Here is a 556,224-nt window from a genome sequence, read left to right as displayed (position 1 = left end):
GAAGGCGAGACCCTGCCCCTACCCCGGGGAGCCCCGCCTGAGGGGAGACTCCACCCCAGCCCCGGTGAGCCCCGAATCTGAGTGGGAGGGGAGGGCTCTACCTCCAGGAGCTTTTGATCAGGTGCGTAAAAGCGGGCCTGTCCCCAGGAGCTGGAATTTGTAGGCGAGTTGGTGCACCTGTCCCAGGGAGCCTCAGATCTGAGACGGAGGCTGTATCCCAGCCCTACAAATCCCCGCGATGGCGAGGACACATCATCTCAGCCCTGGGGAGACCCAGTCTAGTGGGGAAGCGGTGTCTGCCCCAGGAGCCCTGAATCAGAAGGGAAGGAACCGCCTCAGCCCTTGAGAACCTTCTGTCCTAGGAGAGGCATCACCTCAGTCCTGAGTAGCTCCAAATCTGATTTTAAATCACTGTCATTCTACAGAACCAAGAATGTGAGTAGGAGAAAAGAGCTTTGCCCCCTCACCCACCCAAGGAGCCCCAAAGCTGAGACTAATTTTACTGCCCTTGCCTTTGCGGCTCCCTCACAGCACAGAATGCTGTGCTTCCTGAGAACCTTTGTTTTTAGGGGATTAAACTCCAAGTGAGATGAAAGAACGCAGTGTCAAGTATATGTAAGTATGGAGTGCCCCCCAGGTGCCACTGACTTACAGATTCTGCCGCCTATACTTTTTGCTCAGGGCCCTGGCATAGGAGGGGCACCAACATTTATTTTTAGAAAGAATTTGATATTTGATATTTCAATGGGGGGGGATGGTACTATGTTGGATTTTATTATACTTCTTCTATGACTTTGTATTTTTAAATTTTAAATACATATCGGGGCACGTACCATAATGGGTTCAGTGTTTAGGGGCATCTGGTAGTAGTAAACCAGCCCTGAGCTGCTTAAGTCCAGAGGCCCAAAATAATTTCTCCCCCAATCCTCCATTGGCAGTCGTGGAGACGTGACTCTGTGCCTTGTTTTTCTCCGCTGGGAGAAGGGGCTCTGTAGATCAAAATTCTAGTGAGGGAGTAGCAAGAAATATGAAAAATCCTCTTCCAATAGCTCGATTGCAGGCCTAAGGAGAGGAAACTGCAATCACAAGTCCTTTGGGGAGAGCAGTTATTACATTTGCTTTGTTAACCACTGATATTAGCATTAATGCAGCAGAAGGGGTGCATAAAATGGAAGAATCACCTGTACTTTGTCATGCAATTCTTAGCAAAGTTGAGGTCTAGTCAGAGTTTAAAGGGTTTCCTTCCACTCATTTTCCTTCCTTTCTGGGAAACATGGTACCTCCCTGCCTTTGCACCAATTTTAAAATCATTTCCAATTTTCTATGTTTTCTAAAAGCAATCAAAGACAACAAACATTCACCGGACCTGCTCTTTTACCAATTTCTGCTGTACAAATACCCAGTCATCCAAGCCAAACAAGTCTGACATCTAGAAATGTCCAGTTTCAGGCCTTGGATATTGAAATCTCAGCCTTACCTCTTCCCATGAGTTTATCCACCACCAGCTTTTGTCATGGCATCAATGGGTTTCTTTTTTTTTCCAGATGAATGAGGTAGGTTTTTGTTGTTGTTGTTGTTTTGTTTGTTTGTTTGTTTGGCTCCCTCCTGGGGCGGCTGCCTGCTCAGTCCAATCCAATGGGCCTCAATAATTAAAGTTTCTCTGCTTCCAGGATAGCTCTACTAGAGGTACAAACTCATGACAGCTGGCCTTTGTTGCCTTTTTCTGGAAGATATGATGTGGTAAAGGAACAAAGCTAAGGATCCTTACAAACCTAGACTGAAAGCCCAATTCTGCTATGTACTAGCTATGTAATTGCAGGAAAATTATTTAGAAAGCCTCTCTGAAGCTTGGTTTTCCTCATCTGTCAAATGGGGATATTAATGGTTGTGAACAGGTTCCAGCCAAACTAAGGCTAACTCTTTGGGGGAAAAAAGAGGGAGAAATATAAGTTCAGAATTCTCAAGAAAATGTACTTAACCATTCGAGTTAGCAATTTCTCCTCTCCATTTTTTTTACCCACCTCCTCTGCCACTTAATTACTTAGTGTTCAGTTTCCTTTGAAAATCTTTACCCTTAACTAAATGTCACATAAAAGGGGAATGCATTCATCTATCAATCCATCCACTTATCCAACAAATATTTATCAAATGTTCTTTGTATGCAAGATATTGAGCTATGTATATAATGTTGGTTCACTGAGTGAATGATTGCACAACTGTTTTTAAGTGTATAATTTGAAAACCTATACAATAACCTGAAAATATACTTATGATTATTTTAAATGAAAAATAATCAACATGCAAAATGTATGCACATTATTATATAAACAGTACAAATAAGTAATAAGCTTATACATAGGGAAAAAAAGGCTAATAGGAAACGCACCAGAATCTTAATATTGATCGTATTTAAGCAATGCAATTATGGGCAATTTTTAACTGTTTTATTATTTCCATATTTTAGTATTTTCCAAACTTTCTTTAATAAACATATATCATTTCTGGAGTTAGAATACACTACTTATAGAAAAAAAAATCTGTAACCTTGTCTGTGCTGAAGAAAGGCTAGGGGAGTGACTGGTGCCTTGAGGCTGGAGTCATGCTATTGGTGCAGAGCACTGGGGCTGACTTTGGAGATCCAGAAAAAAGCTGAAAGTTGCTCTGTGAGTAAAATGCAGGACTTCTTTCCTGTGCAGAGGCACATAACCAGTTATTACTGCTTCTTCCCAAGAATGCAGAGACCCTTAGCACCCTCCTCCAGCAGTCAGAAGCCTGCTAGCCTGAACCTGCAACCTCTCAACCTAAGGTGTGTACTCACAAGGGGCCTGTTGGGTATATCTGCCCTCACCCTAACAGTGCAAGGCATAGAGCTTGACAGCTTGTGGCCTCTGCAGGGTCTTTCATTGCAATTCCAATTAAAAGCCAAGCACCAAATAAATAAATAAATAAATAAATAAATAAATAAATAAAATAAAATAAAAAATAAAAAAAGCCAAGCACCGTGCTCCTTACTTCTACTCAGGTCATTGTCTACCATGAGGTCTTTCACAGAAAGAAAATATATTTTAACTGGGATGTTTTAAGGATGACGAAATCAAGCTGGGGGCTTGTTGACTGTGAGAAGGAAGGCTTCAAACCTTCCTATTTTTTTTTCCTGAAGCTCAAAAGCACTTGTCACCCAGGCGAACAGTTGTTAATTAAATGAGATTTCAAGAATGAAAGCTGGTCATAAGTTGGAGTTTCACAAAATATGGCCCATTGGACCAGATGTAGCAGAATCACTTTGGATGTGCTGTAAGAATGCCAATTCCCTGCCCCCATTCGAGACCTAGTGAATGAGAATTTCTGGGCATGGGTATCAGAAAACTGCATTTTTAGCAAGCTCCCCACAGGGGCTCTTATATCCAATAAAATTAAAGAAACTCTGGTACAGTGGAAAGACATCTTTCCCTGAGAACCCTTGAACATGGTGTCTCCTCATTGTACTCCTGCGACAAGGAGCACTAGGGCAGCCATCTGGGGAATGTGATCCTTTTCACCCTACTCTACTTCCCTTTGGTGTGTGGGTAAATATATAGCAGGAGAAATTGAGCATACCTCAAAACTCAGTGGGGACTAGTGGCAAAAAGAGCATACTCCATAAAAGTTATCCATTTGGATTTTCTGAGAACCCTGGTGTATGCCTATATAGCATTTTTCAGTCTGGCTACCTCATTTGGACTCCCTACTTGTTGGGTTCCTTGTGTCACACAAAGACAGCTGAAGTACAGTGGAAAGAGCGTGGTAGTTAAAGTTCAAATATTGTGGGAAGGGGGAGGCTGGGCATCCTGACCTACTGGCTGGATGAGCCCAAGTAGGTCAGCTACCCAACCTGAGCACCAGCCTCCTCTTTATCTAATGAGGATCCCCAACCCCTGCTCACCTCCCTCAACAGGTTGTTATGAAGGGCTCCGCAATTTTAGGAGGGAGATGACAAGGGACTCTGCCTCCAGGCCTGTGGATGGAATTAGCAGATTGGCAACCCTGTCTCCCAGCACCTCCTTTAGAGGAGTCCCATTAGAAGGTTTACGTGGTGTACATAGGGATCACATGTGCTCTTGCAAAGGAGCTATTAACCTTAGGACCTCAGGACTTTGCCTCTCTGCTTTTCTGTTTGGGAAAGATTTATCTGGGTTCTTGGTAAACATAGCGAAATTCTGGCTCAGGGGTTGGGGGGGAGCTTCCTCATTTTTCAAATGAGATTATACAAAGAAAACTGGAAGTTCCTTTCTAGCTACTTAGCAGTCCTAGGATACATTGCTTCCATAGCACATCTTTTCCTGCCAGAACTCGATTGCTTCCAAACTTTTCATATAACCAAAGCCTGACAAGGTCCTGGCACTATCGTCATGAGGTAGAAATAGGAGATAATTCTTCCCACTTTTAGTTAGAAAAGCTGAGGCAAAAAAAAAAAAAAAAACAGTAAGTGACTAGCCCAAAGCACCGAGAGGATGAGAGATGAGCCAGGACCAGCTTCCAGATCTTGTTCCCCCTTCCTATCACCACCCCGTTCTTTTCCAGTACCCCTCACTAGATCCCAGGAGCTGTCTGTCACAGTGTGCTGACACCACTCAGGGAAATGCAAGTTTCATCCTGACACCAGAAAGACGGAGCTACGATTACGCTTCAGTCCCCAGGGAGGCAGAGAAATTGCTTTTAGTTGACAAGTGCATCTCCCACACACATACCCCCTCTGGTTGAATGAAAAGATAAAATCAAGTTTAAAATCCCAAATGCTCACTTAATTTTGTAAAGCATTTTGCTCTTTGAGCTAGGGGTGGGCAGGATGAGACAATCTTCCAACTCTAGAGGTTTTAACAAGGTTGGGAGGAATAGTAGAAAATAAGGGGGAGCACAGAAACACCAGGAAGAAGAAAAAAGTATAAAAGTGATCTTTCACTTTTGTGCCATAATCAATATGAGAAAATGGAATTGTCTGAAAAAACAACCAGAAAAACTTGGGTGTGTTTATGTCTTTGAAAAACAGCAAGAGATGTGAGCCACTGAGATTGCCATTAGAGATGAAAATTCTGGGGCTTCCAGTAACAAGAGATTGGGGGCTGAACAGGGGGACTGTCCACTTCCATATGTTAACAGAGATTTCCAACCTGAGCTTCACTTGCTCAGAAGGTCATCTCTGCAAATCACTTGCCTTTACATGTTTAAGTGTGGCAGCTACCAGTGTGCTCTCATAATCTATTTCACATCTAAACCTCATACAGCTTGGAAGGTTGGCAGGACAGAGCCTAGCACAATCCCCATTTTATAGATGAAGGAACCGAAGCTCAAGGAAAGGTAGTGACTCACCCATGGTCATTCTTTTTCTTTCTTTCTTTCTTTCTTTCTTTCTTTCTTTCTTTCTTTTCTTTTCTTTTCTTTTCTTTCTTCTTTCTCTCTCTCTCTCTCTCTCTCTCTCTTTTTTAGATTTGGACACTGTACTTGAACCATTGTCTGTGCCTCCTTCTTTTGTGCTTGGCTATTTCTCGCACTACCCATATCCATACTGAAATCTGGTCTTTAGACCTCATTCGCTTTCTGTCCCCCTTTGCACATCAGAGACTAGAGACATCCCCCTAGCTGAGAATTACAGAGCCCTTAAAAAAGCTTCCCGTCTAAGAACGTCCTTATTCTTAGGAGATATATGCTGAAGTATTAAAGAGAGAAGTATTATGGTATCTGCAATATACTTTCAGAGGGAGAGCATGAGCAAGAGCAAAGGGAGGGAGAGGAAGCGGGGGGGGGGGAGAGAGAACATGGCAAATTGTTAATGAGGGTACGTACAATTATTTATGTACCATTCTTTCAATTTTACTATATGTTAAAAAGTTTGAAAATGTAAACGGGGGGGGGGGGCAATCTCTCCATCTAGGTAGCCACTCTATCTGCTTATGCTAAAATCTGGGTGTCAATGGCACATCCCCTCCTACAGGGTCCCACCTCAGGATGCCATTAAAAGGGTCCAGCATCAAGCACAGAACTAGCTCAGCAAGAGAGACAGGCAGGACCCATGAGTGGTCTTGATGTCTTAGATGGAGCTTGGCTGCTGGGAAATGGCCATGTGTGCTGAGTGGGAGTTTAGGGTGATGCATTTCTTGGCAAAGCAGCTGAATGGATGCCCTAGAGAAGGAATCCCCCAAAAATTTGAGATGGAATTTTTCCAAAAATAGATTTTTTAAAAAAATTTCAGGGTTTGCTTATCAGGGCTGGAAGTGTCATTAGAAATAATCTGGTCCAACCTCCTCAGATTGGGGCGGGGGGCACTGAGATTCAGGGAAGGAGAGTGACTTACCCAACATTGCCCAGCAAGTTAGTAGCTGAAATGGGACTAGAAACCAAGTGTTCAGCCTTCCAGTCCAGGGCTCTGTCCATTATATCACTCTGTCATCCCACCTTGGGTTCGTGGGCTCTTGAAATATCATCTGCTCATCCTAGGGCTTGCTCTCTTCAGACCAGCATGGCACTCGGGGGATTTGCAGTCAGCGCCAGTCCCTGCCGCTGGGAGCAGAGCCAGACGCCTGAAGATGGCACCTGTCACATCCTATTGGAATGAATGACCTCCCTCTGAAATTGAGATGGGCCGGATGGAATCCGGGAGTGGTACCTTGAAAGCAGAGTCAGTCCAGGCCTGTGTGGCTCATGCACCATGAACATTTGAGGCTGAGGAGTTTCCCATCTTTCTTGGACCCCAAGTGATTTATTGATCATTCGCAGGGCAGCCACTCTGGTTCATTGGTTTAGCTGCCATTACCCCTTAAGGGGCGGGGTAGGGGGTCTGCCTGCCACTTCCCCTAGTCTGTCTGCTTACAGGATTGGTTCATGGGACAGTTTAGCGGACCCTCGTGAGCCTGTCGGGATTAATGGCACTTGACTGTAGATCATGAGAAATCACATCAGTAGCTGTGGGTGGGGGTGGATGGAGCAAGCAGGAGGAGGGCAGAGGAGAGGAAGGGAGAAGAGCAAAAGGGGAAAGAGAAAAAGAGGAGGGAGAAGGGGAGAGGAAAATGCAAGAAGGAATTGTCTGACATTTCTCAGCCTGTAGCTGCTCTCACTTTTAATCATCTCCTTTGTTAATTGCCATTTGTCAATCCTACAAGTCTTTCTCACTATAACTCAATCCTAAACAACTCAAGTCTTAAAAGGGGACTCAGTTTTAGACCCAGAGCCCCAGTTTACCCTGTCTAGTGATTGTCTTTCTCCCCTGCATTCCTACCTCCTGGGCACTGTGGATGCATATCTGAGCACTAGAGCTGGCCCCAGGACAGAAGGTGCTGAGGGCTGGCTATATTTGCAAAGCTGCTTTGGTTCTGGCACCAGCCCAAGGCCCCCCTCTCCTGCCTTCTGGGGCCCAGAATCCTCTTCTACTTTCAACCACCCACGGCTTGTAACTGCCCTGCTGTTCCACTCTCCAAATCCCAAGACAGTTGTCAGACTATAAGCTAAGGGGCAAGGCAAGGAGAAGTCACAAGAACTGTATCTGCCTAAGACCAGGGAGCAGCCATGCTTGAGAAGAAGGGCCATAGCTGAGGCCAGATCAAATGGCAGTAAAGCCAATATGACACATTCAGCAGGCTGTGTGTGCATGTCTGAAAGCTGAAGACCAGGCTATATTCAGAAAGTGCTTTTCTTGTCCTCAAAGAAAGAAACATCTGGCTGGTATTAGGGGTCATAGAGTTTACAAACATTCCCTGTATATTTACCTGGCTTCCTCCTTATAATAGCCCAGTGAGGGTGATTCTTTATTATTCACATTTTTATAGAAAAGAGCAGGGGAATGGAGCTAACCTTATTTTTCTACCTGTTTTGTACAAATGCCTTCTACACATTTTCATTTAATTTCCACGACAACCCTGTGAAGTAGCTGTTCTTAGCCACATTTTACAGATGGGAAAACTGAAGCTTAGAGAGATGCCTAAGATCTCAAGGAGTGCATAATTTACCTCCTCTGCTATTTCATTGTTCTGTAAATTTGATCATATCAAATTTAGTGAGCAATACTGGGGAGGCATATAAAAGGTATCACAGCGATATCATAATTATTGTTTACATATAAGTTTTTTTGAGTTTGCATTCCTATGAAACGTAATATCAGGCATATAAAAAGCTGAAAAGGAAAATAAAACCCTTCTGTTTCCAAACATTCCCTGTCTTTCCCCCTACATATTATAATAACAGGAACTGATTATTCTGTGATTACCATGTGCTAGGCATTATGCTCAGTGCTTTCCATGTGTGCCTTCAATTAGTACTCACTACCACTCTGTGTGGTAGGAGCTACTGTTATACCCCAATTTATACATAAGGGAGTTGTGTCCCATGGGAGTAAAGTAACTGGCTCAAGGGGCCCTAGTTAGTCTGTAAAGTAATTGAAATTTTAAGTCAGGTTGGTCTGATTCCAAAGTTAATGTTCTTTCAACGCCAGTAGGCTGCCTTTCCAAGAGGATAGGGAAACTAAGGCTCCAAGCAATTAAGTGATGTCAAGTCTCCTGACTCTTGATCCTGTATTTTTTCACTTCACTCCAGATGCTTGTATCTCTTTGTTAAAGGGATGGCTTTGTGTTGTCAATGATCTTTATACATCTGTGGTCTATCTCCTCAACCACATAGTCAGCTCTGCCAAACCTTTTTAGATCCCCCACACAGGGTTCTCACTAAATACTTGTCAATTGATAAGCACGGGGCTCTCTTCAGTTGAGAGAATTATTAATAAACCAACAGGCTTTGACAAAGCCCTTCTCATCTCCCAAGGAATTGAGCCCTTGGTGCTTAGGAGATGTATCAATTCCTCGCCTTCCCACAGCTTGAAGTCAGAAGCCCACACTCCCCGCCCCCACACGGCATCCATTCTCCAGGGAGCCTCACTAGCGTCAGAGTGGTTCCACTGAATGCTGAATTATGTGTGTGACTCTGGGAGGATGAGGTCCCGGTAAAGCAGGAGAAGAATGCAGGCTGTGATTCTGTGTGCAGGTGGACCCTGGGGATGTTTCTCACCATCTGAGATGATGTGTCAACCTCTAGCAGCCACACTCCATAGAATGAGCTCTAAAGATTGATTGTTACTGTTATTATTGAGAATATTAATAATCATTCTTACATTTATTCGTACAGAGAACTTCCATTTCTGCAAAAGGCTTCTGTGCAAGATTTAATTAGTTTTAGTTTGTGCTGGCCTTCTGCAAAATCTTTTTGGCTTCAATATTCCCCAGACAAGGAAAAAAGTCCTCTGTCCAGCTTTTGAGGAAGGGAATCACCCCAAGGAAACTGACAGCTGAGACCAGAGAAGGGAAACACTGGTTGGGGGAATCGAAGGCCAGCAACGGATTCTGCTGAGCTACATGATGCTGAGACAGGTCTAGGGACTGAACACAGATCCCCAACCTTCTTCCTTTTTTTTTTTTTTTTTGGCCTGTTCCCAGTACCCCAGAACCGGCACAATCCTTCCAGCCCAAGCAGATCCCTTAGCTCCTTCTCCCATTTGAATTCCCCCTTCCGGGTCCCTTCCCCCATCAGTGGCCTCAGGGACACCTCTGTGGAAGCTGGCTCATCAATTATCTCTTCCCCTCCCCCAGACCAATTTTCTCATGCATTTGTATGAGTATGCTCAGCATCCTACAAAGAGACAGGCAGTAGTAATAATCATAGCTAACACTCATGGAGCTTTTACTATGAGCCAGGCACTATATTAAGCAGTTTACATGCATAATCTCTCTTCATTTTTATAACAGTCCTATGGGAAAGCCTTATTAGGATTCCCATTTTATAGAGGAGGAAATTGAGGTTGTAAGTGAGTAAGCAACCTGCCCAAGGCTACAAAGCTGGCTAATGCATAACCAGAATTCAAGCTCAGGATTCAAATTCTCTGACAACGAACCTCTTCAGTAGACTGTCTCTCAGTATTGGCTTCCACTTTCCAGATAAGAACAGTGAGACTCAGAGATCAGCTAGATTCAGAGGAAATAGTCGCAGAAAGCCAGAAAGAAATAGTTTTCCTCCCATTTCTGCCAGTAACAGGCTAGATGACTCTGGGTGAGTCACTTAAAAGCCCCTACTTCTGAATTTGCAAGCAGGATCCACAGTGTGTGGGATTCAAAAGTGATGAGCCAAGGAAGGTTAATCTCCTCCAAATTTATAAGGTTTAAAAGCACCATACAAATGTAAAGTGTTCCTGGTCATAATCCTTAACATTATTATTCCAATCTATTCATCTACCAATGAACCTGGGATAGAGTTCTGGCTCTGCCCTTGGATTCTGATGCCATTTAAGTGCCAAGACAAATGGTCTCAGGGAATCGGGGTGATCCATTATCCGGATATGGATTATTTCTCAGGAGTAAATCGTTAGCCCTGTAGAGCAGCTGATGAATTCTCCCACCACACCTGGGGGCTCATTGCTCTGCATGGGACGTGTGGGGAATGCAAGCAGCGGCTGGAGTCACAGTGTGACTCTGCAGACAGGGTGGGGGGGGCAGGGAACAATGATGTTTGGGTTAGATTCCAGGGAGGAGCCATGACCACACTCACCCATAAGTGAGAAGACAGATAATGAACCTCACCCACCCACAGCCCAGCCCAGGGCAAAAAAGGACAACTTCTCTCTCCTGAGGCTTTCTTGGGAAAAAGAAAGCACAAAAGATGAACAGAGGAAAAAGGAAAAGTTTTTTTTTAAAGGAAAATATATGGGGAAGGGTAAAACTAGAGAGAAAACAAACAGAAACAGAAGAGAAAGGAGAGAAATGAAATAGAGAAATCAGAAAGGACTCTAAAGAAATAGAAAAATGAAACAGTAAGATTAAGAGAATGAAAGAAAAAGTAAAAAAAAAAAAGAAAGAAAGAAAAAGGCAAACGGCGGCGTGGGGGGATAGGTGAAGAAAGTAGAGAAACATGAAAAATGAGACTGAACCGGGCTTTCCTCCTCACTTCGAAAGCTCCCTTCCTTCACTTGTGCTGTTCACCATTCTTGTGGGGTAAAGCACTGAAGGCAGAACCAGAAACGCCAAGACAATTATCCACTGAAATAAAAGCCACAGATAGAGTGCTTAGCACATAGAAGAACACATGCATACATGCACGCACACACATTGCATGCATGCAAGCAGGCAAAATCAGACAGACATAGAGACACATTCTGAGGAGGCAAATAGGCATGCAGGTGCTAAAAGATTTGTAACACAGGCAGGTATCAGCAGAGCCAACCTGAACATGAGGATGGGCATAGGCAGAAATTGATAAGGAACAAGATAACCCTGCTGCAGAAGATGACACAGAGACACAGGAAAAGATGGACGCAGGACCAGACAGGTGCAGAAGCAGACAACAGCCAGGGTGGGAGGAGGAGGTTCCACCTTTACTCCACTCTTCCTCTCACTCCTCTTTGCCTTCCTGAAGTACCTAATAAGGGAATTTACCTCCCTGTGTCTCCTGCCCTCAGGATTTCCCTCTGGGCTTTGTGACAGTTGGTAGCAATGTGTTTTATTTAAATAAAATCACTTCTGCTAAGGAGTCTGTTAGTTACTGTGTCATCCTTCCCAGGGAACAGATGTCCTTAACCATTTTAAATGGCCATATCCAAAAAGCCCCTTCAGGCATGAGTTTCAATGGTAGATTATCAAGTCCTGTGGCTAGGACATACTTGAGGCCTGCCTTAATTCTTTCCCCAGACTAGGATGCCCTCCACCCCCGCCAAGTATTCCATGATCATTTGTAACTTTATTAGACTTTCCTTTTCTTCTCTGCAGTATGAACCAGGTGAGAGGTGGAGGCCAGGCAGGAGGATCTAATACCTGCACCCCCCTTTGAATGAGAAGAGCACCATAAGATTTCACTGGATAAAGGTGTTTCTTGCAAAAGAAAAGTTTGAAAGCCTCAGAGTTACACAGGGCCAGATGAGATCTAAGGGTCCTTCCAACTCTGACATTCTAGGATTCTATGACTAAGAGCTAATTCGTTCGAATCTAAACCCTCAGTAATTGGACAAACCTTGATTGAATTTGCCGAGCAAACATGGCGTCACTGTCTGCCCCAATAAATATTTAGCTGTGGCCCCAGGTTATTGATTTTGTGCAGTATCAATATTTCTTGGCACAGTTTCTGACACTGACTTGTAGACGCATGATGATGTGAGACACGTAGGCTCAAGATGCCCTCCTGGGAAAGCCACAGATGGTTGTTGGTGTGTTCATCTGGCTTGGGCTAACACACAGACTGCATCCACCCCCTAGCCTGTACTGGATACATGGAGGGGTCATATAGCTGCCTTTGAAAGGGGCATAATGCTTGGATGGGTGGGTGAGGTTGGCTTAGAAGCTCAGGGATTGGGAAGCGCCAGGCTGGCTCAGTTAGTGGAGCATGGAACTCTTAATCTTGGGGTTGTGGGTTCGAGCCCCACATGGGGTATAGACTACTTTAAAAAATTATTTAAAGAAAGGCGTTCAGGGATACTGTTGCCAACTGATCACAGAGAACCTAAGTGAATGGGGCTTGCTTTGTGCAGCTCTACTTTGGTGATGAGAACATCCCTTAGAGTTTCTGTCTCGCTTTACTATTCATTCATTCTACAGTGAGTGCTTTTCTCTGTGCTACACCTAGGGATACAGAAGTGAATAAGATATAGTCAAATATCTCTCAAATACAGACATACCTCATTTTACTGCACTTTAATTGCGCTTCAGAGATATTATATTCTTTTACAAAGTGAAGGTTTGTGTCAACTCTGTGTTGAGCTAGTTCATCAAAACCATTGCTTTTCAAAACAGCGTTTCCTCACTTTATGTCTCTTTGTCATATTTTGGTAATTCTCACAATATTTCAAAATTTTCATTATTATTTTATTTGTTATGGTGGTCAGTGATTGGTGATCTTTGATATTACTGCTATAATTATTTTGGCTAGCAGTTTATAGCAATAAAGTATTTTTATTTTTTTTATTTTTTTTTAATTTATGATAGTCATACAGAGAGAGAGAGAGGCAGAGACACAGTCAGAGGGAGAAGCAGGCTCCATGCACCGGGAGCCTGACGTGGGACTCGATCCCAGGTCTCCAGGATCGCGCCCTGGGCCAAAGGCAGGTGCCAAACCACTGCGCCACCCAGGGATCCCAGCAATAAAGTATTTTTAAATTAAGATATGTACATTGGTTTTTAGGCACGATGCTATTGCAGACTTAATAGGCTACAGTATAGTGTAAATATAACTTTTATATGCACTGGGAAACCCAAAACTCCATTTGACTTGTTTTACTGTGATATTCGCTTTATTGCTGAAACCCACTGTATCTCTGAGGTATGCCTGTATGTGGGCTCTAGTTGAAAAATATTGATGCTGCTCAACATCAACAAACTTATTTATTCATGAGAGACACAGAGAGAGAGAGGCAGAGACATAGGCAGGGAGAGAAGCAGGTTCCATGCAGGGAGCCCCATGCGGAACTTGATCCCAGGACTCCAGGATCACGCCCTGAGCCAAAGGCGGACACTCAACCGCTAAGCTACTCAGGTGTCCCGACATCAGCAAACTTAAAACTATAGATAAATATTTATGAGAAGAAATAATTTGGTAGGAATATTAGAGTATATGCATACTTTTAATTATTCCCACTGGCAAAACTGATGAATCAGAAACCTTTTTTGTGTGTTGTATTCAAGATAACATAGAAGTCTTGTAATTCAGGTAAAATAACATGGCTGTCTTCTAAGCACAACTCCAAAAAGTACAAATTAACTTAATGCTTTTTGTTAATCTTTTAATTACATGTTCTTGGTGATGGGATTTCATTTGTCGGTGATTGTTGAGAGCATTGATTTTTTTTTTGAGAGAATTGAGGTATTTACTAGAAAAAAAGATTTATACATCTCTTTGATGATGTCATAACACTAGCCCTATAATTTCCAAACAGAAATACATTTGGGTTTGTATCTTTGGTCATTCATTTCTTTATTTGGTCCTTCATCCATACATCAACAACACACCAAGCACCTTGCCTGAAGCTTGTACTGGGTTAAGTGTAGGGTCACTGAAGAGATTCAGACATAGCCCCTTTCCTTTAGGGGCATACATTTGAGGAGGGGAACTAACAAATAACTTGAGGACTTTATAATAAGTGCTGTATAGTTGAAGTGTGGACAAAGGGAAGCTGTGAAGAACAAGTATTAAGAAATGATGGTAGTTGGAGAAGCTTTAAGAGATGAGGTGACCCATGAGTGGAGAGAGATCTGAAAGTCATCCCTATTTATTACTATGGGGTTACATGGAGCCCTCTTTGTTTCCTAAGCTCTTTTTTTTTTAATCAGTAGCATGTATTTGTTTTTTTTAAAGATTTTATTTATTTATTCATGAGAGACACACAGAGAAAGAGAGAGAGGCAGAGACACAGGCAGAGGGAGAAGCAGACTTCATGCAGGGAGCCCAGGGATTTGATCCCAGAACTCAATCCCGAGACTCCAGGATCACACCCTGGGCCGAAGGCAGGCGCCAAACCGCTGAGCTACCCAGGGATCCCCCGGTAGTATGTATTTGTAAGAGCCACAGAGCTACACAGCAAGATCAGTCTGTGGTTAGGGTTATCCCAATAGCTGCATCAGTTTAAGTGCTTCAATTTAAGATAAAATATATCCACTTCTTTTGAAAAAAAAAAAAAACAATACAATGTAGGGGTTGGTCAGAGACTGTTTCCTATCCCCTAACTCCAGCTTCTTAAAATCAGACTTTCCTTGCCTACCTTACACCTCTTTCTAGCAGAATTTTCCCATGGAGCAAAGGGGTTTAGGAGTACTGGGTACCATGGTGGCTTGCAAATTATTCACATTCCAAAGGAGCCCTAATGATTTCCAAGATAATTGGTTGTAGAAATAAGTCCTTCTAAAAACCCAGCAATAGAATATTCGTGATGCCACAGGATGATTCAGAGCATTTGGCCTTAATTACTTTGATTGTCCGCCAGGATTTAATATATGAATATTACATTGCGATCTTCAATTTAATTTCTTGTGTAAATGGATTGTGGCAGAATCCTGTAGTCCTGGAACTGGCACATAATTCAGCGTGGGAGACACTATCTTAACTCATCTCATTACTCAAGCCATTTGTTGTCCTTCAGGCTTTGACAGCCAGGAGATGGGAAAGTAGCAGAGGTGATGTGATCTCTCAACCTGGGTCCAGACAGACATGAGCCATAGTCTCTACTGATTACATTGTTACACAGACACAGGCAGCATTTATTTTCAGAAGAAAAAAAAACATTCTTGTCAATTTGCAGCTGTGTGCCCTGGTCTTTCTTAGCATAGTAGAGTGGAAAAGGCTAGGACATGGATGTAAGAGACCTGGGTTCTAGTTCTAATTTGCAGTATGACCTTGGGCAATCCCTTAATTTCTCACCTTGGGAAAGTCTTCAAATTTCTCTGAGCTTTCAATTCCTCATCATTAAAGAGAGGACTACATGATCTCCAAGTGTTTTCTAGAGTGAAGATTTTCTGGCCTATGAGTACCACATGGCAAATCTGACAGTCTTGGTACCATGACTGATATAAGGTTGTTTCTATTCATCTTGTAAATAATAAGCAAACCCCTATGAATGGGCAAAGTCAGAGGGAAAGAAGGGAGAAAGACATAGGGAAGATCAGTGGGAGACAGAGAGGGAGAAATGTAGGGAATATGAAGAAACAGCTCTGCAGCATTAGTGAGGTATCCCCCAGGGCCTGGGTGAGCTTTTTAAGATCTTAGCAAAATGGAGGTCATGTGGGCCTAGGGAGCCTGATAGAAATTAGAGGGAAAAAATGAGGCTTGAAAAGTATTGAATGGAAATCCATGGTGTTGGATAATTTATTTGTAGCTCATTTAACAGACAAAGAGCTTGCAGCTAGAATGTGTAAAGGACCCCCACAAATGGAAAACAAAAAGAACCCCTAGAAAAGGCAGAGGAAAAGTGGACAACATACTTCAGTAGAACTTGTATGAAAGAGTATATCCAGAAGGCCAATAGAACATATGATAAGTTCTCAACCATATTAGTCACCAGAGAAACGCAAATTAAACCACAATGAGATATCATTGCACACCCACCAGAATGATTACAGTTTTAAAGGTTAGTAATAATAAGTGTTGGTAATCATTTGGAGCAATAGAAGAATGTGAATTGGTGTATAATAATTTGTTTTGTATCTTTTAAAAAGATTTTACTTATTTTGAGAGAGAGATAGTGTGCATGCATGTGCACATGAGGGAGAGGGGCAGAAGGAGAGGGAGAAGCAGACTCCCCTCTGAGCAGGGAACTGGATACAAGAGCTCCATCCCAGGACTCAGAGATCATGACCTGAGTCAAAGGCAGATGCTTAACCAACCGAGCCACCCAGGCACTCCAGTATAACTCTTTGGAAAGCTATTTAGGATCATTTACCAAAGTAGAATATACACAGCCGCTATGACTCAGCAATTCCACTGCTAATGCATGCACATGTGCACCAAAGTCAAACAAAAAATATCCTCAGTAATATTAGTAACAATAGTTCCAACAGAAAATGGTCCATATGCCCATTAACAGTAGAATAGATATATAAGTTATGGCACATTTACAAAAGGGAATATTATACAGCAATCAGAAGGAACAGAATAAGCTTCATGTAACAGCATGGATGAAACTCACAAACATAATATTGAATGAAATAAACCAGATATATATATATATATATATATATATATATATATATATATATATATCATAAAACTATAGTGTTTAGAGATGCACGCCAAAAAGCACAAGAATAAATAAAAACATAGAGTGATTATGTAAAAGTCAGAGTAGTTGTAACCTTTGGGAGAGAGGATAGGGGTTGTGATTATGTTATGGAGCAGGCACAAATCAGTCATTGGGGATGTTGATAATATTCTATTTGTTGACTGGGTGATAGGTAACAGGGGCATTTCATTGACTAAGCTGTACACTTAGGATTTGTGCACTTTTCTTTATAAGCCAAAGACTAATCTTTATCTCAGACTCTGATCCCAAGTTGTATGTATCCTTTCAGTATCTTGCTTCCAGCAATAGGATCCTATATTTTAGACGACAGGTGATAGAAATTGTGGCTCATTCTTCTCTGTATCCATCTACTACAACCCTCCATTTTTATACCTAGCCTGACCCACACTTGAACCTAAACGGCTGTCAACCAATTGGACTCAGAGATACTATCCCTGTTGCTATCTAGGCTCCTTCTCATTTCTCCCATTTTTAAACTATTCTTGTTCCATTTCAATTCTTTCTCCTGAGTCTCTATTTTGTCTTTTATTTCCAGCCTTGTTCATGTTCTTTGGGCCAATGACTGAGTGACCCAACTGGATTTCCTTGGCTTGAACTTGAGCAAACCCTGCTTCTTCAAATACTTGAATATCTACTTGCTTCACTGTACAGCTTCTTCTACTCTTGGATGATTCAGGTAGGGTATCCACCCCCATTCTGCCCCCAGAGCTTACAGGGTTAAAGTGCCTTATCCAAAATCGTTGGGGCCAGATGTCTTTTAGAATTCAGAATTTGGGACATTTATCAAGGTAATCCTGTGTCTTTGCCTATATTACATAATACCTCTAGCATTTTGTGGCATAGCTCCCCATGATCAAATACATTAATATTTCTGTCATGAAATACATGAATATTCATACTAGGTGGGACAAATAAAGACTATCAATATCTTAATGTAAGTTAAAATGGATTTTAGCATTAAACTTGTGAGAAAGTTTTTAGTTTTCACAGTTATGTCATTTTAGAAGTACAAATAAGGATTGATGATCTATAGTAGGAAACCAATGTTTATTTGGTGATGGATAGAAGCATGGTTGAGGGATGCAATACATTACATATGTTTATCCTCTCAAATAAGTGACAAATGTGCATATGAAAATAGTCTTCATAGCTTTAACCAAGAGTGCCCAATTTGGGGCAATTTAGATTCCACTGCTGGCAAGAGGAACACTATTAGAAAAATCTACCACATAGGCTTGCTACCACATCATGAGTGGCCTACCTTGAGTCAAATGGTCCTATGCATAAAACAGCAAGCCTTTTTCTGGACTCTAAGGCTATGGGCAAAGTAAGCCTAACTAGAAAGGAAAAATGGGCAAGGCAAGTACCCAGGGCTATTCTGTTGGGTCTGATATGAAAGGAAAGAATGGCCTATGTGTATCTTGAGGTGATCCTCCTTAAATAGTATGGCTCCCAACCACACATTGAAACTTATTGGGTGGCAGTGAGTTTGAAGTCACCCTCCCTAGCAAGTACTCAGAGTGCAGTTAATTTAGATTGTTACTTAAAGGTAGAGTTTGGTGTTTTTATTTCCAGTCATCTGGGGGCAGGGTTGCTATATCCTGTTGTGCTGGGGTGCTCCAGAAATAAAGCAGGGAGTTCTAGAAAAGGCTAGCAAAGGATTAGAGTATGAATCAAAGTCAAACCATCAGGCTCCCCTACCCAGGAGATGCCATGGAATCATGAGAAAACTCAGCAGGAGAAAACCACACAGCCACTTCTGGGACCAATGCCTAGAGAGAAAAACCTAATGGAGAAGAGGGATTGAGGAAAGGTAAGAAGGCTCAGCCTCAGAGCTCCAAGGCACCGGGCTATTTGCTTCTAGAAAGTGGAGACTATGAGTGACTATCTCACTGCTGCCCATAGAAATGCCTCAAGTCTTTCAACCTTAAAACAAGGAGACAGAACTTACATGATCTTTAAGATCTCTCCCTGCTATACTTTTCAGCACCCACAAATCTATAATTTTCTTCTAAAAAATGTTTATTGTTTCTCATGAGGGTAATACAACATCCTTATTCAAAATTTTGAAAATTAGGTAAATGCATGAAAGTTTACATTCTCCTGTCATCACACCTCTCACACATATGAATGTATTTCCTTTTGCTTGCTTGCTTTTATTTTCCATCTATTTGTAAAGTTGTGATCATAAAATTTTGTATTTTGAGTAATACACTTAACTATATTGTGAGCATTTCTAAGTCATCACAAAAACTATGATTCTAGTCTAATTTGCATGTCCACTGGACATTGTGGGGCACACTAAAAAGTATAAGATGTGTGCCATGCCCTTATGGAACTTACAATCTGGTTGAGAAGATGAGACTTATATAAATCAAATCAATAGTGAAAAGCAAAGAAAGATATATAATTAAATGTCATTTCTTGAGACAGACTGGAAAGACAGTATGAATCCAAAGGAGGGAGAAATTGATATGGACAACACTAGTAAAGGAAGGCTGCCAGAGAAAGCAGGACTTAAGCTGGCCTTTAAAGGATAAGAAAAGGAGAATGAAGAAAGCAGAAGTATCATGGAAACAGAAGCAATTGGGGGAGGCTGGGCTGAGCAATAAAAATCCCTTTATGCTTTGTTGTTGATTATGATACACAGCTACCCATGGCCAGGGTTTCCAGACTCCAGGGGCTCACCTTACATATGAACAAATAAACCCAGGTCTCTAACCTAAAAGGGATTGGGAGGATAAATGCATGAAAAAATGAAGCACTCATATTAGTGTGGCAGTAGCTTAGGCTCAGACTTTTTTCATTTTAGTAATAAACCTGTTTTCTTTGCTGTGTCTTGAGCAGTGATGGCTCAAATGTCATGGTGCTAGTGGCTAGAGTCCCCAGTTGGGCAACTTCCTATGTAGAAGCTGATTACATGACTCCAGAGCCCTGGTAACAGTCGATTCACTACTGTGGGTTGGTAATCACAAGAAGAGAGAAATGAAAAAAAAATGCTTATGACACAAGCCTCCTCCATCCACTGAAGACACAGCTAAAAAACTCATTGAGAAAGTTAATTAAGCCACATCTGTGATCTGAAGGGCTCCCCAGTGGGACTAGAAGTTTCTTAGGGGCAGGAAATCTATGGTTTGAAAAACAATAGAAAGTTACCCTTACATAAATACCACACTTCAAAATTATTTGTGATGCATCAGAAAGTACCCTTGCTTGTGGTCAAGAGACTTGCCACTAACTAGTTGTATGATTTTGACCAAATAATTGCATTACCTCTTTAAGTTCAACTCAGTTTTCTTCCTCATATGTAAAATGGGAATTATTCCAAAGTTCCCTTTTGGCACATAGACTCTGAGTCTATGATTCCTTTGGACCATCATAGCTTTTCAGATTTCAGGAATCCCCTATGACAATGCAAATAACTCTGAGAAAAGACTACTTCTTACCCTTGTGTTGCCAGTCACCACCATACCTGGGGATCGAAGTCCTTTGGGGAATGGGGCCAGGAGAGCAAGCAGGCCCAGCCTGCAGGGGGAGGCACAGAATGAAGTGGGTATGCCCCCAAGACGTCACCAGTTAAGCAGAAGGAGTATCTTGATATCTCCTCCTCTATCTGCCTTTCCCCTGAGTACCCAGCAGCAGGCTGTGCCTGACTGGGTGCCTACGTAGGTGCCTGCTCACCACAGGGTGCCCTGAATGCCAGCATGCTGTTCCAAGCCAATGGGAGAACCCTAAGGGGAAGTACCCTGGGGCCAATCATAGATGGCAGTATCTCTTTAATGGCCAGAGAGACTGCATCTTTGGCTCCTTTTCATTGGTTCAGGCCAACTAAAGGCTATCTGGACTCTCAGCCAATGCTGAGCTATCAGCCAACAGGAGTGGGCTCGGCTTCTGGATCTTGTTTTCCTCTGAGGCTGATGGGTAGCCCTGCCTTAAGGGCTGCCCTGTCTTCCCACTGTCATTCCTCACTGAAAATTTTTATCCTGAAGCACAGAAGGCATGAACAGTGGGACCTAATCGAGGCAGCCTGATCAAAGGTAGGCATCCTGGAGGCCAGGAGCCTTGCCCAGCCCAGCCTTTACAGGTGAGTGCAGGTGAATCAACACAGGGAGAGGACAAACAGGTTGAACTGGTGTGAGTGGGCACTGCAGGATTGAAGCTAAGGGCAGATATTGACAGGTAAAATTCTTATTACTTCCTTCCCATAAGCCATTAGTATCCAAATGGCTTGTCCACAACCCTATGGTGCCCTCTCTATTCTTCCTCTATAGTCCAGATCACAGCTAGGGAAGAGTTCCTCCCAAGACAGTGAGAGAAGTTTGTTGGTGAAGGTGTTCAGTCTCCCTGGATTTCCTGATTTAGGATGCCCATAATGCCCGCATGTCTTGGTAGCTCTAGACTCTCCAAGGACACATGGATCCTATGATCTATGTTTCTTACATCTGAGACTGCAGTCTTACCAGTTGCTTGTATGCTTTAAGAAAGGCTAAGTTTGTGGGTTAAGCCCTTATTAGTCTGGGTAGCTGTCTCTTTGCTCCCTGACCATTGTCACTATTATTAGTGCCATCTAAGGGCAAAGCCCAAACCTGTGCAGCCACTTAAGCAATTTGTATACAGGAGGCAGAGTGAGACAGTATGGAAGGTTTAGAGCAAAGCCTACCCCATTTATGTAGATGTTCAGTCATTTATCAAACACTTATTGAAAGCCTTTTATGTGACAAGTCCTCTGCTAGGTGCTAAAGGGACAAAGAAAAATAAGACACGTGGGCTTTTGATGAATACCACCAGGTCAGGACCAAGGGAAGAATGTGTCTTGAACATTGGTTACAGACTATTATTTATGTCCTTTAGTGACTGACCTGATGTTATAGTTGGCTTTGGCATGCTCCAGAAATGGCTCTTGGTAAAACCAATCAGAAATGTATATCTTCAATGCCCTTAAGGTTCTCCCCTATTAAAACATTTTTTTCCAGAAAAGAATATACTACAAAGATTACTGTAAGGTCTTAAGCAAGTCAATTCCATCCTCAAAATAAGAAGTTTGGGGTAGGGGCCCTGAAGTACTTTTCAAATCTGAGAGACCATGTAGGGGTCTATAGTAGCACTCATTTACTCCTTAGTATAAATTAAGTATCTGTGTTCCTTCTCCCTGGGCTTAGCTACATTTTAAGCTAAAATTTTTAAGCCTATTTTCCTCTCCAATTATTGAATGAAAAGCTTTGTCAGGTGGTAAAGAAATTTCAGGGATCTGCCTACAAAAGGAGAAGTATTTGGGGAAGCAAAATGAGGAGCAAAGGGGATAAATAAGCATCCCTAATATCCTAACATCCTCTTTCATCAGGCTGTGGGGCCCAGCATTTTGTTGAAGCTAATCTTAAACCATAGTTGCTGATAAAAAGAATAATTAAAAAAACAAATCCCTCTTTGGGGCTTACAATGCTTTAACATCAAGGGGCTCTTGTAACAGTGAACATAGAGGGCTTGGTGGGAAGCTCTGAGTACATGTTCCACAGGTTAAGTATGCCGGGATCATCATAGTGTCTTTGCCCACAACTCTTCCTCCTGCCTATTTCAGCTTCCTTTGGAGCCTACATCTCACTCCCACTGGCCATGAATATTTTGAATGATACAAGGTCAGGAAAAAGGACAGTGATTCAGAAATGCACATCATTCCTTAAGTACATTTAATTGTAAAAGACATCTAATCGATTCAATCCTCTGTCTGAACATGGCAGCTAGAAGAGGCAAAGTTTTTGCATTTTACTCCAAACCAAAATAAGATGCCAAAGGGGGTGGGATCAATGAATCCAAATCAATGTTCTATATTTATGCTTCTTATATGGGAGTGCTGATTTGCAGCTCTCCAGGTGCCAAATGGCATCTGGGAAACATTACTCCATCCCCCAATTGATGTAATAATTAGATTGCATAAATGGCTCCTCTGCGCTCACTGCCAACCCAAGAGACAAATGCTATTGGTGAGCCAATCAATCTTTTCCCCTGTTAAAGTTTGAACCTGCGTCAGCAATTATGTTGTGGAGGTCGAAAGCCATCCAAATGAGTGAAAACTGGCAAAGATGAATTTTGGGAGTGGATTATACTGCATCATTTCCCAGCAGTGTGTACATTGTTGGGACCTGGGCAGGTACATGAACATCCATAAGTAGACATACCACCAGCGGTCAAAAAAGAGAAAGATGGCTAATGACATCTTCTGCAAGATTTTACTTTTTTCTACTCCTGTTACCTGCTTCATACTTAGATAAACTGAGGGACTGGGAAAGTTATGTCAGGGGAAAGCACCAGTTATTTGATGTTAGTCTTTGTGGTAGGCTGAATATTGATCCTCTCCCACCAAATATATCCATATTCTGGTCCTTAGTACTTGTGAATATTACCTCAAATGGGATTTTGCAGATGTGATCTAGATATAGATTATTTTGGATGATCTGGCAGATATCTTGAATATCTTGAATGCAAGCATGTGTTCTTGTAATAGTGAGTCAGAGGGAGTTTATAGACAGACGAAGAGGAGAAGGCAATATGACTAGGGATGCAGAGATGTGAGGTGATGTGGCACGGCCACAAGCCAAGGCATGCCAGCAACCACCATGAACTGGAAGAAGCAAAGAACATAATCTCTCTTAGATAGAGCCTCTGGAGGAAGCATGGCCCTGTCCACACTTTGATTTTGGCCCAGTGAAACTGATATCAGACTTCTGGCCTCTAGGTTTTGAGAGAACACAATGAGGCTATGTCGAGCCTGACAGTTTGTAGTAATTTGTTACAGCAGCCATATAAAACGAAAATAGTCCTTCATTACTAAGCTTAGGTCATAGGTCAAGTGATAAAGAATCTTCCTGTTTTGGTAAGAAGAGCATCAAAATCTTCCTCTACCCAAAATATGCCTTCCATCTATCACAATGCAATGCCAAGTACCACAATCTAAAATTTACATGTACATGTCAATGTTTCTACTTTTGAATAATTGTTTCTTGCTGATACACTGCAAATAGTACATGTAAGCCTTTGTTTTCCATTAGTACTTTTGCATGAATTTATATATCCAATTACTTCCAGCAACCACACATGCCTTGGGGGGACAGGGAGGGACACTGAACAGGTAGGGAAATACAGTAAATATGTCTAAATTGAAACCTCAATTGGGTTCAAATCAAATCTCTTTTAGTAACAACACTAAGTAGGGCCTTTAGGAAAACAAGTCATGGCAGAACTAACTTAATTTACTCTTCTGATAAGGTTACAAAGGCTTGTGGATCAGGAGAATGTTGTAGACAGGATGCATCTGGATTTTAACAAGGCTTTTGACTTAGACTTTCATAAGCCCTTGGTAGATCAAGTGAAGAAATACAAGCAGTAGGTGAGGCTCCAGAGCTAGCAGGAGACTGCTGATATGTAGATCAGGGTCTTTAGTGACAGGTCACAGGTGTCTATATCAGCCCCAGTCAAGTCATTGTATCCACAGCTCACATGAAGATTAAGCCAGCATTCTCTCTGAGAGTGAGGATGCTGGGGAGCTAGAGAGTCCAGCTGACAGATAAAATGTGAGGATTCAGGATATAAAATAGCAATCAGTAGCCTGGAACATCGACCGACCCCTCTGAAATGGAATGTTCAGCCCTAATAATCCAAAATTCATGAGTACAAATACAGGTTTATATACAGAGCAACGATCAAAATGTAGAAAGCAGAAGGGGTCAGCAGGCACATAGCCGATGAGTCAGAAGAATGGTAAGGCTGGCAAAACAAACAAAAACAAAAACAAAACAAAAGAAGCTCTCTCTCCCCAAGGTAAGGTCACCTTTCCTTTTCTGAGGTAGATATCAAATCTCTCTCTCTCTCTCTCTCTCTCTCTCTCTCTCTCTCTCTCTCTTACTTTTTCAATTCTATGCAGATAGGAGAATCTGACAATGTACAATAGCGATGCTATATGCAATTTCCTTGTTTGGGGCCATGTTGAGTGAAAGTCTATAAGCAACTGACAGCTGAAATAAAAGGTAATAAAAATGACAGCATCAGTTTCAAGAAGAAAAAGAAAAAGAAAGAAGAAGAAGAAGAAGAAGAAGAAGAAGAAGAAGAAGAAGAAGAAGAAGCATCTATATGCGGCCAGAGTGTGCCTCTCTAGAAACAAGAGAGAACCATGTTCCCACTTGAATATTTCTCATTGTCTAGGCCATAATGGGATTCAGTTCTGGGCAAGATCCTTTTTATCTCCCAGATGTATGTTTTCTTAAAAAAAAAAACTTGCCAATGTATATAAAGTAAAAAAGTGGCATTCTGACTCTCTCCCAACTTCTAACCCCAAAGGTAATTATTAACAGAATAGTATTTTTCCACACTTCTTTTTCTATGAAATTATTTATTATATATAGTTTACTAAACACAAATAAAAGCATGCTATACATATTGTTCCTGGCTGTGCTTTTTATTGAACAATATGTCATGGGCATTTTCCCATGTCAGATTATAAGTAGTAATAATTATTGAACATTCTCCATGTGCCAAGTGCATTCTAAAAAGCATTTCATGTTTTAATTCACTTAAAGCTCAAAATAACCTCCTGAGATGAGTACTATTATTACTATCCCCATTGTAGAGAAAACAAAACAGATTTCGAAAACTTTCTCAAAGTCACATGGTGACTAAATTGCAGAGGTTGGATTTGAGTTCTGGCTCCTCTATTTCCGGAGCTTGTGCTCTTAACATCTACACGACACTTCCTTAACATGAGATTGTTACCTTACAGAAGGACTTCTCAGAGATTTAAATATGCTAATACATATTATGATTCTCCCCAAAGGGAGGACACAGTAGGCACTATATCCCAAATTTCCTCAACTATGACATTCATTTGTTTTCATAGAGCATTTCAGGAACTAGAGCATTGAGGTTTAGCTTTTGGTGTGCATCTGCAACACCGGGGCTGCTATTCCAATGTAGAGTCCTAGGCCTCAACTAAAGTGCTTCTGTTGGAGGTAGTTCATAGACCACACATTGAGAAATGGTGATGTGTGCTATGAGGTTAATCTTCGGTGTGGAAAATAAGTATAAGTGGCTGCACAGCCACAGTTTTAGATAGACCAAGGATATGAGTAGTGGATGGGAAAGAAGCACTCTTTCTCCATCCCTCCTCGGGCTATGTAATCATCTGTACTTTATCTGCTCCAATGCCAGAAACCTACAGCTGAATGAAGCCTTAATCTAAGATTCTCAGTGATTTAAGTTACTAAGGGACTAAGCTACCAGTGGGCATCACACCACTCTATGTCCCTCAATAAAGGAATTGGCAGAGAGAGAGAGAGAGAGAGAGAGAGAGAGAGAGAGAAGGAAGAAAAAGAAAGAAAGAAAAAAAGAAAGAAAGAAAGAAAGAAAAGAAATAAGGAAAGAAAGAAAGAAAGAAAAAGAAAGAAAGAAAGAAAGAAAGAAAGAAAGAAAGAAAGAAAGAAAGAGAGAAAGAAAGATGGAAGGAAATTGGCCACCACTGAACACTGAACATAAAAGTTAACAATAGGGGATATTTTAGGGAGATGATTCCATATAGATTTGAACTCTTACTACTGGAACCTTTCTGTTTCTGTCATCTATAGAAACATTAAGAACAAATATCTACAGACCAAGAATTAACCCAATAGGGAAAAAAACAAATAAAAGAGAATAAGAGTTTTTTTAAATTGTGACTTTGAAAAAGTACAAGATGACCTCTTCATGCTCTCAGGTTATATTTAATATCATCAAATTCCATTTGCCCTTGAAGGTTATTGCTTAAGGGTCACCTGAGGTTAGATTGGAGACAGGAGAGGAAGGACTTAAAGATGAAAGTGTGGGAGGGGTGAGCACAGCGGAATGAATGCTTAGCAGGGAGGTTCCCGGAAAGATTCAACTCTAGTGAGTGGACAAGGGCTTTACAAGAGAAGGGACCTGAGTAACCTATTGCTGGTTTAACCCCAAGCTCTGCCTTTAAGACTCTGTCCACATATCACATGCTGAGATTTTCAAAATATCTTTACCTTTAGAATCTCAAAGGATCCTCACTTCAGCTCTAAGAGGCTAATGGGGCTTTGCTATAGACCCTATTTGACAAGTGAGGTTTTAAAGGTACTGAGGTTTGGAAGAGACTATGCATGGGAGTTAATGGTATAGAAGGGAACTACACAGATAATTATGCAGTAGAAAGCAAACTGAAATACATGATTTTATATTTAGCAGAATCTCAAGCATGTCAAATTGCACAGAACAAAGCTGGAAGGAAATATAGAGCCGATATAGGCAGTTATCTCTGAAAGGTTACATTATGAGTGATTTATTTTTTCTTCTTTATACCTGGCTGGGTCTCTCCTCCATTCAAATGTGCTACAATGGGCATTGTGGCTTTTATGCACAAGAAAAAGGTAAATATCAAAGAAAAATAGGCATCAAACTGAAAAGTTCAAGTTGAGCTTGAAAAAAACAAGTCTCTTCAGTCTCTGAGACTCAGTTTCTACAACCTTCCTAAGGGCCCTAAGTTTGGGTGAAGACATTGGCTAAGAGAAAATGTGAGGAGTATAAAAGGAAAGGAAAGGTTAAGACTGATAAGCTGCTGTATTTGGGCTTATCATGGGGAGTGGAAATGCTTTCTGATCTCAGAGATGGTGGCTGTGAGAATGCTTTGTAAGTCAATGGCTATCATGCAAGTCTCAGGAATTATTGCTGTTAATGACCCTGATTCCCCACACACACCACACACACACACACACACCCCCTTCCTCAAACTGCTTAAGAATCCACATTTTGGTTCAATTTTCTCTTCTATTTCCCTGCAATATTGCCCTGATGATCTCATTATCAGCTCCAGGCAGAGTCTGTTTACTGCTCTTTACTAGCCAATCTAGCTACCTTGGAGTCTCCACTATATCTGAGCTCATCCCCTTATAGATTGTTCTGTCATTAACAAGTATCATCTATATAACTCAAAGTCATGTCCCAGGGCTCTGCAGCAGCCTGCATAGTGATTAAAAAAGCAGCCTGGCCCAACCAGGACAGGATCCGGATATTCTTGTTCCAAACCAGATTAATTGTCTTGTTAATGACCGTGCCTCACCTGAGTACTGTGTCTATTTTTGAAAAAAAAAAAAAGATACCAAAAACCAAAACAAAACAAAAAACCCTGTATACTCCATATCTTTCTGGAGCCTCACAGCAGCACTGGGAGGGAGGTAGAGAAGGGATGGATACTTCTGTTTACAGAGCAAAGAGAGAACAAGTGCCTTGTTCTAGATTCACAGAGAGTAGTTAACAGATAATATCAGAATTCGAACCCAGGCCAGGGTCTTACCCCTACATCATGGCATTAGCTCACAATTGGATATGGAGAAATGAAAGCACAGAAAACAAATTACTGTGAACCCGAGCACTGAGAGATTTGGCATGATTTATAGCAAAATCTTTTTATTAGAGTAAGACAAGACCTATGACTTACAGTAAGACCCCCATTTGGGATCTGGGGTCAGGGATGAGAACATTTTCTCTTTGAGATTAGCACTGAGTTCCTTCACAAATCATTTATTCTTTCTTTTCTTAATTCACTCATTCATTCACTAATCATTTACTGACCATTTGTATGTGCCATGCACTGTACTTGGTGCTAGTGGATAAGACAAGGTAAGGCAGGACATAGATCAGGCTCTCGAGGAAAGCACCATAGGCTAGAGAGAGAAATTGGAAACAGACATGACTTACTCCAAACACATAGCAAAGTAGGATTCATGCCTTAAGAGAGAAAAAATGCTCTGGTAGTCTACAGAGAAGATCGAGATCTTTTCAGGAGGATCTGAGATGACTTCCTGGGGTATGAACTTGACTTATGAAAAATAAGTAGAATTTGAAGAATTGGTAAATGGGTAGGAGTAGGGGCTGCCAGGGAAAGAAAACAGCATGATGTAGGCACAGACTTAAGAAACCAGATGGGTTGGATGGAAATCAGTGGATAATTGTGTTTTGATGGAGCTGGGATTGGTCATGCAAAAGTAAAGATAAGATGGGTAGATATATTTGAGCCAGATTGTGGTAGTTTTGAAGACTATACCCAGCCTCAATTTCCATCTTTCTCAGAGGCTAGCCACAAGTGACTGCCCAAGAAAGGATATGGGGAAGGCAACAAAAGATGGATACTGCTCCCTGAAAGCCAGAAACCAAGGGAAAAAAGATGATGCCTACATGGACTCCAGAAGGGGAGAAGTCACACGAAGGCTCCTTGGCAGGGTGGGTAATAATGGCAAACTGCTTTCAGAATAAAAGCTTAATTTGGTTCACTAAAATTCTTGCCTTGGCACTTTCCTCAGTTCACCTTCTGGGCCTCTACTTGTGCTAAACACTAAAACTGTTATGTCTTCATTAGCCCCTCTCCCACCAATTTTGCTCATTGAGAAGGCCAATTTATTTTTCAAGATATCCTCCCTGACCTTTGCCTCAGTGGTCCTCAGTTCTCCATAGTTAAAGCCACTGACATCTGTCTACTCAGTCCCTTTCTTGGCTCCTCCTCGGTTCATCCCTTTAGGGTTAATCTTCCCCAGGGTTAAGTCCTTGATGCTTTTCTCATAGTCTAATTTAAGTACCTTATCCCAGGTCCACATCCATGGTTGCAACTACTATGTCAATGATCTCTAAGTCTGCATATTCTCTCTTTTTTGCTAATTTCTTACTAAATTCTTTTGAGTTTGAGACTTACACATCCAGCTGCCTATTAGACATCTCTACCTTAATGTGCCACAGTTAACTCCAATTCAAAATATTTCCCACCATTTTTTCTTCCAACACAAAACATACTTTACCACCTAATCCACCATCACATGCACTATTATCCAAATTAATCACCTGAAAATTGTCCTTGACTCTCCCCACTCACTGTCCCCCAAACATCTAATCAATCAGCAATTCATTAAGTTTCTACTTCTTTAATATTGATTGAATATGCCTGCATCTGTCCATCCCTACTGGTGGTCTCTCATCTGGATTTCTAAAATAACCTAACTGATTTTCTTGACCCCAAACCATGTGTCACAATTCTCATGCAAGCCTTGAGTGGACATTTTTTCAAATATCACCTTTTCTAGGAAGCATCTCCTGATCCCTCCCATCCAGTTCTCTCTCCAAGACCTCCTCTCTTGGTTCTTGCTAGGGAGATATTGCAAAATAACCTCAGAAATGCTGATATTATACCCTGTTTCTACCAGAGGAAATGAGAGAAAATCAGTGCTTCCAGAAATGTTTCTAGGTGTATACCATTGTGGAGAATCCTGAGTTACATATGTGCCTAAGGGAACAGGGTCTTAAGAGTGGACTCCAAGGGAGAAGACAACTCTGTAGAGGCCATACCAATGTACCTTCAAACACTCTGGATTTTCTAATTTTACACTTTTTCTTTGGCTTTCTCACTGAAAATGTGACCCACTGTTGCAAGGATTTGGGAAATAAAATGCATCATTAATCAAAAATTACTCTTCCCTAAAATAAAATATTAGCTCTGCGGGGTAGTTAATAATTGTATTATCAGAATGAACAGCTCATCCTCTTTTATAAAGGCTTTAAACCCTGATTGCCTAATAAGTGCAAGAATTATAGTTAATCTAGCTCAAAATTTAATTATGATGACTCATACATCATAAAGCAAAGCACATAGGGGCAAAACTTGGGTGAAGTCATGTCCAACTGACCTTGACCCAAGGCTTGCTGGCTGGCTCTTTCTAAGTGCGAAATTGGAACTCCTTCCTATTTATGAGATAGCAGGGCCATGCAAACAAGACCCACCCCAGTCTACCTCAGAGGTTTTACGGGAAAGCCTGCCTTAATCAAATCTTAGCATGAGAAAGCCCGGAAGCAATTCTCCCTCTGGACTCTGCCTTTCCAGATCTTGTTAGATTATTATGTAGTTAGATTTAAACAACACCACTATAGTGAACCAGGCCAGGACAGAATTTCAAAAACACATCTAAATCTGGATTCAGAAATAGTCTGGGTTGACAGGGACCTAAAAGGTCAACAGTTCCTGCAGGTGATATAGCTTTGAGTTCTCTCATTCTCCTGAATGCTCACAGAACTGAGGACAATTTTCTAGGTGTTTTCTGAGAATAAAAGTATGATCAGACTCCTTCATTTGGAATTTTCCACTTCCAATAATATGGTTTAAGAAGTTATCACCTCTCTGAACAGTTATTGGCACCTAAATTATTATCTCACGGATGTGAGAATTCTTTTATTTTTATATACATGCAGGTTGGACTCCATTGCATCACTTCTAGTTAATACTTGCTAAATTCTTTTATATTTAATTCATTATTCCAGCCTGTCATGACTTGGGAAATACTCTTTCTGTCCTCCAAAATAGCTTCTATCTTTCCTTGCTCTTTGTCATCTGTATTTCTGAAAATCAATCCTTTTGTTTCTTACCTATTTGAAAGTCATATTTTGTCTCCACCACTTCAATGGGCATCAAGCTCCATAATTTATTTTTTGCTAAAGGTATGTGTCCTTATCTTTCTTTCCAACCTCTAGGTTGACTTGGTATTTTGGTGCTTGGGAAAAAAGATTTTACTCGAAGCCTTTTATGATGATAGACATGTTAGATATATCCCCCCCCTTCTCCATTTTGGTTATCTATTTCTATGTAACAAACCACTAAAAATTTAGTGGCTCATAGCAACAGTTTTATTTTATTCACAATTTCATGGATCAGGAGTTTAAGAAGGTTTTAGCTGGTGGTTTGTCACTGATTTATATGACATCTGCTGCAGCACTAGGGCTGGACACTCCACTTTCAATATAGCTTCTTTACCTACATTTCTGGCACCTTGGTCTTTCTGTCTGTCTCTCTCTGTGTGTCTGTCTCTCAACATGACATCTTATTCTCCAGGGCTTCTCCACATGCCTTGAGCTTCTCATAGCATTGGCTGTCTCAGAGTGATGACATGTTGGCTGGCTTTCCAGAGGTAGGAAGTGGAAACTGCCACATTGGTTAAGAGATATTCAAAGAATGGTCACAGAATCACATTTATTGTATTTTATTGGTCAAAGCAGTCACAGGTCCCACGCAGATTCAGAGAAGTAGAGAAATAGATTCTACCTATTGATGGGGGAATGACATTGCAGAACAGCATAAAGAATATGAGATATTATCGCAGATATCTTTGGAAAATACAAATTACCGTATCTTCCATAGATTTCTGGATTTAAGTCTTATGCTTTAAAGTACCTATGGAAAAACTGGACAATGAGAGGGAGGAGTAAGGAAGACAGAGAGAAGAGAGTTAGAGTTTGAAATGATTAAATTAGATCAAATAAGCCTGAATAGAGGAAGCTTCAGGAAGAAAATTTCAAGAAATTAGGGTGTTTAACTTGAAGATGGGATTATGTAGTGGATAAAAAAAAGATTTGGATTTATTAAAATTTAAATTCAACTCCTGCCACACCTCTTACCAATTTTATATCCATGGAAAATAACTCTATACCTCAATAAGCATTTATTGAACACTTTTCATATGTTAAGCATTGTACTAGAAACCTAGGGATACAGAAACAAAACAAAGGTGTAAACCTTTAAGAAGCTCAAAGTAAAGAAACAAATATTTGCAATAGAATGTAATAAATGATATTATAGTGGCATCATGTACTTTGGTGGTTCTAAAATAAAAAGGAGTTATTACCTGGGTGGCTCAGGAAACGCTTCACAGAAAAATGAACTCTTGAGCTAGATCTGAAAGAATAAGTAAGAGTTTACCATACAGAAAGGTGAAAAGGACATCTTAGGAGGAAGGAACAACCTAAGCAAAGACATAGAAGTATGAAACAAGATAGTTACTTTTTTTAAGATTTTGTTTATTATTTATGAGAGACACACAGAGAGAGAGAGGCAGAGACACAGGTAGAGGGAGAAGGAGGCTCCATGCAAGGAGCCCGACATGGGACTCGATCCTGGGTCCCCAGGAAGGCGGCACTAAACTGCTGAGCCACCCAGGCTGCCCAACAAGATAGTTTCTTTAGGGAACTGCAAATAGTCATCATGGATTACTTGCACAGAGGATCTACAAAATGTTGTTATTAAGTAGATAAAGGGAGTCTTTGTCCTATAGAAAGAAATTTCAGCTGTATCTTGTCCATGGGAATGTAGAGAATGGCATGATCAGATTTGCATAATAAAAAATCATTCTGCAGTAGACAGAGTAAAGATTGAAAGAGACTACAAAAGCAGAGATATTGTTGCAATAATATAAATGAGAAAACCCTGGAGTTTGAGCCAGGGCAGTGACATTTTTAATAACAAAAAGCAGAACAACTTAGTCATGCTAGGGAGGTAAAAGTGACAGAATGTTGTCATCAAATAGATATTGGGGTTAGAGATAAGGGGATCTTCAGGAAGAGCAATATTTCTGGTTTTGGTAACCAATTGTTTTGTGTTGCTATTCATTATAATAAAATACAAAGGAAGAGATAATAGTTTCTGTGTGAGCTGAAGTGTCTTTGGGTCAACCCTGGGGAGATGTCAAATAAGCAGTCAGAAATACTGGAATACTGAATGTTCTGGACCAAAGATACAGTTTTAGCAGTAATCAGAATAGAAATGGTAACTGAAGTGGATGAGTGTGCAAAGTGAGAAGAAAAAATGGCACAGGAATGATTTCTGGAGGAATGTCAGTGTGTGAGAGATAAATAGAGGAAGAGGAACCTACAGAAAAAGGATTATTGGATTTGAAAAGTGGGAAATATCAGAAAGGGAGACAGAACATAAAGACTCCTAACTCTGGGAAACGAACTAGGGGTGGTGGAAGGGGAGGAGGGCGGGTGGTGGGGGTGAATGGGTAACGGGCACTGAGGGGGGCACTTGACGGGATGAGCACTGGGTGTTATTTTGTATGTTGGTAAATTGAACAACAATAAAAAATAAATTTATTATAAAAAAATGAAAAGATAGCATTAAAAACTATCAAAAATTAAACAGAAAAAGAAAAAATGAAGTTAATGCAGTGTTAGTGAATAGTGGGACAATGTTCATTAGTAGGACAGAAAAGAAAAAAAGGAGGACAGAAAAGGAGGGAAGAAGAAAAAATATTAGAAGAAATAATGGCTGAACACTTTCTAAATTAGATAAGAATTATGAACCTTCAAATTCAGGAATCTCAATAAATCCCAAGCATAAAAAGGATGAAAAGAAATACCACACTGAGGTACATCATAATCTAACTGATTAAAATTAGGGATAAAGAGAGATCTTAAAAGGAGTCGGGCGGAGGGGGGGAAACACATATTACATACAAAGGAACAAATAGAATGACAACAGACTGCATATTGGAAATAATGCAAATCAGAAGGCATCAGAAAAAATACCTTTAAAAGCACTTTAAGAGAAACAGTTAATCATGCTAATAAACGACAAAAGCCGGAGTGAACATATCAATACATGCAAATTAGATTTCAGACCAAAGAGGGTCATTTCATAATGTCAAAGGAGTGCATTCACCAAAAATACATAAAATCTCAGATATTACACAACTAATAATAGAAATTCAAAAAATATAATATAACACTGATAGAATTGAAAAGAAAGGGGCACCTGGGTGGCTAAGGCAGTTAAGTGTCTGCCTTCAGCTCAGGTTATGATCCCATGGTCCTGGGATGGAGCCTTACAACCTTCTCCCTGCTCAGTGGGGAGTCTGTTCCCCTCTCCCTCTGCCGCTCCTCCTGCCTGTGCCCTCTCTGTCAAATGAATAAATAAAATCTTTAAAAAAGAAAGTAAAGGAAAGAAGACATATCTACAATTATAGTTGAAGATTTCAATACTCTTCTCTCAATAGTTGATAGAACAAGTAGACAGAAAGTCAGTTAGGTTAGAGAAGACTGTAATCAATAAAATTAAGCCAAATGACATTTATGGGATACTCCACCAAAAAGCATCAGAATAAATAATTTTTCCAAGTACATAAACATTTATTATGTTAGACCATATTCTGGCCCATAAAACAATCCTAAACATGTGTTTAAACATTAAAATCAGTAATTGCACTACTGGATATTTATTGCAGAATACAAAAACACTAATTTAAAAGGATATGTGCATCCTTAAGTTTATTGCAACATTATTTACAGTAGCCAATTTATTGAAGCAGCCCAAGTATCCATCAATAGATGAATGGATAAAGAAGGTGTGGTATATATATGGACTATTAGCAATAAAAAAGAAGGAAATCTTGCTACTTGCAACAACATGGATGGACCTAGAGAGTATTATGCTAAATGAAATAAGTCAATCAAAGAAAGACGAATACCATATGATTTCACTCATATATGGAATTTAAGAAACAAAACAAATGAGCAAAGGAAAAATAAAGAGACAAACCAAATAACACACTCTTAACTATAGAGAACAAGCAGATGGCTACCAGAAGGAGGGTGGGTGGGAGGATGTGTGAAATAGGTGAAGGGGATTAAGAGTACACTTTTCTTGACAAGCACTGAATAATGCATAGGATCATCAAATTACTATATTTTACACTTTAAACCAATATAACACTGTGTGTTAACTATACTACTGTTAAAAAAAAAGTCCATCCTTCTGTGGGGATTCCCTCCAAATTGAAAAAATAAAAAATTAAAGGAGACTGCCTCACATTTCCTCCCAAAACATTAAAATCATACATATAGGGTCTCTGATCAAATATAATTAAATAGGAAATAAATAACAGAAAGATATACGAAAACTCTCTGAATATTTAGAACTAAACAATACACTTCTAAGTAACCCATATGTCAAATAAAAAAATGAAAAGAAAGAGTAAAAATGTTTTGAACTGAATGAACATAATAATGCAAGATGTCAAAATTTGTGGATTTTAGCAAGAGCGGTGTGTAGAGAGAAATTTATACTATGAAAGGCTATACTAAGAAAAGAATAAAGATGTCACACCAAGTTATCAGAAATCAGAGAAATATAAAGCAAAAACACATTAGAAAAAATCAATGTGACCAAAACTAGTTCTTTGAGAAGATCAATAAAATCGATAAACCTCTAATCAGACTGATTGGAAGAAAAATAAGGAAGACACAATTTACCAATATCAGGAATGAGGTAATACCACTACAGATTCTATAAAAATAAGAGATAAAAAGAATTCTATAAACAAAACAATGTTTAGCCAATAATTTCAAAAATTTAGGTGAAATGGACAAATCTAAACAAACAAACAAAACTACCAGGCTCACTCAAGAAGAGGTAACTTAAAGTGCCCAATATCTATTAAAGATATTAAAGAATTTGTAGTTTGAAACCTTCCCACAAAGAAAACTCTAGGCCTAGCTGGCTTTTCTGATAAATTCTACCAAACACTGAAGAAATAGCACCAGTTCTACAAAAACATTTCCAGAAAAATCAAAATGAGAGAATACTTCACAACTTCATTTATGTGTCAGTATTAGCCTGGTACCAAAACCAGTAAAAATTATTACAATAAAACTATAGACCGGGATGCCTGGGTGGCTCAGTGGTTGAGCATCTGCCTTTGGCTCAGGGCGTGATCCCGGGATCCAGGATCGAGTCCCACATGGGGCTCCTTGCATGGAGCCTGCTTCTTCCTCTGCCTAGGTCTCTGCCTCTCTCTCTCTCTCTCTCTCTCTCTCTCTCTTGAATAAATAAAATATTTAAAAAACTATAGATCAATATCCTTCACAAGCATACATACAAAATTCTTAGTAAATTTTAACAAGTCAAGCCTAGTAATATATTTAACAGATACTACATTACAGCTAAGTAGAATTTTTTCAAGTGTCACAAGGTTGGATTAGCACTTGAAAATCAATGTAGTTCATCATATTAACTAAAGAAAAAAACTATATGATTATCTCAGAACAGAAAAATGCATTAAATAAAATTCAACATCTATTCTTGATTTTTTTAAAAAACCCTATGTAAACTATTCATAGAGAATGTCCTCAAATTGGTAAAGGACATTTAAGAAAAATCTACAGGTAACAGTACACAAAATATTGAAATACTGGATGCTTCCCTACACTAAGATCAAGAGTAAGGCAAAGACAGCCACCTTCAATGCTTCTATTCAATATTATACTGGAGGCCATACTCAACATGATGATGAGTGAAAAAGAAACAAAAGACATACATATTTGAAGCAGATATTTTATTCCTATACTTCATGATCAACTCTGTAGAAAATCATAAGGGATCTACAAAAAATATACTAGAAGTAATAATGAGGTTAGGAAGGTTGCAGGATACAAAATCAATATACAAAAATCTATTGTATTCTAGCAACGAACAAAAGAACATTGAAAAATTTTTAAATATTATTTCCAATAGCATCAAATAATATAAAATATTTAGGAATAAACTTGACAAATTATGTGGAAGGCACATATACAATATTGATGAGAGAAATTTTAAAAGACCCAGATAAATGGAGACATATACCATGTTTATGGACAGAAGGCTCAATGTTGTTACAATATCAGTACAGTACAATACTGTATAAAACCAGTTACAATATCAGTTGATCTATAGAATCATCATACTCACAGTAAAAACTCCAGCATACTTCTCTGTAGATATGAACAAGTTGATTCTAAAATTTACATGTGAATTCAAAGGATCTACATGTGCCAAAAACAACTTTGATAAAGGGCAAAGAACAAACTATCTAGTTTTAAAATGCATTATAAAGGTATAATAATCAAGATAGTGTAGTATTGGTGTAAAGGCAGATATATATTATCAATGAAAGAGAGTAGAGTTCATAAACAGACCAACACATGTAGGGTCACTAGATTTTTTCAATAGAGAAGCTTATTTTTTACATTTTTATCAAAGTATAATTAACATACGGTGTTATATTAGTTTCAGGTGCACAATATAATGATTCAACAAATCTGTACATTACTCAGTGCTCATCATGATGTGTACACTATTAATCCTCTCTATTTCAGCTATCCATTTACCCACCTCCTCTCTGGCAACAACCAGTTTGTTCTCTGTATTTAAGAATCTGTTTTTTTTTTATTTCTCTCTTTTTCATTTGACAATGCAATATCAAAAAACAAATAAGCTTATTTTAAAAATGAGCAGAGGACCTGAATAAACACTTTTCCAGAGAAGACATACAACAGACACATGGAAAGATACTCAACATCACTGATCATCAGGGAAGTGCAAGTCAAAACTACAATGAGATATCACCTTAACATCTGTCAGAATGGTTAGAATCAGAAAGGTAAGAAATGTTAAGTGTTGGTGAAGATGTAGAGAAAAGGAATACTCCTGCACTGTTGGTGGGAACGCAAATTGGTGCAGCCACTATGGAACACAGGATGGAGGTTACTCAAAAAGGTAAAAATAGAATTATCATATAATCCAGTAATTCCACCATGGGGTATTTACCCAAAGAAAACGAAAATGCTGCTTTGAAAAGATATATGTACCCCCATGTCTCCTGCAGCATTACTTACAATAGCCAAAATAAGGAAGCAACCCAATGTTCATCCATAGATGAATGGATACAGAAGATGTGGTAAATATATACAATGGAATATTACTCAGCCATAAAAATGAATGAGATCTTGCCATTTGTGACAACATGGATGGACTTAGAGGCTATAATGTTAAGTGAAATAAATCAGAGAAGGACAAATACCATATGATTCTACTCATACATGGAATTAAGAAACAAAACAAATGAACAAAGAAAAAAAGGTCAGTTTATTTTTAACAATAGGAAAATCTTTTTCAGCAATTGGTCCTGAAGCATTGGGATGACCACATGCAAAAAAATTGCACCTCAGAGCTTATTTCACACTATTTACAAAAATTGACTAAAAATAGATCAAAGACTTAAGGCAGTAAAATTTCTAGCAGAACATATAGAAATGCTAAGTTTGGCAAAGTTTTTCTAAATAGATTACAGTTAACATGAACAATAAAAGCAAAATCATTAACTGGACTTCATCAAAATAAAAAAAATTATTTTGGTCACACCTATCTTGGTCACAATGGAATATTGGAGTTGAGTCTCTTAGGGGTGAAGCCATGTCTAGTGACATCAAATGGTTGGTGATGGTTGAGGTAATAAAGGGCTAAAAATCAGGGAGGTATGAGGCCAAGGTGTGTGGATTGAGTCTTCCACATGGATATTGTTGGGGTCATCTAGGATGATGGCAGGACCTGGGGTATCAAGGAAGCCTGAAAGTCAGTCCTTAGAAAATGGGAAGGAATGACCAAGAGTTCAGGAAATGATAATCACAAAAGGAAGCAGACATTGATTGCCCTATGCCTTAAAGGAACATCATGCCTTCATATCTAGTGGGAAAGTATACTACTACTGAAAAGATTCATCTTAATTTCATTAAATTGTTGGGACAAAGTTTTTCAATTGTGTTTTTCTCTCATGCCAGTCTTTGGAAAAGTTGTTTTGAAAACTTAGCTCATTGCATCTCTGAGAGAACAAATTAAGATAATGGATTTAAAGTGCTCAGCACAAAGCCTGACACCTGGTAAATGATCAGTAAATGGAGGCTGTGACTATTAATATTATTATATTTTGATTTATTTTACCCATTAAGTAATGTTATCCCTTTGTAAAGGTCCTTCAATGGGCTACGGTTTTCCCTCTGGAGCTACAAGTCACAGTTATGTCTCTGAAAAATGACAAATCCTTGCACTGGCAACCATTCATAGTCCCAACCCCTAAAAAAATGGCCCAGGTATGACTATATGATGATTGATTGACTTCAAAATATCAATGTTAGGTTCGATTTTGAGGATCAAGAAAATTGATTGGCTATGAATTCTATAAGAATTAGAGATCATGGGCCTTTTTTTAATCTTTTGAGCTCTACACTTACAGAGGATACTCAATAATGTTCCATAAAATGAAATAAATCCTGGCTCCATGTCATGCCCTCAGGACAAACATTTCTCTTATTTTATTAGTAAAATTCAATGGACAAAGAATGCGTTTTATACTTAAAGTCAATTAATTGGCAAATCCATTTCAGTTGTGATTTTGGAACTTTAATGATACACCAAATACATTTTGTCAACAGTCTCTCATTATCTCTTTTCCCCCAGAATGGAATCCAGTGAGCTAGGCAAGTTAACTTTGATAGTGACAGCATACCCTATACCCATCAGCTTTCAAACTACGTCCCATTGTCACATGTAAGGAAAAATAGTAACGTGCACAGTGGAGTGTGTGTGCAAGGAATGGAGTCATAAGGGTCATTCATTTCAGGTTGGTGGGCGCCTAGACATGGGAGACTGAGAATCACTTAAATGTTAGACTCTCAGTTCCCATTTAGAAAAGTCTTTCCTCTAACCCACTAACCTAGCATAGTCTCTCATCTTCAGTCTCTCTGATCAACACAACTTCTACTCTCACTTTTGCCATCCACAACTATTTTTCTCCATCCTACCATTTGGAAGGACTTTCTCCTTGCCCCAAATTACTTCTCTTTTTCAACCTTGCCTCCTTCCTTCCACGCCTACTTCCCAAGCCAGACAGTAGAATCCACACTGTGCATAATTTATCTACTTTTTTGAGCTGGAGGCTCTTGAATTAAATTTTGAGATGCTTCTCTTCAAAGATCACTTCCCTGCCTCACACAATTTCCACCATTACAGTGTCTGGAAAAAAAGTATACCCCAACTTCAGACCTTAGTCTCATTCTAAAAATAAGGTAAGGTTTGATTTTAGGATTCAATCCCTCATTTTTGTAGAAATCATCTTGACTCCTTGCACACCATTCATATGATCCTGAGGTAGGCAAAGAGGTCTCCTAGAATTAAAAAGTCCATATCCTAAAGGCCAGGAAAGTTTTCTTGTATATTTATAAGAACTAATGTTGAAACACAGTAATAGATCCCTTAAATTTATAAATATTTTTCTGGTTATTTTTTTAAGTTATATTTTATTGGAGTTCAAATTGCCAACATATAGCGTAACACCCAGTGCTCATCCCATCAAGTGCCCCCCTCAGTGCCCATCACCCAGTCACCCCCAACCCCTGCCCACCTCCCTTTCCACCACCCCTTGTTCGTTTCCCAGAGTTAGGAGTCTCTCATGTTCTGTCTCCCTTTCTAATATTTCCCACTCATTTTTTCTCCTTTCCCCTTTATTCCGTTTCACTATTTTTTTATATTCCCCAAATGAATGAGACCATATAATGTTTGTCCTTCTCCGATTGACTTATTTCACTCAGCATAATACCCTCCAGTTCCATCCACGTCGAAGCAAATGGTGGGTATTTGTCATTTCTAATGGCTAATATTCCATTGTATACATAGACCACATCACCCCGATGTTTATAGCAGCAATGTCCACAATAGCCAGACTGTGCAAGGAGCCTCGGTGTCCATCAAAAGATGAATGGATAAAGAAGATGTGGTTTTCTGGTTATTTTGGCCTCAAGGCACAGGCCTCACAGACCTGAGTCACTCATATTCTTTGTTTAATGGCACACAATCTTCACAACAAAGATTCTTTTTTGTTTTAATTAATTATATTTTTTCCTCATCATTTCCAATCTCAAATCCCATTTTCCTTCTGCTTCCTTAGATATCTATTCTAATATAATTAATAAACATCTTTTCAATCCATCATCTACGTATTTATTTAGATACATGTGTGATCTTGAAATTTTATAGTATTTTTGCATAAATTTTATTGCACTATGAAACTCCCTTTATTATTTTTTACTCAACATTACTTTTGTTTAAGATCTACTCATGTTGCTCTAGGCATATTGTTATGGACTGAATGTTTGTGTCCTTGCCAAAATTCATATGTTAAATCCCTAAATCCCAATGTGATGGTAGTTGGAGATGGTGGGCTTTAGGAAGTACTTAGAATTAGATAAGATCATGACGATGGGGCTTTCATGATGGTATTAGTGCTCTTATAAGAAGAAACACCAGCTTGCTTTCTCTTTCTCTGTCACTTGAGGACACATGACAGTCATCTGCAAGTCAGGAAGAGAGCTCTCATCTCATCAGAAACTAACTATGCTATCACCCTGATCTTGGACTTCCAGTCACTAAAGCTGTAAGAAAATAAATGTCTATTGTTTTTTTTAAAGATTTTATTTATTTATTCATGAGAGATACAGAGAGGCAGAGACATAGGCAAAGGGAGAAGCAGGCTCCCTGCGGGGAACGTGATGTGGAACTCGATCCCAGGATCCCGGGATCATGTCCTGAGCTGAAGGCAGACGCTCAACCACTGAGCCACCCAGGCATCCCAAGTGTCTATTATTTAAACCACGTAGCCTACAGTATTTTGTTATGGCAGCTTGAACTAAGACATGTATCTAGAGTAGTATTCTGATCTTACATGATATTCTCATTGTATGTGTATATCACATTTTACTCATCTAATCTCCTCATTGTAGATATCTAGGTTGCCTTCGTTGGTATCACAAAAAAAAATGATTCCATAAACATCCTTGCACATGTCCCTTAGCGGATCTGTTCCAGAATTATAAACTCGGTCGTAGAGTTTATGAATATTTAATTTCATTAAGCACCCAATTACTCTCTAGGGTGGTTGTACCAGTTCACAGTCCCACCAGCAGTCCATGAGAAAATAATTCTTCACATCATCACTTACTCATAATATTATCTTTCTAATTTTTCCATTCAAAGATGTGCTAAGCAATTTCTCATGGTTTTTCAAATTTACATTTATAGGAGTACTATTGCAATCAAGTATGTTCCTCTAACATCAGATTTCCTATTCTGTGAAATGTCAATTCACATATTTTGCTCATCTCCCACTGAATAGATTTTTTCCTTGTTTTGAGATTTTGAAAGATATATGTTTTATTTGCCATAAATAACTCCATCTGCTTCCAAAATCAATTTAAGATAGATTAACATAAAAATTCAGAGCAATAGGGTAGATGAATAAAGATCAAAAGAGCCTTAGGAAAATCATGTAGAAATGTCTATCCAGGTGCTTTGTCTATTTTTTAAACTGGGTTACTTGATTTTTTTTTTGCTATTGAGGTGTAGGAGTTCCTTATATATTTTGGATACTAACCCCTTATCAGATAAATGGTTTGCAAATATTTTCTCCCAGTTTATAAGTTAGCTTTTTCATTCTCTTGTTTGTTTCCTTTGCTGTGCAAAGGCAATTTAGTTTGATGTAGTCTTCACTTGCCTATTTTTCCTGTTTTTGCTTGAGCTTTTGGTGTCATATCAAGAAATCATTGCCAAGGTCAATGTCAATAAGGTTTTCCTCTAGAAGTTTCACATATAGGCACTGAAATATTTATTAAGAATTTAGATCTCAAAAAAAAGAAAAAAAGAATTTAGATTTCATGTTGTTCTTGCACACAAAACACATACACAAACATGAACACAAAGGAACTTTGGGATAAGATGGGGCTATGTCTGTTATATTAATTGTGGTAATGTTTTCACAGGTGTATGCATGCATCCAAACTCATTGAATTATAGACATTAAACATGTGCCACTTTTTGTATATCAATTATACTTCAATAAGGCTGTTTTTCAAAAAAATGTAGGAATGCCTTTCTAGGCAGAACCAAGCATAAAATAGTTACATTTATCTAACATAACTCTGAGTCTCCTAGCAGCCAAGACAAAAAGAAAAAATTATTTATTCAATACATATTTTTATGTTGAAGCTCTAAGGTGTTAAGTTTCCTCATTCTCTTGGTTGAGTCTAAAGAAGGAAAATAAATATGGTTTTGAGATGATAATCTGACTAAATCAAGTCTGCAAAATACAATCATCAGAACACTAGAGAAAATATTATTTGGGGCTGAATCATCTCACTAATCATCATATCTGCAAAAAGCTTTTGAGACATTTGTTTTGGATGAAAAATATCTTCAAGACATGTTGATTTTTAAGTTTTTTTTATAAAAAACTTTTGTTTTGAACAGTGGGAAGCAGAATCCATAAAACTGTTTTGAAAATGTTTTCTCAAAACACTGTGATGCTAAACAGTGTTTAAAGGATTTTGATTTACAAATGTCAACTTCAAATGGCCATGAAAATTGCACTCTTTGGTGACAAATAAGTCTTCCACTGCTGGACTGGGGCCAGCTGGCTGTAGCTTCTGGTGGAAGGCTGTACAAAGTTAACCTTGCAAGGGGGACTCCCAGTTGAGAACCAGGATCACTGGGAGTTAAGCCTTATGGACAAAACAAAACATAGCTGGGGAACTGAGAGGCAGTACCCATAGGCCAGTGGTCATTGTTTGTGTCTCAAGAAAGGTAGAGGAGTAAACAAAGAAGTGGCCCCTTGGGCTTCAAGTCACTTTGGGGGCCCTTGCTACCTATTCAGATAGAGTAAGTGAGGTTTTACAGGCCACTTAGCCAACCCTGATTGACTGGTACTTCTGGATCGTTATAAATCCTAGTATCCCAGTCTGTGGCAGGCACTTGACATATGCTGTTGCATTCAATGTTCTCAGCAATCCCATGAGGCATACAATAGTATTAATCCCATTCTACAGATGAAGAAATTAGGCTTAGAGACTTATGTGACATCCCCAAAGTCACACAGCCCGTAAGTGGAGAAACTGGAGCTAGAACTGAAGTCCCAAAACTCCAAAACCTATTCATTTAGCCATTTCATTACATTGCCTGTCTCCTCTCCAATCAGCAGAGGGAATCAGTAATTGAAATTATTTATTTATTATATTAATAGTCTCTTATATTAATATTGTCTTTTACTGCTTACCAAGCATTTTACATTTTTTGAGCATTTTATAAGCTTTATTTCATTAAATCTTCATTCCCCTATGATATAAGTGCTACTAGTATTCCTGTTATATATACAAGGAAATTGAGGCTTAAAGTTTAAATGACTTGCTCAGGAAAAAAAGCCAGACACAAAAAGTTGCATTCTGTATAATTCCACTTATATAAAGATTTAAAACAGGCAAAACCACTATGTGGTGATGGAAATTATAAGAGTAGTTACCTCTCCAGGGGATACTGACTATGAAGAGGCATGAAAGGGTCTCCTAGAATGCTGTAAAGGTTCTATATTTTAATCTGGGAGATGTTTACCTGGATGCATGCTCTTGTAAAAATTCATCAAATTGTACACTTAAAACTGATGCACTTTTTTTGTATATGAGGTGTATCTCAATTGAAAACAAACAATAATGTTGAAAAATGACTTCCTTAGAGTAACATGATTAGTAAGTGGTAGAGCTGAAATTTGAATCTAGGTCCATATGCTTCAACTCTCATGCTTCCAAAATCCCTACCTCCTCTCACTTTTGCCTTTTTTTTTAATTTTAAGTATGAGGTTAATCTTTCTCTAAACACTTTTTGCTTCTCCTCATAGCTTCCCTAGATGAACATGAGCTGTGAGAACAGGATCCACTCAATATCTCATCCTCCAGTACTCTCCACACCCCTCATGCAACACATAAACTTCCTTTTAATCAAAGGACCATATTTTAATCCTCATGATGTCAATAATTCAAGCAGAGGCATCCATCAAATGTACTTTAGTAATTAAAAGCTGGTGATGTTGAAACAATTATTCTGCTTACCTTCTAAAGATTGGAGAGTTTTGCAACCATACAGTGGAAGTAACAATAAACAGCTTCAATTTAGTTAACCTATTCAGTCTCACCAGTATTTATTGGTTAAATATTCTGCAAAAGCCTTTGTGCTGGATCCAGTGAAGACTCCAAAGATGACAATGAAAGAGTCCATGAGGAGCTCTAAGTCAAGTGGGGAAGGCAGATGGGCACAGGAAGCTCTGCTCTGCCAGAAGGTAGAATGTTCTTGTTAACGTTATACAGCTGCAAACTGCTAAGGGAATTGAGATGGTGGTAAGGTAAAGAGTGTGTCAGGGAAATCTTCCTGGAGTGGGTAGCTTTGAACCAAGACATGAAGAATGGGACTTGAACTGAATAAAATCTACAGACTCATCCTTGATTTCTTTCGCTCACACCCTACATCCAAACTACAGCCAAACAAGTCTGTTGGCTCTGCATTCTAAATATATCTTGTCGGGGATCCCTGGGTGGCTCAGCGGTTTGGCACCTGCCTTTGGCCCAGGGCACGATCCTGGAGTCCCGGGATCAAGTCCTGCGTCGGGCCCCGGCATGGAGCCTGCTTCTGCCTCTCTCTCTCTCTCTCTCTCTCTATATATATATATCATGAATAAATAAATAAATAAATCTTTAAAAAAATAAATATATCTTGTCTAGCCACTCTCTCTTCACTTCCACTGCTAACACTGTGGACAAAGCCATAATCATTTGTCACCTGGCCTATTGTACTAGCTTCCTAACTGGGTTCTCTCCTTCCATTCCTGCCTCCAGGATTTTCTTCACCGGGGTTCAGAGATCTATTTAAAAACATCAATCAATTGTTGTAATTTGCCTACTTAGAAATCTTTTGTTAAAAAAAATCTTTTGTTAGCTTTTGATTTTATTTAGAATAATATCTCAACTCCTTACTATGGTCTTCATAACGCTCTATGGTCTGGCCACTGCCTAGCTCTCTGACCTTGTCTCCTCCACATCTACTTGCTCACCATACTTTAGCCATACAGGCCTTCTTACATTTCCTAAAACTTGCCAAACATATTCCTGCATCAAGTTCACTCTTAGTTCCCTTACTTGGAATGCCTCATTTTTTACCTCATTCATGTCTCTGTTCATATGTCACCTTCTCAGATAGGTCTTCCCTGAAGTCCCCAGCTAGAATAGAAATCCCCTCCACCATTCTTTACCCCTTTTCCCAGCTTCATTTTCATGGTAGTTATAACTATTTGACATTTGCTTATATAAATATGGTCATTGATTTACCAAGTGTCTTTCCCACTAGAATATAAGCTCTATCAAAGCAAGTAAGAATTTTCTATTTTGCTCACTGCTACATTTCCAATACCTAGAACACTGCCTTTTACATAAATAGGTACCTAATGAATAACTTCTGGATATACAGTGAGAGATGGAGGGAAAATATATTGCCAGTGGAAAATTCATTCATGCATTCATGCAAAACAGTGCAAAATACTAGGTGTAAGATATATCAGAAAAGGTAAGCCTGACAGCTGTGGTCTCTGTCTTCACAAAATTCCCAACTAGTAAATAAGCACTTACAAACTGGGCTAAATTCTTTAATGAGGATGAACATTGTGGACTGTTGGAGCACATGGGAGAACTATGAAACAATGACTAGCACAGTGACTGGCCCATGTTATTTATTCATTCATTTATTCATCTGCCAAACATTGTTGAGCACCTGCTCTGTGAAAAACATGATGCTTGGCAAAGGGAATTAATCAATTAACAAGATGATTCTGTCTCTTCTCTTACATAGCTCGCAGTCAAGTAGAGGAGGCTTGTGATCAATGTTGGGATAAAAGAAAGACAAAGGTGAAGGGTGGTAAATAGAAAGGGGCAAGAAGCTGGAGGCAAAGAGACCTGGGAAGAGGCTGCTGCAACAATCCAGTCACAAAGGAAGAAGAGCTGGTTTGGCTCAGAGGGGTTGGGAGTAGAGAGGAGGGGATCGACCTTGCCCATGACCTGGCAAGTAAGATATGGACATTTTCCCCAAGACACCCTTAACATGGCCTGAAGAACCCTTTATTAGGCCTTTTACTCACTCCCCTCCCTCCAGAATGCATGCAGGTCTGTCAATCAGGAGTCCCCATTAATCCTTCCTGACATTTTATGAGGTCCTCAGCGCTGTCATATTCCATTACACAGAACTGAAATCTACTGAAAATAAAAATGGGGTGTGAAGGTGTTTTCCTACTTCAAGGCACACTATATTAGCCCTACTGAGCAATAAAGTGGAAGGGCGGCAGAAGGCAAGCAGGAAGCAGACAGGAGCCAAGAGGGATGTGAGAGGAGGGAGGCCCCTCCCTTGAGCCAGCCAACTGGGACAAGAGAGCCTGACTGAGGACTGAGTTACCAGAGGCCCATTCCATTTCAGATGACTTATTTAGGCATTACTTTATTTATACCCCTGCCTCATTCCACACTGCCTTCTGATCTGCTCTGTTGATCCTCTCCCCTCTCCTCACCCTTTCAAATTAAAGGTCATCAGGATAGATTTCCTAGGGGGCCCAGGCTACACCTGTTTCTTGCACGTGCTCAAATGGGAAAATGGCCAAGGACTAAATACAACCACTTCGTCGTTGGGGAGAAAACTGAGACCCAGAAAAGTTGGTGAAACAGCTCAAGATCACACAGCTAATAAATGGCTAAATCCTGATTTTGCCTAGATGTGAGCTTGGGTGTTCTGATATTCCTAGTTTGGGGACAACATTCTCTTATGGTTCAAATAACAGGAACTCACTTCTCAGTGATCTTTCTTAAATGGAGTAAGAGTGTCATTTACTGGAAAAAGAAGATTCCCTTTACAAGTTGGGGTGCACTCAACTTTGCAGGAAGCTAGTCTTATAAATATGAGAATGTGGGAAAGGGGTACACCCTTGCTTATGTGGAGATTTCTGTCAATTCCACATATACACATACATGCATGCACACACATACACTTCCCTACTCTTCAGTTGCCCAGAAAATTGAGCCCATCATTAATGCAAAAAGTTTTTTTAAGATGTAGTAACTATTTGAAACAGGACTCCACAGTGGTCTATAGTGCCTCAAAGTGAGTGAGAGGTGACATCATTTGAGCCTCTTCCAGTTCAACTGCAGACCTTAGTCTCTCCTTTTCTCTCTCTCACTCCCCCTACTGTCTGTCATTTTGTCTGTCACACTTAGCCTATTTCTGTCCTCTATCGCTCGCTCGTTCTGTCTTCTTATGTCTCTCTTTGCTGTCTCTCTCTGTATCTCTCCATGTCTCTCTTTCTCATTCTCTCTCTGTTCATCACATTTCTTTTCATCTAACTTACTTGCACATTCTTTCATCTCTCACTCCTTTCCTTCCTCTCTCTCTTCCAAAAAGCCCCCAAAGAATCTCAGGATTCTAAGGTGACCAGCCAGAACTGGCCTGTTCAGCTCTTAACTGGCTACCTTCCTCAGTATTTCCATAAAAATAAGTCATATTTCCAACCTAGATTTACAGCCTCCATGGGGGAAAAATGGGTCTTTGCCCCTGAGCACCCCCTCCAAGGATTTGACATAGAGTTGGGAATACAACAGGTGCTCAGAGAATACTCATTCCCCTGCCTTAGTTGCCTGATCCCACAAATTGACTGTTCAGAAATCACAAAGCTATTCTTAACCTCAATACCTCCACTTTGGAGCTGAAATAATTTATGGCAACTGGAAAGAAGAGTCTCTCAGAGCACAATGAGCACATATGCCTTGAGAGATCTTCAACTCTCCTCTACTCCCGGAAGCAGTATATCATTTGTCCCAGGGCCTAGCCTCTTGGAGCCAGAATAGGACAGCTGTGAACAAGGGTATTTTGGTCTGATTCCACAATACCTGTCACCTCAGTCCCCTCACAACCTTGCCTACAGATTTCCCCTATAGTCAGATCTCAATCAGTTTCGCTGCTTACTAGTTGTATGAGTTCATGTTTAATGTTGTCTCCCGCATAAGGGCAAAGTCTGTGTCTGTCTTTTTAGCATTATATCCCCAGTGTATAGCACAGTGCCTGGCACATAGTGGGTATGAACTATGCATTTGTTGAATAAATTAGCAAACCAATTATGCTATGTAAAGCTCCATTGTCTCTCCTATAGGATGAGCAAAATACCAACTCCTTTCTAGGACTCTTAGGAGAGTGAAATATGATAGCATATGTAAAGTGACTAGCATACAATAAATGTAAGAATCTTGCAGTGTTTGGGGAAGACAAAATAACATGACACATAGAGAATTGACTAGCACAGTGCCTACCACAAAGGAGGCCCTCAATAAATGTCCATGCCATTCCACAGGCTGTAGCCAGAGCTGCCTGTAGCCAAAGCTGCAGGGGAACCAGCTAAGAGTGAGTCCCCTCCCAACTGCCTCCAGGAATGTGGTCTTATACCTTCTGGCAGCCTCTTTCAACAGCTCTAAGCGGGTGGACACTTAGACTGTAATTCTCAAGGCCCTGTCTTCAGCCCCTGCCCACCCTTTCCTGACTAATTAGATGAGTAAGGGTGTTTACCGTCTCTGGCTGGGCAGCTGACGGATGGTCGAGGCTGCAGATCATTAACCTTTCCCGGGTTCCCAAATGTTCTCATTAAGGAGCCCTGTCCTATATCTTTTTCCAGCCCTGAGCTGAGGGATGGTGGGGCTGGCTGGCAGGGTGGGACGTGACTGCAGCAGTTCTGGGCAGAGTTCTCTGCTGCAGCTTCAAGGGTTTTGTCTGCTTTTCCCCACCCCACCACTGCCCCTTTTTTTCAGAAAGCTTCCCCCTCAGAGATGTATTCTCTTGGGAAACCCCCATTGAGAATATATTACCCTTCTCGCTTCCTCTATATCTCACCAGGGTGTGAGGATCAATTTCGGTCTGAAGGGGTACTGTAAAGATCCTCAGAACTCTAGGATAATAGAGCCCCAGAACACCTGAGGCTTACCCTGCTTCTGCTTCTAATTGGCTCTGTGACTTTGAACAAACTACCTTGCCTCTCACTGCCATGTTTCCTTATCTTTGGAATGATACTGCTCTTGAAGGGCTTTTCCAGCTCTTGGGATCTCTGTTTCAGAGGCAGGGGTAGTGGCATTTTACTATAAGACAGAATTCAAGAGATGTTGCTCACAAATTAGGACTCCACTCCAGTACATTGATATATCTAGTTTCTGAGAGAACTCTCTACTTCATTCATGCTTCTAAGAAGGTCTTTACACAAGCTCTTCTATTTTCCCAGAGGCATACTTCATGATAAGTCTGTAGGAAAGGAAGTCCAAAGAGCTGGTGGTCAGGATTACTATAGAAAGTAGTGACTTATTTGGGAAAGCTGAGCATGTAGCAGGACAGGGTTTTGGAGGACAGGTATAAATTATACAAGCAAACAGATTCTCTAAACTCCCATGGCAGAAATATGCTTCTGGGTTCTGCATCTAACAAGTTGTATGACTCTGGATGAGTTGGTTAAACTTTCTGGGCTTTAGTTTCTTTAACTGTAAAATAGAAATAGTAACCACAGTGGTTTAGGATTTTCAGTGAGACAACTGATATAAAACTAGTTGTGAGGGCCTACATTTTCCCAAAGGGAGTCGAATCTTGCCCCATTTTTTCTTATCAAGCCATCATCTTCTCACTGAAATTGAAGGGTGAAATTTTAGCAATTTGAACTTTCCCCACCAGCTAGTCATAGAGGCTTGAAATATCCAACAGAAGAAACATTCTTTAAGGACCTATGGTACATGTGTATTTCAGCTGGGCAAAGGTATCAAATGGGAAGATAGAGTGGAGTGAGCTAATATTTTGGAAGGAAGAAGTTTACCTGATTAGCCTTTTAGTACCCAGAGCACAGTGATGGGTTCCAAACCAGAGAAGTCGAAAAGACCAAGGCAAGAGTCATGAAAGGGCTGAAATATAGGACATCAAAGGAGGAAATCCTCCGTGGTTCTTCCTCTCCCTTTCCCCTCACTGTATCCAATCCATTATGGAGTCTTGTCTACTTCCTTGAATAACTCATTTAACTTAAACTCAACATTTCAGAAACTGAACTTACTGTCTCACCCTTAATATGCTCTTTCTCCCTCAGTGTTCCCCATTTCAGTAAATGGCACTATCATACACTGTAAGTCCCACATAAGACACTGGGCCACATCTTTTACTCATTATTCTCCCTGTAGTCCATAGTCAGTCTCCAAATCTAGCATATTTTACATCCAAAATATGCCTCAAATCTGCACACTTGGGGAACCCTGGGTGGCGCAGCGGTTTAGCACCTGCCTTTGGCACAGGGCACGATCCTGGAGACCTGAGATCAAATCCCACGTCGGGCTCCCGGTGCATGGAGCCTGCTTCTCCCTCTGCCTATGTCTCTGCCTCTCTCTCTCTCTCTCTCTCTCTCTCTCTGTGTGTGTGTGACTATCATGAATAAATAAAAATTTTTAAAAAAAATCTGCACACTTGTCTCTGTCTTTACTCCTAACCCTTAGGCTATATTCCAAACCAATTGAATCAGAATCTTGGGAGGTAAGATTCAGCAATCAATATTTTTTAAAGCTCTTTGTATATGAATCTAACACGTAGCCAAGGATGAGAACCACTACTCTATACATTATCCAAAGTGATATTTCAAAACATAAACCATACCCTGTCACTCTCTTGCTGAAAATCCTTTCCTGGATTGCCATTGTGCTTAGAATAAACTTCATGCTCCTTCCTATGGCCTACAAGATCCTCTAGAAGATGATCCTTGTTGATCTAATATCTATATCCTCCCCTTTCTTCTTGTATGTCAATCATATTAAATTTCTTTCTGTACTCCCAATACACTAAATCCATTCCCATCTCAGAGACTGGCATTAACTGTCTCAGTATTCCCAAACCCAAAGGCCAACACTGAGGTCCCTGTTCTGTTCCAAGGAGGCTATCTTGTCTATACAAGGAAGGAAGGTAAACCCAAAAAGCAGTGAAGAGGCTTAGATTTTCCCTTAAATTTTTCCTCAATGCTTCCCCATCTAGTGCTCCAACAAACCATTGGAGTTGGTCTGTAGTATTTTCCCATACCATCTGTCACTGTTTTGAGCGCCCTGTGCTGTCCATTCCCATCTCTCCTAACAGTTTCACACTACACACTCTAGTTAAAGTGGCCATCTAAAATGCAAATTAAAACCACAATGAGATACCATTACACACACACACACACACACACACACATATGCATGCATCAAATGGCTAAAACTTAATACAAGAACATCAGTACCAAATGTTGGCAAGGATAAGGAGCAACTGGAACTCTATACTCTGCTGGTTGGAGTAAAAACATATATAATCACTTTGGACAATTTTGGCAGTATCTAACAAGTGAAAAATATGCCTACCCTATGATTCAGTTGTCCTATACATAGGTATATAGAAAAATGAATGTATATGTCTACCAAAAACATGTACAGAAATGTTCATAGCAGCAACACTATTCATAATAGTCCCTAACTGTAAATAACTCAAATACCCATCAACAGTAAAGAAGTAAAATGTGCTATATTCATACAACAAAATATTACCAATACAGCAATAAAAAACAGAAAAGAAAAAGAACTACTGGTACACCCAATAATATGGATGAATTTTATAGACATTATAATGAGTAATAGAAAGCAGACACAAAGAGTACATTGAAGAATAAGCAAAACTGATGCCCATAGAAATCAGGCTAGTGCAGTGTACTAGTGTTATAAATGCACATTCTTGGGTCCCACCCAGATCTAACTGAATCAGAATCTCTGAGGTGAGGCTGAGTCGTCTGTGCTTTATTTTTTTTTAAGATTTTATTTATTTATTCATGAGAGAGAGGCAGAGACACAGGGAGAGGGAGAAGCAAGCTCCATGCAGAGAGCCCGACATGGGACTCGATCCTGGGTCTCCAGGATCAAGCCCTGGGCCAAAGGCTGCGCTAAACCGCTGAGCCACCCGGGCTGCCCTCATCCATGCTTTAACAAAACCTTCAGATGATTCTTGACTAGTGGTTACTGCTTAGGGTAGTATTGACTGAGAAGGAATGTGAAAGAGCCTTCTATGGTGCTTGAAGTATTATTCCACAGGATCCAAAGACAGTAAGTGGTATTATATAAACAAAGAGGACAAATTCTGAAAAGAATGGGAATGGACTGGGGTATGGAAAAAGGACACAGAGTAGCTGAGGGAATTAGTAATGGCAGGGGTGAGGAGTGGAAAAGGGTAGCTCCAAGTGGTGCTAATTACATTTGCCAAGCTGATGCTCTCCATTTGAGCTCAGCTGCCTCCTTGCTCTTCAATTTCAACCATTTAGCCTGCAGAATCCCCCCATTTTTCCTACCCACAGAGTAGTGTTCAGCCATGGGCCCTGGTTGCTGACCTCTCTGCCTTTGAAAGTTTCTTTCCAATTAATAGAACTCTCATCTCCATAATGGGATGAGCCAGTTGTGTTCCAAGAGCCATTTCATTTGGCTGTGGCTCTGGATTATAGTGGAGGGAGTAAGAGATCTCACCAAGTCTGCCAGAGTCATCATTTTCTTGTCCATTCCATCAGTCCACTTAATTTAAGAGCCTGTCAAGAAGAAGATGAAATACCAAACTGGGGTGCTGTGTTCAAAGCTAACTGCTAGGGTGCATGACCCTACTGACACGGACCTGGGGAGCAGGCTCAAGAATTCACAGCACTCAACATGTCAGCAACCAATTGATATTGGCTTCTTGGGGACCTTGAACTGTAAAAGATTCAAACTAGAAGGACTTTAGAGAGGTTCTGGTCTATCCCCTCATTGGATTCGTGGGAAACTGAGGTCTAGGAACACACAGTAAGCTAGTAGCTCCCCAGAAGGATACTTAGTAAATGTCCTAGCTACATTATCCATGTAACTCCCAAAAGAGGACTATCTGTAATAGTGAGTGGCTACAGTTTCAGCTCTATCTCTGCTCTTTTTCTCAGCAGAGGTTGTCTCAGAGCAATAGGCTTGCAGTGGAAATAGGTTTCCTTATTCCACTTCACTCCCAGAGAAGGAGCTTCCTTCCAGAATCCTAAGAGTTGAAGATACTTACTTCAGGGACCTGAAGAGGCAGTGCCATGTGCTACAAATTGGCCCGACTCTCCCAAGGACCATATTCACACTGGTACCTGGCCCCAAAGTTTGAATTGGGGCAGCTTGGCTCTTATTCCATAGTTAATCTGTGCCTCATACTGAGCAGTACTCTAAATAGTGGCTTTCCTCACCATAGGAGACACAGAACTCTTACTTAGAGAACTCTGCTCTGATGAGGAAAAAAGAAATCATATGGAATGGTAGAAAGATTACTGAAACTAAAGACAAAAAGACATATATTCATAGTCTTAGCTCTATCACTTATTAATCATATCAGTCAAATCATGTCATCTCTCTGAGCCCCATATTCTCCTATTCTCCAACTCTAAAATGGAGATCATATTATCTACTTTTCAGAGTCTTTATGCAGATAAAACAATGTACCTGGAGTACTTTACACAGGGCCAGGCACATAGTTCAAACTCACTAAATGATGTCTGTTATTATTAGCTGGGTAATCTTGAACAAGTCCTTCTACCTCTAGAGCCATCCAGTTCCATATCATATTTCAAATGGAGATGGTAATATCCACAAGATAGGGTTGTTATAATGATTAAATGTGGTCATGTTTCAAAAATGCCTTGCAAGATACCTGGCACATGGCAGGCATTCAACACCTGCCCATTGAATCTGAATAGAGACCAGAGAGAACATATATCTAGGTAGGGGCTGGGCATAGAGGGCCCAAGTCACTGGTTTTCCAAAAGCAGGAGTCTTGACGTTAAATTAGAAGAGCTGGTAGTTGCATTGGGTCATTTATCTTGAAGACAGGAAACTGATCAGGGCTTGTTATGAGATTTTATCCAGTAGCACCAGCTTGTTCAACATTAGTTCCTGTCACCTGGATTTTCTATGTTTCTCAAGTTCCCTGGGGGACTGTGACAGGCTTTGTTTTGGAGAAACAGGAAGAGCAGAGTCCAGGACACAGACTGACCACAGCCAGATGCCTTGATTCTATTCCTTGGACTATGGCAGGTTAGTCTGACTACTGCAGGGGGATGGTGAGCACACTCAGGCAAGTGGAATAAATAGATGGTCTTTAAACAGCAAGAGAGTGCTAGACATGAGGCCTGAATAAGTGCTTTGAGAGTATAGGTAGAACACCAAAATGTCTGCTTTGGAGGAACTGGAAAGCCATTTCAGCCTCACTTTGAACGATGAGTAGGAGTTCAACAAGCAGGAGTCAAAGAAAGAAATCGTTCACGCAAAGGCAAGGAGAAGTAAAATAGCGTAGCATGTTTGGGAAAGAGATTCAATAAGGCTCAAGTACAGACTGTGTGAGAAGTAGAAAGAAGTCTGGACAGGAAAAGAATTGTGAATTTCCTTATAGGACAAAATAGTGTGGATTTGACCTTTAAAGAAATGGAGAGTATGAAAAATTTTAAGCCGGAACCCAGTGCCATGATCAGATTTGTGTTTTAGAAATCTTACCTGGCTACACTGTGAAGAATGGGCTGCAGGGAGGAGAGACAGAGGCATGGGGACTAGTTTGGAAGCTGTTGCAATAGTCTGGATAAGAAACAATGAAGGGCTGTCCTAGGGTAGGGGGCAATGTGGGGCAACAAGGATAAAGAAGAACTAGACTTTGGTGATTAGTGGAATGTGAGAATTGAAAGAAAGCAGGGGTGAGGGAGTGACTCTGAAGTTTATACTTTAAAAAACCGGGTTAGTGGTGATGCCATTAACCAAGATAGGGAGCACACGGTGGGGGAGTAATGAGTTACATCAAGTTTGAGGGATACAAGAAAGATGTCTAGATGAACATGATAAAGGCTGCTATTTTTTTAATAATAAATTTATTTTTTATTGGTGTTCAATTTACCAAGGCTGCTATTTTTTTAAAAGATTTTATTTATTCATCACACACACACACACACACACACACACAGAGAGAGAGAGAGAGAGAGGCAGAGACACAGGCAGAGGGAGAAGCAGGCTCCATGCAGGGAGCCTGACGTGGGACTCTATCCCCGGTCTCCAGGATCATGCCCTGGGCTGAACGCAGTGCTAAACCGCTGAGCCACCCGGGCTGCCCTAAAGGCTTCTATTTATTTTCTTTGTGCCCCACAGGGTATATTGTCCATGTTTTTCTTCTTGGACACTATAGTTTTATTTATTTTTCCACCTTTATTAAAATATTATTGATATATATGTAAGTTTAAGGCATACAATGCAATGATTTGATATCATATATAGTGCTAAATGATTACCACAATAAGGTTAGTTAAACCCCCATCCTCTCACATTATTGCCATCTTTTTTGTGGTGATAACATTTAAGATCCACTGTCCTCACTTTCAAGCATATAATATAGTATTGTTAATTATAGTCACCATTTTGTACATTTAGAAACAATCCTATGAGGTAGACACTATATTTACTCCCGTTTAATGGATGAAGAAACTAAGGTCCAAAAAAGTTGAGTGACATGCCAAGTTTAGTCTGACTACAGACTTCTGGTATTTGCACTTTACCCCTCTGCCAAGTGAGAGAGACAAAGCCTTAAGGACAAGTCCCTACATAAAAGCTGTGATGTGCCTATCATTGTTCTGCAAATGGACACCCAGACCCTAAATCAGCAGTGTGCCGATTTCCAGTCATTTCCTATCATTCCATTTGAAATAACTTTGAGGGATGAATCTGGGGAAAGGCACACTCCAGACTGGAAGGCTCTATGCCACTTGGGTGTTGACAACAGAAAAGAAAGACCCTATCTGACCAGTACCTAGAAGCTTTCATGGGGTATCATAGTTCCTCTCATTTGCTCTGAACCTAGACTCAAACATGTTCCCTATGGCTGCCAGAAAAATAACCATGGTCACAAACACACAGGCATCACGCTGTTTTTATTTTATTTTATTTTATTTTATTTTATTTTATTTTATTTTTATTTTTATTTTTTTGCATCACGCTGTTTTTAAAGAAGCATGCAAGTGTTGGGAGCTTTTAGTACTCAGGGTAAGTATATCAGGGAAGTCTTTTTGGAATTATGGTATTTTGTCCATTTTTCTTTTCCCAGTCTTAGATATCTTTCCATGTAAGAGATATCCTTTCAACGATTACCCCCTGAGTGGTCTTTCTTGTCTTTATTCTTTATTTGCCTCCTATTGACCACTTCCATCCTCAGGGGCTTTTCGAAGTCACTCCAAGACCTCTGTGGTTTTAATTAACCAAGTGGTTTGGTGCCATCAGCCTCCTTTCATCAATGTATTAGTCATTTCCTTCTTGGGCTCATTAATGAACATACTTAATAACACTGTTTCCAGCCCTGAGACTCTGAAGCCCTCCCTCCGCCCCCCCATCAGTGCCTTTCTCCTTGCCAGGAACTGCTGCACACTTATACCCTGGTTCTTTCCCTCTGTACCAGTTTGAAATTAATAAATATGAACATACTCTCCAGGGTTGAAGGGGAGTCTCTGGGCATGTGTGTGGGTGTGGGAATGGATACACATGTGTGAGAGAGGGAGGGGGAAGGGAACTTCTGAGAGACAGACATAAAGAAAACAGGGAAAGATAATGGAAAATTTTCCCTAATAGGGTTTTTATCCATAGGCCTTTTGAAAATCAATTACATATAATGCATATCCTTTATCCCTTTTTCCATAACCTGCTCTCATGACTGGCACTGTGTCACCTCTTCCCTAAAATTACAAATCACAGGCTCATAAAATGTGACAACTATAAAGGGGCCTTCAAGACCATCTAGTACAAATTTCTAATTATTCAGATGAGAATAATTGAGACTCAGATGGAGCCAGGCTATTTTCACCTGGGGTCACTAGTAGTGGACTCTCCCAATCACCTTCCCTCACTGAGCATAACAGGTAGTAAACAGACTGTTGGGTATTTACAGTAAAGCACACAGACAAACATACATACACATGCACACACATGCTCATGCATCTTCTACCCAAACTCCAGGAGCAAATTCCTGCTCCAGGATTAAGAGGATAGACTCAGGGATCCCTGGGTGGCGCAGAGGTTTGGCGCCTGCCTTTGGCCCAGGGCGCGATCCTGGAGACCCGGGATCGAATCCCACGTCGGGCTCCCGGTGCATGGAGCCTGCTTCTCCCTCTGCCTATGTCTCTGCCTCTCTGTATGTGACTATCATAAATTAAAAAAAAATTTTTTTTAAAAAGAGGATAGACTCAGGAACCTGCTATTTGGGTTCAAATGTAAGTCATTGCATTAATTTCCTGGGGATGGTGTAACAAATTACCACAAACTAGATGGCTTAAAACAACAGAAATGTAATCTCTCACAAGGCAAGAGGCAAGAAGTCCAAAATCCTGGCACTGGTGGGGTTGGTTCCTTTTGGAGAAACCATTCTATGCCTCTCTTCTGGCTTCTAGTGGTTGCCTGACATCCTTGGTTTTCCTTGGTTTGTAAACATAAACTCTAATGTCCACACCCATCTTCACATGGCCTTATTCTCTGTTTCTGTATCCTATCCTCTTTTATAAGGAAACCAGTCATTGGACATAGGGCCCACTCTAAATCTAGGATGATTTCATCTCAAAGTCCTTAACTAATGACATCTGCAAAGAGTCTATTTCCAAATAAGGTCACATTCTAAAGTTCACAGTGGACATGAATTTTGAGGAATACTATATAACTCACTAACAATCATAAAAATCCTCAGAGCTTCACCATCCTCATCTGTAAAATGGAGATAGTAACACCCCTCATATTTCTTATTAAGGTTTTGAAGATTAAATAGGTTAATAGATGGTAAAGCACTCAGAACAGTGCTTGGTACACAGTAAGCACAATATTGGCATTTCAGTCCCATTGAATCCTGAGGTCCTTAGAGAGTTCTGTCCATTTTTTCCCCTTCTTTTATTTTCCTTTCCTTTTCTTTAAAAAAAAACTTGTATCTCCTAGACTGAGAACAGTGTTTGGTACATAATACGGGCTCATTATTTTTGAAATGAATCCATGAGTGTTTTGGAATGACACTCAAGGGAAGCCAATCTCCACAGGCTGATGGGAGCCTGGAGGATTCACACAATTCTCTAACTGGAGAAGCTAGGATTCATCCAATCTCTTGGGGAAACAACTGAAATGGCATGGGGGTTGTTGAGGGTACAGGCTTACAAACACTGTTGAAGGGCATCCTTAGGCCAAACACAGCATAAGAGAGACCATAAAGTAGGGATATTTGAACCACTTATCTCTGTGGCTACAGCTATAGCTATTGGGGTGAGAGGAGAGAAGAAGAAGAGGGGAGGCAGCCAGGCAGGCAGGCAAGCACCAGCTGCTGGCTGACCAGGTCAATGAGTGCCAGCAGGTCTCTGAATACAATCCCCCAAAAGGGTTCTGGGGAAATTACTAGCAGGGCTAAGAGAAACAGTCATGGAGCTCCCTATGGGCTGTGTCTTCAATTGGATATTGTCACCCAAAGGATGCCCTTACTAGGAAAAGTGCCTGGCAGGTGCTGAGCCAGCTGCCCAACTGTCCTGCAGGACTCAGTTACCTTTCATTCCCTCCCCCCGGGGCAGGAATTTGCCCCTGGGGTTTGAGTGGAAGATGCCTCTGTGTCTGTGTGTTTCTGTGTGTGTGTGTGTGTGTGTGTGTGTGTGTGTGTGTGCTGTGGGGGGAGAGAGAGAGAGAGAGAGAGAGAGAGAGAGAGAGAGAGAGAATGAGGTGTTCTGTACCTGGTTTTTTTTTTGGGGGGGGGTTGCTCTCCAGGGTAGGAATGTGTAATCTAAGCCAGCTTCCAAGGCTAAAGCTAGCAGAGGAGCTGAGACCCAAAATTAGCACACTGACCTGAAGCCTTAGCCTGAATACGTAAGGGTGCAAATAACAGTGGCCCAGCCAGGGTGGTCATGATGGAGAGGCATCAGGGAAACTGGAACTGGGTCACCGTTAATGGAAATTCAGGTTCATGGAGCTATCCTACACCATCCTTCCTAGAACCATGCAGTATGAGATGGCTAGTTGAGAGAGAGTCAATGGCTGGAATTTGGAGATCAGTATGGGACCTGATTGGGAATTCAGTTGGTGGCCAGGATAAGGACACAGAAATAGCTAATATTTATTGAGTAGGTACCAGGTGCCAGGCACTATGATAAACTCTTTACTAACATTGACATTTGTTCCTCAGAATCTTCCTTAGTTATCAATGGTATCCCCCTTTTCTAGTGAAAAAATTGAGTCTTATAGGGCACACCGCTGGAAGTGATAAAGTCACCGGTTGACTCCAAAGTCCGTGCTCTTGACAATTAGCTGTATCGCTCTGAAAATAGGGCCCATCCAGAGACCAGGGTGCAAGGCTGGGGCTTTGACCAGTGTTGGGGGTTTGGTTTTCAAACAAATTTGGGGGTCTGCTTACTCGCGATTGTTCTGCTGTTTTTTATTAATCACTGCCGCAAAAATGTGAGGATTCTATGTGAGGTAGCGCCCCCTTGTGGGTAGAACGGTAATAGCAAGTAAATGAGGGATATATATATATATATATATATATATATATATATATATATATATTTTTATTGGAGCTCGATTTGCCAACATATAGTACAACACCCAGTGCTCATCCCGTCAAGTGCCCCCCTCAGTACCCGTCACCCAGTCACCCCAGAGTTAGGAGTCTCTCATGTTCTGTCACCCTAAATGAGGGATTTTTGAAGATAGCATTTTTCTTTATTGATTCTTGGTGTGTGATTGGACCCAGGGTGCTTGGTGGGACCTAGGATCCTTGCAGTCCCAGGTGGAATGACTGATGAAAAGGACAAAAATTGTCATGAAAATACTGAGAGAAATGCCCTAAAATGAACCAAACCAAAGTCAAGGGTCTGTGGCAACGAATGTGCTTTAAAACTAAAGATGCTAAAAAAGTTGAGGGAAGAAACAAAGAAATCAGACTCAATTTCTTAGGAAAACAGAAAACAGAACTGAAGGAAAACCTGGTCGGGAAATTCCTAGATCCCATTTTGTTATGATAATAAGCCTATGCTATTATCAATCCATCAAGAAGTGTTAATAATATTACATGTAATGAATGGTAACAGCTCTAATTTATGGAATTCCTACTATGTGCCAGGTTTTTACATATGTAATCTTCATAAAAATCCTGTACAGCGAAAATTATTCTTTCCATCTGACAACTGAAGAAGCTGAACTCCAGAGGATAAGTGACTTAACGAAGGCCACAGAGCTAGAAAATGGAATAGCCTGGGTCTAGACACATATCTGTCCAGTTTTTCTTTTGTAGAATATTTCCCCTTAAATTGTCCTTGGCATCCACAAACTCTGTCACCCTCTTTAGTTTCAAATGGCGTTTATGGCAACCCTATGAGGTAGATAGTATTGTTACTCTATCTATAGATTAGGAATATGAAGCACAGAGAAGGTATGTAACTTGCCAAAAGTCACACATTATCAATGTTCCAACTCATGTCTGTCTGACTTCAAGAGCCATGTTCTTACCACTTTCATGTACTGCCTCTCCAGAGACAAAGCAGACAAAGGGCCTTTAAGTCAGTTCATTCTATGGATGTCCTCAGAAGCAACTTGAGAAAATTGGAAGTGACTGGATTTGAGAGATCTAAAATTGTGCCGTCTCCCACACCTTCCCTCTGTTTCCTTACCTTGCCTCGACCTGTCTCCATAACACCTATCACCTGCTCAGATTATGATGCCTACACTTTTATTATCAGTCTCCCCCACCAAACTGTGAGTTCCTTGAAAACTGGGACTTTGGTTGTCTTGCTGTATCCCCAGCCCACAGAATGGTGCATGGACCTACATGACACCATAGCCAGCAGGTATATTAATCCCAAAATTACTGGACCTCTTAGCAGCATTTGGCCCAGTAGATTCCTCCATCATTTGTTCATCAAATATTTCGTGAGCACAGACTCTGAAGCCAGACTACATGAGCTTGGGTCTCAGCTCTGCCACTAAATAGCTGCATGATTTTGAGCAAGTTTTGTAATCTCTTTGTGCTTTGATTTCTTCATCCATAAAAAAAGACAATAAGAGTATGCACTACATTCAGTTGTTGCTGAAAATTAAATGAGCTAATATTTTTGAAGATCTTGTAATATACTGCGTATGTATTTGCTAATTAAAATAAAGTCATGGCAACTAGAGGGGATACAACAGTGACTAAAACAGACAAAGACAGCTGCCTTCTTGGAACTTATCATTTAGTAGGAGAGACAGAGAAGAAACAAAGAAATCCATAACTTCACTGCTTCTTTCTCTTCTAAGCCATTAAATGTCAGAATTCCTAAACAATCCTTTTCTCTATTCTCTCTATTCATTCCCTCTCTCTCCCTCTCCTTTTTTCTCTCTCTCCTCTTCTTTCCTCCCTTTCTCCTCCCCTTCCTTCTCTTCTTCTTTTCTCCCTGTCTCTGTTTCCATCTCAGTGGTTCTACCCATCCATTATGCTCAGAGCAGAGCAGCCTCCCCAGATTCAGACCACCTCTGCTTGAATCCTGCATCTGTAATTTACCAATTGTATGATCCTGGGGAGGTCATTTAATCCCTCTGTACCTCAGTTTCCTCACTGTTAAGATCAGGATAATAAAGCACCAAATTCATAGAATTGCCAGGAGAATGAAATTAGAGTGAATCAACTTAAATATCATAAGACAGCACTGGCACATGGTGAGTGCCTAATAAATGTTAGATATATGGTGAAGACTCCCAAATCTCTCCTCTGAGCTCCAAACCACATATTCACTTGTCCTCTTGGCATCCCCAATTGGATAGCTCAAAAACACCTCCAACTTGACATATCCAAAAATCAAACTCATGACCCCTCCACACATCCCAAACTAGTCTTCTTCTAGTGCTATTGTCTTTGTGACTCACACCATCACCACACAACTATGCAAGTACTATCCTAGGAGTCAAGATTGTCCCTTCCTCTTAGCCCATAAAGCTAATCTGTCAGCAAGTCCTGTAGCAATGAGTGAAAGGAGTTTAGCGTTGCTGTTAATAACAGACTTCAGGGCAGCCCGGGTGGCTCAGAGGTTTAGCGCTGCCTTCAGCCCAGGGTGTGATCCTGGACACCTGGGATTGAGTCCCACGTCGGGGTCCCTTCATGGAGCCTGCTTCTCCCTCTGCCTGTGTCTCTGCCTCTCTCTCTCTCTCTCTCTCTCTCTCTCTCTCTCTGTGTGTGTGTGTGTGTGTCTCATGAATAAATAAATAAAATCTTTAAAAAAATAACAGAGACTTCAGAGTCAAACATGGTTAAAAGCCTAGTTATACCATTATCAGTCACATAGCCAGCCCTCTCTGAGTCTCAGTGTTTCCATCTGTACAATAGGGACAATAATGGTGTCTAGCTCATTGGATTGCTGTGAGGATTAAATGATTAGTTTATATGCATGTCTTAGAACAATGCATAGGATATAAAAAGTACTCAATAACTAGTAAGTGCTGTTTTTATTAATGCAGCTTTTTTTTTGGTAGCTGTTGCCTTGGATTCCTCATTATTGTGGCCATCCCTCCATGTATTTACTTATATAGGAAGTAGAACTGCAGTAAATGAATGTATGAAGTGCTCATAGTGAAATCTGGTTGGTGAAGCCCCAGATGACCTTAACTCAAACAGAACAGCACAGATGGCTCAGACCCTCATCTATATTCCAATTTTGTTAGAGGGAGGTTGTTGCTGACCTGGTACACCGTGAAACCTGGCATTTAGAGGAGGCCAGAGTCAGACCGGATTAAAATAATCATTAGAAACATTCACTTGATCACTAACATTTTATTAACCGAGTCCCTACTATATGCTAGACACTGAAGAGATAATTGGATCACATGCAGCCCTGCCTTCAAAGACTTCACAGTATCTGAAGACTGCACACAAGAACTGTGGAGCCTTCAAGTCACTGATCCACTCCCTACATGGCTGTAATCTATGCTATCCATTGAAGATTGCTCAACATCAATTCTTCCATCTTTGCCATGGGATAATTGCTAGACAAATCTCCCTATTAAAACTCTTACTTATATGCCCCAGAACCCTTTCCCTGAGGAATAGATCACAACCCCAAATCTGGAATCACACAGAATAAGGGTCAAATCTCAGCTCTTCCACTTCATAGCCAATGTAACTTGGAGGTGGTTCCTTAACCTCCCTCAGCTTCATTCAGTTCATCTGTCCAATGTAGTTAATAATAGTACTCCCTACCTCACAGGATTATGGAGGATTAAAAGAGCTTATCCATATAAAGCAGTGAACACAATGCAGAGAGTGCTTGATTCCCATTGGCCATTATTCCTAACGTACAAGTATACGTTATTCTTCAGAAATGTTCTGAGAAGGAATGGTAGAGACCCTGAAAATGTTCATGTATTGAAAACATGGAAGGGTATCCACAAAATAAAATGCTGTCTAATGTGCAAAAACTCTGACCACAGCCCAGTTTTATCACACATTACCCAGGTGGGTGATAATAGGGCTCACAGTGTGAAAAGTTGAGCCAACCTAGGGGTCTTAAGTAATGAGATTAGAGGTCATGAAGTCCTGCCTTTGAATCTCACTTTTGTATTCCAAAGAGAGCCTTCTAGCAGTGACATATTTGTTCCGCAGTAGTTTGCAGCTCAGATATGCTGTCATTAGGGAGAAAGTAGCCCTAGGTTGGGGTCTCATGGGCCATATAACCAGGATTTTCATACTTCTTTGGTGGTAGGACAGAAATAGCATGCTTTTTCATTCCATTTCATTTGCTGTTATTGTTTTGTTTGTTTGCAAGGAGCCGAATTTCTGTGCGTATGCTCTCTGAAACCAGACTGCCTGGGTTCAAATTCCAGCTGTGCCACTTACTTGCCCTGTGACCTTCGGCCAGTCATTTTGCTTTTCTGAGCCTCAGTTTCATCCTTTATTGAATACTAATAACAATATACCTCACAGGATTGCACTAAGGATGAAATGAGATCACAAACATAAAAATCACTCAGTGCCATATCTGGGACTCAGGAAGCTCAGGAAGCTGACTCAGTAAGCTTCACCTTGTAGATGAGGTATTGAGGAGTAAGCTTTACCTTGTAGATGAGGTGTTGAGGAGGGAGGCTGACAAATCCTCTTAACCCCAAATTCTGTCCTCAGTAGTGATTAAAATTCTATGATTACAGTCTCATATCTTAAGTATTCCAGATACTTCCTCTTGAAGGCAAATACACCTGGAAGGGGCCACATCCTCAACTATAACCAAACTGAGTATAGATTGGGTCGCTGGTAGCTGGTGGCGAGGCACAGAGCTGGGGTAGTCACCAAGGAGAGAGGAGCGCGGAAGAGAAGTGAGCAGGTATCAGAAAAGAACTTCATCAGCCTCTCAACTGTCCCTGCAGGTGCTCTAGGCATAGTGGGAGGATTGGAAGGGTGCCAGTACCAGGTGAAGGCCCAGGTACCTGCTTGCCAAACTCAACAATTGTGCAGTTATGAGGCAGAAGGATAACATGCAATATTTCCCTCTACGTGTGCAGGATTTTCTTAATTAACTTGTCTTTGAGCCATTAATTTTTATTGCTTGTTCTCTCTTCACCCTCAGTGGCTCAGCAGATGGGCATACCTGCCTGACATTTCCAATCTTATTTCTACAAAGACTCTTTCCTCAGAACTGCTTTGTATAGTCTACTCAACCCTGAATCTGGTGGGCCCCAAATGAGCAGAATTTCATTCAATGAGTATGATTCCTGGGATGCTGTCTGGCACAGTGCAAAGAAAATGAGCTGAGTAGCTCGAGATTTCTAACTTTGAAACTTGGCCCTGCTGGGTGATCTCAGCTAAGTTGCTTAACCTCTCTGGGTCTCAGTTTCTTTATCTTTTTTCAGATTTTATTTATTTATTCATGAGAGACACGGGGAGAGAGAGAGAGAGGCAGACACACAGGCAGAGGGAGAAGCAGGCTCCACACAGGGAGCTGGACGTGGGACTCAATCCGGGGTCTCCAGGATCACACCCTAGGCCAAAGGCGGCGCTAAACCTCTGAGCCACCCAGGCTGCCTCATTTTTTTATCTTTAAAATAGGTATCAGGTATCCACTGAAGATGATTACTGTGAGGATGAAATAGTGTGATAGGTGTTAATACACTCTTCTCAGAGACTACCCTAAGTTCTGGAATAATTTAGTGTGCAAGAAGGAATGAAGAATTGATAGGGGGCAGTGAGCAGAGCCTAGAGGAAAAGGAAGAATAATAAAGAGGTAGATGTGAATGGAGGGCTATGGGGGATTAGTATACCACCTGATAGCTTCTATGCTCTGTGTTCTCTGTGAGAAAAGACAGGCCAACGACTGAGGGCCAGGGCAGCGGGCAGGGATGGTGTGGTAGGCAGAAGGCTGGAGGAGCCCTGGGATTGTTCTTCAGTGCTAACGTCCACATGGTGACTGTGTATAGCTGTTGGCTCACCACAGTGGGCTCACTGCCCACAGTTCTAGAAATTGCCTTCCACTCCAGAAAACCTGATTTTTTCTCTCTCCTCTTTTCTCCTTCTCCACTTCCTCCTGTCCATTCTCTTTCGTTCTTTTTCTGTTTCTCTATTTCTCTTGTTCTCTAGAAGTTAATATCTCAATAAATACATCTCTCCATCTCTCTGTCTCTCTCTCTCCACACACATATACACACACTGTACGTACATCTTTATCTTTCAGTCTGTCTCACTGTCTACAGCAGTCTCTCTCTCTCTTCCCTACCTCCTCCTCACTGATTCTTCTCCTTTCACCCCGATACCATAGTCTTTCTCAGACTTTTTTGAACCCTGCGGAATTCCCTCACAACTGATGGAGAATCTGAGAAATTGCTCAAAGTGGGTAGCAGTGGTTGGGGCTGAGGAAGACTTACTACTTCCAGAGAAGGAGAGAGAAGGAGCTTTTCTTTCCTTTATCTATAAATGGCCTAAAACAGGTCCTCTGGGACAACCCCCTCCCTCTCAACTAGCCATCTTCAAAAGCAGCCCTACCATCTGTCTCAGCCCCTCTGCCTCATGATAAATAAGCTGCCCTCCAGGTGACAATACAGTGAAAGGAGGCTGGAAGGTGTAAGTCATCACAGGCCAAGGGGGGCTGTGGCAGATGGTCATGGCAGGGGGGGGAAGTTACTAGGGACAAGGCAGGGGATAGATTTCCATACATTTGGCCCTAGGATCTTTTCTGCTTGTGAAACATTCACATGAATATCCTTAGAAAATATCTCAAGGATTCTTAGTGTTGGGACATAATGTCTGAGTCAACCTTACCCCCAAATGCTTCTTTTTTTAAATTTTTATTTATTTATGATAGTCACAGAGAGAGAGAGAGAGAGAGAGAGAGAGAGAGAGAGAGAGAGGCAGAGACACAGGCAGAGGGAGAAGCAGGCTCCATGCACCGGGAGCCCGACGTGGGATTCGATCCTGGGCCTCCAGGATCGCGCCCTAGGCCAAAGGCAGGCGCTAAACCGCTGCGCCACCCAGGGATCCCCCCAAATGCTTCTTGATGTCAACCTAAACCGCCAACCTCATCCTCACCCCCTGACCCAAGCACTTGGCTTATAGAGAGGTTCACACACACATCAGGCAGGAGGCATGCCATGCGACCTTTATGAGCTTGCCCAATGTTAGACTCCCCTGATCATGTGCTATGTTTAGGTTCAAAACCTGTTTTGTGACACTGATCTGCTACCTCCTCACCAGCACTGAGGTGGTGGTATGAAAATAACCAAAAAATTGATGCCACAAGCCTTAGTTTGAGGTTCTAACTCCTACAGTCCTCCTGTTTGCTACAGAGGTGCCCAGTGGTTTCTGAAAGCATTTCCCAATTGAATAACCCACTGAAAAGGAAAAATATATAGAGATAGATCCCAATTATGGACTCATTTTCATTGCACTGTTAAACTATGTACGAAGAGAAAACAAGCTGTAAGCTCTTGATGCCTATGGTTGATACACAATTATAAAGCTGAAACAAACTTCCAAATGAAGTGTAAACAAAAGTACAAAACCGATAAAAGTCACATGAGCAGCAATGATTTTAACAAGGTGGATGATGTTGTTTCTCTAAAATTAAATTGCTGTTCAGATCGTGACTGCAGTGCCAACTGGGATACAGGTTCTTTTGAGTGCGTCGTGCTATATTGCTTCATGCCAGGCGATGACTCAGCTCTCCTATTACTTTTTTTCCTATCAGATCTACTGCTAAACTGTCACTCCTACAGCCCTCGGGGACATCATTTGCCCTTCACTGGGACTAAGCCATCATTTATATACTAAGTCTTCCTATGTTTTTTTTCCTCATTAGTCCTTGACAATGCAAGTAAGACAATGTGAAGCTAATGAGATCTGTTACACAAAATGCAGCAGAGATTGCTAGTTATCTACCCCACAAACCACCCGCTTCCTCCCATAATGTGCCCAACTAAAATGTTATATTCCACAGTCTCCTTCGTGGCTATGTGTGGCCATACCACAAAGCTTTGACCAGTGAGATATAAGTGAAAGTGTTATTTGGCATTGCTTGGAGATCTGAAAGGCGAGGGGGCTGGCCTTTCTTTGCCCTTTCCTCCATATTACTGCTTGGAATGAGCAAGCATTAGCTGAAGCTATAGCAATCAACTTGGATCACAAGGACAAAGGCCATGCCCTATGGACAGCAGGGCAGAGAGCTGGGAGGAGTTGGAGGTCTCTAACAAGTACATGGAGCTACCATAGCAAACCGCACATCCCATCTCTGGACTTTTTGACCCGATAGAGAATTAACCTTCTATCTTGTTAAACCACTGTCGTTTTAGATTTATTTTTCTGTTACATGCAGTCTAATCTGATCCTAATACACTGAGGCAGATGTAAATGAGGGTCTAGAAATCTATGGCTGCCCTTAATTTTAAAAGTTGGACATCAAGATATATGATACAGAATAAGCTTATATCATTCAGTTAAGATTTTCATTGCAATAAATACACAATTTTAAAATTATCACAGAAAATTCTGTTAACCCCTAAGAATATTCCATACCCAGAGAGACTTTCAGAGCCCAGAAGAAACTCTGGCCTTAGCAGTTATCACCCATAAAGGATCTAGGAACCTAATACTTGGGTGATGAGGTACAGACCATTAAAGCTCTATCAGGGATCACCTGACCCTAACCTTATATCTCAGGCTAGAGGAAGGCTAAATGGGAAGCTTGAGTGAGCAGAGCACACATTTTGGGGAAGAAGGCAGATGGCAGCCCTATCCTATCTAATCCTACTCCCCAGTCCTTCGTCAGACCCAGCTCCTTTTGGCCTCACCCCACATAGCTGCATAGAAGACTGTTCCTGATGGTACCAGAAACCAGAAGCCAAGAAGGTGACTCTTACTGCTTCCTAGAATGCCAGGGGAATGGAGCAGGTGACAGGAAGGTTGAGGCCAAGGCACTAGCCAGAAAAGGTCAGCTTTCTATCCCTCTGTGGGGCCTCAGCTGCTGGACTTAGCTATGGCCCTGGAAACCTGACTACTGTGACTGAAATCCCCATGCTAATTTCAAATTTAGCCCTGGGCCTTGGGCCACTTCATAAACTGCCTCCTCATTTGTTCTCCCTACCACCTCCTCAGAGTTCAGGGCCAGAATTTGGTAAAAGAGGGGAGCTATGAAATATGAACCTCAATTTGGCCTGCTTAACATGTCTTCAAAAAATAAATCTTAATCAAGTCACTGGAGAGAATCCCTCCTGCCCTGGCCACAGTGCTTTCTCTCTCTGCTCCCTTTGTCCCTCTTCCACTCACCCCCTTTTCTGCCTTCCTGGAGCCCTTGTCCTCAGCCAGCAAGTCTTTCCTTCCCCTGCAGGCTTTGCTGGGCCTCACAGGGCGAAGTAGTAGAAAAAGCACGTGTTTGGGCTACAGAATGAAAGTTAATCCTGACTGTACCACTAACTAGCTGTGAGATCCAGAGCAGTCACTGCCATTCTCTTAGTCTGTTTCCACTCCTAGAAAATGGGAATAGCAATCTTCCTAAAAAAGCTGCTGTCACAATTTAAGTAGATAAAACAAAATGTGTAAGCATCCCCAACACCTCGTATGGGCATTTAATCAATGTGTGTGTGTGTGTGTGTGCGTGCGTGTGTGTGTACACACACATGCACAAGCATGTGTAGCCCCCACTAGCCATAGCTATTTCCCAAACTTGACCTTCTTCCACTGCTGCTAGCCCCAGTGAACAGCACCTACCACCAGCCAGAACGTAAAGAATTATTCCTGGCTCATTCTTTTACTTTATCTTCCATATTCAATCCATCACCAAGTAAATCCCCTCAATTTCACCTCCCTGTCTAGGTCACATTCTGTTTTTTGCTACCATGTACTCTGTCACTGCTTTGCAAAGTTACAATTTTACACTTATGGCTGTGACAATTTGTGCTTATCTCCCTGCTTATCACTGTATCCCCAATGCCCACTACAGTACCTGCCATGCACTTAGGTGCTTAATAAATATTGTTGAATAAATGAATGAGATTGAGGTAAGCCATTTGAGACTCAGAGAAGTCAAATAACTTGCCCAGAGTCGCACAAATAATAAGCAGCCAAGCTAGGATTTGAACTAAGATTTATCTGATTCCTGAGCTGGTGCTCTTAATCATGGTGCTAACAGTGATAAGGATGCTATACCAGTAGGGTAGGTCATGGTACAGGCATGGAGTAGGGCAGAGGGCTCTAAAGTAGCCTTTTGTCTATTTTTGCCCAGGAATTGGTCTTTAGGTTGAGCTCTTTCCCTTTCCTAGTTATGGGCTGTGTTAGTGTGAGTCTGGATCAGGATTCTAATCTGGCCAAGATGAGTTCCTCACCTTTTTCCATGCTCATGCCACCTTTGATCCAAGTGTGGTATGTATATATTTGTGTATGCTGAAGGATTATGGAAAAGGGATAGCCAAGCCTAGGCCTGGTAAAATGGAGCAAGATGTGGATCAACATAGACTCCCTGAATGTTGAAGGCGGTAGGGGTGGGGGCTTAGTATCACCTGGTGGTTGCATAGAAATTCCTTAAGGCTCCAGGTTCATTTCAAGTAGAAAATGAGTGGGGACAAAAGTGTTGGAGAGTTTGAGGTGGAAATCTGGGAGCAGAGTAGAAATAAGAATTATATTCATTATTGAGAGTTTAGTGTTTTTGATACTAGTTTAATCCTCACACTGATTCAGATCAGGAACCAAAGGTGAGAGTGGTTAGTTGACTTGCTTAAGATCACGCAGCTAGGGGAGGTGACAGAGCTAGGACTTGGACCCAGGTCTGTCTCTCCTAAGCTCACATTCCTTCCACTATTCCATAATGCTGTATATTGAAACAATGAGGAGCACAAGAAAGAAATGTGAAGAAAAAATAGGAGTCAATGCTCAGGGCAGTTCTAGTCAAGAAAAGCAACAAGCCACAGGCTTCTGAGCCCTGATGTTCCCAGAATCCCTTGCAAGCTGCTGGTAAACAGCTGATAGTAATATCAAGATGAAGTGTCATGTTTTCAGGCTTACATGCTGACCCAGCACCCTATCCCTATGCCATCCCCTGCACTCTGCCTCTCATTGGCACCAAGTTCTTGATGCCCTAGTGTCTCAAAATATTAAGCACTACTCTCCAGGACCCCTTTCTATACTGTAATCTCTAGGGCAGGAGAGCAAGAAAATTTAGGAAGGCCAAATCATAGGATTTTGGCTTAAATTAAATTTATTTTTTTATTTTTTTATTTTTTAAATTAAATTTAAATTTAAATAGATTTAGTTAAAAATAGCTGAGTGTCTATTCTGGCACAACATTCTAGTCTGGTTTTATATAGTCTTTATGGTTATGAAGTAGATGTGCACTTGAAATAGTTAACTACTGGCTCTACCACTTACCAACTATGGGATCTTAGGGAAGTCACTTCCTTTCTCTGATTCTTGGATTCCTCATCTGTAAATGGAGGTCATCCCTTCCTTTCAGGGGCGTTGGGAAAATTAAGAGATAACACTCCAGCACAGTGCAGGTACATGCACTGCCCTTAGTAATGATGGGTTGTACCAAATATAACATCTTGTTCCAGAGATCTTAGTAGTTACTAATTACATGTAAAGTTATTATATTTACTTATTCATATATTTCACTGTAAACACAATTGACAATCTTCTTCTTTTTTTAATTTTTTTATTGGAGTTCAATTTGCCAACGTATAGCATAACACCCAGTGCTCATCCCGCCAAGTGCCCCCCTCAGTGCCCATCACCCAATCACCCCAACCCCCCACCCACCTCCCCTTCCACTACCCCTTGTTCATTTCCCAGAGTTAGGTGTCTCTCATGTTTTGACAATCTTATTCTATTCAATATAATCCCTAGTGAAACTAATGACCAAATGTCTGAGTGATCAAACTCCTGAGAGAGCAGTCAGCCTATCTGCAACATAAGATGGGTTGAAGAGGTATAAGCACTTTCTGTCAAATGTCTTGTCCTTGACTCAGGAGCACATATAATTTTTTTCTCAAAGATTTTATTTATTTATTCATGAAAGACAGAGAGAGAGAGAGAGAGAGAGGCAGAGACACAGGCAGAGGGAGAAGCAGGCTCCACGCAAGGAGCCCGATGTGGAACTCCATCCTGGGACTCTGGGATCATGCCCTGAGCTGAAGGCAGACGCTCAACCACTGAGCCACCCAGGCGTCCCAGGGGCACATACAATTCTAATAAACACTTTCATGGACTTATTAATTTTCAAAGACATAAAACATATTTAACAATAAACACAATTAGGAAGCTCTGATTCAGTTTTAAAGTAGTAAGAAAATACATAGTTAGAAAGGCCTATAGTCTCATCCCAGAAATCTGTCAATATCAACGTCTATAAATGGAAAGGCTTGGTTTTTCTCATGATCACTGGATGCTTGGCACAATATTGGCTGAAGATATATGTGAAAACCTTACCTAACTGAATATTAGAGACCACTCTTCGATAGAGAAAGCTAGCAAATAATACTTCAGAGGCTCTCAGCAATGACAGCGGCAATTGGTTTTGAGGATGAGGTGGGTAGGGAACTCCTGGGTTGAATGATCCCATAGCAAGACACACAAGTGAAATTGCGGCACCAGAGCTACCTTAGACATTAGTAGCAACTCCAAGGACACCATTTACAGGTACCATAAGCTTCCTCTGAGGTTGTGCAGTGTGGTAGTCCTGTGCAGAACAATAGATGAAAGGGGAAGATATTCTAAATAAACAGATAGATGATACATTTTCTAGAATGTATGGCTTATGTCTGAGTAGCCCAACTATTCAAGCCAGTCCTCTGTGGACTCAGGATCTGCCCTCTCAAACTTTCTGGACTTTGTACAGAAAGGGAAGGTACGGCACTTCTGCAATAGCCACAGGTATCCCTTGTGACTATAAGGGAGCACAGTTCTAGAGTCAGACACTCTTGACTTGAGCTCTTTCTTTGCCACTTACCCAGATGTATGACCCTGGGTGAGTTGCTTAACCTCTCCCTTTGTTTCCTTGTCTATAAAATGGGGCAATAATAGCATCGACTTTGTAGAGTCATTGGCAAGATTAAAAGAGGTAATCCACATAAGCTACAGCAAAACCTTGGGTCAAATTACTTAGCTTAGCTTTTCTCTGTGTTAGCTTATTTGTCTTAAAAATGAGAAGAATAAAAAAAATGAGAATAATAGTGTTTACCTCATAGGGATGTTATGAGAATTAAATTAGTTAAAATTTTTAAAGCAAAGACTGGTACACAGTAAGTGCTATAAAGGTGTTTGCTAAATAAGACAATGTCAGATTCTTCCTCATTCATTCCACAAATATCTATCAATTACCTATTTTGTGACATTATTCTAGTCACTAGGAATGCAGAAATTAGCAAGATCAACAAGATTATCCACTTTTGTGGAGCTCAGAGGCCAGTGAGGTAAGATGTACAATGAGTCAACAAGGCAAATGTAAAATAATTATTTCCAGGAAGAAGGAGAAACAAGATAACAGAAAAAAGTGACAAGGAGAAGGCATAGAGCACTCTTCCATAAGGTAATCAGGGAAGGCCTTTATGAGAAGGTGACATTTAAACTGGAACCCGAGTACAAAAGCAGAGCCAGATTCTGGGAGACAGCCTGCCAGGTAGAGGGAAGAGATAGTGCAAAGGTCTTGAGGTATGGTTAGAATAGAATAAGAAGGGGAGAGGAATTGGCAGGAGATGAGGGCAAAGAAGGAGACACAGACCTGATCATGCAGGGTCCTGGGGTCCATGGAGGGTGGTTTAAATTTTATTATAAATGCAGTAGGAAACCAATTTCATAGTCCAACCACTTATTTTACATTTGAGGAAACACAGGCTTAATGAGGGGAAGTGACTGTCCAAGATGACCCCCAAAAATGTGTGCCAAACATGGGATAAAGACCAACCTTCTCTCATTCCCCACCATCATACATTCAATTCCCAGCCATATTGTATTTAGTAAAAGTTATATCACATCATAACATTGCAGGTTCGTTGAATGTAGTTTGCATAAATGAAATCAATGACCCAAAAATGGGTTTCAGGTCCTTAATATTCAGCAAGTCAGACTGAGAATATGCTAGTGCTCAGCCCCATGCCAGACACCAAAGATGGGCAAGTGCCACAGAGTTTCTGCACAGAGAGGCACTGAAGCTCTCCTTCACCCCAGCCCCTCTCCTTCCAGTGTCCTAGGAAGGAGCAGGAACTTCTGCATTAGTAGGTAGGATGTAGGAGTTTGGTGGGAGGAAAGTGGAACCTGGTCCTACATGCAGGTTAGTAAATGAAGCATCTATCCTCAGAAGGGCAGTCTGACATGGGGAATTGACTGTGTATGTTCATTACTTTGTCAAGATAACTAAAAGAAAAGCACTTATTTGTACAGGACTGCCATCTCATATTGCAGAGGCTGGCTTTAGCCAAAAATAAAGCATCAGCTGAGCAGCCTAGATTGCTAGTTTTTTAAGGCTACTGCAGCCATCTCCTTGCTAACCACAGGAAAGAATGCTCTGCTTTCACAATGCTCCACTAATTCAGTTAAGCTCATCTGGGACATTCTGTCATTCCTTTCCTGGAGCTGAAATACTCTGGTATTTTCAAAAACAAGCTCAATAAACACTTATGTATAACAAAAGGTAAGTGAATTTAGAACACACAAGAGGGACAATTCAGCTTATATAAATACTGGTTTATGACATATATTCTTTAGTTAAATAATATATTTACTTTGTAAACTATTAGGAAATTACAAGACTATAAAGAAGAAATTTAAAATTACCTGCAATTCTATAATCTAGAGATAACCACTATTAACTGTATAGTTTTCCCACTGTCTTTTCCTGTGTGTCAAAATTAAACAATCAAGATGACATTGTATATACAAATGTGACTTGTTTTTGCTATTGAAAATTGTGAATAGTGTTCCAATTCATTACATATTCTCAAATCACATGATCTCACTAACATCACTAACTATATAATAGTCCAATAAAAATATATTCCATATATGTTTTTGCAGTGCAGCAGTTTCCCAAGTGTAGAGACATTAGTAACATTTAATTTCAAAAATTAATAATATATAAAAAAAGGGATCCACAGTCAAATGACTTTTCAAACTCTGGTTCAAGCAGAAATGTACAAGTTTCTCTTCAGTAAGACTGATCTCAGAGCCGTATCACATCAATTTGTATTGCATTCTCTCAGGGAATATGGTATGCAGCATTTCCTGTTTGTTCCTGGATCCCCTTTACAGGAGTGCATCTATTAGACTGATACTCTAGAACAAACATAGTGAGATACCGCCCCAGTGTGGACATTGAGAATGTTGCAGTATTTTTACTCTTAAAATCATTCTGCCATAACCATCCTTGAATAGACTTCTTTGCACCCATCTGGCTTTCTCTCTAGGAGAGATTCAGCTAAAAGAAACTATATGTAGTTCTAATTCTGCCCCATCTCTTTTTTGCTGGATCTCCATGAACCCCACCTCATAAGGGACTCCAAGAAAAAGAGTCCTTATGTGACTGAGTTTCTTTCTGCCCAGCTCAAGGTCTGTCTCTTTGTAGTATACATGTTTGGTGAAACGGTTTGGTGGTGGTAAATAATTGTTTTTGATTTTAGAATGATTTTAGGTTTTAGGTGAAAACTGAGAATACAGGAAGTTCCCTTATACTCAATACCCACTTTCCCCTATTATTAACATCTCACATCAGTATAGTACATTTGTTACAATTAGTGAACCAGTATTGGTAGATTATTATCAACTAAAGTCCATGCTTTATGCATGTTTCCTTTCTTTTTACCTAATGTCTTGTTTCTCTTTCAGGATAGGATACCATATTACATTGACTCCCAATAACTTCTTAGATTTTTCTTTATCATGATGGTTTGTTTCTCAGACTTTCCTGGTTTTTGAAGACCTTGAAAGTTAAGTATTTTCTAGAATGTCCCTCAATTTGGATTTGTCTGATGTTTTTCTCACGATTAGACTGTGGTAATGCATTTTTGTCAGGAAGAAGTTAGAGGACAGTGTTATTTTCTTTTTTTAATAAATTAATTTTTATTGGTGTTCAATTTACCAACATACAGAATAACACCCAGTGCTCATCCCGTCAAGTGTCCCCCTCAGTGCCCGTCACCCATTCACCCCCACCCCCCGCCCTCCTCCCCCTCCACCACCCCTAGTTCGTTTCCCAGAGTTAGGAGTCTTTATGTTCTGTGTCCCTTTCTGGTATTTCCCACAGACAGTGTTATTTTCTTCACATCATATCAAGAGTATTCACTATTAATGTAACTTACCACTATTGACGTTAACCATAATCAATTAGCTTGAGATATTGTTTGTCAAATTTCTCCGCTGTAAAGTTACTCTTTTTACTGCTTTCTATACTGTTACTCTTTGGAAGGAAGTCACTCTGCAGGCCCAGACTTAAGGAGTGGAAGTAGTGCTCCATATTGGAGATCATTTTCAAACAGAAGACATAGCTATATATCTGTGCCTTCATTCTTGGAATGTTTTCTTTGGGTCCATATAATACACAAGGTGTCATGGGTGTATTGAACCCAGTTTTCTCCTCTGAAAACTAATTATCCATATGAGTACATGTTCCAGATATGATACCATACAATCACAATGTAGCATAGACACTTGTGGAAGGTGTTTTTTTTATTTTTAATCCCCTTCAAGTTATAGAGAAAAGCAGGCACCCAAAAGTATATGACAATGAGAGCGTCACCTCCCAGTAAAACAAGCATAGCTGGTAAAATTATTTTTAAAAAATAACATTTAAAAAATAAAAATAAAAAATAATATTTAAAGCCTCTCAAATTGTCCTAAGGCATTATGTCAAGTGAAGAAATATTCACTTAAGAAAATCTACTAAATCTTGGTAAGAAGAATGACAATACATGGCACTTGAGCCATGACTCATTACCTCCCTCCTTCCTCCCCAGCTAAGCCTGATAGGGTTCCTTCTCTCTTCAGCCCCCAGTCAAGGGACTCAGTATCTCACCAAAAGGGACAGGTGCGACAGCATTTACCATTCTCCCTCCCCAATTATGAGCTTGCAGAGATTAAATTCTTGGTGCGTGTGACCAAGAGGGATGGTGAAAGATTCTTTCCTCCACCCAGTATCCATTCATAGGGCAGAGGCTTTACCCCAGGTATGAATGGATAAGAATACTGGGGCCCCAGTTGTCCTTGCTCCAACTCTCTCATAAGGCAAAGGTCTCACACTGGGAAAGGCAAGCAAAGAAGACCAGAGACAACTGCCCCTGCCAAGCAGCCTGGTCATAAAGTATAGTGTCGACCCAAGTGACCTACTGTCTCCACACTCAGCTCTGGAACTGTGGTTTGGAGATTTTTGCCCAGTGACAAAGGCAAAAATTATGAAGGAATAACTAATTCTTGGAAAACGTATTTTAACATACTCCTAGAGTCATCATAGTCCTAGAAGAAGAAAGATACATGTGCAGTAATCAGGTCTCATTGCCTCACAGAAATTTCCCCAGCTCTATGTGCACACAGGCGCGCGCGCGCGTGCGCACACACACACACACACACACACAAACAGTGCAAGAACAGCCCATCCTGTGGGAGTGAAAGTCCTCTGTGGGTTCAGGCACAGTTCACAGTGCAATCAGTAGAGAGCAGTAAAGGGTGGCAGATCTAGAGCTGGACCACACATGCCCATCCTGGGTTTCCACACGTTCAATTGCCTCTTCTTTGTCTCTTCTTATGCTTCTCATTTTCTGCTTTATGGTTTAGGAAATTGGGCATGGCATGTGAGGAATAAATGAACTCATGGAAAATACCTTTAGCTTATAACTGGCACACAGTAGGTACTTAATAAATGGAAGGCATTATTACCTCACCTACTGACTGAATTTCCTTGAGACAGTAATTTTTATTCTAGATAAGTGGTTCTCAATCTTAATGAGACCCATTCTCTCTTTTTTTAAAATATACTTTGTGACATCTCTATTATTATCCTGAAATTAAATTCACAGTTAATAAAACTTACACACCTACACACATGATTTCAAAAATACCAATATAATGCTCTATGATGTGAAAAAGAACAAAAAGAAGATAATTTATAATTATTTACATAGTTATATAACATGTAAATCTCAGGAATTGACAACAGTAGAACACTTAAGAAGAAGTGGTCTGTAGGAAATCACCAATAAAACACCAATTACAAACGCAGACTGGTACAGGCATACTTTATCAGTGACTCTAATACCCTCAATGTTATTGATGTTGGTAACATGAATTTCCAAAATGGAGAAAAACTTGTACAATTCCTAGGAAAAGTACAATTCCCTCTCAATCTACACTGTAACTGGGTTCCTGAAAAATTTGGTGTCTACCAAAACACTTCATGTTATGTAAAACAAATTTTCATTCTAGGTTCTGATCGTTTATAAGCAAGTCTTTTACCTATATAAATGTCCAACAGGACATCTGAAAGTCTGGTGATACACAGGAGCAGTTTTCATTGAGAAGACTGTCCTACAATCGTATTCCTGGATTCTACCTGCTATGTGTCATTAAAAGCCCCCACTAATTACAAAATACTCCTTACAGCATGATGTTATCCTGTTGAGAGTCTTTGGCATCACTGATCCAAAGCTGGAATCATAAGAAAAATGTGTCCACAGAAGTACACACATGTCAATTCATGTCTCTGTGTGGGTGTATAGCTTTTAGATTCTTAAGGGGGAGTCCATTACCCAAAAAGAACTAAGAATGCATGAAGGGATCCTGCTACATATATATCTCTGTGTCTTCAATTCCACAATGCATACAAACAATGTAGACATACGTCACTGAATTGAACAGAATAATGTAGGTGCTGCCCGGTAGCATGTGGTGGGTGTGAGACTAGCTCAGGTGGTGGCAGAGCAGAACATGTCTCTATAGGAGGCCATGTAGTTTATTGTTTAGGAGTGCTGGCTCTTGGAGTCACATTGCCTATTATGTACAGCTTGATACGTGGGTATTTAATTCTTCTCCCTGCTGCTTCCCCTCCTCCTCAGTCAAAGAAAAACTCTTGCTTTGGTGACCAATCACAAAGCTTTAAAGGGCTATTAGTGTTAGTCCTTTGCTTAAGACCCTAAGACTCCAAGAAGCCCCTGAAAATATGCACATAAATTTCTTGAGAGGATTACCATAGCAGTGTTTCATCCACCTCAATGCCACCATGTTGGATGCAGGTATTCAACTTGTGAGTGGTGAACAAAAGCAACGAGTAAGTCCCTGAGGGCTGGACCACAGAATAAGGAGTGTCTGGAGGCTAGGTTGGAAGCAGCACAGAAATGTTAGGAGAATGGGATAAAGGTGCTGACTAGAGAGAAGGAGAAAGAGATGAAAAGGTATTTTCAACCATTTACACCAGCTTGTTCTGATCTATTAAAAAAGCAGTCACATAAGCTTAAAATAGTAGCTAGAGTGGTAATCTATCTTAGTAGTTAAAATAGGAATAATACACTATATGTTAATGAGATTGAATTTAAATAAAAAATTTAAAAAAGAAAAAGAGTAGGCTGTGCACTCAGACTATCTGGGTTCAAATTCTACCTCCACCATGCACCATGTGAACTCTTTGTGCATCAGTTTCCTCTTTTTGTACAGCAAAGAGAGTGATAATACTTACCTCAGTGTTACTGAGAAAATTAAGATATGTAAAGAGCTTAGAACAGTACTCGATGCATAGCATACACTTGATAAACATCGGCTTTTAATGTGCACACTACCCTGGAATACGATGTGTACCTTGTTGAGAGAAGGAAGAACCTGAGGATAATGGTCTCAACTATCTGCTTAGGGAGGGTTATGATTGACATCTTATTTTTAACATTCAACCAATACTTTGTGCCAAATACCACTCCAGATACCGTTGGAAGATATAGGTCCATGGATTCAATTATTACTTATATGCTAACAAGCTTCAAGTCTATAGCTCTAGTGCATACATCTCTTCTGAGTGCCACACATATCAATTTATTCTTGCTGAACCTCTCCACCCCAAATGCCAACATGTACCTCCAATTTCACTTTATCAAAAAGGAAGCTCACTTCCACATACCTCTCTCAACTACCTCTCTTATGTCGTTTATTGAAATTAATTAATGGCACCATTGTTCACCCAAATTAGATAACTAGGAATCATTCTTGGTACTTGTTCATTCCCCACATCTCATCAAACACTAACACAGTTAATTCTACCTACTAGATATCCCTTACATCCACATCGCTCAATACCCCCTGCAACTACCTTGGGACAATACATCATATCACTTGTCTGGATGACTCTAACAGTCATACTCCAGCTTCTAGTTCCTCCAATACATTCTCCAGAGAACAAGTGAAATGAATTTTTTTAATATCACATTCCCCCCCACACACACACACACACTCTTAAAAACCCTCTATGGGACAAAGTGCAAATTCCTTAACCTGGCCAATAAGGTCTTAATCTCTCAAGTTTCAGTTCAACCATGACCTAACCCATCTCCCTGCCACCTTCACTCCCAATGTTTGGGCCAGATTGCTCTTCCTTTATTTATTCCAAGATATTAAGCTTTTTCCAGCTTCAAGACATTCACCATGCAGTTTCCCACTCCAACCATTTATTTTTACTAGTCATTCAAGTTTCAGATAAAAGAACACATCATGAGGAATTTCTTCCCTAACCCCTATTATGTAAGACCTCCCAGTTATATGCTTTTATTCTCTAACACTTGTCATTCATGTTTAATGTCTGTCTTCCTTAGTAGGTTGTAAGCACCTTAGGGCAAAGCCATGCTTCAGTCACCATTCCATTCCCAAATACCTAATACAGTGCCTTTGCACACAGTAGATACTCAATAAAAATTTAAGTTGAGGAAGGAAGGAGGGAGGAGAGGAAAGACAGAGGGAGGAAAAAAGGGGAGGAGCAAAAAAGGAGCAAAGACATTGTAGAAAGGAGGAAATAAAACATGTTTCCTGACGTTGGGGAGCTGCTAGACTGTGACAAGCAGACAATTTCATACAAGGATAGAAGTGCTATGGAAGAGGTATGTACAGGTACTAGGAGAACTCAGAGGAAGAAGTTACTCTGGGAGACAAAGAATGCTTCACAAAGGAGATGCCATTTGGGCTGGCACTTTTTCTAACAGTTTTATTGGACATAATTCACATACTATACAATTCACCTATTAAAATATAAAATTCAATAGTTTTTAGTATATTCTCAGAATTGTGCAACTATCATCAACAATCAATTTTAGAACATTTTCATCACCCCCAAAAGAAACTCCATACCCACTGGCAATCATTTCTCTTGCCCCCTTTCCCCAGGTCTTGGCAACCAATAAACTAATCTATTTGCTATTCCTATGGATTTGACTGTTCTGGACATTTCATATAAATGGAATCATGCAATATATGGTCTTTTGTGTTTGGCTCCTTTCACTTAGCATAACATTTTCAGTGTCCATTCATGTTGTAGTGTGTATCAGTATTTTATTTCTTTTTATGGCTGAATAATGTTCCACTGTATGGATTTATCAGATTTTGCTTATCTATTCATCACTTGGTGGACATTTGAGCTGTTTCCACTTTTTGGCTATTATGGGAAAGTTTCTATCAAATTTGTGTACAAGTTTTTGTGTGAACATATATTTTCGACTCCCTTGGGTATATACCCATGAAATTGCTGGGTTATATAGTAACACTATGTTTAACATTTTGAGGAACTTCCAACTTTTCCAAAGACGTATCACCATTTTACATTTCAATCAGTAATGTATGAGGGTTCCGATTTCTCCACATCTTCAACACTTGCTATTGTTGGTCTTTTTTGATCATCATAGCCATCCTAGTAGATGTGAAGTGGTATCTTACTGTGGTTTTGATTTGCATTTCCCTGATGGCTAATAATGTTGAACAAATTTCGTGAACTTACTGAACTTGCATGTTCTCTTTGGAGTACTGTGTATTTGCTCAATTTTTAGGTGGGTTATTTTTATTTTTGTTGAATTATAAGTATTGTTATAATCCCTTATCAGATGTACAATTTTCAACATTTTCTCCCATTCTGTGTTGTCTCTAGACTTTTTTTTGAAGGTGTCATTTGAACCACAAGAGATTTTAACATTGTTGAAGTTCAATTTGTCTATTTTTTCTTTTGTTGCTTGTGTTTTAGGTGTCATATCTATGAAACCATTGCCTAATCCAAGATCACAAAGATTAAGGTCATGAAGAGCTCTCTTCTGAACATGTAGACTATTTCCTGGGCTGGTTCCTTTAATTCTCACATCCTACACAACTGTCTTTTCTTGACTATGAAATTCTATCCAACACTTTCTGGGCTCCTTAACTGATCAGATGTTGCCTTGGGGTAACAATGAAAACAGCCTCCCTAATCCCCTGTTCTGCCTTAGGCAGCTGGCTCTATAGACACAAGCAAAATGATGGGATTGATTCCCCCATTACTTATATCTATGCTGACCAGCATCGACACATGTCATGAGGATGTTGAGAGCATTTAATGAGATAATAAGAGGGCTTCCTTGACCACCCCATCCAGTATAGCTGCAACCCAATTTCCCCTATACTATATTACCCTGTTTTATTTACTTTGTAACAGAATTATTATCAGACATCCTTTTTCTCAAAATTTTTTCTTCTTTAAAAAATTTTTTAGATTTAAATTTAAGTAATTAACATATAGTGTATTACTAGTTTCAGAGGTAGAGTTTAGGGATTCATCAGTTGCATATATATTATTGGACATTTTACTTGTTTTGGTATTTGTGGTTGGTATTCTCCATCTAAGAGTTCTAAAACTACATCTAAAAGCAGGCATCAACCTACATGAATTCTGTCTCTCTGCTTCTCCCTCCCCATTCTTTGGTATCTTAGTGGCCATTGTTGGAGAAATATTCTTGAAGTACTCCTTACCTATGACTGTGGTGGAATAGATTTCTAGAAGTGTGATGGCTGAGTACATGTTTTTCTATATTTAAGTGTTTCTTTCTACTTCAAGATTGCTTTCCCTTTTACACTTGCACCTGCACTGTATAAGAATACATTTGACTGCACTCCACTTGGAATATGGGCCTTCACTCTTTTTCATTTTGTCATTCTTATAGGCCTAAGTAAGGTGATATTTCATCATTTTATCCTAATTTCAACTTGCATTTCTCCACTGGTAGGAAAGTCCCTTTTTTTGTGTGTATTTTTTTATTGGAGTTCGATTTGCCAACATATAGTATAACAGCCGTGCTCATCCCATCAAGTGCCCCCCTCAGTGCCCATCACCCAGTCACCCCATTCCCCTGCCAACCTCCTCTTCCATTACCCCTTGTTCATTTCCCAGCGTTATGAGTCTCTCATGCTCTGTCACCATCTCTGATTTTTCCCACTCATTTTCTCTCCTTTCCCCTAGAATCGCTTTCACTATTTTTTATATTCCCCATATAAGTGAAACCATATAATGTTTGTCCTTCTCCAACTGACTTACTTCACTCAGCATAATACCCTCCAGTTCCATCCACATAGAAGCAAATGGTGGGTATTCGTCGTTTCTAATTCGTTGTTTCTAAGATTCCATTATATATATAATATATAAACATATATATATATCACATCTTCTTTATCCATTCATCAGAAAGTCCTTTTCAAAAATATGCTTGCTATTTTGTTGAGTTCCTCTATGAATGTAATATTTTGACTGCTTTTATCCTTTCACTTGCCTTTCTCATCACCATATCCCTAGTCTCTATAAAATTGTCTTACGTATAGTAGCTTTCAATAAACATTTTTTCAATGGATAAATACACTCATTTATTTATTCACTCCAGGAATATGTTATGTAGGCCCAGTGCCTATTTGGTGACTTTGGGAAGGTCACATTTCTATCCTTCCGAGAGCCACAGGGTCATACATATGTGTATATGGTTGTATTTTATAGTAGTTCTTTTTTTTATTGGAGTTCAATTTGCCAACATATAGCATAACACCCAGTGCTCATCCCATCAAGTGCTCCCCTCAGCCCGTCACCAAGTCACCCCCACCCCCCACCTACCTCCCTTTCAACCACCCCTTGTTCATTTCCCAGAGTTAGGGGTCTCTCATTTTCTGTCTCCCTTTCTGATATTTCCCACTCATTTTTTCTCCTTTCCCCTTTATTCCCTTTCACTATTTGTATATTCCCCAAATGAATGAGACCATATAATGTTTGTCCTTCTCCAATTGACTTATTTCACTCAGAATAATACCCTCCAGTTCCATCCACGTTGAAGCAAATGGTGGGTATTTGTTGTTTCTAATGGCTGAGTAATATTCCATTGTATACATAAACCACATCTTCTTTATCCATTCATCTTTCAATGGACACCGAGGCTCCTTCCACAGTTTGGCTATTGTGGACATTGCTGCTAGAAACATCGGGGTGCGAGTGTCCCAGTGTTTCACTGCATCTGTATCTTTGGGGTAAACCTCCAGCAGTGCAATTGCTGGGTCATAGGGCAGATCTATTTTTAACTCTTGGAGGAACATCCACACAGTTTTCTAGACTGGCAGCACCAGTTCACATTCCCAACAACAGTGCAAGAGGGTTCCCCTTTCTCCACATCCTCTCCAACATTTGTGGTTTCCTGCCTTGTTAATTTTCCCCATTCCCACTGGTGTGAGGTGGTATCTCATTGTGGTTTTGATTTGTATTTCCCTGATGGCAAGTGATGCGGAGCATGTTCTCATGTGTGTGTTGGCCATGTCTATGTCTTCCTCTGTGAGATTTCTCTTCATGTCTTTTACCCATTTCATGATTGGATTGTTTGTTTCTTTGCTGTTGAGTTTAATAAGTTCTTTATAGATCTTGGATACTAGTTCTTTATGTGGTACATCATTTGCAAATATCTTCTCCCATTCTGTAGGTTGTCTTTTAGTTTTGTTGACTGTTTCTTTTGCTGTGCAAAAAGCTTCTTATCTTGATGAAGTCCCAATAGTTCATTTTGGCTTTTGTTGCTCTTGCCTTCATGGATATATCTTGCAAGAAGTTGCCATGGCCAAGTTCAAAAGGGGTGTTGCCTGTGTTCTCCTCTAGGATTTTGATGGAATCTTGTCTCACATTTAGATCTTTCATCCATTTTGAGTTTATCATTGTGTATGGTGTAAGAGAATGGTCAAATTTCATTCATCTGCATGTGGATGTCCAATTTTCCCAGCACCATTTATTGAAGAGACTGTCTTTCTTCCAATGGATAGTCTTTCCTCCTTTATCGAATATTAGTTGACCATAACCTTGAGGGTCCACTTCTGGGTTCTCTATTCTGTTCCATTGATCTATGTGTCTGTTTTTGTGCCAGTACCACACTGTCTTGATGACCACAGCTTTGTAGTACAACCTGAAATCTGGCATTGTGATGCCCCCAGATATGGTTTTCTTTTTTAAAATTCCCCTGGCTATTCGGGGTCTTTTCTGATTCCACACAAATCGTAAGATGATTTGTTCCAACTCTCTGAAGAAAGTACATGTTATTTTGAGAGGGATTGCATTAAACGTGTAAATTGCCGTGGGTAGCATTGACATTTTCACAATATTAATTCTTCCAATCCATGATCATGGAATATTTTTCCATCTCTTTGTTTCTTCCTCAATTCCTTTCAGAAATGTTCTGTAGTTTTTATGGTATAGATCCTTTACCTCGGATGAGGGGCAAGATGGCGGAAGAGTAGGGTCCCCAAATGACCTGTCCCCACCAAATTACCTAGATAACCTTCAAATCATCCTGAAAATCTACGAATTCGGCCTGAGATTTAAAGAGAGAACAGCTGAAACGCTACAGTGAGAAGAGTTCCTGCTTCTATCAAGGTAGGAAGACGGGGAAAAAGAAATAAAGAAACAAAAGGCCTCCAAGGGGGAGGGGCCCCGCGAAGAGCCGGGCTGAGGCCGGGGCGAGTGCCGCCAGGACAGGAGAGCCCCGTCCCGGAGGAGCAGGAGCTGCACCAACCTTCCCGGGCGGAAAGGGGCTCGCAGGGAGTTAGAGCAGGACCCAGGAGGGCGGGGATGCCCTCGGGCTCCCGGGGACACTAACAGACACCTGCGCCCCGGGAGAGTGCGCCGAGCTCCCTAAGGGCTGCAGCGTGCACACATTGACCCGGGAGCAGCTCGGGGGGGGCTCGGGCGGCGGCTCCGCGGAGGGGGCTGCGCGGCTCCCGGAGCAGCTGGTGGCTGCAGCTCCGGCAGAGGAAGAGGCTCCGTGCGGAGGGGGCTGCGCGGCCGGGAGCAGCTCAGAGGGGCTCGGGCGGCGGCTCCGCAGAGAGGTGGCTGCGCGGCCGGGAGCGCGAATCCAACAGCGCAGACCGGGAGCACAGGGCACCGGGACACAGCCCAGGATCCGGCCTCCCCCCGAGACAGGCAGAGGCCGGGAGGGCCCAGGACAGCAAGGACGCTCCTGCCCGGGTTGAGCAGATCAGCGGACCCACCCCGGAGCCTCCAGGCCCTGCAGACGGAGAGCCCCGTAGTTACTGTGGGAGCTGAATCCAGGTTTCCAGAGCTGCCATAACCACTGTGGCTGTTCCTCCTGGGGCCTCACGGGGTAAACAACCCCCACTGAGCCCTGCACCAGGCAGGGGGCAGAGCAGCTCCCCCAAGTGCTAACGCCTGAAAATCAGCACAGCAGGCCCCGCCCCCAGAAGACCGGCTAGAAGGACAAGTTCCAGGGGAAGTCGAGGGACTTAAAGTATACAGAATCAGAAGATACTCCCCCGTGGTTTTTGTTTTTGTTTTTTTTTTTCTTTTTGATTTCTGATTGCTTCCCCCACCCCTATTTTTTCACCTTTCTTTTTCTTTCTCTTTTTCTTCTCTTTTTTCCTTTTTTCTTTTTCTCTTTTCTTTCCTTCTCTCTCTCTCTTTTTCTCCTTTTCCCAATACAACTTGTTTTTGGCCACTCTGCACTTAGCAAAATGACTATAAGGAAAACCTCACCTCAAAAGAAGGAATCAGAAACAGTCCTCTCTCCCACAGAGTTACAAAATCTGGATTACAATTCAATGTCAGAAAGCCAATTCAGAAGCACTAACATACAGATACTGGTGGCTCTAGAAAAAAGCATAGAGGACTCAAGAGACGTCATGACTGCAGAATTTAGATCCAATCAGGCAGAAATTAAAAATCAATTGAATGAGATGCAATCCAAACTAGAGGTCCTAACGACGAGGGTTAACGAGGTGGAAGAACGAGTGAGTGACAGAGAAGACAAGTTGATGGCAAAGAGGGAAACTGAGGAAAAAAGAGACAAACAATTAAAAGACCATGAGGATAGATTAAGGGAAATAAACAACAGCCTGAGGAAGAAAAACCTACATTTAATTGGGGTTCCCGAGGGCGCCGAAAGGGCCAGAATATGTATTTGAACAAATCATAGCTGAAAACTTTCCTTTTTTTTATAAATTAATTTTTATTGGTGTTCAATTTACCAACATACAGAATAACACCCAGTGCTCATCCCGACAAGTGTCCCCCTCAGTGCCCGTCACCCATTCACCCCCACCCCCCGCCCTCCTCCCCCTCCACCACCCCTAGTTCATTCCCCAGAGTTAGAAGTCTTTATGTTCTGTCTCCCTTTCTGATATTTCTCACACATTTCTTCTCCCTTCCCTTATATTCCCTTTCACTATTATTCATATTCCCCAAATGAATGAGAACATACACTGTTTGTCCTTCTCCGGTTACTGTGGCCAAGTTCAAAAAGGGTGTTGCCTGAGTTCTCCTCTAGGATTTTGATGGAATCTTGTCTCACATTTAGATCTTTCATCCATTTTAAGTTTATCATTGTGTATGGTGCAAGAGAGTGGTCCAGTTTCATTCTTCTGCATGTGGATGTCCAATTTTCCCAGCACCATTTATTGAAGAGACTGTCTTTCTTCCAGTGGATCGTCTTTCCTCCTTTATCGAATATTAGTTGATCATAAAGTTCAGGGTCCACTTCTGGGTTCTCTATTCTGTTCCATTGATCTATGTGTCTGTTTTTGTGCCAGTACCACACTATCTTGATGACCACAGCTTTGTAGTACAACCTGAAATCTGGCATTGTGATGCCCCCAGATATGGTTTTCTTTTTTAAAATTCCCCTGGCTGTTCGGGGTCTTTTCTGATTCCACACAAATCTTAAAATAATTTGTTCTAAGTCTCTGAAGAAAGTCCATGGTATTTTGATAGGGATTGCAATGAACGTGTAAATTGCCCTGGGTAACATTGACATTTTCACAATATTAATTCTGCCAATCCATGAACATGGAATATTTTTTCATCTCTTTGTGTCTTCCTCAATTTCTTTCAGAAGTGTTCTATAGGTTTTAGGGTATATTTTGAGAACCATTTGAATGGTAAATGGTTCTCCAACCTTTTATTTTCAGGTTGTAGGTGTCCTTCTGTCTAAAATGAGTCTCTTGTAGACAGCAAATAGATGGGTCCTGTTTTTTTACCCAGTCTGAAACCCTGCGCCTTTTGATGGGGTCATTAAGCCCATTCACGTTCAGAGTTACTATTGACAGATATGAGTTTAGTGTCATCATGATATCTATTTAGTCCTTGTTTTTGTGGATTGTTCCACTGAACTTCTTCTTAAAGGGGAATTTTAAGAGTCCCCCTTAAAATTTCTTGCAGAGCTGGTTTGGAGGTCACATATTCTTTCAGTTCCTGCCTGTCTCAGAAGCTCTTTATCTCTCCTTCCATTTTGAATGAGAGCCTTGCTGGATAAAGTATTCTTGGTTGCATGTTCTTCTCATTTAGGACCCTGAATATATCCTGCCAGCCCTTTCTGGCTTGCCAGGTCTCTGTGGAGAGGTCTGCTGTTACCCTAATATTCCTCCCCATGAAAGTCAGGGACTTCTTGTCTCTTGCTGCTTTAAGGATCTTCTCTTTATCTTTGGAATTTGCAAGCTTCACTATTAGATGTCGAGGTGTTGAACGGTTTTTATTGATTTTAGGGGGGAATCTCTCTATGTCCTGGATCTGAATGCCTGTTTCCCTTCCCAGATTAGGAAAGTTTTCAGCGGAGGAGGGGCAAGATGGCGGAAGAGCAGGGTCCCCAAATCACCTGTCCCCACCAAATTACCTAGATAACCTTCAAATCATCCTGAAAATCTACGAATTCGGCCTGAGATGTAAAGAGAGACCAGCTGGAATGCTACAGTGAGAAGAGTTCGCGCTTCTATCAAGGAACAATCCACAAAACAAGGACTGAATAGATATCATGATGACACTAAACTCATATCTGTCAATAGTAACTCTGAACGTGAACGGGCTTAATGACCCCATCAAAAGGCGCAGGGTTTCAGACTGGATAAAAAAGCAGGACCCATCTATTTGCTATCTACAAGAGACTCATTTTAGACAGAAGGACACCTACAGCCTGAAAATAAAAGGTTGGAGAACCATTTACCATTCAAATGGTCCTTAAAAGAAAGCAGGGGTAGCCATCCTTATATCAGATAAACTAAAATTTACCCCAAAGACTGTAGTGAGAGATGAAGTGGGACACTATATCATACTTAAAGGATCTATCCAACAAGAGGACTTAACAATCCTCAATATATATGCCCCGAATGTGGGAGCTCCCAAATATTTAAATCAATTAATAACCAAAGTGAAGAAGTACTTAGATAATAAGACAGTTATACTTGGTGACTTCAATCTAGCTCTTTCTATACTAAATAGGTCTTCTAAGCACAACATCTCCAAAGAAATGAGAGCTTTAAATGATACACTGGACCAGATGGATTTCACAGATATCTACAGAACTTTACATCCAAACTCAACTGAATACATATTCTTCTCAAGTGCACATGGAACTTTCTCCAGAATAGACCACATACTGGGTCACAAATCGGGTCTGAACCGATACCAAAAGATTGGGATCGTCCCCTGCATATTCTCAGACCATAACGCCTTGAAATTAGAACTAAATCACAACAAGAAGGGTGGAAGGACCTCAAACACGTGGAGGTTAAGGACCATCCTGCTAAAAGATGAAAGGGTCAATCTGGAAATTAAGGAAGAATTAAAAAGATTCATGGAAACTAATGAGAATGAAGATACAACCGTTCAAAATCTTTGGGATGCAGCAAAAGCAGTCCTGAGGGGGAAATACATCGCAATACAAGCATCCATTCAAAAACTGGAAAGAACTCAAATACAAAAGCTAACCTTGCACCTAAAGGAGCTGGAGAAAAAACAGCAAATAGATCCTACATCCAGCAGAAGAAGAGAGTTAATAAAGATTCGAGCAGAACTCAACGAAATCGAGACCAGAAGAACTGTGGAACAGATCAACAAAACCAGGAGTTGGTTCTTTGAAAGAATTAATAAGATAGATAAACCATTAGCCAACCTTATTAAAAAGAAGAGAGAGAAGACTCAAATTAATAAAATCATGAATGAGAAAGGAGAGATCACTACCAACACCAAGGAAATACAAACGATTTTAAAAACATATTATGAACAGCTCTACGCCAATAAATTAGGCAATCCAGAAGAAATGGACGCATTCCTGGAAAGCCACAAACTACCAAAACTGGAACAGGAAGAAATAGAAAACTGAACAGGCCAATAACCAGGGAGGAAATTGAAGCAGTCATCAAAACCTCCCAAGACACAAAAGTCCAGGGCCAGATGGCTTGCCAGGGGAATTCTATCAAACGTTTAAAGAAGAAACCATACCTATTCTACTAAAGCTGTTTGGAAAGATAGAAAGAGATGGAGTACTTCCAAATTCGTGCTATGAGGCCAGCATCACCTTAATTCCAAAACCAGACAAAGACCCCACCAAAAAGGAGAATTACAGACCAATATCCCTGATGAACATGGATGCAAAAATTCTCAACAAGATACTAGCCAATAGGATCCAACAACACATTAAGAAAATTATTCACCATGACCAAGTAGGATTTATCCCCGGGATACAAGGCTGGTTCAACACTCGTGAAACAATCAATGTGATTCATCATATCAGCAAGAGAAAAACCAAGAACCATATGATCCTCTCATTAGATGCAGAGAAAGCATTTGACAAAATACAGCATCCATTCCTGATCAAAACTCTTCAGAGTGTAGGGATAGAGGGAACTTTCCTCGACATCTTAAAAGCCATCTACGAAAAGCCCACAGCAAATATCATTCTCAATGGGGAAGCACTGGGAGCCTTTCCCCTAAGATCAGGAACAAGACAGGGATGTCCACTCTCACCACTGCTATTCAACATAGTATTGGAAGTCCTAGCCTCAGCAATCAGACAACAAAAAGACATTAAAGGCATTCAAATTGGCAAAGAAGAAGTCAAACTCTCCCTCTTCGCAGATCACATGATACTCTACATAGAAAACCCAAAAGCTTCCACCCCAAGATTGCTAGAACTCATACAGCAATTTGGTAGCGTGGCAGGATACAAAATCAATGCCCTGAAATCAATGGCATTCCTATACACTAACAATGAGACTGAAGAAAGAGAAATTAAAGAGTCAGTCCCATTTACAATTGCACCCAAAAGCATAAGATAACTAGGAATAAACCTAACCAAAGAGGTAAAGGATCTATACCCTAAAAACTATAGAACACTGCTGAAGGAAATTGAGGAAGACACAAAGAGATGGAAAAATATTCCATGATCTATGGATTGGCAGAATTAATATTGTGAAAATGTCAATGTTACCCAGGGCAATTAACACGTTTAATGCAATCCCTCTCAAAATACCATGGACTTTCTCAAGAGAGTTAGAACAAATCATTTTAAGATTTGTGTGGAATCAGAAAAGACCCCGAATAGCCAGGGGAATTTTAAAAAAGAAAACCATATCTGGGGGCATCACAATGCCAGATTTCAGGTTGTACTACAAAGCTGTGGTCATCAAGACAGTGTGGTACTGGCACAAAAACAGACACATAGATCAATGGAACAGAATAGAGAACCCAGAAGTGGACCCTGAACTTTATGGTCAACTAATATTCGATAAAGGAGGAAAGACTATCCATTGGAAGAAAGACAGTCTCTTCAATAAATGGTGCTGGGAAAATTGGACATCCACATGCAGAAGAATGAAACTAGACCACTCTCTTGCACCATACACAAAGATAAACTCAAAATGGATGTAAGATCTAAATGTGAGACAAGATTCCATCAAAATCCTAGAGAACACAGGTAACACCCTTTTTGAACTTGGCCACAGTAACTTCTTGCAAGATATATCCACGAAGGCAAAAGAAACAAAAGCAAAAATGAACTATTGGGACTTCATCAAGATAAGAAGCTTTTGCACAGCAAAGGATACAGTCAACAAAACTAAAAGACAACCTACAGAATGGGAGAAGATATTTGCAAATGACATATCAGATAAAGGGCTAGTTTCCAAAATCTATAAAGAACTTATTAAACTCAACCAAGAATAACATCCATCATGAATGGCAAAGACATGAAGAGAAATCTCACAGAGGAGACTAGACATGGCCAACATGCACATGAGAAAATGCTCTGCATCACTTGCCATCAGGGAAATACAAATCAAAACCACAATGAGATACCACCTCACACCAGTGAGAATGGGGAAAATTAACAAGGCAGGAAACCACAAATGTTGGAGAGGATGCGGAGAAAAGGGAACCCTCTTGCACTGTTGGGGGGAATGTGAACTGGTGCAGCCACTCTGGAAAACTGTGTGGAGGTTCCTCAAAGAGTTAAAAATAGACCTGCCCTACGACCCAGCAATTGCACTGCTGGGGATTTACCCCAAAGATTCAGATGCAATGAAACGCCGGGACACCTGCACCCCGATGTTTCTAGCAGCCATGTCCACAATAGCCAAGCTGTGGAAGGAGCCTCGGTGCCCATCGAAAGATGAATGGATAAAGAAGATGTGGTTTATGTATACAATGGAATATTACTCAGCCATTAGAAACAACAAAACCCACCATTTGCTTCAACGTGGATGGAACTGTAGGGTATTATGCTGAGTGAAGTAAGTCAGTCGGAGAAGGACAAACAGTGTATGTTCTCATTCATTTGGGGAATATGAATAATAGTGAAAGGGAATATAAGGGAAGGGAGAAGAAATGTGGGGAAATACCAGAAAGGGAGACAGAACAGAAAGACTCCTAACTCTGGGAAACGAACTAGGGGTGGTGGAAGGGTTGGAGGGTGGTGAGTGGGGGTGAATGGGTGACGGGCACTGAGGGGGACACTTGTCGGGATGAGCACTGGGTGTTATTCTGTATGTTGGTAAATTGAACACCAATAAAAAATTAATTTATTAAAAAAAGAAATTTTAATAGTATAATTTACAATAACGTCACAAAAATAGAATGCTTCAGTATAAATCTAACAAAATGAAGATATATTTGTGTAAAATTATAAAGGCTGATTTAAAAAATTAAAGAAAGTCTAAATAAAAAAAATAGATCCTTTACCTCTTTGGTTAGGTTTACTCCTAGGTATCCTATGCTTTTGGGTGCAATTGTAAATGGGACTGACTCCTTAATTTCTCTTTCTTCAGTCTCATTGTTAGTGTATAGAAATGTCACTGACTTCTGGGCATTGATTTTGTATCCTGCCACAGTGCCAAATTGCTGTATGAATTCTAGCAATCTTGGGGTGGAGTCTTTTGGATTTTCTATGTAGAGTATCATGTGATCTGGGAAGAGGGACAGTTTGACTCCTTCTTTGCCAATTTGAATGTGTTTTATTTCTTTTTGTTGTCTGATTGCTGAGGCTAGGACTTCTACTACTATGTTGAATAGCAGTGGTGAGAGTGGACATCCCTGTCTTGTTCCTGATCTTAGGGGAAAGGCTCCCAGTGCTTCCCCATTGAGAATGATATTTGCTGTGGGCTTTTCATAGATGGCTTTTAAGATGCTGAGGAATGTTCCCTCTATCCCTACACTCTGAAGAGTTTTGATCAGGAATGGATGCTGTATTTTGTCAAATGCTTTCTCTGCATCTATTGAGAGGATCATATGGTTCTTTTTTTTTTCTCTTGCTGATATGATCAATCACATTGATTGCTTTACAAGTGTTAAAGGAGCCTTGCATCCCAGAGATAAATCTCACTTGGTCATGGTGAATAATTTTCTTAATGTATTGTTGGATCCTATTGGCTAGTATCTTCTTGAGAATTTTTGCATCCATGTTCATCAGGAATATTGGTCTATAATTCTCCTTTTTGGTGGGGTGTTTGTTTGGTTTTGGAAATAAGGTGATGCTGGCCTCACAGAATGAGTTGGGAAGTATTCCATCTCTTTCTATCTTTCCGTACAGCTTTAGTAGAATAGGTACGGTTTCTTCTTTAAACGTTTGATAGAATTCCCCTGGGAAGCCATCTGGCCCTGGACTTTTGTGTCTTGGGGGGTTTTTGATGACTGCTTCAATTTCCTCCCTGGTTATCGGCCTGTTCAGGTTTTCTATACCTTCCTGTTCCAGTTTTGGTAGTTTGTGGCTTTCCAGAAATGAGTCCATTTCTTCTAGATTGCCTAATTTTGGTGTATAGCTGCTCATAATATGTTTTTAAAATCTTTTGTATTTCCTTGGTGTTGGTGGCAATCTCTCCTTTCTCATTCATGATTTTATTAATTTGAGTCTTTTTCTCTCTTCTTTTTAATAACGCTGCCTAATTGTTTATCTATCTTATTAATTCTTTCAAAGGACCGACTCCTGGTTTTGTTGATCTGTTCCACAGTTCTTCTGGTCTCTATTTCATTGAGTTCTGCTTGAATCTTTATTAACTCTCTTCTGCTGGGTGTAGGGTCCATCTGCTGTTCTTTCTCCAGCTCCTTTAGGTGCAAGTTTATCTTTTGTATTTGAGTTCTTTCCAGTTTTTTTTTTATTTACGATAGTCATACAGAGAGAGAGAGAGAGGCAGAGACACAGGCAGAGGGAGAAGCAGGCTCCATGCACCGGGAGCCCGACGTGGGATTCGATCCCGGGTCTCCTGGATCGCGCCCTGGGCCAAAGGCAGGCGCCAAACCGCTGCGTCACCCAGGGACCCCTCTTTCCAGTTTTTGGATGGATGCTTTTATTATGATGTATTTCCTCCTCAGGACTGCTTTTGCTGCATCCCAAAGATTTTGAACGGTTGTATCTTCATTCTCATTAGTTTCCATGAATCTTTTTAATTCTTCTCTAATTTCCTGGTTGACCCTTTCATCTTTTAGCAGGATGGTCCTTAACCTCCACGTGTTTGAAATCCTTCCAAACTTCTTCTTGTGATTTAGTTCTAATTTCAGAGCATTATGGTCTGAAAATATGTAGGGGACGATCCCAATCTTTTGGTATCGGTTAAGACCTGATTTGTGACCCAGTATGTGGTCTATTCTGGAAAGTTCCATGTGCACTTGTGAAGAATGTGTATTCAGTTGCGTTTGGATGTAAAGTTCTGTAAATATCTGTAAAATCCTTCTGGTCCAGTGTATCATTTAAATCTTTGCTTGTATGGAGATGTCACAGGCAGAGGGAGAAGCAGGCTCCATGCAGGGAGCCCGACGTGGGACTCAATTCCGGGTCTCCAGGATCACACCCCAGGCTGTAGGTGGCGCTAAACCACTGCGCCTTCCGGGATTCTTTCTTTTGAGGTTTTTCCTTCTAGTCATTTTGCTCAGTGCAGAGTGGCCAAAAACAAGTTGTATTGGGAAAAGGAGAAATAGAAGAGCAAAAAGAGAAGAAAAAGAAAAAAGAAGAGGAAAAAAAGAGAAGAAAAGAAAAAAGGGGGAAGCAAACAGAAACAAAAAGTAGGGTGGTATCCTCTGATTCCATATACTGTTAATCCCTCGACTTCCCCTGGAACTTTCCAGTGCTGCTTGGTCAATAACTTGCTTTTCCCCTGTCCGTCTAGCTGGTCTTCTGGGGGGAGGGGCCTGCTGTGCTGATTCTGAGGTGTGAGCACTTGGGGGAGGTTCTCAGCCTCCTGCCTGGTGCAAGGCTCAGTGGGAGTTGTTTATCATGTTTATCCTGTGAGGCCACTGTGAGGTTCAGTGGGGGGTTGTTTATCCTGTGAGGCCCCAGAAGTAACATCAACAGTGGCAGCAGCCAGCTCTCCAGCCCTAGAGTCAGCTCCTGCTGTAACTACAACAGATCTCAGTCTGCAGGGGACTGGATGCTCCGGGGGTGGGGCCGCTGACCTGCATAGCTTGGGGCCGCCCAGTAGCAGGAGCGTCCTTGCTGTCCTGTGCCCTCCCAGCTTCTGCCTGTCCTGGGGGGAGTGCCGGATCCTGGGCTGTGTCCCCCGGCTCCGGGGCCTGTGCTGCTGGAATCGCACTCCCGGGGTGCGCAGCCCCCTCCGCGCAGAGCCTCCACTGGAGCTCCTCCCGAGTCCACCCGGGCGCGCAGTGCAGCCCTTTAGGGAGCTCCGCCGCGGGGTGTGGTGTGCTCTCCCCTGGGGCACAGGTCCTCAGTTAGTGCCCCTGGGAGCCTGCAGGCATCCCCGCCCCTCCTGGGATCCTGCTCCAACTTCCTGCGAGCGCCTTTCCATCCAGGAAGATTGGTGAAGCTCCTGCTTCAACGGGGTGGCACTTTCCTGTCCTGGGGACACTCGGCCCAGCCTTAGCCCGGCTCCTCACGGGACCCCTCCCCCTTCGATGCTTTTTATTTCTTTATGTTTTTTTCCGTCTTCCTACCTTGATAGAAGCCCGAACTCTTCTCACTGTAGCATTCCAGCTGTTCTCTCTTTAAATCTCAAGCGGAATTCGTAGGTTTTCAGGATGATTTGAATGTTATCTAGGTAATTTGGTGGGGACAGGTGACTTGGGGAATCCTACTCTTCCGCCATCTTGCCCCCTCCCTCTTATAGTAGTTCTATACACAGGTTCTGGAGCTAATGCCTGGGTTTACTATCAGGCTTTGTCTTTACTAGCACTGTGACCTTGGAGAAGGTAACTCATTCACCTTACTCTAAGTTTCTTAGCTATAAAATTAAGATAATTATTATCCAACTCCACAGAGTGGCTGTGAGGATTAAATGAGATGGTACAGTACAATGCTTAGCACAGTACCTGGCACAGAACCAACATTCAAATAATAACTATGACCCAAAGCTTCAGCTTCTGGAAGATCTTATGAAAAAGACTTCATATGCTTATGAAAAAGCATATAAATGAAGTTGACTCATGTCAATAGATGGAAACCTGTCAACTCTCAAATACTACTCTTGGCTTGGATATTCAGGGGTGTCTTTGCAGCAGCCAGTGCCCCCAGCCATTTGAACACCACCTCCTGCTGTTCTACTTCTTCCCACTGTCAGAGCATCATGATTTTGCCAAACCAAAATGACAGAGTAAATTGAAAGTCACATCTTCCATTCTGATGCACAACCCACATTCCTGACCTTTCCTCAATCAAGATATCATGGGATGTGTGTGTCTCTAAATCCCACGATAAATCATTTGGGCACTGTTGCTATTCAAGATTATCTGCAACCATGTTAATCTCCATCAGAGGAAATAATTAAAATTTTACATAATCCCTTATAGCAATATTCTTTTGCACTTGATTCAGTTGGATGACCATGATTATATTTCCTTACATTTGTAAGTTTGATAGCTTTCAAAGAAATAACTCCTTAGTCACATGGAAGAATACAACCAACTACAGGGTGAGGAAGGTTGAAGTAATTCAGCCACTTTGAAACTGAATAAACAGATGTCTCAGATCTTCTAGCATGGAGAATTTCTCTTTAGTACCCTAATTCCCCAGGGAAGACTAAATTACTTATTCCTCTCAACAGCTGGAAAGTAGTGTCTTCATCTTGTAACAAAATTTCCCCCATTTCTCCACCTAGCAAATTTTAACCACTTTCTGAGTAATCCATATCTGACCCACAGTGTGGGTGACCCTGCTGAATTATTGATGCTCCCATCCCTTTCCCTCATAACCTCTGCATGCGAACTGGACTCCATCCCTCTCTGTCTTGGTCTTTCCCAGTTTGACCCATTTGTCAATTTTCAATCTTTAGTTATCACTTCCCACCCAGGTGCTTATTATAAGCTGCCAGTACATTTCTGTCTCGTCCATCTTCTCAGCCTCTGAATCTACCACATGAAAGGTCGTATTTCTCTATTCCAATTTCTGCTAATGGCCTTAACAACACTTAATGAGAACAGAAAAGGATTTCACCTTTCAAAAGGTGTCAATCAACTTTCAACAAGTTCCCCATTAATTCTGACTGTTTCCAAGGATTAATCGAGCAGGACTGCTGACGTCCACTACCCTGGGGCTGCTTCATGATGTGTAATGTTCTGCTAGATTCTTTCTGTTGTCTGAGGGACACTTGTAGTCTGGCAAGTTATATTTAATCATAATCAGCCTGTTTGACAAATGGTCTTAGGGAGCTGGTTATCTCCCAAGCACATTAGCTGTCCTCTTACAATTGAGTGACACAAGAGCTACTAAACTGCCCACCTTTTTCTCACAAAGCCTAGATCAGACTCTGTAAGCTGGGGAGTTGGCACACATTCCCCAGTGCTAGGCTATGGTTCTGCTGTTTGAAGAGTTGAAGCAAGGAAAGGTACTTAACATGCAGTGCTCATTGAGTTGGCGGTGGGAGGCTGCGAAAATGGAGCAGCATATGTGTGGAGCCTTAAAAAGGAGCCTTTTGATTTTTGCAGAAAGGTTCCAGGACAAGACCAGCAAGAGCTCTAAAGAGTTGTTCAGAGATACTGCAAATGACTCGTATGGCATTCTGGACACATGTTCCTTACCCATCATCTCAACACCTGCCCACTGTACTACTGGTTCAAGTACACTTATACAGGACAGCAGGAAGAAAATGGAGATCACTGAAGGGAGAACGCACCCATTTGTTGTGTCAGACCTCTTGCAAGTCCATGGAGAGACAAAATTGAAGACAGACACAGACTGTGCCCTCAAGCACAGCAGTCAAGTCAAGGAGACAGAAAAGTAAGTAATTACATTAGAAGACAGTGGGGAAATAACTATTAAGGGGGAAATACAAGGTGCTATGGAAACATAAAAGGGGGGTACTTGTATCAAGGAGGAGCTCTTTGGAAAAGTAACACCCATGATATGAAGGATACCAAAGAGGTAGAATAGTGAGTGAAGGTGTGTGGGAAGGAAGAATGTTCTAAACATTGAGAACAAGTACATACATCCAGGTGGGGAGAGAGACACAAAGAAACAGAGAGAAAGACAGAGATAGAGACAGAAAGAGAGAGAAAAATAGCATGCCTGGTATATATCATTGAAAGTCAGTGAAAGGGGCCATCCCTGGGTGGCGCAGCGGTTTGGCGCCTGCCTTTGGCCCAGGGCACGATCCTGTCGACTCCGGATCGAATCCCACGTCGGGCTCCCTGCATGGAGCCTGCTTCTCCCTCTGCCTGTGTCTCTGCCTCTCTCTCTCTCTCTCTGTGTGACTATCATGAATAAATAAATAAAATCTTAAAAAAAAAAGAAAGAAAGTCAGTGAAGGTTAAAGATAGGCTGGTATAGTGTGCCGGGACCAGACCACAGAATTCCACTTGCATAGGCTGTGCAGAGAAATGAGCTGGGATGTGAATAGACCTACAATTTCTGTTGTCTTCTATATATATAGCATTAGTATGAGGTACCTCAGGGTCAGAAGAAGTGAGAGAACCTTAAGATGTGGTCCCTGCACCTGGTGGCTCAGTGGTTGAGCTTTTGCCTTTGGCTCAGGGTGTGATCTCAGGACAGGCTTCCTGCATGGAGCCTGCTTCTCCCTCTGCCTATGTTTCTGCCTCTCTCTGTGTGTCTTTCATGAGTAAATAAATAAAATCCTTTAAAAAGATGTGGTCCCTGTCTTTAAAGTATTCAGAGTTCATTTGTAGTGCAGAGTCCAGGTTTGAGAAAGACTTAAGAAACCCACAAGACATACATAATGGCAGAGATTTGATGTGTCTGTAAAGCCTAGATGTTTACTTAGTAGGTGAGATACCTGAGTGAGCCCTAGGGAGTAATGAAAGCCTTAGGGAAAGGAGGGAGCGTTATTCAGAGACTCAGACCCCATTAGCCACATACTGGCTCCTTGGCCCTAGACTGCTGTCTCTTTTGGGGTTAGCTACATACCTCCAGCAAGTCAACTAGGGTCCTTGTCAACACCATGAGGCAGACACTGACCTTAAGCAGCTTCTCCTAATGTTCTGAGCTTCAATATAATTATCTATAAAATAGGCACAGGTTAAAGCAGAGCTGGCTTCAGTCACCCTAAAAGTTCTTTCCAAAGAAAACTTTCTATACCATGTTACCCAAATACCTCATACTACTTCCCCATGATGATAGTTTGTCTACAACATAATCAACATTAATTCTACTCTTCTATGTACACTATTGTCCTTCCCTTATGCAGTGGTAGAGTTTATTCCCCAAGTCCCCTTGAATCTGGGCTGGTCTGGGGCTGCTTTGACCAACCAAATAAAGTGGAAGTACCATTACTCTAGTTCCAAGGCTAGACTTTAGAAGAGCTGGAAATACTGTATGTTGGCAAATCAAACTCCAAAAATATATTTACAAAAAAATAAAAAATAAAGGAGCTGGAAACATCTACTTCCTACTCTTGAAATGATCCCTCTGGGAAATCTAGATGCCATGTTGTGAGAAATCCAACCTAAAGGGAGAGGCCACATGTAGATGTACTAATCAACAGCTCCCACTGAGCTTGCAGCTGAAATCCAGCATCAAATGCCAACCATGGGAGTGAGCCATCCTGGATGCTCAGCCCAGTTGAGCCTTCAGATGACTGTAGCTCCAACTGCCATATGATTGTAACTGCATGAGAGACACCAAATGAGAACTTCCCAGATGAGTCCATTCAATCCACTGAACCATAAGAGATAATAATAAATTGTTGGTATCAGCTACCAACTTTTGTTGCCATTTGTTAGGCAGCAATAGATAAATTTCAGGCCTTTGCTATTGGGTAAATCCCGGGCTCAGCAAACTTTTTCTATAAAAGATCAGATAGTAAATATTTTTTGGCTTTGCTAACCATTCATCTCTGTCACAACTATTCAATTCTACATTGTAATGAGAAAGAAGCCAGACAAATAGACGTAGTTATATTCTGATAAATTTTTATTTATGATATAAGATGGAGGGCTGAGGCCTTTGCCATGGTTTGCCAACCCCTGGGCTAGTTGGATAAAACAATCTTTGCAGAATAAGACTGATAAGTATGTAGGCATTTCCAGTAATATTAATCTTTTAGCAAAAGTTTTCTGGAAACATGAATTCTGACCCAGTGTTTCCCAAAGTGGATTTTGGAGGATAGACATTAAGGGAGGGAAATGTGTTGTTGTCAAATAATTTTTTAAAGCTCTGGATTAAATCGAAGTTATATAAGATTTTATACTGTCATATTCCTCAGAGCCTTTACATGCTTATCCCAAAGAAGTGCATTGCTAGAATTTAAAACTCATTGCTAGCCTGCTTGGAAGGAAATTTTGAATTGAGGGAATTTGGGGCTGTCAGTTCTTTCTATTAGCAAAATCATTCCCAACTCACTTCCTAGAGCTGCTGCTGTTTATATCTCTTCATTCACTTTCTCTCACTGATCTTCTTTAGGCTCACTTTCACCATAACTAACAATATGCTCGTTGTTATTGGCATTTACCCTCTCCAGGCCTGGCTTCCCTGTTGTGTAAGGCTAACAATTCTTGCAACAGCTGCACTCTAAACACCCATTGCAAGTTGATGGAACAGTCCTAGCAAAGTGAAGAGTTAGGGTAAAAGCTGTAACAAGGCAGTGGCAGGTTCTGCTCAAGAAACATGAAGGAGGCCAGTGTGGCTGGAGCAGAATAAGTGAAGGGAAGAACAGTGGGAAATAAAGTCAGAGAGATAATCAGGAGCCAGCTCTTATAGAACCCTGTAGACTATTATAAGGGCTTTATTTTTAGTTCTGAATGAAATAGGGGGTCATTGTGAGGTTTGCAACACAAGAGAAGTATAACTGAATTTAAGATTTTAAAACATCACTCTGTATGCACCAAAATATACAAACTCGAAATAAAACAGAAATAGGCAGAGTTGAAATGAGAAATAGACAAATCCTTAATTATAGTTGAGGAACTTCAATACTCTCCTCTCAACAACTGGCACAATTAAGACAATCATCAAGGAAAAAAGGTATCTGAAAATGCAATTAACCAACAGGTTCTAATTGACATGTATAGAACACTTAACCCAACAACAGCAGAATACATATTCTTTTCAAGAGCCTATGGAACATTCACTAAGATAGACCATATTCTGGTACATAAAACAAGCCTCAATAAATTGAAAATAATATAAATCGTACAGAGTGTGTTCACTGACCAAATGGAATTAAGTCAGAAATTAAGAACAGCAAGATAACAAATAAATACCCAAACACTGGGAAACTAAACAAGACTCTTTTAAATAACCCATGGGTCAGAGAGGAAGCCTAAAGGGAAAATTTAAAATACTCTGAACTGTGGGTGACGGGCACTGAGGGGGGCACTTGACGGGATGGGCACTGGGTGTTATGCTATATGTTGGCAAATCGAACTCCAATAAAAAAAACACAAAAAAATTAAAAAAAAAACAAATGGGAAAAAATAAGATAAAATACCTTGAACTGAATGAAAATGAAAATTTGTGGTAAATATCGAAAGTAGTGCTGAGAAATAAATTTCTAACACTAACTGCTTACATTAGAAATAAGGAAATGTTGGGATGCCTGGGTGGTTCAGTGGTTGGGTGTCTGCCTTTGGCTCAGGGCATGATCCTGGGGTCCAGGATGAAGTCCTGTATTGGGTTCCTTGTGGAGAGCCTGTTTCTCCTTCTGCCTATGTCTCTGCCTCTGTGTGTGTGTGTGTGTATCTCTTGTGAATAAATAAATAAATAAAATCTTAAAAGAAAAAGAAATAAGGTCATGGGATCAAGCCCCGTGTTGGGCTCTGCACTCAGCACAAAGTCTACTTCAGATTCTCTCTCTCTCTCTCTCCCTTCTGCTCTCTCTTTCTTTCTCTCGATTAAATAAATAAGATCTTTTTAAAAAGAAAGAAAGAGGGATCCCTGGGTGGCGCAGCGGTTTGGTGCCTGCCTTTGGCCCAGGGCGTGATCCTGGAGACCCGGGATCGAATCCCACGTCGGGCTCCCGGTGCATGGAGCCTGCTTCTCCCTCTGCCTATGTCTCTGCCTCTCTCTCTCTCTCTGTGTGTGTGACTATCATAAATAAATAAAAATTAAAAAAAAAGAAAGAAAGAAGGAAATGTCTCAGGTCAATAGTCTAAATTCCTACTTCAAGAAACCGTAAGAACAAAATGAATCCAAAGCAAGGAGAAGGAAGTAAATAATAAACACAAGAACAGAAATCCATGAAATTGAAAACAAGAAAAACAATAGAAAAAAATCAATGAAACAAAAAGCTGGTTCTTTGAAAAGACCAATAAAATTGACAAACCATTAGGAAGACTGACAAAGAAAATAGAGACGATGCAAATTACCAATATCAGGAATAAAGCAAGAGATAGCATTTAGTCCCTGAAAATGTCAAAAGAGAATAAAGGAATACTACAAAGGACTCTAAACACTAAATATTTTATACTTCTTATATTATATATATATGTAAATATATATTTATACATGTTTTATACTCTACCAAATATAAAATAAATTTATACTCTATTTTTGACAACTTAGATAAAATAGATTAACTCCTTAAAAAACACAAACTATCAGAACTCAACCAAGTCAAGTAAACAATCTGAATATACCTACAATTATTAAATAAATTGAATTTATAATTAAAACTTCCCAGAAAAATCTACTAAACATTTAAAGAAAAATTAACACTGATTTTACACAATCTTTTCCCAAAAATAGAAGAGGAAGGAATCCATCCAGCTCGACTCATTTTATGAAACCAAGATTACTTTGATAGCAAAAACCAGTCAAAAACAGTAAAAGAAAGAAAGAGAGAGAGAGAGGAAGGAAGGAAGTAATCTAAAGAATATCTTTATTAAACTCAACAGCAAAGAAACAAACAATCCAATCATGAAATGGGTAAAAGACATGAAGAGAAATCTCACAGAGGAAGACATAGACCTGGCCAACATGCACATGAGAAAATGCTCTGCATCACTTGCCATCAGGGAAATACAAATCAAAACCACAATGAGATACCACCTCACACCAGTGAGAATGGGGAAAATTAACAAGGCAGGAAACAACAAATGTTGGAGAGGATGCGGAGAAAAGGGAACCCTCTTGCACTGTTGGTGGGAATGTGAAATGGTGCAGCCACTCTGGAAAACTGTGTGGAGGTTCCTCAATGAGTTAAAAATAGACCTGCCCTATGACCCAGCAATTGCACTGTTAGGGATTTACCCCAAAGATTCAGATGCAATGAAACGCCGGGACACCTGCACCCCGATGTTTCTAGCAGCAATGTCCTCAATAGCCAAACTGTGGAAGGAGCCTCGGTGTCCATCGAAAGATGAATGGATAAAGAAGATGTGGTCTACGTATACAATGGAATATTACTCAGACATTAGAAACGACAAATACCCACCATTTGCTTCTACGTGGATGGAACTGGAGGGTATTATGCTGAGTGAAGTAAGTCAATCGGAGAAGGACAAACAGTGTATGTTCTCATTCATTTGGGGAATATGAATAATAGTGAAGGGGAATATAAGGGAAGGGAGAAGAAATGTGTGGGAAATATCAGAAAGGGACACAGAACATAAAGACTTCTAACTCTGGGAAACGAACTAGGGGTGGTGGAGGGGGAGGAGGGCGGGGGGTGGGGGTGAATGGGTGACAGGCACTGAGGGGGACACTTGACGGGATGAGCACTGGGTGTTATTCTGTATGTTGGTAAATTGAACACCAATAAAAATTAATTTATTAAAAAAAAGAATATCTTAAAAAAATAAAATAAAGAATATCTTTGATGAAATTAGATGCAAAAATCCTCAATAAAATGTTAGCAAATTGTATCTAGTAATGTAAAAAAAATGCGCACCAATAACAAGTGGAATTCATTACAGGCATGCAAGCACAGTTCAATATTTGAAAATTAATATAACTTATCATATAAATAGGCTAAAGATAAAAACATAATTACATCAATTAATGCATAAAAACACTTGACAAAATCTTCTATCTATTCATGTTAAAAAAAACTCTCTGAAAAATAGAAATATAGAGGAATTAACCTATAGATCATTTGGGGGAGAACTGACATAGTTACTATGCTGACTCTTCTAATGATAGTTCTCTACTCCATGAACACAGTATGTCTCATGATATGATGTGAGCATGTGCTAAAGAGCATTTACAGAAAGTCTACAGCTAACATGATACTTTATGATGACAAACTGAATGTTTCCCTCTAAGGTCAAGAACAAAGCAAGGATATATACTCTCACCACTCTCATCCAACATAATACTGGAAGTTGTAGCCATTGTGTTAAGGAAAGCAAAAGAAATAAAAGGCCTACAGATTAGAAAGGAAGAAGTAAAACTGTCCCTATTTGCAGGTGACATGATGGTCTAGGTAGGAAATACAAGGGAATCTATTTTTGAAACTTCTATAACTAAAAGGTAGTTCAGCAAAGTCACAGGACACAAGATTAACATACAAAAATCAACTGCATTTCTATATACTAACAATGAACATGCAGAAAGTGAAATTAAAAACATGACACTATTGATAGCTATTCCCAAATGATGAAATGATTTTGTAATGCACTTAACAAAATTTGCACAGAATCTGTATGCTGAAAATAAAAAAATGCTAATGAAACAAACTTTTTAAGATCTAAATAAATGGGGAGACATACTGTGTTCATGGAATAGAAGTTTCAATACAGTAAGAAGGTCAATTGTACCCAAAATGATTTGTAGATTTAATACAATTCCTATAAAAATCCATGCAAAGCTTTTTGCAGACTTATTCTAAAATTTATATGGAAAGGTGCAAGTCCTAGAATAGCTAAAACACTTTTGATAAAAAAGAAAAAGCAAAGCGGGAGGAATCACTCTACTCAATATTAAATATATACAGCTACAGTAATATATAGCTACAATAATCAAGACTGAATGGCATGGACACAAAGATAGACAAATAGATCATTGGAACTGGATAGAGAATTCAGAAAAAGACCCACCCAAATATGCCAAACTGATTTTTTTAAATAAAATTGCCAAAATGATTCAGTGGAGGAAGAATAACCTTTTCAACAAATGATGCTGGAGCCACTGGACATTCACAGGCAAATAACAATCACAAGACAAAACAGCACTTAAAAAAATCTTACTTATTTTTTAAAAAATACATTCAAAATGGATCATGGATGTCAAGCAGAAATACCAGTTACCAATGTCAGGGAGGACTCCAACTTCACAGAAGATAGCAAAGATCATAACTATGTCAACCACCATGATTCCCTCTGCATCTTGGTATTGGAATTGTCAAGGAAAACACAACACAGTCAAGCACTGAATGGCACAATGCTTTACTTATATAAAAAGAAAGCAAGATCGGCTTCAATAGTGGGTGTTGGTCCCTTGCAGCAAACACAGCAAGGCCGCTAGCCTGCCTATACTACTTATGTCCCCACTGGGGACGGATATAGCAGTGGAGTTGGCCAGTTGTACATATGATGTACACACTTAAGCAGAAAAAAAGGTGTCATATTGAGTCTGAAACAGGCAAAGATATTCTCACATAACGTGATAAGCATGGCACAGGCTGTGAGGGCTCCTTATCTCTTGATAAGGAAGTGTTTCAGGTGCAAGGCTTTCTGTGAGCAGGCCTGGAAAAAGGCAATAGGTCATATGATTATTGCTTTCCCAACAATGCACTTAAATGTAAAATGTAAAACTATTAAACTTTTTTTTAATGGATACTTTTTAAAAAAAGATTTTGTTTATTTATTCATGAGAGACACAGAGAGAGAGGCAGAGACACAGGCAGAGGGCCTGACATGGGACTTGATTCTGGGTCTCCAGGATCATGCCCTGGGCTGAAGGCAGCACTGAAGGCAGCACTAAACCACTGAGCCACCCAGGCTGCCCAAAACTTTTTTTTTTAATGTAGAAGAAAATCTGCAGGGTGTTGTGCTAAGCAAACATTTATTAGGCTTGACACCAAAAACATGATCCATAAAAGGAAAATTTGATAAATTAGACTTCATCAAAATAAAAAGGTTTTGTTCTGCATAGGACTCTGTTAAGAGGATGAATCAACAAGCAACATGTTGGGAGAAAATATTTGCAAACTATATATCTGACAAAGGACAAGTATTTTGTGTATATAAATAATTCTCAAAACCCAACAGTTGAAAAAATCCAATTAGAAAAATGGGAGAAATACATGAAGAGATTACACGGAGGAGGATGTGTAGATGGCAAGTAAATACATGAAAAGATATTCAATATCATTAGCCATTAGGGAAATGCAAGGAAAACTACAATGAAATATCACTAACACCTGTCCAGAATGGCCAAATTAAAAAAAAAAAATGACAACACCAAATGCTGACAAGGACACAGAGAAACCACTGGTCGGAATGTAAAATATTCTACTCTGGAAAACAGTTTGGAAGTTTCTCAACATGTTAAATATTGAATTACCACATAACCCCGTGTTATATGGATGAGCCAAAGATGGTCTCAGCATATTGGTCCTATGTTGTTTATTTCTTCAAAGTAGATGAGGACCCATTAGCTCAAAAGCCCATCAGTGGCATGCTCTAATTTGTATGTAACCTATAGTTTTAAATATAGACCAAGCAAGCAAGTTTTCAGCCATTTAGAGCCTACCTGCTCTGCATACCCCACAAAATTGCACCAACATTTGCTAACCATAGATAAGATAAACTCTATGGCTATGAAGACCCCAAGCTACTGTTGTCCTTTAGAATCTTGTGACCCAGAAACTCCCCATCATACTGCTGAGTGACATCACCTAAACAAGGAAGCTCCCTGTCCAATCTTCCTCTCCTCTTGCAGTTCCCTTGCCCTTCTCCCTTTAATACAATTAAAAGGGGGGCAATTTGGACACATAGACAGACATGCACAAAGGGAGGATGAGGTGAAGATGGCCATGTGATGATGTATGTAGAAATAGGACTGATGTAGCTGCAAACCAAGAATTCCCAGACAGCACCAGAAGCTAGGAAGAAACAAGGAAAGCTTCCACAAAGGCAAAGCCTTATAGGGAGCATGACCCTGCCAATACCTTGATTTTGGACATCTAGCCTTCAGAGATATGAGAGAATAGATTCCTGTTGTTTTAAGTCACACAGTTTATGATACTTTCTTACAGCAGCACTAGAAAACTAATACAGCATGGACTATTACTTGGTAATAAAAAAGAATATCGAGAAACTCAACAACTTAGAGAATTACACGGAGAAAAAAAGGTCAAATCCAAAAGTTTACATACTGTATAATCTCATTTATATATCATTTTTGAAATGGCGAACTTTTAGAAATGAAGGGCAGGTTCATTGTTCCCAGAGTTTAGAGACAGGGCAAAGGGATGGGGGATACGCCGGGAATGGGGATGGCTAAAAAAGGCCAACACAAAGGATTCTTGTGGAAATGCTCTGTATCCTGACTGATGGTGGATACATGAAGCTACATAAGTGATAAAATTGTATAGAATGTAACACACACATACACCCACAAGTACAAGTAAAACTGGGAAAATTGGAATAAAACCAGTGAATTATATGTCAATATTCTGGTTTAACATTTTAAAATTTTTACCATTTGGAGAATTGAGCAAAATATCAGCTTGTTTCTCTAAATTATTTCTTATGATTGTATGTGAACCTACAATTATATCAACAAAATTATCAGTTAAAATAAAGCATCACTTGGCTGGTAAGAAGAGACATTAAAGGGAAAGAGTGGCAGAAGGGAGAATAGTTAGAAAACTTTTGCAGAAATGCAGGATAAAAATGGAAGGTGGAACCAACTAGGATTATACTAGTAAGGTAAAATCAGTAAAGAGAAGTAGATAGATTCTGGAAGTATAGTATTTTGAAGGTCAAACCAACAGAATTTGCTGACAGATGCATGTAAGATGTAAGAGAAAGAGAAGTGTCAAGGATAGACTCAAGGTTTTAAGATGGAGGAGTTGGCTGTAGGTGGAGAGAGTGTGGCAGTAGATGGTAAGGGAAGGGATTAAGACAGTAAAGCTAGGGGATTAGGTATCATCAAGGAAATAATTGTAGGCAGAGGAAAGAAAAAAACCTAAGAACTGAGACTTCAAAAAGGTTCTCAAAGAAGAGGACAAAAATAGGCAAATAGATCAATGGAACAGAATAGAATGCCCAGAAATAAACCCACAAGTATATGGTCAATTAATCTTCAGCAAAGGAGGCAAGAATATACAAAGGGAAAAAGACAGTCTCTTTAATAAATGGTGCTGGGAAAACTGGACAGCAACATGCAAAAGAATGAAACTGGACCATTTTCTTACACCATTCACAAAAATAAACTCAAAAAGATTAAGGGCCTAAATGTGAGACCTGAAACCATAAAAATCCTAGAAGAAAACAGAGACAGTAATTTCTGACATCAACCATAGTAACTTTTTTCTAGATATGCCTCCTGAGGCAAGGGAAACAAAAGAAAAAATAAACTATTGGGACCACATCAAAATAAAAGTTTCTGCACAGCAAAGGAAACAATCAACAAAACTAAAAGACAACATGCTAAATGGGGGAAGATATTTGCAAATGACATATCTGATAAAAAGGTTAGTATCCAAAATACATAAAGAACTTATCAAACTCAACATCCAGAAAAACCAAACAATCCAATTTAAAAATGGGCAGAAGATATGAACAGACATTTCTCCAAAGACATCCAAATGGCCAAAAGATACAGGAAAAGATGCTCATCATCACTCACCATCAGGAAATGTAAATCAAAACTATAATAAGATACCACCTCACACCTGTCAGAATGGTTAAAATGAAAAATACAAGAAGCAACAGATGTTGGTGAAGATGAGGAGAAAGGGGAACCCTCTTGCACTTTTGGTGGGAATCCAAACTGGTGCAGACACTGTGGAAAACAGTATGGAGGTTCCTCAAAAATTTAAAAATAGAACCACCATATGATCCATTAATCAACACTACTGGGTATTCACCCAAAGAGAATGCAAACATTAATTTGAAAGGATATATGCACCCCTGCATTTATTGCAACATGCAGTTCAAATGTCCATCTATAGATGGATAAAGAAGAGGTGGCATATATATATATATATATATATATATATATATATATATATATATACAATGGAATATTATTCACCCACACAAAAGAATGAAATCTTTCCATTTGCAACAACATGGGTGGAGGGGGTATACTAGAGAGTATAATGCTAAGTGAAATAAGTCAGTTAGAGAAGGACAAATATCATATGACTACATTCATATGTGGAATTTAAGAAACAAAGCAAATGAACAAAGGGGGAAAAAAGAGACAAACCAAAAAATAGACTCTTAACTACAGATAGCAAACAGATGGTTACCAGAGGGAAGGTAAGTGGAAGTATGGGTGAAATAGGTGATAAGGACTTACCTGATGAACTCTGAGTAATACATGGAATTGTTCGATACATGTATATTGTACAGCTGAAACTAATGGAACATTGTATGTTAACTATACTGGGATGGAAAGGAAAGGAAAGGAAAGGGAAGGGAAGGGAAGGGAAGGGAAGGGAAGGGAAGGGAAGGAAAAAAAGGAAAAAAAGTTATCTCAGAAAGTTTAGATTATCCAATTATTAAGGTACAGAATTTTCAAGTGTATGGATTCACAGACTATTTGCAATAATGAGTCTGTAGCCCACAGGTTGGAGATTATTGGACTAGGATATACTGAGTGGGGACATGGGTCTGATGACTTGAATTCATATGCCACCCAAGAAACCCAAGAGAAAAGTACCTCCCCCCACTGTAAGAAAAAAACTCCAACAACACAAAACACAAACCAGAAGGTTCAAAGTAGCTGCTTTCATAGTCTGCAAAGCCATCCCTGAGTGAGCAGAGACTTACTGTGTACATATTGTAAATAATTACTTCATTCTGCTACCTGATCCAGTCTTTCCACTGGGAGCTTGGCTGCTTCCCCCAGATCCAGCCTGTCAGTCTCATGGTTGATACAGACTCCAGGAAATGTGCAGCTCTAGCTGCCACCCTCCCTGTCATGCTTCTCAACCCATCTGTTGGCTGATTCTTAATTCTCTGTACTGGTATTAGAATTTCCCTCTGGGAACCCAATTAGGGCATGCCCACCAAGTAAAACTAACGTGCCCCCTGTATGAAATGTATACATGTTGGTTTGGGGGGATTTGAAGCAACAAACAGACGGTGCTCCCATAATGCCTGTCACTCCTGGACAGGACCAGAGGGAGAGTAGAAATGAGGGAGGAAGGAAGAGAGAATGGGGACACTTTGGGACACAGCTGCCACCTACTGCTGCTCTGCCATGCCTGGAAAAGCAATGAAAACTGAAGACAGTTGTTTATTTTCCTAGACTCCCAGTGAGACAGCAATATCTCTAAGCCAATTAGTTACAAAGAGGGTGGTAAGGTTGCTCAGACTGGAGAAGTGAAGCAAGGAGAAGGTTGGGGAGGAGACAGGAGCTGTTTTCAGTTTTGGGGAGCATGGCTGTCACTGTTGGTCACATGGGAAAGGGAGAAAACTAGTTCTTGCATTATGGCTTCAAAGCTCAGACCTAGTGATGTCCACAAGGTATGAGAGTCAGAGGGAATGGGTTAAGGTAGGGACAGACCTTTCTATAGCCAGAGCCTGCCTGCCTATCAACCTGCCTTCCCATCTTTGGTGTAGGTGACTGGTACTTTCTAGGGCATTCCATCATTGCAGACATGAGGGAGAGAAGACAGAGGACCAGAATCATCTGGTTGCACTGGTTAAAATCACAGATTCTCAAATCCCACCTCAGGCCTCCTGAAAAAGATTCTCTGTAGGAGGGCCCTGGGAAATCTGATTTTTAACAAGCTCCCCCAGAGGATGCTGATCTGAATCCTATCCACACAGTAGTCTTCGGAAATCTCTGAGCTAATGGCCCTTTATGACCTCTTCCAATTCTAAGAAATTAGGACTATAGTCTCTAGTTTCAATTCTAGACAATGTAGTCTAGAAGAGAAATGGGTTATGGAAAAAGTTGCTTTGTAGAGCCATGGAAAAGGAGACGAGTGTCCCCAAGGAAAAGACTCGCTTTCAAGAGGCATTCCTAGTGAGGGAAGGTACAGTTGCAAGAACACCATGTTAAGAGTCACAAATCACTCCTACCTTTGGTGGCTACATTTTGAGCATAGATAATAGCTCAGATATACTGAGAGTCTATAATGTTCAAATACTTTTACATTCTTTTCCTTCCTTATTTTTATTTTTATTTTTACAGAGGGAGGGAGGGGCAGAGGGAGAGATAGAGAATCTTAAGCAGGCTCTATGCCTAGTGCAGAGTCCAACAAGGGGCTTGATCTCACAGCCCTGAGATCATGACCTGAGCAGAAATCAAGTCAGACACTGAACCAACTGAGCCACCCAAGTGTTGTTCTTTTTACTTCCTTCTAACAATGTTCAAAGACAGATATTATTATTGCCTTATTTTTTATGGAAATAAAAGCTAAGACTTAGAAAAGGGAATCAAATTTTCCCAAGGTCACATAGCTCTTAAACACTGTGCTAGGCTTGGGTTGCCTCACTCAGGTAATAAAGGGGCACTTTGGCAAATGCCTTTTGGAGTCATTAAAACTGAAGGATCCACTGATTGGACCCTCAAATTTCAGACAGAGTTGAAAGGTGTGAGGATGGCCTGAGTTTTAGCAACTCCCAAGTTCAACCTGGATGACTGTAGGGGGTGATTGTATGTCTCTTTATTATTTTTTTATTGGAGTTCAGTTTGCCAACATATAGCATAACACCCAGTGCTGATCTTGTCAAATGCCCCCCTTAGTGCCTGTCACCCAGTCAGCCCAACCCCCCCGCCCATCTCCCCTTCCACTACCCCTTGTTTGTTTCCTAGAGTTAGGAATCTCTTATGTTCTGTCACCCTCACTGATATTTTCACTCCTTTCCCCTTTATTCTCTTTCACTATTTTTTATATTCCCCAAATGAATGAGGCAATATAATGTTTGTCTTTCTCTGATTGACTTATTTCACTCAGCATAACACCCTCCAGGTCTATCCAGGTCGAAGTAAATGGTCAGTATTTGTCATTTCTAATAACTGACTAATATTCCATTGTATACATAGACCACATCTTCTTTATCCATTCATCTTTCGATGAACACCGAGGCTCCTTCCACAGTTTGGCTATTGTGGACATTGCTGCTAGAAACATCGGGGTGCAGGTGTCCCGGCGTTTCATTGCATCTGTATCTTTGGGGTAAATCCCCAACAGTGCAATTGCTGGGTCCTACGGCAGGTCTATTTTTAACTCTTTGAGGAACCTCCACACAGTTTTTTAGACTGGCTGCACCAGTTCACATTCCCACCAACAGTGCAAGAGGGTTCCCCTTTCTCCGCATCCTCTCCAACATTTGTTGTTTCCTGCCTTGTTAATTGTCCCCATTCTGTCTGGTGTGAGGTGGTATCTCACTGTGGTTTTGATTTGTATTTCCCTGATGGCAAGTGATGCGGAGCATGTTCTCATGTGCTTGTTGGCCATGTCTATGTCTTCTTTATTTTTATTTTTACTTTTTAGTGAACTACCAGAACTTTTAATTATTTTTTAATAATAAATTTATTTTTATTGGTGTTCAATTTGCCAACATACAGAATAACACCCAGTGCTCATCCCGTCAAGCGCCCCCCTCAGTGCCCATCACCCATTCACCCCCACCCCTCACCCTCCTCCCCTTTCCACCACCCCTAGTTCGTTTCCCAGAGTTAGGAGTCTTTATGTTCTGTCTCCCTTTCTGATATTTCCTACCATTTATTCTCCCTTTCCTTCTATTCCCTTTCACTATTATTTATATTCCCCAAATGAATGAGACCATATAATGTTTGTCTTTCTCCGATTGACTTCTTTCACTCAGCATAATACCCTCCGATGTTTATAGCAGCAATGTCCACAATAGCCAAACTGTGGAAGGAGCCTCGGTGTCCATCGAAAGATGAATGGATAAAGAAGATGTGGTTTATGTATACAATGGAATATTACTCAGCCATTAGAAATGACAAATACCCACCATTTGCTTCAACATGGATGTCTATGTCTTCCTCTGTGAGATCTCTGTTCATGTCTTTTGCCCATTTCATGATTGGATTGTTTGTTTCTTTGCTGTTGAGTTTAATAAGTACTTTATAGATCTTGGATACTAGCCCTTTATCTGGTACGTCATTTGCAAATATCTTCTCCCATTCTGTAGGTTGTCTTTTATTTTTGTTGACTCTTTCTTTTGCTGTGCGGAAGGTTTTTATCTTGATGAAGACCCAATAGTTGGAATCCCTGGGTGGCGCAGCGGTTTGGCGCCTGCCTTTGGCCCAGGGCGCGATCCTGGAGACCCAGGATCGAGTCCCACGTCGGGCTCCCGGTGCATGGAGCCTGCTTCTCCCTCTGCCTGTGACTCTGCCTCTCTGTCTCTCTCTGTGTGACTATCATGAATAATTAAATAAAATCTTTAAAAAAAAAGACCCAATAGTTCATTTTTGCTTTTGTTTCCCTTGCCTTCATAGATGTATCTTGCAAGAAGTTGCTGCGGCCAAGTTCAAAAAGGGTGTTGCCTGTGTTCTCCTCTAGGATTTTGATGAATTCTTGTCTCACATTTAGATCTTTCACCCATTTTGTATTTATCTTTGTGTATGGTGTAAGAGAATGATCTAGTTTCATTCTTCTGCATGTGGCTGTCCAATTTTCCCAGCACCATTATTGAAGAGACTATCCTTTTTCCAGTGGATAGTCTTTCCTCCTTTGTCAAATATTAGTTGACCATAGAGTTGAGGGCCCATTTCTGGATTCTCTATTCTGTTCCATTGATCTATGTGTCTATTTTTGTGCCAGTACCACACTGTCTTGATGATCACAGCTTTGTAGTACAACTTGAAATTCAGCATTGTGATGCCCCGGCTCTGGTTTTCTTTTTCAATATTCCCCTGGCTATTCGGGGTCTTTACTGATTCCACACAAATCTTAAGATGATTTATCCCAAGTCCATGGTATTTTGAGAGGGATTGCATTAAATGTGTAAATTGCCCTGGGTAGCATAGCTATTTTCACGATATTAATTCTTCCAATCCATGAGCATGGAATATTTTTCCATCTCTTTGTGTTTTCCTCAATTCCTTTCAGAAGTGTTTTGTAGTTTTTATGGAATAGATCCTTTACCTCTTTGGTTAGGTTTACTCCTGGGTATCTTATTTTTTGGGTGGAATTATAAATGGATTGATTCCTTAATTTTTTGTTCTTCAGTCTCATTGTTAGTGTATATGTATAGGAAGGCCACTGATTTCTGAGCATTGATTTTGTATCCTGCCAAATTGCTGTATGAGTTCTAGCAACCTTGGGGTGGAGTCTTTTTTGTTTTCTACATACAATATCATGTCCATCTGTGAAGAGGGAGAGTTTGACTTCTTTGCCAATTTGAATGCCTTTTATTTCTTTTTGTTGTCTGATGCTGAGGCTAGGACTTCTAGTACTATGTTGAATAGCAGTGGTGAGAGTGGACATCCCTGTCGTGTTCCTGATCTTAGGGGAAAGGCTCCTAGTGTTTCCCCATTGAAAATGATATTTGCTGTGGGCTTTTCATAGATGGCCTTTAAGATGCTGAGGAATGTTCCCTCTATCCCTACACTCTGAAGAGTTTTGATCAGGAATGGATGCTGTATTTTGTCAAATGCTTTCTCTGCATCTAATGAGAGGATCATATGGTTCTTGTTTTTTCTCTTGTTGATATGATCTATCACATTGATTGTTTTACGAGTATTGAACCAACCTTCCATCCCAGGGATAAATCTCACTTGGTCATAGTGAATAATCTTCTTAATGTATTGTTGGATCCTATTGGTTAGTATCTTGTTGAGAATTTTTGCATCTGTGTTCATTAAGGATATTGGTCTATAATTCTCCTTTTTGGTGGGGTCTTTGTCTGGTTTTAGAATTAAGGTGATGCTGGCCTCATAAAACGAGTTTGGAAGTATTCCATCCCTTTCTATCTTTTGGAACAGCTTTAGTAGAATAGGAAGAACAACAACACTGGCGGCGGCCAGGTCCCCAGCTCTGGAGTCAGCTCCCTGCTAGCAACTAACAGTCTCCCAATCTGCACTGGCCTAGACGCTCCCTGGTGGGTGCACTGATCAGCACAAGTTACAGGGCGCAGGGTGCCCAGCGGCAGGGGAGTCTTTGCTGTCCTGTGCCCTCCCCGCTTTCACCTGTCCTGGGGGGAGTGCAGGATCGTGGGCTGTATCTGCTCCGTACCCTGGGATCTGGATCCTGTGCTCTAGGCCAAGGCTCCCGAAGGCAGCAGGGCACAGACCCCTCCATCCAGAGCCGCCACTTGACCACTGGGTGCAAGCTCCAGCCCTTTGAGATCCGCCCACAGTTTGTGGTGCGCTTCCCCCCCACCCCAGGGTGCACTTCCTCTATTACTCTTCTGCTCCCTATCTTTCTTGGATCACTAACTCTGGGAGAAGGAATCTAGCTGCCATGTCAAATAACCTTATGGAGAGAAGTCAATATTGGCCAATAGCTGGAGGAGAACTGAGGCTTTCCCACAAACTCATGAGTAAGCAGAGGCTCTCCATCTCTCACTGACAGCTTGACTGTGACCTCATGAAAGATCCTGGTGTACCCACTTGAGTCTTTCTAAACAGCATATCTAATTTTTAAGTTTTTATTTAAATTCCTGTTAGCACACAGTGTAATATTAATTTCAGGTGTACAATATAGTGATTCAACACTTCTATACAACATCTTGTGCTCATTAGGACATGTGAACTCCCTTTTTTTTTGACATCCTCATCACCTATTTCACCCATCTCCTAACCCTCTTCCCTTCTGGTAATCAGCAGTTTTTTCGCTAGAGTTAGGTGTCCGTTTCTTGGTTTGTCTCTCTTTTTTTTCCTTTGCTCATTTTTGTTTTTTTTTTTAATTCCACATATGCATGAGATCATATGGTATTTATCTTTCTTTGACTTATTACACTTAGCATTATACTCTCTAGCTCCATCGATGTCCTTGGAAATGGCAAGATTTCATTCTTTTTTATGGCTGAAAAATATCCATAATATTCATAATATTCTGATTTTCATAATATTATCCATAATATGCATATATATGATATATATAACACTTCTTTATCCATTAATCGATCAATGGACACTTAGGTTGCTTCCATTGTACAGAATGGCTTCTGTACATTATGTTTCCATAAATACAGGGGTGCATGTATCCCTTTGAATTAGTGTTTTTGTATTCTTTGGATAAATATCCAGCAGTGTGATTGCTGCATTGTAGAGTAGTTCTATTTTTAATTTTTTGAGGGACCTCCATATTGTTTTCCACAGTGGCTGCACCAGTTAGCATTTTCACCAACAGTGCAAGAGTGTCCCCCTTCCTCCATAACCTCAACAACACCTGCTGTTTTTTGTGTTGTTGATTTTAGCCATTCTGACAAGTATAAGGTGATACCTCAATGTAGTTTTGATCAGCATCTCCTTGATGGTGAGTGATGATGAGTATCTTTTCATATATCTGGTGGCTTTCTGCTACTATTTTTATTATTGCCATTTTCTATTTTCATTGAGTGTAGTTTTCTGATGTTTTTCTAGCTTCTTAACTTAAATACCTAGATTGTCGACTTTTTATCTTGTGTGTGTGTGTGTGTGTTTAACTACACATTTCCCTATTATAAGCACTGCTTTAACTGTATCTCATAAATTTTAGTGTGCATTTAGGTATAGTTACAATTAGTTAAATGAACAGATCTTAAATGCAGTTTAACGAGTTTTAACAAATGAATACACTTGTGTAATCAAAACGCTATCACACAGAAAGTTCCCACATGCCCCATTATAGTTAATCATCCCCCTTCCACTCAGAGGCAACCACTATTTTAAGTAATGTTCAATTATGTTTACTTATTCATTCTCTTTTCAATGAACATTTAAATTGTTTCTATTGTTTAGCCATTCTGAACAAAGCTGCAATGAACATGTTTAAGTGTTTTTATGGACATGTTTTAATGTCTTTTAGTCATTACTTAGGAGGAGAATTATTGGATCATAAGGTAGGTAATGTGATAGTTAATTTTATGTATCCATTTTCCTGGATTATGAGGTGCCCAGATATTTGGCTAAGTATATCTCAGTGTATCTGTGAGGGTGTTTCTGGATAAGATTATCTTTTTGAATTGATAGACTTGAGTAAAGCAGATTGCCCTCCCTCGTGTGGGTTAACATCAACTAATCCATTGAAGGCCTGACCAGAATAAAAAGGTGCAGGAAGCATGAATTTGCTCTCTTTGACTGACTGCTGAGCTGGTATATCAGTCTTCTCCTTTTCTCACACTGGGCCTTACACCATTGGCCCGCAGGTTCTCAGAACTATACCACCAGCTTTCCTGGGTCTCCAGCTTGCAAGTGGCAGTTTGTGGGACTTCTCAACTTCCATAATCACATAAGCCAATCCCTTATAATAAATTCCTTTCTCTGTGTGTATATATATCCAGTTGTTATGTAACATCTGAAACATTTGATTTTGACAGTCTTCTTAATTCTTAATTTTATCCATTTTAGTGTGCATGCAGTAATACATCAATATGATTTTAACCTAATTATTTAACCTAATGATTAATGTTGTTGAGCATCATTATTAACCATTGGTAAATACTATTCTATGAAATGTTTATTAAGTCCATCTTTTATTGAGTTGCTTGTTTTATTGATTTGTAAGAGTTCTTTAAATGTTCTGAATATGAGCCATTTGTCAGTAATATATTTTGCACATATACTTTTCAGTACCATGGCTTGTCTTTTCATTTTCTTTGTGATGTCTTTGGTTTGGTTTCTTTTTTTAAGATTTTATTTATTTATTCATAAGAGACACATAGAGAGAGAGGCAGAGACATAGGCAGAGGGAGAAGCAGGCTCCATGCAGGGAGCCTGATGTGGGACTCAATCCCGGAACTCCGGGATCATGCCCTGAGCTGAAGGCAGAGGCTCAACCGCTGAGCCACCCAGGCGTCCCAGTTTGGTTTGATTTCTTAATGATGTCTTTTGATGTCTAGACATTTTAAATTTTTATGAAATATAGTCATCATTTTCTTTTGTTGTTAGTGCTTTGTGCATTTTATTTAAGGACTCATTGCCTACCTTCTAATTCATAAAGATAATTTTATATAGTTTCTTAGAAGAGTTTATAGTCTTAATATTTATATGTAAGTTTAAGTCTCATTTTGAGTTAATTTTTGTACATGGTATAAGAGATGAGTCAAGTCTTGTTTTTTTTTCAATATCTATATCTAGTTGTTCCAACACCTCACTGCCTTTGTCAGAACCATTTGATGAAACCATAACAGACACTGATTTCTAGGAAACAAACTGAGGGGTGCTGGAGGGGTGGTGGTGGGGGGAAGGGATAATTGGGTGATGGGCATTAAGGAGGGCACTTGATGTAATGAGCACTGGGTGTTATATGCAACTGACGAATGACTAAATTCTATCCCTGAAACTAATAATACACCCTATATTAACTAAATTAAATTTAAATAACGAATTTTTAAAATAATTTAGTGATACGTAAGTCGGTCGATTTCTTGATGCCATTCTGTTCCATTGATCTATTTTTCTTATGCAAGTACCACACTATAAATTACTGTTTAAAAAATTACTGTTAGGGATCCCTGGGTGGCGCAGCGGTTTGGCGCCTGCCTTTGGCACAGGGTGCGATCCTGGAGACCCGGGATTGAATCCCACATCGGGCTCCCGGTGCATGGAGCCTGCTTCTCCCTCTGCCTGTGTCTCTGCCTCTCTCTCTCTCTCTCTCTCTGTGACTATCATAAATAAATAAAAAATTACTGTTAGCTATGGTAGTTTTATTTTCGATATTAAAATCAGATAATAGGGCAGCCCCGGTGGCCCAGCGGTTTAGCGCTGCCTTCAGCCCAGGGCATGATCCTGGAGACCGGAATCAAGTCCCACGTCAGGCTCCCTGCATGGAGCCTCCTTCTCCCTCTGCCTGTGTCTCTGCCTCTCTCTCTGTGTCTCTCATGAATGAATAAATAAAATCTTTAAAAAATAATAAAATAAAATCAGATAATATAAGTTCTCCTACTTTGATCTTTTTTCAAGATGAAAATGCAGGGACATTGTTCAAAAACCAGGAAAAACTTGCTGCTAAAATCAGTATTTTTCAGGTCACCTGGGTGGCTCAATAGGTTAAGCATCTGCTTTCAGCTCAGGTGATGATTCCAGGGTCCTGAGATTGAGCCTGCATTGGCTTCCCGCTTTGTGGGAAGCCTGATTTTACCTCTCCCCCGCCTGCCACTCTCCCTGCTTATGCTTTCTCTCTACCATGTCAAATAAATAAAATCTTTTTTAAAAAATCCATATTTTTCCTTCAGATACTTTATTATGTATAAAATATAATAGAGGTAATTATGATACATGAATAACAATATAAACTTACAAATTGCATAAGATGGAATTATAATTTTATATACTATAATAAATAATATTTATTAATGTGATACCTTGATTGATCACAAGGTTTTTCTGGCTCTGGCTCATTCTTTCACAAAATCATTTATTGAATACTCAAGATTTATAGTTTCAGCAACTTCATTTTAAATTGTCATAATGAAAGCAACACCTATTTATAGCCTATAATATGAAATAAATTTCTGATAAATTATTTTGAAATATAAATTGTGTTATACCTAGAGCTAATGAATCTCAGAGAACAATTTTTAGAAAACAACTAACTCTTCATACAAATCAGTTTTCTCTGAGTGTGAATTTATTTTAAATGTAAATTTATACAACTGAGTGTTAAGTAGAATTCTAAAAATGGCCCCTACAGTGTCATGCACTATTCCCTGGAACTTGTATATATGATGAGATACCACTCTTGCAATTGTGTTATATTATATGGTACAATTGACATTTATTCAGGTGAGCCTAGTCAAATTACATAAGTACCTTACATGCAGAGTTTTCTTCAGCTAGTTGCAGAGGGGGAAGTCAAAGAGATTTGAAGCATGTGGGGGATTTGAGAGATCTCTGCTGCCAGATCTGATGTAGTGAGAGGACCTGTGAAAAGTTGATTCTTGTCCCCATTCATAAAAAGTTGGTAAGTCCTGCCCGCACTGGTAGGAGGGATGGGGGCAGGTTGGTGATAAGTAAGTTCCAACTCCTGGAAGGGAGAATCCATGTAAATTATGTGGAATTTCTTTTAAAAATGATTTGTCTTTTTTCCTCCATTAATTTATATATCCAATTACTTATTTATACTAGTAAGGACTCATAAATATTTATTTTATACTTTGTATCATAATCCAGTACTATGTTATTTACTTTGAGGCCATTGGGAGCTCTTTCAGATTGGCTTCCTTACTTTTTGATACTGCACGGTGCTCCAGGCTCAGTCATACTTTCCCTGACACATTTTTTAAAATAGTGAATTAAATCCATTCATATTTATTGATATGACTGATAGGTTTAATTTCAACTCTGTCATGCTATTTTATTTTATATTTACTATGTGAATCAGTCAGGGTTAAACCAGACAAGTAGATAAGTAGTATGTGTGCATGCATTGTATATGTGTAAAGAGACTTATTATAAGAAATGGTTTATTCAGGGACGCCTGGGTGCTCAGTGGTTGAGCGTCTGCCTTTGGCTCAAGGCGTGATCTTGGAGTCCTGGATCAAGTTCCACATGGGGCTCCCTGTGGGGAGGCTGCTTCTGTCTCTGCCTCTCTCTGTGTGTCTCTCATGAATGAATGAATAAAATCTTTTTTTAAAAAAGAATTGGTTTATGCAATTTTGGGAGTGGCTAAGCAAGCCTGAAATCCATAGGGCATGCAGTCATGAAGGGAGGATCACAGACAGGCTCAAACTCAAGAGGCAAAGGCAAAAACTGTTGTCCACAAGCAGAATTTCTTCTGTCTTTTAAAGAAACCTCAGCCTTGCTTTTAAAACTTCTCAATTGATTCAATTAGGCTCATTTAGATTATCAGGATTATCTCCCTTATTTAAAGTCAATGGATTAAAGGCTTTAATTACATCTAAAAGATCTTATTACAGCAATACCTAGATTAGCGTTTGGTTGAATAACTGGAGGCGGTAACTGAGCTAAATGGACATATCACAAGAACGATCATGCTGTGGGTAGACTTACTGTGTTTTTCTGTGGTCTCTTTTTTTCTCTTCATATTTGAGCAAGTTTGTAGCTTGTTCCAGTGGTTACCTTGATAATATTAACCTTTTATAATACCTTTACTCTCTTCCTATTATCTCTTTTAATCTGATTTAATCTTTATTTCATGTCGTTTTATACCCACATATTCCCTATGCAACAACAAAATAGAATATTTAAAAGCATTATCATAGTGAAAGGGATTATAGGGGAAAGGAGAGAAAATGAGTGGGAAAATCAGAGAGGGTGACAAAACATTCTCCTGTTTTGTCCTAATGCTGGAAAACGAACAAGGGGTAGTGGAAGGGGAGGTGGGTGGGGGGATGGGGTGACTGCGTGACAGGCGCTGAGAGGGGCACTTGACGGGATGAGCACTGGGTGTTATGCTATATGTTGGCAAATCAAACTCCAAATATATATATATATATATATATATATATATATATATATACACACACACAAATATAAAATAAAAGTATAATAAAAAGAAATAATACAGGGCACCAGAATGGTTTAGCTGGTTGGGTGTCCAACTCTTGATTTTGGCTCAGGTCATGATCTCAGGGTCATGAGACTGAGCCTTGCATTGGGTGTGCTCAGCATGGAGTCTGCTTGTCCTTCTCCTTCTGCTCCCCCACCCCACCCCAGCTTGGTCTTGTTTTCTCTCTAAATAAATACATAAATCTTAAAAAAGAAATCCTCCAGAAATAAAAGTAGACCTGGATCTTTGCACTGATATGGGTCACCATGTACCTGGGAAAACTGACCCAGTATAGTTAATACTGAGAAATATCCCAGTGTAAATATTAGACTTTGAAGGTAAAGAAATAATCCCCAGGGCAAAAAAAAAAAATTAAGTAGCTTCAAATGAATGCAAATCACCTTAGCATCGGACTTCCCAACAGCAACATGGAAAGCAAGCAAACAACAGAGTTGCATTTTCAAGAAACTGAAGAAAATACAGTGTGAGCCAAAGATTTTACATACAGCCAAGCTGTCCTTCAATTGCCAATTACAACATAACCATCATTTCTATGATGATCTTGTCTTCAATTACTTCCCCTTGAATTCAGTTAGCTCCTATTTCACATCTTTCTTTTTTATACACTTAATATTCTTATGTACACTTAATACTTGCAGATTTTCGTATATCAAGTACACTGAATAAAGCTGTTAAAAATAAAAATAATGAATTTCCAATTTAAAGGTTTTTTTCTATTTTGTGATATATTAAAATTTTCTTTTGTCTCATGCTTGATTTGGGGAGAAATTTTCATATCACTGAAATGTTTTTATTTTAGTTTTCTGATTTTGTTCACAGTAGCTTTGTATGAGTATCGATAGCCATTTTCTGTTTATTTTTAATACATTGTTTAAAAATTTATTTCTCTGGACAGCAATAATGGTTGCATTAGAACATAGAGGCTAATTGGGTGTTTTGATTCTAGAGTGTCCTTCTCTGTGTGCAAAGAAGTGGGGTTTTTTACTTTTTGGTTTTGGTGGTGGTGTTGATAATAATGGTGATGATTGTGGCATGTTTTCTGATTCTGCCATTCTTTTTTTGTTGTTTCTGCAGAATTTTTAACTTCTCCCTCTCCTTCCCTTCATCACCAAGTTTCTATGGGGTATTCCCTTTTCCCACGAAGAGGTAACTTCCCGGGACTTTTTTTAAATTAAGTTTTTATTTTGATTTATAGATTTATATGCATTGGTAAGAAATGATACAGAGATCTTGTGTATTCTTTACTCAGTTTCTCCCAATGGTTATATCTTGAAAAAGTATAGAAAAATGTTACAACCAGGATACTGATATAGGTACAATCAAGATACAAAAGATCCCCATCACCACAATGATAATTCGTGTTGTCCTTTTGTATTCACATTGACTCTTCTCCTACCCCTACTTCTTGACCTTTAGCAACCACTAATCTGTTTGCAATTTTTATAATTTTGTCATTCTAAGAATGTTATATAAATGGAATCACACAACATATAACTTTTTATGATTGCCTTTTTTGTGCAGCGTAATTCTCTGGATATTCACATTCATTGTTGTATAATAGTTTGTTCCTTTTATTGTATGCATGTACAACTGTTTAATGATTCTCTCATTGAAGAATATCTGGGTTGTTTTCAATTTGGGGCTATCACAAATAAAGTTGCTATAAACATTTGTGTACACATTTTTGTGTGGACATAAGTTTTTATTTTTCTGGAATAAATGCTCACAAGTGTGACTGCTGTTTGTTTTGTTTTTTTTTTTTTGACTGCTGGTTTTATAGCAACTATATGTCTACTTTTTTCAAGAGAACATCAAGCAGTCTCACAGAGTCGCTGTACATTCCCACCAGTAATGAGAGATTCAGTTTCCCTGCAATCTCAACAGTATGTAGTATTGTTTTTATGTTTTATTTTAGCTGTACTAATATGTAGGTAGTGATATCTCTTTGTGTGTGTTTTTTTAAGATTTCATTTATTTATTCATGAGAGACACACAGAGAGAGATACAACAGAGAGAGAAGCAGGCTTGCCATGGGGAACCCGATGCGGGACTTGATCCCAGGACCCCTAGAACATGCCCTGAGGCGAAGGCAGACACTCAACCACTGAGCCACCCAGATGTCCTTCTCTTTGTGGTTTTAATGTTCACTATACTAATGGCTAATGATATTGAATGTTTTTTTCATGCATAATGTTAGCTATAGGTTTTTTGTAGATGCTCTTTATCAATACTGTTGAGGAAATTACCCTCTGTTTCTATTTTTCTCAGAGTTTTTACTATGAGTGAGTGTTGAAATTTGTCATATGTTTTTTTATGTATTGATTAATGTGATCATACGATTTTTCTTCTTTAGCTTTTAGGTGGTTTACATTGGTTACTTTTCAAATATGGAATTGGCCTTTCAGCCCTGTATTAAATTCCACTCGGTCATGGTGTATATAATTTCTTAATGTGCTGAGGAATTCTATTTGCTAAAATATTGTTGAGAATTTTTGTGTCTATATTCACGAAAGATACTTGTAGTTTTCTTTTTAGTATTGTCTTTGTCTAGTTTCGCTATCAGAATACTGCTAGCTTTATGGAAAGAAGTGTTCCCTGCTCTTCTGTTTTCTGGAATAGATTGTTGTAATTTGTGTCTTTTCTCTTTTTGTCTTTGTCAGTATTGCTACCAGTTTTTCATTTTCACTGATATTTTAAAAGCACCAGTTCATCTCATTGATTTTCTCTATTACTTTTCTGTTTCAGTAGCATTGATTTCTACTCTTATTTTTATCACTTACTTCTTTCTGCTTGCTTTGGAAATATTTTCCTCTTTCTATATCCTTGAGGTGGGAATTTAGATTATTGATTTGAGATATTTCCTCTTGTTTATTAAGATTTTATTTGTTTATTCATGAGACAGACACACACACACACACAGAGAGAGAGAGAGAGAGAGAGAGAGAGAGAGAGAGAGAGAGAAAGGCAGAGACACAGGCAGAGGGAGAAGCAGGCTCCATGCAGGGACTTGATCCCAGGACTCCAGGATCATGCCCTGGGCCAAAGGCAGGCGCTGAACCGCTGAGCCATCCAGGGATCCCCTATTTCCTCTTTTCTAATATAAGTATTTAGTGTTATATATTTCACTTTTGGCCCTGTTTCAGCTGTGTCCCACAAATCTTCATATATCATATTTTCATTTTTATTCAGTTCAATTATATTTTTCAATTCTGTATTTTTCTTTTAATTTTTTCTTGAAACTTCCTCTCAGGCTCATGGATTATTTAATAGTTTTTTTGGGGAAAAAGGAAATTTTTAAAATACTTTAACAAAACAGAAAAAAACAAAAAATGAAGAGGAAGAAGAAGAAGAAAAAAGCAAATATGATCAGACAGGTGAAGAGAACAGAGCCATACACTTGATTCTGGATGTATTTTGGTCTGTTAGAAAAAACTGCATCCCAAAATTGTAAAGAAAGAAAAACAAATATATACAAAAATAAAATAAAATTAATTAAAGGATGGAATGTAACTGTAAAATGAAAATTAAAAAAGATTTTTAAAAAGTTAAAAAATAAAAAAAGTTTTTTGATTACTTTCCAAGTGTTTAGAGATCTTCCTGTTGTCAATCTTTATTTATTTCTTTTTCCATCATAGTTGGAAAACACAATCTATATGATTTCAGCTCTTTTGAAATGTGTTAAGATTTATTTTATGGCACAGAATATTGTATATCTTGGTATATGTTCTATGAACACTTGAAAAGGATATGTATTCTACCATTGGATGTAGCGTTCTATAAATGTTGATTAGATCCTGTTGGTTGGTCGGGGACAACTGGGTGGCTCAGTGATTGCACGTCTTCCTTTGGCTCAGGTCATAATCCTGAGGTCCTAGGATCAAGTCCTGCATCGGGCTCCCTGCAGGGAGCCTGCTTCTCCCTATACCTGTGTTTCTGTGTCTCTCATGAAAAAAATTTTTTTTAAAAAGATCTTGTTGGTTGATAGTCCTGTTGAGTTCTTCTTTATCTTTGTAGATTTTCTGCTAATTGTTCTACAATTATTGAAAGAGGGATGTTGAAATCTTCAACTATAATTGTGGATGTGCTGCTTCTAAGTTTCATTATTTTTTTCTTTCATGTATTTTGTAGCCTTATTGTTTGGTGCATGCACATTTAGGATTGCTTCATCTTCTTAGTGGGTTGACCGTTTTAATATTATATAACATCACTCTCTGGTAAAGTTTTTGTTCTGATGTCTACTTTATCTAATATGTGTAAAGTAGTAAGAAGTTTGAGTTGCCCACAGTACGTTTCCAGCTGAAGCTGATCAACACAAGGCTCTGCCTTCTTGTTTCAGGTGTCATACAGTTGATAACCAAAGGATAGAGATGGTAGAGGCAGTGCAGAATAGTGCAGGAAGCTCTGGCTCTCATGACAGTTGGATGGAGTTTGAATCTCAACTCTGGCACCTGTTAGTGGGGAAGCCTCAGACAAGTCACTTAACACTTTGAATCTCTCTCTCCATTTTGTAGAATAAAGAAGGTAGATTCTATCAGGATGAGTTGATTTTAGAATTTAAGATGATAATCTATGTGAAAAATGTACAGATATGTACTAGGAGTAATATAAAGGTGCTCTTAGTACAACAAATTGAACTCTATCAAAATTATTTTTTTCTTTGAAAGAAACAAAAGAAAACTAAATGGCAAACCACAGATTAGGAGAAAGCATGTACAAAACAAATACCTGACAAAAGAATTGTAACTAAAACCCATAAATATCTTTTATATCAATAAAACAGGCAACCTTTTAATAGACACTTCGTAAAGGAGACAATATGGGAATAGCAAATAAGCATATGGAAAGATGTTTAAATGGTTAACATTCAGAGACTGTTAATAAGAAAAAAAAGAAATGGTAGTAAGACTATGGAGAAACAAGCAACCTCATAAACTGTTAGTGGGAATGTTAAGTGATATAATGACTGTAAAAAAGGGTTGAGAGCATTTCACAAAGTTGAACACACACTTATCATACAATTCTGCAATTAAACTCCAACATATTTACCTAAAAGACATGAGAGTATATGCACACACAAAGAATTTTATGTAAATATCTGTAGCACCTTTATTCATAATAGCAAAACACTGGAAATGACCCAAATGTCCGTCAATGGGTGAATGAATAAACACGTCTTTAGATCCCTGCAATGAAATACCTAGCAATTAAAAGAAATATACTACTGAAATATGCAACAAGATAGATGAATCTCTCAGGCACCTGGGTGGCTCAGTGGTCAAATATCTGCCTTTGGCTCATGTTGTGATCCCGGGGTCCTGGGATCGAGTCCCACATGGGGCTCCCTGCAGGGAGTCTGCTTCTCCCTCTGCCTATCTCTTTGCCTTTCTCTGTGCATCTCTTGTGATTAAATAAATAAAATCTTTTTTAAAAATATAAAGAAGATGTGATATATGTATACAATGGAATATTACTCAGCCATTAGAAACGACAAATACCCACCATTTGCTTTGACATGGATGGACCTGGAGGGTATTATGCTGAGTGAAATAAGTCCATTGGAAAAGGACAAACATTATATGGTCTCATTCATTTGGGGAATATAAAAATTAGTGAAAGGGAATAAAGGGAAAGGAGAGAAATGAGTGAAAATATCAGTGAGGATGACAAAACATGAGAGACACCTAACTCTGAGAAATGAACAAGGGGTAGTGGAAGGGGAAGTGGGCGGGGGGTTGGGGTGACTGGGTGATGGACACTGAGGGGGGCACTTGGTGGGATGAGCACTGGGTGTTATGCTATATGTTGGCAAATTGAACTCCAATAAAAAATATAATAAAAGAAAATAAAAGGTTACACACTTTGTGCAGAAGCTGGAAGATGAATCACAGATAACCTGCCTCTAGAGTTAAAGCTTCCAACCACTACACAATACAAAACTTTTGAAAAAAAAAGAAAATAATTCCATTTACAGCATCTCAATATAAAAACACTTAGGGATAAATTTTACAAAATATTTTACAAGATCTGTACAAAGAACACTACAAAACACTGCATAGAGAAACTAAAGAAGAAACAAATGTGACAGGTTAATGAATGGGAAGACTTAATATTGAAAGATCTCAATTCTTCCTAATTTGATCTATACGTTTAATGTAATAGCATTCAAAATTCCAGCTGGTTTTTGGAAATTAACAAGCCAGTTTTAAAATGTATATGAAAAAATTTTTAACGTGTCTAAAAAAATCAAGGAACCTAGAATCACCAAGATAACAAAGGAGGAGGAGGAAAAGGGGGCAAAGGGAGAGGGAGGAAAGAATCACCACCTCCTCTACTACCGCGGAGTAGTACTTACTCTATACCACTTGAGTACTTTACTAGATAGCAGCAATTAATACAATGCCATACCAACTAAACAGTATGTTATTGGTAAAATCACGGATGAACAGATGAGTGAAAGAGAATAGAGGGCCAAGAAATAGTTTTATATATGCAGTAACTTGCTTTATGACAGAGGAATTATCACCACTCAGTGGTGAAGTAATAACGCTGGCCAAATGAATATCCATATGGAAAAAAGTAACCTTGACCTCTACCTCCACATTATACACAAATCTTAATTCTAGAAAAAACAGAAGAATTTTTCATTATATTCAGGGAGACAAATTTTTCTTCGATGGGGCACAAAACCCAAAAGGACAGATTAATAAGTTATACTTTATTACAGTTAAGAATATGTCTTAATCAAAAGAGAAGATAAAATAGAGTGAAATGGCCAGTCAGACTGGGAGAAGATATTTATACATATTGATGAATATCCATAATATATAAAGAACTCCTACATATAAATAAGAAAAAGACTGACAAACCAACATTTTAAAATAATTGACACACACAAAAAAGTGCTCTCAGCATTATTATTCATCAGAGAAACCTAAAGCAGAAAAGAAATCACCTGCCCTATCCGTTTCTCAATCAGAATAGCTAGTATTAGAAGTACTAATAATACTGTTACTGAGGATGTGAAGCAAGTTGAATGCTCATAGCATAACTGGGAAAAGTGCAAACTTGATGGAATATTCTTTGGTTATGCAGTTACATATCCAGGTAAAGGTCTGTTAAGGTGTACACTTGAAATTTGTGCAATTACGATCTATGAATTACATCTCAATAAACAAATAATAATAAATAGAAAAGATATGAGACAGGAGAAATTTGAACAAAAAATGTATATGAAGCAATTAGTATTAATTCAGTAAATATGAGAACAGTATTGCAGTTATGTTTTGTTAAAAGTCCCTTTCTTTTAGAAATGCATCCTGAAAATTTTGTAGATAAAATGAGATGATCTATGGAATTTACTTCAAAATAATATAGTTTGGTGAGAGGGAGTAGATAGGAATACACATAAAATAAGTTTGACCATGTGCTAATAATTACTGAAACTGGGTAATGGGTAAAATGGATTTTGTAAAAAAAAAATGATTTTGTTACACTATTATCTCTACTTTTCATCTGATTGAACTTTTCCATGATAAAAAAAAATATTCTAAAAAAGCATAAGCTTTGTGGTCATGCCAAGCTCCCCTACTGTTTAGTGTGTTAATATAGGAAGAAAAGTTGCCTAACCTCTCTGAACTTCAGTCACCCCCATTTTTAAATGGGGATACTTATAAAACCTGCCTCGAAGAAGTTGAAAGGATTAGGTAAGATCCTGCGGTTAAGCACTCAGCATATAGTAGGTGCTCAGCACTTCCTGATTCCCTTAGCTTTTCCTTTTTTTTTTTTTTTTTTTTTTTTTTTTTACCAAGCTATTCCCTAATTTCCTGATGAAGACAGATGGCATCTGCTTATGGTCTTTTGTTCTCTATCCGATGGTGTTTTCTAAACATATCTCAACATAATAAAGTCCATATAGGTAAAAACCACAGCTCACATCATACTCAATGGTGAAAAACCGCAAGTGTTTCCTCTAAGATAAGGAAGAAGACAAGAATGTTCATTCTCATCACTTTTACTCAACACAGTACTGGAAGTCCTAGCCACAGCAATCAAACAAGAAAAAGAAATAAAAGGTATACAAAATGGTAAGGAAGAAGTAAAACCATCACTGTTTATAGATGGCATGATAATATATATAAAAAACCCTAAAGACTCTACCAAAAAACTATTAGAAGTAATAAATGAATTCAGTAAGGTCACAGAATACAAAATTAACATACAGAGAAATCTGTTGTATCTCTATACCCTACTAACAAAGTAATAGAAAGAAAAATTAACAGAACAATTCCATTAATAATGCCCCCAAAAGAATAAAATTCCTAGGAGTAAACTTAACCCAGGAGATAAAAGACCTGCACTCTGAAAACTATAAAACACTGATAAAAGGAATTGAAAACAATTCAAACAAGTGAAAATATATTCCATGCTCACAAATCAGAAGAATTAATATTGTTAAAATGTCCACACTACCCAAAGCAATATACAGATTCAGTGAAATCCTTATCAAAATACCAACAGCATTTTTCACAGGGATAGAGTAAATAATCTAAAATCTGTATAGAACTGCAGAAAACCCCAAATATTCAAAGCAATTTTGAGAAAAAATAACAAAGCTGGAGGCATCACAATCCTAGATTTCCAGATATACTAAAAAACTACAGTAATCAAAACACTATAGAACTAGCACAAAAATAGACACATGGATCAATAGAATAGAATAGAGAGCCTAGAAATAAACCCATGGTTTATAGTCAATTAATCTATGATGGAGGAGGTGGGAATATATAATGGAGAAAAGCAGAATCTTCAGTAAATTGTGCTGGGAAAACTGGACAGCTAAAGAATGTCACTGGACCACTTTCTTACATCATACACAAAAGTAAACTCAAAATGGATTAAAAGCCTATCTGTGACTCCTGAATCCATAAAACTCCTAGAAGAAAACAGGCAGTTATCTCTTTGACATTAGCCTTAGCAATATATTTATGGATATGCCTCCTCAGGCAAGGGAAACGAAAGCACAAATAAATTATTGGAACCACACCAAAGTAAAAAGCTTTTGCAAAGTGAAAGAAGCCATTAACAAAATGAAAAGGCAGCCTACTGAATGGGAGAAGATATTTGCAAATGATATATACAATAAGTGGTTAAGATCCAAAATATGTAAAGAACTTACAGGGCAGCCTGGGTGGCTCAGCGGTTTAGCGCTGCCTTCAGCCCAGGGCCTGATCCTGGAGACCTGGGATTGAGTCCCACATTGGGTTCCCTGCATGGAGCCTGCTTCTCCCTCTGCCTGTGTCTCTGCCTCTGTGTGTGTGTGTCTCATGAATAAATAAAATCTTTAAAAAAGAATTTACATAATTCAATACCAAAAAACAAATAATCCTGGTTAAAAAGTGGGAAGAGGGCCTAAAGAGATATTTTTCTAAAGAAGACATGCAAATGACCAAGAGACACATGATAAAATGCTCAACAAAACTAATCATCAGGGAAATGCAAATCAAAACTAGAATGAGATATTACCTAACACCTGTTGTAATGGCTAGTATCAAAAAGACAAGAAATAACAAGTGCTAGGAAGATGGGGAGAAACAGGAATCCTTGGGTACTGTTGGTAGGAATGTAAATCAGTGCATCCACTGGGAAAACAGTGATTACTGTTTCAGTAATCAGTAACAGAGATTACTCAAAAAATTAAAACTAGAAATAACATATGATCCAGTAATTCCACTATTAGGCATTTGCCAAAGAGAATGAAAACGTTAATTTGAAAAGATATGTGCACCCTTGTTTATTGCAGCATTATTTACAATAGCCAAGATATGGAAGCAACCTGTCGATCGATACATGAATGAATAAAGATGGTGATAGATGATAGATAGATAGATGATAGATAGACAGATAAATAGATAGAAAGGGATATTGACTCAGCCATAGAAAAAGAATGAGATGTTGCCATTTGTGATAACATGAATAACCTAGAAGGATTATGTTAATTGAATAGCTCGGAGAAATACAAATGCCATATGATTTCACTTATATGTGGAATCTAAAAAACAAAACAAATGAACAAACAAAAGAGCAGAAACAGACCCATAAATACAGAGGATGAACTGGTAGTTCCAGAGGGGAGAGGGGAGGGGGATGGGCAAAACAGATGAAAGGCGGTGAGTGGTACAAATTTCTCTCTATGGAATGAGTAAGTCACAGAGATGAAAGGTATAACACAGATGGTAGCTACACTTGCAGTGAGCATAGCATCTTATATAGAGTTGTCAATCACTAGGTTGTGCACCTGAAAGTAATATAACATTTTATGTCCTCTATACTCCAATTAATTTTACAAAGACATTAAGGGGCACCTGAGTGGCTCAGGCAGTTAAGCATCCGACTCTTAATTTTGGCTCAGGTCATGATCTCAGGGTCATGAGATTGAGCCCCACATTGGGCTCTGTGCTGGGCGCAGAGCCTGCTTGGGATTTTCTCTCTTCCTTTCCCCCAGCCCCTCCCTGCATGCCACCCCCCCAAATAAAAAAAGACACACTCCTCCACTTGAGGGCTTTAGAAGACCTGGAGTCTGGGGGTTGGGGGGGAAGGAGATGCAAGAAGTAATACCACCCTACTGGGATTACCGGCAAAAAAATGGCTTTATAGCCCACAAAGCCCTGGATAGAGTAGGTGCCTAAAATGTGCTTACTGGCTGGGGGAATGGGTGGGTGAACTAGGGCTCAGCCTTTGTTTGGTTTCCCCACATTTTTTTAAAATTTTTTTTAATTTTTATTTATTTATGATAGTCACACACACACAGAGAGAGAGAGAGAGGCAGAGACACAGGCAGAGGGAGAAGCAGGCTCCATGCACCGGGAGCCCAATGTGGGATTCGATCCTGGGTCTCCAGGATCGTGCCCTGGGCCAAAGGCAGGCGCCAAACCACTGCACCACCCAGGGACCCCCCCACACACATTTTTAAAGTATAGTTGACACACAGTGTTACATTAGTTTCAGGTGGGCAACATGGTGATTCAATGAGTTATACATTATGCCTTGCTGGCTACAAGTGTAGCTATTGTCTCTCACCATACATCACTATTACAATATCACTGGCTATACTCCTTATGCTGTGCCTTTTATTTCCGTGATTTATTCATGCCATAACTGAAAGACCATATTTGAAGGTGGATATGGTAGGGGTGATGGGGTATATGATACCACTAGTTCCCTTCCCCACACTGGCATCAGAGCCTACCTGACCCAAACTCAAAGTACTTAATGCTCCTCCTTGTTCTTTCTAATTACACATCATTACCATTGGAAGTTAGTTGCTACAATTTATGACATGATGATTAAAAACATGAACACCGCTTCTGTTACTAACTAGCTTTATGAGTTACTTAGCCTTTCTGGGCCTCACTTTACGTGTCAGCTTCACAAGATGGCTGTAAGATTAAACTTTAAAAACCCATGTAAAATTCTTAGCTCAGTCCTGACCTGTGCTAAGCACTCAGCAGTATTTATGGTGCATTAGGGTCTGTAGGCCAGGGGCTTTATACATATTATCTCTGATGATCTACACTCCTCAACTCCCTTTCCATGTCCTACCAGCCTCACCAGGCACCCAGTTACCCTTAGGGTGCCCTACACCCCTGCAGTGTTTGCCCACCCCTGCACTTCCCTGGAGCCAGCCTCACTTCCTCTTTCTTTCCCTTCAAACTTAACTGCTCAATTTCCTATATCCTAGTCATTGCCTCTTTTCTTTTCTCCACAAGGTGGCACCAGAGAATGTGACGAACCAAGGAACTGAGCAACCCTTTGAAGAGGCTTTGGAATTCTCAGAAGCTTCCCGGGAAAACCAAACAAGAACTTCTTATGCGAGAAGTTTTGTTTCTTGTCGTTTGAAGCCTGCCCCAAACCAGACTGCATGGACCATCATAGCTCATAAGTCAGGTTATTGTCCTGCCCATACTTTTCTTTCATCCTTCCCTCACTGTTCCTTTCCAGCATTTGGGCCAGGAGGCCTTATGTTTTAAGAGAAAATTGTGCCTCAGAAATCCTTTCAAAAGGTTCTCTCAATACTCTTAATCCCCTCTGCTGAGAGCCTCTCCACCTGCACTTCTAACATTTCCCTGTTTCTCCAAAGTCACTCACTGGTACTTCCTGGAAACTGTCCCATTGAGGGGCATGCCAGTGAGGTGGGGAGTAGCAGAAGGGAAGATAGTTAGCTATGGTTGGTTGGATTTTAAGTCACCTTGACTCGGCAATCCTCAAAATTCTAGACTTTGAGCATTTTATTTTATACCCTAGAACATTATTAGAATAAAATGTTATCCAAAGATAAGACAGATCATTAGTGGGGTTCAGGGTGGGGGGGAGGATCAAGAGCCCCAAGAAAAAGAAGTGGATGAGGAGTATTTAATATGCTTCAGTTTCTACAGCTGTAAAATGGTGACCATAATAGTTGCTATCGAGTAAGGTTCTTATAATTAATAAAAAAGTTCCTCCTTGTAAAGCACTTGTAACAACACCTGGCATATAGAAAGTGCTATTTTAATTTTTTAAAGATTTATTTATTTACTTGAGCCAGGGCAGAGGGAGGAGAGAGAGAGACGCTCAAGTAGACTCCCTGCTGAACTCAGAGCCTGGTGCAGGGTGAGATCTCACAACCCTGAGATCATGACCTGAGCTGAAATCAAGAGTCGGCCTCTTAACCAACTGAACTATCCAGGCACCCCAGAAAGTGCTATTTTAATTCATAGAATTGTAGTACTACAATTATCTTATTATTACCAGTCCTCAGTCACACTGAAGCCCTCCAGACAGGCTGCTCTAGGAGGCTTCCCTTTTCCTCATTCTCAGTTACTTCCATGACTACAGATTCCTGCTCACCCTGAACTCTTTCTGATACACCATAGGATCTATGACATCTTCCTCTAAAACGTCTTTGTTGATAACCTCCACTTTTAGCTAAAATCAATAGACAGCAACACAGCTGGTAAGGAATAAGCAGGGAGGTATCTCAAAAAGCCAACAGATGGCCTATCTGTGGGACCAGCCCACTGGTAGATATCAGAGTGAGCAATTTTTAGCATCAACAAGAGATCTAGAACCTTCTCCCTGATCCCATTTCCCCCATTCTTTCCTGGCTATTAACTCTTGCCATTTGACTCTGCAGCAGCTTCCCATGCTGGCCTGAGTGATTATTTCCTCACCCCGCCACACCATGTCATCGTGCACTACTTTCTGTAACTCATTTATTTCTAGGAGGATGAGAAATGTGAAATGTTTGAAGTCATTCAGTAAAAATCATCATCTTACAGAAAATGCTTCAACCAAGAGGTGGGAGGATGCTTAAAGTCACAATGCTAGTGTGTTCATTTCTTACCAAAGACTCTCTAGGCTCCTTGAGGGCAGGGACCATGATTTCTACTTGATTAATATTTCTCTCCATATAGCATCTTATATGGTGGAAGGCCAATGATATCAGAAATAGAACTTGTCATAAAATCAGAAAACATGAGTTGTGAACAGATATCACTTACTAACTGCAAGTCCTAGGTTGAGTCACCATGCTCCTTAGACTTAGTTTCTGCCTTTATAATATGGGGTTAATCATCCCCGATATATCCTCTTTACAGAGCATGGTCAGGATGGAGAGGATGGGCACAGATGTTACTAATAATCCATGAAGTGTCAGCCAAACTGAGGCACTTAATAGATATGAGCTAGACATAAAAAAGCTACCAAATAAATGTTCCCTAAATGAATGGAAGTCTTCCTGCCACAGGGCCACCAGCAAAGTGGCCAGGTTCGCAAAAGGTAAGAGTACAGGCAAAGTGTCCAGCGTCTTGGATAACTATCTCCCTTTACTATCTTGGAAAAGGGATACAAGAGCAATAGCCCACCTCCAGTTTTCCTGGGACACAGGGTCCATTTTCCCAAATCTACCCTACTGCCTCTTATGCCATCTGCAACCCCTTCTGCCTTTTCAGCTTTCTGTAAATCCTTTTCAGGGAGTGAGGTTACAGGTTTCAACCAGGATTCCCAGTCATAGTAGCCCCCCAGGAATTGGCCCCTCCCACCTCTTTACAATTTACTAGCATTCACTAAGGGCAACTGCACTTGCAGGATTCTGGGGTGGGGACGGAGATTGACATCTTGATCCTTGCCATTATCATTGTGGGCTATGTGACTAGCGCCCTCTGGTGAGCAACTCCAGGAATACAATGTGACTGGTGCCCTCTGCGTGTACTCTATTCCGGTCTCTATGCCCCTAGCATAGGCTATCTCCTTTGCTTGGAATGTTCTATTGCCCTTTTCTCCACTCATTCAAATCCTCCCCAGCCACTGAGGTCCTATTCAATGTATAACACCTTCACAAAGCTCTCTCTGATTTCCCAAGCCAAAGTTGACCTCTTTCTTCTATGAACATCTGACATATCAAAAGTACGGTCCTAATTTATTTAATTGTAGCACTGCACTTCTCTTATTATTAGCAGTCTGTGGTCACACTGAAGCCCCATAGACAAGGTACTAACCTTTTCCTCACTCTTGGTCACTTCAATCTCTCAAGATCCCTATTTAATACTCACCCTTAAAGTCAACATCCCACAATTTAACGTGTTTGAATGTTCTCTTGTTTCTTCATGTGCTTTAGTCTTCTCTCCTTAACCGTTAAGTACTAGAGGGCAGTGGCCATGTCTCAGATTCCTCCTGGGTAGTGATTAACATAAATAATGTTACAGGAATGATAAGAGGTATTATTTATTGAGTGCTCATCATGGGTCAGGCATATCAAATGAGACATGCTTTGAATAAATATATGTCATTCGATCCTCATAGCAACCTCCTGAGGCAGGTACTGTTCATCATTTTTCACAGATGAGAAAATTGAGGTTGGGAGAAGCAAGATGACTTGCCTAAGCCTAGAGCCACTCACTAGCAGCCTGGCTCCCACGGTCATTCTATACAATCATCCCCTTTTCTCAAAATGTGGTCTGCATCAACTACCTGCATTAGAATCATATCAGGAGCATGTAACAAATAGTTACACATCCCCTCAAGCTGAGCTGAATCAGAATCTCTGAGGGTGGGCTTCAACAGTATTGGAGGTTTTATCCAGGTAGTGGACATTAGACTGAAGTTTGAGAACCCATATTCTATTAACATGGGCATGCTAGCTGACACAGAATCATGTACATAAATGTGCACCCATGCGTACACATAAGTAAAAACATACCCATTAACACATAACATTTTACATCAGAGTGATCTACAAGGATTAGTGAGGGAACATTTCTATAGAGTCTGCTTTTCCAGCTAAATCGTCACATCATGAAATTCTCATAATGAATTCCACATTGCTGCTTCCCTAGGAAAAATGAGTATGAAAATATTTTGGCCTTAAAAAAAAGAAAAAAAAAGAAAATATTTTGGCCTTGCTGGATCCTGGCAGTGGAAGCTGGTTGGTTGGCTGGCTGCCCTGACTCACAGCTCCTCCAGCCCCACTCCCACCCAACACACTGTCTGTGTAGTCTGTCCATGAAGTTATGCCATAAGCCAATTTCTAAAGAAGTTGAAGGTGCAAAAGAGGCATAATGTATATCAAAGTCTTTGCTTGGCTAATTCTTAGCTGTGTGACTTGAACACATAATATCTTTTGCTTCAGTTTCTTTATCTGCAAATATGAGACAATAATATAATAACACTACCCATTTTACAAGATTGCCATGAAGGTGAAATGAGCCAATACATCTAAAGAGCTTGAATTCTAAGTCTTAGGACAAGAACTTGCCAGGTTGTACTCAAAGTTAGTCTGGCAGTAGTAGTTATCAGGTTTTGAGCTTAGCATCCAAACGCTGCTTCCAGCTGGATTGCAAGTAGGTCGCTACATAAAGAACCACCGACAAATTGTCATTATGGTTTGGGAGAATATTATTTTAAATATAAACCTGGGATGGGAGAAAAAATAAAAGTATTTTGCTTAGCACTTCCTCCTGTGTCATACTAATATAAGTTAATATTATTTATTTATGATATGCAGCTCTACTGCCAAAAAGAATTCAGTGTTCCAATCCCCTGACCTTGACAGGCATTGCCAAGTATGAAATAAAGTGAAGAAGGTGGCATCAGAATGAGACAGCAAGGAAGAAAGGATTTACATGTCCACAATTCCTCATAGAATCCTTAGTGTCAGGTGTTTTCTGAAATTCATAATTTGGAGGTACTTTAGACAGGTAAATGGTGAATGTATGGTATATTATATAACACCCTTGGTAGGTGTTACAAACACATTGATATTCCAGAATAAAATGGATAGCCATGTGAATAGGTTAAAGACTCTAAATAGCATCACATCAGCTTGGGTCAGGTTTTGCTGCTTACTACAGGCAAAGCAGTGGAATGCAAACAAAATAGGAGATTTAAATAAGATAAAACTGGATTCAAAATGTGGCTCTGCTTTTACTAGCTGTGTGGCCCTTTGGAGGTTTTTAAATTAGCATAACTGGTTTCCTTGCCTGGGTAATGGGGATAAGAACACTTAACACAAAAGACTGTCATGAAGGTTCAATGGAAGAATGTAAGAACAAACCTATGTACATATATTCCATAAATATTTACTGAAATACAAGGAGTATGACACAATTGAGATCAATATAGTGTGGGGAAAGGTGGAGGAGTACTTGAGAAAGGGTGCTCAGGAAAGTCCATGGCTGGCACAAAGAATTGATGGAAATTCTGAGCAAATGAGAGTTCCTATCCTTTGTAAAGTTTTCCAACCTGCACCACTTCCACCCAGACAACTTGTAAAAGTTACTCTCCTTTTTTTAAAAAAATATTTTATTTATTTATTTGACAGAGAGAGGAGACAGCACAAGCAGGGGAGCAGCAGAGGGAGAGGGAGAAACAGACTCCTTGCCCGAGCAGGGAGCCTCACATGGAGTTGGATCTCAGGACCCTGGAATCATGACCTGAGCCAAGGGCAGATGCTTAATCAACTGAGCCACCCAGGCACCCCAAAATTTCTCTCCTTTAAGAAGCACATGTTCACTTTCTTGGGGGGTACCGGCTCCTTATTCGCCAGTTCTTTCCTTTCACCTCAGTCTCCTGTGTTTGCCCTGCCCCTCCTCACATAAGATTCTGAGACATCAAAGACATCGCTGGTCTTGATTCAGTAGTCAGCTTCTTTCCCTGCTTCCTTCTCTGTCTCATGCCTATTTCATTTGTGGGATTCTTCTTTTCTTTTGACCTTTTTAATGACAACTTTATTCAGATATAATTAACAAACCTCTATCATGCCACATCCTAGGCAGCTGGTCTCTTAAGTCTACTCATAGACCAAGCTGCCAACACTGAATACAGTTCCTGTGTGTAACCCTGGGCGTCAACCAAACACCCAACTCAAGACATAGCCTGAGTGCTGAACTTTGGACGTGGAATCTTAACTTTAATTTCACAACAAGCCTTTAGCCCTTAGCACCAAAAGGAGACCTTAATTCTATCCATAAACTGAACCTCTGTCTGGCCTTAACACTCCAAAGCCTTAACCCTGATTCAATGGAGTCCTTGGGTCTAGTCACACACTGACTGTCTATGCCTGATCCAAGAGTAAGTACGTATGACTGGTGTCTGACTGAGTCTCTAGCCTTGATCTCCTGTTGAACCGTAACTATGGCCACTGATAAGCCCTTTCATGATACAGAGATCCAACCTATCATCAGACATGGCCTGTCACAGGCTGAATCTCAAGCCTGATCTACAGACTGTGACCTCTTAGATATACTTAATATCCTATGCAGACCACAAAATGAGTGCTCAGCATAGATACAGACAGAACTCTAACCCTGACCACAGACTGATGCTCTAACTCAGTCACAGACTGAGATTTGATCTTAGAAACCAACCCAGCTACAATTTCCACAGACTTAGCACTAATCAGAAAATGACCCGAACACTGGCAAGAGAATGACGACTAAAGTTGGCCTCATACAGAGACAAAAACATGTACAGAGACTGAACTCTAAACTTGGCCAAAGACTGTGCCTTGAGCCTGGCCAAGAAGTGAAACCAAACCGCCTACAAAACTTGAGGATATATTCTGACCACATCATATGCCCTAATCCTGCCCATGGAACCCTGAATATAGACATAGCCTGAGGCTTAACTCTGTTCATAGCCCAAATTATGAACTCGGCCAGAAACTGGTTTCATAAATCTGACCACAGAATAATCCACTTAACCTGGGGCAGACTCAGCCTCATCACTGGTCATGGATTTGGTGCCTAAATTTTATAGCTTCTAAACTAGTTATAAACTAAGTCTCTGGCCACAGACTAAATTCCTAACTCTCATCACAGACTGAGCCCATAAGCCTAACCTCCAACCTGAGTTTTCACACTGAAAGTAGAACTGATCCTCCACAAATGGTTAATGACGGAGTCTGAGTCTTTAACACAGGCTAAACCCTATCTCTGACTAAATTCTAGCCCCAGACTGAATCCCACTCTGCTTTAACCTTAATGCTAACCACAGGCAGATTCCCAATACCAGAAACTGAACTGTTTTTGCTAACCCTGGGCAAGGACTGAACCCAAGCCTTGAACATGAATTAAGGAGAAAACAAAACAAACACTTTTCATATTCTTTGCTTAAAACCTAGCAAGAGATTTCACTTTACCCTTGAGCACAGGTAACTCACCATGGCCAAGATCTGAGTCCTATTCCTGGCCACATATTGAGTACCACCCTGGGATGAAGAATGTAAATTCTGTCCACAATCTGAGACCCAAAGACTGAACCCTATGCCTGGCTAAAGAACAATTCCTCACACTGCATGTTGAATCAAAATCCTCCTTCCATTATTAGGGATAATAACAGGCTGAGACTGAATACTAACCTTTGTCACAGACTGAGCCTTAAACCCATAAACAAAGTTCACTGTATTAGTGGCCATGGAATGTGTCCTACCACTAGCTTGAGGTTGAGCAATCAGCCTGGCTAAAAACCTAATCCTAAATTGGGAGAGATATACCCATGACACTGGGCACAGTAGAGGTACTAAATATTAGCACAGACTGAACTCTACTACTGATACCAGAATGCCTGCTACACTAGCCAGAGTCTAAATCACAAACTGACAACAGGATATGAACACTCTGAACCCAAGCCTGAGCCTCTAAATCAGAGCACAAGCTGAATCCTATGTTATCTATTCTCATACTAATCTTATCTGTAAATTGACATGTAACATCAACAACCTATATAACAAACATGTTTACACTCAGCCCTAAAATCTTCATAGTAAGCCTTAACCTAGCCACTTTTAACCCCTAAGCTCTGGTAAAAGCTTAATTGGATACAAAAATCAGTTGCATCTTTATATATTAACAATGAAATATCTGAAAATAAAATTTAGGAAACATCCCATTTGTAAGAGCATCGGAATAATAAAATACATACAAATAAACTTAATCCAGGGGGTGAAAGACTTGTACACTGAAAACCATAAATCAGATCAAATAAAGAAAGAAATATCCCTGGTTACAGATTGAAGAATTAATATTGTCAAAATGTCCAAAGTGATCTACAGATCCAATGAAATCTCTCTATCAAAATCCCGGTGGCATTTTAAGCAGAAATTTTTTTAAAAAATCAAAATTCATAGGAAACTGGACAGTTCTCCAAATGGCCTTATACAAATAGCCATCAGGTATATGAAAAGATGCTCATTGCCACTAATCATCAGGGAAATGCAAATTGAAACCACAGTGAAACGTCACCTCACACCTGTTAGGATCACTATTATCAAACAGAGGCAAGACATAACAAGTGTTGACAAGGACAGAGAAATTGGAACTCTTATACACTGTTGGTAGGAATGTAAAATGGTGCAGCCACTACAGAAAGCAGTATGGAGGTCCTTTAAAAAATTAAAAATAGAACTACCATATAATTCAACAATCTCATTTCTGGGCATATATCCAAAGGAAATGCAATCATTATCTCAAAAATATATTAACATGCCAATGTTCATTGCAGCATTATTCACAATAGTTAAGATATAGAGGCAAACTAAATGCCCATCAATAGATGAATGGGTAAAGAAAATGTGGTATATAAATACATTGGAATATTATTCAGTTTTTAAAAAAGAAGGAAATTCTACCATTTGTGACAACACAGATGAATCTAGAGGATACCATGCTAAGTAAAAAAACCAGTCACTGAAGGACAAGTATTGCATGATTCCACTTATATAAGGATTCTAAAATAGTCAAAATCAAAGAAGCAGAGAGTAGAATGGTGATTGCCAGGGTTGAGGGGAGTGAGTTTAATGTTTCAGTTTTGTGAGATGAATAAGTTCTAGACATCTGCTCTGCAGCATAATGCCTACAGTTAAAAGTACAGTATTGTGTACTTTGAAATATGTTAAGAGGATAGATCTCATGTTAAATGTTCTTACCATAAAACACACACACACATGCACACATATACAAACACTGAAATTTCTGAAGGTGATGAATACGTTAGGGCCTTGATTGTGGTGATGGTATCATGTGTATATACATATGTCCAAGCTCATTGAAATGTATACATTAAATATTGGAATTTTTGTGTATCAATTATACCTCAATAAAGTTTTTAAAAAATAGAAGAGGGATTGCCCATGATTTTTGTTCCTTTAACCAGGAAAATAAACTTTTCCATACATCAAACTATATTTCTTTTTTGTGTCTCATTGATTAAAAAAAGTACCTGAGAAAAAGTAGCGTTAGCTTTTAGAGTCTGTATTCTGAGGAAGATAAGCTGAGGGGATGTTTTAAAGGTGTTCGACTAACCAATCAACAGTATTGCCACAGCAAACTAATATCATTATTTAAGAATCCACTTTAAAATGTTTGATAAATCATCCCAAATCTCAATGCAGCTACTGATAATTATAAGCCTCCTTCAAGTATCTAAATAAGCAAAAACTAAGTGTATTGTATATAGAATAATACTGGAATTACATCAATCAAAATGTTAATAGAGAAAAGCTTAATCAGATGGCACCAACAGCATCCCTCGACGAAAAGAAACTCTACACAAAGTCAAAATGAGACCACTATCTGCAGAATCAATACTGACACAGGCCAAGTGGAAGTGGTAACACAGGTCACTGACTGAGCCAATGTTCTGGTCCATCTAAGCCTGGTCCACTAATTTTAGAATGAGGCCTCTTCCTACATACAGACTAAATCCTAATATTGGCCAAAATCTGAACCCAAATCTTGTATACTGTCTTGCCAGTGAAGTATAATCCAGGCCATGCTGAAGTAATGACAGCTTCCAAGTGAGCTTTAATACCGTGTCAGAAACAGATTCTGATCCTTGACACACATTGAACCATGGCTGGCTATACATCTGGTACCTAATGTTGATATCAGGCTGAGTCCTAAATTTGGTTACATGGTCCTCTAACAAGGGATCCATACTGACTTGTAAAGATAGTAACAAACTGACTAACCCTTAACCTAAGCAAAGACTGAAGCCAAATTATAAATCTGAACCATGGCTGTGACTTGAGCTTTATACTATCTGTTGACAAAACCTTAACTATGGCGTACTGATTGATCTATAAATCCAGTCAGACTAACATACCCTGGGATGTTATTTCACAAATTCATCTTCTTTTTTTAAATTTATTTATTTATGATAGTGAGAGAGAGAGAGAGAGAGAGAGAGAGAGAGAGAGAGAGGCAGAGACACAGGCAGAGGGAGAAGCAGGCTCCAAGCACTGGGAGCCCGATATGGGATTCGATCCCGGGTCTCCAGGACCGCGCCCTGAGCCAAAGGCAAGCGCCAAACCGCTGCACCACCCAGGGATCCCACAAATTCATCTTCTTATACTCAAATATTTCTTTTCCTGGATGTATTTTCAAGTATACTTTCTACCAACAATAGATCATGAGTCTCACCTTTGTGTAATACACACACACACACACACACACAATGCAATCTAATAAGCCTTGCAAAAATATTACTTGTCACAGCTATGTATTTTAATTATTAATCTTGTTTATTGATATTTTCTCCCCATTAGAATATAAACTCTAAAGGGAAAGGATGTTATCTGTTTTTTTTTCTACTTCTTTATTCCCAACATCTTGAATTATGCCTGGAATGTTATAGGTACTCAATAAATATTTATTGAATGGATGGATGAGTAGTCTCTTATTACTCTTCTGTCCTTTTATTTGACCTCTCTGTGTTATATGCTAGTAATTATACTTTATTTTCTCTTGGTTCATCTATGTGGCCATTTCTTCTCAGCTTCCTTTGAAGGCAAGGAAGATTGATTTCCCCTGTCTACTACTTAAGTATAGTTATTTTCTAGGGTTCCATACTTAATCTATGCCCTTCTAAAAACTACTGTCCTAAACACTGAGTGAAATTTAATACAGGGCAGCCCAGGTGGCTCAGCAGTTTAGCGCCGCCTTCAGCCCAGGGCATGGTCCTGGAGACCCGGGATCGAGTCCGACGTCAGGCTCCCTGCATGGAGCCTGCTTCTCCCTCTGCTTGTGTCTCTGCCATTCTCTCTCTCTCTCTCTCTCTCTCTCTCTCTCTCTCTGTCTCATGAATAAATAAATTTAAAAAAAGAAATTTAATACATATTTGCTTTAATTACTATCTATATACTAATGTCTCTCAAATGTTTAGTTCCAACCCAGATCTCTCTCCTGTGCTTCAGGCCTACACTTCCTTGCAGCCTATCAGGCATCTCCATCCAAATGTTCCATAGACTCCTCAATTTTTTTAAGTGTCCAAAACTTAATTTCTCCTATCCCTCACAAAACTTGTTACTTTTTGTCTATCTAAATGAGTGGCACTACCACATATTCAGTCTTCCAAACCAAAACTTGAGAGTCAGAAGATACTCCTTCCTTTCCCTCACTTTCTATATCCAAAGTATCACCAAGTCCATCTGATCATATCATGTCTTTGCTTAAGAACCTTTGATAGTTCTCTACTGCTTTCAGGTTAAATTTTGAACTCATTGGTATGGCTCCCTATTCCTGTGTGATCTATTTCCTGCAATATGGGACCTTTGGGGGGAAGGGGAGGTGTTCTCTGCACTCTCTTACATTCTTATTCCTCGGTATGAAATATGGTTGACCTCTCTACCCCAAATACTTTACCAGTTCTTCAAATCTCATCATAAAAGCATGGCCTGCTCCAGAAATAGAATGGGTTCTTCCAGTTCTATGGTCTTATAGAACTCTATGTAGACCTTTTTTAGAGCACCTTTCACATTGTATACTCTGTCTCCTCTCCTAGGTGGTGAGCTACTTAATAGTAAGGGCTGTTTCTAATTCTGTAGCAATAGTGCCTAGCCGAGAGCCTTGCACAAAGCAGTTTGCTGAGTAAATTTTTCAATCCATTAAGTCTTCTTATTTTTTTCACTTTACTTTTAAGATTTTAGGCAATTACCTTAGTAAAATGCAATTCATCTTTCTTTGCATTCATTCCACTTGTGAGCCAAAATGTTGTCCTTATCAGTAAAATTGTAGTAACCCAACTGTAATGATCCATTCAGCTATAGGCATTAATCAAAGAAAAAAAGTAAAAAAAAATAGGAGTGAAATGAGCCTTAAACCATCATTTTCCTAAACCTTTAAATTGCTTCAAAGTGCTAGATGTCTCTATTTCTTTATCTACCTCTTTTTAACACATCTTGTACTAAAACAATACTTTCTTTTTTAAAGATTTTATTTATTTATTTACGGGAGACACAGAGGCAGAGACATAGGCACAGGGAGAAGCAGGCTTCCTCTGGGGAGCCTGATGCAGGACTCGATCCCAGGACCCCGGGCTCACTCCCCTAACCCAAAGCAGACGTTCAACCGTTGAGCCACCCAGGCGTCCCTAAAACAATAGTTTCTTAAAGAAGTATGTATTTATTTATTATTATTCAAGTTGTATTCTCTACCTGTTTTAAACTGTTGCATTACACCAGCAATGTGACTTCCTTATGTGTTAACTCGGCTTCTGCTGGGCTGGCTTAGACCGTATTTCTTATGACTTCCAAGGGAAAATGTGATTCCTGACTAGAAACATAGTATAACATTTTCCCCAGAACCTCTGAAGTGGTTCTAATGCAGATGGTTCAGACAGAACACACTGTGACAGTTTTAAAGGACCAGTGATTCTAAACTTATCAGAGCACAAATACCATTTTTAAAAAGCCATTCCAATCAAAACTGAATAAGAATTTTAAATCACGACATAAAGTGGTTCCTCTAAAATGCTAATAGCTTAACTAACAGTAAAATAGATCTAGAACCTTCATCTACCCCTAATAAGCACAACCCCATCCATATCCCAAGAAGAGAAGATTCTGTAGGACACTACACTCCAAACTACAACACCCAGAATACCCTTCTCCATCTGAACTCAGGGTTTGATCGGACAGGCGGGAGGAATTGTGGGTATACAGAAAGAAGCGCCTCGACTCCATCTCCCACAATCCTCTGTCTTCACTTGAGTCTTTCCACCAAAGCCAATATTGGATACCCCCCCACCCCCGCAGGAAGAACAGCCTCCAGCAACCTCAAACTACATTTCCCATGAGGACAAGAGACGGGGCCTCCGGCTTCCCTGGTGACCAGTAACCAATAGGAGACGCTGAAGCAGCCGCGATGTGAGTGAGAGTCCAGCCCTGGCCCTGAGTGCCGGGCCTAAGCGAGCTACCGCAAGGCGGCGAGTTCAGAAGACAGTTGCGTGGCGTGGGGGCGCCACGAGGGAACTATGCTCTCAGAAGCTGTCACGCCGGCCCGATTTTCCGCGGCTGTATGAGTAGTTCTTCGGTAGCCGGGGAGCTGGAGGTCAGAGAGACAGAAAGCCCGAGTGGCTACGGCTGGGGACTGTGGGACCGAGGGGGCCTAGGGAGGAGGGTGCTTCCGGGCCGCTGTCTTCAGCGCTTAACTCCGCCCATCTCCGCCTCTGCCGGGGAGGGGGTGTCGGGACTGGGAGTCGGGGGTGGGCTTCTGAGATCTCCGCGACAGTTTCCTCGGGTTTAGAGCCTCGGGAGTGCTCCCTCTCTTCTTTTTCTCTACGTCCCCAGCTCTCCTTTTCTCCTCACAATGCCAACGTCTATCCCCACTCCAGCCCCGTGCCACCTTAGAGGTCTGAAGTTAGGGTTCTCGACCCGGGTCTTCCCTGGGCGACATCTGGACTCTCCTTACTACTTGGAAGAGTTGGGTGACCTCTTTCCTCTCTTCCCCTCAATTTACATTTCAGATTTGGGCACCTACCCGTCCCAAAGGAGGTAGGTGCCCACATTTCCCAACTTGGGAAATTGTGCCCAATTCCCACACTCCCCAATTTCCTCTGGGGGCGTGACTTTTTGTCAGATTTTCACTCTTAGCTACATTGTTGTGAGAGAAAGATCGTCGCCCTCTCTTTATTGGCCCTTCCAGCCACTCGCTTCTTCCCTGATCAGATTTTTGGAGTGGAAAGGTTTCTCTTCAGTTTCCAGACGGGTCAGGAGCAGTAGATAGAAGAAATCTCGTTTTTGAGAAAATGTGGTTAAGGTTCAGTGCAGTGTTCTGGTGAGAGTCAAAGGCAAGTTAGACCTCTTTTAAAAACCGAGTGCTTTCGGGGTTTCCAACATGGACTGATACAGCACTAATGTTGACAAAGATTTAGGGGGCACACCGACTGTGGAATAAAGTAGACTGTACGAACCAGACTGTATTAACTATTATTACAAAAGCGTGTGAAAAGTTTGTAATACTGATGGGGTAGGAGGTTGACCTATGTATGGAAGGTCAAGTGAGGCTAACCCTGGAAGTGCTGTAGGCTTGACATTGTTGTCTGTCTTCCAGACCAATCCTGGTAGGCATTGTGGAGAAGGTGAATTTTAATTTTGGCTCCAAAGGAGTAAAGAAGATTTGAAATGGGCAAAAAGAAGGGAGAAAATTCCTCCTGGTACTGGGATTGGTATCTGAGAAGGGTAGATAGAGGAGGGAGCACTTTTGTGAAGGGTGGGTTTGCCTGACTGGAATAAAAGGTGTCATCAAGGAGAGATTGGGAAAGAAATAGTGTTGAAAAGCTTGGGGATAATTACAGGATACTTTAAAGCATCCAAATAGTTTGGATATTATTCTGTATCAAATAAAACTAAAGACCAAAAATTTAAGATTGGGTGATTTTTTTTTTTTTTTATCTTAGGGGAACCTGATTTGAGATCATTTGTTGGAGAACACAAAGAAGTGTGGTGGTATGTTCCAGGTGTGAGTTTAATTTAAACCCATTAATAACTTTGTCTTATAGACTGTTTTGTTAGTGGCTATTCTTAGCTACACTCTATAGTTGTCATTTTAAAGCCTGGTGCTGTAAATTTATTAACAAATGCATTTGCTGTCCTTATGCATCATATCTGATTTATAGTCATTTCATTGGACAACAATAATGACTATTTATTGAGCCCATTTAATGTTCCAGGCACTATCATAAGCACTTTGTTGCTTTAAGAGTCTTATGAAGTAGGTGCTATTTTCCCCAGTTTCCTAGAAGAGAAAGCTAAAAGGCAGAGCACTTTAACAACTTGCCCAAAGTCACATAGATTGTAAGGAGTTGAGTTGGGGTTTGGATGTATAGATTTCTGGCTTGAAAGCCCACGCTCTCCACCATGGTTTGTTAGTCCCACTGTTCACTTTTGTTCTTGACTTTCCATTTGGGGTAAGGAAAGATTATTGTGAAGGATAGTTGATCATCCTGGCAAAAACCCAAATGGTTTACTTTTAGTTTCTGTGTCAGTTATGTATATGCTGTAAAGTAGCTACCAAAACTGAATTTGCTTAACTTTTATTGCAGCCACAGCTAATTATGTCTGCCAAAACATATAGTCAGTATGGCTATTTCTGAATAAGATGATTCTATTTTTTAAAGATTTTATTTATTTATTCATGAGAAACACACAGAGAGAGGCAGAGACAGAGGCAGAGGGAGGAGAAGCAGGCTCCATGCAGAAAGCCTGATGTGGGACTTGATCCCGGGACTCCAGGATCATGCCCTGAGCCAAAGGCAGACACTCAACCACTGAGCCACCCAGGTATCCCCAGATGATTCTTTATTTTTAAGAAAAAAAACATGTCTTACATGTAAGCTATTTGGACTTAGATGGTACTTTAGTTTTTATTTTATTGTAGCTTTTCTATTAAGTGACCTCCTAGGTCATTAGGTCTCCTCTAAGACCTTTGCTTATGTGGACTGTTCGGGATGCAACAGAGTATGAGATATGAGCTATCCCTGGTTCTTGCTGGGGAGATAATATGCCCACAATTGTGAAATAATGTATAGTATAACAGAGACAGGTACAGAGTGCTATTGGAAGGATAAAGAAAGTAGTGTCTAGCTGTAAGGAAGAATCAGGTAGAAGGCTTCTGTAAGGAGGTGACAGGTGATGAAGGATAATAAGTTTGCCAGGCAGAAAACAGTATAGGGGAGGCATTCCAGATTAGAAAGAGCAGTCTGTGAAAGACATGTGGCTATAGAAGAGCAAAGCATGTCCATTTAATATTTAGGAATTCAGCATGGTTAGGGTACAGATTGGGGGAAAGGAAAGTTTGTAATGGTAGAAGAGTCTGGAAAAATAGGCTGGGGCTTATTTGTAAAGTACCTTAAATGCAGTGTTAAGAAATTTGGATGTCCTCAGGGTACCTGGGTGGCTTAGTTGGATAAGGGTCCAAGTCTTGATCTTAGCTCAGATCTTGATCTCAGGGTCCTGAGTTCAAGCCCTACCTTGGGCTCCATGCTGTGTGCGGAGCCTACTTAAAAAATTGTAATAATAAAGATTTTTTAAAAAGAAAGAAATTTGGATGTGCTACCATTGTTATTCAAACTGTAGGGTGTCTGCCAGTGGTGGTTATGTTGTACTCCCACAAACATTTTAAGTTTTAGTAATTATATATTTTAATGTGTCTCATAAAGGATAAAATTGAACTATGTCCCGTGAACTATCTAAGGTTATGCAGGAAATGGCTTAGTAAAAATATAAAGTGAACAAGTTTTATGTTTTAAAGATAAATATTAAGTAAATAATAGTATATGTGGTGTATGAATATGATAATACTCAAATGACTGAAATTTGGGAAATACTGATTGTAGGCAATAAAAAAATAAAATATTTTAGAAGAGGAGTACCATGATTAGGTTTTTATTTTGGGATGCACTGGAGGAGGGGGCATGACGAGTTGGGAAGCTAGAGATGAAGAGGACCAAAGGGAGCTGCATATGAGAGGAGGGAACAGATATAAGAAACATTTAGGAGGTAGAATTAGTAGGACTTAGTAGATATGACTATTATTCTATCATCAGAATTATTTTTAAAAGTCTGTATGTCACTTGCCTGTTATCCTTTATATTCTAAGAAGTGCATATTGCTGCCCAAATCAGGCCATGGACATACATGCATTAAGGTAACAGTAGCAGCTGTTTTCACGAATGGGTTTGGATTACACATGGGCGTTTTCACTGCCTTACTGAGTGTCCTTGACAGCAGTGGCACAAATATTCAAGGCACTGGTCAGGAATATGAGTATGATCTGTGACCCTTAGTCATCTGAGGAACTCCTTCAAGACTCAGGGTGAGTCTTATGGAATTCTATTATTTAAAATATAATATCAAATAATTTTGGTATTTGAATATCAACACCTCTTTGAAGCCTTTCCTGCAACTCTCCCCCCCTCCACAAACACATGCAGGCATACATGAAACAATGTTAGGCTCCTGGCTTCAGCAGAACCCTGCACTTACCTCTGTCCTAGGCTGTACCATGCGATAGTGTGTCTGTCTGTGGATGCATCTGTCTCTGCCCTAGGCTGTGAACTCCTTGAGGGCAGGGGCCAGGTGTTATTTATCTCCACAACCATAGTATCCAGAACAGCACTCGGCATGTGGTAGATACCAAATACTAATAAATGGTTATTGGATAAACAAATGGATAAACGTATTCATATGAATATAACTCAGAACTCTGGTACCATAGTGCCAAATGTTACAAAAAGATTAGCTGTTTGCTACATTAGCTGCTTTTGCTGAATAAAGCAGTAAATTAAAGCGACCCAAATGTCTTTCACTAGAGGTTTCCTTCTTTTTCATTTTCCTCCACTCTTCTGTGGTCACCTTACCTTTTTCCTTCTCACCAGTTACCCATCCAGCCACCTGTCCTTTAGGCCTGCCCATTGCTTTGCTCCTCTTGACAGAGTTCACATTGCTCCTATCTGATACCCTGCCAAGGATCCATCCCTCCTCTCCACCTACCAAATCCAGTTGACTCCCTCCTTGAACTCTCAAATGGGTCTCCCAGTCATAGATGCTGCTAGTGGGACTGTAATTTGATATAGCCCTTCTGGAGAGAAATTATCAGTATATCAAAAATCTTAAAGTTCATAGCTTTCAGTGTACCACTTCTAGGGCTCTAAGCTGAGGAAGTAAATGTGATATTTCCAAAATTTTAGCGCTCAAGATGTCTATCCCAGGGGGAAAAAAAGAAAAACAGCATTTTAAATGTCCCCAATACTAGAGATTTGGATTTAATCAATTATGGTCCATCTATAAACTAGATTACTGTATTAAGTAGCCATGTAAGTTGATGTTACTAAAAAATATTTAGTGATGTTGAACATTGTTTATAATATATTTAGAAAAAATTCAGGTTATGAAGCCAACAAATTCCAGTTTAAATACACATGCATACACATGCATGTGATCATACACACACCCTTATGCATACATACATTGAAAATTATCATTAAATACACAAAATTCAATAGTGGTTTGCTGTAAATGGTAAGGTAACATGAGTTCTATTTTTAACCTTTTGCATATTTTTATTTTCTAATCATCTATAATAGTATATTTGTTACTTTTTAAAAGTTATTAAAAATGTTTTTCCCATGTCTACCCCTATTATCATTGCCTTAGTTTGGGGCACAATGCCGCCCCCAAACACCCTGAAAAACACACACACACACACACACACACACATACACACATACAACTTCTAGCCTATTTTACTACTGTCTCCAACCTGCTTCCCTTCTGATCCATTCTCTAACAGTGCCGAGAATGATTTTTCTAAATTGCAAATCTGAAGCCATCCAGCTCTATATAAAATAGTCCAAAGGCTGTCCATTGTCCTCAAGACAGAATCTAAACTTCTTAGACTGGTTTATGAAACTTTTAAAAATCATCTCCCTGCTTTTCTCCCCAATGTCACATTTTCCTCCTATGATTTACTTTTTCTTGGTGTCTTAGGCCAGAGCCTGGCATATAATAGATGTTTAGTTAATGCTAGCCAAATGTTGATGTGGACTCTATGGGTTAACATAATTATTTAATATATTAATATTAATTAATTATATGTTATATAATATATATTAATATAATTGTATGCCATGATTTAATTTCATCCTCCATAAAAATATTCACTACATCCAATAGTTATCCCTATGTTACAGAAGAGGAAAATTAATTTAAATACATAAAAGTGGGGAGAAAAATCATCACAAAGAACATTTTTAAAGGAAACAATTTAAACCTCCTGCTATAACACAGCTCTTTTCTTCATTTTCCTGCAGCCCCTGCCAATCTTAGTCAGTATGCACACAGACTTTGTTCATTCCCTTGGGCAACTTATATGTGACCACAGCATAATGAGAACAGTCCAGACTGACATGATCTCACCATGTCACAGTTCATATTGTGCTAATGTACAGAAATCTTTTCCTTTGTGTACATAACACTTCATGCAGAAGAGACAGAAGAGCTCCAATTGCTCTGTTTTTCTTTCTGTTTTGAAATTCTATGTCTTTGGAGATGGGGATGTCAGCAGAGAGCTACAGAAAACTGATAGAATTGAATGTACAAGAAACAATGTGTCTCGTGGGAGCCAATGTCATTGGTTAATTTATTTTTTTAAATGTCATGTAGATGTATTTTCCAGCAATCTCTCCCCAGGGAAGACCTTGGTTGAATTCAACTGTTAATCCTATTTACAGAATGCAGCCCATGCATGCACTATATTCCTGCATTGTTAAGTGATCTTAGACATATGTAGTGGATTACCATAACGACATACAATCGGGTGAATATGGGATATCTGATTTTCTTTACAAAATGTATCAGTGTTCATATTGTCATTCAGGATCCTGCAGCGTGGTCTTTCCTTCATTTGCCTTACAAATAATTCCCATTGTGTAAAAATGGATGCTTTTAAAGGACAGAAGTCCTAAGCATGAATTGTCTGAATAAAATGATATTACTTTGTAAGGAATTGTCACTTTTAAATACTCCAAGAAAAAGAATCTATAATTCTCTTGTTCCATGATCAAATAAGTCGAATACAGAAATTTCAGATAGAGTTTCAATTCATTTGATGAATTATTGTGGGCTTATTATGTGCAAAGCACTCTGTTAGACACTGCACTAGATACTTATAAATACCCTCTTAAGGCCTTCCAAGCAGAGAGGCAGAGACAGAGATTGATCTAGTGTACACACAAGAATGAGTGTGTGAGAGCAAATGACAGAGAAGATTTTAACAAGCAGGCCCATCATATAAATGAAAATCTACCCAGCTGAAAGTTAGGCTATGTGCCAGTGGGGACTTTTTTTCTTTTTCTTTCCTCTATGGGATATATAGGCAAACATGAACTACCAGATAGCTGATAAGCAAATGATCTATTTCTCTGTTTACAAACAGTTTGTGAGAAGGAACGGTGACTCTGTGTACATCCAGTGCTGCACAAGCCTGCTAGTGATGTGAGAGTTATGACTATGTCAGCTTTTCCAGGGTTTCTCTCTGCTGCAGAGATTTGGCAGACACCTCAGACAAATTTTATGTCTCTTAAATCTTCCTCAAGCTAGGCTTGGCTCATAGATTTATATATACAAAAAAAAGCGAAACGTTTACCAGTTTGACATTTTTGAAGATCAAAACAGACTCGGTTTTTTTTTTTAATTCAGCATACACCTCTGTTGAGTCTACAGAAGGGGGCTAATTGCTTTTGCTATTTGTTTAAAACATCTGAAATGTTTACTTTTCAGAAGTGGCAATGGATCATATATCTAAAGATTTATATTCTGGGCCTCAGTGTTGCTTCCCCTTTTTCTTGCCTACAAGCATCAAGTTTTGCTAAAGTCTTCATTTGCTTTTTTTGCCTTTACTGATACACAGTATAAACCAATGCAGGACGGGTGTTGGTGTGAAATACATTGGCAATCTAGGAGAAAAAAGGTTATTTTTATTAACTGCCCTGCCCCCCCCTTTTGACTCTCAGTTTTTCAGTGGTCACTTCCCCACAAAATGTTGTTCCTTGGAGTAATAATGACAGGTGGAAATAGGAACTGGAGAACTTTCAGTGACTACCTGTTAACAAGTCTGGTCCAAATGTATCTGTAGGCAGAGTACAAATGAAAGTTTGGCTCTAATTCAGAAGAATCAAAGCACTGTGTGGGGAATGTTATATAAACAACTTTTTCTTCATTCAGTGCTGAGCTGTAAAAGGTAACATTGGGGAAATCCCCGGTAAGGGCCCTTCTGGTCCGTCCAGCTGCTCTTCTTTTCAGCCAGCAACAACTGCCAGTAAGAGCTTCCTAGGGTAGAAATGTCCCACATTAAGACCCCATAATATGTCCTCGTACCATCTCTCCTTCAGTCAAGTCCTCAAACATACTCCACGAGGATTACTTTGGTCACATAGTATTCTAATTTTTACCTTTCAAGAGATGCATATTTTGAATTCAAGGAGCACTTGATATTCAAACTCATTTATTCAATAGATATTTGAACACATATACAGGACCAGACTTTATGGTAAGCACTAGGAATAGTGATTAATTAGAAGTAGTCCCTGCCTGCCCCTAAGGAACTCATAGTTAAGTAGGGGGAGATGGACACTCAAACCAATAATTACATTACAGTGGGAAACGTATATTCAGAGAAGGAGGTATATAAGGTGCCCTGGAAACATGATGGAGGGCATAACTGCTAGAGGTGGGTAACAGACCAGAGTCTAACTATGCTGAATCACAATGGATGAGTGAGCATTGCCTAGAATCTAGGTGGAAGAACGTAATGGGCAAGGATTCCAGGCAGAGGGACCACCAACACATGCAAAGTAATTGCATGTGTCTGAATGGATAGTTTAGAAAAAGCTAAGATATTGTGTGTGAACCACTGGGAGTTGGGTGGGGGACCAGATACGAATCTGGAAAGGTTATCTTGTAGTCAGTTGGTGAAGGAAGTCCACTTGCTAAGGAGCTAGGCAGACATGTGCCAGAACAGAGTTTTAAATGTGGGAGTAACATGATTGGATTGCAGGATGGACTTTATGGGGGTCAAAAACTAGAAACAGAAAAAGTCCACCTTTTAGTTTGGCAGTCTTTGAGAGGTCTGATCCTAATCACTTGCTGCTGCTATTCAGCCCGGTGTCCTCTCCACTAGGTTTTCTTTTAATATACAAAAATCACTGTGAATAATTGTTTCCTTCTACACATAGGACATACCTTCCTGTACTCCTTCACATTTTGCTTAGCTGAATATTCATTTTTCCAACTCAGATCAATGATCTCAGTAGTAATTGGGGCTTGATTACCATGAAGGAAATCAGAGATTCAAAGCTTAGCAACTTGGTTTAAAAAACTGTATAAGGCTTATTTATTGCTTACTGAGTCAGCAGGGCTGAGCTGAGTGCTGGGCAGCTCCCCTTGGGGCTGGGGGAGGGAAAGAGGCTGGAAAGATGACAAAAAGTGGCTGTTTAAAAAAATGGGCAGCATCCAGAATGTTGAAAAGCCCTAAAGGCCACATCCAGTTATCGAAATAGATAGAAGGGCCAGAAGTATATGAATATAAAATAAATACATGTAGAAGGTACCTGTGCTCCAACAGGTTATACTATCTAGCCCGTCAGTTTTAGAACACGTTCTTTCCCGAACTCAGATACTGTAAATGGCTTCCCATTATCCTTACGATGAAGTCCTAACTCCTTAGCATGGCCTTGGGTACTTTCTGCAGTCTGGCTCCAACCTACCTTTCTGAGCTTCATTCTCTCTTACAGAATTCTCTCTTACAGAATTTCTCTGCTCCAGCCAGTTACCCTTTAAGACACTGCTTTGGCTTCCCCCACCTACACTGTGAACCCTCTCAGGGTGGGGACTGTGTTTTTTTTTGTCTTTGAATACTCCATGGTGCTGCCTACTATAGTGTCTTGCATATAGAAGGCACCCAAGGTTTATCTACAGGTTGATTATTGCCCCTCCCCCATTCTTTCCAATTTCTCTACTACTACCAACCCCGTATCTTCTCTACTAAAATGGTAACTGAGACACTATGTAAAAGGGGTTAGCGTTCAACCAATTATCTTTTAACCTTCTATTTTGAAATTATTTTAAATGTAGAAGATTTTCACGGATCATATGGGACTGTCATGCCATTCACTCAGATTCAGCAATTTTTAGCATTTTGTCCTATTTGATTTATGCTTTTTAAATCTTTTTTAAAAAAGATTTATTTATTTAGTTGGAGAGAGAGAAGGGTAGAGGGGCAAAGGGAGAGAGAGAGAATTCAAGCAGACTCCCTGCTGAGCACGAAGTCTAACACCCGGCTCAATCCCAGGACCCTGAGATCATGACCTGAGCCAAGATCAAGAGTCAGCCCCTCACCCAACTGAGCCACTCAAGCGCCCCTATGCTTCTTTATATAAATATGATAATATTTTGTTCTGAAATATTTGAAGTTGAAAAAGCAATACCTCTTACCCCACTCCTTTATCTTCAAACTTTTGTGGGAAAAAATTTAAATATACAGAGACCGTTAAAGAATTTTACAGTAAATACCCCTATAATCCATCACTTAGATTCTATAATTAGCACTTTATACTATTTGCTTTATCAGCTATCCACCCATGTATATTTTTCTTTTTTTAAATTTTTATTTATTTATGATAGTCACACACAGAGAGAGAGAGAGAGGCAGAGACACAGGCAGAGGGAGAAGCAGGCTCCATGCACCGGGAGCCTGACGTGAGACTCGATCCCGGGTCTCCAGGATCGCGCCCTGGGCCAAAGGCAGGCGCCAAACCGCTGTGCCACCCAGGGATCCCCCCATGTATATTTTTCTAAATTCTTTAGTATGTATGGATGAACAAACAACTTTGTGCTCTGAAATCAACCATATCATCTTGTTATATCTGCATTTACTATATTGCCAAAACTCCAGTCTACCTGTGTGTCTTTGATCTATTTGGCCATAGAACACATTTCTCTTCAACTAACTTTTGGATGTCCCTCCACTTTACCTAGTATAGTGCCAGACACACATCCCATAAATACCACTTGATGCTGATAAACAGAGACAGAGCTAGAGCCACGGAAAGAATCACAATAAAACTAGAAAAAACTGGGATGCTTGGGTGGTTCAGTGGTTGAGCGTCTGCCTTCAGCTAGGGGCATGATCCCGGGGTCCTGGGATTGAGTCCTGCATCAGGCTCCTTGGCAGGAGCCTGCGTCTCCCTCTGCCTATGTCTTTGCCTCTCTCTCTGTCTCTTGTGAATAAATAAATAAAATCTTAAAAAAAACTAGAAAAAACTGAGGGAGAAGGGGAGTAAATGAGAAGTGGGCCACGAGTGAATGGGTGAGAGAGAAGCTAGAATTTGAAGAATTGGGGGAAGAAAAGGGCCTTAGCCCACCTAGTAGTTCCAGCAGTACTTCTGCTACTTTCCAACTCTCTCTTTAGAAGGACAGGTTCCAGGAAACGAGGGACAATTGCTGTTCAGCAGACCGCATGACAAGTCTCCTTGCTATTACTTAGGCACCTCCAATTAGTATATTCATGTGGCCTCATTAATATGCTAATCTGTAGGATGCGGCATAGTTTTGGAGGGTTTGGGTGGGCCACTGAAAACTTCTTTCATGCTAAGTCTGTTCTACAGGCCAAGGAGCACTTGCATTCAATGAATCCTGGTTTTCTTTTTCTTTATAACTTTTCCTTTCTTGCTCTGTTACTTATGAGTACAAGGATAGCTCTAATTTGCATTTATTGAACAATTTTGTGCCAAGCACTGTGCTAGCTGCTATCACATCATTAATGCTTCCTAACAACCCAATCAAATAGATACAACTTCTTTTCCCATTTGTCAGATAAGAAAACTTGAGACTCAGCATGGTTAAGTACCTTGTCCATAAGCCCAAATTCAAGCAACTGAGGTTTGTCTTACTCCAGACCTCAGTGGTCTTAACCACATTGTCTGATGAAATTTTTAAAAATTGTCAACCCAGTTACATGCAAGTAAGTTTAGTTTCACTGTATTGACTCAGCACATGATTTATTCACTAAGCAACTCCAATTGAATCACTGAATTCAGAAGGAATTCAGTCATTCAGACTTTAGTCGTTAGAATGTTAGTATAGTAGTAGATTCAGATTGCTTGAGTTCAGACCCCAATTTTATCACTTAGCAGTTGAGTGAGTGTAAGTAAGTCACTTAATATCACTAAGCCTCAGTTTCCTTACCTATAAAATGAAGATAATAATGTTTAGCATATAGCTGTGTTGCGAGGTCTAATTTAAATAATGTGAAGTATCATGCCTTGACTGTCATGCAATAGGTGCTCAGCATATTCTAGATCGCGTTCTTTCTTTCCTTTTTCCCTTTTGGGGCCATACCACTGACCTGTAGCTTTCATCTGAAGAAAACAAACTGCCTCTAGAATGTTTTTTGAAGAGAAAAATTATGAGAGGAATATTAGGGTGACTCTTCCCAAGGCTAAGCAAGCACAGTTGCTTAACTCGTCTATGAGCATATTTCAAAATAAGCTAGAAACAGAAACCATGAGGAGAGTTGGATTGGTCCACCTCCCTCCCTCCTGGAAATTAGGGCCAACTTGTGACATTGTTTTCTATTTTGTTACTAGAGTAAATTTCACAATTGGTATAAACTATTAGACCTGAGGTATTGGTAAACACAGCCCCAGCCATTCCAAAGCAAGCAAGCCGAGATTGAAAGAGTGTAAGTGACTTGACCAAGGTCAAACAGTGGGAAAATCAGGAGAACCTAGTTCTCCCCATTTCTTTTTTTAAGATTTTATTTATTCATGAGAGACACATAGAGAGAGAGGCAGAGACATAGGCAGAGGGAGAAGCAGGCCCCCTGTGAGAAGCCTGATGTGGGACTCAAACCCAAGACTCCAGGATCATGCCCTGAGCCGAAGGTAGATGCTCAACTGCTGAGCCACCCAGGCGGCCCTCCCAATTTCTTATCCAGTGTTAATTATGGTTCCTTTGTGGGTTCTTAGGCAGGTGAAACCAAATCTTGGTGTGCTGTTCGCAGGAATTTGAACTGATTGGACTCTCAGGGTTTGTTACAAGTTTGATTGATTCGGGGATGCCTGGGTGGCTCAGTGGTTGAGCATCTGCCTTCAGCTCAGGGTGCCATCCCGGGATCTGGATGAGTCCCACATTGGGCTCCCCGCAGGGAGCCTGCTTCTCCCTCTGCCTGTGTCTTTGCCTCTCTTTCTCTCTCTTTCTCTCTCTGTGAGTGTGTGTGTCTCTCATGAATAAATAAATAAAATCTTAAAAAAAAGTTTGATTGATTCAGAAAACATGAAGTGTTTTTTCTGTTTCAAGTCAAGTTGTTTCTTTCAAAGTCTTAGCATTTCTGTTTTGTTTGGGGTTTAGCAAATTAACATTGTTTCTTCTCATTTTAGGTTCATAGTTGGATTCAAGTTTTTGGTTCTTTGAAATCTTCCACTGGGATTTTTGTTTTTGATAAAAATACTCAGAATCTAAGGTGGTTAACAATGGGAATTCATTTGAAAAGGCCAGTCAGGCTTGGTGATGGCTGCTGAGAAGCAGCTCCAGTGGTTTAGGGAACAATTAGTGTTTATATTCTGGAGCTTGAAATCAAGATAATGAAAACATTGCAATGGTTATTGGTATATATGTTTGTGTGTTTGTTTTTATCAGGATGCTCTGACGCTTTCATTTCCATTCTTGCTAATCTGGGTTGAAATATGCTGTCAGTCATGTTCTTGATATGATCCTCATCTTTTGATTGTGGGAAAGAAGTGAACAAAATATTATCTTTTTGTACTTTTCCCTTTACTTTGAATGGCCCTACTGAGGAACTTAGGGAATATGAATTTCAAGCTTAAATGTATGGAAGAGTTCAGTTGCAATGCCCGAAGGCAGAACAGCGTGACTCTGAAATACAGTCTTTGTTCCTTTCTTACCAGTGTGGTTTTAAAAATCTCAGGCAAGCCTCCTTTGCCAAACCTGAAATTGGGCTGACACTTTTGTTAGTGGCCAGCTATGCCAAAGGTAGGGCTATGGCGGGGTGGGGGTGGGGGGTTGCAGTGATGAGAACTCTGGAGAACTGTATCCCACCTGCCTGACTTTCCACATGCCAAATGAAAGTGAGTTCTGGTGCAAGGGCTGTCAGTGCTTTTTCAAGCTGTTGACTATTTACCTAAGCATTTGGAAGGCTAGGATAGCAGCTGTGGTGGTAAAAAGCTATTCCCAATACTTCAAAAGGCAAGTACTTTCTAGGAGGTGAGGTTTTGGGTGATTCCAGCTGATGTGTTTCTGCTTAGAGAAAAAAAGCTCTCATTTCAGATTCATTTGCTCTCCTTACCTCCTCTCTCTTGCCCCCCTTCTTTTCTCCTCCCCTCCCAGCCCTGTCCTCTCCTTCCCTCTTTTAATGATTTTTACTCCCTCTTAGCTACCAGTCACCAAACTCTTTGTGATTCATCTTATCCATTTTTCCCATTGACTTAACATAGATTTTGGATACATATTTTACTGGCATTTTCAGTATTGGCAATGACATTCAAAGGGACAATTAGAGAAAGTTTTCTTTCTTCTCTTAGATAGTGGGCTCGGCACTTGTTTGAGGACACAGATGGCATTAGAAGGGGCCAAGGGGAGCTGACATCTGATATTTCTGCTATAGCTCCCACTTTTTTTGGCTGCTTCAGATTTGGCCCATGTGGACAGACACACACTTGGGTAACCACCATACAGATGGAAATCAGGACATGTGGGATTTGGCTGAACCAAAGGTCCCCAAACATTGCCTGGATCATTTAGTGCCCCAGGTGTGGCCACCCCAGGACTTCATGTGCTAAAATTGTGTCCCAGCTTAAGCCAGCTGGTCACTGTATATATAGTATCAAGGCAGTTTGGAGCCTCATAAAACATGACTTTGGATTTTTACCTTGTGGATTTAGACTTAGCTAATCAACCTGAATTCTTCCACACATACTAGGCAGTGAGGATATACCAAATTAATAGAAAGATTTAACAGAAGTTGATGTTCATGTCCTGTAGCTTGCATTCTAGATGGGACATAATACTAGACCATATGAAAACAAATGAACTGACTTTCCAGAAAGGAAAGAAGGAAGGGCTTCAGTTTCTTTAATAAACTTTGATGTATTATGTATCAGATTTAAAATTTTTTCCTTTAAAACAATTTCCCTTCTGTGGCATTTTAAGAGCAAACAGTGCTTCCTTCCAACTTTAAAATTGGAAGAATTGAGAATTCTTTTCACAAAATTATATTGGCTCTTTCTTTTTATTTTTCTTATGTGATAGAGGTGCTTGACTTCAGCCATTTAGGCAGGATTTGTTTCAGAGTATAACAATAATAATTCCATACAATTTTATAGCCTTTTACAATTTAAAAAGGGATTTTCACATCTGTTACCTCATTAGCTCTTCATAGCAATCCCCTGAAGCAGTCAGGATAGGTACTACTGTATCCAATTTGTAAACAAGGAAACTTAAGCTCAGAGAAATTAAGTGACTTGTCTAAGGTAACACAGCTAGAAAGTTATAGAACTGGAACTTGAATCCAGGTTTCCTGATACCCAGCTCCAGTATTCCTTCAATTGTGTCCTGTTTTGTTTCTAAGCGACTGTTTCCTTTTTGTTTCTTACTCATGACTAATCTTCAAATTGGTCTAAATAATGGGCTTCAGTTTAGCAGATGAGTAAAACTGAAGCATTAATAGGCAAAGTGCCTTCTTAAGGTCATCTGTGGAGAGAGTCTTGCATATAGCTCTTAGCTTTTCATCTTGACTTTAACTGAACTATTTTTTGGTATATGTAGATTGTTTTCCAGTTTTAAATATATGCACAATAGTTGTGTGATCTAGTGATTATAGCTGTGAAAGCTGCACCTGGGGAATGGGACTAGGGATGAAAAGTTGGCTTAAAATAATTAGCTTCTTGCCTTTTTGTTAAGAGATGTCATGTTTGATATAATTTAATTTCTTCATACTTCCTTTGCTTCCAGCCTTTTAAATATAATTCTTTGGGGGAAATTAGCAAATATTCATTTTGAATGTTGATTTCTCAGGAACAAGAGTAGCTAGAGGAAAGAGAAAGCAGAGGGGTGACTTTTCATCTCTATAAGAGTGGGGAAATATTATTTCGTTTGGAGCTGTGAGCTAAGATTTCTTCTAAGGCATGCAAATTGTAAAGTTCTGATTTGTCAACTGCATGCTGTTTCTTTAGGCACTGATGTATGAAATCCCGAACGAATTCTCCAATGAACATACTGCTAATTGCTTCTCCACCTGCTCTCCAACCTCCTCCTCCCCACCCCCTCCACTCCCAATTCAGCCTATAAGTGTCCGTCATTGGAGATGGATGGTGACACATGCAGTAATAGCAATTCATAAAAGCCAGTTCCAGCCCTTGTCTTCAAGGCTCCTGGATTTTCCACTGCCTGCTTTTGTGTAAGTGAAGTGGATGGAAGTGCTACTGGCATCAGAATCCACCTCCCTATGCTCCGTTGCTAGAGCTCAGTTGCTCGGCTGGAGCTGAGCTAAACAGAAGCATCAGATCTAAGCTGAATTGTAACTGTTTTTTTTTCCTCAATGGGGGGGTGGGTTAGGGGTAGTGTGTAGTGGGGTTTGGGGTTTTTTGGCTTTTCTTTTTGTGGAAAGAGGAGGGTAAGGGGAGAATAACTCACGGTAGGATACAACGTGAAACAGTTCCCTGAAGAGTGTCACGATGTTCCTGGTACAATATACAGGTATAGTATGTTTTATTTTATCTGAAATTTCCCTTTTGTTTCAAAGTGCATTCCTCTCTTATTTTGCCTCCAGTTTAACTGTACTGAAGGACAAATAAGGTTCTAATGAGCTAAACAAAACAGCTGCACGAAACATGCCTGCCCCTTGCTATAATGTTTATAGCAGATTGCTATGTAAAATCTGGGGTTTCTGTTAAATTGATAGTCCTGATCCCTTAATCGTGCTTGCTTCTCTTGCTGTATTCTTGTGTTGAATTTCTCAAGTCTTATGTCTGCAACTGGTAATGCAATATAGCCTAGAGTGTTTGCACAGAAGACACAGTGCTTTGGAAGCAAAAAGCAATTTTTAAACACTTAGTGTGTTGTATTTCTCTTGAGTTTATTAACTCTCATATTTGTCAATTGGTTGTCTAGATTTGGGATATAGTTAAGAGAAGGGAAACTTCAAATAGGAAGCATTCCAGAACACATTTATTTTGGTAAATTTATTTTTATTTCATTATTTAACCAGATTGATGAACATTATATATTATTGTTGTTTGTTCTCCTGGTAGAAAAAAAAGTGCTGGAAACAGCAAGGCTAAAAATGCCAGCAGCAAATCATTTTGTATTGTAAAATATCATTGGACCAGAAGTGTTCCTTAAGTATTCTCTTAAGCTTTTAGAAACATATTGATCTATAATAATGAAGAACTTGACTGATCAGACATTGGTGAATGTTGTTTAAAAGGCTTCTTATACAGCAGTTAGACAGATAAGATCTTTCCAGACAAAAAAAACCTTGAGAAAGTTTCAATTTCCTGCTGAACAGAACATAAGCTTAGTTCCTACAACTATATGTTTTGATAAGTTTAAATATTATTTATTGTTAAGGACTCTCACTTCCATTCATGCTTTATTGTCCTTAAAATACTGTGCTCCTGTACTTAAGAGCTAAAAGATCATGTTCTGTTTTGATGCGTGGTTTGACAGTTGATTTCGCTCCTCATTAATTGGACAGCATGCAGATGATGTGGAGAAGTGAGTGAGTGACAGTATTTCAAGGTTACGCTGAAGAGCATACAGTGAACCTTAGTGCCTGGACCAACAGCTGCTGAATTGAATTGTCTGCAATTAAAGCAACAGCAGGTTTGTGTAGTCTCCCTGCAGCCCATTTATTTGAATTTATAGCTTCAGTTTCTTCTTTGGTTAGCGGTTGGTTTGTTTCACTAAGTGGTGAAGAGTTGTGCTTGTTGGATGTTTTCTCCATACCCCGATGCATGCTTGACTCCAGAAGAGCTGTCTCTGTACATTTTTAATGTGAGAAGTTCTTATTTTTTCTCTTTGGACTAAAAAGAGAGAGTGTCTTGTTTACTACAGAAGCAAATAGATATATTTTCATGGAAAATATTGCTTGGTTCAATAAATAGAGGTTTCTCATAGACCTGTATTACTGGTTTAAATTTCTGGCAGTGAAAAATATTGGACTTTTTTATGCTACTGGATTACTATATCTGAGAAAAACTCCATGCTAATAAAAGTATATATGTTAAAAAGATAGTGATATTATCTCCTTGCCATCTCTCAATTCTAGGGAGACCTAATGAATGATGTCAAACCCAACTAGGTGCCTTTTATAACTGAATTTTATTTGCATGCTAATTATGAATACGTGTTTAATTTCCTCATGGTTTTACTCTATTAAAAATAACTTCTAATTACAATACAGTTGTCAGTTATTGGCTGATAGTGGATGTAGTGTAAAATATTTACACAGTGATTTCACATACGCTTGCTCAGTTTATCCTCATGACAACCTGGTGTGAGTGCAGTGGCATTATGATCTCCATTTCAGAGGTAAGAAAACTGAGACTTCCAAGATAAGTAATTGGCCTGAAGTCTTAAATCTAACAAGTGGCAGAGCCCAAACTCATAGATTAGATGATCTGATTCAAGAACCTGTGCTTTGTTTCCCCCATATACCAGGCTGCCTCACAGTTGATGGATCCAGGGTAAATTTGACTTAAGCTACTAGTCAAGAAAACTAAATATATTCATTTACTTAAAAAAGTCTTATTTGATAGAACTCTAGAAATTTTTCCAAACTGTTTTATTTTAATACATGAGTACTTTCTAGATCAATTTTGCTGATACATAAAGAAACATTCATCTTTTGATTAACTTTACATCAATATGAATGAAGATAGAACCTTGTGAAATTTGGAGGAATTACAATGTCCAATCAAAAACATTAATGTGGAACATTTTCTTTCTAAAGTAAGCTAGTTTGTATTTAATATTCTGCTTAATAAACATATATAGCTGTTTTTATAAAAGTATGTGTATTTTAAAATATACTGGCCATGAATGTGAAGTGCTACATGTTTTCAGATTTGAATATTTTATCCAGATCAACAGAAAAAATATACAGCTAACTCAGTTTCATACTTTCCTTACTGCTTATCTTATCTACCTATCAAAATAAAATAGACCAGCTTTCTCATCTTTTTAAATTTCCAAATGATTTCTCAATTTTAAATTCAATAGTTTAAAGGGGGAAAAACATATTTTGTGTCCCATTGAAGAAGGGACTAAAAACTATTTAAAACTGTGTTATCACTTCATCTGAGCCCATATACTTGAGGAGCTCATAGTAGTTCTCTAGTAAACAGTTTTGAAAACCTCTTCAGAAAACATTCTTTTTTTAACTTTTATTTTATTTTTTTAATTTTTTTTTATTTATTTATGATAGTCACACACACACACACACAGAGAGAGAGGCAGAGACACAGGCAGAGGGAGAAGCAGGCTCCATGCACCGGGAGCCCAACATGGGATTTGATCCCGGGTCTCCAGGATCGCGCCCTGGGCAAAAGGCAGGCGCCAAACCGCTGCGCCACCCAGGGATCCCTTTATTTAACTTTAAAAAATATTTTTTATTGGTGTTCAATTTGCCAACATATAAAATAACACCCAGTGCTCATCCCATCAAGTGCCCCCCTCAGTGCCCGTCACCCAGTCACCCTCACCCCCCGCCCACCACCCCTAGTTCGTATTCAGGAAACATTCTTGAAGCCATCATTCTTGGCTCTGGATTTATTAGACTATGCCATATAGTCGAGAAATGACTGGATGCTCATGCCGTAGACCACTCTTCTTTAGCATTTGACAATGAATATTTGAGAATGTTGTCAAGAAAATGAACCAGAGATAGGGCCGGTATTGTTAGGATCCATCTGTGAGACTCTTGGTAAAATGTTAATGGATATATTGTTTCAGAGACCATGTAATTGGAATTTACCCTTATCTAAGATGATATCTTTATACTTTAACATATCTTTAGGTAAAGCTTTTCTTATGTTGTTCCTTGATAGAAGAAAGGAAAAGAGGTTTATATAAAGCTCTTTTTATCATTCTTTAAACTTAAATGGAATTTGACACTTAAAAAAATGCAGGAGGGAACTTGGGGGAATGGGTCAGGGTCAGAGGGAGGGGACCTGGGAACATGGGGTGGGTGATTAGAAGCTACATATCAAACTTGGTTTTAGGTGGCAAATTTTTTATGCAATTGAAAGCTCTGGCTAACACCCCTCACCCCATTCCTCTTTCTGGGAACAAGCACTCTAAATATAAATTAAAAGGAGCTTATTAAGACTTTAAAAAAATTGTCATTTTCTGATTGGAGAAAGAAAAAGTCTTTCATCTGCGAAACAATCATTTTTTCCCTAGGTTTTTTGAGGCCAAGAGAAATTAGAGAGGGAGTAGAGTTCTAGGTTCTGGCTGTTCAGGGAGCTGAAGTTGATTGATGGATTTTTCCCTTCAGTACATCTCTGAGTATGAAGCCAGGTCTTCTGGATGGGAGTATGAGAGCTAGTGTACACCAGCCAGTGGTGTGCTGGAGCTGGCTTATGTAAAGGGATCACTGGGATCACCAAGAATATCTGCAAATTTAAAAACTTACTCATATCTGTCTTTTCCCAAAAGCACTAAAGGTACTCATTATGTGTAGTAGTTAAGGTGTGCTGTCTATGCAGGATGGTATATTGCAGATGCCCTTTGGTTTGCTAAACTGTACTGATCCCCATACCTTGGTACAGCACTAATGCCTTTGAGGGTTGTTGTACCTAGCACAATTAAGTATGTCCCCTATATATATACATGATAATAATAGCTAACATTTATTGAGTGCCTACTATGTACCAGACCATGTTATAAATACTTTATATGTATGAACTCATCAACTTTCACAGCATTCCAATGAGGTAGGTAGTAGTATCTCCATTTTAAGGGTAGGAAAACTGAGACTTAGAGTTTAAGTAACCTGTCTACCAGGCCAAACAATTACTAAGTAGCAGAATCAGGATTCCAACACAGGAAGTCTGTCTCCAGAACCTGTGCCTTTAACTACTATGCAATATGTTCTGTATCTTTAAGGGCACTTCACCGAAGAAGCTGTTTGCCATTGGTGTGCCACCCATAGCAGATATCTCATTGTCTGTGCTTTTGGAAGAAATAGAAAGTATAGAGCTGTCTTTCTGCTTACCTGACTGTGGAGAATTCTGCTTTCTTCTGACCTTCATTGCTGGTCCTCTATTGCCAGAGTTGTGGTGGATCATTGCATCTCCAGCATCTTCTAAATACTGCTTCTAGACATGCTCTTTCGTCAGATGTTCAACTAAAACAAAATCTCGTATTCTGTTGCTTCTCTCTTGATTCCCAGCTTTTTGCAAGCACAAACATTGCCAACCAGGGTGCAATTTTTGTTCCATGCAGCCAAATGACCAAATCATAGGACATCTTCCCTGCATCTACTCTCACTCCGTTTTATGCCTAGCTGTTGGGAGTGTTCTTCCTAAATGTAGATCTTGTCATATCACCTTTCTCTTCAAGCACCTACAGGCTTTGATGGTAGTGTTTTTTGTTTTTTTCCAAACAGGCCTTCAGGACCATTCATGGTCTTGTCCCAGAAACCCAGAACTCATTTATCAACTACATAACTTTCTCTAAACCTTGTTCACTAGCCACTCTAGACCACTTCTGGGTCATGAGGTACACCTCAAAAGTTCAAGCTCATGTGCTTTCACCTCTTGCCATTCTCTACATTTTAACTACCATTCTTCCACATCTCTGACAACCCTAGAGTCACTCAACATTTAAAGTTCAGCTCAAATGACACCTGCTCCTATATTATAATACTTGTTTTTGGTCTGTCTTTCCCCACTAGACTGAGCTCTTTGAAGTTAAAAAATTTATTTTAGTAGTCTTTTAGCACCTAGTCTAGTGCCTTGTACATACTTACCACTTACAAGCAATATTTAGGCCTTCAGAAATTGCATCACTAAAGTTTTTCTCCTCTCCTGCTAGCTTGGGGTTTAGAGCGGTTTCCAGAGCCTGAGAGTTCCAGAAGCTGAATGGCTAGATAGCTTCTGACCTGCATTCATATTATGGAATATTCTGTCCAGAAGATTTGTTTTGTTTGTAGCACGACTGTCTTGATTTTTTTCTCTGTATTCACCTTTGCTCAGATCTACAATGTCTTGAAAGCTCCTTCTTTCACCTTTGTGGAACACTTTTGTATACATAATAATATTTACCCACACAAGAAAATGAATCAGAATGTGTAAATTGATCATTGAAATTTTTGATTCATAATCATAGTGTTTCTCAGAATGTGGTTTAGTGACTACTTGTGTCCGTATTACCTAGGACATAGGTTTTAAATGCAGATTCCTGGATCCCCATCCCAGACCTACTGACTCACTCTCTGAGTTATCTGCATTTATTTTAGCAAACTCCCCGGATGATTATTCTGTACAACTGACTTTTGAGAACCACTGTTCAAAGTCAAAAATAAAATGTTAAATACTAATCTATATTCTCTGGGAATACAAGTATTAAATACATCATGGGAAAACTGTCATTAAAATGGTTTAATTTTTTTTTTTTGGTCTGACATTGGAAGTCTTAGTCTCCTGATGTCTAACCCAGTGCTGTCCAATAGAACTTTCTGTGACACTGAAGTTTTCTATATCTTCATTGTCCCACATAGCAGCCACTGGCCACATACAGCTTTTGAACACTGAAATGTGACTGCTGTAACTGAGGAACTGAATTTTTAAGTTTAGTTAAATTGAGATTTAAATAGTTACGTGTGACTATTCGATGCAATACTGGAAGTGCAGATCTAGAAAGGTTGGCTATCTAGAATGAATAATTTCCTTAAGGGTCTGGGTGGCTACAGTGATCATTGTATCGGGTGGTAATCAAACAGGAACATCATTTTCTTTGACAGACAGGACATTGCATTTCTTTTTAAAAATAGTTTAAAATTGAAAAATGGCCTAAAGTGAGTTATTCTCAGAAATGATTTAACCAATTATGATCTCAATTAAATTTGAAGGAGATCTACACTCTGCATCTCTCATCAGTACTATTTTTCTAATCATATTGGTTTGCTATTGAGAGCTGGCTGATAAGCCCTGATTTCTGAGCTTGGGATAAGAAGGTTGAATTAATCAGAGGAAAGAGCTCCTGGCTTCAGTGTTTGGGTCATAGATACTTTCAGACATTTTAGCTCTCATAGACCCTTTAACCATTCTCTTTTGAATTGATCAGCCCCTTAGCCACTCATTACTCATTACTTTTCGGCTTCCATTTCTTTTCCTGACAAATCTTCCTTGAACCAGTATATACCCCTTTCAGCATGATTTCATTATTTAGATAGCATTAAGACTTTGGAAGAATTTGAATCAGAAATGTATTGTAATGTCTACCTAAAGAGACATAAATCAAGGTACCCTGTTTTATTGTGTGGAGTTCATCATGTGTATTATTTGTACTTTGGTGGCTTTCTAAAATGAACCGAGTGTCAGAATCGATGGTTTTGGAAAAAAAACGTGTAGGTAAAATAATGTCCTTGACTGTTGCTATCTGTGGCAAGTATATGATAAATAATTATGCCTGCCTGAACTGCCACTGTTGCCTGTATTCTCTGTACTCTTCAGTTGCTAAAAATTTTAGCACATCCTGAAATTTCCTTTTCTCCCTTCACATTCTTTACTCACTTTGTCTCTGCTTTCTATTTTCAGTGGACAGCAGACCACCCCCCCACCCCACCCCCACTCTTTTTGTACCATTCAGACTCACTCCCAGAATCTATTGTTGTATCCAGCCTCACTGAACTGCCTGGAGGAGTTCAAACCTGGTGTTTTAAAGTGCCACTCGGGGCCACCCTTGAGCACTCTGTAAATAGGTTCTTTTGTTTTGAGAACTAAAGAGATAGTATCATAGCTACAGTTTTGAGAAATGCATAAAGACAAAACCCATTTGGAACTAAAGAAACTGTTTAACCCCTTGCCTCTCCCTTCCCTCTAGCTGACAAACTGCATCTGTAATTTTCAGTGACATTTTTACTTTATTTAGGAAGCCAGATATTTCTGCTTTCAGTGAAAAAGTTTACTCTGATCAGGACCCTTCATAATTCAAGCCAGGGTGGAGAAGGAAGCAAATATAATTTAAAGGTGTATTATAGAACTGTGCTAGGAACTTTACATAAGTTATTTCATTTAATCCTCATTAGCCCTCTAAATAAATGTTGTCTGTGTGCCTTACCCAAAGCTGTATATACCACTAACTTGTCTCCAGCTCCGTGCCTAGACTCCAAAGCCTGCATTCCCACAGCTTTTTTACTTATACACAAACTTAGGAATGGTTGTCTTTCCTATTGTGGAGAGAGAGAGAGAGAGAGAGAGAGAGAGAGAGAGAGAGAGAGAGAGAGAAAGAAGGTTCTCAGCACTAGGGTGTTTCCTCACAAAAATCCCAGATCAGTGTAAAGTGAGAGAATGTAAAGAAAACATTCCCTGTGTTAACTCTCTACCAAATAGGAATTGGAATGTATCCAGTTAAAGCTTCTGATGAAGAGGTTGTAAAGAAAGCCTTCTTTAAATTCTTTATACATTCTACTCACTGCCACTCCCATCTGCTATGCTAAATTGCTAACTCTTGCTGCTAAATATGGTTGGCAGTTTCCCAAACACTGCCCTTTGGTTTGGAGGCGGAGCCAGAACCGCAAAGAACTACAACTCTAATATGCCTTCCTGAGTCCTACAAATTTTCCCAGCTTATTCAGTGGAAGTTGTACAATTTGGATTCACCTAAACTTTTGATAAGGACTGTGAAGAATATCAAATAATTGTGACAATCCATATTTAATAAAAATTACGATAATCTGCAAGTAAGTCAGACTATTCTGGAAAAGCTTTTTGGGTGGCATATTAAATTTTTTCTTGGTTGTAAATGTCATACAAAGATCATCAAAAATAAATTTGATTCAGGCTTTTAAAAGTCTACAGGTGATAGGAGATAGTAAACTATTTTAAGAGTGCAATATGATCTGGCATTTAAAAAACCAATATGGTTTTGAGTAACTGACATGGATATAGAGAAATAACTTCTTAGGGCAAAGTGGCGAGAATCCCTTTTTAATTGGTAATAAGACTATACCCAAGTTTCCATTCTCTGAAATTGAGATGCTTGAAATGGAAAAGAGCAATTGAAATGTTTAAAGGATCCAGGGAAAGTGGTTTATAATGGTGAGATACAAAGTAAATACAATAAAGATTTAAGCTTAAGTAGTTAGTGAATATTGGCGCTCGTGACTATTTTGAGTGGTGTGAGCAATAAAGAGCACGATCTGGCAGAAAAAGGGATAAACACAGACAGAAATATGACCATTGGAGAAATGAGCCTGGGATTCCAGTAGTATCTTTCCCCCTCCCAAATAGCATTCCCTGAGTGCCCTCCTCTTGGGCCTCATGAGGCTTTTAACAAGAAGGGAAAGACATGGTCTGGAGAGAAAGGGTCTGAAGGACTTGAAGTGACAACGGCATAATTGTTTTGTTAAACATTTACAGTTGTTTAAAATAAAAAGAACTCCCACCTAGCACAAACTCTCCAGAACTTTTCTTTGCTGGCTTCGCATCAAGACCAGATGAAGCACAAGCTGTAGAGAAGAACCTCACTCTAACATGGAATATGATCTAAGGCACTGCCCTTCTTGGAACTTCTCCATGGGGATTTATTACTGGAAGTAACAGAAGGGCTATGTTAGAGCATTAGGACACAGTTCCAAGGCATGAACCCTAAGGTTGGGATTTATAGTGCAGCTCTGGTGTACTAGCTGGACAATGAGTACAATTTTGCTGCAGATGTTTTCCATTTGAGATTTTAGGTATAGGGCTTTTGTGTATGCCTAAGATATCAATGAGCCAGGATAAGTCAGGATTACTCACTTAGCTGGTACTGACTATGGGTTGCCTGTACTTTACCAGTCCAATGAGGAAGGTACTTGACTTGAAGCTGTTTAGCCATTTCTGATCCTCACGTCGCTATTGGTAAGCTACCCCTTACAGGATATTAAACTGCCCCTTGCTGTTATGAAACAGATGATGGATAAGCAGCTTTTCTCACTGTATCTAAACTTTTCTTCTTCAGTATATATTCATTCCAACTAGTTGTAAAGTGTAAAGTGGAGTAAAGGACTGCTACCCAATGAGGTTTTAAATCTAGATCATAATGGACCTCCCAACAAATGATTCTACTTCATGATCCCAAGTTAAAGTTATTCACAGAGAGAAAAAACATTGTAGAATGGAGTGCCAGTTTCTTATGACATTTGTGGATTTAGGCCAAAATATTTGAATATTTCAGCCAAGAGGTTCATTCTGGAGCTTGAGAAGCAACTTGTAAAAATAAGCAGCCTGCATATTCTATATCTGATGAAAGGACAAAGGATGGTAGAAAGAGAAAAGACAGTCCAGAATTATTTGTATTTATTAACTATTATCAGTATCAAGTGCAACGTAGGACCCTATTCTTATTAATATTTATGAAATGCTACCCTTAAAGCTATAGACTACAAAAAGAATAATCTAGTAGATGGTCCATTGCTAAATGATTGAACCAGAGACAGCATATAAATATTAGAAATGGCCTAGACCACAGCATCAAGTTTTATTATTTCATAAGAAATCACTGTTGGGACTTATGAATCTAGTGGGAATATGTAAGTACTCACTTATTCCTGACTAATGAGGAAATAGTTAAGAATGAAAAAAGGTTTATAGATGAAAGTTTGTAATATATGCACTTTAATAGAATCTTAGGGTTATAAGAAACCATAAAGGCTATTAAGTCACGTCTCCCTCTTTTACCACATACATATCCAATCTGGTACATGAAAACATCTACTCCATCTTCAAATGGTCATCCAGTTTATGCTTGGATACTTCCAATAATTTGGCACTTTGCACTATGAGGTAGCACATTTGATCTTTGAATAGTGCCAGTTATTAAATGTTTGCATACATGAGACAAAATACCTCTTCCTTCAGCATCCACCCAATGTTCTTACTCAGGCATAGCACTATTCACACAAACTGCAACATGAATTGAACCCTCTGGATTTATATTGTGTGGTGACCCTGACTCTGCTTACCCCTTGGGGCTTACACCAAGCAACCTCACCCTGTTTCCATATAGCAACCCCTCAAATGTTGGAAACAATTATGTGCTTTCCAAGTGACTGATTTTCTTTTAATAGCTTTATTGGGGTATGATTTATATACCATACAATTAACTCATTTTAAGTATATAATTTAATTATCTTTAGCATATTCAGTGCTATGCAACCATCATCAAAAATTCAGTTTTATACCATTTCATTACTCCCCAAATAAATAAATCCTGATCCCCTTAGCCATTATCTCCCTAACTCTCCATTCCCTCCAGTGCTAGACAGCTAATCCATCTCTCTATGGATCTGCCTATTCTGGACAGTCCATATGAATGGGATCGTGTAAAATATGTGTCCCTTTGCATTTGGCTTCTTTCACTTAGCATATTTTCGAGATTCATGCATGTTGTAGCACATATCAGTACTTCATTCCTTTTTATAACTACACAGTACTCCATTGTATCACTATACCACATTTTGTTTATCTACACATGAGTTGACGGACATTTGGGTCATTTCTACTCGTCAACTATTGTAAATAATGCTGCTATGAGAATACATGTACAAGTTTTTGTGTGGACATATGTGATCATTTATCTTAGGTATATACCTGGGAGTACCTACGTGGTTCATATGGTAACTCTATGTCCAACTTGTTGAGGAACCATTAAAATTGTTTTCCAAAGTGCTTGTGTAATTTTATAATACCACCAAACAATGAATAAGGGTTCCAGTTTGCCCACAATCTTGTCAACAATTATTTTTATCTAATACTAACTAAGGAGCCATTCTAATAGGTGTGAAGTGGTATCTCATGGTTTTGCAAATATTTTCTACCACTCCGTAGACTGCCTCTTCACTTCCATGATTGTATTATTTGCAGTACAAACATTTCTGATTTTATGAGGTCAATTAATCTATTTTTTCTTTTGTTGCTTTATGTTTTGGTGTCATACATAAGAAACCATTGCCTAACTCAAGGTCTCAAAGATTTACTCCGGTATCTTCTAAGAGTTTTACATTTTTAGCCCTTTTATATGGGTTTGTGAACCATTTTTAGTCCATTGTTGTACACAACGTGAGATTAAGATTCAACTTTATTCTTTTGCATGTGGATATCCAAACATCTCAGCACTACTTGTTGAAAAGACTTTTATTTCTCCATTGTGTGATCTTAGTGCTCTTGTCAAAAATCAATTGGTGCTAAGTATAAGGGTTTACTTTTGGGTACTCAATTCTGTTTCATTGATCTATATGCCCGCCCTTATAACAGTACCACACTGTCTTGATTATTAAAGTTTTTTTTGATAAATTAATTTTTTATTGGTGTTCAATTTACCAACATACAGAATAACACCCAGTGCTCATCCCGTCAAGTGTCCCCCTCAGTGCCCGTCACCCATTCACCCCCACCCCCCGCCCTCCTCCCCTTCCACCACCCCTAGTTCATTTCCCAGAGTTAGGAGTCTTTATGTTCTGTGTCCCTTTCTGATATTTCCCACACATTTCTTCTCCCTTCCCTTATATTCCCTTTCACTATTATTCATATTCCCCAAATGAATGAGAACATACACTGTTTGTCCTTCTCCGATTGACTTACTTCACTCAGCATAATACCCTCCAGTTCCATCCACGTTGAAGCAAATGGTGGGTATTTGTTGTTTCTAATGGCTGAGTAATATTCCATTGTATACATAAACCACATCTTCTTTATCCATTCATCTGTCGATGGACACCGAGGCTCCTTCCACAGTTTGGCTATTGTGGACATTGCTGCTAGAAACATCGGGGTGCAGGTGTCCCGGCGTTTCATTGCATCTGAATCTTTGGGGTAAATCCCTAACAGTGCAATTGCTGGGTCGTAGGGCAGGTCTATTTTTAATTCTTTGAGGAACCTCCACACAGTTTTCCAGAGTGGCTGCACCAGTTCACATTCCCACCAACAGTGTAAGAGGGTTCCCTTTTCTCCGCATCCTCTCCAACATTTGTTGTTTCCTGCCTTGTTAATTTTCCCCATTCTCACTGGTGTGAGGTGGTATCTCATTGTGGTTTTGATTTGTATTTCCCTGATGGCAAGTGATGCAGAGCATTTTCTCATGTGCATGTTGGCCATGTCTATGTCTTCCTCTGTGAGATTTCTCTTCATGTCTTTTGCCCATTTCATGATTGGATTGTTTGTTTCTTTGCTGTTGACTTTAATAAGTTCTTTATAGATCTTGGAAACTAGTCCTTTATCTGATATGTTATTTGCAAATATCTTCTCCCATTCTGTAGGTTGTCTTTGAGTTTTGTTGACTGTATCCTTTGCTGTGCAAAAGCTTCTTATCTTGATGAAGTCCCAATAGTTCATTTTTGCTTTTGTTTCTTTTGCTTTCGTGGATGTATCTTGCAAGAAGTTACTGTGGCCAAGTTCAAAAAGGGTGTTGCCTGTGTTCTCCTCTAGGATTTTGATGGAATCTTGTCTCACATTTAGATCTTTCATCCATTTTGAGTTTATCTTTGTGTATGGTGCAAGAGAGTGGTCTAGTTTCATTCTTCTGCATGTGGATGACCAATTTTCCCAGCACCATTTATTGAAGAGACTGTCTTTCTTCCAGTGGATCGTCTTTCCTCCTTTATCGAATATTAGTTGACCATAAAGTTCAGGGTCCACTTCTGGGTTCTCTATTCTGTTCCATTGATCTATGTGTCTGTTTTTGTGCCAGTACCACACTGTCTTGATGACCACAGCTTTGTAGTACAACCTGAAATCTGGCATTGTGATGCCCCCAGATATGGTTTTCTTTTTTAAAATTCCCCTGGCTATTCGGGGTCTTTTCTGATTCCACACAAATCTTAAAATAATTTGTTCTACGTCTCTGAAGAAAGTCCATGGTATTTTGATAGGGATTGCATTAAACGTGTACATTGCCGTGGGTAACATTGACATTTTCACAATATTAATTCTGCCAATCCATGAGCATGGAATATTTTTCCATCTCTTTGTGTCTTACTCAATTTCTTTCAGATGTGTTCTATAGTTTTTAGGGTATAGATTCTTTACCTCTTTGGTTAGGTTTATTCCTAGGTATCTTATGCTTTTGGGTGCAATTGTAAATGGGATTGACTCCTTAATTTCTCTTTCTTCAGTCTCATTGTTAGTGTATAGGAATGCCATTGATTTCTGGGCATTGATTTTGTATCCTGCCACGCTACCAAATTGCTGTATGAGTTCTAGCAATCTTGGGGTGGGGGCTTTTGCGTTTTCTATGTAGAGTATCATGTCATCAGCGAAGAGGGAGAGTTTGACTTCTTCTTTGCCGATTTGAATGCCTTTAATGTCTTTTTGTTGTCTGATTTCTGAGGCTAGGACTTCCAATACTATGTTGAATAGCAGTGGTGAGAGTGGACATCCCTGTCTTGTTCCTGATCTTAGGGGAAAGGCTCCCAGTGCTTCCCCATTGAGAATGATATTTGCTGTGGGCTTTTCGTAGATGGCTTTTAAGATGTCGAGGAAAGTTCCCTCTATCCCTACACTCTGAAGAGTTTTGATCAGGTTTGGATGCTGTATTTTGTCAAATGCTTTCTCTGCATCTAATGAGAGGATCCTATGGTTCTCGGTTTTTCTCTTGCTGATATGATGAATCACATTGATTGTTTTACGAGTGTTGAACCAGCCTTGTGTCCCGGGGATAAATCCTACTTGGTCATGGTGAATAATTTTCTTAATGTGTTGTTGGATCCTATTGGCTAGTATCTTGTTGAGAATTTTTGCATCCATGTTCATCAGGGATATTGGTCTGTAATTCTCCTTTTTGGTGGGGTCTTTGTCTGGTTTTGGAATTAAGGTGATGCTGGCCTCATAGAATGAATTTGGAAGTACTCCATCTCTTTCTATCTTTCCAAACAGCTTTAGTAGAATAGGTATGATTTCTTCTTTAAACGTTTGATAGAATTCCCCTGGGAAGCCATCTGGCCCTGGAGTCTTGTGTCTTGGGAGTTTTTTGATGATTTCTTCAATTTCCTCCCTGGTTATTGGCCTGTTCAGGTTTTCTATTTCTTCCTGCTCCAGTTTTGGTAGTTTGTGGCTTTCCAGGAATGCGTCCATTTCTTCTAGATTGCCTAATTTATTGGCGTAGAGCTGTTCATAATATGTTTTTAAAATCGTTTGTATTTCCTTGGTGTTGGTAGTGATCTCTCCTTTCTCATTCATGATTTTATTAATTTGAGTCTTCTCTCTCTTCTTTTTAATAAGGCTGGCTAATGGTTTATCTATCTTATTAATTCTTTCAAAGAACCAACTTCTGGTTCTGTTGATCTGTTCCACAGTTCTTCTGGTCTCAGTTTCGTTGAGTTCTGCTCGAATTTTAATTAACTCTCTTCTTCTGCTGGGTGTAGGATCTATCTGCTGTTTTTTCTCTAGCTCCTTTATGTGTAAAGTTAGCTTTTGTATTTGAGTTCTTTCCAGTTTTTGAATGGATGCTTGTATTGCGATGTATTTCCCCCTCAGGACTGCTTTTGCTGCATCCCAAAGATTTTGAACAGTTGTATCTTCATTCTCATTAGTTTCCATGAATCTTTTTAATTCTTCCTATATTCCTGGTTGACCCTTCCATCTTTTAGCAGGATGGTCCTTAACCTCCACGTGTTTGAGGTCCTTCCAACCTTCTTGATGTGATTTAGTTCTAATTTCAAGGCATTATGGTCTGAGAATATGCAGGGGAGGATCCCAATCTTTTGGTATCGGTTCAGACCCGATTTGTGACCCAGTATGTGGTCTATTCTGGAGAAAGTTCCATGTGCACTTGAGAAGAATGTGTATTCAGTTGAGTTTGGATGTAAAGTTCTGTAGATATCTGTGAAATCCACCTGGTCCAGTGTATCATTTAAAGCTCTCGTTTCTTTGGAGATGTTGTGCTTAGAAGATCTATCGAGGGTAGAAAGAGCTAGATTGAAGTCACCAAGTATAAGTATATTATTATCTAAGTATTTCTTCACTTTGGTTAATAATTGGTTTAAGTATTTGGCAGCTCCCACATTCGGGGCATATATATTGAGGATTGTTAAGTCCTCTTGTTGGATAGATCCTTTAAGTATGAGATAGTATCCCTCTTCATCTCTCACTGTAGTCTTCGGGGTAAATTTTAGTTTATCTGATATAAGGATGGCTACCCCTGCTTTCTTTTGAGAACCATTTGAATGGTATATGGTTCTCCAACCTCTTATTTTCAGGTTGTAGGTGTCCTTCTGTCTAAAATGAGTCTCTTGTAGACAGCAAATAGATGGGTCCTGCTTTTTTATCCAGTCTGAAACCCTGCGCCTTTTGATGGGGTCATTAAGCCCGTTCACGTTCAGAGTTACTATTGAAAGATATGAGTTAAAAAAAAAAAGAAAAAGAAAGATATGAGAAGATATGAGTGTAGTGTCATCATGATATCTATTCAGTCCTTGTTTTTGTGGATTGTTCCACTGAACTTCTTCTTAAAGCGGAATTTTAAGAGTCCCCCTTAAAATTTCTTGCAGAGCTGGTTTGGAGGTCACATATTCTTTCAGTTCCTGCCTGTCTTGGAAGCTCTTTATCTCTCCTTCCATTTTGAATGAGAGCCTTGCTGGATAAAGTATTCTTGGCTGCATGTTCTTCTCATTTAGGACCCTGAATATATCCTGCCAGCCCTTTCTGGCCTGCCAGGTCTCTGTGGAGAATTCTGCTCTTACCCTAATACTCCTCCCCATAAAAGTCAGGAACTTCTTGTCTCTTGCTGCTTTAAGGATCTTCTCTTTATCTTTGGAATTTGCAAGCTTCACTATTAAATGTCGAGGTGTTGAATGGTTTTTATTGATTTTAGGGGGGTCTCTCTATTTCTTGGATGTGAATGCCTGTTTCCCTTCCCAGATTGGGAAAGTTTTCAGCTAGGATTTGTTCAAATGCATATTCTGGCCCTCTGGCCCTTTCGGCGCCCTCGGGAACCCCAATTAAACGCAGGTTTTTCTTCCTCAGGGTGTCCTTTATTTCCCTTAATCTGTCTTCATGGTCTTTTAATTGTCTGTCTCTTTTTTCCTCAGTTTCCCTCTTTGCCATCAACTTGTCTTCTCTGTCACTCACTCGTTCTTCCACCTCGTTAACCCTCGTCGTTAAGACCTCTAGTTTGGATTGCATCTCATTCAATTGATTTTTAATTTCTGCCTGATTGGATCTAAATTCTGCAGTCATGAAGTCTCGTGAGTCCTTAATGCTTTTTTCTAGAGCAACCAGTAGGTGTATAATAGTGCTTCTGAATTGGCTTTCTGACATTGAATTGTAATCCAGATTTTGTAACTCTGTGGGAGAGAGGGCTGTTTCTGATTCTTTCTTTTGAGGTGAGGTTTTCCTTCTAGTCATTTTGCTCAGTGCAGAGTGGCCAAAAACAAGTTGTATTGGGAAAAGGAGAAAAAGAGAGAGAGAGAAGGAAAGAAAAGAGAAAAAGAAAAAAGAAAAAGAAGAAAAAAAAGGAAAAAAGAGAAGAAAAAGAGAAAGAAAAAGAAAGGTGAAAAAAGGGTGGGGGAAGCAATCAGAAATCAAAAAGAAAAAAAAAGGAAAGAAAAAACATGGGGGAGTATCTTCTGATTCTGTATACTTTAAGTCCCTTGACTTCCCCTGGAAGTGGTCCGTCTAGCTGGTCTTCTGGGGAGGGGCCTGCTGTGCTGATTTTCAGGCGTTAGCACTTGGGGGAGCTGCTCTGCCCCCTGCCTGGTGCACAGCTCAGTGGGGGTGTTTACTTGGTGAGGCCCCAGGAGGAACAGCCACAGTGGTTAAGGCAGCTCTAGAAACCTGGATTCAGCTCCCACAGTAACTACGGGGCTCTCAGTCTGCAGGGTCTGGAGGCTCCGGGGTGGGGCCGCTGATCTGCTCAGCTGGGGGCAGGAGCGTCCTTGCTGTCCTGGGCCCTCCCGGCCTCTGCCTGTCCCGGGGGGAGGCCGGATCTTGGGCTGTGTCCCGGCGCCCTGTGCTCCCCGTCTGCGCTGTTGGATTCACGCTCCCGGCCACGCAGCCGCCTCTCTGCGGAGCCGCCGCCCGAGCCCCTCTGAGCTGCTCCCGGCCGCGCAGCCCCCTCCGCACGGAGCCTCTTCCTCTGCCGGAGTCGCCGCCACCGCCGAGCTGCTCCCGGAGCCGCGCAGCCCCCTCCGCGCAGAGCCGCCGCCGGAGCCCTTCGGAGCTGCTCCGGGTCCCGCCGCGCGCGCTGCAGCCCTTAGGGAGCTCGGCGCACTCTCCCGGGGCGCAGGTGTCTGTTAGTGTCCCCGGGAGCCCGAGGGCATCCCCGCCCTCCTGGGTCCTGCTCTAACTCCCTGAGAGCCCCTTTCCGCCCGGGAAGGTTGGTGCAGCTCCTGCTCCTCCGGGACGGGACGGGGCTCTCCTGTCCTGGGGACACTCTCCCCGGCCTCAGCCCGGCTCCTCGCGGGCCCCTCCCCCTCGGAGGCCTTTTGTTCCTTTATTTCTTTTTTCCCGTCTTCCTACCTTGATAGAAGCGCGAACTCTTCTCACTGTAGCGTTCCAGCTGGTCTCTCTGTAAATCTCAGGCCGAATTTGTAGGTTTTCAGGATGATTTGAAGGTTATCTAGGTAATTTGGTGGGGACAGGTGATTTGGGGACCCTGCTCTTCCGCCATCTTGCCCCTCCTCCAGCCGATTATTAGAGTTTTATTTTTTTTTTAATATTTTTTTATTTTTTATTTATGATAGTCACAGAGAGAGAGAGAGAGAGAGGCAGAGACACAGGCAGAGGGAGAAGCAGGCTCCATGCACCGGGAGCCCGATGTGGGATTCGATCCCGGGTCTCCAGGATCGCGCCCTGGGCCAAAGGCAGGCGCCAAACCGCTGCTACACCCAGGGATCCCCGATTATTAGAGTTTTATAGCAATTTTTGAAGTTGGGAAGTGGGAGTCTTCCAACCCTGTTCTTTTTTTTTTAAGGTTATTTATTTATTCATGAGAGACACAAACACACACACACACACACAGAGAGAGAGAGAGAGAGAGAGAGAGAGAGAGAGAGGCAGAGACACAGGCAGAGGGAGAAGCAGGCTCCATGCAGGGAGCCCGACGTGGGACTCAATCCCCGTCTCCAGGATCAGGCCCTGGGCTGAAGGCGGCGCTAAACTGCTGAGCCACCCGGGTTGTCCTCTGTTCTTCTTTTTTAAGGTTGTTTTGGTTATTCTGGGTCTCTTATATCTCCACTTGAATTTTAGAATCGTTGTGTCAGTTTCTTTAAAAAAAAAAAAAAGCCAGTTTGGATTTTGAAAGGGATTGCATTGAATCTATCTATAGAGTGACTGATGTTTTAAAAGGCACAAATGTCATTTAGAATTGGACCCCAGGTGGGGTGGTTCCATATACAATTTCCATATGCCCTTTCTCACTAGCAATATCACTTCAGAACTAAAGCTTATACCTTTTACAACTAATATTTTATTTCTAAAGTAGCCAGAATCCCCATGGTATAGTAGGTAATATAAGACAACCCAAATTAAGTGTCCTGTTCAGTGACCAGCACATCTCCCACATTCAACTAGGATTATTCCTATCAGAGTGAAGAAATCAAGAAACAAAGTTGAAGGAGAAAATTGGCTAATCAGAGATGATTTCTTTTCATTCAGTCCCCTCCTGGAATGCAGGTGTGTGTGTGTGTGTGTGTTTCAACATCAGGGTCTGTGTGGGTGCTGAGTGGCTGTGTTTGTGAGTTTGCATGTTTCTGTTTTAATCCTTGCGCACAGATGTGCACACATGCATGTATGTGTGCAAATATGTGTGTGTGTTGTTCTTGTGTCTTCTGTTTTGTTTTTGCTTTTGAACTCTAGCAATAGTACCTTTGGATAGTGAAATAGAGTGTTCCAAATAAGCTTTGTGACATTTCATCCTTTTAGCTGAGCTTCTTGAGATTTCAGAATTGCACATGAATCTGACTGTTCCACCTGAAAAAGGGGTTTATAATTTTATCTTTTGTTTCTCTGCTTTTCCCCCTATACTTTATTTGTTCCCTTTGCTTTATACAAATTTCTGCATTTGTTTCTTGGTGATTAAACTGTAGCTCCCTAAGATCTCTATAGTTCAATCTTCCTCCCTACACTTCTGTGATCATCTGTGCTGCCAGCCTTGTGATACTGGTTTATTGACCTTTGTCCTTTCTTCCCACCTCTTACTACCAGGGAGTCAGTTCTACAGAGCCTTTCTAATTCCCTCACACCCCATCCCTTATATGGTGCCAAAAGTGCTTCCCAATTACAGATGAAATAGACCATGACAAACACTTAGAGTATGGAATATAGAAGCTAGTCCTTAAGAATGAAGAGAATTCAGTTTGTATGTTAAAGGTTAGTCAACTAGAAAGCTGGTGTTATATATTTCCTCTAGCTTTTTAAAAGTTTCCCTGCCTTTTCCTTTCTTTGCTTTTTTTTCATTTCTCTCATTAGCATGGTGAACATGCAGAGGTAGATTGGGAATGAAAGTAGGTAATAGCTGGCAAGTATTATTAAGTCTAAGCCAATGCTGAAATCAAGTAGAGAGAGGATATGCCACTTGGGGAAATATCAAAATATCAGGGGCTGGGGAGACATCGTTTGAAAAGATTTCTTGGAGATTATGATATGATCTTCAGTGGCTATTACATCAGCCTGAGGATCACTGAGATAAACAAAAATGACTGCTCTATCATCAATGAGCATTTTACTTTTTATTGGTCTGAAATGACTCTCTGTATCTTAACAATTGCTTTTACCTTACAAAATAAAACAAACAAAAGAACAAATGCTGAAGACAATAGAAAATTACTTAGAACAACTTCACAGATTGTTCACAATGTTTGCAATTTGCTATATCTAGGAGCCAAAGGAGGTAAAGAAGCTTTTGTGCTCTCTGCAGTGAATCTGCCTATTTTAAATTCTAGCAGATTATGTGGGGATGGGAACACCACTATCTGAAATGGGCAAAGAGAAGAAAAATGATCTGGGGCCTCTCCTAGCTTCAAAATACAGTTTCCAAATAATTGTACTAATTAGAGATTTTTTCCTTTTAAGATACCAATGTCCCATGAGAAGGTTAAACCTCAATCATATTTTAGCATCAATTACTTTAAGCAGATATTCAGATCAATTCTTATCTGAAGTTTCTGCCTGAGTAGTAGGCAGGTGTAAGAGAGGTGTGTGCATTTCCTTATCTTTACCTGTTTGATGATGTTTCTGTGAAAGGACTTTCAAAACACTTCTGTGGTAAAGAACTCAAGTGTTGGGATAGGATGAAGTTGCATGATAAAAATTAATTTTATTCTTAGTTTGTCCTTCTTCTTCACCTTTCTTAATCCTATCCAACCTTAATCCTATGCCAAACTCAAATTCTACATATCACAGAAAGCCTCCCCTTTTTCTGCTAGGCTACATTGATTTCCCCCTTCTCTGAACTGCAACAGTATTTGCTCTCTGTACCACCCAATCCAAAGTTCAATTTGGTATTATATCTCCTCCTATTCTTCAGTGAATTTCTATGTGTTAATATTGTTCTTCTACAAGACTAGTGATGTATGCATACTGTATGTGACTATCGGGAAGAAATGATTGTAAGTTCTTGAAAGACTATGTGTTTCTTATTCTTTATTATTCTTCATGGCATATAGGATGGTATATTTAGATCCAGGGGAAAAATAAACATAACTATTGTTATAATTGAGATTTTATTTTATACTGTCATTTACCTTAAAACATACATTTGTAAGTGGATGCTATGATTGATATGCTTCCTAAAATGGCATCAGTAACTTGCATAAGCTGGCAGTGTTCTTTCCCTGCTTTGCACTAGCCTTAGCTCATCATGGCCCTGGCCATTCCTAATGGCTAAAGCCTTGATACTGGCTCCTTCTCATAATGAATAGTGAACAATTAGAAATGTTATTTGGTAGCTTCATGAAATAGGATAGGACCATTGAAGAAAATATAATAGTTCTCTCTTATTTCCCAAATTTTCACATCTGATATATGTGTATCAAATCATCATGTTGTATACATTAAACTTATTAATGTATACAATGTACACATTAATATTAATTATACATTAATTATTAATTATACATTAATATTAATACATAATAATGTATTAATGTATACATTAAACATGTTGTATACATAAACAACATGTATACATTAAACATGTTGTATACATAAACAACATGTATACATTAAACATGTTGTATACATGTTGTATACATTAAACTTACACAGTGTTGTATGTCAATTATATGTCAGTCTGAGAAAAAAGATCTATACCTAATAATCTCATAGTTGTTTCTTTGTTAAAGTTCTCACTGTAAAAATAGAAAAAAATTATTTAGAGAAAATCATTTTTTTCTTTACATAGACTCAAAAGGAAGAAAAAAAATACCCTTCTAGAAAGATAGAGTGGCTTTTAATTATCCTTAGCAGTTGCTAGAACAGTAAAACACAGTTGCCATTGGCAGAATGTGTGTTAAAGGGATTTATATATTTTATCATTTCCCCTCTGCTCCTCTTCACCCTTGTACTTCTTCCTTGTAACATCAAGTAGAATACACTGCTGACGATTGTCTCCCTTTCCCCCAGGTTGAAGTTTGAAATTATGAACGCTATATAACGAAATGGTGATTTTTATTCTGTCCTGGTGGTAAAAAGGGATTTGCTGATGTGTAAAATGAGACAAAGATAAATAACAAACAGATGTTCTCACAAAATGTTCATTAAATCCCTGCCTAGTGAAAGATGCTAGATTACATGTGTTCAAACTCTAAATGTGCTAGAGAATAAGGAGCTTTTATACCTTAATGCTTAATTTAGGAAAGACTATATAGCTTTCTCTGTAAAAATCATGGTAATCAGTGACGTATAGTCTCTTCATCATTTCAGAGTGGCTTGTCATGACTGTTTTAAAACTTTTTTTATTGATTTTGACAGTTCCAATTATCTAAACAGACATCACCTTATTGAGAGCTTATGAAGTGAGTTTAAGTCTCCTGGATTGTAAGGCCTCATATAGGAGTTATCCAACATGTAGAAGTTAAGACTGTTCCTTGGATCATCTCCAAATAACTGTCTGCTGGGGATAGGATAGTGATTATGGGGGAGTAAGGTTGAGAAGGGGGAGCAGGAAAAATACCACCTTCACCTTGTTTCTCTCTTTTATAAAAAGTAGAAATTATAGTTCTTGGCCTAGTATATTGCTAACATCAAGGACTATCTGCTACTGGGAAGCCACTGTTCTGCCGTGCTAAGTGCTAAGCAGGTGTTTATTTCTGGTAAGTTTTAATATGTAGTTGATGTTCCAAAGGTGGGAAGGAATACCCAACTTTACCTGGGGAAGAGGATAGCCCGAGAAAGTAAGTTCAAAGATAATATTTAATCTGAATCTTGAAAGATTGAAGAAATTCACTAGAAAATCAAACAAAAACATTTCAACCAGAATGAATAGCATATGCAAAGACACAAAATCCTGAAATGATGTGAGAAACTTTAGATGAACTTCTAATGATTTGGTTTGGTTTTGTGTTTCAGTTTGTTCATCTGTAAGTTGGGCTTAATAATGACACCTGTCTTATATGTTTATAAGAACTAATGAGTTAATATATGTAATTTGGAACAGTGCCTGGCATATAAGAAGTGATTTATAAGTCTTAGCTCTTATCATAATATTGAGAGTTGGAGTTTGGTATTTGGATAAGAAAGTGGATAAAAGCTAAATTGAAGTAGTAAGTAGAAGGGAGGAGATTATAGATTAACACTTTGCTAAAGGATGTATATATTTTTTCTTATAGTTAATTAGAAACTATTATGGAGTTTTAAGCTGGGATTTTAAATAAGTGGCCAGATTTTCATTTTAGATCACTCTGTCTGCCTTTTGAAATATCTGGATCAGGCAGGGAGGCAAATTATTTGTGGGGAAATTGGAGCCAGAGGGATCAGTTATAAGACTATTGCAATAGTCTACAAAAAAGATGATGGAGGACCTAAATTAGAAGAATGGCAGTGGAAGTGGAAAGACAGGTGCAAATTCAGGAGCTATTTTATTGGGTATCACAGACTGGCAACTGACAAATATGTTTTGTTTGGCCTCTGAAGTGCCTGAATTTGAATGCTTTTATGTATTTATGTGTTTATTTATTTATCAAGTAGGCTCCATGCTGGAGCGCAACACAGGGTTTGAACTCATGATCCTGAGATCAAGACCCTAGCTGAGATCAAGAATCGGATGCATAACTGACTCAGCCACCCAGGCGCCCCAAATTTGAATGCCTTTAAATGAAGCATACATTCTCTAGTTTGGCTTAGGCTTTGTTACTCCTTATTATATTATAATATTGATGTTATTTGGCCCTTTATGGGTGAAGGAGACGGAGGAGTTAAGGATGACTAGATTGGATGACTGGATGAACAAAGGTAACTTCAGCCTAGATTGGGAATTCAGGATTATGAAAGAATTTGAGAGAAAACATGAATTGTGTTTTGAGTACATTATGTTGGAGGTATCTACAGGATATTAATCAGAAATACATTATCTGTGGGTCAGGAGATGTCTGCATTAAAGTTATAGATTTGAGGAAATCATTAGTTTATTAGTTGGTAGCTGAAACCTGAAAGGTTTAGGCAGATGATGTCACTCATCAAATATATTTAGAATGCTAAAAGAATAGGACTACACTCAACAAGAAACCAGTGAAGTGACCAGAGGGTAATACTAAGGAGCAAAGAGCTCCAGGCATAGGATAGACCTCCAAATGTATACTCCTAGTGTAGAATCAGTTGTAGGTTCATAGTATAGAACCACTTTGAGTGGTTTTCAACATGTGGTACATGGACCCATGGGCTCCTCAAGACTTTCAAGGAGTATGAGAAGTCAAAAACTATCTTCACAATAATTCTAAGATGTTATTTGCTTTCCTTTAAGTTGACATTTTCACTGCTGGTCCAAGAGCGATGGTGGGTAAAACGGCTAGTGTCTTAGCAGAAAATCAAGGGACTAGCAAATTATGCTGGTTAGTATTCTTTACCACTATACACTTATAGTTAAATCATTTTCACTTAATAACATCCTTGATAAACCAGTGAATATTCTAATTTTTAAAAATCTTGACCCTTGTATACATCTTTTTAAAACAGCTTTATTGAGGTATAATTGATATACAATGAACTGCATGTATTTAATGTGCACAATTTGATGAGTACATATCTTTTTAATAATGTATCAAAATGGAAGGTATATATAAAGCACGTCTGATACATATTTAAGTATGATAATGTCTCCAGGTAAAGCACTTGCATGATTGAGTTGCAAACTGAACTAGCAGCTTTCTACATAGAACTCCAATTTTACTTGAAAGAACAACTAACAAACTATGGTTATGCAGACTTGGGTATCTGGCAGCCATTTTCTCGAAAATAAAGCCCAGCACTTTAAGGAAAATAGCTGACAGTATTTGTTGTCAACAATAAAATTTAAGCTTTCAGGTGAAAATGAGAATTTTGGAACAGTTGTATCTGCCACCATAAGCTTGAGAGCTCCCCAATATTATAGCTTTTTCTGATAAGATCAGCAGTGACATCACTAAGGTGATTTTTAAACTTATATAATGAAATGTGTCAGCATTTGGAAGATCTGCAGAACTTAGTGAAACAATATTTGTCAAATGATCAATGCAGGATGTAAAAACATGCCTGAGTAAAAGATCCATAAAGTATAAGACTGGAATTTAAATAGTAGATTTTAATATAACAAATTCTAAAAAGTTCATTAATATGGATTCAGATTCCCCATCAAATTTATTATAAGAAAACTACCACTGTCAAATTTTGGTGTAGTATTAGAGATGAATATCTACAATTATCTGAAAAGACTATTGAACTACTCCTCCATTTTCCAATTAAATATTTACCTGAGGCCAGATTTTCTTCAGATACTTTAACCAAAGAATATATCACAACAGATTGAATGCAGACATAGGCATAAGAATCCAGCTGTCTTCTAATAAACTCTCTTTATAAAGCTGTGCAAATTTGTAAAACAATGCCATTATTCTCATTGTTTTTATTTCTTTTGAAAATATGGTTATTTTTCATACCCATGTTATTTGTTAACATGTATTAGATTTATTGTTATACTTATTTTTTATTTTATTTATTTTTTATTTATTTTTATATTTATTTTTTAAAGATTTATTTATTTATCCATGAGAGACACAGAGAGAGAGAGAGAAGCAGAGACATAGGCAGAGGGAGAAGCAGGCTCCTTGTACAGAGCCTGATGTGGGACTCAATCCTGGATCCAGAGATCATGCCTGAGCTGAAGGCAGACGCTCAATCGCTGAGCCACTCAGGTGTCCCAGATTTACTGTTATATTTAAATGAATAAATCAATACTTTAAAAATATTATGGTTATAATTTCTAATATAGTAGGCATCGATAGATATAACCTATAAAATCGAAGACTGAGATTTTCAATATTTTTTAAAAGTATAAAGGGATCTCAATACCAACAAGTTTTGGAACTGCTGTTGTGGACTACTGAAAAAAGTGGTGGGAGCTATAAATGGCAACACATAGCCTGGACTGCTACAGGGAAACTGAGATCATGAAAAAACAATATGGAAAAATATGGCTAGGTGCCAAAGCAGGTGGCATAGACTGTAGGCACTAACCAAGGAAAAAGAAGAATGTGAACTGAAGTGGTAAGGGATTTGTTGGAATGGGAGACCTGGGCATACGTAGGACTTGTCAAACAAGAGTGGAGAAGACTCTCCAAGTTTGACAATCACCATGAGCCAAGTCCTTGAGGCCAAAATAAGCATAATTTGCTCTAGGAACAGTAGGAGACCATCTTGACTGGAGTAAATAATTTGCATTGGTGAATAGCAAGAAATTAGTTGAATAATATAGACTAGAGTAGATTATGGAAGGCTTTAAATGTCAGGGTGAGGAATTTTGATTTTATGGACAATGAGAAACTGTTAAAGATTTGTGGTTTAGGATGATGACATGGTGAAAGTGATATTTCATGAAAATTAATCTAGAAGTAGAGTAAGAGAGAGATTAGAAATAAAAAGACTACAAATCAATTAGGACAATATTGTAGTCATCCATGCATGAAGCAATGAGGACCTAGTTGTGGGAATGGAAAGTAAATAATGGATACAAGAGATATTGTAAAAGCAAAATGAATAGGACTTGATTGATTAGAAAGAGGAGATTAATTTTGAGACTGGATGACTGAGAGAATAGTGCTGTCATTGATGGAATATAAAAGAGCATAGAGAGACCCATTTTAAGTAGTTGGTGATGACTAGGTAATTAACTTGTTTGTCGAAAGTGTGGGATCATCCTAATGAAAATATGTATGCAAAGGGAGTCCCTAAATAGGAAGTTGGATGAGAAGTATAGAATTGACAGACTGTATTAGAGATGATTATTGGGTTTGAGGAGATGAATGAGTTTTCTGAGGAAACAAATTATATAAATCAGAAGCCAAGGAACTAAGATGTGTGTTCTAAAACTATTAGGTTTTGATAGGGAATCAGTGAAGAAGACTGAAGAAACAATCAAAAACTATTAGGAGAACAGAATAATATCAGATTGCAGAAGCCAAGGTAGGAAAGAATCAAGAAGGAGATGGAAATCCACCATTTCAGATTCCACAGAGAATATATAATATATAATGTAACCTCTGTGAAAGCAGGACTCTTTGTATTCTATGTTCTACTCAATGATGTTTCCTAAGTGTCTCGAATTATACTTGGCACATAATATATGATGAATAAATAAATGATTGCACTTGGCTACTACTGCTAAAAGTTTTGCAAACTTTTAATATATAGTTTTTAAAAGTTTTGCAAACTTATAAATATAAACGTTTTGCAAACATAAATATAAGCATATCAGAGGAAAATAATTAATGAGCAGTATCTTCAGATACAAACCTGCGTAGATATATTGATTCTATTTGCTTATCAAGCAGTGTTATTGGAAGCTAGCAGAGTGTTGTTTAAATGCACAATAGAAATGGAGGTGAATTGTTTAGCTACTGACTTGCATGTGAGGCAGCCTGAAAGAGGTAGATGATGTATGTCTATTTGCATAACTCCACAGACTGAAACACATCTGGTACCTTACCCTCCAGTCCTGTTAGGCTGTTAGGCTGTGCTATTCATCTGTATAGGATATATTCCTTTGCTGGTGGTGTCTATTGCAGTAATCCTTCATTGAAATGCATAATCACTTAAGAATTTAAACAGTATCATAGCCATTATGAAATTTGATTTTATCTTACATTTATTTTGGTATTCATTTGTAAGTTTTAGTTGCACGTCTTTCCAAAGCTCAGTGCTTTGGTCGGGTTGAAAAGACTATGTCCAATTTGCTGGTTAAAGTATTTTCTTTTGTTTCAGTTTTGGCGTGAGTTGCCATAGTGAACACTGGAGAAATATAGGTGAATTTACTGGAGGAAACAAATTATTTGACATTCATGGATTTCCTCACAGATGAGTTATATAGCAATGACTGGGTTTTAAGTTTGGATTTTGGTATTAGTTATTATTAACTGCTCTGTAACAAAATTATCCCCAAACCTAGCATGTTAAATAGCAAACATTATCTGACAATTTCTGTGGGTCAGGAATCTAGACATAGTTTAACTGTATGCCTCTGGATCAAGATTTCTAAGGAGGCTGCATTCAAGCTATTAGCTGAGGCTGCAATCTCATCTGATGGCTTGAATAGGTGGAGGGGGTTTGCTTTCAATCTTACGTGCATATTTTTTGGTATACCTCAGGTCCATGCTGCTCCACAGGGCTGTCCCATGACACAGGAACTGGCTACCCCAGAGAGAGTGATTCAAGAGATTGAGGAGGAATGCCCAAGACAGAAGCCAGTATCATTTTATAACCTAATCTCAGATGTGACATTCCATCACTTCAGCATATTATAATTGTTAGAAATAAGTCAATACATCCAGACCTCTTTCAAGGGGAGGAGATTAGTGGTTTGTGAATACCAGGAGGCTGAGATCATTGGGGACCAACTTAGAAGCTTCCCAACCACAGGTTTGATGACACGTATTTTACCTTCAAAATACACAGCTGAAGTTGTAGAAAGAGAGAAGATTCAGAGCTAAATTCAGCTATTCAGTGATGAAACCAGGAACACATTCTGTGTCCTGAAGTATGAAAATTTATATCTTCCTCTATAAAAGATAAAGAATTTTAGAAAAATACCTAAAGCTTAAATACATGTATATTAAATTATATATGATCTTATAAACACACACACACACGCGATTTTTAAAGATATGCTATATTTACTGAAACAGTGTGAGAAGTAACTGAAAAGCCAAGTGAGAAAAAAAGTTAACACAGATAAAATTTATCTTCAAGTAATTCTTTCAATTACAAAACCACCCAGAAAGACAGCAGAAAATGTTTGACATTTTAATTTCTTTTTTTAACATTTTAATTTCTATGCTGTTATTTAATTAATCTAAGTTAATATGGATAAGATACAAACTACAATTAAGTGTAGCCCCTATATTTTTAGTGCATATTTGAAGGCAGAGATAAAGTAGACTAAACCAGTGAAAAATTGAATTATAAAAACATATTATAAATTCCCTTATAGTTCATGTGTCAGAACTATCTCTTCCTCTTACCTTTTCTTTACCTCTATTACATTTTAGTTTAATAACTAAAATTATAAAAATATACATTTTTGATGATAAAATGGTAATTTAGCAGGAAGCAGAGCAATACTGTCTTGCAGAAGATCTTTAAATTCAATTTTTAACTAAATTAATTTCATGAGGTCTGGGTTGTTCTATCTAAATCCAGAAATTATAGTATTCATTTACATTCATAAACCATATCCCATTTACTCTGAATAAAAGATATAGCCCTGTCCTTGTCTATAGAGACAGAGAAAGGAATAAAGTAAGAGAAAAGTGCTTTATTAATCATAACAAAATCAGATGCCTGTTTGAAACTGAGGAAGGAAAAATATGTATACTATTTAGAAGAAGTGTGTGGTATGTGTATTTCAAAAGGGTTACATTTTTGAAGTAGTCATTTGCAAAGACAGACATCTTTGCTCTCAAAATGGAAAATAATAAGTGAAAGAGGAAGAGTTTGTATTAGATAATCTCTAAGGTCCCTCCTATCTTAACATTCTCTGAGTCCATGTTCAGATTATACATTTGAGGTATAAGTCTTGGTTATTCATCTTAAGGAGAATGAGAGAACATACATAATTAAAATCTGTAGATATCCCCAAACTTTATTTTAGCCTAAGCTTTATTAGAGTCAATACTCTGTGTGTGTTTGTGTGTGTGTGTGTGTGTGTGTGTGTGTGTGTGTGTATACATATGCATGCATGTGGTCAAAGCATCTGGGCTTGGTTATAGAAGTGGGGCAGTGCTGTGTACTTTGCAATAGGATACTCAGTCTTTCTGTGTCCTACTAGGGAATGTAGATGATTGCTTTACAGACATACACTACCTTTGTATTTTCTGTAGCTCAGGAATCCACTAGAATAAGAAAGAAGCTGTGATTAGTCCTCCCTATTCCCTTGGAAATTCTCTTCAAACAGGCTTTTCTTCTCAAATTTCTCTATTCTTTTCAGGTTTAACTAAAGTTGTTGCTCCATACTTTCTCATCCTCCATAGGTTCTATTTCATATTTATTTATTCACCAAAACTTTTGAGTTCTTACTATATATGCCAGGCATAGTTCTAGGTGCTAGAAAAACATTTGATACAAAAAAATCTCTGACCTATAGCTTAGGTTCTAGGAGGAGATAGGCAAATATTACACATACACACACACACAGAGTCTTCAGTAATATTATATATATATAAGGTGATAACTGATTATGTGTGTGTGTGTGTGTGTGTGTGTGTGTGTGTGTATGTATAATTAGTGATATAGAAGAAATAAAACAGAATTGGGGGATTGAGAGCATTGGTAGGATGCAGGTTGTAGTTTTAAATAGGATTTTCAGGGTAGCCTCATGGACAAGGAATATTTAAACAATTATTTGAAGGAGAGTAGCTGTCTGAGGGAAGGACATTCAACCAGGGGAAACAATCAGCAAAAAGACCTTCAGTCAAGAGAGTGTCTAGATTGTTCAAGGAGCTAGTGTGGGCAAGAACAGAGTGATCAAGGGGAACAATAAGAGATTAACTCAGAAGAATATAATTGGGGGAGAGGGCAGCCCTTATAGGGTCTTGCAACTGTTGTAAGGCTTTTGCTTTTACTCTGAGTAAAGTCAGAAAACTTTGGAGAGTTTTGAGCACAGCAGTAAGGTACTCTCACTTTGAAAGGATTGTGCTGGCTGCTATCTTGAGAAGAGATTATAGGAGTATGGGTAGGGAAGAAGCAAGGAGACTAGCTAGGGAGCTACTACAGTAATCCACACAAAAGATGATGGTGGCTGGGAGCCGTATGGTAACATTGTTAGATAGTGAGAGGATAGGTTCAGAATATCTTATATTAGAGTCTAACAAATAGGATGTACTAATAGATTTTTACATGGGATATACAAGGGGAAAGTCAAGGATGAATTGAAGGTTTTTTGGCATGAGAAAGAAGGAACATTTATTGAGATGGGAATGATTAGGTAGAATAACTTCAACATGCAGTTCAGCTCTGCACTGTCTTTTTGTGATGTTTATTAGACATCTAAGTAGTAAATGTCAATTGGGTAAATGGGTATATGAGTCTGTAGTGCATTGAAAACGTCTGGCCAAGAGTTACACATTTGGGAGTCTTGCACATACATAGTATTTAAAGCCCAGGGAGAGAAGACAGAGAAGAGATCCAAGGACTGAACCCTGGGTCAATCTGTTATTAAAGAGTTGGGAAGGGGGTGCCTGGGTGGCAGAGTCAGTTGGGCATCCACCTCTTGGCTTCAGCTCAGGTCATGATCTCGAGGTCTTGGGGTCGAGCCCTCGGTGGTCTCCACGCTCAGTGGGAAGTCTACTTGGGATTCTCCCTCTCCTCTGCTCCTCACTCAATTAAATATAAATAGATCTTTTAAAAAAGTTCTGGGGAAGATGAGGAACCAGCAAAGAAAACTGAGAAGAAATGGACAATGAGAGGTAGGAGGAAAATCAAGGGAGTATGGCATCTTGAAAGCCAAGTTGAATAAACTGACCATTGATTATAGTCTCTTTTGTCCTCCCTATTGCTATTGCCCTCCCTAGTTCAGCATCACATCATTACTTGTCTAACCTACAACAGTCTCTTAATTGGTCTTCATGCCTCCCTTCTTATCCCCTCTGATGCATCCCCTACACTGCTAGACTTTTCTATTTAAAACACATATTAGATCTTGTCACTTCTTTGCTTAAAACACTTAAATCTATTTGTAATTTATGCACACTCTGCTGCTTCTCTCCTCCATGCCTCTACCTCTGCTCATGTAGTCCATTGTGCCTGAGATATACCATTATATATAATGGTTATATATTCCAATCTAAGCACTGCTTTACTTTATCCCACATTTTTTTTTTTTGGAGAGGGAGATAGCAGTGGGGAGGGCCAGAGGGAGAAGGAGAGAGAGAATCAAGCAGACTCCACAGCCAGTGCAGAGCCCAACACGTGCTCCATCTCACAACTCTGAGATCATGACCTGAGCCAAAATCAAGAGTTAGACGCTTTTACCAACTGAGCCACCTAGGCATACCCCCCACAAATTTTGATCTGGTCTGTTTTTATGTTCATTACGTTCAAATGCTTTTAAATATCCTATGCTTTCTTCTTTGACACATGTATTATTTATATTTTCAGATATTTCTGTCACTGATTTCTAGTTTAATTCTATTGTGTCAAAAAACATGCTTTGTATGACTGAAATAATTTCAGATTTATTTGAGACTTGTTTTATGATCTTGAATATGGTCTATCTTGGAGGATGTTCTGGAAAATGTAACCTTATTTCCTTTTGGAACTAGGACCTTTAGACCAGCAGAACCTAAGGTCATGGGACCAGAAAGCAAACAGAAAGCAAAAAATTTACTAGTGGATTACTGGGATAATAGTGAGCCAAACCACTCCCATTTTTACTTCTAATAATTATTCCTGGATCCATGAATCTTGACTATTAGAGAAATAGCCACGTATATTGGACATTGATTTAAAGCATACACTGTATCCTGGAAGGCATTACCACCTAGTTGGTACTGTGTAGCTCAGTCTTCAAAAGGCCATTTCACAATGTAGCAAACCTGCTGCTTCAGCATGATGGGGAACATGGTAAAACCAGTGAATCCCATGAGCATGGGCTCGTTGCCACTCTTCATTTGCTGTGAATGAGTTTCTTGATCAAAAGGGATTCTATGTGGGGGCAGCCCAGGTGGCTCAGCGGTTTAGCACTGCCTTCAGCCCAGGGTGTGATCCTGGAGACCTGGGATCGAGTCCCACGTCAGGCTCCCTGCTTGGAGCCTGCCTCTCCCTCTGCCTGTGTCTCTGCCCCTCTCTCTGTGTCTCTCATGAATAAATAAATAAAATCTTTTTAAAAAGGGGATTCTATGTGGAATTCATGATGGTGGATGAGACATTCCATATGTTTTTATGAAACTGACAAACTTTTTAGATTGACTGTGCCACTTTAAATTCCCAGAAGCAGTATGTTAGTGATCCAGTTTTTCTGCATTCTTGGCAGCATTTGGTGATGTCACTGTTTTTTTTTTAAATTTTAGCTGTTTTGATAAATGTGAGTAATATCTCATTGTGATCTTAATTTGCATTTCCCTAAAGGCTAGTGATGTTGAATGTCTTTTCATCTGTTTATTTGCCATCTGTATATCCTCTTTGGTGAAATGTCTCTTTCATGTCCTTTGACCTTTTTCTAATTGGATTGTTTGTATTTTTACTGCTGAGCTTTGAAAGTTTTTTTATATATTTATGTATATGAGTACATTGTCAGATATGTGTTTTGCAAATATTTGTTTTGCCAATCTGTAGCTTGTCTTTTCATCTGCTTAGCAGTCTTTCACAGAGTATAAAAGTTTACATTTTTGATGAAGTATAGTTTATCAAATATTTTTCTTCTAACAGATTGTGCTTTTGTTGTTATGTCTAAGACATCTTTACCACACCATAAGTCCCAAAGACTTTCTACTGTTTCCTTCTAAAGGTTTTACAGTTTCACATTTTACAGAGCCCATGATCCAAAATGGATTAACTTTTGCTTAACATGTGAAGTTTACATGAAGGTTCATTTTTTTTTGCCTATGCACATCTAATGCTCTAGCACCATTGTTGATTACTGCAGCCATATAAACCTTGAAATTGGATAGACTGATTCCTCCCATGTTATTCTTTTTCAAAAATTTTTTTCTATTCTAGTTCCTTTGTCTATGGATATAAATTTTAGGATGTTGGTCTATATCTAGAAAAAATCTTGCTGAGATTTTGACAAACATTGTATTTAACCCGTATGTCATTTTTTACAAGATTTTATTTATTTATTTATTTATTTATTTATTTATTTATTTATTTATTTGAGAGAGAGAGAGAGAGCGAGAGAGCGAGCGCACAAGTGGGGAGCAAAGGCAGAGGGAGAGGGAGAAGCAGACTCCGTGCTGGGCGGGAGCCCAGTGCAGGGCTGGGATCACGTCCTGGGATCATGATGCAGCCTGAAGGCAGTTGCTTAACCAACTGAGCTACCCAGGTGCCTCCCCCTGCCCATATGTCATTTTGAGGGAGAATTAACGTCTTTACTATGTTGGGTCTTTCAATCCATGAGCACAGTAGGGTGTCTCCATTTATTGATATCTTCTTTTATTTCTTCATCATTTATTGTGGTTTTCAGCATGTAAGTCATGTACACATTATATTAGATTTATACCTAAGCATTTCTCTTGTTTTTGAGCAACTATAAGTGGTATTTTTAAAGTTTTGGTGTTCACATATGCATTACTATATAGAAATGCAATTGATTTTGTATGTTGGTATTGTCTCATCTGACTTTGCTGAATTCCAAATTAGTTCTAGGAGATTTTTGACATAAACCATCATGTCATCTGCAAATAAGGACAGTTTTAGTTCTCCTTTCTTGTTTTTATGTTTCTTATTTCTTCTTCTTGCCTTATAGCACTGGCTGGAACTTCCAGTGTGATATTAAATAAGGGTGGTGACAGAATTTATCTTTACTTTGTTCCTAATAATAGGAGAGAAGTATTCAGTCCTCCACCTTTAAATAAGATGTTAGATATATGGGGTTTTTTTGGGTAAATATTCTTTTCTAAGTTGAGGAAGTTCCCTTCCTGTTTTCTGAGACTTTTTATCATGAATTCATTTTGCACTTTTGAAATGCTTTTTCTGCATCAACTGATATGAATATGTGATTTTTTTCTCTTTAGCCTTTTTATTTGGTGGATTCCATTGATTAATTTTTTAAATACTGAACCAGCCTTGCATCCCTGGAATAAACCCTACTTGGACATGATATATAATTTTGCTTATGTATCTGCTATCATCCTAATTCCCTTTCCCTTATAGGTAAAGGTGTTGTTTCTCTCTCACTGATTTCAATATCTTATCTTTGTTTTAGTTTTCAGTCATTTGATTACAATGTATGTTGATGTGTATTTTTTGTCCTATTTAGGTTTAGCTCAGCTTTTTGGTTCTATAGGTTTATGTCTTTGGCAAAATTTCTGAAATTTTCACCCATTATTTTTTTGAATAGCGACTCTCCGGTGAACTCAGTTATGCAAATGTTAGATCTTTTATTATTACCCCACAGCTCCCTGAGGATCTGTTCAGTTGTTTCAGTCTATGTTCTCCTTACTGCTCATATTAGCTATTTCTATTATTCTGTCTTCAAGTCCATTGATTGTTTCCTCTGTCATCTCCATTCTACTATTGAGCCTAACCAGTGAGTTTTTTTATTTTGGTTATTGTATTTTTCAGTTCTAAAATTTTCATTTGGTTCTTCTTTACATATGCAATTTCTTTGCTGCGACTTTCTGTTTTTTTCATTTGTTTAAAGCATGTTCATAATTGCTTCTTCAAGCATGTTCACGATGGCTGATTTTATTTTTTATTTTTTATAAATTTATTTTTTATTGGTGTTCAATTTGCCAACATATAGAATAACACCCAGTGCTCATCCCATCAAGTGCCCCCCTCCGTGCCCATCACCCAGTCACCCCCACCCCCCGCCCACCTCCCCTTCCACCACCCCTAGTTCGTTTCCCAGAGTGAGGAGTCTCTCATATTCTGTCTCCCTTTCTGATATTTCCTGCTCATTTTTTCTCCTTTCCCCTTTATTTCCCTCCTTTCCCCTTTATTCCCTGATGGCTGATTTTAAATGTTTGCCAGATAATTCTGACATCTGTGTCATCTTGGCATTGATATCTGTTTTACTTTGAGACTTTCTGATTTCTTGTTATGACAAGTGAATTTTTTTATTGAATCATTGGCATTTTGAGTATTATGTTATGGGACCCTGGATCTTATTTAAATCTTCTATTTTAGTAGGTCTACTCTGATGGTATGCTGGCAGGGAAGTAGTCACTTCAGTACTACCACATGGAAATAAAAGTTCAGGTTCTCTACTCAACCTCTAATGACACTCTGGAAAAGTGGATGGGGACCCCATTACTGCTGGTTGATGTAAAAACTGCTGGTTGCAGCTCCCCTCTAGACCTTTGCTCCCCTCAAGACCTCTATCACCCTGGTTGATAGAGGGAATGGCACTGGATTCCTGCTCACCTTGTGGCCTCTGCTGACATTGCTGGTTGGGAATGAAAGATCCATTTTACCTTCTCTGTTACAGCACCCCAAGTAAACAGATTGGGTTACCTCATTAGAGTCTGGAGAGGGTGGAAGTCTAGGTTCCCTACTTAGCTTTTGCTTACAAGGGTAAGGGTAAGGCCCAAGTTTTCCCTATGTTGTTTGTCTGTCATAGGGTAATTATTGTAATTATTGAAAGTTTTCTGGATTGCTGTTTGCTCCTTTCTTGGTCTTTTGGCTAAAGAGAACAGGCTTTCTTGAAACTGGTTTTGTCTGTGGCATTTGCATCTCTAGGTTGGTGCCTTCTCCAGTATCCATTCTGGGATATATGAAGATAAAGCCCACAAAACTCACCACTTTGTCATTCCTTGGGTTCTGAAATCTCTAGCCAGTCTGCCCTCTTTCCTCAACATTTAGAGTCTTCTTATAATTGTTTTATATGTAATGGCCAGGTTTTTAGCTGTATCTAGTGGAAAAAATAAGGAGGGCAGCCCGGGTGGCTCAGCAGTTTAGCGCTGCCTTCAGCCCAGGGCCTGATCCTGGAGTTCCAGGATCAAGTCCCACGTCAGGCTCCCTGCCTGGGGCCTGCTTCTCCCTCTGCCTGTGTCTCTGCCTCTCTCTCTTTCTCTGTGTCTCTCACGAATAGATAAATAAAATCTTTAAAAAAAGAAAAAAATAGGGAAAAGTGTGTCCTGGAACTTTAACTTGTCCTGGAACCAGAAACTCAGATATACTTGTTATTATTCTAATTTACAACCTGTAAAGTGTTTTTCTAGAATTGGGTGTATCAGTCCACAGATTCCCATTTGTAATGTTCAGTATGGTAACTGAAATTATTTGTTTCATTCATGTCCTCTCACAGCCTTGTTTCATCCCCTGAATCATTTAGTTGACTTTCAGTGGATGATCTTTTCAGCTTTATTATGAGCCCCTTGAATATCCTGATGGTTTTTCCCAAATTTCTCAACTCTATGTCTGTTCTTACTTCTAAGAACAGTAATTTTAGTGACCTCCTGTATTTTTTTTTTAATACAGGGAAAGCCTGACAAGTCTTCATTAACAGCTGTGCTCAAATGTCACTTCTTTTTTTTTTAATTTATGATAGTCACAGAGAGAGAGAGAGAGAGAGAGAGAGAGAGAGAGGCAGAGACACAGGCAGAGGGAGAAGCAGGCTCCATGCACCGGAAGCCTGACGTGGGATTCGATCCCGGGTCTCCAGGATCGCGCCCTGGGCCAAAGGCAGGCGCCAAACCACTGCGCCACCCAGGGATCCCAAATGTCACTTCTTCTAAGTGGCCTTTAATGACCATTCTCTGTACACTTACTCTGCATTTACTCTGTATACTTATTTTTTCATATCATGTAACACTCTATGATATTTTATATCTATATAGTTTTCATTGTCTCCCCTCCCCCAAATATAAAACCTTTGTAAGGACAGGGGCTGTGTTTTGTTCATTGCCGCATCCTCCATGCTTAGAAAAGTCTCTGGCGTATACTAGGCTCTAAATAAATATTTTAACTGGTTGAATGAAAAGATACTTCACAAAGGATTTGAGTAGAAGACTGAAGAGAGAATAGAAAATCCTGGGCACTTAGTCTAAAGAATTCTAGCTAACTTTTGTGGTACTAGACCTCCAGATTAGACACATACAGACCAAACTTAGATCAAAGAGTGTGAGGGGAAGAAAATAACTTTTCACTCTTGTTATTTTTTTCCTCTCATCTAAGCCACATTCTTGCTTTATGAAAATACTTTAGCATAAGACAAATGTCTTTCTAAAGAAGGTATTTTTAGCCCTCTGATGGGGAATGGCAAATTCAAAAATTGAAGACTCCTGACCAGAGATTTTCACATTTTACTTAGATGATGGAAGTAAGTGACAGTTTGGCCAGCTGCCCCAGGTGAATTAAAACTCATGTGGTCCCTGGCGTAACTGGATTTCTTCCAAATGCAAGTTCTCCAAATGAAGCTCAAGACCTTGAATTAAATCCAGTTTTTACAGGAGAGTAGTTACAATGAATAGAAGAAAGCAGTGATGTCATCTGTTCTCTGCAGTCATAACTTTGCCTTATTTCTCCCCTCAATGTGGCTTTTGTTGTAGCTACCTATGAAGCCCCACATAGACTGAGACCTCTTCACTTGTTACAGCAGAGGAAGGGATGCAGCCTTTTCCCTTAAGATGTCATTGCATCTTGGAAGAAGGCTAGAAAGTAATGAAATATTTCTTAGTTTATATTTTAGCTTGATATCTCTCTAAGCAACTCATATCAGGCACCATAGATTGGAGGAAAAACTCTTTTACGCCTTCCCAGGATGTTTATAAAAATACGTTCATTCATAAGACATATTCAGAATAGGAATAGCCATAATAAAATATTAGGGCTGTGACAAAACAAAAATGGAATTTAAATTCACCTTAATATCTTTTCAAATGTAATAGCTTTCTAGGGAAACACAATTCAGGTTTGAGAATATTCATTATATATAACACCTGCCCTGGATAACTGATAACACTGGAGCTCTAAAACTACAGACCTACCTGGCCCTTTCCAGAAATATTTCCTCCAGAAATTATATTGTGCCTTAAATAGGCAAAGCTTTTACTCAAATGAGCTGTCTCTAGCAAGTTTTCCATCAAATTCTCTGCCATTGGTGCAGTTGTCTTAATTTTACTTAGGTGCCGGCTGGCTGACTTAGACTCGAAAAAAACAAAGCATATCTTATGGGACAGTATTTAAGCTTGGGAGGAGAAAGCAAACAGTTGTTTTCTTGACCTCTCTGCCTTTTCCCACTACTAATGGAGATGAAAAGGAGAAAAACCAGAAAATGGCCCTCACTTCTAACTTGATTTACCCACGTTAGAGACAGGCTTACTTGGAGCATACGAATACCTCCATGTTAACAGGCTTGCGAAAGCTTGAAATATTTCCTGCCAACACTCAATTTAGTCTAACTCTTTGCTCCCACAAAATAATGTTTCAAATGGTTGGGCAGAATTTTGCCTTTATTTGTTCTGCTGACTCAAGTTAGGGGAGGGGCTAATATAATGGGTTGTACTTTTTTGCCTCGTTTTTATTCTAATAAAATAATCACTGTAGATCTAAATGTGAGACAAGATTCCATCAAAATCCTAGAGGAGAACACAGGCAACACCCTTTTTGAACTTGGCCACAGCAACTTCTTGCAAGATACATCCATGAAGGCAAGAGAAACAAAAGCAAAAATGAATTATTGGGACTTCATCAAGATAAAAAGCTTCTGCACAGCTAAAGAAACAGTCAACAAAGCTAAAAGACAACCTACAAAATGGGAGAAGATATTTGCAAATGACCTATCAGATAAAGGGCTAGTATCCAAGATCTATAAAGAAAGAAACAAACAATCCAATCATGAAATGGGCAAAAGACATGAACAGAAATTTCACCAAAGAAGACATAGACATGGCCAACAAGCACATGAGAAAATGCACTGGCCATCAGGAAATACAAATCAAAATCACAATGAGGTACCACCTCACACCAGTGAGAATGGTGAAAATTAACAAGACAGGAAACAACAAATGTTGGAGAGGATGTGGAGAAAGGGGAACCCTCTTGCATTGTTGATGGGAATGTGAACTGGTACAGCCAGTCTAGAAAACTGTGTGGAAGTTCCTCAAAGAGTTAAAACTAGAACTGCTCTGTGACCCAGCAATTGCACTGCTGGGGATTTACACCAAAGATACAGATACAGTGAAATGGCAGGACACCTGCACCCCGATGTTTTTAGCAGCAATGTTCACAATAGCCAAACTGTGGAAGGAGCCTCGGTGTCCATCCAAAGATGAATGGATAAAGAAGATGTGGCCTGTATATACAATGGAATATTACTCAGCCATTAGAGATGACAAATACCCACCATTTGCTTCGACGTGAAGGGACCCAGAGGGTATTATGCTGAGTGAAATAAGTCAATCAGAAAAGGACAAACATTATATGGTCTCATTCATTTGGGGAATATAAAAATTAGTGAAAGGGAATAAAGGGAAAGGAGAGAAAATGAGTGAAAATATCAGTGAGGGTGATAAAACGTGAGAGACACCTAACTCTGGGAAATGAACAAGGGGTAGTGGAAGGGGAGGTGGATGGGGTGTTGGGATGACTGGGTGATGGACACTGAGGGGGGCACCTGGCGGGATGAGCACTGGGTGTTATGCTGTATGTTGGCAAATTGAACTCCAGTAAAAGAATTTTAAAAATAAAATAATCACTGTAAGTAACTGTACATAGTAGAATGAATAATGAAGAAATTTGGTTTCTTTTAACACTGTGCCTATAAGAAAAAAATTCTCTAAATTATGGAAAGTGCTTTTAACTCTACACATTTTGGTCAAACTGCAGTGAACATGAGTAAGAGATCAACCTTATCCATTCATCCATCCATTTATTAAATATTTATTGAGTGCCTACTACTTCAGACATTGTTGATACAGCTACAAAAAGCGAAATGGATCTTATGTTCCATTTAGTGGGCCCTGATGGTGTCCTTAAAATTCTCTTGCCTCTGAAGTGCATCCTCATTTTATTTATTTTGTTTTCTACAACAAGAGGGTGAGCTTCTCTAAGGTGGAAATCCTATCCTGTTTTTTTAAATGATGTTAGACATCCAAAAAATATTTGTTGGATTAATTTGAATGAATATTGTTGAAGATGTAGTTGAGGAAAGTTTCAGACTTAGCTGTAGGATATTAGATTTAGGAGGACCCTCAAAGGTCTCCCAGCCCATAGATTTTCAAAAGGTATCTATATAGGTACCTTTAGGGCTGCTTCCAGGAAATGGGGGAGGCCCAGCAGAGGGCTTGTGGGACTGTCATGACCTTCACTGTGCTTCTAGCATAAAATTTATACTTTCAATCCCTTTACATGTAGGGTATTCCTATAAGATTTTATTTGAAACAAGGGTAGCTGCTTAAAGCAACAACAGAAAACCACTGATTGGTCCCACAACTCTACCTTATAGATCCTTTAGTTAGGCCTAAGAAGATTGGGTAATTTGTTCTAGGTCACATATTTAGTTATTCATGCTCTTAAAACTAAAACCTAAATTTTCTAATTTCTAATCTAAGGTTCTTTCTATGGCATGCTGTTGTTTACTAATTCACAACTGTTGCATGACTAACATAATTGGTGATATAACTGAAAGAAGGAACATTAAAATCTACTTTGACAACACTTCATCCTTCCTTGGATATAGCTCCGTATCTCTGCACTTAGTAACGTGACTGTCACACATAAGTGCTTAATGGTGGTTGTTGTATAGGTGATAGTTATCCATGATTGATTTCATCTGTCCAGAATAATGAACTCTAATCCTTTTAGTCTGTTCTCATAGCACCGCCACCCTCCACCTACCTGCAGACAGCTTTCTTGTTCTTGTTCTCTGACTACAGTCATTGAAGTGGACTGGGTATGGAAACTGGCACATATATAGGAAGTTCTAACCATAGCTACCACTAAGATGCTTTTAGCTAACATATTTAATTATGCAAAACTTAACAGTTGTCTGTTGTTGAGATTAAGAAATAAATGACTGTAAAATATGAGTTGTACTAAAACTGCTTTTGAGAGTTCAGTTGGGTTTTTTGTTTGTTTGTTTGATTGTTTTAAAATGTAAGCATTGTAGAGCCATCATTTGTGCCTTTCTCGCTGCATCTCTACAGATACAAGTTTTGTTTTAATTAGTAGTAGTAGCTCTTGCTATGGTAGCTTTCTCCTTCATTTGCCCACCCTCTTGCGTGTTTACTCTGTTTTTCAGTTGAATGTCTACTCCAGTCAAGATTACCAATATTACTGACCAGGATTTTGAGCTTTCCTCAAGGGGTGGTTACTTGGGATTGCAGTTTTGTAGACAGATCCTCTCAGTCCAGTTTGGCCATAATGCTCCCTCTCTGACACAGATAATTAAGACTGCTTCAGGGAGGTTCTGCTGCCACCAGCCACTACTGCTACTGCTGTTGCCAGTGCAATGGGCGAGAGTGGATTGGCTTGGTGGCCAGACAAAATTGGGTTTTCTTTGTTTTTGTTTTTCCAGTTTATTCTTGCATTTGGATGCTGTTACCTCTTTCTTAACAGCACCCATAAAAAAGGATGATAACAAAAGTTTAGAATACAAAGGGGGAACTTCAGTCTCGTTCTCTCTCTCTCTCTCTCTCTATATATATATATATATATACACACACACACACACACACACACACACACAATTTAAGGCTACTTTCACAATTTTCACAGGTTTTTTTTTTGCTCTGCACTTTTTTTTTCCTGCCTTAGGGATGACTTTGTTATAATGAAGGACAAGTACATCCTGTCCTTGCCCTTCATTTTGAAATGGATGGATTTTCATAGGGCCATGTATCTACTGTGGTATACATTTTGATATTATGCATAATTCAATATTTTTGAGTTTATAATTTAATCTTTTCAGGTATTAATTTTTATTTGTTGACATTGATAAAGAACTATGGCTTTTCTGTTCATAAGAACTACAGTAAAGTCATTCTTAATTGCAATAATTGTACAGTGCAGTTTTCATTTTTAAGGCCTAGAGTTTCAGGAAACCTGGATCATCATTTCTAGATAGAGGGTGGCCAAACTATTTTTAGAAGAGATTTGAAACTGGAATTATTAGATGATTTGAGGGTATGAGACTATGCTTGAGTAAGTTAGAAACTTGGATAGTTTATCAGACTAAAAGCTGATTTTCTACCCTAGAATAATGCTAAAGCTAGGACTTACTTAGAGTGACCTTTATCTTAAACAAAATAGAATCCTTGAACATTATATAATGCAAGACAATAGTTTGCATTTATCAGAGTCAACAAATGTTTATTATCTATGAGCCTTTATCTTAGAAGCTAAGGTATTCATTTCACAAAAGCTGGTTAAATGTGTTCTATTACTAATGCAGGTTTTTATACTGTTAGTGTAAATAGATTATTCTTTAAAATATATGTCTAAGTTAAACAGAATAGGCAGCTGTCTGAGTTTTAGTCCTGATTTTCCTATGGATCCTGTCTTCTGGCCTTTTTTTCTTAGAGGTCACCGTGTAGATACCACTTTGCTAATGCATTAACTTGACTATTTCTTATAGCTGGACTCGAGGAAACATCTATCACAAATGGAATTAATATTTAAGTGATCTATCTATGCCATAGAATAATATATTTTTACAAACTTGGAGCATTTTTTAAACACTGTATTCTGATAGAAGCCACCAGCTGCACATACAACCAGAAAGTATTCTTGTATATTAATATATATGGACAGTGAAGAACAGACTCCAGGGTTCTTTAAAATAATCCTATTTAAATTTATGTATTTGTAGATCTTAAGTATGTCAGACCAATACTTAGATATATTGTGAAAAACACTTTGTCCTCCATTAAACTAGACCTTAGTGCCTTTACACTGAGCTCTTCAGAGATTCATTTTTAACCAAAATGTGAAAACACACTCCTTTCCAAATATAGACAGTACAACTCACCCTTTTTAGGAGACTTTTAAGGACCTACTTACCTCTCATTTATTACATTCTTTTAAAAGCCTCAGGCCTTTAAAATGTTTCAAAAATGTTTTCTCATCCCTTTTGGCACAAAACTATTTCCTTAATAGGGACAATGATTTGTTGGATATTGTCTCAGTCTGCTGGTTTTGAGATATGGATTTCCTTCCTCTGCCTGTCTGCCACAGAATAGGAATTCTAAGCTTTATGGATACCCAGTATGCCTATATTCAAATCTATAAACGAAAAATCAAAAGCAAGACCACATGGGGCAGCCCAGGTGGCTCAGCAGTTTAGCACCACCTTCAGCCCAGGGTTTGATCCTGGAGACCCTGGATCAAGTCCCACATCGGGCTCCCTGCATGGAGCTTGCTTATCCCTCTGCCTGTGTCTCTGCCTCTCTCTCTGTGTCTCTCACGAGTAAATAAATAAAATCTTAAAAAAAAAAAACAAGACCACATGAAGCTTGGTGATACAGGGATGCCTCACTTTATTTTAAAAATATGTTTCTAAGAAACTGAATACAAAAAAAAGAAACTGAATATATAAATTCCATATCTGTAAAAACAAATCTTACTTGAATGTATAATATTAGCTTTGCATTTTAAAATATTCCTATGTGGACTGCTTCTGGCATGTTAAAATATTACTATGTGGGAATGTATCCCCACATAGAATTTTTCAAGAAATGACCCCTTTGTTAGACTCTGATTTCTCAACCTGATCTCTTATGGTCTCTTGAGATTTCCTTCTACTTCATTATCCCAGTGACCCATGTGTGCTTTCCTGCCCTCTGATCTCTGCTTGGCTATCACATATTAATATATCAAAATGTAATTATTTGTATATTTATATGTGAGATATAGTTAGAATTTGTATAGGATAATATTTGGATAGTTCCATGGTATCCAAGATCAGCAGGCACAGTGGCATTTCTAGGGGTCTCTTTTTTTTCTGTATGTTTTCATTTATTCTAAATATTTTTATTTTGCCTCTTAACCTTTACATGACATACTAACTCTATCTGCTACTGAAGTGTAACTACTTCTGAAGTGGAATGGCATCTATCTAACAGTGTTGCAAATGTTATTGGTTTTCTTTAGAATAGAAAGTGGACACTCTTTTTTCTTTGCACCAGAGAAGTTTAACCCATCTTCAGTGTTGGCAAAGATAATGTTCTTTTGATTTGTTTTTAAAAGGGTATGCACTAGTAATCTCATTTCAGCCTTTCATTTTCCTTCTTACTACTCTGTCCCTTGGTTTCATTTGTCTCTTTATGGGGAAGAATGCATCTGAGGTTTTCTTTGCTTTTACTCTTGCCATGATATGTAGACTAGTTCATGGAGAAATACATCAACTGCCTGCTGTGCATTTAAATTCCCCACTTCCTTGCTGCATTTGTGTGCAGCAAGTGAAAGACAAATAGATGAAAGCAAGGCCATTTTTGTCAGTGAAAGTTTTTGGATACATACATTACTAAGCACATATATCATTAAATATGAGTTTAATATCTGGAGGCAAAGTGGTAGTACATCAACTTTGTTCACAGAGGAGAAAAAGGGTTACTGTTTATGGAACTAAATGGAAGTGCATCCTTCCTTATCAATCAAAGAAATTAAGAGATGAGAATTGGTCTTTTAGGCCATCTGGTTCCTGCCCCAGGGACCAGTAGAGGACTGGTCCTTGCATTATTATATTCTTAGTGCTGGTTATTTTTGTTACATATTCCCATAGCTTTGCAGTAACTTCAAATGCTTCTGTAACCATAGTTCTTCAACTTCTCTTGACCAGAAAAGTTCAGTTTGCATGTCACTTCAAAAGAAATGTCCCCCTTTCCTTTAAACTTTCAGTAAGCCTTATTCACCAAATTGTGTCAAGTCACTTTTTAAAGTCATTTTAAAATAACTTATGTCTACTGGGCCCTAACTTTTTCCTTACCTGTTTTTTTATTTGTTTTTACTGTTCTGAATGTTCTTAAGCAATTTTAAGAATTTTGTCACCATACAGTAATTTAATATTGTCAACATCTTAAAATTAGATCTCTGAAACCAGCAATCATTTCTTACAGAGGATAGAAATGGAAAGGGAAGGATGTCCAGAAACTGCCTCACTATGTTTTCTTTCCCTTCTCCTCTCCCCTTCCCTCCCTCACTTCCTTTCTTCCTCTTCCTCTTCTTCTTCTTCTTCTTCTTCTTCTTCTTCTTCTTCTTCTCTCTCTCTCTCTCTCTCTCTCTCTCTCTCTGTCTCTCTCTCTCTCTCACACACACACACACATTGGCCTTATGTCAAACCAGATTTTCATGGTGCCATTTGGGTGGAGGTGGGGCATTTGGGGAAGAGAATGGAGAGCCTGAAGTGGAATTTGGGGCACGAGAATCAGATATGTGAAGGAAACAGTGAATTAGAGAATTTCTGAGAGCCATTAGGGACCATGGAGAAGATTTCCTTAGTTATACAAATGAGGAAAGTGAGGCCTAAGGAGTTAATGCCTAAATTGGCTGACTTCTCTGGAGTCCATTGTTTTGTTTCCTATGCTAAGGCAAAGGTTAAAATTGTGAGAATTAAGAATATAGTGTCAACATCCTGGGTTTGCCATCTGTCTATTAATTCATTTAGTTAATCATCATATATTTATTAACTGTTTTGTGCCAGACACTGTGCTAGGTGCTAAGGACACAATATGGCCCCCGACCTCAAGGCCTTAATAGTTTACCAAACCCTTGTGGGAAATAGAGAAGCAGAGAAATAGGCAATCACAACACAGAATGATATGTTTCCATAGCATCCCCTAATCCAGCGTTAGGTAGCTGGGAATAGTGTCCTGGCAGAGGTTACCCAAGCCAAAGTGGGGCAGAGTGTTCCAGGCTGATGTTAAAGTATATGCAATCCCTGAGGCAAAAACTGAAAATGGTTCAGTATGCCTAGAGAATATAGAGTAGTTAAGGGTTGAGAGGAGGTGGTTAAGGGAGTTGGTTAAGGGGACTATAGAATATGGATGACATTATAGAGATAAGCAGGAGCTAGGTCATAAAGGGCCTTATTTGGCCATGTCAGGGAGTTTGAAGTTCTGTGGTCTACGAGAGATAAAATAGTCACTGAAGAGTTTTTAAGCCAGGAAGTAACATGATCACGTTTGTCTTTTAGAAGGATCACTCTAGGGACACCTGGGTGGCTTAGTCAGTTGAATGTCCAACTCTTGATTTCAGTTCAGGTCATGATCTTGGGGTCATGGGATTGAGTCCCATGTCAGGCTCCTTGATGGGTGTGGAGCCAGCTTAAGATTCTCTCTCTCACTCTGCCCCTCTCCTCCCCTCCCCTTCTCTCTCTCTCTCTTTCTCTCTCTCTCTCCCTCTCTCTCTCTCTCCCTCTCCCTCTCTCCTTCTCTCTCTTAAAAAAAGAAGGCTCACTATCTGCAGCTGGAGAGTTGACTGGAGTTAGATAGATATGTAAGGAGGCTGTTGCATAATCTACCTGAGCTGAGATGATGATAGTTAGGATGAAATAAAGTGTTCACATTTGAGATAGGAGGCAGAGTCCATAGGACTTCGTTGCTAGATGTGGAGAACAAGTGATAGGGAAGACTATAGATAATTTCCAGTCTTCTGTACTGAACTGCTAGGCAGGTTGTGTGCTACTTACTGACATGGAGAACATGTAAGAGAAAGCCAGATTATTGAGTAAGAATAAGGGATTAAATTTGAAGTACCAGGGGATGCCTGTACCAAGAACAATCTGGACTGGAGATATAGGTATCAGAGTTCTCAGCCTATATAGAGTTATGATTTGAATTATAGGATCCCCAAGAGGATCATTTGCCCTTATACTTTATTTGGCCCTAGACTTCCTTTAGTTATCAGACTATAGATCCTCTCCCCATAAAATTTATATATACAATTCTGCCCACAATTTTATGAGCTTCATTGACCTCTTGAAGCACATCAATGAAGCCTTATGATGTGTAGATTAAGAATTTGTAGTTGTGGAATAAGAAGAAAAGCATAAAGTGAAATACTGGCATCTGAGAAGTGAGTAGAGGGAGAGAAGTCCATGAAGGAGATTGAGAAAGAGAATCTGGAGAGTGAGGCGGGGGGGGGGGGTCACAGAAGGCAAGGGAAGAGTTTCAAGAGTTTCATGGTCAGCAGAGTTAAATGCTATAGCAAGAAAGAATAAGGACTGAAAGTGGTCACTGGCTTTAGCAATGAAGACTGTCTGTGACATTTGCAAGGGTTGTTTCAGTAAAATGGTGTGGACAGAATGGAGTGACTAAGGAGTGGATAAGAGGAGAGGAAGTGGGAATAGTGAGTGAGTGCTGGCCATGTTTCCAAGAGGTGGAATATGGAGGAGAGGCTTGTCTTTTGTTCATTTAAGGTAGAATTGAGGGTACGAAGTATCTTTTAGAATTTTCTTTAAATTTGTCGTGTCATTTTCTGATTTTTTACCACCAAAAAAGAAAAGAACAAATAAACCAAAGAACTTAGGCCTATAAGAAATGGAGTTTCACAGATTTCCAGTGCTTCTAATATTAATAAATGATGAACTGTGGTTTTAAATCTCTACAGTTCTCTCTCTCTTCTTCAGTTTTGCTTAAGGTATCCATCTACCCAGAATCCACAATGCCTCAGGCAGTACTAAATTAGCACTATAGGTATATTCAGGCCAGCCTGGCTGGGAATGAGAGAGGCAATAAGACTGGCTTTAGACCCTTGATTGAGAAGCCAGCTTTGTAATACTCAGCTTAGTAATTATGGGGGCTTTGTGTTTGCATGCGTGAACCTTAGTTAAGCTTTGTCATAGGTTTTCCAAAACAGCTGGGGCTTTTGGTCTATGAAGACATTAATTTGCGTCTCCAGGGGCTATGCATAAATCAAACTGGGAAAGAGGGAGGAGGAGCGAATTTCTTTGTGTGAATCCCAGCTCCCTGTTAACTGTTTAATTGAGGAGAAGGAAAGAGTCCTACAATTACTGAATTAGGGATGCACTATTATCTTCTGCTTGATGTATTCTTGCTTGGTGTATTTATGCTAAGAAAGGCAGTAAACCCTGTCTCCCCTAAGAAGGCCCTGCTTTGTTGACCTTCCAACTGAAATGTAGACTCAGATTTCACAGTTCCTGTTGTTTCAAAGGGAGGCTTAATGTTGGTGGTGATGGTTGTTAATTTAAACTTTGGTCCTCTTTTCTTACCATCTGCTGTGTAGTGGCCTCTCATAGTTCAGGGATAACACCAAGAATCCCACCTGGGGAAAGCAGAGTAATGACATACGCCTTTGGAAATTCTGCTGTTCCTTCCCCTCCAGCCACGGAGAAGGTAATTGGGAGATCACATCATCATGGAAGGAATGTCATATTGGAGTGAATTAAATATGGGAAGTGAGCCAGGACCTAAATTCTGACCTTTAGAAATATCAACATAAAAAAAGAAGTATCAGCATAAATGATGCTGTGGTGAGCCAAGGTTTCCCCCTCCCCCACTATTTTGGTTTTATCTTTCAGCTATTGCATTAATTTAACAAGAATGCCAAAATGTTGAAAAACTGAAGTTTTTCATAGTTTTCTTGTTTGTGTTCATGTGTGCTGCCTTTTTAGTCTAAAAAGGATAAATAGGTGATAGCAAATAGGATATACTCTTTAATAAAAATACTATAGGTATTCCCACTCTGCCAGCATGTGTGTGTGTGTTTTATTAAACATGCTTAACATTCAAGAACATGATCATACAGGGAAAGGATTGTATTCTCCTCTAAAATGGTCCTGTGATGCCATTGTCAGAGTTCAGATACTAGAATTCACAGCCCATGACTCAATATGGTGTTTCTTGAGTTAGAAGCCAAAACCCACAAATTTTATCAGTATTTTATGGGATTTTTTTACTAATAAGTATAACCAGCAATGTTTCTTCTTAAGACTTCTATGGGTAATATATCTATAAATTTAATACAAGTAGAGTAACAGCTTTCATAGACTATCTTCCTAGAAGATTGTTAAAAGAGGGTAGCCTATCTAAAAGATCAGCCTGCACATTGGAAATTTCTCATAAACCAATTACTTTATATGCACCAAGAATAAAAAGGCATTGCTCTATAGTAGTTTTGATTACTACCTTAAGATTTAAATTAATAACAGAAATTTTAAACATGCTTATGACATGTTTATGATCACTGACACAAGGTGATGGGTGATGTATATTCTTAGATATTCTCACAGCATAATACTAAGTGGACCTATGAGGAATGTAATGTCTACTCAAGATCAGGTTCCAAGCCATTTCCTATGGTTAATACATTATAAACATTCTTGTGTAATGCAGCTGTCTCTGTTGTACCTCAGCTGCAGATGTTGAGTTCTCCCCTTCAGCTTGGCTATATAATGATAATCTCTATAAAACACAATTTCATTAACTGATTTAAAATTACATAAGCAAGAGATTAGGAATAAATATTCAACTGTTTCAGTTTTCTATTTAAGTTACAAACATTGTTTAAAAAATCTCATTTTGTCTGGGCTGGTCCTCAGCAATAACTGATTAAAAACGTAAATATGGTGTGGGAAAATATAATTTTTAAATTATCTATAAGGCACAAAATAGAACTATATATTTTTAGATCCAGAAGAAACACTACAAATTGTCTAATCCAACACTCTCCTTTTACAGAGGAGGAAACTATGATCCAAATAGGTTAAATGACTTACCCAGGATCATATAGTAAGTTAGCAGCATACATAGGGTACTATCTCAAGTGCCATGACTCTTGCTTAGTGATCTTCTCAGTATTCTGTACTGCCTTCAGGAAGTTGGAAAGGTGGAAACTGAACTCCAGCCTTATACTTTCAAATCATATGCTCTACCTCTCTACATGCCTGGAGGTGCTTAATCAGTACTAACCAACAAGATTAAAATTATTATCTTTTTTTAAAAAGATTTTATTTATTCATTCATGAGAGACACACACACACACACACACACAGAGAGAGAGAGAGAGAGAGAGAGAGAGAGAGAGGCAGAGACACAGGCAGGGAGAAGCAGGCCCCATGCAGGGAGCCCGACGTGGGACTCGATTCCGGGTCTCCAGGATAACACCTTGGGCTGAAGGCACCACTAAGCCACTAAGCCACCCGGGCTGCCCAAAATTATTATCTTTTTAATTCAATAAGTTACTTAGGAAAGCAACCACATAAAATGAATTGGAAGAGACACTTTGGCAGTAATGCCCATCAGTATATGTGGCAGGAATTAGATTCGCTGCATTATTATGCTTCACAACCTGCTAAGAAAGCAGAGTCCCAGGAAAGAGCTACTGGATCTGGCCAGTACAACTGCTCTGATTCAATAAGTAACTTGAAGTTTTGATGGAATCGATCACTCATTAGCCTGTGGGCCAGGAAAAAGGAAATCAATAAACAAAAAAAATCATGTTGATAAGAGTATACACCTAACCCCTGCCTTGCCCACACATGCCTTTAGCTGAGCTGTTCTTCCCAAGATTAAAGAACCTTAAGATTGAAGTCCTGCTCTACTCTGCGTGGTATACGTGGGTCACACCTCTGGAATAATACTTTCTATCCCAGGTACTACATCTTAAGAAAAATACTTGACAAACTAGAATAAAACAGAGATGGTCAGGGGCTGGAAAACCTGTCATATTAAGAAAAGTTAGAAACTTTGATTTTGTGCCTGGAAAAGAGAAGACTTAGACATGGAGAATAGGAAGGAAATTGACGTATTTTAAGTACCTACTATGTGCGAGGCACTTTGCACATACCTCCTTTCATCCTCATATAATCCTATTATGACTACCTCCTAATACAGTTAAGAGTAATAATACATGTTAAGAGTAAGATAAACTCAAAGACCCATTTCAACTCTAAAATTATGTGAATATAAGTTGGTACATCTACTGGTTAGTGAGCAGCCATGCCCTTTCTAGGCTTTTTGTGGACTTAGTTGGGTATTCAGACCTCACAATTGGACAGGCTTTACTTCTGTTACTACGTGAACTAGCTATCAGCCTCGGTGAAGTACAAACAAATGCTCTGGTCCATCAAATGGAGAGAAGCCATTTCAAGGGTTTATTGCAAGAATAAATTCAGAAATCACTGGACAAGGTCAAAAGAAATCCATTAATGAAAATTGATTAGCCTCCAGTGTTCTCTTTTCTAATCACAACAGTTTATAATCCAAATGAATTTAGTATCCACTTTCAAATTCCAACTCTTTCACCTTTATCTTAATAATTCCTTTTATTAACTTGCCATATGGTTTTTCCCTTTCCAATCTTATGATAATGTCATTTATCTATTCATTCAGACACCTTTGTATTTCTAATATTGGCCAATTACAAAAGCCATCTGTGATTCATATAGCATTCTCACCTGGAGCACAAAGGGTTTCATTTAAGAATACATGCCATCAGGAAAATAATCCACAGATACAGCTAACTAGCTAACCCTATCTCCCTCTCAGCCTTCCCTTTCCTTTTTTTTTTTTTTGACTACCTTTCTAAAATAAAGTATTTCATGAGAAAAATGAGCTCTTTAGGAATCCTATTACTGTCAGTGGTAGAAGTGAGAAGACACTATCATTAACCTCCTTTGCTCAGTGGCTCTTGAGAGAATTGGAAAGGCAGCTAGGAGGTATGGCTTATCATCACTTCCTGTGGCAGAAATGACAGTGGGTTGTCACCCAGGAAGGCAAAGGGGCAGAGAGAAGCTAGTCAAGAGTGGCTCTGGAGAAATGCAAACATAAAAACCTAAGACTTTTCAATCAGTTGCTTCTCAAACTGGCTGGAATCCCTGTAGAAAGCTGAGTCTTTGAATGTGTCCCTTCTTTCTGGAGACTTACAAATCAGTTTGGCATTGTGTATTGTACAAAGGATCATAAATCAGAGTCCATCTACACTGATTGTGATCCAATGTGTCTTGCCAAAGTTATGTGAAGTTTTTATAAAATTCCCACATGCTCAATCCCCTAGAGAAGGGAATTCACTAACTGTGGTCCACTTAAGTTTCACAGCTAGCCTCTCAATTTAACTTTACTAAAAGCACCAGTGATATTTCAGAAACAATATATGAGGCTTATATTATTAGAACCATTTTTATTGACCTGAGGCCTTTGATTTAGTCACCCATAAACACTTTCTTCAGAAATTCCATGATTCTGGGCTTAGCAGCGACCCTGTAAAATGGTTTTCTCTCTATTTAGTTCTTGCCAACTTAGCCTCGACCTGGAGGTCCAAATACTTGCAGACTGTCATCTTTATTGAAGATTAACTGAAGTCTCTCTTTGGCTGATGGTGAAGGAGAGTTCAAAGACTGTGCTGGCAGCACCATTTGCAATGACACAAAAAAGTTCTCCTTTTGAAATCTTCTCCCTTTTTCTAGCAGATCTGCTTGTGTCAGGGATACACTTTTTAGCAGAATCTATTCCTTACATTGCTTTCATTGTACATTATCCCCAAAGGTGAAACATTCATGGTTATACATATGATATAACTTATGTCAGTAGAGTAATAGAATGTCAGGGCTAAATGAAATGTTATAGAACTTATAGCTTGATCTCCTTGTTTTATAGATGAGGAAACTAGGCCCAGAGATGTTGAATGACTCATCTGAAGCCATATAACTAATTAGTGTCAGAGCCTAGAGTAGAATGCAGGTCTCAGGACTCCTGATCAAGTTCTTTTTCTATTTGGTGATGCTGCTTCATGCCTAGCTAATTCACTTAAGATTTATCTGTTATACATATAAGTATATATTATATAGATACGTCTGTTATATATTTCATGAGTGGCAACATAGCCTAACAGATAGGAGTAGATCTGAGTCTGGATTTTACCCCTTATTACTTGTGTGAATTTACACATCTAAATTAATCTCTGAGCTTCAGTTGCTCATCTGTAAAACTGAAATAACACTCACCTGTTAAAGTTATGGTGAGAATTAAATGAGAAAATGTATATAAAGTACTTCACATAGTGCCCTACACATAGTAAACTCTCAGTGAATGGTTGCTATTTTTACTATATAGCTTTTTTCTATATAACTCATTCAGTTTCCCCTCCCCAATCCCTAGGATGAGAATTCTCTTGGAAATCTTAATTTTATTAAACTAGTATGCAAATATGTTAAAATGTAGCAAAATTCTTTTAGCTAACCTGAGTCTAGTGTATCAGTTTTTTTGCTAAGTTAATTGCAATCTAATTTGGTTCTGTTCAGTATCACATCTATTTCCACAAACAGGAAATTGTCTTTTCTAGATTTTGATTGGCAGGAATGGTCTTACAAACTACTGAATTACATTAGTGTTGCTTGGAACAGACACTTTCGTTATAAGCCTCTGTTCCTAGGTGTTTATCTTTTTCATAAAATTACCCTTTGGGCTGAAATATTTTCAACTTGTTTTCTATTTCAGATGAGATGGAAAAAAATTAGAGGGTTGGAAAAAGTGGAGAGATTTCTTATAACGTTTTATTTGACTACTGAGCAATCACATTTTAAGATTTTCCTGTTTGCTCCTGTGTTTTCAAAATGTTGAAACCCCATTAGAACTCAGAAACACACAGCAGAATTATTTTAAAGAACAGCTTGCAGAAATTCCACAGGAAGCAACTGTGTATATATGAGATCAGAGTCTTATGAAGACATGGTACCTGGCCCCAGAAGCTTTCTTTTTCAAATTATCTTTGACAATCCAGATTTTAAAAAATAGATTTATTTAAATTGGGCCACACTGTTTTGTATTATCAAACTATCTTCCTTTTCCAACTTCGTTGAAAAATATTTGTCAGGAAAAAACAGAGGTACAAAGTAAACAAAAAGAAAAGATCACAGAGGAATAAAGGAAAAGAAGTATTCGTAAATGGAGTTGGAGACTCAACTAAGAGGCTAGGGAAAGGCTAATCAGAGATTTCCAAGATGAGAAGCCAGAGCCCAGTGAATGCCCTGGTCATTTTGGTCAAATCACTGTCACCAGGATCTAAGAAAGATGGGCTACCATTGCAAGGTGAGCTTTTGTTCATTAGAGATAGTCGCAACTACTGGGAGTTGTGACTGAGGAACTGAGAGGGCAGTGGAGGCAGCTGACAGAAAGCAAGCATTTAGGTGAGACTTAGGCATAGAAGTGGAGGACAGAAACATCAAAAGCAGCAAGAGCACATAGATGCAAAGGTTGGGCTCTAGAGTAGAAGCTAGAGAAAGGCGGAACAAGGGACTGTGTGATCACCTGAACCAGTACTGAGCTATGTGTGTATTACAAAATGGAGTGCAACTTACCTTAACAGCCTCCATTTAAATTGTAAATTGTATCAGAGTAGGACTGATCATGTTTGTTTACTGCTATATCCCCCATACCAAGAGCTATGCTTGGCTCACAGTAGGTCCTCACTAAATATTTGTTGAATAAATGATCTGTATAGAAATTTAAGCTTTCCTGCTACCAGAGTAAAGATCATTATATATGTGAACTGCCTGATTGTGCTGCATGGGAGTAATGGGGAGAAAAAGGTGAAGAAGGCCCTTATTAAACCCAAGATGCAAAGCAAATGGCGGTGGAGACCCAGGCTCAGGGCAGGGACGGTTTGGAGGGCCTGCCTTTAGAAAGTGTTCCATTTGCCTTAGTTACTCAGAATAAAATTGCCTACATTTTTCAGAACTCCTTTCCCTGGGTCCTGAGCTGTGCTATGCTGGGAGTAGAAAGGAGGGAAGCCAAAGTCAGGTTGTCCTAAAGAAGAGGCTCCCCATTTGACATCTTACCTGTAATGGATAGCCTATGGTTGCTGTTCCATTGCCTGATTAAAAACAAAAAAGGAACAGCCTTAGAAATCAGAAGGCCTTCTATCCTGTTATTCTTTTAAACTCGTTTGAACCAGTGCATCTCCTCTGTGGGCTTGTTATGCCAGCTTCTGGAACAGTGCCTAGTACCTAGCAGGTACTCAGCAAATATTTGTTGAATGAATGACTCTGCCTGGTTATGCAGTTTTGAAAGACTACCCACGATGCTGGGGCCTTTTCCATAGTCCCTTAAAGAACACAGGGCTGTATCAGGATAAACAATTATGAAGAAATCAGAGAAAAGGAATGGAAAGTAATAATAATTTCATATATGCCTGAATTCTGGTGCATTTTGGGGAATCCCTAAGTGTCTCAGATGAGTTACAACTCCAAATCAATGTATAAAGCAGTTATTTTCAATGTGCAGTGCTAAGACTCAAGAAAGTTTAATACCTCCTTTCCTTCTAGGATGAAAAGGAAATTTTGTGTTCTCTATATGTGTCATTATACCTGAATACTTACACTTGGGGTGAAACTGTTAAAATATTTGTGTCTTTCTTGTGTTTCTCTGGCCCATCAGTTAATAGATTATACTTAGATACGTAATTCAAGACTTCCTCACTCCTAATCCCATAGCATCTGAGCATAACCAACGTTTTGCTAGAAGGGGGTGGTGTGTGTAGGCAGATATGCTTTCTACAGGATGAAAGTTGGAATTTGAATCCCAAAAGGTTTATAGGCAGGTTTTGGAGGCTCCCACTCTAGAAGCCAGGAAGCAAAATATCATGGACAATATTTTTAATACTAGGCTAGGATATGAAATTAGTACAGGAAGTGTAGAACAAGAACATTTGGCAACCTTGTGCTTCCTGTCTAAAATAACTATTATAGAACATTTGTAGGAGGTAGTATGCTATAGTGAATTCTATCATTTTCCTTATTAGACTCCTTATACTACTGAATTTTCTGTATATTATAGATTTTTTTCTCTTATTTTTTGCTTAGAAAAGTCATATCCCAACTGTGTATGTATAAGAGGATATCTATATTTAGTTTCTACCTTTAGGTGCATTTGTTTTCTTGAGTTACAGCTTCAACAGCTGACATGGTATTGTTTGGGTAAGACATCCTTAGAATAAACCACTGTTTATTTTGAGCACTATAAGGTTTCTGATGGGAATACTGTAAACTCCAGCTCTAAATTGATGTTGAAGAATCAATAAACTACTTAGCAGAGGAATAAATGACTCAAGGTAAAAATAACCAAGTAAAATCTAACTCCGACTTTCTGTTCAAACATGTATAGTGAGAAGGAACATATTTGACAAAGAGAGCCTTAAATGGTTATCATCTTCAAGGTCCTGCCCCTCATCTGGGTTAACTTTGCAGATTATTTTTTTCTTTCATTCAGAAAGAGATCTTCAAGAAGGAAATCAAAATCTTCTGGTTACAATTTGGCAAAATGTTTGGGATCATGAAACCAGCCAGATTCTTTTCCTAGAGAAGTCAGAATTATTTCCCCCATTGAGGCTATCTTTATTTGCTAGCAATATGTCAGTCATTGTAGAGGACCTAAAGAACTCTTGACCTCTTGGCTTCTTCCTTTTTTTTTGTTTATTCTAAGGACTCTGTCTCTCCTCATTTGATCATTATTTCGTGTATTTTTCAATGGGATCCAGAGATTCATTAATTCATTTCATAATTCAACAAAAATGTATTGAGTAACTGCTTGGTGCCAGATACTCTGTTAAATATTGTAAATACCACAGTAATAACAGAAATAAATGAGTACATATATAAAATTCTTTCTAATGGTGGTACGTGCAAGGACAGACAGCTACGGAAGGGAAAAAATGGCAGGACCCACTTAGATATTTTTTTAAGATTTTATTTATTTATTCATGAAAGACAGAGAGAGAGAGAGAGAGAGACAGAGACAGAGACACAGACAGAGAAGCAGACTCCATGCAGGAAGCCCGATGTAGGACTCAATCCTGGAACTCCAGGATCATGCCCTGAGCCAAAGGCAGGTGCTAAAACACTGAGCCACCCAGGTATCCCAAGAACTACTTAGATATTATGGAAGGAAGGTTTCTATGAAAAGATGTATTTCACTGCTGGGGATTTACCCCAAAGATACAGATGCAATGAAACACCAGGACACCTGCACCCCAATGTTTCTAGCAGCAATGTCCACAATAGCCAAACTGTGGAAGGAGCCTCGGTGTCCATCGAAAGATGAATGGATAAAGAAGATGTGGTTTATGTATACAATGGAATATTACTCAGCCTTAGAAATGACAAATACCCACCATTTGCTTCAACGTGGATGGAACTGGAGGGTATTATGCTGAGTGAAGTAAGTCAATCGGAGAAGGACAAACATTATATGTTCTCATTCATTTGGGAAATATAAATAATAGTGAAAGGGAATAGAAGGGAAGGGAGAAGAAATGGGTAGGAAATATCAGAAAGGGAGACAGAACATAAAGACTCCTAACTCTGGGAAACGAACTAGGGGTGGTGGAAGGGGAGGAGGGCAGGGGTGGGGGTGAATGGGTGACGGGCACTGAGGGGGGCACTTGACGGGATGAGCACTGGGTGTTATTCTGTATGTTGGCAAATTGAACACCAATAAAAAATAAATTTATTATTAAAAAAAAAGGATGTAGGTCAGTGTGTGTGTAGATTTGGTGGTGGGAAGATGAGAGAGCTCTTTCTGATGGCTTTTGTTTTCTCCACAAAATATAAGGCAAGATCATCAGCAAAAAGCAGGAAGCAAGAGAAGAGTGGGAAAGATGTGGAAGGATTGAGGAGAGAGGTGAAGATATATCATAGTCACTTTGAAGAGTAGGAAAGCAAGTTTAATGCAGAAGTAGCATTGCGGGGCAGAGATGAGTGCTCAGTTGAGGTTTGTGATCATGAATACTTTAAATGAAAATAAAGCCCATCCACTCAGCTACGTGAATTTTCTGCAGTCATGTTCAGTAGCTCAGGTGCAGGTTCACAAACGGCAGTTTAATTCTACTATATTACCATATGAGTGTATTTGGAAGAGCATAATGTGGTAGAATGGAACAAACGCGTGACTAGGGTTGAGAGGACATGGGCTGTAATGCAGTCTCACACTACCTGTAAACTTGCTCTGCCTCTGTTTTCTCGTTGATAAGATAAGAAGTTTGGACCAAATAATCTTTAAGGTTCTTTCTGGCTCTAAAACAGTGTGATTATTTTTTTTCCTTGGGACAATTCCTAATCTCAACCAATTTCTCATTAATATAGTGTTGTGATTAAGTGTGTATACTCTGGAGCCAGACTGCTTGGATTTGGATTCTAGCTCCACCACTTTCCACCTTTGTGACCTTGAGTAAGTCATTTCGCCTTTCAGTGCCAGTTTTTTCATCTTTGCAATGGGTATTAAAATACCGCATATTTTACTTAGTAGGATTACTGTAAGGATTAAACGGATCAATGCATGTGACACTCTTAGAACAGTGCCTGCACTGTGCCCTCAACAAGTGTTAGCTGTTACTCCCAACAAGTTCTGGTTCTCCAACATCTCTTCAGCCATAAAATATCTGAAAACTTGGAATTTCTTCTGCTTGCAGGCATGCATACCACCTGACACCATATTTAGACTTAATTTTGTTTCAGTTTGGCAGTGTGGCATAGAAAAATGATTCTGGGACCAGATGAGCCTTGGTTTAAATCCTGAGCCTGCCATTTACTTAGCTTGAGATCTTGGGTAAATAAATTAATGAGCTGATATTCAAATTCCTCTCCTACAAAATGAGGACAATAGTAATATTTTCTGATAGTTTGTGGGAGAAAATGAAGTGAGATAGTGCATGTGACGTATGTGATAATACAGGGTTTGGCATATGCTAGGCATTTAATTAAAGCAATTATTATGATTCTGGTACCTTGCCCTAATATTTATCCTGTTATGTCAGTTCTTGAGGTATAGGCAACTTTGGTTTGTGTTACTGACGTGTTTCTGAAGCACAGAGGAGCAACAAGTAGCCCATCAGAGAGAGAGAGAGACCTGAAAAAAAAAAACAGTATCAGCAAGTACCTTAGAGACAGGGTAAAGCTAGAAGGGCTAGAATAAAGGGGTGCACATTGTTATTTGTTACAATAAATACTGTAAACACGTAGATTTATTTTTAACATTGAAATCTTCCTTTAGAGTTTGAACGTTGTCTGCCAGTGAGAGCAAGTTAATAAAGCCAAGGAAAATGGGATGCATGATCTCCTCCAGTATGTCTGAGAAGGTTTCCATTGCCTTCCATGTCTGGACAAAGGCACCTCCCACGGATCCCTGCTGATCAAGCTCCAGGGAAGTGGTTGTTCCTGTGAGGTCCTTGAGCTCTTTGGTGGAAGGGTGTCATGTGAGGCTACAAATGTAAATAAAATCTTATTCATATCTGATCCTCAGAAAACTGCTTTGGAAGCAGCACCTACTTTGCTTCCTATGTTTGAAAACACCCTACTGAGTTGTATTGATTTCTTTAAGGAAAAGAAATATGGAGGGGAACAGCTCATTCCTATGCTTTCGTGTACCAGTAATCAAACCAAATCATTTATAAGGCTCAACAAGAAGCTCACATAATATCAATGTTTTAATCTCAATGTTATTTTCCACATGGTCTTAATTACAAAGATGAATCAGACCCAACTTTTTTTCTTATTATAGATCGGAAAAATATCATACTTAATTCTTCTAGCTGAAATCTCAGTCATTCTTGTTAAATGCATTTCATCTTATCAGCCTGCTGATTTCTTCTGCTGAACTAAATGACCAATGTTAATGCAAGACTTTATCAACTTAAATAAAAAGTAAACTTCCATCCCAGTCCTAATATCCCCCCTTGTATGTGCTAGTTCAATAAGTAACTTTAACTCAGAAACTAGATTTCCTTTTTGAGAGCCTGCAAAGCGGATTAGTCCCTATGAATTAAGGACTTCCTTTCTGTCTGATATTTGCTTATATTTCTTGCTACAGCTCTAAAAAGATTGTGATAGTACTTGTAATCTTACTAGGATACACTATTCTAGTAGCTGGAGCATCAGCTTGGATATTGTGGTACCATTTGCAGTTGGGCAAGTTCACTTCATTTTTCAGTCCATTTCCCCTCCAGAAAAATGACAGTGATAATATTTGTCCTTATCTACTTTGCTTAGAGGTTGTAAGACTAAATGAAACATGGATGGAAGCAGTTTGATCAAAAAGACAAAAATCTGAAAAATTATGACTCCTCAGGAATTATTTAGGCATACTCGTATTTGTGTTCTTAGAAAGTCCCTCCCTCTCCATAAGCACATGAGTAGTATACTCCATCACCATCAAATTTAAAGAAACACACAGACACAGACCTTCATGTTATCTAATATACTTTTAAAAAATGATTACCTTGCACTGTGTAGAATTTGATCAACACATTAATATACTTATATCTGGCTATCTATCTATGTATCCATCACTGATATATTCAGGAAATATTTGTCAAATTCCTGCTATGTGCCAGGTACTGTGCTTTGCTGGATGAAAATTTTAAGAATCAAGACAGGACTGATTCAGGGCTCATGAGTTATGGTCTAGTAAGTGAGACAACAGACAGTTAAAATAAAGTTTAAGTATTGTCATGGGTGATTATCAGAGTGTAATAGAATACCAAGCAGGAGTACAGAACCTGAGATGTGGAGGGTAGAGAAGGTGGAAAGAAAGACTTCCCATGGAAGTGATAGCTAAGGCCCCAAGATAATGAGTCATTGTAGCCTCACAAAGATGAGGAGGGAAGAGTATTTCAGAGGGGACAGTATCACTGCACAGCTTTTGAGCATTCTGGAGTGTGTATCCACATTGAGAAATCAGCCCATTTATAGGTACCTCCACTTACATTTGAAGGAACTTCATGGCTTTTCAAACCTTGTGTATTATTGGCTCTGTTACTGGATACACTGTAAAAATGAAACCCAGCCTTAGCATGAACTGATTTTACTCTTTGATTACTTTTCTAACTCCTAAAAGTCAAGTTCTCAATTTCAAATGTTTTACTAGGGCTTTCTTGTGGTTCTGAGTGTTGTTTATTTTGGTTATCACAGTTGCAGATAATTGCACATTTGCATTTAACATGAATTTAAATGCTTTTAATGAGTTTCTGCATTTTTGCTGGGTTAATTAGTTGAGTAGTAGGGAATTGTGTCCACCAACACAAGTCTGTTTTATCTATAGAAGCCCCAGCAAGCGTGTATAATTTTCTGATATTAGCATAGGTTCAGAAATCACTCATCTATGTGATTTAGTGACCATTTATTTATAAGCCATTTCTTAGACCATGTAAATCACTTTCTTTTTTTTTTTTGTAAATCACTTTCTAAAATTAGTTGAAGTCATTTCCTTCCCAAACTTCCTAGGATTTTCTTCCTCACTGAGCTCTGGCTTTTAAAGAGTTTTCAACTGTGTATGTTTCCACTATTTCTTGTTGACTTTTAAGAATTTTTCTGTCCTATTTGCAAAGAATCGGGCTGCTGCCTTGCATTTTCCTCAAACTAAAAACAGTTTACCCTCCCAATTAATGTCTGGACCTAATCCAAGCACATCAAAGTTTGCCTGGAAGTAAAGAACATAGTATGTAAATAACAGTAGGGCATAGTGAGTCATCTCACCGGTTTGAATATGGAGCTAATTCTGCAGATGCTATCACTTTTTGAAGAACAAACAAATGACTGAAAATGTGATCCTGGTATGCACTTGACAATATACATAGTGAAAGTTTATGGTATGTAATTATATATGCTTATCTCTTTATGGGACTTCATTTAAAATGAAAAGGGCACTTAAGCCCAACTCTCATTTTGGAATGCAAAAACTGATAGGTGACAAAATAGGGCTCAGAATTGACATTTCTACCATATAGCTAGCTTTAGTTTTTGATCAAAGTGAACGTCAATAGTTGTAAAGGAAATGTACTTTTCTTTATACATTATAAAAGTATTATATTGTGAAAGACTTCATATACAGAGAAGAACATGGTATCTACAGTTATACCTACCATGCAGGTTTATAAAACGTTAATATTTTCCATATTTGTTTCCAGTCCTTTAAGGATACAAATATGGTTGAGCAGTTGATGTTTATTTTGTGCCCCTCCCTGATCACGTTGTCCTCCCTTCTTCCCTGGTAGAACTACCAGCCTAAAGTTGGTGTGAGCCTTTCCCATCCATGTATTTGTACAAATGTAGGTACCTAGAAACAGTATTTGGCAGAGTTGTAATATTTACCAAGTTTATATCGTTAAGCAACTTGCATTTCGCTCAGTATTTCTGATATTTATCTATATTGAGGTACATACATACCTATTTATTTTAACAGCTATAGAGTATTTCACTTTATGAATGACTGCTTCTCAATGTATTTACCCATGTCCTTGTTGAGAAATTTTGTAGGTGTTTTTTCTCATTTTTCACTATTACAAAAAGTACTCCAGTATACATCATTTTACATGTCTCCTGTGTATGTGTGAGATTTTCAACCTCAAAATGATGTTACTGGGTTGCAGAGCATATGCATCTTTCAACTTTATAAGACACACCCAAGTTATTCGTTCTTCAAAGTTGTCATACCACCATCTTATAGTTTGAGCTGCTATAACAAGTACCATAGACTCGGGAGCTTATAAACAACAGAAATTTTTTTCTTACAGTTCTGGAAATTGGAACTCTGAAATCAGGGTGCCAGCATGGTTAGGTTCTGATAATGACTGTCTTCCAAGTTTCAGACTCCCGAATTATGTATCCACATATGGTACAAAAGAGAGAGGGGGGGACTAGAGAGCTCAGATGGGCTTCTTTCATAATGACACTAATCCTGTTCATGAAAAAAAAATGAAAAAAATCCCGTTCATGAGGGCCTTACCCTCATGGCCTAATCACCTCCCAGAGGTTATCACCTCCTAATGCTAATACACTGGAGCATAGGGATTTCAGCATATAAAATTTGTAGGGACACAAAACATTCAGTCCATAACACCTACTTTATACTTTCTACAAATGGTAGATGAAGGTTCCTGTTTTTACACATCCTCCAGCACTCAGTATTGTCACTTAAAACATTTTTCCAATTTTGGGGGTATGAAATGATGTCTTACTGTGTTTTAATATGTATTTTCTTGTTTACTAGTGAGGTTTAATATCTTTCCATGTGTTTATTGGCCATATAGTTTTCTTCTATGAATTGCCTATTCATATCATCTGTCCATTATTCTATTTGGTTGTTAGTCTTTTTATTATTGATTTGAAGGAGATTATCTATTCTGCATACTAATCCCTTATGCTTTATAAATATCATCTCACAGCCTGTGACTTGTCTTTTAACTTTTCTTATGCTGCCTCTGTTGAATAGATGTTTATTATTTTAATTGAATACAATTTATCAAGGTCCCTATTCTTTAAATATAAAACTGTGTGGAAGAAAGTAATCATTCCCATACAATCTGAAGCCCTCATTAAATTAAAATGAAGCATTAAAATGTCTTGACACCAGATTGTATTACTATGACTACATAGAACATAAACTTGGGAGGTTATCTAGAAATGCACAGAAGTTGCAGTCACTAAAAGTGTAACTTCAACAAACCATTAAAGAAAGTACATAAAGTAATACAAGATGAGGGATACCTGGGTTGAACTTCTAACTTCTGGTTTTGGCTCAGGTCATGATCTGAGGGTCATGAGATCAAGCCCACATAGGGCTCCATGCTCAGCAGAGAGTCCACTTGAGATTCTCTCTGTCCCTCCCCCCACTCTCAATCTCTCAATCTCTCTCTCTCTCTCTCCCCCTCCCTCCCTCCCTCCCCCCTCCCTCCAATAAATCTTTAAAAAAGTTATACAAGATGAAAAAGCTCTAGATATTTGCTCTACAAGAATGTGCATATTGTACAGTAAGCAACAATACTGTATTGAAATTTTGTTGAGAGGGTGGATCTTATGTTACATGTTTTCTTGCCATAAAAAAGAAACTAAATCATTCAGTGCATGTCCTTTCAGCCTTAAAAAAAGAATAATTTTTTAAAGATTTTATTTATTTATTCATGAGAGACACAGAGAGAGGCAGAGACACAGGCAGAGGGAGAAACAGGCTCCATGCAGGGAGCCCAATATGGGACTCTATCCCGGGTCTCCAGGATCACACCCTGGGCTGAAGGTGGCGCTAAACGGCTGAGCCACCAGGGCTGCTCAAAACCAATAATTTTGTAGGAAATCTAAGTGTTAGCTCCTTTATCAATAAATATTCTTTGGACAAGTCATTTCATCTCTCTTCTAATTTTTTTCACATGTAAAGTGAGGAATTATGTGGCCTCTAAGTTCTATTCTGGCTCTAAAAGTTCTGTGGTATATGGAAATAAAGAATGGTTTGAATGTATTCTAATGATTTCAAACATTCATTAAGAATTTTCCGAATTTCAGGGGTACCTGGGTGGCTCAGTCAGTTGAGCATCTGCCTTTGGCTTAGGTCATGATCCTGGATCAGCCCGAATGGGGCTCCCCACTCAGTGAGAATTCTGCTTGCCCAGCTCCCTGTGCTCCTTCCCCTACGCATGCTCACGCTCTCTTTTTCTCTTTCTCTCTCTCAAATAAATGAAAAATCTTTTTTTTAAAAAAGAATTTTCCCAATTTCAGACTAAGCAGATTTTCAAGAATTCCACTAGTATTTATTGGAGGCCTCCTAGTACACACCTGTACTCCCTTTTGAACCTTGAGGCCATTGATAGTGCTAAGACAATTCCCATGAATGCTCTTACAAGACATAAGCTAAGAGAGACAAGAAGAATGAAGAAAAACAAGTTGTAGAAGATCAGAAAGGGAAGAGAGAGTGGAGATAGTAAGCTGTCTGGAGGGGATGCCTCAGTACTATTCTATAACACGAAAGGCATGGGTATGTGTCCTGTGTTCCAAAAGGCAGAAAGACACCTTTACTTTGATTTAAAAAACAACAAACAGAAGGTCTATTATATGGAGGTAAACTGATCAAATATGTGGCTCTTGGTCAAATGTATCCATCAGTAAATCTGCCTTAGAAAGCACTTCTCTTGCCAATTAAAGATGACCCTTACCATGGCTACTGATCTCTGTTGGAAAATGAATGCCTTTTGCATGCTGCTTCCATGTGAAAACCATCCCTGATTTACAGTCAAAGCCATTACTAGATTTTTTTGGTATATCTTTTATTGGAGTTCGATTTGCCAACATATAGTATAATACCCAGTGCTCATCCCATCAAGTGCCCCCCCCAGTGCCCGTCACCCAGTCACCCTATCCCCCTACCCACCTCCCCTTCCACTACCCCTTGTTCGTTTCCCAGCGTTAGGAGGCTCTTATGTTCTGTCACCCTCTCTGATATTTCCCACTCATTTTCTCTCCTTTCCCCTTAAATCCCTTTCACTATTTTTTATATTCCCCAAATGAATGAGACCATATAATGTTTGTATGTAATGGGTAGCCAGGGTAGGAGAAAGGTGCTAATAGTTTTGGCATGGTCACAAGGATTACTTAGTTACTGATGGCATCTCAGACGTCTTCCCTAGGAAGCTACCATTCTCTAAGTTAAGGAATTCTGGACTATTATTCCTTATTCTTCTATCACATTCAGCTTAAATTTTTCCCAGAAGTGTTGTTTTCCCTTTATTGATGGCATTATTTGCAGAAAGAACATTTTTGAAAATATGGAAAAGTAGTTTTGAAGTCCAAATCTGCCTTGAAACCATCATTGTAGTGGAACAGGCAGTTTTACCAGGAAGTGTGTGATCTCTGGGAATTGAAGTACTAATAGTTTATGTAGCAGGGAAGATAGCAGTTTTGAGAACATAGAGTTGAGAAATGAACCAGAATCTGAATTGAGTAGCTATCACAGGAAGCCTATCATAAACTGACATGAATTCTAAAGATTATACCAACTACTTAGTGGCAGGGGATGGATAGTATTTTTGTGCAAAGATCCTACTACATTAAGGAATGAGAAGTAAGAGGAGGGAAAAAAGCTCTAAAGCAAAATCAAAGAGAAGCATGGTAAGTGAATGCAAAGGAACAGCTTAAGTTTAGTACCTGCATTAAGAGGGAAATTTGATGCTTAACTCCTAAAAGGCAACTAGTCAGTACACTGATGTTACTGGAATGTTGACTCCTAATGAATCAGCTCTCCAGCTTAAGGGAACAAGAGGTACTACTTGGGTTGTTAACCATCTCTTCTAGTGTTCAGGGCTCCTACAAAGGTTAGCAACACCCTTTGGTGCAAGAGACAAGGGAAATAATAGAGGGACTGTCAAGAGAGGCTACTAACAGTGGTCCCAGTACCAAAGTTTGGCCATCACTCCTCACAACCATTCCTCCAAACAAGGACTTAGAAATAAACTGCAATTCTGTGTTTAAGATACTAAAAAAAGTATATAACGATGGGTCTAAATTAGAAATAATGGAGGTTTAAGTCAAATCTTGATTATTCAAAAGCTCATTATCTGGTTTGTGGATTTTCTGTACCCTTGGTATTCTTTATTTTCCATTCTCCTGTCTGCCTTTTGGTAATTTTACTGCTCATTAGTTATTTTACAAGAAGGTGGGCATGGAAGGAATAGGAGAATGACACTTTTATCAGCCCATTTTGCTACCTATTAGTGCTTTGGGTGAAGATTCTGATGGGGAAGGAAACAAAACCCATGGGCCAAAACAAGAGGTTTGAGGTCTATATGAATTTAATTTTTCTTCACAGCCTCTATCCCCTGTAAAAAGGTAAACTAATTGTATGGCTTTGGGGAAAAAAAACAACTTCCTGATAAATGGAGAAATATCAGCCCCTAAAAGAAAGTGCCAGAAGTTCTGTTTTTCAGACCCTTTTATCACTATACATTAGACCAGAAAATACACTATACCATGCAAACATCCTTTGGTCTCTGGCACAGGGTAGATTAAACAATTTAATGATACAGTCAACAAAACTAAAAGACAACCTACAGAATGGGAGAAGATATTTGCAAATGACCTATCGGATAAAGGGCTAGTTTCCAAGATCTATAAAGAACTTATTAAACTCAACACCAAAGAAACAAACAATCCAATGATGAAATGGGCAAAAGACATGAACAGAAATCTCACAGAGGAAGACATAGACCTGGCCAACATGCACATGAGAAAATACTCTGCATCACTTCCCATCAGGGAAATACAAATCAAAACCACAATGAGATACCACCTCATACCAGTGAGAATGGGGAAAATTAACAAGGCAGGAAACCACAAATGTTGGAGAGGATGCGGAGAAAAGGGAACCCTCTTACACTGTTGGTGAGAATGTGAACTGGTACAGCCACTCCGGAAAACTGTGTGGAGGTTCCTCAAAGACTTAAAAATAGACTGCCCTACGACCCAGCAATTGCACCGCTGGGGATTTACCCCAAAGATACAGATGCAATGAAACACCGGGACACCTGCACCCCAATGTTTCTAGCAGCAATGTCCATAATAGCCAAACTGTGGAAGGAGCCTCGGTGTCCATCGAAAGATGAATGGATAAAGAAGATGTGGTTTGTGTACACAATGGAATACTACTCAGCCATTAGAAACGACAAATACCCACCATTTGCTTCAACGTGGATGGAACTGGAGGGTATTATTCTGAGTGAAGTAAGTCAATCGGAGAAGGACAAACATTATATGTTCTCATTCATTTGGGGAATATAAATAATAGTGAAAGGGAATATAAGGGAAGGGAGAAGAAATGTGTGGGAAATATCAGAAAGGGAGACAGAACATAGAGACTCCTAACTCTGGGAAACGAACTAGGGGTGGTGGAAGGGGAGGAGGGCAGGGGGTGGGGTGAATGGGTGATGGGCACTGAAGGGGGCACTTGATGGGATGAGCACTGGGTGTTATTCTGTATGTTGGCAAAGTGAACACCAATAAAAAATAAATTTATTATAAAAAAAGATGTGGTTTATGTATACAATGGAATATTACTCAGCCATTAGAAATGACAAATACCCACCATTTGCTTCAACCTGTTTGGAACTGGAGGGTATTATGCTGAGTGAAATAAGTCAATCAGAGAAGGACAAACATTATATGTTCTCATTCATTTGGGGAATATAAATAATAGTTAAAGGGAATAGAAGGGAAGGAAGAAGAAATGGGTAGGAAATATCAGAAAGGGAGACAGAACATAAAGACTCCTAACTCTGGAAATGAACTAGGGGTGGTGGAAGGGGAGGAGGGCGGGGGGTGGGGGTGAATGGGTGACGGGCACTGAGGGGGGGCACTTGACGGGATGAGCACTGGGTGTTATTCTGTATGTTGGCAAATTGAACACCAATAAAAACTAAATTTATTTTAAAAACCAATTTAATGTGACATTTATAATAATAAGTTGTGAAATTTTTTATTGGTGGTGGTCAGAATTTTTTATTTTTCTGAGTTACCTTTAGTAAGTTTGTTATTCATTAACACTGTCATACATGTTTGACCTCTTTCATAGTTACCCCAGTTCCTGTTTGTATTCCCTTTTACTAGAATGACTGGGCTGTGTTCTGTTTAATTCATTTCCTTACTCCCAAACTAATTATTTGGGGCTGATAATTAAACCACATATGTCATTTTCTGGCTTATTTATGAAGTACAGATTGAATTGTGTTATAATACATGCTTTTGAAATGCTAAGGGTTCCTATCATGGGTAAATCGATTTGGATCACAAAGGGCTATCCTTTTGGTGGTTCAGGAAGCAATATAAGTGACCTGAAACATGAAAATCCTAGAAGAGAATACAAGCAGTAATTTCTTTGACATTGGCCATAGCAACTTCCTTCTAGATATGTGTCCTGAGGAAAAAGAAAGAAAAGCAAAAATAAACTATTAGGACTACATCAAAATTAAAAGCTCCAACATAGTAAAGTAAATAATCAACAAAACTAAAAGCAGAGTATGGAATGGAAGAAGATATTTGCAAATGATATATCTCATAAAGGAGTTAGTATCCAAAATATATAAAGAAATTATAAAACTCAACACCCCAAAACAAATAATCCAATTTAAAAATAGGCAGAAGACATAAGAAGACATTTCTTCAATGAAGACATACAGATGGCCAACAGGCACAAAAAAAGATGTTCATCATCATCATCACGGAAAGGAAATATAAATCAAAACTATAATGAGATATTACCTCACAGTTGTCAGAATGGCTAAAATCAACAACACAAGAAACAATAGATGTTGGCAAGGATGTGGAGAAAAGGGAACCCCCTTGCACTGTTAGTGGGAATGCAAATTAGTGCAGCCACTGTAGAAAACAGAATGGAGGTTCCTCAGAAAGTTAAAAATAGAACTACTCTACGATCCAGAAATTGCGCTGCTGGGTATTTACCCAAAGAATACAAGAATACTAATTCAATGGGATACACGAACCCTGATATTTATAGCAGTATTATTTACAATAGCCAAATTATTAAAGCAGCCCAAGTGTTCATTAATTGATGAGTGGATAAAGAAGAGGTGATGTATATATGTGAGCATGTGTACACACACACACATAGACACACACACAAATATTATTCAGCCATAAGAAGGAAAGAAATCTTGCTATTTGCAGTGACATGGATGGAGCTACAGAATATAATGCTAAGTGAAATAAGTTAGAGAAAGACAAATGCCATATGATTTCACTCATATGTTGAGCTTAAGGAACAAAAAAACAAGGGAAAAAATAAGAGAGAGGGAGAGAGAATAACCGGAAACAGACACTTAATTATAGACAACAAAGTGATGGTTACTAGAGGGGAGGTGAGTGAGGGCATGGGTTAAGTAGACAGTGGAACTTAAGGAGTACACTTGTCATGGTGACCACAGGGTAAAGTATGGAAGTGTTGGATTACTATATTATATACCTGAAACTCATGTAACACTGTATGTTAACTGATCAGAATTAAAATAAGACCTTTAAAAAAATAAAAGGTAATAGCAATATCTGAATCTAATTTATTATTGCTAAAATAAGAAAATCAAGTATTTATTTAGTTGTAACAGTAAGGAAATATTCTTGCTTTTGAGGCTTTTTCAAATTTATCTACATCTTGTCAATAAGCTCCAACTTCTCACTGAGTCAAACAAGACAGTGCAGTTGGTGATACAGTTCACCACTATGCTGAAGGGCAGAAGCAACTGTTTATTTTTAAATGTAGCTTTCTAGAAGATTTCTGGGAAACAGCCACAGATATATTGCCATTTTTAGCCTAATCATTTTGTTGACCACAAGGCAGAACGGCAGCAAGCTCAGATGGGAAAACTGTAGTCATTATCCAAAGGTCAGACTTGATAAGCAGACTGCTATTTCTTCCCCTAACTCCCATATGTTTGGAGGGGCATGTGGGCAACAAGGGAAGTCAGAAATCTCACTGTCAAAAAACTATTTAAGTGATTTTATGCAAATAGAACTGGCTGTATTCTATGCAGAATAACAGGATTCCTGTCTTCAAGGAGTTCTTAGTCTTAACAAATGAAGCAGCAGCAGAAACTATAGGCAGAGTCTATATCTATCCTCTTGCTTAGCTCAAAGTAGGCATCCCATAAATGTCATTTAGATGATTGGCTGAATGAATGGGTGGACAGACAAGTAACGAATGAACAATGAACTCCGAAAGGTAACTCCTTGGAGTTGCTGTTTAGAAAAGCGGAGACAACAACTTGAAAATCATTAGCAGCAAAAAAAAAAAATCTTTAGCAGCATAACTGGAAAGTCAAGTATCAATTTCCACTAGACATTGAAGTAATTGAAATTTAGTCCAGGGGTGGAAAGTACATTTACTATTTTTATTAATTTATATGTAAAATGAAAATAAAATTTAAAATTAAATCTAGCTCTTCTACACTCCATTGAATTACTATATTATGAAGACAGAAGTTACATTGAATGGTTTATCATAATTATTTTTAATCAATTTGATTTACTTTCTACCAAAAAATCCTACAGGTATCATTTACACTTTTTTTTCCATCAATGGTAGTCTATCCATCAGTAAAAACTTTAATCTGGGAGCCTCAGTGGTTAAGCATCTGCCTTTGGCTCAGTTTGTGATCCCAGGGTCCTGGTATTGAGTCCCACATTGGGCTGTCCCCACAGGGAGCCTGCTTCTCCCTCTGCATATGTCTCTGCCTCTCTCTGTGTGTCTCTCATGAATAAATAAATAAAATATTAAAAAAAACACTTTAATCCCAGTACAAACCCTACAGGGAAGGTAACATAGTACAAGGGAAAGATATGTAGCCAGAAGATGTGTGTTCTAGCTCCTCCTCACATTCATTATAACTTTGGGTAAATCACTGAAGCTCTCCTGAGATGCAGTTTTTTTGTCTACAGACCAAGGACATTAACCCTTTTCTCCATCATAGGGATGCTGTGAAAGTACTAAGATGTAAAATTTTGTAATAATGTCATTTATTGTTAGGGAAGGGATTAGAAATAATGTTATAGTGTTCAAAGACTTTGGTTTCTAGCATTCTGGTATAGAAGGTGGAGTGCAGTCACTGAATACTGGCTACCACCCTGAGAACATTCAACTTAAAGATGGTTATATAAAAGATTCCTGGGGCACCTGGATGACTCAGTCAATTAAGCATCCAACTCTTGATTTCAGCTCAGGTCATGAGATCGAGCTTGGTGATGGGATCTGCACTGAGTGCAGAGTCTGCTTAAGATTCTTCCCCCCTCCCTCTCGCTCTCCCTCTTGCTCCTACCCCTGTTCTTTCTCTGTGTCTCTTAAATAAATACATAAATAAAATATTTTTTAAAAAGATTCCTGAATGTCACCATTAAATAAAATGTATTTAACATTTAATTGTTGAACAGATTGTAAGGTATAAGTTTACAGTCCATTTAGATGGTAGTACTCTTTTGAATATTTCTCTTTATATATCTAGGCTTTATTTGTATCTGCCAGTCTATATGGCATATTATGCATTTCTCTGGTTTGCTGTGAACAAAATGAAGTTGTTTCATTGATAGGCCCTCATAGAAGTTGACAAATACCAAAGCTGTTAGAAGCTTTGCTTTAATATAAGTGTCACTCCCACTAAACGGTAAAATAACCATTTCAACTTGGAGGATCATTATCCTATTTAAACATAAATCAATTCACTGTCCTCTAAAATGTGACTACGTTTAAGAGCAATAGGCAAGCCACAGCCATTCTCTTTCTCTGTGTGTTGGATGAGGTTGTAAGTGTGTCACCAAATGCTCAAATCCAGTTGTTACTGAAGCACAATCCAATCTCCAAGAGGGAAGACAACTATTAAGAATGAGCTTAGAAAAAAAGACATTTTATAGATGTATTAAAATAGAAAACATAAGCTGATTAGGCAAAGTTCCAAAGATTCATTAGTTTATTAAAGTAGATTGAAATGAATGTTTGAGAGATTTAAATAAATTAACCTTTAATGAGTACCCAGGGGCCAAGGAAAAAGAATGACAGAGGATTAGGAGTATTTTGTCTGATTGTTGCATAATGCACACTGATTAGGTTTTTTCTGAATGCTCATTGCTGTATAACAATACTAATAAATAAAAAAGATTAAAATATCTCTAGATTGTAATTGTGTCTGCTCTTATGTGCACACAAATACCATGCTTGGATTTAATAGCAGTCCCTACAACTCTAGCAGAGACAAGAATTTTTGTCATTACATCATTATATTTTGAAATGTCTCATATGTGAGCAAAGCTTTGGTCTAATTAGGGTAAATTTATTCCCGACATGCTGGACATGCTTTTGTCATTTTAGTGTTAGATTCTTATTCTGAGTTTTACAGTATACATGCTCTAAATAATAATAATTGATAGCAAGTTATTTAGAAGATGTGTTTTTATTTAAACATCTTATTTAAAAAAAAAACTTTTCTAGACTTCCTTACAAGTTCTGGTTTATAATTAGAAAAATTCTTAAGGAGACTTTTTTGGGAGCAGTGTTGGAAATGCTTTGGTTTTTTTCATGTCACCTTAACCGTATTACTTTCAAATCATTTATTGACTGCAAAATAAATTTTGAGTTGGTGGTACTAGGACAGCATTCTTCTAGACCTCACTTGTCTCTGATCTTCTACCCTATTACTGAGTTTTATATCAAGTTTTTATTAATGTCTTCCACCTACACTTTTGTTGTTGTTTACCTTAGAGCTTGTAGATCACAGGGTTCTACTCTCATTGTTTAGATGAGGAAACCTCAACCAAAAACAACTTGCCCATTTCCCATCTCAGTTGATGGAAGAACAGATACCATAGTCTGTATCTTCATGGTCTGTTCTTCCACTGAACTGCCTCCTTTGCATTTTCATATTTTTACCAGATCATTCCTTTTTTTAAAAAAATTTATTTATTTAAAAAATATTTATTTATTTGAGAGATAGAATGTGTGATGGGAAGGGGCCGAGGGAGAGGGGATCATTGAGGTTATAGATGACATAAGCAAACCACACTGCCGCCTGATTTTATTAAAAGTAGTTGTAATTTAGACACAGTGCTTCCCAGCATTCTTCATGAGCATACATGTAGTAGAATAAATGAATGATCTACTCGAGGGCAGGGGCGACTGGCCTCCCGTCCCAAGGGTTGTAAGATTTGAAGCCAATCCTCAAGGCAGTTTGGAATGGAATCTTTCTCTGGGGATAAGAAGAAAAACACAATATTTCTGAAGTATTTTAGCTGGTATCTCCTGGAGCAAGGAAAGGAACATAATCCTGTAATTATACTTTGCCTAAAATTTTTTCAAGACGTTAGTTTCTTTTTGTTTTTGCCAGCAATGCTTCTAATCTTCCTTTCATCTTTTCCCTAGAAGCATCATAAATTGGACAAATTTAGGTCTAACCTATTTATATCACACAACCAATACAGTTCTCTGCATATTGTAGGTAATGAGTAAATGAACTTACCCTCTAAGTGCTGCCTGATTTTAACTTAAAAAAAAAAAAAAAAAACTCTGGTCAGCATATACTCATCTGACCAGAGTTAGAGCAGTGGTTTTCAGTCCTGGCTGCACATTATAATCACCTGACACCTTTTAAAAACTAGATCTTAAGGCTTCACCTGGACCAAGTACCATATAACTGGGTTATCTGATTAAGTCAGAGTTATATGGGTGGGGCCCAGGTGTTGGTATTTTTTTTTAACGTTCCCCAGGTAACTTTAATATGTAGCCAGAAGTGAGATGCACTGCCTTAAAGTCTTGACCTTTTCTGGGGACATGCCTAACAAATCTGTGAGGTTGGGGACTGGGTCAAGGCAGAAGGCAGTTGGTGAAAAACAAAAGAATATGGGAGCTTTGGAGCACCTGGGTGGCTCAGTGGTTGAGTGTCTGCCTTTGGCTCAGGGCATGATCCCGGGGTCCGAGGATTGAGTCCTGTATCAGGCTCCCTGCAGGGAGCCTGCTTCTCCCTCTGCCTGTCTCTGCCTCTCTGTGTCTCTCATGAGTAAATAAACAAAATCTTTTAAAAAGAATATGGAAGCTTCTTTTGGCACTGTTCATGTTGTGGCAAACCCAATTTGGGTCACGGGTATCAGAGAAAACAATTGCCTTTTAGAAGCCCAAAGGGAGGACTCTTAAATAGAATTAGTTTAATGCACTGAGACTCTATCGTCATGCTTGGCATCAGCCCAGGAGGCTAGGCTGCTTGGTCAGGTATCCATGGCCTTATTTCATTGCTATTTCATTTCTTCTTTCTGCCATCATCCCAGGCAAGTGCGCAATTTCCAGGAAAATCTGAGCCTGTAAATTTACCAAGGCTGTAAATTTACCAATCCAAATCTGTCTTCAAAGAATGCCTTTCCCCAAACCTATGGGGAAGGGGCTAAAAAAAAATAACAAAAAGAACTTAATGGAAGGTGGAAATGGATTCAGTTAGGGAGTAATACAAGTTGAAATGATCCTCTAAATCAAACTAACACTGTGGCTTTTTGAAACCCATTCCAAGATCACAAGAATGTTAGTTGGAATGAGAGGATGTTTGGGTCTATTTCAGTCCTGGATTCTTCTTGAAGGCAGTTTTAGAAAGTTACTATGCCTTCACACTCTGACTTCATCTGGTACAATAGATTCCTCTATGGTGTAATCAGAATAACTGGGTTGTCCACTTGCTACCTCTGGGGTGCCTAGAATTCTCTTAAGGATCTGTGCAGTGTTTAAGGCCTCTGTCTCAAGATGTAACAGGACTTTAATTTCCATGCAGTGCTCTTTTGTTGCAGAGAAATTCTTAAGTTGAAACGTTTATGGAATTGAATTCAGCTATAGCACTCTCTTCAACACAATCCATCACTTCACAATCTCCTAGGAGCCCTGATTTGCTCTGTCAGTTGTTTGTCTGAAAGCATCTTTGTGAAATGAATTTACTTTAAAGTTAAAGATGATTAGAGTGCCTCTTCTCCAGGAGACAATTACATTGCTATATTCTGTGGCAGGATGAAAAACAACATAGCATTAATTTTTCCAAGCTTTCTTTGAGTATTGTTAAAAGGAGAAACATCAGGTTAATCCAAAATATTATAATAGCCAAAAGACAACTGCTATTAAAATGCAAGATTTTCTAATAAGACCATTTTGAGGAGTTGTTTGGGAGGAGAAAAGAGAGAATATGAAGGGAGGAATGGAAGGAATTTATTAAGTGTTCCTGACCTTCAAATATACTTTGTCAGTGAATGCTGTAGACAAAATAAACCAAGTCTGAGAACTATTATTAAAATGTTTTTCTCTCTCCTTAGCCCAATAGTATGTTATCCTACCTCTTAGACTATTCTGCTTTATATTTTTCTGGATGAATTGATATCTTTTGACAGGCTTTGTTAAGAATACATAGTAAAGGTCAAGTATAAGCCATTTGCTGGTGTTCCCTGGCAGCCTTTATGTCATGGTAAATAGATATTGGAAGTGGTATTATTTTCAGCATAGGTTTGTGAATATGCTTCCATTGGGCTGTGCTTTTTCTCATACTGAAGTTCACAAACCTTGCATGATTTTCAAGACTGCAACTTAAGAGCTTTAAAATGGAGTCATCTCAGACTCCTTTCTTCCCCTCAATTCCCAGATCTAATTAGACATCAAATCCAGAGGATTCCACTTCTTGAATATCTCTGAAATCCATTCACTTTTCCCCATGCATTACCACTGTCTGAAGTAATATTACTGTCATCTCTCCACTGTATCGGCCTGGTGTTCTGACTGGTCTGTCTCTGGTGACTTCTCACCTCCAGTGCATCCCTTATTCTGCCATAAGTGTAAGTTTTCTGATCTGTAAGACAGATCAGATATTGGAAACCTTCCACCCAGAATACACACAAACCCACAAACATCCAGAGGGAATCCCAAGTTCATCCTAATAAGTACTCTGATAAAAAGGTTCTACATATTCCTGTGGAATGAGCCTTCGGGGATTAAGAAACATTTCACTGAAGAGGTGATATTTGATAAAGGTTTTGAAGGATGAATAAGAGCTCTCCAGGTGGAAAAATGGAAAATTGTAGTTCAAGCAAAGGGAATGGTATGTACTAAGCACAGAAAAGACAGCCCAGAAACAAATCCATGCATATACTGTCCATTGATCATCAAGGCTACAAAGAACGTGCATGAGGAAAAGATAGTCTCTTCAGTAAATGGTGTTGGGAAAACTGGTATCCACATGCAAAGGAATGAATTTAGACCCTTTTCTTGGGATCCCTGGGTGGCGCAGCGGTTTGGCACCTGCCTTTGGCCCGGGGCGCGATCCTGGAGACCCGGGATCGAGTCCCACATCGGGCTCCCGGTGCATGGAGCCTGCTTCTCCCTCTGCCTGTGTCTCTGCCTCTCTCTCTCTTTCTCTCTCTGTGACTATCATAAATAAATAAAAATTAAAAAAAATTAAAAATAGACCCTTTTCTTATACATACCCAAAAATCAACTCAAAATGGATTAAACGTTTAAATATAAAATTTTAAACTAAATTTGCTGGAAGAAAATATGGGGGAAAAGCTTTATGACATTGGTCTCAGCTGTGATTTCATGATATGACACCAAAATCCTAGGCAACAAAAGCAAAATCAGACATGTGGTACCACATCAAATTAAAAAGCTTTAGCACAACAAAGGAAACAATCAACAGAGTGAAAAGGCAACATACTAAATGGGAGAAAACATAAGGGGTTAATCTCCAGAATATATGAAGAACTCCTACAACTCAATAGAAAAAATCCCCTAATAACCAAATTTTTAAAAAGGGCTAAAGACTTGAATAGACATTTCTGCAAAGAAAATGCAGAAATGGCCAACATGTATATGAAAGGATGCTTAATGTCACTAATTATAAGAGAAATGAAAATCACAACTACATGGACATCACCTCACAGTTGTGAGGATGCCATTAAAAAATAAAAAGTGTTGGCAAGGATGTGGAGTAATTGGAACCCTTGTACACTGTTGGTGGGAATGTGAAATGGTATAGCTATACTATGGAAAACATATGGAGGTTCCTCAAAAAAGAAAATAGAAATAGAACTACTGTATGATCCAGCAATCCCACTTCTGGGTATTTATCCCAAAGAAATGAAATCAGAATCAGAAAGATATTAGCACCAGTGTTCATGGTAACACTATCCACAATAGCCATGATGTGGAAATTACCTAAATGTCTGATGGATAGATTAAGAAAAGTAGGATGTACAAACAATGGAAAATTATTCAGCATTAACAAAGGAAATCCTGTTGTATGTAAGAACATGGGTGAACCTTGAAGACATTATGCTAAGTGAAATAAGCCAATCTCAGAACAACAAATCTTGCATGTCCACTTATGTGAGATATCTAAAATAGTCGAACTCATAGAATGTAAAATGGTGGTTACCAGTGGCTGAGAGGCAGGAGGTAACCATTGATTGCTAATCAATGGGCATGAAGTTTGAATTACACAAGATGAATAAATTCTAGAGATCTGCTGTACAACATCATGCCTATAGTTAACAATCCAGTACTGGACACTTAAAATTTAGTTAACAGTGTAGATGTTAAGTGTTATTACCCAGTAAAAAAAACTTTAATAAAGAAGCACAAACATGAAAAGGCATAGCATATTTGAAGAATTTGAAAAGTGTCATATGAATGAAGCAAAGGGTACCTGTGGGAAGTAGCAAGAGATGAAACTGATGCAGTAATTTGGGCCAGATTTTCTGTGTATTTATATGCCTTCCTTTCTGATTATGATATTTTTAAGGAAACTGTCTTAATGAGGCTTGAAACACTAGAGCCTAACATACTACCAGGCACACAGAATTGTTTGAATGAATTAGATGAATAAGAAGAGAGACTATCTGTCAATATTATTTCATAGATTCAGTAATTCCAATACATACTGAATACCTCAGACTCCCAGCTGGAACAAAATTAAGATCCTACTTATTCTTTTATACAACAACAACAGTAAGCCTTGTTCCAAACGTAGATTAGTTATTTTTTTGCAAGCTTTTTCCTTTACAGTCATGTTGTCTTCTCAAGGGGTAGATTCTACCTTTCTCCTCAGTAGTAGGTTTGACTTCAGCCCAGGGCCATTTCAAATCTTTTTTTTTATTTTTTTATTTTTATTTATGATAGTCGCACAGAGAGAGAGAGGCAGAGACACAGGCAGAGGGAGAAGCAGGCTCCATGCACTGGGAGCCTGACGTGGGATTTGATCCCGGGTCTCCAGGATCGCGCGCTGGGCCAAAGGCAGGTGCTAAACCACTGCGCCACCCAGGGATCCCCCAGGGCCATTTCAAAAGGAGTTTGTCACTTTTCAAAACCTTGATACTCCTTGAGTGGAATTGTTATAGTGGAGGTATGGATCTATAAAAGATGTATTAACATATTACAGAAATCTGTTTTCTCTGGTGTGTTTAACTTCACAGCTAAAGCAGGATTGTTTTTCATACATTCTTAAAAAACTAGTCCAAATCAAGATCGACTATTAGGAGTGTGGAAAGCTAACTCCAGAACATTACTTGATACAGTATAGCAAAATTAGTGGGGTGGGGGAAGGAAGGAGGATAAAAGTTTTTGAACATGTGAGTGAAGATTTACTATATTTATGTAGTTCTGTCTTTAGGGAATGCTAAATTATAAATTCATCATTGGTTAATTAGAAGGCAATTAAAATTGTAGCACAGTGATTGGATAGTTAATGAAGGCTGAATGGAATGAAAAAAAGGAAATCTAGTGAAATTAGTGTGTACATTTTAGGGAAAACAGAGATATAAATGTTATTTGTGCAGTGCATCAGTCTTGAAAGATACCAATATATTTCTAGGATTAATTGATAAAATTAACCCTGCAAAGTCCAAAAGAGTTCCAGCTCTCACTCTCCCCTTCAGAGCATTCTACACTGAGATGCAGATTTATCTGACTGCTACTTCAATTTTCACTCACTCACAGCATGTGAAATTATTTTGCTGAACCTTGTTTACAATGTATTTACTGGCGTCTTAAGAACCTATTAGAACAAATTGGTATACTCTGTGTGTAGTAACTGTTCCTACCGAAAGGGCTGGCTCAGCCCAGGCTCCTGACCAGATCCAGCTGACTAGCTAGTTTTCAAAACCAGCACAGTGGTTTCTGCAGGGAGAACTGTGCTTGCTTTTCATAATTACCTTAGCTTTATGAAATCAATCAGCCTGAAGGGAAGACCTCATTACAGATCTGACAAGATAGACTCCAGTTTCAATACCAGAACAACTCTCTCTCCCCAGGCTCTGAAATCTGCAATTATTTATTTTATTTAGACAGAGACACCCATAATACAGTGCCTCTAGGCACATACTCAGGCAAGTATTAAACAGATAAACTAATGGTCAGTGTGTTAGGAACCTGCCCTTTTGCTGTCACTCAAGTGGAAAATTGGTCAACAGGAATTGCAGCATGGCCTAGAGCCAGCTCAAAGCAGGCACTGATGAATCACCATCTTTCTAATCCCCCACCCTCAAAGATGTGGAGAGAAGGGTGGTTGCTGTAACTGTTCCCAGGGCTTAACTACAGGAAAATAAGACTCTCTTTTCAGTTACTCTGAAGACTGCCAGACTTTATCCTAAGGAAAATGATAAATCGTCCATCTACCATCTGTCACTTTGAACTGTTCTATCAAATCAACATTTTTTTGAACTTTGTTTTCTTCGAGGAATGTGATTTTGCTGTTTCCCAAGCCTTAAATTGTATGGGGGAAAAGAATCCTGAAGCATCCTTCTTCTTGAAGTTGGAAATATATATTTTGCTTTACTGCTCATGGAACTCAAGCACCTTAACAGATTTAGTTCAGACTTTTCTGAAATAATTCACCTTTACTAGGCCTGAGACATGTCAGCCCCACAGGAAAAAACACAGAAAACATTATGAGCATAGGAAAATATGGATTTGGGAGAGAAATAGTCCTTTTCCATTCCAGTTCTCGTGTCACTGTTAGCTATGTTCTCATAATACAGCACCCAGCTGAAACTGAGCAGTGATTAAAGCTTTGAAAGGAGGCATTTTGGTTTTAAGAGTAAAGTGTGGTTCTTTCTGTGTTGGAAAGTTCAAGGTGACAAATATGGTCTCCTCTCCTAAAAGTAGTACAAGCAAAGAGCCATCACTGACTATTCCCAGCATTATTCATTAATGTTTTACCTTGATGGCTATGTATTATCTGAAAGAAAGAGAGCATTATAATATGAATGCAGAGCTAATATCTCCCAAGCTGTAAATAGGATGTAGTCTGGGGGCCTGAAAAGCCAGCTGCTCAAACTTTCTTATTCCACTTCTGAGGCAAATTCATATAAACACTCGATTAGACTAGAAGGGAGCTATACACTTATTTCATGTCTAATATGTGCTAGACCCTAAATATACATTCTCTCATTGAATTTTCCTCACTTGCCTATAGGAGGGGGCATTATTCCATTTTATGGTGCAAAAGCAGTCTCAGATCAAGTGGCTTGTTTAATACCTCTTGTAAGTAGCCGATGTGGGTTTGAATCCAGGTCTGTTCTAGAGCAGCACTGTCCAGTAAAATTTTCTGTGATGATGGAAATACCTACACTGTGCATACCAATAGAGTAGCCACTAGGTGCGTGTGACTATTGAGCATTGAAGTGTGGCTTAGTGCTGCTCAGGAACTTTTCATTTCATTTTAATTTATTTAAACTTAGATTTAGGGATCCCTGGGTGGTGCAGCGGTTTAGCGCCTGCCTTTGGCCCAGGGCACGATCCTGGAGACCCGGGATCGAATCCCACATCGGGCTCCCGGTGCATGGAGCCTGCTTCTCCCTCTGCCTATGTCTCTGCCTCTCTCTCTCTCCTCTCTCTCTCTCTCTCTCTCTCTCTCTCTCTCTCTCTATCATAAATAAATAAAAATAAAAAAAACATTTAAACTTAGATTTAAATACTTTACATGGCTACTGTAACTGACGGCTACTGTATTGGACAGTACATCTCTGGGGATTGCCTTTTCTTGACTGTAAAGCAGAAATCTGTAACCTGGTGTCTATAGAACTATTAAGAAAAGATCCATATATGGAGTTTCTTTTATAGTGTTTTCTCATATAAGGGTCTTAGTCAGTGGAAGGACAGTTTTGCCTTTGGAAATGGAGAATGAATTTATGCAGAATCAAGGTTAGGGGTAGAGTGTATGATCATCCACCACAACTCCCCAAAGAGTCTTCAGGGATTCTAGAATAGAGGAGATACCAGGAATGCTGAAGGAACCTAAAAACCATACTTCCTTCTTCACTTCAGGCAGCAGGTTGGTTGGCATCCAGGGTGGGAAACATGACTATTGTGCCCAAGTTTTACCTGAGTTTGATTCAGCACACATTTCTGGAGTGCTTATAACATTGTACAAGCATTGTGCCCAGCATCATGGAGGAGGAGATTTTAAAAATGACTGAGATGTAAAGTGTGTGCTAAAGGGGTTTACAACCTAGTGGCTGACAGTGGGTAAGGCAGGAGGGAAGGGAGGATAAGACAAATGCTCAAAGAACTATAGCACAAGCCATGCTCTAAAAGGCATATGAAAAATGGAGATTAAGATCTGAGGAGAGGGCAGCCCCGGTGGCGCAGCCTGCAGCCCAGGGCGTGATCCTGGAGACCCTGGATCGAGTCCCACGTCAGGCTCTCTGTATGATTCCTGCTTCTCCCTCTGCCTGTGTCTCTGCCTCTCTCTCTCTCTCTCTCTCTCTCTCTCTCTATGAATAAATAAATAAAATCTTAAAAAAAAGATCTGAGGAGAACCAGAACAGTGTTTTATAATTTTTTTTTAAAAAGGCCAAGTTCCTTGTATTATTAGCTATACAACCTTGGGAAACTTACTTAAACTCTGCAAGTTTGCCTTTTTTTGTGATAAAATGGGAATAATAACTAGAAAATAAAATTAAAAGATAATGTTTGTAGAGCAGAACACATTCTTAACAGCCAATGAATGATTGATCCCCTGGTAGCCCCATTCCATTGCTATATATGTAATGGGTGGAACTGGATAGGGAAAGGCATCATGAAGGAAATAGCACCTGAGATAAACCCTTACAGAAGGATAGTATTTTGAAGGTTAGAAATCAAAAAGTAGGTAGTGGAGCAGTGTGAGCTAATGTGTGGAAGTAGGAAAGTACTGGAATGATTCATTGAACACCAGGTAGTCCCATTTTTCTAGAGTGTCAGTCTTTTCTATTCAAAGCATGATTCCCCCACACCAGCAGGATCAGCATCATCTGGGACTTGGTAGCAAAGCAGACCACAACCCAGGCTTATTAAATCAGAGTCTGCATTTTAAAAAGCTCCCCTGGGAACATGTATGCACATTAAAGTTAGAAAAGTGTTGGGGTAGAGTAAAAGCTGGGGCTTGGTAAGAGTGCTCAGAATGGGTCGTGGGGCCTTATTTTGAAGGACTTGAATGCCTGACCAAGTAGTTTGGGGAGTCCCTAAAAATTGCTGAATGACCACTGTCAATAAAAATCCACCTGTCACCTGTATCACAGCTTGAAAGGGTGACATAAATGTAAATTTTCCCCTGAAAGTTTTTATGTTCACCACCATTCAAGCAAGTCATTTAGTAGAAAAGGATTTTGGCCCTTTCTCATCACTTTTTATGTTCCCTTTGCTCCTTTATTCTTTTATGATTACTCTTGTTTCAACTAAGCCTGTTACACAGAATATTGGACTCATGAAATTGACAAAGTAGGTTTCAATTTTTTGACATCAGCTAAGACCCAGAACTGAGAAATGTTCATTGGTTTTGGTTGCTAACCCCTGTGGCTGGAGAGTGATATTGCCACCCAAGTCTGTGAGACATTGCAGATAAACCTCAGAAGTAGCAAGTGGAGCAGCTCAGTAGTGAGAGCTGAAAGTAGGGAGTCAGAGGTTTTCAGACCTACACTGAGGAAGGAGGAGAGGCTTTCAGCGATGGATAAATCCTACAAAATCACCTGCCAGCACATTAAGGTCCTGACCATTATGCTAATAACCCCGTGTTTCTCCAAAACTTTTGAATGAATTAAAAACTAATTTGGAGACCTCTACTTCCCCTTGCCATGGAGTCCCATATCTGATTTCAAACTGAAGTTACTTGGAAAATAGGACTCAGGTTACAGAAATTTGTTTTATACACAAATTAGCTATAATGTTACTTTTGCCAAAAATGGATATCCTATTTTTTCAATCTAAACGTCTATCTTGAGATTCTTGCCTTGAATTGAATTTACCAGATTTCTCAGGACCTAACCATTTTCTTTGAAAGGGAACTAAGAGTATAATTGTGTTTCCTTTTTGCTAAGATTGTACCACCTTAAATCATTGGGCTGCAGCTGCAAATAAGTGGCAGGGACCCACAGGGTCATATTTCCCTATGATAACCTGGAGCAATCATTAAAAGTGTTAGATTGCATCATGAAGGTTAGTCCTAATTTGACCTGATAGTGAAAAGCTCTGTAAAGTGGACTGTGACAGTAACTATAACAGCAGCTGGACACAAAGAGATCATTGATCTTCTTTCACAAGAGTCATGAAAATTCTTCAGTGCTCTCCTCAAAGCCCAGGAATCATTTGCATCTGTATGGCAGACATCATTGCATGTGAACTCATTGAGAACCACACTTTATTCTGAGATGTTTAATTTGTAGTTCCATTAGATGAGAAATGTCATTCTTCAAGGACCCCACCCCCACCCTTCCACAATATGCATACTCTCTAAAGTTGCCTCATGTGTATTATGAAGTCAGATAATCTGTATTTTGACTTGACATGAAATAACAGCTGGTTAGCTCTCTAAACCAGTCAACCTGGTTTTGGAGGAGATTACATTACCACATGGACTGAATTGTGATCATAAACTACAGCAATAGCAAAAACCTATATAACACTAATGTTTATTATCTGTTTTCCTCTATTTTTATCAATTTGTGCTTCCCTTTAGACAGACTGTATATTTTGTGGGGTTAGGCAACAAGGGGACAAGCTGGGAGGAGAAATGAATGAGCAAAGTTCAAAGTTTTATTAAATTTATTCCCAGGAATGAAAGGGCAAGGACTATGAGAACTATGTAAGACTTTAGATATTTTCTTTTTTAAAGATTTATTTATGAGAGAGAAAGAGAGAGAGAGAGAGAACGTGGGGGTGAGAGGCAGCGGGAGAGAGAGAGAGAATCCCAAGCAGACTCCCCACTGAGCATGGAGCCAAATGTGGGCTCCATCCCAGGACTCTGAGATCATGACCTGAGCATAAATCAAGAGTCAGATGCTCAAATGACTGAGCCACCCAGGCGCCCCAGACTATGGAAAATTTCTAACATTGCTCTGTTAACTATTCATGACTCCCTCATTTGTTTTTCTTGTAGTGATTATCAGTAGAACCTTAAAATTTAGACTTGCCATTTTAGACATTTAGACATGACAATTTAGACATTGCTCCTATTCTAAGGACAATAAACGAGTTAATAGTTGAATAAAATGCATCATCCTTTACAGGCAGTTTGAGGGAGATGAAAAGAACCCTTAAAATAGAGGAGGTGGTAGTTTTGAAAAGGTAAGCAAACAAGGTGAACCTTTGGAAGCACAGCAAGGAAAGGTCCCCAGGCGAAGAAGTCCCCCAGTACATCCCCACTCCTGGCCCCAGGTTTAGGCCTGTCAAGAATTCTATAGATAAGATCCCTGTATTGCATAAAAGAATGAACTAAATACCCTCAAAAGTGTCTTCCTCATCTACTATTTTCCTAATATTTTCCTAATCTTAATGGTTTCATATGCCTAGCAGAAAAATAGGAGAAATACCTTCCATAAGAGATTTACAGATAAATTCTGTAGTTTTGGTGAGAATTATAATATGTTCATTGCTAATATTTTACATTTAAGTCATAATTTCTATAGTAAGAATTCTTGAAATTAAAATGATAGTTTTCTTTTTAGAATTTATATCCTTTTAATGGGGCTGTTTTACTTACAGTGGCATTTAGCTTAGATTACATATACATGACATTGAAAAGAGCCTCTAAGTACCTATTGATTTACTGATTTATTGGTTTATTTAGTGTTGTCTTAGGGGAGGAAGAAAACAATACAATAAAAGTAGCTAGAAAGCACTAGTGTCAGAGGATTTTACCATCTCTAGCCCTTGTTCTTAAACTACAAATCTTTGGAGACTGTATTCAGTCCCAGATAATAGAAAATGCGGATTCATATTCAATGAATCAACTTACTGAGTGATATGTCTTTCTCACCTTGATATGAGAGCCTTTTCTATAAGAAACAAGACCTGAGATGGTATGCTAAATTATCAGGGGTTTCACATATCAGGATCACGTATGAGGTGAATAGTCAGAAAATACTTGAAATCTCAGTTTTATTTAGTGTCAAACAAAAATCTGTGCACTGGTATGAGGAACAAAATACGTAAATCCCTAAAGTTATCATCTGGAAATAATTAAAAGGCAAAACAATTATAGTAAATATCTATGACTGAATACTTTTAATTTAGCATATTCTTTTCCTGGACTCCAACTTTTAGAAAAAGGTATGAACAGCAATGAAAAGATTCAATGCAGAAAGTAGGATCTGTCCTTGGATCAGAGCAAATTTAGACCACTCTCCACACATTGTACATCAACAATTCTAGAAATTGAAATGGAATAGAAATAGAAATTCAAAATTGTGGCAGTGGCTGTTAATATTTATTGAGTATCTGCTATATGCCAGATTTAATGCAGAATGTTCTACATACATAATTTCATTTTAATTCTTTTAACAGTCCCATGAGTAAGGCATTGTTATTAGCTTCCTTTTATAGATTATGGCTCTGAAGCTCTGTAAGATCTTCAGTCATCTACTTAATAAGGCAGGGAAATGGACTAATATATTATTCCGTAAAATTATCAAATGCAAAACAAAATTTAAAAAATTTCCAATTAACCATCATTAATCAGAAGCTTCTAATCCCTGAGTATTTCTTTTGATCAAGCAAAATACTTTCGATCAAAGTATTTATTTTTCACCATCCTGGAATATAGTACTCTAATTATGGAGATGCATTTGAAATCTAATTATTTTAAGTAATGTTGATATAATCACCATCAGAAATTTTAAGTTGTGGCATTAATTCTTAATTATCAGTTGTCACGTCTTTAACTACATTGGTTAATGGAATGAGTCACCTACCCCTTCCCTATTGAGTATTAATTCAATTCAACTCTCACTATGTGCCAGGCATGGTGATAGGCACCAGGATACAGTTGGGGGGTGAGGAGTGGGATAGAGTGTTTGGTGGGAGATCCTCCTAAGAAGAATTTACAAACTTACAGGGAAAAATGTTTTTAATTCACTTAGAATAATAAGGTAGTAATAGCTTTGAATATATATATATTTTGTCTTGTTTATCTTTGCAACAACCCAGTACAAATGTTATCACTCCCCTTTTACACATTATGAAACTAAGACTAAGGGAGATTACATGAATTGCCAGCTGGTAAAAGACACAGCCAGGATTTTAACCCCAATCTGTCAGGCTCCAAAACACATACTGTTTCCATTATACTGTTCCATCTTCCATGGAACTTGTTTTTGTTCAATATATATTACAGAAAGAAATACCAAGAAAAGTTCTACAATAGTACACTACTCACACTTGACTCTGGGACCACTCAGGTGCATGAAACATCTCCATTTGTAAATTGTATTAAAATCTAGTTTTCTTTGAAAATAGTCTTGGTCATTATTGGAATGTTTTTTAATACATAGCAATTGATGTTTGTTTCTTTAGTTCTAATCATGATAGGGATTTAATAGGACCTGGATATGATGCAGTGAACAGTTGACTTAAGATACAGAAGTGAGTTTTCATTCTTTCACTTGGTTACTGAGATGATGTAAAGAAGAATGTTTGACAAGATCGTTTAATGGAGGTGTTCCAAGTGGAGTCTGATTGCTTAAGAAATGGTATTTGTTATGCGGGCTGAAAACATTAGCATAGGGATACTTTTAACTTAAAACAATAATGTAAAGACATTTTGTTAGAACCTTAGCATTCCTTTTACTGAAACTTGATTGACTTTTAGCTGACTGGACTCCAAACTTTTATTAACTTTTTACAACATTGTCTCCTGAATTGTATAGTTGTGGGCCATAGAAAAATGAAGGGTTAAAGATTGAGTCCTGGCAAGCCAACCCGATTCCTTTTGATAGGATTAGAGAACCATTGGCTAAAAGGCTTAAGAGAGATCACCTAACTTTGGTCTTTAACAAAGCTTTTGATCCCACATTTCATGAAACTTTAATTGAAACACTTGAAATTCCGGGTACTGCTGCCAGAAGAGTAAGAAACTCTCTGCACGTCCCTGGCTGAACCATATAAGACTTGGAGAGTAGGACGTGCCTTTTGCCATTTTAGATGGTGCAGCACCAAGTAGTAAAGTAACCATGTTCTAAGCATCCTTTGAAAAGGATAGGAGTAACACTACCCAAACCCAAGTCATAACTCTCCATTACTTCAAGTACAAACTTATCCCCTTGCAAGTTCCATATCTTTGTTTCCTTTTCTGAGTTGCTATAAAGTTGCAGTTTTCTTTTTTGGAAACTGCTGTTATCATTGGCAGTGTCTTTGACACCAGGATAGTGTCATGATTATAGCTACATCAACTCAACAACCCTTGCAGTGAAAGAAAAAAATGGAAAAATGTCAAGAGATAACCTGAGAGAGGTTCCTGGGTAGCTCAGTCAGTTAAGCATCTGCCTTCAGCTCAGATCATGATCCCAGAGTCCTGGGATCTAGCCCCACGTTGGGTTCTCTACTCAGCGGGGAGCTGCTTCTCCCTCTTCCCGCCCCCCAGTTCATGCTATTTCTCAAATAGATAGATAGATAGATAGATAGATAGATAGATGATAGATGAATGATATATATATATATATATATATATATATATATATATATATATATTTTCTTTTTTTTTTTTAAAAAAAGAGATAACTTGAGGAATACATGACCAGGCTTTTTCAAAGGAAGAGTGAGTTCAACCATACATTTAATGAGGGTCCTATCTCTTTAAGGAAGGAGGTAGAAGATAATTGATAGCTTGTGGCCAAAAATGTTAACTTCTCAGAAACATCAGGGAATCTTCTCAAAGACAGAGCCACAGTCTTATAAGACCCAATATTTTCATTCTGTACTCTTCAACAAAATCTGGATAAATTACAGAGGGCAACTGGCTTTCAGGAACTCACCTGTTATTCCAAAGTTCTTAAGATTTAGCGAGTTTTTCTCTAGTGTCTCATATAATACAATCTGAGACATCCCAGTCCTTAATGGAGTCTGGATTTTGGCTTTCTTTTTCTTCTGTAGGATTGAACCAGCTGCCCTTTGACCCTGCCAACAACAACGAACCCCTGCAGTTTGGTAGTGCCAGTGGCCCTCTGGTCACAGAAGGCCTCATTGAGAATGGAGGGGAATCAAGCAAGAAAAGAAAGAGAACAAATGCTCCTTCAGGTAAGCTAGGCAATGATGCACCGTCTTGAGCCAGTGCTACGGAGTCACCATTTTCCCAGAGCCTAGTATGTGACTGGCATTGTGCTGGCATTTGTAGGGACTACAGGAACCAGAAAGAGTCCCCTGCCCTCAAGTAACCTGTGGTGGGAGGGGGGAAGCACAGACAATAATTCAAATAACAAGACAGAGTATCATTGGTGCTGTGGTAAGTGTGGAAAAGGGGGGAAAAACAATGGGGGCACAAACGGGAAAGACTGAATTTAGATTTGGGCATCATGGAACACTTCACAGCAGAAGTGAGATTTGTAGGGGTGCCTGGGTGGCTCAGGTGGTGAAGTGTCCAACTCTTGATTTCAGCTCAGGTCATGATCTTGGGGTCACAAGATTGAGCCCTGAGTCAGGCTTTGAGATCGAGTCCCACATCAGGCTCTGCACTGGGCATGAAGCCTACTTGAGATTCTCCCTCTCCCTCTTCCCTTACCACCATCCTCCCACCTCTCTAAAAGGAAGTGACCTCTGTAACTGGCCATTGTTTGGGTAGGCCTGAGACAAAAAAAAATGAGTAAAGAGCATTGATTTTAGTAGAAGCATTGCATGGATGAATGGTTTAGGGATACATTTTTCTTTGTATGTACATGTGGTGGGCTACCCTCACTTTTGCTTGTAATGCAGATAACTGTATATAGTTGTAGCCACCCCACCTCACCCTTGTCTCCTGCAGTATGCACTCTGTCCACGTGCATTTTATGCCTCATAGCTCTCTTCGAACAGGTGATGAGATTTTCCTAAACCGTTTGTAAGAGCCAACTGAGTTTTTATCCTCCCCTGCAATCCCCCCTCTACTTTAGTGTTCCATTAGCCTATGCTCAGGTTAAATTTCTCCGAAAAGAGTGGGGAAGCAACAGGAGAACTAAATCCCAGAGTTAGGAGTCGGGAGGTGGGCGGGGGGGTGGGGGTGACTGGGTGATGGGCACTGAGGGGGGCACTTGATGGGATGAGCACTGGGTGTTTTTCTATATTTTGGCAAATTGAACACCAATAAAAAATAAATTTATAAAAAAAAGGAGAACTAAATCCTAACTGATCATTTGGTATTTTAAAATGTATCTCTTTGTTGCTTGGCAATTCATTTGGAAACAGTATCCATAGTGTCTACAGACTGATCTGAGATTTGGGGATGGGGCTTTTTTTTTTTTACTCTTATATTTGCCTTACAACATGGAGCATGTTTACAAACATATAATGTCATATCTGGTTCTTAGATTATAGGTCTTTCTGCTTCTAAATCAAGGTCAAGTACAATTTCAGAAAACAAAAACAGTAAAACCAGCTATCTGGAGCCCTTAAGAATGATTTTTAGAGAGCTGTATTTTCTGGAACATTGGAAAGGCATAGTTTATAGCTAAGGAATTCGTGTGAGTTCTAATCCCAGCTCTATTTCTGTCTGTGGCCTGGGGGTGGTTCCTCAACCTCTCCAAGTTTCACTTTCTTCAGTTGTAAAGTAGAAATGATACTAAAACCCACCTATTAGGATTTAAATGCAATTATATAGGTAAAGTGCTTAGCATGGTATCTGCACATAGTAATTACTTAATAAATGTTGCTATTATTTTGTTATTATTATGTAATACTATGATCTTTTTAAGCATTAACACATTTCACATTTTTACATTAACCATTATGGGTATAAATTTTGTGTGTGTGAATGTATCTGCCTTTTTTTTTTTGTATCTGCCTTTTTAAGGCATGTATTCCACTCTGCTTGATCATTTAGAAGCATAGTTCCAGATATTAGTTATTGTACTGAGCCATAATACTATATTATAGCTTTCAGGGTTTGCTAAAGAATATAGGCCTTTTATCTCTATACTAAAATGTCCTAGACTCTGGTAGCATTTTAGTTATTACAGCCATATTTTATATATGTCCTGTCTCCTTCCTGCAGTCATTTCTGATTTCTCTTGGTGTCCCATCATGCAGCAGCTCTTTTTCTCCTTCTAATCAGTTACAAACTTTAAAAAACAAACAAACAAACAAACAAACAAAACAAACAAAAAAAAAAACCCAGCCAGCTCCAAGTTGGTACGTCAGATTATTGTGTTAAGTAAGAGTTAAATCAGCTGTAAGAGAACCTGCTATGGAGAGAGTTATAGGATTTAGGGCATCAACTGTAAGACACCTATTTTGGCTGCTCTGAGGCCTTTTGATCACTTATTAGTTTTTCCACTGTGTTCCTGATAAGTGATATGCTAATTTAGAGTAATACCTCCTGAACTGTAGTTAACTCATGAGGGTGGGGAAAGGGGGTATGAATTCATCTGAATTGTGAACTAACTTTAAAGAATTGCAGTTTTATTTCTAATGAGCGTATTCAGTGAGAGCAAAGTAACTGTTGCAGATATAGGATTTTAGCAGTAGATTATGCTAATCTATAATTAGCAGAATCAATTTGCATTCAAATAATGAATATGCTGAAGTTCTTTAAAAAAGACAATTTTCTTTAAATAGGTGAAATAGGCCTTGGCAAGCTAAATTAGCTCCCTTGCAGTCTTTTTTCACACTGCCTAGTGAACCCTTTCTTTTTAACTAGTACCCTTTTTTTGTAACTCCAGCCCAGGTTAAATTACCACAAATTCCAAAAAAAGTGAAGTCCAAATTACTGAGGTCTTACTATATAGGGAGTCTCTTATAATTGTTCAGCTGGCAATCTTATGGTATTATAAATGGGCAGATTGCTTTATAATTCTTTTTCTTCCTATGTAGTACTAGACGAAAGGAAGAGAGAAAATATTTTGTGAGTAGGGACTTCCTTCTTCCTTTGTCACCATTCCCTGCATCTTGGCAAGGAGGAAGTTTAACAGAACTTCCAGCCATTTCAGTTCTAAGCTAAGCTACATATCCAGCCATTATATCACTGAACCCAGTGACCCCTTTAAATCAAAGCCATCTTCCTCCCTCTCCTGTCACTGCAAATTGAGGAGGGGACCTTGACTGCAGTTCTGGTTCCTCATCTTACCTCCTGTTTTAATTCCTTTTTCTCCCATCCATTCCTGTTACTTTATCCTTTCCTACAATCTGCCTCTCTCCTTTTATACTAAAATTGATTTCTTAAAGATCACCAGTGACCTCCAAATTGTCAAAGTCAGTGACTTTTTGGCTGGTCTCAACCACCTTGACCTGTTTGGTTCATCTGATGCTGTAAACAACCTTCCCTACCTTAAATTCTATTTCTGCTTTCCTTGGCAATATACTTTACAGATTTCTCTTCCTTTGCTTTCTCCTTCAAACATTCTTTCTCCTTTTTCTCTCTACCTCCACCTCTCTCTACCTCTATTATCCACATTTGTAGGTGAAGAAATAAATGTTTGATAAACTAACCTAAGAGTGAACATCTAGCAAGTGGTTTAGCCAGGCTTACAACTACAAAGCCTGTTTCTAACTATTGTGCCTCATTTACTATGCCTGTAGATATTAGGAATCGGGACCCATTACTAAAATGTATTTTAAACATTGATGGCAAACTAGGGAAATCTGTGTGTGAGAATATGGTGAGCAAAGCTTAGATTTGATCATTTCTAGGATCCCTTCAAACTTTGGGATCTCATGCCCTCTTCTTTTCAGCTTTTTTTCTGCTACTTCCCAAAATAAATCTTCTAGTTCAGCCAAGGTGATCTGCTACCAAACAAGCATTGCACCCACCTTCTTAGTACATTGCTCATGCCTTTTTTTTCTGTCTAGTGTAATCTCTGTCTTCTTTAACCTGTCAAAATCCTGTCCAACTGAAAGCACCTAGTCCAACCTTTTCCAGGAAGCCTTCCAGATCTTCCATTAGAATTGTTCATTTGTACCTCTGAATCCCCTTCCTCATTATATTCATATGACTATTTTGACACTGATCATAAATTACCTTGCAGTTATCTGTTCATACGAATATGTCTTAGCCTTTTAATTCAGTCCTTATCACCTTATTGGAAAGGCCCCTGACTCATACGACTTTTAGCAGAGATACAGTGTCTTGCACACAATAGATGCTCAAGATATACTTGTTGATTAATCATATATCTGGCTGAATAATTGCTTTCCATTGGCCTTAATATTCTCTATTATTCTCTTGTCATTGCCAGAGTGGAGCTGTTTATAAAACTGGGCACTTGGTACCTAATGTTGATCAGTTTACTTCCTCACTTGGCCCTAAAAGTCAAACTCCAGACATTTGTAAGATTATATCCTAAGCCACACATCAAATCTGGGTGCTCATGAAAAGAATACCTGGCTCTAATGGAATCTTTGCCTCTTTACTGGGTGAAATTTCATGAGTGCCCAAGGGAAATGCATAGGTGGAGTTTGGGTGTCCTTTCCCATCTACCTCTGTGAGGTAGATCAGTAGTAATCTGGATTAGATAATACTGCAGTATTTGACCACAAACTCCTCCTTTATACATCTAGCTGCTTTGCATCTTTTATCTTTTTTTATCAGTTTCTTTTGAGGGAGTGAGGCAGAGGGAAGGGGAAAGAGAGAATCTTAAGCAGGTTCCACACCCAGTGCAGAGCCCAAAGTGGGGCTTGGTTTCACAACTCTGAGATAGTGACCTGAGCCAAAGTCAAGAGACAGCTTTAACCAACTGAGCCACCTAGGCACCCCTGCAGCTTTTATCTTAAGGTGAGCTCAGCATTTTTTGGTGTGTTTGCTCTCAAATTTTACCTTTTCTGTATAGAAATGTTTCCTTGGCGATGATACAATAGCACAAATTGTCTAAGATTGCAGTGAGTCAGGGCACCTGGGTGGCTCAGTCAGTTAAGCATCTGCCTTCGGCTCAGGTCATGGTCCCAGGGTCCTGGGATCGAGTTCCACATTGGGCTCCCTGCTCAGCAGAGAGCCTGCTTCTCCCTCTCACCCCTGCTTGTGCTCTCTCTCTCTCTCACTCTCTCTCTAATATAAATAAATAAAATCTTAAAAAAATTGCAGTGAGTCCACTTACTCAGATGATACTCCATGGCTAAAGAGTAGAATTTGTTAAACTCTCATCAGATCATAATGCCAAGTTCCTGTCCAGAAGATGCCAGTTGCCTTCTGACTTGAGATCCACCTGAACTTGTAGAAGCAGAGATACCAATCTTCTCAAATACTACCACTAAAGTGAAGAATCTATGAGTCAACAAGGCCATCTGGATGATGACTAAAATTGAATACAGTGTTTTAAGCAATGATACATTAGTATTCAAAGAAAGTGTCAGCATTCTAGAAGAGTGGGCAGCTAACCTGGGGATAATTATGATACCAGAGTGATGATCCAGATGTGGACATAGTCCTGTTTCCTTATTTATTTTTTTTAGTCCTGTTTCCATTGTCTTCTCTCAGAGACCTGTACTGAAAGATAGGTTTGCATTTATTTTTTTAAAGATTTTATTTATTTATTCATGAGAGACACACAGAGAGAGGCAGAGACATAGGCAGAGGGAGAAACAGGCTCCATGCAGAGAGCCTGATGTGGGACTCAATCCTGGTACTCCGGGATCCTGCCCTGAGCTGAAGGCAGACATTCAACTGCTGAGCCACCCAGGTGTCCCAGGTTTGCGCTTAAATACATGACGCCTAGTACTGAGCAGTATTCCCAAGGTTCATGTGAATAACGAATAGCTCAGTATAAAAAGATCTTAAGCCAGTTTTCATTTGTAATAATGAGTAAATCTCAAGAGTTCAGGATCTTCAGGAAGACCCTTCTATTCAATAATAATTTGCATCAATAGTAGTAATTCTTTCCTGAATATATTTTTTAAGTTTTTTTAAATTATTTTTTTAGAGAGGGGGAAGGGGAAAGGGAGAGAGGCAGAGGGAGAACCCCAAGTAGGGCTCCATGCCCCCAGCATGGAGCCCTACTTGGGGCTTGATCTGACAACTCTGAGATCATGACCTAAGCTGAAATCAAGAGTTAGAAGCTTAACCTAGTGAGCCACACAGACATTCCCCCCCCCCGTTAGTATATTTCCATATTCATTTCATTTTAAAGATAAAGTGCTAGTAACCAGAGAGGAGAAATGACTTTGACTAAGGTAGGCTAGCATCTCCAGGAACGTTATGATACAATAAGGACCTCCTGATAATATCTAAACTCCATCAAGAAGCTTCAGATAGGGGTGGCTCAGCGGTTTAGCGCCGCCTTCAGCCTAGGGTGTGATCCTGGAGACCTCGGATCGAGTCCCACTTCAGGCTCCCTGCATGGAGCCTGCTTCTCCCTCTGCCTATGTCTCTGCCTCTCTCTCTCTGTCTCTCATAAATAAACAAAATATTTAAAAAAAGAAGCTTCAGATAGTATCTAAACTTGATCATAGACCCTAATTTAGTTTCCAAGTGTTCCTTTAGAATTTCTGGAAGTCAAAATGAGACTTGACGATATGAAAGACAGTGAAGAGTTCTAGCACTGTCGAGGCAAGATTAATAAGAGAAAGTGGGCCTTTGCAGCAGCAAGGAGAGGTTGGCCAGATATAAGGAAGAACTATATTGCAATGAATTATTTGGGGAAGTTGCTTAAGCCCATTTGAAAGAGAAATATAAAAATGAGATGAGCACTCATCTCGTTGGGAGTACTTTTGTTTCCTTTCTTACCTGGAAGAGAGGCAATGAACCAGGAAACTTTTCTATGACACTTACAACCTTTTGATTTACCTCAGACTCATAGGGCTGAGACTTTTGTTTCACATGTACTTTGAAGTCCATAAATGAAAGCATTGATTGTTTTTAAAGAGAGAAAATGCCACCATTTTATATCTTGGTGTTTGGTAGTTCTAGCATGTCAGCAGAATTATTATATTGCCAAAGGCAAGAAGAGCCTATTGTTCCTTCAAATGGAATTAAACTAAGAAAAAGACTAGACTAATAGCCCTACTCAGTTTCTTTAGTCCTTTGGACATTTTTATCTGATTACAGGTTCAAGAAATAAAACCATATCTTGATAACTAGAGGATCAAAAAAGTACGCTGACTTCTGTTTTTTCTCAGGTTGATAGAAACCTAAGTCTGAAATTTTTATCTTCATGGACTGTTAAGGGGAGGGGAGATTGAAGGTGGCACAAAAGAGGCAGGATATAAAAATGCAAATGTATCTCTCTTAAATTGACCCAACCATGGGAATAGCTTTGGAATGATTTTGTGACTTTATTGTATCTAAGCTTTTAGTACTTCTCTCAGCAGCCATGAAGTATGAGTCAACCTCATCTGTTGGTAATATAAAGACTAGTGGTTGATGTTGAATCATAGTATTTTAGAGTTGGAGGCAACCTTGTCTAACCCCATCATTTTTACAAATGAAGGAACTGAGACCCAGAGAAGGAGTTTTTCTAAAGTGACATGGTCAATTAGTGGCAGAACCAGAACCAATTACTACCAGATCCATATAATTATTTCAAGTTGGTTAGGACTGTGGCATGCAGTTGATTCATTTGTACTGCAGAAAGTAGGTCTATAACCTAGAGTATCTGGCTTCTCCCATGCTAATATTATTACATGATTTGTAACAAGCTAACCCAGTGGTATATGACATCCCATATCTGTTCTGCCTGCTACACAGGTGAGGGCCCTTTGATGTCAAGCTACAGAAGGAGTTTGAGACTGGGAAACACCTATGAGGAAATTCCTTCTGCAGAACTGAACTCCAGCAGCTCAGAAAATCATAGAATAAACTCTTTGTGATGCCTGCTTACTTGGCAGGCGATGGTTTGTGTCCCCTATCCCAGCCTACCCTTATGGCCACTCCATCCAAATGGGAAAAAATGTATAATGTTTATCTATGATTTATACATTTTTGCATGACTTTGGAGGATCTATTTCAATTTCTTGATTTCTAGGTAAAAACTTGTCTGGAAAAAAATCAGTTTTAGGTCAGTAAAACTCAATTTCAGAACAAGAGGATTCTTAGATTTGGGGAGGTTGTTTTCCTCTCCTATTAGCTTGGTAACATTATCATAACTACTGTCCTTCTTGACTCTGGGGTCTGTATGGGCCTCCTTGGCCTTAATAAGAGAAAAGAACATACTCAGCCATGTACTGAAAAGAATACTGAAGATTTTAATTTGAGTACTGGACATGCTACTTAGTATTTTGACCCTGGGTAAATCACAGAAGCCTTTTTGTAAGCCTCACTTTCCATGTCCGTTAAATGAGGAAAGCATTTTGAAAATGCTCAGATTTTTACTTCTTTTACTTTTATGGTTACTGCTTCTGCTTATTAGGGTTGGAGAGGGTGAGTGCTTTTCTCCATCTGGTTCCAAATCAAACTGAAAACAAACACACAAAGCCATGTGAGGAACAAAATGTAGCATCAGCTTTGTTATAAGCAAAACTGGATGGAATAACATGGTTTAAGCCCAAGGCCTATTTAGGCTCCCTACTATCTCCAGTTTCAAATCTATAGTTTGATATCCACCTATGGGGAAGATTGAATCTGTAAAGCAGACTACTAACCCAGCCCCTGTCAATGAGAGTGATGGCATGTGTCACAATTCAGTGGAAGCTACAAATTAAGAACAAGGTGGGCCTGTGGGCATGCCACTGGAAGACAATGCCTGTGCCCTAAGCTCTGCTCACTTTATGAAAGACCAAAGGTCATCTTAACTTGAGGGCATTTTGTCCAGAGAGCCAGGATGCAGAAGTTAAGCCCTGAATGAATACTTACTTTTATTCTAATCTTAGTAATCAAGTAAATCAATTCTCCTGTGCCCAGGAGCAAGTAGGCATGGGGTGAAAGGCCAGGGAGGTTTCTATAGCACTTCTGTCTGTCCTGTCTCACAAATAGAATGGTTGTTCCCTCCTCTCCACAGAATGGTGACAAGTAAGATAAGAACCCCACAACCCCAACTTTGCTGTTCATTTGAAGATTAACATGAGTTTTGATTTTTCTAAGGCCTACCCTTAGATTTTTTTTTTAAGCCAGGGGAAACTAGCAACAAGAGTCCACTGTGTGATAAAAGAAATAGAGTTGTTTTCCTACATGTGTTAAGTTTTATTTCTCCATGTATAAAATCAAGACAAATTCCGGATGGAACTCAATCTCCTATCATCTGATTTAGCCTCAAAGTAATAGCTCACAGTGAAAGGATTTCATTTTCACACATTTCAAATGCAATTATCTCTGCTACCATTTCAGCATGGTCATTCACATGGGGTTGCAAACTCTACAAGTCTTCCTTTCTCTTCCATGACCCCAAATTATAATAATTAAAATAGTTTGTTACTACTACTAGCTAATACTATGGAACACTTTCTTTGTGCCAGAACACTGTTCTAAGTATTTCAAATGTGTCAACTTATTTAATTTTTCACAGCAACTCTATGATTACCCTTGTTTTACAGAAAGGGAAACTTAAATACAGAGAAGTTAAGCAATTTATCTAAATAGTAAATGTAGGAGATGAGATCCAAACCCAGGCAGAGTACTACAAAATTAGTGTCCAGAATCAATTGAATCAGAACAGAAATTGAGGTGTGTGTGGGGGTGGGCATCAGTGTTAATTTATTTAAATCAGAACTGATCTGATGACTGGGATACCTGGGTAGCTCCATCAGTTAAGCCTCTGACTCTTGATTTCTGCTCAGGTTGTGATCTCAGGGTTGTGAGATCCAGCCCCACTAGAGAGATATTCATTCATTAATTCATTCTCTCTCTCTCCTCCTCCCTTCCTCATCCCTCTCTCCTCCTCCCTCCCTCCCTTTCCCTCCTTCCCCCCTTCCTCCCTCCCTCCTTCTGCCTCTCTCCCTCCCTTGCCCCTCCCCTCCCCCATTTGCAAGTACTCTCTCTCAAAAAATAAAAATAGGAAGAATTGATTTATCTGATTCTGATGACTAAGAATAAAAATAAGTGTTCATTCAGGGCTTAACTTCTGCAATCTGACTTTCAGGTCAAAATGCCCTCGAGTTAAGATGACCCTCTGTCTTTTATAAAGTGAGCAGAGCTTTGTCAGGGCACAGAGCATACCTCAAATGATTCCACTTATGCAGCCAGGCTTAAGAACCTGTGTAACTACCCATACTGCATCAGAGTAACTAGGTATTCCTGGACCACCATGGTTCAGAATGTTGGACTTTTATAGTATTCTATGACAGAGTACTTATAAAGTCTTCTCCCAAGAATTGAAGTGACAGTAAAGCAGACCAAAATGTGCCAAATAAAGTGGTTGTGTAAATGTTGGCTAGGTATTGCTATACAGAAAGAAGAGACCACCTAATTTGCAGTTTTCTCTTTTTCTACTCTATTTCCTGATATGCATTTATTATCTATTGAAATAAAAATCCATGAAATTCCCTCTCATAACAGAGTAGGAAACAGTCTTGGTTTTTTCCAATCTTCAATTTCCTTGATAATGTGAGCTATTCAATTTAAGCCATGTAGGTTATAGCATTTCACATTGAGCAATAGCTTGTGTTATAGAATGAATTTTAAAATATTTTGCTTATTCTACATTTGGACTTTAAGCAAAAGCAACTTTCATATGCAAGCTATTTTATAGAAAGTGGTGAGTGAGGGTTGATGAGAGTGACACAGAAAGCCAGTAGAGATATTTCCGACTGCTGAGATGGAGTGCACTATTCTGGGAGGGGATTTCAGGTGGCATTCCCTAGCTCCAATCACTTCCTTCTGCATATTGGATTCAATGGCAATAGTACAGGAGTAGCAACTCTTATTAAACATCGATTATATGCCAACAACTATAACCAAGAACTTTACATATATGACCTCAAGAAAACTTCACAAATCTATAAAATAAATACCACCTTCTCCTTTGTTTATCAATAAGAAAATTGAGGCTCAGAAGAGTGAGGAAAGCTTCCCAAGCTGCAGCTAATCGGTGGTAGAATAGGACTTAAACAGAAGGGGACAGGATAGCATAGTTGTTAACAGCACTTGCTCAGAGTCCTGGCTTTCACCTTAAGCAAGTTATTGCAGCTCTTTGAGCCTCAGTTTCTTCATCTATGAAGTAAGAAGAATAATACCAAGTACACAGATTGTTTGGGGATTAAGTGAGACGTTGAATAAATAGTGCTTAGTATATGGTGTTCATTTGTTCACTATTATTTGGTCTTAATGAGTGGGAGGCACTGTGGTAGGCATTTAGAGTACAGCTGGAAATAATACAAACTGACCCTGGCCTTGTGATGCTCAGAGTCTAGTGAGGAAGACAGTCATTAAGCAAATAACTATACAAAATAATTATTTGCAATTATGCTGAGTGCTGTGAAAGAGTGACTGCTTGCAGCGAATACTCAGTAAATAAGAGCAAATATTTACTGAGTGGCTATTATGTGCTGGGCACTATTCCAGGTAGAGAACTGGGTGCAGGTACACAATTGGATAAGAGTGGAGGCGTTTTCATGGAATTTTATTTCGGATCAGGGTTGAGGTTTACGAAGACATCTTTGTTCCTCTAGTCAAGTCAAGGAAGTAGGAGAAAGGAGATACAATTTCAGAAGATGCTTGGTTGAGTTCACTGAGAAGAGAAGATACCAAGTTGAGAATATAGCTTCTTTCCCCCAGATTAATTCCTGGGGATTATGCAACTTGTTTAGTGTGAGTGGCCTTTGTATCTGGCAAGAGAGAGCTGTTAAGAGGCTTGTGTGACAAGCCACAGGGACCACCAGGCTTGCCATCTAAGATGAGTGCTAAATGCTGAATTTGCCTTAGAATTTGACATAAAGTCTGAGCAGGAAACAGGTCATAACTATGTACTGTTTTCAAATGCTGATTCAAATATCATCCCATATGAATATAGTGGTTCTACTGGCAAGCTATTTTCTAATCTGTTCTTTTTTATTCCTCTCCATAATTACCCTGTTCTTGGATGAATAGCCTGAGAAACATTGACTAATGCATCCTAAATTATCTCAGCAGGGTAACCACAAGATTTCAGCTTCTCTTGATTTTGTGCCAGGTCTCTGTGAAGCAGTTATTACCAACATTTAAGTGTGTGCAAAGGGGACTACAGATCTTCCAGACTGGAGATTGCCATTATTGAAGACCGTTGTCATTTGCCATTAGGTGTCACTCTCTTTGTGGTATAACCTGCCAAGAGGCAGGTGCTTTTTAATTTTTGTCCTCCTGTCAAACAGCTGGTCAGTTGGAGAGTTTTGTGTTGAAGCTCAGACTTCCCAGAAGTGTTCTCTATCTTAATCAGAGTGAGTCAGGTAAAGATAGTTAAGGAACTTGAATCTCTGTCTTTACATTGGAACCCTAGCTAATGAAGTTAAATGTGACTTGGAACTTGATGCATCAGTAGCTGAAAGTGTATTCTACCTAATTCTGCAAAGAAGGTCCCATTATTACTCTCATTTTACAGATGAGATAGCGGAGTATCAGAGGCTCAATGGCTTGCCCAGGATTAGACAGCCAGTATGCTATTTAGACCGAAGTTTTTATTATATTTTTTTATTTTTTAAAAGACTTATTTGTTTGAAAGAGAGACAGAAAGAGAGTGCACATGAGCAGGGGGGAGAGTCAGAGTCAGAGGGAGAGAGAGAGATCGAGAAAATGAGAATCTCAAGCAGACTCTGTTCTGAGCATGGAGCCAGATGTGGGGCTTCTTTCCAGGACCCTCAGATCATGACCTGAGCTGAAACCAAGAGCTGACCTCTTAACCAACTGAGCTGCTCAGGTGCCCCCAGATCCAGGTTTTTAGACGATGGGGCCTGTGCACACTGCACCATATCGCACTGCTTTCTAAGATTTCTGAAGAAGGCAATGACATGATCTGAGCTGTACTTTCAAAAGATACTCTACCTAGTGTTTTTATTGTGGATTATAAAGAGGTAGAACAAGAGCTGGGGAGACAATTTTGAAGACTTTTGAGATATCCCAGAAACATGAAGTATGAGCCTGAATCAGTGCTATGAGAGTAGGAGTAGGGAAGAAGAGATAGATAAAAGAAATGATGAAGGTAAATCATCCTGAACTGCTACAGTTTAGAATCATAACGCCTAGAAATAAAAAAGATGTGAAAGTCAGTGGGCCCAATTCTTGATCTTTTAGCCAAATATAATTACCCCACTTTTACAAATGAGTCAACTTTGAGTCAGCCCAGGAGACTTGCACAGGGTCTCAAACTAGTTTGAGCAGAAAGAAGCTGGAACTTCTTAGTACAGTCCTTTCTCCACTAAAGTTAATTTAGTGGAGATTTGGGTCTCCCAAATCTTTTTTGTTTGTTTTCAAAAAAAATTTTATTGAAGTACATAAAAATGCAAAATTATACATATCAACCAATGAACTTTCACAAATGGGACACTTATGTAGCCAGCACCTGAAACAAGGCACAGAATATTTCTGCAGGCACCACAAAAATTCTGGCCCCCTTTTCCAGTCATTTACTTCCCCACCAAAGATAACTTCTGCCTTGATTTTCTCTCTTTTTAATAGCTGCTTGGTGGGCCATGTCAGAGATTGGAAATTTTACTATTCAGATCTTCCTGTTTATGGATAAATTACTCCTATATTTTGGCTGCCATAAACAGTACTATAAAGAACATCCATAAACATGTTTCTCTGTACATGAGAGCAGGTATTACTCTAGAATAAACTCCAAAAAGTAGGACTGCAGAGTTAAAGTGTTAAGGGCTTTGTATATTTTTTAAATTTATTTTTATTGAAGTAATATTGACATGCAATGTTACATTAGTTTCAGATGTACAACAAAGTAACTCAAAAACTCTATACATTACTCTGTGCTCACCACAGGTATAGCTACCATCTGTTACCATACAAGACTATTACAGTAACAGTGACTATATTCCCTGTTATACCTTTCGCCTTTGTGACTTATTCTATAACTGGAAGCCTGTACCTCCCACTCCCCTTTACCCATGTTGCCCATCCTCTCCCCCCTCTCTTAGCAGCCACCAATTTGTTCTTTGTATTTATGGGTCTGTTTCTGCTTGTTTGTTAATTTGTATTGTTTTTTAGATTACACATGAAACCATATTGCATTTGTCTTTCTCTGACTTATTTCACTTAGCATAATACCCTCTAGGTCCATCCATGTTATTGCAAATGGCATGATCTCATTCTTTTTTATGGCTTAGTCAATATTCCATTGATATATATATATACACACACACACCACCTCTTCTTTATCCATCCATGTATTAGTGGACAGTGAACAGTGGACAGTTAGATTGCTTCCATATCTTAGCTATTGTAAGTAATGTTACAATAAATGGAGGTGCATATAACTTTTAAAATTAATATTTTCATTCTCTTTGGGTAAATACCCAATAGTGGAATTACTGGGCCACAGGATATTTCTATTTTTAATTTTCTGAGGAATCTCCATACTGTTTTCCACAGTGGTTGCACCAATTTACATTCCTACCAACAGTGCAGAAGGGTTCCCTTTTCTCCACATCCTCGCCAACACTTATTATTTCTTGTCTTTTGATACTAGCCATTCTGACTAGTATGAAGTGATGTCTCATTGAGTTTTCGATTTGCATTTCCCTAATGACTAGTTTTGTTGAGCCTCTTTTCATGTGTCTGTTGGCCATCTGTATGTCTTCTTTGGAAAAACGTCTCTTCAAGTCCTCTGCCCATTTTATAATCCTATGGGTTTTTTTTGTGTTGATATGTATAAATTCTTTATATATTTTGGGTTTTATACATTTTGATGGCAATTGCCATCATGAGATCTTCAAAGGTTTCACTAAGTCATCATCCCAACCGCAATGTTGAAAAGGCCATTACCTCTCTTCTTGCCAGTACACATTATAAATGCTACAACTTTTTGCCCCATTAGGTAGGTGAGAATTTGTAACTCCTTTTGCTTTAATTTCCATTTCTCTAATGAGTTGTGAGTTTGAGCATCATTTTCAAATGTACTAATCCTTTGTGCTTCTTTCATAAGTCATTTTTATATTCTTTGCTTATTTTTCTATTGTTATTTGCCTTTTAATTTTGGATTTATAAGGGTTCTTTTATGTCATGGAAATTTAACTTTTTTTCTGTTGTGTTGCAAATGTTTTCCCATATATTTTAACATTGTTTATGTTGTATTCTTTCAAATCAAACCTATTTTATAAAGTTAATTCCTTCTTATAGATTATGTTGTCATTCCTGTAAATATGGAAAACCACATATTCTGGATTTTTCAGAGCAGCCTGTTGTTACATGTTCCAGCTTGCTGTCTCCAAAAGTACAATTACATACGTCAAATCATGCTTTCCCAATTATAGAGTCAGGTAATTTAATCATCCCACCTATAGTGGTTGGCAGTGCAGTTCTTGATCTGCATTCCAGACAGGATCCAGGTGATCTTTGAGGGAAAAAATAGGGTAGCAGGACACACCTGTCTTATAGCTGTGGAATCTGGTATGTGCTAAAGGGAATGTGAATACGGTATAAACACTAATCATTCTCAACACTGTGTCCCCAGCTGTCTTCTAGTATGACGCTCAGATAGCTTGAGTACTTTGGGATGTTTGGTTGCCACTTGAAAGTATTTGGTTACACAGAAGGAGGTCTGGAAAAGTTCTGCCTGATGTCTGTAAAGGGAAATGGAGCTGCTTCTTTTCGTACATGGAAAAATCTCTTCAATGCCCACTCATAGTCTTTGAATCTAAGAAGTAAAGTTTACTAATCAAATTTTAAAGATTGTCAGATAGTATTTAGTCTATTTATATGACTAAATTTAAGAGCATCTCAGCAGTAGACGATTGCAAACAAATAATATGCTAATATAAGTATTTGGCAGGGCAGCCTGGGTGGCTCAGTGGTTTAGCGCTGCCTTCAGCCCAGCGCCTGATCCTGGAGACCTAGGATCGAGTCCCACGTCGGGCTCCCTGCATGGAGCCTGCTTCTCCCTCTGCCTATCTCTCTCTCTCTCTCTCTCTCTGTGTGTGTGTCTCATGAATAAATAAATAAAATCTTAAAAAAATAATTATTTGGCAAACATTTTTTGGATGTCTACTATGTGTCAGATGATATTGGATGGAAGGCTAAATGAATATGCTAATTTCTAGCAGAAACTGAGAGATGAATAAGACCTGGCTATCATCCACAAGACACCTACATCTGGTAAATAGAAATTACTCCTCCCAGTGATGGAAAAAAAAAAAAAAAAACCACGTCCCTATGAATCCTTAAAGGACCATATTGGTTAGTTTTTAGTTAGAATTACTGAGTTTTCTTGAAAGCAATAAAACTACATTCACCTTCCTTTAATCAGTACCAGTACCTGTTTCCTGTATTTTTCAATCAGGAGCCCCCTGATTATACTCTGTTTTTAGGAAAAGCTGGTATGAGTATTCAAGTAAGCAGAACAGGATGCCTTGTCTTTTCCCAAAATTTCCTCTGTCCAAGTGTCAGTGACACCTTTAGGATATGAAATGGTGAAAATAATTTTGGTTGGAATTGATGGATATTTAGATGGTAGAAATAAGAGAAAATGGTGAGTTCCGGGCTTTACGCCTGTTTAAGCCTTAAGTGTCATAAGGAATAACACATTTTTCACTGAGAAGTGTTCTGGGGTGATAATTGGCTTCCTGTTGCATACTGAACATGGCTTGAGAAGAAAATGCTTTGCCTAGATTATGAAATAGGTGGTGTTGGTATTGTATTTTTAAAATTAACTCAGTAAACATTTGTTCTGATAATTAGACTGCATAGAGTTTCATGCTGAGGGTACATTTTCATTTGTGTATGCAATTTAAAAGTTCCTTAAGAGTAGGTCAGCTTTTTAAAAAATGATCATGAATATTGGACTGACCATCTCTTCCTCCCCTCTACCCTACCCTCTTATCTCCATCAAAGATTTATTTGAGGTTTAGACCCCGTGGGGAAGTTCTAAATCGTCAGAATTTCTTTTTTAAAAAAAGATTTTTAAAATTTATTTATTCATGAGACACACACATTGAGAGAGAGAGAGAGAGAGAGAGAGAGAGAGAGAGAGAGGCAGAGGGAGAAGCAGGCTCCATGCAGGGAGCCTGATGTGGGACTCGATCCCAGAACTCCAGGATCGTGTCCTGGGCCAAAGGCAGGCACTAAACCACTGAGCCACCCAGGGATCCCCATCATCAGAATTTCAAGGATAGCTCTGCAATTTAGAATGCTATCTCTCTGCACCCTGCCCTCCTCACAACATACATACTACATCATTTCTCAGAATTGTTCTTTGAAAGGATCAGTGTGCCTTTGTTTCCAGGGGAGCACCTGAGTTATTTTTACAAGCTAGCCACAGCCCAATAATTCTGTCCCCTCCCTTGTAGAACAGGTGCTCAAGTCTTTCAGATTTCTTTAACCACTCTTGGCGATTTTTTTTTCTAAGACAAGAAATTATAGCCCTGAGCATCTCCAGAAAGGCCAAACAACTCCCATAGAGGGTAAGAGTTGGCCCACTGTTACACTGAAAGCTTAGTTGGGAATAAGAAGTGAATCCAAGCATGCAGTTGGGTATTGAGAAGACTAGGTGGGGCCATGTGGTAGAAGGGACACTTAGAAATCATCTAGTCCAGGGATTCTCAACCAATATGCCTAAGGGATGCATTGATATTTGTATCTGTTTGGCACTACAGCAATAATCCTTGTGACAGTGTGGTGCTGGCTAAAAGCAGGTAATCGAATTAGAGTGGCTTCTAAGAAATATTTCCAGGGGGGAGAGCATATGTATAGTTTTTCTTTAAATGTCCTCTCTGCCAGTTTTATTTGAATTAAGTTTCCAAACATCATGTAACAGTTCAGTGTCAGAACTGTAACTAAGCCCAGGTCTCTGGACTCCCTATGTCCTTTTCTTTTTCACTGTGCTGCTATGAAAAGAAAAGAGAAAAGAAAGGCAGCAGGTAAGAAAGGAAGAAAAGGAAAATAACTGTCTATGATGGCCTGCCTGCCTCCACTATCACTTAGTCCCTAAAAAGTTTCAAATGGCCTGGGCTCTGAATTTCAAATCCCAGGCACACTATCTTTCCAGCCTCATCTTCTACCAGTCATCTCTCTAGAGCCTTGTTACAGCAACACTGGACTTCTTGATGGAACATGCCCCATGCTTTCAATCCATTCTCCTGCCCAGAATGTTCTTTCTCTTAGCCAGGCAAAGTCTACTTTACTCCCCATAGTGAAAATTATTTATCATGGTGCTGGGTACTTTATGCCAAGATATCTGCAAGTAGTAACTTTGGCTGAATAAATATGTATTACACTTCCACAATTTTCACCTTACTTGAAGGAAAACATTGCCAAGGCCCAGCTCCAACATGGCCACCTATACCGTTAAGCTTACCTTGATCTCCTAGTCTGAATTAAATTCTTTCTCCTGTGTTCAAATAGCATTTTGTTCCTCTTGTAGGTACTTACTATTTCTTGTCTTGTATTAAAGAAATTTACATACACGCATAGATTCTACTAGCCTGTAAGTTGATGACGGTAAGGTTTGTAGCCTATTCATCTTTATACTCTTCTCTCAGGACACATCACAGTGTTACACACAAAGTAGGTACCCAGTAAATGTACTAAACAAATGAGTAAATTTTTCTTATTTTCATAGTTTTTCTTGAACTAACACATTCCCTGCTAGACTGTTACCTCTTCAAAGACAGAAGCATTATCTTGTTTATTTATTTATTCATACATACATATGTACATATATTCATTCATTCCCTAAATGTTCATCATGTGCCTGCTATGTGCCACACATGTTTTAGGTGATAGATATATTGCAGTTAATAAAACTGTTGGTTCCTGCCCTCATGGAGCATATATTCTAATGAACGAGTCAGGCAGTAAATGAATAAACAAATAGATACATAAGTTCAGGTACTTAGTTACCTAAAAAAATAATAATAAAGCAGGTTAATGGTTCAGAATGGACAAGGGCCACAATTTAGATAGGGTGGTTATGGAAAGACTGAGTGACATTGGAGCAGAGACTTTGTCTTTCCTTTATAACCTACTCCCAATCCTACCTCAAACCACTTTATAGCTAGTATAGGGATAACTATATAGTCTACTACCTGTGATATTTACTGACTTTCACTATATCTTTATGAGGTAGTAGAGTAAGAGCCAGTATTAATTACTGCTTTAATCCATGGGCTCTGGAGCTGCCAGTAGTCTGTGATCTTTTTTTTTTCTTTTTAAAGATTTTATTTATTTATTCATGAGAGACCAGAGAGAGAGAGAGAGGTAGAGAGACACAGGCAGAGGGAGAAGCAGGCTCCATGCAGGGAGCCTGATGCGGGACTCAATCCCGGGTCTCCGGGATCCAGCCCTGGGCTGAAGGCGGTGCCAAACCGCTGAGCCACCCAGGCTGCCCAGTAGTCTGTGATCTTGAACAAGTCACTAACATCTCTAAGCCATAGTTTCCTAAATCTGTAAAATAAAGAAAATTGCATCTACCTCATGGGGTGATTTTATGGATTATATGAAGTAATTGATATTAGATTGCTTCTTATGAAGACTTATGAAGTAATGAATTTAAAATTTTTACAAATGTGATAGAAAACCCAGAAATAGACCTATACATGTATGGAGCTCTGATATATAACAGAGGTAGAATGTCAGATCAGTAGGAATTGTAGAGATTATTTAATAAATTAAGCTGGGAAACTGATTATGCATGTGGAAAAAGATGAAAATAAATTCTATCTCCTAGCATATATAGGACCAATTGAGATTATAAATTTCAAAAACAAAATTGTAAAACTCTTAGCAGAAATTGCCAGTGAATATCTCCCTAACTTTGAAATTAAAAAGATACCTTAAAGCAATAAAAGAATTGAGTATAAAATAAAAGATTAATAGATTTAACTATTTAAAATTTCAGGGGTGCCTGGGTGGCTCAGTCAGTTAAGCATCTGCCTTTGGCTCAGGTCATGGTCCCAGGGTTCTGGGATCAAGCATCGCATTGGGCTCCTTGCTCAGCAGGGAGCCTGCTTCTCCCTCTCCCTCTGCCTGCTGCTCTGCCAGCTTGTGCTCTCTCTCTTGCTCTCTCTCTCTCTATCTCCCTGCCCCCCAAATAAATAAATAAATAAATGAAATCTTTTAAAATAATTTAAAAAATAGAATAAAAATAAAATTTAAAATGTCCATCAAAATATGCCATAGAGGACAAGAAAAACAAGTTACAAACTGGGAGAAGATATTCACAAAATATTGTGACAAATGATATCAAGAACAGATGAGGAAGTTGTAAAGATAATTTTAAAAGCATAAGCAATCCCATTGAAAAATGGACAAAAGACATGAACAGACATTTCACAGAATTGTAAACATGATCAATTAACTTATGAAAAGATTCGATACCATTATTAACCAGGAAAATGTGGGTCAAATCATATTATGAGACCATTTTATATCCGGTTCGTTGGCAAAAAAGTATAAGATGACAACACCAAGCAGCTTTTCTCAATTGAGGTTACTGGGGAGAACAAAGTGCTAATGCCCTAAGGCATCGATTGTAAGTAAAGAATCAACTTCTTTCCTGTGCACTAGAATGGTTATCAGTTATGTACCATCCTTGAGAGAATTGAGGAGATTGTCAGTCAAATAATTTTCTGTGTTCTGTGGTTCAGATAATGAATTCTGGCTTAGAAATTGAAGTAATTGGAGAAGATGCAGTCACATGATTTCTTACATATTATTGGTAGGAAGCAGTAGTCCCTCCTTATCCGTGGTTTTGTTTTCCATGGTTTCAGTTACCCACAATCAACCACAGTCTAGAAGCAGATGATCCTCTTTCTGACTTCTCATCAGAAGGTCAGTAGTAGCCTAACACTGTATCACAATGCCTAGGTCATTCAATCTGACTTCATCTCCTCCCACGGGCATTTTATCATCTTACCTCATCACAAGTAGGGTAATATACAGTACAATAAGGTATTTTGAGAGAGTCCACAGTCACATAATTTCTATTACAGTAGATTATTATAATTTCTATTTTATTATTAATCTTTTACTGTGCTTAATTTATAAATTATACTTTATCATAGGAATGTATACATAGGGAAAAACATAGTATAGAGTTCAGTACTATATACCATTTCAGGCATCCACTGAGGGTCTTGGAACAGATCCCTCATGGATAAGAGAGACTACTGTTCTTATAAATTGCTGAGAGGACTTTGGAATGTATTTTGGCATTATCTCCTGAAGTTGAACATTCATATGCCCTGTGACCCAAAAATTCTACTCCTAAATAAATACCTAAGAAAAAACCTCTTATTCATGTATAACAGAAGACACATGCAAGTATATTTATAACAGCATAACTCACAATACAAAAATCCAGAAACAACCTAAATTCCCTCAACGTTAATAATGTATTAATAAAGTATGGTATATTCATGCACTGTAATGCATGTATATGCATGTATATGGCATTCAGAACAAATGAAGTACAACCTCACATAAAAATATGAATGAGGGGACGCCTGGGTGGCTCAGCGGTTGAGCTCCTGCCTTTGGCTCAGGGCGTGATCCTAGAGTCCCAGGATCGGGATGGAGTCCCACATCGGGCTCCCTGCAGGGAGCCTGCTTCTCCCTCCACTTGTATCTCTGTCTCTGTCTCTCTCTCTCTCTCTCTCTCTCTCTCTGTCTCTCATGAATAAATAAATAAACTCTTAAAAAATATATGAATGAAACTTAGCAATTTTATATTAGAAGTCCTAAAATATTACAGAGCTTGTTATATTTTGATAAAACTAAACTAAAATAAAAATATATAATTTTTTATATATAGGTGTGATAAACCTAATTTTTAAAAAGCAAAGGGATAATAAACATGGAACTCAGGATCATGGCTGAAGGAGGCTATCTATCCTTGGTTGGGAGGTGGCAAGGGAATGTAGGATGAGGGTGAAGGAATCTTTATAGTTAGATTAGTGTCACGGTCTTAGTTTTTATTTCAGGTTGTGAGTTTGCAGGTGCTTATTACATTATGAAAAGTAAATAGCTAAATAAATAGGGGACGAGTACTAAGAATGTGTCATAAATAAAGTATTATGATTAATCCAATTGTATGTACCTGAAAGCCTAAAATAAATATATGAATAATAAAGTGATTAGCCCAGTGCTTTTGACATAAAATTAAGTAGGATATATAGCAGTTGCCGTTGCTGGCATTTCTTCTTCCTCCTACTCCACCTCTTTTGCCTCCTGTGAAGCAGTCATTCTTTTCCTGTTGTGCCTGAGAATTAATGATTATAAGTATTAATTTGCATGAAGTTACACCAAATGACTGAGAGAACTAGGTTCAAAATGTAACAATTCCTGAGTTTTCAACATTTTATAGATCCATGAGACCTCTTTACTGAATTTTGCTTTAAAAAAAGAAAAGTACTCTGCACATGTATTTTTAGGATGTTGCCAACACCAAAAATCTTTAGCCTCTGCATATTATGACTTTGGTACTCAAAATCATAATAGTAATCTAATCTAATAGTGGCAGATGGTATTGAATTAGGGTACTCTGCTATAAGATTATAGTGTAATGAATGCACAGTTACAGAAAAAAAAAATTGTACTCCCAGCCTGAATCTGTAAGTCTGTTAATTTTGTTTATTTTTTTATTATTTTTATTTAAATTCAATTATCCAATATATAGTATATCATTAGTTTCAAATGTAGAATTCAATAATTTATCAGTTGTGTATAATACCCAGTGCTTATCACATCATGTGCCCTCCTTAATGCTCATCACCCAATTACACCATCCAGGTGTCCACCCCCCTCCAGCAATCCTCAGTTTGTTTCCCAGAATTAAGAGTCTTTTACAGTTTGTCTCCCTCTCTGATTTCTTCTCATTCAGTTTTCCCTCCCTTCCTCTATGATTATTTATTTACTAGACCTTACATAGTAACTTCTCCTCATTCCCTGCCATAAATATTCCTTTTTCCCACCATCAAAAGAGCTGAACTATAGCTTTTTAGGAGAGCAAGTTTTCTTTTGTTTTACCATTTTATTTTATTTTTTAATTTATTTTTTAAAATTTGAGTATAGTTGACTATGGAAGGCAATATGAAGGTTCCTCAAAGAGAAACTATATGATCTAATAATTCCACTACTGGGTATTTACCCAAAGGAAAATAAAACTCTTATTTGCAAAGATATAAAGATATATACACCTCTATGTTTCTTGCAGCATTATTTACAATAGCCAAGATATGGAAGCAACCTGACTGGATAAGGAATATGGGGTACACACACATACACAAAAATATTACAGCCATAAAAAGGATGAGATCTTGCCATTTGTGACAATCTGAGTATACCTAGAGAGGTATTATGCCAAGTAAAATTAGTCAAACCAAGAAAGACAAATACCACATAATTTTACTCCTTTGTTAAAAAAAACTGAACAAATGAATAGGAGAACAAGTTTTTAGTGTCACAGAGGGGAAAAATGACTTGGAGGTGATTGTCTGATTTCAGTATCTTTTTGTGATAGAGAATTCAGTGTATCATGGAAAAAAGAACAGAAGTACCAGCAGAAGTTGTAATCCTAAGAAAGAAAACAGGGTGAGGCAAGGAAGATGGAGTAGTACAGGGGGAAAAGTATAGGAACAAGAAGCCAAAAGACCTGGAGTTTAGTCTAAGCTCTGCCTTCATATCATTATTTGAACTTAAGTAAATTACCTTCTCTAAGTCTCCATTTTCTGGGATTAACTGAAGAAATTAGACTATCTAGGTCTTTTTAAGCAGGACCATCTTTAAGTGTAAGACAAATAAGGAGACATCTACTTCCAGGAAGATAGAATAGACATACATTTTCCTGTTCTTCCCACTAAGTACAACTAAAAACTCTGCATATTATATATTTTAAAAATCCTAAAAAGGTTGAAAGATACAGAGAAGGCAAACTATCTAGGGACCTTAGAATCTGAGGAATGACATGGTGATGAGTTTCCTGGGTTTTCTTTTGGCCTCATATGTCTCACATGTGGAGCTGAAGAAACCAGCAACCCAGAAGCCACCAATGAGTGCAAATTAAAAAAATAAACTAAGGCCCAATGCAGTTGGTTCTCTGTAGCCAAAATATCAGGAAAGAGCAACCTAATGAGATGGAAACTTATAGACGATAGCTAAGTGCTCTATGCTAACCAGCACAGAAAAACTGGCCCTATTCCCACCTGTTCTCAGCTAAGAGGGAAACATGGATTTCCATCTTCGTGAGGCTCTAGCAAGGCAATCCATTACCTTACCAGAGACCCCTGCCAAGGTAGTATGAGAGAAGACAAGGTACTTTACTGGAATTTTCATCCCCACTGGCCAGCAATGAATCACTCTTCCCCCACGCTCCCACTGTATCAGGGGAGATCATCTGGGATGCTTGGACATTTACTCCTCTCCAAGATTTGACAGTTACAAGGCTATCTCTCCCTAATGTTGTGGTGTTAGAGGAGGTACTAGAGATTCATAACTTTCATTATCACCAAGCAATAACAAAGTCACCCCTTAGCAGGTGTCAGTGGAGACTATGTGGGTGGCTGGAACTCAAACACCTGCCCATCAGTAATGAAGAGACCACCCCCCTCAGATGTCAGTGGAGGCTGTGGAGAACTTGGACTCCTACCTCCACCTGGCAGTAATGAGATAGCACTCCCTTTCACCTGCTAGAATGATGTTAAATGATGCCCACTAAAACAGAAGGTTTAAATAAGATCCAGAAAAATATCCAAAATACATAGATTTCAATTGAAAATCACTTATTGTGCCAAGAACCAGGACAAATTCAAAGTGAATGAGAAATAATAACATCAATAGATACAAACACTAAGTTAGTGGAGAGATTAGAACTGTCTGACAAAATTTCAAAGAAGCCATGATAAAATCTTTCAATGGGGAAATATGAACATGCTTGAAACAAGCAAAAAAAAAAAAAAAAAGAAAGAAAACATCAGCAAAGAAAGTCTCAGCAAAAATATAGAAGATATAAAGAAGAACCAAATAGAAAATTTTGAATGGAAAGATACAGCAATGTCCAAAAGAAAAAGCTCCATGGTTAAGATTAATAGCAGAGTGGGAAGAACAGAGGAAAAAAATGGTGTACTGGAAGATAACACAATAGAAATTACCCAATCTGAACAACAGAGAAGTAATAGACCAAAAAAAAAAAATGGCAGAGAGATTCAGAGACCTGTGGCACTTTAATAAAGATGTAGCATTCATTTAAAAAGAGTTCAAGAAGGAAAGAAGAGAGGAGGCGGGGCAAGATGGCAGAAGAGTAGGGTTCCCCAAGTCACCTGTCCCCACCAACGTACCTAGATAACATTCAAATTATCCTGAAAACCTACAAATTTGGTCTGAGATTTAAAGAGAGAACAGCTGGAATGCTACAGTGAGAAGAATTTACGCTTCTATCAAGGTAGGAAGATGGAAAAAAATAAAGAAATAAAGCATCCAAGGGGGAGGAACCCCCCCTCATGAGGAGCCCAGCTAAGGCCGGTGGCGAGTGCCCCCAGGACAGGAGACCCCAGTCCCGGAGAAGTGGGAACTTTACCAATCTTCCTGGGTAGAAAGGCACTCGCAGGGAGCTCGGGCAGGATCCCAGGAGGGACAGGGATGCACCCAGGCTCCCAGGGGCAGTAATGAGGAGCTGCGCCCCAGGGGAGAGTGTGCCGCACACCGCACACCGTGGCCGAGCTCCCTAAAGGCCTGGAGCACGCCCGGCAGGGCCCCAGGAGCAGCTCAGGCTGTGGCTCAGGTGGCGGCTCATCGTGGAGGGGGCTGCGCGGCCCTGGAAGCGCAATTCCAGCAGCGCAGACCCCGGAGCCCAAGGCACTGGGAGACACAGCCCAGGATCCAGCACTCCCCCTGGGACAGGCAGAGGCTGGGAGGTCACAGGACAGCAGAGACGCTCCTGCTGCCGGGCGGCCCCAGGCTGTGCAGAGCAGTGCCCCCGCCCCGGAGCGTCAGGCCCCTGTGGAGTGGGAGACTGCCACTGCCATGGTTGCTGCTGGAGCTGACTCCAGGGCTGGAGACCTGGCCGCCACCACTACTGTTGTTCCTCCTGGTGTCACTTTGTGCCTGGGACTGAGCGGGGCCGCCAGGAAACAGGGGCCTCACAGGATAAACAGCTCCCACTGAATCGTGCACCTGCCAGGGGCGGGGCAGCTCCCCCAGGTACAAACACCTGAGAATCAGCACAGCAGGCCACTCCCTAGAGGGAAGGGAGGAAGACCAGCTGGAAGACCAACTAGAAGGACAGGGGAAGAAAAAGTCCTTGACCAAACAGCAGGAAAGTTCCAGGGGAAAGTCTAGGGAATTACAATATATAGAATCAGAGGATCCCCCTCCTTGTTTTTTGTTTGTTCCCCCTTTTCTTTATTTTTCCTTCCTTTTTCCGGTACAACTTGTTATTAGCCACTCTGCACTGAGCAAAATGACTAGAAGGAAGAACTCACCACAAAAGAATCAGAAACAGTATTCTCTCCCACAGAGTTACAAAATTTGGATTACAATTCAATGTCAGAAAGCCAATTTAGAAACACAATTATAAAGCTACTGGTGACTCTGGAAAAAAGCATAAAGGATTCAAGAGACTTCATGACTGCAGAATTTAGATCTAATCAGGCTGAAATTAAAAATCAATTAAATGAGATGCAATCCAAACTGGAGGTCCTAACGACGAGGATTAATGAGGTAGAAGAATGAGTGAGTGACATAGAAAACAAGTTAATGGCAAGGAAGGAAGCTGAGGATAAAAGAGAAAAAACAATGAAAAGATCATGAGGAAAGGTTATGGGAAATAAATGATAGCCTCAGAAAGAAAAATCTACGTTTAATTGTGGTTCCTGAGGGCACCGAAAGGCACAGAGGACCAGAAAGTGTATTTGAACAAATCATAGCTGAAAACTTCCCTAACTTGGGAAGGGAAACAGGCATTCAGATCCAGGAGATAGATCCCCCCTAAAATCAATAAAAACTGTTCAACACCCCGACATTTAATAGTAAAACTTGCAAATTCCAAAGATAAAGAGAAGATCCTTAAAGCAGCAAGAGACAAGAAATTCCTAACTTTTATGGGGAGGAGTATTAGGGTAACAGCAGACTTCTCCACAGAGACGTGGCAGGCCAGAAAGGGCTGGCAGGATATATTCAGGGTCCTAAATGAGAAGAACATGCAGCCAAGAATACTTTATCCAGCAAGGCTCTCATTCAGAATAGAAGGAGAGATAAAGAGCTTCCAAGATAGGCAGAAACTGAAAGAATATGTGACCACCAAACCAGCTCTGCAAGAAATATTAAGGGGGACTCTGTAAAAGAAAGAGGATGTTCAAGGAAACAATCCACAAAAACAGGGACTGAATAGGTATCATGATGACACTATATTCATATCTTTCAATAGTAACTCTGAACGTGAATGGGCTTAATGATCCCATCAAAAGGTGCAGGGTTTCAGACTGGATAAAAAAGGAAGACCCATCTATTTGCTGTCTACAAGAGACTCATTTTAGACAGAAGGACACCTACAGCCTGAAAATAAAAGGTTGGAGAACCATTTACCATTCCAATGGTCCTCAAAAGAAAGCAGGGAACCTCCTGCTTTTATCCTCATATCATATAATTAAAGTTTATCCCAAAGACTGTAGTAAGAGATGAAGAGGGACACTATATCATACTTAAAGGATCTATCCAACAAGAGGAAATAGCAGTCATGAATATTTATGCCCCTAATGTGGGAGCTTCCAAGTATATCAATCAATTAATAACCGAAGATAAGGCATACTTAGATAATAATACACTTATACTGGGAGACTTCAACATGGCGCTTTCTAGAATTGACAGATATTCTAAGCACAACATCTCCAAAGAAACAAGAAGATGTGGTATATGTATACAATGGAATATTACTCAGCCATTAGAAACGACAAATACCCACTGTTTGCTTCGACGTGGATGAAACTGGAGGGTATTATGCTGAGTGAAATAAGTCAATTAGAAAAGGACAAACATATGGTCTCATTCATTTGAGGAATATAAAAAATAGTGAAAGGGAATGGAGGGGAAAGGAGAGAAAATGAGTGAAAATATCAGTGAGGGTGACAAAACATGAAAGACACCTAACTCTGGGAAACGAACAAAGGGTAGTGGAAAGGGAGATGGGGGGGGGTTGAGGTGACTGGGTGACAGGCACTGAGGGGGGCACTTGGCGGGATGAGCACTGGGTGTTATGCTATATTTTGGCAAACTGAACTCCAATAAAATGTGTGTGTGTGTGTGTGTATAATAAAAAATAAAAAAAGAAGGAAAGAAGAAAGAAGGTGGGGCTGAAAAAGTACCTGAAAAAAATAATGTCTAAAAACTTCCCAAATTTGTCAAGAGATAGAAACTTACAAATTCAAGAAGGTGAGCAACCCCAAAGAAATCTACACCAAGACATATCATAATTAAACTTCTCTTTTTAAAAAAATATTTATTCATTTAGTTTAGAGAAAAAAAGAGAGAGAATTGAGGGGGGGTGCAGAGGGAGAGAGAAACTCAAGCAGACTCCCCACTCTGAGCCCAGCATGGGGCTCAGTCTCATGATGCTGAGGTTACAATCTGAGCCAAACCAAGAGTTGAATTCTCAACTGATTGTGCCACCCAGGTGCCCCCAAATTTCTGAAAACAAAAGGAAAAGAAATAATCTTGAAAGAAGACAGAAAAACAACACCTTACCTACAGGAGAAAAATAATTAATATAATGGCATAATTAACATCACAAACCATGGAGGCCAGAAGGAAGTAGCAGAATGTTTTTTAGGTACCAAAGGAAGTATTAACCCAGAATGCTATACCCATGAAAATCAAGAATTTCTCAGTTAGAGGAAAATTAAGAGAATTTGTCATCAGTAGACCTCCTGTAATAAAGAAGCTAAAGGAAGTTTCCTAGCAGTGAAGAAATGATAAAAGAATCAACCTTACAATATCAGGAAGAAAGAAATAACACAGTAAGCAGAAGTATGGGCAAATATTAATCACAGGAAATCAACAGGGGTTATGTTAATAAAAAATGAAATAGACATCAGTGAAAAAATTTCTAGGGAAAAAGAGGGTGACTATGTAATGATAAAAGTGTCAATTCACCAAGAAGATACAGTAATCTTAGATGCATACGCACCAAGTAGAAATGCCTCAAAGTGTTGCAACAAAAACTATTAGAACTGAAAAGGGAGAGCCAAACCCATAATTATAGTTAGGTAGCTCAGCACCTTTCTCTCAACAGTTAATAGAACAACTAGACAGAAAATACATATTGACTTAGAAAAATTCAACAATAATGTCAAGCAATTGGACCTGACATTGATAGTACACTCCATCCAACACAGCACAATATGTATTCTTTTCAAGTGCTCTGAGAAGATATACCAGGATAGACTATATCTTGGGCCCTAAAACAAATCTTAACAAATTATAAAGAGTTGCAATTATGCAGTGTATGTTCTACAACCATGATGAAATCAAACTAGAATTCAGTAACAGAGAGGTAATAGAAAAGTCTTCAAATACTTAGAAACCAAACATCACACTGCTAAATAACCCATGGGTCAAAGTAGAAGTCCCAAGTAACATTTAAAAAAAAAAAACACTGAACTGAAGGAAATGAAAATCCAACATATTAAAATGTGTGGAAAGCAGCTAAAGCAGTGCTGAAAGGGGAATTTATATCCCCAACTACATATGTTATAAAAGAGGATAAATCTCAAATCAACAATCTGAGATCCCACCTTAAGAATATATAAAAATAAGAAAAATAAATCCAAGTCAAGAGAAGGAGGAATTAATAAAGAACAGAAGTCGTCAATGAAATTGAAAACAGAAAGACAATAAAGAAAATTATTGAAACTGAATCTGAAAAAAGAAGTAAAATTCATAGCACTTTAGCAGGGCAGACAAAGAGGAGAAAAGAGAAAAAGAAAAAGGAAAAAAGAGAGAAGCTACAAATTGCTAATATGAAAAATGATACAGGATATCACTATAAACTGCAGCTATCAAAGGTTAATAAGGGAATATTACAAACAATTCTACAGACCATGTAAAATTTTTCCAGCTTTATTGAGATATAATTTACATAGAACATTGTATAAGTCTAAAGTACACAAATGCAATTATTTGATACCTGCATATGTTGTGAAATGTACACTACAATATGGTTAGTTAACATATCCTTCACATCATACACTTACCATTTTTTTGTTGATGTTGTTGTTATGGTGATAATGTGAAAGCTCTACTCATAGCAACTTTCAAGTATGTAATACTGTATTGATAACTATAGTCACTATGCTGTATTAGATTCCTGCAACTTATTCATCTTATAACTGAAAGTTTTTACCCTTTAACCAATATCTTCCTATTTCCTCCATATTTCAGCTCTGGCAACCAACCTTCTACTCTCTATTTCAATGAGTTCGGCTTTTATAGATTCCACATGTAAGTGAAATAAGTGAAATCATATGCTATTTCCCTTTCTTTGTCTGATTTATTTCACTTAGTGTGATACCCTCAAGGGTCACCCATGTTGTCTCAAATGTCAGGATTTCCTTCTTTTTTTGTAGAAGAACAATATTCTTTTGCATGTGTGTATGTGTAAAGGTACCACTAAAAGTGCACCAGAGTTCCCTTTTCTATACATCCTTGCCAGCATTTGTTATCTCTTATCTTTTTGATAATAGTCATTCTAATAGGTATAAGGTGATATCTCATGTGGTTTTGATTTCATTTCCCTGATTAATGATGTTGAGAATCTTTTTATATACTTGTCCATTTGTATATCTTCTTAGGGAAAATGTCTATTCCAGTCTACTCTGCATTTTTAAATTAACTATTTGAGGTTTTGCTATTAAGTTATGAATTCCTTACATGTTTTGGATATTAATCCCTTACCAGATAGATGGCTTGCAAATGTTTTCTCCTATGCTTTAGGTTGCCTTTTCATTTTGTTGATTGTTTCTTTTGCTGTGCGGAAGTTTTCTAGTTTGATGTAGTCTTATTTATTTTTGCTTTTGTTGCTTGTGCTTTTGGAGGTGTATTCAAAAAGTTGTTGCCAAGACTAATGTGAAGGAGCTCTTTCCCTATGTTTACATCTAGTAGCTTTACAGTCTCAGATCAGACTTTTAAATCTTAGTCCATTTTGAGTTAATTTTATGAGTGGTGTAAAATAGGAATCCAATTTAATTCTTTTGTTTGTGGATACAGATTTATTGAAGAGACTATCCTTTCCCCATTCAGTATCATTGGCTTCCTTGTCAAACATTAGTGCACTATATATGCATGGGTTTATCTCTGGGCTTTTGATTCTGTTCCATAGGTCTCTGTGTCTTTTTTTGTGCCAGCATCATACAATTTTTATTATTATAGCTTTGTAATGTAGTTTGAAATCAGGAAATGTGATACCTCCAGCTTTGTTCTTTCCCAAAATTGCTTTGGTTATTTGGGGTCTTCTGAGGTTCCGTATGAATTTTAAAACTGTGTATTCCATTTCTGTGGAAAATGCCATTGGAATTTTGATAGGGATTGCATTGAATCCATAGATGACTTTAGGAAATAAGGACATTTAAAAATATTAACTCTTCTCATCCACGAACACAAGATATCTTTCCTTTTATTTGTGTTTTCTTCAATTTCTTCCATCAATGTCTATGGGTTTTGGTATATTCAACTTTTATTTCTTTGGTTCAGTTTATTCCTCAGTACTTTATTAATCTTGATACTTTTAAATTGGATTGTTTCCTTTATTTATTTTTCAAGTAGTTTATTGTTAATGTATAGAAAGGCAACTAATTTTTGTATGTTAATGTTATATCCTGCAACTTTACTGAATTTCTTCCTTAATTCCTACAATGTTTTAGTGGAGTCTTTAGGGTATATATGTAATATATATTGTCACTTTATATATTACACATATTTATATACATATATATACTTATATATATGCATATATATAATCATGTCATCAGCAAAGAAAGACAATTTTATTTCTTCCTTTCTGATTTAGATGACTTTTATTCCTTTCCTTGCCTACTTGCCCTGGCTAGGACTTCCAGTACTATGTTGAATAGCAGTGGTAAGACTGGGTACCCTTGTGTTCCTGATCTTAGATGGAAAGGTTTCAACCTTTCATTGTTGAGTATGATGTTAACCTTCTCAAATGTGGTATTTATTATGTTGAGGTGTTGTTACTAGCTTTTATAATAAAAGGATGTTGGGTTTTTAAAATCTATTGAGATGATTATATGATTTTGTCTTGCATTCTCTTAACATGAATTTATTAGCATTATTTATTAGCATATATTGAACTATACTTGCATCCCAAGAATAAATACTTTTTGATCACAGTATATGATTCCTTAAGTGTGCTGTTGAATTCAGTTTGTTAGTATTTTGTTTGAGAATTTTTACATCTATATTCACTAGGGGTATTGGCCTGTAGTTTTCTTTTCTTGTATACTTACCTGACTTTGCTATCAGGATAATGCTGGCCTTGTAAAATGAGTTTGGGAGTATTCCCTCCTTTCTATTTTCTGGAAGAGTTTGAGAATAATTAGCATTAATTCTTTAAATGTTTGGTAGAATTCACCTGTGAAGTCATTTGGTCTTGGACTTTTCTTTATTGAGAGGTTACTGATTCAAATGACTTGTTATTGGTCTGTTCTGTTTTGTTTTTATTATTTCTTCATGACTCTTGATAGGATGTATGTATCTAAGCATTTGTCTATTTCTTCTAGGTTGTAAAATTTGTTGGCATATGATTGTTCACAGTAGTCTCATGATCCTTTATATTTCTGTGGTATCAGTTGTAAGGTCTCCTCTTTCACATCTAATTTTATTTAAGCCCTCTCTTCTTTTTTCTGAGTTTAATTAAAGGTTTGCCAATTTGGTTTCTTTTTTTTTAATATTTTATTTTATTTATTCATGAGAGACAGAGAGGGAGAGAAGCAGAGACACAGGCAGAGGGAGAAGCAGGCTCCATGCAGGGAGCCCGACGTGGGACTCGACCCTGGGTCTCCAGGATCACACCCTGGGCTGAAGGCAGGCGCTAAACCTCTGCGCCACCCAGGGATCCCCCTCCAATTTGGTTTCTTTTTTCAAAAAACCAACTCTTAGTTTTGTTGATCTTCTTATTGTTGTTATATTCTAAATTTCATTTACTTTACCTCTGATCTTCATTATAATCTTTCTTCTGCTAACATTAGGCTTTGTTTATTCTTGTTTTTCTAGTTCCTTGTGGTCTAAGATTTGCTTTTTAATTTTAGGTCTTTTTTCATAATATAAACTTTATCACTATAAAATTCCCTGTTAGCACTGCTTTTGTTGTATCCCATAAGTTTTGGTATGTTGTGTTTCCATTTTGTTTGTTTGAAGATATTTTTTTATTTCCCTTTTGATTTCATCTTTGACCCATTGGTTGTTTAGGAGTGTGTTGTTTAGTTTCCATGTATTTGTGGATTTTCCAGCTTTCCTCCTGTTACTGATTTTTATTTTTTGTGGGTGGAAAAGATACTTGGTGTGATGTAAATCTTTTAAAGATTTAAAATCTTGGTGTGTTAAAATCTTTTTAAATGGGGCAGCCTGGTTTAGCGCCACCTTCAGTCCAGTGCGTGATCCTGGAGACCTGGGATCGAGTCCCACATCGGGCTCCCTGCATGGAGCTTGCTCCTCCTGCCTGGGTTTCTGTGTGTGTGTGTGTGTGTGTGTGTGTGTGTATGTGTATGTGTGTGTGTGTTTCATGAATAAATAAAATCTTTAAAAAAATAAATCTTTTTAAATGAACTGAGACTTATTTTATGACATAACACATGTTCTACCCACCCTGGAGAATGCTCCATGTGCACTTGAAAAGGATGTGTATTCAGGTGACATTTGATGGAATGTTCTATACATTTCTGTCAGGTCCATTTGGTCTAAAGCATAGCTCAAGTCCACTGTTTCCTTGATAATTTTCTGTCTAGATGATCTACCAGTAGTTGAGAATGCGATATTGAAGTCCCCTACTACTATCATATTGTTGTCTATTACTCTGTTCAAATCTGTATTTACTTAATGTACTTAGGTGCTACAATGTTGAATACATATGTATTTATTAGTCATTATATCCTTTTGATGAATTAACCTCTTATCGTTATGTAATGACCTTTTTGTCTCTTGTTATTATTTTTTACTAGAGTCTATTTTTTCTGATATAAGTGTAACTATCCCTCTTCTCTTTGGGATTCCATTAATGTGGAATATCTTTTCCCATTCCGTCACTTTAAGTCTACATGATTCTTTGAAGCTGAAGTTAGTTTCTTGTAGGCATAGTTGGGTCTTGTTTTTTAATCCATTCAGCCACTCTGTCTTTTAATTGGAGAATTTACTCCATTTACTTTGAAAGTAATTGTCAGTAGGTAAGGACTTAGCTCTTGCCATTTTGTTAATTATTTCTTGGCTCTCTTGTTTCATTGTGCCTTTCTTTCTCTCTTGCTGTCTTTCTTTGTGAATTGATCATTTTCTGTGACAGTATGTTTGATTCCCTTCTCTTTATCTTGTTTGTATCTACTATAGGATTTTGTCTTATGGTTACCCTGGGGCTTACGTCAAGCATCTTATAGATATAACAGTCTATTTTAAGCTGATAACAACTTTTATATCACACAAAAACATTATTCTTTTACTAGCCATACATTTTATGTTCTTGAAATAAAAATTTGCATGTTTTTATGTTGTGAATCCATTAACAAATTATTGTAGCTGTATTTTAAGTATAAGTATTTTTCAACTCTTTTAACTAGCTTTAACTAGTCTAACTATAATTATTTAACTATAAGAATTATCAATATTTTTGTCCTTTAATCTTTATACTAGAGTTAAGTGATTAACACAGCAGCACATTACAGTATTAGAATATTCTGAGTCTGACTATATACTTACCTTTGCCGATATGTGGTATATTTTCATATATGTTTTCATGTTACTAGTTTATGTACTTTTATTTTATCTTGAACTTTTTTCAGCCTTTTTTGTAAAGCAGATCTAGTGGTAACAAACTCCCTCAGCTTTTCTTTATTTGGGAAATTCTTTATCTTTCCTTCATTTCTGAAGGAGTTTTGCTGAGTAAAGTATTCTTGGTTAGAAGGATTTTTGGTTTGTTTTTGTTTTTGCAGCACTTTGAATATATCATTCCATTCTCTCCTGGCTTGCAACAATTCTGCTAAGAAATCTGCTTATAGCCTTTCTCTTATATGAGAGTTTTTTCTTTTTGCTTTTAAAATTCTGTCTTCATTTTAGACAGTTTTTAAATGTGTTTTGGATGGAAATTTTGGGATAACCTAATAACTTCATGGACTTGGATATCCAAAATTTCCCCCAGGTTTGGAGATGTTCTCAGTTATTATTATTATTATTATTATTATTATTATTATTATTATTATTTCTTTAATCTTTGTACCCCTTTCTTCCTCTCTTCTGGTACTCCAGTGTAACTTATTTCTTTCAGTAATGTTCCAAATGTCCCACAGGTTTCCTTTTATTCTTTTTTATTCTTTTTATTTTTGCTTTTCTTACTGCATAATTTCAAATGATATGTCTTCAGTCTTGCTGCTTCTTTCTTCTGCGTTGTCCAGTCTACTATTGAAACTCTTGATGAAATTCTTTACTTCAGTCATTGTGTTCTTCGATCCAAAAGTTCTCTGATTCTTTATGTTTTCTGCTTTTGTTGAACCTATTTTGTTCTTATATTGTTTTCTTGATTTCATTAATTATTTATCTGTGTAGCTCTCTGAACATCTTTAGAACAAATATTTTGAATTCTTTCTCAGGCAATTTATGTATCTCCATTTCTTTGGAGTCAGTTATTGGGAGTTTACTGTGTTCCTTTGGTGATGTTGTTTCCCTGATCTTTTTTGAGATCCCAGCATCCTTGCACAGGTGTCTGCATTCGAAGATGAGGAAGGCAAGACCTTCAATTGCATATGAGGGCACGCTGGAGTGTGATGTGACCCCAAGTCTAGTGGTACAGGGAACCATGTGTGAGGTCTGTGGTGGTTCAGCATCTGGAGGCAGGAAGCATAGTGACCCATCAGTGCGGTTCGCTAGGGTCCACAGCATTGACGATTGTGTGGCCCTTGGCAAGTGCTATAAAAATCTGCAGAGGCTGAAAGGGCTGTTGAGGTCCTTAGCAGCTTCTTCAAGTACAGCAGCTAGGGACCATGAGGCAGCAATGGTGGCCAGAATAGTAGTATACACACACTGGCTGCAGAGGCCAGCTACCTGTGTCATAGTAGGGACTGGTTGCAAACACACATATAGTGATGGGGCTAGGGCAAGGCACAACAGTTGGGCCAACTGCATGCATACTGGCCCTGGCTGTCAGCATGTATTACTGTGGCTAGTGGGTCTTACCACAAGTACACAGCAATAGATGCTGGTGTCACATGTTAAGTTGTGGGTGTGAAGGTACACAGCTAGAGGGGCTAGCCCTGCATGTACATATGGTAATGAGGGTCAGCCATGGGGATCTAAGCTGGCATCTTGCTTTTCTGCAGCTGTAGTGGTCTGGACTGGTGATTGGTATAGGTTTCAGCCTCCAGCAGGGGAGGGAGGGAGCAAGGAGAAGCTCTGGCAGCTAGCATATTTGAATGTGAATACCTAAGGAGTGGAAAACCAATGAAATCTGCAGGAGATCTGCAGCAATTATGCTGGTCATTGGTTTCTTCAGTGGCTAAAGCTGTCAGGGTTGTCTGCAGAGCAGATCACTGGGAATTACGGTCACTCATACTTTATGACTGGTATTGGTAGCCCCTGCTTTTCCCCCTGTTTTCCTAGCTATCTCTGTACATCTCTGCCTTGCAAGTGTCTGGGCAGAGTGAAACCCAAGAGGGTCCTTCATGTAGTGTCCTGAAAGGCAGGAGTAGCTGGTTGCTCATGCCACTGTTTCTTTCCCAGCAAAGGGAGCTCTTTCTAGCTGGGGTGTTCCCTCTTGGCACTAAACAATGCTTTTAGTGTAGGCAAAATGAAACTATTCTACGTTCCCTTGTTGTATGGTTATTCTTAGGTTTTTTGTTATTGTTGTTGTTCCATTGTGTTGCTGAAGTTTCTTAAATGGACTCTAGAGCTCTCCCAGAGCTGTTTTTGATTGTGAATAGCTACACAGTCTCTTCCAGGAAATAGAAGAAAGAACAATTTCCAATTGATTTTGTGAAGCTAATATTATCCTGCTATCAATGTGAGACAAAGACAGCACAAAACACAAAAGTATAGACCAGTATCCCTCATGAATATAGATGTATAATCCTTTATAAAATATTTGCAAACCAAATTCAATAATATATAAAAATAATTATACACCATGATCAAATGAAGTTTATTTTAGGGATGCAAGGGTTGTTCAATATTTGAAAACCAAGCAATGTAATCTACTATACTAACAAGCTAAAGATGAAAAATGTTTAAATTGTATCTATCAATGCAAAAAATAATTTTAAAAATTAAATGTCATGATAAAAACTTTGAAAATAAGGAATAGAGGGTAATATCCTCAACTTGATAAAGAGCATCTACTATGAACCTATAGCTAACATTGTGCTTTCTGATGAAAGACTGAATTGCTTTTCCCTCAGGACTAAGAAAAAGGCAAGGATGTCCACCCTCACCACTCTTATTCAACAAAATGTTCATACTTTTAGCCAATGAAATAAGGCAGGTAAAGGACATAAAAGGCATACAAATCAGAATAACAGTCTTTACTAGTCGATGATATGATCATCAACATAGAAAATTCCAATGAATCTACAAAGAAAAAGATCTCCTAGAACTAATATTTGAGTCCAGCAAGGTTGCAAGATACAAAATAAGCATACAAAAATAAACTTTATTGTTATTGAATCAATATATTGTATACCTGAAACTAATATGACACTGTATATTAACTGGAATTTAAAAAATATGTAATTTAAATAAACTATTTTATATATATTTATATATTACCAATGAGCACACAGACACTGAAATTAAAAACACAACCATTTAAAATAATCCAAATAAAATGAAATACTTAAATACAAATTTACCAAAACATGTACAAAAATCTACATACCGAAATTTATAAAACACTTATGGAAGAAATCAAATAAGATCTAAATAAATACAGAGGAGGGAAAAAAGATTTAAATAAATGGAGAAACACACTGTGTTCATTTATCAGAAGGCATGATACAGTAAAGATGTTGATACTCTTCAAAGTGATCTTTAAGTTCAATTAAATTCCTATCATAATTCCAGCAAGGTATTCTCAGAGACATAGACAAACTTATCCAAACATTTATATGGAAAGGTACAGGCCATAAAAGCACTATGTCAATCATGGAAAAAAGTATATTTGGAGGAATCAATCTACCCAATATCGTCTTACTGTACAGCTACAGTTATCAAGACTGTGTGGTATTGATGGAGCAATAGTTACATAGATCAATAGAACAGAATAGAAAACAGAAAAATAGACCCATATAAATGCACTCTACTGGTTTTTCAAAGGTACAAAATTAACCTTTGAAAGGTTAGGAGGGAGCAATGGGAGGAGCAATTAGACATCTGTAAGCAAAAATAAAATAAAATAACCTGGATCTAAACCCCATTCCTTACACAAAAGTTAACTCAAAATAGATGACGATTTTAAAATGTAATATTATAAAACTTCTAGGGAAAAAAATAGAAAATCTTTGGGACCTAGGGCTAACCAAAAAGTTTACTTAGATGACACCCAAAGCAGTCCATGAAAGGATACATTGATAAATTAGACTTCATCAAAATGATATTTTTATTCTGTGAAAGACCTTATGGATAGGATGAAAAGAAGTTATAGACCATGAGGAAACTTTTGCGAATCACACATCCAATAAAAGATAGATACCTAAGATATATAAAGAACTCTCAAAGCCAACTGTAGTTGGAGAAATAAACCAATGAGAAAATGGGCAAAGGGCATAAATGGATATTTCATCAAAGAGTATATATAGATGGCAAATAAGTACTTGAAAAGGTGCTCAATATCATTAGCCACTAAGGAAATTCAAATTATAATCATAAGCTATCACATATGAGAATGACTAAAATTAAAAACAACAACACTAAATTCTGGCCGGGATGTGAAGAATCACTGATACATTGCTGATGGGAATGTAAATTGGTACAGTCACTGTGGGAAAGTTTGTTCTTTCTTTAAAAAAAAAAAGCTAAACATGCAACTTCCATATAATCCAGCAATTGCACTCTTGGACATTGACTTCAGAGATATGAAGACTTATGTTTACATAAAAACCTGTACGTGAATGTTTACAGCAGCTTTATTCATAATAGCCAAAAACTACAAACAACCCAAATATCCTGCAGTGGATAAATTGTTAAGCAAGTCTTGGTATATCCATACCATGGAACATGAACCAACAATAAATAGAATGGAAGTATTAATAAATGCAATAACATGGATGAATCTTTAGAGAATTCTGCTGAGTGGACAAAAAAGCACCAATCCTGAAAGGTTATGTACTACATATGATTCCATTAATATAACATTCTTAAAACTACAAAAATTATAGAAATAGAGAATAGATTGGTGGTTACCAGGGGTTAAGAAGGGAGTTGGTGAGAGATGGAATTGGGTATGACTATAAAAGAGGAATATGAGGGATCATTGTGATGGATGTTCTATATCTTGACCACATCAGTGTCAGTATTGTTGTATTGTTCTATAGTTTTGCCAGATGCTACCATTGTGGGGAAATGGGTAAAAGATACATAGTATTTCTGTAGTATTTCTTATATCTGCAGGCAAATCTATGCTTATCTCTAATTGAAAGTTTAATTAAAAAGAAAACATTAAGAAGAATGACCACTCAAGTGTCAAGACACTTAAATACAGCTGAATCCCAGTTCTGAAAAGCAGTGGTAACAAAATTTAAACAACAGGGATTGGGCAGAGCTGTATTCAAATTGGTGACCAATCCAACCTTTCCTCTCTGGCCATCTTAAAGCATGGATGAAAATTTAGCCATGGCAGGATTTTGTTTTGTTTTGTTTTGTTTTGTTGTGTTTTTTTTTTTTCTCTGAAGCCTGTCTAGCCTTATTGCAGAGAATGTGAAGGTGTAGGAATAAAGCTGGATTCTTTCCGGAAGTAGATTGTGTAAATTATATGGATCTGCCCCCTATGGCCAGTAATCCTAAGTATATGACTTTGTTCTTTCACCTGTACAGCTTGGACAAAATGCACTGTGCATAACTACAGGGGTGAAGGGCATGAATTTGTAAAGAAACAAGCATGTGTATGAATGAGAACAGGTATGCTAATACTGGCTAGATGAATGTTGCCACATATCCACAGAGAATTTCACATCCTCATTCCAAGGAAAATATTGGAAGATGAAGAAAATAGAAGAATGGGTAACTAAGATTTGAAAATGTTTGTAGAATGTATGGAAATCGTATGCTTTAGTGATAGGAAATAGTCTGAAAAAATATGTAGCATTGTGCCTCCAAAGATGAAAATTCATTTACCACAGTGCAGGGTACTTTATGCCAAGACATTTGCAAGTAATGGCTTTCACCTGAATAAATGTGCTTTGTGCTGCCACAGCTCTTATCTTTTTCAGAAGCAACCATTGCCAATGGTTTACTTTAGTTAATAAGTTAGAATTTTTATGTCACAGGCTGTTGTCTCAGGCCCAGGGTCAATTTGCTGATCAATATTCTTCCTTTTCCCCACTAGGCCCTCACCCCCAGTTTATCCATCCAGAAAATGGGAATAGTATGCCAAGAGATTATATTTATAGAACAGAGTTTTAAGCATGAGATCCATTCAGTCTGGAGAAAATATTAATGAGCTTGCCAGTAGTCAAGTTACAAACCCAAAATACCAGAAATGTAAAACAGGTACACACTAATACAGTGCTCCTTCAGAAGCTACACAGGAGAAGCAGCTTCAGAAAAGAAATTAATGTTGAACAGTGTTAAAGAGTCCCTAACTTGGGGGGCAACTGGGTGATGCGGTTGATTGGGCCTCTGACTCTTGGGTTTGGATCAGGTTGATCCTTGGGGTTGTAGGATTGAGCCCGCATTGGGCTCGGTGCTGAACACGGATTCTACTTGAGATCAGTCTCCCTCTCCCTCTGACCTTCCCACTCATTCTTTCTCTCTCTCCCTCTCTCTCTCAAATAAATATTTTTAAAATGTCCCTAACTTACAAAATGATTTAACTACAAGTTGCATCTGAAGTAAAGTATACTATCCATGCACAGTATTCCAAAACAAAGGGCAACATCGATGGACAACGTTCCCAGAGAAGGTGGAACATTTATTGGCAGCATCCCAAGAAAGATTCAGTATCCATGAATACCATTCCCAGGAAAAGTACAATATCCACATATAGCAATTTAAAGCCAAGTTCAACATCCCTCCCTATTGAAATGTATGACACTAGCTAATAAAGGATCTACATCCTTGTCTCATTGTGGAAATATCCACTACCCCAACTGTTTAATATGGGCAACACTGAAGAAAGAATTAGAATGAAAATTGGTCCAGAATTTGTTTTTTCTTGTGATCTTGTGAGAGGTAAATAAGTCAATGAGAAAACAGAAGTTTCTAGATTTTAGGTAGGTTTTAGATTTCTAACTTTTGAAAATCAGAAGTTTATATTTATGGATTATTTGTTTCCTTTATAACTGACATATGTGGCAAAACTTTGAGGAAAAAAAATTGTATCATGAAACCTGATCTAAGATATGACCCCATATGCTTAGTACTCAGGCACGCATGGAATTCCAGGTCTATAAAACTATAAATGATGTTAGAGATACATCTTCATTTTTTAAATTTTTTTATTGGAGTTCAATTTGCCAACATATAGCATAACACCCAGTGCTCATCCTGCCAAGTGCGCCCCTCATTGCCCATCACCCAGTCACCCCAACCCCCCGCCCACCTCCCCTTCCACTACCCCTTGTTCATTTCCCAGAGTTAGGTGTCTCTCATATTTTGTCACCCTCAGTGATATTTTCACTCATTTTCTCTCCTTTCCCTTTATTCCCTTTCACTAATTTTTATATTCCCCAAATGAATGAGACCATATAATGTTTGTCCTTTTCCAAATGACTTATTTCACTCAGCATAATACCCTCCAGGTCCCTCCACATTGAAGCAAATAGTGGGTATTTGTCATTTCTAATGGCTGAGTAATATTCCATTGTATACATAGACCACATCTTCTTTATCCATTCATCTTTCGATGGACACCGAGGCTCTTTCCACAGTTTGGCTATTGTGGACATTGCTGCTATAAACATTGGGGTGCAGGTGTCCCAGCGTTTCACTGCATCTGTATCTTTGGGGTAAATCCCCAGCAGTGCAATTGCTGGGTCGTAGGGAAGATCTATTTTTAACTCTTCGAGGAACCTCCACACAGTTTTCCAGAGTGGCTGTACCAGTTCACATTCCCACCAACAGTGCAAGAGGGTTCCCCTTTCTCCACATCCTCTCCAACATTATATTCAGGGTCCTAAATGAGAAGAACATGCAGCCAAGACATTTTTAAATTTTTAAAAAAATTTTAAGATTTTATTTATTTATTTATTCATGAGAGAGAGAAAGAGAAGCAGAGACATAGACAGAGGGAGAAGCAGGCTCCATGCAGGGAACCTGATGTGGGACTCAATCCTGGGACTCCAGGGTCACGCCCTGGGCCAAAGGCAGGCGCTAAACCACTGAGCCACCCAAGGATCCCCATCTTCATTTTTTACAGAGAGCAGAGTTGCTGTTAGATGTTTATATAGTAATAACAATGATAACAATTATAATAACAATAACAACAGAAGTAATAATAACTAACATTTTTTGGAGCTCCTACTATGCCAGGCACTGCTCTAAGAACTTTACATGGATTATTTCACTTATTCCTCCTAACAACCCTCTGAAGTCATTTATGATCGTAAGCCCCATTTCATAGACAGAGACACTGAAATGCAGAGAGGTTTAATGACATTGTTCCATAATGCCTCTAAATATTTCCTTATAACTGGGGCTTGGACCATAAGATTACCAACCTAGACCATCAAGCAAAAATCAAGTGATTGTTCTGATATAATACAGTCTGCAGAATTCTGGTTGCTCTATGTTTCAGTGAAGATGTAATTTTCAGACAGTCTATCCAGGGTCTATATGTTATGTGATTGGTTCCTTAACTCCTATTCTCATTAGAATAGAATTACTCAACATTCTTGACTTCTGGAAGCTTACTTAAGATGTAAACTCAGTGAAAGGTTTACAAGACATGCTTAAGAACATAGATCTTGCTATATTTTTCAATAATATAAGTAATAATAAGTAACAATGCTTGCAAGATATCACAATTGGTGTATACCTGTGTTTTAAAGGTACCAATTGACATATTAGACTTACATTGCTGAAAATTGGTATAATCCATGCATTTTTGGCAAGCCAGGGACTGTCAGTCCTTTCTCTGAGATATGTGTGTTCAACTGGCAGAGGTTGGAAAAAGATTTACAGTTTCACTCTTATAAAAGATTAGTGCCATTATTGTCTATCTCTATAGCAGCATCAAAGGGGAAACAGATGAACAGATGGCCAGGGAGAGATAGATGAACAGTCAGAGAAATAGGAATGGACAGAGTTGGACTGAGACAAGAATAAGCAGATATGAAAGGAAGACCAAGAAAGAGACATAGACCCAGGTGGGAAAAAAGCAAAGCAAAGAGAAACACAGATAGTCATAGAAATCAACAGACAAATTAGAAAGAAGGAAGCATATCAAGAGAGATGAGCAGACAGTTGCAGAGAGGCAGACAAACTATAAGACAGGGAGACAGGAAAAGAAGGGAAAAAGGAAAGAGGGTCAGAGACAGCAGTAAGGAAGAGGGAGAGAGGTAGAGATGGAAACATATGGAAAAAGCTAGAATGAGGGAGAGAGCCAAAGAGAAAGACCCAAATGAAAGGAAATTAAAGAACTAAAGGGAAACAGACAGAAAATGAAGGAGAGAGAGTCAAGAAAAGAGAGAATGAAACTGACAGAAGAAGAGAGTCACACTCCTAAAGAAAGACAGCCTGAGACACAGAAAAGTGGGGAACGGGAGTTTCAGAGAGAAAGGGAAATAGACTGGGGAGAGGATGACAGAGAGAGAAGCAGATAGAACATATGGACTCAGAGAGAAAGAGCAAGGGACAGAGAGAGAATGGGAGCTGTACACAGAGCCAGAGCCAGAACAACACAGAAAGAGACACTACAAGAGACAGAAAAAAAAAAAAAAGCCAGACAGGCAGGGATTAAGAGAGGAGAACAGTGAGAGAGCCAATGAAAGAATCTGACAGAGATAGATAGCCAGAGATATATTGGAGAAGCAGAGAATGAGACAGGCTAAGAGGCTGACAAGAGAGAAATAGAGAGACTGGCAAGAAGAGAAACATGAAGAGACAAAGAGAAAGTATTGCAGAGAGACAGACACACACAGAAAGAAAGAGCAGGGGAGCCAGAAAGAACATAGCAGAGTGAGAGGCAGGCTGAGACAGAAACTAGGGAGACAGGGTCAGAGGGAAAGGTAAACACAGACAGAGGTGCAGATGGACAGACAGGGAGACAGAGTGATCAAGCAGCTGACACAGAGGTAAGCCAACAGACAGAGATCAGAAAGACACCGAGCAATACAAAAAGTGGATGGAGAGGTGTAAGGAGAGCCAACTGAGTGTACAGAGAGACAGATGAGTTAGTGCAAGGGGAGAGAAAAATAGTGAGAAAGATGGAGTCGGTGACAACCAACAGGAAGGCAGAGAAACTGACAAAGAAAGAGGAAGGGGAGAGGAAACAATGAGAAAGGGGAGGCAGACGGAGAAAGAACAAACGGACATGAAAGAGACAGATTGATGCAAAAAGACCAACAAAATAGTGTTCAGAAACAATCAGATAGAAAGACTCAATCTGTCAGAAAGAGACAGAAATAAAAAGAGAGAGAAAAAGAAATTGATGTTAACTAGACTTGTTGTGATGGTTATTTCACAATATATACCAATATCAAATCATTACATTGTACACCTAAAACTAATTTAATGTTATATGTCAATTATATATCTCAATTTTTTTTTGAGAGAGAGAAAATGCACAAGCAGAGTGGAGTGTTGGGGAGAGGAAGAAAGAGAATCTTAAGCAGGCTCCAAGCCCAGCATGGAGTCTAGCATGGGGCTTCATCTCACAGCCCTGAGATCATGACCTGAGCTGAAATCGAGAATTGGACGCTTAGCCAACTGAGCCACCCAGGTGCCCCTTTATCCCAATTTTTAAAAGTATTTGAAAAACACAGGTTGGGGGGGGGGACTAACAAACTGGGAACAAATATTTGCAAACTATATAACTAGTTGCTAAGTTATGCTGCTAAGTATATATAGTATATATATAATATATATAGCTGCAAACTATGTAACTAGTTGCTAAGTTGCATGCTAAGGGTCTAGCATGCAGAACATATAAAGAACTTTTACAATTCAACAACAAAAAGACGCAAACAAAAATTGGGTTAAGGACTTGAATAGGCATTTCTCTATAGAAGATATGCAAAGGGATGCTAAGCACATGAAAAGATGCTCAGCACCATCAGTCATTAGGGAAATACAAATCAAAACTACCTGATGCCACTTTGTATCCATTAGGGTGGCTGGAATCTAAAAAAATTGAAAATATCAGCTGTTTTCAATTATGTGGGAAATTGGGACCCTTCTAAATTTCTAGGGAGGTTGTAAAAATGGTTCAGGTATAGTGGAAGAGGTTGGTGTTTCCTCAGAATTTAAACATAGAATTACCATATGACCTAGCAATTTCACTTCTAGATATATTGAATTTCACTTCTAGAGAATTAAAAGGTACTCACATAACACGGACATGCATGCTCATAAGAGTAATATTCACAATAAGTAATTGGCAGAAATAGTCCAAATGTCCATCAATGGATAAATAATGATGTATCTCTACAATGGACTATTATTCAACCATATAAATAAATGAAGTAGGACTACCAGCTTCCATTTCTGCATGTAAGGAGCTTGTAAATCACCACTCCATCCTAATAGCAAGTTAGATGTTTATAACAGTTTAATGGGTAATTGCCAAAACTTGGAAGTAACCACGGTATCCTTCAGTTGGTGAATGGATTAATAAACTATGGTAAATTCCAGCAATGGAATACTACTCAGCACTAAAAAGAAATGAGTTATCAAGCCATGAAAAGACATGAGGAAATTTAAATGCATCCTACTAAGTGAAACAAGCCAATCTGACAAGGCTATATATCTGTTGATTCTAACCATACAATGCTCTGGAAAAGGCAAAACTGGAGATGGTAAAAAGATCAGTGGTTGTCAGGGGTTGGGGGATAGCTAAGGATGAATAGGCAGAGAGTACAGAAGATTTTTAGGGCAGTGAAAATACTTTGTATTATATCATAATGATAGATACATGTCATTATACATTCTGTCCAAATCTATAGAATGTACAACACAAAGAGTGAACCTTAATGGAAACTATGGACAATTATGATGTGTCAGTATAGGTTCATCAGTTGTAACAAATTATCAGACTCTGTGCAATTCTGATGGGGGATGCTGGTAATGGGAGAGGCTATGCATGTGTGGGGGCAGGAAGTACTTGGGAAATCTCTGTCTCTCTCAACTTTGCTATGAACTTTAAATTTTCTAAAAAAATTAGTCTGCATAAAAGAAAAGGGAAAAAAGAAACGAAATAGTGATACATGTTACAACATGGTTGAACCTTAAAAACATTCTTCTAAATGGAAGAACCCAGGGATGCCTGGGTGGCTCAGCAGTTGAGTGTCTGCCTTCAGCTCAGGACATGATCCCAGAGTTCCGGGATCGAGTCCCGCAGCAGGCTCCTGCATGGAGCCTGCTTCTCCTCCCTCTGCCTATGTCTCTGCCTGTCTCTGTGTCTCTCACGAATAAATAAATAAAATCTTTAAATAAATAAATAAATGGAAGAAGCCAGATTGCCAGTTCCACAGGTCATGTGATTACATGTATATGTCATATCCCACAATACACAGACCTATAGAGGTGACAAACAGATTGGGAGTTGATGGCCTTGGGAGGATAGAATGGAGAGCAACTGCTTAAGACTGGCTTTCCATTTAGGGTGATGAAAATATTTTGGAACTCAATAGAAGTGATGGTTGTACAACATGCTGAATGTATTAAGTGCTACTAAATTGTCCACTTTAAAATTATTAATTTTATGTTACATGAAACTCATGTCTGTAAAAAACAAAAAAGAGAGAAATAGAGGAGAAAAAGTGAGACCAAGAGAGTGAGGCAGAGAGGAAAATGCAGAGAAAGAAAGACAAAGACAGTGACAGAAAGAAAGGAGGACAGTCTGAGACAGAGAGCCAGGCAGACAGACAGACTATTAAAGGGAAAAGTAAACACAGACAGACACATAGGCAGGCAGGCAGAGACTGGGAGACAGACACATGGAGTGAGATACTGACAAAAACAAAGGGATAAAGAGTCAAAAGACAGGGAGTTAGAGATAGAACATGGAGATGCAGGGAGAGAAGAATGCAGAGAAAAGGACTAGTGTGTGAGATACACGGAGTATAACACAGGCAGAGAGGGACAGAGACAGAGAAGGAGCGAGAAAAAAGAGGAGCAACAGAGATAGACTGACAGAAAAAAGTAAGGAAACCAAGAGACAGACCATGAAACAGACAGTAAAGAGAAGGAGCAACTGACAGGAACATGGGAGACTGACAGAGACTGTGTGATAGACTAAAAGACAAGAAACAGAGGAGCAGAGACAGAAACAGCAAAACAGCCCAAAAGAGAGAGAAACAGTAAGAAAACGAGGCAGAAACAGATTTATACAGACGGAGGAACAGAGAGAAAGAATATATAAAGACAGCTAGACAAAGAGACAGCTAGAAGTTCAGACTGATGTAAATATATGCAATCAAAGAAACAAGCAGACAGAGTGATGGAGACACACGCTGACAGAGGGGACAGATCCCCTTAGCACAGACAGACAGACACAGGTAGAAAGAAACTGACAAAGAGGGAAACGAAAACAGACACACAGAGATAGAATGACAGAAATAGTTGACAGAGAAACAAAGAAGCAAATGAACAGAAAGAAAAAGGCAGAGTAGCAGAGAGACAAACAATGAGACAGGAAGGCAGACATAGATTACCAGACAGACCACAAGACAGATAGACAGACTGAGACAGACACAGGAAGGTGAACAGACGTTCAGGGAGAGAAAGGAAGAAAGAGATGGTCAGAGGGCATTGGTCAGAGACAGACACAGAGAGCCCAGAAGGCAGGCAGGCAAAGACAGAAACACAGACGGATAGACAGAGTGAGCTGCAGACGGGCAGAGAAAGGGAGAGATGGGGTGAGGGAAGGGAGGAAGAGATGGAGAGAAATAGAATCCACAATGGAGACCCACAAAGCAGCAGACGGGCAGAGATGGACTAACAGAGACAGAACCCAAGAGAGAGAGACAGAGACAGGAATCAAGAAAGCAAGTAGACAGAGTATGTCAAAACAGACAAGGACAGACAGGAAGAGAGAAAGAGGTATGGACAGACTGGGAGACTCACAGTCAGGGAAATAGAACAAAAAAACAGACAGAAACAGATAATGCTGACAGAGAGACAGATAGACCAAAATGCAAGCAGAGCAACAACAGCACAATAAACAGAGGCACCCCCTCATGCCTCACCCCCACTTTCCCTGCCATCACCACAACAAATGCCCTGCACCGTTTAGCCTTAGATGGGGGGACAACAGGGAGAAATTCTAGCAGAGTGCCTAGAATATTGTAGGTAGAGATTTGGAGGAAGTTGGTGTCTGACAAAAATCATTCAAATCATGCTGGGAAGGGGTTAGAGTCTACACTTTGCCTTTTGGAAATATCCCAGGGCCTTGCGTGCTATGAGGTAGGAAAGCCCTTGTCCCATGTCAATACCATGAGCATTTGTCCCCTGTCAATACCATAGAGTTTGGGTTGCTTTTATTTTTGTTTTTAAGAAAACACATGAAATTTCTCAGAAGTCCATTGTTTGCAGATTTCCCATCATGCTTCCTTCCTCCCTGGAGGAAAATGCTTTGTTTCTTTGATAAAGCAAACGTATCGCTTTTCTCTTTTACAGTTTTCTATTGAGTGTCTTGTTTTCATAGTTTAGAATTCATATAGCTCTCAGGCAAGTTTCTCCAAGACATTTCTATTTAATATTCAGCTGCAGCTCCAAGGAGTTTAACATTATTTTTAAATACGATTTTCATTTTTTTAATGAAAAGTCTAGGGAACCTTCTCTTCTTCCTGTAGGCATTTCACCTTAAAAGTCTTCAAGGGACTTCTGGCTTTTTCTTAATTATGACTGGCATCTGATATTTGCTGCCCCTCAACTATATAAATAATGTGCAAATAAATAAGACGGGCTTTATAGGTGGCCTTTTTGTTGCTCTGGACTCTCAGGTACTCTGAATCAGCCTAGCCCCTACCCAGAAGGATAAAGGTATAAAAAAGTGAGCTAGATGCTGAGGACCAGCTCAGCCTCCCTCCTAGAACCACTGGGCATTTGTCATTTGGCCTGAGGGAACTAGAGAATAAGAGAGAGACTGTATGCTTTATGCTTTGCTAAGGTGGGGTGCAGAGATCAGAAGCAGCCCAGTCTCCTAGAAAGTTCCCCAGTCTACTTTGTTGAGGCCGCTCACCTTATACAGAGATGAACAGGAAAGTCAGTCCTCCAGGACATCACCTAGTGTTCCCAGGAGAAAAAGTCACACAGCATATGATATAAGATCCAAGTTGGAATGCTGTTCTACTGGAACTGTATCCACACTTGGCTGGAAGAAGGATAGCTTTTTTTTTCTCATTCTCTATGAAATTACTGGTTTTTTAGAATTAGGGGGGGTTCTAAGATCAGCCAGTCCATAAGTCCCACTTCTAAGTGAGGAAACAAAGGAAGAATGGTGATATAGTAAGCAGTCAGTGTAGCCTAGTAAGTAGGGAGCTTGGTGTGAGAGACAAGCAGTGATACAAAGAGGTTAGCATCAGACTAACCTGGGCTCTGTATACCCTGTGTAATGTTTGGCAAATATTTGATTTCTCTATGCTTCCTATAAAATGGGGAGATGATAGGACTCATAGGGTGGTTGCAAAGAAATAAATTAGATAATGTAAGTAAGAAGTAATGTTTCCCACAGTTTCTGGCACATAATAGGGATGGATATGTTTGCTTTTATTAGTTTAGAAAGAAATGACTCAATAGAATTAAGGCTTCTTGATTCCTGCTCCAGTTCTCTTTGAAAACTGGGATATAAGTAGCAGTGCTAAATATGTAGCAATGTACTTAACATGCACCCTACCTTTGCAGCACCAACTTTCTGTGCCCTTTGCTGTTATTCTGAATTTTCACAACTTTGGGGCAAATGAGAGACCAACGAGCATTTTCCTCTAGTTACATCACTCCACATTTACTTCTAATCTTTAGTTACTGTCTGTAGGCTTTCCGTAAATAGTGGCTACAGCCTGAGCTAGAATCCAAATTGTCCACAGGCATCCATATGTTGAATAAATACATCTGTCCAAAGACGATGAAGATTCCAAACTCAGTCAGAGCCACTTTCCCAAATTGGGGACTTGTAGATCTAAGTAATACTCCAAGTCTGGTATGCATTGCTGCAAATCTCTATTACTAGAAGACACATCAGATGGGGAATAGTTTGTCTGCTGGTTGAGCCTAATTGCACTGTGCAAAGAGCTTGCTCAGCAGAGAAGCTCTTTGAAAAGCCCTCCTTCAGGGGCACTAGGCTCACAGCCCGGAACTGCTTTGTGTCTTAAAACAGGTCATCTGAACACAGCATCAGGAGTCACCTGAGGGGTAGAACTCCAAAGTAAATTCGGGAAGATAGTGATCAATATTCTGCTGAAACCAGGAGGCACTTGGGCTCCTTTTATCTGCATGGACTATTACAAAGTTGAACAGAGGAATTAAATTCTGAAAATAAGCTGAAATGCTTGGTATTAACAGGGTCTTAAGCCAGGAATTGATTCCAGTTTCTTTTATATAGTTTAGCCTTTTTCATTTTAAAGGCCATTGCCCATATAAATAGGTTTAAGGAAATTCAAACTTTCTGCTAAGTGCTAATTGCTATCTTAAGTATATTGGAAAAAAATAGAAACTTGGTAGACTTGTCTCCTGTCTGTTAGGAGAGTACAGTATAAGACCACATGTCATTTATAAGAGCTTCACTTAAAGTACTGGTGTAAGTTGTGATTCCCAAATATTTCATGATTTGACTTCTCTGCGTCCATGGCCAAGGTTCACCTTTCTACCCAAACCTAAAAAGTTTGGGTTTAATGGTGCTAGTTTCCACCATTAGATAATTTGGATCAACTCCATTGGCACAAGTATCCATCTTCATGTTTCAGTTAATATTTAAGAGTGGAGATAAGCATGTATAGCATTCCTTTTACATTTTCACTGTCACCAACCTATGCTGTACTCTAAGAGCCTCTTAAATGGTTCCCTGGCCTTCAGATGCTTACTCATATTGGGCTTGCACACAGCTGTCTTCTTGTGATGGAGAGAGAAGACCTTCATTGTGCCAGTACCCACCCTGCATGGACATAACCACCCAGCTTGGTTTGAGGTTGGGGCTAAAGGACAAAAATGTAATCAGCTTCCCTTGAATAGATACTAGTCTCACTTTCGCATTCCTCATCAGCTACTTGGAAATGAGATTGCTTCATGCTTAGGGACTAGCTTAATTACTCTTTCCCTTGTGGTAGGCAGTTTTGACAATAGGAAACCCTTCTTGGAGGGAAAGGGGAAATCTCAGGCCCATATCAAGTTGGAGATAATGGCAGGGATATTTAAAAGCAGTGCTAATTAAGGCAGGAAGAAATCTGGCCTCTAGGGGACACCAAGAACTAATTTGCAGCTGTTATGTTACTATCCTCAGTACCTAAAACAAGGAGGGTATTTCAAATAAAACATAAGCAAAGGCAAAAAACAAGGTCCTAAGATAAAGAAAAACGAAGCTATAAGTTTATGAGGACTCCTGTATTGGCAATGAAGCAGTTACACATTAGGCCACTAGGGAAATGAAGCTATGTCAGGCTATGGATGTGGCTCAAGTTCATGATTCTGTAATTGTTCCTGGACTGTCCTGTTTGGATGGGAAAGAATGGTGAGTACAATGTCTGCTGGCAAGCCCAGTGACTCTCATTAATGGGAAGCTTAAGAGGCATGTGTAAGCTGGGAAATGCACTGGCCTCTCACCAATTGCTTGAATTGTGACAGTAGCAATTTCTCTTCACACCACTGATGCCTTCTCAGAAGTGAGAACTTGAGGTCTGCTTGATTCAGGGGTTTTAATTCATCATAGGCTGTGGAGAACAAATGACAGGTTCTGAAAAAGGGCTTAAAGTTGGAGCCAGTCAACTAAATCTTTCCTGGCAGTCGTTAGTACTTCATTGCCATTTTTTGTCTCTACTCTTTAAATCCTTACTTAAGAATAAGTTGAGCTCAGAACTTTCTCTAAACTTTATTCACTTATATTAATTGGGGAGGGAGACTGAGCATGAAGCTCCATCAAAAGAATGACTGCCTTTTCAGCAAAAGATCTCACACTGATCAGGAGATTTATAGTATTGCTTTAGAACCTTCATCAGTGGCACCCTTCAACTGGGAGCTCCCATATGGAGGGAACTCAGTAACTTCTTCTGGAGATCTTCATACGGTAGACATTGCAGGGTCCTACACTAGTGAACAAGCAGTAAGTGATATAATATGGACTGTATTGTTTCCCATCTTTCTCATCTCTCAGCAATTTTGAATCTAGATTTCAGGAAATAAAGAAGCACCTTTCACTGGGCCTTCTTCTTCCAATAGTTCTTCAAACCACCTTCTCTTTCCCTTAAAATCAAGCCTGTAGAACAGGGTAGGAATCTCTAAATTTCTTCCCATCTGTGCTAAAGAGACCAAACTTTATGTTAAAAGGTAAAGTTTTTTCGAGACAGAGAGCATGTGAATCTGGATGTTGGATGTTAGAGTTGTTTATCAATGGCAGGCATTACCATTTGCGCTATATTTTGCATTTTCAAAGCGCTTTGTGTTAACAAAGGAAAGAAAAGGGAAAGAGGGTTCTGATTTGGCATAGTAGATAGTATGAAAACAGAAATATCTGTCTCCAAATCCTGGCACTGTTGTGTACTAACTGGGTGATCTTGGATTCATTGCTTCTTTTTGAGACTCAGTTTCCTTAACTTTAAAATAGAAATTACATCTTCATACCAACCCTGTCAGGTTGTTGCAAGGATTAAAAAAGGTAATACAATGAAATTCTCTAACACAATGATGGATACAGAGCCAAAGTTAGGGCTCTGTAAATTATTATCTTTATGGTCCACAAAGAGCAAGAGAATCATCTTGTGATTTAGCCCCTGAAATGAAATCATTTTTAGGGATGCTTGGGTGGCTCAGTGGTTGAGCATCTGCCTTCAGTACAGGGCATGATCTCAGAGTGCCAGGATCAAGTCCCACATCCAACTCCCTGCAGGAAGCCTGCTTCTCCCTGTATCTATGTTTCTGCCTCTCTCGCTGTGTCACTCATGAATAAATAAATCTTTTTTAAAAAAATTTTTCTAAATTTTTGTCATTGTTTTTGAAAATGTGATATATTTTTCAATTTCTGCCCATCATAAATACAGCATATGCTCTTTTCTCACTTTATTTCATGGGCTTAATTAATAGATTGAATGTTGTAGGATTCTAAATTATTAGAAGCTTCCTTATATTTAGATAGTATCCCTATATTTCTCCTTAAGCCCTGGTCTATGATATAAACAATAAATGTACGTATGTGTGTGTATGTTTATGTACATATAGACACATAGACACATAGCAGTCTTTTTTTTTAATTTTTATTTATTTATGATAGTCACACAGAGAGAGAGAGAGAGAGGCAGAGACACAGGCAGAGGGAGAAGCAGGCTCCACGCACCAGGAGCCTGATGTGGGATTCGATCCCGGGTCTCCAGGAGCGGGCCCTGGGTCAAAGGCAGGCGCCAAACCGCTGCGCCACCCAGGGATCCCCAGACACATAGCAGTCTTATTAAGAGTTCAAAATGCTATATTTGGACTATTGGATTACACTGTTTAATGTTATAAAGTTGAAAGCAGATAAAGTAGATTTACTGAGTCTTAGATTAAACAAGGCTTCACATAGTCATTTAATTCAACTTCTACCCCCTAACCCACCAGCTCAGTACAAAATTAAATATGATACATTCGTGCCAGGTATTCATCTCACTTGTGACAAATACTCCAAGTGGCATTAAAATCCTTAAGTTTATGATGTAGCCACTCCTCTCTCCATGGACCTCATGGATTCTTGTGGGGACCATGAGATAAGTCAACAGTAGACCACAGTGCTGGGTACCTAAATATCACCTATTGTTTTTATCACTGTGTGGTTGGGCCACTCTAATTATTAGGAAATATTTTTCTTATACTGAACATTAAGCTGCCTCCTGGGTCCTAGGTTTGTCCTCTAAAACATATCAGACCAAGTTTAATCTTTTTTCCTCATGACAGTTCTTCACATATTTGAATATAGCTTGCATGCCCCCAAGTTTTCTCTTCACTAAGTTAAATATTCTGGTTACCAAAAAATGTCCCTCATAGATAATTTCCAAATGCTTCACTCCAGTCACTTTCCTTTGGGGATGTTCAGTATTGCTCTTAATACCTTCCTGTCACAAGAGAACACAGTGGCCAGAACAAAAGATAGTGTGCCTGTTATTCCTTAGGCTCTAGAGTCCAGTTAGGTATTCCATTAATTAATACAGCCTGAGTTATATCTGCTTTTCTAGAAGCTATTTTATATTGTTATCTCATGTTAAAGTTCCAAACTAAACACCCTAAAGTCTTTGTAATATGAGATACACAGAGGTCATGTTTCCCCCAGTCTGTTTTTCTATGGCTTTTTTTTCCCTATATTACATTCCATTTTCATAGTTTTGGGCTTATCATTCCAGCCACTTTTCCTCATATAAATAAAAATGATATAATAACAAAGCTAGGAAATAGTGATATCTGCTGTCTTCTAGCTCAGAATATTCTCAGCAGATTATAAGTCCAAGTGTTGGTTTTCTTTTTTAAAAAAAGATTTTATTTATTTATTTATGTATTTATTTATTTATTTTAGAGAGAGAGAACACAAGCAGGGGGAACAGCAGAGGGAGAGGGAGAAGCAGACTCCCCCTTGAGCAGGTAACCCAATGTGGGGCTTGATCCCAGGACCCTGGGATTATGACCTGAGCCAATGGCAGATGCCCAACTGACTGAGCCACCCAGGCACCCCCAAGTGTTGGTTTTCACCATCACCTTAGCACCACTCTGGTCCTTCACAAAAGCTGTGGTAAATCTATATGGTCTGATTCTTTCTTGTTTCCCAGATCTTTTAGCTTCTGCTCAGTTTTGTCCTGTCTTCAAGAGAAATCATATTCTAATCTAGTTTGTCAAGACAATGTAGAGTAGTGACTGGCACTCTAGTATATGAGAAAGAACATGAGCTTATTGTTTTAAAGATTTTATATATTTATTCATGAGAGACACATAGAGGCAGATACACAGGCAGAAGGAGAAGCAGGCACCATGCAGGAAGCCTGACACGGGACTCGATCCCAGGACTCCAGGATCACGCCCTGAGTCAAAGGCAGATGCTCAACCGCTGAGCCACCCAGGTGTCCCGATTATGAGCTTTAATAGCAGACAGATTTGTGTTTAAATCCTGGCAGTGTCACTTACTGTGTAGCTTTGGACAAACTATTTAAAACCTCTCTAAGACTTAGTTTTCTGTGTTTTTTTTTATATCAACAACACAGCTTACATATAGTAGTGTCTAGAAGATATTCAATAAATGGTGGTGACAATTATTTTTGAAACTCAATTCTATCATCAAGTAAGTTAAGTATACTCTCCAGCTTTGTCTTATCTACTGTTGTAACAAGCAAGCCTATTATACTTTCATCCAAAAATCACAGATTAAAATGTTGAATGGGACAGGGGCAAATATGGCTCTGTAGCCCTCCAAATTATTGTCTGTCCATTCATCACCACCCTTTGAGCACAATTCTTCAACTAGGAATCCAGCCAACTAAGCTGTCATCTGATCCATATTTCTCCATCTTTTTTATAAAGCAACTGTGAAAGATTTGCTGTAAGGCCGTCATTCTAAAATCCTTTTCAAAGGGAAAAAAGTAAACAAAATTATCCTTACTTAACCGGATGTGCTCTTACAGCAGCTTCTCTGGTCACCACTTGCTTTCTTAAGTGCATGTATATCATCTATTTAGTAAACCATTATTTAACAGTGACATCCAATAAACTCAGTCATTTTTAGAATGTATGTTTCCCTTCCCTTTGAAAAATAAAGGAGAGAAAAACATAAGAAAGATGATATATGTGGTCATGGAGGGTGGCTTCCCAAGATTTCTTCAAAAGCAACATTGCAGTTCACCCTGGACCAAAGAAAATTATATATGAAGACTATTTGGAAACATGTAACTATTTGAAAACACCTAACTTGGCATAGGTTTCTAAGGTGTGATTAGAGCTACCTGGAGTTAACAGGGTAATTTTCTTTGTCAGAAACAGAGCTAGTTTAACTCTCTTGAGTTCCTCACTTTTAAATGTAACACTGTTCTCTGTCTCTCCTTCTGTATCCCTCTTTAATTAGTGTATCCATCTGTTTTCCTGGTACTAAGGGGAGGCTTATTGTTGGTAATTACAGCAATGTCCCTGGGCTTCTATTTTGAAAATGTGTTCCACATTCACGACCTTCCAGGCTCAGGTACCAGTTGGTCTTTCCTGGGATTCTGTTGCTTATTATTGTTGGCACCTGTTATTTCTTCCTGCTGCACTCAAGCCAGGAATTTACTTCCCTGGAGTTTCTCAGACTATTCCTCAGTAAATCCGACCCTTTGCTTAGATGATCCTAATGTCTTAGTAGAAAGTGATTATACCCAGGGCCTCCAGGACAAAATGCTGATCTAAAATTCCCATCCGTCAGAAAGTATATATATGAGGGAAGGCAAATATGCCCAGCCTACCATACCTTTAAGAAATGCTCCTTAGAAAATGAGAGGAGCCCAGAGTGTCAAATGGATGAGTGAATGGAGATAAAGATGAGCAGTTTGCAAGCTTGGGACACTTTTGCCAGCAGTTGGCTAAGTGCCCTTGAGCTGATTCCTCTGGCTCCTTCTCCTTAGTCAGAAGGCATATGTATTCCCTACAGGGCAATCTCCTCAAACCAACCATGAAGGTCCTACAGGATCCGATCTTAGGTTTTCTATTGAACACCATCTCCCACTCATTCCTCAGTACTATGGTTATCATGTTTTGAATCAAAATCAGAATAAAAAATCAAAACAAGTGATTGGACCAAAAACACTTTTTCTTTGCTTTTGAATTTATCCATATGAAAACCTTCACAAAGGTATAGAAATAAATTCTCATTCTACGGATCACCTATATTACAGTTCACATTTCGTAAGGGCTTACCATGTTCTAGGACTTTGCTAAGTACTTGAGGAGCATTGTGTCATAGGCTCTGCATTACAGCCCCATGTTACAGAGAAGGAAACTAAACTCCAAGAGGTTAATTAACCCAAGGTCATACAGCAAGTAAGTGGTAATCCTGGGACTCAAGCCCAGGTCTATCTGATTCCAGAGCCAATCTTTTAAAAATCATTATGTCTGCCTTCCGTGCCATTTTAGTCATGAGTAAACAGAATGCTATGAAAAACAGACAACCCTGTGCCTGAATACTTAGGATGAATTGCAGTTGTACCAGACTCTCCTCCACTGCTCTCCACTCAGATCAGTGTCCTCAGAGATATCCAATCTCATTCATGTATGCCTGCTCCTTTTGGATTAGCTCATACAGTTCTCTTCCCACACCCTTCATTCACCCTTCAAGATTGTCTTCTTCCTCCTCTCTGCCAGTGAAATTCTTCCTGTCCTTTAACTGCTTAATTCAATTCCATTTCTTCCATGAACATTTCCCTCACCAACCTCTCCCTTTCCCACACCCCTACAGCATTAACTGTGGCAACTAAAACATTTAGCACTTTACTATACACTTTTTAGGATTTATGAATCTGTTTTAGGTCAGGAATCCTGTTTTATATTTCTGTTTGTCTCCATATAATCTTGTGCAGGGTCAGTTATATAGATGTTCAATAAATATTTGCTTTGACCCGAGTAGATACATATAATGATAACTGAATTCATTGTGTCATATATACTTTCTCAGAGTTCCCCTAGCCACTCATCTCATAATGAGAAATTACACCTGTGTCAGAAGTCTTCAAATAAGTGTAAAATTGCTTTGCAATATTGAGACACAGTACTAAAATCTCTGATCTTTAATGTGTACTCCTGATAACATGTAACAATTAGTATAACAGGACAGTTAAAAAAAAGTGTATTAGGGAATCAGCTGAACTAGCCAAGATATGGATTCTACTTTCAGCTCTGCCACTTGTTATGAGACCTGGGATAAATATTTACCTTCTCTTAGCCCTGGTTTCCTTATCTGGTAAATGGGGAATAATAGTGACTTTCCTTACCTCAGTGGGTTGTTAAGAAAATGTAAAATGAAAAAATATATTAATTGGCATGTGTTGTAAAGTGTAAAGCATTATGCAAAAATGGGCTGTTATTATTACTATCATATTTTCTAAACATTTTTAATTATCTAGGAAAGTGAGCTACAGTTATCAATTATTTAGAAGTAATTCCATCACTTCCTGTGGAAAGGATTCTAGCTTAGTCCTCAAAGCAAGTGTTAGACTTGGCACAGAGTTTCTGTGAGTTGGCTGGGATTCTCTCAGTGATAGAATCATATGTTCCTGATCTAAAAATTGACCCATGTGGGTGCAAAGAGGAAACAACTTTGTTTTCTACTGGGTAATAGGGCAGCTCTCTCTGGCTGCACAGTTGGGGCCTTTTATAATAGTACTTGCCTGCTGTGCTGCCCATGGCGTGAGTTAATGAACCACTAGAGAGCTGCTCTGAATTAAAAAGGTCGTACCTGACATGAGCCATTTCAACACAAACATCCTGTTCTTTTCCCCTCTTCAAGGGGGAGATTTTATTTAAGATATCCACGATTTACTGAAAACTTAAATTGTGTGGATGGCAGAATGGCCCTTGCAAATAAATGTCAGGAGAAAAAAACCCACCGGGAATTACAGAATCCTAAAAGGTGAGAGGCAAAAGAGCCTTTGGAGATTATGGAGCCCAACCTTCTCATCTCACAGGTGAGGAAACTAATATTCAGAGAGAGAAAATGACTTAGTCAAGATCACACAGTAAACTCTAATGACAGAGCTGACACCTGAAGCCAAGTTTCCCCGAGTGCCCTCCATACTTCCTATTCACTGTACTTGCTTCTCCATGAGTTCATTTAAGTTAAATGTTTGAAACATTTAAAGGAGTGATAGCAATTTCAGTGTCATTCTCCAAATTGGAAAACTGCCTCTAAACTACTAGCTGGGAACAGCTGGAATGACCCATCCCCATTTATTCAGAATCTAGCACTTAGGTGTTTTTTTTTTATTTATTTATGAGAGACACACACAGAGAGAAGCAGAGACACATAGAGGGAGAAGCAGGATCCATGCAGGGAGCCTGATGTGGGACTCAATCCCAAATCCCGAGATCATACGCTGAGCCAAAGGCAGACACTCAACCACCCAGGCACCCCTGGCACTTAGGCGTTTTAAAGCAGTTTGTACACCCTAAAAATTTCTGCTATCTCCACAGAAGTCAAGCAACCATTTCATATGTACATACCACACAGTATTTTTCTTAAGTTTTTTAAATCTTTAGGAAAATGAATAGGCATCAGCTTCATGAGCAGCTGAGTGGCATGGTGGGATATAACATAAGAGTAGAAATGGCAAGAGTGAAATTATATTTCAAGGCAATTGACAGGGTACCTTGAACAAGTCACTTAACCTACCTCTGTCAAATGGCAGCTACGGTACTGGCAGCATGTCTGTGTTCACTTTCTGCTCCTCCCTTTCACCCTTAGATCACACTTAACCTCAACCAATACCTTGACTCCATTCCCCACTCCCCTTTGAATCTTCCAAACACTGTTGAATTTTCTTAGTTCTCTTGAAGACCCTTCCTGCTTCCCTTTCCTTTTTCCCACCTGAGCCAACTCCCCATTCTTCTGAAAGGCCTGTTGTGGTAGGCTGGTCCACAAGTGCCCTGGGCTACCTGAAAGTCTTGAGATTCTCTATCAGTAAATTTTGGGTGCTTTACATCAGATTTTCCCAGGTTAGTAATTGAGGACATCTAGGTCTGCTATAACCCAGAATCCTAATAATCTGCCTCTGGTTCTCTGGATCCTGTACCTAATACATTCAATTCTTAAGTGGCTTCCTTTGAGTGGCTAGACTATTAATATTATAAATTATTTTATGAATAATATTTTAGATAGAATGGGATGATCTGGAAACTTTTTGGAAGCATTTTCAGGGGTTCTGTGTTTGTGTGTGCATGTGTGTAAACAATAATTTAATCTTCCTTACTTTAAAGAGAAGAGGTAGAAAATGCTCTTTACAGATTGAATATGTCAAGTAAACTGCTTTAATAAACTGCAACACTGATTATAAGTGAAGGCAAACACATGAACTAAATCCTCTTTGCACTGCTTTTCTGGGAATCAAGGGTGCCATCTGTAACTAAAAGTGCCTGGCCATCTTCAGCTAAAGCTTCCTTTTTTTTCCACATGTGTATTGTGCCTCAGCTATGTAATTCTTTTAAACTCCTGAATTAGGCTGTTGTTGAACATTTTAAGATTCCTTACAAGTTTTCCTGTGGACAGATATAATTATCCACCTTCTCCAACTGGTTTATAAAGTGTGTCAGTACTTGTGGGCTATAGAAAACACCAATTCTTTTTGGGCTTTCTGGGTTTAGCTAAAGTCACTCTGTTAGTAATTGCAAATTATTCAACCCATTTGAGGGGCTTCTGTAACCATAATTTTATCTATGGCAGATCTAGGGTTCACTCTGGTGGGCAGAGTAGTCCTAGACAAAGCATGGCCCAAATATGGAATAAGAAAATTCTTAAACCAAGAGGCAAAAGATAGGAAGTTCCAGCGATGTCTCCAATCTGTTTTGGCTTCAACTTTGGAGAGCAGCAACCTCTCCTTTGCATGGACCCAGAAGTACAGAGGAAACCAGATTAATTCTTAAGGCACATGGAACTTCAGCCTCCTCTATTTAGTACTCTGGAACAGGCTTTGGTAAACTACAGCCTGTGGTTGAAATCCAGCCCACTACCTGTTTCTATAAATAAAGTTTTATTGGAACATAGCCATTCCAATTGTTTACATATTGTCTCTGGCTGCTTTAGCACTCCATGAGCAGAATGGAGTAGTTATGACAGAGGAAATATGGTGCACAAAGCCTAAAATATTTACAGTCTGGCCTTTTACATAAGAGTTTGCCAGCCTTTGCTCTAGATTAACAACTAGGGCTTGAATGGAAATATAAAGGTTGCTTGGATTGTGATTTCAAGTAAAAATAGTTTATAAGTTGTATAGCTACAATCTCGTAGTTTTTTAATCTCGTTTTTTTAAACAAAATAACTGCTGTATGTATATTTTTAAAATATTTTTGACAGTACAAAAAGATGTAAAGAACAATGTGGAAATCATTTGCAACCACAACAACCAAAGAAAACACTTTGGTATACACCTTTTCTGGCTTTCTTGACCAGTATGTCTATTTTTTTTAATAAAAACAATTTAGGGACACCTGGGTAGCTCAGCGTTTGAGCGCCTGCCTTCAGCTCAGGGTGTGATCCTGGAGTCCCGGGATCAAGTCCACAACAGGCGCCCTACAGGGAGCCTGCTTCTCCCTCTGCCTTTGTCTCTGCCTCTCTCTCTCTGTGTCTCTCATGAATAAATAAATAAAATCTTTAAAAAAAACAGTTTAATCATATTGCACATACTGGTTTTTAGCCTTTTTTCACTTGTTGATATATCTTGGCATCTTTCCATGTCAGTAAACATAGATCTGCATCATCATTCCTACTGGCTACAAAGTATTTCATTATATAAATATATATCATTTTATTTATTTAACCAATCCTCTATTATTAGATAGTTGGGGTATCCTAATTTATTTTGATCTTATACAATGTCATAAGAGACATTCATCATATATATGTCTTTTCACACTTGTATTTTTTACAATTTTTTTAGAAATCATCTGTTACTCTTATGATGTCAGAAAAAACCACAGCCCTCTCTTCTATGGTGAATGGATGCTTTCATAAATGGATGAGGTTTCAGTTATATTAATGTAGACACAAAGCCAGAAAGACTAGGAGGTCACCTTTCCTCACGGGTAGGTTGAATTAGTGTATCCACCCAAGATCATTAAATAACAGCTTTGCCACTTAAAGCATGTGCATCTCAATAGGTTTTTGTGAAAGCTTCTAGTCACATTAAATATTAATGACTGACAGCAAAGCATTGCTTCAAGAGAACATAATGGCCCAAAGGAAACTGGAAGGCTCTATTAAAAAAAAAATAGACACACACAAAAACTACCCCACAGCACTTCTAGCAGGATCAAATTTCTGATAGAGATAACAGAGCTGGCAGCCAGAAGAGAAAGTGGGAAAGGCAGGAAGGTGCTGTGTCCTGTGAAAATGGGATGAACACAAAAGGCACTGGGAAGCCCAAGAAGCCCCTTGTCTGCCCCCAGAGCATTAGGGAAGATGGGAAATGGGCACAGAGGTAGAGCTATCCCTGAACTGCTCCCATGAGACAGCCACATTGCTGTTGCTGCATTTACATGAATGGGATTTAGTTCACCTTAGAATGTCTTAATTCAGACATGGTTAATATTCACCTGACCCCAAGGAATTCTGCTGATTGTAGGTAGACCACCTGAGCTAGGCATTTTTCAGTGGATTTGGTAAACAGAGAACCGGGTACAGGGAGGCCTAAAAGTCAGTGTTAATCAAATATGATAGTTTAATGACATCACAGAAAAGAAGAGCAAGAAAGACTACTGTGTTTGTTTGAAAATACTCAGCCAGTGTATAAATGCATTCTCCTGGTAGTGATCCATTGTCCAGATGGAATAGCAAATTGGTCTTTACAATTTTTGCAACCATTCACCTGTGAACAGTTAGCCTTTAGAAATGAGATGTTGACATTCAATTGGTCTTTACTCAACACTTTCCTTCTAACTTGCCTGAAGTACTGCATGGCACCCATGATCAATAAAGAGATGCCCAATTACCCAGACACATGGAGGCAGAAAAATTTCTGCTGTCTTCCTTATCAAGCCTGTAATCCTCAGTCTTTCCTCCTTGACTACTCTCAGGTTTCTCTTTCCCTTCTCCATGCTGTCTTCAGAAGAGAACTGTCTTGTGGCTGCTCTCCACTTTCTCTTTTCTTCAGAGGCCAAGCAGAAAAATACTATTTGCTCAGACATCTCCTCTGCTTAAAGGATCTCAAAGGAGGCTTTGGTACCAGCGACAGGACTACTTGAAGGATGTTTAGGAACTTTACTAGTTCTGTCTTGAACCCAGAGCTGCTTCTTAACCATTAACTGTGTCATATAACCCTGGTATCTAAATCTGTAAGAGCAATAACTAATAACTAATATCCCATTGAGAGGAGCAAGTAGTGTCTCTGCAGGAAAAGCCTGCCTTGCTTTCCTACACTGGCAGGGATCTCTACACTACACTAGATTAGCCTGCCAAGATGGAAATCCTGCTATAATCTGGGACACATATCTGAACTGTGTTGGAGACAGGAGGATCTATCTCTACCCTGCTTCTTCTGTCTTTCCACATCTTTTTCCTCCTTCTTTTTTGAAAAGTTAAACTTTATTTTGAGATAATTGAAAATTCACATACAGTTGTAAGAGAAAATATGGGGAGATCCCATGTACCTTTTACCCAGTAATATCTTGCAGAACTATATAGTACAATAGCACAACCAAGATACTGTCATTGGTACAGTCAAGATGCAAAACAGTTCAGTAGCCACAAGGATCCTTCATGTTGTACCTCTCCCTACTGCCTTACACCAACCACTAATATATTTATTCTCCATTTCTGTAACTTTGGCATTTATGTAAATGGAACCGTGCAGTATGTAACATTTCTAGATTGTCTTTTTTCACTTAGCACAATTCCCTCAAGATTCATTCAGATAATTGTGTGTATCAATAGCTGATTGTGTACTATTCCATTGTATGGATGTGCCATAGTTTAATATTCACCTGTTAAGACCATCTTGGTTTTTACCATCTTTTTTTTTTTGGCTATGATGAATAAAGCTACTATTTACATTCATGTCCATGTTTTTATGTGAACACAAGTCTTCATTTCTCTGGGATAAAATGGCCAGAGTGCAATTTCTGAGTCATTTGGTAGTTGCATGTTTAATCTTTAAAAGAAACAGCCAAAGTTTTTCAAAGAGATTTACCATTTCACATTTCCACCAGTTGTATATGAATGGTCCAGACTCTTCACATCCTTGCCAGTACTTGGTATAGTCCTTTCTTCCTAGTGTTACTGAGGTAAAACTGGCAAATAAAATCACAAGATATTGAAAGTATATGTGATGATTTGACATACATATACACCGTGGAAGGATTCACCCCATCAAGTTAACACACCCATTACCTCATATATTTACCCCCTTTTTTTTTAGAACATTTAAGTCCTACTCTCTTAGCAAATTTCAATTATACAATACAGCATTATCAACTATAGTCACCATGTTATTCATTAGATCCTCAGACCTTATTCATTTTATAACTGAACATTTGTACCCTTTTACCAGCCTTTTCTTATTTCCCATATCCCATAGCACTTGGCAACCACTTTTCTACTGTTTCTACGAGTTTAGCTTTTTTTTTTAGACTCTACATATAAATGATACCATGAGGTGTTTATCTTTGTCTGGCTTATTTCACTTAGCATAATACCCTCCATGTTTTTCCATGTTGTTGCAAATGACAGGATTTCCTTATTTTTAAGGTGGTATAATATTCCTTTGTAATACCAAATTTTCTTTATCCATTCATTTGTTAACAGACACATAGGGATCCCTGGGTGGCGCAGCGGTTTAGCACCTGCCTTTGGTCCAGGGCGCGATCCTGAAAACCCGGGATCGAATCCCACGTCGGGCTCCCGGTGCATGGAGCCTGCTTCTCCCTCTGCCTATGTCTCTGCCTCTCTCTCTCTCTCTCTCTGTGTGTGTGTGACTATCATAAATAAATAAAAAATTTAAAAAAAAAACAGACACATAGGTTGTTTCCATACCTTGGCTATTGTGAATAATGCTGCTATGAACATGGGAATACAGATATCTCTTCAAGATAGTGATTTTGTTTCCTTTGAATATATACCCAAAGATGGAATTGCTGGATCATGTGGCAGTTCTATTGTTAATTTCTCGAGCCTCCATACCATTTCCCAAAGTGACTGTACCAATTTACATTCTCACCAACAGTGTACAAGAGTCCCCTTTTCTCCATACCCTCACCAACATTTATTATCTCATCATTTTTATTATTATTAGAGACATCCTAAGAGGTGTAAACTGATATCTCACTGTGGCTTTGATTCGCATTTCTCTAATGATTCATGACATTGAGCACCTTTTCGCATATCATTTGTATGTTTTCTTTGGAAAAATGTCTGTTTAGGTCTGTTTTCCATTTTTAATTGTTTTTTTTATTATTGAGTTGTGTTAGCTCCTTGTATATTTTGGATATTAACTCCTTATTGGATATGTGGTTTACAAATACATAATTTTTCAAATTTTACCATTCTGACAGATGTGTAATGATCTCTCACTATGGATTTAATTTGCATTTCCCTAATGGCTTATGATGTCAAACATATCTTTGTGTGCAAATTTGACATTTGTATATCCTCTTTGGTGAAATTTCTCTTCATGGCTTTTGCCCAATTTCTAATTGAATCATCTGGGTTTTTTCTATGGAGTTTTGAGAGTTCTTTATATATTCTAGATATTAGTCCTTTGTCAAATGTGTGGCTTGTAAATATTTTCTCCCACTTTGTAGCCTGTTTTTTCATACTCTTTATAGGGTCTTTCACAGATCAGTAGTTGTTAATTTTAATGAGATCTAGTTTATCAATTTTTCCTTTTAGAGATCAAGCCTAAGCACTCCTTGTAGTACTGGATCCCAAATATTTTTTCCCTGCTTTTTTCCCTAAGGTTTTACATTTAAATCCAGGCTTCATTTTGAGTTAATTTTTGTATAAGGTATCTATGACTTAAGTCAGCTTTCTTTTTCTTATTCTTTTTTTCCCCTACAGATGTCCAATTGTCCCAGCAGCATTTGCTGAAAATCATTGGTTTTGCACCTTTGTCAAAAGTCAATTATGAATATATGTGTGGGTCACACAATCGTTTTGCCCCTGGCAACACCATCTCTATCCACACCTCCAAAACTGGCAGAAGAGAGCAGATCAACTGAGGTTATTATGACAGTATGCTTTTTTAATAATAAATAAGAGTACAGAAATAATAGTAGCTAAAATATATAGAGAGTTTTTGCTGTTTGCTAGAAACGTTATTTATTCCTCACAACATCCTATAATACACATACTATTATTTCCATTTTGTAAATGAGAAGACTGAGAGAGGTAAAGTACTTTGCTTACGGTTAATGGTGAATCTGGGAGTCAAATCCAGGTCTTGATCTTAGGGCCTGTCTTAAGCATTAGGCTACCCCTCTTCTCAATATCATGTCTTCATGTGCCAGACCATCCAACCACTCTGGCTAAAAAGCAATTCTCCAATCTATAATTGCTATAATGATAGAAGCAGAGGACTGATTCCTGTTTTATTTTTTTAAATTTTTTAATTGGAGTTCAATTTGCCAACATATAGCATAACACCCAGTGCTCCTGCTGCCAAGTGCCCCCCTCATTGCCCATCATCCAGTCACCCCAACCCCCCGCCCACTTCCCCTTCCACTACCCCTTGTTCATTTCCCAGAGTTAGGTGTCTTGTTTTAAAAGTGAAGGCAAGTCTGCACTGGTTTACAGCAACCCTTGGTTTATATCAGTGGCCTTCTGACTCTTCAGGGGGAAGTTCTAACTGGGGCAACAAACCCCTACATATCACCTATTCTAACTGTCCCTACCAGCTGCTACAATACAAGCCATCAAACTATTCTGAGGCAGTGTTCCTTCTCTCATTCCATTCTTAGCAATGTGTTCCCTTTGTGTGTATATGTGTGCATATATGTGGGGGATGGAGGGAAGGAAGGCAGGCTAATGAAGGTTTACAGGGACTTGGGCCAGGGCCAAAATTGGAAGGAGAAGCAAAGACTGTAGTTGGACTGATTTTCTGAAACTGTAATTGGTTAGTTTTCTAACAGGAGAATCATACTATGTGAAATGGCTCAAACCTCTCCTTTCACTTATGCTGATTGGGATCTTCATCCAGAACACGAACATATGGTGCTCTAGATGCTCCAAAAGACAACCAGGAAGTGTCTCAAAGACCATAGGCATTATAGGCAACTCTGGCTAAATACCGTTTATTGAAAGCTGCTGTGGCTTCAATTGTAGTTGTCATTACTGCGAGGCCTCTAACACATGGGAAGTGTATATTGGAAACTTCCTAGTGATTGAGCAGGCTGGCTTTAGATTAACTAAGATGCTTTTATGGTCTCTGGATTTGATCTGGGACAGTGCTTCCTAAATTCACCAAAGACGAATCTTGAATCATGTATAGGGAGCATTTTAGTTGATTATCAGACCTTGAGATTTACATTTCCTTATTCTCTCCTACTTAACTGCTTGCCTTCCATTTTGTATTCTTTGAGCTTTGGGGAAGCGGTATTGCAGTTTGAGGTGGTGGGAGGGGCAGGGAAGCATAAAGGCATAAAGAGAACAAAATTAGAAAGGTAGTGGTTAATTACTAACACGTGTTTGGAAAATGTTTTCTTGAAATTAAAAAGAACTCAGCTGCACAAACCCATGAGTAATACAAAAATTATAATGATGTTCTATCACTGTTGAAAACCATTTCTCCTTGTGGCACTTGGAAAACATCCTGACATACCAACTACCAACACCTAACATCTATGAGAAGTTTTTCCAGAAATCATAACATTGCAAGCTGTCTGGAAATTTCTATAAGTCTGTCCATTGGAAAGTTAGGTCAAAAAAAGGAGAAGATATTTTATCTCTGGCAGTGGAGGAAACAACCCTGAACTTTGAAAGAAGGATTCTGTGGGCAATCAGAGATTTTGAATTCAGTATTCATCATTTTCATAAAGAGGGTGGTCATTTTGAGACAGTCTTCACAAATACACCCGAACTATGGGACTTCAAGTACAGTTTGGACTAGGAATGATCATAAACACTTTAAATCTCACATCCCAAGCAGCCTTCAGACTCCACTTGCCTTTCCTATCAGTTTCTTTCCTCCTCATTGAAAGAATTCCAACAGCTAAATGACCACAGACATTCTAAGTAACTTTCTTTAGTGGAAAGTAAGACACAGAAGACATCTACTGCCTACTGAAAAATTAAGATGTTCTTTTCTCTTTAGACCTTGTTTCTGGAAAAAGGCCATCCTTTTTACCTATATTCCCGTCCTTTGCCTTAGGAATCACCATACTTTGAGATCTGGAAAGAGAGAGTTACCTGTATTGGTCTGGGAAAATCACGAAAGAGAAGCAACACAGTAATTTGAACAGTGTAATTTGAATAGAAGTACTAACTATAACAGGGGATGGCTAGTAAGAAGTAAAGAGAACTATAAAAATGTAGGAATAGCAGCTTTAAAGAGCCTCCAATATACCTACTGCTAATTTAGAGCAATCAAGGTACAATGCTTCCCCCAGGGGTGAGATCCAGACCTTATAGTAAAGGACACAATTGTGGCTCACTGGATTTACCAGAGAAATTGCTGTGGTACTGTGCCAGCAGAACTTGCTGGAATTCTGCCTCCTGGAACTTTGTAGAAATCTGCCTTAGGGAACTTCCGGGAGATCTATTCTCTACAGTGCCAGGGAAAGCTGCTCCCAGGGAAGTATCTTAGCAAAGGCACTCCACTACAAAAGTGAAGGATACTGGGAGATGCTGTTGGATGCTACTGATTACCATGTACTACAGGGACTGCATGCCGGGGAAAGCTGCAGGCACTGCAGAAGCCTGGGGCTGAGGAAGTTGTGTGTGTGGCTGGAGTGAGGCACTGGGAAGGTGGGTGTTTGCACTGCAAGAGCCTACAAGCACACCAGCACGTGGATACCAGGAAGAAAACTTCCTCCTTTCTGAAATGTTTCTCTTGTGCCCCTTACTGACAAAGCTTAACACTGTGCCAGCTGGCAAAGGTGAGATGTTTAAAAGGCCCAGAACCCTTTTCAGAGAGTAAGCAACAAGGGTAAATTCAGAGCTAAGAAGCAATACATTGATAATTGGCTCACCAAGCCAGCTCAGGTCTAGTCTCTAATAGTGTTAGCTCCTAGATCCAGCTTATGTTCTGAGTGGTCTCTCTTCCTCTTTTAATTAGAGAATGAAGGGATAGAGACCAGTTCCTCTTTGTCTCCCTATGTCTTTAGTCATTCCTCCCCACATCCTGTGTAAAACTAGCCCCCAGGGAAAATGGCAGCTATAGCTCTAGCTCCACTACTCAGCCTCTCCTGCTCTGACTACTGAATTCAAGTTACCTTCAACCTTTTGTTGTTCACCTACCTTCACTGTACCAGTTGGAATGGAGACAAACATTTATCAAATGTCTGACATGTATCAGATGGCAGTAGAAGTGGTAGAGTTGGTGAAGAGCCTAGGCTTTAGAGTCAGGCTTGGAGTAGAATCCCCTGCCACTTACTGCCTCTGTGATCTTGGGCACAAGATCTGTAAGCCACCATTTCTTCAAATGTGAATGAGAATAGTCATATCTGAAACTCAAGAAGGTTGTGAAGACTAAGCATAAGCAATGTACCAAATATAATGCCTGACATCTAGGGTCAAAGAATAGAAGCTTGTGTTCAAATCTTGGCCCATCTTTTTTTTAAAGATTATTTATTTATTTATTCATGAGAGACACACACACACACACACAGAGAGAGAGAGAGAGAGAGAGAGAGAGAGAGGCAGAGACACAGGCAGAGGGAGAAACAGGCTCCATGCAGGGAGCCCGATGTGGGACTCGATCCTGGAACTCCAGGATCATGCTTTGGGCCGAAGGCAGGAACTAAACCGCTGAGCCACCCAGGGATCCCCTTGGCCTATCTTTTACTAGTTGTGAAGCCTTTGAGCAAGTTACTTAAACTTTCAAGACTCAGTTTCCTCTTCCATAAAATGAGAAGCAAAATACCTGCCTCATAAGGTTGTTATATGAATAAAATGCATTTAAAATGCTTTGTGCTGTAATTTGCACAGAGAATGTACTCGATAAGTGGTAATTATACATAGAGGTGTACCCACTGGACATAGTGCTGTATACATCTGTTCATTTGTTTACTGCCTATTTCCTTTGTCTTCCCCACACTCATCCTAGCCTCTCTAGTCCAGTGCTTCTGCCCACAAAAGGAGCACAAACAATATTCTTGACCAGCTGACTGCCTGCGCTGTAGTGAGCAACCCTAGACCACCAGACAGACATTCCTCTTAGCCCAGAGGCCCTCTTGAGATGGAAACAGAAAGGCTTAGTTATTCGTTCTGGGTTATGACAAAAGGTCTTCATCTCTTGGCAAAGAACTAATTTCCTTAGTAGTTACACAATTGCTTTTTTGAAGTTGGTCACACACCAAGGGAAGAAAGAGCCAACTCACAGACCTCTAAATCATCCTAAAATCGAAGTCTCATTCTACTTCCAGTCATTAGAGAGAGACTGGGAAGCAAAGGGAAATGAGACTAAATCTTTTTGAAAAGAGCACATTTTTCTAATGTCAGTGTGATATGCCCCTGGCAGAGTGCAGACCAAATGACACATACAAACTCCTCCTTTATTGAAAAAACTTTAGGTGCTTTGCAAACAGCCATTTATACTCATGTATACATATTTGGTCATTCTATTGTGTAAGTGAGATCCCTGGGTAAGGCATCTTAACCTGAGTGTTGAAAGCTCACGTATATTCCCAAGTTATTTTTTGTCCAGCTTGTAATCTGTGAAGTGTCCCAGAAAGTAAGGCATACATGATGCTATGATTTTTTATTTATTTTTTTATTTTTTTAAAACATAAATTTGTGAGAATGCCTGCTTTCTCATTTGATGCTATTGCTAAGTGAAAATCTCAGTCTTGACTCCCCAGCACTAGAGTGTGCTGAATACCCCATGCCCAATGTTATTGCTTAGACGTTCCCTCCAGGCAGAAATTATGATTCTGACTCACTCTTTTACCCACCCTTTTACCTACCCTAAGGAACTTAGAACTGGCATCTACTCAAAGTAGATAGCACAGCTGCAACCATCACCTCTAGAGAAATAGAAATCACCTTGCCAATTTCCCACATGTCCTATCCAACTTTCTGAGCAATTTCATTAGCATTCCTACAAAGTAAACTTAACACTAAGTGGCAGAGGCAAGGTTACTCAAACTGAGACCTTGGAACTCAGCTGGTCTTCTGGCAGAGAAGCAATTGCTGCTCATGGCAACACAGCTCCAGTGAGTGGACATGTACAGGTGGTAATGGGTGACACAAGGTACCTCAGCAGCTACTGAGTGTTGAGGTGGGATATGTCTACCACCCAAAGACCCAGATGTCGGATTAGGATAAAAATGATTTTAAAAGAGCATAAAAATGTGGCACTTTTATATCCATTGATTCTAATGGCCTGAAAGGAGAGCTATTTGTTATTCAGCCCCTGCCACTGTTTTAAAAATGTTTTGCTTTCTCCACTCAAGCAAGAGACAGCAAGGACAGCTACTCAGTCTCCTTCCATATGTCTCTGCTTCTTGGCTACCCCTACCTGACTCACCTTCTATTACAGGAAGTGGAAAAGCTGTAGATGTTAGGATTTGTGTTTCTTTTTAGGCTCAAAAAACCAATTTTAAATAATAATTCCTTTAAAGGGAAAAAAACATGTTTAATAGATAAAAAGTGATTATCAGTTCATCTCCTGGGAAGACAGAATAAGTGAAGATAGATTAATATTCCTGTAGGAAAGGTTTTTCCATGTGGGCTTAATATAAGGAATAACTTTGATCACAAAGGTTTCCATGAGGATTAAGACAAAATACTTAATGAGACTACAGCTGTGGGTAAGAGTATCTGCTTACTTATACTGAATGTTTGGGTGGAAAATAGGTCCCTTTCCTCCAGGCTGATATTCAGACAGTGTGCACCGAATGGCCATATAAGTTTAATAATACTGAAAAAAAAACCCTTCTGTACAAGTTGGTAAATAGGTACTGCCAAGAACCCCCTAAGTCATCACTGGCTACCCTGGCCAATAAATAATCATTGTCCAGATCCCCCTAAATGACCACCTATCACCAGGCCACCCTGATCCTCCTTGTATTCTCCCAGCTTCCCCATGGTCTAGCAATAATGGATTGACCCCTGGCACAGCCAGGGGTCTCCTCAGCCTTGCTCCCCTGCTAAGGTTCAGTGTCCCATTCTGTTTGCTAATGCCACACTGGTGTTTGAATATCACCTCTGGTTCCATGATTTTATTCCCATGACTTGAGATCATTTTGGTAGATAGAACCAACCAGCTTACCAGAGGTATCCTAATAGAGTTTATTGTTCTTATGTAGGTTAGGCTTAGTTAATGAAAGAAAATAATATGGAAAATACACCAAGATTAACTTGAGGGACATTTTTAGAAAAGGAAAGCATTTCTATTCAATAAAATAACTAACAAGTAATGTCAGCCACAATTATTATCAGGCATTACAGTGCTCTCAGCAGACTGAAGTAGGTAAAAACTGATACTGCTGTACTGGCTATTTGTTCATTCACTATGCCATATCTTGGGGATAAGTTAGAAGTATATGAGGTGCCATTTCTGCCCCCCCAAGTCCTTACAATCCCACAGGGGAAATATTGCAGGCACCCAGTTAACTATTTATACAAGGTAAAATGCTAACAGCCATTTAGAGATTCACAGTAGTACAACACCAGCACACTTTCTGTGGTACAAGGGAACCCCAGATTGGAAAATGTTCAGTTCCTGTGAAACAAAATAAGGGGGTTCACTTAGACAAAACCAGATTATCTGTGATATTAAATTAGTACTGACTCTGCAATGATGAATAATATTTAATGCTACAAATCCTATTAAAGAAAAACTTACTAAAATCAGTAGAATGATGCAAAACAGAGCATTGAAGGATTCCTTCTGCTCCCATGATGGAAACATATTGGATAATTTTGATTCACTTATCTTCTATGAAATTATATTTGCTAATAGAATGCAAACATCATTGGTAAAGAAAGAAGAGCAGAGATGAATCATTATAATGAATGTTCAAATAAAGAGCATCAGATTCAGAAAGTTACATTATTATATTGCCTAAATAAAACCAAGTAGGATTTTCCACTGCAAACAGTATTAGGCCTTTCTATATAACACGCTTGTTAAAGTGCAGCAACTGAAACACTGACATCCCCATCCCACCCCAGATAATGCTGGGGTTGGTAGTGCTGGTGCAATGGCTTTCTGGAAACTCAATGTTGTTCTCCTGTTTGAGGTTCTCTTAGCCTTCTTGGGGGAAGATGCATGCTTCTTTTTTTAAAAAAAGATTTTATTTATTTATGAGAGAGAGAGAGGCAGAGACACAGGCGGAGGGAGAAGCAGGCTTCATGCAGGAAGCCTGATATGGGACTCTATCCCGGGACCCCAGGATCACACCCTGGGCCAAAGGCAGGCACTAAACCGCTGAGCCACCCAGGGATTCCCCCAAGATGCATGCTTTTTAATTCATCTCTGGCACTTGCCAAATGGCTTCTCTATATGAGAAGCTCAAAAGGATTGAGGTTGCATGTGTGTGTGGTGGAGAAGGGCCTCTTTGGGTGTCAGACATGAGATTTGTCTTATGCTTTTGCCTCATCACTGAATCAGTCCCCATTGGTGCCAACTATGCACCAAGTGGAGCCTCTTTCACTTTATTCCTAGAAGTCTAGCTGCCATTCTTTTCCCACATGGTTTGGCCAATTCATTGGTGTCCTGAAAGGTATCAACTTCAGTTCTCCTCTCTGATGAGCTTAAGTGGAATTTAATAATCCCTGCTAAATTGTCCTGTGACTCTGTCACATGAATAAAGTCCATGGACTCTAGGTTAGACTGTAAGTATCAAATTAATTTTACTGCAAAGGTCAGGCTGTTCTTCTGGCATTCTGTTTTCCTTGAAGGTTAGTCACTGCATGCTTGACCAAAACCTTCCCGTCTGAGCTGTATTCAAAATAGATTTCAAGATACAGCCAGATTGAAAAACAGACATTTGGAGATAAAAGACAGTGTACTCTGACCCCGTGGAAATAGCAAGCAGCTGTAGTGATTTTATGTGTGTATACAATACATTATCATATCTAGGAAATGATGGGCATTAAGCTTAGCACCTCTTCCTCCCAAAGCAAATGTCTGCTCATCTTTTCCATCTAGCTGCTCATGTTAGAGGAAAGAAATATTTCTTCCCAAATGACTTCTAAGCTTGCTTTCCCGAGAAGTGCTGCCCTTGGGGAACCAGGACCTATCAATGGAGTTTGGCTCAAAAAAGACATAATTGTATTCAGATCATGGCAGACACCTCCATCCTAGTTCCCTTTAACCTTCATCTGTCTTCCTAATCTATCACGGGCTCTCTCTTTCCAGTCACCTCCTTTGGCCAACCCTGTTGAGTTCATGCACTGCTAATGTATGTGTCTATCTAATATACTCATCAGTTCAAGTTCTACAAGTAACATTCATATAATAACTTGTCATTCATACCCCTGGAAAAATCCAGAATTGGCTCTGAGGCTATAAAATTGCATCCAGTCTATTGTCAGAGCTACAGTACCTTGAAGTTACAGGGCCTGAATCACAAACTTCTTATAGCATGCACTGAGTACCTTTGGGCATAATTGTGGTCTCTTTCAAATTTCCCACAAAGAGATAGCAGTGGTAGATAGGTCCTATAGAGGGAGATATAGTCAGGTTGCAATTTGGGATATAATTCTTCTCAATGAGAAATTTACAAGTAGATCTGGGGAAGCTCTCTAGCCTGTTGCTCCTTACAGTGTTCAGCTTTCATCCATGACAGTCACAATATTGGCCACTGTATGCAGGACAATGTGTATGTTCAGTGGTTGAGTTTTCTAGAACAATCTACAGTGCCTGCCCACATCTCCTACAGCCAGTTGTGTTTGCAAGACAAGGCAAAGTGAGGTGTGTAACCTGAGGCTGTGGAGCAGGGGAAAGTGGAAAGTGAAATGGCTCAAGAAGGCATCATCTGGAATACTGATGAGTAGTGACAGCTAAGTCACTAAAACAGATCTGAAATCCTTTTTTTCAGGAAAATTCAGTCTCTCCTTGCAGATACCCTATGAGCGGGCTAAGCCTCTACTTGCATGGGCACACAAGTCCAACACTTTCATTTCTGAAATAGAATGACAACTTAGCCGCTTTGTATGTCTAACAGCTAAAACGTGGACCACTCTTCAGCCCACAACACAGACTATCTGCCTTCCACTACATTTCAAACTATCTGCCCTCAAGTTCTTAGCTATACATAGGGACATGCCAACTAGATGTATTTGCCTAAGTAGCACTGTCCCCAAGGAAGCAGGCCCTAACAAAGGAGTTTGGTTCAAAAATAATATGATCAGGAGCACTTGAGTGGCATAGTCAGTTAAGTGTCCAACTCTTGGTTTCGGCTCAGGTCATGGTCTCAGGGTCATGAGGTTAAACCCTGTAGAGGTCGAGCCCTGCATCAGATTGTGCTCAGTGCAGAGTCTGCTTAGGACTCTCTCTCTCTCTCTCTCTCTCTCTCTCTCTCTCTCTCTCTCTGTCTCTGCCCCTCCCCACCCAACTCTCATCCCTCTCTCTAAAATAAATAAATCTTTTTTAAAAACCCGACCTGATCATATTCAAATACTGACAGACACCTTCATCCTGGTTCCCTAACCTTATCTGTCCATCTAATTTACTTCATGCCCTCTTCTGTTCATCTCTTTGACCACTCCTCTTGTTAGTACATTCATTATTGATGGAAGTATCTAATATACTTGTCAATTTAAGTTCTTCTGGTAACATTCATGTAGGAATGTACCAACATCCTACCTCTAAGGTATTCTCAGTCTTTTCCTCTAATGAGTAGGACAAACAGGACTGTCATTTTATACTTAGGCCTTTTATAAGTTTTGCTTGGTCTTTATTTTTGTGTGAATTTGCCCACCCCACCCCCAAATAGGTCACAAGCTGTCCGAGAGAAGTAACTATCTTCTACTTCTCTTATATCCCTTGTAGCCACCAACAAAAAGCATAAGAGAGCCTCAATAAGTACCTTTCGTTCATTCATTCATGCCACTAGGAAATAGTATCCAGATGGATTATAGTAATTTCTGAATTCTTTTTTTTTAATTTTTATTTATTTACGATAGTGAGAGAGAGAGAGAGAGAGAGAGAGAGAGAGGCAGAGACACAGGCAGAGGGAGAAGCAGGCCCCGACGTGGGATTCGATCCCGGGTCTCTAGGATCGCGCCCTGGGCCAAAGGCAGGCGCTAAACCACTGCGCCACCCAGGGATCCCGTAATTTCTGAATTCAAGTGTACTCTTTTATTTTTCAAAGAAGTAAAATTTTGGGGAGCACCTGGGTAGCTCAGTCACTTGAGCATCTGACTCTTGGTTTCAGCTTGGGTTGTGATCTGATGGATCAGGGGATCGAGCCCTGTGTCGGGCACAGAGTCTACTTGAGATTCTCTCTCTCCCTCTGCCCCTCACTCTGCTCACTCACCTTTCCTTTAAAATAAATAAATACATATTTTTTTAAAAATGTACAATTGTACTCTGAGGTTGTATTGTACTATGACAGAGTTAAAAAGGTATTCAGTGGTTCTGTGCTTTGTGCTACAACCAGACATTCCAATTACAGTGGCTTAAGGAATCTATGCTTTGCACTGTAGCTGAGAAAGTGACTGGAAACTGATCCACCACATTCAGTAGGCACTGCTGTCATCGAAAGATCAGCCCAAAGCCCTTTGCTTCTGTACCTTGGCTGCCTTTATAAACCAAATTCTGTTATGAATGGTGGTGCCACCTCTACTAATTTTCACTTAACCTTTCCATGCCTTCCTGTTTTCTTCAAAAAAGCCCATCAATATCGATCTGCCTTCCAGGGATGTTTTGAGGACATAATGCTGATAAGAAAACATCCTCTATGAGAGAATATTGATGACAGTTGTTTTGTAGCCACAAAGAGAGAGGGCACTCAACAGTAATTGGAGGCCATGTTTAGCCACCCAACCACCCATTATCATTAGTACTCAGATTGATTCTAATGCATCATAATAATGCAACTTGTAATCCACATGTAGGGGGTAATTTATTGTCAGGTGGTGATTGTTAGTAATAAGCTGTTTGAACATATTCAGAACATAGTTGTACACATCTCTTGTTTTTCTTCCTTCTTTTGTTTGCAAGTCTTATTTTATACCCTTTTACCCAGTGTATTTTCTCCTTTTACATTGCATATAGCGTTGCTGTTATTCTTTAAATAAGCTTAATATCTCAATGAACAGCTAGAACACAGGAGACTGATTTGGAAAAGCAGTTTAAATAGCAAAGTCCAATTTAAAAATGGTGGTGGATTTTATCACTCAGCTTTATTAATGGACCTCATTCCAACTGTATCGCATTTTTTCCTCTAATGTGTTTGTATAAAAGCCCTAGCCTCTCTCATTAACCCCTTTGGCTGGTGTTAACTCGTTCCTGGGCATTTGTTGCCATAGCTGCAGCCATCCCTCAGCTGGAGCCCTCCTGTTAGCCCCTGCTGTGGTCATGAGGGGCTGGCCTGCTTGTTCCAGGCGTCAGCTGTTAGGCGGAGGGCAAGAGCCTTAGAGGCTTGCAACGCCAGAGGTCAAACTGCCTATCCCATGTACTTAACCCTTGTCTATATATTTTTTTTCTTAGCAGCAGATGGGCATTTGGTTGTCCAGCCTCAAGTCTGGGAAACGTGTGTGGGAATATTACCAGCACTCTTCTTCCCTCACCCCCTCCTGGGCACCCAAGCAGGTAGCCTAGCTCCATATTCAAAAAGATGATCAATATTCCCCCTCTATTGTTTGAGTCTCTTCCTTCAACACCTGCAGCAGCTGTGGGGACTCATGTACAACTTTCGTCTGTTCACTGAAATAATTGCCAGCAGTTTTATGGAACATCTCTTGTGTGTATTTTTGCCCATTTACAGATTTGATTATATCGCTTGCAGAATGAAAACGTGGCTTTTCTCTGCTTACTCTCATTCTCACAGATCTTCAAGGAGAGAGAGACCCTTTTACAAACAAAATGGAAATAACTTGCAAATGGTTGTGTTTATATCACACAGGCAGAAGTCAGGACCTTCAGAGGGTTACTTAGGCATGAACTGATCAGATGATGAGCACATCCTGCATACATTTCTGTTCGAGTTATCAGCCAGAACTGTCCTATGAGAAATGACTAAGAAGAGAAAATGTTAGATTCCTGTAATGTGTGACTACTTTCTGCCCTAGGCTCCAGCATTAACGTAGGCCAAAGCAAACACAACTCCCACCCACAGAAATTGGGCAGGTACAGTGGGATTTGAGGAAGATGTTTGAAGGTGGAAAGTTTTCATGTAGACTGGTAATACAAAAAAAAAAAAAAAAGACTGGTAATACAAAGTTAGAAAAGAAAATTTAATTTTGTCTGTGCCATACCAGCTTTGCCAGACAGCTGGCAAGGGTATATCTGTGGATGAGCTCCAGACTTAGAAAATTCATAACTATCTAGTCCTTTATCTTGACTTTAACAGAAATGATATTATAGCATCAACAGCAGCAGCAGAATAGCAGCATCATTAACAACTAACATTATAGAGTATCTCACACCTTTCAAAAACACTTTTACAATTAATATCTCTTGTCTACCATCTCACCAACCCTTTAAGATCAGTAGTAAGTTGTTTGCATTTTTGTGATGAGAGAAACAAAGCTCAGAAACTGTAAATAACTTGCCCAAGGTCCCACAGCCAGTAAATAGTTTAGTCTTCAGACTCCAAAACTCTAAAATACCTGTGCTAGGCAATGCACACAGCCCTGTCACCCTGCTCTTTAGCCCATGGCTATCTCCATGTCCCCAAACCTCCAGGTAAACGAATTAAGGCCCATGCAGTGAAAAACAAAAGGAAAATATCTGTATTACAAAAGAATTACTGTCTTCCCATATGGGTTCACCATTAAATGATATCTTTAACACTCATGTTCATTCACAGATCACAGACTACTGGACAAGCTGCACAGAGCAGGCAGAGAAGCAAGGCAAAGGGGAGAAATGTGAGAGAGAACAGCACAAATCAAAGTTCCTGGAAACTAATGTATCCTTCAGAAATTCAGATAAGAGTATTTCTGAAGAGATAGCATCATCATATGTAGTAGTACTGTAAGGATACACAAGTAATGATTAACACAAAATTCAGAATAGTTGTTATCTCTGAGGAGAGATGGAAAGAATTAGGGAGGGGCACGTGAGGCCTTGAAAGGTAATAATTATATTCTTTTTTATTAAACTGCATTTTGGGTACACAATTTTCATTGCACCATTTTTTAAATACTTTACACTTGTCTCTTATAAATTCCCCTTTGTACCTACTCAATATTTAATTTAAAAAAATTAGAGAAAAACTGTGTGAGTCAGTGGACAAATAGGATTTGATATACAGAAATTAGGTTTATATCTTTAAGAAAGGTAGCCATTCTTGAAAGCTAGTTGCCTTTAATTAAAAAAAAAAAAGTAACCACTTTGGTCTGACAGTGTGTCCCAGTTACACACCAGTTGGTTTCTCAAGAAGTTCTGATGTGTGGGGAGGCGGTGCTTTCCCACAATTCTCCCAGGGTCTTTGAGCATTTCAGCTGCCTTGTCCCTCCCCTCTCCTTTCTGATGGTGAACTTCTTGCTTCTGGGAGAAGAAAGAGCAGTGGCCTGGTCATTTGGAAATTTGAAGTTAAGTGCTTGAACTGTAACCACGGATTTATGGGTTGTCACTGAAAAGACTTACTATCTTTTGGCTTTCCTTGGTGTTGGACCTGACAGAAAATGCTGTGAATGGGTGGGCTTGTATATTTATTTTCGTCACTGGTTGGTTTCTCTCTAACCAATCTGGGCACGCTATAAGCACAGGCTGACAGGAATTATGGCTTTTCTTCCATGTGGAAATAAGTGGATAAGCAAATACTCCCAGCCTGATTTTCTTTACAATTCATTATTTACAGGGAATTCACCCTCTGTAATCATTTTCAAATCAAATTTGCTCTACCAATCCCTGTAAGATTTGCTCTGGAGATCACCACCAATGTAGACATCTTTTTATTTTTTAGCAGCTTATGACCCCTCCATGTTAATGCCAATTAAAAAAAACAAGAATGGATTAAAGGTGATGTCACTAGTGGCCTGGAGATTCACTCAGGAAGAAAATTTAAGTTACAGCAGAAATGGATTAAAGGAAGGAAAGTCAATAACTCACACTTGTTTGCTATTTGAACTACTATTGCTGTATTAAAATATTCAGGAGAACTATTGAATTAAATGAGGAAGAATATATCATGTGTAAGATAGATTCCAGGAAAGGCACTATTATTAATATCATCCCAGAATCACAAAATGCTGACCAAATCACTTGCATATGGATTGTTCCTGGCATAGGCTGATACAGTGGATGTCCTCCACCCAGCTATCAGAGGTTACAGCTATGGCCATAATTTCCCTTTGTCTTATTGAAAAGGTGGCCATGAAAAGCAAGTTCTCCTGCCTATCCCATTGCCTCCCATCCTTATCATGGAAATGAAGAAATGATACTAAGTAATTCTGGTTTTCCTCCACTACGGATGGGGTGATCACAAGTGAGAGCATGGATATAAATGACATCCATGCTTTTAGGGAAAAAGCAAATAGGTTTCAGCAGCAGGTCTGATGGGTTTGGGATATGTACAGTGGAGGAGGATGGTTAACACCAGAAAATATTTTGAGGATTTTATTAGCAGTACCACTTTTAAAAAATGTAGCAGATGAGAAGCATATGAATTATCCCACTGTTCTTTCTGGCAGTGCTCTTGGTATAGAACTGGTTAGAGAGAAGCCATATTGTTATTTTCTGCTTAAATACATACCCCAGTATTATCAATGGTTAGTTCTTCTACTGGTATTTTCCTGTCCTTTTCACAACTGAAGGAACTCTTAACATTCCCCCTTTTTCCCACCCCAAAGGGCCCCTGTATTCTACGAGATATCAGAGCTAATGCCCACTATTGTTAATATATTAATAATAATTACTAACACTTTACTACCACTGCAATGGACTTTTTTCACGTTTTCTCCTTTAAGCATGGATAATGAAGACCAGAGACATTAAGTTACTACTCTAGCGTCACACAACTAGTATCAGGCTAGGGTTAGATCTAATCCAAAAACCATGATATTAACTATTATTATAACCCCATTTTTTCTTTATTCAGGGTCACACAGCATTAAAGGTTGAGAGTTTATCATGCTTGATCTGGCCAAAGGCATGATGGGGGTTGGTGAAAGTGTGTTGTGGTTTTGAAAGCAAAATCAATTGTTTTGAAACAAGACACAGGGTGGGAGGCAGTATGAAATTCAGCATGGTACAAGCTATTTTTTTCTGGTTATTTGTTAAATTGAGGTGGAGTTTGAAAACTCGAGTTAGGCTATGCTTAAAGAAGCTTTCTAGAGCTGCTGCACAAGGCAAAGCCATTAGCCAGTATCAAACTATAGAATACTTTGTCTCTCCCACTAATCTGTGGGCCCCTCAAAGGGCAGGGAAACATGGATTTTTCACCCTAGTGAAACATGTTGGAAAATCTTGGGGTTAATCCACTTTAGCCCTTGTTGCTGAAAATCTTTCCAACATGTTTCAGTCCACTACCTTGCCATAGGAGAGAGAGTACAACAAAGATAAATATAAACTCAATCTAGAATTAGGAGGGCTGAGTTTCAGCTCTAGCTCGACTCTTTTCTTGCTGTGTAGCAATCACTCACACCTGTGTTTGTCAAAGTGCAGTCCAATCATGTGCATCACAATTGCCTGGAGTGCTTGCTATCTAGCCAAGTTCTAGGATCCACAGCTGAGGTTTCCATCTGGGTGGTGCCGGGGAATCTGCCTGTTGAACAGGCACCCGAGATAACTCAGCATTCTTCATAGTGTAATGAGAGTATATAGCTCAGTGGTTAAAAGTGTGGGCTCTGAAGCTGTACTGCCTGAATTTAAATTTTAACTCCAGCATTAATTCCATCCGTGACCTTGGGCAACTTCCTAACTTGTCTTTCATTCATTTTCCTTATCTGCAAAATGGGTATGATAAATATTACAAGTTTCTTTTTTTTTAATATTACAAGTTTTATAGACTTGTGAGGATTAGATTACATAATACATATAAAGCCTTAAAACAGTGTTTGGCACATAATGAGCATTTAATCAACACTAGGAATCAACATCATTATTGTTAGGTGAATAATACAGGTGAATAAACAGGCTAAAAAGTGTGTGGAACTTGCCTAAAGTCACACAGCTCGTAATTAGTAGAGCCAAGATTTTATTTTAGGTCTATCTGGCTCAAAATCGATATTTCTTCCACTATACTTTGTTGCCTTTGTAAATGCAGGATGTATGATGTGAGTTCCTTGGAGAGGTGCACACCAAGACCTGTGTCCTTCTTCTTACTTGCTACACCCCACCCCCTCTGCAACTGCCATCTTGGAGGGCTGGCTTGGCACTCTAGCTTCTTATAGATCTAGTTAAAAACCTTGAATATCCATGAGGCACCTGGGTAGCTCAGGCAGTTAAGCATTGAACTCTTGATTTCAGCTCAGGTCATGAACTCAGGGTCGTGAGATTGAGCCCCATGTTGGGCTCTGTGCTGGGCAAGGAGCCTGCTTAAGATTCTCTCTTTCCAAAAAAAAAAAAAAAGATTCTCTTTCCCTCTCTCACTCTGCCCCTCCCCACACCCCTTCAAAAAAAAAAAAAACACCTTGAATATCCTTGTAACTGCTCTGATATGGAGGTGGCTGTGTCCAGGACCCTCCAGCTTATAGACTAAACCAATGAATCTTCCAGGATGAGGGTTAATTTGAGAAAGCACTCTTTACCCCCAGGTTCTCATCTGCATACCTTGAGGATCAAGCTATTATCTTCCCCCCTCCACCCTGCCACTCACACAGCCCCTGTGAAAATGATTACCTACATATAGGCTAGGATAAAACCTTTCCTTTTTTCCTCTTCCCCAAAGAAGAATATGTTGTGACATCTTGATCCCCTTGAGTGGCTCTGTGATCCATTCTTGGTAATGCTCATAAGGAAATAAAGCCCTTGCTTGTCTAATAGTGTCATCTCTCTTAAGCCACCTGTGAACCGTGTCTTAGAAAAGCCTCGGTCAGTTCCCTCACCCTGCATAGCCATGATGCAAGCTGTGGCGTCACTGTCTGTGATCAGAGAGAGAGTGGGATGTGCCTGAGGCTTCAGTGCATTGTTCACAGATAATGATGGATTGTTAATTTTCAAAGAAAATGAAGAGGGATTCAAAATAACACCTGCAACACAATATATTGCTTCATGAGCAATAAATACCAAACAGAAGATAAAACCTTGAGCCCTAGACTTAACACAGAACTAAAACATGATTTATCCTGCTGTTTCCTTTCCCTTAGCCAGAAAACAGAAAGTACGATGTTATTCTGTTCTAGGACACCCAACCTTGCCCTTGTGCCATAACCTTTTACAACATATACTTCTTGAGTCTGTAGTCTACTGTATGTAAGGTCCTATGTGATATGCTAGAGATGGTGTTTTCTTCTGTGTTCCATGCAAGTATTTTCTAAACTTCCTCTCTTTGCTTTGTCATGGTATTCCTAGTGCTGTTTGCAGGACTTCCATGGCACCTAGCCTCCCCACCGTGAGGATCATTTCTTTGGTGTGGAGCATAAATATAATCATGCTAAAAATGTTAATTCTTGGTGGGAGAGGTGATAACATTCATTTTAGTACAATGGCATAAGGGAGTATATAAACTGCAGAAGTTGGGATTGGCTGCACATGTGGTAGATGGGAAGGGATTGTGAAGAAGCCAGAGTTATAAGGCACTCTCCAATAAGAACGTGAAAATTGCTGCAGGAGAGCAAGGTTTCTCACTCAGCCTTAGCACCATTGACATCTTGGGTCTGGTAATTGTTTGCTGTGGGGGTGCTGTGCTGTACATTGTAGGATGTTTAGGAGTATCCCTGGCTTCTATTCACTAGATTCCAATAGCACCTCCTGTCTCCAGTTGTGATGACGGAAGGTGTCTCCAAATATTGCCAAATGTTCCCTGGTGGGGGGGGGGGGCAACTTAGCCCCAGTTAAGAATTCCTGCAATAGAGAACCTGGGAAACATCCATCTGTGTAATGATGAGCTTGATAGCCCTCTTAAATTGTGGAGCCAGACTGCCTGGGTTTGAATCCCAGCTTCACTGCAAGCTAACTCTATGACCATTGACAGGTTGCTTAAACTCTCTGTTACCTTCCTGTTACCTTATTAGTAAAATGGGGATAATGAGAGGTCTTACTTCATAGGGTTGTTGTGAGTTTTAAATTAATGTACATAAGGTGCCTAAAACAGTGCCTGGCACATAATAAGTCAGTGTTAACTATTTTTAGTCTTGTTATAATTACTATCATTAACACTATTATTCACCATTTATCTAAGTCCTGGTATGTTCCAGAGGTCTGATGTTTCACCCAGCTTTGGACCACTATCTTTCTTCTGCTGAAATGACTAGAGAGCTAAGTCCACGGTGCAGTACTACACAATGCAAAGATATTTTATTTGGCTGTGGGTCTATGAAATAGACAATTGCTGAGTTCTGCCAGAGTTCACTTATTTAAAAGCACACTAATTGGCACCTACTTTGAGCTAATCACTGTGGAATATAAAAAAAATAAATAAAATTTATATCTCTTGCCCTCAAGAAGGTAATATGGCTGCTACATGCACATTTAGTTTAGTAAATTTAATTATTTTTAAATTTTCAAAGAAATTCTAGTCAGTTCCTTTTTACTCGTGAGGAATTTCTGTGTGATGAAAAATATCTTCCCATCCCCAGATTTATCTTTTTAAAGTTTACATTTATGTAATTGTTATTTTCTTATATTATCAGCTTGTTAAGATTATATTACCTCAAATTACCATAATTTATCTTCCACTCACTCTCCATTTAAAATGTTTAATAACATTTGGTAAGAAGAAATTCACCAAAAGAGATTTTTTCTTAATACAACAACAGAGTGGTATCTCATTCTCAATAGCTTGGCACCTGCCGTACACCTACCTTCTTCAAGGAAGAAGAATGTCTATGCAGGACACTCTTACATATGTTCATATATTTCCTCATTCATTTGTTTAAAATAGTTTATTGAATACCTTCTCTGTGTTGGACACAGTGTCTGGGCACTAGGAATAACAAGGAGGAATAAGGAATCCAGAGACTAGGAGGATAGGCAGACATAGAAAGAGGTAATAAAAATATAATGTAATAGGTATCCCTGGGTGGCTCAGCAGTTTAGCGCCTGCCTTTGGCTCAGGGCACGATCCTGGAGTCCCGGGATCAAGTCCCGTGTCGGGCTCCTGGCATGGAGCCTGTTTCTCCCTCCTCCTGTGTCTCTGCCTTGATCTCTGTGGGTGTGTGTGTGTCTATCATAAATGAATAAATAATAAAATAAATCTTTAAAATTTTTTAAAAAATATGTAATAAAGGCTATCATAGTAATGTGTTCAATGAGGTAAGGGAACACAGAAAATAAAGGGCTCTTTGGAAAGGAGTTTAGTGTGATAAATAAGACGGTGAGCATTGGTACCAGAGCTGCCTGGGTTCATTTTCCTGTTCTACCACTTATTAGCTGTGTAATATTGAGCTGATTACTTAAACTGCCTATGCCTCTGTTTCATTATCTGTAAAATGTATTATAATTCCTGTAATATAATTCCTATATTATAATTCCTGTATATGCTGTGTCTCTCAGTAGGCTTTGAAGCCTTCAAGGGCTAAGACTACATCATCATCATCATCATCTTAACTATTATCATGTTATTATTACCACTTACCAAGTACTCACTATGAGCCAGAAGCCATACTAAATTCCTTACCCACATTATCTAATTTAATCTTCAACAATCTGATAAGGCCAATACTATTACTTTCCTAAATTTGTAGCTTGCCATTTTTATCATCAAACCCAGTTCTATATTCAGAGAACTTTTCACAATATGTAACTATTTTATGTTTGTCTGTATTTTAATATCCCTTTCCTGCACTAGAGAGCATCATAAGAGCAAGGTTGAGGCCTGTTTGACTCACTATAATGTCTTCAACGTCTAGAATGCTGCCTGACACATAGAAAATGTTCAGTGACTGTACAGTAACTATAAAAGGAAGCCTGGAAGGCAGACCAGCAAGAAGAAAAGTAAAGAGAGTAACAGAATGAGCTAAACTCTAGTCCAGAACCATCTGACTCCCAAACCCATGCTCTTGATCACTAGGCAGCATTGCTTCCCACTCTTAACAGACTTTCAATAGATGTTTGTTGACAAAATCTTCTCCTCAACTTTGCACAATACTATGTAATAAAATTAGAGCCAGCATAAAAGCCAATGGATAAAATCCTGGGCATAAGAAAGAGAATTATGGGAGAGTAAATTGCCAGAGAAGGAAAGTTTTTGTCTTAATAAAAGAGTATAGTTGATTAGATGATACCAACATACTGAACTTGTTTCAAAGGAAATAAAGGAAACATATGAAATAATTAACTCTACTATGAGATGGATGTATCACAGAATGTGTGTGTGTGTGTTGTTTTCAAGATCAAATAACTTTGACAATAATTGACTAATCAAGTGAAGTATAATATGAAAATAAACAGATGGCAGTGGCTTGATAATTATGGAGTGATACCAAGTTAAAATGGGTAATTACTCCAAATCTTTTGTTCTTTTGGTGCTAATGAACTCTTGCTCCAAAGTGCCATAAATTCAATCAATTTACCTAGAAGGCATTCATTCACAGTTACTCTACAACCCGTGATCTCTTGAGGAATCTCCACATAAGGCAGAATGGAAAACCAGCATTGCAGGACATATTCTTCAGACTTGGGTGACATTTGACAGCACTTGTGCTTGCCTTCTGAATATTCTTGGCCATTGCCAGTGAATGTATGACTTATGGGAAAATGAGCAATCTATTCCGTTAGTGAAATGGAGCGACTTTTATAAAACACTTAAAGAAATTGCTAGATGTCCATTTTTAGTCTAGAAAATGAATCAGGCCTGACTTAACTTTTCCACCATTAAGTGATGATTCCGAACAGATGTTCAGCACAGCATATTATCTTAGTACAGACCTTAAATCCAGATTGCTGCCAGACAGAGATGATCATCTGGGATTTCTCTTTGAAAGTAAAAATTTACAAGCTTGCTTATATATATGACAGTGCCTTATGTGGAAGAATGATTATAGCTCATGCTATCAAACAGAATTATTTGTTGGGTTCATCTATTTCTGCTTATAACTCTAAGTAAATTGCTACATGTCAATTCAGTTGTCCTGGAGAGAGAAATAGTTTAGCAACTATGCTATCCCTTTTTTTTAAAGATTTATTTATTTATCCATGATAGACATAGAGAGAGAGAGAGAGAGAGAGAGAGAGAGAGAGAGAGAGGCAGAGACACAGGCAGAGGGAGAAAGCAGGCCCCATGCCGGGAGCCCGACACGGGACTCGATCCCGGAACTCCAGGATCGCGCCCTGGGCCAAAGGCAGGCGCCAAACCGCTGAGCCACCCAGGGATCCCCTATGCTATCCCTTTTAAGACAATTTATCATTCTGAGAAGGTATATAAATAATCATTGAGTGTCACTGCATGAATTGCTAATTGTGCCCAAAGTCAATGTAAGTTGATTTTCTTTATTCATTCCTCCAAATATTTCTTGAATACCTACTTTGTACCAGACACTAAACTAAGAAATAGAGAAACAAAGATGCCTAAAACCACGTCTCTGACGTAAAGGAGCATGCAGGCTAGCAGAAGAGAGACATGTATTCAATAACTATAATTCAAGGCAGTCAATGATAGTATCCAGTTGTTTTAAACCCTAATCCTCCATTCACTACCTGGAGGAAAATCCTATCCTCCTTAAAGACTCACTTCAAACTATTCTTCCCCAATGAAGGCTTCCCTAGTATTCCTCTTGTTCTCTGTGTCCCAAACACATACACCTAAAGCTATTCCAGGAGATTTAATTACTCCTTTTCTGTTCTCATAGCATTTTACTCATAGTTTTATTGCAGTACTTATAACAGTAATTTATATGTGGTTGTTTTTATGTCGTGCCTCTCATTGTATTGTGAGTTCTTCCAGAGCAGTAAATGAGTTTTGTTCATCTCCATATTCCTAGTCACTAACACATGACCTGGCATATAGTAAGATTCAATAGAAGTTTGGTTTAGGGAAAAGGAGAGAATAAGCAAACATATAAAAATCAAATTCTAGGGATGCCTGGGTGGCTCAGCAGTTAAGCATCTGCCTTAGGCATGATCCTGGAGTCCCAGGCTGGAGTCCCACATCGGGCTCCCTGCAAGGAGCCTGCTTCTCCCTCTGCCTGTGTCTCTGCCTCTGTGTGTGTGTGTGTGTGTCTCTCATGAATAAATAAATAAAATCCTTTAAAAATATCAAATTCTAGGGCAGCCCCGGTGGCCCAGCGGTTTAGCTCTGCCTTTGGCCCAGGGTATGATCCTGGAGACCCAGGATTGAGTCCCACGTCAGGCTCCCTGCATGGAGCCTGCTTTTCCCTCTGCCTGTGTCTCTGCCTCTCTCTGTGTGTCTCTCATGAGTAAATAAATAAAATCTTTTTAAAAAATCAAATTCTAGATAAAATGTTATGATAACACAATAGTGGGAAGTAATTAATTCCAGGGAGGTGGCTTTACAGACAAGGTAACATTTGAGATAACCCTTGAAAAATAAGTAGGATTTGACAGGTGGAGATGAGGGTTGGGGGAGTGGAGGGGAATAAAAAGGCAGAACTCCTTAAGAATTTAAGAACTGAAGGATACAGTCAACAAAACTCAAAGACAACCTACAGAATGGGAGAAGATATTTGCAAATGACCTATCAGATAAAGGACTAGTTTCCAAGATCTATAAAGAACTTATTAAACTCAACACCAAAGAAACAAACAATCCAATCATGAAATGGGCAAAAGACATGAACAGAAATCTCACAGAGGAAGACATAGACATGGCCAACACGTACGTGAGAAAATGCTCCGCATCACTTGCCATCAGGGAAATACAAATCAAAACCACAATGAGATACCACCTCACACCAGTGAGAATGGGGAAAATTAACAAGGCAGGAAACCACAAATGTTGGAGAGGATGCGGGGAAAAGGGAACCCTCTTACACTGTTGGTGGGAATGTGAACTGGTGCAGCCACTCTGGAAAACTGTGTGGAGGTTCCTCAAAGAGTTAAAAATAGACCTGCCCTACGACCCAGCAATTGCACTGCTGGGATTTACCCCAAAGATACAGATGCAATGAAACGCCGGGACACCTGCACCCCGATGTTTCTAGCAGCCATGTCCACAATAGCCAAACTGTGGAAGGAGCCTCAGTGTCCATCGAAAGATGAATGGATATAGAAGATGTGGCTTATGTATACAATGGAATATTACTCAGCCATTAGAAATGACAAATACCCACCACTTGCTTCAACGTGGATGGAACTGGAGGGTATTATGCTGAGTGAAATGAGTCAGTTAGAGAAGGACAAACATTATATGTTCTCATTCATTTGGGGAATATAAATAATAGTGAAAGGGAATAGAAGGGAAGGGAGAAGAAATGGGTAGGAAATATCAGAAAGGGAGACAGAACATAAAGACTCCTAACTCTGGGAAACGAACTAGGGGTGGTGGAAGGGGAGGAGGGTGGGGGGTGGGGGTGAATGGGTGACGGGCACTGAGGGGGGCGCTTGATGGGATGAGTACTGGGTGTTATTCTGTATGTTGGCAAATTGAACACCAATAAAAAATAAATTTATTATTAAAAAAAGAATTTAAGAACTGAATTTATCATAGCAAAATAATGCTGTTAATTACACATGGTCCTTATGTAAACCATCTGGTTCATGTAAACAAGCCTAGCAGGAACTCTGCTTGCTAGCATTTTAACAAGCACTTTGAATTAATGTATTTTTTGAAAATAGTAATACTGTGCTGTCCTTTAAAAAAACTGATAATTTGGCAGATCCCTGGGTGGCACAGCGGTTTGGCGCCTGCCTTTGGCTCAGGGCGCGATCCTGGAGACCCGGGATTGAGTCCCACGTCGGGCTCCCGGTGCATGGAGCCTGCTTCTCCCTCTGCCTATGTCTCTGCCTCTCTCTCTCTCTCTCTCTCTGTGACTATCATAAATAATAATAAAAAAACTGATAATTTGGGGGATCCCTGGGTGGCGCAGTGGTTTGGCACCTGCCTTTGGCCCAGGGTGTGATCCTGGGGTCCCGGGGGTCGAGTCCCATGTCGGGCTCCCTGCATGGAGTGTGCTTCTCCCTCTGCCTGTGTCTCTGCCTCTGTGTGTGTGTGTGTCTCTCATGAATAAATAAATAAAATCTTTTAAAAAAAACCTGATAATTTGGATAATGCTCTCCCCTCCCCCCAAATTAGTCTAGAGTTTGGCTAGGTTGATTGATCTCAGAATTCTTTATTGAGAATAATTCCTGATTCTCTCATGTTTCCCAGGACTGCAGAGCCAATGAGTAGCCAAACTGTTGAAACTAATTATTTTTGGCGTGGGAGCCCAGTCCTTCTAAAACCTAGATGTTTCTTCTTGGAGTCATTCTGCAGCCACCGGAGAAAATCAGGGTGCAGATTCAGTAATCTCAACTGGTACCTTCCTGGGCTGCAGATTGGGTGTTCAGATGAACCAAACAATCAATATGTAAACTCTTGACCCAAAGGATATTTAATACCCCATATTTGTTTCCTTAATAACGTTTACAAGGAGGCTATTTCTAGCCATAATATGCCTTCATGGGAGAGCTCTGAAAACTGGGTGATAGGGCTAGAGTTTCTGCCCATGGAGAAATCACCAGTTCTGAAATGTGACTTCTGACTATAGTAACAAATGCTTAAGGCCATCAATCACTCTGTGGGGAGGAGGAGGAGGTTTTTGGAGAAGAGACACAGGCAGCACAGAATAATGATAAAAACTAGTATTTCAGAAATAATCTTTTTGGACATTTGCATTTGCTTGTTCTGACCGTTTAATGACCAAAATAGCACTTTTATAAATAAGCAAGCCAAGGATCATCCCTGATGTTCCCACATTAGAAGAATGTGATGGATGTTAGCAAATAGCAAGCTACTGTTTATAGTTGTCTTCAGGAGTGTAATTGGCAGGGGTGTATATACAAAGGAGAAAAGCCATGGAAAGATTTTTCTATGGAAATAAGTAATCAGAGAGAAATTTCCCAAAATAAGTCTTTCTGTGCTCCAATGACTTATGACTATATATCTCCCAATGATGCAGTATATACATGCACATACATATATAACCCACTTCAATGTCTGCTTATGTTATCACTGCTCCTGTAATGTCTTTTTCCCTCTTGTTTATCAAGATGTGTCCTGTAGAAACGTGGCCCATTCATTGAAAGCCTATATTCTCCATGAAGTCTTTCCCACCTACTCAAGCCATAGTAGCTTTTCATTCCTCAAACCTCAGTAACATTTCTGATCAATTCCATTCAATTCTTTGATTGTTCCTTAGTTGTTTCATCGGAAATGGTAAAGCATAGTAGCTAAAAGTATATAACCTGGGTGAACTCAGATAATATATATATGACCTTTAAAAGCCTCTCATCTATTAGTGGCACCTGGGTGGCCCAGTGGATCAAGCATCCAATTCTTGGTTTTGGTTCAGGTAGTGATGCTCTTGGGTTGTGGGATCCAGCCCTAAGTCAGGATCCCCACTCAGTGGAGAGTCTGCTTGAAGATTCTCTCCCTCTGCTCCTCCCCCACTCTATCTCTCTCTAAAATAAATAAATCTTTAAAAATAAATAAAAGCCTCTCATCTCTTAAATAGAGATCTAAATAGTCCCTTTCATAAGGTTATTTTGAAAGTTAAATGAAAATAATGCATGCCAAGTGCTTTACATAGCATATGGTGAGTGTTCAATACTTAATGGTAATATTGGATGGAGGTAGTGAGAGTAGAGATACCAGTAATAATCATTATGACCATCATTGGTCTCTTAAATTAGATTGTATAACCTTTAAAGGCAGGGACTTACATATCCTATCTGCTTATTCTCTGTTGTCCCCCTAATTCCCAAAATACTCAATTGACTAATTTGATATGAGTTGATTGTATGTCCATCTCTACTCAATATTACTGCCTCAGAGATATGAAATTATATCAAAAATACAATTTTTCATCTTTTTATTGCTACTGTGGAAACCCTTGAGTGATTTTTTCTTGGTTTGCATGCATGAGTAATTTGGATGGAAACTGCTGAAGTAATCATACACAACTAGGCTATGAAAAAAATGGGAAAACCTCTTAATCATCCCAAGCTCCTATGGTATATACAGTTGGAGGAGGGGACTCAAAAAACTATAAAACTCTGATGAATGAAATCAAAGAAATAAATAAATGGAGAGATAGTTCATGTCCAAGGATAGGAAGACTCACTATTACCAAAATGTCAGTTCTTCTCAACTTAATTTAATACAATCCCCATCCAAATCCAAGCAAGTTATTCTGTAGATATCAACAAACAGATTCTAAAGATTATATGAGAGGCAAAAGACCCAGAATACCCAACACAGTATTAAAGAAGAATGAAGCTGGAAGGCTGATGCTACCCAACTTCAATATTTACTATAAAACTACACTGATCAAGCCAGTATGGTATTGGTGAAATAACAGACAAATACATTAATGGAGTAGAATAGAGAACCCAGAAATAGACCCCACAAATAGAATCAAATGATCTTTGGCAAAGGAATAAATGCAATATTGTGGAGCAAAGATAATCTCTTCAACAAATGTGCCAGAACAACTGGAAATCTATGTGCAAAAACAAAATCTAGACTCAGATTTTATACCCATCACAAAAATTAACTCAAAATGGATCATAGACCTAAATGTGAAATGCAAAACTATAAAACTCCTAGAAGATAACAATGAGAGAAAACCTAAAGAACCTTGTATATGGCAATGACTTTTTAAATAAAACAGTAAAGACCGGATCCATGAAAGAAATTATTGATAACCTGGAGTTTTTTAATTAAAATTTTTTGCAAAGGACAATATAAAGAGAATGAGAATACAAGCCACAGACTGGGAGAAATATTTGCAAAAGACACATCTGATAAAAGGACCATTATCTAAAATATGCAAAGAACTCTTAAAGCACAATAAGAAAACAAACAGCTCAATTTAAAAACAGGTCAAAAACTTTAATAGCCACCTCACTAAGATATACAGATGACAAATAAGTCTATGGAAAGATGCTCCATGTTATATATCATTGGGAAAATGTAAATTAAAACAACAAATACCACTAGACATTTATTAGAATGGCCAGAATCCAGAACAGTGTCAACGCTAAATACTGGTGATGACATGGAACGACAGGAACTCTCATTTATTGCTGGTGGGAATGAAAAATGGGACAGCCACTTAATTTTTAAAATTTTTTTTATTGGAGTTCAATTTGCCAACATTTAGCATAACACCCAGTGCTCATCCCACCAAGTGCCTCCCTCAGTGCCCGTCACCCAGTCACCCCATCCCCCCGCCCATCTCCCTTTCCACTACCCGTTGTTCATTTCTCAGAGTTAGGTGTCTCTCATGTTTTGTCACCCTCACTGATATTTTCACTCATTTTCTCTCCTTTCCCTTTATTCCCTTTCACTAATTTTTATATTCCCCAAATGAATGAGACCATATAATGTTTGTCCTTTTCCGATTGACTTATTTCACTCAGCATAATACCTTCCAGTTCCATCCACATCGAAGCAAATGGTGGGTATTTGTTTTTATAATGGCTAAGTAATATTCCATTGTATACATATACCACATCTTCTTTATCCATTCATCTTTTGATGAACACCGAGGCTCCTTCCACAGTTTGGCTATTATGGACATTGGGACAGCCACTTCAGAAGACAAGTTGGCAATTTCTTACAAAACTAAACATGTTCTTAGTATACAATCCACTGATTATGCTGCTTGGCATTTACCCAGAGGAGTTGAAACTTGTGTTCACACAACAATATGCACATGGATGTTTATAGTAGTTTTATTCATAATTGTCAGAACTTTATTTTTTTTTATATAAATTAATTTTTATTGGTGTTCAATTTACCAACATACAGAATAACACCCAGTGCTCATCCCGTCAAGTGTCCCCCTCCGTGCCCGTCACCCATTCACCCCCACCCCCCGCCCTCCTCCCCTTCCACCACCCCTAGTTCATTTCCCAGAGTTAGAAGTCTTTATGTTCTGTGTCCCTTTCTGATATCTCCCACACATTTCTTCTCCCTTCCCTTATATTCCCCTTCACTATTATTCATATTCCCCAAATAAGTGAGAACATACACTGTTTGTCCTTCTCCGATTGACTTACTTCACTCAGCATAATACCCTCCAGTTCCATCCACGTTGAAGCAAATGGTGGGTATTTGTTGTTTCTAATGGCTGAGTAATATTCCATTGTATATTGTCAGAACTTTAAAACAACTACAATGCCCTTTGGTAGGTGAATGGATAAATAAACTGTGGTATGTCCATATGATGGAATGTTATTCAGGACTAAAAGGAAATGAGCTATCAAGCCATGAAAAGACACAGAGGAACATTAAATGCCTACTACTAAATGAGAGAAGCCAATCTGAAAAGGCTGCATGTTGTATGATTCCATCTATATGACGTCATAGAAGTGAAATTGTGGTGATGGAATATGATCAGTAATTGCCAGGGGTTAGGGAGGAGGGAAAGATGAATAAACAAGCACAGAGGATTTTTAGGACAGTGAAAATATTGTGTATGATACCACAATGATGTATACATGTTATTATATATTTGTCCAGACCCTTATAATGTACAAGACCAAGAGTTAACCCTAATGTAAACTCTGGCTTTTGAGTGATTATGATGCATCAGTGTAGATCCATCAGTTGTAACAAATGTGCCGCTCTGGTAGGGGATGTTGATAATGGGGGGGGGCTGTGCATGTGTGGGGGCAGGGGGCACATGTGAAATATCTGTACCTTCTCAATTTTGCTGTGAACCTAAAACTGCTCTAAAAAATAAAGTCTTCATTAAAAAAAAAAGAAACAAGAGTGAAGGAAGGAACAGAGGGAGCAGGAGAGAGAAAGAAACACACTAAAATGCCAGCTGGTGAACTGCTTTCAAATTCTATGACTTCCTGCCAATTCAAGCTGTATTATTTTAACCCTTGTGAAGAGCTGGAATCAAGGCCCTATGATTCCATATGACCATAACATATGACCATCAGTCCATTTCTGTAAAGGGTTTGCCAGTTTATGTTAAGTACATAATATACTGAAACCTTAATATAACAAATTATTTTGCTTATCATTTCCCTTTAGCTGATAATAGTAGAACCCTGAATGTGGATTCCACTGCAATGACGCTACCTATGTCTGATCCAACTGCATGGGCCACAGCAATGAATAATCTTGGAATGGCACCACTGGGAATCGCTGGACAACCAATTTTACCTGGTATGCTATTTTCAATCATGTCACAAGTGTTTCTTTTTATTGGCCACGTGGCAATTAATGTAACAGTATGACACAACTTACTTTGAAGTTGACATTTACCAGATTCTGCCTAGAGTTTGCATTTTTGTAATATGAGCTTTACAGGCTGAGTGGCCAGTAGTTACTAGTATACTCCCTATCACACTATGGGTAAGCTAGGGATATAGCTGATGCAGGATATGGTCATTGAATATTTAAATAGCTCATTAAAATAAAAGACAACAGAATTTAGCAATGAATTACAAGGTTCATCTAATTTTATAGTTTCAAAGAATACAAACATGGAGAGGAAATAAGAATGGACTCAAAAATCATAGATTCCTCAAGTGGGGGAAAGGAGATGGTGGGGACCATCCCAAAGTTGTTCACATTGAATAACTGTTCATATTTTTTTCAACAAAGTAACCAGTGAGAGAATGGGCATGATGTACTAACTCCATCTCCAACAATAAAATCAGAAGAAAAATGCCACAGCATCTGAAGTGTTTGGTTTAAACACAAAAAAAAGTCTTCTGTACTGTCAGAACTATTAACTGTTAAAATGGATTTGTGAAGACATTAGAGAATTGCCATCTCAAGAAGCCTTGGGTGCTTTTAAAATAGCCTAAACACTAATCTCCCCAGGTTCATGTAATTGTGATCCTACTTCAAAGAATGATAGGACTAGGCCAGTGAAGTACCTTGTTACTCAAAGTATAATCTGCATAACCTGGGAACTGTTAAGAAGCCCAGAATATTAGGTACCAGCCCAGAGCTACTGAATCAGAAGCTGCATTTTAACATGATCCCCAGGTTATTCACAAATACAGTAAAGTTGAGAAACAGATCTAGAGTGATGCCACTTTGTTGTGCCATTTGTTTATATAGTAAGTGACCCCTACTCCCCCTAAAACAATTTCACAATTCCAGTTCAGATTTTAAATCCTTATGAGGTATAATTGGGGGCATGGTAGGGTAGGCAATGATAATCTTAATAATAAATTAAGAAATATGATTACATAGAAAGCTAGGAAATAAGCATAAAAGCAGCCAAATATAAAGAAAAAAATATGGAATAAGAAATGGGCGGAGAGCAAAGGAGCTTGGGTTCTGTATATGGCAGAGGCAAAAAACTGTCCCACCAAAATATAATCCATGCCCTGGACTATAGTTGACTAGATTGCATCTTACTCCATTAGACCAACCATGATTAAAGTGAGCAACCAGGGATCCTTTGATAGCCAAATGATTGGACCATAGTTCTCCTTAGGTTTTAAATGACTAGTGGGAGCCAATCTGGAATCAGCAGATGCTATGACAGGACCCAGTATTGCATAATGGTTAAGCGCTCAGACTTTGGAGTCAATATCCTTGACTTCCAAGGCTGTTTTTCCACTACTTTATCTTGAGTAGTTAAAAATGCTCTAGGAGACTCAATTTCTGCATTCATAAAAATCAGACTAATAATACTTAACCCTTAGGGGTTTTGTGGCAATTAAATTTTGCTTAGCACAATGCCTGGCACATAGTGCTCAAACATGTTGGCTATTAAAATCATTATTAATATATTTCTTACAGATATTTTTAAAGAGTATAATGGGTCTTTAAAATTCAGTTCTTCCTCATTATTTCACTGTAATAGAATTTAAACTAAAACATTATATATTATTTTATAGCTCCATATGGAGTGGTCCTGAGTCACAATCTCTTGTAGTCTAGAGAGACTAGACAATCTGATTTGCCTTCCATATTACCAGTTTATGGAAATCTAAACTGTATGGGTATATGTCTGGGGAAAAATGTTGAGGCGAGATATGCTCTATGACAAGGGGACTCTATGTTAGTTATATCAGATTTGCAAATTACCACATGTAAACCCAAACCTAGGCTCACACAGTAATCTTTGATGCTTAGCCACCCATCTATAATGTGGAGGAAGAAAGGCTTAGCATTGACAGTAAAAAAATCATCCAAGCCATCATTATAGACCCAAAGCTTATGCTGGGGTCAATAACAGACCTAAAAAACTGAGTAGGTTTTCTTAACAGTAACTTGGAGGGCTATTCCTACAGAGAGAGTATCTTGTTTAGTATTTAACAACATAGGCCTTAAAGACAGACTGCTTGGGTATGGATCTTTGCTCTGCCACTTGCTAGCTATGTGACCTCGCACTAGATGCTTGACTTGTCTGTACCTCACTTCCCTCATCTGTAAAGCGGGGATAATAGTATCTACTTCATAGGATTGCTATAAAGATTAAATAATATGCTTAACCTAATGTTTGGCATATAATAAGTACTCAATAAAGGTTAACTATCATCATTATTATTACTATTAATAGTACTATATGCTCTTTAAGATAAAGGAAATACTAACATACTTCCTTCAAATGGCTGCTAAGCTGCCACCATCAGCTCTAATAAGTGTTCCTTACATCCACTTCCAACCAGACATTTGAAATGTCGAGAGTGATTTTAATTTCTACTTCTAACCCTCTCCCTACACCTTATTTTCTTAAGCACTATGAAGAAATAGATTCTCAGGGCCTCCATCAACTTTGTGATTCAGTGATCTTTTAGCTATGCTCTAGGGAAAGTTATTTGACTTTTTGTAAACCAGATATTAGAAATGCAGATTTTTTAAAAGATTTATTTATTTATTTGAGAGGGAGCACATGAGTAAGTGTGTGTGTGCGTGAGGTGGGGGGCAGAAAGAGAGGGAAAGAAGCAGACTCTCTGCCGGGCTCAGAGCCCCATGCCAGGCTCAATCTCAGGATCCTGAGATCATGACCTGAGCCAAAATCAAGAGTCAAATGCTGAACCAACTGAGCCACCCAGGCACCCCAGAAATACGGATATTTAGTTTTTTAGTGCCTTTCTTTTCTTAAAAGTACATGGGACAATAGTATTGGGCTGAGACATACTTTGTGAAGCTATCTGTAAAAGCACTTGAGTTTTGGGTGAACTGATTTTTCTCTCTGTATTATTTTAGGAAGACAATTTAACCATTGAGATTAGAACATGGGTTCTGGATCCAAACTGCCTAGGTTCAAATAAATCCATGTCCTACCATTAAGAGGCTGTGTAAACATTGGCAAGTTACATAACCTCTCTAGGCTTTAGTTTCTTCACCTGTAAAACAAAGATAATAATAGCACCTATGTCATAGGGTTGTTGTGAAGATTAATGAGTTAGTACATTAAAGTCCTAGAATGATGCCTGGTTCACAGTGATCTCTCGGTGAATTTGGCTCTTATTATTGTCTCAAGTTCACATCTGTCTGTCTTTATGGCTCACAAAAAAATTGAATTATGGTTCATCTGTATTCTTAGCAACTGTGAAGGGTAACAAATTCAGAAATGAAATCTTCCCCAGGAGAGGTGCTGGACAATGACACTGATGACTGCTCCCTATAAATCTGAAAGGGTGTCCACAGAAATGGAAAGTTGGCACCAAACTCCAATGCTGCCAACCCTTCTTACCCAGGCTTTACGAAAGGGTGCCTGTTATCTTTATTATGTAATGTTTTAACTGAATGGGCTAATACATCCCCCATTCCTTTCTCCACTCCTCAAGATTCCTTAAAATGGAAATGGCAGCCAGTGATCCACATGGAACTGTTCCCTGAGGTCACCCACTGATGGTTCAGGAATTCAACTACTTTTCTGCCCATTAAGTTTCCTTCTGACACAACAGACCTTTTTTTGTGCTATCTCCTCTAGCCAGTGACAATAGAAAAGGCTTTTGGCATTGATGAAAAACAATGATACATAAGCTTCCTTGACTTGCCCTAGAGAACTCAAATCCATAATCATGGAAGCTGAGTCTCTTGGACACATGTCATTAGGGCAGTGTCTGACTTATTATGTTCATTAAGTGGGAAGCAGGGACCGGCCATCTCTGGGGTTTGGTTTGGAGCTCCCTTTCATCTAGCATGGTGTTTTGTACATCTGCTATTCAATCAAGTTAATCCACAATGATGGCAGATTAGGAGCTTCCCCTCTACCCAGCAGCTGTCTTTCCTGCAAGAGTATTTGCCTTTCCGAGCTGGTCAAATAAGACTGATGTTAGTTTTCACATGAAGAAAGGGACAAAAAACAGTCAGACCTCCTGTTTAAGGAGCATCATTCTTCCCATCATCCCAGAAGAATCCAATAATGGACTGATTAAGGAGTATTCATTGAATACTGTGTGCTGCTTCCTTTATTTTCCCTCATTAAAATATCCTTAGCATCCAGATGTGGAGCCTGGGAAGTCCCAAAGGAGAAGAGTTTCTCGTTATGGTGTCTCCACTTTATTGATTATATCACCTCCATAATAGATGTTGGAAAGTATGGACTTATGGACCTTATTCCCAGAGCAAGACACTGCTCATCTATGGGCATTGTCATTTTTAAGAAGGCAGTTCTCAAGGCACCTTGGTGGCTCAATCAGTTAAGTGTCTGCCTTTGGCTCAGGCCATGATTCTGGAGTCCTGGAATCGAGCCCCACTTCGGGCTCTGTGCTCAGCAGGGAGTCTGCTTATCCCTTTCCTTCTGCCCCTTCCCCCCCCCCCAACTTGCACACTTGCACGCACTCGCTCTCTCTCTCTCTCTCTCTCTCTCTGAGATAATTAAAATCTTAAAAAGAAGAAGGCAGTTCTCACTGGCCCAGAAGGCCAACTCTGATGGAAACAGAAAGAAAGAATGAAGATGTGTGACACATGACAGGTCACTGCTCTACAAGCTCCTCAAGGAAAGCCAGATTTGTGGTTCTATAATTTTTAATATCTTCCATGAAATGAACATGCCTTCAGTGGCAGATGAAGTTGAAATCCTGAGAAAGGAGAGCAGTGTTCATCAGCATGGAGAATACTTCACTGAAAGCCAATGATATGTTAAACTCTATACCAAATAGAATTAGTGCCTCCATAAAATAAGTTTAAAGCCTACCCAGTGATGGTACTCTTAAGACTTCCTATGGAAACTATTTCAAAGAGTGGCCAAGTGAAATCATTTGTGTATTCATTTATACAAGAAATATATACTGAGGCCTGCTATATGCAAGGTACTATGAGAAGCCCTGGGGATAGAGCAATGAACAAAAAAAGACAAGATTCCTGCTCTAATACTTGCTTCAGTACTTTTAGAACCCCCATATTTTCTCCCTAATTCATCTCATATATGAGATGCCTCTTGAATGATAACAGCTCATAGGCTTCCTATCCATTTTGTTCATTTGTGCTTTTATTCACCCACCCATTCTTTAAAATTGTATTGATCTAAGATCTGGGGAATCCAAAACGGGCATGGCTCAGTCCTTGCCTTTAAACTCAAAGTCCAGTAGCAGAGACGGCAAAGTTAATATCACAACACTACAATGTAGCAAATGTCTTAGAAACATGGAGAAAAGTACTGTTTTTGCCAGAGTGGGATGAGGGGGAGTGCTAGGTAGGTGGTTGTGGTCTGGAAAGGTTCACAGAAGTGGTAATATTTGAGCTCAGTGTCCAGAGATATATAAGAATGTGGCAGATGGGGGGGAAAAAAGGCTAAGAATGGTCCAGGAAGAGGAAACGATGCATCAATTATTAGAAAGCATGTAAGAGTATATGGTATGGGCACAGTGGTTAAATATTGAGTGAAATTACATCACCCCATTCCATAGGCAGCTTATAAGTAAGCTTACAATAAAAGAGAAAAGTCAGAAGTAAGATAAACCAGCATCTAGGAAAATATAAGTGAAGATCAAAAGTGAAGACCAAGTGAGGAGGTAAATTAGAATTCAGATGTGTGGGTCATTGGATCCTACCCAATTTCTAAAGTTGAGCTATACCTGTGACCAGGTAGCTAAAACAGAAAGGAAAACCTGATCGGTTACATAATGTGCATTTTCCATGAAGAGAAAATATACCAAACCTCAGAGAAGTCAAACTTTTCATGGCCCTTCACAATTTTGTGTGTGTGTTTGACATTTTTGTTCTGAAAGAATTTTCTCATAGGGAGCTTCAAATATAGGAATAGACACTGAGGTAGTTGAGTGATTTCTGACGCCCAAGCTAGTCCAGGACTAGTCAATATTACTTTCCTTAGTTTGTGCAAAATATAAAAACTAAAAATATGGTGATTTTTACATAAAGCTAAATTTGCTCAATTGAAAAGGCTGTTTTTTATTCTGAGATTATAGACTTTCTACATTTTTGGTTTTAAAATGTTCTGTCTTTTATGAACTATGAATGGTATACTGGCTAGTTTCTGTTATTTTTCCCCACATCCTTTCTTGGCAAGTTAGAAGGGGGATAATTAAATGTATGTATGTATGTAATTCTATTTTATTCCTCTCAAATCTAGAAATATGGGAACCACAGATGTAGCGTGAAATGTCCTCACTAATGCCCCTCCAAAGGTGTTCATAGCATCCTATGATGAGAGCCACGGTCATGACCCTGAATCTGTCAAATGTTCTAACAAGGCAAGAACACAGTATAAATAAATAGAAAGGAATAGGGGGAAGATGGGCTAGAAAGGTAAATATATGCAAAAATTTATACTAAAGAAATGAAGTTTTGTTAGTAGAAATTTGAAATCAAAGCTGAGATTTACTGAGGTGTCTTTGTGAACCAAAATTATGCCATATAACCCACCCAAGCCTAGTTTGCTACCTTATTTGCCGTTGTACATGAACGAGGCCCTGCTTCAACTTTCCAGTTGGCCTGAAGCAAGGGTTTAAATGATCTTCTGGAGAAGTAGGCAGATATTGGTAGAATTTGAGAGTCATCATGCAAAAATTTGGAAACTTGTGCTCTAAGAGGACTAGTGATAACTGTAGCATCATTTCACAGTACAGCCCAGCTGTCCCTAGAAATATGTGTTCTCTCTTCAGGTTGACTGCTTGAAAAGTCTTTTTGAGGATGTGCATAAAGAAGAGGCAGTCAAGCCTGTAGTGGGTTAAAATTTCTCAATACCAAGGTATTATTCTTAATTTTCCAGTGAATTTTGTGGGAACTCTAAATAAATAGCAAGAATGTCCCAGAAATGTATACCTGAATTAGAATCATAATTCTCTGTGAAATGCCTTAATTGTATTTAGATCCCATTTGGAGCACTTATTTTAAACTAATCTATGGTTGTATTACAGTGGTTTTACTGTGAGTGCAAACTACCTCCTGGTGCTCAAAGGATCTCTGGAACATTTAACAGCATGGACATACCTTTATGGGCTGGGGAGCACATGGATAGGGAGAAGTCATTAAGTGCAGGCAGAGCCTTTCTGAGGGTATGAAGGGGCTTCCAGCCAGCCAGAATCAGATCCAGTTCTAAAAAGGCAAGACTAACTGTAAATGTGTCATCTCTTACCTTTGCTCACCTCCAGTTCATACACTGCCACAATTTCAGCTTCTGTGGGTCAAAGTTGAGACGGATTTAAAATAGAGGCATCTGGGGATCCCTGGGTGGCTCAGCGGTTTAGCGCCTGCCTTCGGTCCAGGGCGTGATCCTGGAGTCCCAGGATCGAGTCCCACATCGGGCTTCTGCATGGAGCCTGCTTCTCCCTCTGCCTGTGTCTCTGCCTCGCTCTCTCTCTGTGTGTCTCTCATGAATAAATAAATAAAATCTTTAAAAAAATAAAATAAAATAAAATAAAATAGAGGCATCTAGGGATGCCTAGGTGGCTCATCTGCCGAGCATCTGCCTTTGGCTCATGGTATGATTCCACGTCGGGGGATCGAGTCCCATATCGAGCTCCCTGTGAGGAGCCTGCTTCTCCCTCTGCCTGTGTCTCTACCTCTCTCTGTATTTCTCATGAATAAATAAATAAATCTTTAAAAAATAAAATAAAATAAAGGTGTCTAAATTACCTAATAGTGTGGCAATTCATATGTCAAACATCCCAAGAGGAAATTCTAGGTGTAGAGATAAGCAAATGGATGGTAGCCTTTTGGACAGAAATATTTGAAGGCCTGCTGCAGGTTAAGTAATTAGAGACAGACCTTAATCTGACAAGGAGTATCTTGTTTTCCTGTGGATCCATGGACTTTGTGGGAAGTAATATAGACTAATATAGACTACTATAGACTATTACTAGTCTATAGTAATATAGACTAATATAGACTAATAGGTAAAGAGTATTGTTAGTAAAAGCCACCTACTGTATGGCCTTACAGTGTTAACTCTGTTAGCTTCAATTTCCTCATCTGTAAAATAGAGAATATATATTGCCCATTCCTTAGGACTGTGAAGATTAAATGAGATGGTATGTATAAAATTGAATCATTAGCTGGAAATTCATATAAACTCAATTAATGGATAGTATTTTGGACACCATCCCTTTTCCTCTGCCACAAAAGTAGAGTTTGCATTTTACAGGAAGAACACCACTGTGAACGATCCTGCCAGAAAATATCAAGGGCTGAACCATAAAGTTGGCATGTGTGGTGTCTTTGTCAGGCATCAAAAATGGGCAACCTCTAAGATTTCTAGTGTTTTCTTTTTTTCTGATTTCACAGTATTTTTTTAAATTTCTTTTATTAATTATTTTTTTATTGGAGTTCAATTTGCCAACATATGGCATATCACCCGGTGCTCATCCCGTCAAGTGCCCCCCCTCAGTGCCTGTCACCCAGTCACCCCAACCCCCCGCCCACCTCCCCTTCCTCCCCCTCGTTCATTTCCCAGAGTTAGGTGTCTCTCATGTTCTGTCACCCTCTCTGATATTTCCCACTCATTTTATCTCCTTTCCCCTTTATTCCCTTTCACTATTTTTTATATTCCCCGAATGAATGAGACCATATAATGTTTGTCCTTCTCTGATTGACTTCACTCAGCATAATACCCTCCAGTTCCATCCACGTTGAAGCAAATGGTGGGTATTTGTCGTTTCTAATGGCTGAGTAATATTCCATTTTGTTTTGGAACCTCCAGACTAGTGTTTTGTAGACATCTGTAGTCTTAGTCCTTCAAGTAGAGTGTCACTTACCTGGCATTGTTTCAACTGGCCCTTCCACACAGCAACAGTACAGTGACAACAATTGCTCAAGACAGTAGCTCTGGGGCCTTGCAGGGTCCCAAAGCACCTTTTAAATAATCTGAGAAAAGTCATGGTCAATCTACTTTGGGTGCTTACTGTACTTTCTATTTGCATTCATTAAAAATAGCCAGCTCTATTAACTAATCACACCCCACTCCCTAGGCATGCTGCATATTCTGCATATCTATTGCTGCATGACAAACCATTTTATAGCTTAGTAGCTTAAAAAGCAATCATATTATTCTATTTTAAGAGTTTCTGGGTGAAGAATTTGGGCAGGACTCATATGGGCAATTCTGTGCCATATGGTATCAACTGGGATGTCTCAGCTATGGTAGGCTAGTCTGGAGGTTCCAAGACAACTTTATTCATATGCATGGCACCTTGGAAGGAGCAGATAAAAATACTGAGCTCAGCTGGCTCCCTCTCCTTCCATTTACTGTAAGGCCCTCTCCACATCTCTCTCTGCCATGGTAGTCCAACATGTTACACGGTGTCTTGAAGATCCCATAGCATGTGTTCCTAGAAACAAGAAGTAGAAATGGTATCTCTCCTAAGGCTTAAGCCTGAAAACAGACACAGCATCCCTTCTGTTAAAGCATTCTGGAGCCCATCCAGATTCAAGTAGGGATGGCAGACATAGGCCTCACCTCTTAATGAGAGGAGTGTCAAAGAATTTGTATCCACCTTTAATCTGTCACACTGGGAAAAAAAATAACTGTATGGAAGCACTTTGTTGCTCATCTGCCATGTTTTTAATCATACCTGTTTCACTTTATACTATAATTAATTCATTAAAACAATTGTCATATTACACTGAGAGGCAGTATAGTGGTTAAGAGCATTATAGTGAGACAAGCCTACATTTGGATTCTAGTTCTGCTTCTTCCTGGCTGTATAATCTTGGGCAAGTAACAAAATACTCAGCCCCAATTTCTGTATAAAATGAAGGATAATAACAGTAGCTAGTTCACAGGATTACTGGAATGTGATCATATAAAATTCTTAGCACAGTGCCTAGCACATTGTAAGCACCCAGTAAATAATTTGAGTGCTGATAATTGGTGATACAGCATTGTAACTGCATGGATGTTTCCAAACTAAACTATGAAGCTGAGGGTTTATCTTACCCATTTCCTCAATCCTAACACCTGGCACAGGGCCTGGCATCAAACTATTAAATGGATGGACATATGGACTACTGGATGGCAGCATAGAAATGATGTGCCTCCAGTGTAACTCTCTGGCTCAAATGCATAAAAAAAATAGAGGATGATTTACTCCTAGGTAACTACTCTAGGTTGAATGAGCACAAATTGCTAGGGAGCAGGAATGTTTAAGGCTACATTGAAATATTACTTGAAATCATGTAGTGGAGCTGCAACTCAGAGGAGCAAGCTGGCCCAACTAACACAGCATTCATAGCATCTCTAATAAGCTGGGATTTGGAGAAGTTCATGAATCAGAAGAGGGAATACAAACTAACCTCTTATGATACTTCCAGGCATGACAATGCCAAGAGTCAGAAGGCTGTAAGGAAAAAGTGCTAGAAGAAGAGATATAAAAGCAAAACAGAATGGGGTTTTTGTTGTGGGAAGGACTTTGGAGGAATACCTTGACCCTTTCCATAATCCTTTTATAAAATGATTTCAAATCTCCTTCAGAAGTTTGATTTCCTAACATAAATGTTAATACTACATACTTGTTGGTGTACTTCTCAAGCCAGGCTGGGGGCCTCAGAGAGGTAATTTCTCTGGTGTTCTATTCCCAATGTGTTTTAAATTGTCAGACTTTTTTTTTTAATAAATTAATTTTTATTGGTGTTCAATTTACCAACATACAGAATAACACCCAGTGCTCATCCCGTCAAGTGTCCCCCTCAGTGCCCGTCACCCATTCACCCCCACCCTCACCCTCCTCCCCCTCCACCACCCCTAGTTCATTTCCCAGAGTTAGAAGTCTTTATGTTCTGTCTCCCTTTCTGATATTTCCTGCACAATTGTCGGACTTCTTTGATTTTTCAGGTTCTGCAATACTTGTATAAGTCTGATGATTTCAAATGGTTATTTTCTTGGTTGGCATTGAAAATTCACATCGACTTTGGTGCTTAATGGTTGAAGATAAACAAAAGAAATAATCAATGTGTTAGGAGCCTTTGAAATGTCATGTGCAACCTGTCCTCTAGCAAGCTCTGCTAGTCACTGTAGCCTATGGAACTCTTGGCATATTGAACACAAGGAAGAAAGGGAGTTTATCTACTTTCGCTTTAGCCATATGTCATGAATATATTTGCTTTTAAATGAATTTCATAAAATATTAATGTAATCATACCAAACAGAGTGGTGAATACATCAGTCAGGAGTTATATTTATCCTGTGTATTTGTTTTTTGTTTGTCTCCATTTATTAGTAGACAATACATGGAGACAGGCATTTCTTTCTCAGTCGAAGTGGCAGAACTTGTTTAATGAACTGATGTTTCTGTAATCTGTGGTAAGGTAGAGTTCTGAGTGACAGAGCTATATGAATAACAATGAGGAGGCAGGCAGAACAATAAAAGAAAGACAAACATTTCTGTTGGAGGGGAAAAATAGATGGAATTATTTAGTTGGCACACAATCTAATCTGATCTTTTCCTACTGAAAATTAAGAGTTTGTAAATGGGTGAGATAATGTTAACAGTTTCTCCAAAACCACATACACAAGGAATCAAAATATCCAAAGGCAAAAATGGCATTTTTAAACACAGCATTCTTATTCTACAGCACAGGAACATAAGGTATCAGGGGCCTAAGTCCTCTAAGATGGAAAGGAAGACCTAGACCCCCTGCTCCCACTTGATAGAGCCTGACATATAAAAAGCTATCACAAATGCTTGTGTAATGTGGGAATGAATGCCTGAATAAGTGAACTTATTGATATGTGTATGCATGTTTTGAATGAAAGGAAGGAAACTTACCTAGCAAGACTACCACCTATCATGCCAGAGGTTTTCATATCTGTTCTGTTCTTTCATCCTTTGAGCCAAATGTCATCATTTATCCACACTTCTATCAAAAAAGAAATAGTGTTATGTTATCAGATATTAAGAAACCTTCCTTAAGGTCATATAACTAGTATATGGAGGAAAGTAAAGATATGAGAGCCACAGAGGGGGAGGAAGGGAGCATGTGTGTGTGCGTGCACACAGACGCATACACGCATGCATGTGAACAAGGGCATGTTGGCTGAACTGACATGTGAAAGGCTAAAAGTAAATTTGTTTTCTGAAAAATAAAATTTCTTCTAATTTCTTGGAAGAAATTTTTTTCTTCCCAAACATATCTGGGGTCTGGATATTTCAGCATGACAGAAATATGGGAAGATGGGGAATGCCTTCGCTCTTGTTGACTTTGCAATGGAGGATGCACATGTGCTACCTGCCTGCATATCTGCCTGATCTCAAGACTCACCCCTATTGGGCCTATTGTATCTGAAGTTCTGCTTCTAGAGGGACCACAGATTCTCCCCGCTGTTTAGATTCCCCCCTTCAATATCTTGAAAGCCACCCAGGGGATTCAGAGCCAGCTTAAGGACACGCTTATAGGTGTTGCCCCCTCAAGCCTCTGTGGTGAGCAGAGTAAGGTTTTGGGGAGTCAGACCCACACTACTACTTAACTGCCCCTACGTTATCAAAACTCCTTATGCAATATTTTCTTTGTTTGCAGCCCATTGTGCATTCTGTAGCAAAAGATAGCAATGAGAGCTGGGGAAATAAGGAAGTGGAATGCATTCCCTTCTCTCAAAGAACTTGCATTTTGATACAGTGACAAAATTTAAATGGAATTAGTACCACCCTTAGACCCAGGCAAGTGAGACCTTTGCCCTAGGTCTGCATCTCAGGGGACCTCATGCTTTGAAATGCCAATCTTGATATTTTCTAAGTCCCAGTCTGGTGCTAAGGACCAGTCAGGTAGGTAGTGTGATCAGAGTAGGTGGCCTGAGTCCATAATAGGTCCTAGAACCTATAGGTTCTAATCTTAAGAAGCACCTTTCTTGAGATGTTTAAAGTTCCTCTTCATTGCCTGGAACTGACCAGGGCTTGCAGTGCTGTCTAAGCAAGGAGTCCCATTCTCAAACTAAACCTCTGTGGTCCCCAGTCCTCCTTTCTCCCCTTGGGGCATTCTCCAATCCTCTACTCCACATGTGGAGTCAACCAGATTCTACAAGAAGCTTCAGAACTCCTGCCTATGGAGTCCTCCCAGAGTCTTGGTTCCAGGAAGGTAGCCTGGTAAGTAAATCACTCCAGCTGCCTGGTATGGTATTTCTTTCATGATATCTCATGAAATTATGCCACTGAAAGTGTTGATGCTGATTTGGTATGAATCGAATGGTGTATATAGATGAGCCCCACAGAAAAACATTTGTTTGAGGACCCCTACATATCCTAGAAGCATCCCTAAATGAAAATATGATGCAAAATAAAATGAAATTCGGTGGCAACAAATGTAGAACAGATTTTCAACATAGAGTTGAGAGTGAACCAGAATTATCTGGAAAAAGTTCTTCAGAGAGAATGGCCTTATTCTCTAAGGCAGGCCTGTAAGTATGGGGAGAATTTGGGGAGGCTCAAATGGTTCCAGGCAGGGAGAACAACATGAACAAAAGCACAGAGAACAGTTGTTTATTGAGTATTTTTTGTGCTATACATCATGCTAAGTACTTTACATTCATCATTTTATTTGTCACAGCTCCCCATAAAGTAGGGGTTTGCAAACGAGGAATTGGAGGTTCAAAAGATTCATCCTGAAAATAATAGAAGCAAATAATAGGAGGACCCAGATCTGATTCCCAAAACTATATGTTCTTAACACCATGCAATACTGCAAAAAAGTCAAGAAGTATTACAAGGGATAGCAAGAAGCCTTGTCTGAATGGAGCAGAGGTGTGTGTTGGGAACCAGTGGAAGGCAAGATCAGCAGACAAGGTACAGTCATAGTATGAAAGGCCTATGAGATATAGAGATAAATAGACTGATCAGGCAAAAACAAACAGCCCTATAACAAAAGAAAAATGCACAAGTAGAATATAATATTTAAGACCTGGTGATGCCAATGCCATGTTTTCTTAAATATTTTGCCTCTGTCTTAGAAAGATCCTTGGTTTGAAATTTATAAGGTAATATTCTACCTCTACCTGACCTTGCCTGCTGTTGTTTATTGTTCTCTCTTTTCTCTCCTTTTTTAGACTTTGATCCTGCTCTTGGAATGATGACTGGAATTCCACCAATAACTCCAATGATGCCTGGCTTGGGGATAGTGCCTCCTCCAATTCCACCAGATATGCCAGTAGTAAAAGAGATCATACACTGTAAAAGCTGCACGCTTTTCCCTCCAAATCCAAGTAATATTCTGCTTTTTCTCCACACAAGTCACAATGTTTTGGTGTCTAGGAACACTTTCTTCTTTTTCAAAAGAATACCCAAGGGCTTCATAGATGTATGTAAGAAGCTTCACCTAGAAAACAGAAGACAGGAAAATTTTCTATTAATAGGCACAGCTGAATTTTATGCACAGAACAGTAGATTTCTGTGTGCTAATTGTAGTACAAATGATAAAATAGGTTTCTAATGCCATCTGGTAAGGAATTCAAGTGTGTTCATACAAAAAAAGACACCTGATACAAATTGTTCAACACTGTCATTTGCAGACTCTCTTTTTCATAACTGGCCTACATGCTGATGATGGCAGTAAGAGTATGTCTGAGCCTACCTATGGCACATGAAAATATATATTTGGTGCTAAGAATTCTCCGTTGCTACCAGCTATACACACATCACTCAAACTAAAGCTATTTAACTGATGAGCTGCAACAGACAGTGGGGTGAGGTTTAACTTCAATGAGGGCAAAGAGTAATACTGAGACTAAGTCATACCACTTGCATCCATCCGGTCAATGAAATTCATGTGGCAATGATCTAGGGATCATTGTCAGTAATGAATGGGTTTCTCCTAAGACTCTTAACATATGCAAAGATATGGTGGCCATATTTCACTTAAAATATAACAGCAATAATTGACTCAAACATTTTTTCCTGAATCTATTTTTATTTTTTTTTTACTTTAAGCAGATCAGAAGTTATTTCTGCACATGACCCAAACCTCATTAAAGCTTTTTCCACAATTCTAGTGGTGGTGCTGGGTGGCCTACTTATGGAAGCTGCCACCACCATGCTGAGATTAAAGCTGTCAAGGGACACATCCAAGGGTTCAGGCCATAGATCAAATGAACTTGCCTTATCACAATAAACATAACTTCTGACATGTGACTTCAGATGACTATTTCATCTCCCACCTTAGGAAGGAATCAATTTATCATAGAATCAGGCCCTAGCAGGGACCCAGGTTCTACTTAGAATCTGCTCAAAACTGTGAGGATTTTAAAATCAGTCAGAGTTAGTTGAGCAAATTACCTTGGCCCCTTTTGCTAGTGAAAAATGTTCTTAATGCCTTCTCCGGGTCTTTGAACTTGATTGTCAGCAGTGTACTTCCTTCCAGGCCAGTAAGAAATCTAGGAGGCTAGCATCTCAGAAGACCAAGTTGGGAGAAGAGCTAGTATATCACAGGAGAATTAGGAAATGGAGAAGTAAGATGGCATAGTGGGCCTTACCTCCCAGCTCAAGTGGCCATTCCCGGATTTGTGTTTAGAGCATAGGTGAATGAATGGCACTGTTTTACTCTTGTCTCTTACCAGTACTGCCACTGACCTTACAAATGGACAGGGGGCTTTTTTCCCCTTTCTTCCAGTGTGTTTCTTTTGGAATCAAGAAAGCTGTGCATCACTGATACTACCTTTTTTCACATTAAAAGCCATGAATTGAGGCATTTCCAGTATTAAAACCTCCTACTTATGTAAAGGTAGATTCCTGCTGGTTTAATCATCCATTTATCACATAATCAGCCTACACTAGGCTTTCATTGTCTCAATCAAGTCCAGCGTAAGAGGATGGTTCATAACCTGTAATGTCTAGGTTGAGTACAAGAGATAACTTTACAGGCTGTTCAGTCACTGAATTTCCAAAGAATAACAGATACCTTGTATATAACACATAGATCACACTGTTGAGCAGTGTTTAAAGGAATACAGATAGGCACGGCTTAAAGAGGCTCTAACTTTTTTAAGAGGCTCTAATTTTTGGTAGACTCTAGGAAAAGAAAGAAACAGACACCCCTCAAATACATTTATCCTTCCCCACCTATACATGCCTTCTCTGTTCTGAGCTAGAAGAGCCACAGAAGTGAGAGGGAACATTTTACCTTCATGGCTCAATCCTTTAGTTCTTCATCTCTGTGTTAAGAATACTGACAGAGGGGATCCCTGGGTGGCGCAGCGGTTTGGCGCCTGCCTTTGGCCCGGGGCGCGATCCTGGAGACCCGGGATCGAATCCCACGTTGGGCTCCCGGTGCATGGGGCCTGCTTCTCCCTCTGCCTATGTCTCTGCCTCTCTCTCTCTCTCTCTCTCTCTCTCTCTCTGTGACTATCATAACTAAATAAAAAATTAAAAAAAAGAATACTGACAGAGCAATTAGTGCCAGTAAAGTGGCTTCTGGGAAGGAAGCTGGCTTTGGAATTGAATTAAAAACCAACACTCCTGGGACCCCTGGATTGAGTGCCTGCCTTTGTCTCAGGGCATGATCCCATGGTCCTGGGATTGAGTCCCACATCAGGCTCCCTGTGAGGAGCCTGCATCTCCCTCTGCCTATGTTTCTGCCTCTGTGTCTCTCATAAATAAATAAATAAACTCTTAAAAAAATAAATAACATTCCTGACACAGCTTAAAGTAAGCCACTGTTCTATTTCCTGTTTAGAACTTGGATTTTGTTAAAAGGGGGCTCAGGTTGATTGTGTGGGGGAAACACTAATGGAGAAGGCTCCCTTCTTTCTGTGCTGAAAGAATGGTAAGTACCAGTTTTGTTACCACCCCCAGACTATAAAGGTGTGATAGGAAGAGGGGTTTGATATGCTGAAACCTTTATCTTCTCCAGAGCCTACCAGCCTTGTCTGATAAGGCCTTGATTATAAACCCCAGTACTTATGCCTGCCTCTGCCTCTGCCTCTACCTCTGGTATATTCTCTTACACTCAGTGACCTCTCAGCAATAAAGTCCTGTAATTTAAAGACTCTCACAGTCTCTTTATGCACCCATCAAATCTGCTTCTGTCTTGTTGCTTCATTAGAAAGTATCTTTACCATCAATTCCTTACCCCATCTCCAACCTGACACTTCATCCATGTGCTTGTTACATATATAGAACTCAAAAGTCCTGGGGCTCCCATTGCCCACAAATGCCAAGTCCAACTCCTGACTTCAGAAGCCTTTCACTGGTATTCTCATGTGACTGTCTTCAATCCATCATTTCTACTTGCCACTTACCCACCCCTTAGTCAAGTTCAGCTGCTTCCCAGTATCACACTCCAGCCCAACTGCAAGCCTATCTTCTCCAGGAGCATTTCCACTGGGAAGATACTGAAATTAAAGCAATAGTTAATCATTCATCACTTTAATGCATTTTCACTTAAATATTGGGTACTAGGGCCAGTAGACAATTCTTACCCCTTAAATTACTTTCTCTCTCTGCTACTTTTAGTACTAGTGAACCCTTCGTCCTTTTTGAAATATTGCATCATTTGAAAGTGTAATAGTGACCAAGAGCACTAGAGAGATTATACAGATCAAGAAAAGATGACAAACAAGCAGAGTGCCCTGAGGAATTCCAACATTTTGAAATTTAAGAGAGGAGTTTGCATTTCTGTACAAAAGCCCTATTTACTATTTCCAGTTCTTTTCCAATTCTCTTTTAAATCTTCTTCATTTATGTTTTTGCCCCACCCTCTATCAAAATGCCCCTTGTTTAAGAACTCTAGTGACTTTATAATACTGAATCCAGTAGTCAATTATCAATTCTCTTCCTAATTTACCTAATAGCCATGTATGACACAGTTGATTACTCCTTACTCATTGGTATGCTTTTTTTACTTGGCTTTCAGGATACCACACTACTGGTTTTCCTCCTGCTCCAGCTGATAGATCTTTTGCATAGAGAGGTTGCATTTTGAGTCTACTATCCAGTTAACAGTAAATGTGGAATAAATGGTGGAATATCACCTGCTATCTGTGTATGGGGACGTGGGAGCACTGAGGAGCCAGAAAAAAACAATTTTTTTCATTTTCCTATTTGAGAATAGGCCAACCTCCTTTTGGCTCCTACAGCTGGCTTCTATAAAGAAAATTGGAGAAAGTGGGTAAATTGAGAATTAATGAAGGTTCACCAGTCTTCTGATTATTTCCAATAGTTGGAATTACATTAAAATATACCTGACCCCTGCTGATTGTCTAAGGGACCTTCAGGCTTGGGCTGTCAAATAAAATCAACTCTAAGACTTTGCAGTATGTAAATTCTGGCAAACCAGTGGAGTGATCCGTGACGCTTCTTTGAAGAGCAAGATACATGCAAGTGGTTTATAGGTCCTCCATGCTGCCCCCTGCCTCAATTCTCAAAGATCAGCAGTGACTCGAACCTTTTTGTTGTTGTTGTTGTTTGTTTGTTTGTTTTTAATAATAAATTTATTTTTTTATTGGTGTTCAATTTGCCAACATACAGAATAACACCCAGTGCTCATCCCGTCAGGTGCCCCCATCAGTGCCTGTCACCCATTCGCCCCCACCCCCCGCCCTCCTCCCCTTCCACCACCCCTAGTTCGTTTCCCAGAGTTAGGAGTCTTTATGTTCTGTCTCCCTTTCTGATATTTCCCACACATTTCTTCTCCCTTCCCTTATATTCCCTTTCACTATTATTTATATTCCCCAAATGAATGAGAACATACACTGTTTGTCCTTCTCCGATTGACTCATTTCACTCAGCATAATACCCTCCAGTTCCATCCACATTGAAGCAAATGGTGGGTATTTGTCATTTCTAATGGCTGAGTAATATTCCATTGTATACATAAGGCACATCTTCTATATCCATTCATCTTTCGATGGACACTGAGGCTCCTTCCACAGTTTGGCTATTGTGGACATTGCTGCTAGAAACATCGGGGTGCAGGTGTCCCGGCGTTTCATTGCATCTGAATCTTTGGGGTAAATCCCCAGCAGTGCAATTGCTGGGTCGTAGGGCAGGTCTATTTTTAACTCTTTGAGGAACCTCCACACAGTTTTCCAGAGTGGCTGCACCAGTTCACATTCCCACCAACAGTGTAAGAGGGTTCCCTTTTCTCCTCATCCTCTCCAACATTTGTGGTTTCCTGCCTTGTTAATTTTCCCCATTCTCACTGGTGTGAGGTGGTATCTCATTGTGGTTTTGATTTGTATTTCCCTGATGGCAAGTGATGCAGTGACTCGAATCTTAATGCTGATTGCCCCAACAGAGCTCACCAGAGTAGGTGCTTAGTTGTAATTAGAGTTGCTAGAAACTCCTCCTTTTCCATTACCAGAGATTAAAATTGTTTATACTCTCAGTTTTCTTGAGTCATGTTACGTGAAGTTTTCTTCTTCTTTATCCAGATTGGTAATTGGGGTGTTAGAAGAGTTTGGCACATTACCTGATTAATAGGTGGATTTTGAATTTGCTCTCATATGAAGTTATCATTGCTGTGCCCAGATCACTGTATTTCAGTGAGATTAGAAAATCAGGCCCAGACAACAAAGTGCTTTGAGCTGTTAATTAAAGAATAAGTACTAAGGAAGACAGTACAGCCCATTGCCTTATTGAGTGGCATATACCTATCTCAGCAAATGCTATCAAAGAGGCTTTCTCCATTTACCCAAGGAAAATAAATAAATCCCCAGCATTCTTGACACTACTTTTAGTGGCTTTTATGCTTTCTTACTTAGCAGTTACCACAGAATAATCACAGCATCTGAATAAAGTGATGACTTCATCACAGAAATTTTAAATTCCACAAATGTTGGTGTTATATGTTAACTGTGGTGGTAACCAGACATTCCTTAGAGTCTCTCAATAGACCAAAAGGTAGACTGAACTAAGCAAACTTAAATAATATAAAAAGGTAATCATTTGCTTCACAAAAAGTTTCTTTACCATCAAATTCCTTAAATAGCAAACTTCAGAAGGATTCTAAACAGGATTTTCTGCTAAAGCCCTTGTTTTGAAAACATGGCTCTAACTGTATGGATACTCTTGAAAATTTTTTACCTATATAGTCAGTGGCTGGGTTGTATTCCATGGTCAAAACCATATGTGTCTTCCTAGCTGTAGATTCCTCTACTGAGAAGAGTGACTCCTTCCCAAACCAAACCTTATCTGAAGATCTGGATAAAGCAAGGAGCTAGTAGTTTAAAAGTCCAGGCCTTAAGCTACCACTCTACTGCAGACTTGTGGTAGGGTTTAGAAAACCTCAGATTGGTAATTAGGAAACCTGGGTTCTATAAGAGTAAATAATAATAAACACTACAATAACTGCTATCTGTTGGGAACCTATCAAATGCTAGGCATTGTACCACTTACAATATAGACAGATTATTGATTACCCTACAAAAACCCTTGTAAGGTAGAAGACAGTATCCCTATTTTACAGATGAAAGAATGAGGTTCTCAGAGGTTATGTAATTTTCATAAGATCCTACAGACTATTATTAAGATTTAAATCTAGGTTTACCTGCTACAGGCTCATGTTCCTTCTCTTTCTAATTAAGTGACCTTGAATGAGTCACTCAACCTCACTCAGCTAAGGTTTTTGTCTATAACATGAGAAGTTTAGACCAAGTCAGTGGTTTTCAATCCTAGCTACCATTAGTTGCCTGAGGAGCTTTAAAAAATACTGCACAGGCTGTACCCCAGACTAATTAAATCACTCATTGGAGTGGACCCAGGAATTTTTTGTTTGTTTGACTCCCAAGTTGATTCTAATGTGCTGTCAGAGTTGAGAATCACTGGAAGTGTGATAATAGAACCCTTCCATTTCTTAAAACTCAGAAGCATAAGTCTCAAGAGATTCTGGACCACATTTTCCCCCTTTCTGGCTAAAATCAAATAACTCCAGTGCCCATGACTACGATATTTCAGATTCCTGCTCACTGGGTAATCTTCCTTTTCCTTTTAAACTTTTCCTGTAGAACAAAAGACCAATACAGTGAGTTCTTAAAATGACAGAAAATTTTAAACAACAAACTTCGTAAGTTCCCTAAATCCCTTTACCCCTTTTATTGACTAAATGGAGGAAAAGAGAGCAACACGAGAACCTGATTATTCTGAGCCACACTGATAAGACAAACGGTGGTAGCAAAATGAGGAAGCTAGAGATTCTCATACCCAAAGAAGCTCCCAAATCATCTGCTTGCCAACTTGGATAAGTGTCAAGTGGAGACCTTGGCCTGATCTACAAGTGAGACTCATTTATTTTTGCATGGGGGCTGTAATCACTAGTTGTTGAGCTCTCCAAATCTTGAGCTGGGAGAATTATTGTAAAGAGCTGAATGGAAGGACTGGATTACACAAAATAAATCCTTGCAGAAAAAAAAACACTAAAAAAACAAAACAAAACAAAAAACCTTGACCATCATACTTTGTTTTGTTGTGGTATGAACTTTAGAATTTTGCTTGGGAAATGCTTGAATACATATAAATAGCAAGAAGGAGCTGGCAGATATAGCAGGCTTTATGTATAACATGAGTAAGTAGAAAGCATATTTTTAGCAGAGGGAGAATCATCTCATTAAGTAGGTTTTTAATGATTCTCTATAGCCAAATTTATCTCACTTTAGTTAATGATTTCGTAGATGAGCTTACTTTCTCTGCTTTATTTCAACCTTCCCTCTAAATGCTTTACAATTGGCTCTAGACCTCACCTCTCTAACCAGAAATTTGAGGAAGAGGTCACTAGTATCAAAAGACAAAAAAAATATATAAAGGATGGTTTTGACTTTGTCAGCCAAATCATTCTGGTACTCATAAATATTTTTGTAAATGTTTACCCCATCATTGTCAAATTAATTCTGAAACAGTTCTTTCAGTAAGCATGAACAGAGAGAATTTAGTAACTATAAATGGAATTAAACAACCTTTCTCTCAGGGACCTTGGTTCTGAGAATTCCAGAAAGTAAGAATTTAAAGTGAATGGATTTCCCCTCAACAATCTTCTTAGCAAAAATGACTGAAAAATGGACATAGCTGAGTTGTCACAACAAAAGTAAAGAACAGAATTAAAGAACTCTGGATGGGACAGACAGATAGGTCTGAGTCTTTGTCATTTAGACATCATGGTCACCAAACCATTGAATAAAATGATTTCCATGTGCTGTGGAGCAGAGATGAGAGCCTTTAGAGGCCACATGTTTCTGGCACTCTTGGGGCCAAATTTTGATGGGGACCATAGGCTATCTCTGGGACATGTTAGATTTCTAAGAGATCTATCCCAAACAAACATCTTAATTTCAAATGCTTTTGTAATCCGCTCAGATCTTCCACCTCCTGCAACTCGAGAACGGCCACCAGGGTGCAAAACAGTATTTGTGGGTGGCCTGCCTGAAAATGGGACAGAGCAGATCATCGTGGAAGTGTTCGAACAGTGTGGAGAGATCATTGCTATTCGGAAGAGCAAAAAGAACTTTTGTCACATTCGCTTTGCTGAGGAATACATGGTGGACAAAGCCCTTTATCTTTCTGGTAGGTGTTTAGTCATGAGTGATGTGCCCACCAGGCATAATGCAGAGATTGGGGATCAGGGCATTTGCATCTGTGGCAGATAAGTTTGGGCTTAATGGTATATTCCTTCTTGCCTTCAGAGATGGAAAATGAATGTTCCACCCAACTTCTTACTTTAAAGTTCTTTGGTAGTTCTCAGTTGTCCAAAACTGCTTACTCATCACATCTAAGGGCCTTGATTATCTGTCTTACCTCACAGCATTATCTCCCAGTTCTTCCCTCACATACCATGTCCTATCCGCCCCAAGGTAATTCTAGTTCTCAGAATGTGCCGTGGTGCTATATGCTTTCTCCTCTGGCTACAATTACCTTTTCCATCCCACCTGCCATATATACATCTGCATACCCCAAAGCTCCAGCTCAAGCATAACATCTTCTGGAAAGCTTTCTCTGACTTCTCTCCCCACTGTGTCCCAGGCTGGTCTGGGCACCCCTTCCTCAGTACTTCCACAGTACTCAATGTTTTCTCCTAGCATGACACCTATAGCACCATGCTAAAACTGTCTCTTTGACCAGAGTATGAACCTCTTAAAGGAAAGGACTGTGTCTTATTTAACTTTGAATCCCCAGTATCTAAGGAGGAGGGGAGGTCAGTTAGATTCTTCTTGCAATAGGCCAGGGAAAATGTAATGAGGGTTTGAATAAGAAGGCTGCTAACATAGAGAAGGAGAGGAGGAAGCAGCTGTAGAAAATTCTTTTTATTATGTTTTTTAAATTTTAATTCCAGTTAGTTAACATATAGTGTTCTATTAGTTTCAGGTTTACAGTATAGTGATTCAACACTTTCATACATCACTCAGTGTTCATCCCGACATGTGCCCTACTTAATCCCCATCACCTATTTCCTCCATCCCCCCACCCATCTCCCCTCTGGTAACTATTAGATTGTTCTCTATTGTTAAGAGTCTGTTTCTTGGTTTGTCTCTCTCTTTTTTCTCCTTTGCTCATTTGTTTCTTAAATTCCACATATGAGTGAAATCATATGGTATTTGTCTTTCTCTGACTTACTTCATTTAGCCTAATACTCTGTGGCCCAATCCATGTCATTGCAAACAGCAGGATTTCATTCTTTTTATGGCTGAATAATATTCCATCGTATATATTCCATTCCATATATATATACTACCTCTACTTTATCCATTCATCTATCAATGGACACTTGGGCTGCTTCCATAATTTGGCTATTGAGATGTAGAATATTCTTATTACATTTGCTAACTGCTATAAAATGTACTGAAGATTTGACAGCACTTAGGAATGATAATAGAGCATTCTACAATAGACTATTTTAATAAGAACTTAAAAGTCTTGAAAAACTCTGAACAGTTGTATATAAAAGATGACATGCTGCTCAGGAGATATCCATCTAAACATCACTGAAATCGGTTTTCTGGCAACAACCACCTCCTGGAAACATTCTCAAGGCTTCCAGAGGAAAGGAGATTGCAATCAGAGATGTGAAAATAACTAAATTTTGCCCTTTAAATTTGAACCTGCTCCCTGAAAGCTCATAAGTGCTAGAAATCTGAATTAGATGGCTGTTCTCCCACATGTTAAAAAAAAGAGGTTAACACAAACAAAAATCTCTTAGAAAAGGGGCTGGGAATGTAGAAACACCATTTTTTCTATTGGCGATTGAGTATCTTAGGGAGCTGGCATTGTGCACGGTATACCAATCTCATACCATCACAATATCTGTCGTGTGTTTATACTATGCTTTCATTTCATGTCATCCTCTTATTTGATCCTCTCCATGATTCTAGGAGAATAGGCAAGGTAATCATTAATAGGCATTTTTCTCATGGCTCAGATGGTCAAATAAGATGACTGAGTGTGAGAGTGCATTGTAAACTGTAAAGATCCCTAGCAAAATGTGCTTATGAAACTTATTCTTCCTCTTTCTGAAAATAATGTGGGGGCAGCCCGGGTGGTTCATTGGTTTAGCACTGCTTTCAGCCCAGGACATGATCCTGAAGACCTGGGATCGAGTCCCATGTCGGGCTCCCTGCATGGAGCCTGCTTCTCCTTCTGCCTGTGTCTCTGCCTCTCTCTCTCTCTCTCTCTCTCTCTCTCTCTCTCTCTCTCTCTCGAATAAATAAATAAATAAAATCGGTAAAAAAATAAAAGGAATGTGTAGCAGTTTTAGTGGTAAGGGGTATTATTCTTTATAACAGCTTTGTTGAAGTGTAATAATTGACAATCAACTTCACATATTTCTAAAATGATGTTTGGTTTTATTGACATACATATAGCTGTGAAACCATCACTACAGTCAAAATAATTGACATGTCCACCTCCCCCAAAAGCTTCCTTCATACTCCTTTTGTGAATCCTTTCTCCTACCCCTCCCTTCTCTCCCCAGACCACCACTGCTCCATTGTCTGTCAGATTAGTGTACATTTTCTAGAGTTTCATATAAATGGAATCATACATTTTGTATGTTCTTCCTTCCTTGGTATGGATTCACATTTCCATTTGGTATCATTTTTCCTGTGCTTAAATTTCCTTTAACAAATTTTATAGTGCAAGTCTGCTCCTGATTAATTCTTTCAGCATTTGTATGTATCAAAAAGAGTTTATTGCACCTTTCTTTTTGAAAGATGTGTTCTCTGGATGTAAAATTATAGGTGGGCAGTTTTATTTTTCCTCTGAGATGTTACTTCTTTATCTTCTTACTTCTATTGTTTCCAAAGAAATATGTTATCTTTTTGTTTCTCTGCACATAATGTTTCTTAAGTCTATGGCAGCATTTAAGATGTTCTTTTCATTACTGGTACTGAGAACTTTGATTATTTTGTGCTTGGTGTAATGTCCTTCATGTTCCTTGTGCTTAACTTTCATTGAAATTCTTAGATCTCTGAGTTTTCATTAAATTTGGACATTTTTATGCCCTTATTTCTTCAAATATTTTTCTATTCCCTCCCCTCTCTCCAGTCATGGCCCCAGTTAGGCTGTAGAAGGCCCCTTGAAGTTGTCCCACAGCTCACTGTTACTCTTTTCATTTTCTTTCAGTCCTTTTCCTCCATATTTCATTTTGAATAGCTTATATTGCTGTGTCTTCAAGTTCATTAATCTTTTCTTCTGCAGTGTCTAATTTGCCTTGGTCCTATTCAGTGAATTTTTTTCACCTCAGATATTATACTTTAAATCTCTAGAAATTTGGTTTTGGTTCTTTTTTATGTCTTTTTTGTTACACGTTAATATGGTTACATTTACTCTAATTTCTTAAGCATATGAATCCAATTATAGTAATTGTTTTCCTGTCTTTGTATATTAATTATATTCTCTATCACTTCTGGGTCTATTTAGATTGGCTGATTTTTTAAATCTTACAATTTTCCTGCTTCTTTGAATATTAGGTAATTTTTTTATTGGATACCAAACATTGTGAACTTTACCATATTGGGTACCAGATATTTTCCATTCCTGTAAATATCTTTGAACTTTGTTCTGGGATGCAGTTAAGTAACTTGGAAAAATTTTTATTCTTTTAGGTCTTGTTTTTTAAGCTTGGTTCAGCAGAACCAGGGCAGGATTTAGTCTAGGGCTCATTTTTCTCCACTAAGGCAACACTCTGTGAAATATTCTTTTTTTTTTCTGCTCTGGCTGTGGGGAAAGGAACTATTCCCAGTCCTTTGTGAGCTCCAGAGAGTGTTACACACACAGATCTCTGAAGTTCTTTCTCTGTATAGCTTTCTTCTTTCCAGGTTCTGCCATATAAACTCTATCTGCCATCGATAGTCTCCCTGGATTCCTAGTTCAATCTCTTCAGGGAGCTCACCATGGTTTGACTGAGTTCCCCTCCCTGTGCTGAGGCCTAGAAACTCTCTCTATGTAATAAACTGGAGAAATCAAAGGGATCACTTCATTTGCTCCATGTTTCTCAGTGATCTCTGTCTTCATCGCCCAATGTTCAAAGTTTTAAAAACCATTTTTTCATATATATTGTCCACATTTTTAGTTAAGGCAGGAGTTGTTCTGCAAGCTTATGCTAAGAATGAAGGGAAATAAACGTATGTGGAAGCAGCTAGCTAAGTTTCTGAAACTTAAAAAATCAATAAAACATTAATGTTTTTTGTTTTTGTTAAGAAATTTAACTTGGCCAGTACAGCTGGCACAAAAAGTAGAGGTATAGACTTGAATCCTGGTTTTCTAAATCCTGGTCTTATACCACTATATTACCAGCACATACCTCTTTTTTGAAGGATCCCGAATTATTTATCACCTGGTTTACAGACCACTCCCCATCATATCCATTTTTTCCCAGTTAAGCAGGTGATTCATAGTTGTCAAATACATCAAAGAAGCAGTTTGGGGGACCAGAATGCCAAGCGGATCCATTTAAATTTTATCAAAATTCTACGTGGTGATATGACTGACACTCCTGAAGTTATCCAAAGACATCACAGTCTGAGGCTACCTTTCCCATTCTTTCCAACCCATGGTGCCATATAAGACTCATTCTTAATACCATTACCCATAGAGCCTTCCTCTACCAGAGATAGGGTGGCAGATAGAGGAATAGAATTCCTAAGAACAAGATTGACCTAACCCATAGAATAGTAAACTGTTATCAGAAATGAAACTATACTCCAAGTCTTTTGATGGTTCACCTACCATAGTAGGGAGAGAATTCAAGGTTATGTGGTCACTTGCACCTGCCGCAACCACATCTGAAACACTGAACTTGGAAAAGAGTTCATTGAGCTACTCCTGTACTCCTCTCTCTTCCTCTTGGTGCACTCAGGTTATCGCATTCGCCTGGGATCTAGCACTGACAAGAAGGACACAGGCCGGCTCCACGTTGATTTTGCACAGGCTCGAGATGACCTGTATGAGTGGGAATGCAAACAGCGTATGCTTGCAAGGGAGGAGCGCCACCGTAGAAGGATGGAAGAAGAAAGATTACGCCCACCATCCCCACCACCAGTGGTTCACTATTCAGATCATGAATGCAGCGTTGTTGCTGAAAAACTAAAAGGTACAGAAAGCACTTAAGCTTTGTGATTAAAAGAACTCTTTGGGAAAATTTAATAGATATATTGGTGTTGTTGGCATTTAATAATTTGAATTTCCCGCTAACGGATCCTAAGCATTCTTGTGTTGGAGTTTTGCAGATTAGAGAAGTATACCAAGTAACTGAAGAAGCAGAAAAACTTGTCCCTCACTCCCAGGGGGTTTGGGTTCCTTCACTGCCTCAAGAGATGGTGTTTTTCTCTATATACATAAGAAGACGAGATGCTTTTTTCCCACTTTTCTACATCAGAGAATTTTAGCTATGATTCATTACTTAGGACCTGTCAGCATCCGATTTCTTTGTGGATAACAAGTTAGTTTTGAATTCTAAATCAGAATGATAGAAGTTGATGTGACCCTGGAAAACTCTGGTTAAAAACACACACACACACACACCAAAAAAAAAAAAAAAACAAAACAAAAACTCCCTTTCCACAGATGAGAAAATGCGGGCCCAGAGAGTGATCAATCACTGTGTCTATTCTTAGATCGCTCAAAGACTTAACTGCAACCAACCAAAAGAGGACTTCTTTAAATACTTAAAATGGCCAAACTTTATTTCACCTAGTGACTATGGAGACTTTGAGACATTGCTAATGCTCCCTTTTGTTTGTGTTTCTGTTGCCCCTGCTTGACTCTCAGAGCCATTATTCTAATTTAATATTAATTGCCCTGCCTGGGCTCCTGCATTAGGTGCTCCAATCCAGTCTTTTTCATTCTCCAAGTATGGTTGATTTTATTGGATGAATGCTGCTGTCCTATTGATATTATTGATGATACCAACCCAGATCTAATGGTATGAATTTTCCCTGATTCTTGTGCTCTAGACTCAGCAAGATGCTGCTAATTCCGCTTTCCTCATTCACCAAAGTTGTTTGTAACATATAGCCTAAGAGATTCATTCACACATTTAAGAAATCCTTCATTTGGATTGATTTTGCCTTCCTTTAAGAGAAGAGAAACACAGAGTACAGACACAGAAATAATGGTACATTTTGAAAAGCTAGAAGGGTGGAAAGCATTGGTAAAACATCATATTCATAGGACACCAAACAAGTTGGTTTGAATTTTTTTTAAAGATGAATGTGTTGGTTATGTGGACCTGATGCAAAAAATGAACAGCAAACATAAAGATTGTATGCAAGTAGTAGAAGAAAAAGCTGCTATAAAGGGGAGGTTTACCTGTCATTACATGTCTGCACTGAAAAATGACAAGAGGCAAGAAGTTCAAATCACAGTGAGAGACAGTTCCAGGGATATAAGGGTTTCTGGCTAGTCAGGGATGTGGAGCCCTAGAAGGGGCCTTTAGTTGGATGCAAATGGATTCTCTTTCTCAGGAGCCTTTAACAGCAGAATTTATAAGTGCCTATCTCAGGAAGCTTAACCAGAAGCTTTGGATAAGCTGTGCTACTATTTTAACATCAGAAAACAACTCCTAACTAGCTGCAGAAATCTACTTGGAGGGTTCCTCAGGCAAGAGAAGCAGGATGTGGAGAAATGTAGAAATAGAATTAATTACATCAAAATAGACTGTGACTGGGACCGAGTGAAAAACCTGGGGCTGTGGACTGAATGCAGGAATGAAGCTATAAAAGGTCAAAAATGTAAGTGTTTATACCTAAAGAACTAACCATGTAACTAACTCTTTCTTAAGGTTCCCTCCAACACTATAATTTCATGGTTCCAGGATAAAGTTACTATCAAATTCAAGTTAAACTCAAGACTCAAATTTACTTTTCCATATTAAAAAAACAGGACTGTAGGATTCTGAAGTTCTCTCATTGCTAATTCATACGGTATATACATGCACACACACACAATCAGGGAGGTTAAGAAATCTGCAATATGTGGAAACTCTAATCAGTAAACTTCTACTCTAATCAGTAAACTATCAGTAGAGAAAACTTTTTTTTTAAAAGAAGAAACAATTCTCCTTCTGAAAATTCTTCAGAAAATTCAACCAATCTGACTACTTTTTGGGTCTTTCATCCTTTCAGGTTGCCTGCATGTGCCCTTGTGTGCTCATGTGCGCACACATGGCTCCTCATCCTCTGCAGTTCATTTATTTTTTTATATAAATTTATTTTTTATTGGTGTTCAATTTGCCAACATATAGAATAACACCCAGTGCTCATCCCATCAAGTGCCCCCCTCAGTGCCCGTCACCCAGTCACCCCCACTCCCCACCCACCTCCCCTTCCACCACCCCTAGTTCATTTTCCACAGTTAGGAGTCTCTCATGTTCTGTCTCCCTTTCTGATATTTCCCACTCATTTTTTCTCCTTTCCCCTTTATTCCCTTTCACTACTTTTATATTCCCCAAATGGATGAGACCATATAATGTTTGTCCTCCGGTTGACTTATTTCACTCAGCATAATACCCTCCAGTTCTATCCATGTCGAAGCAAATGGTGGGTATTTGTCGTTTCTAATGGCTGAGTAATATTCCATTGCATACATAAACCACATCTTCTTTATCCATTCATCTTTCGATGGACACCGAGGCTCCTTCCACAGTTTGGTGATTGTGGACATTGCTGCTATAAACATCAGGGTGCAGGTGTCCCAGCATTTCATTGCATCTGTATCTTTGGGGTAAATCCCCAGCAGTGCAATTGCTGGGTCGTAGAGGAGATCTATTTTTAAGTCTTTGAGGAACCTCCACACGGTTTTCCAGAGTGGCTGCACCAGTTCACATTCCCACCAACAGTGCAGGAGGGTTCCCCTTTCTCCACATCCTCTCCAACATTTGTTGTTTCCTGCCTTGTTAATTTTCCCCATTCTCACTGGTGTGAGGTGGTATCTCATTGTGGTTTTGATTTGTATTTCCCTGATGGCAAGCTCTGCAGTTCATTTAACAAGCACTTTCAATGAGCCATGGCGGCCTCCTTACCAGCATGTTGGGTAGATAGAGACGTGGTTATGTTTAGTGATCTGAAAAACCCTCTCTCTTCAGATGATTCCAAATTCTCAGAAGCTGTGCAGACCTTGCTCACTTGGATTGAGCGAGGAGAGGTGAACCGTCGCAGTGCCAACAACTTCTACTCCATGATCCAGTCAGCCAACAGCCATGTTCGCCGCCTGGTGAACGAGAAAGCTGCCCATGAGAAAGACATGGAAGAAGCTAAGGAGAAATTTAAGCAGGCCCTGTCCGGAATTCTCATTCAATGTGAGTGGAAGTCAGAGTTCTGTGGAAGGGTGAGAGCGCCCTTCACTTAGGTGCCACATTCTCTGAATGAGAGCCAGGCCTACAAAGAGCCATCCTGTGGCATGGGGCAAGGATCCCTTCTTCTTTGCCCTGTGCTCTCCTTATATTGTCAAATGCCTGAGCTCCGGTTTAATGGGATACATGTGGGTACCTCCTATGTTTACTTTTTTGGGTATATCTCCTTCAGCTCCTTAGAAACACTGACAGCTAGACCACAATCTTGTGCTTTTACTTTTGCTTGTTTTCAAAAGTAAGTGATAAGTACCCCCAGGCCTCAGTGGAAAGTTTGGTATTTCATTGTGAAAGTTAGAAGGCAGCATCAGCATTTGTAAGCTTCTCTGCTGCAGATTTGCATCATTATCATACTATGTTTTTCAGGTACTACATGTTAGTGAAAGTATAATTATGTTTCCCAGGGTGATTGAATAGAAACCAAATTTGCTACTTCTACCTATTGTTTTCCCTTTACTTTCTTCTACTTCTGTATTTTTTCTGGATGTTGTAGACAGTGGGCGGAATGGGAAGCCACCAAAATGGCCATTTTCAAAAAGAAGTACTACTCCAAACCTTTTCAAGGTCTCTTAAATGAGACAGATCAGAAAAAAATCTTAAGTGATGTTTTTAGTTCAGCATATTATACAACTATGTGCACACATATTTTGAGTAAGGAACTATATTCACCTTAAGAATAAGGGTATATGCTTCTCCCTCTGCCTATGTCTCTGCCTCTCTCTCTCTCTCACTGTGTGCCTATTATAAATAAATGAATAAAAAAAAATTTAAAAATGGGTGGCGCAGTGGTTTAGCGCCTGCCTTTGGCCCAGGGCACGATCCTGGAGACCCGGGATCGAATCCCACGTCGGGCTCCCAGTGCATGGAGCCTGCTTCTCCCTCTGCCTATGTCTCTGCCTCTCTCTCTCTCTCTCACTGTGTGCCTATCATACATAAATGAATAAAAAAAATTTAAAAAAAAGAATAAGGGTATAGCTTTATTATTTGGCTTTAAACAGTTAAGGCCCACTCTTCTCATATGTGACTTCCCACACTTGACTCACATAATTAGGATTAAAGAAGAGTTCTTTCATTTTCCATTTTTATATTGAAAATATATACAGGCCTAGAATCCAGGCTAAGAAAGTACATATTTTTAGGACCTCAAAACAAATAGTAAAAAAGAGCAGCAAGCATCATGGGACTATAAATCCTTAAATCATTCATAGGATACAATCAGGGCTGTAATGAAAAAAAAAAAGAACACCTCTGGATTTTCTTACTGTGAACATCCACCCAGGAAAAGGCTCTAGTCCTACTGTTCCTTTCCCAGAGAAGTCATGTCTAATTTTCCCTCCTCTTGAACTGGTTAGGTAAAAGCACTAGAATATTTGTATACATTTCTCTGTTTGACATCTTAAGAGACTATGAAAAATACTCTTTGGACTGCACTTACAGTATTCTTCCACAAAACTTCTATTTCTCTGGTCAATGAGCCTATCTATGTAGACTTAAAATAGATTCCCTTCATCTTAGGTTCTGATTTGATGATTCTGGTTAAATATACCTCGGAAAAACAAAAGGGTGGATTCTGTTGAAGTGAAGCATGCAGGCTCATTTTGGAAGGCTAGTTTATGAAAGAGGTCCGTGGTCCAAAGGAGCTGGTACAACCAGCCGCTCGTTGCCACGCTGTGCTGGGTCATTAGTACTAAATCACATTCACTACAACTCTTACCTCACCTGCCTGAATACATACAGACTTTCTGTATTAAAACTTTAGTCACCATTTCACCCCAAACCTTCTGGAGTTTCCTTTCTTTATTCTGTGTATGGATATCTCTGCCTTTGAGTTTTCTTTAAGATCATGGTTCTCCAACATATGTAACCTTTTCTGAGCACAACCGTAGCCTAGTGGTGTCCTGAGAAGATAAAACAAGCCTGATGCATCCCTTATTTCTTTTCTCCTCTCTTTTGCCATCCCTGGATGATACCTCAACCTGATTCAACTGCTGATCTGATGCCACAGTTGAGCAGATAGTAGCTGTGTACCATTCTGCCTCCAAACAAAAGGCATGGGACCATTTCACAAAAGCCCAGCGTAAAAACATCAGCGTTTGGTGCAAACAAGCTGAGGTTGGTAACTTTTTACTCTGGTAGCCCCTCAGGGGGACAGTTTCTTTCTTTAACAAGTTATTGATTTGGAGTTTAGTGATAATTAAACAGTGCCAAGCTCCCATGATCACAACAAGGCTCTAATGAAACACTACAATGTGTTCTCTAGCCTGTCACTGTGACCAGACCATGTGCTGCCGAAAAGGTAATAAATGTGCACGTGTTGTCTTGAATGCATTCTGCTGGATGAAAAACTTAGTGAAACTGCAGCTGTGAAATTGTAAGTTTACTTCTCTAAGCTAGCTAGTCTTGGGTACAATAATTACTGACCCATGTGTCTAGTGTTAGTAATATTAGGGCTGTCTTATATTTATTAGAGCATCTTGACAGTTGAGGCTGGAAGCTGCCTGGTGTTACATTGGAGCATTGAAATTTCTGAGCCTCTTTTATCAAATCCACTCAGCCATCATTATAGGTGGCAGCTTTAAAGGTAACAGAGGACTCTGATTTCAAATTAAGGTTGACACACAGCTCTGTGCTTGTGCTCAGGTGACTTTTAGCATAGAATATATCTGATGTGATTAGGCTGCTATCCTGATTCCAAGATTAAAAACCAAGATGGGAGGTTTGTTTTTGTGGATCTGCCTTTGGAATGGCATATACTTCAAGTTCTTCTGTTCCTGTGAGCAACTTCCTTACCCAACCCCTGGCACTTTTGGTCTGTGCATGCAGCAACTTTTTCAACTTTGTTTCTGGGTCCTCTTTGCTAGTGTGGTAGCAGTCCTGTTATTTCTAGCAGTGCAGGCTATCATATTCCTTAATGTTTACATAGCATTTGTAAGGCATTTGCATTTCATAAAGCACTTTCACATTGGTTGCCTCACCTATGTGAACCTCCCAGGAGATGTGGTATAGTGGAAAGAATGCTGAATCTGGAGTCAGAGAATCCATATCTTAGCTCTGACACATTGCAGCCCTGTGATTTCAACCAAGTTAGTCAACCATTCTTGGTCTCTGCTTTTTCACCTATAAATTGGTGATAATAATGAAACCAGTCTTGTGTGATTAAATGAGATGAGAGATGTGTAGAGTTTGAAAAATATAAATGCTATCTAAATGACAAATAATAATATTTCAGTTTACCATTCACAACTCCATAAGGGATAATAAGTAGGCATGATAGCCATGTTTTACATGTGAAGAAATTGAGATGCAGAAATGTTTACACAGCCAGTAAGTGGTCAGTTCAAGACTAGAAATTCTTTTTGGAGCCCTGGTATAAACTGCCTTGTGCTCTTGAGTGAGCCATGTAATCTTTGTGGACCTCAACTTCCTAACCTATAAAATGAAGATAGCCATCTATTCTTTCCTTCCTTCATGAGAATACATGGCATAGTTTGTGGCAACAATTTGAAAACTGTGAAAAGCATTTAGAGGAAAATAAGCCAAACCATGTTCATAAACTGATAGTTTCTGAGCCATCAGTTCTGGCTCAGCAAAGGGATCTGGGAATCAGTGAGAGGTCCCTGAGGACATCAGCCCAATGGATAAGTAGAGTCATACAAAGCTAGTAATGTTTTAAATTATTTTTAAAAAGAAAATTAGGAACAAAACAGGGAGCTATTGTCTTACAGTAGCACAAAATTATTTTAGAATCCTAGGGATACCCAACTTTGTTGAGGCTCAATAAACAAAATTCCACAGTTCAATTCAAACATTAACAAAAAGCACATTCTCTGTCTGAGGCATTATGACAGGCAATGCAGGACGAGATGGTCTTTGCCCTCGGGGAGCTAGAAAGGTAAAGAAAGTGATCAAGGTGGGGGGAGGGGAGTAGAGCTTAATATCAAAATTAAAAATATCCAAATTCCTTAGTTTGAACAGTTCAGAAAATTAAAGGTTGAGAAAAAATGCTCATTATGTCTTATAATTATAGAAAAGCAGTATTAAGTCTCTACTTTTTTTCAATACATGTACACATGTATCCATATTCAGGGTTGGAAGAAGCTGCCTCAACTGCCACAGCCATTGAGGAAAGCCCTGCCAGTATAATAATGTCTTTTCATAGGAGGAAGGGAGCCTCTGATTTGAGCACTGACTTGCCCAGACCACAACCCTTCTATAAATGACTTTGCAGTAAAATATTTCCATGAATATTATTTATCAAGGCTTTCTATAAGAACTATAGTTCTATCAAGCCTACCTATCTGGTGGGTCTATACTTGAGTTTAATTACCTTCTCAGTAAAGATAGTCAGTAAACTGGACATTTCAATGGGCCTGTAGAGAATGAGAGTTATCCACCCTATCACCTAATATTGTAGCAGACCTTCCTTGGCAGAGTGATGAGGATAAAGGATATGGCTAGCATGACTTGCCAAGAACTACATGTTTCATGATTTATTTTGTAGACTGTGGGAATGCAGAAAAATGCTTCCTGCCTGTCAGATTGGACTAAATTAAGTCCTACCTTGAATACTTCAATCTTGATAAGTAAAACTACTGAAAGTGGAATATAGCTAATGACCTTCCTCTGACATGGCATTTCCTAAACCTTAAAAAGACCTCTTCTACTTTACATGGATACCTCTTTAAATCAGGCTTTTTTTTTTAACCTCTGCATACTCAATAATAGGAAACTCTGTAGCAAGTGACAACCATCCTCTTAAATTGGGGCTGTCTCTGAACATCCCACTGAGAACCAGAGTATATCAGTGACTTAAATCAACTAGACCAGCTTTTTCTTGGCCTATGGATGACAGCTACAACCCTATGTCAGAGGTTTCATCAAGATGAAAGTTTCTGATGTTGAGCCTTTTTTACCATTTGCCTTTGAGAATAACCTAGCTGGTAATCTCCTCATGTCACAGACTACCTGCTCCTTGTCTTACTGTCATCCTACCAGCAGCCAATAGTGTCTTACTCTGGTGAGAGCAGGGTTATGGAGCAAGAAGGAAAAGTCCCCACATTCAGGGAGTCAGGCATTCACCTTGGTAGCATATGCTCAGCATACTAGTTTGCTAATGTGTCTTTCATTGGTTTATGTTCCTTATTTATATGTGTGTGGGGCTCCTGCTGATACAATCAAAAAGGGTAATAAGAGAAAGCTAGTCCCTTTTTACTAAAAATTCGTGTTTATAGTGACTTTACTGACATCTCTGTGTATTGTGCGAACTCTTTTTCTATAGAACTGTTTAAAACCTGCATATTTCTCTCACCGAGAAGCTGGCCTAGATTAGAAGTTAAACCTTAGTTGATATATAGAAACTAGAGCCATAGCAGTAGGCACTAGAACAGACCCCCTTGCAACCTCCCCAGTATAAGATTTTATACCACTGGGCCAGAGGGAAAGGGACTTGATAATTGCTAGCATTCTTGTAAAAGGAGATACTGTGATTGCTAAAATAACTTTCTCTCTAGATTTCCAAGCCTACCATTCCAAACTCTGAAGAACTGTTTGCAGCTAGATGTTCAAGTCATCCACATACCCTGTTTTAGGATCCATGTGTACTAATACTAGCTATTAGCTTTCAGCCATCAGGACACCTGCTAACACAATTTGGATCAACCTAATTTTTATTTCCATATGTATCATACAACAGGCATTAAGAACTTGTGTTTGTGCTTTGCTTCATTATACTGAATGATATCTCAGATTCAAATTTCTACATAAGTGTAGAAGCTATCTGTTCCTTTCCATTCCTTCATCTGACCCCTTCCTCACCAAGTATCCTGTTAATGTTGAAAGCCTAGGTAAGTACAGTTTTGTTACACAATTAATAAGGAACTTTGCTGTACTGATAACCATGTTCCTATCATAACACATGAGTAAGATGAATTTAAGTTCACATAACTTTTCGTGAAACTACAGAGTTAGATACTTAATGTGCAATGATCATGATTTGCTTACTTTCTGATAAATTTAAAATGTCAGCTGGTACAGAGGTGATTCTTTCTGTGCATTTTCCTCTGTCTTGGGTTTCAGTTTGATTCTGTGTAAAAGAGCTTTCTCCTCCATTGTGGAGCAGTGTGCAAATTTCTAAGCATCAGGAAAAGTTACCATTAAAACAGACTCGAAGCCATTATAATGCGTTTTTTAAAAATCACTAGCAGCTTGCTGTTTAAATGAAAACTATCAGAGGTCCACTGTGGGCAAGAGAATGGTATAGATGCTTTAGGAGTGCTAGCTTTCCTTTTTCAGTGTAGTGTCTCTCATTGACACAGCCCAGTCAATTTCAGGTAGAGATTTACAAATGAAAACTTCTGGAAAATGTTTTGGCATGTCATTGCCACTCTTTGGGCTTCAGCACCAGATCCAGGTATCAGGATGGGAAAGGAGGCAAATCTGGGAAGCAGCCATTTCTCTTGCTGCCTGCACTTGAGTGACTCAGAGTCCTTCTCCTACCTGCACTACACCCTGGCTAGGTGGAGTGCCTTCCCTGGGTAAATGCTACCTTTTAGTGCTTCACTCTGAAGGTATTTGTTAGAGTTTGCTTACCAAAGTAGAGCTTTCTTGACCCAACCAGAAAGACAGAAAAAAAGGTATCTTGGATATCAAGTGCTTTAAAGGTAAGGCTTTCAAAGAATCAAAAACTTACTCGGGGGAGCCCGGGTGGCTCAATGGTCTAGCGCCGCCTTCAGCCCAGGGTGTGATCCTGGAGACCCGGAATCGAGTCCCACGTCGGGCTCCCTGCATGGAGCTTGCTTCTCCCTTTGCCTGTGTCTCTGCCTCTTTCTCTCTCTGCGTCTTTCATGAATGAATAAATTTTTTAAAAAAAAATTTTTAAACTTACTTGCTTTAACTTAGACATATATTTACTAAATGCTCCTCATAAGTTTACTTATGGTGCCCTTTAACCTGTGATATTCTCTTTGCCTTTATCTCCTTCACGTGGCTTCGAATGGAATATTTATAGGAGAGTAATAATACAGGGCTTAGTTTCTTTGTAGCTAAAGGGAATTCCCTGATGGTTAGAAAGCTCTAAGCTCTGCCAATTTGCATGCCTATCTAAACAACAGAGAACAAGGGTCCCCTTAGTTTTTCTACCCTCATTTCATTATCTACTAAAGGAACTAGTAACTCTGGTTCCTGAAGTATTTTCAGGCATTGAGGTAAATTTTACCCATAGGTCCTTCTATTTCTGGAGATTTTCTGAAGATGTGAAAGACCTCTAGATAAGCTATATCACTCAGTTATTGAACTTTTTATACTTCTCAGAAGAGATTATTCTTTCTTGCCCAGCTGGAAGCAGAAAGATGTTTTGTGGGTGCTGAGCAGCTACAGGACATGTCTTAGCTCTCAGATCTTCTTGCCCTTGGACATTTCCCTGGAAGGAACACAATTTACTCTTCTGAGAAACACAATAACTTTCCCAGAGTCCGATGACATGTTTGTGAATTGAAAGTTGGTCTCTGCTTACACCCTCTGACAGGCTACATTTTCGTTAGGTGACTAGGACAACCACAACTTTTCCTGATTCTGCAAGTTGTACAGTATTTGAATTTGCCAGTGTCAAACCTCATTATAATCACCTTGCCGGTAACTGTTCTTTGATGATAACTGAAACCCAGACTCCTGAGAGAATGAATTCTTAGAAATGAGCAATTCTTTTCTTCTCTGTGCAACAAGTTTGAATAAGACATAGCAAATCTCTCTCTTGACACAGCCCTTTAAACTTCATTTTTCTCAAGAAAGTCACTGTTTTCTTCTATTTTAAGTAATGTCCCTACATAAGAGATGCTATGTTGGTACTTCTATTTTCTATTACTCCTATTTTTCTATTACGTCTTACTTAACTACTGGTGATAATATTGAGTAGCTTGCATTTTCAAAATGGACTTTTATTTATCTGGCGAAAATTTATCTTGACATGGAAATTATTATTATTTTCCCTAGTAAATGGCATAAGAAAGGAAGATATTAGTTGAGATAGTGATTAACTATAGCATTAATTATTAAGAAACCCATTTGAAATATTTATAACCCCCCTAAATGGAGGCAATTTTCACCAGACAGCTTTGGATATTTCCTGTATTATGGCCCAATTGGGGCTAAGATAGGCAAGTAATTCTCAGCTCAATGCTGAGAAGTCTCTGACAGACGTTAAGTGGCCTCTAAACGATTGTAAGCTGCTCCAAAATGCACAGTTTTCATGCCGACTTTTTTTAAAGTGACTTTTCCAGTGTGATCTCCATCATTTCCAAGGTTCTTCCTGCCTTCATGAAGATCTGTGTTTACTCTGGTAGCTCGTCCCTCTAGCCTGAAGAACTTTCTTCCGCATTTCTTATAGTGCAAAATTTTGGATGACAAATTCTTGCATTTACATTTGTCTGAAAATAGATTTAATTCATTTTCCTTCTTGAAAGAATTTTTCCCTGCATATAGAATTCTGAATAAACAGGTACTTTTATCTCTTCCTGTACTTTAAAGATATTGTTCCCCTGACTTCTGGCCTATATTGTTTCCAAAATATATCAAAGTATTCAAATTGTCTCTTTGTATATAATGTGTTGTTTTTTTTCTTGTTGCTTTTAAGAGTTTCTCTATTTGTCCAGTTTTACTGAGTAGAACCAACATACAGTACTGTATATATTTAAGGTGTACAGCATTATGATTTGACCTACATGGACTGTGAAATGATTATCATAATGAGTTTACCTAACTAAAGAGTTAAACAGTTTCTCTTTATGTTCTGGTTTTCAGCAGTTTGACTATGGTGTTCTTAGATACACCTTTTTCACACATCTCCTGCTTGGGGTTCACTGAGCTCTTTGAATATATAAATTAATGTCTTTCATAAAATTTGAGACATCTTAAACTACTTTTTCTTCAAGTATTCTGAGTCATTTAATCTCTTCTCTCTGTGATTCCAGTTAGTTTTTCTCTATTCTTCAGATTGGATAAATCTGTACTGTTCTCTCTGTAAGTTCTCTCTATGTTCTGCTATCTCTATTGTAATGTTAGGCTCATCCGGTAACTTTTATTTTGGAAATTATATTTTTCAGTTTTAGAATTTCCAGTTGGTTCTTTTCTAAAGTTTCTGTTTCTCTTTTCATTCGTTATGAATGTATTTCCTATCTATCATTGAAATAGTTATAATAGTTGCTTTAACTCCTTATCTGCTAACTTTCATATCTGGTTCATTTTATGTTTGATCTCTGCTGATTTTCTTTTCTCTTCAAGACAGATCATCTCATCCTAGTTCTTTTTATGTCAAGTAATTTGGGACTTTGCCTGCACTTTTTGAATATTTTGCTTTTAAGGTTCTAGTTATATCCTGTTATGTTCATTCTGTTATGTTCTTCCAAAGAAGGCTGACTTTGGTTTCTTTTAACAATTAAAAAAAATTAAAAAAAAAACAGTCAATTTACTTAACTGGGGGGGAGGGGCAAGATGGCGGAAGAGCAGGGTCCCCAAATCACCTGTCCCCACCAAATTACCTAGATAACCTTCAAACCATCCTGAAAATTTACGAATTCAGCCTGAGATGTAAAGAGAGACCAGCTGGAATGCTACAGTGAGAAGAGTTCGCGCTTCTATCAAGGTAGGAAGACGGGGAAAAAGAAATAAAGAAACAAAAGGCCTCCGAGGGGGAGGGGCCCCGCGAGGAGCCGGGCTGAGGCCGGGGCGAGTGTCCCCAGGACAGGAGAGCCCCGTCCCGGAGGAGCAGGAGCTGCACCAACCTTCCCGGGTGGAAAGGGGCTCGCAGGGAGTTAGAGCAGGACCCAGGAGGGCGGGGATGCCCTCGGGCTCCCGGGGACACTAACAGACACCTGCGCCCCGGGAGAGTGCGCCGAGCTCCCTAAGGGCTGCAGCGCGCACGGCGGGGCCCGGAGCAGCTCGGAGGGGCTCGGGAGCGGCTCCGCAGAGGGGGCTGCGGGACGGGAGCGCGAATCCACCAGCGCAGGTCCCGGAGCACAGGGCGCCGGGACACAGCCCAGGATCCAGCCTCCCCCTGGGACAGGCAGAGGCCGGGAGGGCCCAGGACAGCAAGGACGCTCCTGCCCCGAGCTGAGCAGATCAGCAGCCCCGCCCCGGAGCCTCCAGGCCCTGCGGACGGAGAACCGAGAGCCCCGAGCCCCGTAGTTCCTGCGGAGGCTGAATCCAGGCTTCCAGAGTTGCCATAGCAACTGCGGCTGATCCTCCTGGGGCCCCACGGGGTAAACAACCCCCGCTGAGCCCTGCAGCAGGCAGGGGCAGAGCAGCTCCCCCAAGTGCTAACACCTGAGAATCAGCACAGCAGTCCCCTCCCCCAGAAGACCAGCTGGACGGACCAGTGATACTCCCCCGTGTTCCAATACAACTTGTTTTTGGCCACTCTGCACTGAGCAAAATGACTAGAAGGAAAACCTCACCTCAAAAGAAAGAATCAGAAACACTCCTCTCTCCCACAGAGTTACAAAATCTGGATTACACTTCAATGTCAGAAAGCCAATTCAGAAGCACTATTCTACAGCTACTGGTGGCTCCAGAAAAAAGCATTAAGGACTCACGAGACTTCATGACTGCAGAATTTAGATCCAATCAGGCAGAAATTAAAAATCAATTGAATGAGATGCAATCCAAACTAGAAGTCCTAACGACGAGGGTTAACGAGGTGGAAGAACGAGTGAGTGACATAGAAGACAAGTTAATGGCAAAGAGGGAAACTGAGGAAAAAAGAGACAATCAATTAAGGGACCATGAAGACAGATTAAGGGAAATTAATGACAACCTAAGGAAGAAAAACCTACGCTTAATTGGGGTTCCTGAGGGCGCCGAAAGGGCCAGAGGGCCAGAATATGTATTTGAACAAATCCTAGCTGAAAACTTTCCCAATCTGGGAAGGGAAACAGGCATTCAGATCCAGGAAATAGAGAGATCCCCCCCTAAAATCAATAAAAACCGTTCAACACCTCGACATCTAATAGTGAAGCTTGCAAATTCCAAAGATAAAGAGAAGATCCTTAAAGCAGCAAGAGACAAGAAGTCCCTGACTTTCATGGGGAGGAATATTAGGGTAACAGCAGACCTCTCCACAGAGACCTGGCAGGCCAGAAAGGGCTGGCAGGATATATTCAGGGTCCTAAATGAGAAGAACATGCAACCAAGAATACTTTATCCAGCAAGGCTCTCATTCAAAATGGAAGGAGAGATAAAGAGCTTCCAAGACAGGCAGGAACTGAAAGAATATGTGACCTCCAAACCAGCTCTGCAAGAAATTTTAAGGGGGACTCTTAAAACTCCCCTTTAAGAAGAAGTTCAGTGGAACAATCCACAAAAACAAGGACTAAATAGATATCATGATGACACTAAACTCATATCTGTCAATAGTAACTCTGAACGTGAACGGGCTTAATGACCCCATCAAAAGGCGCAGGGTTTCAGACTGGATAAAAAAGCAGGACCCATCTATTTGCTGTCTACAAGAGACTCATATTAGACATAAGGACACCTACAACCTGAAAATAAAAGGTTGGAGAACCATTTGCCATTCAAATGGGTCTCAAAATATACCCTAAAAACTATAGAACACTTCTGAAAGAAATTGAGGAAGACACAAAGAGATGGAAAAATATTCCATGCTCTTGGATTGGCAGAATTAATATTGTGAAAATGTCAATGTTACCCAGGGCAATTTACACGTATAATGCAATCCCTATCAAAATACCATGGACTTTCTTTAGAGACTTAGAACAAATTATTTTAAGATTTGTGTGGAATCAGAAAAGACCCCGAACAGCCAGGGGAATTTTAAAAAAGAAAACCATATCTGGGGGCATCACAATGCCAGATTTCAGGTTGTACTACAAAGCTGTGTTCATCAAGACAGTGTGGTACTGGCACAAAAACAGACATATAGATCAATGGAACAGAACAGAGAACCCAGAAGTGGACCCTGAACTTTATCGTCAACTAATATACGATAAAGGAGGAAAGACGATCCACTGAAAGAAAGACAGTCTCTTCAATAAATGGTGCGGGGAAAATTGGACATCCACATGCAGAAGAATGAAACTGGACCACTCTCTTGCACCATACACAAAGATAAACTCAAAATAGATGAAAGATCTAAATGTGAGACAAGATCCCATCAAAATCCCAGAGGAGAACTCAGGCAACACCCTTTTTGAACTTGGCCACAGTAACCGGAGAAGGACAAACAGTGTATGTTCCCATTCATTTGGGGAATATGAATAATGGTGAAAGGGAATATAAGGGAAGGGAGAAGAAATGTGTGAGAAATATCAGAAAGGGAGTAAGAACATAAAGACTTCTAACTCTGGGAAATGAACTAGGGGTGGTGGAGGGGGAGGCGGGCGGGGGGTGGGGGTGAATGGGTGACAGGCACTGAGGGGTACACTTGACGGGATGAGCACTGGGTGTTATTCTGTATGTTGGTAAATTGAACACCAATAAAATTAATTTAAAAAAATAAATAAATAAACAGTAATATAAATATATATAAAATAAAATAAAATAAAAAAAATTTACTTAACTGAATTTAAGCTGGAAATTTTCTCTCTTAGATGGCAGCTCAAATCTCAGTTCTTTTAGACTTAGCTGTGTTGTTTGGAATCTGTTATGTGCTTCCATGGTTCAAGGGTCATGCAGAAGTTTGAGCAGATATTATACACAGAATTTGGATATCTCTCTCTCTTTGGCTGTCTCCTTTCTGAGATCCCCTCCTCGATTTTCTGTAGCTTTCTCCTTGATTTCTTTAGGATATAAAGATAGTGTTTTCTATTAAAAATATAGCCACCCTGTGAGCTGCTAACTGTGGTCTGCTGTCAGACTAAAAGGCCCTGAAAAAACTGAGAGACCCATATCCTTCTTCCAGATGTCAGCAACTCTTTAGGATATACTTGCTTTTGTTCACTCTACAGTGACATCAAGTAGTTAGGAGTTTGGCTTGGTTTGATTTTGTGTTTTGTTCAGAGTATAGTTACTATCCATAGAAGGGATAGAAGTTCTTCACTCCTGACAGCTCATTTTTGCTATAACTTCTAAACCTGCAAAAGTTAGATTAACAGTTCTGTTGAGAGGGATGCCTGGGTGGCTCAGCGGTTTGGCACCTGCCTTTGGCCCAAGGTGTGATCCTGGAGACCCAGGATTGAGTCCCACATCAGGCTCCCTGCATGGAGCCTGCTTCTCTTTCTCTGATTCTCTCTCTGCCTGTGTCTCTGCCTCTTTTTCTGTATCTTTCATGAATAAATAAATAAAAATCTTTTTTAAAAAAGCAGTTCTGTTGAGTAAATCAGAGGAAGTAAGTGGAGAGGAAAGAGGATGGAAAGATGCAAACTCAAAGGATTTGACATGGGAAAGTGAAAATGGCAGAATCCTTCAAGGAAAGTCCAGAAATCCATGTTAGAGGTAAGAGGCCTTTCAGGACCAGCAGTACTTTCTAACATAGGAAGGATATGAGAATCATCAACTGCCAGAGCTCTAGATATGGAAAGAATGCCTTATGGAAGACAGAATGTACGAAGTCTGCTTTGTCTGTCAAGACAGTCTCAGCCCCAATGTGCCCCTTTTCCCTTGCCTTAAGAGTACTTTGAAGTTTTATCATGTCAAAAAACCCTGCTCCATCTTATCCTTAACTCTGTTCATTTATTCAATGTTTTCTAAACTTTCCCACCTACAAAGCATAACTTTTAATCTTAGGAAATTCGCAACATACATAATGATGAATTAATGGGAATCAGACGAGAAGAAGAAATGGAGATGTCCGATGACGAAATAGAAGAAACCACAGAAACAAAAGAAACGGAAGAATCAGGTAAAGTTAATTCTGCTTTGTTTGATTTAACTAACATGTACTTGCAGGTATGATATTTTTAAACTTCTAACATCCAGTAAGGTATGGACACAAAACCATCAGTCTGGAACCAGCTAGAAACAACTGGTAAAGCCATATAAAGACACAGTGGCTGAATATCAATATCCACAGTAGCTATAGGATCTTCTTATTCACTCCCATCTTCCATCACAGTACTGAATTAAAATTGGACTTTCTTCTCTTAGAAGGGCTAGACATTTAGGTAGCATTGTCCTATATTTGATTTGGATTTATTAATAATATGTTCTATAGTAAGAATCATAAGAGAGCTTACACATAAATAGATAGCTAGCCAAACATCTTAAAAAGTAGATTCCTTTTATCATGTATACCTTACACCAAAATTAGTAACAGATGGATTTAAGATTCAAATGTAAAAAAAAAAAAGAAACACAGCAAAAGAAATTCTGGAAAATGTAGGAGTTGGTTATATAATTTGGGATGAAGGTCTCCAAAGATAGAAATCATAAAAGATACTTTTAATAAATTTATCTTCATACAAATTAAATATTTTTCTTTAAAGAATCACAAAATTAAAAAAGACTCTACCAACTAAGGGAAAATATCTATGTGACAATCTACCTATCTGCTGCCTTTTATCATGGTTACTTAGGGATTTATTAGGAACCAAACAGCAGTCTACGAACAGATGTCTGGGTAAAGGCTTTTGCTCTTACTTAGTATAGTCAGGACCTCACTATGAGACAGGCCATGATGTGGGTCCCCAGTGAACTCATAATACAAACCTGTTGAACAATGTGACACTACACCACCCTACAATTTCATAACAAATCAGGGAGAGAATTACCAGAAGGGAGATTAAAACATCACACAAAAGACTAGTGTTTTCAGGTAAGCCATTCTAAGTAGTCTTAGAAGTCAGTAAGGTACCATGGACAGAGCATGGGACCTAAAGTTAGAGCACCTGAATTCTAGTCCCAACTGTGTTCCTCTGGACTTAGGAAGGACTTGTCTCATTGAGCTCAGATTCCACCCTTGTAGGAAGTATATTATACAACCATTTAACATGAATATTGGGATGGCTAAATGAATTCATTCGTTCACTTAATAACTGTTGCATGCCAAGCACTGTGCTAAACATTGGAGATATCAAAAAATAAATAATAAATAAATAAATAAATAAACATTGGAGATATCATAACAAACTGTCCCTACTCTGTGTGTGTGTGTGTGTGTGTGTGTGAGAGAGAGAGAGAGAGAGACAGAGATGGAGAACCAATTGATTATAATGCAAATCAGAATTTCTTGGTTCCAGTACTTGCATATTGAAGTCAGCAGTTCTTTTTTTTTTTTTTTTTAGAATTCAGTTATATTTTATTCAGGTCACAGTAATTTTTTTTAATAAATTAATTTTTATTGGTGTTCAATTTACCAACATACAGAATAACACCCAGTGCTCATCCCGTCAAGTGTCCCCCTCAGTGCCCGTCACCCATTCACCCCCACCCCCCGCCCTCCTCCCCTTCTACCACCCCTAGTTCGTTTCCCAGAGTAGGAGTCTGTATGTTCTGTGTCCCTTTCTGATATTTCCCACACATTTCTTCTCCCTTCCCTTATATTCCCTTTCACTATTATTCATATGGGGAATATGAAGTCAGCAGTTCTATAGCCACTTGAGTGGTCCTAGAATCTTCATTCCATGAACAGAAACTCTTAAGGAAAGAAAACCACCAGATTAGACTTTTTTAAATTTATTTTTTAGACTTTTTTAAAAAAGATTTTATTTATTCATTCATGAGAGACACAGAGAGAGAGAGGCAGAGACATAGGCAGAGGCAGAGGGAGAAGCAGGCTCTATGCAGGAAGCCCAATGCGGGACTCAATCCCAGGACTCCGGGATGATGCCCTGAGGCAAAGGCAGACGCTCAACTGCTGAGCCACCCAGGTGTCCCAAATTAGACTTTTAAAAAGACATTTGTAGCTGTTATATATGTATTTACTGTATTTCTGCCATATGTTAGATCCCTAAATATCTAAACCTCCATATATATTGAATAAATCCTTTGTAATCAGTAGATAGTTAGCATTTTCAGAACAGTGAACTAATTACTGCAAATAAATACAATAAACTTACAGCTAAAAAAAGAGTTTCATAATAATTGAGCTATTCAAATTACTTAAGTGCTTAGCCAACATGTTTTATAGCTGACTAATCTTTGACTTATAGAACTATCTCCATCTCAGTATCTACAGTATTGTTTATAGTGTTAATTCAGTGTTATCCTGAAATGAATGTAACCATAAGTTTGAATATTTGCTTGATAAATTGCTGAATTTGAGGAGTTATTGGGGGAGGGGGTGTGTATGGGAGATTCAGATTAAATGCACTTACGAGTGTTATATAATTGCATTTTGCTTCTGTATCTCTTTTGAGTTAAAAGCTGTATTGGCTACTGCACAGAATCTTATTCATTTAGAGACTAGAAACTCCCTGACAGATCATCTTATAGCTATTTTCTTTCCTGTTCCACATGCCAGGATGCTGCTTTGTCAAATAAAGCTATCTACAATAGACTTAATGGAGCTTACCAAATAGCTTTTCTCCCAGAAGGTTTCAATTCATTTTCATTCAAGGACTTTTGTGCATTCTTCTTCCCCTTGATCGTATCTAATTTTGTTATCTTGCTTCTGTAGTAGTCAACTGCAGAAATCCTGCTCAATGTGAGCCAGTAAGTGGGTCCTCAGGTTTTATCTAAATCAGCTACATCTTTTAGTTTCACTTGGTTCCAATTAAAAGCATAAGCACTAAATCTCAGAGTTGTTTTTTCTCTCTCCATGCTACCAAACTTGAATTCCAGGAGCCTAGAGCATGTGTCTGGTTAAATTTTACTCCCAGAGAAAGTAAGAGTCAAATCTAGCTGAGCAGTCTCAGTTAACCTTTCTTTGGAGTGCCACAAAATTTTTATTCTTCAAGGGACTCTGTATTACCCAGCCCATATTTGTGATGCAGTACTGGAAACCTTCTTGCTTGCCATAGAAGAAAGGACTGCTGTGCTCAAAGCAATATGTTGAAGAGGGGGAATCACATCAAAGCAAACCATGATAGTGTGAAACTATTTCATTCTATTGTTAGCCGTGATAAAAAGTGCATGTGCCCAGTAAACCTAAGAACAGCTGTTCCTTTTCAGCATCTATTGTCTGCCTTCTCCACTTAAACTAATGGTTCTCAGATTTAGTGTATATAAGCATCATTGGGCTACCTTTAAAAAATCAGATTTATGGGTCACAAGGTTTGATTAAGTAGGTCCATAATGAAGTTCAGTTATTTGTGTTTTATCAGACATCCTAAACGATTTAAATGCTAGTGGTTCAGGGAACACATTTGGAAAATATTGACTGAGATCATTCTCCTTTATTGTTCTAGCCAAAGTTTTCACTTCTCTTGGTTTTCAATCTCATTCCTTCCCTCCCCCCCACCTCTCATTATTCCCTGTTTTATTAAACAGTTTGATCAGTTAATTAATGAGGACTGCATCCTATAAGCTGATGGCAATAGAGGTGCAATGTATGTAAATTTACATAAAATATAAGAAATACCACTTGGCACTTACCTGTAAGAATTTACTGCATTAGAATGCAGCAAGGCCAAGATAAATTAGTGTGGCCAGAGTAGTTGCAGTCAGTGAAAATTGATCAGGGCTTCAAAGATGAATAGATTTGGATGAGAAAAAGGAGAGTAAGAAAGTATCTTGATGTGGAGAGGAGAAGGAATAGGGCTCAGAGAAGGAAACAAGGATGATGGGTATGGGGGATAAAAGATTGAGTGGACATGGTGGGTCCAGATTATGGGGAATCATGAATGCCATGGTTATATTTAGCATAATAGACAATATGGCCCTATAAACATGTCTCAATCATGGTGCTAGTATGATAAAAGCAACATGAATTATATTTTTGGGGAATAATTTTGAATAAAGACCCACCAGAGACTTTTATAGGAATTTAAATATGAAATGATGAAGCCCAGTAACAGGAACTAAGATAAAATGGTTAAAAGGATGTAACAGAAAACATGAGATTAAAGATGCTAGGAGTCATTTCAGAAGAATAACTAAAGTCTTTGGTGCCAGATTAGATACAGATGATGAAGAAAAAAAGCAAGAATTTGAGATGAGGCTAGGTTTTCTAGTCTGGGTGATTGGAGGGTCAGTGGCCATATTAGTTCGCTAGGGTTACTGCAACAAAGTATCACAAACTGAGTGGCTTAAACAACAGAAGTTTGTTGCCTCACGGTTCTGGAGGCCAGAAGTCTGAGATTAAGGTGTCATCGGGTTAGGTTCCTCTTGTAGACTGTAAGGAAGAATCTGTTCCATGCCTGTCTCCTAGCTCCTGATGGTTTATTGGCAATCTTTGAGACTTCTTGGCTTATAGTTGTATCACCCCAATCAATGTCTTCATGCTTACATGGCATTCTCTCTATTTGCATGTCTCTGCATCCAAATTTCTCCTTTCTATAAGTATACCAGTCATATGGTATGACTAATGACCACCCTATTGATCTCCTTTTAACTTGATTACCTCTGTAAAGACCCTATTTCCAAATAAGGTCACATTCTAAGGGCTTCAACATAAAGGTTTTTTTTTTTTTTTGGCGGGTGGTTACAAATTAAACCCATACTAGTAGCACTGACTAAAATGGACTGGTGCCTGGGACTGATTTGTGGAATATGAGATTAGTTTCAGACAGTAGGTATTTAGGAAATAAATATAAAGGGTTTATATTGAAACCATGGTGAAGAAAGTAGAAGGAGAATATGAATGAATAAATGACTGTCAAAGACAAGTGAGAGAAAGAAAAGCAAAAGGCTAAATACAGAGCTTTGGTGGCTGCCCACATCAAAGGAGAAGGAAAGAAACAGGAGTTTGCCGAGCAGTTAGGAAAAGAGCAGTCTAAGGGCACCTGGGTGTCTCAGTCACTTAAGCATCCAACTCTTGATTTTGGCTCAAGTCATGGTCCTGGGATTGAGTCCCATGTCAGGCTCTGTGCTCAGCAGGGAGTCTGCTTGAGAATTCTCTGCCTACTCCCTAGCCCCTACTTAGATAGATGATAGGTAGGTAGGTAGATAATTTTTTTAAGAAAAAAAATCCTAAGAGGCTGGAAGAAAACTGAAAAAGCATCAGATTATTGAGCCCACAAGAATTTATAGAAGTAGGAATAATCAAGATTATCAGATATTACCAAGAAGAAAGGAATCAAAGACAACATTGAGCAAGAACTATTTTAGTAGGATGATAGAGGTAGGGGCCAGAACATACGACTTTAAGGAGAGAAGGTGGACAAAGACCACAAGTCAAAAAGTTGGATACTGACCAAAAGCAAATGCAAGCATTATAAATGGCAACTAGAATTGGTAACAAATTTAAAGTTAAGTTGTTGTTTATTGTTCAATAGAAGGGAAGGGGCCATGGAGAGAGTGAGGTTGAAGATGCTTGAGAGTGAAATAGTACTTATGGGTAATTATGGAAGTGGAATCCTAGAAAAGAATAGGAAGTGATCCAAACTCAGATGGAGTTTTCTTTAGAGAGGGGAGAACCCTCTTCCTCTGAGACAAGAGAGATGAAGCTAAAGGAATATATGGATCCCATGCTGCTGTTGATTAGGGAAATGCTCTGGAAATGAGACCATGAGGAAACAGGAGCAGAGCTGGAATAAATACCCTAGGTAGAATGGAAGGAAGAAATCAGTGAGAAATAAGAGACCTGTGAGCAAGGAACAACATGAGTATGTATTGACCAGGACTGCCCAGCTCAGCAACTTCTTGTAAGAGTCCTCTTCAGCCCAGGATAAGGTGCAAAGTTGAGTTGAGTGACCATGAGCTAGGAATTGGCATGGTAAGACTAGCCAAAGGTTTTCAGGAGGGTGAAAGTATATAAGGTACTAAGGAGTTTGCAGTGGAATCTGTTTAGCCAGAAAATAGTTAATGCTCTGGGTGAAGTTAGCCACTCCAAGAGATTTAAGGTCCCAGAAAACAAAGAGAGCAATGTGGGATCCCTGGGTGGCGCAGCGGTTTAGCGCCTGCCTTTGGCCCAGGGCGCGATCCTGGAGACCCGGGATCGAATCCCACATCAGGCTCCCGGTGCATGGAGCCTGCTTCTGTCTCTGCCTCTCTCTCTCTCTCTGACTATCATAAATAAAATAAAAATTAAAAAAAAAGATTTAAAAAAAAACAAAGAGAGCAATGTCTCAGGGTGATGAGGGACAGTGAGATAACTGACAAATTAAGACATTGTGTTTGAGAGGCAAATTTAGAGATCTCAGAGGAGAAACAGTGAAGTCTCTGGTGCACCAATACTGGTAGAAGCCTCACTGGAGTAATAACCTGCAGAGGTAAGGCTAAGGAAAGGCTTTGGGAGGTGAGGGAATTCACCTAAAATTTTGCCTGAATTGGCCTACAACCACTCAGATCCTCTCCCTCTCTTTCTTTAAACTTTGTTCTTTTGGCTTTTTTCTTTGTGAATAATTCCAGCTCAAACTTTTTTTAGGAACCTTGAGAGGAATGTTGCACATTTTCCCTTCTATAATTTGGTAACATTTGTTACACATCTTCCTTCAAAAATTTGGTGACTTGGGATCCCTGGGTGGCGCAGCGGTTTGGCGCCTGCCTTTGGCCCGGGGCGCGATCCTGGAGACCCGGGATCGAATCCCACATCGGGCTCCCGGTGCATGGAGCCTGCTTCTCCCTCTGCCTGTGTCTCTGCCTCTCTCTCTCTCTCACTGTGTGCCTGTCATAAATAAAATAAAATAAAAAATTAAAAAAAAATTTGGTGACTTTTTATTAAATAGAAAACAAAATTTGGTGACATTGTAATGCAGCTTCGTGATAGTGGCCAACCCCCTGAATTTGATCCCATTAAAATTTTTGTTTTCTTTGTATTACCAAAGAAACGTAGGTGTTAATTTTTTAATAACACAAAATCCTTTTAGATATTTTGTCATAGTAAAACATATCTGGGATTCTGCTCAGAGTGTCTCCCCTAAAAAGAAGAGTTCATAGCTGCCTTCATATTTTCATATTGCCATGATGAACTGGCAGCTTTCAGATCTGAGGAGCCATCCCCATAAAGAGAAATGGTTTTCCCACATAGGAAATAGTCTAAAAGGAGCAACTGAGAACTAATGATGGCAAGGTATGAATAAATTCAGTATACTCTTTAGTATCAGAACTGATGGATTCACCCACTCAAACATATTATTAAAAGGTAATATTGAACTTTTCAATGTTCTGGCAATGTACAAAGAACTCCAACTTCAGAAATGGACCCAATTAATATTAAGTCTGTGAAAGTAAAGACTTGGCACCCTCATTAAAATGACAAAAACCCTCATTTCAGGGAGTGGAAATACATTTCCTAAGTAAGATGCCCTGGTGGCATTAGAGAAGATCACATTCTCTTTTGCTTAGTGACAGGTCCAAACTGGGGAGATTATTATCTGTTCACACTTGGCTTCAGGAATCTATCTCGGCTCATCAGCATGCCCTTTCCCCCCAGGAGAGAAGCAGTCCCTCCTCCTCATTTGCTCAGAGGAAAAATATTTTCGCATTTAAACTGGAGACTATGCCTCTAACCATTCTTCTAGATTACTGCCCTTTTCCACGTTTCTCCACATGACTCGTAAGACATGAGTATAATCACTAGCCTGCAGCACAAGAAGAAACAAAAGGAGGAAGATGAAATATCACTATTTAGTATTGAGCTGCATGGCTTGCCAGAGGAAAAACATGCAAACCAAAGCAGAAATGAATAACTATCTCTCTATAGCAGTCACTTGATTTACAAAGGAACCTCTGTGTTACTCAGCGGAACTCCAGCTCAAAATGCTATCCTTGGGGAAAAAAAAAAATGCTATCCTTGGTACTGACCCAACAAGCAAATCAAATATTTCTTCCCATTTGGCAGATAGCACATGTCCCTTCTGCCATACACTTTCCTATATACAGTCATCTTCACTTTTAGCATCTTCTTTCGGTGTTATGATTGTGAGAAACGCTACCTGTCCAACAAGTATCCCGGCTGCTGTGAGAGATGGCAAGGATAGATAGTATTTACAGTTCTGGGATTCCAACTCTGTGTAACAGCTTTCTCTCCAAAGACACAAAAGCTGTATGATTACAGAAAAAATTAAAATCTGTAATAAAACCAAACATACAATGAATGTGTTGTGCCAAAATTTTTTGTAATTTCTTTTAAAAACTAAAATATAAGGTTCAAACTGCTACATCAGGATAATTGCATAGCCATCCACAGAAAACAAGAGAACATGTTAGCAGGAAGGATTGCCACTCACTAATTTGGATAGAAAATCTGATTACATCAGCCTACATTGGTACCTGATTGTTTCAGGAAAACCCTCAGATCGAAAGCACAGAATTAAGCCCTGCACCCCACTCCACCCGAAGCAGCTTTCTTTTAGGAATAGGAAGTGTTTTCACCCTCAGAATAGGGTTTTCTTCTATATATTTCATCTTTGTAAAGCACAACTTCTTTCCATTTATTGTAGAGAATGAATCTTGTCTTTGAAATCCCTTTAGAGAACTCTTCTTCCACCACTTACAGCTAATAATCTTGAAGATTTTATTTCCATTACTTTCTTTTACTTTCTTATACCCAAAGTCCCACCCCATAAGTAGCTGAAAAAAATCATACCTTTGAAAAGTTGCCTTTTTTAATAATAAATTTATTTCTTATTGGTGTTCAATTTGCCAACATACAGAATAACACCCAGTGCTCATCCCGTCAAGTGCCCACCTCAGTGCCTGCCACCCAATCACCCCACCCCCGCCCTCCTCCCCTTCCACCACCCCTAGTTCGTTTCCCAGAGTTAGGAGTCTTCCATGTTCTGTCTCCCTTTCTGATATTTCCCACTTATTTTTTTCTCCTTTCCCCTTTATTCCCTTTCACTATTATTTATATTCCCCAAATGAATGAGAACATACACTGTTTGTCCTTCTCCAATTGACTTACTTCACTCAGCATAATACCCTCCAGTTCCATCCATGTCGAAGCAAATGGTGGGTATTTGTCGTTTCTAATGGCTGAGGAATATTCCATTGTATACATAAACCACATCTTCTTTATCCATTCATCTTTTGAAGGACACCGAGGCTCCTTCCGCAGTGTGGCTATTGTGGACATTGCTGCTAGAAACATCGGGGTGCAGGTATCCCGGCGTTTCATTGCCTCTGTATCTTTGAGGTGCCTTTTAACATTCTTAGACATTTAATATACAGGTTTGTAATTTTGATCCATTTTGTTAATGTCTTTTTTGGGCTTTATTCTTTGTTCGGAATCAAAAAAGGAATAAACTATAAATGTTTCCATTAATTTGGACTGTAAACCATAACGATTAGTGGAATTTCATTTTTTTACAATTATCATAAACCTGGTACAAAGAAGGTATTCAGTGTTTGTTGAATGAACATCCTCTGATTAAATATTTTATAATAGCTTTTGTGTTTGTTGACCTTGAAAAATGTGCCATAACCATAAATAAAGCTAATTTTCCTCCTGTGTCTTAGGATTTTTTTAATTCATAAATTATTTTTTTAGAGCAGTCTTAGATTTACTACAACACTGAACAAGAAGTAAAAAGTTTCCAAATACCTCTGTCTCACAAACACGCACACACACACACACATATCTCCTCACCACTACTGACATCCTGCTCCACATGGATACATTCCTTACAATCAGTGAATACATCATTATCACCCAAAGGTCATAGTTTGCATTAGAGTTCACTCTAAGTATTATACATTCTATGGGTTTGGACAAATGTTTAAAATATATGTCTCTGTCACTGTAGTATCATACAGAATAGTTCCACTGCCTTAAAAATCCTCTGTGCTCTGCCTATTCATTCCCCCACCCCACCCCAGCACCTGGCAACCAGCTTAGGGTTGTGGGTTTTTTCTTTAATCTTCTTACTGACTCTGTTGTTTTGCCTTTTCCAAAATGTCATATAGTTGGAATCATACAGTTATGTAGCCTTTTCAATTGGCTTTTTTTTTCACTTAGTGATAATGCATTTACATTTCCTCAAGGTCTTTTCATGGCTTGATCACTCATTTCTTTTTAGCACTGAATAATACTCCATTTCTGCATGTACTACAGTTTGTTTATCCATTAATCTACTAAAGAACTTTGCAGTTTTTTCCAAGTTGGGGCAATTATATAATTGCCAGAAGAAATCTACTATAAAATCCATGTGTATATTGTTGTGGGGACATAAGTTTTCAGTTCACTTGGGTAAATATGAAGTAGCATGATTGCTGGATTGTAGGTTAAGAAATTGCCAGTGGCACCAGAGTGGCTCAGTGGCTGAGTGTCTGCCTTTGGCTCAAGTCATGATCCTGGGATCCTGGGATCGAATCCTGCATCAGGCTCCCTGCAGGGGGCCTGCTTCTCCCTCTACCTATGTCTCTGCCTCTCTCTGTGTGTTTCTCATAAATCTATCTATCCATCTATCTATCTTAAAAAAGAAAAAGAAATTGCCAAAGTATCTTCCAAAGTACCAGTAGCATTTTGCATTCCCACCAGCAATGAAGGAGTGTTTGTTTGCTCCACATCCTTACCAGCACTTAGTGCTGTCATTGTTTTGGATTTTGGCCATTCTAATAGGTGTGTAGTGGCATCTCATTATTCTTTTAATTTGTAATTCCCTAATGACATATGACATATAATGATGCTTACTTGCCATATATATTTTTAGTGAGGTGTCTTTTCAGGTCTAATTTTTTGGCATTTATACTGTTTGATGTTCTTTGAATTTCCTGGGTCTGTGGTTTGGCGTCTGATAATAATTTGAAGAAAAGTTCAGCCATTATTGCTTCACCCATTGCTTCCATTCCTTTCTCTTTCTTTCCCTTCTAATATTCTTATGACATGTATCTTTTGTGGTTGTCCCATAGTTCTTGGATATTCTGCTTGTAGTTTTTTTCCATGCTTTTTTTCTCTTTTGAGGTTAGGCAATTTCTGTTGTCATACCCTCAAGCTCAGTGATTCTTCCCCCAACCATGTTCAGTCTTTTAATAAGCCCACCAAGGCATTTTTCATTTGTGTTATATTTTTTAATCTCTAGCATATCTATTTGAATTTTCATCTCTCAGAATTTCCATCTCTCTGTTTACATTATCCATCTGTTATTTCATGGTATCTACTTTTCCCATTAAAGCCCTTAACATACTATACTAATTATAGTTGTTTTATATTCCTGTTTTGATAATTCCAATATTCATGCTATGTCTGACTCTTGTTCTGATCCAGATTCAGTCTCTTCAAACTGTGGGTTTTTGTTTTTTTTTTTTTTTTACCTTTTAGTATTCCTTGTAACTTTTTATTGAAATCTGGACATGATGTACTAGGTGAAAAGAACTCCAGTAAATAGGACTTTAGTGATGTGGTAGTTAAGTGTAGGGAAGCATTCTATAGTCCTGTGATTAGGCCTCAGTCTTTTAGTGAGCATATAGCTCTGGACTGTGCACTTCACAAGTGTTTCTCAGTTTTTTCTTCCCCTCTTACTTGGGGTGGGATGGCCTGAGGAGGCTATATTTGGACATTTCCCTTCTCCAGGTTAGTTAGGCTCTGGTAATATCCTAGCAGGTTAGACTCTGGTAAAATGATTTCTTCTGAAGGCAGGCCTTGTTAAGAAGAAAAAAAATGTTCTGGTGTATTTCAAAATAGTTTCTTTTCCCCTCCCCATGATGGAAGTGCAATATTCATTGTAAGGCTATAGTCGTGCTTTTAGAGATAAAACTCACAAAAGTATAGAGACCTCACTATGACTGGGTCCATCTGAACTCTTTAACAGACTTGTCTACACTGAGCCTCCAGCAATCAGCCAATCACAATTGAGGTTTTCTTATTTCTACCAGTTCCCATGGAGCTTCCTGCTCATAGGTTTCTGGTCTGGTAAACTGTGATTCTCTGGATTCCCCTGCCTCTCCAGTTTCAGGGTCAGCAGTTTGCCCCATGACCTCACTGCCCATGACCTCACTGCTCACTTCAATATGAATTGAAGACAAGTTGTTGATTATTCAGTTTATTTAGCTTTTTAGTTGTTGGATGGAGTGGTAACCTCTAAATTCCTTACACACTAGACCAGAAACCAGTAGTCTCATGTTTTAATTTTGACATTTACCTTTCCTCCGTAGGACAGTAAAGATTACATTTTACAAACAACTGCCGGCAAAATTACGTGTGGACAGTCATCAGTTCAAGACAATTAGTCCTATACTTTTTCATTACAGAGCTCTTATCATTTGTTCCCTTCCAAGTAAAAGTAACAATGTTAGCTGGAAATGCCTGAGTTATATTTGGGGTGGTAAATATGAAACATGATGATGACTTCAGTGTGCTGGAAGCCTGTCTTCATATACAAAAATGGTTCTGTGTGCTTTTGTGTCCATCTCTTGCTGCCATGGCTTCCTCAAACATAATAGAACTCCAATAAAAAATATACAAAAAAAGAGACTTATTGTACATGTCAATTAAAAACTACCAAATTTTCAGGGCACCTGGATGGCTCAGTGGTTGAGCATCTGCCTTTCTCAGGTCATGATCCTGGGGTCCTAGGATCGAGTCCCACATCAAGTTCCCCGCAGGGAGCCTGCCTCTCCCTCTGCGTATGTCTCAGCCTCTCTCTCTCTCTGTATCTCTCATGAATAAATAAAATCTTAAAAAAAACTACCAAGTTTTAATGGTACTAAGGTGAACCACAAAGGGTATGGATAGATGGGCATTCGACATTATATTGATTGTTTAGCCTTAGTATCACAGGCAGAAGCTCTGAAGGAAGAAAACGACAGCCTCCGTTGGCAGCTCGATGCCTATCGGAATGAGGTAGAATTACTGAAGCAAGAACAAGGCAAAGCCCACAGAGAAGATGACCCAAACAAGGAACAGCAGCTGAAACTCCTGCAGCAAGCCCTGCAAGGAATGCAACAGGTAAAGGCCCTTTGGTTTTCTGAGCTTTTAGGAGCTTTTAGCTGCTTACCTGGAAACGGGTCCCCTACCAGAAAAGAGAATAGCAAACCTCTTATTCTTCTTGATATTCTGTTCTCTGGCATAGCTGAGGAAGGGATTATGAGTTATGAAATATTCTGACCACTACAGAGGTAGCAATGGATCACCAATTTTCAAAGGATGAACATTCAGTGAAAAATACTTGACAGTAAAACTACACCAAACATAATCTAATCTTTTCTTTCTGCTTCAGGAGGTAATTTGGGATCTGGACCAGGCTTTGAGGACTTTATGAAGAAGCTCACTTACTTAGATATGAAAAAAGTAGTATCTAGTTGATCCAGTATCTACTATGATCCGGAGGCTGGACCGTATAGCCTCTTAGAAGAAATGGCAGGAATCCTACCCTTGCTTTTTCAGTATCAGTGCTTTGGTCACATAATACCAATCTGCTTTTTCTTCCTTTGTTTTCACAGCCATTTATGTGAATGAGTTTACCTGCACATTATCCCAAGTATAAAAAGTAAAGTAAATAGGTGCATCCAACTGTAACTGCATTCAAATACAACAGTGTGTAATAGATGCTCAATGTCTAGATGTTTTATGTAACCATCACCACAGTGGGCCTACAATTTAGAAGATATCACCATCTGTTCTCATTACAATAAAGAAGTAGTATTTTTGAGTAAGGGTACTATCCCCCTCTGCCTTGCCAGACGACTAGCCATTTTCCTTACAATTTAAATTGAGCAATAATTTTTTGAGCAATATTTTTTTTAATTCTATGCCTTGGAATTATCTAGGGCCAAGCTTATTGCTGGCTAGAAATCACAAATCATGAAAAAGGAGTCTCTTCTGGCACTAAGAGCCCCATGTTCCTATTACTTCTGCTACCACTGTCTTCCTGTGTGACAAGCAATATCACATTAATATTTCACCTTTCCTATTAGCAAAATGTGTGAAGTAATGCTTACCTTCCTTTTACTGTCACTATGGAATTTAATTAGAACATGCAAATTATATCTGAGATCTTTCCACCAAAAAAAAAAAAATACATCTCTTCAGCTAGACTTCAAAGAATTTTGACAACGTGCATTGTACCGTATGTCTTTTAGCTCTTCCAGTGGTCTTTTGCAAGCCTCTGAGAACCAAAACTTTGAAAACATTTTTCATTGTTTTTCCTTCTTACCTTGATTTTGAAACCATTCCACATAAGAACGGTTCTGTTACTGAAATACAATTTAAAGATGATGAACTTTTTTTTTCCATTTCATCACTTCAGAGACCTCTGAGAAAATTAGGTCTCTACATCCTGACAAATTAATTTCGCTCCTTTTGATTACTTTTTCTTGGAAAATAGTCTTGTAAAAAAGATAAAGCTTCTTCCATCTTATCCAAAAAGAAGTATAGTCTAATATAGTGATTAAGAGCATGGACTCTTTTTTTTATTTTTTTATTTATTTATGATAGTCACAGAGAGAGAGAGAGAGAGAGGCAGAGACATAGACAGATGGAGAAGCAGGCTCCATGCACCGGGAGCCCGATGTGGGATTCGATCCCGGGCCTCTAGGATCACGCCCCGGGCCAAAGGCAGGCGCTAAACCGCTGCGCCACCCAGGGATCCCAAGAGCATGGATTCTTAATGGTGGTATTGACCCAACCTGGGTTTAAATCCCAACTTTGCCACTTACTATCTGAATAGCCTTAGGTAAACCACTAAACCTCTGTAAGCCTCTGGATTATGTATCACAGGGTTATTTGAGGTTTATATGAGATCACACATATGAAACCCTATCCACAATGCATGACACATGTTAGATGCTAAATAAATAATATTTTTGTAATCATTAATGATGATGAATCCAGTTCCTTGCCTACTGATATGGAAACAAACATTTGTCAAGTGTTTTCCTCACAGAAATTGAACTTGGCTTGGAAAATGACTATTTGAAAGAATGCTTTACAACATCAAGTTCAATGCGTCAATCAAGAAGTTGTCCACTTGGGATTAACACTACACCCTATCTTTTTCTCTCACTGGAATAGAAAAGTTATGTAATTAGATCAGTTAGTTTCTCAGATGCTCTCTAAAATATAAACAAATCCAAAGGAAGTTCCTAAGAGCTAAAATAACTTTAAGTGAAAGGTAACTTGATTTTCCCTTTGATATCTCTGAATGGAGAAATGATTGTGTGGGCTGGGAGAAAGTGAGGCAGGCCAACCTACTATCTAACTTCAACCAGGGTTTTTAAATGAAGTGTGGCTCCTGAAGACTTGATTGTCTTTGGTATTTCTTGTAGCATCTACTCAAAGTCCAAGAGGAATACAAAAGAAAAGAAGCTGAACTTGAAAAAGTCAAAGATGACAAGTTGCAGGTGGAAAAAATGTTGGAAAATCTTAAAGAAAAGGTACATCAGTCCTCTGTGAACCCTTGCCCTTGCCCTTGCCCTTCCCCTACTCTTCTCAGGGACCGTACAAATGCCCTGGAAGTTCCTGCAGTAGGAATCAGCATGGAATGCTTGGCTGCATGGGAATTAAAAACCCCCGCTCTGGGGTAATTCTTGAATCAAGATCTCTGCCTTTAGATGTGAATCCTTGGCATATCTAAGGATTCTGAAGAGTGCACTTTTCAATGAATAAGAAGTTAGTCCCTCCCTAAAATTCCTCAGTCTTTCCCTCTTGGAGAATCCCAGAGTGTACATCTCATTCAGCTTCATCTTGCCAAGCAAATAGCGACATAGAAAACTCGGGTGACGCAGAGTACCTTTAATGAAACATTTCATTAAAGGAAGAAACACAAGAACATTGGCATTTCTTTGCAGATACTCCATCTAGTGTAATAATGAGCAGTTGCAGGTAAAATAGCCAAAACCCAAAGGGGAGAAAACGTGTGGAAAGTAAATAAAAAGAATATTCTAACACTTGATAATTGCAGCATGAAAGGGCAAGATGGGACTCTCTAGCAATAAGAGCTGCCAGTAAGAACCTCTTGGGGGAGTCTCCTAACATCTGGATAGGTTAATGTGTCACAAGCATGAATCAGGTGTCCAGTCTACTAAAGGTGTGCAAAGTCTACTGATGGTGTCTCCCAACTGTACCTCCCTAATCATTGGTACGCTTGAACATTCAACTAAAGTGAAGTTCTCAAAAGGAAGACCCATTGACTATAACTGCCTGATTTTCATGTCTCAGAAGGAAGAGATTAGGAGCTCAGACCAAGAGCCAGAAATCAACAATTCTACCGTTCCACAAGAGCTCTTGCTCTTTATCTCTGGCACTCAGCTCAGGAAGATGCAATGCATACAGGCCCTGGGTATGCTTGCCAGCACAGTGACTTCCCCCAGAGTGCCATTAAGAACTGGCAGCCTTGGTGTAGTTGAAACAAATGATTGAAAGTGTTTTCTTCTGGAGGCCATTTGCAATATGCTTTTAATTCTTCCACTTCATAAAACCAGCTCACTTTCCAGTTTTGTGGGTGCTATTAAAGAAACGAGCACAATCCCAGAGATATTCATTTATCAAGCATTTAATTGAAAAGTGCCAAAGCTGCTCTGTATAGCAGGAATTTCCCTATATTTTCAGAGCTGCTAAAATGTCTCAGAACTGCTATGTAGCTGTTTCGCTTCTTGCATAAAATGGAGTGCATAACCAGAAGACTATTGATAGACATGAAGTTATGCTTAGAATCATTCTTTAGGATTAATATCACAAATTAATTTAAAGGCATTTTTAGTGAAGAGTATTTTTGGCACTTTAGTATAAGCTGCTTTCTGCTTTGTAAAGTATTTCATTTAAAGAAGCAAGAGGTCAAATGGCACGAAAGAAACTTAATGTATTGTGCCTAAGTCTGTTTTTCATCCTGAACCTGAATATACCACAAAGTGGCAGCTTAAGAGGATAAGCAAAGAGATCTAATAATAAGGAAAATGTGAGTCAGAATGTGTTTTTTTTTTCCTGTTACTGTAAGCAAAGCTTCTTTCAGAGAAAGTCATGACAGTTCATTATAAACTGATCTTCTCTGGGAAGCTGATTTGTGACCAAATATTTCAACCTGACACAATTAGGTTAAGAAGCAAAGTACCATTACATTAGACTGCAAAAATAATTCCAGGTTGAAAAGAAGGCAGTAAGTTTTGGTGAAGAGGGATCTATTTCATTTTTGTTTGGATTTCTTGACAGTAAACCATGATGTGAGTTATTGTCAGTGTTTTGCAATATAACAGTGTGAGTTCTGTCTGTCTAACTGCAGAAAGAGCTAGCTCTTTGAATCTGCCAGTAAAATTCAAGGTGATACCTTCTTATTTTTTAAATGCCAGCTTGAATAAAATTGAAGTCAGGTTTCAATAAGGCTACATTTCTATTCAAGATGGCTAAAACTTCTCAGGATGCCTTTACATCTTAAATCAACCCCAATCTGTAAAACTCTCACATGTAAGAAATAGCTTACTGGATCATTTAATGTTTTAAGGGGATTAGAAGGAGATGTACAACCCATGGCTTAGAAGTGAGCCAGTATTTTAAATCAAACTTGGCATGATGGTTACTGCCTAGATTGGACTCTAAAAGCCAAAGATTGAGGAGGTCATCAAGAAAGGCTTCCCTTCTGACTACAGCCAGGAAGCCTGTAAATCCACAGAACATGTCTTGCAGCATAGACCATTTCATTCAGGGCAACATCCTGGAAGCTTTGAAAGCATCTTTAAAGAAAACAGAAGGACACCTGTCCATGCTGAGGTCTTGGGGAAGGGATGAAGTGACAAAGCATTTGAGTCAGCCATGACCTGCACCCCCATACACACCACAGGAGCATTTCCCCAGCATTTTCTTTTCTAATAGCAGTAAGACTGGAAGCCATGATCCCTTTTATGCCTTCTTCCCAAGGTTCTTCCTTCACATTTATAATACAGAAAAGATGTTCTCAGTACCCAAACAGAGAAAGAAAGATCAATGAAAGGTCTGGAGGTATTTTCAGTTTGATTGTTGGTCATGAATTTCACCTGAGTACCTCTTATGAAACAGACCTGCTATGCTCAGAAAGAGAAAACTTTCAACAACAAAGAAGACCACTGAGTAATGATAATGAGATTTTGGTCATGGGCATTTCTTGATGTGAAGTCAGGAATATCCTAACTGATAATGTCCTTATCAGAGAGAAGAAAGGGCTGATAGCCAACAAATGGAAACTCTAATTTTTAGTTCAAAAGCCAACAGTTGATTACCTGGGAGTAGATTAGCTACATTGTAGATTCCCCACTCAGAGATGGGCCCTGCCTTTAGGAGATTGTGGACCTAAAATTGAAAAGAATAGCCCTTTTGACAGCAGATGACCTGGCATGAAATCTAGGCTCTACTACTTCCTAGAAATGTGATTTTAGGCAATTTATCTAATATACCTGAGCCTCACTTTCCTCATTTGTACAATGGAGATAACACATGCCTAACAATGCCTACCATCTAGTAGGCAGTAAATATTGGGTCTGGTTCCCCAGATTACCTGTATAGAGTCAAGAATGATGAAGCAGGAAAATAAAACCTGGCAAAGATGAATATCTCAATTTTTCTGTGTTTGGGAGCCATATAAAGAAGTTTTAGATGATCTGTGATGTTTTTGCATAAATTAATGCTATTTTCTCTCTGATTCAATCATCAAAATTATACAGTATTGCTTTGGGGGTACTACATTAAGAAGTTCCCCATTGCATAATTGAATCTAAGTTTCCCGTTGCATAATTGAATCCAAGTCTTTTACCCAGTAAGATGAACTGATCCAGGAAGCATATTATTCCCACAGGAAACCTGTGCTTCTAGACTATGTACATCGAGCCAGGATAGTGACTACCCTCTTGAGAAGACCCTGAACAGCAGCCCTATCAAATCTGAACGTGAAGCACTACTCGTAGGTAAGGAACACATGCATACAACATATTGACTATGGTGGAGGAGGGAAAGGGTTTTACCTAAGATGAATATACCCGCCAACCATTTATGAAGCATGACAGTGCATGGACCCAGAGTCCTGAAGATGACAGGATAAGAACAAGTATAGATTTCAGAACAAGTAACAGTAGCTCCCAGTCCTCCTCAAGCTCCTGACATTACTGCCACATCAAATGTGTGTGTGTAAGCACAAGGAGGGGTCTGCTGGAGGAACACATTGTACATTTTTAAAATCTCTATGGGAGGCTAGCTGAGCCCTCTTACTCTCATTCAAGGTAACAGTGCAGATACTGTTTGGCAGAGAGCTTTCCCAGATGAGACTCTGGAGGAAATATGTGCCTCTCTGAAATTTTTTTCCAGGTTATCAGATGATTCAGGAGGCTGTCTGTGGAGTGTTGGACACTAGTGGGCTCTGATGAGATAAATGTTAGAGTTGCTCTTATTATATAAAAATTCACCCACAGAGGCAAGATAGAATAAATGGTTGAGGAGTCAGACAGACCCGATTTCCCATTTGACCCTACCATTTCCTTCCTGAACTTCAGTTCCTCCAACTGCAAAATGGGCGGAATATTACTTGTCTCAAAGGGCAGCTGAGAGTATTAAATATTATAATTCATCTGAATCCCTTAGCACAGTGTGCAGCCCATAGGAAGCCCTCAGTAAAATGAGAACCATTTTGCACTTACAGTATTCAGCACAAATGCTTGTTGACTTGATATTCCATTTAGAGAACAATGGCAGATTGAGGTCCTAAAAATATTCAGTCATTTCCAAGGGGCTGATACTAGGCCTCCACGGATAATCCCAGTTGCCTTCTAGGAAGCTGAATCCCACACAGTCGCACACCAATCCCAGAAGGTCTCCACACTGATTGGCTTTGCATATTTTGAAGATTTATCTCCTTTCTTTGGTAATGGATATTGTAGTCAGATTTAACACTTTGATATGTTAATAAAGATACACAAGGGGATCTGCCATTGAGTCTCAAGAAAAGTGACAATTTATTTCTGTTTTACAACTCAAAGTTCTTTAACAAATTGGCATGGCAACAGGGAGACCTGTCGGAGAAGAGCTGGGGGAAGGAAGGAAGCCTCTGTAAATGGATAGTGCTAGAAACAAAGATTCTTAAACTAAGTGTTTCTTGTTTTGTTTTTTAAAGAATGTAATCTTGGGCTGACAGAGAGAAAGGAAAAATCTATTTTTAAATTGGTTCTTGGGTATGAACCCACAGAAACTGCTTAGTGTTTTGAAACCTATGGAGTTATTTCTTAGCATTTGACAGACAACCTGTCTTGGCCATAAGCACCTAGAATTCCTCTGGGCATGAACTGTCTTTTTTAGAATTTAAGTTCCTCAGCTTGAGTCAGTGTATAGCAATTCAATTTACCTCATCATTTAGGAATCACATAGTATAATAAGTTATAGCATCCGTTTGGGACAGATTTTGAACTCTACCATCAGTTCCTCCTGGATCCCAAGCCTACTTCCTGGCCCTCTGATATTTGGAGAAGTTTCACAAAGAACTGACTTGAACTTCAAGCAGCAACTCAAATTTGTGATATTCCTCATCAGTCACTTGAAGGAATAGACAGGTTGTAGTCTATAAACCAAATCAAATTTACCTTTTATTTCCTGGCAGTTCTCGGCAAACTCAATTCTGGGTATATTTAATGCACTTAAGATCATATGAAAGGAGAGGAATTCAAAAAATTTAAAGAAAGAAATAGTAACCTTTGAACAATTTATATTCTACCTGTTTCCATAGAAAGTAGTATTAGAACAATTAATCTGATGTCCAGAACAATCAAGGCAGTATGTAGAGCTGCCAATCACCCCATAGTTACACTAAGTAAAAATTGTGCACATCCCCAGAGACTGTAAACTTCTATTTTTAAAAAAAAAAAATGTGTTACTTGAAGCGATTTAGAGCTCTAAGCACAAACAAAATGCTAGTGACCACTTGAGTGAATGAAATGTTTGGCTTTTCTCTACAGAGCTACTCACAGAATAAAACAAATATAATCAGCAGATTCTCTTGTGAGAGGCATGAAGTGAATTAGGCAAAGAACCTGATTTGTAATTTTACCACAACAGCAAGACATTATTAATGCATAAGAGACTCAAGTCCAATTTAAAGACTGCAGAAGACTTCCAAAAAAGCCAGCACAATCTAAATTCATTATAAAATTATAAATTCATTGTGAAATGTAGAACTCAAATGGTCTTTAGCCATCATGAATGATGGAAGTGACTCCTCAAATCCCAGCTTTTCTACATGTGATATAGTAAGAGGCAATATATGCAGTGGGTTGTTGTACAGATTAAATGAGCAAAAAATATATGTAAATTTAGAATAGTTTCCAGTATGTAGTATGTGGTACTTGTGAGTTAGCTCTCATTTCAAAGAATATAATGCTCCAGTGTAACCTCCATGGTATTGTCACTATAGGGATTATTTCCACATTTCTTCATGTCCACCCATTTGGAGCAAGCATTGAATACATCTGTTCCTACTTGCACCGTCTAGATAATAAGGTATGTGGGGTCCTGAAATGGGCATGCAAGGGGACATAGGGTAATTTCTTCAAGCATAAGTAAGTCATTAGTAATCTCCCTAACAAAATTTCCCTCACCTATTCTCACTGTGATGCAGTACAGAGCTTCTGTCTTGCAAGTAGGGTGACTGTCTGCTTCTGTTTGCCTGGGACTGAGGGGTTTCCTAGAACTCCAATGCCAGAACCAAGAAGTCGTGGGCAAACCTGAATGAGTTGGCCAATCTCCTTCCAAGATACATCTTAGAAGAATTTTCCTCCTTTCTTTTAATTTATGTTTAAACTGAAAATGACCTATTATCTCTCACTGGTCAAACTTTTGCGATGGGCCTTTAGCCATTAGCAAATGTTAATGTTCAGAACCGGAAGTCTTATTCCAGCCATCACTGTCACCATTGCCATTACCTGTGTTGAAACGATCAAGGCAGGGGCAAAAACAAAACAGAGGAAACAGTAAGTCTGTGACACAGACTCAAGTACTGCTCCCAGCTGATCTCATGGGACACTTCCTTCCCGGGATGCTGTTATATGGGGGACCTCACAAAGCATCGGGAGCAAGGGTAAGTATTCCCTCAAAAGTCAAGGATGCCTCATAGAATCAGGAGGGGACCCTTGACACCTCAGAATAAATAAACTCAGGTTAGATTTTTTTTCAGAAGCTGCATTCAGTTAAACCTGCTCGTGGATTGTATTCACTATTTCACAGGACCCTGGGGTTCTTGGGATGTGCCACTGGAATGCAGATTCCTGACAGTTGGAGGTCCAAAATGTTAAGCCATTTAAGCATATGTCCTCTTAACAGAGGCACTTGCCTACATGGGCATCCAGCTGTGGTGATGCACCTTCCTCATGGCATTTGTTTTAGTTCAAGCTGGCACACACCCCTCATTTAGCTCTGGGAAGTTGGGAAGTGGTACCATTCTGCAACTAAAGAGCCCATTTGGTAGCAAAGGGAGGGATCAAATGTGAGCACCAGGACCAAGTGGTAGGTTGAAGTGGTGTGAAATTGAACTATGTGTCAATAAAAATGGTCTGGTCCTTTTTTAAAAAATTGTAAAAATAATGCATACGTTTTACGTTAAAAATGTAAGCAACGTAGAAAGGCAGTGAAGGGAAAGTGAAAGTGACCCAGCCCCACCCTTCCAGGATCACCACTGTTACCAGGTTGGCATATCTTCTTTCAGACCATTTCCCATATGTGTGCTGCACCTATATTGTACATATACATCTCTAAACATTATATATTTATGGTCTTTGGAATGGAGATTCAGCTCTATATGATACTCTGCAAAGTGCATATTTCACTTAACTGGCTAAAGTCCACTACTAGCACTGGAAGAAAGTATGACCTCACTCCTACTCTCAGCCCATTTTCTCCTGAGCTGCTTCCTGCCAGAGTAGCAACAGGGCCTCCCAAAGAGAGCTTGCAGTGATGCCAACAGAATTAGGAAGTCCCTCCCTCCAGTTTCAGGAATATTCAGTGTGGCGGCAACTCAGGGTTTCTCTTAGGAACCCTGGTGCTCTTCAGTGCCCAGGTTCACAGAAAAGTTGCTACTCATGTCAAGATGACCACCTGAAACAAGTCCTAATAGGGTCCACAGATTTTTGTTTTATATTGGTGTGTGTGTATGTGTGAAGTAGGGAGAAGAAGACAATGCACAAAAGTAGGAATACAGAGCATTCCTTATTTCTGTCATTTTTCCTTTATAAAGCAATGTGTGTGTGAAGAATTCTGCCCTGCCTTCCTCCCCTCCCAAAAAGCTTTTCAGCTTCAGTAGGCCTGCACGCAGCATCACCAGCACTGATCAGCTGTCATTCAGCTGGCTACAAACCCAAGCCTCTCCACGCAACTGACACCAGCTCTTATTAGAAAGCTCGGTGGCAATCAATCCCCAAAACATCATGCTAAGTAAAAGAAACTAGTCGCAAAAGGCTATATGTATTATTATATATTATGATTGCACATATATAAAACTTCCAGGAAATTCAAAACCACAGCGTAAAGATCCAAGTCAGGGATTGGGAGTGACAGTTGACTGCACTGCAAAGGGGCATGAAGGAACCTTCTGTGGGTGATGGAATGTTCTAAAACTAAATTGTGGTGAGAGTTGCCCAATTGTACAAGTGTGCCAAACTTCATTAAGCTCTAAACATAAACTAGGTGAATCTGTTGTATGTAAATTATTACCTAAATACAGCAGTTTTGAAATCCTGACAAGGGAAGCCCAGGGGATTCTGTCTGGAGTTAGAACTGCTTTTGAGTGGAGCTCTCTGTCTGGCCCACAGATCTGCACCAGCGATGTGGAGTGTCTCATGGGCAGACTGCAGCACACCTTCAGGCAGGAAATGACCGGGGTCGGAGCCAGTCTGGAGAAGAGGTGGAAATTCTGTGGCTTTGAGGGCTTGAAACTGACCTGAATTTTGTGGCCTCATAGCCTGAGCTCCTGCAGATAAATGTGTGGTGAACATGCTAAGAAAGTGATTTGTATTCTCAATGGTTTTCAAGTGAGAAGTGCTTTAAATTTGTCAGGCCATTCCTGGAATATCTTTTGAGTTAAAATAAGGATCCTAAAACAGCACCTCAAGCTACAGGCCCTAAAAAGAAATGGACTCAGACCCTCAAGCACTGTAACTTGCTCCTGTTCTGTCGGTGGCTTATGTCTTTTATTAGTGGTATTTGAAAAAGGCCTGAGGCTAAAGAGTATTTGGGGTGTTTTCAGTGTCTGTACTACTGTCGTAGAGTTTGGTATTTTTTTAAACACTGTTAATTGAAATGTTTTGATGATTTGTATGTGATTTGTGTTTCAAAACTTCGCTTCACATTAATGTTGCTACTGGTGAAAGGAATGAGAGGAGCACTAGGTACTCCATAACTGACATGGTGTTATCACAAGGATAAGTGAGTAACACAGCGTCTTCTAGAAGGTGCCTGACCAGGCTCACTTTTTAAAAGACAAAGCATGGTTTATGGCTTTTTGCAAAATTACTGTGAACCAAAAGTTGACAAATGTTCCAAAGTTATTTTCTCTAATTTATCAGATAAAAAAAAAATCTAGATGTATTCACAGAAAGCAAGTGTCCAGTACGACGGGCATGTGTATGTGCTATCAGAATCACCTTGTATATAGTCTGCTTTTAAAGGAGGGCATGTTTAGTTTTCTATGAATTAAAACACATGTGTGCACACGTGCACATATACACACACATTAGCAGAAGGGATTCATTTTAATATGCCTTCCCTCTGGCCTTCTTACAAAGTCTGTTGGTCCCTTTTCTTCTGTCAGCGTGTTGAATTGCAAACTGTGTACGGCTGTAAATACTTTGTTTCCTTCAAGCTGAATGTTTGCAAACAGTTGATATGAGTATTAGTAGAAAACTCCTGGTAATTAATAAGCCCGGGTGTGCGAGGCTTCCTGCAAATAGCTCCACCTGGAGTGCTGACGACTGGGGACACCTCCAGTCCTGTGGCACCCACCAGCAGATTGCAATGGCAGAGTGTACATGGACCAGTCAGGAAGTCCTGCTTGATGGAAACGAAAGGGAAAGGATGAGGATGTGGGGCTTATATCATGAGGCACAGATGATCTTTTCTTCTGTGGTGTTGCTGGTGCTTATAATAATACAAGCATGCCCTCCCATGAGTCTTGATTCAAAATAAAAGAATGTACTAAGTAAGCAAAGCCAATGAAGAGTATTTCAGAAAAATACTTTGTAAATGAGATGTCAGTAGTGTTCAAAGGTGTATTTTTAAAAGATAAATATTCCTTTTTTATACCTCAGTTTGGTGTTCTGTTTTGAATTACTTGCTCTCTAATCCTTTAGTGAATCATCTTCATTTCTTCTTTGGAGTACCAGGATGTTGAAAGAAGATGCTAAACCTTCACCTTGACAACTAGAAATAGGTCCCCATACCAGCTTGGTCATGCTGAAAGCTGGCTTCCCCTTGAAGCACCCAGCTGTGGCACAAGCAGGGAGCTAGGGTTATTTTTACTCTAGCCTCCTCACTGAAGCATCACTGTTATCAAAGTTACAGAAGGCTCTGATTTGTCAATCTCTGAGGTCCTGGAATGCCTGATTTTAAAAATATCTTTGAAATCAGGGAAATTTGCCACTAATCAATTATTTCTTATTTAAATAAGTTAAATACCATGAAATTTTAAAACAACAAATTTTAAAGTAACAACTGCTATACCCAGGCCCCTTGCTGTCCTTCACTTAATCTACTTGTGCTACAAATGGTCTCTATTATTCCCGCCAATTTAGTCCAGGTGTGCTCCTCCCAGCCAGCTTGATTACACTGGTTGTGAGGGGTCAGTCTGTATCAAGTTGGCTAGGCTATAGTGACCAGTTGCTTGATCAAACACCAGTCTAGGTGTTGCTGTGAAGGTATATTTGACATTTTAACTGACATTTGACATAACATTTAAACTGCTAGACTTGAAATTGAAGCAGATTATCCTCCATAATGTGGTTGGGCTTCATCTAATCCATGAAAGACCTGAAGTCTTCTGAGAGAGGAATTGTGCCTCCAGATTGCCTTTGGATTCATGACTGTAGCATTAACACCTGCCAGAATTTCCAGACTGCTGGCCAGCCCTACAAATTTCAAATTTGCCAGCCCCCACAATCACATGAGCCAATTCCTTAAATCTGTGTGTGTGTGTGTGTGTGTGTGTGTATACATCCCACTGGTTCTGTTTCTTTGGAAAACCCTGACTACTATGCTAGTCCAGAGTTGTCATAATGTATAAAAATAAAATCTATTTGCATTATACATAATCCAATTACAGCACATACCATTTCACAATAATATCCATCCATCATAGAAATATATTAATGAAATTATTTTGCTTTAAAAATGCTTAGTGCTATTTATTGTTGTTATTCTGCCCAAATTTTGAAACATTACTCTTGTTTTTTAGGAGCTATAATAGTTAGATTTTTCCAGATAATAATGAATAGAAGCATTTTTAATTTTACAAATGGTTGTTTTTATCTCTCTTCCCAGTCCTGTGACATCTCTAGTTCTGATTCTTTAATATTACCAAGTTGCTTGTTAAATGTCCTCAGTGAAAATGAAATAGTTTTCAGAGCAAACTAAGCACTTATCTATGTTCCAGTTATACAGTTTTGTTTGTAATTGGACCCAAAACTGTAAGTTTTTCATATAATGCGAATAAACTATATCCCTTGAAAAGACAGCATAGATGTAAGAACTTTGACTCATCTGCTAGAACTAGGTAAGCCCTTGGGATTCTTAGCTGTTTTGGACAGTCTCTCAAATAGACTCAGATTCACTTTTCACCACAAGTGCTACCATCTGCTGAGCACCTATTATGCTATCATGCTGTCTACAGTCAACTTACTGCCTGTGTGTCAAGTTACACAGACAAAATGAGAGCTTCAATTTCCTTATAGGTAAATTTAAGGAGAAATAGTACCTGTCAGAGGATGGTGGTAAAGAGTTATCAAGATAACATGTACGAATTACCCAGTCAGTGCCTGGGCCATAATGAGTTCACAATAAAGAGTTATGACTATGATTCAGCCAAAAGTAAGGACAAGCTATTACCTTTGCCCTCACTATAAGAAAAATGTTTTTGTGTTCACACCTAGAATTGTGAAGCTACATCATGTTACTGAGCCTCAAGAATGGAAACTCAGCTGTTCAAAGGTATTCCAAACATTTATTCAGGCCCAGGCACTCTGCCAAGCATTGTGGCATATACAAGGAGTATGCCTGGTGCCCTCAAAGAGCTAGAAGGGTAGGCTTTAACACACTGGATGTAAATCCTTCACTCTGTAGCCTAGACCATAAAATCTCAAAATGAAAAATATTCAGTGTTGACCAACTATGAATGGTGTGAATAAGGTGGTAATGATGGTTCACTCTTGAGACCTGAATTATTATTCTCTGTGGCCCCCATGCACCCCCACATCCAGTCCAGAGTGTAAATTCTAGGAGAGTATGGTCTTCATTTGTCTTGTTCACTGTCACATCCCAAAACCTGGTGCATTGTAGGTGCTCAGTAAATGCTTTTTAAATTAGTATTTGTATAGCATTCTATACAAACTATATTCATAAGCATTAATAATAAAAGCTAACATTTATTAGTGATTCCTACTTAACAGTGATATATATGTGTGTAGATTTATATGTGTGTGTGTGTATATCTATCTATCTAGAGAGGGAGAGAGACTTACTCGTTTTTACTACAACTGTGAATGGTAGGTAGCATTATCCTAGGTTTTATCTGAGATTCTGAGATGTAAAGTAACTTGCTTAAGTTTCTAAGAGGTAGAGATGAGATTTGAATCTTTGTCCAACTACAAACTTAAAACTTCCCACTGCTCCAATGTGTTATTTATCCTTCATATCAACCTAATTGGTATTACCATAAGCCCCACGTTGTTCATTCACATGGCATTTAGAGCACCTGATATGTACAAATCTTGGTCTTAGAAATTCAAAGGGGAACAAAACATGACCTCTTCCTTCAAGAGTTTATACTTTGGTGAGGATGCCTGCCAAATGACACAGTCATGTACAAGGTGCCACAGGGGGACATTGTGGGAGGCTTCACTAATGTTAAGCTTGAAGCATGGTAAGAGGAGAAACAGGCTCAGAGAGGTTAAATTACTTGCCCAAGCTACATAACTAGTGGGGATAAAGCCCAGGATTTGAATCCAAATCTGTCTGGTCAATTCATACTTTTTCTATTTTACCATGATGCCCAAGTTCACTTTCTAGCAATATCACTTAAACTCTCTGAGCTATTGATTTTCATCTACAAAGTGGAAATCTAAGCATATTTCCCTGAAAGTGTCATTCATGAAGCTTTGCTCAATGTAAAGTGCCCAGTACTAACTCTGCCTGGCAAAATAAGCTCTCAATAAATAGCTATAATTATTATTCAATTATAATAATATTAACAATATTTTGATGACAGCAGAGCTACCTTTCTAATGTCAGAAATCCCATGGAGCCACAGGATAACTTAAGAATGAGACCTGCTGAGATATAAAAATCAATGTACAGAAATCTGTTGCATTTCTCTACACTAATAATGAATCAGCAGAAAGAGAAGAAAGCAATCCCATTTATAATTGCACCAAAATAATAAGATGCCTAGGAATAAACCTTACCAAAGAGGTGAAAGACCTGTACTCTGAAAGCTATAAAACACTGATGAAAGAAATTGAAGACAACACAAAGAAATGGGAAGACATTCCATGTTCATGGATGGGAAGAACAAATATTGTTAAAATTTCTGTACTATCCAAAGCAATCTACACATTTAATACAATCCCTAACAAAATACCAACAGCATTTTTCACAGAACTAGAACAAAAAATATTAAAATGTATATGGAACCACAAAAGGCCCTGAATAGCCAAAACAATTTTGAAAAAGAAAAGTAAGCTGGCTCGAGATATCACAACTCCAGACTTAAAGTTATATTACAAAGCTACAATGATCAAAACAGTATGGTACTGGCACAAAAATAGATGCATAGAGCAACAGAACAGAATAGAAAACCCAGAAATGAACCCACAAGTATATGATCAATTAATCTTCAACAAAGCAGGAACAAATATCCAATGGGAAAAAGATAGTCTTTTCAACAAATGGTATTGAGACAACTGGAAAACTACATGTAAAAGAACGAAACTGGACCACTTTCTTACACCATACACAAAAATAAACTCAAAATGGATTAAAGACTTAAACGTGAAACCTAAAAACACAAAAATCCTAGAAGAGAGCACAGGCAGGAAGGTCTCTGACATCAGCCATAGCAACGTCTTTCTACTTATGCCTCCTGAGGCGAGGGAAACAAAAACAAAGCTAAATTATTGGGATTACATCAAAATAGAAATTTTCTACATAGTGAAGGAAACAAACAACAAAACTAGAAGGCAGCCTGTGGAATGGGAGATTTTGCAAATGGCATATACAATAAAGGGTTAGTATCCAAAATAGATAAAGAACTTCTATGATTCAACACCCAAAAAACAAATAATCCCCTTAAAAAATGGCCAAAAGACATGAACAGACATTTCCCCAAAGAAGACCTAAAGATAGCCAACAGACACATGAAAAGATGCTCACCATCATTCATCATCAAGGAAATGCCAATCCAAACTATAATATCACTTCACACTTGTCAGAATGGCTAAAATAAAAAACAGAAACAAGTGGTTGGTGAGGATGTGGAGAAAAAGGAACCCTCTTGCACTGTTGGTGGAAATGTAAACTGGTGCAGCCACTGTGGAAAACAGTATGGAGGTTCCTCAAAAAATTTAAAAGATCTACTCTATGATCCAGTAATTCCACTACTGCATATTTACAAAAAAAAAATTAAAAAACACTAATTCAAAGGGATACATGCACTCCTAATGTTTATAGCAGCATTATTTACAATAACAATACAATGAAAGCAGCCCAAATGTCCATCAATAAGATGAATGGATAAGGAAGAGATGGTATATACATATACTGGAATATTATTTAGCCACAAAAAGGATGAAGTCTTGCCATTTGCAATGACATGGATGAGCTAGTGTATAATGCTAAGTGAATCAATCAGAGAAAAACAAATGCCATATGATTTCACTCATGTGGAATTTTAGAAACAAAAAACGAACGAATAAAAGAATGAGAGAGACAAACCAAGAAACAAACTCTTAACCATAAAGAACAAACTGATGGTTACCAGAGAGGAGGTGGGTGGGGGATGAGCTAAATAGGTGATGGACATTAAGGAAGGCACTTGTGATGAGCACTGGATGATGTATGGAAGTGTTGAATCACTATATTGTACACTTGAAACTAATATAACATTGTATGTTAACTATACTAAAATTAAACAGTAAAAAAATGAGACCTGCTGGTTCAGAGAAATTTAGGATATTTTACTGACCAATGCTCCATTAAAGGTTAAGTAATGCCTGATTCAAGCCTGACATAAGGAAGAAACTGCCTCTACTGTCTTATGATATAGTCTCCAGTATCTTTCCAATTTTACCTTCTGTTCTCACAGGACAGACCACATCCCATTAACAAGGAGGCCAGAGTGGCCTTATCTTCTCTTCATATCTCAAGATCCATAACATCATCCAAATCTTTCAATGTGACAGGAAGCTTTGAAGATCTCAGCTTCCCTAAATTTTCTATCTGGATGGATGGTGTCAAAGGCATACTGAAGTGATTATTTGGGGCAATAGAAGGAAGGAAAAGGAGTTGATTACACACAAACATGAGCATTCAGTCCCAAGTCCAGAGCCTTATGAAGATGATCTCAGATCTTGGGTGGAAAATAGGATGCAGGATATATTAAAGAGTGTTCTACCTAACTGCATTCACTCTAGGTCTGATTAATAGCCCTCTGGAGCATCAGACCTCTGCAATCTTAACTCATTAATATTCCTCAATGAATGCCTTATATCATGCTTTAAAGTGTTTTCAGAGCAACTGTGTACACAGACATTATGTCATCTGATCTTAACACTAGCAGAGGTGGATGGCTCTCTCACCATTATTGCAGCAAAGGAAAACAAGCATCAGAAGGATGAGGAGCCATACCCTAGGTCACACAACTAAGTGGATGGTGGAGCTGTGATTAAAATGTAGGATCCCCGAGTCCTCCCAATGTCCACTCCACTTCATCTTCAGCCTCTGACTAGTATGGTTGAGAGAATGGAAAGTAGGGGTCCTTAACAATTTTTTGTGCCATGACCCCTTAGGATGTCTGATGAAGTCTATGAACCCCTTATCAGAATAACAGTTTTAAATGCATGGGAAAAATACAAAGGAAACCAACCATATTGAAGTAATAATAGTTAGCAAAACACATTTGTGACATGGTGACTTATGTGCTCCTTTAACACATTAAATAGCAATACGTAATGACAGGCCTAATAACTACTATAATTTTGAAATAGTGATAAATGCAAATATTTCAAGAAATCTGGGATAATTTATGATACAATGGTATCTGTGATACTGGTGAAAAATTCACAGATACCATGAACCCCTCTGTACTTTGTTGCCAACATTTGTAATGGAAGAAAATGCTACATTTCAGTTAGAGGTTAGTGAAAATCTAAGTCTAATATTTCTATCCAAGTTCACATGCTTCCTAAATTCTACCCGATCTCAAGGTTGATGAAATGCAAAGTGAGAGCCCCCAAAGTGGGGCTAGGATTAATTTCAGTAAATATGTTAATATTTATAAATTACTTAGAACAGTGCCCATCATATAGTAAGCTCTCTATATATTCATTCAATAGAAACGCATTTTAGATGATGAATTTTATACATGATAGAGAAACTAATTCTTTGCCCAATTAGAAATAATGAAACGCTAAGGCAATGTGTAAATAGCAGGAAGGTCCCTCAAGTGAAGAAGTAACAGATGAGCTTCAGTATGAGCAAATACAAAATACTGAATTTAGGAGAAAATGATCCAAATGCTATTCACAAGATGTAAGTCTCCAAACTATCAGTTCTGGCACAGGAAAAGGATCTGGGAGTTGCTGGAGAGAAGTCCCTGAGGACATCTGTCCAATGTGTGGTTGGAATCATAAAAAGGCAACAAATTCTAAACATGATTTAAAAAATAGAAACAAAGTATGACATTATATTATGCCCTTTTTTAACAGGTTTTGTACCCACACCAGTAAAACAGTGTGTTTCATGTGGCTGGGCCTCAATACCTGAAACTCAACATTTCAATTCACATGCTGCTCACGTGCTTAGTCTGTCCAAGACACTGCCAGCCAACAGCGGATGCAAGGATGAATATGACATATTGAAAAGAAGAGCAAAGAATCAAGAGTGTGGGTGTGTTTTAATACATTAATGAACATGTTCTACTCTCTAGACCAGAACCATATAGTCTGGGAGAGAAAAACTTGGAATGTTGAATTCAGTGTTTTCCACATAATAAGCGCTCTCTCTCTCTCTTTCTCTCTCTCTCTCTTTCTCTCTCTCTCTTATTCTTGGCAGCATTTGGTAAAACCAGTATTACAATCATGCCTTGTTTATTCAGCAAGAGAAAACATCTGAGAATTTAAGTGAATTCACCACGTAACTGAAACACCTTCCAGTACCAATTTTTTTTACTCATTTTAAATGAGAACATTTCTAAGATATTTTACATCATTTCCTGTGCTGTTAAACAGAGGGTTCTAGACCTGTCCTGACCTTGCTGTAATGACTCCAAATGGCCACTAAGGACATTAATTATAATTATAATGTCTTCTGGGAAAGCACATTCTTCCCACTAATTCAACAGCACAAAGAACAGTGAAAGGACTGATTCTTGATAAACATCGTTCCTCATTAGCAGGGCTATTACTCTGAATCTCAACTGTCTAAGGGGCCAAAGGTATCTACTTCTGCTGTCCAAGCTCTGCCCAAATATACTAGTAAGAAATATGACCATGAAAAGGCAACTTGGTTTATTAGGCAGCCACGTCAGGAGAACTGGAATTCTTGGTTCTGTTACTAACCCTGAAACATTAGGCAAGTCATTCAAACTCTGAGTCCCATGAGTGAGACAGCAGGAGAGGGGATACTGGTGGTGCTAACTAGATTTCTCTTTCTCACCTAACAGAACCCAGTAGGGTCATGATACAGCTTTCCCCACATTCCAAAAGTTCATTTTATGCCACTTTGCTTTTACAAAAGACCTACATTAGTACTGTTTTCACTAAGTGAAAGAAATCCGAAGTGGATTTTCCCTTTTCTTAAATAAACGGTAATTGCTTTTTGCTTTCCATCATTTCAGCTTATGCATGTTTCTTTTTTTTATAATAAATCTATTTTTATTGGTGTTCAGTTTGCCAACATACAGAATAACACCCAGTGCTCATCCCATCAAGTGCCCACCTCAGTGCCCATCACCCATTCACCCCCACCCCCCGCCCTCCTCCCCTTCCCCCACCCCTAGTTCATTTCCCAGAGTTAGAAGTCTTTATGTTCTGTCTCCCTTTCTGATATTTCCCACACATTTCTTCTCCCTTCCCTTATATTCCCTTTCACTATTATTTATATTCCCCAAATGAATGAGAACATATGTTTGTCCTTCTCTGATTACTTACTTCACTCAGCATAATAGCCTCCAGTTCCATCCACGTTGAAGCAAATGGTGGGTATTTGTCGTTTCTAATGGCTGAGTAATATTCCATTGTATACATAAACCACATCTTCTTTATCCATTCATCTTTCGATGGACACTGAGGCTCTTTCCACAGTTCGGCTATTGTGGACATTGCTGCTAGAAACATCGGGGTGCAGGTGTCCCAGCGTTTCATTGCATCTGCATCTTTGGGGTAAATCCCCAACAGTGCAATTGCTGGGTCGTAGGGCAGGTCTATTTTTAAGTCTTTGAGGAACCTCCACACAGTTTTCCAGAGTGGCTGCACCAGTTCACATTCCCACCAACAGTGTAAGAGGGTTCCCTTTTCTCCGCATCCTCTCCAACATTTGTGGTTTCCTGCCTTGTTCATTTTCCCCATTCTCACTGGTGTGAGGTGGTATCTCATTGTGGTTTTGATTTGTATTTCCCTGATGGCAAGTGATGCAGAGCATTTTCTCATGTGCATGTTGGCCATGTCTATGTCTTCCTCTGTGAGATTTCATGTCTTTTGCCCATTTCATGATTGGATTGTTTGTTTCTTTGGTGTTGAGTTTAATAAGTTCTTTATAGATCTTGGAAACTAGCCCTTTATCTGATAGGTCATTTGCAAATATCTTCTCCCATTATGTAGGTTGTCTTTTAGTTTTGTTGACTGTATCCTTTGCTGTGCAAAAGCTTCTTATCTTGATGAAGTTCATTTTTGCTTTTCTTTCTTTTGCCTTCGTGGACGTATCTTGCAAGAAGTTACTGTGGCCGAGTTAAAAAAGGGTGTTGCCTGTGTTCTCCTCTAGGATTTTGATGGACTCTTGTCTCACATTTAGATCTTTCATCCATTTTGAGTTTATCTTTGTGTCTGGTGAAAGAGAGTGGTCTAGTTTCATTCTTCTGCATGTGGATGTCCAATTTTCCCAGCACCATTTATTGAAGAGACTGTCTTTCTTCCAGTGGATCGTCTTCCCTCCTTTATCGAATATTAGTTGACCATAAAGTTCAGGGTCCACTTCTGGGTTCTCTATTCTGTTCCATTGATCGATGTGTCTGTTTTTGTGCCAGTACCACACTGTCTTGATGACCACAGCTTTGTAGTACAACCTGAAATCTGGCATTGTGATGCCCCCAGATATGGTTTTCTTTTTTAAAATTCCCCTGGCTATTCGGGGTCTTTTCTGATTCCACACAAATCTTGAAATAATTTGTTCTAACTCTCTGAAGAAAGTCCATGGTATTTTGATAGGGATTGCATTAAACGTGTAAATTGCCCTGGGTAACATTGACATTTTCACAATATTAATTCTGCCAATCCAAGAGCATGGAATATTTTTCCATCTCTTTGTGTCTTCCTCAATGTCTTTTTTTCTCAATTTCTTTCAAAAGCGTTCTGTAGTTTTAGGGTATAGATCCTTTACCTCTTTGGTTAGGTTTATTCCTAGGTATCTTATGCTTTTGGGTGCAATTGTAAATGGGATTGACTCCTTAATTTCTCTTTCTTCAGTCTCATTGTTAGTGTATAGAAATGCCATTGATTTCTGGGCATAGATTTTGTATCCTGCCACGCTACCAAATTGCTGTATGAGTTCTAGCAATCTTGGGGTGGAGGCTTTTGGGTTTTCTATGTAGAGTATCATGTCATCGGCGAAGAAGGAGAGTTTGACTTCTTCTTTGCCAATTTGAATGCCTTTAATGTCTTTTTGTTATCTGATTGCTGAGGCTAGGACTTCCAGTACTATGTTGAATAGCAGTGGTGAGAGTGGACATCCCTGTCTTGTTCCTGATCTTAGGGGAAAGGCCCCCAGTGCTTCCCCATTGAGAATGATATTTGCTGTGGGCTTTTTGTAGATGGCTTTTAAGATGTCGAGGAATGTTCCCTCTATCCCTACACTCTGAAGAGTTTTGATCAAGAATGGATGCTGTATTTTGTCAAATGCTTTCTCTGCATCTAATGAGAGGATCATATGGTTCTCGGTTTTTCTCTTGCTGATATGATGAATCACATTGATTGTTTTACGAGTGTTGAACCAGCCTTGTGTCCCGGGGATAAATCCTACTTGGTCATGGTGAATAATTTTCTTAATGTGTTGTTGGATCCTATTGGCTAGTATCTTGTTGAGAATTTTTGCATCCATGTTCATCAGGGATATTGGTCTGTAATTCTCCTTTTTGGTGGGGTCTTTGTCTGGTTTTGGAATTAAGGTGATGCTGGCCTCATAGCACGAATTTGGAAGTACTCCATCGCTTTCTATCTTTCCAAACAGCTTTAGTAGAATAGGTATGATTTCTTCTTTAAACGTTTGATAGAATTCCCCTGGGAAGCCATCTGGCCCTGGATCTTGTGTCTTGGGAGGTTTTTGATGACTTCTTCAATTTCCTCCCTGGTTATTGGCCTGTTCAGGTTTTCTATTTCTTCCTGTTCCAGTTTTGGTAGTTTGTGGCTTTCCAGAAATGCGTCCATTTCTTCTAGATTGCCTAATTTATTGGCGTAGAGCTGTTCATAATATGTTTTTAAAATCGTTTGTATTTCCTTGGTGTTGGTAGTGATCTCTCCTTTCTCATTCATGATTTTATTAATTTGAGTCTTCTCTCTCTTCTTTTTAATAAGGTTGGCTAATGGTTTATCTATCTTATTAATTCTTTCAAGAACCAACTCCTGGTTTTGTTGATCTGTTCCACAGTTCTTCTGGTGTCGATTTCGTTGAGTTCTGCTCAAATTTTAATTAACTCTCTTCTTCTGCTGGGCGTCGGGTCCATTTCCTGTTTTTTTCCTCTAGCTCCTTTATGTGTAAGGTTAGCTTTTGTATTTGAGTTCTTTCCAGTTTTTGAATGGATGCTTGTATTGCGATGTATTTCCCCCTCAGGACTGCTTTTGCTGCATCCCAAAGATTTATTTTATTTTATTTATTTATGATAGGCACACAGTGAGAGAGAGAGAGAGGCAGAGACACAGGCAGAGGGAGAAGCAGGCTCCATGCACCGGGAGCCCGATGTGGGATTCGATCCCGGGTCTCCAGGATCGCGCCCCGGGCCAAAGGCAGGCGCCAAACCGCTCCGCCACCCAGGGATCCCGTCATCCCAATGATTTTGAATGGTTGTATCTTCATTCTCATTAGTTTCCATGAATCTTTTTAATTCTTCCTTAATTTCCTGGTTGACCCTTTCATCTTTTAGAAGGATGGTCCTTAACCTCCACGTGTTTGAGGTCCTTCCAAACTTCTTGTTGTGATTTAGTTCTAATTTCAAGGCATTATGGTCTGAGAATCTGCAGGGAACGATCCCAATCTTTTGGTATCGGTTCAGACCCGATTTGTGACCCAGTATGTGGTCTATTCTGGAGAAAGTTCCATGTGCACTTGAGAAGAATGTGTATTTAGTTGAGTTTGGATGTAAAGTTCTGTAGATATCTGTGAAATCCACCTGGTCCAGTGTATCATTTAAAGCTCTCGTTTCTTTGGAGATCTTGTGCTTAGAAGACCTATTTAGTATAGAAAGAGCTAGATTGAAGTCACCAAGTATAACTGTGTTATTATCTAAGTACTTCTTCACTTTGGTTATTAATTGATTTAAATATTTGGGAGCTCCCACATTCGGGGCATATATATTGAGGATTGTTAAGTCCTCTTGTTGGATAGATCCTTTAAGTATGAGATAGTGTCCCTCTTCATCTCTCACTACAGTCTTCGGGGTAAATTTTAGTTTATCTGATATAAGGATGGCCACCCCTGCTTTCTTTTGAGGACCATTTGAATGGTAAATGGTTCTCCAACCTTTTATTTTCAGGTTGGAGGTGTCCTTCTGTCTAAAATGAGTCTCTTGTGGACAGCAAATAGATGGGTCCTGCTTTTTTATCCAGTCTGAAACCCTGCGCCTTTTGATGGGGTCATTAAGCCCATTCACGTTCAGAGTTACTATTGAAAGATATGAGTTTCGTGTCATCATGATATCTATTCAGTCCTTGTTTTGTGGATTGTTCCACTGAACTTCTTCTTAAAGGGGAATTTTAAGAGTCCCCCTTAAAATTTCTTGCAGAGCTCGTTTGGAGGTCACATGTTCTTTCAGTTCCTGCCTGTCTTGGAAGCTCTTTATCTCTCCTTCCATTTTGAATGAGAGCCTTGCTGGATAAAGTATTCTTGGCTGCATGTTCTTCTCATTTAGGACCCTGAATATATCCTGCCAGCCCTTTCTGGCCTGCCAGGTCTCTGTGGAGAGGTCTGCTGTTACCCTAATACTCTTCCCCATAAAGGTCAAGGATTTCTTGTCTCTTGCTGCTTTAAGGATCTTCTCTTTATCTTTGGAATTTGCAAGCTTAACTATTAGATGTCGAGGCGTTGAATGGTTTTTATTGATTTTAGGGGGGGGCGGAATCTCTCTATGTCCTGGATCTGAATGCCTGTTTCTCTTCCCAGATTAGTAAAATTTTCAGCTAGGATTTGTTCAAATACATATTCTGGTCCTCTGGCCCTTTCGGCGCCCTCGGGAACCCCAATTAAACGTAGGTTTTTCTTCCTCAGGCTGTTGTTTATTTGCCTTAATCTATCCTCATGGTCTTTTAATTGTCTCTTTTTTCCTCAGTTTCCCTCTTTGCCATCAACTTGTCTTCTCTGTCACTCACTCGTTCTTCCACCTCGTTAACCCTCGTCGTTAGGACCTCTAGTTTGGATTGCATCTCATTCAATTGATTTTTAATTTCTGCCTGATTGGATCTAAATTCTGCAGTCATGAAGTCTCGTGAGTCCTTTATGCTTTTTTCTAGAGCCACCAGTAGCTGTATAATGGTGCTTCTGAATTGGCTTTCTGACATTGAATTGTAATCCAGATTTTGTAACTCTGTGGGAGAGAGGGCTGTTTCTGATTCTTTCTTTTGAGGTGAGGTTTTCCTTCTAGTCATTTTGCTCAGTGCAGAGTGGTCAAAAACAAGTTGTATTAGGAAAAGGAGAAAAAGAGAGGAGAGAAAGAAGGAAAGAAAAGAGAAAAAAAGAAAAAAGGAAGAAAAAATAAAAAAGAAAGAAAAAGAAAGGAAAAAAAGGGTGGGGGAAGCAAACAGAAATCAAAAAGCAAAAACAAAAAAACAAAAAACACGGGGGAGTATCTTCTGATTCTGTAGACTTTAAGTCCCTTGACTTCCCCTGGAACTTGTCCGTCTAGCTGGTGTTCTGGGGGAGGGGCCTGCTGTGCTGATTTTCAGGTGTTAGCACTTGGGGGAGCTGCTCTGCCCCCTGCCTGGTGCAGGGCTCAGTGGGGGTTGTTTACCCCGTGAGGCCCCAGGAGGAACAACCGCAGTGGCGGTGGCCAGCTCTCCGGAGCCCTGGAGTCAGCTCCCACAGGAACTACGGAGCTCTCAGTCTTCAGGGGCCTGGGGGCTCCGGGGTGGGGCCGCTGATCTGCTCAGCTCCGGGCACGAGCGTCCTTGCGGTCCTGGGCCCTCCCGGCCTCTGCCTGTCTCGGGGGGAGGCCGGATCCTGGGCTGTGCCCCCCTCTGCGGAGCCTCTCGAACCCTTCCAAGCTGCTCCCGGCCGCGCAGCCCCCTCCGCACGGAGCCTCTTCCTCTGCGGGAGCCGCCGCCGCCGAGCTGCTCCTGGAGCCGCGCAGCCCCCTCCGCGGAGCCGCCGCCCGAGCCCCTCCGAGCTGCTCCGGGCCCCGCCGTGCGCGCTGCAGCCCTTAGGGAGCTCGGCGCACTCTCCCGGGGCGCAGGTGTCTGTTAGTGTCCCCGGGAGCCCGAGGGCATCCCCGCCCTCCTGGGTCCTGCTCCAACTCCCTGCGAGCCCCTTTCCGCCCGTCCGGGAAGGTTGGTGCAGCTCCTGCTCCTCCGGGACGGGGCTCTCCTGTCCTGGGGACACTCGCCCCGGCCTCAGCCCGGCTCCTTGCAGGGCCCCTCCCCCTCGGAGGCCTTTTGTTTCTTTTATTTCTTTTCCCCCGTCTTCCTGCCTTGATAGAAGCGCCAACTCTTCTCACTGTAGCATTCCAGCTGGTCTCTCTTTAAATCTCAGGCCGAATTCGTAGATTTTCAGGATGATTTGAAGGTTATCTAGGTAATTTGGTGTGGACAGGTGATTTGGGGACCCTACTCTTCTGCCATCTTGCCCCTCCCTCTTATGCACGGTTTCATAGGAATGCTCTACTTTCAGGTAACAGGGGAAACCTGTCCGGTCCACCAGCCCGTGGTGGCTGAGGTTGATGAACATTGTGTCGTGGCCAGGGTTCAGAAAATGAATCTGCAGTGCTCTCAAACCAGCAAGCCAGTGGCAGTGCAGGACCTGTGGCCCGCCGGAGTCCTGAGAGACAAGGGTGCAGAGAGATGCAGGTAGAGAAAGACTTTGCTGCTTCCATCTGCCCATATGAGCCTTCGAGCAATCGTACTCACTTTTTGTGCCCCCACTTGGTCCATGACTCCCTCCTTCTTCACTTAGCAGAGCACGTGAGGACAAAGTAAAATCATTCCCTTCCATCCATAATAAGACTGTCTAGGGCGGCCTGAGTGTAAGAGTCTGGGTCCTTCAGCAACAGCTGCTTTAGTTGCTGCCCATCCTTGAGGCTGTCCTCAGTAAAGGGGACTTGTTAAGCCAATTGGACTCCCAAGTCAGGCTGCTCTTGCCACACTGACTCATGGTGATGGTGGGTGGAAATTAAAACATCTCAGCTCGTGTGACTCACATAAAGGCTATTGGTCCAGAAGTGCATACACTCTCGAGAAGGATTCAGGGGCTCCTTTACTTCTTCGTTTGTCTCTGAAACATCAAGATCACTTTACATGGCATCAACATACACACTGGTTCCCTAGGGATGATACCCTGGATGCACAGGCTACAGATCCTAAGAAGCACAAATGCCTTCCAAGTTCCCTTTCCATCTCTCAGTGTCCTGTTGGGTTCCTGCTGAGTGAATAATACCCACCTCAGCGTCTGATAGCTAATCTCAAGGGCTATTGCCCTTCCTGGCCCTAAGAGCCTCCCCTGGCTGGCAGCACTGCACTGGGAGTGCTGCGGTGACATCTGCTCACGCCAAAGCTGGGAGCTGAGATACAATCAATTTCACTTGGTTACAGGCAGCTGCTTCATGGCACTTACAGACCTCCTGGCACTTGCTCAAGGCCAAGGCAGGCATGTTGTTCTTCTCGCTGCCCCAGGGCAGCAGCATTACAGGTAGTCAAGGGGGCCATCTTTAGGATACCACTCTGCCCAGGAAGAAAGGGAATAGCAACATCTCAGCCAAGGGTCACAAGGCAGGCAGGATTCGCTGAGTCCCTTGGTTCAGAAAATTCCTTAAAAACTCCCAGAAAAAAAGGGAAAAGATAAACAAAAATGAAAATGAATACAAAAGTTTATGCTGTCCTGAGCATAAGAAACAGGCACATCCTCTCTGCTGGTGGGAATATAAACGGTAAAACTTTCAGAAGGGAGAAGCCTTAAAAAAAGAAAGTACAGTCAAAGGATATTCTAACAAGTCTACTTCTAGAAATCTGCCCCTAGAGAAATAAGCAGAGAAAAGGGCTAAGATGAATGTAATGAGGATATTTAATAGTGAGCAAGTGCAAACAATCCAGATGTCCAAAATAATGGCTAAGAGAATACCATGAAGACATGAAAACTGATGTTGATTTGGGAAATATTCATGATATGGTATCCAATGCTATCATGGGAAAAATCATGATATGCTTATTGTTGACTGGGAAAAGCAGGATATTTCATATATGGACAGCATAAGTTTTGCTTAAAATAAGTAAATATATATGTATATGTATGTGTTTGTGGACACACGTGCAAGAACAGACTAATACCAAACTGCTAGCAGTGACTGTCTCCAGATGGTAGGTAGACACAGAGGGCTTTTTTCTATGCTGTTCTGTTTTCCAAATGTATTTTATTGAATATGCATTTACTTTTATAGTCAGAAAAAAAAAGTTATTGAAAGAATGTCTATAGGCAGAAGCAGGAAAAAACTTAGCTATTAGATTGTAACAGTAACAGAGGCTCAAAGCCTTCGAGTCAAGCAGCCATGTAGCCCTTCTCTCCCTCCGGGGGTGTCTATTTTCAGATTAAACATCTCCTCTCTCTTTGTCATGTTTGCTTCTTATCTGTGGGCAGCCTAGGAACCCCATCATCAAACCTCTAAAGAACACAGAGTTGGGATCCCTGGGTGGCGCAGGGGTTTAGCGCCTGCCTTTGGCCCAGGGCGCGATCCTGGAGACCCGGGATCGAGTCCCACATCAGGCTCCCGGTGCATGGAGCCTGTTTCTCCCTCTGCCTGTGTCTCTGCCTCTCTCTCTCTCTCTCTCTCTCTCTCTCTCTCTGTGTGTGTGTGTGTGTGTGTGTGACTATCATAAATAAATAAAAATTTAAAAAAAATAAATGAATAAAGAACACAGAGTTAAGTGAAAAATAATTGAGTAAAGAACTGAAAGTGAAATCAGAGAAAATCATTGGTCTGTGACTAAAATTTTTATTCCCAATTCTATAACCTTCGTATCCACTCCATTTCATACCATGTCCCAAAGCAAAACTCCTTAATAGGGCATTCTGGCCCCAGACTTGCTTTCTAACATGTTTCTTATTTCTACTCCCCTTCACATACTCACTTCTGCCTGACTGAATTCGCTGTGCTTCTCCATACATCCTCAAGTCCAAATACTACTCACTCTTCAAGGCCCAGGTCAAATGGTACCTCCTCCAGGAAGCCTTTCTGGATTCCTCCCACTCCCTCCCCATGTCGGAATGACCTCTCCCTTTCAAAGAGTTTTGCTATAAAGTGGAGCAGACCAGTGGGGCTGAAGCTGAAGAGGGAAATGGAACCAAAGAAAGGATTTTTTAAGATAGAAAAATGACACGATTATTGCACACTGTTGAGAATAATCAAGAAGATAGGGCAAATGATCAAGAAAGAAATTTCACAGGGTGAGTAAATGCACCAGAAAGAAGAAAGGCAAAATGCAAAGGAGAAAGCAAGGGCAAGGGAAAAGAAAGACGGAGAGAGAGCCAGAGAGAATTAAACTTTTCAAGTTGGGCATACAAAAGTGATCTTGTCCATTAGCTCTTTCTCTCTGCTGCAAAGACTGATAGTACAAATGTCAAGAGCAGAGAATCAGATTGCAAGGATACACGTCCTGAATCTGTGACTCTGGGCAAGCTACTCAACCTCCCTGTGCCTTGATGTCTTCATCTATAAAACGGGGATGATAACATTATCTTCCTCATTGGGTTGTTTTGAGGCATAAATAAAGTGTTTAAAGTGCGCAGAGTGTGATGGACATGTGAGCTATCATCATAACCAGGAATTATCAAAGGCCAGGAACCCCCCCACCCCCGGGCCTCAGAAACAACTGGACTGGAGCCACAGAAGGCCTCTGCATGTCTCCTGTCTCTATGTCTATCTGTCATATGACTTCATTCTTTCCTCTCACTACTATCACCAATAACTCCAGAGCTTCACAGTTTAACAAAGCCAGCTACTCAGGGAAGAGATCATTGAACTACCTTCTGATCTTAAATACAGGAACTAGGGGAAGGGACTCATTGGCCAACTTTATTCAAGTACCCAGACCAGGTGGCCTTGGGGCTAGTGCCATGTAAAACCATACACACTCCTGGGGGAACTGTGTAAGTAGATGGGGATGTTGAGCAGTGCCTAGGAGAAATAAGGTGACTGAAGTGTGGGGAGGGGAGGAGAGACTGAAAAAGATAGAAAAAGGAAGTGCTATGAGAGGCAAAGAAGAAGACAGTGAGATTGGAGTGATGTGGTCGCAAGTCACAGAATGCCAACATCCCCCAGAAGCTGGAAGAGGCAAGGAAAGCATTCCCCTTTTGATCCTCTGCAAGCAGCATGGCCCTACTGAAGCCTTGGCTTGAGCCTGGTGAGACTGATTTCAGATTTATGACTACAAAACTGAGAACAAATTTCTGATGTTTTAAACCAAAAATAAGAAAAAAGAGAAAAAAAGTGCTAGTCAGCCAGAACAGTAATTGCCACACCCTCCTCTCCCCATACCCTGCCTTAGTATCATCATCCAAGAAAGGGGAGCCCAGAGAAAGTATGAGGATTCCTTATGGAGATTCTGCTATTATAAAGAGGGTTCTCTCTGGTCCAGACCCTTGATAAAAATTGAAATCTGGGTGTTCAGAGCAAGGAACCTCCTAGCGTAGGGGGTCACAGGAGGCCTGTCTGCTGGTGTACTTGGTTCTCCTGGTCCCTTGATAAATTGCAGCCTGAGACCAGACCCCTAATCCTACCCTAGCCTGGAACATTTAGGCAAGACTGCCCACCTGAGGACTGATGGTTGTCTCTAGACCACTTGAGTCTGAAGGCTGATGAATATTCTATCCTCTTTTCCTGACCTCCCCATTTTGAGCAGCCTCTGCTGCTTGCATAAGCCTCCAAATTGTAAAACCAGTCTTATTTTTAAAGATTTTTATTTATTTATTCATGATAAAGAGAGAGAGAGGCAGAGACACAGGCAGAGGGAGAAACAGGCTCCATGCAGGGAGCCCGATGCAGGACACAATCCTAGGTCTCCAGGATCATGCCCTGGGCTGAAAGTGGCGCTAAACCACTGAACCACCTGGGCTGCCCATAAAACCACAGTCTTGCCAAGATCCAGGATATTGGGATGCCATCTGCACAGCATCTGCACAGCAGAGAAAAAGCAGCTGAAAGCCAGGGAGTCGAACAAGTGGCCATTAAAATTTGCTAGGCATAAGATGGCCAGGGCTTGCACTAGTGATGAAAATAGGACTGGAGAGGAAGAGAAAGATTTGAGAGACATTCCACATACAAAAAAAAAAAAAAGGATAAGTCGTCCCAGGAGCAAAACTTAGTTATGATTATCTAAGCAGGTACTAAAAAACATACAGCCTTTAGGTTGGTTGGGCCTCTGATCTAGAAGTCAGAATAACTTTTCCTTTTTTGTATGGTCTCTCTGATGCCTGATTTTCAGACACTGGTTACCCCGGCTTGGATAATTCCTTCCTTCCTTCCTTCCTTCCTTCCTTCCTTCCTTCCTTCCTTCCTATCAAGTTGAGCACCTATGTGCTTACCATGGCAACGGGGAATAGAGCAGCGAACAAAAGAGACAGAGACCACTTTTCTACTTTTCTTGTGGAGTCAACATTCCAGTGGAGGAAAACAATAAATACATGCATGTGTGTTCTATAGGAGTTGCATGAAGGTATGTGCTATGTAAAAACTAAAGCAGGGAATACTCATTAAGAGGATGAGAAAATAAGTGATGCTAATAGGGGAAGGATATTCTTGCAGGATATTCTTTGCAAGAGAAGAGCAAATACAAAAGCTCTGAGACAAGAAAGTGCTTGGAATGTTCGAAGAACATAAAGAAGCAAAGTGAGAGGACCATTATTAAGAGATAAGCTCAGAGAATTAACCAGAGAAGAGGGAGGAAATGGCATTTGGCCCAATAGACCCTAACAGCTTTTGGTGAGATGGGGAGTGCTGAGGGGTTTTAAGCAGAGAAGAAACATGATCTAGCATGCCCATTAAAAGAATTGCTCTGAAAGCTGCACTGAGAACACACTGAGGGAGGCTGAGGGAAGTGAGAAGAAATAGGAATACAGTGAGGAGGTTCTTGCAATAATCCAAGAGAGAGATGATGGTAGCTTCAGGCTGATAGTAGTGGAGGCCAAAAGTGGCCAAATGCAGGAAATATAAAGATATTGAAGCTGGAATCAACAGGATTTTCCTGATGTGAGATCTCAGAGAAAAAGTAGAGTCAAGGATGGCTTCAAGATTTTTACCTTGAGAAACTAAACGGATGGAGAGCCATTACCTGAGAAGGGGAGGACTATTGGATGAGCAGATTTGAAGGATAATTCAGTTCTGACATGTTATATTTGAGACGTCTATTCTAAGTCCAAATGAAAAATGCCAAATGAGTTCAGAAGAGGTCTGTGCTACAGGTACATGTTTGGGTGTTGTTAGCATATAGATAATATCTAAAGACTATAATTCAGGATGAAGCCACAAAGGGAGTGGGCATTGTTAAAAAAGTAGTTCAAAGACTAAGCCTTGGGGGCATTCCAATGCTAAATTGGCAAGGTAAGTGGGAAATTGCAAAGGAGACTGAGAAGGAGCTGAGAGAAATGGAAGAGGAAAACATTTTAAGGTTGTCACAAAAGTCATTGGTCTATAGGCAGGAAAAGCAGCAGAGCTTAGAGTGTCACCTGCAAAAAGGGTGAGTGGATGAGTTAGGATTAAAATCTCTCACCATTCCTGAGCTGTCTTTATGCACATGTCAGTATATTAAGTAGCATGTGGACTTTAGAGGAGTACATGGGGTCACCAGACAATTTTGCCAAATTAAAGACACAAATCATCATTTGGGGGCATTACTGTTCCACAACCCCCCCCCCCAAAGTCTGGGAGTAAAGTCCTGGTCTTTATTTGATCCATATCTGCATTTCCTTTCACCAAATCCTGTGCTCAAGCCTGGCCTTGGGAAATTAGCTCACTATGAAATACTTAGGGAGATTCTTAACAAGTTTGATTTTCATCTGTTAAACTTGATGGAACTAACAGAAATGTTTTTTAAAAATCTGTGACAACCCTGACAGGAGACGGGAACGCTATTAGCGGACCCTATTAGCGGAGGAGTGCTGGTACTCACCCATCCCAAGCAGCAAAACGCAGGTAGTGGCACTGAGAAACAATTTCTAGGACCCAAGCCAGGTTGGGACAAAGATAAAAAGAGGGGGCTTATTTTTCTTTGTTCATTACATGTCCACTTTTCTTACCACTAAGATACATTAGTTATATAAACACTTCTGGATAAAGAACCCACAGAGAAACAACAAAAGATCTTCAAACATTATGTGCTTCTCTGCATATCTACAGATAAGAATATTAAGTCTAATAGCACTCCTGTGATGGTTCTATAATTATGGCTGAAGCCTGTAGGAAATTCTCATTTTGAAATCCCACCTCTGAGACTTATGATTGAGAGGAAAGACAGATTTAAAAAAAAAAAACCTGCTAATGCCTGTGTTACAGATTCAGTTTAGTGGACCAAAAAAATATCTATGAAAATAGCATATTTTATCAGAATTACAAAATAATAAAGCTGGAGGGGCCCTCTTTGACCATCCAATCCAAGCCTCGCTTTTTAAAAATGAGGAAACTGAGGCCCAGAGTCGCAGAGCAGGAGAATGCAGAGCTGGAACATTCTCAACTCCCACTCCCAGCTTGCTCTTTCTTTTCACTACACTTGAGCATGTACTAATGGAAAACAAATTAAAGCAGAAGATTGCAAAAGGGTTAGAAAAAAACTGAAATTGCTCATAAAGGATTGTTATTTTCTCAACTGGTACTTGGCAGCACTAGAAATTCTACTTGAAGTAATCCACAGAGCAAAACAAAGTGGATGACAGTCAAATACTAATCAGCACTTTCATTTGAAAGCATTGTTATTTACAGCTTTTCTTTATCTTCACAGGGTGATTCCACATAAGTAAAAATTGAACTTAATTCCATTGAAAATTTGTTATAATGACTACTGAAAATCACAGGTGATTCATGATCCCAGAGGTACACCTGTTATGCCAGCTAACAGCTAAAATTTCTCACCAGCATTGTCAGGAATCCAAGGGTCAGTCCCTCTGTGAAATGGACAGAGCAAATTAAACTACTGATGGCACCAGACTGGAATTTTTGTGAAGAGCTAAAGAGATTGATTGTGTGTGCACATATGTAAGGGTCCAAGTGTGTGGAACGAAATGCCACTCTCTCTGGAGCACCATGGAGAGGCTCTGGGAGTCTCCTGGAGTGAGCCATCTCTAGTTCAACTGAGAACTAAAAGGGTAGAGAAAGCCTCTTTCATTGACAAGGGGGAGAGAAAAGGAAACTATTGTGTTTGCCCGCATGCTTTATCCTTTACATATTTTCTACATATGCTTTAAGCGTAATAATTTTAAAAAGTGACTTTGCGATTAAATTTTGCCTTTATGTTGTTAAAGCCAGGAAGCAGCAGCCACTGCAATCAGGAGAAGGTCCTTCGAAGAGGCCAGTCTTTACCAGGGCAGCCAAGGGTTAAAATAGGGGGGCAGCTCCTAACCTTCTCTGCTCTCCAGCCACCCATCTCTCACTATCCAGGTCACTTCTGGCTTCTCACCCACCTCCAAACCTAGAGAGAGATCTACTTCTTCCATGGACATCTTTCCCTTTCCAGAACAAATGCACTGATGTCAACAGATGAAATGGAAAGGCAATTCTAGAAGGCAAAAGTATCATTTTCAATTTTAAGTTGACATTGACTCTATCCAGTGGAAAATATGCCAGACAGGCCAGGGAAGCATTTACAAGCTTAGCATTGCATGGGGGACAGAAGGATAGAGGAGACAGTCTTTGTGGTCACAAAGCCACTATTCCAGTTGGGGAGATGAAATGTACACATTAAATAATAGCAAATAATCTAAGAAAATACAGAGACTGAGTGAACCAGATGCTAGAAATTCACACAAAAAAAGAGAATGATTAGGCGAGAGATGTCAGTGAAGTCTTTGTAGAGGAAGTAACACTCAAGGAAAGACAAGGAGAACTGCATGAACAGGAAGTACAGTGTCAGGGATCAATCCAGGTGTCCATGAACAAGCGAGGACATCAGCCTATTAGGAGGAAAGTGAGGTAGAAGACATGAGGCCTTTGAGAGTCAGACAGAAGATTCTGGACCTGATGGGGCTAGACAATAGAGCACTGTGAAAGTCTAAGCTTAGGAACGGTTTAGGAAAACCAGCACTGCAGAAAAAAAAAAGAAGTAGGATGGACCTAGGAGAGAAATAAAGAGACAGCTTATGGAATGCCCAGCAAGAGACAACAAGGGCTTAGATTACAGAATTGGAAAGACAGTTGAAATTAGCAGGGTAAAATGTGACCGAGCTGAAAGAAGAGAGAAAGGTTAGTATTAATTTAAACTAATTTTGTTTAATATGGCTGCTGTGTAACTTTGATGATGCTGAATGTCATGGCTTTGGGATAAACAGGAATAAGAATCTCTCTTGGAGATCCCTGGGTGGCTCAGCAGTTTAGTGCCTGCCTTTGGCCCAGGGTGTGATCCTGGAGTCCTGGGATCGAGTCCCATGTCAGGCTCCCTGCATGGAGCCTGCTTCTCCCTCTGCCTGTGTCCTCTGCCTCTCTCTCTGTGTGTGTGTGTGTGTCTCATGAATAAATAAATAAAATCTTTTAAAAAATCTCTCTCTATCTCTATTTCTCTATCTCTCTCTTTATAAGTATGTATGTGTGTGTTTTACACACTTAAGTAATTTCCCTTGCTGTTCTGAATGGAAATGTTAGAAAGAAAACAGAGAGAGGGTCATAGGAATTAATACATACAAATACTTGTTTTGGCTTAAATTCATGATATTTATTATTTATTATTTTACATAATAGGAATTTCAGAAGTAGAGCAGACCCCAAGCATAGTCCAATCAAGTGCTGGAACAGTTAGCTATCCATATGATGTAAAGTGAACCTCAATCCTTATCTCACAACATACACAAAAATTAACTCATAGTGACATTCAGAATCCAAATACCTGGCATAGGACTTCTATGCAGAATATATAAAGAACTCTTGCAACTCAATAATAAGAAAGCAAACAATCTAATTTTTAAAACGAATAACAGATTTAAACAAATATTTCACAAATAACATGTAGAATGACCAACAGGCATGTGAAAAGATGCTCAATATCATTAGTCATAATCAAAATGCAAATTAAATGAGATACCACTCACTACTCACCCATTTGAATGACTAAAATTAAAGGACTGACAATAAAGAGTGTAGATGAGCATTCAGATCAATTGGAACTCTCATACATGGCTGGTGGGAATGTAAAATGGTACAAGCATTTTGGAAAACACTTTGGTAGCATCTGGTAAATTCAAAGATTTTTTTTCATTCATTTATTCATAAGAGAAACAGTGAGAGAGGCAGAGACATAAGCAGAGGGAGAAGCAGGCTCCCTGTAGGGAGCCTGATGTGGGACAGGATCCTAGGATCATGATCTGTGCCAAAGGCAGACACTTAACCACTGAGCCACCCAGGTGCTCCCCCAACCCTTTTTAAAGATTTTTTTCTTTATTTGCATCTGCTAAATTTAAACACATACATATAACCATATATCTCAGAAATCCCACTCCTATTTACCCAAGACATATAAAAATCTACATCCACAAAAAAGACTTACAAATAAATGCCCATAGTAGCTTTATATATATGGCCAAAACCAGAAAACAACTTAAATGTCTAATAGCAGATGAATAAACAAATAGTGCGTGTCCAATGAAATTCTAGTCGGCAATACAAAGGGACATATTACTGATACACTTAATACACGTAAAAATCACAAAGTCCTTATGCTGAATGAAAGAAGACATACAAAAATGAACCTAGTATATGATTTCACTTATATCAACTGCTCTACAAGCTAAAATTAATCCAGAGTGACAAGAGCAGATTCATGGTTGCCTGGGGCCAGAAGTGGCGAGATTGACTGTAAAAGAACTTCTGGAGTGATGGGCATTTTCTACATTTTGATTGTAGTAATGATGCCATGGGTGTATATATTGTCAAAACTCATCTAACTATACAATTCAAAAGGGTACAATTTATTGTATGGAAAGATTTTTAATTCTTTATTGTTGATCATGCCGCCAAAAGTGGAGGCAGTATATTGTAGTGATTAATGAGTGCATAGTCAATGCTTCCTCTTTTCTTCTTTTTTATTAAAAAATAGAAAATATGAATGAATTCAAGCATACAAATTACAGAAAATAATACTGCAGACTCTAAGGTAAAACAGGTGTAAATACTTTGTGTTCTGGAGCTCCAAAAATAGAAAAGAAAAAAGTTTTTAAATGAGATAAAACATCCACACCTCCTCCTTCCCTTCCCCCCTCTCCAGAGAAAACCATTTTCCTTAAGGTGATGTTCACTAATCAGTTGTTTGGTTTAATACTCTAACCATAAAAATGTATGTCCATAAATAATGTATAGCATTGTTTTGTGTGTTTTGAATATATATAAATGAAATGTACTGCATAGATCTTCTTCTAAATTGCTATTATCACTTAACATTGTTTTTTAGATTATATATATTGATATAGATAGTTCTAGTTCATTCATTTTAACCACTGTGGATAAGTCACAGTTTATTTAGCCATTCCCCAACCGAGGAATGGTACATTGTTTTAATTTAGCTACTTTTATATAGAGTGCTGAGATAAACCTCCTCATAAGCTTCTGTATTCATTCCTACAAGAGTTTATTAGGGTAAGTACAAACATTCAAACAAAGAAACAGAAACAGACTCCTAAATACAGAGAACAAACTGGTGGTTGCCAGAAGAGGGTGGAGAATGGAATTTTAAAAAAGACATTATTAGGGGAGACATATAGATGTGGAGTTGCCGGTTTGAAGGATGTTTTGGTTATTTATTCTACATAACAAACCACCCTAAAACTTAATGGCTTAAAACAGTAGCTATCATGTAATCTGTAATTTCGCTCATGAATCTGTAATTTGGATGGAGATGGCTCATTTCTACTCCACGTGGCATCTCCTGGATGGTGCTACTGAAACTGGAATAACCACTTGCAAGATAGAACATTCTCAATACTGACAAAATGGAATTGGGCGTCAGCTGGGAGCTCAGCTAGCCCTGCCAGCCAGAGACCTCCGTTCTTCTCTACATGTTAACTCTCTATATGGCTGCTTAGAGTTCCTTGCAGCATGGTAGGTAGATTCCAAAAATTCCCAGGCAGAAGATCAAGGTCTCTTCTGATCTTGTGACTAAATCCTAGAATATCACATCACTTCCATTGTATTCCATTAGTCAAGCCAGATTAGATGGAGGGAGGGACAAAGAATTTTAAATGACAGCCATCTTAAATCTACCACATTTTCCTCCCAATCATAAACTATTCACATTTCTCATGCATGCAAAATACACTTACCCACTCAACAGGGCCTCCAAAAATGTTGGCATGTTTTGATATCATGTACAGGTTTGAGGACCAGAATCTCACTGGTTAAATCAGGTCTAGTTGGGGAGAAGGCTCCTCAAGTGAAGTTCCTTAAATAAAGATCCTCCCCCACACTCCCAGCCTATAATGGCTAGATACATAGTAGCCATAGTAGACACTAATTCACAAAGGAGAGGAACAGAAGACACATAGGACCCCATAGCAATTCTGAGATCCAGCTGTGCATCTATCACTCATTTTTTGTTTGTCTGGTTGGTTGGTTATTAGGGCCCAGTCCTGCTCTCTAGGAATGATTGTCCATAGCTCTTGGCTCCACCCTCTGAAGGACCCTTCCTTATATATATATATAAAAGAAATGACCCAGTATGACAGGTGGACTTCTGGAATGGTGGTACGAGAAGTCTGATGGAACTTTCTGCAGTGAAATGATCATTTAAGCTTTGAAAAATTATTTTTTAAAAATATTCAAAGCCTCTAAAGTTTGTATTAAAGATGTAACAGCAGATGAAGAAACATTCATCCAAGAAAATCCACTAAATCTCAGTAAGAAGAGTGAAAGTCTGGGGCACCTAAACCCTGACATGCTCCCATGCCCCACCCCACAGATCTGTATGATGAAATCTCTACTCCAGGTAGGTGTGGCGAGAAGACAGGTGCTCCCTTTCCCCACAAGTCCTGATTTAGAATTACAGCTTCACCCTGGGAGGGGCAGGCTACCCAGTGTCTTTCTTCCTCCCTAGCCCTGTGTTGCAGAGGCTCTATTCTGGACAGGAGAGTCAGAGAGAACGGAAACTCCATTTCCTCTTTTAGCTCCCACTCACAGGGCAAGGGCTCTGCCTGATGAAAAAGAGGACGAAAACATGAGCACCAAATTGGCACCACCCTGGCTCACTCATACAATAGAGATTCCACTATGGCAAGGGTAAGCTACCATCATCCCTAGAACCCCACAGTAAAACAGGAGTGTCACCCTGGAAGAAGCAGGTTACTGTCCATGCCCATGGCCCCACTGTAGGGGGCAGAGGTTCTGCCCAGGCTGAGGGGTAAGCGCAGACCACCTGACAACTCTGCCAAAGATAATGGACTTTATTTTAAAAAGAGAGTGAAGAAGTTCATACCTGAGGGTATTGTTCAAAAGAATGGAACCTCTGGTGGTGAGCATTTCAGAGACTGGTAGCTCCATGATAGCAATAAAGCAAGATGGCAGGTCAGGCAGAAGATGAATAGAATCTGGGAAAGAGACACCAGGAAGATCCCATCCTGGGCTCACACTCACAACGCAGGCCTAGGTCTCTTTGATGAGACATTGTCCTTATACTTTACTCCTTTAAGCATGGTTTCCTTTAGTTCTTTGAACATGTTTATAATAGCTGCTTTGAAGTCTGTGTTTTTTCCATTACTTCAATCCAGAGACACCAATCAGTTTGCCCCATTATTAGTGGTGTTAATTTGGTCACCTGGTTAAGGTAGTGTCTTTCAGACCTCTGTCCTGAAACAGTTATCTTTTTCCTTTGTAAACAATGCTAAAATTGTCCTAATATTGACAAACAAGGGCCCATTTGAATTAGTGCTTACGTCCTTCTACCATGTTCTCCTAGTGTGGGAGCACTTTGTTTCTTCCTGGCATCACAAATTATTTTAGGCTCATCTCTTTTTTTCCCCAGCCACAGATCTGGACTCAGTCATTTCTCCATGGAACTATGAGAGTGTGGCCCTCAAGGGCTCTAGTTTTATGTATGTGTCTCAATTCTATCTCCTCATCTCATGCAGGTTAACAGGCTTATCTCCTATACTTACATAAACTCCCATAAACTCAGGTGCCTTGGTGCCCAAGACTAACATACCCTGAGGCCAAGCAAGCCTTAGTTCCAGCTCACATACTCCCCACTCAGTTGCAGTTTCCTTCCTAGGCTCTGACTCCTGGAGATTTCCTTTATTAATTGTACACCCAACCAGGCATTTTTTTTAAGAATGAAATATTTTATCTAGCAAAGGTGTTTTATAGTCAGAGAATTGAAAAACTATCTCATTGGTTAACCACCTCTATTTCTAATTGTGGCCTTTGGAAGTATTCAGGACCTGAGAAGAAAATTCAACAGAATTCTATGGGGTTCCTTCTTTCCTGAATAATTTTGTGAACTATTTTTTCCTCTAGGTTGAATGAAAGACTGCAAGGGCCCCTTCTCAGTCCCAGGCCATTCATTCTCTGTGTCCCTTTATTTACAGTGGGCTACAAGCCCTTGTCTTCCTCTCACTTCCTTTCCATAGCTGCTAACACTTCCACTTTCCCATACTTGTGGTTATGGAAGGGGCCTCCCTAGCTTGCTGTCTTCCTTGGGGTTCCAGATAATCACCTGCATTTAAGTTCTTCTCATTTTAAGGGCTTTATAGCTGATCATGTAAGGAAACATAGGGAGGCAACAAACCATGAGAATAAAATACAACTCATAGCTATTATAGTCCCTGTTCTGTTGACCTTTTACATAAGAGGGACCTTGACACAAAATCTGAAGACCAGTATACAGCAGACTGCAAAGAATCAGCTTGGTTTCCCAACAGAAGATCGACTCCTCTTGGCCTAGCCCTGCCTCTCACTGTACTCAGTGAATGATGAGTCCACTATAGGGGATATTGGCATTTTAAAAGATTTCATTGATTATGCATCAACATCTGTACGGCAAGTGTACCATTCAGCAGCAGCGAGTAGGGCACATTGAAATTCTGATTTGAGAACAAAAAAGAAAGATATTCTTCAAAGATCCATTTATGTGCCAGAAAACCAGAACTACTGGAACATCTGCAGCACATTATATTATCTTAGGATTGGGCTTTATTTTGGAGAAGAGTAAGAAGATGGATGTGTTTAGAAGGGGGTTGCTAATTTCTTCCCCATGTGCCTAGGTAAGTTTTAAAAATATGTATTTCTTTTTTTAAGATTTCATTTATTCGGGACGCCTGGGTGGCTCAGTGGTTGAGCATCTGTCTCCGGCTCAGGGTGTGATCCTGGAGACCCGGGATCGAGTCCCACGTCAGGCTCCCTGCATGGCCTGTTTCTCCCTCTTCCTGTGTCTCTGCCTCTTTCTCTGTGTGTGTTTCTCATAAATGAACAAATAAAATCTTTTAAAAAAATAAACCAAAGTCTTTTTTAAAAAATGTTTATTTATTCATGAGAGATACAGGAAGAGAGGCAGAGACATAGACAGAGGGAGAACCAGGCTTCCTGCAGGGAGCCTGATGGAAGACTCGATCCCAGGACCCCGGGACCACGACCTGAGCCAAAGCGAGAGACTCAACCACTGAGCCACCCAGGCGCCCAAAAATATGTCTTTCTATAAGTCAATCTCCCAGAATTTGATCAAATCTCCCTTGGGTAGTTTCATACCAGCTCTCCACAGACAAAACCAAATCAAAGAATTAGGACAACTATTCTCCCCTGCACTTCGTGTAAATGAGCCATTTCATTTTGGCTCTTGAAACCAAGCCTTTTTAATCCTCATGTGTACAAGCATCATTCTGGAAAAGAAAGGCAACCCATGATTAAAACGAAATTTTTTTCAGCCCATGAACATACTGTTCATGTGCCTTGAGGCCAAGAATGAAGGATTCTATGGTCAAAATTCCAAAATAATTTTTAAAAAGTCTTATTCCGTTAATTCAGGGATTCCTATCCTTGGGTTGGTAAATTCCTACAGTCCCATAGAAGACTTCTGGCAGACTTTGAGCTTCTCAAAATTATGTACTAACCTGGGGTGGGGGGTTCGATGGATTAGAGCTTATGTGTATTCTTTTGAGAGCAGGGGCCACAGCTTTCATCAGACTCCCCATGATATTTAGAATGCTTAGCAAAATAGATGATGTAATTGTATTTACCACTGGACTTTACTAGTCCTTCCCTATCCCCCAAATTACGTCTTCCTACAGTTACTTATTACAGTCCATATATTCTCTCCAGGTATTGGTATCCTCAGAAACAATTAAAAAACATTTTATAAATACTGTGTGCCAAGCCCTGTATTTAAGTATGTTTAATACAGTATCATATTTAATGCTAACCATAAAATCCAGTGCCCTATTGCATGCTGCATAATGAAGCAATATGGTTAGTGGTTAGAAGTATAGGTTTAGGAGTGTGACTAAGATTTTACAAAAGATGAAGAAACTGCTGCTCAGAGATGTCAGATAACTTGCCCAAGGTCACACAGATGGTAAGTGGCAGAGCTAAATCACCAGTTTAAGATTATCTGACTCCAGGGGCTGGGTTCTTATTCACAAGAAAAGTTTTTTAAAATATTTTAATGCTATGTTAAAACAATTGTTCATTGGGGCACCTGGGTGGCTCAGTGGTTAAGCGTCTGCCTTCAGCTTAGGTTGTGATCTCAGGGTCCTGGAATCGAGTCCCACACGGGCTCCCCGCAGGGAGCCTACTTCTCCCTCTGCCTGTGTCTCTGCCTCTGTGTGTCTTATGAATAAATAAATAATTGTTCATCAATGTTTATACTATTTTAATGTGGTAGAGAGAAGGTATAAGTACCTAACTTCATTTCCACTTTCCTATGACATTTCCCCTTTCCTTGGTCCTTCTCCAGGTGACAGAGCCTCGTGTGTAGTAATTTGTGCTAACACAAGCATAATGAGACAGAGCCTAGGCACTGTGCATGCATAAGCGAAACAATGCACAAAACCTCCAATCAACTAAGCCATTCATGCCAGATTTATGAAGAGAAAAGGGTAGAAGATGTGACCAAAATTCACTCACTGAGAAGCACTTTTTGTCCACCCCCACCCCTGCATTATTGCCTTGTAAAACAAGAATTATGGCGTAAAGCACATGGCTTATATCGCAAGCAGGTCACATGTGGTGCTGGTGACCTGCAGCTCTTATCTACCCCTAGCAGATTCACTTACAGCCTTCTTCTGTCTCTGCACATTTCCCTAAATATAAACGTGCTTGCTAAGTGCTCTGTACCTTGCTTCCATTCTTCCCTGCACTTGCCTTGAGCAGGGAACACACAGCGTGTTGGGACTAGACATGAGGATCCATAGTGAAACAATAGTCTTTGTTTTAATAAAAAGGGGTAAGGTTACTGTATCTCTGCTGCAGATGGCATTAGGGGAGGAAGAGAAATAGAATATGAAACTGCCTTTCTTTGTATGCAGGGTCAAATTTTCTATTCGAAATTCAGTAAGCTTTGAAAACATGTCGCTGTGTACCCTCCGGGATTGGCAGCTCTTCCTTTTCTGTTGGGACGAGTGCCCAGCCTCAGGGAATAGTTCCTTTAGATGACAGCTATACACCTTGCCCAGACAAAGCTTCTAACAGCTTGACTTATTCCAAAGAACCCCCATAGCAACTGAGAGGCTATTAGCGTGGTTAGATGTCAGGTAGGATGAGCTGCATTTGCAGAAAGGTAGAGAAATGGAGATAAGAGGGATATTATTGATAGAAGCTTTACAATGGGGAGAAAAAACCACTGATAATTTGTTGTAGAATAATCTTAGGCTCTTTTCGCCAAGGTGGCACGATGGTCTACATTAAGGTTAGCTTCAGGAGAATTCCTCAACTCCAGATTTTAGTGTCCCAAGAAAGTATACTCCTTAGGAATGATTGGAACCATTCTAGTATGATACTTGGAAATAGCATTATGAGCCTGTCAACTTGAGGATGTCTGCATTATCACCATATACATTCACTCCTTTGCACAATCATTAAGAAAATATTACAAAAAATATCTTTCATTTATAGAGCACTGGAGACTTTCCTAGCACTTCCATAGGGTGTACTTTATCAAAGGCAAAACATACTATCTTCATTTTACAAGATAATGAATCAAAAATATTTATTGTAAGCCTACCGTATACAAAGGCTACACACACCATACTAGTGTAGAGTGCTTAAGGAAGCTGCAGCTTTAGTTTTTTTTTTTTAAGATTTTTATTTACTCATTCATGAGAGACACACAGAGAGAGGCAGAGACATAGGCAGAGGGAGAAGCAGGCTCCCACGGGGGAGTCCGATGCAAGACTCGATCCCAGGATAGCAGGATCATGCCCTGAACCAAAGGCAGATTGTCAACCACTGAGCTGCCCAGGTGTCCCGGAAGCAGAGGCTTTAGTGATTAAGAGAACAGGTTTAGGAGTTAGTATCTAGCTTTGAGTACCCTCTCTACCACTTACTGACTGTATGACTTTGAACAGATGGCTCAACTTCAATATCTCTCTAACCCAAGCTCCTCGTCTGTAGAATGGAGATCATGACAACCTCATGGAGTTTTTTAAGTATTAAATGAGATAATATATTTAAAGTGCTTGGCACAGCACCTAGCACATATCAAGCTCAGGTAGATATGAGAGGCCACAGGCAGGTAGAATCTACTGAATTTGTTACGCATTAGATGTCAGTAGTAAAGGAGAAAACAAGAAAGTGAGACCTAGATCTCTGAATTGCAATAAAACGCCATCCATGAAGATGAGGAAATCATTAGTTAGGGGGGTGGATTGAGATGAGAAGTTTAGGTTTTTTTCAAATTTCTATTTAAATTCTAGTTAGTTAACATATAGTGTAATATTGGTTTCAGGAGTACAATTTAGTGATTCATCACTTACATAAAATACCCAGGGCTCATCATCATGAGTGCCCTCCTGAAACCCCATCACCCATCTAGCCCATCCCCTGCCCACCTCTCCTCCAGCAACCTTCAGTTTGTTCTCTCTTGTTAAGAGTTTCTTATGGTTTGTTTCCCTTCTCTCGTTTTTTCTTCTTCTCATATGTTCACCTGTTGTGTATCTTAAATTCCACATATAAGTGAAATCATATGGTATTTGTCTTTCTTTGACTTATTTTGCTTAGCATAATACACTCTAGCTCTATCTATGTCATTGCACATGGCAGGATTTCATTTTTAATGGCTGAGTAATACTCCATTATATATAATGTATACATATTATGTATATAATGAGGAGTTTCATTTTGGACATGTTATTTGAGGGGAGAAATATCCAATACATAACTGGATATGCATGTCTAGAGCTCAGGGTAATGCTAGAGATGTGGATTCAGGCATCTTTGGCTATCAGTGGTCATTGAAGACAGGGTTCAAATGAACTCACTCACAGAAAGTCGGGGATATAAAAAATAAGTGAGATCCTGACAAAGAACTATGTTTAAGGGGTGGGCTGAAAAAAAGCTTGTACAATATACTGAGGAATAATCAGAGAGGAGAACCAAGAAAGAATGCCACCATGAAAACAAAATCTAAAGATAACTTCAAGAAAAGAATGGTCTTATTTGCAATGGCCAAGATATGTAAACAACCTAAGTGTTCATCAAAGGGTAAATGGATAAAGAAGATGTAGTAGATGCAGTTGTAGAGATAGAGATAGATGAAGATAGATAGAGATGATACCGATTATGTAATGGCATATTATTCAGCCATGAGAAAGAAAGACATCTTGCCATTTGTGACAATGTGGATGGCCCTTGAGAGCATTATGCTAAGTGAAATAGTCAGACAAAGACAAATACTGTATTATATCCCTTATATGTGGAATCTAAAAATGTTGAACTCAGAAACAGGGAGTAGAATGGTGGCTACCAGAGGCTGGGAAGGTGGGGGAAAAAGATATGTCGGTCAAATAGTACAAACTGTCAGTCATAAAATGAGTAAGTTTGGGGGCCTAATGTATGACATAGTGATTATAGTTAATAATACTGTATTATATACTTGAAAGTTGCTAAGGGAATAGATCTTAAATGTTATCATCTCAAAAAAAGAAATAGGAATTATGTGACATGACACAGTTGTTAGCTAACCCCATGGTGGTAATCGTTTTTGCAATATATAAGTGTGTCAATTAACAAGTTGTACACCTTAAACATACACAACATTATATGGCAATTATATCTCAATTTTAAAAAGAAAACCATAGTTATTATTGACAATTGCCAAAATAAATTGAGTCAGATGGGAACACAGAGTCCATTGGGTTTGACAGAAAGGTACTTATTGGAGTCCTTGACCTTAACTCAGGGGATTAATGGGGAGAAGGGGTGGGAAAAGAACCCCCATGGTCACGGTTTACAAAGAAAGGAGAAAGTAAGAAAATAAATAGTGAATGCAGGCCATTCTCTGGCCTGCATGAAAAATAAAGAATGTAGATGGGGGAGTAAAGAGTTAGAAGCATCCAGAATCAAGGAAGTTGTAGTTTCATTTTTGTTTTTGTTGTTTATCTTTTAAGACTGGATATCTCTGAATTTTCTAAATAAATATCCCATGGAGAGGGTGTGATTTCGTGTACAGGAGTTAGAATTGATAAAACATTAGATAACGTTCCTAAGATGGTCTGTGGGAAGAATGCAGCGATGGCACTGACGGTTTTCCAAAGCAAAGTCAGAGGGCCTGGCATTAATAGACGAGTCTTCTCTGATAATAGAAAGGAAGAAATTTTGCCTAGATGTAAATGTACGTAGATGGAAATAGATGGCTAGGTTCACAGCAAGGAGTTGAGGGAGTTCCTGTTCAGTGGCTTTTGTTATATGTCCTAGGAATCAAGGTTATATTCTAAGATTAAGGAGGGAGGTGCTGGGTAAAGGGTTTGAGAAGAGTTGAGGTTTGAAAAGAGCCTCTGCCGAGAAGGCTAGGGGACACTAAGGACACAGCAGGATGGCCGAGCAGGACTCAATACTAAGGGCCCCAGCAAGGTCAGAAACAGAAATGCGCAGTGATCCCAATATGAACAACGGTGGAATTTTTCTCCAGCAGTGTTCAGCAGCCTGGGTAGAGGAACGAGGGAGTCAGAAGCTGGAATCAATTCGGAGTTTGAATTTCACACGATGGACAAGCAGGAGGAAGAATAAAAGCAAGATTCGAGAGCTGACATGAAGAGCCATGGGGTCTGTGCTACAGAGAGGAGAAAGCTGAATTGCAAAGGGAGATAATGAGGAGAAAAACAAAGTCATTTCAACTACATCGAAGAATAGATACGGTCCAGGTATGAGAGTGAGGGGCTTGGGGGTGCAGACTTGTCCACAGAGGGATATTCCAGGATTAGATACCAAACACGAAACATGAGAAGTTCCAAAGGGCAGCCTTGGAAGTAAATGGCTGAGGGGGAGGTGAGGTGGAGTCAAAGAAGGGTAGAGAAGTGAGAGCCCGGGAGGTTGGATAGAGCATCCAAAATGATGCCACTTGTGTGGAGATGAAGAAAGTGATCTGGGTGGCAAATGTTTCACTAAATAAAAGGAAGCTGGCTAGGCTGGAAAATGAAAGAAGAAAGAATAGAGGACTGTGTACCTGGATAACACAAGCCTTAATGGGGCAAAGGTTTTGACATAAGGGCAGAGGGAAAGTCCATTGGAAATGGCATTTGAATCAAAGATAATACTGACCTGACCCCAGCCTTACAGTTTGTGCCCAGAATAGAACAAGCAGCAAGTACTGAGTGCCCCTCCACCGGGAGAGAGGCAGGACTCATCAGATAGCCCCAGAAGGCACTGTGGAATATGTTCATAGAGAGGGTAGCAGGGCAGTGAGATCAAAATGAAATTGTTGTGGAGGAAGCCTGAGGTGGTTTGAAAATGACCAGGGATGAGATCTTAGATAGGATGACCGTAGAGGTCAACACTGGGGGAGACGCCAAAGAGCAGAGACGAGAAACCTAATGGAATTGACCAGTATCAAAGTTGTTTGTTTGTGTTTTTCAAGATTCTATTTATTTATTCATGAGAGACAAACAGAGAGAAGCAGAGACATAGGCAGAGGGAGAAGCAGGCTCCCTGAAGGGAGTCCCATGCAGGACTCGATCCCAGGAGCCTGGGATCACGGCCTGAGCCAAAGGCAGACACTGAATCTCTGAGCCACCCAGGCATCCCAGCAGGTATCCAAGTTCTAAAAGGAAATAGGAGGAACATTCCCATGCCAACCCACACCCACGCATGGGGGTGCCCTGAGGCTGTACCTCATCAGCTGCGTACACTCTCAACAGCCTACAGCAACTAAACTTTGACTAGGGATTTGAAAAGACCACGGGCTCAGAAGTCAGACTCTTCGGGCTCTAATCCCAGCTCTACCTTTTCCTAGCTGTGTGCCTTCAAAGAGGTCACTTTACCTCCCTAAGCTTCCTCAATAAAATAAGGATAATGATAGTACTGACCTCACAGAGTTGTCCAAAAAAGATTAGGAGAGATGCCCTGGTGTGAGATGCCTGGTATGCGGGAGGCGTTCGGTATATGTTAGCTATATGTGCGAATGTTGGTGAAAGTAATTCTGGCCTCTCCACTGAGCTCCAGACTTGAGTAGCCAACAGCCTACTCTACATTACCACTTGAACATCTCACAGGTACCTCCAATTGTCTCTCTTATCCTCTTATGCCATTCTGCATTTCAATGAATGACACTTCCACCCATCCTGTTCTCCAAATTAAAGAACCCAGATATTATCCTTGATTCCTCCCTATGGAGTAACTATGTCAAACCCATCACTAAACCCTGCCCCTTTTATCCACTAAAGATCACTCAGATCCGTCCATCTCTCTCCAACTCAACTGCTGCAACTTTATTCCAAGAGCCGGAGTATCGTTTTGAATTCTTTTCTTCTTCCTAAAACCCTACACCAATTATGAGCACGTTCCTTCAATTTTTTTTTCAATTCTTTTTTAAACCTTTAATAGGATCTATATCATACATGGAGAAGAGTATATAAAACATATGTACAATTTAAAAAATAATGACAAAGGAACGCCCATTACCAACGACCCAGATAAGCATTTCTGGCACTTTAGAAGTACTGCCACCCTAGTCTTCCCCTGAATAAATTAGTCCTCTCTCCCTCAAAGGTAATCACTCTCCAATTTTTGAATAATAAAGTCCTTGCTTTTCTTTGTGGCTTTACTGCCTGTGTAGGCAAACTGTAAAAATGTAATTTAGTTTTGCCTATCTTTAACTTTCACAGAAATGGAATCCAATTTGCAAAATTGTTGGTAACTTATTTGTTTTACTTAACCAACGTATTAGTGAGATTCATCTATGTTGGTGTGTGTAATTGTAGTGCGTTTTCTTCCATTGCTATATTGTAGTCCCCTGTATATAAATACCACAATTGATTTGTTCATTCTACTCTTGATGGACATCCACATGTCTTATGGTTTGGGGCTATTGCAAACAGTGTACTTGTGAACAGTACCCCAGGGTACACATCTAATACTTCAATTGCTGAGTCATGAGGTATGAAAATCTTCTATCAGATAGTGATGAACCCTTTCCAAAGTGTTTGTAGCAATTTATATTCTTATTGGTATTGTATGAGATTTGCTTTTTTTGGTATTTATTTTTACCATTCCTCACAATTATACCAACTTTATTGAAGGATACTTTACATAGCACAACATTCACCCGTTGTAAGCATATACTTGCATGGTTTTAGTAAATGTATAGAATTGTGTGACTCTCAGTATAATCCAGTTCTACAGCATTTCCATCACCTCAGAAAGTTCTCCGATTGCCCTGTATAGCAAACTCACTCTCATCCTTAGCCTGAGACAGTTTTGTTCTGCTTTCTGTCTCTACCTTCTTGCCTTCTCTCAACATATCATATAAATGGAATCATACAATACGTAGTTGTTCACATCTATCTTCTCTTAGTACAATATTTTTGAGGCTCGCATGTGGCATAGCATGTGTCAGCAACTTGTTCTTTGAATTGCTTTATGGTTTTCCACTGTGTGGCTATATATGGGAGGAAATAATCAAGATGATGTGACCACCGGTGACCCTCAGCTAGACCTGGGCAATAGGAGGCTCCTCACCCCTTCCCGTCCTTGACATGTAAGCTCTGCCTGCCATTCCTACAGTAGGAGCCGTTGAGAGGACACAGGCTTGCGAGAATAAGGTGGCGTTGAGACCATCTGGGCTGTGTGAGTGACTGAATCCAGTTAAAGCCTCTATATAAACTTCTAAGATGCTGGTGGCAGGTGCAGAGATCTACTTGTATTGTGGCCACCCAACACAAGCCTTTTAAGTCAGTTCCCTTGTGTATTAAACCTGCCACCTACCAATCTGGAACGGTCTCCTTTAATCTCTCCTTAGCCTCCATGTACAAGGGCCAGTTTACCAACCAACCATATACCATTTTTTCTCCATTCCCTGGGTAATGGTCATTACGATTATTTCACTATTGTGAATAACGTTGTTACAGGCATTCACGTGTCTGTGTGGACAAATGTTTGCATTTCTCTTGGATAAATACCTAGGCACGGGACTAGGCACATGGTAAATTTGCATTTAACTTTTTAAGGAATTGACCATGGCTGTTCTATTCTACCCACCAGTGCCAGTTTCTTCTACTTTGTATTGCCTATTTTACTCTAGCTATTCTAGCAGGTATTGTAGCAGTATGTCACTGAGATTTTCATTTGCATTCTCCTAATGATTAATAAAGTTGAGCATATTTTTATGTGCTTTTAGCCATTCGTACAACTCCTTTGGAGAAATGTCTATTAAGAACCTTGTCAGGGCACCTGGGTGGCTCAGTGGTTGAGTGTCTACTTTTGGCTCAGGTTGTAATCCTGGGGTCCTGGGATCGAGTTCTGAATCAGGCTCCCCACAGGGAGCCTCTGCCTATGTCTCTGCCTCTCTCTGTGTGTTTCTCACGAATAAATAAAATCTTTAAAACAAAAAATAAGAACCTTGTCAATTTTTGAGTTATTTGCCTTTTATTACTGAATTACAAGAATTCTTTAAATTTGCTTTATATAAAACCTTTAGCAAATATATTTGCAAAAATCTCCCAGTCTATGGCTTATATTTTTACTTATTTAATGATATCTTTTTTAGCTAAACTTTTTATTTTGAGATAAGTGTAGGTTCATGAAGTGTTTCTTACATGAAGTTGTAAGAAATGGGGATGCCTGGGTGTGATCCTGGAGACCCAGGATCGAGTCCCACGTCAGGTTCCCTGCATGGAGCCTGCTTCTCTCTCTGCCTCTCTCTCTGCCTGTGTCTCTGCCTCTCTCTCTCTGTATCTCTCATGAATAAATAAATAAAATCTAAAAAAAAACAAATAATACAGAGGGATGCCTGGGTGGCTCAGTCAGCTAAGCTTCTGACTCTTGATTTCAGCCCATGTCATGATCTCAGAGTTGTGAGATAGAGCCCCATGCTTAGCTCTGTGCTCACTGAGGAGTCTGCTAGAGATTCTCTCTCCCCTCTCTCTCTGTCCCCCACCTCTTAAAAAAAGAAATAATACATAGTTCCCTTGTACCCTATACCCACTTTTCTCCCATGGTAATATCGTGCAAAATGACACAACATTGCAACCAGGAAATTGGCATTGATATGGTCAAGATACAGAATGAGTGCCACTCCCACATGGGTCCCTCACCTTGCCCTTTTATAACCACACCCAACTCCCTGCCAATCCTCCTCTCTTATCCTTAACTCCTGACAAGCCAATCTGTTCTCCATTTTTATGTATTTTTCCTTTAAGATTATTACATAAATTAAATCATACAATATGTAGTAATTCAGGATTGGCTTTTTTCTCTTTTTCAGCTTCATGGAGGTATAATTAACAAATGAAATTGTAATATATTTAAAGAATACAATATTTGATATAGGTATACTTTGTGAGAGGGTTTCCATCGACCAGTTAATTAACACATCACATTACATATTTACCTTTTTTTTTTTTTGGTGACAACACAAGGTCTACTCTCAGCAAATTTCAATTATATAATACTATCAACTATAGTCACCATACGATACATTAGTTTCTCAGACCTTATTCATCTTATAACTGAAGGTTTTTACCCTATTACCAGCCTCCCCCTATTACCATTCTACTATTTCTATGAGTCGTTGTAAATGGCAGGATTTCCTTCATTTTTAAGGCTGAATGATACTCCATTGTGTATATATACCAGGCTTTCCTTATCTGTTCATCTGTTGATGGACACTCAGGTTGTTTTCATACATGGCTACTATGTATAATCCTACAATGAATGTGGGGGTACAGATATCTCTTTGAAATAGTGATTGTATTTCCTTTAGATATATATTCAGAAATGGTATTGCTGTATCTTATGGTAGTTTTATTTTAAGTTTTCTGAGGAACCTCCACAAAGTTTTCCATAGTAGCTATAACAGATTGTTTTCACCAATAGTGTACAAGGATTCCCTTTTCTCCACAACCTCAGCAGCATTTATCGCTTGTCTTTCTGATAATAGATGTGAGGTAATATCTCATTGTGGTTTTGATGTGCATTTCCCTGATGATGAAAGAGTTGAGCATCTTTTCATTTATCCATTTGCCATTCTGATGTCTTCTCAGGAAAAATGTCTATTCAGGACCTTTGTTCATTTTTAAATCATATCATCTGTTTTTTTTTTTACTGTTGACATGTATAAGTTCTTCTATATTTTGGATAATAACCCCTTATTGAATATGTAGGTTGCAAATATTTTCTCCCATTTTATAAGTTTTCTTTTCATTATGTTTATGATTTCCTTTACTGGGCAGAAGCTTTTTAGTTTGAAGTAGCCCCACTTGTTTGTTTTTGCTTTTGCTGCCTTTGTTTTTGGTGTCAACCCCAAAAAAAACAATTGCCAAGGCCAACCTCAAGCTACTTAGCTTCTATGTTTTCTTCTAGGAGTTTTATGGTTTCAGGCCTTATGCTTCAGTCTTTAATTCATTTTGAGTTGGTTTTTGTGTATAGGGTAAGACAGGGGTCTAGTTTAATTCTTTTCCATCTGGATATCCATTTTTCCCAGAACCATTTCTTAAAAGATTTTACATATATATATACACAGAGAGAGAGCCAGCAAAAGAGAGAGCAGGGGGAGGGGCAGAAGAATAAGCAGGCTCCCCGCTGAGCAGGGAGCCTGATGTAGGGCTCAGTTCCAGGTTCCTGGGGTCATGACTTGAGCTGAAGGCAGATGCTTAATTGACTGAGCCACCCAGGCACCCGACCAGTACCATTTCTGAGAAACTATTCTTTCCCCCATTGTCTATTCTTGGCTATTTTATCAAGAATTAATTGGCCATATGTGCATGGGTTTATTTCTGGGCTCTCTCTTCCTTTCCTTTTTTTTTATTGTTGTTCCATTGATTTATGTGTCAGTCTGTATGCCAATGCCATACTGTTTTGATTACTGTAGTTTTGTAATATAGTTTTAAATCAGGAAGTGTGATGCTTCCAACTATGTTGTTCTTTTTCAAGACTGATTTGACTATTCAGTTTTTTACAGTTCCATATGAATTTTAGGATTGTTTTTTCTTTTTTGTGAAAATGCCACTGGAGTTTTGATTGGGATTGCATTGAATCCATAGATCACTTTGGGTAGTATGGATATTTTAACAATCTTAATTCTTTCAACCCATGAGCATGCCATATATTTTCATTTATTTGTGTTTTCAAGGTCTTATACTTTTCAATGTACAAGTCTTTCCTATCTTAGTCCATACACCTCCTTAATTAAATTTATCCCTAAGTTTTTTAGTCTTTTTTATTATAAATGGGGTTGTTTTCTTAATTTCTCTTTCTGATAGTTAATTGTTAGTGTGTAGAAATACAACTGAATTTGGTATATTGATTTTTCATCCTGAAACTTTCCTAAATTTATTAGTTCTAATGGTTATTTTGTGGAGTCTTTAGAATTTTCTATATAAAGGGGGCGGGGCAAGATGGCGGAGGAGTAGGGTACCCAAGTCACCTGTACCCACCAACTTACCTTGATAATTTCCAATCATCCTGAAAACCTACGAATTCGGTCTGAGATTTAAAGAGAGAACAGCTGGAACACTAAGAGAGAAGAGTTTTGGCTTCTAACAATGTAGGAAAGCAGAAAAAAATAAAAAAGAATCAAGTGGGGGAGGGACCCCAGCGAGGAGCCAGACTAAGGCCGATGGAGGAAGCCTCCCGGGACAGGAGAGCCCAGTCCTGGAGAAGCAGGAACTTTAAAAATCTGCACCGGATTCTTCCAGGATGGAAAGGCGCTTAGCAGGGAAATCAGGCAGAACCACAGGAGGGGCGGTGGAGCCTCCAGTTTCCTGGAGTCACTAATAGAGGAAGTGCGCCTGGGGGAGAGCACAGCACACACTGTGGGCCGATCTCAGTAAAGGAATGGAGCTTGAGCCCGGCGGGGCCTTGGGAGAAGCTCAGGCAGCATCTCCGGTAGGAGACCAGGAGCGCCATTCCAGCAGCACAGGCCCCGGATTATTCACCATGATCAAGTGGGATTTACCCCTGGGATGCAAGGCTGGTTCAACACTCATAAAGCAAACAATGTGATAGATCATACCAACAAGAGAATAAACAAGAACCATATGATCCTCTCAATAGATGGAGAGAAAGCATTTGACAAAATACAGCATCCATTCCTGATCAAAACTCTTCAGAGTGTAGGGATAGAAGGAACATTCCTCAGCATCTTAAAAGCCATCTACAAAAAGGCCACAGCAAATATCACTCTCAATGGGGAAACCCTGGGAGCCTTTCCTGTAAGATCAGGAACAAGACAGGGATGTCCACTCTCGCCACTACTCTTCAACATAGTACTAGAAGTCCTAGCCTCAGTAATCAGACAACAAAAAGAAATAAGTCATTCAAATTTGCAGAGAAGTAGTCAAACTCTTCCTCTTGGCAGATGACATGATACGGTACATAGAAAACCCAGACTCCACCCCAAGATTGCTAGAACTCATACAGCAATTTGGCAGCGTGACAGGATACAAAAGCAATGCCCAGAAATCAGTGACATTTCTACACACTAACAATGAGACTGAAGAAAGAGAAATTAAGGAGTCAATCCCATTTACAATTGCACCCAAAAGCATAAGATACCTAGGAATAAACCTAACCAAAGAGGTAAAGGATCTATACCCTAAAACTACAGAACACTTTTGAAAGAAATTGAGAAAAAAAGACATTGAGGAAGACACAAAGAGATGGAAAAATATTCCATGCTCATGGATTGGAAGAATTAATATTGTGAAAATGTCAATGCTACCCAGGGCAATTTACACATTTAATGCAATCCCTATAAAAATACCACAGACTTTCTTCAGAGAGTTGGAACAAATCATCTTAAGATTTGTGTGGAATCAGAAAAGACCCCAAATAGCCAGGGGAATATTGAAAAAGAGAACCAGAGCGGGGGGGCATCACAATGCCAGATTTCAGGTTGTACTACAAAGCTGTGATCAAGACAGTATGGTACTGACACAAAAACAGACACCTAGATCAATGGAACAGAATAGAGAACCCAGAAATGGGCCCTCAACTCTATGATCAACTAATATTTGACAAAGCAGGAAAGACTATCCACTGGAAAAAGGACAGTCTCTTCAATAAATGGTGCTGGGAAAATTGGACAGCCATGTGCAGAAGAATGAAACTAGACCACTCTCTTGCACCACACACAAAGATAAACTCAAAATGGATGAAAGATGTAAATGTGAGACAAGAATCCATCAAAATCCTAGAGGAGAACACAGGCAACACCCTTTTTGAACTTGGCCACAGCAACTTCTTGCAAGATACATCTTAAAGGCAAGGGAAACTAAAGCAAAAATGTGTTACTCGGACTTCATCAAGATAAAAAGCTTCTGCACAGCAAAAGAAACAGTCAACAAAACTAAAAGACAACCTACAGAATGGGAGGAGATATTTGCAAATGACATATCAGAAAAAGGGCTAGTATCGAGGATCTATAAAGAACTTTTTAAACTCAACAGCAAAGAAACAAACAATCCAATCACTAAACGGGAAAATGACATGAACAGAAATTTCATAGAGGAAGACATAGACATGGCCAACAAACACATGAGAAAATGCTCCACATCACTGGCCATCAGGGAAATACAAATCAAAACCACAATGAGATACCACCTCACACCAGTGAGAATGGTGAAAATTAACAAGACAGGAAACAACAAATGTTGGAGAGCACGTGGAGAAAGAGGAACCCTCTTACACTGTCGGTAGGAATGTGAACTGGTGCAGCCACTCTGGAAATCTGTGTGGAGGTTCCTCAATGAGTTAAAAATAGACCTGCCCAACGACCCAGCAATTGCACTGCTGGGGATTTACCCCAAAGATATAGATGCAGTGAAATGGCAGGACACCTGCACCCCAATGTTTATAACAGCAATGTCCATAATAGCCAAACTGTGTAAGGAGCCTTGGCGTCCATCAAAATATGAATGGATAAAGATGTGGTCTATGTATACAATGGAATATTAATCAGGCATTAGAAAGGACAAATACCCACCATTTGCTTCAACGTGGATGGAATGGAGAGTATTATGCTGAGTCAAGTAAGTCAATCTGAGAAGGACAAACATTATATGGTCTCATTCATTTGGGGAATATAAAAATAGTGAAAGGGATTAAAGGGGAAAGGAGAGAAAATGAGTGGGAAATATCAGAGAGGGTGACAGAACATGAGAGACTCCTAGCTCTGGGAAACGAACAAGGGGTGGTGGAAAGAGAGGTGGCAGGGGGATGCATTGACTAGGTGACGGGCACTAAGGGGGCACTTGACAGGATGAGCACTGGGTATTATGCTATATGTTGGCAAATCGAACTCAAATAAAAAAAATACCAAAAAAAGAATTTTCTATATAATATATTATCTGCTAAGAGGGACAATTTTACTTCTTCCTTTCAAATTTGGATGCCTTTTATTTCTTCTTGTCTAACTTCTCTGGATTCCCAATACTAAGTTGAATGAAAGTTGTGAGAGTAAGTATCCTTGTCCTGTTTCTGATCTTAAAGGAAAAGCTTTCGGTTTTTCACTACTATGTATGCTGTTAGTTGAAAGCTTGCCATATATGGCCTTTATGTTGATGTACATTTCTTCTATACTCAATTTGTTGAGAGTTTTTAACATGAATGGATGTTGAAATTTACCAAATGCTTTTTCTGCACCTATTCAGATGGTTATATAATTTTTATCCTTTATTTTCTTAATGCAGTCTATTACATTGATTGATTTGCATATGTTGAACCATCCTTGCATCTGATGAATAAATCCCACCTGATCGAGGTGTATAATCATTTTAGTGTATTGTTGAATTCAGTTTGCTAATGTTTTGTTGAGAATTTTTGCATCTATAACGATCAGAGATATTGACCTCTAATTTTCCTTTCTTGTAGTGTCCTTGTCTGGCCTTGGTATCAGGATAATGCTGGCCTCATAGAAAGAATATGGAAGTTTGCCTTCTTTTATTTTTTTTGGAAAAGTTTTAGAATAGATATAACTCTTCTTTAAATGTTTGGTAGAATTTAATCTCTAAAGACATCTAGTCCTGGACTTTGGTTTGTTAAGATTTTTTTCATTACCCATTCAATTTTGCTATCAGTAATTGGGCTGTTCAAAATTTCAATTTCTTCATGATTCGGTCTTGGAAGATTGCCAAGTTGATTTGACCATGGACTTTCAGGTAGTAGTTTAGTCAAACTGCTTCCAGGCAGAAACCAGGAGATGGATGGATTTTGTGAGTTCCCTCTATGTGGGAGAGCGTGCTCCTGCACCTGTTTAAAAACTGTGTTTTTATTTGCTATAGTTATATGAGACTCATGAATGCTAGCTAGCCCCTTTGGCTTTTTTTTTTTATTGGTGTTCAATTTGCCCCTTGGCTTTTAGAGATAAGTGATTTGAGGGCCCATCCCCCAGATGGCAGACATAAAAATTATAGCAGTAGATGTGTAGACAGTGTCTTTCCAGGGATACACTGGCAACTTGATTTTATCGTTGTAGACACCCAGAAGGAGAAGATCAGGGAAGTGCCCATCAGCATTTTCGGACTCCAGGGAGGATTGCAGTCACCATCTAGCTGCGCACTAATTAGAAGCCCAGGCAGCACCTCGGAAAGTACATAGTAAAACCCTTTCCAGGGCAAGACTGAGAGAAGAGCGTTTTTGCTTGCTCCCTCTGCGCTGAACCTCGGAGGATTACTGCAGTGAATGCCTGCCTGCTGTTAAGAACTGCGTGCAAGCAGTTATAAGTGTTAGAAGCTTGTTCTGTGAATCTCATAAACAGAAGTCCCATTGGTTTTCAGAACTAGGTGTTTTGGGAGCCCACCCCTTAAGTGGGAATCTTAAAAGTTGGGCCACTAGATGTGTGTTCCAAACCTTCTGTTCCTCAGGGAGAAACTGTGACTTGGGAATTCCCTCCCAATTTTAAGGGTCTGTGCTGGGGTTTCTAGCAAGAGTGTGTCTCGGCCTTTCCTATGTTTCAACATTGATATCTTCTCAGTCGCGAATGTTTAGGAGTCATTTATCTAGTTTCTGGATTTCTCTCAGAGGGAATTGCTCCAGATATAGCCATACATTCAATGCATCATGGAAGAAGGGAAATTCAGGAGCTTCCTATGTTGCCATCTTGGTCTGGAATCCTTCCGGACTGGGTCTTTTTAATCAACATAATTCCCTTCAGAATTCATCCAACTAGATGTGTGTATTAATAGTTCATTCCTTTTCATTGCTGAGTTACTACTCCAGTAGTCCATGGTGTGGATGGATAATCTGTTTAGTCATTCACCTGTTGAAGAACATTTGGGTTGTCACAGTTTGTGGCTATTAAAAATAAGCTGCTATAAATGACATATTTAACAAGGGGTTAATATGCAAAATATATAAAGAACTTATACAACTCAACACCAAAAAAAAAAAAAACAAATAATTCAATTAAAAATGATCAGAGACGGAGATCCCTGGGTGGCGCAGCGGTTTGGCGCCTGCCTTTGGCCCAGGGCGCGATCCTGGAGACCCGGGATCGAGTCCCACATCGGGCTCCCAGTGCATGGAGCCTGCTTCTCCCTCTGCCTGTGTCTCTGCCTCTCTCTCTCTCTGACTATCATAAATAAATAAATTTAAAAAAAATAAATAAAAACAAAAATGATCAGAGGACATGTTTAAACATTTTTCCAGGGCACTTGAGTGGCTCAGTGGTTGAGCGTCTGCCTTCAGCTCAGGTCATGATCCTGGGGTCCTGGGATCGAGTCCCACATCAGACTCCCTGCATGGAGCCTGCTTCTCTCTCTGCCTATGTCTCTGCCTCTGTGTGTGTGTCTCTCATGAGTAAATAAATAAAATCTTAAAAAAACCAACATTTTTCCTAAGAAGACATCCAGATAGCCAACAGACACGTGAAAAGATACTCGACATCACTAATCATCAGAGAAACACAAATTCAAACCACAGTGAGATATCACTTCATACCTGTCAGAATGGCTAAAATAAAAAACACAAAAAATAACAAGTGTTAGTGAGAATATGGAGAAAATAGTACCTTCATGTATTGTTGGTGGGAATGAGAACTGGTGCAGCCCCTGTGGAAAACGGTGTGGAGGTTCCTCAAAAAATTAAAAAATAAAATCAGTCTATCATCCAGTAATTTCACTAGTGAATATTTGCCCAAAGAAAATGGAAACACTAATTCAAAAATATATATACACCCCTATGTTTGCTACAGCATTTTTAAAAATAGCCAAGATATGGAAGCAACCCAAGTGTTTGCTCATAGATGAATGGATAAAGAAGATATGATACACAAATACAGACACACACACACACACACACACACGCACACACACTGGAATATTATTCAGCCATAAGAAAGGATAAAGTCTTGCCAGTTGCAACAACATGGATGGATCTAGAGGGTATAATGCTAAGTAAAATGAGTCAGTCAGAGAAAGACAAATACCAAATGATTTCATTCATATGTGGAATTTAAGAAACAAAACAAACAAAGCAAAAAACAGGCAAACTGAAAAACAGACTCAAATATAAAGAACAGCTCAGCAGGGAGTTTGCTTGAGATTTTCTCTCTCTCTCTCCCTCTGCCCCTCTCCCTAACTCCCTCACACATAAATAAAAAAAATGAATCTTTAAAAATATTTTTAGGGACACCTGTGTGGCTCAGCAGTCTGCCTTCAGTTCAGGGCATAATCCTAGGATTCGGGATCAAGTCCCATATCCGACTCTTTGCAGGGAGCCTGCTTCTCCCTCTGCCTGTGTCTCTGCCTCTCTATGTGTGTGTATCTCATAAATAAATAAAATATTTTAAAAAATAAAATTTAAAAAATTTAAAAATAAATAAATATAGCGAACAAACTGGTGGTTGCCAGAGAGAATGTGGGAGGGGGAATGGGTAAAATAGGTGAAGTTAATTAAGAGTACACTTACTGGGGATCCCTGGGTGGCTCAGCAGTTTAGCGCCTGCTTTCGGCCCAGGGCTTGGTCCTGGAGTTCCAGGATAGAGTCCCACATTGGGCTCCCTGTATGGAGCCTGCTTTTCCCCTTGCCTGTGACTCTGCCTCTCTCTGTGTGTCTCTCATGAATAAATAAATACAATCTTTTTTAAAAAGAGTACACTTATTGTGATGAGCACTGAATAATGTATAGAATTGTTGAATCATTATATTGTACACATGAAACTAATAAAATGCTGTATGTTAATTATACCTGAACAAAAATACGTAGATTATAATAATAAATAAATAAAGCTATTAACATTTATGTATAGATTCTTTAAAATTTTTTAAATTTCTTTTTATTGGAGTTCAATTTGCCAACATATAGCATAACACCCAGTGCTCATCCTGTCAGGTGCCCCCCTCAGTGCCCGTCACCCAGTCACCCCACCCTGCCCACCTCCCTTTCCACCACCCCTTTTTCATTTCCCAGAGTTAGGAGTCTCGCATGTTCTGTCTCCCTCTCTGATATTTCCCACTCATTTTCTCTCCTTTCCTTTTATTCCCTTTCATTAATTTTTATATTTCCTAAATGAATGAGACCATATGTTTGTCCTTCTCTGATTGACTTATTTCACTGAGCATAATACCCTCCAGTTCCATCCACATCGAAGCAAATGGTGGGTGTTTGTCGTTTCTAATGGCTAAGTAATATTCCATCGTATACATAGACCACATCTTCTTTATCCATTCATCTTTCGAAGGACACCGGGGCTCCTTCTACAGTTAGGCTATTGTGGACATTGCTGCTATAAACACTGGGGTGCAGGTGTTCCACCGTTTCACTGCATCTGAATCTTTGGGGTAAATCCTCAGCAGTGAATTGCTGGGTCGTAGGGCAGGTCTATTTTTAACTCATTGAGGAACCTCCACACAGTTTTCCAGAGTGGCTGTACCAGTTCACATTCCCACCAACAGTGCAGGAGGGTTCCCCTTTCTCAACATCCTCTCCAACATTTATTTCCTGTCTTGTTAATGTTCCCCATTCTCACTGGTGTGAGGTGGTATCTCATTGTGGTTTTGATTTGTATTTCCCTGATGGCAAGGGATGCGGAGCATTTTCTCATGTGCTTGTTGGCCATGTCTATGTCTTCCTCTGGGAAATTTTTGTTCATGACTTTTGACCATTTCATGATTGGATTGTTTCTTTGCTGTTGAGTTTAATTAAGTTCTTTATAGTTCTTGGATACTAGCCCTTTATCTGATATGTCATTTGCAAATATCTTCTCCCATTCTGTAAGTTGTCTTTTAGTTTTGTTGACTGTTTCTTTGGCTGTGCAGAAGCTTTTTATCTTGAAGAAGTCCCAATAGTTCATTTTTGCTTTTGTTTCCCTTGCCTTTATAGATGTATCTTGCAAGAAGTTTGTATGAATATAGATTTTCATTTTTCTGGAAAGATGATGAAGAGTACACTTGCTTTCTGATGTCTTTTAAAGTACAAGTGTTCTTAATTTTGTGAAATCCATTTATCAACTTTTTTATGCATTTGCTTTTGATGTTGTATCTAACAACTCACAGTCATGAGTTCTCAAGGCCATGATTTTCTCCTATGTTTTCTTCTATAAGTTTTACAGTTTTAGTTCTTATATTTAGCTTGATTATCCATTTTTTTATTTTAATAAATTAATTTTTACTGGTGTTCAGTTTACCAACATACAGAATAACACCCAGTGCTCATCCCGTCAAGTGTCCCCCTCAGTGCCCGTCACCCATTCACCCCCACCCCCCGCCCTCCTCCCCCTCCACCACCCCTAGTTCATTTCCCAGAGTTAGAAGTCTTTATGCTCTGTCTCCCTTTCTGATTATCCATTTTGAGCAGGGTTTTGTATATGACCTTGATGGGGTCCACATTCATTCCTTTTGCACATGGATATTCAACTATCCCAACATCATTTGTTAAGAAGACTTCTTTTCCTGTTTACTTGCCTTGATGCCTTTGTAGAAAATCAACTGACCTGAGGGTAAAGGCTTATTTCTGGATCATCAGTTCTGTTCTATTGATCTATACGTCTATCCTTGTGCCATCACCAGATTGTCTTGTTAACTGTAGCTTTAGTGAAATTTGAAATTGAGTAATATATTCATTCAATTTTGTCTTTCTTTTTCAAAATCATTTTGGCTTTTCTAGGTCTTTGCATATCCACACAAATTTATGATATATCTATTAGTTTCTACAAAAAGAGCCCTGCTAAGATTTTGAAAGGGATTGCAGTGACTTACAGATCAATTTAGTGCAATGGCCATCTTGACAATATTGCATATCCCAATCTATGAACATGAAATGTCTCTCCATTTCCTTAGGTTTTCTTTCATTTCTCTCAACAATATTTTGTGTTTGTTACTGTATAGATCTTTCACTTCTTTTGCTAAATGTATTCCTAAATATTTTTTGATGCTATTGTGAATGGAATTATTTTCTTAATTTAAATATCTGATGGTTTATTATTAGTATGTAGTAATACAATTGACTTTTGTACATTGACCTTGTATCATACAACCTTGCTAAACTCACTTATTAATTTTTTTTTCACTTATTAATTCTAATAAGTATTTTGTGGATTCCTAGGGATTTTCTAGACCATGCAATCTGTGAATAACAGCCATTTTAATTCTTCCATTCCAATTTTGATGCATTTTACTTACTCATTTATTTATTTATATTTATTTTTGCCTTATTTCAGGTATCCCAGTACAATATTGAAAGAAATATTGAAAACGCACATCCTTGCCTTGTTCTCAAACTTATGGGAAAGCATTCCATTTTCAATGTTAAGTCTGATATTAACTGGATGGATTTTTTTGTAGCTACTCTTTTTTAGGTTGAATTAGTTCCCTTTGATTTCTGGTTTGTTGCATCATGAATGAGAGTTAGTTCTTGTCAAATTCTTTTTTTCTTCTCTTGAGATGATCGTGTGTCTTTTCTCTTTATTCTATTAATATAGTATTTACATTAATTGATTTTCAGAGATTAAACTAATCTAGCATTACTAGACTAAATCTCATTTGTGTCATGGTGTATAATCCTTTTTCTATGTTACTGAATTTGGTTTGCTAATTATATTAGTTTTCTATTGCTGCATAACAAATTACCACAAACTCAGCAGCTTAAAACAACACCCATTTATTAGCTCACAGTCCTGTAAGTCAGAAGTCTGGCATGCTATGACTGGGGTCTCTGTTCAGGGTTTCACAATCTAAAATCATGGCATCCATCAAATGGAGTCTCATCTAGAGGCTCTGAGGAAGAAACATGTTTCCAAGCTCTTCTTTGCTGGGAGAATTGAGTTCCTTGTCATTGTAGGACTGAGGCACTTGTTTCCTTTTTGACTAACATCTAAGGGCTGCTCTGAGCAGCTAGAGACTGCCAATATTCTTGCTTTTGCCATTTTCAAGTAGCAATAGCATACCAAATCCTTGTCATGCTTCAGCTCTCTGACTTGTCCTTCTGAGACCAGCCAGAGAAATATCACTGGTTTTATTTTTTTAAAGATTTTATTTATTTATTTTATTTTTTTATTCATGAGAGAGACACAGAGAGAGGCAGAGACATAGGCAGAAGGAAAAGTAGGTTCTCCGTGGGGAGGCTGATGCAGGACTCTATCCCAGGACCTGGGATCATGACCTGAGCCAAAGGCAGACGCTCAACCACCGAAGTGCCCCAATCTCATTGCTTTTAAAGGGCTTATGTTATTTTTTAAAGATTTTATTTGTTTATTCATGAGAGACACATAGAGAGAGAGGCAGAGACACAGGCAGAGGGAGAAACAGGCTCCACGCAGGGAGCCTGACATTGGACTCGATCCCAGTTCTCCAGGATCAGGCCCTGGGCTGAAAGCAGCACTAAACCGCTGAGCCACCCGGGCTGCCCAAAGGGCTTATATTATTAAGTCAGATTCACTTGAATCATTTCCCTATCAGTGAACTGATTTTGGACCTTAGTTACATCTTAAAACCCCCCTCACAGCAATATCTAAATCAGTGTTTGATTAAATAACTGAAAAAAGATGTGTGTACATCTAGGGCCGGGAACCTTGGGGGACCATATTGGAATTCTTTCATACTAATATTGTGTTAAGTGTATTTGCATCTGTGTTCACGAATGATACTGATTTGTACTTTTCTTTCGTTGAGATATCTTTGACTTTTATGGGAAATACTGACCTCATAGAAGAAGTTGGGAAATCATCCTTTTTCCTTTATTTCTGAAAGTGTCAATAATCAGTATTATTTCTTCTTTAAGTATTTCATAGTAAAGCCATCTGGACATGGACTTTCCTTTATTGAAAAATTTTAAGTATTATTTTTTTTAGATTTGTTATTGGTCGATTTTCTATTTCTTCCTGAATCAGCTTCATTATTTTCTATTTCTAGAAATTTGTCCATTTTGTGTAAGTTGTCCAATTTGTTGATGCAAAATTGTTTATAATACCATATGTATTTGATTTAATAGTGTCCCAAAATATTGTTCATCCCAAAGTTCATGTTCATCCATAACCTCAGAATGTGATTTGGAAATAAGGTCTTTACAGATGTGATTAGTTTAAAATGAGGTCATATTGGATTTTGACCATTTGGACCCTAAATCCAATGACTAGTGTTCTTATGAGAAGGCCACATGAAGACACAGAGTAGACACACACATAGTGGAAAAAGCCTTGTGAAGACAGACATTATAGTTATGCCACAAGCCATGGAATGCGAAAGATTGTCAACAATCACCAGAAGCTGGAAGAGGTAATGAAAAATTCTCTCATAGAGCTTTCAGATGAAGTGTGACTCTCTTGATACATTCATGTCAGATTTCTAGCCTCCAGAAGTGTGAGGCAATGAATTTGTGTTGTTTTAAGCCATCTAGGTTTTGGTAATTTGTTACACCAGCCTTAAGAAACTAATACCCACCCCCCCCCCGAAAAGAAAAAAAATAAACTAATACCCCTCCTTATAGTTCTTTTAATTTCTAGAGGGTCAGTAGAGGTCCTTTTCTTTCATTCCTGACTTTGATAATGTGTGTCTTTCCTTCATTTTTGGTAGCCAGTCAAGCTAAAGATTTGTCATTTTTGTTCATGTTTTTTCAAAGATCAACTTTTGTCTTTACAGATTTTTTTCTATTATTTTTGTTTTCTCTTTCATTGGTTTCCATTTCATCATTGTTATTTCCTTCTGCTTACCTTGAGTTTAGTTTGCTCCTTTTTTTTGTTTTGTTTTGATACTTAGGGTAGACGTTTAGATTGTTTATTAGACTCTTTTTTTTACTGTTTTCTGATATAGGCATTTAAAGCTATAATTTTCATATGAAGCACTGCTATTAGTCACATCCCATAAATTTTGGTGTGTTGTGTTTTCATTTCCATTCAATTCAAAGTATATTCCACTTTTCCTTGTGATTTCTTCTTTTGCTCATGGTTTCTTTAGAAGTGTGATATTAAATTTCCAAATATTTGGGTATTTCCAAGACTTCCTTCTTTTGTTGATTTCTAATTTAATTGTGTTGTAATCAGAGAACATACTTTGAATGATTTCAACACTCTCCAATTTATTAAGACTGTTTTATGGGCTAGTGTGTTCTATTTTGAAGAATATTCCATGTGTGCTTAAGAAGAATATATATTCTGTACTTGTTGAGTGGAGTATTGTATAAATATCAGTTAGGTCGTGTTGGTTGATAGTGCCCAAGTCTTCTATATCATGTAATTTTCTGTCTAGATGTTCTATCAAATTATTGAGAATATTGAAATCTCCAACTACAATTGTCAAATTGTTTATTCCTCCTAAGTCACTGTTTTTAGGTGCATATATATTTATAATTGCTATACCTTCCTTATGTATTAATTCTTTTATGTTTTTGAACTGCCTGTCCTTTTTCTCTAATAATATACTTAAACTATATTTTGTTTGATATTAATCTTTTACTTTCAACCTATTTCTGTCTTTGAATCTAAAGTATGCCTCTGTGAGTATCACATAGTTGGATCATGGGTTTTTAAAGCAATTTTAAATTATCATTTTAATTCCTCTGTCAATTTTTTTTACTTTATTTTTTGTTGTTTTGTTAGTGGGTGTGGGTGTTCTAGGGATTACAATATTTATCACAATCTATTTTAGTTAATACTAAATTCTGATAAACTAGAGAAATTTTGTTTCAATATAAATCAGTTGACTCCCTTCACCTTTGTGCTAATATTGCCATATGTATTAGATCTCTGCTAAGAGATCTATTTTAAGTCCAGTAATATAATAATTATTGCTTTATGTGATCTTCTATGTCTTGAAGAAGGGAATAGGTGAGAAAATATAGTCTTTTTTTAAAGATTTTATTTATTTATTCATGAGAGACACACACAGAGAGAGGCAGAGATACAACAGGCAGAGGGAGAAACAGGCTCCACGCAGGGAGCCCGACATTGGTCTTGATCCTGGGTCTCCAGGATCATGCCTTGGGCTGAAGGCAGGCGCTAAACCGCTGAGCCACTGGGGCTGCCCATAGTCTTTTTTTTTTTTTTATTACCCCACATACTTACCATTTCTGGCACATGTCATTTCTTCTTGTGGATTTGAGTGTACCACATGTCACTTCTTTTCAACCAGAGGACCTTCTTAAATCCTTATATCTTTCAGGTTTTCTTTTTTCTTTTTAACTTTAAGGATTTCTTGTAAAGCTGGTGTACTAACAAAAAAATATCCTAGTGTTTGTTTATATGGAAATGTCCTTATTGTGTCTTTATTTTCAAATGATTTTTAATGATAAATAAAATTCTCATTAAATAGATTTTCCTTTTTCCTTCAGCATTTTGGACATGCTATCCCCCTGACTCCTGGCTTCTATTTCTTGTAATGAGAAAGTTGATAACTGTATTGATGTTTCCCTATAATATAATGAGTTTTTATTATCTTGCTGCTTTCAAAGTTTTCTCTTTAGCTTTAAACAGTTAGACTATAATGTGTCTTGGTATGGATCTCGGTGTATTTTTCCTACTTGAGATATTTTTTTTAGGTTCTTGGATGTGTACATTAATATTTTTATCAACTCTGGGAAGGTTTGGACCATTAGTTCTTAAAATATTTTTTGTCCCTTCCCCTTTCTACTCTTTTTCTGCTCCTGTATTTCTCTACTCCCATTACATGTTTATTCATAGGCTTACTGTTGTACCACAGGTCTCTGCTAATTTTTCTTCAATGCTTTTCCTTCTACCGTTTGTGTTGGATAATTTCTATTGAAATTATCTATCTTCAAGTCTACTGATTCTTTCTGTCATCCAGAATCAGTTATTGAGCCCCTATAATACATTTTTTCATTTTAGTTATTATGAATTTCAACTTTAGAATTACCATTTTTTAAAAGATTTATTTATTTATTCATGAGAGACACACACACACAGAGGCAGAGACATAGGCAGGGAGAAGCAGGTTCTCTATGGGGAGCCTGATGCAGGACTTGATCTCGGATCCAGGAATCAAGACTTGAGCCAAAGGCAGCCACCCAACCGCTGAGCCACCCAGACATCCCTTACCATTTGGTTTTATTATTCCTATCTCCTTAATGAGAATCTCTGTTTGTTGACTTATTGTTGTCAGACTCACATTTAGTTCTTTTAACATGGTTTCCTTTAGTTCATTGTACATATTTGTAATACATGCCTTGAATTCTTTGTTTGCTGGGAACACTCAGATACATTTCCCACTAATGTATATTTTCTTGGGTTTGGGTCACACTTTCTTGTTTATTTGTAAGTTTTGTATTTTTTCTTGAAAACTGGACATTTTAATTTAAAGCCAATTAATTAACATATAGTGTATCATTAGTTTCAGAGGTAGAGCTTAGTGATTCATCAGTTGCATATAACACACAGTGTTCATTACGTCAAGTGCTCTCCTTAATGCCCAGCACTCAGTTACCCCATCTCCCCACCCACCTACTCTCCGGCAACTCTGTTTCCTAGAGTTAAGAGTCTCTTACAATTTGTCTCCTTCTCTGATTTTGTCTCATTTTATTTTCCCTCCCTTCCCCTATGTTCATCTGTTTCTTATTTTCACATATGAGTGAAGTCCTATGATATTCGTCTTTTTCTGACTGACTTATTTTGCTTAGCATAATACCTCTAGTTCTATCCACATCATTGCAAATAGCAAGATTCCATTCTTTTTGATGGCTGAGTAATATTTCACTGGAATATTTATATATATAGTGGTTATATCACCTTCTTTATACATTCATCTGTTAATGGATATCTGGGCTCCTTCTGTATTTTGCCTGTTGTGGACATTGCCGCTATAAACATTGGGGTGCATGTGCCCCTTTGAAAGACTATGTTTGTATCATTTGGATAAACACCTAGTAGTGCAATTGCTGGGTCATAAGGTAGCTCTATTTTTAACCTGAAAACTGGACATTTTAGATAAATTTTGTAGCCACTCTGTATTCTGGCAGTTTTCTCCTGAATGTTTTTGTTGTTGTTTTGCTCGTTTGTTTCTCTGTTTAGTAACTTGCCTGGACTAAATCTGTTAAATCTGTCACCCTTGCATTGTGCAAGGTCAATTGTGTATGGTCACTGATGTTTCTAATCAGTTGTTTTTCAATATTATTATTTTTTTTATTTTTTAAGTCTTGCTTCCTGGAGGTTGCCTCTGTATTCATGTAGCCCAATGGTCAGAGGTTCTGCTCAAATACCCAAGCCAGAATCATCTGTGGATCTGTGCTTTGGAAGGAGACTGCATTCAAAGTTCAGACTCTTTTCAGATCTGCCCCTAGTTTTATTTTCTGCCAGGCCCTTTTGAATCTCCTATAAGCATGCATACAGCCTGAGTCGGCTAATAGTGGGTGACTAGTGTGATGCTCTCCAGGTCTTTGCTATGCATTTGAGCAGCCTCAGCTGGGAATAGGTTGTTAGTCACAACTACAACCACAACTTCAAACAAGTAGAGCCAAGCCATTGGCCTTTTCCCACTAGCCAACCTTCTAGAAGTCAATTTCACTGACAGTGATGCTAAGTATGGGCATTGCTCTCTTCTCAAAAGTGTGAGCCCTACCCCTGACCTGTGGCAGAGAAGCTGTCATGTCAAGATCTGGTAGAACTTTCACACCAGCGGAGCTAACGTGGGATAGGTACATCCTTAGGCCAGAATGTCAGAGATAGTCACTGTTCTTACTCAAAGCTCAGCAGTTTGTCAAGTATAAATTAAATACCTCTCAGAATGTTGCATGGCTGGTTAATTTCCAAAATGCAAAAATGGTTGTTTTTGGCATTTTATCCAGCTTTGTAGTTGCTTTTTGGGGAATGGATTTGTCTATTTTTTCACTTAGCCACAGCCTGAAATCTTGCTCCTGACAGACTTTAAAATGTTTTGCCAGTCAAATGAGTATTTAGTGCATTTTCACTATGGTTTTCACTTTCATTTTCCTGATTATTAATCAAGTTGAGCACTTTTTCATGTTTATTGGCCATTGAATTTCTTCTTTTATCAAGTGCGTGTTTGAGTCTCTTACTTTTCTATTAGGTTGTCTCTCTTTTTTTCCTGATCTTTAAGAGTTCTTTATATATTCTGGGCATGAGTTTCTATGGCTTTATAAATGTTGCAAAATCTTCTTTACATTTGTGGCCAGTCTTTTAACTACTTTCTTATGATGTCTCTTGATTAAAAGTTCTTAATTTTATTGCAGTTCAATTTGTATTAATATTTTCCTTTGTGCTTACTACTTTTTTCTTGTTTTGTAAACTTTCTTTACCTTGAGGTTATGAAGTATCTTCCTGTGTTAACTTATAAAAATTTTGCCATCCCATTTAGGTCTTTTTTCCTCCTGTAGTTGATTTTAATATACTTAATGTGTGTTACAAGGATTAGTTTTTTTTCCTATGGAGATCCAATTTTTTGGCATTATTAATTGAAAAATGCACACTTGTTATGCCACTTCAGTTTTACATGAAGCATTAATTTGTGTAGGTGTCTCTGTATCTCTGAACTGTACTCTGGGTTATTTATTTCTCCCCATGAAAATACCACCTGTTATAGTTGCTATAGTTTTATAACAAAGCTTAATTACACTAAAACTATAGATTGACTTGGGGAAGAATTATTATCTTTCATATACTGAGATTACATCTGATTTTTTCCTCAAATCTGTCAAGGTGGCAGAATTACATCAATTTATTTTCTTGTGATAAGCCAGCATGCATTTCTAAAATTAACCTAACTTGGTCATTATATTTTAAAACAGTGCTGCTTTCAATTTTCTAATATTTTGCTTAAGATTTTTGCATCGATGTTTGTGAATGAGATTGACCTATACAGATCTTCCTCAATTTATGATGGGATTATATCCTAATAAACTCAGTGTATATTGAAAATATCGTAAATCAAAAATGCATTTAATACATGTAGCCTACAAAATATCAGAACTTATCCTAGTTTATCTTAAACGTGCTCAGAACACTTAAAAGAGCCTAAAGTTAGGCATATCATCTAACACAAAGCCTATTTTATAACAAAGTGCTGAATATCTCATGTAATGTATTGAATACTGTACTCGAAGTGAAAAACAGAATGTGTGTATGAGTACACGATGGTTGCTAAGTGTATCAGTTGTTTGCCCCTGTGATCACTGTAGCTGACTGGCAGCTGTAGCTCACAGAGTATCACTATATCACTAGCCAGAGAAAAGATCATAGTTCAAAATTCAAAGTATGGTTTCTACTGAATTTGTTTCACTTTTACACCATTGCAAAGTAGAAAAATAGTCAACCTATCATAAATCAGGGAATGTTTGTAATTATTTCATAGTATTCTCGTTGGGTTTTGTTATCAAGCTTCATAAAATGAGTTGGGAAGTGTCCTCTTTTTCTGTTCTCTGGATATGTTTGTGCAAGTTTGGGATTATTTCATTTTTGAATATTTGGTAAAACTCACTGGTAAAGCCATCTGGACCTGAGGTTTTTCTTCACAGGAAGATTTTTAATGACAGATTCAATGTGTTTAATGCTTATTTAAAAATTCAGGTTTTCTATTCCTTCTTGAGTCAGATTTGGTAAGATGTCTTTTTATCTCCAATTTAGCTCTCCCAAAACCACCTTCTACACATCAGCTGATGAAATTGTTCCAAAAAGCAAAGCAGATCATATCATTCCTTTATTTAAAAGCTTTTAATGGCTTTTGGTTTCATTAATAAAACAAAAATGAAAACTACTTGCCTTCACCTACAATACCTTGCTTGAACTTATCCCTGTATAACTCTACAGCCTAATTTTGTTTCACTCTTACCTTTGTTCACTCTGCTTTAGCCACACTGGCTTTCGTTCTCTTCCACAATGCAGAAACAAGCTGGTTCCTACCTCAGGGCTTTCTGTTTGCTATATCCTCTGTCTAGAATGCTCTTCTCTCTAAGCGTCACAATGCTGGCTCCTTATTCTTTATATTTATCTGCTTAAATATCATGTCCTCAGAAAGACCTTTACTGACCACCTCATCTAAATAGGTTCTTCTGGCATTTTCCTTCATGGCACCTAATTATAATTTGTAGTCCTAATTGGTTTTTTAAAATTCATTTAGCCTCTATTTCTTGCTCCAGACTGTAAAGTCTTTGAGGCTGGAATAATGGTTGTCTCATTTTCCATCATATTCCTAGTACTTAGCCCAGTGTCTAGAACATAATAATTTTTCTGAATAATTAATGACCCTAATCAGAGGTCAGATATGGATGAAGGGCATAGCTTGGTTAAGGATGAATCAGGATATAAGCAAATTCACTCCAAAGGGTTAGTAAGGACAGGAAGTTCAAGTGGATCTGATATTCAAAAACAGTGAACAAACCAGAATTGAATAGGGGCCTTGAGTGCTAGACTAAGGAAATTTTATTTTTATCCTAAACACAATTGGAAGCCATTGAAATTTTGGCAGGAATAGATTAAACAAGGTGCCCAAGTTTTAATGGATAATTAAAGCTTGAGCCAGAGTTGAAACCAAGGTCTTTGACTCCAATTTCTCTGTACTGGGTTGCCACCCTAAATAGCAGCACTTGGGGTAGAAATATAAAAGCACAGTAGTTAAGTGATTGGGCTCCAGACTCAAACTGCCTGTGTTCACATCTCAACTCTATTATCTCTTAACTATACGACTTTGGACCCCAGGTTCTACATCTATAAAATAAGAATGAGATGAGTATTTATATAGATGAGTATTTATCTCATCAGATTTTGAGGATTAAATCAGATAGTGTGTAAGGACATAATAAGTGCTCAATAAATGGTAGTTGCCATTAACTACACATATCTTCCCACTTATTTTCCCTTACATTATTTTCTAATTTTTCTACAATAAGCATAATTTGTGTGAAAATACTAAATGGTAGAATCTAAACAGATGAGAAAGTGATTTTTTAAAACAGTATACCTTCAGCGTAGGAGCACCATCTCATCCCATTTTTTGGACCCTCACCTACATCATCTTTTGAAGAGACTAATGTGAATCCTTGGCAATAAATCTCAATCTTTTCTGAATTCTTTCTGATACAATGTTAGAGCAAGGAATGCCAAGTTGAACTTGAAGCCACTATTTTTCAAAGATTATAATTTATAGGGATCCAAGATGCAGAAGAGGGAAGAATTTAAAGAGGAGTATTCATTCATTTTATTCAGAAATAAAATTTCTGAATTTTAACTCTTTCTCTTGTTAAAAGGAGTAGGAAGGATGCAGGGAGAGTTCCCCAGCTGAAGAATTAACTTCCAAACTGCTTGGAATTTCAGGAACCGCTCATGTGAATAAGCTCAATTTCACACTCTATTCTTCTCATCTTCAATATTCAAGAAAGTAAATTCAACAGAAAAAAAGTTCTTTTAGGCAGTGCCACATCAATTTTCCTAGTGTTTCTCAAGTAGTGATGCAGCTGGGAGAAGGCAACTTGGCTCAATTCAAAAGTACAGAAGCATGAGCATTTCTGAGCTACAATGCCCCTAGTGGCCTAACACATTAGCCTATTCTTTCAGTTCCCTTTGTAAGATTGCTGGTTTCCAGAGTTGAGTGACTTAAATGCCTTCTACATGACAACTTTTTAACCTAGGACCCATTGATGGGCTTCAAAGGTTCTATGAACCCCCTAAAATTGTATACTCTGTTTTTTGTGTATGTGATTTCATCAGATTTCCAAAGGACACCACAACCCCAAAGCAGACAGAGCTCTAAAAACAAATGTGGCTTTACATCTATCATTGTTATAGTTTATAAATGCAAAGAATTGAAACCTTACTGGATTTGTAAAGCCATGAGGAAGATCATCAACATGGATTAGAAAGCTGCATAAATGGTTTAAGTGGAAAGACTCTAAAAAGGCCATTTGCCTTAAATATATCCTCTCTATTGGATTACCACAGTGCCTAAAATTCTTTCCATTAGCATATCCCTGTTAGGGGGCTTCTCTGATTAGGCTCAAAAGCTTCTGGGGACTTCCATTCCATTAATAACAGACTAGGTTATTCAGAAGAACCAACCTGCCAAAAACCAAGAAAAAATCCTGGATAAGAAACAAAAACATTCCTTTTAAAAAATTTACACAATTAGAGAATAATGTGAGACATGCAAGGTCATACTTACAGGAGAAATCCTGATCTCAGAGAAGTAAGCTGAATACCAGAATACCAAAGCCACTTGAGCCCTAAGAGCATTTGCTGATACTGTACACTCTGAGCATCAGTTCCACAGTCTCAAGGGGCAAAGTGCAGAGAAGTCAAGGCTCAAGGTCCACCTAAGTTAAGGAGTATTAAAGGAGACCTAACCCACATAAGGCAGACACTGTAAAGGGCTCTAAGTTAGGGTATGGATGAATCACAACTAAAATAGCTCCCCTTATTAATCAGGGTTCAGTCAAGAAAAACAGAAGTCACTCTACATATACCAAGTATGAAGAGTTTTAATACAAAGAAACAGACTTACATGTCTGTCAGAAGGGCTAGAGGAACAAAAGTCAGGGAAGCTGCTGCCAGAGTTCTCACCCTGTAGCACTAAAGTAAGTGATTCTTAAGAGCTCACCTGAAAAACACTGTGAATCTCAAGAATCCCTAGGTAGTTCCATCAATATATATTTCTGACTCCTTTATAGTGAAATTTTCAGTTCCTAATAACATTAGCAAACTTATTTGCTTTATCCTGTGATATATAAAAAATTGTTTCAAAATTGAAATACAATTAGCAATAAACCTAATGAGGAAAGCTGTCTTTGTAGTTTTGTGTGTTAGAATATATCTCACTATGTACAGTATGTGTTCATAAGTATGTGCTCATAAGTTACTTGCAAAAGTATTTACTTTGTATATATAATTGTGTTCTTTGAAAGTGTGGTAGAACTTTGGTGGAGCCATCTCCATCTAGTCCAGAAGTTTTTTTATAGAACAAATTTTTCACAATTAAAAAAATTTTGATAAAAAGAGGAAAGAATTCTACAGTGCATAATCATGTATCTCCTACTTAGATCCAACATTTGTTAACATTTTACCATACTTGGTTTATATAGATAGATAGTAGATGTACACATTTTATTTTTTGCTGAACCATTTGAAAGTTACAGAGATCATTAGAGTTCACCCCTAAATTCTTCAGCATGCATCTCCTAAGAATTCATTCTCCTGTATAACCACAATATTATTATGCCAAACACAATTAACAATAATTCCTTAGTAATATCTATTTCATATTAAAATTTCCCCAATTGTCCTTAAAATATCTATAGCTTTTGTAAAAACAGTTTGTGAAATGCATTTGGTTTTTATGTCTCTAACACTCTTTTAATCAAGAACATTTCCTTTACCTAAGACATTCACTTTTCACTGAGTCCAGGCACAATTCCCTTTTTTTGTATATTTTTTATTGGAGTTCAATTTGCCAGCATAAACTATAATACCCAGTGCTCATCCCGTCTTTTTAACTCTGAGGAACCTCCACACAGTTTTCCAGAGTGGCTGCACCAGTTCACATTCCCACCGACAGTGCAAGAGGGTTCCCTTTTCTCCGCATCCTCTCCAACATTTGTTGTTTCCTGCCTTGTTAATGTTCCCCATTCTCACTGGTGTGAGGTGGTATCTCATTGTGGTTTTGATTTGTATTTCCCTGATGGCCAGTGATGCAGAGCATTTTCTCATGTGTTTGTTGGCCATGTCTATGTCTTCCTCTATGAAATTTCTGTTCGTGTCTTTTGCCCATTTCATGATTGGATTGTTTGTTTCTTTGCTGTTGAGTTTAATAAGTTTTTTATAGATCTTGGATACTAGCCCTTTATCTGATAGGTCATTTGCAGATATCTTCTCCCATTCTGTAGGTTGTCTTTTAGTTTTGTTGACTGTTTCTTTTGCTGTGCAGAAGTTTTTTATCTTGAAGAAGTCCCAATAATTCATTTTTGCTTTTGTTTCCCTTGCCTTTAAGATGTATCTTGCAAGAAGTTACTGTGGCCGAGTTCAAAAAGGGTGTTGCCTGTGTTCTCCTCTAGGATTTTGATGGATTCTTGTCTCACATTTAGATCTTTCATCCATTTTGAGTTTATCTTTGTGTGTGGTGTAAGAGAATGGCCTAGTTTCATTCTTCTGCATGTGGCTGTCCAATTTTCCCAGCACCATTTATTGAAGAGACTGTCCTTTTTCCAGTGGATAGTCTTTCCTTCTTTGTCAAATATTAGGTGACCACAGAGTTGAGGGCCCATTTCTGGGTTCTCTATTCTGTTCCATTGATTTATGTGTCTGTTTTTGAGGCACAATTTCTTTCTTTCTTTCTTTCTTTCTTTCTTTCTTTCTTTCTTTCTTTTTTTTTTTTGAGGCACAACTTCTTATAGGATGTCTCACATTCGGGATTTTATCTGATTGTTTCCTTCTGATGGCTTTAATTTGTTCCTGTATCCCATGAGTTTCTTATAAACTTGAATTTAGATCTAGAGCCGTGCTGTCCAATATGTTAGCCACTGGCTACATGTACTTATTGACTGTTTACAATGTGGTTAGACTAAAATGAAATGTACTGTTAGTATAAAATACACAATAGAATTTGAAGACTTGTAAAAGAAATAGTAAAATATCTCATTAAAAATTTTGTATTGAGGGCAGCCCTGGTAGCCCAGTGGTTTAGCACCGCCTTTGGCCAGGTGTGTGATCCTGGAGACCTGGGATCGAGTCCCATGTTGGAATCCCTACATGGAGACTGCTTCTCCTTCTGCCTGTGTCTCTGCCTCTCTCTCCCTCTCTCTCATGAATAAATAAATAAAATCTTTTAAAAAGCCAAAAAATTTTGTATTGATTCATGCTGAAATAATACTTTGGATATATTTAAGTAAAATACATTATTAATATTAATGTCATATATTTCTTTCTACTTTCAATATGGCTGTTAGAAATTTAAAATTACAGGTGTGGCTTCCATTATATTTCTTTTGGACAGCATTTGATAGAGGCTTGATTAGATTCAGGTTAAATGTTTGGAGCAAGAAAACTTCATTGGTGGTACTGTGTACATCATATTGCATCACATTAGGAGACTATCTTAGTCCATTCACATTGCTGTAAAATAAAGATACCATAGATTGAATGGCTTAAAAAAAACATTTACTTCTCACAGTCAGGAGACTGGAAAGTTTAAGATCAAGGTGCTGGCATATTTGATGTCTGGTGAGGACCTGCTTCCTGGTTCATAGACAACTGTTTTCTCACTGTGTCTTCACATGGTGGAAGAAGCAAGAGAGGTCTCTAGGGTCTCTTTTATAAGGGCATTAATCTCATTCATGAGGGCTCCACCCTCATGACATAATCATCTCCCAAAGACCCAACTTCCATATACCATCAAATTGGGGGTTAGGATATCAACATATGGATTTACAGGGGATACAAATACTCAGTTCATAATATTCCACCCCTCATCATCCCAAATTTATGTTCTTCTTGCATGCAAAATGCATTAGCTCTATCCCAACAGCTCCAAAAGTCTTAACTGGTTCCAGCATCAATTCTAAGGTCTTAAGTCCAAAGTCTAATCTTAATACATCTAAATCAGATACGAGTAAGACTCAAGGTCTCATTCATCTAGAGGTAAATTTCTCTCCAGCTGTGAGTCTATGGAATGAGGTAAAAATTAATATTATCTCCCATTCTATACACTGTTCACTTTCTTAATAGTATCCTATGAAGGAAGAATTTTAAAATGTTGATGAAATTCGATTTATTTATTTTTTTAAAAAATATAATTAACATACAGTAGTAATTAATTAGTATATGATTCCAAAATACAATGGTAGGACAGGTAGTGGATAGACTTCCTTATTCTCAAAGAGAGAAATAAAAAAGAAGGAAGGGTAATGGGTTTCAAGTATGTACAAAACCTAATGGGGCAAATTCGATTAGACTTTAAGGTTTGAAAATAATCCTCTCTGGCTTGATGCTCTGCCTTTCAGACCCACTTCAGTGGCAACATCACCCCTACCACTTGGTAGGGGGCTTCCCATGACACAGTCCTTTGCAGTGGCCCCACTCCTGAGGCCTGAACAAGAGGCAGCTTCATCCTTGGAAATTCCTCCACCACCCAGGCCCTTGGGTCCTGGTGGGAATGGAAGCCCTGATGATCCCTGAATTGCCTTGGGGAAGAGGAGTTCATTCTTCTCTTGTCTTGAAGAATTGTACCTGGTTTCTGTTGAGATGGCTGTTTAACTCAACGGTTCATATCCATTATAATCTCCTTATCAAATCATCGCTTGGCTACACCCCTAGGATTCTCTTTTGAATGTACCTTCTCATTCTTTGTAATAGAGATAGAAAAATTTCCAAATCTTTAGGCTCTGGCTCCTTTTTGCTTAACAATTCTGTCCTCAAGTCATTTTTCTCTTCTCACATTTTACTATAAGCAGTCAGGAAAAACGAGACCACCACTCCAACATTTTGCTTAGAAATCTCTTCAGCTAGGGACACCTGGGTGGCTCAGTTGGTTGAGTGACCAACTCTTGGTTTTGGCTCTGGTCAAGATCTCAGGGTCATGAGATCAAGCCCTGCATACGGTTCTGCACTTGGTGTGGAGCCTACTTAAGATTATCTCTCTCTCCCTCTGCCTCTCACCTACTCTCCTCTCTCTCTCTCTCTCAAATAAATAAATTAATTAATTAATCTTTTTAAAAATAATTATTTTCAACTAAATATCCAATTTCATCTCTCAGAAGTTCTACCTTCCACAAAACACTAATACATGAACACAATTTAGCCAAGTTCTTTGTGACTTTATAATAAAGATCACCTTTTCTTCGTTGTTCAATAACATGTTCCTCATTTCTGTCTGTGATCTCATCAGAGTGGAATTCTGTCACTGTCCAATGGTCATTCCCCATATTTCCATTCACATTCTGTTTATGATTACTTAGGTTTTCTTTATGAGACTGAGGCTTTCTCCACACCTCTTCTCTTCTCTTAACAAGCTCTCATCAGTATTGCCTTTAAAATTCCTTTCACATATCTAGCACACACCTCAAAAGACACCTCACACAACTCAGCCTCTATCCATTACCCAGTTCCAAAGCTGCTTCCACATGTTTACTTATCTTTTACAGCAGCACCCCACTTCTCAGGACCAATTTCTAAGTCAACAAAAATAGTATAACAAAAATACCAGACTGGGTGGCTTAAACAATAAGCATTTATTCCTCACAGTTCTGAAGGCAAGGAAGATGCAGATTTAGTGTCTGGTGACTAAATCTGTGTCTCACTCCCGAGTTCATAGATGCCATTTTCTTGCTGTGTCCTCACATGGTGAAAGGAACCAGAAAGCACTGTGGTGTCTCCTTTATAAAAGCACTAATCCCATTCATGAGAAGTTCACTCTCATTACCTAATCCCCTCCCAAAGGCCCTACTTCCTAATACTATCACATTGGAAGTTAGGATTTCAACATATGAATTTGGGAGTCGGGGGAACACACTTCAGTCCATAACAGAGGCATACAACATCAGATCATCCCATGATTAATTATTTGATTGTCAGGTTTAGGTGGTGACCTCCAGCTATCATTAAGGTACAGTTTTCCTTTTGCAATGACTAAGTAAACTGTGGAGTGATTTTTCAGCACCATATGAATATGCCTTTTTCCTACCAATCTTTTATCTGATGGTTTTAAAATACACCATTGATTGCTGCCTGACCTAGCCAGCAATTATTACATCAACTGTTATAAAATAGTGATATCTCTAATTCTATCATTCTTTGACATTCTACTATGAAGAAGAGCTTTTCTTTTCTCTGCTATTCCTTTATATAAATATAGATTACAACTGATTATGAGAGGTAGCAAGATAAATGAGAGATATATATGTGACATAGATATCACAATGGACTCATGAATTTTTAAAAAAATCAATGTGTTATAAACAATTATAATAATTCTTGTTTTGATGCTCAAATTCTTCCAAATTTGACCAGAGGGTTCTCTTCAAGTTGTCTCCCATGGTCTTTTGATATGAGCCTGTTACTCTTTGAGTATTTTGCTGCTTTCTGGCACAACAGGATGTCCCAGACATCTTGTACTTTACCTGCCTGAACCCCAGAATCAGCTATTTTCATAAAGAATCTTTGTTTTCTTTGAGTAGCAAATAGTATTTAGAAACCAATGTTTGAATGCTGGATAAGCTCATTGATGCTGAAATATCATTACTTCTAGGTCATTTTAGTAGACAGAGATAAGAAATATGTTTTTTGAGTCATGAGTTTATATTAATACAAGTAAAATTACTGTGACAAACATCTTTAAGGAAAGCATATTTTTCAGAGTGCCTCACTGGATTCATCAGTGGAGTATGTGACTCTTGATCTTGGGGTTGTAAGTTTGAGCCCCACGTTGGATGTAGAGATCACTTAAATATTAAAAAATCTTTAAAAACAAAAATAAAGACAGAGGGGCACCTGGGTGGCTCAGTTGGTTAAGTGTCAGACTCTTGATTTTGGCTTGGATCATGATCTCAGGCTCATGGGATCAAGCCCCACATTGGGCTCTATGCCCAGCTTAGGATTCTCTCTCCCTCTCCCTTTTCCTCCACCCCCCAACCGTCTCTAAATAAATAAATAAATAAATAAATAAATAAATAAATAAATAAATATTTTTTCTTCAATAATTTTTATATTCTTAATATTTATATTTTTCTTACTTAGGGTTATTTTTAATTATTTCTGGTTATCAAATGAATATATTCTCACTCTAGAAAATGTACATAGAAACATAAAAAAAGAGCCAAAGAAGTCATCCAAAATCTCAGCAGCAACCACTTCTGATATGCTAGAATATTTCTTTCCTGTGTTTTGTTATATATTTTCCTTGGCTCTTCTAAGGGTGTATTATGTGTAAAATTTTGTATCTTAAAAAAAATAAATTTTGTATCTTTATTTTTAATGTTGTAAGTCTTTTCAAAACTCATTGAATAAATTTTTATCAACACATTTTCAAGTGGTTATTGTATTAGTTTTCTATTGCTGAATAACAAAACACCGCAAAATTATTGGCTTAAGGCACAAATCTATTCTCTCATGCTGTCTTTGGGCCAAGATTCCAGGCATGAATTAGCTAGGCTGTCTACTTAGGGTCTTACCAGGATGAAATCAAGGTGTCAGCCAGGGCTGTGCTCTCATCTAGTGCTCAGGGTCCTCTTGTCAGTTCATTCAGGTTTGTGGCAAAATTCAGTTTCTTGTGGTTGTTTTCCAGTTAGCTGTCTGCCAAGAGTTGCTCTTGGCTCTTAGAGGCCAATCCCAGATCCTATCCCATGGCCCCTCTCACAAGCTAACTAACTTCTTCAAAAACAGACAAGAGAGTCTCTGTCCAGCCTGCTACAGTATAAACATGAGAGTGACCATCTCATCATGTTTATCACATAACATAACCTAGTCAAGGGAGAATTACCCATCATATTCTTATGCCTTGCCCACACTTTAGGGAAGGGATTTATGCTAGGTATACCATAAACTGGAAACTTGGAGGCTGTCTTAGAATTCTGTCAACCACCATTTGCTTCGACGTGGATGGAACTGGAGGGTATTATGCTGAGTGAAATAAGTCAATCGGAGAAGGACAAACATTATATGGTCTCATTCATTTGGGGAATATAAAAAATAGTGAAAGGGAATAAAGGGGAAAGGAGAAAAAATGAGCGGGAAATATCAGAAAGGGAGACAGAACATGAGAGACTCCTAACTCTGGGAAACGAACTACGGGTGGTGGAAGGGGAGGTGGGCGGGGGGTAGGGGTGACTGGGTGACGGGCACTGAGGGGGGCATTTGATGGGATAAGCACTGGGTGTTATTCTATATGTTGGCAAATTGAACACCAATAAAAAATAAATTTATAAAAAAAAGAATTTTATCAACCACAACCATAGAATATTTTATCCTGTGTTTGCACCATGAATTATTTAGCGAGTCTATTATATACCAATTAGTTTGATTTCAATTTCTCAAAATTGTAAGGAAATATAATCACTGAAAATGGCATATTTTAATCAAAATGTTTATAGTTTATATACTTATTTATTTATCCAATTATAATTCTCAAGATGAGAATCGACATTAACACTTCATCTTCACAATGAGGCTTTTAATAAAGGGTTACCCCTTTACTATCATGTGACCCTTGAACTTTTAGACAATGATTTATGAACAGAATGTACCAGGAACAGACATTGCAAAATTTTTACTCAACTCTAGGTCTCCAAAGCAGTCACTGAGTATTGCAATGCTTTTGTGATATGAGCAGATGACAAATGCTTTGTCATTTTTCACTAAGATTTGGATACTTGACCCAATTAATGTGTAAATCGATTCCTAGAAATCACTATTCTGCCTGAAATGTCTAGAACATTTGCTTATCCTTGAGTATATATAGTACAAGAAAAAAAACTCTGAATAAACTCTGTAAAATACAAAAGGGGAGGGAGAGGAACAAGCATCTTGTATGAAGTTTAAAGAGAAAAACTAGTAAAACTAGAGGGACTGAACTGAAATTTAATTTGGATATTTGGGGCTGGTTGCTCCCAGTATTCATCCACATGCTGTATTTGAGAACTGAATTCCTAGAATGAGAGATCTAAGATGACAGCATGGTATTTGAGGTGGCTTCCCAAGGCTCATCCCATCACACACACAGAACATGGGAAAGTTAAGTATAAGTGAGTGTTGGGAGGACGGAGGACAAAGTTCCACCTATAAGAGTGGTCTCTGCTGATACTCAGTACACCTTGCCCTGGGTTATATGCAAAAGCCTCTTTTAGCTCTAGAGTTCAATGTTTGTATGATACTCTGATTTAGCATTCATACCTACTTCCCAAATAATTTTAAATGAGTTTTTAGGTGAAACATAATCCAAAAATAGTACAAAAACATGAAAACAGAATGGAAGCCATTAAGGAAGTAGCGAGACTTGTACTTAATCAGAAACCCAAGGAGACAAATATCAAGGTGACACTTTTCAGAATAGTGATAAACTTTGAGGCATTAGGAAACCACCATTAATATCCTGCTAAATAAATAAGCAGTGGTGCCATTACCTTTTTACTTTTCTTTTTTTTAAGATTTATTTATTAATCCATGAGACACACACACAGAGTGAGAGAGAGAGAGAGAGAGAGAGAGAGAGAGAGAGAGGCAGAGACATAGGCAGAAGGAGAAGCAGGCTCCTCACAGGAAGCCCGATGTGGGACTTGATCCCGGATCCCGGGATCACACCCTGAGCCGAAGGCAGATGTTCAACCGCTGAGCCACCCAGGTGTCCCCACTATCTTTTTTCTTTTGCAGAAAAGGATTTTGAACCACTGGCTTCAGAATCACACTGCCTATGCTACAATCCTGGCTAGCACGATGGATGGCCTTCTGTGATGTGCCCATATCTTTCTGCCAGCCTCATGTCTTCTGACACCCCCTCATCACACTAGGCTCTGGACACACAGGAACATCTGCACTTACACAAGTGTGCCATGCTACTTCAAATCCCCATGCCTTTGTTTCTGTTATTCCTTTGTCCCGAATAGCCTTGCCTCCACCCCCAATCCAACTGTCTAGTGAACACCTGGTCATCTCTCATCTATGAAGCCTTCTCTGAATCTCTCTGGTAGAACTAACCATTTCCTCATCTATGACCCTGCCATGCATTGCAACACTTACCCATTTTAGAACACTTTATATCTTTCCTGATACAACACTATGAACTCCTGCAGGGGAAAGAACTTGTCTTTTCATCTCTGTATTCCCAGTGCCTGGCATATAATAAATGACTAAATTAATCAATTTTGAGGCTAGGTTGTAAAAGCAATTTCATAACTGTTTTTAACATCATTCAAATTATTATATAATCCCACAGTGACTAATTTGAAGGCAAGAACATTAATTTGGGGGATTATAAATTCTGGCAAGTTGTTAAAAATCGGTCACATTAACTTTATCCTCACTTTTCATACTGTGTCCTCAAAGACATTACTAGGTATTAAATTAAGAGATGCTTTGCTTTTGCCTTTGCTGCCATGTAAATTAAGATAGGCCAGGTTTTATTGCAACAGTAAACAATTTCAAAATCTCAATGGGTTAAAAGAAGGTGAGTTTTTTCTTTTCCACTGCAGGTCTGGGTGACCGTCTCAGATAGCTGTCCTCCATTCATTGGCTCAGTATTGCATTTCCATTATCACAGGGCTTCCCCCATTTGACAAAGCAGAGAAGAGACTACTAGAGAATTGAAATCAGTCATATGATCACATCTAACTTCAAGAGAGGAGAAAAGTATAGTTCTACTCTGTGCCCAGGAAAAAAAAGCACCAATAGTAGTGAGCAACACTAACATTTACCACAGTGGGGTGCTGGCGGACCCCATCTAGGCAAGGAACAACGTTCCTCAGGCTACCTTTTGAATTATGAACCCAGTTCATTCATGCTAACTATTTCACTCCTCCCAATATCCCTGCTTTTTCCTTCATCATCCCTTTATTGAACACTCCTAGGTGCCGCACTGTATGCTAGATGATTTCCCAGCTTTATCTTATTGGATTCTCACAACTACCCTAAGAAATAGGTCCTTTTGGGGTGCCTGGCTGGCTGAGTCAGAAGAGCATGTGACTCTTGATCTCAAGGTCTTGAATTTGAGCCCCACATTAGGTGTAGAGATTGCTAAAAAAATAATAATTATTATATTTTAAAAAGAAAGAAGTCCTATTATTGCCTCCATTTGGCAGTTTTGGAAACTGAGGCTGAGAGATTAAATGATATAAACAAGGTCATAAGCTATGAAATAGTCAAACCAGGAAGCAAGAACCAAATCTGGAATATTATAAAACCTGTGTTGTGTCTGTCGTACCACACACAAGCTCCTGTCCAAAGCTGAACTCTCCAACTCTGCTCAGACCCCCTCCCTTCCTAGTAACTCCAAGGGCTTACCCCTCTCTGATTTACTTGAATCTCCGTCTCTCCTCTTCTATCCCCTTCCTGTCAGTTGTTCAAAATCACTTAGTATCCTCCCCCCATTGAAACTGCTTTTCTTCAACCAGAGATCTCCTCTTCTTCTCTCTGCCCTGTTTCCACCCAACCTTTGCATTTACCTGTACCCTATTTTCTTCTTCCTTAATCCTCTGCAGCCTGTCCTCCATCCCCACCAGCCTACTGGCTCCAACTTCTTTGAAGCATCCTGAGTGACCAAATCCAGCAACAAGATCCATGTGAGCTTGTCCACTGCAGTGACTTAGAAACATCCAAAACTCATGGCCCTGCCCTCCAAAAACCCCTTCCCTCCCTCAACCTCCAGAGCGTACCACTCCTCTGACCATCATCTGTCTCCATGGGCTCCTTTGCCTCCTTTTCTCTCTTCATGTGGACATTCTCTCAGGTTCTATTCACACTTTCATTCTTTTTCTTCTCTTCTCTTTCCTTCTGCTATGGACTGAAGCGTGTTCCCTTAAAATCCCTATGTTGAAGCCCTAACGTGATGCTATTTAGAGACGGGACCTTCGGGAGGTAATAAAAGTTAGATAAGGTCATAAGAGTGAAGCGTTCATGATGGGATTAGTGCTCTTATAAGCTCACTTGCATCCTCTCTCTTTCTTTCTCTCTCTCTCTCTTTCTCTCTCTCTCTCTCTCGTGCGTGCACGTACATGCACACACACCCACACACGCACACACACACACAAGGACACATCAAGAAGGCAGCCTTTTCTAAGCCAGGAAGAGAGCTTTCACCAAGGAACCAAATCTGCTAGCACCTTGATCTTGGACTTCCCCCCCCCCCAGAACTCTCCTGTTGTTTAAGCTCCCTAATCTATGGTATTTTGTTATGGCAGCACAAGATGACTAAGGCAGCTTCATTTCCCTTTTACTTGCCTCTCCTCTCCTCTCCTCTCCTTTCCTCTCCTCTCCTCTCTTCTCTTCTCTTCTCTTCTCTTCTCTTCTCCTCTCTCTCTCTCTCTCTCTCTCTCTCTCTCTCTCTCTCTGTCTCTCTCTCTCTCCTCTGTCCCCCTCATCATCTTCCTCAGTAAACACATCTCCTGGAGCTTCAACTATCACCATTACATACACAGCTATGCCACATGATCACCATACAATGTTAGGCAAGTTACTCTGCCTCTCTGAGACAGTTGCCTCATTTATAAAATGAAAGTAAATATGATGCTGTCCTTTATAGCACTGCTGGAAGGACTAAATGATCTGCTGAATGCAGAAGAGTTTATACAGTTTGTGGCACATAATAAGTGCTCAAAGTGTGTGGAGACTTGCTTTCTGTTTTTCTGCATGGCTGAGTAGATAGAGATAATGTAGAGAAAGCAGTTGAAAGTAGAGTAGGGAACCATGTTGAAGAAATGGTACAGACCTCAGACTCTGGCACCAGTTAAACCTCAGTTAAATTCCAGTTCTACCACTTACAAACTGTGAAACCATGAACAACTTTTACTTTTTTAGCTTCCATTTCCTCATCTGTAAAATCGAAATAATCAAGTGATTTCATCAGACAGGCATTTAAGCACCTCCCCTTATACTCTGAGCTCAGTGTATTTTTCTAGTTTTCTGCACTCACTATTTTCCTATATATATCATATGTTGTAGCTAAACCATATTACTCAGTGTTCTCTATGAAGAATTTAATCATTACATTGAATTCTTACAAAGTAGCATAGTGTAGTAGACTCAGATAGACCTAGATTTCAGGCCCAAATCTGCCACTAAGTAGCTATGAAATCAAGGGCAAATCATTACCCTCTCTGAGACTTAGTTTCCTTATGTATAGAAAGAAGCTAATAATGATAATAAACCCCATCTCAGTACCTCAACCTTAGTAGCATAATCCACAAAACCCTTTATGATCTGGCCCAGTTTAATTCTCCAGCTTTATCACTCACCATTCCATGCTCACATCTAAGTTTCAACCAACTGAACTGGTTTTGTCTCCCCAAAAGTCATGCCCTTCTTCACCTCTAGATATTCATACAAACTACTACTTGTGCCTGGAATGTTCCTGCCTCTTCCCCCTCCACACTTTTTTTTTCCTTTCCGTGACTGTGACTTACATTATAGATTTCAACTTGAATGTCATTTCTTGCAGGACACCTTCTCTGCCTCGTCCCAGCCCATGCTATGTACTGCTTCTTTGTACTCCCACAAAACATTCATGCCCCAAATTATACCTTTTGTTTACTTCCCTGTGTCCCCAACTAGTTGTGAGATCTATGAGGGCAAGAGTCAAAGCTGCTCCAATGTCACCCCCACAGTGAGGACATCTCTGGCCACCAATCTAAAATCACTATGTACATATTACTCTAGCTCAATTTCTTCAATCTTAATTATCTTAAATTATCATATTTGCTTATTCATTTATTTATTTGTTCTTTGTCTTCCTTACCAGAGTATAAGCTAGCTCCATGAAAAAAAGGGCTGTATTTGTCTTATTCCTACAAATTTTCAACTTGTAGAAGATACGTGAAACATGATAGGATTTGTCCTCATTTGGTTTTAGAAGATCCGGGGAGTAGAGAGAATATTTTCCAAATTTAAGAAAAATTACTGCAGAGGTGTTTGATACAATTTAGAGTATAGGAGTAAGAACATAGTGAATAGGAGAACTGTGAACAACTTGGAATGCTGAACCAATGCATTTTTTACTTAATCTGGTAAACAGAAGGAGCCAGCCATGGAGAATTTTTGCACTGAGGAGTGACATAAGGTATAAGGTATATGCAGCTGTGCATATATATTGGAAACATAAGAATCAACAAGATGATTAGAAAGCACCCACCATTTTACCCTTTGGAAAACAAAAGAGGGGCTGCCTAACCCACTGTATTAGTCAGGATTCTCAAGAGAAATAGAACCAAAAGTGTATGTGTGTGTATGTGTGTGTGTCTGTACAGAGAGAGAGAGAGACTAAGGAATTGGCTTCTGTTGCTTATGAAGGCTTGGTAAGTCCAGAATCTGCAAGGCAAGCTGGCAGCCTGGAGATCCAGGGCAGAGTGGATGTTGCAGCTTTAGTCCAGAGGCAGTCTGGAGGCATGATTCCTTCTTGCTCAGGAGAGATCAAGCTTTGGTCTCTTAAGGCCTTCAACTGATCATACGAGGCCCACCAACATTATGGAGGGTCATCAACTTTATTCAAAGTTCACCAAGTTATTTTTGGCCATTTTTTGAGGGTGGGGAGGGGCAAAGGGAAATAGAGAATCTTAAGCAGGCTCCACACCCAGCACCAAGCCTGACACGGGACTCTATCTCATGACCCTGAGATCACGACCTGAGTGGAAATCAAGAGTAGGACTCTTAACTGACTAAGCCACCCTGTCCGCCCCCCACTAATGTAAATCTTATCCAAAAAACACCTTCACAGAATAACCCAGAATAATGTTTGACCAAATATCTGGGCACTGTGGCACAGCTAAGTAGATACAGAAACTTAAGCATCACAGCTACACAGAGCCAATGTGTACTGAAAACTCATTACAGGAACTAACTAATCTGTTCTTGTTCAGAAAACCATGCAGCCTGGGGGCCCCTGGTGGCTCAGTTGGTTAAGCATCTGACTTCAGCTCAGGTCTGATCTCAGGGCTCTGGGATCAACCCAATGTTGGGCTCTCTGTTCAGGAGGGGGTCTGCTTCTCCCTCTTCCTCTTCCTCTGTCCCTCCCTCCACTCAGGCTCTCTCTGTCTCTCTCTCAAATAAATAAATAAAAATATTTTTTAAAAATTATAAAACCACACAGCCTACTAGAAATCTAGTATCTTCCTGACATAATCTATATTTTAAAAATAGAAATATCATCCATGACTTCCCTAAACAAGCCCTTTTGCTAATCTTTTCCTAGATATATTAATAAACCCTGCACTAGAGTCTCTAGCAACCCCTGCCATTTCAGAAGCAATCTTACTCTCTATATGTCAGAGTCTTTTTGAGTTTTCAGTATGAATAGCTTTGAGTGTGGTTGGACTGGAGAGAGTGCCAGGGTCAGGGAGCAGGGAGGCATATGTGCTTGGGGAAGGATATATATGAGGTTACAACTGTATTTGTAATATATAATTATTTTAAAACTTGGTGATGAGTGTATTTATGTTTGTTATATTATTATTTTTTTACCTTTGGAGTATTTGGAATTTTTCATATTTGTATTATTATATGATCTATATAATTATATTTTAATATATTATTATATTAACATTATATATATTATATATATAAATGACTCAGTAAATTCAGGTCATATTTCTAGTCACACAGAATTCAAACCCACGATTTTGGGTGATGCCAAAGCCCTTACTGTTTTGTTTTGTTTTTTAAAGAGTTTATTTATTTATTCATGAGAGACACACAGAGAGAGAGGCAGAGACATAGAGGGGGAAGCAGGCTCCATGCAGGGAGCCTGATATGGGACTCGATCCTGGGACTCCAGGATCACGCCCTGGGCCGAAGGCAGGCGCTAAACCGCTGAGCCACCTAGGGATCCCCAGCCCTTACTGTTTTCATTCTGCTTCACATACCCATTAATAATGCCCTCTGTAAAGTTTTACCAATTTTCATCATCAATTGCTTTAGTCATGACTAGATCCCTGTTTCTTCTCCCCAACTTCAATGCAATCTTCACAGCACAGTGTTTGCCAGCTAAGTTTCAGCAGTACTACAAACACAGCCCTGGGAAAACACCATCAAGGAGATTACAAGCAAAGATCCCTGTTTATGAAAACTCCAAAGTATCTGCCATGAGGTCTGGTTTGAGTATTTTCCAGTGTACATTAGCACTACCTGTGTATTGACAATTCTTAGTAATGGTACTACTGCCAGAAGAAGGTAGTTATTGGTATGAATTTGTTGGCTTTTATGCTTGGCAATAAAACACTATTCTTGGATCCTGTTGCTGTCCTGCGAGACTACAGTTACAGCTGTATTAACAAGGCAATAATATAAAAGACCTTATGTTAGCAGGGCCCAGATACATTGGCTTGAAAGCAAGATGGAGAGATGCCTGGGTGGCTCAGCAGTTGAGCATCTGTCTTCGGCTCAGGGTGTGGTCCGGGGGTCCCGGATTGAGTCCCGCATTGGGTTCCTTGCGGGAGCCTGCTTCTCTCTCCACTTATGTCTTTGCCTCTCTCTCTCTCTCTCTCTCTCTCTCTCTCTCTCTCTCTCATGAATAAATGAATAAAATCTTTTTTAAAAAAGCAAGATAGAAAAAACAAAGGTATATCTGGGAAGTGCTGCACAAGCAGAGGACCTATAACAATCCTCAAAAACTATAACTATGCCTAGAAAAATGGTGTTGGCCATCACATCTGCCCTATGTAATCACCAACCAAAACATATTCCTCACAAATCCGCCAAATCTCAGAATAAGCACAAGCAACAAAACAATAAAATGATTTTACACATTCAATAGAAGGTTTGGGCAAGCAATCATAACACTGACACTTGGACATTTTGCTTAACTCCCAAGTACAAGTACAGTACAATGTAATCTAAAGCAGACAAGTCTTGTGTGCTGTGTACTTACTCTTTTGACAAATTTCCTTCTCTGATTTATTAATATCTACCCTTTGGGGATTATGAAAGTATTCAAATTGGGTGTATTAGTTTCCTTGGGCTGCCAGAACTAACTACCACAACTTGGGTGACTTAAAACAACAGAAATGTATTGTTTCACAGCTCTGGAGGCCAAAAGTCCAAAATCAAGATGTCAGGAGGGCCAGGCTTCCTCTGATGAAAAGGAATCTTTCCTTGTCTCTTCTTAGCTTCTGGTATTTGCTGACAATCCTTGGCATTACATGGCTTGTAGACACATCCTTTCAGTCACAGGGACATCTTCTCCTTGTGGGTTTTTTTTAAAGATTTTTAAAATTTATTTATTCCTTAGAGACACAGAGAGAAAGAGAGGCAGAGACAGAGGCAGAGGGAGAAGCAGGCCCCTCGTAGGGAGCCCGATGTGGGACTGGATCCTGGTTCCCCAGGGTAACACCCTGGGCCGAAGGTGGCGCTAAACCGCTGAGCCACCTGGGCTGCCCTCCTTGTGGGTTTTTGCACCATCTTTTCTGTGTGTCTGTCTCCAAATTTCCCTTTTATATACAGACACCAGTCAAACTGGATGAGGGTGCACTCTAAAGACCTCATTTTAACATGATTACCTCTGCAAATACCCTATTTCCAAATAAAGTTGCATTCTGAAGTATTGAGGGTTGGGACTTCAACGAATCATTTTTGAGGACATGATTCAATTCCCAGTGGGAGAGTCAGAAACAATTTAAAAATGGAGAACTTTGGGAATAAATAAAAAGAGCAGAACTGTCTATAACTTATAGCTTAATAAATTAAAAGCAGGAGGACAGGCTCTTGACTAGTGTCAGGGACTTGGTCTAGACTCAGATATGTCATGAATCCCCTGCCTAGCGATGAACAAATAAGTTGACATCTTTGAGTGTCAATTCCCTTTAAAACATGTGGTTTAGGGGCACCTGGGTGCCTCAGTCAGTTAAGCATTTGCCTTCAGATCAGGTCGTGATCTCAGAGTTCCGGAGCCCCACGTCAGATTCTCTGCTCAGCTGGGACCCTGCTTCTCCCTTTCCCTCTGTGTTTTCTCCTTCTCCCTCTGTGCTCTCTCTCTCAAGTAAATAAATAAAATTTAAAAAAAAAACAAGTGTTTTTCAGGGGATCCCTGGGTGGCTCGCGGTTTAGCACCTGCCTTCGGCCCGGGGCATGATCCTGGAGTCCCAGGATCAAGTCCCACATCGGGCTTGCTGCATGGAGCTTGCTTCTCCCTCTGCCTGTGTCTCTGCCTCTATCTCTCTCTCCCTCTCCCTCTCCCTCTCCCTCTCCCTCTCCCTCTCTCTCTCTCTCTCTCTCTCTCTCTCTCTCTCTCTCTTATTTATAAAGATTTTTTAAAAATATTTAACAAAAACAAGTGGTTTGGACATATGGTCTCTAAACATCCTCTGATTTCTGATATACCATGATTTTTTTTATTTAGAGAAAAGCAAACTAAAAAATTGAATTCATAAAAATACAGGGTGGGTGGCATAGGAATATAGAATTTGATTTAACATCCTCTCCAGTCTTGAATGCCATCATCAGATTTATGCAGGGTAAAGAGAAAAAAGGGAAAGGAAAGGAAAGGAAAGGAAAGGAAAGGAAAGGAAAGGAAAGGAAAGGAAAGGAAAGGAAAGGAAAGGAAAGGAAAGAAAGAGGTGGACAATGATTTCCAAAAATAGCCTTTTTTTTTAAACCTTTAGGTCCTTCTGACTTTGCTGATGGGATTGTATAAATATGGATTTTTTTAATTTTTATTTATTTATGATAGTCACACAGAGAAAGAGAGAGAGGCAGAGACACAGGCAGAGAGAGAAGCAGGCTCCATGCACCGGGAGCCCGACGTGGGATTCGATCCCGGGTCTCCAGGATCGCGCCCTGGGCCAAAGGCAGGCGCCAAACCACTGCGCCACCCAGGGATCCCCCCAAAATAGCCTTTATACCAACCATCACAAAGCCCTGGAGCAGCCCACACAGAGGGCCATAGAGACCATAATGTAAGAGTTTCTGGAAGATGACTTGTGCCACGCAATGAGGAAGACACAGAGCCTTCTAAGGAGGAACGGAAAATGTGGTCTATTGCACTAATTAGGTCAGGCACACTGGAAGCATTCGACAATTTGACTTCATTGAAGCAAGATGGCACAATTATGAAGAATCCTTAAATCCTTGGTTTAGGATCCAATGATATTTCTTTTGCCTCTCCATTCTGTTTTCCAAAAACAGCAACTGACAAGAGAGCAGTTAATGGTTGTACAACTACTCAGGCTCTGTTCTAAGCTATTTAGACACATTATCTCATTTTTTGACCTCTATGTAGTAGTTATTAAAATAATGATCAGCATTTATTGACTCCTTACGCTGAGTTTGGCACTTTATATGTATCATTTATTGCCTCAAACAATACTGCAAAGTACAACATACTGTTAAGCACAATGATTCCCATCGTATAAACAAGGCACCTTTGGCTCAGAGAAGTGAGGTAGTTTGCCCATGTTCACACAGCTAGTAAATGGCAGAACTGGACTACCTAGCTTCCAAGCCTAAGCTCCTTATATTTTTCCCCATTTACAGATGAGGAGAGGATGAGGGAGAAGGATGAGGGAGGGAGAGAGAGCATGATCCATGGACCATTAAAATTAGTCTTCTAGAGGATCCCTGGGTGGCCCAGCGGTTTAGCGCCTGCCTTCGGCCCAGGGTGTGATCCTGGAGTCCTGGGATCGAGTCCCATGTCAGGCTCCCTACATGGAGCCTGCTTCTCCCTCTGTCTGTGTCTCTGCCTCTCTTTCTCTGTGTCTCTCATGAATAAATAAATAAAATTTTTTAAAAAAATTGTCTTCTGTTAATATAAGAGACAATGAGAAGGACAAAAAAAAAGGGAGAGACATGCTACACACTGATGGAGGAAAATGAAAGTCTTCTCCAGAAGTGATTCATGGATCATTCTTATCAATCCATCCTAAGTGACTGTGAGGATTAGAGGGGTTGTTGGAGGAAGGGGAGAGCCCAAGAAGGAGGACCAGCCATGAGAAGCAGTTAACAACAGAAGAGAGTGTATGTGGTGTGTGTGTGTGTCTGTCTGTGTGTGTGTGTGTGTGTGTGTGTGTGTGTGTTTGATGAGAAAAATCAAGGCAAAACAGCAGCAGATGCTGAAGTGATACTCTGGAGAAAGGGAAGTTGGGACAGGACATATAAGACAAAAGCAAAAACATCCCAAGGAGACTATTATTGTTAGTACTTATTATCCCATGGAAATGACCTTCGATCAGGATGCATAATCACCATATTGCATCCAATTACAAGTTGAAGATGAAACATGATTGCTGGTGTCATGTTTGTATCTAATCAGAAGTTGGGAGACAATTATGGTAATGATGTGGGGTGCTGGGGGACCTCATTTCAGGAGGAGAGGGCAAACCTTGCTTAAGGAGTCATCTCTTCTCTTCAGAAGAGTAGAGGTGAACTGGGCCTCTAAAGCCATGCTGGCTAAAGGACACTAGAGGGTCTCAGACTGCAGATTTGCACTGTGGAATACCCAGGAATGCCATTGGGGTAGGGAGAGGATGGATCTCACTGACCCATGGTTTTCAAAGTCTGACTTTTGGACTCTGGCATCTCAATCACTTGTGATGTTTCTGATTCCTGGGCCCCATTCCAACCCCCCTGAACTGGAATGTCTGAGGATGGAAGTCCAAGAGACTAAATTTTTACAGAATATCCAGGTGCCAATTCTTCTGATATGTCCATTTAAGAAATGATGGATCAAAGAGAAATGAGATATTTCATATCTCAGCTAATATCAAATATAGGCTCCTAGGTCTCATTGCTTAATATATTTTTTAAAATGTATTGTTATCAATAGTAATAGTGATGTTATAAATTATGGGTGACAAAACACAGAAGTTCTTTGCAGTCTTGAATTTTGATGATTTTAACAATGGCAGATTATTACACCCTTATTATAACTTAGTTTAAAACCTTAATTATGAAACTCTAGGGTGCAAAGAAAATAGACATGTGGATATGTATTTCTTAACCCTCTATACTCACATTTATGCTTTCCTTTTCAAAACACCTTTAATCGGGTCAAATAAAATGAACCAACTCCCAAAGTACACACACATCCAATTCATTACATATTTGCTTTAAATGGTTGTTATTAACATTAAACAACTAGGGGCGCCTGGGTGGCTCACTCCATTAGGCATCTATGTTTCAGCTCAGGTCATGATCTTGCAGTCATGAGATTGAGCTCCAAGTCAGGCTCCACTCAGTGCTGAGTCTCTTTCAGATTCTTTCTCTCTCTCCCCTCCTCTTCCCCTGCCCCACTTGCATGTTCTCTCTCTCTCTCTCTCTCTCTCTCTCTCTCTCTCTCTCTCTCTCTGAATAAATAAAAAAATCTTTAAAAAAACATTTAACAACTATAATTTACTTGGCACCTACTGTGTGTTAGGCATTGGGCTAACCACTCCAAACGCATTACTTCACTGAACTCACTAACAATCCTCAAAGTTAAGTCTCACTATTATCTCCCTCTTACATAGGAGGAACTGAGGTTCAGAGGAGTTAAGTAATTTAGCCAAGGTCACACAGCTGGTTAATGGGGAAAGCTAGGATAATAATAAGCTTTTGAGTGCCTTGCCCCTGCAGCAAAGAAGGAAAGCCATAATACGGATGATATAAAATAATAGGAAATTCGCAAGCCCTTCAGCATTGGCTTTGGAATGCAGTAGGTGATTTTTGGCAGCAGAGCAGTCTCCCTTATTAAGTTTGTTTGGGCCACTATTAAAATTAGTCTGCCAACGCTGAACTCTTGTCAGCTGGGGCCACTGAGGAAAAAGCCCTGGCCTCATTTTATTTATTTATTTTTTCTTTTTTTTTATTTATTTATGATAGTCACAGAGACAGAGAGAGAGGCAGAGACACAGGCAGAGGGAGAAGCAGGCTCCATGTACCGGGAGCCCGATGTGGGATTCGATCCCGGGTCTCCAGGATCGCATCCTGGGCCAAAGGCAGGCGCCAAACCGCTGCGCCACCCAGGGATCCCCCTGGCCTCATTTTAAAAGAGCCAGTGAATAATCCAAACTTAACAGTATTTAAAAGAATATAAAGTGACAGGAGATTAAGGGTAAAGCAAGGAGTCTTAGGAGTGTGCTTGTTCATATCTTAAATAGAAGAATTTGTTTTCACATTGAAATCTCCTACTTCTTCTAGCCAATTTATAACTTTCATCTTCGTGCTCCCCACAGATTTACTCTTTATAGTAATATCCATGTCATCTAATGACAAGATGTGATAACTAATGTGAGGTTGTGGCTGACCCCTAATATTCCCACTCTAAAACTCTATTAGATTCCATATTGACAGCTCCTTCTGACTCCAATCTACGAGCTTCGCACAGAGCCAAAGAGTACAAGGTCCCTCAAGAGCAAAGCAATTTATTTAAATAACACAGTTAAGTAGATGGGAAAATGTGTTGCATTCAGAAAGTCAACATTCTCTTATGGAAAGCAAAAAGCTCAGGGTGGCCGCTCCCAACGTAGTGATAAATTCGGCACATATTTCTCTGCCCACCCATTTCCCACACTTCAATCCTTCTGTTGGGTTATTTCCCAGTTCATTTCAGTGGAACCAGCTAAATTAGTTTCTGAAAGATGTATTTGAAAGAGAGTTGTAAGCTTTCTATGGGGAAAACCCAGACTTTGTCTTACTCTGCTCAACACCCAGGACTTCAGCAACCCTGAGAAGGACAGATACTGAAGAACCAACATGCCTGTGTCCAGATGGGTGCAAAAGAGCAAAAAGTTTGAGCTTCCCACTGTTTAAAGAGTTGCCTGGACTTCTTTCTGTTCAGAAAGATTCAAGGGATCTTGCCTACTATTTAATGATGGAGAACTTCTGGGACTCCCCCTTTGGGAAGGTAAAAACACCTCCTGTTTCTAAGGTCATGTTTACATCTTCCCCTTGCAGTGGTTGGGAACTCCTTGACTGTAAGGCTGTAATGTGTGTAAATGTGGGAATGCAAAGTCTACCCAAGCAGAACTTGAACTGCCATCGATTCCTTTCAACTGATAGAGGTTTAATTGGTTGTGTAATTAGGCTGCCTAGGTGCTGAGCACAGCCTGTGCCCTGGGGAGAGCCATTTATACTGTCTTTGAAGCCCACCAGAAATTATATCAACTTACTACAAGAAGGGCTGAGTCAAATGAGCCAATTGTCAAGTTGTCTCTGACAGAAGCTGGAGAGAATCAATCAGGCCATATATCTTTTGGAGGAAGCCTGGAGGAGGGACAGGCATTGGGAAGTGTGTTCTTAGCATTCTGCCAAAACAGTAAGGCTCTATATGCTGAACAAACTTTTGTTGCTCTTTCTTTTTCTTGTGGCTCATTCTCTTCCTCAAAATATCTACTCTCATTTCTCTTTCCTTTATTCCCATATATGAAAAAGAAAACAATGCTCCATTCCAAGGAAAATCCTTCCACTAATTCCTATCTCAGCCCTCCCCTCCATGAATTCTTTGTACAAATTAACTAGTCTCTTTCTCCCCACAGGCCCCTACCTCTCTGCCTTCAAAGATGCTTGACTCCATAAGCCTTCCGTTCAGGCCCCCAGGCCATCAGTTGCTAAGGCTCGTTCACCTTCCCTCTGCTACCACACTCATTCCTTTACATCTTTGAAATCTGTCTTCTCCTCCTACCATTCTACCAAAAGTATTCTTTAGGGAGGTCTTGCCATCGTGATAACCAATATGGTGGCTTTTGCTTCATGCTCATTCTCGTGACCTCTCTCAAACTGTTGTTTTACAAAAAAGCATTGACCACCAATTGATGTCATTATTCTGGTGCTCAAAAATCTTCAATGGCCCCCTAATGCCTGCTAAATAAAGGGCAAACTCCTTAGCCTGGCATTCCAGGCCATAATATTCCTTCCCAGCCTCACCCCCAACTCCTCCCTGACACACTTCTTTTACTCTGGGCTAAACCACTTCCTGTTTCCATTATACATTTGTGACTATTTTATTTTATTGTGGTAAGAACACTTAACATGAAATCCACCCGCTTGAAAAATTTTAACTGTACAATACAGTGTCGTTAACTATAGGCATGATATTGTACAGCACATCTCAGGAACTTATTTTTCTCATTTAACTGAGACTTTCTGCTGATTGATTAGTAATTCCCCATTTCCCCCTCTCTCAGCCACTGGCAACCACCATTCCACTCTTTGATTCTACGAATTTGATTATTTTAGATACCTGTATAAGTGGAATCATGCAGTGCTTGTTTTTCTGCTACTGGCTTACTTCACTTAGCATAATGTCCTCAAGGCTCATCCATGTTATCACATTTTGCAGAAATCCTTTCTTTTAAAAGACTGAACAGTATTGCATTCATGTATATGCCATATTTTCTTTACCCATACATCATCAATGGGCATTTAGGTTGTTTCCACATCTTGGCTATTATAAGCAGTGCTACAGTGAACATGGTATAGGTACCTCTTTGAGATCCTGACTTCAATTATTTTAGATAAATATACAGAAGTGGGATCACTGGACCATATGGTAGTTCTATTTTTTTATTTCTTGAGGACTTTCCATACATTTCCTGTAATGACTATTTTTGCCTTCCCACCAACAGTGTGCAAGGCTTCGAATTTCTCCACATCCTTGCCAACACTGGTTACCTTTTGTTGTTTTGTTGTTTTGTTTTGTTTTATAATAGCCATCCTGACATTGTGACTGTTCTTGCCTCCACAATATTGCTCACATGATTCAGTCCATTTGTGATGCCCTTTATCATATTTAATCTAATTCCATTTTAATATTTCTTGAGCACCTAATTTGTGCCAGAGCCAGATCAGATATCACTTCCTTTGTAAAGCTTTCTCTGGTCCTACCAGCACTGGATCCCCAAAGATTTTTTTTTCTTTTTTGTATTTTCCTGGTGGAAATTCAAACTCTCCAAATATTTTAAAGGTTGTTCTAGCCCTCTATTAACTCATATGATCTTTAAGGAGAGAGATCATGTCTTTGTATTCCTGCTGTATCCAGCACAGTGCTTTCTTTTATTCATAACACACATTCAGTAAATTTTTGTCAAATAAATTCAGACCATGCAATTAATAATTCCTACTCATAATTCCAATACATTCTGAGACATTTATCCTACTAGGTCCTCACTCTCTCCAAGTTCAACAAGACAAATATGCCCCTTTGTACCCCTCTGCTGGGTAAGAATAGTGAGGCTCTAGGAGCACCATATGCCAGCAGTACTAAACAAGGCATATGCAAGTGATACCTAAAAGGGCACACTATTTCAAAAAAAAAAAAGAAGCAACACCAAAGCTGCAGAGATTATCAGATGCCAGAGCCAGCAGCACCATATGACAAAAAAGTAAAGCCAAAGGTGTGAGTGCAGTGTCACATAGGAGATGAAAAAAAGCATATAGGTCTTCTGAAAATGTGACATTTTGGATTTCCTATATGCTCCAAGTCCAGTGCTAGCATCATTGTCACAAAGATACCAAGACTCCAGAAAATCCTTAGACTTGAGACCCTTGTGTTTGGGGCAGCAGTAATCCACCTGAAAATAAAAAGCTGCCAGAAAGCGGATGCTTAGTGGGAGATGAAAAGGCTGAAACATCAGAAACACCTTTGTTTCATGGAAATAACACTAATTTAATGAAAAGGGGACACAGGCTTTGGAGAAGAAAAATATATAGTTCCACCAAACTGTAGGTAACAAACAGCTCCTTTTCTCTGGGTTTGAAAGCGAGTGAAATGAGCAGCCAGGGTAGCTCAAGGGCTAAGGAACATGTTTGGGGCTGGTTAGCTCTCACCTTGTGAGAAATGCTTCTCATTTCTGGGGTAAGAACAATGTGTCTGGGAAACATCATGGAGTGGCAGAAAGATCACAGGCTTTGGGGCAGATCAATCTTAGTTCAAATTCTAGCCTTGTGCTTATTAATTGTACCTTGGACAAGCTGTTTAAGCCCTCTAAGTCTCAACTTTCTCAACTATAAAATTTTTGCAACTATAAATGCAAAAATATTTTGCAGGTGGCTGAAAGGCTAATAATAATAGCAATAGCACTCACTGGGTAGCAGGCACTCTGAGGTTAACACATGTGTCATCATCTCACATGTGGCATCACACGAGCATCCAAGCTAAGCTCTTTTAGCTTCCCCATCTGACCTATGAGGAAACTGAGTCTCTAAAGAGTGAAGTGAAGTGATTTATTACAGGTCATACAGCTAGTTGAATGAAACATCCAGGGCTGCAATCTAAATCTGGATGTCCTCTTATTCACTACAATAGTCAGCCTTGCTAAATACCATCTACAGAAGTAGTCATGCCTTTTCCCCAGGGCTAAGACTGGGGACAGTTGTCAGCCTATTCCTTACTCCTGTTGCTTCCAAACTATTGTTCCTCTGCCATATCCCAAGAACCTTGTACTATCCTATATCCAGCCATGTTGCCCTATCTGGCAAGAATTCTGGTTATTAGACCCTGAACTTTGTCTTTTCAAGGCTATTGGATGTATTTCACAGTAGAGGCAGAGATAGTCGCAGTGGCAGTGATAGCAACAATAACAGAGACAATAGCTTACTGTTATTGACAGTTTGCTATGTATCAGGCATTGCACCAAACACTTCATGTATGATGTGAGCTCACTCAACCTTAACGACAGCCCAGTGGGGTGGGCACTATTTTTTTAATAATAAATTTATTTTTTATTGGTGTTCAATTTGCCAACATACAGAATAACACCCAGTGCTCATCCCGTCAAGTGCCCCCCTCAGTGCCCGTCACCCATTCACCCCCACCCCCCGCCCTCCTCCCCTTCCATCACCCCTAGTTCATTTCCCAGAGTTAGGAGTCTTTATGTTCTGTCTCCCTTTCTGATATTTCCTACCCATTTCTTCTCCCTTCCCTTCTATTCCCTTTCACTATTATTTATATTTCCCAAATGAATGAGAACATATAATGTTTGTCCTTCTCCGATTGACTTATTTCACTCAGCATAATACCCTCCAGTTCCATCCACGTTGAAGCAAATGGTGGGTATTTGTCATTTCTAATGGCTGAGTAATATTCCATTGTATATAAACCACATCTTCTTTATCCATTCATCTTTTGATGGGTGGGCACTATTTTTAAATAACATAATGTATGTTAAATCCCTGGTTTACTCTGTAAGCTCAAAAATTGCTCCATTCTTATCATTAATATTATTTTTCAGTAGGTCTGGAAAAATACAAAGCACCCAGAGAAGGGATGGACCATCATGTTTCTATTAAGAGCAACTGTCCCAAAGAAGGCAAAGGACAACTTGAAAGAAATTAACTACGTTAGGTTTTATGGGCAAGAAATAGAAGAAATCCCATTCACTTGTTTTCACAATAAAAGTAAAATTGTTCAATAAATAAAAGTAACTAAAGAAAACTTTGCTTACATTTTATGTGTAAATAAGAGAGAGACCTTGGATTAGATGGGCGGCAGAACAGAGAGAAGCAGCCACCCTCTGTCTTTTAGGGGGTTCTGGATCTGAGCGACTCGGAGAAGCTTACACAAACTACAGATCCTTCCCCTCCCTGAAATCTCAAGGAGCTCATAGACTCTCTGAAACCCATCCTTCACACTCTCTATCCCAGGAGGAACAGGGAGAGAGAATGAAATCAAGGCAAGAAAAAGAGAAGAGAAACAATTTTATTTTACACAGCCAGCATGCTCTGCTTGACCTTTCAGAAGCCTTTACCCCTACACCCCTTCCAGCTTTGCCACCCTAATGTCACCTCCAGTTATCCCTCAGCAAGGTTAGCATACTGAAGATCATCAACCCTCTCACCTTCACTAACTTCCTCTCAAACCTAATCATGCTCAGCCCAAAGGTGGTGCAGACTCCATCACTTTTCCCATTGATATCATCCACCCAACTCCTCCCCCTGAAAACTAGGTCTCTGTGCAAAGCACCTCTCCCTTTCAAAGGCCACCTCAGGCTACTAAAGCCTGCCTCTTAACATCCACAGGTCTCTGTTGGATTAATGCAATATTCATACTGGACTTGACTTGAAGAAATTTTCTGTACATGAGTCTGGGTTCATGTAGGAAGAGAAGGGTAAGAATTCAGAAAATTGCTTCAAGTTGTTTTAAGTTAAGCCCAAGGTCACATCCAAATGATAGGTCAAAAGTTTCTATATCTTTGCACTATGATATAAAAATAGTTTCTCCTTCTTGCTCTTGACTCTTTTCTATGTCATTGGAAATAGATATTTTCCCCAGACAATTTCTATTTTCAATCAGGGCTTTGGTGCACTAACCTATTGTACTTCTCTGAGAAAGCCTGATATTATGATGTATTATAAGACTTCCAGGGACTCTAAGCACTAGAACTCAAGTGCTCTTGCAATTCATTGATGGAGAATGGAAACAGGTGTATATGTATCATCTGTATGTGAACAATGAGTATTAGTGATCACAAGATTGGGCCAGAACTACTGCACGGAAAGCCATTACTTTATTTTTTTAGTTTAGTTTTTTAAGCGATCTCTACATCCAACATGGGGCTTGAATTCATGGCCCCAAGATCAAGTCTCACGCTCCATCGACTGAGCCAGCCAGGTGCCCCAATGAAAGCCATTACTTTAATATGTCATGTATGTGCAATATTCATGATAAAAGATGAACCTTGTTTTAAAATGAAATTTCTATTTCAGTCAGAAGGAGCATCTGCTGGGCAAGTAATTTTCTGGAAGGAATGGAATTTTACACCTGTCACAGAGACCATTCCCTGTTAGGTCTTTTAAATTAGAAAAGGTTAATTATTTCATGTCTGGTTATAACAACTTCATCGAGGTTTCTTGTGAAATCTGATTAGAAGGCAAATACCTGATTGTTGGCCTGATAGAGATCACCACTGTGTCTTCTGCAGCTGGGTTGGCATGCCTAAGCTGAAAGAGCACATGTGGTGTTTGGTAATGAAGAGTAGTGAGTTAACATTGAAGAGTTTAGAAAGTTGGCACTAATCAGACATACATCACTATGGCTTATTCTTTGAAACTAAGGAATTTAAAAAGTGAAAGCCTTGGCATTTTCCAATGTTAGGCATGATAGAAATCAATCTTATTTTGACTATACCAGGATATTTCTTTGTTTTGCAACACAGTCATTTAACAATTGAGGTTAAAAGGCTATAATACTCTAAGTATTGCTTCTGTCTCAAAAACTATAGGAATTTGGGGACACTGTTGCAGATGATATGGTTCCCATTGCCCATCAACTTGCGACCAATGTTAACACGTTCTTCATTCCCTGCCCCCCTGCCAGCTGTTCAGTTGGCCACTACATTCAACTTTGGCCTCGTGTCTACAATGTACATGAATGGGCCTCCCTTCGAGGGCTTCGTTAATAGCTTTCAGCATCTGCTTGCATTCCAAGCATCGAGTACTAAATCCAGAGAGGGTTCTGGGATCAAGTCCTGCATCGGGCTCTCTGCTCAGTGGAAAACCTGCTTCTCCCTCTTTCTCTGCTGCTCCCCTTGCCTGTTCTCTCTCTCTCTCTCTCTCTCTCTCTCTCTCTCTCTCTCTCCTCTTTCCTTCTCTCTCTTTCTCTCAAAGAAAGAATCATTACAAAAAAGTGTTCTAGACCTCATGAATTCTGTTAATTTCTATTCCTTGCCATTACTCATTTGGTACTCCCATTTGCTAGTGGTATGATTTTAAGTCTAACAATTTCTATTTTGTTTTCTTATCATCAATGAAGGATTGGGGTTATAAACAATCATATGAGTCTTGGGCTGATTGGATAAAGTTAAGGAGTAAAGCATAAGTTTCTGTGCATTCTGTAGAATGTAAGTTTCACAACTTCAGAGATCTTGTCTGTTTTGTTCACCACTACACCCCCAATAGCTAGTATTTTTGTCCAACATAAGGCATGCATTCAGTAAATATTGTTGGGTGACTAGATTGAATAAATGTTCAAATCAAAAGACAAAGTGAGCTACTCAGATATCTTTGTGGTGAAAGACCAGAGGATATGCCATGTAGATGGCAAGAAAAGAGAGGAGAACTGCTTAATGGAAAAAAACCCAGGGACGCCTGGGTGGCTCAGCAGTTGAGCATCTGCCTTTGGCTCAGGGTGTGATCTCGGAGTCCCGGGATCGAGTCCCACATCAGGCTTCCTACATGGAGCCTGCTTCTCTCTCTCTGCCTATGTCTCTGCCTCTCTCTGTGTGTCTCTCATGAATAAATAAATAAAATCTTTTAAAAAAAAAGGAAAAAAACCCAACTGAATCTGACTGGATGAGCGACCTGGGACAGGTCTTTTCCTGTCTCTGGAACTCAATGTCCTCATTTGTCAAGTGAGATAATTAGAAAATTTATAGTATTCAAACTTTACAATAATGGGCCCATATTATTCTTTTTGTATATTTTTTATTGGAGTTCAATTTGCCAACATATAGCATAACACCCAGTGCTCATCCAGTTAAGTGCCCCCTCAGTGCCCATTATCCAGTCACCTCATCCCCCGCCCACCTTCCTTTCCACTACCCCTTGTTCGTTTCCAAGAGTTAGGAGTCTCTCATGTTCTGTCACTCTCTCTGATATTTCCCACTCATTTTTCTCCTTTCCCCTTTATTCCCTTTCACTATTTTTTATATTCCCCAAATGAATGAGACCATATAATGTTTGTCCTTCTCCGATTGACTTACTTCACTCAGCATAATACCCTCCAGTTCCATCCACGTTGAAGCAAATGGTGGGTATTTGTCGTTTCTAATGGCTGAGTAATATCCCATTGTATACATAGACCACATCTTCTTTATCCATTCATCTTTCGATGGACACTGAGGCTCCTTCCACAGTTTGGCTATTGTGGACATTGCTGCTATAAACATCGGGGTGCAGGTGTCCTGCCATTTCACTGCATCTGTATCTTTGGGGTAAATCCCCAGCAGTGTAATTGCTGGGTCGTAGGGCAGTTCTATTTTTAACTCTTTGAGGAACCTCCACACAGTTTTCCAGAGTGGGCCCATACTATTTAAAAGAAACTCAAGAGCATGTAAAATAGTTACAAAATAAATATTCACACAGTTGTGTGAGATGATGTTCACCTCACATTGATGATGGTTATTTGTGGAGGTTTATTTTCATTTTGCTTTCCTCAAGTTCTTGAATATTTTATAATGATCATGTATCATTTTTACAAAAACAAACATCATTGCACTATTTTAAAGTGATGATCAGCATGTGAAAAAAAAACAAAAGAAGTATTGCAATTATCCAACATGATTAAAAGGAAGGCCTGAGGATTACAATTCCTATGGGTAAGATCAAGCCTTTTCCAGACTTGACATGTCTCCTGAGAAGGTGATGGGAGTACCCAGTGTCATGCATGCTCCTGTTGACACCACCACTCCACCTCACCTTGTAATCTGTGTTACCAACTGCTATGCACTGAATAAGGCACTAGACCCAAGAAGAGGCCACATTTAAAACTGCTCCTCAGCCAAGAGATCACTGGGACTTATGCTCTAAATGTCTATTTACTTCAGTCATCACAAAAGTTCAAACCACCTGATCATCTATTTTCACTCACCTTCTTTTCCACATGAAAATGAATACCTAATCAGACTCGGTCTACCACTTCTCCCCCAACCTCCCCAACCATTCTGTATTGCTCTCTGCAAAATCCCTGACATCCTCAATTTCCCTAAAATTTCCCTTGAACTTCATGCTTTATCCAAAACTTGACTCCCTTCTGAAGACACTGCTTCCTGTATAGCCTTCTCAAGTGGTGGCCATTTTTCTTCATACACAAATGTTCCATTGGGCTGAGAAGCAGGATATATGTCCTTGCTCTTGCACTTTCTGTTCATGGGTGCTCCCTAAATTCCCTGGCCCAGATCCTTTTAATCACTTTGCTATCAGACCATATCACCTACTACCCCTCCTTATTGCAGTCATCTATTCTCCTCCTATTCGATCTCCCTATTCATCGATGGTTTTAGGTTCACTCTTTCTCACAACTGCTCATGTCATCATTCTTGGAGGTTTCAATACCCATGTGGAGTCTATGCACATGTGTGCATTGTCTACATTGCAAACAATCCATCCAATGCTCTGGCTTCTCAGTTGCTTCACTTCCAATCCAAAGATCTTATTCTCTTACCAAGCTCAGCCATCCATTACACACTCTTTTCTTAGACCTTGTCATTACAAATTACCTCAGCACCTTAAAAATCTCAATTTTAGTACCCAGTCTCATCTCTAATTCCCTTTAATAAATCTACTCCACCGATCCTCCTACCCCTAACCATTATTTTTTGCTCTCTGTTACCCCCCTCATATCATTTCCATGTTTATCCAAGTTAGATCCCATTGTCCATTATTATAATCACTCTGTGGCATCCCTTCTCAACTCCCTCTCCTGGAATGACACTTATCTGGAAAAATCTGAACCAAGACTTAATTGGATTATCCATCTTCCTTATATCTGCATTCCAGCAACTGATCCTACCTAGCTGGAGCAAGTTTCAGTTGAAGCTTCATGACCTCAGGTCGTAAGTGGGTTCTCATGCTTGCTAGAAATCACTCCCAAATTTTTGTCTCTAGCTCCAAATCATTTCCTGAATTCCAGGCTCATATAGCTTCCTGCTTGCAGTACTAGACATCTGCACTTGAATGTCTAATGGGCATCTCAAATTTAATTTGTCCAAAATCAAATTATAATTTTTCCCCTAAATCGGTCTTTTTTGACATTTACTATCTCAGTTCTTGCTAATTTCATCCTTCCAGTCTCCTAAGCCAAATGCCTTGGAGTCAGCTTGCACTCATCTTTATCTTAGGCTTCACTTTGTATTCATCAGCAAAGCTTTTTTGCTCTACCTTCAACACATATTCATAGTACTTCTCACTACCACTATTCCTGCCCCCCAGGCCCAAGCTCCTCTTATCTCTTGCCAAAATTACTACAACATCCTCCTGTTTTGGTTAAATGCATCTCCCAAAAAGGTATGTTGAAGTCCTAACCTCTAGTACGTCAGAATGTTACCTTAGTTGGAAATAGGCATCATTGCGGATATCATTAGATAAGTTATGATGAGGTCATACTGGAATGTGATGGACCCTTAATCCCATATAACCGGTGTCCTTATAAAGAGAGGAGAGAATCACAGAGGGGAGATTCCCATGTGAAGATAGATACACAGGGAGAAAGCTACATGACAACACAGGCACAGATGGAAGTGCTGCAGCTGCAAGCCAAAGAATTCCAAGGATCAACAACCAACAGGAAGAGGCAAAGGTAGATTCTACCCAGATAATCAGAGGAAGCATGGCCCTTGATTTCAGACTTCTAGCTTCCAGATCAGTGAGACAATGAATTTCTATCGTTTTAAAGCCACCTCATTCATGGTACTTACTTACGGTCCAAAAAAACTGATATACCTCCTAACTGGTTTTCTAGTTTCTACCCTTGATTACCAACTGCCTAGTTTTAACACAGCAGCCAGAATGATCCTGCTAATAAACCTCTGAGTCAGATCATGTCTTTCATCTGTTTAAACCCTGCAATAGCTCCACTTTTCATGCAGAGTAAAAGCTTTACAAAGGTCTCTAAGTTCCTATAAATCTCTTCCCCTTTTATGAATCTGGTCCCTTCTATTACTCCCCCCCCTTCACTCTACTCCAGCCACACTGACCTACTTTGCTGCCCCTCAAACTTCCACACAGCTTCCATCAAGTCTTCTCATTTGACGTTCTCTGTTATTACAATAGCAGAGAGTTTGACCCAGTGCATACAGGCTGGAACTGGTGGAGGGAGAAGCATAGTTTTACAAACTGCCCACTTGAAAAAGCCATATAGTTTAATGGCTAAGTAAATAAGACTTAGGATGTCCAAAAGAGCTAAGTTAAATCATCAAATTACTTAATGGTAAAAAAATGAAGATGACCTATCTGATTTTTACTTTATTTTTTTTTAATTTATGATAGAAAGAGAGAGAGAAAGAGGCAGAGACACAGGCAGAGGGAGAAGCAGGCTCCATGCACCGGGAGCCCGATGTGGGATTCGATCCCGGGTCTCCAGGATCGCGCCCTGTGCCAAAGGCAGGCGCCAAACCGCTGCGCCACCCAGGGATCCCTGATTTTTACTTTAAAAAGAATCACTGCCCACCCCCAGCCCTGGACCTGTTTCCTCATCTATAAAGTGAGAAAATAAAAGTTAACTGCACTCTTAAATTAAATGATGTACGCAAGGTGCTTGCCACATAGCAAGCATTTGGTAAATATCAGCTATTATTATTACTAATCAATGAAATTTAAAAGAAGTTTAATTATGAGTACTGAGAAACCAAGAATAATTATTTTGAGGTCTACTGAAGAATAAGCTAGGCTAGCATTTAAAGGGACACATTTTCCTTCAGGACAAGTGTGGGCTTAAAAATTTCCTTTTTTAAAAAAGATTTTATCTACTTATTTGAGAGAGAGGGTGAGAGCAAGAGAGAGAGAATGAATCAAGAGAGAGGCAGAGAGAGGGGCAGAGAGAGAAGCAGACTCCCTCCCAGGACCCCAGGACCATGACCTGAGCCAAAGGCAAACATTTAACTGACTGAGCCACCCAGGCACCCCAGGCTTCAAAACTTAACAAAATTCATATCATACATTTGTGGAACCCTAGGATTTTACCAGGTACAGATAGAAAATGATGTTGTTTGTTTAGGTCTTTCTCAGCACTTACACTTTCTGTGTACAAATTATGTATTCATCATAGCACCCGTGAACTGGTACAATCCTGGGTCCTGCAATGGGCTTGGTTCAAGGCCAGAGTTCCCCAGAAAGTATTGCCACCCCTAAACACCTCCTCAAATAAACCCAGCTCTGCACCCCCCCCACAGAAACACCCCAATATCAGGATTGATTTACCTTTTGAACAAAGAAAAATTTTTTACCCTTTTCTCAAAAACTATCAAACTCACAAAAGAAAACTTTTAATTTTTTTTTAATTTTATAAATTAATTTTTATTGGTGTTCAATTTACCAACATACAGAATAACACCCAGTGCTCATCCAGTCAAGTGTACCCCTCAGTGCCCGTCACCCATTCACCCCCACCCCCCGCCCTCCTCCCCCTCCACCACCCCTAGTTCATTTCCCAGAGTTAGAAGTCTTTATGTTCTGTCTCCCTTTCTGATATTTCTCACACATTTCTTCTCCCTTCCCTTATATTCCCTTTCACTATTATTCATATTCCCCAAATGAATGAGAACATACACTGTTTGTCCTTCTCCGGTTACTGTGGCCAAGTTCAAAAAGGGTGTTGCCTGAGTTCTCCTCTGGGATTTTGATGGAATCTTGTCTCACATTTAGATCTTTCATCTATTTTGAGTTTATCTTTGTGTATGGTGCAAGAGAGTGGTCCAGTTTCATTCTTCTGCATGTGGATGTCCAATTTTCCCAGCACCATTTATTGAAGAGACTGTCTTTCTTCCAGTGGATCGTCTTTCCTCCTTTATCGTATATTAGTTGACCATAAAGTTCAGGGTCCACTTCTGGGTTCTCTGTTCTGTTCCATTGATCTATGTGTCTGTTTTTGTGCCAGTACCACACTGTCTTGATGAACACAGCTTTGTAGTACAACCTGAAATCTGGCATTGTGATGCCCCCAGATATGGTTTTCTTTTTTAAAATTCCCCTGGCTGTTTGGGGTCTTTTCTGATTCCACACAAATCTTAAAATAATTTGTTCTAAGTCTCTGAAGAAAGTCCATGGTATTTTGATAGGGATTGCATTATACGTGTAAATTGCCCTGGGTAACATTGACATTTTCACAATATTAATTCTGCCAATCCATGAGCATGGAATATTTTTCCATCTCTTTGTGTCTTCCTCAATTTCTTTCAGAAGTGTTCTATAGTTTTTAGGGTATATTTTGAGAACCATTTGAATGGTAAATGGTTCTCCAACCTTTTATTTTCAGGTTGTAGGTGTCCTTCTGTCTAAAATGAGTCTCTTGTAGACAGCAAATAGATGGGTCCTGCTTTTTTATCCAGTCTGAAACCCTGCGCCTTTTGATGGGGTCATTAAGCCCATTCACGTTCAGAGTTACTATTGACAGATATGAGTTTAGTGTCATCATGATATCTATTTAGTCCTTGTTTTTGTGGATTGTTCCACTGAACTTCTTCTTAAAGGGGAGTTTTAAGAGTCCCCCTTAAAATTTCTTGCAGAGCTGGTTTGGAGGTCACATATTCTTTCAGTTCCTGCCTGTCTTGGAAGCTCTTTATCTCTCCTTCCATTTTGAATGAGAGCCTTGCTGGATAGAGTATTCTTGGTTGCATGTTCTTCTCATTTAGGACCCTGAATATATCCTGCCAGCCCTTTCTGGCCTGCCACGTCTCTGTGGAGAGGTCTGCTGCTACCCTAATATTCCTCCCCATGAAAGTCAGGGACTTCTTGTCTCTTGCTGCTTTAAGGATCTTCTCTTTATCTTTGGAATTTGCAAGCTTCACTATTAAATGTCGAGGTGTTGAACGGTTTTTATTGATTTTAGGGGGGGATCTCTCTATTTCCTGGATCTGAATGCCTGTTTCCCTTCCCAGATTGGGAAAGTTTTCAGCTAGGATTTGTTCAAATACATATTCTGGCCCTCTGGCCCTTTCGGCGCCCTCGGGAACCCCAATTAAACGTAGGTTTTTCTTCCTTAGACTGTCATTTATTTGCCTTAATCTGTCTTCATGGTCCCTTAATTGATTGTCTCTTTTTTCCTCAGTTTCCCTCTTTGCCATTAACTTGTCTTCTATGTCACTCACTCGTTCTTCCACCTCGTTAACCCTCGTCGTTAGGACTTCTAGTTTGGATTGCATCTCATTCAATTGATTTTTAATTTCTGCCTGATTGGATCTAAATTCTGCAGTCATGAAGTCTCGTGAGTCCTTAATGCTTTTTTCTAGAGCCACCAGTAGCTGTAGAATAGTGCTTCTGAATTGGCTTTCTGACATTGAAGTGTAATCCAGATTTTGTAACTCTGTGGGAGCGAGGGCTGTTTCTGATTCTTTCTTTTGAGGTGAGGTTTTCCTTCTAGTCATTTTGCTCAGTGCAGAGTGGCCAAAAACAAGTTGTATTGGAACACGGGGGAGTATCACTGGTCCCTCTAGCTGGTCTTCTGGGGGAGGGGCCTGCTGTGCTGATTCTCAGGTGTTAGCACTTGGGGGAGCTGCTCTGCCCCTGCCTGCTGCAGGGCTCAGTGGGGGTTGTTTACCCCGTGGGGCCCCAGGAGGAACATCCGCAGTGGCTATGGCAGCTCTGGAAGCCTGGATTCAGCCCCCACAGTAACTACGGGGCTCTCCGTCCGCAGGGCCTGGAGGCTCCGGGGCGGGGCCGCTGATCTGCTCAGCTCCGGGCAGGAGCGTCCTCGCTGTCCTGGGCCCTCCCGGCCTCTGCCTGTCCCGGGGGAGGCCGGATCCTGGGCTGTGTCCCGGCGCCCTGTGCTCCGGGGCCTGCGCTGTTGGATTCGCGCTCCCGCCCCGCAGCCCCCTCCGCGGAGCCTCCGCCCGAGCCCCTCCGAGCTGCTCGGGTCGGTCCCTCCGTGCGCGCTGCAGCCCTTAGGGAGCTCGGCGCACTCTCCCGGGGCGCAGGTGTCTGTTAGTGTCCCCGGGAGCCCGAGGGCATCCCCGCCCTCCTGGGTCCTGCTCTAACTCCCTGCGAGCCCCTTTCCGCCCGCCCGGGAAGGTTGGTGCAGCTCCTGCTCCTCCGGGACGGGGCTCTCCTGTCCTGGGGACACTCGCCCCGGCCTCAGCCCGGCTCCTCGCGGGGCCCCTCCCCCTCGGAGGCCTTTTGTTCCTTTATTTCTTTTTCCCCGTCTTCCTACCTTGATAGAAGCGCGGACTCTTCTCACTGTAGCGTTCCAGCTGGTCTCTCTTTAAATCTCAGGCCGAATTCGTAGATTTTCAGGTGATTTGAAGGTTATCTAGGTAACTTGGTGGGGACAGGTGACTTGGGGACCCTGCTCTTCCGCCATCTTGCCCCTCCTCAGAAAACTTTTAATTATAAAAAATATATATATACCAGTCTCATAGTTCCAAAGGGAGGGTGATCTATTAGGACAAAATCACTGACAGGGTAGTTGTGGCAATTTCCACCTCCGTGAAAATGTGAGAAAACTGCAAGAACCTCAAGAAGGTTTGTGCTACTACCTAGGGCAGAAAGGTAGAATTAGAACCTAAATAGAAAAGCCAATGTTTTGACAGCCATGATGTAGCCCACAGACTACATCTTCTCATTCTAAAAGTAAAGTAAGCAGACATAAGATAAATGAAAGGGATACCAGGATACCCTGCTGGTGTTGCAAAAGATGGATGGAAGTTCATTTGAATGATTTGTTAGATTTCAAAAAATACGACAGTATTTTATTTTCCGAATTTTGTATGGTCTTTGATGAGAGTACGCCCTCTGGTGGCTATAGTCATGATTTGCAAGTGAATGGACCCCTTGAGTGACTTCAACTTCTCTAGAAGTGAAAAAAGGAAAATGATCTGATTTTAACTTAAAAAAAAAAATCACCTGCCCTTCAAAAGTTTGTATCATCGAGTTCAATTTATTTTAATAATTATCTTTTTTCAACATAAGGGAAATATACCCAGTGTTCACTTTGTCTTTGAGTGAGGAGTTCATGTTTACTTTCTTCTTTTCTCTAATAAGCATGCATTATCTTTCATTTTCAAATTTTTTATTTGGAACTATTATAATCAGATAGAAAACTGTGAGTACCTGTGTATATTCCACTCAGGTCTCTAGGAATTTTATAATATTTTGCCATTTTGTTTCAGAATTTCTAATTATTTTTATTTTGAAACCTACATGAAAAGTGACGGATACAATTCGGAGCTTTATTTCCAGTTGCTGATTTGATGTCCCAAATACTTTAGTATTTAATATGAGCAAAGACATTTTCCTACATAATCACAATATAATAATGAAAATTTTCAGACCACTGATTGTCTCAATAATTTCCCCATGGTAGCTCTGATAACCCATACCAGACTCCTCCCCTCCTGCCTCCATGTAGAGCATAGCCTTGCTTACCTTGTTCAGGATCAGAAACCTGGCACACCTCTCAAAGATGCTCTCCTCATCCAGCTTGGGCTCATATTCCCTCACCAAGGCTTTTTCTGAGTAGATGCCTTGCTCACACTGTTCAGGATCTGACACACCACACCATGCCACTCACATGTATGGATTCCCTCCTTACATTGATCCAGCTATGATTCCCCATGCCAAGCTGCCCACACAAAAGAAGAATATCTTAACCTTGTTTAAGCTTGGTTATGAGTTGAATTATGTAGCCACCCTCCCACAAAAGATATGTTGAAGTCCTAACCCATAGAACCTCAGTATGTTGCAGATGTAACTAGTTAAGGTGAAATCATACTTGAGTAGGATGGGCGCCTAATCCAATATAACTGGTGTTCTTATAAGAAGATGGCCATATGAAAATGGAGACGTACCGAGAGGGTATCATATGACAATGAAGGCAGGAATTGTGCACTTGAAAGCCAAGGAATACTAAAGATGAGTGGCAAATCACTAGAAGCTAGGAGGAGGCAAAGAAGGGGAGAGCACAGCCTTGATACCTTGATACCTTGACTTCAGACTTCCTGTCTCCAGAACTGAGAATAAATTTCTGTTATTTGAAGCCATCCAGGTGTGGTACTTTAAGGATGCCCAGAAAACTAACACAGATTTTGGCATTGGGAAGTGGGGGTACTATAAGGCTGTAACAAATACCTAACAGTGCGACTTTGAAATTGGTCATAGGTAAGGGCTGTAAGAATTTTGAGGTTCATGATAGAAGAAATATAGATTGGTTTGAGGAGAATATTGCTTGAAATATGAACGTTAAAGGTGCTTTTGATGAGGTCCCAGACAGAGATAGCAAACAATTTGTTGGACACCAGAAAAAAAAAAACTGATCCTTATTGTAAAGTGGCAGAAAACTTGACCAAATTATTTTCTACTATTGGGAGGAAAATGGAACTTGTAAGTGACGAATTTAGTTAGCTAAGGAAACTTCCAGGCAAAGCATGGAAAGGACAACCTGGTTTCTCCTTACTGCTTGTAGTAAGGTGATAGAAGAAAGAGATAAAGAACGAATTGTTAAGCAAAAAGGAACCAGAATGTAAGGATTTGGAATATTCTCAGTCTAATCACATTGCAAAAACTGGGAAAGTATGCTCTGGAGAGAACAAAAAGGTATAGCTGGACATTCTCTGACTAAGAGATTATGAGTGTGACTCAAGGATCCAATCAACCATCTCAGCAGATGCTAAGAATAGAGATACAGTTATCCAGTTAAGATCTGAGGAGGGATGCCTGGGTGGCTCAGGGTGTGATCTCTGGATCCTGGGATCGAGTCCTGCATCAGGCTCTCCGCAGGGAGTCTGCTTCTCCCTCTGCTTATGTCTCTGCCTCTCTTTGTGTCTCTCATGAATAAATAAATAAAATCTTTTAAAAAAAAGATCTGTGGAGAACCCTCTTTTCTGATGGCTTGACATCTGGGAATGCAGGGGAGACTGGCAAAGTTTTTGAGAATTTTCCTCCTCACAAACACTACCAGCATGGACTAGAAGGAACAGAGAGGAACAAAATGAAGAAAGAATGACTGGGAGAGCCACTGATGCAGGCACCTGGGCAAACCGGGCCTCGTGAGTTCCAGAGAGCAGAGTCGCCACGTCCTTCTAGAGGGCAGAGCCACTGCCCAGGAATGAGAGGGTAGAGCCACCATCTAAGATAAAGGGGGTGGAACTACTACTCAGGAAAAGGAAAAGGGGGTGGCCACGATATGGGGGGAGGGAATCATGGGACTGGTCATGTCCTGGGTTTCAGAGATCTGAGCTCCCTTCTGGGTTCAGGGACTGGGGCCTCTTCCCAGGGCTAAGAAGTTCAGGTCACCATCTTGTTTCCAGAGGGAGGAACCACCTCCTCAGCTATAGAGGGTAGGGTAGGTGCCCAAGACTAAGGGGGTGGGACCTCCACCCAGGGACCAGTCGGTAGGGTTATTGTCCAGGGGTGAGGGTCAGGGAGGCCACCTAGAGCCAGGGGCCAATCCATCTCTTCTTTCCAGATGGTGGGCTACCACTAAGAGCTGAGGACATGGGTCCAATGAACAGAACCGAGAGAATTACTCTAAAGCTAGAAACCCTAATGGAATTACTCTGTTGTGTTGTAAATTGCTTTAAGCCAGTGACACTTTTTTTCCTTCCAATTTCTCCCTTTTCAGATGGAAATATTTGTCCTATAACTGTCCCATGTCTGTCTCTTGGAAGCAGATAACTTGTTTTCTAGGTTTCACAGATCCACAGATGGGAAGGAATTTGCCCCAGGATGAATCATACCCTGAGTCTTACCCATACCTAATTTAAATATTTAGATGAGATCTTGGACTTAGCCTTGATGCTGAAATGGGTTAAGACTTCTGAGGCAATTGGAATGGGGAAAATTGCATGTGGGAAGGCCATGAATTTGGGGGGAGGGGGCAAAAGGCAAACTATTATTGGTTGAATCATGTCCCCAGAAAAGGATATATTGAAGTCCTCACCCACAGTGTCTCAGAATGTGACCTGATTTGGAAACAAGGTCATTGTAGATATAATTAGCTATGTTAAAATGAGATCATACTGGAGTAGCATGGGCCCCTAATCCAATATGACTGGCTCCTTAATAAGATGACCAGGAGAATTCCATGTGACAATGAAAGCAGAAATTGGAGTTATGCAGCTGCAAGCCACAGAACCAAAGACTGCCTGCAAACCACCAGAAGCTAGGAAGAGTCAAGGAAGGACTCCTCTACAGGCTTCAGAAGGAGCATGGCCGTGCCAACACCTTGGAGATAGTGGCATCTGTGCTCCTTCCCCATGAACCTGGGTGGACTTTTGTAACTGCCTCAACCAATAAAATGTGGTGAAAATGATGCTGCACGACTTCTGGGGCTAGCATATAAAAGGCAACATAACGTTCACCTGGTGCATGCTCAAATCTCTCTCTCTCTCTCTCTCTCTCTCTCTCTTTCTCTCTCTCTCTCTGTGTGTGTGTGTGTGTGTGTGTGCCCTTGGAAAGCAGATACTATGTTGTGAGGAAGCCCAGTTAATATGGAAAGACCAGATGTGGGTATTCTGGCTAACAGTCCCAGATAGGCTGTTAACCAGTATTTAGCATCAATTGTCACACATGTGAGTGAACAGAGCTTCAAGATGATTCCAGGCTCTACCTGCAAGTCTTCCAACTGAAACCCCAGACCTCATGGAACAAACTATACCTTCTGATGCCCTGTCTGAAACAGAAGCCAAGGAAGTAATAAATGGTTTTGTATTGTTTTAAGCCCCTAAATGGAGGGGTAACTTCTTACCCAGTAATAGGTAACTAATGCAGATTGTTCATAGTTGATAGTTCTCTGGCATAACAAGAAGCTACTTCTAGATATAATCATAAATGACAAATCCAGGACTTTGGGGCTGATGCTATAATTGGATAAAAGTTTCAGGGTCTTGAGAGAGGTAAGTATATTATGCTTATAGAGGAACATGAACCATAGGGACCAGAGGTGGACTGTGCTACATTGTTAGATTAATCACCTTCAATTAAAACACTTCTCTATATCCATGCCCTTGGTTAATCTTCTCCTAGGCTTTGACCGATGTGATTCAAAATCTTTAAAGTACCTGTACTTTGGGGCTTGTCCTTTCTCAATGCTGGGAGCCCTAAGACCACTGTGTGTAGAAGCATGGGCTTACCTGCTAGAGGATAAAAAAAAAAAAAAACTCATGAAGAGAGAGCCTGATTATCCCAGTCATTCCAACTGAGGCCCCAGAATTAACCAGGCAAAAAAGGAGCATAGTTATGCAAGGCAGTGGTGACAACATAAGCAAAGGCAGAGTTATGAACTAGCCAGCTGCATGCAGAGGAGCAACTAAAAGCAGTTCTGTATTACTGTAGTGTCAAGTTTTAGAGGTGGTATTGCGATAGTGTCTTGGAAGACCAGGCCACAAAGATATTTTATCCTTTGCTTTCATTCTTCCTGAGCGTCATTAGGAGTTTTAAGCATGGGAGAGACATGATCACTTTGCAATTTAGAAAGATCATTCTTATGGCAAAATGAAAGATGGGTTGGAGAGGTGAAAGATGGAAGAAATACAATAGTGTGGCTATGATAATAGTGAGGACAAGACATGATGAGTGGCTCAATTGGGGCAGTTGTAGAAGAAATGGCAAGAAGGAGAGAGATATGGGAAATATTTAGGAGGCAAAAACAGTAGGACTCTGGGATAGATTGAATGTCAATGTTACAGGGAAATAGAGGCTTCTAGGTTATTAGCTTGGATAAAAGTGGTACCAGTCACTGAAAGAGGAAATACAGGAAGAATAGTGAGGCCTTTGTTTTGTTCTGTTTCACTGAGGGGAGGTTGAGTTGAATTTTGAGTATGTCGATTTCAGTTGCTTGTCAGACATCCACATTGAGATGTTTAGCTTGTGGTAGAGTGTATCACCAGGCTAGAGTGTTAAATGTGGGAGTTATAATTATATATGTGGAATTAAAACAAGAACACATGCAAGTGTGCAGTGCATTGATTAAGAATAGAGCTTTTGGGGGCACCTGGTGGCTCAGTGGTTGAGCAACTGCCTTCGGCTCAGGTCATGATCCCAGGATCCTGGGATCGAGTCCCACATCAGGTTCCTCACAGGGAGCCTGCTTCTCCCTCTGCCTATGTCTCTGCCTCTTTCTGTGTGTCTCTCATGAATAAATAAAATCTTAAAAAAAAAAGAATACAGCTTTTGGAGGGAGCCTGGGAAGATGACAGAGTAGGAGGAAACTAAATTCACCTCATCCATGGATACACCTAGATTACAGCCACATCTGTACAACTGACTCAGAAAACAACCTGGACTGGCAGAACACTCTCCACAGTCAATCATAAAGAGGAGGCCATACCAGGATTGTGGGAGGGGCAGAGACCCAGCAGGAAACGAAACTCTTAGAGAGACAAACCACAAATTGGAGGGACACCACAATCATGGAGACAGGAAAGAACAGACCCCACACCAGGCACCCCACACATGGAGGAACTATACTGGGAAGACAAGTCCCCAGTAACATTTGGCTTTGAAAACCAGTCTGGCTTAACTTCACTAGTTTGTACAACCAGCAGGACTTAACTCTGGGTACCTTAAAAATCAGCAGCCTTGGCTCTGGGACAGCCAGATGGTGATAGGAAACTAAGTCCTCACCCTTAAAGAGACAGCATAACAAACAACCCCTCAGAGATACAGCATAGAAGAAGCAGTTTCAAAAGTATCTGGAGTCTATGGGAAGGATATTTATTTACTAATTTCAGAACAGGTGCTGGAGGGGCTGGGATAATTAGGAGACTCCTTTGAGAGCAAGAGTTGGAGGGCAACATTTCTCTCCCCACTCCTCCCAGCCTAGACCCAGACAACTATGAGAACCAACATGAACACTCTCCACCTAATTTATCAACCCCAAAATGCAAACCCCACCCATGCATTTTCCCAAGGATTCTCCCCATCCAAACTGCCCTACTCAGCAGGAGTCCCTCCAAACTGGAGTCTCATTGTACAAGCAGCTATGACAGTGACCAGCACCACTTCAAAGTAACTCCTGTCCTGGGGAGAGGGGAAGATAACTACACATACCAGTTCAACTGCAACCCCACCAGTGGGCTGAGGGCAGACATCTGATCTGACTGCTGGCCCCACCCACCAACAAAAACCTCAGAGTGGGCAGCTCAAAGAGAAAGGCCTGTACTTTGGGGTCACTGTAAACCCAACAGTAGACTGGAGGCAGAATTCTGGTCTGACTGCAGGCCACACTTACCAACAAAAGCCACTCAGGGGTCAACACAGGGAGAGTGCCCTGAAGTTTGGTGCCACCACAGCCTCTGAAAATGGGCTGTGGGCAGGCATCTGGCCTGATTCAACTATAATCCCAAAGCAACCTGAAACTGGCCCCTTAGGAGCACAGGGACAACACCCTGCCCACAATGGACCAAGTGGACTGTTGGAGTTGACCGGAATAAAGGCAAAGGCAGTTCAGCCACAAGAGTAGGGTGCATGCAACACACATAGGAGAGACCCCTAAAGCACCTGGTCCAGGTGAACAGGGGACACTGCACTAAAGGATCTCTTCATAAAGACACTACTCTCAAGCTCAGGATTCATAGCTGATTTTCCTAATACATAGAAACAAACACAGAGTGGCACCTGGGTGGCTCAGTCGATTAAACAACTGCCTTTGGCTCAGGTCATGATTCCAGGGTCCTGGGATTGAGCCCCATGTGGGGCTCCCTGCTCAATGGGGAGCCTGCTTCTTCCTCTACCTCTGCATGCCACTCCCCCTGCTTGTTCTCTCCCCCCACTTTGAAATAAATAAATAAAATGTTTTTTAAAAAAGAAAAAAACAGAGAGTTGGACAAAATGAGGACACAAAAGAATATGTCCAAAATAAAAGAACAGGAAAAAATCACAGCAAAAGCGCCAAATAGAACAGAAATAAACAATATGCCTGATAGAGAATTCAAAGTAATGGTCATAAAGACACTTAATGGATTTGGGAAAAGAGTGGAGGATCTGAGAGAGACCTTAGACAAAGAGAAAATATAAAAAAGAACCAATCAGAGATTAGGAACTCAATAGCTGATATTAAAAATACATTAGGAGTACTCAAATACATAAAACAACTATTAACAGACATAAGGAAGGAATCAATAGTAATACAATAATAGTAGGGGACTTTAACACCCCACCTACACCACTGAATAGATCATCCAAATAGAAAATCAACAAGGAAACAGTGACTTTGCATGACACATTGGGCCAGATGGATTTAACAGATATATTCATAACACTCCATCCCAAACCAGCAGAATCCACATTGTTTTCAAGTACACATGGAATGTCCTCCAGAATAGACCACAGGCTAGGCCAAAAACAAGCTTCAACAAATTCAAAAAGACTGAAATCATATTGTGCATCTTTTCCAACCATAAGAATATGAAGCTAGAAATCAACCACAAGAAAAAAATCTGGAAAAAGCACACGAATACATGGGGGTTAAATAACATGCTCATAAACAATAAATGGGTCAACCAAGAAATCAAAGAGAAAATTAAAAGAATACATGGAGACAAATGAAAATGAAACAATAATAGTCCAAAATCTTGAGGGTGCAACAAAAGCTGTTCTAAGAGGGACTGTTACAGTAATACAAGCCTATCTAAAGAAGCAAGAGAAATCTCAATTTAACCTTGCACTGAAAGGAGCTAGAAAAAGAAAAACAAATAAAGCCTAAAGCCAGTGGAAGGAAAGAATAATAAAAATTAGATCAGAAATAAATGATATAGAGACTAAAAAAAATAATAGATCAATGAAACCGGGAAGTAGTTCTATGAAAAAAGTCAACAAAATTGATAAACCTTTAGTCAGACTCATCAGAGAGAGACAGAGGACACAAATAAATAAATCAGAAATGAGGGTGGAGAAATAACAACTGACACCAAAGAAATACAAAGGATCATGAGAATTTTATGAAAAAATATATGCCAAAAATCGAACGACCCAGAATAGATAAATTTCTAGAAACATATAACCTTCCAAAATGGAAACAGGAAAAGATAGTAAATGTGAACAGACTTATTACTAGCAAGGAAATTTAATCAGTTTGGTAGTATTCACCTCGGAAGCCCTTTGGTCCTGGACTTTTGTTTGTCAGAAGTTTTTTGCTTACTATGTTCTATAGTAAAAGAAAAGAAAGAAAAGAAAAAGAAAAGGAAAGAAAAGAAAATACAGCTTTTGGAGTCAGTTAACTTGGGTTCATATCTCAGCTGTGTCACATAATAGCCACTGCCATTGCAAGCAATGTCTGCATCTGTAGAGATGGAGCAAACATAGATAAGGTGTTGTGAGGCTTAAAAGAGATGAGTGTTGAGCATAGTGTCTGAAATTAGTAAATTCCCAATAAAAACTAGTTATTGTTACTAAATGGCCAAAAGAACAAAAAAGTGGACCAAAAACATGGAGACAGCAAATGGCCAACAAGCATATGAAAAGCTGTTCAACATCACTAATCATCAGAGAAATACAAATCAAAACCACAATGAGCTATCACCTTACACCATTAGGAGAGCCACTATCCAAAAAATGAGGAGAAAAAAACAAATATAAAATAACAGTGAGGGGGCATCTGGGTGGTTCAGTGGTTGAGCATCTGCCTTTGGCTCAGGGCCTGATCCTGGGGTCCTGGGATCAAGTCCTGCATCAGGCTCCCTGCGGGGAGTTGGCTTCTCCTTCTGCCTATGTCTCTACCTCTCTCTGTGTCTCTCATGAATAAATAAATAAAATCATTTTTAAAAAAAGCAGTAAGGACCTGAAGAAAATAGAGCCCTTGTGTACTACTGGTGAGACTGCAAAATGGTGTGTGATCACTATGGAAAACAGTACAGAGGTGCCTCAAAAATCAGAAATAGAATTATACGATCCAGCAATTTCACTTCTGAGTATATAGCCAAAAAACTTTGAAGTAGGGTCTCAAAGAGATATTTGCACACTTCTGTCCATAGCAGCACTATTCACAATAGCCAAGAGGTGGAAGCAACCTAAATATTCATTGATGGTTGAGTGGATAAAGAAAATGTGGTGTATACATATAATTTAAAGTCTTAAAAAGCAAAAAAAAAAAAAAAAACCCTACTACATGCTACAACATGAACAAATCTTGAGGACATAACGCCAAGTGAATTAAGAGAATCACAAAAAGAAAAATAACATGTGATTCCACTTATATAAATGATCTGAAGTAGTCCAATTCTTAGAAACAGAAAGTAAAATGGTGGTTACCAGGTGCTGGGGGGAAAGAAAGAGGAGTTAACGGGTATACAGTTTCAGTTTTGGAAAATTTAAAACTTCTGGAGGTCTGTTGCACAACAATGAGATTATACTTAACACTACTGAACTATGCAGTTAAAATGTTAAAATGTAACTGTACAGTTAAAATGTTATCACAATAAAAAGTAATTTTTTTATCACAATAAAGAGATACATAAAACAACACAAAGTACAAACTCCTGACACATCAGGTGCGGTTTCAGCCTTTAATGTATTACCATCTAGTAAGCTCCTAAGCAGCAGGAACTGTTTTACTCACTATTGTCTCCTCAGCACCCAGTTCAGTGTCTGGTATTAGAGAAGGCACTCAAAAATGTTGGCTAAGCTAATGGGAAGGGAGAAAAAAAGAAACAGGAGAAAGGGAGAGAAAGGGAGGGAGAGGAGGCCAGATGGATGAAGAGCCCAAGTCAGGAAAAAGGAAGACAAGGGAAGAAAGTATTGAACCCTTAAAAAACTATTGCCCTATGTGGAATCTGGAGAGGTGGTATGCATAGGGCAAGGGGGGTGCTTGGTGTCTAAAAAGTCTGCAGAGGTGGAAAGCCGAGCTAAGACAAACTACACAATTACTACTACAATCAACACATGCACACGTGTTGAACAGAATCATGGCTGGTTGGGGGGGGGCAGGAAGAATCGTAAAAATTACAGCCAGCGACCCACTGACAAAACTTGATACATTCTGGCTTAGTCTAAATGAGGGGTGCTACTTTTAGCGAGAAACGTAATCTGCGTGCGCTCTCACACCACCCTTTCAGACCACTTGCCCAAATTCTGAGGCACTAAAAGCTGCGCATGCGCCGAAGGTTCGAGGCAGCAAGGCAGCCGCAGTGGTAGGTCGTCCCGGCTCCCTTTCACCTCCCGGGGGGGCTACGCGAGTTGAGGACGTCAGCTCTCCAGCGCAGAAGGCTTCACAGTGAGGGGCGTGGCCTAGAGGACGCGTTACCCTGGCGACCACCATCTTGGCGGCCCAAACTTGATCAAAGCGTAGAGCGGGAAAGGTGTACTTGAAGAAGAAAAACGAAGAGGGCTCGCAGCTCTAGCCCCCGGCACCCTGGGGGCTGATGGGTGGCCATGGATCTGTACCTCAGCAACTGCTATAAGGCTGCTGAAGCCGCTGCCACTAAGGCGGCCGCCAGCAGGCTAACTGCCGACAGAGAGCAGTGCGACACCGTGAGTGGTGGCCAGCCTGTAGTCACCCTCCTCCTAGCCCCTGGGCAGGATCTCGGGAAGGCGGCGGACGGAAGGGGCGGAGAGCTCATCGGAACGGGGGTGAAAGAGGCGGGTGCTTGAACACTCCGCTTCAGGCTCCCGGGCCCGGCAGCCCGTAGCGAGAGCTTGCCTGTGGCCGGGACCAACCAGCCTTGGGTGGAGCCCAGAGATCGGGCTGGTAACCCGGGGAAGCTGGGAGGCCTTCCAGGTTGTCAGCAGGGTGAGCTCTTTCAACCCCGAGTGTAGGATTCTTTGGTTTATTTGGAGGTATTAGCCCATTTTAATGTGAGTAGATCGATCTCAACTAAAAGAACAGTTCTTAAAAATAGTCTTTCTCATTGTATCTGACAGGGCTCACACAAAAAAACCATTCCAGAGGTCGGAGCAGCTAATCTTTTGGATCTTCCTCTTGGGGTCAAGCTGCCTATTATCCCAGGAAGCAACAACGTATTCTATACTACAAATATAAGTGAAAAGGTAAACTGAGTTTTAGTGGTGCTTAAGTTATTTTCTTTACCCTTTTCAGCTTGCTATTAAACTCGAAACACTGCGATGATTTTGCTTTGAGTCAACTTCAATTTCACATACCACGTGAAGTTAAATAAATTGATTAGTGTCTGAACTTCACTTTAATAATGGAAAACCTCATGTTGCCCCCAGCCATCCAATTCAGCCTTATCTCCAACCCAGAGCTTCAGTTTCCAAAGGTTGGGTGGGGTCTTTTCTGCCTACCTACACTTATCTTGCTAATTCTTACTTCAGTGCCTTTGTCCGTCTGGCTTCCACAACCTGCCATGCACTCTCCTCCCCTTCCCGACCTCCAATTTGAGCCATCTTTTAAGAACTACTATGCAAAGCCTTTCCCAACTGTCACAACACCTATCTCATCTTTCCTTGGAACTTACATGCCCTTGGTCTGCACTATGTTACTCAGCACTGTTACTGATACAGTGTGCTGCACTCACATTATTTATTACACACTTTAAGTCCTCTGCCTGATACCCACCCCCTGGTCCATAATTTAGGCCAAGTCTGAAGGAGGTTCAAAACTTTCTAGTTGAGAATGTGCTTGATCACAATAGCAAAAGATTCTACAGGAATAATTCTGATATCCTTACCCTTCCACTATCCAGCACATCATCAAGGATGACTAGGGGCTTCTTGGTATTTCTGATACTTCTCTAATATATAACAATTTTTCAGGGTTTTTTGCTGGAAAACATAGTTTCTCTTTTGAAAACGCATAGTGTTCTACTAAATATAAAATATATGCCCACCTCACAGAAATTGACTGAGTCACACTCCCACAAATTAACTTTCCTGAAAAATTCTCAAAACCTATTTCATTGCAAGTAATAACACTGCTTTCTGCTTTGTAACTGTATCCTATTGTTTTTTTCCTCGAATAGCGAGGGGAATATTAAAAAAGAAAACCATAGCTGGGGGCATCACAATGCCAGATTTCAGGCTGTACTACAAAGCTGTGGTCATCAAGACAGTGTGGTACTGGCACAAAAACAGACACATAGATCAATGGAACAGAATAGAGAACCCAGAAGTGGACCCTCAACTTTATGGTCAACTAATATTCGACAAAGGAGGAAAGACTATCCTCAAATATCTTCTATTTGCTATAATTCTATTCTGTCCTGTTGTCTACTTATTAACTACTTATTTCCAGTTTTTTTCTATACTAAATTATAATGATTATCTCTATACTTTATTATATTGATTACCCCCAAAGTATATGCACTTAATCATGATCAGGCATTACATTCAGCTCCCCTGAAGACTACCTTTTAGCAGGATCTCCTCAAGGAAGTAAGACTTTATATTTACACCTTTAAGTGTTGTGTTTTTGTAACTCATTTTACCCTCATGACCACCTTGTAAAGGTAAAGCTATGATTTATCTAAGGTCACAAGGAGATGGTAGCAGAGTTCAGACCATAACCACTGTCTCCTGACAGGCCACACTCCATCACCTGCCCTTCCTGCTTCCACAACTGCAGACCACTTTAGCAGATCACCACAGCAACAGGAAATTTAAAGGTCTTTCATGTTATTTTGAATGCAGATAGAATAAAATTATGGTGTTTGTGTTTTTCTCAGTCAGATTAAAATACAGCAATGTAACCTACCTGTCTTTAGCTATGCATTAATCCAAACTTGACAACTGAACCTATACCTCAACATTTTGATACCAAACTGATTCTCAGGTAATTTATTTATAAATGAACTTGTTTATTAGTATACTTAAGGTAGCAACTGTTCACAAACTCCTTAAATTGCTTTTATTGAAAGTTAATTGTAAATACTTTGTCAATTAGCTTAGACATTCTGCTTTCATGAAAAGATAACATGTGAAGTAAAAGAACAATTTGCATACTTTTAAAAGTCTCTGCCATAACCTCCCACTGGCACATAGTGATGATATAATAGACTCTTCAGTTCAGGGAAACTAATTATTGTAATCAACAATAGACAGTTTATCCTGGCCTCAACAAATGGATATTTGTCTCTTTCTTGATTGGTCAGTAGCCCAGAGTTGGTCAGCACATGTCTGTTGCCAACAATAGTCAACATCTAAAAGAAGAAGCAATAATCAACCTCCTAATTGCAGCACTGCTTAAGTTGCCATCACTGTTGATCATTTCTCTTCTAGGAAAGATATGGGCTTCCTATCTAGTTCCACTGTAAATTAAATCATTGCCCAGAAGGACATCTTTCTTTGCCTTTTTAAGGTAGCCAGGGAAACCAGTTTCCTGATATAGGTTCATTAAGAAAGACAAGAAGCTGGCGTCAAATAGTCATAAATTTATAAAGGAAGCTTCTAAATGGAAAAAAAAAAAGCTAGAACCCTATTACACCTTGTCTTTTCCCCCTGCCCACATATGAAGCATCCTACTTGCCTTCAGGACTCTTAGGACCACACCTCAGTGTTCATAAATTGGACTGACATTCAGGCTACCACCCCCAGCCCAAAGACGGCTTTGGTAGAGGAGAGGGGAAGAGAAATGCACTTCAATTTACCTAAATCAATCCATTTTCCAGATTCCCTCGCTTTAGGTTCTGCTTGCTTGTTTTATTTTTCACTGGCCAACCTATCGGTTTAAACAACTTGAGGTTTAAAGTGAAATTTCATTCATTTTACCTATGTAATACTTTTGAATCTGTGTGTTTGCAGCTTTATCAGCCTTCTTTCGACTTTAACTTGTCTGATCCTTATTGCCGACTTTTGGAAACCAGCTATAAAAGCCTGCATGATCCCCATTTAAAAGCTTACCATAAGCGAAAGGATATCCTAAAGCGATTAAAGAAGGGCGGCTACATCACCAGCAATAATAAAGTAGGTTGAAGCTTCCTTCCTGTTAACCAGCAGAAATTTAGGAACATGATAGACACTTGCTCCCATACTTCACTAACCTGCATCAGCTTTGGCTAAATAGTAAAGAATATTTATTAGAAAACTCAATTAATTACTCAGTATTTGGATTTCTAAATAAGACTAATTGTTACTGCTTGACCTTTTTTCTTGGATAACAGCACAAGACCAGCACCAAATGATTCAAATATGTAAAGACAGACATACAAATGTATTTATTCATGTATTTTCTCCCTGGGGTAGTATAGCACCTCTATTCTGGCTCTAAAAGTAATAAAGGCACAGTATACCTATCAAGGAATAGTTCCTATACTTTTGGAGAAGACTAGAGACAAAATGGAAACCTAGCAGAAAAATAGCATGATGAAATAAATTTGGAGGGGTGTTAAATATCACTATTATACTGGTGTTTTAATAACAAATTCATTGGGAATTGTAAATTTCTGATTACAATGTGAACCAGATTACTGAAATAATACTATTTAGATAGAAATTGCTTGGTGATAGAGCAATTTTAGATACCACCTTCCAAACCACTACCAAAATGTGTTTTTATTAACCTTCATCCCAAATTGTTACTAAAAAGAGTCTTCTTATGACACTCTCCTCTGGAAAGGTTTATGATTGTTACAACTTTCTGTTTATACCTTTGGCTTTTGGTTTTGCTTTTATAGGTCATATGTACCTTGAAAGAATTGAATAAGTACAGGCAGTATCTGACCACTTTAAAATTAGACTTTGAAAGAAACTATGTAAGAGAACAAGTAAGTTAATACTTAAATTTGTTTTATTTGGGGTCTGTAAGATAGTTTTATGTAGAGTTTGGAAGAAAGGTTTGGTTCTCTGCAGAATATTTATTTATAATAACCTGACCTAGAATTATTGAGGTAACAAATCAAATGATATCTCTAGAGATTTATAAGAGATTAAAAAATGAGACCTTTGCCTTTAATTTACAGAGAGATATTTTCACTTATCTGGAATGGAGCCACACTAGACTTAAATGCAGGTTAATAGAATTAACCATTTGTAAAGTACAGGAGGTTTACCAAGACCTAAACTTGGTAGGCCTTACAAAGGACAGGTTTTTTTTAGCCAGTATAAAGGTTTCCATTTTTTTCTCTCAGAAAATGATTGAAAAACAAGTAAATAAATTGCACAAAACCAGAAGAGCCTATGACACTTATGGAAATGCACATTTCCAAGAATGGCTGTTACAGGAAGGTACACAAGCAACTCCAGACCAAGAGCTGATAATAAAGCACAGGTATGACTGAAGTTGATACATATTTCATGGACACACTATAGACCCCAGAAAGCTGTAAAGTACTAGAAAGAGTTGAAAGCAGGAGCCCAAAAAAGGATTAAACACTATTTAACTCCCTATAGTTTTCAATGTGGAGAAAAAGGAAAGTTGATTAAGAGGTAGCAGGGCGGGATCCCTGGGTGGCGCAGCGGTTTGGTGCCTGCCTTTGGCCCAGGGCGCGATCCTGGAGACCCGGGATCAAATCCCACGTCGGGCTTCCGGTGCATGGAGCCTGCTTCTCCCTCTGCCTATGTCTCTGCCTCTCTCTCTCTCTCTCTGTGTGACTATCATAAAAAAAAAAAGAGGTAGCAGGGCTTGGGAGGAGAGTTTCTACCTGGGAAACTGGACTCACTAGAAGTGAGGGTAGGCCAAACTGAATTTGAAGAAATCCAAAGTCCAAATCCCTTAGCTTGGGTGGGCAACATCGATAGTAGGAGAGAGAGAGAGAGAGAGAGAGAGAGAGAGAGAGAGAGAGACTCATGTTTCAAAATTAAGTTGAAGTCACTGCAGGTTCAGAAAGGGAGAGTTCCTGTAACTTTACCTGACGCTAATACAAACAGGTGTTGTTCCCAACCAGTCGTGTGTGTTCATTCAGCTACTGCCCACACACATTCACTGTTCCCATTCAGACACCAAGCCCAGGTCCCAGGAAGCAGAGATGAGCTATATAGTTCTCTCTCTTTCTCCTTAGCCTACCTCTTCAATTCCATGGGTTCATGTCATAATATGCCAGAATACACACTGATCCACAAGGGTCCCAGACTGGTAGTCCACAGACTTCTGTGTACATGGAAGGTCATTCAAAGACTTGGGAATTACAGAGAGGCCAGTACACATTTATTTGTAAAGGAAATTCAAATCAACTTGTGTTTTGAAGTCAGTATTTAGGTTGATTTCAGCTGTTTTTGGAAATTCGTGCTCCTAGAACTGCTGAGCTGTATGTCATCTCTGTGTGAAATGCTTTTAATCACTTTGTTCCACATTTTGCCATTGTCCCAACCACAACAACAGACTCGTATAACAGAGTCTGGTAAAATTAGTACAGTCTGGTGTGCTGGCATATCAGGTTAGCTTAAAGGTCCCTGAAAAACTCTACATTTTCTGTATTCAAGAAATAAAAAAAGCAACTTGAAAGGTGATTTGGGAGCATCGAAATTGATAACACCATCATAAGGGAAGCACCTAATTTACCTTCACTTATATTTGCACTTTTATTCAGATATTTAGATATGATTAGTAGGGAATTAGACAAGGTTGAGCACACGGCAGAACAGCAGAGCATACTCCGGATGAAGGAGGAAGAACAACAACATCAAGACCACATCAGAAGAAAACTTGGTCTCCGCAGACAAATTGAAGAGGTGAGGAAAACCAAATTTTAAACATTGAAAAGGAAATTACATATGGTTGTTTCACTGATGAACAGTTTTAGCAGTCCCACCATATTACCGAAAGCTATTTCAGGTCTGAAAATTAAACCACTATTAAAAATAATAATAATTTATAGAATAAATCACTATTGATCTTTTATCACTGTTACAGTCGACAAGCTTTTACTTAACATAGTGAGAGTGATACCACAAACTACATATCTGTTGCATTTATGGTAACACCTCATCTGTTCTTCAAGTTTTAGAAATTAACTCTAGTGAAAAATAATCATGCATGAATTCTCTTATAATCCAATCAAGCCTATTTATTTATCTTCTCTACCAAAATACATTTAAGGGCAAGAGATTACATATGATATATCCTTTAGTTAATTAAGAAAAAACCCTCTCACCAACATCTTTTTAGAGCCATCTTTAAGCAAGGCTTATACATGAATTAAGTTTCCATAGCAAAATAATTTTCTTCCTTTTGTCATCCCATTGCATCCACCAACATATTCCCAATAAAAAGCCATAAAAGAAGCCCATCCTAAGGCCAACATAAGATTTGCCTTATGGTTGACCCAATTTTGGTAAGGCCCTTGACTTGATCTAATTTGCTTGTTGACAAAGAAAAAAAAAAGATAATGAAAGAGAACCCCTGCTAACTACCATAACATTGTGTGCCTTAGGAATGGAAGACAAAAGAAATGTTACTTCTGACAAAGATTGGAGAAGAAGTAAAAAGAGAAGCAAGAATTGAAGAACAACATAAAAAAGCCAGGGAGGAAGCTCACCGGAAGGTAAAGTGAGCTTTTACTGATAACTCGGGCTATTTGAGGAAAAGCTTTTGCCAATTTTGATATTTTAAAGAATGAATTATCAAAAATGGCCTAAGCTCATGAGGATAGCTGTGGGTGGACAGGCCCAACGTGTCTGAACCTGGGCTTCAAAGACTGGTGGGAAATGGGACCAATCTCCAGAAAAAGCACAATGAATTAAATTGGATCTAGTTGTTACCACGTGTTCTTCTTAAAGCTGGACAACAAATGGGAAGATATCCTTCCTTCCATCCTAGCTTAGTACTCATTGCGACTTCAGAAATCTCAAAATAGGAATGAGGGCGCCCTTCAATTTGAAACCATCAGATTTCAAATATCTGTTTTGCATTTCCAGTGGCAAGCTGCTTTTAAATTTGTAAATGTTAAATATATTTTGTTGTTATTTTAGAAACAAGCACTTCTAGAGAAAAGGATCACTTATCATTTACAAAAAATACAAAAAGATGACCTTAAGAAAGACAAACCAGAGGGAAATATATTTGAAAACAAAGGACGGGATGAAAGAGAAGGTGAGAGAGAGACAATAAATGATAAAGTATCTAAGTAGAAGATACATATCTATATATTTAATATTGGTGGCTTAAAAAAAAACCCTCTGTGTTTATGTGGTGAAGTCAGAAGACCCTTGGAAAGGGAAATCCTAGAAGTTCACACTACCTATGTTAAGCACTATGCAAGGTACCTTCCATTTACAGCTTACATTGTAAAGAATACACACACGCACACACACACAATATCATGTACATTATAACAAATGTAACACTTCTATAAAGTGGCTCAGTAGACAACATTGCCCATACCACAGGTTTGAAAAGGAGGCGGAGGTGCCTGGGTAGCTCAGTTGGTTAAGTGTCTGACTCTTGATTTTAGCTCAGGTCATGATCTCAGAGTCCTGAGATTGAGCTCCACCTCCGGTTTTGTGCTGGGTGCAGAGCCTTCTTGGGATTCTCACTCTCTTCCTGTCCCTCTCTGCCCCAATCACATGCATGCTCTCTCTAAAAAAATTAATTAACAATTTTAAAAGGGAGCCAATAAGAGGAGACTGTACTAAAAACAGATATGACAAAGAGGGACAAAGATATATGTACAGTGAGAGACAGAGAAAATGAGCCAGTAAGAGAAAACATTACCAAAAAATCAGATTGAAACAGGAGACAAAGAAAAATATTTTTTAAAAGAACAGGGCAGGGCAGCCCTGGTGGTGCAGCGGTTTAGCGCCACCTGCAGCCCAGGGCGCGATCCTGGAGACACGGGATCAAGTCCCATGTCAGGTTCCCTGCATGGAGCCTGCTTCTCCCTCTGCTTGCGTCTCTGCGTCTCTGTGTGTGTGTGTGTGTGTGTGTGTGTGTGTGTGTGTGTGTATCTCATGAATGAATAAATAAAATCTTAAAAAAAAGAAAGAAAAGAAAAAGAAGAACAGGGCAGCCCCGGTGGCTCAGCGGTTTAGCGCCGCCTTTGGCCCGGGGTGTGATCCTGGAGACCTGGGATCCAGTCCCGCGGCGGGCCCCCTGTGTGGAGCCTGCTTCTCCCTCTGCCTGTGTCTCTGCCTCTCTCTCTCCCTCTCTCTCTCTGTCTCTCTCTGTCTCTCTCTGTGTGTGTCTCATGAATAAATAAATAAAATCTTAAAAAAAGAACAAATTTTAATTGAGGACTAATAAGAAAAGATTATTCAAACAGAGAGCAAGCTAGCAAGAGAAAGAGAAAAGGTTTTTTTAAAGGGAGACAAAAGAAGAGTCATTTAAACTATACCAAGCATGAAACAGAAACAAATAAAAAAATAAGACCAAAAAGATTAAAAAGGAAGAGGCAGTGAAAAAAGATGGTACAAAAAGAAAGAAATGAAGAGAAGAGGGAAAGAATGAATAAGAAAAAAAAGAAAACTGAACAGAAGAATCTAGTTATGAAACACACATACACACACACGCTGGATGAAGGAGTAGGGGGAAAACAAAGGCAAAGAAATAGGAGACAGAGACTAGAGGAAGTAGAAAGAAAGACAAACAGGCAAAGAAAAAAAGAGTGAAAGAGAGAAGAAACAAATACAGGGGGAAATAAAGGAACAAAGAGTGAGAAAAGGAGATGGAAAAGAAAGAAGTTTAAAAAGGAGAAGTCAGTAGAACAAAGCCAAATAAAAAGAGAGATTGTGAGAGCGAGAGACAAAGGAGTTTGGAAGAGCGATCTAAAAAGAAGTCAGTTTAGGGGCCCCTGGCTGGCTCTATCAGGAGAGTACTCAACTTGATCTCAGGGTCATGAGTTCAAGCTCCATGTCAGGCCTGGAGCTTACTTAAAAAAAAAATTTTTTTTAAAGAGGTCAGTTTAAAAATACATTAAAATTAGATGGATGGGTCAATCAATGAATTCATACATATATACATACATTCATGTACAGACACATAGCCAGAACTTTTAAAAAGAGAAGCCAGTAATAAAGTAAAGACAGGACCAAAAAAAAAAGAGAAAAAAGGAAAAATCAAAGTAGTGAATATAATGAAATTAAAAGAAATGGGGGGAAGTGGAGAGGGGGGTTAGATTAAAGGAAGGAAGGGGCAGGAAGTAAAGAAGTTTATTAAAGGGATAAGTCTGGGTAAAGGAGTAACAGAGTATGGACATGAGAGACAGAGGATGCTGAAAAGAAGAAGGTAGTGAGAAAATTAAGTACATAATCATGGACATGGGGATCAAGATCTAAACAGAAGAAATTAGTTAACAAATACAGTAAAATAAAATAAATACATAGAAAAGATTGGACTTTGAATGTACAGTCCACTAAAAAGGAAAAGCAGCATGAAAAAGATTAATAGGAAGACGTTATATGAAGCAGGTGTGACAGCTGAAGAAGGGAGGAAAAGATGGAAGGATGGAATGGAGGGAAGGAGAAAGAAAGCAAAGAATTCTGAAAGGGATGAGGCTAGGAAAATTGATAAAATAAAAAACAGGATGTGAGAGTAAGGGATACAGGAGTTTTTAATTTTTTAAAGATTTTATTTATTTATTTATTTATGAGAGACACACACACAGAGAAGCAGACATAGGCAGAGAGAGAAGCAGGCAGGGAGCCTGATGCAGACACGATCCCAGGCTCCAGGATCATGCCCTGAGCTACCCAGCTGAGGGACACAGGAGTTTAAAAGCAGGAGCTACTGTGAGAATTAAGTACAGTTGAAGAAGGCAGGGAGGAAAAAAAATCTAAAAAGAAATTACTTAAAAATAGAGTAAAATAAAGACAGGCAAATTGATGAGACAGCTCAGCAGTAGTGGATGGATGGTTGGATAGGTAGACAGACAGGCAGATAGGATTTCAAATAGGATAAACCAGTAGTAAGATAGGACAAAAAAAGGACATACAAAATAAGAGAGAAGGAAAGAAGTTGTTATAATGAGAGAGAGAGAGAGAGAGAGAGAGAGAGAGAGGCAGAGAGAGAGCAGAAAGATGCAAAGAAGGAAGAAAAGTTCATATAGGATGAGTCTGTAGGGGAAATGTTACTTAACAGTGGAGGGATGTGAGCGTGGAAGGGAAGACCAGTAAGAAAATCAAGTACAATTGTGTGGTGTGCAAGAGATTTAAAAACTAGAAGGCAGGGGATCCCTGGGTGGCTCAGCGGTTTAGCGCCTGCCTTTGGCCCAGGGCGTGATCCTGGAGTCCTGGGATCGAGTCCTGCGTCAGGCTCCCGGCATGGAGCCTGCTTCTCCCTCTGCCTGTGTCTCTGCCTCTCTCTCTCTCTCTCTCTCTCTCTCTCTCTCTATGTCTATCATGAATGAATGAATAAATAAATAAATAAATAAATAAATAAATAAATAAATAAACTAGAAGGCAGTAAAGGAAGACAATAAAAGACAGAAAGATGATCATAGCTGTATAGACAGCCATCCAGGTGTATAGGTAAGAAAAACTGAGTTTTTAAAAGATTTTATTTATTTGAGAGAGCGAGAGAACATGGGGGGGGGAGCAGACCCCTCCTCTCCCCCTCCCCGCTGAGCAGAGAGTGGGGTGGCCAAAGGGCTTAATCCCAGGACCCTGAGATCATGACCAGAGCCTCCTGGGACCCTGAGATTATGACCTGCGCCAAAGGCAGATGCTTAACCCACTGAACCACCCAGGTGCCCTGCCAAAAATGATTTTTAAATAGGAGAAAGCATCAGTGAAGACAGGACAAAGATACATAATGAAAAAAATGAGAAAGGGGAAAAGCTTAAAAAGAGGAGTAGTAAAAAGAGAGTAGAAGAATGGCAGGCAGGAAGGAAAGAGGTAGGAGGGGAAACCAAAGAAAGGAACACAGATGGGGGATAGGGTGAGTGGTGAGCAGATGGGTACAGGTAAGAAAGAAGGAAATAGGAGAAGGCAAGGAAGGATGAAGGAAGTGGGAGGGAGCAGGAGGAAAGGGAGGAAGGAAGAAGGCAGCAGGCAGGCAGGGAAAGAAAAGAGAGAAAAAGAGACAATGAAAGAAACGGAGTTAGAAAAGGTAAAGGGTATCTGGCAGAAAGGGAGGGAGGAGGGAAAAGGAGGAAAGGAAGAATAGGGGATAGAGAGATCTAAAGAGAAGTTAGCTAAACATGAGGGTGCAGGTATGGAGGAAATCAGGTAGATAGGTAGACAGGATCTTCTGAGGAGGACCTCATACAGAAGACAATAATATTAAAAGGTAACAGGAGAGAGTGTGAAGGAGAAAAAAGTTTAAAAGGGGAAACAGTAAAAAAAAAGAGTATATGAAGAATAGAAGGGGGGCACCTTGGTGGCTCAGTGGTTGAGCGTCAGCCTTTGGCTCAGGTCCTGATCTCAGAGTCCTGGGATTGAGTCCCGCATCAGGCTCCCCACAGGGAGCCTGCTTCTCCCTCTGCCTATGTCCCTGCCTCTCTGTGTGTGTGTGTCTCTTGATTAAATAAATAAAATATTTAAAAAAAAAGATCAGAAGGAAGGAGGGAGGAAAGGAGCAGGAAAAAGAAGAAAGGAAAGGAGGGAGGACTAGACAATAGAGGGAAAGCAGGAAGTAGGGGTGGTGAGGGAGGAGGGAAGGCCAAAGTGCAGGCTCACCAGAAGACAAAGCAATCCAGCGGAGAAGAGAGAAATGAGTAGGAAGGAGACATAGAGACAGGAGGTGGAAAGGTAGAAAGGAGAGACGAGGAAGGGAGTGGAGAGAGGGAAAGAAGAAGGCAAGAAAGAAAGAGAAGAATTCTAAACAGGGGTGAGGCTAGGAAAATAACAAAATTTAAGAAAAGATAGAATATTGGAGACACAGAGGAGTTGAAAAGGTGGGGCTAGTAAGAACACAAAGAATAGAATGGAGGACGGGTAGAAAGCGATCTAACAAAAGTCAGATTAAAATTGAGGGATGCCTGGGTGGTTCAGCGGTTGAGCATCTGCCTTCCGCTTAGGGTGTGATCCTGGGGTGGGGGTGTCCGGGGATCAAGTCCCATATTGGACTCCTTGCAGGGAGCCTGCTTCTCCTTCTGACTATGTCTCTGCCTCTCTCTGTGTGTCTCTCATGAATAAATAAAAATAAAATCTTTTTAAAAATTGAGATAAAGGGGCACCTGGGTGGCTTAGTTAGGCATCTGCCTTCAGCTCAGGTCATGGTCCCAGGGTCCTGGGATGGAGCCCTGCTCAATGGGGAGTCTGCTTCTCCTTCTCCTTCTGCCCTTCCCTCTGCTTGTGCTCTCTCTCGTGCTCTCTCTCTCTCTCTTTCTTTCTCTCTCTCCCCTCTTCCTCTTCCTCTCCCTCTCCCTGCCTCTCTCAGATGAAGAAAATCTTTTTTAAAATTGAAATAAAGATGGAAGGATGACAGATAGATGGTAGGTATGTAGGTAGAAGGTAGCTAGATGGATAATAAAAGGTTAAAAGGTGGAAGCCACTAGGAGAGAATATACAGAGAAGGTAGCATGGGAGAAAGAGAGGAGAGAAGGAAAGGCAAAAGGTTTGGAAGTGGGAAGCCAGTACAAAGAGAGTAAAGGGAGGATGGGAGGAAGAGGGGGGGAGGGAGGGAAAAGTGGGGTAGAGGGGAGGAGGAAGGGAGGGAGAAATGAAGATAGGAGGGACAGGGAACAGGGTGGGTGGTGGTGAGGAGAGAGACAGAAACAGAATGTAGAAAGGAGAAGAGAGGAAGAATGAAAGGAAGAGCAGAAGCGGAAAGTAAGGGAGAAAAGACCAGTGTATGAGCGATAAGTCCACAGGGGAAAGTGTTCAATAAAGGAGAGGAGACAATGTGAGAGTGAGAGGGAGTGGCGACTAAGTAAAGCAGGTGCTATTGTGTATGATGAGGGGGAGTTTACAAAGTACAAGTCAAATGTGTGCCCAGTATACTTCAGTAAAAAACATGAAAGTCAATAAAATATACAATATAATAAAGATGGATAGATATCTAGGTAGGTAAATGTGGGTAGATGATGGATGGATGGATGGATAGATAGATATGCATGGATAGAAAGATAGATATCTAGATAGATAGACCTGATTTCAAAAAGGAGAAACCAGTAAAGAGTGCATCAAAGAGAGTTAGAAAGGGAAAGAGATGGGACACTCAGTGGTTGAGCGTCTGCCTTTGGCTCAGGGCATGATCCTGGAGTCCCAGGATCCAGTCCCACATTGGGCTCCCTGTGGGGAGAACTGCTTCTCCCTCTGCCTGTGTCTCTGCCTTTCTCTCGGTGTCTCTCCTAAATAAATAAAATCTTTAAAAGAAATAAAAAGGGAAAGGGAATAAATGGAAAACTTTTTTAAAGTGGGCCAGTATATAGTAAAAGAAAAAGAGTGGATGGATGGATAAAATAGGTCAGAGGAGGATAGGATAGAGCAGGGAAGAGGAGGGAAGGGATGCAAAAGAGAGAGAAGGAAAAAGAATAGAGAGAAAATTTTAAAAGGAGTACAGAAAATAAAAGGCGTTTGAAAGATTTTATTTATTAATTTATTTGAGAGAGATCATGAGTGGGGGGGGCAGAGGGTGAGGGAGAAGCAGACTTCCTACTAGGCATGGGGCCTGAAAAGAGGCTCCGTGCTCCATCCCAGGACCCAGTGATTATGACCTGAGCCAAAGTCAGCCCCTTAACCAACTGAACCACCCAGGTGCCCCTATATGAAGGGCTTTTTAAAAAACATGAGAGAAGGGATCCCTGGGTGGCGCAGCGGTTTGGCGCCTGCCTTTGGCCCAGGGCGAGATCCTGGAGACCCGGGATCGAATCCCACGTCGGGCTCCCGGTGCATGGAGCCTGCTTCTCCCTCTGCCTGTGTCTCTGCCTCTCTGTCTCTGTGACTATCATAAATTAAAATAAAAATTAAAAAAAAACATGAGAGAAAATGTATGCAAGAGAAAGTTTTTAAAGGATGAAGGAGTAAAAATAGACAATGTTGAAAGGAAGGAAAGAATGAAAGTTTAGGAAAGGGGAGTCAGTAAGAAAAGCTCATAATGTAGTTCAGTGAAACAATGAGGCTGTACCCTCTGCCTCTGAGACAAAAAAATCACTTTAGCAGGTATATTGCTTCCTCCATCTTTGTTAACTTCTACTTCAGGTAGGTAGAAAGTTACAGGTAGGCATCTTTTTAAAATTTTTTTATTTAAATTCAATTTGCCTAAATAACTAACTAAATAAATAAATAAATTCAATTTGCCAACATACACTATAACACCCATCGCTCATCCCATCAAGTGCCCTCCTTAGTGCCCATCACCCAGTTACCCCATCCCCTCCTCCTCCCCTTCCACAAACCTTTGTTTCCCAGAGTTAGGAGTCTCTCATGGTTTGTCTTCCTCTCTAATTTTTCCTCACTCAGTTTTCCTCCTTTCCCTTCTAGTCCCTTTCACTATTTCTTATATTTTGCATATGAATGAAACCATATGATGATGTCCTTCTCCGACTGACTTATTTCACTCAGCATAATACCCTCCAATTCCATCCACGTCAAGACAAATGGTAGGTATTCGTCCTTTCATTACTCAGCCATTAAAAAGGATGAATACTTACCATTTGTCCAGGTAGGCATCTTAAAGAGTGGCCAGCTCAAATGGTTTTTAAAAAGGGAAATATTTTTTAAAATAATGTTCATAGTATCACAAAGGTAACAGGAGAATGAAGAAATCTCTTTCACATGTGAAATAGGCTTATACCACTATAATAAGGCCATTGTCTTCCACCATGTAGACACGGAGGGATGTACATCTTTTTTAAAAAGATTTTATTGATGTATTTATTTGAGAGAGAGAAAGGAGAGAGAGAGAGAGAGAGAGAACAAGTGGGGAAGGAACAGACAGAGGGAGAGGGGGAAGCAGGCTCCCCACTGAGAAGGGATCCCAACCTGAGCCAAAGGTAGACACTTAACCAGATGCTTAACCAATTGAGCCACCCAGGTGCCCCAGGCATGCACATCTTAAAATTCTAGTGAAAATCCAATCAGCACATAGTTGGGAATCCTTTTGTCTATCTAAATGATTAGATACAGGAATTGTTGTCACCTCTTTCACAGCTGAGATATGAGCATACTGTTGCCTCTGCTGAGCTCTGAGGCACAGCCAAGGATGATCAGGAGCACTTTCATGGTGTCTCCAGCATAGTTAGTGCACTACTGGCATCCCCACACAGAGAAGAGGCCAGGTTCTCATCATTCTCATTGGGCAGGATGGAGGGATGCAGTTTTTCCCTTCTCCCAGAAAACAACTCTGTTTCCCTGAGTATAGCTTTAACTATACAAGATAGTACCGTAAAAGCCATTGTCCTGCCTCTCCATCACATCTCTTTCTCAAGGTTTCTCCACCTTGCCGCTACTGACATTTTGGACCAGATAATGCTGCGTTGTGGGAGCTCTCCTTTGCCTTGTAGAATGTTTAGCAGCATCCCTGGCCTTGATCCACTAGATGACAGGAACAACCAACCCTCCCCTGCCACATCTGTAACCACCACCATGTCTGCAGACATTTGCATATGTCCTCCAAGGGACCAAATTGCCTCCCACTTGAGACCCCACTACTTATCCTCTCCAGTTCCTCGCTACAACTCCATATGTCTCTCCTCCTATTGGGCACAAAAAAAAAAAAAACCCTAGAATCTATCTTGGATTACTTTGTCATTTCCACTATTTTAAAAATAAATATTTTCTTGTTTTTCTTTAAGTTGCTTCAAAGATAAAACAAATGATACTACCAGTGACCAGAAACTACACCAAGGACAAAAACAAAATTGAAATGATTATGATTAGAAATGCTAAAATAGTAATTTGTGGGAAGATGGGACTTGGTACTGACCTCATCTGCTTACAACGCAGAAAAATCCTCTATCCTGTTAGAAATAATGGATTTTGAGTCATGTTTACCAACAGTGCTACAGCCATTCTTGCTGCCTGCTTTAGCTTCCCTAATTTCTCACTTCATGTCATTGCCTCCATATGCCCATGAGCAGGGCAGCCCACATTCTGCAGCTGACAAGTCTGCAAGCCCCCAGTTGAGGGCCCTGCTTCTCCATGGCGTCTACTCCTAATCTCATTTCTGTATTTTTCCATTGCCAACAAGATCCCGAGGCATTTTTTAAACCTCTTCCTCACTGGCTGCCACCGCCACTGCTACCACTCTTTGCCCAGCAGTCCTACCTCCCAGGGAAACTTTTACCTGCATCTCATTTGTTCCATTCGCCTGGAGAGTCATCCTTGCCAACTGCCGACTAGAGGTGCCACTGGTGTTCTGATGCCAGTGGCCCTAAGGACCTGGTGAGGACCAAGACCCCAACCAACACTCCTTCTCAAAACCTTGCCCTTCCTTAGACTTTGAACTTCCCAGGCTCGAAGTAACTTCTGTCACCTCATTGGCAGCAGAGACGTTTCATGCTGCCACATATTTTTCTGCAACAGTGGAGCAGAAAATAGTGCTCAATGTTGCCCATTCTCGATCCCCTGCTCCTTTGAGAATAGTCTGAAGAGTAGCAGGTGTTATCGTTCTGAAATTTCAACCTATTTCTTGCATAGGCTTCTTTAATATGTGTAAGGCCAGTACTATTTGCCAGATAGAAGTGTCTGCCTTCCTTTTTCTTTCTCTCTCAGTAGTCGATTTTTCTAACATACTCCTCTAGACTTGACCTTTGTGGGGGCCCCCCTGTAATGATGCATACTTTCAGGAAGTGTACACCATCTTTCTGTTTCTTTCCCAAAGATGGTGTCCAGATGTCTGGGGTAGGAAGTGTGGCTTATGTTCTTATTCCTCTATGTGTCAGCAGTATGGGCATCACCTAAAGATATTATTAGAATTACAGATTCTCGGGCCCCACCCCAGGCCTACCAAATTGGAATCTATATTTTCACAAGATCTCCAGTGCTTTATAAGCACTTTCAAGTTTGGGGAACAGTGGCTTCCGTGACCTCATGGAGGTGGAATAAAGTCATGGTGCTTGGATGAAATGTCTTCTGCCTCCTCTGATCTCCAGAGAGCTGTCCTTATCTCCACTGAGATAGTACTTGGCCAATTGGGCTTTCACAGTTGAATTCAACCATCAGTCCAGTGACTCCTGACCCATTCTCACTAAGCTTAGAGCCCTCTGGCTTTTCCATTCCACCTCAATTCTGGTTGCCTGCTCCGTAACACTGAGGGTGGAGCCATCGCACCTCCTCCCCAGTGACTCCCATTGGCAAGCTTCCCAGCTAGACTCTCAGCCCTTTCTGGGCATGTCCATCACATAGAAACCAAGGGTGGCTTAAGAAAGCAAAACCTCAAAGAGAAATAGGAAGAGGTTGGTAAAAAGGTACAAACTTTAGCTACAAGATGAATAAAGTCTGAATGGCTAATGGAAAACATGGTGACTATAGTTGACAGCATTGTATATAATTGAAATTTGCTAAAAGCAGAACTTAAAATGTTTTCAACAACAACAAAATATAAATATGTTGGGTGATGGATGTGTTAATTAACTAAATGGGGGGTCCTTTCCTAATATACATATACCAAATCACCACGATGTACACTTTAACTATGTTACAATTTTATAGGTCAATTATATACATCACTAAAGTGAAATTAAAAAGAAGTGGGGGTGGGATAGGAAAGGAAGGAAGGAGGGACAGACAGACAGACCAACCTTGCTCTGCTTGACCATACTATATTGCAGAGTTTCTGGGCCATGTCCCCAGTGCGGAGAAGGAGGCAGCAAATGAGGGGCAGCCTGAGATTTCTTTCTAGAGTCCTAAATGGGGAGCAGAACAATAGTTTTCTCTCTGTGCTAACTTCACTTGTCTGAAGCAACCAAGGCCCAAAGTAAGAAAAACAGATGAGTGAAGCCTCATCTGATTTCTTTGCTCTCCAGCCTCTCCCACCATCCTTCCACATTCCCACCATCTCTAAGCTATAAAAGGAGTGAACTCTACTCCCCAAACTAACTTTCCTTAGGTCATATCTTCCTTCTTTCTGAGTCCATATAACTCTTCTTGTGGAGTAGGGTATCTCCAGTACACTAAGGGAGAGTTTTCTGAGCTAAGTATTCCAGTCTGCTGCTACACAAAAAGGAAGGTTAAATTTCTGGACGTTCTCAAGCCAGTTGTATGGCTTGCAAAGAATACTGTGTTGGCTGTGTCATCCTATTTTTGAATGACAGGTGCTGAATATTACTTGGGTATTTATTGTGGCATTCCTCCTGTTAAAAATTCTAACCTCCTCTCCCCTAGTTCCATCCCCAAGCAGGTAGACGACTATGGAAGACTAGAGCAGAGTTCTTGTACTTAGGAGGTAAAAAATGAGAAAATAATATAAAATTTTGAAGCAATAGCCCTGTTGCATAATGGCTGTTTCACATCTCTTAAGCCCCAAAAGTAAGCACAACAGAAGATAGGTCTCCAGACCTACATCTAGAAGGTATACTCACTGTAAAAAAAATGTAAAATACAGAAAAATATGTAATATATAGAATGAAACAGCCTAATAAACATGGGGAGAAGGCATGAACATTTCACTGAAGACGTACAGATGGCAAATAAGCACATGAAAAAACTGCTTAATATTATTAGTCATTAGGGAAATACAAAGTAAACCACAATGAGATACCACTACACACCCAGTAAAATAGCTAGAATTTAAATAATTTAATTTAAATCAGTATTTTCAAGGACTTGAAGCAGCTAGAACTCCACAGACATTTCAGGTTGGAGTATAAAATTGTAGAACCACTGTGGAAAACAGTTTGCTTACTTAAGTTACCATATGATCCAGCCATCCCTCTTCTGCATATGTGCCCCCCAAAAATGAGAATATGTGACTTCTAGCAGCATTATTCATAATAGCAAAAAAAAAAAAAAACCCTGCAAACAACCTAAATGCCCTTCAGTGGGCAAATGGATAAAAATAGCACATCCCATTCTATAGAATATTACATAGTAAGAAAAAGGAATAAACAATTGTTGCAGACGACAATATTGATGAATCTCAAGATAAATATGCTAAATGAAGGAAGCCAGACCAAAAGAGAAAGAGAGACAACATCCTGCTTGATTCCATTTATAGCAAACTCTAGAAAATGCAGTTTATAGTGACAGCTGATCAGTGGTTGCCTGGCAGACAGGGAGAACTAGAGAGAGGAATGAAGTATAAGGGGGAACAAGGAAATTTTTGGGGGTGGTGGAAATGTTTATCTTGATTGTGGTGTTGGTTTCATGGGTTTGTACATATGTCAAAAGTGAACAAGTGGTATGTATTAAATATCTGTGGTTTTACTATACTCCAATCATATTTTGATAAAATTGTTTTAAAGCTATCTAACTTCTCTTTCATTTACTTTTATGATCAGGTCAGCATTCTCATACTTTTGTAAAGATTCCTGCCAAAAAATCATCAGTCTTCATATCTTCTCAGCATGACATACAGAAAAATAAAACAGAACAAAAGGTAGATGCTCTGTATTGATCATTCATTTACCTTGTTAACTGCTATTTCTATGGGATATCCTCCTCACCGGCATGATACTGACCGGTTAGAGTTATGGGGTCCTATACAGGTCTGGATCCTCTTCCTAGCAGAGAAGGCTCTGAGTCAGCTTCATGTTAAATGTACCATATGGTTTAGCAGAAACTGACATAAATATTTGATGATAGTGATGATAGCTAATGTTTACTAAGAACTTGCTGTGGACCAGGGCCTGTATGAAGACAGAAGGGAAAGGGGCAAAACAGTTGACATAGGATACAGAGATGGAAAAGACATCATCACTGCTCTTGAGAACTCACTGTCCAGGGATTAGACACATATAAACAAAAATCCTGGGGATGCTGGGTGGCTCAGTCGGTTAAGTGTCTGCCTTCTTCTCAGGTCATGATCCCAAGGTCCGGGGGTTGAGTCCCATATCTGGCTCCCTGCTCTGCGGGGAGTCTGCTTGTCCCTCTCCCTCTGTGCTCTTCCCGACTTCTCTCTCTCAAATAAATAAAATATTTTTAAGTCCTTACCATAAAATAAGAGAAGAGTTTTGATTCGTACAAAATGCAGTGGGAGCATAAAGGATTTAGAGACTAGTCCTGCCTAGAAGTTTCCAGATGAACAAATGTAGGTTACAGTGAAGCAGTATTACAGGCAGATGTGAAAGTTTTAAGTGAAAGCTGCACTGTGAGCCAGCAAAGCCAGGGCAGTGCAGGAAAGGAGACTGGAAAGGTAGGTTGCCACCAAGGCTTTGTATACCTTGTTGGAGATTGCATTTATCTTCTCTATAGTAGAGATCCATTGCTGATTTTTTAGTAGAGATGTGACATAAGAATGAAATGGGTCTTAAAAAGATAATCTGGGGGCACCCAGCCGGCTCGGTTGGAAGACATGTGACTCTTGATCTCAGGGGTCATGATTTCAGGCCCCACTTTGGGTGCAGAGATAACTCAAATAAAAGCAATTAAAAGAGAGAGACAGAGAGACAGAAGTCTTTTAAAAATCAAAAATAAATAAAAAGATCATCTGGCTAAAGTGTGTGACATAGATGCAGTGTTTGAGAGAGAGGAGATTAGAGGGAAGATTTGGGTCTACTGGGATGGTCCAGATAAAAATAAGGCAGTGGCAATGAGGGTGAGCCACAGGCCACAGATTTAAGACATTTCAGAATCAGACTATGTCAGAATTTGGTGACTTAATAGATGTGTAGATTGAGAGAGCGGGAGAGGATGAGGATGTGGATGATGATTTAATTTTTGTATATAGGTTCTCTTTTTTATTTTATTTATTTATTTTTTTTTACTGGAGTTCAATTTGCCAACATATAGCATAACACCCAGTGCTCATCCCGCCAAGTGCCCCCCTCAGTGCCCATCACCCAGTCACCCCAACCCCCCGCCCACCTCCCTTACCACTACCCCTTGTTCATTTCCCAGAGTTAGGTGTCTCTCATGTTTTGTCATATATATAGTTCTCTTGAAGTGGGATGTCTTTTCTCTGTGCTCCTGTAGTGCTCAGGCTTGCCTCTTTCCCAGAACTCATTATCCCATATCATATTTTTTTGTCTGCTCTACTGGATGATAAACTTCTTGAGGTCAGGAATTTTATATCCTATTTCAATTCTAAGCAATGTGCTAATTATATTGGATTGGATTGGCCCTATCTGAAATAAATGGAATAACTCTAAGCTTTCTAGAAGGGATCATTGGATGCACTGTTAAGTCTTTAACCAAAAATGAGACAGAGGAAGAGCAAGTTTGGAAAGATGGGACTGCATGAGCACATGATAATAAGCTTCATTTTGAACAGGTTAGTTTAGGTACATGTGAGAGATACTCATCAAAGAGGTTGATCTTATATACTAGCATTGAGACCAGAGCTTAGAAGAGAGAGGTAAGGGGTGGGGAACAAAGGGGGACACTGTATCAATCTGATTGCTCTATAGCCAGCAAGTCTCTTTTAGAAGCTTAATTACTAATGACTGTTTTTTTCTTGAATGTTAAACCATACAGAAAGATAAAGAAATGACTAAAACAGCACATACTCTAAGTGATGAAGGTAAGAAATGAATAATATTTATGATTGCTCTGTTGTTATCTTTCAGTTACATAATTATAGTTTTGTCATAGTTTTCCAAGTTATGCTTTTTTCCCCTGATTATAAAATCTGTGATTTTTTTGATAAAGGAAGATATAAAGATTATTCATGGTTATAAATGTTAGTATCCCACATTTGAGTGATTGCTAGGTGAATAGGCCCTTTGGAATTTGCAAAGCAGGAAGAAGTTAGAGTCTCTGCTGGGGCTGCCTATACTTATAGGCAAAGTAAGTTTCTGAAGTACTATGATTTGTGCAAAGAATTCTCCCCAGGAAAGCCTCTATCCTCCAATGCCACCCTTTATCCCCAGACATAAAAATACATCCAGTTTCCCACCTCCACAGCTAGACTAGAGGTTAGCTAATTCTCTGTCCGTCTCAGCAAAAGATTCCCATGCATATTCCATACACACATCAGGAGTGTTAGGCCATTTCTGCCTGGGTGGCCAATCAGCATCTCAAATCCAGTACGCACAAAGCCAAATTCATCATCTTCCAGTGACCCCTAAACCTGTTCTCTGTTCCTCCTTTTAGGCACAAAGCCAGAGTCAGCTTAGACTCCTTCCTGTTGCCCATGCTCTTATGTCCAAAAGTTATCATGTTTTGTCCAATCTGCCTCCTTTAACTATCTCAAAATCTTCCCCTCCTTTCCATTCACACCACCCATGCCCTTAACTACTGCAATAATATACCTCCAGTCTCTTTCCTCCTATTCATCTATCCTATAGTGGGTTGTGAATGTAATCTTCTCAAAATACAGTTTTGAGAATTATAATTCCTCTATTCAAAAGTCCTTGGTGGGTTCCTCTTGCCTACTGAATAAAGTGCAAAGCAGCTCATTCTGGGGCAGGAGGAGTGGTGGGAAATTAAGCTGACAGAGTAATTTAGGGCCACAAGTTAGGGAATTCAGGCTTGTCCCAGACAGTGGTAGTGAGACACTGGAAGACATCTTATATTTGGAGATACTGCCTTTACTTGCATGAAGAAATATATCCCTGACTGTGGTAATTCCAGACATTATGGCAGTAAGAACTATTATCATTTTTTCATATTAAAAGGTACCTTTTCTTCCCCCCCCCCCAGAAATTAAAAATAACTCACTTCAAGCTCCAGGAGTTTCTGCTAAAACAGCAAATGTCCCCAGACATTCCATACAGACTATTTTGAAACAAGAGGCAAGTAATATTTCTTTTGTCCCAGATACAGAGCAAATGAAGTATGAAATTATGATCAATATGGGTATAACACAATTTCATTCATTGAAAGAAAATTCAAAGCAGCCTTATTCCCTGAAATTAACCCCCCATAGTAATATTTTATAAAAACTGAAATGCAAACCCACCGTAATGATGCTGTGCTACTTCAGACTTCCAAAGCTTATAGCTGCCAGTTAATGTTAGTGTTGTCATACTGTAAGTACAGGGACGATCAGTGACAAGTTGTAAACCAGCAAAAGTAGTAGGACTGAGACTTTAAATGTGTTAAACAGATCCAAAGTTTGAATGTTATATTTGCCTCAATTTAATAGAGATTTACCGGAAGCAACTTGAATGCTCCCACTTAGCCCTTAGGTTAGAGGCTCCCTAAATGATGAGCTCCAAGAGCTTCAAAGTACACACTTGTGTCCTGCAGAGAAAGCAACAAATGGGCTTTGAGAATCATTTTCTTCTAGTGCTGATCTTCTAGTGCTGAATCAAATCCATATCCCTGGCTCTATTAGCACTGCATTAACTGACTCAGCTGTTCTAAAAAGTTAACATGCTTTGAAAGAGAGGTCATCAAGCAGGAAATTCACCAAAATCTTCCCAAAAGTCTGCCGTCACAACTAAGGGAGAAAGTAGCATCATTTGCAATGTCCTACATGAAATGCATACTAAGCAACAGGCTCAATTATATATAGCTGCCCAAATGTAGCATGTTAGCCACAATATGCTTCTCCATATATGCAAATATTTGTCGGACACCTGCTGTGTACAGGGCACTGTATCACTCTGTCAACATCCATAATTGGTATGCTTAGTTTCTGAAGAAAAGAAACTTAACTGCTTTGAGATAGTTTAGTAGTCGTACATCAGGAATTACTTTTCTTACTAGCCTCACTATAGACCAGGAAAAAAGTATGCCCTGAGTGTAACATTGATGACAAACCTCATACTACATACTTTGCTCCAAAAAGTCAATAAATAAATTTAGACTTTTTAAAGGTGGCTTTAAAATACATGTGAACAATATGAGTACATCAGATGGCTACATTTATTTTGAGATTTATTTTGAGAAATAGCATGACCACTTTTATTATAATAGAATATGCTATTTCCCAACTTATTTCACCCATTCCATCAGTGTCAGAAAATGTACTTCCAGTGGCTTCTGTTAGCTCTCAAATCTGTGCAAAAATAAAGTCTACTGTGTTAGATTTATCTTTCTATACAATTATCCAAGCAGGTAGAGCTCTTGGCCAAATCAAACAGTCACATCCTGTATGTGCGCTCTGCCTTCCAGCTTTCTAAAATCATGTCCCCTATAGCTAACTTTGTTTAAAGACCACACATAATCTTTTTGGCTGCTCAGTTGATTACCTTCCATGCTGCTCAATGCATTCCTCAGTTAATTTTAGAATAACAATGGATTCTACAAACCTGTGAATTCTGTAAATAATACATGTACTATAAACCAAGTAAAACATGTACTTTTATCACAAGTGGACTTTTAAAATCATTTTCTTAAATGTGTTATTTTAAATGTGAGAAATAGCCAATGTTCAAATTCTTTTGAAGCTCCTTCGAGGATTTTTATTGTTTTTTTTTCTTGTGGCATAAATAGGTGACATATGCTGATTCTAATGATAAAAGGGCCAAGAAATCAAGCTTTACTTATGAGTCAGGTAAACATTAGCAACAGTTAAGTAAATCCTGCAATCTACTAACCCATTCATTCCACTAACATTTATTGAGCTTCTGCTACATGACAGCATTATGTTAATTACTGCGTACATGCAACGTAGAAAAGTCATGGTCCCTATCCTCGGTTTTACAGTTTAGTGGGGGAACACTAATGCCAATAATCACGACCCATGATGA

At 39.4% G+C, this 556,224-nt stretch overlaps 1 protein-coding gene and 1 long non-coding RNA gene across 11 annotated transcripts; one reads left to right on the top strand and one right to left on the bottom strand.

The window, feature by feature from the left end:
• Positions 1–148,444: 148,444 nt before the first annotated feature.
• On the top strand, positions 148,445–428,051 carry ENOX2 (ecto-NOX disulfide-thiol exchanger 2). 10 transcript variants are annotated; one of them, XM_055338232.1, is made up of 16 exons: positions 148,445–148,618; positions 149,967–150,026; positions 165,839–165,966; positions 254,237–254,380; positions 350,294–350,428; positions 364,671–364,826; positions 372,904–373,110; positions 377,897–378,130; positions 381,122–381,334; positions 383,391–383,497; positions 395,120–395,234; positions 408,079–408,260; positions 410,579–410,686; positions 414,070–414,178; positions 416,668–416,753; positions 419,057–420,549. In XM_055338232.1, the coding sequence occupies exons 5-16, from the start codon at positions 350,332–350,334 to the stop codon at positions 419,186–419,188; spliced, it is 1,746 nt and encodes a 581-aa protein (XP_055194207.1). In that variant the 5' UTR covers positions 148,445–148,618; positions 149,967–150,026; positions 165,839–165,966; positions 254,237–254,380; positions 350,294–350,331; the 3' UTR covers positions 419,189–420,549. The 10 variants fall into 10 exon arrangements, 9 of the variants coding, with proteins under 9 accessions (XP_055194207.1, XP_055194208.1, XP_055194206.1 ...); XM_055338233.1 differs by lacking the exon at positions 165,839–165,966 and having other exon boundaries at positions 149,967–150,015; XM_055338231.1 differs by lacking the exon at positions 165,839–165,966 and having other exon boundaries at positions 149,967–150,028.
• Positions 224,486–259,456, bottom strand: LOC129518205 (uncharacterized). The gene is made up of 3 exons (XR_008666145.1): positions 259,360–259,456; positions 226,278–226,338; positions 224,486–224,774 (listed from the first exon to the last, which is right to left on the bottom strand). It is a non-coding gene; the product is annotated as an uncharacterized LOC129518205 (long non-coding RNA).
• Positions 428,052–556,224: the final 128,173 nt, after the last annotated feature.

Source organism: Nyctereutes procyonoides, unplaced genomic scaffold (genome assembly GCF_905146905.1).
Source record: "Nyctereutes procyonoides isolate TBG_1078 unplaced genomic scaffold, NYPRO_anot_genome, whole genome shotgun sequence".
Lineage (NCBI taxonomy): Eukaryota > Metazoa > Chordata > Mammalia > Carnivora > Canidae > Nyctereutes > Nyctereutes procyonoides.
This window is presented reverse-complemented; position numbering and strand designations above follow the sequence as displayed.

Bases quoted from the DNA above. Each gene is read 5' to 3' on its own strand.
- ENOX2 (XM_055338228.1), top strand. From the start codon at position 164,817: ATGTTCCTGGTACAATATACAG. The intron at 254,381-350,293 runs GTAAGCTAGGCA...ATTTCCCTTTAG, and splicing joins GAGAACAAATGCTCCTTCAG to CTGATAATAGTAGAACCCTG. The intron at 414,179-416,667 runs GTAAGGAACACA...TTGTCACTATAG, and splicing joins ACGTGAAGCACTACTCGTAG to GGATTATTTCCACATTTCTT.